The 480,903-nt window shown below is 36.9% G+C and overlaps 3 protein-coding genes across 12 annotated transcripts; all 3 read right to left on the bottom strand.

Moving 5' to 3' along the window:
* Nucleotides 1–5,467: 5,467 nt before the first annotated feature.
* On the bottom strand, nt 5,468–418,370 carry LOC131435793 (four and a half LIM domains protein 2). Of its 10 annotated transcripts, none has more exons than XM_058603996.1 (10): nt 417,653–418,370; nt 360,715–360,800; nt 225,731–225,902; nt 225,472–225,673; nt 225,154–225,398; nt 62,699–62,899; nt 62,445–62,619; nt 7,594–7,763; nt 7,331–7,517; nt 5,468–7,214 (listed from the first exon to the last, which is right to left on the bottom strand). In XM_058603996.1, the coding sequence occupies exons 1-10, from the start codon at nt 417,743–417,745 to the stop codon at nt 7,057–7,059; spliced, it is 1,689 nt and encodes a 562-aa protein (XP_058459979.1). In that variant the 5' UTR covers nt 417,746–418,370; the 3' UTR covers nt 5,468–7,056. The 10 variants fall into 10 exon arrangements, with proteins under 10 accessions (XP_058459979.1, XP_058459980.1, XP_058459978.1 ...); XM_058603997.1 differs by lacking the exons at nt 360,715–360,800; nt 417,653–418,370 and adding exons at nt 235,227–235,571; nt 286,586–286,928; XM_058603995.1 differs by lacking the exons at nt 360,715–360,800; nt 417,653–418,370 and adding an exon at nt 322,438–322,694.
* On the bottom strand, nt 344,125–345,695 carry LOC131435797 (uncharacterized). Its single transcript, XM_058604003.1, has one exon. The coding sequence runs from the start codon at nt 345,596–345,598 to the stop codon at nt 344,831–344,833; it is 768 nt and encodes a 255-aa protein (XP_058459986.1). The 5' UTR covers nt 345,599–345,695; the 3' UTR covers nt 344,125–344,830.
* Nucleotides 368,303–379,397, bottom strand: LOC131435795 (serine/threonine-protein kinase PRP4 homolog). Its single transcript, XM_058604002.1, has 3 exons — nt 378,907–379,397; nt 369,572–370,074; nt 368,303–369,520 (listed from the first exon to the last, which is right to left on the bottom strand). The coding sequence occupies exons 2-3, from the start codon at nt 370,068–370,070 to the stop codon at nt 368,460–368,462; spliced, it is 1,560 nt and encodes a 519-aa protein (XP_058459985.1). The 5' UTR covers nt 370,071–370,074; nt 378,907–379,397; the 3' UTR covers nt 368,303–368,459.
* Nucleotides 418,371–480,903: the final 62,533 nt, after the last annotated feature.

The raw sequence follows: 480,903 nt of genomic DNA, 5'->3' as shown, positions 1-480,903 counted from the left end.
GTAGACGGGTTTTTCACGGAAGAGAAACAAGTAGGATTACTGGGATGAAGAACTGTAAAGTAACCAGCTGAGAGTTGATTATGAAGTATTTTACCATTACTGTTATTTTGCCTACAATTCCACTGGACATGCTTAGCATTTAAGTCCCCTATTACGAAAAATTTCGATCGATATCTTGTAAGTTTTTGCAAATCGCCTTTAAAGAAATTTAATTGTTCGCCGGTGCATTGGAATGGCAAATATGCTCCAGCGATGAAATAAATTCCATGAATGGTTTCAACTTCGATTCCCAAGCTTTCAATAACTTTAGTATTGAAAGAAGGTAAAATTCGATGTTTAATTTGCCGTTGGACAAAAATGGCAACTCCACCACCAATTCCAGTAAACCTGTCAAATCGATGAACCACATAATGTGGATTACTTTTCAATTTTACATTTGGTTTAAGAAAAGTTTCTGTCACAATGGCAATATGAATTTTGTGAACTTTGAGAAAATTATAAAATTCATCTTCACTCGATTTCAAAGATCGAGCATTCCAATTTAAAATATTCAAATAATTATTTAACATCACTGTTAAATTTTAAATTCATTATAATATTATTTGCAAATTTCCATCCGATTTGAAATGCTTCAAAAAGTGATGAAGTCGAATTCATTTGGATGATCATTTGAAAAAGTTGATCTTGTAGGTAGATCATTTTATTTTCAGTTATATCGCCTAAATCGACTTCATTTAAAGAAGCGAATGGCATTGAAGGAATATTTGTAGGTAGACTGCCATTAGAAGAAGATGATTTGGCCGGTCTACCTATTAATAAATTGTTTTCGTTAGAAGAAGAACTGCAAGGCGGTCCTGTGTTTTGATTATTTACATTAGAAGAAATAGGAGATAGATTTCTACCTAATATACCAGCATAAGTGAAATTAGAAGAAGATGATGACGAGGTCGATCTACCTGTCAATAAATTGTTTTCGTTAGAAGACGAATTGGCAGGTGCCTTAGAAGAATTTTCAGGTATGTTCTGTAAATTTAAGGTCGTTGATTTGACTTGTTGTCTAAGCGAACGAGCGTTTAAAATTTTTTCCCTGACAGGACATTTCAAATAATTGGATTTATGATTTCCATTGCAATTTGAACATGAAAATTTATCAGTGGTTTCATTCATTGGACAAGCGTCTTTCGAATGCGATTTACCACAATTCAAACACCGTATATCCATATGACAATTTTTGGTTCCATGACCGAAGCCTTGGCAACGACGACATTGCGTTAAGTTTGCAATACGATTATGCCGTTTATAATGTTCCCAATGAATTTTAATGTGGGAAATGAAACGTACTTTTTCTAAAGTTTTCAAATTGTTTACATCACTTCGATTGAAGTGTATTAGGTAAAGTTCATGGGAAATTCCAGAGCGTGGTTTAGAAGTACCATTCGCTCTTTTTTTTCATAAGTATTACTTGGGAAGGGGCAAAACCAAGCAATTCTTTTAGTTCATTTTTAATTTCATCAATACTTTGATCATTTGATAATCCTTTCAAGACAGCCTTGAAGGGTCTGTCTGATTTTATATCATATGAATAAAATTTATGAAGTTTTTCGGACAAATATCGAATAAGACGTTCGTAATCTTCCAATCCATCCACCAAGACTCGACATTCTCCTCTTCGTCCGATTTGAAATGAGACTTTTACTTCCGGGAGAAAAGTAGAAAGCTCAGTACGGAATGCTTTGAAGTCGGAAATCATCACCGTCACTGGTGGCATAGATTGATGTTTCTTCCCAGAACGACAAGCGTCCATTTTGGGAATTTTTGAAGAATTTTCTTCTATGTCGCTACAATCGGATTCAGGAAGAATCTCGTAAATATTGTTAGACGGCATAGGATCAACGGTAGGGAAATCCGTCCGTTGTCTTTTATTTTTACATTCAGATTCTATAAGATCGTGAATGTTATTAGAAAAATGTTGAATAACGGATTGTGATTTATTCCGTATTGAATTATTTTTAGCCTTAGGCTTGTTGCCTTTCCGGTTGGACGCAGGCATTTTTGAAATTAATGAAATTTTAAATTAAATTAACTAGGCTAAATTAGTCTTCGATTAGACTCCTAGCTAGCCTTAAAAAAGGCTGATTAATTTCTTAGTCACTCTAATATCACTCTTTGTATCACTTAGTCACTCTAATATCACTCTTTGTATCACTTAGTCACTTAGCTAGTGATTCAGGTAGCCTTGAAAAAGACTGAAGCCTTGAATCAATGAAACTCTAGGTAGCCAGAAAAAAAAAATTCCAGGAGCCAAGAGCTATACGCGTGCGGTGCGAACGACTGTTCAACACCGACTGAGCTATGCTTCAATGTTTACTTTCATTTGCTGAGCACTCCGGAGACGTCATGCAACGTGAGTGATGAGTAACTCACTCTCCTACTGATTCTCCATAGAGAACTATTACACTGAGACGAAAAGGTAAAACAAAATGGCGTAAGAATCAAGCTTACTGAACTAGAATAATGAACAATGTGATTTCCTTTTATAAGAAATAAAAACTGAAAACGAAATAAAAAAAAACCTCCCAAGTATAAAATTTTACTCACTTTTAAAACCATCAAATATTACACAATGAGAACTCAAGAAATCAAAGCTATAATATGCAGGAAACGCTTTTATCACGCACACCTTTTATTTTTTTTTATTGAAAAGAACAAATGCTTTGTTTCAGAACGTATAGCGTACTTACAAAATCTGCAATCTCTTCCCAGGATAAACTTACGCTGGTGTAAAACGGTTTTTTTTGTCAAATAATTCCGGAAAATAAGTCCAACGAAACCTGATTAATCCTCGTCGCCAGTTGAAACAACCTTGAAACGTCGATAAAACAAAGTGAACTGTAGAACTGTTTAATAGAGTATCTACTCAATAAAAACGCGTCTAGTTAAACTGGAGTACAAACTAATAATGAGTTTATTATCTCAGACCTCACTTCGTTTCTGACATGAGTTTCACTTTTCTCTCTCGCGAGTCAAACTCTCTCTTGAGAACTAGTCTAACATAACACCCATGGGGCAGATACTTGTAGTTTTATTGGTTTTGCAACTATTGAGCCATTGAGTAAATTTAAAGAACGTACGGCAGACATTCCGAACCCGGTTCGTTTACAGGTATAATCATATAAGTAACCGGCAAAATACATTTGATTCTATCATGTTCAAATATATTATGCGGCACACTTCCGGTTCTGAATTTATAATCGTTTAAAGTTTGCACCGAATGATTTAAAAAAAATCGAAAATTTCTTCCCATAAATTACTTGGAAATACTCCTTGAAATGATATAGAACTAGTACCGAAGTTACGCGCAACCGAGAAGTTTGAGCACCCAGAGTGAACATGAATCAAATGGCATTTCAGTCCTCTTTGGTCCGTGCATAAATATTCAATGTTATTTTAAAAAGTTATAGAAAATGAAAAGTGTAAAAACATTGAAGATTAAAAATGTTCGCCATTTTGTTCTCTCGGTAGAAATGTTTCATTGTGGCTATGGCCAGAGCTAATTCGAAACATACTACTGTGGGCAAAAAATAGTAAGACTTTGTTCCTAATTTCAAAATTCTTTATTTATTCTTCCAAATCTATTTCGTCTCCCTCAAAGTAATCTCCGCCGGCCCCAAAACACTTGTGCAAACGGATTTTCCAATTCTCGAAACAGTTGTCAAAGTGAATTTCCGGAATAACCTTTAAGGAGCGTTATGATTCACGTTTGATGTCTTCAATCGACTTAAACGGCTTTCCCGGAGCGGTCGTTTGCTGAATAGCCAGAAATCATAAGGAGCTGAACCAGGCGAATACGGTGGTTGCGGAACGGTATTGGTTGAATTTTTGGAGAAGAATCAATGAGTGATTTTGGAACCAATCGTGCTTTCACTTTTCTTAGGCCCAAATGATCTTTTAAAATGGTTTTTATTGATCCTTCCGATATTCCAACGATCCCAGTAAGGTCTCTGACTGTTAATCGTCGATTCTTTAGCACCAATTCCTTGATTTTATTGACGTGTTCATCATCAGTTGATGTTGATGGCCGTCCTGGACGTGGTTCATCGTCAACGCGTTTGCGACCCTCTTTGGACAACTTGTACCAATCAAAAACGCTAGCTTGCAACATGCAATTATCACCGAAGGCCTTTTGCAGCATTCTGAACGTTCCGGCATCAGAAACTTGATTCCGCACACCAAATTTATTGAAACTTCTTTGTTGAATAATTTTACTCATTGTAAAAATCGCCGATTGCACTTTTAATACTTCAGAAAGGCATACGTATACCAAACACTAATGAATATTTTGACATGACACTTGGCACAGTTGTCACTGACAGTCATACCAATCTAGAATCCTTTCACAATGTGAAAATGCGTTGCTGAAATACTTAAAGAAGATATTAAATAGAACTTATTCTTACTAAATATTAGGCTGATAGCTATTTCTTGATTTCTGTATAAAGTTATCATAGAAAAGTAAAAGTAACGAATGTCTGAGAAAGTACCAAGCATTCTACAATGCAATTTACGAGAGCTACATTTAACATGTGACTAAACTACTAGGTGTGTAAGTTTCGGACGATATTGTCCATACCATTTGTCGCTCCAAAAGATAACAGAAAAGACATGATTCGGTCATCATATGTTCAAAAATGAAAAAGAGATCACATTTGATCAGAAGATGGCTTCTCTTCCATAGAACAAACCGTAGTGTTTGTTCAAGGATGGACAATGTCTGACAAGTTTGGCATATTCAGAATATTCAGAAACGCATTTATTTTTTTGTTCTCCTTCTTCGTACTGTTACCTCTTTTTGTCAGACATCACCTATGACATCATTGGATGTGCATTGAGTAAGGATACAGACAAGCCCTGGAATTGTGACAGCATAATTCAATCTGTCTCAAGGTTGCACTAATGCCCAGTGAGTATCAAATGGGTATTTTTAGTCGATTCAAATCTCCAAAATCCGTAGTCGGATTTAAAAATAAAATACAATTGCAGTTATGATACTACTCACTTTAGTAGTTAAAACGTGCCATAACGTATTGCCAAGTACCTCCTTCCCCACCATTGTTACAATTTGTCACAATGTTGGAAGCCTCATCCCCTCGTCTAAAGCGTGACGTAATTTGTGCGTGACACCCAAGCATTAAAACACATTTAGGGATGTCGGATTTTTCGAATTACTAGATTATTCAATGATCGATTATAATTTTCAAACTATTCGAATAAGTTACAATCGATTATCTGGGTTATTAATCGATCACTCGAATAATCGATCGATGTTACGATATCCTCAAACACGTTTATTCAAAGACATTTGAAAATTTTAAGCGTAGAAATTCGGTTATTTTAAATTTGATGACTGTAGCTATTAGAGTCTTTACGGGCTTTTCTCCTAAAAGCAAGAAATGAAAATAGAAACATCTTGTGGAGAGATATTTTATTTATTCAAAAAAATCCGAATACTACTAAAATTAATAATTATAACAAAGAAGTGGTGAATAAATGATTAGCGTTTCCTGTTTGTTTGTTTGTTTGATATATTGTATACGTACTTCGCATTCGTCACATTGTAATAATCGTAATAATATTCTTGCTTCTTTTTATAATAATAATAATAAAAAAAATGGTAATCGTGTTGTGTGTTAATGAATAAATAATTTAAACAGTAAAATACTCGTTAGACGATATACTGCCTATAAAATAATAAATGAAACCAACGGAAGAAGAAAAACGGCTCGGCTACAATTTGGACCCTACCGTTTACTAGATTAATGTTTGCTTCATCATCTCTATCTTTCTAGTAGCATATAGGATTATCATCATCAGTAACTGTAATGTTAAATAGCTTTTTCATAGATGTCTAGTTTTTTTGCTTCATTGTTTGATTTTAACCTTTTTTTTTGTTTGTTTCGTTGACCGCCTATTTAGGTTTAATAATTGATTTCTTTTAATGTATATATGTATATTCACGATTAACAACACGTAACATAAAGAGAAGGAGGAGAGACAAGCGTTTTAGTGTTAGATTTATTTCGTGTTTTTTGTTTCATTTTTATTTTATTAAAGCATTGTTTCTCGCCATCCTACATAAATACTCTATTTTGAGTGTGTGTGTGTGTGTGTTTTTAAAAGCGCTGTAAAACTAGAACGTAATTATTTAAAATTTGTCACTTTCACTTTCGATACATATAATAATTTTCCTCTCTTGTGTTTGGTTTTTTAGTATGCTTATGTGTGTTGGTATTTTAGTAGAAGGCAACTTTAGTGAATATAGGCCGTTCCCGCTAATCTCGTTTGTGTTTTAGTGTCACAGTAAGAATAGAAAAGCTTTTTTTTCGATAATCATAAAATATATTCACAGCGTAAGCAGTTGTTCTGTTTCGTTTATATAAATATATGTTTGCGAACAATTTTACTTAACAAAATAGCGCAAGGCAAAATACTTTGATACTTTTAAAACATTCATCATGGCGATAGCTTAAATTTTACACACGCAAAACAGTATACAATTGCGTCCATCTCGCAGAAAAATATGCATGCGATAAATAGAAAACAGTATTTAAATACAATGAAGTTCCTAAATGTACGTAAAGAAACAAATTTCTCGTTGAAATGAAAAGGGACACCACCACTTTTTTTCTTCTTTCTGTTGTTGAAACTATTTTCAGCAACTTGGCCATTTGCTTGTCTCGTTGACAACGGTTGTAAGGCTTTGTTTTTTTTTGTTGTTGTATTGTTTATGTTTTTTTTATACAGATTGCTGCTGCAGTAAACCATTCTCATTCCATCTCGCACTATCTATCAGAAAAAAAAAATCTTTGCATTTCATCGGTTCCAACTGATCAATTCCTGGTATGTTATTCTCGGCTTTTTTTTTAGAATATAATCGCTGTTGTTCGTTGTTGTTTAGTTACTTTCATTGTTTTGCAGTGAAATGTAGAAGAGGTTTACGTTTCCTGGTGCATCTTCTCTGAGATAGGTTTGCGCTATGGTTGCCGTAGCTTCCGCGGCTTACATCAACTTCTGCTTGGCACATTCCGGACAGATGACGTCCTGCTCGTCGGTGATGAAACCACGGCCCACCAGTGACGTTTTACAGATGGCGCAGATGAAGCAATCGTTGTGCCAGTGACGATCCTCGAACGAGATGAAGCGAGTACCACCGATTCCTGTGTTTTGGGGAATAAATAAATCGCGTTAAGTTTGAAGATCATAGCAAATAACAAAAATATCAAAAGTTGAAGCTGACTTCCTTGACTTGTTTCTCACGGCACCTGACACCTACCAGTGATTGGTTTGATACAGGATGTGCATCTCTTGGCGAACAGCTCACCGAAACACTCGGCACAGTACGGTTTCTCGTCGCGGCTGGTGAAGCGCTGTCCGGCCAGTGACACCTGACAGTGGGTACAGGTGAAGCACTCACGGTGCCACGGTTCATTCTTGTACGTTACACCGCCGCTGGTGATGATCTGCCGAAAGAAGATGAATGAGTGTTTCAGTATGACAAGTCTGTTGTCTTTCAATCTTGTTGTTCTCAGATTTTACCTTCTTGCACTTGATACAACGGGTAGCATACTTTTCCTCGTAACACCCGGCGCAGTAGATCTCCTGCTCACGTGGGATGAACGATTTGGTGCCAATGGCCGTCTTACAGACGCAGCAACAGAAGCACTTCTCGTGCCACTGTCTGGTCTTGTATTCCATCTTTTTGGTTCCTGTGAATGAGAAAGAGAAAATGATTTTATTTAGTAATATTCATTGTCCATCGGTTGCCGAATTATAAATGGTTGGAATTTCTCGTGATATTGAGCACAAATATTTCGCTCATGGCGCTCATACTTCGTTTTTGTTTGAAGCAAAACACTACTCAGTTTCGACCCCAACTGCTGTCAAAACGCTTGGATTTTATAGTTCGGATGGAACTGTGTTCATTGAGGCTTCGAGGGAATAAAGTCATCTCGCACAATCTTCAACTGCTCATTCGGTTGAAGAATGTTCGTCGACGACAATATCAACGTTCTCGTGATCCTGCTATGAAAAACATAGTTAAGGATTTACAAAAAGAAATTAAACATAGATTTACTCTTTTGCGAAATGAAAATTTCGCTAAAGAAGTTGAACAAATTAAACCATATTCTAAACCTTTCTGGAAACTTTCTAAGGTTCTTAAGAAACCTCAGAAACCTATTCCTGCTCTCAAGGAAGGAAATCAAATACTTCTTACAAATGGCGTAAAAGCTCAAAAACTTGCTCAGCAGTTCGAGAGTGTCCACAATTTTAATTTGAACGTTGTGAGTCCTATTGAAAATGAAGTCTCACTGAAATATGATCATATTTCAACCCAAGTGTTATCACACGATGACATTATTGAGACGAATTTTGATGAAATTAAATCAATTATTAGAAAACTTAAAAACATGAAGGCTCCTGGTAATGATGGAATTTTTAATATTCTTATTAAAAATCTTCCCGATGTTGCCTTGAGACTCCTGGTTAAAATTTTCAACAAGTGTTTTTCATTAGCTTACTTCCCAAAAAGATGGAAAAACGCTAAAGTAATTCCTATCCTAAAACCTGATAAAAACCCAGCAGAAACATCAAGTTATCGCCCAATTAGCTTACTTTCTTCTATCAGTAAACTTTTTGAAAAAATTATCTTGTTAAGAATGATGACTCATATAAATGAGAATTCAATTTTTTTTACCAGAGCAGATTGGATTTCGTCATGAACATTCAACTACTCATCAACTTGTCAGAGTAACGAACATGATAAAATCAAATAAATCTTCTGGGTTATCCACTGGAGTTGCTCTTCTAGACATAGAAAAAGCATTCGACAGTGTTTGGCACAAAGGTTTAATAGCAAAAATGTCTGATTTCCAGTTTCCTATTTATTTGATCAAAATGATTCAAAATTATTTAACTGATCGTACTCTTCAGGTTAGCTATCAGAATTGTAAATCTGAATTGCTACCCGTACGAGCCGGTGTTCCGCAGGGTTCGAGTGTAGCTCCAATCTTGTATAATATTTTCACTTCTGATCTTCCAAATCTACCCGTTGGTTGTCAGAAATCGCTATTCTGTGACGACACAAGTCTGTTAGCCACAGGTAGAAATCTAAGAGTGATCTGCAGTCGCCTACAAAGAAGTTTAAATATTTCCAGTGATTATCTGTCAAAATGGAAAATTAAACCAAATGCAGCAAAAACGCAATTAATTATCTTTCCTCACAAGCCAAGAGCTTCTTTTCTTAAACCAAACAATAATCACATTCTCAAATTGAATGGCTTGGAATTGACATGGTCTGATCAAGCTAAATACTTAGGTTTAACGTATGACAAAAAACTCACTTTCAAGGATCACATTGAAGGAATCCAGGCAAAGTGTAATAAATATATTAAATGTTTATATCCTCTTATAAACAGAAATTCTAAGCTCTGTCTAAAAAACAAATTGTTAATTTATAAACAAATTTTCAGACCAGCCATGCTTTATGCGGTACCAATTTGGTCAAGCTGTTGTTCCACCAGGAAGAAAACGCTTCAAAGGATTCAGAATAAAATTCTGAAAATGATTCTGAAGCGTCCTCCCTGGTTTAGTACAAATGAGTTACACAGACTCACAAATATAGAACCATTAGATGTAATGTCACATAATATTATAAGCAAATTCCGACAAAAATCGATGCAATCTTCAATTGAATCGATTCGCTCTCTGTATTAGTTAGTAAGTTAGTATATAAGTTCCTTTTCCCCATTACACAATACAAGTAGGTTTAGAATTTTCCCTACACAAAAATCTCAGAATTGCGGAAGCAAATGATGTCTTCATGGTAATAACCAAATCATATATATATATAACAGGGCTGAAAAGTCACCACTTGTGGCTGAACACCCAATTAAAATCTTAATAATTTAATTTTAACTCATATTCCAATAAATAGTTATTTAAAAAAAAAAAAAAAAAAAAAAAAGTCATCTCGCAGTTCAACATAAACCGCTAAGCAGACTATTTGCCACTCACATTTTGTACCGAAGTGCAATACCTTCACTGAAGTGCCGAACGAAAACATACAAATGAGTGATATAAGCATCTCAACGTGAATTCGATAGTCCCACGACAAAAGGGCCTAACTGCAAATGAGAGCCTCTCTTTCTTTACTTTCTCTTTTGATTATTACGGAGCCATTATTGCAAATTCTCTACACTTTCCAATATAAATCGAAAGCTTGTGCTAAAAACATAATCAATAAGTTTGGGGAACATTATTCTTAGGATGAGCTACCAGGAAGAGGCGGAAAACCCGGTTCTTCCACCCCGAAACTGGACCAAAAAGTGGTATCTCTAATCATGAAGAACAAATCAATGTCAATACGTGATTTAGACAAAACAGCAGGAACGAGTGTCGGAACGGTCCAGCGTATCAAGAGGCGAAATCACCTAAAGACCTACAAGAAGCAGAAAATCTCGAAACATAGTGTAAAACAGAAGAAGCAAGCAGCAACAAGGGCCCGAAAATTGTATTCGCGTCTTTTGCAGTATCCAGATGCATGCGTTTTGATGGACGATGAGACTTATGTAATAGAGGACTCAAAAACCCTTTCAGGTCCACAATACTTTACTGTCGTCGTTGGGGAGGATGTGAGCGATGCGGACAGGTCGATTCAAGTGGAGAAACTCGGTCGAAAGGTACTGGTATGGCAAGCAATATGTTCCTGTGGTTTGAAGTCAACCATTTTTTACACTACTGGAACTATAAATGCAGAAATCTATCGATCTGAGTGTTTCCAGAAGAGATTGCTGCGTTTATATAAGAAGCTTAGTACACCTCCACTGTTTTGTCTGGATTTGGCGTCGGCTCACTATGCCAAAACTACTCTCAATTGGCTTGCGGAAAAGGGTATACATTTCGTTGAGAAAAATATCAATCCACCAAATTGGCCTCAGCTTCGACCCATCGAACGTTACTGGGCAATCGTGAAGAGGGTCTTCAAGAAGACTGGCAAGACAGCTGGGAACATGCAGGAGTTCAAAAAAAATTAGGCTCAAGCGTCCAAAAAATGCGATGCAACAGTTGTCCGGAACTTGATGAAGAGCGTTCGATCAAAAGTTCGAAAACTCGTGAATAACTTAAATTTCATCCGGTTTTCTTTATGCTCAAGTTTAACCTCGTACAATAAAGGATCAATTTTTAGTTTGAATGAAATATCGTTTTTTATCATAATTTGAAAGAAAAAATTGTGGATAGCTTATTTTCAATACACTCATTAATGCTGGCATTTCCTGATGAAAACAAATCAACCTCACTTGCACTTGTGGTTGTAAATGATCTGTCAGAAAGACTTCTTGCGATAGCAATCAAAACAAAATATTGCACTACTATATTCTCTGGTTCAAAATATCAAAATTTCTTTTCGAAAGGGCCTAATGCCAACTGTGGACAACACACGATATTTTTTAGATCCAGCTTGGAATCAGTTCGACTTTGAAAAATGATTGGTTCGTTTTCGTTTTACTTTTAAAACTTTACTGTAAGGTAAATCTGGATTGGTCGTCTTGAAAATATGAATATGTCAGATGCTTAGCAGATGAAACACACAGCTCAACTCAGACCATTTCGCGAATTATTTTAACTTTAAGGTAAAATTTTACAGTCGAGCGGTTATTTTTCATCGAGTAGTTAAAGGCATGTAGGATAAGCATGTGAAATCTGTCCCCAAAAGGGAATTCACATTGTTATACCACATTCGAAAGGTCATAGACTGCTTCTCCGAAAAATTTGAAGAAAATCAGGTATGTTTAGGGCATTATGGGGAAGGTTTACAATTTTTTTTCAAAATTTTTGAAGATGTATTTCTTCCATTAAAAAATACTTGGAAATTTCGAAACATATTTTTTCCTTCTTCCAATTTTTGCACCACCCCGGATTTTTTAGCGATAACTAGAAAATTTTTTGGACATGTTACAGTGGTATGTTTTCATATTTTTAAAAAATGTGGACGACCACAATATTTGATTTATTCTAAAAAATAAATAACAGTCGACCATGCGTCCCCATCAAGTTCTGATAGAAGGAAACGCATGGTGCTTTCTTCTAGTAGTTTATGAAACTCAAGCGCCTGACATGACTATTAGAACAAAGCACCATGCGTTTCCTTCTAATAGAACTGGATGGGAACGCATGGTGCTTTGTCCTAGTAGTTTATGCAACTCAAGCGCAGGGCTTAGAAATCAAAGTAGGAGGAAATGAGTTTCAACCTTTGCATAATACATACACGATCATACTTAGGGTACAACCTAGAAAGCAACAAAGTAAGAACTTACTGGTATGTGGTTTATATTTGAATGGTATATGAACGTCGCGAGTATCACACATATGAAATTCGGTTACGGCAGTCAAGAACTAGAGCGGGTGTCAGTTTTTTACGTGTTTCTGATGGATGTAATGAAAGAATAATGAAAGGAAGAATGACAATTTCTCTACAGTGTCAAAAGTTATCATAAAGATATGTTATCGAGGGATGTGTATAGTTTTCTGAAAAAATGTATGATAAAGATAAAGTTGGAATTTTGTGTTTGAAAACGTCAATCGAATATCTTCATGAAGGTTTTCATGGTTTGTAGACTGATAGCGCTATATATTTTTATATTTATTCTTAAATTTGAAACAACAACAGATATAAGAAAATAGTGATGCGTTATTTTTCGTTTTTGAGTTGTAACCTTTGCATAATTTCAAGTCAAGCATTTATCGACTATGTGTATTAAAAAACTTCATTCGCTGAATCGATTCCTTTAATTTTTGGGTATATTGTGTAGAAAGCTCCATACTTTCCAGAAAATATCTGAGAATACAGTATCTGAGAATACAGTAAGTGATTTATCTTTATCTGAGAATATCTGAGAATACAGTAAGTGATTTTCACTCTCAGAGGAACGCTTCCAGGTTTTTACTGGTTTAACATGGCCAAATATCATTGAGCTTCGTGATATGCTGGTGTCAATGAGGAAGATTTGGTCGTATTTTTGTTCAAATTGCGAACGGGAAGTTCTAATAAGGTAATATCATCAATCCTTGGATTGGAACGAGAGCAACAAGTATCGAAACATAGTAGTTCTTATAATATAAGCTTTTGAGAAGGATGTTCTGCCAAGAAATTTTGGATTTATAGATTTATCATGAGATGACCTAATTAAGACACACAGAGCATAAAAAACTATTCGGGTCCGTAATAAGTTGTATCTCGTTTTTCAAAGCATACAAGTGCTATATTGAGTACACTAAAAATTCGACTGGATATTTGGGAATCCAGCGCCGTTGCTGTGAGTGCGCTACTGGCAATAGAACTATTGGTTACTGTTCACACGTGGCCGCCATTATTTACTACCTTTCCTTATACTCAGTTTTTATCCAGAGAGGTGAGACCGGCGGAAATATAGTCAGGAATGCTTAAATCAGAACAGCTAGCAACGACTATCAACAGAAAAAGTGACGACGATAAGTCTATAGAATAAACGAAAATAATCAGAGACAAAATGTGTGCTTTCAAATAGCAATGTATTTTTATTATATATATTTTATCCCATTACCTATTTAAATGAAATATACAGTCAATAATTCTAAGTAATAGATTCCAACCTTCATCAATGGCCACTTCTGTTTGACACCAATATAAAAAAGAAAAATCCAATTTGCTGTTGTTTCAACTCGATATGCATTTAGTGAAATGTACAGAGCTGGCAAAAAGGAAACCGCGTTGTACGAGATCCCACAGTGCAAAACGGTTAGACAATTTCATGAAAAACTATCGAGTTATCGAATTATATACAGTCACTTTTAAAACTGTAACGAAATTTTCATTCTTTCTTTCATTACATCCATCAGAAACACGTAAAAATCTGACACCCGCTCTAGTTCTTGACTGCCGCAACCGAATTTCATATGTGTGATACTCGCGACGTTCATATATTACTACCATTCAAATATAAACCACATACCAGTAAGTTCTTACTTTGTTGCTTTCTAGGTTGTACCCTAAGTATGATCGTGTATGTATTATGCAAAGGTTGAAACTCATTTCCTCCTACTTTGATTTCTGAGCCCTGCGCTTGAGTTGCATAAACTACTAGAACAAAACACCATGCGTTTCCTTCTATCAGAACTTGATGGGGACGCATGGTCGACTGTTATTTATTTTTTAGAAAAAATCAAATATTGTGGTCGTCCACATTTTTTAAAAATATGAAAACATACCACTGTAACATGTCCAAAAATTTTTTATTGATCGCTAAAAAATCCGGGGTGGTGCAAAAATTGGAAGAGGGAAAAAATATGTTTCGAAGTTTTCAAGTATTTTTTAATGGAAGAAATACATCTTCAAAAATTTTGAAAACAATTGTAAACCTTCCCCATAATGTCTAAAACATAATTGATTTTTTTCAAATTTTTCGGATAAAGGGTTTCTTCAAAAATCAAATAAAATAATAATCAATAGAACCACCCTAGCTCCGTCAATATGGCAGTTAAAGGGTTGAAACTTTGAGAAAATTGTTTTCAGTCTATGACCTTTCGAATGTGGTATAACAATACGAATTCCCTTTTGGGGCAGATTTCACATGCTTATCCTGCTATAGCCTTTAACTAAAACTGCGGCCCATTTTAAAGTTTGACGGATGGAAAGTCAATTTGGTTTATTTTGCACTGAAAATAAAAAGATATCAAGTGATAAAATAGTTGCAATACAGAAAACGTAAGAAGAATTTCCAGAAACACTTACTTCATTTGATAATGTGTTGATGCTTTCAATGAAGTACTGAATGTATAAAAATAATTTTCACATAACTAACTTTTCCTAAAGATCTGGAAAAAGGATTTTTTGGCAAGATTTTTTTTCCAATGGTGGAAAACAACCATCAAGCTGCCCAAACCCACTCAGCAAGCGATAATATTTGGTTGGTTATTGAGCGTTTGTTGAACGGCATATTGCGCGAAACAATCGTTCAGTTTGCTGGAATGGTTTGTTGTTGTTTTTTTCTCTTGCAAAAATAGTGTCATAATTAGGTGCTACCTTCATATAGAAAGAAAATTTGTTGTTATTCTACTTGAAGTAAAGGTATGTAGTGTTAGTTTAAGAAAAATAAGTGGAAAAAACTTCGGAAATTCTCCAGTAAAAGTAGTCCAGCGGCAATGTGATATAAACAGGTCACATGGCTTACTTGCGTTGGTAACCAAAAATTTGTAAATCGGCAAACGAAGGTTCCGTGTTGGCCTCCCGTTGAACGATTGATTGGACGTTCATTGGACCAACGAAGGACCACCGTTGAACTTTTTTTTTCTAAGAGGGAAAAATCCGCCTGCTATGGAAGCTGGTTCCTGAAACCGACACATTTTGTTTTAGTGGCGTTGTTGTCAACAGTATGTTAAGCTACGTTCATACCATAATTTAATTTAATTTCTTCAAACCCAATATAAAAATAACTCTAGTCTAGTATTCTCTATAAAACAAGTAATTTGACCTCTTTTTGAATAAGAAAAAGAAATTGTGGTATTTTATAGTTTGATTATATTCCATCGAAATCGTTTCCTGATTTGCACCAACACCGCATGAAGAAAAATGTGATGGTGTGAACACTGCTTAAACACAGCATTTGACAGCGAACTCGAACCAAAGAACCAAAATTTTCGGCTTCAAGTCAATTGTAATCGACTGTCACATTTTGACTAAAAGCTAGGACAGGACCAGACAACTGGTTTCTTTTTCCCAAAAAAATATATGTCTCTTCTTATTCCGGTTTCTCCCTGTTATAATCAAAACATTCCTCGCGATCACTGTTTCCCAGTAGAGATAATTATTCATTCTGAAAAGCTTCTCCCCTTATAACATGCGATTATTTATCATTTGAAAACGCTTAGACTATGTTGCAAAAAGGCTTTCGGTGATAATTGTATGTCGCAAGCTAGTGTTTTTGATTGGTACAAGTTGTCAGAGGAGGGTCGAAAACGCGTTGACGACGGACCACGTCCAGGACGGCCATCAACATCAACTGATGATGAACACGTCAATAAAATCAAGGAATTGATGCTCGAGAATCGACTATTAACAGTCAGAGACTGGCTTACTGGAATCATTAAAATATCGGAAGAATCAATAAAAAACCATTTTGAAAGATCATTTGGGCCTAAGAAAATTGTAAGCACGATTGGTTCCAAAATCGAAATCATTGATTCTTCATGATTTTTTCACCAAACATTCAACCAATATCGTTCCGCAACCACCGTATTCGCCTGATTTAGTTACGTGTGACTTCTGGCTGTTCAGCAAACTCAAAGGACCGCTCCAGGGAAACCGTTTTGAGTTAATTGAAGATATCAAACGTGCATCGCTACGAGGCTATTCCAAAACTGACATCAACAACTGTTTCGAGGATTGGAAAAAACGTTGGAGCAAGTGTATTGGGGCTGGGAGGGGGTATTACTTTGAGAGGGACGAAACAGATTTGAAAAGATAAATAAAGAATTTTGAAATTATGAATATCTTTTTCCCACAGTAGTAAATTTCACTACATAACCTTCTTCCAATTCAATTAACCTAACAGATTATTCTTATATTTCGAATTTTCAACACTTCGAAACACATTGAACTCACTGTAAGCTTTTCAAATGTCAACTGTAAGTCTAATGAAACTCGGAGCATCGCCACGGATTCACAACCGTATAAAGAAGCTCTTAAAAAAAAGGCTTTATACCATCATGATCCATATCACTGAACATTATGAAACCTTGGGAATTGTTCCTTTTGTAGAGACTCTAATTTCACCGAACACATAATTTATTTGCGTAAAATTTAAGAGATAACCGATTTCGATACTCGTTTTTATGGAAATTAATGCTCAAAACATTTATATTAGACAAATATGAAGAAGCGAAATGAAGAAGATATGAACATGGCCTGTTTGCGAACTCAAATCCCCAGGGATTCATCTTCATATTCAGAATCCGAAAAATTCCATACGGCAAGGTGAACCAGAAGGAAAACAATGGTTTTTTTACTGCGTTTCAAAACCGGATTGCTGCCCCAACATCAAAGAAAACCGGATAATATTTTGTGTGAGAGCATCACCGTCCTTTGCATGATTATTCAAATCGCAGCAGCGCAAATAATTAGTACAACAAAGCTGAAGGCCATGAATTTTAATGTTGGCATTTGTTTTGTTCACGCTTTCGACTTAGACTTGTAGTTAATATCTGACAGTCGAGCAGTTATTTTGTCGTTGTCAAAAATAACCCTGTTTGAAAGCATTGTTTTTTTTTCTGGAAAGTTCGATAGTTATTTTTTCAAAATTTTTCTGTTTAGATTTTCAGTCAAAGAAAATACCTCAATAAAAAATGTCATACATTGTTGAACAAAGTAAGTTTATATCGTAGTTCTACTTACGTTCGCTGTATTGCAATTATTATACTACTTGAGATCATTTTATGTTCAGTGCAAAATAAACCCAGATAACTTTCCTTCCGACAAAATTTGAAATGGGCCGTAGTTTTAGTGCAATTTAACTACTCCATAAAAAATAACTTGCTTGACTGTCAAATTTGAACTAAAAGTTAAATAATTTGTGAAATGGTCGAGACCTTAATCAAGTTATTACACTCTTAATAGCCGCTACTCTTAGCCGCTTTTAACGATCAAGTCAAAGTTGAAGTAGATAACGATTCAGTTATTTTCAATTCATCGCCCTGTTTGGTTACTCCAGACTACACTCAGAGCCGCCGAGAGAAAATTCGGGCACAGGGGGACTGCAATAAAAAAGTTAAAAACCATTGTGAGCATTGAAACATGATCGATTCAAGAGATTTTTAATACATTGTTTTAACAAAGTAATTCGCAAGCCTAATTGGTGGTAGATATTTTGTTTTGTTATGAAAAATGAATAAACAATTCTTCGAATCTCCGGGAATTTTCCTCTCTATCCACCCCCCCCCTTCTCGGCGGCCCTGACTACACTACGGATGGTATCTCATTTTTGGCGATTATCCACAGCTGCAAATCGTTGATCAAATAATCAGGGCTGACATTATGCATCTCGAATCGAGTTGCTCGTAACGATTATTTCAGAAGTCGATTCGACTGAATTGTGGCATTACGTTTCGCTTTCGACCTCGTGATCGAGATCCTAACAATGTGGTACTAGATTTCGACTGACGCTGCTGGAACTGTCATAACAAACATAGGAAAACAAACCCATATATATTGCAATCATTTCGATTACATTTATTGGGTTCAAGTACTGAAAAGAAGAAAAATGTTTGTAATACTGCGGTTTTAAGTTGCCACGAAATTAACATGAACACATTTCTGAAATTTAAATCAAAACGCAGATTCCTTTTCACTCCATTTGAAAAAGTAAAGAATTTTTTCAAGCGTGTTCTTGTACACAATTTATCGATGAACTTTTGAAATTATAATAAACAAAATTCTGTATTACAATTTACGTCATCCATATGTGTAGTTTTAATCAAAGGCTTTTAGGTTCTGCAGCTTTCATTGTAGTATTTTCACATATTTATTAGGAGATATTGCTTTAGCCTTAATTTACCAGGAGATATCCATTCTTTGTAGTATTCATAATCTATTTAGGTACTATTGAAGAGCCAAATACACACTAATAGCACGAGATTGTGATGCTTTTGACATATCTTGCTGTTCAAACTTTTTCCAATATTTTGACGTATGCTATAGATCATTATGTGCCGAAACGACTAAGTAATGCTTTCAGACAAGCTCCATGGCAAACTACTGAATTGAAACGATTAAAATCATCTAAAAGATCTGCGTTAAAAAAATATTCCAAGCATGGCGGGTATGCACTGCGTGCAAACTACGTACACATCAACTCTTTATATAAAAGGACAGCAAAACGTTGCTACGCACGTTACCTTCGGAATGTTCAGAACAAATTGAAGTCCGATCCTAAATCTTTTTGGAAATACGTAAACGACCAACGAAAAGAATCGAATTTGCCTTCGTCGATGGTATATGGGATAAGTGTTGGAACTAATCTAGATGAAATTTGTCTACTGTTTTCCGAAAAGTTTTCCAGCGTTTTCTCCAATGAAGTGTTGTCACCGAACCAAATCGCCCAAGCAGCAATGAACGTTCCAGTATCACATCAGTTGTTGGATACTATCAGTGTTGACGAAGATTCAGTAAAAATGGCTATCGCCAAAATGAAATCTTCGAGCTCTTCCGGACCCGATGGTATTCCTGCAATCTTTGTGAAAAAAAGCTCCATCGGTTTAATTTCACCTATCTGCCAAATTTTTCGTTTATCGCTAACATCTGGGATCTTCCCTGATTCCTGGAAGTTTTCATACATGTTTCCAGTTCATAAAAAAGGAGACAAAAAAGACATCGACAACTACCGTGGAATTACGTCGCTCAGTGCTATTCCAAAGCTTTTCGAAATGGTGGTACTTGATTCTATATTCAACCATTGTAAATGGTTTATTGCAGAAACACAACATGGGTTTATGCCGAAACGGTCCACGGCTACCAATCTCTTGACTTTCACGACGTTTGTGACGAATGCTATATCCTGCGGTTTACAAACTGATGTTATCTACACGGACCTTTCCGCTGCCTTTGACAAAATTAACCACGCCATTACTGTTGCTAAGTTAGACAGATTGGGATTTGGTTCTAACATGCTGCGTTGGTTTTCCTCATACCTTAATAATCGCCGATTAGCAATCAAGATAAATGACGCTATATCCAAAGAGTTCATCGCTTCTTCTGGGATTCCACAAGGCAGCCATCTCGGACCTCTGATCTTCCTCCTGTATTTTAACGATGTGAATCTTTCTCTAAATTGTCCACGTTTATCTTTCGCTGATGATCTCAAGCTATTCCAAATAGTTCGAAGTAACGAGGATGCTGTTTTCCTCCAACACCAACTTGAAATTTTTTCAAAGTGGTGTGAGGTAAATCGAATGGCTTTGAACATTGATAAATGCTCAATCATCACGTTCACACGCAAAAAAAATCCTATAAGATACAACTACTGCCTTGATGAAGTAGTGATCAACAGAACCACGTGTGTTAAGGATCTTGGTGTAATTCTAGACGAGCAATTGTCTTTCAAGCAGCATATCAACTTTATTGTAGCAAAGGCATCTCGTAGTTTAGGATTTGTAATGAGAATAGCAAAACATTTCACAGACATTTACTGTTTAAAGTCTCTATATTGCTCACTCATTCGTACAACGCTCGAGTACTGCTCTACGATATGGAACCCATATTACCTTAACGGCTCCTACCGAATAGAATCAATACAGCGCAGATTCGTCCGTTTTGCTCTTCGACAGCTACCTTGGAATAACCCCAACGAGTTGCCTAGCTACGAAAGCCGTGGATTATTGATTGGACTCGACACCCTTGGCATTCGACGTAATTTGTCCCGTGCTATGTTGATCGCCGACATGTTGAACAACAAAATAGACTGCCCTGCACTCCTCAGCGAAATTTCTTTAAATGTACGCAGTAGAGCTCTTCGGAATAACGTCTTTCTTCGATTGCCTCTTAGCCGTACGAATTATGGATATAACGGTGCTATTATTGGTCTACAGCGAACTTTCAATGGAGTATCTGCCGGATTCGATTTTCACATTACGCGTAGCAGAATTCAAACAAATTTTTTAAACATACTTAGAAATAGGAATAGTTTTTAATCATTGGGACTACACATTGTCTGTTGATTACATGTAAATAAATAAATAAATATTCTAAATACTTTCAAGGTGTTTGGACAAATTTTTCAATTTACTTGAGTTAGATATATGGGTAAAACCATTATTTGCTCATTGTTATCAAGCGAACAAGCTTTTTCCCACAATCCGTTTGAGCGACGTTTTCCGTCTACAGGATCCAGCAATTTGATTACAAACTACAGTTACTGGGCATACTTTAGTTTCGACTTACTTTTGTTATTTTAAATAAATACCACGCAGCTTTCATTTAATATGCTTTTTAAACAGTTCGACTTGTACATAATATGCCAAACAAACAAAATATAAAATGATATACAAAACAATGCATTAGAAGAAAGATTATCAATACTAATATGTTTATGAAAACCTAAGATGTTATCGATAACTACCTTTAAATAAAAAAGAAACGTATTCGAAAACTCATACTCGATAGTAAAAAGGCTTTCGACCATTTCTTATCGAGTTCAGTCGTTTACGAGCTCACTTGTATTGCCAAAACTTCTCGATATTCTAATACTTCTTCGAGTGAAGTCGAACGAAGCTCGATGATCGACTTCGAATCGAGAACCATAATACGAAACGTGGTCGATTCGATAAAATTTTAGTCGAATCGAGATACATAATGCCACCCCAGTTTTCGTTGAAATTCATCGTCTAAAACAAACTCGAATTGGTGGAAAGCATCTCAGCCTACTATGGCCTGATGAGACTTCTGTTCAGAAACCTATCTGAAACAGGGATGCCAGGTCATTTTTTCAAAAATCTGTGAACAAACCCAAAACCTGTCTGTGAAAATCTGTGACCGTTTTCTGTACCCCAAGAGCAGTTCAAAATCAATTTGGTGAGCAAAAAAAAAGGTCTCACAACCCATTTTCCGTGCCATCATAGCAGATCGAAATCAATTTAGTGAGCAGGTCTCACCACAAACGAATTTCCAGACATGACAGTCACGATCTTTTTTTGGCGCACATCTACGGTCCTCCGTGAAACTGGCACCAGTGGTGATAAATTGGTTGCACTACTGAGTTCCCATCATACATTCCTAATGCAAATGTCAAACCGTGAGAACCCTTTCGATTCGGTAGCTCATTTGTATATATTGAGATTTTATGGCACACTTTGGTTGAAATGATAACAATGCAATTAATCTCGCGCTCCACCAAGCGGTGAGTGCAGTCATTTCAGAAGGTACCGGGAACGAACCACATTTTTTAAAAATATTTATATGCACGTACATGTCTTTGTTATTTATCTTTGGTCTCACTACCAACTACCAACACACACGCTCTGTACCTTTTTCCTCAACCGCTCTGTACTTTTTGGTGCTAAACTGTGCTCGATTTCCAAAGTCTGTGAAAATCTGTGGTTTATTCAAGAATCTGTGAAAATCTGTGATCATTTACAGAAATCTGTGAAAATCTGTGCCATTTTTGAAATCTGTGCAGAAAATTCAAAATCTGTGAAACACAGATTAATCTGTGAACCTGACATCCCTGGTCTGAAATTCTATGATAGATAGTCAGTCTCCCGGCTGCAAGATCCGAGAGATCTGTGTTTTTCATGTTTGACTTTAGTACCTTTGGTTTTAGTTACAATTTTTCATTACTATACAGTTGCGATTGCTGGTTTCTTTTCGTTTATAATCCAATGGACTTTACTTTCACTGTAAGTGTCATGGTGACGCTACATCGAACCACCACAGCATGACACAAAAACTTGTACTTTCCTGCGACATGGCGGACTGGCACCATTGAAACGCTTGTCATTGAAAAAACATTCTTTTATCATGTAATCCATGCAACCTACACGCTATCTACACTGATTTCTCAGCGGCATTTGATAAAATAAATTATCAAATAACAATTGCTAAACTTGACAGACTTGGCTTTGGTGGCTCTTCACTGGATTGGATGCATTCATATCTTACTGGTCGCAATGCACACTTTTTGCAAGCTCAATTGAATACATTCGTGGAATGGTATCAATTCAACAAGATGGTATTAAACGCCTCCAAATGCTCCGTCATATCATTTTCCCGCAGGCACTTAGTAATAAGATATGACTACAATCTTTCGCAAATGTTTTTAAGCGTGAATCGTTCGTGAAAGACTTAGGAGTTATTCTTGAAGATAAACTTAATTTTAAGAATCACATTGATTACGTGATTTCAAAGGCATCGAAACTCTTAGGCTTCATGTTTCGAATTACCAAAAATTTCCTTAACATACAGGGTCCGCCATCTAACATTTTTTTTAACTAGCGGTTATTTCGACATTGGTAACCAAAATGTCACTTCTGATTTAACAGAAACTTAGTTTTATCCTTCCGCTGAACGAAAATGGTTGTGTATACGCTTGAGGAACGCGTGAAAATAGTGCTAACTGGGCTTGCGATCAGCTTGAAGAAGACGCCGATGCTGGCCAAAAAATCATCTTCTCGGATGAGGCACATTTTCATCTCGGCGGGTATGTTGTCGCATCTGGGGGACGGAAAACCCGCACGTTATCATGGAGAAGTCGATGCATCTTCAGAGAGTGACGGTTTGGTGCGGATTTTGGTCTGGTGGCATCATTGGACCATTTTTCTTCGAAAATGAGGCAGGAGCCGCCGCCACGGTCAATGGCGAGCGCTACCGCGCCATTATTAGCGATTGGTTCTTCCCGTTACTTAAAGAGGAAGACTTGGACACCATTTGGTTTCAACAAGACGGCGCTCCGTGCCACACAGCCAACGCTACGATCGATCTTCTGCGCACAGTCTTCGATGATCGAATTATCAGTCAAAATTCGGATGTCGTTTGGCCACCTCGGAACTGTGATTTGACGCCGTTAGACTATTATTTTTGGAGGGCTGTCAAAGATTAAAGATTAAAGCCTTGAAGGACAACATTCGTGCAGCCATAGCTGAAATAAAGCTGCATACAATCGAAAATGTACTAAAAAACTGGACCGACCGTATGGCGTATTGCAAGGCCAGCCGAGGCAGCCATTTGAATGAAATTATATTCCACAATTAACAGGAAGGATTGTACTTTAATATGGGAAAATAATTTTGAAATCGGATGAACCGTTTGTGTTTTATTGCATGTTTAAAAAAAAAGTTACATGCGGACCCTGTACACTGCTTGAAAACTCTTTATTGTGCACTAGTTCGACCATCGCTTGAATATGCGGCTGTCGTTTGGTCACTTCATTATCAAACTGATATTGATCATATTGAAGCTGTTCAACGCAAATTCATTAGGTTTGCTCCATCAAACCTTCCAAGTTATAATGATCGTTGAAGACTGATCGAACTGGATCCGCTGTGTATTCGTAGAAACGTGTACAAAGCTGTTTTCATCGTTGATTTAATACAATCACATATTGGTTGTCTTGATCTCCTACGATTGGTCAACTTTGACATCCATCGTCGCAATATTCGTTCACATCCATTTTTACGAATCCCTCGTGCTAGAACTAACTACGGATATAATGAACCGTTTCTCAGTATGTGTCGTTTATTTAACAGTTGCTCGCATGTCTTTGATTTTCATCTCTCGCGTAATGCGATAAAACGCTTATTCAATGATTCCTTAACTATCCAGTAAATAAATGTTCACCATCTTCATTGGAAACTAATCAGATTCGCCGAAACTAACCTGTTCGTCCTCCCTCTCATTTTCTCCGTCTTCCACCATCTTTTTGATCACTAATATTAGATCTATATGCCGGTTCTAAACCTGTCGTTCGTCCACGCTCACTCACTGCTCCCTAAACTAACCTTCTTCTTCCATCTTCGTATCCACTTTTCTCTTCTATCTCGCCTTTCAAGGAAGCTGCCTTTCAAGGATGCTGTAATATTGTATCATCCACTAGTTACAGGGTTAGTGGTTTAGCTTTAACTGTTAATTTTGATTGTTAGTTTTAAACGTAAATGTATCTGTTGGATCGTTGTAATCTGTCGATACAAAAGATGAGGAGGTTTTATACCTGCTGGAGAGAGAGATTGCTATATTCAATCTCCATCGGGCTTTTCCCTGCTCCCCAAAATTAGTAAATAAATAAATAGATTACAGATCTTATCTCTGAAGCGAAACTGAACCTTTTCGTTTTAACGGACTTCACTGATCCCGACTCGAATATACGACCTCTGACTTACGAGACCAGCGTCTTATACTTTTAAAAACCGAGTCGGGGATTAAAATAGGATTGTGTATAGATTTTTGAATCTAATTGAACTATTCAATGCTTCAGCCCATTTAGAAGCTTTAAATCGTAGTGCCAAGAACACGGACGGATATTCAGTGCCAACGGCGCTGTGCCATTTTGTCATCTGATCAAGTTTCCTGATTTATTTCGAAATGCTAACAAGATCGAAACCTACCTACAATCAAATAATAGATAACTAGGAAGACGTTTTTGTGTGCAGCCCGAGCGAGTCAAGGAATCACCCACTCGATCGACCATTTATCAACGACCCCGAATCAATTTGCTTCCAACTGTATGAGGCTCCCGGTCTATCAATCTGCGAACGCTCCGTTCCGATTGAACAGAGCGCGAGTGAAATTTGCATTTTAAATTGTGCGATTTGTGCCCCCAGCCTTTTCCTGGCAACAAAAGGTCGGTCGGTCGGTCGGTTGTCGGCTAGATTTGCAGCAAGTGTCGTTTGTCTGGCAAAAAAAAAAACAAAAGCTTCAGCACAACCCACGCTCGCTCGTTGGAGATTTCAAATTTAGGTTAAACTCGGTTGTTTTGGCAAATCTTGGCTCGTTTCGGATCGCTTTTTTATTTCTAAATTTATTTGCTCTATCGACTATAATTAATGAGTGCACTAAAACCAAAGCCCACCCGATGGTGATTCGGGTTTTATTCAACTGACCAACCAATCGTTCCGATCCGGAACGAATTGCCGCGTTTTACCGCGTAAAACATTGTTTTTTTATTTCTCAAAAGCGTCACGTGCCGTGTCGACGTCGATGATGGATCACACACCAACAGGCGGCGCTGGTTTATCGCTGGTTGTTTTGATCGAGTTCGCCGCCCACACCGCGTCGATCGAAAAGGAAGTTTCCCAAGATCGTGAACGTCACCATAATTGTCTATCTGCTCGTTAGATTGACAACCCGCTGCAGGGTGTCAGATAGGAATCGAAACATTGGTTCCGTAGAATTAGTCGGAAATTATTTCCGATCAAATTGAAGTTATCACCGATGATGACCCGGCAAGAAACGATTTTGCCAAGATTGATGTGAATCCTCATCACTCCTACGCGATCTTGGCAGCATATTAACCATGAACCATCAGGTCAGTTTGAAGAGAGATCGTTCGATTGTACTGTGCAAGATTCGTTCATGAATAAATCAGCCGCCAGGGTATGACCGGTTCAAGTTCCCAAGTACTCACCTCCTTCGCGACACACGGCACTATTTCTCTAGTGACGGTAGAAATTATCTTCACCTCAAACCCACGCCGGCTGCGGGGTGCGAAAAGTGAAAACAACACCGTATAAAGTCAATGGCTATAAATTCCCAGAGCTAGCACTGATCTGCGGAAACATTTCGAACGGTTTCAGGAGCTAACCACGGGAATAAATCATACTTACGGCCTACCAAGTTCACGACCACTTTTGGCCAGAGTCCGACTTTTTTCCGCTGAATTTATTCAACTGTAAATAACCACTTCGCGTAACCCTTCGTTGCTAGTGGCAATCGTCGCTAAGGGCGCTTCTCGCCTAGCCTTCTATGGTGATAGTCTTTTCAGCAAGAACTCAACCAAGTTCGATCGGCGCAACTCGTCCGTGAATCATCGAACCGCACACAGCCGTCGCTCGAGACGAGGGGGGATGTACTTTAATAGGATAATAAAATTAATAAACAGGCGCGTGCTGTTGTGGTTGTTGTGCGAGACAGAGATGGCTTCTATTTTCTTTGATTACATATAACTTAATGCAACCTATTGAAGATTGCTCTGCTGTGAAGCAAATTAATTCGTCCGTTGGCCTGACATAACTCAGCCATGCGTCATCCGGATTGCAACAGTGCGAAGGATTCAAAATCATTTATTATTATCTAGCAACGGACAACCAACATGCATTTCCGCCACCGGAGAAGCGGTCATAGTTTTCTGTGCAGCAACTCTATTCTGGTGATAATTAAAAGTGCAATTGACGATAAGTAACTAATGACTACTTATTCGACAAAGGTTGACCTAGGTATAATTCTAGCGACTTATCTGGTAGTCGTTCATCAGCTTTGGAAATATGTTGGTAACTTCTCAGAATTGCTTAATTTGACACATAGACTCTGTGTTCGTTCGAAGGATTGCATTTGACATACTGAAGCTTGTATGTCATTTACGGCTTGTACGCGACAAAATCTGGACAGATTAAAATTAGGATAAAACAAATTTGCTCTTAGTTCAATCCAAGATGCACTTTTAATCATTGAGGTCTGTTCAGATTCTCTGCAACCGATTTAGTCATCAGTCAACTTCCATATCGAATCGACTTTAAAAATTTAAAATCGATTCACAAAAATATTTTTTGTTTTAATAAAAACAATGTTACAGTGTCTTTTTTTTTCGAAAACTAAACTAAACTGAAAGTCATTATGATCTAAGAATTCAATGAATCCTACCTTGGGACAAAGTTTATCTTTGATAAATTGATTTTGAATATTGAAAGCCGATTTTTTTTCCAGTGTACAATTCCAATAGACAAATTTCGCGCAAAATCTTATACAGAGTTGGAAACATAAAGACTTTATCACAAAAATCCACAACGCTCAACGCTATTTATCCCAAAGTGATCTAGACTATCTCTAGCCATTTTTACCATTTTTTTGCAAATAATTAGAGTAGAAAAATGACAAATCTTACAAAAAATTGTTGTACTGTTGATGTTTTCAAAATAAGCCTAACTTTCGAATGAAAATGCTGAAAAAAATTACTAATCGATTTGAGGTCCAGTTACAAAAAAACACCATTCTTATTTTGAAACATCGATAATTATGATCCCTGCCAACCCCCTCTTTTATTGTAAGATGGGCGTTTTAAAGGGAGTCTATCTAACAAATATTTTCTTATCCAGCACAGATAAATATGTGGCAACTAGCAACAGGGTATTCGTTGAAATTTTCTTGCATATAGAGATTCATTGGAATCTTGGGTGACTTTCAGTTTAGTTAAGTTTTGAATAAAAACACACTAGAAAAAGGTTCAGTTTGGACAAGGAATGGGTTTCGTTTAAATTTTTTTCCTTGAATGTGCCCATCTTGCAATGTATGGTCGTATGATTTTTGATTTTTTTAAATAATTTTTTTTTAGTGTAGGACGCGATAACCATTTTTTCAGTAGTTTTATTGAAAATTTTTACTGATTTTGTGAAAATTACTGGTATAACACTTTCTTATAGGACCTATCATTTTCGATAGTAATTCTCGATAATAAAATTGGTTGAAAAGGTTTAGCTGACGACACGACCTGCCACTCGTGTTTGAAAACTGTATCACAAATTTAACTACCCCTCAGTAACTCGAAATGTCAAAATGATATCATTTGAAAAATGGTCGAAACTGGCAACACAAGTCGATAAAATGTTGCTTGTCGAAAAACAGTTACAATAACCTTGGTTACGCATTTGGTTCCATTTATCAATGTAAACAAGAAACATGTGATCTGATTTTTTTTGGGATTTGTTTATATGGGGAAATAAAAACATTTGATTCAAGGGCATGCATTGAAATGCATAAAAACAAGAAGATATCATACTTAGAGAAACAAAAATTTGTTTTACAGTTGTGTTTTTATTCATAAATTGTATGTATCTCCGAAAGATATTAGGTGACTCTGGAGAAGTATGAAACTCAAATAATCGTAGTTCGAGAAACAACTGAAAGCTCTACTTGTTTTATACTTTCTGTACTTTGCCCGCTTTCAAAGGATCCACATTAGTGCATTTGCGGAAGTCCTTTCAGGGTTACTTCGCTAAATTTTCACTACCATCATTCAATAAACTAATACATAAGAAATAAATTACATATATTCCTTCCGAAGCATGTATTAAGCTAGTTTACTATTGAAATCTTTAACCTTTATTTCAAAATTTACTCTGCCGACGGATTTTAAGAAATCGAAGAACAGAGCAGATAGAAAAAAATGCGTTTTTTAGTTGCGTCACTTCTACTGTTCTAATTGCATTTTTGGCCTCGATCATTGATTGCAAATTTTCAGAATACGAGAATGTTTGTTCAAATTCCATTTCTTCGGATAGTAATCGAATTGTAATTTGAGCTGTGGTCATAATAATTCGAGTACCAGCAGTTCTTCAAAATGGATACTCGTATCAAAAATCATTAAAAGGAATAATAGCTACAAGGTGTCTTACCAAAGTTGAAGGAGCTGGAAGCTTCCAAGAACTGTTTGTAATGTTATCTGCAATTGTAATTTATTTTCACTTATGCAGCGATATGCCAGGTTAAAAAAGAATAAGCTCTAATCGGAAAAATTAAAACATATTTTCAACTTACTCCAAGCGGGGCAATATCCGAACGCAGATCTTTTTTTTTCAGTTTGTTTGTTTATTCAAGCTCTTAGTGTTTCTTGGAAACGAGTGCGTAGCAACTTAAACAGTGTTGCTCAAAAAGATTTTTTTTATCTACATCAAGGGGTCACTATATTTGTGGTAACTGATGGTAAATCGGTCACGAACATTTTTTATTCCGATTTTTCTTCGAAGTGTCTGGTCGTGCCGTCGATTTAACCCTTTTCACAAGACAGTTTGTATCAATTTTGGAAAAACAAAGTATGCAAAGTGACATTTTGGGATAAAAAATCGAATTGGCGCGAAATTTATCATATTTAAAAAGAAGAAGAGTTTTCATAACATAATATTTTTTTTAAGTTTCGAGAGGTGTTTGAACCCCTAAAATCTCCCCTTGTATACGCGCCTGGTTGTAGCTTGTTGTTTATATTGAGACAGTTCTCTTTTCACGAGAGCCCAATACCGCTCGATAGGTCGCAACTTCGGGCAGTTAGGTGGATTCATCTCTTCCGGTACAACAAGAACTCCATTCGCTTTATACCATTCGTATAAACATCTGTATTTGGCGTAGTGACAAGATACCAAATCGCGCCAGAATAGCGAAAAAGCGGTAGCCATAATGGTAGGAATGGTAACAATCACTTCTTTAAGCACTGACGGTGACAACGGATGAAGAACTGCGTGCTGTCCATTCAGTGCGTCAGTGAGCGAGTGTATGTACTGAGTATAAAGTATAGAACAGTGAACTCAAGATTGGCTGTGTATAGTCGATTTCAATTGAATTATATTTCACGGAACTGATCATAGGTTTTTCGGATCGTAGATCCATTTTGAAAATTTTATCCATCAGTGTTACTTCCCGGCGACTAACGTTGTTGCTTCTCCACCGCTATGGTTAACTACTACTTGCGTAAAATCTCTGTTGCAACGTCCAATCTCGTTTCATTTTGACGTAGGACTACGTCTTTCTTTACTATGCTCACCTGGGGGCGCATTTTCAAAATTTCATAACACGAAAGGGTAACGAAATTACTTCATAATAACTTTTTCCCTGATTGAGTATTTTCTTCAATTCTTTCACGAAGCGAATGGAAGAAGGTGTAAGTTCCATGTTAATTACGTAAACATTGTTTAAATAGTGAAAAAATAGGTCCAAAAACAAAACATCAAAATCAACTGAATCTATAAATAGACCCTGTTGCACGTTTGCTAGCGTCAGTCTATGATAATAGGATTACACATCAAGTGCGCAGGCTGCCATCTACGCCAAGACAGTGGAACTACACTCGGCATTATTCAACTGGTGCTTCAGTCCATGACGAATATGAGGCTCCGCTCCTGAAGCCTGAACGTAGAATAACATCAACTAGTTCTTTTGTGACGTTCTGTTGGAAGACACAGCGTAAGTTTCGCTTCAAACAAGAACTATTGCGTCATAAAGCTGTTAGTCGTTTGCATTGGAGAAAAATACAACTAAAAGTGGACAACGATGAGGAACATTATGCAAAATCAGCCCTTCTAATGGCTACAAATGTTTTCTAAAGAACTACAGAGCTTGCTTTGGTAAAATCATTTAGAAAAACTTGAACTGCTTTGTGCACTGTTCGCAGTGTGAAATTCGCACCAAACGAGCGTAAATAATGTTAGCATTTAGCTGCTTTGCGTTCGAGAAAATAGTTCCGAACACCTAAACGCTCGGGTAGGAATTTTCATCGAATTTATTTTTTCAAAAACTCATAACTTTTGATAAAGTTGATCAATTTTTATGTGTCCAGTGTAAAAAAAAACAGATTTTCTTCTAGTTCATGCTGACTCATACGAAAACGGAACGGTCCAAAAACACCGGAGTTATTCCAGATCGCGTTGGGGTAAGGTCTTGAAAAAATAAATTCGATGAAAATTCCTACCCGAGCGTTTGGGGGTTAATTAATATTACTCCACAATTTAGCCCTTCTGAATGCCAGAAATAAATCCCATGCAGCATTTTGATAGCATTCTTCTCTTTCACTGAGATATGCAAATCCGAAACGAAATATTCGACATCAAAATTCTATATGTTACTATTTTTGTGGTTGGTAAAGATGGTCGGAAAATGAGCCTGAAGTGAAAATTCATCAACGGAGAGAATACATTAAAATTCGATAGTTCTAAGGGCTATGAATAATAACGTTATAATCCGCAATTACGGTCGAATCATTACTAATCATTTTCAGTGTCTCCAAACAAAATCAAGCAAAGAGTTAATTGGATTTCCTCATATATGTACATTAGTTTGATTTTATAAAATCTATTTTCATTTAGAATAGGTGTCGTCACTAATACATACAACGTCCAACTTCATGGTTGCCACGACTCGGTGCGGAACGTTAGCGCTGTAGGGAAGGGCACACAAGTAAGTGGCAGATTTGCTTTGTGCGCCGTTCGCCAAACGAGAAGCAACCGATTTGTTCGGAATTCTGCTCGTGGAAATAATTGTCAAAGGTGTTGAAAGTTGAAGAAATGGTAACCTTCGGTTCTTTTCAGAACCCAAAGCATTTTACAAAGAAATAATGAGATTTTACTTGGAATGGATGATTTATTAGTAGAACTATGTACCAAACTGAATGTGCATTTTTAAAGTAATCTGGCCCTTGTCGAGAGCAGTTCTACGTTAGTCTCCCGGTTATGTCTTCAACATTACCTACTACAAGTTTTTCATTTGTATCAGTTGTACTACACTTATGTAAGACGGAATAAAGGCGGGTGAATAATGCCAGAGGCATAACTTGACCGAAGTAAATACCAACGAAGTTAAATACCTTCCCTCAACCGTCATAATATCGCTCTAATCAGTTGATTGATTGTGTGAAACCATCCGAAACTTTCTGAACAATGGCCAGAATAACACTTGAATAAATAGCGTTATGAACCATTCTCAACAGAAGTACAACGAAATTCATTTTCGAAAAATTTTATGCTTATTGTAATGAGATGCGTTATGATTATGTGATAATTTGAGAGATACTCATGGATAATTTTATAGCAGAAATTAGCGCCATGAAATCATGAATAATTTTTCTCTTTGGTATAGAATTGGAATAGAACATGTGTGAGTTACGTTAAAAAATCTCTGAAGTCGCCTTATTTAATAAGCCAGATAGAAGTCATATTTGCATATTTGCAATTTTTAACGAAATATGACAATACGCGACACATTACGGAACAACCAGGCTTCATTCCCAGCCATTATGGAAATAACCAATTTCATCAATTTGACACAAAAACTTACTTTTGTATTCAATGAACGTTTCCGATAACAGCTTGTTGAAGCATCGTAAATACCTTCCGGTTTCGATGTCACGTTCGGTTTGATCAATACGTTCGAAAAAAAAAGTAAACACGCGGGAAGGTTAATGTCATTGCTCAGGGAAAGACAACCGAATTGATGACTTTACGGCCCCAAAACAATAACATGCATTTTACTATCGCGTCTCGACTCCGACCCTCGGGTAGCCATGGATCGATCAAGTTCAGTTCTTAATCATCGGTCTGCTATCTGAACAGAAACAATCAGTACTTTGAAGCGAAAAAGTTTGCTTGATGACTGTAACGAGCTCTAGCGCTGAACAAGTTCAATTAGTGAGATGCCTTTAATGGGAAGACGCCGTCGTCGAGTTACATTCGACCTTTCGACCGTAGCCCGTCTGAACGACAACAAAACGACCTGTTGAACGAGATGATCGGTGGTCGTACAAATATTTCCGCTTCTAAATGAACGCCCACGCACAGGCTTCAATTTTGGAGCAATGAGAGGAGACTCTAGCAGTAAGTTTATGACAGACAAGAATATGACAGCATCTGGGGCGTCACCGGAGATTCCGGGACCTTGCAGAGTGAACCTGTTATTACCGAATTGCTTGAAACTCGTTTGATCCCCGAACAAAAAACAAGACCATGGACGTCGCTGAGAAGATCGTCGTTGAAAGGCGCGCTGGGGCGTTGGGAATTTGCATAAGTTTTCCAAACAACGGCCAGGTTCCGTGACGCATGTGTGGCCTTTCGCAAAGTTTCTATGGTTTACTACTTAGCCCAATGATTGGTTTTGAAGTGTGTTTGTTTATATTCTGGTGGTTTTGTTTTCTATTTGATGAACATGACTCAGATTTTGCTTCCTCATTGCCGATGGAAGTCGGGCCAAGGCATGTCACTTGCGAGAGATCATCGTTTCATTTTTGTTATCGTGGAATGCGCTTTGATAAGACACACACTGACATACATATCTAGTCTAATCGGTTTTATCAGTAAATTTAGAAATTACTCAAAATGGGTGTAACCTCACAATCTACATTTTAATTCTCACTGTCGATCCCCGTACCTGGTGTCGTATCACGGCAATCGTCCAGCAGACATTCAATCCCTCGATGGCACCGGAAAGAGGCGTTCTCCTTGGCAGCGGTCGCACCCGGGAGAAACATGCTCAGGACGGCAATATCTTCGTTGTTTTCTTTGGCCCGTTTGATCCGCTCTCCGCCAACGGTTTTTGTCTTCAGCCGAAGTCGACTGTCGAAATCGGACGCGAGAATGTCTGTGGCCATGGTTCGCACGTGGGTTGTTCGCCGTGTTTCAAAAATCACACCTTCAAACACTTGTTTGTTGATCAGCCCTCGGGCCGCAGCAACGAAACTTTCAACCGCGTACTTTCTTGGACACTTTCTTACACTTTTGGCCCACTACGTACAAATAACGTGGTGCGTGGGTGCTTGGACTCAACTCACGACACTTTCTAACCCGTTTGTTAAAAAAAAGTTTGCTTCCTGCTGTCAACTGCTTTCCTACTCCTACTCCCAAATTGTCCGAAGGTTCAAAACCGACTTGGCGCCCACAATGTCGCTCAAACCCAACACCGGATTGGGACACTATCCTATCCACCTATGCCAACTAACGTAGGTTTATTTTTTTTAACTCGATCCCTAGCGGTAACAAATTTACCCGATTGCTAACAGTTCAGAGCGGCGAAACTACGAGACGATGCAATCCGTTCAAAAGTTCATTCATAACTGAAACCGGCGACTTGTGCCCGTGTTATTCTTATTGTGTCTCGTGCGAAGTTGTTTTCGTTGAAAACTCGCTAAAGCTCGATGTCGCGAAGAAGTGCCCGCTGAGCCCGGCTGCCTGTTGAGGGGTGGGCAGCTTAGAGCTCACGATCATCGTCCGACCGAACGACCAACCGACCAGCCGGCCGGCAACGGTTCGGGTGTAGCTCATTTCCTTTGCTGGCTTTCGGAATCGAGTTTTTTTTTTGCTTCAGCTCCAGATTGAAAGTTGTTGCGTGCAGCAGAGAAAAGCGAAACCGAGGAATCATAAGGAATACCCACGGTTTGAATTACGTCAAGTTGGCACGTATCGTGGAATTCGATTCCGGAATAGTTTTCGCCGGTGAAGTTACTGATTTATGAACCTCTTTGTGTCTGTTGTGAATCGAGTTGGTGTTTAGTTAGAATTACTGATTTGTGTCCGTTTCTATTATATTCGTGCATTCTGTGGGAATTTTTTGAGAAACTGTCTTTTTTCTAAAACAAAAGCAAAAACTCAGAAGCACTCACCTATCGCTGTCAAAATTGGTATAATTAGAAAACCTGTTCCCGATCTTTAACTTGTTTTGGCATTACCAATGCCTTACTCTTCGCTATACGGGGCCGGATATCAATTAAAAGTTTCAAACATAGAAATTTTGAACGATAATAACTAAGTAATTAGTTGATGGATTTATATAATTGAACAACTAATCGATTTGGAAACATTTAACTTAAAAACGTTTAACGTTTCAGTATTTCAATGGAACACTATTAAACAATCGATTGAAATTGACGAGCCAATCACAGAATGCCATCATGATGTCATTCTCTTGATTTCGCTCGCACGGCCAACGGTTTCGATCATTGCTTAACAACTCGAATTTTATTTTGTAGCAGCTCTGCTTCGATTGGCATAGGGAGGTTGATGCGTCATGCATTAATAAATACCGCATCGTTCTCCTTACTATGAATGTTCGAACAAAGAGCAATCTATAAAAATGTGCCATTTTATAATTTTATCTGTAGTCGGTTGCTGCCTGCCAACGAAAAAACAGGTAGCTTGTCCAGTGAATGGATGATAAAAATGAATAACATCAATTCGCTCGCTGGATACTCGATTTTGTGCGGTGTGTGTGGATGCCATTTTCCACCTGCTGCACGCCGTGTTCGCTTGAGGATATTGAATCAGTGATGGGCAATACAACTCATTCCAATGAGCGGCTCTGAACCGAACGCTCTTTCGTAAGAGCCGGTTCAATTGAACGGCTCATTGGTTCTTTCTCAATAAATGTCAATGTGAAGAAGCGATTCGAAAGAGTGTGTGTAAGAACCACGAAAATACACGAGTGGTATAAGCGATCTAACGTTGTGTTTCACAAGGTGTACGTGTGCGAAGATGATAATTGCAAGTTTATCTTTCGAAACGCTAGTGAAAACAATATTCCACTTATATAATCATTTCTATAATTATTTGCAACATTATTCGCATATGCGAACCGTTATTTTTCATGTGAGAGAATTCATTTTCTACCTACGTTATGTTTGTAGCACCCAAGGTTCTGTTTGAAACAATGAAAAATTCTGTTCTATTTCAAATAAATTAAAATTCACCGGAGAATAAATTTTCCTATGTATTTTGACAGCTTGATTAGAAAATATCATTTGAACAACAACGCAATCTACATGTCGAACTGTCGTTTGAAAGCTAATATTTTAATGCAGAGTGACATGGCTCTCTTTGAGAGCCGCAGTTCGTTTGAGCGGCTCGTGAGCATACGCCCAACACTAGCTCAGACTACACGAACCACGGTTGTCAAATTTGAGGAGGCAGCACGGCACGGATGAACTACGGTACGTAGCTTGGCTATCTTTTAATTTACTTCTCTTTACGTTTCGTCTTAGACTCGTCAGTGCAGAGCAGTTCAAATTGAACTGCTTAGTGCAAACTTAAATCTTTTAATGTTGAGAACCGCTGTTCAATTTTGATGAGCCGTGGTTCGTTCGCTCATTGCTACGAATCGGTTCAAATAAACGGCTCGTGAGCACTCGCCCATCACTATATTGAATACCGATCAGTTGTTGATTCTACGATAACTAGCAGGCCAATCTGGAACTATCGGCGATTAATTCTTCATATCTAATTTGAAGCGCTTGTATCTCGGCGTAATGTTGAAGGATTTGCCACATTCAACTTGATTCGAAAACATTGTCTGAGTATTGTAAGCTTAAAAATGGATTCATTTGTCAGATGCATATTTGAAACTACATTTACGAGCTAAATGGTAGTATGGTTTTAGAATACCCATGATATAATCAAGATTTGAGTTTCTTTTTATATTGAAAAACGTTCGGATTGGAATTTTCATCGATTTTTTTTTAAATTATAATTTCTGAAAGAATTAACCGATGCATTCAGTGTTAAAACAGGCGTGTTGGTAATGTCAGAGCCATGACCGGGTTGATGTGAATACGAATAATTTCCTTTAATTGAACGCAGATGTAATGAATAATAAAATAACTAACTCCATTTGCATATCCTGAAGTCACCAAAACGCATTCAAACCAATACACACAATGCATTTTTCTCAAACGCAAAGTAGCTGAATGTTGGTTTTGTTTGCACTGCGAACGGTTCACCAAACTGATTATTTGCCGATTTATAAATTTTTAGATGGTTTGACGTAAAGTCTCCATAACTAAGTTCAGTTTTGCAATGGCTGAGAGGAAACATATAATAAAGAAGCAAAATAAATGAGAAACTCACAGAAAAGACGATTTTCTAGAAAAAGATACACTCAGTTCTGTGAGTTCAAGTAAGTAATTTTAATAGTTCTTTTGTACAAATTTATAGCTCTTAAAAGGGCTTATTTGTAAAATTTTCACGGTCGTTAATTACTTTTCTGTGTGTTTTGCTCCAATGGAAATAACCAGTAGCTGAACCTTTGTTTGAAACGAAACTCACACTACGAACGGTTCACAACAAAAAACAAATTCGTCCCGCAGCAGAACCGAATGCTCAAATCTGCATCTGGAACCGAATTCTGAACCTCAAACTATATTCAGCAACTGCGTTCTTGATACTGGAACTGAGCTTTGGACCTGAACCAACCGAAATGGTGTATTTGTTTTACTCAGTGTTTCACTTTACTGCTCAGTCAACTATGCATGCAAGATTGAATGGAATATAAGAAGTGTATCGGAAATAAGCTATCCACATACATTTGTGTTGTACGCTTGTATTTGTGATGGTTTTTTATGCTCAGATCACAGTATGCTGTGCGTTTGACTGTCAGCTTTCGTTTGTTTACTTGTTTGTGCGGTTGAAATTCTGCGTTTTCAAAATTTCGCGTATTGAAAAGGAAGTGAAAATTAAGGTTCTGAATACATGGCTAAGTGTGAAGGGTATTACTATGCGAAAATTGCCGAAGCGGTTTGGAATTCATCATGCCAGCGTTAAAACCATCATAAATAAGTTTGGGGAACACTATTCTTTGGAGCTTTGGAAGAGGCAGAAAAACGCGGTTCTTCCAACCCGAAACTGGACCAGAAAGTGGTATATCAAATCATGAATAACAAATCAGTGTCAATACGTGATTTGGCCAAAAAAGCAGGAACGAGTGTCGGAATGATCCAATGTATCAAGAGGCGAAATCACCTGACCTACAAGAAGCAGAAAATCTCAGATCAAAGTGTAGGGGAAAGTCTTATAAAGCGCCCCTGCTAGCCAAAATGCCCCCTTTCCTTTCTTGAGCATTGAAGACTTTTCTGAACCAAAGTTTTATCATTAACACTATCTTTTCGTAGGATCTTTCTGCTATGCAAGTTTGGTGGTTGTCGTTCGCAGGAAAGTATGAAAAAACTAAAAACTTTCATTTGGCAGCTTTTCGATGTAAAGTTTTGCTTCGACTAAATAGATGTTTTATCCGCCATTTCTTTGACATACTGATTATCTCAAAACAGTAACATTTATGAACATTTCAAGCAGCATAATGCATCATTGTCGTGGGATAAAATGTCTTTTGTTGTGAGACATATTTTACGGCTGCTGGGGCATTATGTCTGAGGCGAGCGAAAAAAACTAAGAATGTGGCCGTTTTGGAAAATGTGTTTATATCAATCAATTCTCATCTTTTCTATTGGAGTCATTGAAAATTATGTTCCTCATCCGTATTGCAATGAAATACTTACATTCTCGAGGAAAATATATCAATACACTTGGAAATATCTCAATGCTTCCTTAAGGGGGGCATATTATAACACTTTACCCTAGAACAGAAGAAGCGAGCAGCAACAAGTGCCCGGAAATTGTATTCGCGTCTTTTGCAGTGTCCCGATGCATGCGTTTTGTTGCACAATGAGACTTATGTAAAGGAGGACTCAAAAACCCTTCCAGGTCCACAATACTTTACTGTCGTCGTTCGGGAGGATGTGAGCAATGCGGACAGGTCGATTCAAGTGAAGAAATTCGGTCGAAAGGTATTGGTATGGCAAGCAATATGTTCCTGTGGTTTGAAGTCAACCATTTTTTACACTACCGGAACTATAAATGCAGAAATCTATCGATCTGAGTGTCTCCAGAAGAGATTACTGCCATTATATTAGAAGCCAGTAGTACACCTCCACTGTTTTAGCCGGATTTAGCGTCGGCTCACTATGCCAAAACCACTCTCAATTGGCTTGCGGAAAGGGGTATGAATTTCGTGGAGAAAATTAACAAACCACCAAGTTGCCCTCAGCTTCGACCCATCGAACGTTACTGGGCAATCGTGAAGAGGGTCTTCAAGAAGACTGGCAAGACAGCTGGGAACATGCAGGAGTTCAAAAAAATTTAGGCTCAAGCGTCCAAAAAAATGCGATGCAACAGTTGTCCGGAACTTGATGAAGAGCGTTCGATCAAAAGTTCGAAAATTTGTGAAGGAATAACATAAATTTCATCCGGTTTTCATTATGCTCAAGTTTAATGAAGGATCAATTTTTAGTTTAAATAAAATATCGTTTTTATCATAATTTGACAGAAAAATTTGTGGATAACTTATTTTCGATACACTCCTTATCAAATGTTAACCTTTTGTGCCTACCTTTTACATAAGGCACAAATGAAATGTAATGTTCAAATACTTTTTAATACTCGAACTTTTTGATACATTTTAGAAAACTTAAATATTGAAATATTCGTAATTATGTCATACAACTGGAAATTTTTAATAATACTGATCATATTTCCGATGCAAATATCAAAAATAATGTTGATACGTTAGATACAACAAGAAATATTCAAGATCAAAACCTTATATTTTCTCTACACCTCAACACCGTGTTTAACGTAAATCACACACCGGCTACAAACATTCGTACTTGCACGGTGTTTCTGTTTTTTTTTCAACACGGTCGAAAACTCGTGCTCATGTGTGCTCGATGCCCGTGGACTTGCTTGTATTTTCACTCCCGAGCTTCGATGTCGTTTCTCGTTTTTTTTATAGCGTGTGCGAAATCGAACACCGCACGCTGTGTGCTTCGTTCGTAGAGGCGTTGTTGTATTTTCTCTTCAGTACCAACGTACCATGTACGTTTATTTTGAGATCAGTAGACCTATTTATTTGCAACTAATTTTTTAAAAAACACATTTTTAATCAACCTAGTGTTGTAATGATGCCTTTTTTATATACCTATATTTTCGAAAACATCACTAGAGCTTTCCTTCACTATTATCGGTGCTTCCGGATGCGAAAACCGGAAATTAGTAGTCCCAAAGTAGGTTTATATATCTACTAACTAACAAGATTTTCCAGCTAGATCAAGCAGTAAGTTTTATAAAACTGTGCACCTCGTATCGACATCGCTTGTGAAAAAATACTAATGAAATTGAAAATTTTCACTAATCGTTCTGCAACACCGGAACGAGAAATCGGGTCTAGTTAGACTTTTCAAAGAATTTTAAGACCTTTTATTTGCATCTTAGTTTGTAGAAATCGGTTGAGATATTTCCGAGATAATTGAGTGCGCATTTTCTCATGGATTTGCACATATAGATCTGTAATTTCGGAACCGGATAAAGATAAAATGCAATGGCGATCTATGGGACCATACAGCCTTGTATTTGAATCTAAGTTTGTGAAAATTGGTCACGCCATCTCGAAGCAAAGTGAGTGACAATTTTTTTTCATTTTTTGTGCATATCACCCTGTAATCCGGAACCGGAAATCAGATCGGGATATTATTCAATAGCGATTTATAGAACCGTAAGTCCTTTCATTTGAATCTGAGTTTGTGAAAATCGGTTCAGTCATCTCTGCCATACATACATTTGAGCCAATTTGTTCTGATTCCTGATTCCATACATACATACACACACAGACATATGCTCAGTTTGTCGAACTGAGTCGAATGGTATATGGCATTCGACCTCCGAGCCTACGTTCAAAAGTCGGTTTTCACAGTGATTGTATAGCCTATCTATATGAGAAAGGCAAAGTGAGAACGATTTTTAAGACTGTTAAAAATATGCCCGGTTTTTCCGGAATCGAAAGCCGGGAGCTGGTAGAGCCGAAAGTGATTCGTTTGACCGTCAACTGACAAGGCCTGTCGATTAGAATTGCTGCTGTGTTTTGCTTCGCCGATCTGTATAAATGTTTGAAATCTTAACCATACTTCACCCTGTAATTTCGGATCCGGAAGCCATATTAAAAAAATATGCAGGAATTTGGTATGACTTTTCTTTCAAATCTAAGTTTGTGGAAATCGGTTAAGCCATCTTCGAGAAATGTGAGTGCGAAAAAATGTTACACACACACACAAGACATTTTGCTTTGTCGACGAACTGATTTGAATGGTATTTCTTGAAACGTGAAACTTTTCGATATGAGGAAGGCAAAAATACGGGTCCACACATATTTCGATGGATGGATGGATTTTTACCAAATACTTCGAAATTCTGAGAGAACGTGTACCGTTTTCTTTTGGAATTGCTGAACAATTAATTCGATAAAATGGCACTCGACGGCTCTCTTCTCTTAAATGATCCATTCTCCATATTAATTCGAACAAATTTCCCATTCGGTGAAATGACTCATTTGACGAAATGATACATTCGGCGAAACTGCTTTCAGTTAACAGTTTTCGGTACAATGGCTTTCGAGGCAACGATGATCTGATTTCTATATAATTCATCTCTATATTTAAACAAAAACATGTTATTTGGTTCGAGTTAGAGTTAGAATATTTAGGCTACTACAAAACCAGTTGTGTATTTAAGAAAAACCGAAGACACTTTGATTAAACATGTTGGAAATCTTCATTCATTTTTATACCGGATAGATGATTACCGAAGTAACAAATTTTATTACAGCTCGGAATCTACAAACGACATCATATTTGTTAAATTGAACTGAAAGTAGCGTGATACTTGAGCAAGCTGGTCAAGTTGAATCAAGTTCTTCTTAAAAATTTTTACAGAGTTAGTTCAACTTTTTGGCCTATAAAGCTATCAGCCACTTAGTGATAAAAAACCTGTTTTAATAATTTTCTTCGATTCTTGTAAGAATAACGAGAATCGGTTTAGTTGACCGTTTATTGATAATGACCACCGATTGGAGTAGTTTTGAGAACGATTTAGATTTTTTTCGCGTTTTTTATTTCGCCCTTTAAGGTGAAATGTAGTCCCACCAAATTCGCACCAAATTTTAATCGCTTGAGTTGAACGAATGGTCGCACAAAGCAGAACAGGCAAAACCGACACATAGAAACCAAGAAAATTTTCAGCGATTGAGCGCAGTGGGCTTACCACTCGTTTTGTTGGTTTGTACAATAGACTTTGATTGATCGGTAATGGATTTGTGTTTCAATGTTTTAAATAAACAGTAATACTTGAATTGCATTCATTTCATTCAGTAGCTTGTCTAGGTGAATTTTTATTTTTGCTACAATTTTAGGTAACATTCATGATATTACACCACAAAGCTAAATCATTGCATTGCAAAACCCAATGCATAAAATCGTGTCATTTGCATTGTCGACACCGAACCCACTGTGCATTTCCTGAACAACCATCATACGAAACAGCAACACGCAAGCTATATAGAAAATGATGAAAAGTTTGAATATTTTTCAAATTTCGGTTATTTTGACTAAAATTTAATAATTTTGAGTTGCCTTTTTAGATTTTTTGTGAAATGAAATAAAATGTTTCAGTTCTAAAATCATCTTAGTAGAACGGAACAGTTACCGTTTATACAATTCAAAAGAAAATTAAAAATTCAGAAAATATTCAGTTGTGATAAATTAAATTGTGAAAACTCAAGTGTTTGTTTCAAAATTGTGTCTAGTTTTTGAATAATTGATAAAAAACGCGACGTGTGCTCTCCGGTACATTTCACCTTAAGTGATAGCATAAATTTTTCAACACACTTTACCCTATAATTCCGGAACCAGAAATCGGATCTGGATAAAATCAACGATTTCTGTACAAGACCTTCCATTTAAATGAAATCGGTCAAACCATCACTGAGAAAAGAGAGTGAGATCTGTTTGAGAAAATATGACCACTTTTTCCTGTGGATAGCCGAAATCAGTTTGTTTGGCCGTCTACTGATAATAGTCATTATGGAGTTGTTTTGAGGTAGGATTAGAAGTTTTTTTCGTGGTTTGTTTCGCCTCTCTAGCTGATGGTATAAAAGTTTTGACACACTTTACCCTATAATTCCGGAACCGTAAGTCGGATCCAAATGAAATTCAGAAGTTTTGTACGTATCATTGGAATTTAAGTTTGTAAAAATCGATCACGCAATCTCTAAGAAAAATTAGTACACATATTTTGATTCTTTTGCACATTTTTCCTCGTAACTCCGAAGCCGGAAGTTAGACCCAAGAAAAATCAGGAATTTTGTATGGTACCATAAGAGCTTTCATTTGAATGTAAGTTTGTGAAAATCTGTTCAATCAAATCCGAGAAGCACACACAGACATTTTGCGTACTTGACGAACTGAGTTGAATGGTATACAACACCGTTCTATATAAGGAAGGCGAAAAAACCTCGAACCGCAGTGAATTGGTATTCGAAAAGTTTCTGATTGCAACAATAAAAACAACTATAGCCACGACGAATCAATGGACAAAAATCACGATTAGTGAACCAATAGATCCTCAACATTCACTGGATAGTGATGAGGTCGTCTCTCTTCCAAAAACAATGGTAACAACGAGACCCAGTAAAATAATTTGAGAATCATAGTTACAAGCTGTTTGGTTTTTTCAAACGTAAACGTTTTACAAACGTTAATATTTATCCGCGACTGCCTAACACACGTTCCGACTAAACGTATTATGAAAAAAGCCTCTAATTATACAGATTGTTACTTCCGAAATAGGTATCTAACATGACACCGTTTACAACAAATCATGGAGACGCATGGTGCGGGGATTTCGCTCTTTGCTTGTTTTTCGGCGCCACTGTTCTGCTAGATTATTACCATACCGAGTCAGGCATAAAACGACAAATTCTAATGCTGCTAGGGTTGTCATAATGTCTGTTGGCGAACAACAGAAGACAAACCGGCGATGGTGGTGATAGAAAGTAACTGCGGTTTCATTCATGACACTTCTGTTTAGGTTGATCGAAGGTCAAGTCATAAATTTCGGCTGCTCTGGTGACGTTGTTTCGAAGGGTAGACATATCGGAACGGGAACGTGAGTTGCTTGCATCACGTCAAATTCTTTGCTTCACTCATCAATAACTCGACCGGGTTTGTGAGTCACGCGAAAGAAACTCGAAATTATTGAAGTAGAATGTTTACGATTATTTTCGTTCTGGAAGCAAACATTAATGGATTTCCGAGTTGTTTATATCGTGTATGTGCGAATGAAAAACCACGCTGAATCGGGAATCGATCGTGCTGTAGATGTCAAATAAACCGGTCCGGTCCCACTGTTTCATTTGGCGTTCTGCTAATTTGTGCGAATCGTCACAAATCGCCGACGTAGATAAAAGTTTATTATATATTCCGCCGCGGAGGAAGGGTTCCGCATTTCCACGGTTATCGATTGATTTATGCAAAACCTATTCCATACTTCGATAAAAGGTATTATTTATCGGTTCACTTCGGTGCGATTGCCGGGGAAAACATTTCCGGGGGTGTTCGCCATCCATTGGTGGTGGTGGTGGTGGTGAGAATGGTAAACAATGCGTACGTAGGGGGATACCTCCTCGATATGGTCGCGGCCATCGCATGGCTTCGGTTGACACTGATGCGGTGCGGTGCGGTGACAAGACGGCGGTCGTGTCGAGTTCGCGAATTAGAAATGGAAATAAATATCGACTGATCTGACACGGGCGGTTGGCACTGGAAGCTCGCCCGAAAATGGGTATCAGGTAATTGATAAAAGACTTATAAGGCGGCCTTCCCTCCCATCCTCCGATTGAAAAAAAAACGTGAATTTATCGTGAAGCGGAAAAATAGTAGATTGGCTTTTCGTATTCCCACTTGAAGTGTTGATTGTCGAACGAACAGTGATTGGCGACAGTTAAGTTTGTTTTGACTAGAAACAGTGTGCATTCGATTAATGAGAACATTTGCGGGCAAGGAATTAGAAAATCACAGTATCAGTAAATCAAACAATGCTTGTAACTGAAAGGTACACTCAACAACCTCTATAAGTCACCGTAGACCACTGACCAGTATTTTCTAACTCGAATCACCCTCGAATTGACAAGCTTGGAAAGCGAATTGCTGTTCCTTTGTTTTGCCACAGCAAACAGCCGTAAATTTACTCAAATATGAACAGCCCCAACCAAACGACAGCATCTTCCATGTAAATATCATTTCGTTGCCGTTGAATTATTCGAACCGATCGGTGTTCGAATCGGATCAGATCAGGGTCGCCAGCGCAGCCCCGTCATCATCGTCAACAATCGTCATGCGAGTCCTTTTGGGGGATCGTGTGAAACTGGCAGTAGGCGTTGTCGACCAATGCAAGTACATTCGATAATGCTTCACTTTGGCCGGTCAGATCAGTCAGGTCTGGGTTCTACCCGCCAAATTAGTAGATCAGTAATTTTACTAACCGAAAAACGGTTGTCGTTTAGTGTTTTTAGACTCCATAACGTCGCGTATTGGCAATAAACAATTATCTTAACGGCGAAGATAATAAAGTTAAAACTTAGAGTCTGTCAGGTTCAGATGTCAAGTGTCGATTCATCGTATTGAAGGTCAAGAACGGAATGGAACAAAGACTGAGCACGGTAGTTAATTTAACCGAATCGCTCAATTATTGCCAATCAGTTTGTGTCGTTGTCATGCCAACATTGTTCATTTGGTTTGTGGTGTTTTACGCTCGGAGATTTTATGGCATGCAGATAACCTCAATATTTTTGACAGTTCATTGGTAATGAAAATTTACGGGAGACAAGTTCTTGTGAACTGAGAAGAATGAACCGATGAGTTTATTTTGACTGTGAATTCATGGATATTATCATTTTACGCAGCGAAGAAATGATAAATTAAACATCAAAGATTGATGTCCCTACCCGTACTTTCAACAGTACCAAATTGGTCGAAGGTCGACGGCAGGGCGTATAAGTCCGAGTAGGTGTCATAAAATAACATCACACGGGCTAATTATTTATTAGCGCACTGAACTTTCCGCGGCGGTAGAGTGACCGTTTTTGGTCCGCGTAAGGTCAATATTGTGTACGTATGTTGTTTTTTTATGGTACTCGAGAGGAAACATCATCATGGGCTACGTTCGAACGCTCCCACAAGAAATTATTCATAACAATTGGTCTGGTCCAACACATGCCGAGTGGTTTGATTGTTTTGGCTTTTTGTGGTTAAATCGACCAAACCGTCCGGAGCGCATCAACAACGTGTAAACGTGACCAACATCGACTATCGTTTGGATGAGCAAAAGTGAATCACGGATGAGTTGTGCGAGAGTGCGGTTGCTGTTTTCTCAACCACGCTTCGACAGTAACTCGTCCACTTCGAATTTTGAACGCAATTTAGAACACGTGGGGACAATTTTAAGCAATCTATTCGTCATGTTTTGAATTACGAATCAATGTTTGTGAATATTTGATGCAATCGTTAAGTTTCTTTTAACAATTGTCTCACGAAATTGAAATCAACTTGTTCGAAACCTTGTTGGGAAGTGAATATTTAGAATCCAGTTAGAATCGTGCTGGCATCAAAACTCACATATGTTGTCTATCTGTTGGTGATCAGTAAATCACTAATATAGAATATTAATAACATAATTCGACTGAAAAAAAGGTAATTTCATTCTCATCTCCTTCGTGTACAAAATAATTTAAAAATCAACCCTAAAAGCTTCTGGAATTACGTGCACAAACAGAGGAAGGAATCAGGATTACTCAACCAGATGTTTCTTGGTGACATGGAATCATCCGTGTTGCCTGAAATTTGTAACCTATTTAAACCACATTTCAGCAATGTATTCTCTGATAAAACCTTATCGAATGATCAGATCTCCAAAGCTATCATTAATGTTCCTCGCCGTTCCCCGATTGGCCCCCATCTAATCATAACGACAGCTATGATTGATAAAGCGTGTTCTAAAATAAAACTATCTTCTAACGCTGGACCTGTTGGTATTCCTTGTTTGGTATTGAAAAAGTGCTCGAACAGCCTTCTGATTCCACTGTCGATGCGGTTTAATATCTCACTCAACTCAGGAACTTTTCCGGATATTTGGAAAACATCATATAGTTTTCCTGTTTTCAAGAAAGGAAATAAAGCTGATGTATCTAATCATCGTGGGATAGCCGCACTATGCGCTGTGTCTAAGTTACTTGAGAATATAGCTCTGGACTTTATCAAGCATAACTGCAATAACTACATCTCGGAAACACAACACGGTTTTATGCCAAAACGATCAACTACAACGAACTTATTGCCTTATGCATGTTTTATAATTCGATCCCTACACGCGCGCCTTCAGGTTCAGGGTTACCAGATATACGGATTTTTCAGTATTCTACTGATTTTCAAGTACATTGGCAAAATTTACTAAATTTTATACGGATTTTGCAAAAAATACTGATTTCATACAGGCTTCCTTAAAGTCTGTTTTTCCATGATATGATGCTAGAGGAACGTCATTAATCGGTTGGACAATCGGACCGATTCCGGCCGACAAATTTCACTGGGTTAAATAATTGAAAACGCTAGTTGAACTCAGTAGAACTAATTAACTCTTGAACTTCCATAAAGAACCCAAAATTTGTAGTACATGTCATAATTTTTAACGATAATAACCATGTCATTTATTGAGGGATTGATATAATTTAACAACCCATCGATATGGAAACGTTTAACTGTAACATGAATGGCAACGTCGTTTCAGTATTTCAATAGCGTACTATTGAAAAATTGGTTTGAATTGACCTATGTTTCACGAGTCAATCACAGCATGCCATAATGATGTCATCCTTTAATCACTTTATGGATTACAAAACAGAGTTACATCCATCCGCTCGCTGGATAGTCACTATTACGCGGTGTATGGATGCCATTTTACGTCTGCTGCATAGCGTGTTCGTTTGAGTATATTGAATACCGATCAGTTGTTTATTCGCCAGTAACTAACAGGCCAATTTAGAACTATAGGCGATAGATTTTTCGTACCTAATTTAAAGCGCTTGTATCTCGGTGATTTATTGATGGATTTGATGGTCTAGGCGTAATTTTAGACTCAAAACTTACTTTCGTGGAATATTTAAATACAGTTGTCAAATGGTATGTTAGGCTTCATTAAACGTTTCAGTCATAATTTTCAGAACACTTACACAATTTTGGAACACTGCAGTATAGTATGGAACATGTACTTCCGTACACGAATAACGCATCGAATCTGTCCAAAAACATGCGCTGTATGCGCTTCGTAGACTAAACTGGACTACATTTCCTCTTCCAATAATAAGGAGTGTTGTATGTTCATAAACAAACACTCGAAAACTGAGCTTTATTTTCTCAACGAAATTGTCTGAATCATTGCTTTCACAACTAGCATTTCAAGGATGATTTGCAATAGCCACCATCTTAGGAGTCAAATATTCTCGAAAAATTAAGCCAAATTATGCCACAAATAATCCTTCTAATAAAATGATGCGCTTTAACAACGAAAACTGCCTGAAAATCGATCAAATTGTATCCAAGAAACAAATAAAAGTACCTGTAGTCTACATTTGTATGACGAATAAATAAATAAATAAATAAATAAATTTGGAAAATTGCCTTAACTGGGCGGAGAAGTATCAAAAAAGAATCTTACATAATTTTCCACAATTATTTGCCTATTTTTTCAAATTTAAATCTGTCAATGGGAGAGTTCGAAAAGTGCATTTTAATGTCATCACGATCGGTCGTGTATCGTACACTAACCTGTATTTTTTTGCATTACATAATAAAAATTTGTTCAAAAACAAAAAAAACACGCCCTTACATAAATTATGCAATAATTGTTTTAAAAAAGATATAATCGATGTAAAATAGGTTATATGGATTTAAACAGATTTTTTCTCCTCCGACAACACCTCGACACTAGATGGAATACGGAAATTCAGGCATCGCTGTTCAGGTTGACGCTATCTATACGGATTTCTCCGCAGCCTTCGACAAGATAAACCACCAAATTGCAGTTGCTAAACTCGAAAAACTTGGATTCAGTGGATCGCAATTCAACTGGCTTCAATCATATCTTATTGGTTGAGAAATGTTAGTGAAAATCGAAGAATGCTCTACAACACCGTTTGCTGTAGGTTCTGGAGTCCCTCAAGGCAGTCACTTGGGACCATTTTTATTCTTGCTCTACCTAAATGATCTTAACTTTCTATTGAAATGCCACAAACTGTTTTTCGCAGATGATTTTAAGCTATATCATCTAGTAAGATCACCCGACGACACTATATTTTTATAGTCACAGCTTGAATTATTCGTGAACTGCTGTAACGACAATAGAATGGTCTTAAATGCCTCGAAATGTTCTGTTACGTCGTTTATTCGCAAACACTCACTATTTAGCTACGACTATGAAATTTCGCAGATTGTGCTACGACTATAAAATTGTACAGATTGATACCAAGTTGTATTTCAAAAGTCATATCGATTATGTGATCTCCAAGGCCTCCAAGCTTTTCGTTTTCGTCTTTCGCATTACTAAGAGCTTTGTCAATGTACATTGTCTTAAAGCATTATTTCTTCTTGCAATTTTTTCGTTGATTCTAATATTTTCGTTGATTCTAATTTTTTCGTTGATTCTAATATTCTTCGTGAATTGAATGTTTCATACGTAATGTCTCCTCGAATTAGGCCATTTGTTTTAACCGAAAATAAAGAAATAATACAAACATAAGAATTAGTAGCTATCCAATATAAGTTGTGTATGGCTGCTCATTATGGCATTTCACTGATATAATCACTTATAGACTTATTGTACCGTTTTATTTATATTTGTGCTAGTATTTTTTTTATTTAATAAGTCACTAGTACTATTAATATAGCATGTTCACATTTCGTTATTTTCGGTGGTTGGTCCTTAACAGTGTTACCATCCGCTCAGGATCTTTTGTGCACTTTGAAGACACTAGAGATGGGCAAAACAGTTTATTTTAATGAACCGTTCATAACTCTTGATAGCTCTACCAAAAGAACTAGTTCTCCTGAACCGTTCATTCGTTCTTGAGAAATTTTGAATGTTTCACCAAAAACCGTACGAGAGCAAATAATTATAATAATTACAAATGTCGGAATGATCCAGCGTATCAAGAGGCAAAATCACCTGAAGACCTACAAGAAGCAGAAAATCTCGAAACAAAGTGTAGAACAGAAGAAACGAGCAGCAACAAGGGGCCGGAAATTGTATTCGCGTTTTTTGCAGTGTCCCGATGCATGCGTTTTGTTGCACAATGAGACTTATGTAAAGGAGGACTCAAAAACCCTTCCAGGTCCACAATACTTTACTGTCGTCGTTGGGGAGGAAGTGAGCGATGCGGACAGGTCGGTCGAAAGGTACTGGTATGGCAAGCAATATGTTCCTGTGGTTTGAAGTCAACAATTTTTTATACCGCCGGAACTATAAATGCAGAGATCTATCGATTTGAGTGTCTCCAGAAGAGATTGCTGCCTTTATATAAGAAGCATAGTACACCTCTACTGTTTTAGACGAATTTAGCGTTGGCTCACTAGGCCAAAAGCACTCTCAATTGGCTTGCGGAAAAGGGTATAACTTTTGCTGAGAAAAATATCAATCCATCAAATTGCCCTCAGCTTCGACCCATCGAACATTATTCGGCAATCGTGAAGAGGGTCTTCAAGAAGACTAGTAAGGCAGCTGGAAATATGCAGGAGTTCAAAAAAATTTGGGCTCAATCGTCCAAAAAATGCGATGCAACACTTGTCCGGATCTTGATGAAGAGCGTTCGATCAAAAGTTCGAAAATTCATGAAGAAATAACTTAAATTTCATCCGGTTTTCATAATGACAAAATTGAATATAATTTCATAATCGTTATACTTTTGAAATAAAATCGAATTCTTGTATTCGGCAAATCCTAAAACGTAGCAGTTTAATCTACATTTCAAACATTTTTAAAAATTACGTATTTCGGATAGGTTATTAGACAGAATCAAAATGTGTCTTGAAATTCCCATTTTTTTCTCGAAATAAATGGCAATATACACTCAAGTCTCATTTTATGCGGTTTTTATACGATTTTGTGCACGAATTTTCAGATTAATGTGACGAATTTCGTTAATTTTCAAAGTTATGGAGTTTTCACCTTTCTTCTTAGAAATGCACGGAAGATTGTGACCTAGTCCAATTTCGAAAAAATTAAGTCGACATTTAAAAAAAAAATTCATTTTATGGATAACACCCGATCTCGATATTTTATGAGTTTTTAAGACATCCGGCAACAATTTTTTTCCTTAGTTTGCGTTTTTTTTATGTGAATTTTATAAGTTCTACGATTTTTTTGTATACCCATGAGCTAGAAAATTGTTTCTAAAACCAGAATTAGCCCACATAGACAGAACCATGCGCATCTCTTAAGCATCATAGATCCGAGTTAGATCCTCAGCTACATACATGCACTCCTAATAAAAGTATCAATAATATGGTATAATCAATACTCAAGTACATCCCAAGCATTTGGAATTACATCACAACGATATTATGTTATTTGCGGTTAACAAGAATGGTTGAAAAATTAACTCTCTTCAATTTCTGGGGATTTTCTTCCAATTTAAACTACTGTCGGGCGAGGGACGTATCCGAGGTGGTAACCCAACGTGTGTAGTGTGTATCGGACGGCTCTATTTTCCTATTTTTACTGAAAAGATCCTATTACTAGAAAAAAATTCTCGAACGGTTCCATGATGCGAGTAAGCTTCGACCTTTCAATAAATGACAGCACATATTTATTGTACTGAGCTGAACGGTTATGTGTAACCACTTGCATAATTCTAAATAGATTTTACCTAAACAAATGAACATTCCGAGTGACAGAGCGCCCTTCAGTTAATATTTTAGAATTTTTAAATTGATGTCCAATATTATGACAACAACAAAACACTTTTATCGTGCATTGTGCTATTGTCACCCAACACTTTTTTTTCGACCACGAGAACTGTTTATTTTTCTCTGAGCTCATTGCTGATTGTATGCAGCAAACTGTGGGCAATCCTTTAAAAAAGGGAAATCCTTCAACCGTCGGCGGACGCGGTATGACAGGTAGACCAGGCGCGTGTGTGTGTTTCCAAGTTTCAATGTCAAAGTCAAGACTGCAACGGAGTCAACCAGTCAGCCAGCCAGTCAGGAAGAGGGCACACTTTCGAGCGCATTCAGGCAAATATTCATTAGCAAGCTTGTTTGTCAGTTTCCCCGGCAGCTGCTGTTGCAAATCGAGTGGGTTGCTACGCGACAAGTGCGCCTTGCCAGACGTTCTGGGTAGCTTGATTTCGTTTTTCATTGAAAATCATCAGGGCGGTGGATTTCTGTACTGTTTTCATAGCTTTGAGGCGAAACCCGCTCGCCGATCGGGTTTCATCGTCACTTCTGTTTGATGTTTGTTAATGCCAGGCAACACAAAGCTGCTCGTGTACACGGGCATGAGGTACTGAATGGGATTGAGTTTAAAATCTTGAAAATTTTCAAAATATCTCTCGACCAAACCAAGTTGGCAGCTCAGCTCAGTGGATGTTTCGTTATGAGTTGCGAAACAGGTTCAACTATTCATAACAACTATTTATATTGCTTCTTTTCGGTAATCAACAGCCGAAACAGATTCATACTCAGATGAAGATGGATTTACACCCACGTTCTAACCAATTCCAAATCATCAGTACTACTACCATTCGTCATCCGTAAGCCATCAGGAACCAATTGTTAACAATCATTTCAACGAACGAATCGAATCGTAAACAGCTCTGAGCGAAAAAAAGCGCGATCACACATTTGTATGTTAATTGCAATATAATGGGTCGGGTTTTTTTTTAAGCCACTCATAAGATAGACCATGGTTTATTGAAAAAACCACGAGGATTAAGTTACTCAATAGTTGCAGAGCTTACAGTCCGGTCCGCACCAAGATCTTTCGTTTACGTCCAAGATGACGACGATGACAACGACGTCGGTGATCGCGGGCCACCCAGAATTACCATCTTGTCGTTGCTTTCCGTTTCATGTGGGATCAAGAATGCATCCAAAGGAAATGAAATGAAAGCGAAGCGATTTATTGAGGAACGAACTGTACTTCAGAAACAACTACTGCCAGGAAGTAAATCGACCGACTAATGATTGCCGGGGGGTTTAGAGTCGAATTTAATTAGGCATCTGTGTTTTTCTTCGCTTCACGGGAGCAGAACATAAGCCGCAGAATAAATTGCTTCCTGAGGACCGATTAGAATAAATATTCTAGAAAGGTTTAAAGGGTGAAATGAACGAGAAAATATACAATTATTTTGTATTTAACGTTATCACGAGATTTGAGGTGAATTTTCCTCGTATAAGATGCACATAAATGGAGCGTCGCAGCTGACGCAAATTTACGTGGAAGAACATTTAATATTATGTCTAAGATTTCATGACATGAAATTCATTTAAAAAAAATGAATGCTGATTGCGACCACCGCGACTTGAACCGAGAATCATTGGATCGCAAAGGATCGCTGTTAATCGACTTTACCACAGAAGCACACATCTACTTGGCTGGTAAAAGGTGCATTTAAATTCATACAGTCGCACCTGCTAGCAGAATGCAAGTTACAGTCGAAAGCAGTAAAATTCAATAGATTCTAACATTAATTCATTACAAAAGAAATTTTCCGTCATTTGACAAATTAGGTCTTTATGAATTACATAGTATGAGGGGTTAAGTCACCTATACAATTCAAATTTTTCTGTGTGTGCACGTTATTACATCGTAACCACAACTCCTTTAGAAAAAATGTCTTAATTTCTAAAGTGATGATAAAGTATTACATGTTTTAACATGTAAAAATAAATATAGTGTCTGTTTCGATGTCAACTTCAGTGGAATTAGATGTGAAGTTAATGATATGATTCATTTTTACTTGCTTTGAGATGTAAATTTAAGTGAATTGCGACGCTCTTTCTTTGTGCTTGTACAGAGACGTAAATTTACATTTATTACATCAGCTATGCATTTTTTTTCGTATAATATTGTAACGCTTACAAACACGAAAAGATTGTTGTGAAACTACATCGAAATCGCTGCATATCAGTAGTGAGTCACAAATGAGTTAGTGTCGAGATTCAATCGAGCGTTGGTAGTACCAAGAAAAAACTATGTAGATTTACGTCTTCTGAGACCAATATAATAGAGCATCAAATATGATACATTTTTACAGTGGAATTAATTCTTTACGTCTCTTTACGCTTATAATTTTACGTTACTGCATAAAATGTTGAGAATGTTTGACACAAATTCAAGTCATTCCTGTAAAGTTCCGTCATTTAACGAATTACCGCAAGCCATGCAATGATTCTGCACACTTAGAAAAAATTACATTTTAATAGATGCACATAAAAGGAGCGTCACGATTCACATACATTCACAATTCAAAGCATGTGAAGATAAGTCATATCTTTAACTTCTCAGTTAATTTAGCTGAAGTTTACATCGATACAGACGCAAAATTTATTTTTACATGTTAGCACATGTAATATTATGGCATAACCGAAGAAATTACGACATGCTTGAATATACGTCAAGCGTAAATTTCATTTTTTCTAAGAGTGTGTACACTAAGAATCGGCAGCGAAGTCTGTTGAAACAGAAAGGCCAAATTCCACAAAAGGAAGGTAATGCCAAGACTTTGCTTTAACGAATTACCGTTTAATAAATTCAATCATATGTTATTTACGTCACATATAAATTTCATTTTTTTTTGCTGTGTAATTATGTTGTCGTTTTCTCAAATTGATGTGTCCTTTGGCGTTTATACTATGCAATTTTCTAAATAGATTTTAGTAAATAGTAAATATATTTCCAGCGAACAAAATCAATTTTAAACGGAGAACGGTGAATTTTGCGAATAGAGGAGACAGGGGCAAAAAATTGACACTTTTGATCATACGCAAAATCGAAAGTCTGAAAGTGGGTGGACATCGACAATCAACCAATCACTTTTTGAAGCAGGAAACAATCTGACATGACTAAATATTGGGTATAGATAAAATTTTTTGGCCTCATTGACAACTGCTTTGTACATGAAAAATATCATTTTTTCTTAAAACTAAATCGTTAAAATGACTGATTTTGTCAAAGTATGAAAAACATAAAAATATGTGAATGAAAATGCAATTGTTTTTTAGTCAAGACTAAAATCTAAATAAACTAAAAAAATGCGGGTGGGTAATGTCACAGACACAACTGGAGGACGTGAATACGAATAAAACTGATATGCTTTTTGCACACTTCTGAATATATGTATAGTTCTAGAGCTGTATTCCGAACTTAAGGTCTGAGGACAGAGGATCACGTGTTGAGTTTTAAATCGACCACGTGGCTCGCTCAATTCCCTTTGCGCATCGTATTTCTCTTGTACTCTCTCGTATATGAGCAAACTGTACCGGGTTGCCAGAATACATTTTATTATTTTGATGAGAAGATTTATCACATTAATCTATCGTATGGGTTGGACATTACATGGATTCCAATGAACAATGAAAAAATATTCAACTTTCACAAAGATTGAATGTCTGTGTGTTTGGCAGTTTTGTCGAGCCAATTTTAGTTCTCTCTCCTTTTTCAGAGTGCTATCAGGAACCCAAAGCGAAAAAAAAAATGGCGGATGCATTGAAACTGACTTTGTTTCACAGGAAAATACAAGACTTTTTTTTATCGCGATAGCATATATGTTTTTATGTACTAATCGCATCTAAACTAAATTATCTAGATTTTATCACGGTAGATTTATGATACAAGCCTTCAAAGCCGATTCGATGAACAAGTAGAGGTATGCATTTCCGAGCGTTCCAATTTTCAGCAGTTCTTCAGTCAGAAAAAAATACAACACGACCGTTAAACTCAATGAATCATTCTGAAAATTTCACAGAATAATCTCAACTAAATTTCGAAGACATTGTCAAATGGGTTTTTCTATATTCTGCAGCGTTTCTAAGAAAATTTAATTTGAAACGGGAAAATAGCAATAAACCTACCACTTTACGGTACTGCCCTCAGCTCTTAATTCTAGAAATGTATTCTAAATTTGTATTTCAAATCTGAATAAATCTGAATTCAACTTCAAAATCTAGTTCCAGAAGTTTGAAATTTAGCATGCAGGTTCTGAATTCTGGAAATGGGTTCTGATTCTGAATTTTGGAATTGAATTCTGATAGTTAATTCAGGATTTGTATTATGAAAATGAATGCATGAATTAAACTATGAATTTATGGAAAAAATTTTGGTTCAGAAGTCAGTTCCAAAATTCTGTATCGTAGTTCAAATCCAACATTTGGCTCCAGAATCCAGATCTAAATTTCATATAGTGAATTTTGTTCCAGAACTCTGAAGTTGAAATCCAAAATCCGAATTCTGGATTCGAATTTCGAACATGAATTAAGGAACTAAACTCAATTTTAAAATCTAATCAAGAATCCAGAAATAAAACAAACCTGAAAAGTTTAGAACTCAGGTTGACCAGAATTTGCATAAGAAAATCAAACTTTGAAAATATTATCTTGGATTTCTATGACATTTTTGAGTAAAGTCGACTACATACGTAAACGCTTTCGTTGGTTACATTTGTAACCCAGAATTGAAATCTCTCTAAAATTACAAAATTTAAATGTATTTACAAATAAATGGTACAAAGTCATTACAAAACCTTTTGCAAAGAAGCTTTCACAATAATATTTGAGTTTGTTAATTTTTTCAGTAGTTTTTGGTACAGTAAGGTCTTTGAATTACGTCAAAATTCACTTTTCATCTTCATTTTGCTGGGGTATTCTAGAGTTAAAAAAGACGCGTGGGTAGTGTCAGAGACAGAACTGACGTGCAAACGAATAAAACTGACATGCTTTTCTAAGGCGAACAAACATAGTAGGAATTCGTTTATGTCGAAACCTTACAAAAAATTTGGAGTAATTGCATTGTTCATGATACTGTAATTAAAATGATACCGACGACCGATGTAGGGGAGAGTGTTCGGTTACCGGCACCCTTTTATTTTAAGCTCATAACTTCTAACTTAGTTCACATTATGCGGACATCTATACATCAATGGAAAGCTCAAGTTCCTAGCTAACAACTGATCAAGAAACTAAGTTGATTCATTTGATTGAATATAGTTAAGTTAAGTTAATATAAATTTAGTAAGCCGATAAATTTTGGCCATTTTGAAAAAGATGTTCGGTTACCGGCATCCCAAGAAATTTCACTAAAAATGGAAAAATATAAGTAAAGACTGTAGTTATTCAAAGAAAAAATAGAATTTTTCCTTTTTCGAAGGGTTTTGGACAAAAGTCTCCATTGTCTGATGGTGACTTCTCCTTGGCTCTCTTGGTCGATGATTTCAATGGTAGCGTTTTTGGTGTTGATGTGGTCGATCTACCACATTTTTTCTTAGTCTGCTGTATGAGCAGCTAGTATGGCCAAAAACTTTGGCTTGCTTTGTTTCGACAGCAGTCTACATATCACTGACAATTTTTCAGGATTTGTGAAAAAATGGGGTGCCGGTAACCGAAATCGGGAGACATTTTGAAAATGACGAAACAAATCTTTGGTTGCGAAAATTTTGATAGCATCCGGTATTAAATCATGAAATAGATAGATTTCACTTCATAAATATTCAATCCACTCACCTTTCCGATTAATGCTCTTTAAATTATGATACTATAAAAAAAGTCAGAAAAAACTATTGTGTTGATTTTCACGCAATTAAAATTTGTTTTGAACGTAGCAAAAAGTACAAGCGTCTGTTTGCTTCGGTATTCGGCACAAAAAGAACGTGCTGCTATTACACACACATGACATTTGTCGGAATGCCGCTATCTGCTTTCTGTCAAAAGTTACGGTGGAGTGCCGGCAACCGAACACCTTCCCCTATAACATACAGCAAAATCAAACGGACCCAATTATTTGAATTTGTTACGAAAAATATGCGTATTTTTGTATTTTCAGGGATACCTTTTAGTAAGAGTCAAAATATATTTGGTAAATTTTTGTACATACATGAAAGTCAAAAATTAAAAATTAGAGGATACAATGAAACAAAATTTCTTCGAATCTGCTCGGTTTTGGCTATTTGAATTTGGAGACTCGGAATTCATAAGACTATTAAAAAAAGCATTTTATGAGATTCATAATATCTGATCGGATTCGTCAACTCATAAAGTAGTAGTGTATTGTAATGATTAACCAATTTTTTACTACTCGTATTGTCTATGGGTACTACCATGTATCTGAGTATTAAAGAGTTTTCGAGGAACTATATAGATGTGTGGGTGATCAGTTGCCAACAACAAGTACTACACTCAGCATTCACATCGCTCGCTAGTAAACAAAATGAGCAGTACACAGTAGGGTGGGACAAGTTTGTATGGGAAAAAGATGAAAAGGTTTATTTTCTCGCTCCACCAAACTTTTCGTATTCCTTCTGGGTCCCATAAGCACTATGCAAAACTTTAGCTCGATCAGAGACACTATATTTTCGTGCCCGAGGTTTAAAGTTTTTATGAGATTTAGTATGGAGAAATTCACGTTTTACAAAAAAACAATCGGCTGGAGATCAACCTATGAACTCTAAAAATCAGTGCATGTGATATTTGCGTAGGAAATTTAACGAGGAGGAAAACTTTAGAAGACCGCAAAACAATCCTAACGGCTCCCTTTTTCATCTGAGCTCCTATTTCCATCTCATCCCTTCACCTCATTACTTTGAACATGAATAATATTTTAAAACCTACCTGAACCAAACTGTGAAATGTTTTAAAATGATTATAAAAGCTATTGTCACACTTCCCTATTGAAAGAAATGGTTTTAAGTTCTTCGGTTATCGTTTTTTTCATTTCAAATGAACTCACTTTTCAATTTAGGACACATTTTCGTCTCAAGATTTACAGTTCGTCATGTTTCTGATTATCTACTAATCGATTCGTCTCAAAACATGATCACTTTTTCGCACAATTACACTACCATTGAATGCTGGATGACTTCATAATTAGTAATGTTCACTTGCTACTTGTTCAATTAACGATTTAATACTTCAAAAACTACCCGACAAACAATAAAAGTCTTTAAAAATATGAGATGAAAGTTTTTCACTTAGTTCACTTGATTGCGCTTTGTTTTCATCTCATTTGGTTTCGCAAAGTTGCCAAGTTATCTCATAATGTTACAAAACAAAAATTGTTTTTCTTCTTCAAAATCTCATCAAAAAGTATGTTTTTTGGTATCCGTGACATTAGTTTAATTATATTATTGATATTAATATTTCAATAAAACTGTTTTGGCTTCGAATATTACCAGGAAGAGCATGTCAAATACTAATGAAATAACCATTGTGGCAAATCTAGTAGCACTGGTTTCATTCCGCTATACGTCAACATAACGCTGTGAAGTGTGTGTGTTTCATCGGCTGTGCACAGAGATGCCAGATATTTTCATAGAAAATATGTATAGCGACCCTTACACGAGACAATATTATTGTCAATACAAGGAGTATTGGCAATACTTTTGATCGTGTAATGGAAACTTCATTGGATTGACGAAAATATTGTCGAAAAATCAAAACTGCTCATCAATCCGACAATACTTTCTCTCCAGTCAGGAAACCGTCAAATATGTGCAATGAACTCATCTCTCAATATTTCAATGTTCATTTGCAATATTTGAAGCTCCAAACGCTTGATTTTCTCGAAAAAATGCGGACTCAAGTTACCAAGTCAATTGGATTGACGGTATTGACAATACTTTGGATTGACAATAATATTGTCACGTGTAAGGGCTGCTTATTACGTTGCATAGAAACTCTATATCTGGTCTATCTGTTTTCACTAATAAAATGATGTTAAATCTGTTTTCACTAATAAAATCTGTTAACATCATTTTATTAGTGAAAACAAATAGACCTGATATAGACTTTCTATGCAACGTAATACATATTCTATGAAAATATCTGGCTTCAAATAGTTCAAATTGGTTCCAAATTTTAATATAAATGTTTGTCACTTTAACATGTGATTTGTCCGTTGATTAATAAACTTTTAAAGAATCACCGCAATCAAATACTAATAGATACTCAGAGAGAAAAGTCTAATTTTTTACTTCTTTCTTTCTATGAACCTGTACAAATCGGTATTAAATTTAGGAAATCTTTACAAAATCGGTACTTTGATTTAAACCAGTATGCGAACGCAAAAATCTATACAATACATATAAATCTGTATAAATGGCATCTCTGGCTCTACACTTTGTTTTAAGAAGGGCTAATGAATAAATAGTAACAATCACAGTTTTGTTTTTATTTAAAGTTCACCAAATTAACTTTCCAGTAAAATTTTAAATTTAAAGCGAGGGTTAACGGAAACGACTGAAAATTTTCAAACGTTGAATTGATATCAAACTGGTTCTAAAAATATTGTATATTGTCTCATAGTTGGCATTAGGCCGTTTTTAAGAAGAATTCTGACATTTTGAACCTGAGAGTGTAATAGTGGAATATTTCGTTTTGATTACTATTGCCATTGCTAATTTATAGGATGAATAAAGGATCAACGATAGGATGAATAAAAATCCATTGAGATGAAATTAGGAGCAGAGTAGTGAACATTTCATAAGTGTTTTTTGCTGTTTTATGAACATTATTTTAATTTCCAAGAAATGTGAATCAAATCTCAATGTGGAGCAAGGCGAATGAAGCAGTAATATGAAATAGTTATAGTGATTTTAGTGGCTAAATCGAGATTTGAAGGTGCCGTCCTTACAAATGAGATGAAATAGGGAGCCGAATATCGACAAAACAATGTCGTCGTCGAAGTTTTTCCTCCTCGAGAAATTTCCTACTAAAAATCATATGCACTGATTTTTAGAGTTCATAAGTTGATCTCCAGCCGATTTTTTGTAAAAAGTGAATTTCGCCATACTAAATTCCATACACACTTTATATCTCGGGCGCGAAAATATGGTTTCTCCGATCGAGCTAAAATTTTGCATAGAGCTTTTGGGACCCAAAAGGAACACGAAAAGTTTGGTGGAGCGGAAATCAATATGTTTCCCACACTAGCGCACAGTACAAGACAATGATTTTGGTCTATAACAAAAAAAGATAAATTTCGTTATAGGCGGTAGCATTTTTGTTACAAATTGGCCGTCTTAAACAACATGCACAAATATGTGCCCCCAGCACTCAATGACTGAAAATATTCCATATTTCTTTGTGTCGGTTCTGAACGAAACACTTCACGCAATGGTTTGTTTGATACGTATGCTTAAAATTTTGTGCGCCTTATTTTGGCACTGAATTTCTCCTTAAAGCTCGTACATACCAAAAATTGTAGAAAACTTAAATTTTAAGTTATTTGGTATTATCTCATATTATAATTTTATTTAAATTGCTGAACATATTCCGACGGTATGGAGAAGAAATTATGTTACTGTCTTAAAAAGTCACGATTGAGTTCTACCCATTCTTGTACAGCCTAAATTTTGAAAAAGCGTAAGTCGTATTCACGACAAAAATGATGGATAAACTGAAAGCTGCTATTGTGTGCTTGAACTACTGAAACAATAGCGTTCTGGGTTTGGAACATCAGACGCTGACTACGAAGTTTGAAGGCACAGAAAGCCAGATTCTGCAATAAAATGAAGTACCACGAGTTTGTATTTTTACAAAACATTCAGCGTTAAAATCAGTAATAAACTATCGTAACGAATGGAGTTGTCACAACCAACATCCATAAACGTCAGAGTCAGTGATTATGTGCGTCATGCAGCATTTACCGACCGAAACGCTAATTTGCGATGATTTACGAAGATCTTCAACTTCAAAAGGTTCCCGTTATCCACAAAAAAATCCCGTCTTCATACGGCGGGGCAACTGTTCATCAAATTTGAAAAAAAAAATGCTAACGAAGATCCTAACAATGTCTAGCGGGTGAGTTTGTTCGCACTAACCCAAAATCCAAAAACCAGATGCTTTCTGGAAACCGGCTGTTCGGTTAGATTAGCGCCATTAGTGCCGTCGGTCGGAATGGATTGATAATGCCTTGGGCTGAGAATATGGAGACCGGCTTTAACACTTGAAGCAATAGAGGATCAAGTGAGTCAGTGAACGCACGCAAACCGTACGCCATTCGTATGGGAACTGTGCTAAAAGCAAAACTCGTAATCTCGTAAATTCTTTTGCGACTAAGCGATTCAATTGAATGAAAACCAAATCATGTTGCGTAAGCTTACTGCTTTCGAATAATGTTTTGCATACCGACCGGCTGAGTGACATCATGCAGCGCGGTAACTGTTGATATGGCTAATGAAGTGGTTGAAGAGTTCTGTTGTTGTTGTCACAGTGGTGCGTACTTACCGGCGCGGAAAATCTCCCCACAGCCGTCACATCTGGACGCGAACTGGGCATCGTAGCAGTTTCCACAGTAGATCTTGTCGGCCTTTGAGCCGAACTGTTTGTCAACTAGCGAAATGCGGCACTTGTTGCACAGGAAGCACGCCTCGTGCCAGTGTTTGTCTTTGTAGGAAAGGTCCTGGTTTGGGTGAAAGAAAGGAAAAGATATGCCTTAATTCAGATGCTCGCATCACTGATCCGTCCTTCGCCTTCCTAACCTTCGAATCGATGCCAATGGTCTTGTTGCACTCCTCGCAGATGTTGGCGAACACATTCTCGTAGCACTTGATGCAGTACGGGTGCTCATCCCGTAGCACGTAGCGCTGTCCAGTTAGACTCTCGTCGCACTGCCAGCAGCAGAAGTGGCCCGAGTGCCAATCCTTCGACATGGCCTTGGTGTATTCACCACTGAAAATTAGCTGAAAATAAATAACACAAAGAAAAAACATCGCAGGATTAGTTTGTTAAATTATGAGTTCGGTTGTTCGTCGCGATTTGAGGGTGACTGAAGTTTCCGACGTTTCTAGTAGTAGGTATGTACCTTGGCATTAGTCAGGGGTAACGGTGGCCTTGGGTCGCTGACGGCGATGAGTCGAACAGGTGCAGTTTGCTGGTTGAACGCAATCGCAGTGTGCAAAATATCTCCATTTCCAACACTTGATTTTTGCGCATCTGTCATAAACCATTATTGCTGGGTCGATATTTGCCCCCGTAAGTGCATTACATCAGCGGTTTCCTTTTAGTGGCCGTAAAATCGCCGGTAAAAAGGAGGCCCCAACGAAACCCCAAGCGGAACCGATCATCATTCATGTGTGCGGGATCGTCGGTTCCAAAAATAGTCACCCGAAAAGCATGCTCAGATCCCGTGCTGGGATGAAGTGTTTTTCCACCGTCGTCGAAAATCAGTGGAAAAACTCGGTCATGAGAACGAGCCGAGTGCAAAGGCGAAAAATAAAAATATATGCGATCGGATCGGTAATGCTTTTTAGTGAAAAACAATGAAAATTAATTAAATGAATTGTTGAGTTCTGATTCCCTTTCTACGGCCGTTTGGTTGAACAAGAAAGTGATCAAAAATTTTCGTTTATTTTCGTATAAATCAATCGATGCCTCACCGTGTGATGATGAAATTTGTTTGTTTAGTTCCAATTTATTTTAGGTCGAACTTTGTTTGGGTAGTTTGCTCAGGTGTTGCACAAAAGTTTCTAGCCGATTGTTCAATATCCCCACCGCGTGGGTGTCGACGGGAAACGGTGTCAGTGAAAGTGAAGCGAACCCACCAATGTTTACGTAAGGTAGCCGGGCAGGAAAATTAATTATATAGACGCTCGGTACACGGCGAGATAATTTTGGGTGGAGCACATATGGATTCAGGATTGGTATTCTTTTTCAATTTGTTTTTTTTTGTTTTCCTGTGAAATGTATAGATGGAAAAATCATCGTCGACTGTAAAAATGTTGAGAAAGTAAATAAAATTTTGCTTCCCCGCAGTCAAGCTAGGTTCGATTTCAAAATTTTGTACAGTTTTTTCTGATCCGATCGGTGAATGACAAGTAATTTAAAACCTATACTCCTCAAAGCAGGAACACTAAGGCAACGATGTCAAAGCTTCTCTAGTTCCAACAGGAAATATTAGCGAAACCAGCAATTGTAGATTCGACCAACAACATGAACAGACACTTTGTAAAATGATATTCGTAGTAGCTGGGTTTTGTGTAATGTGCGAATTTTCCAATGAACGTTGACGAATGCGCGCTTCGCAACACCCGGCTTCGCGTGAAAACACCAAACCCACACCAATTGTTTTAAAAAATTGTATATAATAATCAGGAACAAAATTTTTTTTCTCGTGGTTGTTATACAATAACGATATCAAACTAATTAGAGATCATAAGAAGTGAAAGAATATGAAATTATAGAGCCATAGTACTCAAGGAAGAGCACGGATGTGAAGAATAAAATGCGGAAAAGTGAGACCTGACAACCCGTAAAAAAATATACCATTGATTTTACAGCATGAACAATTGATTCACAATTAGATATATGGGTTACAATACATTTCATTGTATCTTGACAAGATTTTATTCATTTCCAACGATTCAATATATTGTTTCCACGATTCTACAATTAAACTTATTGTACACGTCGTGTTTCAAACAATATGCAAACTGTACATTTGATGGTTTACCAAGAAAACATGTATGAGAAAATTTTATGATTTAAATTGTTTCGATACTTAACAACCTATACATTCTATTGTAAAAAGCATATTCACAATTAATCGAATAGTGTGTAACAATACATTAAAATATTTTTCAATGGTCAAAGCAAAATTGTGGCAGGTTTTGTAACAGCAAATCGTATTGCTTTTCTACAATATTTTTTATTCGGGAAGGGTCATTTTAAGTAAGCAGAAGGCTTCTCATATCTAAGCTTTTACCTTCTACCAAAGGAGTCGAACTTAGGCATCTTAGCGATACGAGTCATCCGAGTCTCTGATATGTCAGAAAGTAAAGGCAAATGTCGTTTGCCATTTACTATCCGAACCGGCAAAAGTAAAGTTACGAGAAGTTGTCACATTCTGCCCACGACGGTTTCTCACACAATGTGTTTCATTGTGTTGATATTTTCTCATCTCTATATAGTTAGTTATAATACCGGAATGGAAGATTTGTCCGAAACTATTGCTTGAGTGCCTAGAGTTGTAGCGTATGGCTATGCGTCCCAGGGTGCAAGTGGCGCACGGACAGCGCTCCATTCATCGCTGTGTGTGTGTGGAATCCTATCAAATTTTGACTTTTTACTTTTTTATTTATTTTATTTATGACTATGGAAAAAGTTAAAAATACTGACTGACCAGAGTTATAAATAAAAAAGTAAAAAGTTATACAATAAGTTTAAGTTTATTGTATTATCTGTGATCTGCGAGTATTTCATTCAAATGTGTTTATTAATTGATGTCAAGTTTAATGAATTTCCTGAAAAAAGTAGTAAAAAACTTAATTTTACAATAACTTTTAAAGACAATAATATTTTTCTAAGCAGCAATTCCAAGAGAAACTGATAGACGATCTCTCAGAAATTCGTACTATTTGAAATAATCGTTCTCCATGAAAAAATATTAGATGCGTATTTTTTTTATTTTGTCATTAGGGTAACCATTTCCATGCTAGGGTGGATGAAAAAGTCATTTTTTTATTTCTTAAAAAAAGACATTTAAAAAAAATCATAATTTTTGCACCACTCAACCGATTCTGGTAATTTTTGGATATATTATCAATAAATGCCTATAGTGTTTAAGAAAAATGTTGAAGTTTTGTGTTTGTTTTTTAAGAGGTAAGGCCACCATGGAACCCCAAAAAAAAACAATTAAGATTAGAGATTTGAGCCTAAAATTTTCCTAAACCCCTCTAGAATGGGAAAAAAAGGCCTTGTGGTCAAAATGAATCTCGTACTGATTGATTACGACAGGCCTCTTGCACCGCGTTTCATGTATCTTGAGACAACTTTAAACGCGTTTTTCTCGAAACACGATTTTCAAAATCGGGCGAACGCACACTCAAAGAAAAGATGAAACTTACACGACATGTAAACCGATAATACTATGAAATAGACATCAGTTGAAACGAAAATCTGATTTAAAACCATGATTGATGTAAAATTACATTGAAATTCATTTAGTTTTTCAAGACTTTATATTTACAAACCGCTTCGTTTTGTAATGTAACTTTCCATTGAATTGCCTGCTCCAAATATGTGCATGAAAATAAATGTAAAATCACTAAATATTTTTATCTGTGCATAGCAGCTACACATCTTTATCGATTGTTTCCAAATTTTGAGGAGACTTTTATAAACACATTATCTAGTATACCCCGTGGGGATTTCTTGATATGTTGTAAACAATACACTATGAAGTTTTCATGTATACTTGAACTTTTCACTGCTTATAATTTTTCAAAAAAATAGTATTTTCGAGATCCTCTACGTGGTATAAGGAGTGTATCGAAAATATGCTATCCACATACATTTGTGTTGTACGCATGTATTTGTGATGGTTTTTTATACTCAGATCACAGCATGCTGTGCGTTTGGCTGTCAGCTTTTATTTGTTTACTTGTTTGTGCGATTGAATTTCCGCGTTTTCAAAATGTCGCATATTGAAAAGGGAAGTGAAAATTAAGGTTCTGGACACATGGCTAAGTGAGAAGCGTATTACTATGCGAAAATTGGCGAAGCGGTTTGGAATTCATCATGGCAGTGTTAAAACCATCATTAAAATGTTTGGGAAACACTATTCTTGGGATGAGCTGCCATGAAGAGGCAGAAAACCTGGTTTTTTCAACCCGAAGCTGGACCAGAAAGTGGTATCTCTAATCATGAAGAACAAATCAATGTCAATACGAGATTTGGCCAAAAAAGCAGGAAAGAGTGTCGGAAAGATCCAGCGTATCAAGAGGCGAAATCACCTGAAGACCTACAAGAAGCAGAAAATCTCGAAACAAAGTGAACAGATGAAACGAGCTGCAACAAGGGCCCGGAAATTGTATTCGCATCTTTTGCAGTGTCCGGATGCATGCGTTTTGATCGACGATGAGACTTATGTAAAGGAGGACTCAAAAACCCTTCCAGGTCCACAATACTTTACTGTCGTCGTTGGGGATGATGTGAGCGATGCGGACAGGTCGATTCAAGTAGAGAAACTCGGTTGAAAGATACTGGTATGGCAAGCAATATGTTCCTGTGGTTTGAAGTCAACCATTTTTTACACTACCGGAACTATAAATGCAGAAATCTATCGATCTTAGTGTCTCCAGGAAAGATTGCTGCCTTTATATAAGAAGCATAGTACACCTCCACTGTTTTGGCCGGATTTAGCGTCGGCTCACTATGCCAAAACCACTCTCAATTGGCTTGCTGAAAAGGGTATAAATTTCGTTGAGAAAAAAAAAATCCACCAAATTGCCCTCAGCTTCGACCCATCTGTTGAAACAGAAAGGCCAAATTCCACAAAAGGAATGTAATGCCAAAACTTTGCTTTTGACCCATCGAACGTTACTGGGCAGTCGTGAAGAGGGTCTTCAAGAAGACTGGTTAGGCAGCTGGGAACATGCAGGAGTTCAAAAAAAATTTGGGCTCAAGCGTCCAAAAAATGCGATGCAACACTTGTCCGGAACTTGATGAAGAGCATTCGATCAAAAGTTCGAACATTCGCGAAGGAATAACTCAAATTTCATCCGGCTTTCATTATGCTGAAGTTCAACCTCGTACAATAAAGGATCAATTTTTAGTTTGAATAAAATATCGTTTTTTATCATCATTTGAAAGAAAAATTTGTGGATAGTTTATTTTCGATACAATCCTTACTAGTTTATGATGTTATGTTTTGGACCTGCCGAAAAACTAGCCGCAGCAACTTGACCATCAAGAGGAGATTTGTTATCGGAATTATGTAGCAATAATTTTGTTTGTAAGTTGAAAAATACTTCTTTAAACACTGAATATTAAATTTCGATAGCTATAACTATATTCCCGGAAATGGTTTCTGAAATTGTCCTATTTTTTTGACGCGCACGTGGTCTTAACGGTTTTACTGGCTTGCGATCAATGGGCACTATGTCATTTTGAATTTTTTTCGTTGAAAAGTTATACAATTGACATTTTCAAACACAAAACTTTAACTTTAGAATGTTCGCATATTTTTCCTAATCATTGAAGACATTTATTGATCACATGTTCGAAAATTAGCGTAATCGGTTGAGTTATTCAAAAATTATTTTTTTAATAAATGTCTTTTTTTGTAGAAATTAAAAAATTTTTTTTTTGATTCACCTCAACATGAAAATGGTCACCCTAATGACAAAATAAAATGAAATACGGGTCCAATATTTTTCGATGGAGAACGATTCTTCTAAATATAACGAAATTCTGAGAGATCGTTTATCAGTTTCTCATAGAATTGCTGTAAGACTGTTTTGGAAAATCATTTATATGATCAAATAGAACCAAATTGTAAACACTTGAACAAAAAATTTTATTTTCCTGGAGGATTTCACCCTTTTATTTTAGTTCAAGTATACGGGAAACATGCTCTCGCTGAGAAAACATGAAGAAAGTGGTTTGCTTGGTTCAAAAATGGCAATTTTGGTTTGGAGGACAAGAGAACACGGCACACGTTTTCAATATAACAAACCGTTTGTTTTGCACGGATGGACCGACCGATTCTATTCAAGACTGATTTTCAAAAAGGGCGCATATATTTTTGCATGCACTTTCTTCAAATCGTGCTAACTCGGAAACCGAGTTTTGTACCAGAATAGTGTCCAAAAAGAAGTTGTAGGAAATCGATTGGACACTCTTAAAAAATTAATACATTAAGAATTGAATACTATTGAAAAAATTGACTTAAACATTGCTATATATATATATATATATATATATATATATATATATATATATATATATATATATATATATATATATATATATATATATATATATATATATATATATATATATATATATATACTTGAGTGCTGTCTTTCAAAAAGTGTGAAATAAATTCTTGAATCGCAATAGGGAAGCTCTCTGATACTCTATAATAAGTGATTTAGTTCATCTAATTCTCTATAAAACATTTCAAACGAATGAATTGTCGCCTGAGCATTACTCCCAAAGTAGTTCTGAACAGCATCCAGGAGTAAACTAAACATTTAGGAGAGATCACGTTTATTGAAATTGACTTATATGATTTTTTCCAGATCATAAGTAATGTGCAAAATGTCTGGTTGAACCTCATAAGAAAAGGGTTTCAAACACCTTGGAAAAACCATATTTTACGCATTTGGGGGTGTTGTGACCGATAGAAAACAGCAAACCGGGTAGTACAAGTAGCAGGCTTCTTTAGTTGGTCTTCACAAGACAATTGCTTAAAACTCAACAGAGGCTTCACGCATAGATTTATTGTTCTTCACGAACTTAACTATGTTGTGGTTAACTTAAAGGTGAGGTTTTATATTTTCGTATAACCCTATTCAACTAGTTTCCTATCTCAGAAATTATGTACTAGAATAGAAAATGCGCAGAGTATAATGCCATCTACTCTGTACTAAAACTCTCAAGCTTTATCCTACCTTAAACATGGGGTTTTGTTACCTAATGGCTACCAATTTGAGCTAAAGTGCACATGACTAGTTTTGTTTAGTTTACAGTGCGCTTGGCAATGACGAAACAGTAAAGGTTTTTTTTTTCAATATTCTGTAAAAAATGGAATTTATTTTCTTTTAAAGTGACGTTTGACTTGTTTAAAAGCCGCAATTTTTTACCTTCATGTCTAAATATCTCAAGAACACCTGAAATATTGTTATGAGCAAATTTATTTCTTCTGATCTGTATATTGAAATATATTCTAGAGTCACAATGACTATTTTTATCAAAAACTGGAAGTTTTGCAAATGTTGGTAAATATTTAAAAAAAAATAATAACAAGATTTTTTTTATTTTAGTTTTTTGGTTGATTTTATAATTTTTGAAAAAATATTCGACTTTTTTTCACAGGGAGTTACAAAACGATTTCCTACAACTTCTTTTTGGATATAATTTTTGTACAACTTGCAGTTTCCGAGCTACCAAGATTTGAAAAAAAAAAATTACAAGGATCAGCCCCATGGGGTTGTTCGAGCCGTTGATGTGGAACAAGGCAACCAAAATTTCTAATGATCTACAATCAAAAAGTTCAATCAATCCGAACCAACACCGAACATCATTTGTCTTGATTTGCATTTGTTTTATGACCGACGAAATTACACCATTATTCCAAATATATGCAATTATATCTTTGTACATACTTGCGATTTCGATAATTAAGCTTCTCTTCACCAAGCTTGTGTTTAAGTTTTTTATGAAAGCAGTTTTTTAGCGTTAAGTTTCTCTACCATTCTGCGATTTTGGTTGAAGCGAACTATTTCTCATTATCAATCGAGTTCATCTAATATAAATAAGAAATTAATCTTAAGCACTCAAAATTTATCCAGAGGTAGTTGTCAATTTCTCATGGGGAAACGACTTAACATGGAATTCCGAGCTTGCATGACACAAGATCAGAGCATACCAATTAAAGCTTCAAATCGTTTTATGACACGTTTTTGTCTTGCCAGTGTGTTTTAGGACGTTTTAAAGGTCTATTTTCACGCTTCAAATCTAATTTTCTCAGAAACGGTGACGAATATCAAAAAAAACCCAACTGACAATCTCTTGGAAAATTAGTTTAGATTATTCTGTGAAAATTTCAGAATGATTGTTTGACTTTAGCGGTCGGGAAAGTCTTTTTTCTGAAGGAAGAATTGCATAGCTGAAAACGGCAACTTTCAACTTGTTCATTGAATATCTCGCCTTCAAAAGCATGGATCAAAAATCTATCCTGACAATGTCTAGATAATTTAGTTTGGATGCGATTAGTACATAAAAACATATATGTTGTCGCGATAAAAATTAAGTGAATGTTATTTTTGTAATGGTAAGTCCATCTCTATGGCGGCACCATTTTTTTCTGCTCTTGTATCCTGATAACGTAACGAAACAGAGAGAGAAATAAAATCGGCTCATCAAGGTTGCCAAACAAGCGGTAGCTTTATTGGATTTTATGTGATGTAGTCAAACTTGTAACCGAAAATATCAAAACTTTCTTGGCCACCCGGCCACATCGAGAGTCATTTTACACATTTACGAGAGAGCATGAAGAGAAATGTAAGACGCACAGCGAGCGACACGGTTTTACGCTAACAACTGGCATCAGCAGCTTCAAATCGTTTTATGGCACGTTTTTGTCTTGCTGTCTAGCAACAACCTACCTCTAGCATGCTAGGAATAGGGCTGAAACGTTAACTTTAATTTCGCTTCTATTTATAGATTCTCGTGCTTCCAACAGCTTCGCTTTTGCATCGATTGACCAATCAGAGCGATGCTCTCTCTTTGATACATCGCTTACTCCTTCTAAAACCGTCGACTATGGTAGGGAAATCCGGTATGCTGGAGATTTTTTGCAGACAAAATAGAACACTGCTAGCTATTAATCAACATTTCAATGATATACAATTCAAAATACATGGCTATGAACATTCAAATCAATACGTAGAAATATTTCCTATCAAATGATGAAATAATATTAATAATTGATACAAAACAGACTGAGCTGTAAGTGTTTAAAACCTTACCACATTTCTAAGTGTAGTTTTTCTTGAGTTTCTGATTTGCACCCCTAATAAAGATGTGTTCCACATCAAAATGCATGCAACAATACATACGCCCTTTTGAAAAATCAGTCTTGAGTTGATTTCAAGTAGCATAAACTGCTGACGTACTGATGAGCCGGAGGCGAAACGAGAAAAGTGCTCAAGATCGTTTATACAAAGTAATTTAGCTTCACGACACTGCATGATCTCGTATTTCGAAAGTCCTAAAATATTTTTTTGCAATCGCTGAAATGGAAAATTTCGCTCCACACGCCATGTTCACCGGTCGTTGCTACTGTACATATCGCAAGTCACATTCACACCGCTACGTAGTGTTGTATCAGTTATCAGAAGAGAGAACTAGAGACGGTCGGGTACATAATTTTTTAATCCCAAACCCAACCTGTTCTCGATAAAATATAAAAATCTTCACCCGTGCCAGACCCGAGCCAACCGAAAAAATTGGGTATTTGAGTTCGAATACCAGAAATCCGAGAAAAATTTTGAACCCGAACCGAAAAAATCGTCACCCGAACCTGACTAATATATTTTTTCTGAGCCCGAGCCCGACCAGTACCTATCGTGTTCGGGTTCGGGTCGGATTTCGGGTATTTGTATCTCTAGTGGGAACTTGTGTGATTATCATTGGTTCTCTTTTTGCTGTTTTAGTAAAACGTGTTGCATAGTTGAGAATATTATTTGCTATGTTCGGCTATGTTGATTGAATATCAAAAATGCAACGAACGTAAATGAACATTGTTCCTTCGCCATTGCTAGATAATATTTCTGATATTCGAACTGGTTCGTACATTCGGGTGCAAACAAAGTCGACGTTGCTTCGCTGCTCGCATGACGACCTATTCCATACAGTTGAAAAAAAAACTTCAAGTGAATGAGGAACGAATATTCATGCAGCGATAATCTTGAAAACTTAATTTACGATGATCGTTGAAGCAAGCAAACTAAGACGTTTTCGTTTGTGTTAGTACCATAGTTTTATGGATGTGTTGAATCATAATGAATGTTGAATCGAATCCAATGATCATCGCTGGAACGATATTCGGACCAATTTATGGAGTAAAGCAAATAAACGAATGACTATCGAATGTATAAAATGAACATGCACGAAGTACACCTACAACGAAGAATGTAATCGTTGATTCGGATTCTCCATGAGTATTGCTTATTCATTTTCACCCTTCGCATTTCTGTGCGGTGAACAGTGTAACGTTATTCGAGATGGGTGTGAATTATATAAGAAAGTTCGCACCGAGAATGGATGAATGAATTGGTTACAAGAAGAATGTATGCAACATTGATGTTCGGTTGGCAAGGTTGAAATAAAACCTCACCGAACATGAACAGTGTACATGTACGAGACGCTGTGATTAATTGGTTTGCGTTTGAGATGAGGGTTTTCACGCCGAGCAGTTCCATGGATTGACATTGTTCTACAGAAGTGAAATTTTATAGAAGATTCCATTGTTAAAGCACAAAAGGGACAAACACTGGAATGCCACACTGTTTACATAACGGATCTCATACGATTATTGTTTGTAGAATTTGATAATTCTACAGTAAAATAATTGACAAATTCTACAGTAAAATAGAAAAATTCAACAAAAAACTTAGAGTTAGAGCTATCATCACTGTTTGGTACCTGTGCTCGTGAAGTTGGAAATGAAAATATAAATTTATCTAGCTACTTTATATTTTGTTTAACAGTTGGTCGTAAAATGCAACATTTTGCTTAATATAGTAGAGATTTCGAGTGATTTTTCTTCGGAAAGTTTATCCCTTTTCAATGTTTTATGCTAGTAATGATATCATTTGTTTGAAATGCAAGACCAAATGAAATCTCACATATCGGTATCCAACTGGGAAACAGGTGGTGAACGAGAGTAGTGATTGTGTGAGTGTCTGAAGTGCCACAGGGTGAGAATTGAATTACGTAGTGGCCGCACAACGTTGAACATGTGCGGATGTTCTGTTAAATTAGAGCTGCGTTTTACATTCAGAGCAGTTTTTTTTCTCGCAAAACTGTCTTCTTTTGATACGAAAACTAGCGAGTTCTAATCACGTACTCTTTTCGCTAATTTTCATGTCTACTATTTCAATCATCAGTCTTAAAAATTTTTTTTACAGCGAGTATGAGAGAAATACATTTTATTAATAAATTTGAATTGACTTCATTATAGGTAGCACTACATCGTGGATATCAAATTAGTGACACTGCAATAGCTAAACAATAGTCCAAGTTTTTTTTAAAAAGTGCGTTTGTGCGCCACCAGCAAGGACATTTTGATAACTCAAAACAGTCACAGATAGGCTTCCTACTTAAATCTACATCGCTTTTTTTATTTAAAAAATGACACTAATTGGATTGTATCGTAAAATATCGAAGCAAAAAACAACCCTTTCGTCACGCTTGATTCGAGCAGTCTGCACTGCGAGACTGAGTCGTACATCAGTTCCACTCGAGATAACACGCACGTTTCTATCAAACAGTTCCTTCGGAAGCTGGAAGATGAGATCAGCATTCTCATAAATAACCTCTGAACATGGCTGCAATACTGCTCAGTTCCAGTCATTATCTGTCACTGAGGAACATGTCCTAGAGCAACACAATGCAATGTAATATTTCGATCTCGAAGATCACTTAATCTACCATCGGTCCCATCTCTATTGATTGAAATATTGTAGTAATCCTCTTATTCGGAACATGGCAGCGGAAACCTTTCTATTCCGAAACGACCCACCCTGAACCCAGCTGATTCGCCTTCGATTCAATCGATCGATAAATCCTGAAGTGTATGTAAATAAGTGACAAACTGCATTCGCACCAGCAAACAGCGGCTATCCTTTTTCGGACCACAATCAGAGCTTGAGAGGGGCTAATCGAAAACGGAAAACCTGCACATTCAATCTTTCATCGTCGTTTGCCAAGAGACATTCGCGGCCACACGTTACCCCTTATCCTCGATGGCATTTTGGTTCTGGTTCTGGTAATCGGTCGACTCCATCTCGGTGATGACGACCTCACCGGTCTGATCCGACGATTCCCGGCGTTTGGTCGTCGTCTTCTTCACTTTGCGCGTTTTCTTGACCTCGATGGTCTGGGTGCGCATCACATCGACGTCGGCCATTTTGCTACCTTCAAATTCGATTCTTATCGCTAATTAATGATTAGTTGAAATCACTCGGATATATAGAGCAGGGGAATATCACTTGTCAAAAAAGCTTGCGTGGCTTAGTTGAACTTGAGCAATCACTTTTCGATGCAGAGGTCAAAGCACAAACACACAATTCACACTGCCTTGAAGTATGTCACTCGCGGTCTAGAACAGGAACAGAGAACCTCCCGGCGTCCGGCGATTCCGCGATGCTGCGAATAATTAGTGGGTTTATTTGAGCTAAGCTAGTGGCGAACTGTAGCGCCTCGAGGGTCGAAATTGATCTCGATCTCGCTGATCGTGGGTCCGCTTGCTCGCATTTAAACTCGAACGAACGCCTGCCGTTAAATTTGTCGTAACTACACACTCCTCCAGAGAGTTTTCACTCTTCGGTTCGGTTCTAGTTGGGGTCGTCTGCGTCGTCGTCGTCGTCAGTTTCGTTTAACGCCGGAAAAAGGTGCACGGGCGCATGAACGTAGTCACGAAAACGAAACGAAACGGAAAATCGAGACGTCATCAAGGGAAACGTTTTGATGACGTACGAATATGATCTCCTGCGGGGGATCGCTGGTCAGCACCCCAGGAAAAGGCGAAGGGTAATTGTTCAAGTAGCAATCGGCGCAGAATATGACTTTTGGAGAGAGCGAACCGATCTTACGGGACTCGGACTGGCAAACTGAAATCACTGACGAGTGCAGTGCTAAGCAATGAACTTTGAATTATTTATATAATTGCTCGCATTAATATTTTCCATCGGACTGGCAGTCAATGCGCACTTTTGATTGGTTTGTTGTGTTTGCTTGTTTTGGTTAAACAGACGGTTTTCCCTCGCAGGATTGCGGGATTTTGTCGGTACATTCCGGTGCAGTTCTTTACGAGCTTCGTTGCAGTCATAGTCATAGCAATAGCACGGTTTAGTGGGAAATTCCTTGCGTGAATCGGTAGTTATATTTAGATCATAACTTGTTGCTGGTGAAAAATTCCGGTAATAATTGGTTCGCTCATTTTGAAAAGTTGAAAGGTGTTATTTTTGTACGTTTCGTTTTTTATGCGCACCGGTGCATGGGTGCCTAGTTCATTGTATGAGCATCAAAGAAAAAAATGGTACTAAACATACAGTAGATTAATCGATTTCATGAAAAATCCAGTAGATTGATTCTAAGAAGAAAAGTATACTTCCTTGCGTGCACTTTCTTCCAATCATTGTAACTCAGAAACAGTTACTTGCTAACAATTTGTGTCTAAAGAGAAAATGTACGGACAAAAATAGGAACCCTAAAAAAATTTGCAAAGAAAAAATAGTTAAATGCTTATTCAGAAACATATGTTTGTAATTCAACAAAAGTTTGAATCTTTTGAATTTTATGTTCAAATATCTCTAAAATGGTTACTGGCATGAGAAAGGTCACTAATTCATTGCTTTTGATCTGTAGAATGAAATTCTAGTGTTTAATTGACTATTTTTCATTAAAATTTCAATTTTTAAACTGATCAGAATAAAATTGTTTCCTTGCAGAGTAATAAAAAATTAAGCTATGTTCAATACCAAAACAATAACAATAAATTTAAAATATTGGGAGTACAAATTAATTCGGTCCGTCCCAGGTAACCAGTAAGCACTAATAATGGCATTAAAATAGCCTTTAATGGGTACAAAAAATGCTTATAGCTCTATATCTGCAATCTGAAAGCTCATCTGTGGTAAATAAATCATAATTCAGCTCATCACTAGTCATAAATATGCCTCATATAAAAATAGCCATATATTTTCCAAAAGTCGGCCTGAATTTAGTATCAAGTGCGATTGAAATGCCAATTAGCGATTATTTGCTGTCATAATGCGGCATTAGTATGTGCTTATTGGTTACCGGTTTTTTGGATCAAAATTGCATTTATTCCAAAATAAAATTAATTTTAAAATTAATCAAAGTTTCGTCCAACGCTAGTTACTAATTTGTCCCACGTCTCAGGCAATTTTCGAATATCGTTTTGAAAAAATGTCTCGTTTTTTGAGGTGACTCAAGCTTAAAGCCAATTTTCGATTTCTACGAAAGAAGTAAACCGATGACCTGTCAGATCGTGCTGCATCCGTCGGAACAACCAGTAATCAGAAGAAGTAATGTCAGGAGAATACGGCGGGTGCGACAAAATGGCCCACTTGAGCGTGTTAAAATATTTTTTTTCATGAGGCCGAGCATTGTCATGCAGGAAAATAACATTATCCTGTCTTTGCTTGTATTCTGGCCGTTCTACTCGTAATGCACAGCTCAAACGCATAGATTGCAACCTAAACCGATCGCCAGTTATAGCATCGCCTGGTTGTATCTGCTCCTAGTACACAAACCTTTTGGCCCATCAAATGCATAACATGACCTTCGAAACATGAATATTCAGCTTTAGTGTTGATTTTGAGATAGATGGCAACAATTGACCGAGCATAGAATAGTACCTTTTCTTCTTGGGGGCTATCAGAGAATATCCACTTTTCATCCCCAGTAACAATTCCTTTCTTTGTTGCCTTTGAATCATCTGCTTGCAAGTGAAACTTGCATTTCAATGTCTATCGGTTTCAGTTCATAAGGTACCCAACTGCTTTGCTTTTGAATCATTCCCATGGACTTTCAATGATTCTGCAAGCTTCTTCCTTGCGTTTAATTGAGATCTTCATCGAGTAATGCCTCCAACTGATTGTCTTCAAATTTTTTTGGTTGTCCAGAACGAGGCCGGTCTTCAACACTGAAATCTACATTATTGAAACATCAAAACTATTCCCTACATGATTTATTAGTTGGAGCAATATCAGTATAAACATCCACAAGTATTTGATGCGCTTCAGCTGCATTTTTCTTCCAGTTAGAACAGAAAACTAAAACTTCCCGCAAATGCGGCTTATACCGTTTTCGTTTTTGAACCTAGACGCGGGCTACTCTGACTCCGAGTAAAACGAACACGTGGTACGTGCCCTAAACAACAACTCAGGGAAAAAAGATAAAATAAACAAACTCGGCTGGATGCGTGGTGCGACCCGAGAAAATTTTCAGAGCGAAACTACGCGATTGGAGTCCAATCTAGAGCGACATCAGGTTGCTAAAACAAACATATCAAACGTTGTTTGGGCGACTCTGGGTCAGTTTTCGGGCTGCTCTGATCAATAAACGAAAACGGTATTAGTTAACACAAAATTGCTCATTATTAACACAGTGAAAAACAGGTTTTTTTTAATCGACGCAACCTAACGTCTTGAAGTTACCGACATCAGCTGTCACTGTTCAATATTCATAACAGCCAGAGCCATCTTTTGAAAACGGACCGAACTAATGTGTACTTCTAATATATTTGAATTATTTTTGAGTAAACGATTCATAACGACGACACCATAAAAGAAACCAAAAAATATCTTTTAACTAATTTTGCACGTTTTTCTGATCAAAAACTTTGATGGATATGATACAAAATTGAAATTTTTCTGGTCTTTTACACAAATGATCCATTGAAATTCGTGAATTTCCTTAAGAGCAATCTTCCAAAATCTGTCAGATTTTCCAAAAAAATCTGAACCCAATTTACCCTATATTTCCGGATCCGGAAGTCGGATCCGGATGAAATTCAGGAATTACGTATGGGACGACAGGACCTTCCATTTGAACCTAAGTTTGTGAAAATCGGTCGCGCCATCTATGAGAAAAGTTAGAACACATATTTTCATTTTTTTGCACATTTTACCCCAAAACTCCGGAACCGAAAGTCGGAACCAAATAATATTCAGGAATTTTGTATGGAACCACAAGACCTTTCATTTGATTTCATAAGTTTGTGAAAATCGGTTCAGTTTACATTATTCTGTGAAATTTTCTGAATGATTCATTGAAAATCTTTTTTCTGAAGGAAGAATGCATAGCTGAAAACGCCGTATTTCAACTTGTTCATTGAATATCTCGCCTTCAAAAGCATGGATCAAAAATCTATCCTGACAATGTAATTTAGATGTGATAAATGCATAAAAACACATATGTTGTCGCGATAAAAATTAATGTTATTTTTGTGAAGGTAAGTCGATTTTTATAGACGCGCCATTTTTTCTGCTCCAGTTCCCTGGTAACGTAACGAAACATGAGAGAGAAATAAAATCGACTCAAAAAGGCTGCCAAAATAGCGGTAGCTTTATTGGATTTTATGTGATGTAGTCAAACTTGTAACCGAAAATATCAAAACTTTCTTGAACACATCGAGAGTCATTTTGCACATTTGCGAGAGAGTACATCGAGCCACGTGGTTTTACGCGACCTACTGGCCTCAGCCCTTAAGGAAAAACATTTTTCCAATAAAAACTTTTACTTGTTATTCCAGTGTCTTTTTATCGAGAGCTAAACTGACCAGAAAGTCATTATCGTCCAAGACTCTAATGGAACTGCAAAAAGTATCCGATTGCACAAAAAGTGTTTTAAGTTAGGAGAACTTATTGCATTATATGGACAATTGTTGGGGAAGATACTTGCCTATCTGATGGGGTTCAAAATTTCATTGAAATCAAGTATAGTGTTTTTTTAAAAAATCGACCTTAAATTTTTAAAAATGATTTTTGTCTTTCTCTTAAGGTACCAATCTCCAAATAACTAGGGGAGCCAATTAGCTCTGATGGACATGCAATAAAACTGCTTAAAACCCTGACTTCCCAACGGAGCCTCGGAGGCCCATTTGTTATATACCATTCGAATCAGCTCGACGATATCGGAAAATATATGTGGGTGTATGTGTGTGCATCTTTCTACGATTTTTTTTTTGGTGCTCAATTATCTCGAAGATGGCTTCATCAGGCTTAGGTTCATTTGAAAGCTAGTCATTGATCAAGCTCGAAAATCTCTGTTTCCAGAGATATAATGGTATAAGTGACGTAAACGACAAAACGCGCTGTTTTTTTTACCGCCAAATAACAATCAGAGATAACTGAACCGATTTTAATGAACTTAGGCTCGTTTGAACTGCTACTGTTGATTCATTGATCAGGTTTGAAGATCGAATGGCTGTTATTTCTGATGAAACTCTGTAATGACGTACGCGTTGTTTGCTACCGTTATTTTTCTCAGAGATGGCTGAACCGATTTTCACAAACTGAAGCTCGTTTGAAAGCTACTATTATGCCATTAGTAAGTTCGAAGTTCAAATGTTCGTCTAGAGATATAATGATTTAAATGGCGCAACCGACAAAACGCGTTGTTTTTTCACCGCCCAATACTTTTAGAGACGGTTGAACCGATTTGACCTTTAAGTTTAAGTTAGGCTCGTTTGGAAGGGCGTTTCTTCTGATTTCGGATATATAATGGTATAAGTGACCAACAAAATGCGTTTTTTTTCTCCGCTCAATTTTACCGGCTGGCTGAACCGATTTCAACAAAGTTCAGTTCGTTTGGAAACTACTATTGGTTTATTAAACAGGTTTGTAGTTCAAATGGCTTTCACTCACGGTTCCGGTGCCATAATGGCATAAGTGTATCAATGCCATAATGGCATAAACGTATCAATAGTTTTAGGCTCATTCGAGACTGTGTGGGTTTTTTTTTGAAGATCATATGACTTAAATTTGAAGTTTCGGTGATACAATCAAATAACAAAATAATTTTGTCCTATCCACATAATTATTTCAGAAAGAGACCTATGATCACGTCCTAATCATTAATTATTGCTGATACGTTTAGTCTGAGGAATGTTGAATATGTGACATAAACACTGAATCATTATTTTGTGAACTAACCTAATCAATCTGATTAAGTCAGTGTCGGAAATCAAACCAAATTAGTATCAAAAATTATCGCAATATAAAAAGCAAAGATGAAAGAAATAGGCGTTATCATACCACTAGGTGGATTAGGAATAGGTTTTTCATAGTTATGTGGATTTTTATGAGTATTTTTGAAGTTAGTTTTTTTTTCCTACGGTGCGTATCTCCCACATATAAAAACAACTAGAGTGTGGGTAGGGGAAAAAATTGGGATAAAATTTCATCAACATTGAAAATGGTCTATTTGTCAATTTCTAAAATTGTTTGGACATCAACTAACAGAAAGTCCTCCCATCCATCCATTATTTGGGAAAATTGGTTCAGGTTCTATTATCGAGAAAAAATCGGTTACGGTATATATTTTTATTTTATATTCATTTTCATTATTTTTCATATCATCCAGTGATTTCAAAACTGGAAGTTGGATGCCGATCAGATTTAGGAATAGCTGAGAAAAGATATTCTAAATTTGTGTTTTAACTACAATAAGTGATGAGAATTATAATATTTAGAAAATTATTAAAATGGTATTGAGCAATGGGGTTCATTCAAAGGTAAAAAATCGGGTGCCATATGACTTGAACCTGGCAGATACCGAACGTCCATGTAGAATCTCCGAAATGTTTCAGAAGTGGTATAAAAATGATACCCAATTTTGAAGGCTATGCAATCACCGTGAAACCCAACTTTTCATGTGAAGTTTATAGGACCTTTAAAGTGTTATACTACATGAAACTAAAAAGTCCTCTCACAGAAAATGCGCGAATAGTTTCGAACCGTGTATATTTTTGGTGAAAACAAGCCTCTAGATGGCTCATTACCAAATTTCATGACAATCTATCCAGTGTTGTTCTGAAGAACAGCTCATCGTGTCAGACGAGTTCTAGTTTTCATCAAGCTATGGAGAAAACGAGTTTCTTCTTCCGATTAAACGTTGCTGAATGATTTGAGGTACAGACTGGTCCACCATCCCCCGTATTCTCTAGACCTGACCCTCAGCGACTATTATCTATTTCCAAACCTGAAAAGGTTTCTCTAAAGAAAGAAATTTTCGTAGAATGCTGAGGTAATTGTAGAAACGGAAGCATAATTTAAATACGGTGTGATGATTGGATTGACAAATCTTTTTTTTCATTAAAATTGCATCAAAATGTTGGATGACCGATGGGTCAAGTGTATTGCTATTGATGGAGATTATACTGAAGAATAGAAAAGTTTTCACGACTTTTTCTTTGTTAGGACCAGGACTTCCCATTCCATGTAGTATATCATCTGACTTGGTTCGTCAATATCAGTAAAATGTAACAAAAATTCGCTACGCTCGGAGATGGCTGGATCGAATTTCACAAACTTGAATTTATTTGAATCGTTTACCTGTCCTAAAGACTGTTCCAGAAAGTATGGAAGCAACCAAAAACCGCTGCCATTTCGCAATGGTTCAGAATCTGTCAATTTTTATGGCTGCGTCCTGTTGTTTACACTCTTCTCTAACCACTCGTGCAGTTGTTTATTCGTTTTCATTAGTTTGTTTCAAAATGCGTGGACTTTTCAGCAGAACAACGTCGAAAAATTGTGTACAAATGGTGCACAGAACGCGGACTGTCACTGAGAAAGATAGCAAAAAGGCAAGGAGTAAGTGAAAAAGCCGTGCGAAATGCAATCAGGAAGTTCGGTGAGGATAACACATTTGAGGATAAACCGAAAACGGGTCGAAAAAAGGTCCTGCTAACTCTCAGTGGCATAAACAAATACTGAAGGCGTTCGAGCAAAAGTAGGAAGTTTCAGTTCGGTATGTGGCCAAATAAGTGGGCACTTCGAAGTCAACTGTTCTTCGTGCTAAAGCACGTTTGAATCTTCGAACCTATAAGAAGCAGAAACAACCAAAACGTAGTCCGAAACAAGAGGCATCGATCAGGCCGAGGGTTCGAAAGCTGTACAATACGATTCTTGTTGGAAATTTGAACTGCATAATCATGGACGACGAAACCTACGTGAAACTCGATTACAAATCCTTGCCGGGACCACAATATTATACGATGCGAGAAGGGGCAAGTGTTAAACCAGTCCGAGACATCGATTGAAGTCGAAAAATTTGGTAAGAAAGCTATGATCTGGCAAGCAGTTTGTAGCTGCGGTAAGATTTCGAAACCCTTCATCACCATTGCTTCAATGAACAGCGAAATATACATTAAAGATTGTTTACAAAAACAACTTCTATCCATGATTCGAAGCCACAAGGATCCTGTTGTCTTCTGGCCAGATCATGCTTCATGTCACTACTCGAAATCAACGGTAGAATGGTATACTACCAAAAATGTCACTTTCGTCCCGAAAGACATGAATCCACCAATTTGCCCACAACTTCGACCAATTGAGGAATTTTGGGCATTAACGAAGGCACATCTTAGGAAACATGTCTTGGCATCCGAAACCATTCAACAGTTCGAAAAAGATTGGAAAAAAGTGTCAAAACTTGTCACCAAGAAGTCTGTACGGAATTTAATGATGAACGTTCGCAAGAAGGTGCGCCAGCTAATCTACAATGGCTAGGTAGCAAATGTTGAGAATAATATTTTATTGTTGTAGTCTAATATTATCAGTATATCGAATAAAATTTGAATATCTAACACTTGTGAATTATTTACAGCGAAATCAAAGTGCGTCCATACTTTCTGGGACAGTCTTTATAATCTGCTAATGAATTGTATTAGGATCAGACTACGATTTCTAGATGTATGAAAAGTTGAGTGAGATCAACTAGAAAATTGTATCACGACTTATCCAAACAGTTAATTCAAATATCGAGTCACGAAAAACGGACACTTCTAAACGTGTAACATGGGCCCCAACCAACCAGACCGATTGAAATAGAACACCTTTGACATCAGTGAGAAACGTGGGAACTTCGGAAACAACTTCGCATCAAGCACTCCGAAAAGTGAAAAAAGAAACATAACAACAGTGGAAAAATCAAAACAACAACAAACGCAACCAACCCGAACCAGATGGACGACCGAAGCGGCACATCAGCGCTCGTATGGCGTCTATTTTTAACAGCCGCCTTCGGCCAACTACGATCGTCATCCGTTAATGGAACGCACGCTCTCCCAGACTGGTTGGCTTTCCTTTCTAACGTGTACGCGCGCCGCCATCAGCAGGCGATGGATGGTTTTCCTGCATTTCGTTACGCCGACATTCTCGGCCGTTGCGCCGTTATGCAGCGGTGACGTCACATTCGCCACGCGCCGTTTAACGAGACGATCGTGCGCCAAAATATTTGTTCGTCCTCCCATCCGTTTCTCTCTTTCTTTCCGTTGTTTTCTTTCTCAACGGACTGAGTCTGAGAGTGTGTGTGGGTGTGCGAGCTAGCTGGTGTCTAGCCTCTCGTGCACGATCTCTCGTGCGTTTTTCCGTTGAAAAAGATGATTATTTTTTTTTCTTTTCGTTAATTTTCCACCTCTAACCAGCCGTTTGAAAATGTAATAATTTGGCCTGTGCACACGACCCCAAGGAAAATTTTGCAAACAGCACTCGAATCGTTCGTATAAGTGTGCGGAACGTTGCATGGAAGCTATGAATGGGACACGGGTACGTTAGGATGAGCATTTTCTTTTGGCTTTCCCGTTGCCCTTTTTCACACTCGAAAAACTGTACTGTTTGCCTCCTAGCACACCTAGCATGACGCTCGACGACGACGACGAAGGCAGCGACGCCAACGACGATCAATGATCGGATGATTTGGTTTCTTCGTCAATCTTCTTGTTTTGATGTTATTTCGAGCGGACTTTGTAAATAAACTTGGATTTTCATCAATTGGCAAATATTTTACTCAACTGAGTTGGGGTGAACAGAAGCAAACGGTTAACTTTCAGTTGTGCAGAATTCAAGAGAATCTAGGGCCAATCGCCTCAAATTGAGATATTGAAGTATTTTGTTGAGTTGTATGTATGCTCTGGAATTCCTATCTTAATTGGTTGCTCTGGTGTTTCAAAGCCGTACTTCAATAACGCGTGCATGACGTTAGTGGGTGAAGAACAGATTTACGATAATACCAGCAACAAATCTATCAATTATTACTGATGGGCATTAAATGGAATCATTTTTCATTTTCCTCCAATCTGCGCACGAATCTTTTACACTTGACAGTGTGCCCGAGAAAAAAAAACCTTCAAACATTCGGAGAACCGTTTTCGAGTTGCCCTTGGCTTGCGAAACGATATCTATGATGATCTTGTTATGTTTGTTTTTCTTTTCTTCAAATTTTGTCACTCACCCGTCCGACAGACCAGTTGACATTGACCGTTTACAATCGCTTGTACGTGGATAGTTGATAGCTTGTCAAAGAAATTTATGACAAAATCTCCACGTATTAATTATAAAAACCGTAAGCGATTCTCAACTTTATATTTCTAATAAACCTAACCGAGTGTGTCACTAAAAATAACAAAACAGAAATTTCGGACTGTGCGACAAGTGGAACTGACAGATTTAATGGTGCTCTAAAGTATTCAATTTGGATGCTCCTGACAGGGAAGATCGATTGCTCCACTGACAGACAGCAATGTTTGAAATGATTGACCTACTTGGCAGTCATTCATAAATAAATAATATGGTCAAACTGATTATCGCTTTATTCATAAACCGTTGTCGGAATCGATATTTCATATATTTTTTATTAGTTTGGAAATTATAATTACTATTAAACGTGGGCTTTCACCAAAACTGCTGTTCGCTATATAAATTCGAATTCGTTTTATTATAATCCATTGAAAAAAATCCATATCGGATTTCCATGTTTTCATTTCTCATTAATTTATTTCCCACGGCTCAGATTTCTTAAGGCTGAGTCACTCTCATTACTATCCATCGAGAGCTGAGGAGCGATTGGTTCACTGATTGCACTTTCCTCAATGAGTTCAACATCACTGCGAATGCTTTTACTTTTGTTAGATGAGATGCTTTGGGTTTTTATGTGGTTGCACAGTTCAAGTCGTAGAATTCTACATATGACACTATTGCTGAATTCTATATATTCGATTTGTTAAAAAAGTATCGCGAATTTTGAATTTTCACGGGCTACGTATGTTCGATTGTTGATTTTGAATGGAAATCTTTTGGTACTCATGACGGAGATCCTGATCAAATGAGTACTCATCTTTTGGTACTCATTTGATCTAGATCTCCGGTACCATTGGGTGATGTACATTGAAAGATTCAAACCGTCATTTCCAAGTGATGATGCAAAAAAATGAAAAAAATATAAATTGAACCTCTATCAATAAAATAAAAGTTTATTGGAGCACAACGAATTTGTTTCACACTGGGGACGGGTATAGCGTGATGGGTAAGTCGATGCCTTTCACGCAGCCCACCTGGGTTCGATTCCCAACCCCGCACATAGGGTCAGAAAATTTTTCTGGCCCGAAGAGGCGAATGACCTTAAGGTTAAAACCTCTATAATCGAAACAAAAAAAATTTGTTTCGGAAGAAAAGTCTCAGTTTCATAGTAGTCAGACAACCGATCCAGGATGGAGACGTAAATTCAAAGTGAACACCCAAAAAGTAGTTTATCGAAAATGGAGTGAAAAAGTAAAAATTCCCCAGACAGTATTTGAACTTGCAATCTTTGTCTTCCTGTTAAATGCACCATACCATCTACACTGCCGGTCTACGCATAATTGTCCCATATTACTTTCAGTCAATTTTGACTTTTTGTTACCAAAACGGTTTATAAACACATATATTTCACGAAAATAAAATAAAATCTGGGAATTTGCTCGAAAACTTTTCGAAAAATATTTTACGCATAACCTGAAGAAAAAAAACAAGATGGTTCGCCTTTCTCTATAGAAAGGCATTAGAATTGCTGGAAAAACCAACTATCGAACGGAGCTTCGTAGACCCACAGTGTTATATACCAATCGACTCAGCTCGACGAGATCGGAAAATGTGTATGTGTGTGTTTATGTGCATCTTCAACGAATTTTTTAACGCAAAATTTTCTCAGAGATGGCTTAATTTCAACAAGCTTAGGCTCGTTTGAAAGCTAGTATTGGGCCATTGATCAAGTTCGAAGAATAAATGGCTACGACTTCTGGTTCCGGAGATATGATGGTATGAGTGAAGTAACCGACAAAACGCGTTGCTTTTTTACTGCGCAAGTTTCTTGGAGATGGCTAAACCGATTTTAACAAACCTAAACCCGTTTGAAAGCTATTGTTAGGCCATTGATCAAGTTCGAAGATCAAATGGCTGTGACTTTGGTTCCGAAGATATGATGATATAAGTGACATAACTGACCAAAAGCGTTGTTTTTCTTACCGCGCTCGGAGATGGCTAAACCGAATTTAACAAAATTAGGCTCGTTTGAAAGCTACTATTGGGCCATTGATTATATGACTGCGACTTCTGGTTCAAATGACTGCGACTTCTGGTTCCGGAGATATGATGGTATAAGTGACGTAATCGACAAAACACGTTGTTTTTTACAGCTCTAATATACGAGGTCTGTTCAAAAAGTTCCCGGAATTATTTAATTGCGCGCGTCTGGAGAGTCCGGTGGTCAAAAATTTTTTTTATTGTGTTGGTACATATGTCCCTAATGTAAGGTGAAATTTTCAGTTGTATTCATTGTTTACATTCTGTCTTGTAGCGGCTGGTGTAGACGTGTTTTTTGAGCTCGGCGATTTTTGTTAGTTTAAACAATGGAAGAATTGAAGAGTCAAAGAATTTGTATTAAATTTTGCGTGAAAAATGAAATAAAGTGTAACCAAGTGTGCGAAATGTTACAGAGAGCCTACGGTGAGTCTGCTATGAAAAAAAACAAGTGTTTGCGAGTGGTATAAGCGTTTCCAAGATGGCCGCGAAGACGTTGAATACGACGAACGCTCCGGTCAACCCAGCACGTCAATAATCGATGAAAATGTGGGAAAAGTGGAAAAAATGATTTTGGATGATCGCCGAATCACTATTAGAGAAGTTGCTGATGAAGTTGGCATATCAGTTGGCTCATGCCATCATATTTTTTCAAATGTTTTGGGCATGAAACGAGTGGCAGCAAAATTCGTTCCAAAACTTCGTTGCTTATTCGTGATTTTTTGGCTAAAAACAAGACTTTAATCATGCCCCAACCTCCTTATTCACCAGATATCGCTCCGTGTGATTTTTTCCTGTTCCCAAAGTTGAAGAGACCCATGAAAGGACAGCGTTTTTCATCGATTGAAGAGATAAAGGCAGAATCGCTGAGAGTGCTACAGAGCATTACAAAAAGTGACTATCAGGGGTGTTTCGAAGACTGGAAAAAACGCTGGCATAAGTGTATTATATCTAGGGGGGGATTACTTTGAAGGGGACCATATAGATGTAGACGAATAAGTAAATATTTTTTTAGAAAAATGAGAATTCCGGGTACTTTTTGAACAGACCTCGTATAACACATGGATCAATAAGTCCCGAGACTAAAGCAGAGATGGCGCTCATAGTAAACCAGTAACCACGTCTATCTAGAGTACTAACCTTTGCTTGAAACGGGTCAAAATTTTAAGTCGATCCGACCAAAAACAGCTGAGTTATCGAGGTTGGAGTAAAGTCGTTTTGTAGTTTGTTTAAAAAATGAAAAAAAACGAGTTTCGTGTTTTGATAAAACATTGTTTTTTAATGGGTAAAAACATCTTCGGAACATTTCAATAAAGAGTATAAAGTTTACATACCCTCCAAAGATGTCGAAATTGACGGTGTTGTTACCGAAGCGAGTCTTTCGGTAGATGATTTACTCAAGCATGGTGTTGGTCGTTTCAAGAACTCTATGCTTGAGGGTGTGAAAATACTGGAGTGCAAACAACTGTACTCAGTAGTTCATGAAGAGGAAAAAAAAGTTTATCGCCCATCAGACTCGTTTCGAGTGACATTTGCCGGGTCTGCGTTGCCGTCCCATGTCTATGTCGATAAAATTCGCCTCCCTGTTCGGCTTTTTGTTCCAAATGTAATGAATTGTACGAACTGCAAAAAATTCGGCCACACAGCTACTTACTGTAGTAATAAACCAAAATGTATTAAGTGTGAAGGGCCTCATAAAGATAATGATTGCAACAAGGATATTGAAAAATGTATTTATTGTGGAGAAAGTCCTCATGAGGATATTTCAGTATGCACTGCATTTAAAGTACACAAAGACAAAATTAAGCTTTCTTTAAAAGCACGGTCTAAGCGCACATATGCAGAAATGCTTAAAACGGTCATTGATGTCCCCCCTTTGGAAACCGAAAACGGGTTTTCAAATCTAGAGGAACCAGAGGACTCTGACTCTGACGAAAATAGTGAAGGTAATTCGTTTATCACTACCCAAGGGTCAGTTAAGAGAAAGAAGTCTTCCTCCAAATTACCAAAAAAGACACCTAAAATTTCATCTTCAAAAAAAGATCCCCGTGTTAAACAAAAAAAGTCAAAACCAAAGACTGTGCCTCCTGGTTTGTCAAATTCACAAACCAATCCAGGATCTAGTACAGAAAAAGATAATAATCCAGTGGGCTCCATTTCACAGCCACCAACAGGATTACTGAAGTTTTCGGAAATTGTTGAATGGATTTTCTCAGCATTCAATATATCTGAACCCTTAAAGACCCTCATAATGGCATTCCTTCCAATAGCTAGAACCTTTTTGAAGCAGTTATCAGCTCAATGGCCAATTGTCTCAGGTTTTGTATCTTTTGATGGATAATTTATCACCCGTCGCAAATGATACAATCACTGTCCTGCAGTGGAATTGTCGAAGCATCATGCCAAAACTTGATTCATTTAAAATATTATTGCATAGTCAAAAATGTGATGTATTTGCTTTATGCGAAACATGGCTTACTTCAAACATAGCTTTAAATTTTAATGATTTTAACATTATACGTCTCGATAGAGACTCTCCGTATGGTGGAGTGCTTTTGGGAATTAAGAAATGCTATTCCTTTTATAGATTAAACATCCCTTCAACTTCTAGTATAAAGGTTATTGCTTGCCAAATAAACATTAAAGGCAAAGATATTTGCATAGCTTCGGTTTATATTCCTCCAAAAGCACAAGTTGGACAGCAACAGCTTAATGAAATGGTTGAAGCCCTTCCTGCACCACGATTGATTCTGGGGGATTTAAATTCGCACGGTATTATGTGGGGTTCCGTTTACAATGATAGCAGATCATCTTTAATACAAAACATTTGTGACAATTTTAGCATGACGGTATTAAATATGGGTAGCATGACACGGATCCCAAGACCTCCGGCACGCCCAAGTGCATTAGATCTATCTCTTTGCTCAACATCAATTCGACTAGATTGCACCTGGAAAATACTGCCTGATTTACACGGTAGCGATCATTTACCAATCATCATCTCAATTAGCAGTAGCAATTGCATTGCTACTTCCGCTAGTATTCCATATGATTTGACAAAAAATATCGACTGGATTAAATACCAAAGTAGTATCTCTAGTATTTTGAATTCAATGGAAGAGCTCCCTCCACTTGAAGAATATGACTTCCTCATTTGTTCGATTCTGGAGGCAGCAGAACAATCCCAAACTAAACGCTTTCCTGGGCCAACGACTAACAGAAGGCCTCCCAACCCCTGGTGGGACAAAGAGTGCTCAGAGGCTAAACTCGCAAAACAAAATGCTTGCAAGACGTTTCTAAAACGGGGAGGAGGAACTCCTCAGAATTTTGAAAAACTTATGGTTTTAGAAACCAAGTACAAGAGCATACTTCGAGCCAAAAAATGTAGCTATTGGAGACATTTTGTCGAAGGTTTGTCAAGAGATACCTCAATGAGCACTCTTTGGAACACGGCCAGACGAATGAGGAATCGTACCGTGGGCAATGAGAGTGATGAATACTCGAACCGATGGATATTTGACTTTGCTAGGAAAGTTTGCCCAGATTCTGTTCCTACGCAGAGCATTATACGGGAATCTCCTCCAAATAATAGTTTTATTAATAACCCATTTTCAATGATGGAATTTTCTATAGCACTCTTGTCTTGTAACAATAACGCTCCTGGGTTGGACAGAATTAAATTCAACTTGGTGAAGAATCTGCCCGACCTCGCAAAAAGACGTTTGTTGGAATTGTTCAACAAGTTTCTTGAGCAAAATATTGTTCCACCTGACTGGAGACAAGTGAAAGTTATCGCCATTCAAAAACCGGGGAAACCAGCTTCCAATCACAACTCATATAGACCCATTGCGATGTTGTCCTGCATCAGAAAATTGTTCGAAAAAATTATTCTACGACGTCTCGACACTTGGGTCGAGACGAACGGTTTGTTGTCAGATACTCAGTTTGGCTTCCGTAGAAATAAAGGGACGAATGATTGCCTTGCATTACTTTCGTCTGACATCCAAATTGCCTTCGCTCAAAAGCAACAAATGGCATCTGTATTTTTAGACATTAAAGGAGCATTTGATTCAGTTTCCATTGATGTTCTTTCAGACAAGCTTCACCAAAATGGACTCCCAGCGGTTATAAATAATTATTTGCACAACCTTTTGTCAGAGAAACACATGCATTTTTCACATGGCGATTTGGCAACACTCAGAAATAGTTACATGGGTCTCCCGCAAGGCTCATGCCTCAGTCCGCTCCTCTATAATTTTTACGTAAATGACATTGACAGCTGTCTAGTAACCCCATGTACACTAAGACAATTGGCAGATGATGGCGTGGTTTCAGTTACTGGACCCAAAGCTATTGATCTGCATAAACCATTGCAAGATACCTTAGATAACTTGTCCGATTGGGCTGTTCATCTTCATCTTCTCTGCGGAGAAAACAGAGTTAGTCGTCTTTTCAAGAAAGCATCATCCCGCGCAGCTTCAGCTCCATATGATGGGAAGAATGATCCAACAGGTTTTAACTTTTAAATACCTCGGGGTGTGGTTCGATTCCAAATGCACGTGGGGAGGACACATTAGGTATCTGATAACGAAATGCCAACAAAGAGTAAATTTTCTTCGAACAATAACAGGATCTTGGTGGGGTGCTCATCCGCAAGATCTAATAAAATTGTATCAAACAACGATACTTTCAGTGATGGAATATGGATGCGTTTGCTTTCGTTCCGCTGCAAACTCTCATATTATCAAACTGGAGCGAATTCAGTATCGTTGTTTGCGAATTGCTTTAGGGTGCATGCATTCGACACATACAATGAGTCTTGAAGTTCTGGCGGGAGTTCTTCCATTAAAAGATCGATTTTGGGAGCTTTCATCACGCCTGCTAATAAGATGTGAGGTGCTGAATCCCATGGTAATTAATAATTTCGAACGACTAGTCGAGCTTCGATCTCAAACAAAATTCATGACAGTATATTTTAACCATATGTCACAGGAAATCAATCCTTCAAGATATATTCCTATCCGTGTCAGCCTCCTAAATGTCCCTGACTCAACTTTATTTTTCGATACATCCATGCAGCGCGAAGTGCGTGGAATCCCGGATCATCTACGTTCGACGGAAATCCCAAAAATATTTTCAAGTAAGTTCAGGCATATTGACTCTGAGAAAATGTTTTACACGGACGGATCGCGAATTGAAGAAGCGACAGGGTTTGGTATGTTCAACAATAATGTTTCGGCCTCATTTAGGCTTCAAGAACCTGCATCTGTTTATATAGCAGAGCTAGCAGCAGTTCAATATAGTTTGAGTGTAATCGTCACATTAATTCCAAACCATTATTTCCTCTTCACAGATAGTCTGAGTGCAATTGAAGCCATTCGCTCAAACATGACTGGCAAGACTGAACCGTTTTTCCTGGGCAAAATAAAACAGTGCCTGAACGACATATTGAACAATAATTATCTAATCACTATAGTCTGGGTCCCGGCTCATTGCTCCATTCCTGGCAATGAAAGAGCCGATATTTTAGCCAAACGTGGTGCTATTGAGGGTGAAATTTATGAGAGACCAATTGCTTTCAACGAATTCTATAGCTCGTCTCGCCAAAGAACACTTGCCAGCTGGCAAGCTTCTTGGGATAAAGATGGTCTGGGTCGGTGGATGCACTCAATTATTCCGAAAATATCGACAAAGGCATGGTTCAGGGGACTGGATGTGAGTAGAGATTTCATTCGTGTGATGTCTAGACTCATGTCCAATCACTACACGTTAGATGCACATCTCCTTCGAATTGGGCTCTCCGAGACTAATCATTGTGCTTGTGGCGAAGGTTATCGAGATATTGATCATGTCGTTTGGACATGCGTGGAGTATCGTGATGTCAGATCTCAACTAATAAATTCTTTGCGTACCCAAGGTAGACTATCCAATATCCCAGTTCGAGACATTCTTGCTTGTCGTGACCTTTCATACATGAAACTTATTTATCATTTCATAAAGAAAACTGGAGTTTCAATTTAATAAAGGCCCCTTTCAAGACTTAGTTCTGATCCCAGCTGCGTCCATGAGTTCAACCAATAGCTAAATTAGAATAAAAATAATGTAATGATACAAACAAACTCGAAACAGTTTATGAAATTATTAACAAAATGTCTGAAAATAACAGCTTATTTTATAATTTATAGAAGTTAATCGTTTGGTTCAAATAATATTTCCGAGTAGATTTCATAATTAATGACGAGTTACCTAAGATGATATTTAAGTAATAAGAGAATATGTTTTAATAAATGCAAAACGTTGTGACTATGTTAGAATTAAATTAGGATAAGAATATTATGTAAAAGTGATGCTACGGCGAAGAAAAACTTATGTAAACTGCCTTAAGAAATAAACGTATTTATGAAAAAAAAAATGGGTAAAAACACCGTGCAAGCGAAACAATGGATTGAAAAATGTTATTCGGACTCTTGTCCATCAAAAGCAACGATTTTTCGGTGGTTCGCCGAGTTTAAACGTGGTCGTACCGACACAAATGACGCGGAACGCTCGGGTAGACCTGTGGAAGCCGTTACACCGGAAAATGTGAGTAAAGTGACAAAAATTATAATGAAAGATCGTAAAGTGAAGCTCCGTGAGATTGCTGAGATGACACAGATATCATATGGAAGTGTTTTTACTATCCTTCATGAAAAATTGAGCATGAAAAAGGTTTTTCCCAAGTGGGTGCCGCGATTGCTTTCGATGGAATACAAACAGCAACGAGTCGATGATTCAGTAAGCAGTTTATCGCTATTTACTCGCAACAAAAAAGATTTCTTGCGTCGTTACGTGACCATGGACGAAACATGGATACATCACTACACTCCAGAGTCGAAGCGGCAGTCATCTGAGTGGCGCACAGCTGGCGAAAGCCGTCCGAAGCGTCCGAAAACGCAGCAGTCAGCTGGCAAAGTCATGGCGTCAGTTTTTTGGGATACGCATGGCATGATTTTCATTGACTACCTCGAAAAAGGTCAATCGATCAACAGTGATTGTTATATTGACTTACTGGTGCGTTTGAAGGAGGAAATCGCAAAAAAAAACGACCGCACATGCAGAGAAAAAAAATCCTTTTTCATCAAGACAATGCACCCTGCCACAAGTCGATGAAAACAATGGCGAAATTGAACGAATTGGGCTTTGATCTGCTTCCCCACCCCCCATACTCGCCAGATTTAGCCCCCAGTGACTACTGGCTCTTTGCTGATCTTAAAAAAATGCTCCAGGGAAAAAGATTTGGCTCAAATGAGGAGGTCATCGCTGAAACTGAAGCTTATTTTGAAGCGAAAGATAATTTTTTTTATAAACATGGTATTGAAAAATTGGAAAAACGTTGGAACCATTGTATCACCCTAAAAGGTGATTATGTTGATGAATAAAAAAAAAATTTGCAAAAAAAAATGTTGTTTCCATTGTTAGTCTCGGGACTTATTGATCCATGTGTTATAAGCGTGCGTATATTTTGGGATCCTCTCTAATTTCGTAAGGCGGTACAGCTCAAAAGTTTGAGCACTTCGAAAAAAGTCCCCATTCAAAATTTGAGCTGAATCGGATGCTGCCTAGGGATGTCCGATACCGAGTCGATACTTTGAGGTATCGATACTTTCTATTAAGAATCGGGTATTTTTGGTATCGATATCACATCAGAGCGATACTGTTAGTATCGATACTTTTGGTCTCGATACTTTTGGTCTCGATACTTACAGTATCGCAACAGATTAAAGTCAATTCCCATTACGATGGAATATTTTTGTTTGTTTCAATCATAGAGGCATTAACCAGAAAAATGTCATAAGCCTGTGTGCGGGGTTGAGAATCGAACCCAGGTGGGCTGCGTGAAAAATATCGACTATACCTGTGTGAAAGGTATAGATTATACCCGTCCCCAATGGAACATTTTGTTTTTTTCGTCTTCGATGAAGCGCCAGGCTCGTGTATGGATTGGTATGACGTGTACTAGCCGTCTTTGAAACTCGTTTTCGACAATCTCGCTTCGTGCCACGAATGCACTGAAAGAGAGGTCAATGAGAGATAACCATCAACAAAACATGCACTGAACGCCATACTCTCAGAGGATTCAATAATATCATTTTTCACACTCATAGCACTTTCTCTCAGTGCGCCAACGACGGCTAGTCCACGTCATACCAATACATGGGCGAGCCTGGTGCTTCCGTTCCGTCCGTCCCCGATCCCGTCGAAATAGCAACAGGAATTGTTTCTACTTCTTCGCATTTCGCCTTCGACTCTTCAGTGCTTAAAGTAGTTCAAATTGAACTGCCATCTTGCATCTAGCAATTCAATTTAAACCGCTAACTTAGCACTGATTATCCGAAGGCGAAACGCAAAGAAATAGAAAAAATATGTGCTTTTGCACAAACCAACAAAATCCCTAAATATTCAATAGAAATTGGCTTTTAGTGTAGTATCCGTGTATCGACATTAAAGTTATGACAAGAAAATTTTCGAGACAATAAGTGAAATGTGAAATCATCATGGTTCCAACACAAAGTGGCTTACGGAAATTCTTTGACGTGGACTAAAAGTCGTGAAAGGCGAAGAAATATACGTATACTGGTGATACAACAAATTTATGGAAAAACCTTTCTGTACATCATAAAATAACGCCACAGACGAAATGATTGCTGCGCAAGTATCAATTGATACTTACACACGGAAAGACCGAAATCAGCATTTTGGCGAAAAAATTAGTTGATTTTCTGAGTTAGTTATTTTTTGAGACAACTAAAAAAATCCTACTTTTGCTAATTTAGATTTTTTAATTCTCATTCCCTTAATAATAGTAAAATATTAATTGAAATAACTATTTTTTTAGTTGAATTAGAGAAATAAAACGTAACGTTTTCAACCAACATAAATGGTTGAATTGGTTTCTGCTATTTGCAGCTATATGGCGCTCTGTCACTGAAGAAACGGTAACACCGTAATGACTACTAGCCACTAGATGGCACACTACTACCGAAAAATTTCACTCGCGGTTGTCTTTTCTATATTTGCAGCTATAGGGACCGTGCACGAGGGCGTGGTTTAGTGGCCGGCGACGACAGCGCACGAGGCGGCGAGTGGAAAAAATAATGCTACCATAGCAAAACTTGTAAACTGAGTTTGAAAATACTTTCTAGCGTATTTTCTATGCGGATTTTTTTCCGAACCCTATGGAATTATTCGCGTGAGATGCGAACGATTGTTCAACATCGACTGACTATTAAATTTTGAATTGAATTATTCATTCTGTATCCAAATACGGCCACGTCATTTTCTGTCATTGCAGTTGGATTTGTGTCTAATATTTGTCATATTCACTCAAATTCAAACACTCAAACGATATTCTCAGCACATTAAATGATTTTTTAATCGACTTGACCGGAAACACTGAAAAATATCTTGCTAAAACATTCTGTTTTAAGACCATTAGTAGAAATTACTTCTGTGTAATATCTTTTTATACTTTCACTCAAAGATAATACCCCAATAAAAAGTTTAAATATTTTTTAAATGAAGTAAGCTTATCTCGAAGTTATTCTTACTTTCGCTGAATTGCAATTATTACACCACTTGCTATTACTTTATTTTCAGAGCAAAATAGACCCAAATAATTTTCCATCCGTCAAACTTTGAAATGGGCCACAGTTTTAGATAAATTTAACTACTCGATAAAAAATAACTGCTCGACTGTCAAATTTTAACTAAAAGTTCAAATAATTCGCAGGATGGTCCATACTATTAGAATGGAGGTAGAAAATAAATTGCAATCGTAAAAAAGCTAGCAATGTCAAGAGTAGCCAGTTTGACGTATATTGAAAATACGAGTCACGAAGCTAACAACAAATAATCATTTTATTGAAACGCTGAACTGTTTTGCCTTTCTCATATAGAAAGGTTATACAATCACTTGAAAATCGAATAGTAAAAATTGGCCAAGTGTCATATGCCATTCCACTCAGTTCGTCGAGCTGAGCAATCTATCTTTGTGTGTGTGTTTCTCGAAAATGACTTAATCGATGTTGACCAACTTAGATTAAAATGAAAGGTTCTACACGGAATTCTTGAATTTCATCTTGATCCGACTTTCGGTTCCGGAATGATACGGCAAAGTGTGTTAAAAATTGTGTACGTCACTTGAAGAGTCGAAACGAAAAAAGTAAAAAGTTTTCTAAATTGGTCTCGAAAGTATTCCCGGTTTTCGAATAACGACGACAGATAATAGTCATACACTCAAAAAAGGATCTCACTTACTTTTACACTTAGTCCGGTATTCCTAATCTTAGGTTCAAATGAATGATCTTATGCTCCTACCGAAAATTAAACATATTTTTCGGTTGCAATTAAAATCATGTTAGTTGATGGCCATACGAAACAACTTCGATTATACGTTATCGAATTCCAGTGCCCGAAATACCTACAATAGTGGAACTAACTTCGTTTTCTCATCGATGTCAGAGAACTGTACCATTCTGTAGGTTATAGTAGTTAATGCACAAACAATCTCTTTGGTTTATCTTAAGAATCGATTTTTCGATTTCGAAAATTTCATGTACTCTCTTGGTGATTTTTCAAGATCTATGAAAATTCCACTAAGTGGACTAAGAAGGGTTTTGCCTTTCTCATATAGAAAGGTTATGCAATCACTTGAAAAACCGACCAGTGAAAATTGGCCCGGAGGGCCAAGTGTCATATACCATTCGACTCAGTTCATCGAGCTGAGCAATGTCTGTGTATGTATGTGTGTGTGTGTGTATGTATGTATGTGTGTGTGTGTGTGTGTGTGTGTGTGTGTGTGTGTGTGTGTGTGTGTGTGTGTGTGTGTGTGTATGTATGTATGTATGTATGTGTGTATGTGTGTGTGTCTGTGTGTGTGTGTGTGTGTATGTGTCAAATAATCTCACTTGGTTTTCTCGGAGATGGCTGAACCGATTTTGACAAACTAGGATTCAAATGAAAGGTCTCGTGGTCCCATACGGAATTCCTGAATTTCATCCGGATCCGACTTCCGGTTCCGGAATTATAGGGTAAAATGTGTTCAATATTGTACACCGTCACTTAAACCGGCGAAACAAAAAACGTAAAAAAATTTGTAAAATGGTCTCAAAACTACACAAATCGATAGTCATTATCAGTAGGCAACTAAACAAACCGATTCCGGCTATCCTGGTTCCCGGTATCCGGTTCCGGAAGTACCGGAAATAGTGGTTATATATACCGAAATGGATCTCACTCACTTTTCTCAGCGATGGTTTGACCGATTTCCACAAACTTAGATTCAAATGAAAGGTCTCGTGGTCCCATACGGAATTCCTGAATTTCATCCGGATCCGACTTCCGGTTCCGGAATTATAGGATAAAGTGTGTTCAATATTGTACACCGTCACTTAAACCGGCGAAACAAAACACGTAAAAAAATTTGTAAACTGGTCTCAAAACTACACAAATCGATAGTCATTATCAGTAGGCAACTAAACAAACCGATTACGGCTATCCTGGTTCCCGGTATCCGGTTCCAGAAGTACCGGAAATAGTGGTCATATATACCGAAATGGATCTCACTCACTTTTCTCAGCGATGGTTTGACCGATTTCCACAAACTTAGATTCAAATGAAAGGTCTCGTGGTCCCATACGAAATTTCTGAATTTCATCCGGATCCGACTTCTGGTTCCGGAATTATAGGGTAAAGTGTGTTCAATATTGTACACCGTCACTTAAACCGGCGAAACAAAAAACGTAAAAAAATTTGTAAACTGGTCTCAAAACTACACAAATCGATAGTCATTATCAGTAGGCAACTAAACAAACCGATTCCGGCTATCCTGGTTCCCGGTATCCGGTTCCGGAAGTACCGGAAATAGTGGTCATATATACCGAAATGGATCTCACTCACTTTTCTCAGCGATGGTTTGACCGATTTCCACAAACTTAGATTCAAATGAAAGGTCTCGTGGTCCCATACGGAATACCTGAATTTCATCCGGATCCGACTTCCGAATCCTGAGTTATGGGGTGCGTACTAGAAGAGTTTGTGTGTCATGTTAGTTGGTGGCAGTACGAACCGACTTCGATTATACCGGTTCTCGGGTTCCGGTGCCGGAAGTGTCGTTCTCTTAAGGATGGCTTACGCAATCAAAGCACTGTTTTATTCTGTATGTTATGCATACACAATCACTTGGTTTCTTCCAAAAATCGAAGAGAAATTTTTTTAATAGAATACCACAATATTATATGTACATGAGAAAGGCATCATTACACTACTAGGTGAATTAAAACAGGTTTTTAGATTAGCATCACTCTTCTCATACAAATAGGCAACGTAAATGTCAAACGCTTGGTTGGCAAAATCATGCCGACAATGTGACAAAAACAATGAAGCATGCTTTTGTGAACTTCTCGAGTCAATCTGAATCAAATGGTGTCAAAAATGAACTCAAATTAGTGTCCGAAAATATTTGATAAAAAGATAAAAAATATTTTCTTGAGGCTGTAATGCAGAAAGAAAAAGGCATTATCACACCACTAGGTGGATTAAGAACGGTTTTAAAAATGTATATTATTGGTAAATACAAATACACTGATTTAGCTACTAAACCGTATTGATATAGATTAATCGCCTTTTCAGTGAAGATTATTTCGTAGTAGTGTTTTCGAAATATTTTAATTTATTCTTTAGCACAATCGTTTGCAAAGTCGACAATCATGTTTTTTTTCGCTCTTGGTCGATCTCTCGAGCTGATTTTTGCCATATAAGATGATGAGACAATTTAATTTTTTTTGTAATTGTTTTCTGTTGTTTTTTTGGGTTGCAGATTGCAATAATTTAAATTGCTTTTCTTTTCTTGAACTGTATATATAGTATTGTATCAAATTGTATTGGCTAACCGTCAGGTTCGTTTAAAAGAAATCGTAGGATTGCCTATTGAACACATCTACTCTTTCCTGTATGTCGGTGGGCTTTTATTTCTCTATAAAGTTTGATACACAAAACTGGCTTGGCGAGCAGAATAAAATTTTATAATATTTATAATGTTTTAAAACTTTACAATACATAGGCCGATCTTAGAATTCTTTTCAATTCTATTCCTAATAACAAAAATAGTACTGTGAATTTGATAATTGTTCATGAAAATCTGTCATATTTCGACTACTGTGTATTATAAACTTTCTAACACTTTGACTTCTGTAATATTTCTTGATATTTTCCAATTAACCATCTTTAGAACGCCTTCGTTACTCGTATTTCACTTGGTGTTTTCGTCTCTCATTTGAATGTAAACATGAAAATGCACAGAAACACAAATTGCGATGATTCTTAAAATAATTAACGAAACATTTTATTCCCCACCGTTGCTAATCAGAATCGTTAGCGCGGGCAGCTTCTTTTTGTGTGAATAAACAACAACCGAACCGTTGCTGTCCACCTCCCCAAATTTACAAATTTACCGCCTATTTTGAAAACGACCCGTCAGCGGTGGCTCAAATGGTCGTAAAACTTTTTTCGGCGGAAATTATTACTCTAACTCTGTTTAGATTCGGACAGTGCATGTAGAGATTGTGCGCCCGCCCCCGCACTACGCGTAGGTCAATCCGCAACGTAGGGACCTCATTCGGACAATTTTTTGTGGGTGTTTAGGTTTCGAGCTGGGCACCGTTCGAGGGGGGAAAATGTAAGAACTTGTGACCACCACCACCACCACTATAGAAGAAAAAAAAAAAACCAATCGGTGTCGAGAAAATACAACACACTTTGGCTATTTTGGCGGGCGTTTTTTTTTTATATTTTCCGCTCATATTTTCTACGAAAAAATCTGTCGAGCAATTCATCAAGTGCCGTGGGTGGTTCTCGGAGTGATGATGAAAGGGGTGAACTTATGAATGAACAAACAATATCTGCTACTAGCCGAATGACGAGTGTTGATGATCGTCGGAAAACGTCTGACGGTTTCCGGTCATAATAGTGAAAAGCTGTTTATTTCTCTCTAATTCGCCACCAATTATGACAATGGCGTGCATACCGAAAATCTTCCGAATGATGAAGCGGTGAATTGACTTTTCTTTCTTTCTTTCGAGCTCACGCGCTCGCGTCGTTTTCCCAGAATAATTGAATAATAAATTGATGTTGAAAATCGTAGCGGTAAAGAACCAATCCTGTCATAACATCTTAAATCCGTCTGTCTGTCTGGCTGCAAGCGATTACCAATTGTTTGTTTTTGAAGAACTACACCGTCAGCTACTTAACTGGGGTTCATTAATTTTAAGGAAAAAAATTCGAACTACTTACGGTAATGTATGAAGGATCAAGAAACTCACCTAGAACAAATAAATAAATAAACTTTCATTAGTAGGTTGAATGGCAATGCAAAAATGTTTTTTTCGAAAACATTTTAAATCTTAAGATAATTGTCGTAATGGATAAATCAAGTTTCGATCAAAAATCGACACATCGAGCAAGCAACATAAGTAAGCGCCTCCTCCTCCAACCCTTTCCTGCCTGATCAATGTCGAGGCCCGGTTTCAGCATTTGTCGATCGCATCAATCCGCCAGTGAATTACGATCTACACCCACGATCATCACCGGGTGCTGTGCAACTAAGCGAGGTAGCACAGCGCATTTAAATATAGAGCGAATAAGTTTGATTTATTGTTTACACATTGCATTACCAGCGGGATACTGTTTAGGATTACACACGGCCAACTCGCGGCTGAAAAACGCATCTTTCACGTAAATAAACTAAGCAACCGCTGGCGTTGCCGTCGTTTCACGCGAAACCACGATGAAACGGTTTAGCATTTTTCGTACCAGATCAGACACAAGTTCAACATTGAAATTAGCTGACAGCGTTTGATGGAATAACACAGGAAATTTGCTCTAAATTGGTAGCTACGGTCACGTCTCGACATAATGGATCGCTCAAGTGACCTTCCGAAGTTGGTGCGCTTGGATTGTGAAAGTACCAGATCGGATCGATTTTTATCTTTCCAATCTGTACAAGTTTGATTTACGGTGTACGCCACTATCGTCTGATGTTTTCGCGTGTTGGCGTGCACGAGATCGCCATTTTTCATGGCTTATGTAAATTCGAAAAATGCTAAATTGCTCCCTTCCTATCATTGGTGCGTGGTTAAAACAATCAACAAATTCCTCGCGTTAATGAATTGGTTAATTGTACTGGCAAACATAGAAGTAAGCAAATCTCAAGTTTCGATGGAGACGCACGGTACGTCTAGCGAAGCACGTCATCAATGGAATAAAACAAAACAAATATATTTTTCCAACACAACATCAAAACAACTTTAGAAAAAGAAAAACAATTTCAAGGAAATTACACTTGTTATTTTCTTCCCAGCAAACATAGTTCCTACGCCTACGACTTGACTTGAGCATCAAAATATGTCATTCGAATGTTGAATGCGAGAGTTATTCATTGACAACTGCGTGTGAAAATCACCCGAAAAAGTCAGCCTTCTCATCTATTTCCTGTTGTTTTTTTTAGAATAATGGTGACTATACTAATCCGTACGGCTATAAAACCATGTCTGTCACCTGTTGTCCGTTATTTCATTAAAACGAATATCTAATTAGTACTTCGTGAGTTTATTGTTCTGTATTCTTTAGGCTTGCTCTGCTCTATAAATCATTGCTTGCAATTTATGTTCAACAGTGTGGCTTTGTCTCCGCTGGGTTCGGGGCGTCATGCACAAATTGCGTCACACCAAATTTCCAGAAACTTGAAAATAACTTTCATTGGTAATGGATATTGAACTCCGGAATTTTATGTTAGATCCAAAAAAAAAGTCATTATCGGTTATGACTAGTTTCGTTTCATTTAACCCCGGTTTTTGGCAATTTTTCAGAAAAAGGCGAATGAGGAGAGCTGGCATCACTGGGAGTAGGATGCATAGCCTAAGTGTTGCTCTCAAAAAAGTCTAGTTTCAATGTGTATCAGACAGCTTCTAGTAAAGTGGTCGAAATAATAATTTAGAGTGATACTGCAGCTCTGGCAAGTGTGTGTAGATTAGTGAATTTTTCGGATTCGCGAAACAGAAAAATGTGCAAGCTACGCATATTGCGAATTTACCGCCCAAAAATAAACTATGTCAACCGATCGAAGAGCCATCTGCATATCCTTAGATGTTTTACATTTTTCTTTCTCTTTATTAGAAATCGGACTGGAATATTGTTCGGGGAACGTTTGATAAATGGATCTATTTTTCTTCGGGTTAAACACTAAGTTTAAGTCGTGTGAAGTTTATAACCGTGCAGATATTTCTTGCAACCGTGCTAACCTAGGACGCATGTAAATATAGTTTCGACTGTGAGGAGAATCCATTTGGAATTTTATTATTTTGGTTAGGGAGTAGATAAGGACACTATTTCGTATCGCGTAAGGCTCTGTTGTTCGATTGATGATGATCGAGTGATATCTTACCAGTATTACGGCTGTCTACGAAAAAAAAAAAAACAGAATACAATGAATTAAAATCGAACCTCCCGACAGCCGGCTGTCAGGAGTTTTACGACTTTCGAAAGAAATTTAATATTTTAGTATGAAGTACATATTAATACAAAACAAGATAAAATTGCAACGTTTTCTTGGTAGACGGCTACCCAGAGCAATAAACACATGATAATATTATTCCAAAACTTATAACAAACCACCCGTCCCTGTGATACATGTGGAAATGCAGAGGATTCCTCTGTTTCTAGTAGTAACGAGCATTGAACTATCAATCCGTCCGTCCCAAATAGATCTACATTCAGACATGGCCGGCGTCGGTATTGATCACCATGGATCAGGATCAATGCAGTTTGCACGAACAAGTTTTCAGAAAAAAACATTTTGCAAGCCTTATTGGTTCCGATCTATAGCAACACACGGGTGGTTTTTGGTAAGGTAAGCCGAAAGTCGTTCCGCCGAATAGGTCATTTCGCCGAAAGTCGTTTCGCCGAATAGGTCATTTCGCCGAAAATCATTTTGCCGAAAGGGCCATTTCGCCGAAAGGGTCATGTCTCCTGTATGTTATATCTCCGGTATAATTGATGTGGCGCAGCCACATAACCGAAGCCAAGATGGCTCGGCGGCACAAAGCCGCCGAGGCGACGCCAGCTGAGTCGGCCTATGACCCGCCATCGGAAGCGGCGGCCTCTTGCATACAGACCTGTAACCACCTCGTTTGCCCGGTCTACTAAAAGCTACACTGAAATAAAAATCTTTTTTATATTCATTAGATTCGTCATATGAATCGTATGCATCGTATAACTCATTGAAGCCATATGGAAATTTATATTTTTTATTACGAATGTACATGAAGTCTAAATTAGTGTAACAATAATGAATTGATAAGAATATCACATTCAATTTATATGAAAACTCGATAGAACTTATTCCATTTCATAATGTATGTGGTGAGTCCTCGATATTCATCAGCTGCTTCAGGCAGTTCACCTGGGATTTCTGCATCATAAAGCAATTTATAATCGCAGACACTTTAGCTCTTTCAACTCCCATTAAGGATATATTTACGAATCATGAAATAATAAGGTTTGTTTCATTTTTTTCAATTACTGACTAGCAAAATGATTTATTTTTTATTTAATAGCACTTCTTTAAAGTTAATATCAGAAAGTGCTTCCAGGGATTCACCAGTAGTAAAGCTCGAATCCTGAAAGAACAGCGCGATAACAGAAAATCACCGATAGACGTAAGTGTAAAAACGAAATTATTATGAAATGATAAAAATAAATAACAAAGCTTTTATAATAATGCAACTATCTTTCATTGCAGCTTTTGATTCCTCTTAATATAATAAGCTCATTGTTTAATTCAATAGTAATCATTTGATCTATATATTACTGGTATATGGAACTATAATGGCCAGCATTAAAGGCTATTTATAAATGTTATACAACAAGCCATATATTTCACATGAATCTATCTATATAAATTCTGATTGAATAGAATATGCACTCTATAAATTGTCCAAATATGTGTTGTGTGATTATCTAATAGTTGTTATAGGGGGTGCTAATAAATTTTATTGAGTCTGGAAATTCCATTCGCTATATGAAATTCTTATGAAAATAACTTTAAGAAAAGTTTTATGTTTTATATGATATGTTTGACATGATATTGATACACCATGTAATTTTCATTGGCATTTCCAATAGTGGAAATATATTAGAATATCATATAATGTGAAAATGAGAATTTAGCTCAGTGTAGGTTTCTTTGCGTTAGTTAGGTCCGAACGAGCGGTAGCGAGGTCGGATAGCACATGAACCAAAACGATGTGGCGTAGCCGCATTAACATAGATATTTTTCATTTTCACTTCATAAACGAAAAATACCACATACATTTGCTGGTAAATAAACCTATGCAATTGCTTTGATGCTTAGTACCTAATAGTCAACAAGTTCTCTTGGGAACTCCGTTCTGAGGTTCATGAATCAATTTTTATTCAAGAGTACAAGAATCAATCTTTATTCAAGAAGTACAGTTGTAGGCCAACAAAACGGGCGTTAACGCTATCATCTTTCTTTTGTCTTTATTTTAAATCAATTTCAATTACGATTTTAAGAAGAATTCAGGATTCGGCGAAATGACTCTTGCGACGAAATGGCTTTCGGCGAAATGTCATTCAGGGAAACAACCCTTTCGGCCAAATGACCCTGATCCCTCCAGCAGCACACATATATTTGATGATCTTAGCCAATGTGCAGTAACGATTGTTAGCTCGAAAACAATATATTGAAGATAAATCAAACCTCCGATGCACAGGCAGCAGAAGAAAACAATTCAAACTCTTAAATAAGCGTTGGATTGCAAAGTAGAAGTGAAGATAGACATGTGTTTTGATTTACTGTTCGATGTGTTTCCATAGGAATAGGACTATAACTCAATGCTGTGGTGGCCAAGTAAAGTGAAGCATGCTTGGTTCTTCTAATCAATCGGGCTATCTCTTCATATGTTTTCATATGTAGGTTAGTTCAATTGGCAAAACAATTTCCCCGGTTGGAAGTTAAGTACGAGTTCGAGTCCCGTCTCTGCAGTAACATTTTCGCGGTTTTAATCACAGTTGCATTCCCATGTAATTTTTTCAACCTATTTTTTTCCGGTTGATACTGATCAAAATCAAAACGAAATTTCAACTGCAACTGATTTTTGTGTAAAGTGTCATGACTACTTTCTGATTTTAACATGTACTCTTCAATCGTTCGAAGCGAAAGAAGCAATGCGTCAAAATTCAGCTCTCGCATCGAGAAAATCCACACTACTCACACACTAAGTTGACGAAATTGTTCAATTTGGTCTAATCAATTGTCACCAACGTAATAAACATGATCGAAGAATGTTTGTCGACTGCCAGGAATATTGGATCTGGGGGAGAAATTCAAATTTGGAGGCCGTAAAAATGTCGAGAAGAGTCTGTAATTTAAAATGAACCCGAAACAAGGAGATAACATTGATTATGCTGCCAATTTGAAAGGAATCAAGCAGATTTCGGTCGTTATTAACTCTATTCCGACAGTTTCTCGATCGTGCAATCTATCTGCTACAAAAATTACAAATGCGCCTATTGAAAGATATATGATTGATTGTTAGTTAATTCAAACTCTACTTCAACCATGTGGTCTTACGTCGAGGGACAAAAGTGACTAATATTTTGTTTATTTTGGAGCAGAAAAAAGCTAGTTTCTGTCAAACCTTCTCTCCAACAGGCATAAAACATCCTCATATTTTGCATCAACAGATTACAATTATCCCAATGACACATTTTGCTTATACTTAGTTCAATATTATTAATACTAATTAGACTAAAACTAACTTATTCTAATTAGACAACAATCTTAGGAACAGCTTCCTAATACCACTACGTGATAGATGGAAATCAAAAGCACTGAAACAATGATTGAACACCAGAGATGTCCATCTCCTCTGTGTGACGAAGAGCAGGAAAAATTTCTCCCCTCGCACTGACAACTTCAACGAGAGCTCTTCTCTTTCACATTTATACACCACTGTTGTATAAAGTGTGCACGCATCATGAGTGCGTTTGTTTATTTCCTTTCACCTCCTCCACTGAATCGCACCAAAGTGCTAGAGCATTAGCTAATAAATTCTCTGAGGTGGATGCAGATACTTTCACAGAGGTGTACACCCCGGTGAGAACTCTGGTGTATGGTTTGCGTAGAAGAAGCGTGGGCACGCAAAATCAGCAAAATAAAACAATTTATCGTTAAATTTTCGGTTTTCATTGCAAATTTTTCATAGTAAGGCCAGATCTACTCTCCATTAATTGAAGCTCACAGAAGTGTTCGCTCACCATCACGCGCCAGTATTTAGGCGAGAGCACGTGAGAGCGATTCGTGCGAAGAGAATGTTATTCTCTTGCACCAGCTTCTTTCAACACAAGCACGCACTTAAAGTCTGTCTGTCTGGACACTGAGAAGAAGTGCGCTTTCCTCTTTGTGTGGAGCGGAACAAATGTATCCGCAGTATATAATTGAAACCTACGCCCTGGTGTATCACTCTAGTGAAATGCCATCTCTGTTGAACACACGGCAGGGTTCATTGAATCCATAATTAGTTCTAGCGCAGGGAATCCGAAAAAAAAGAATAGGTGCGAAGATTACGACGATGAATATCTAATTGTAACAGCCGTAAGAGCTCAAAAGCCGTAAAGAAGATCTGCTACAAAAACTGCCTTGCAAACATCGCGGCGGACAGATAATTAATCGAGGCAAGGATGATTTTTATCGTATCAAAGAACGCTTACTGTCTACTCTTCACACGATTGAATCAGTGCCATCAAAGAGAGACGAATATCATCGCAACAACAAAAACCCGGTATGGCTCATTTAACATAGAATCGACACCAGTGCGAGAGCGAATTTCTCTCGATGACATTTCTGAGAATCAAAGGTTAGCACGCTGCTGTGGAGATCCTCTCTGAAGCAACAAATGGTCGTTTATTCTCGTTTCGCGACCCGATTCTATACAGGCAGTTGATAATTGCGATAGAATCATTTTACTATTGCCGCTTATTCTAACTATGTGTATATAACCTTTGTATAGGTTGTGTCTATGAAAACGTATGGGAATGCTCCACACAAGGGTTTTGAAATATTGCAACCTAGTATGAGAATCATCAAGTTGAATCATCGATTCGATTTTCTGCGATAATTGTCAACTTGCGATTCTCTCTTGGGAAATTCCACACAGCATCGATCATTATCAGACAGTAAATTTTTTTAAGGGCGTGAAATACTCAGAGTATGAAGTGGAGCGAAGAAATGTAGCAAAATTCTCTCACGGTTCATGCATTGAGAGACTCTTGTAGCATCTTGTACCGGATTGAAAAGGTTGTATACAATATAGATAGCAATATACCAGCTTCTGTCAAATTTTCGGCAATCACCAACACTGAATCGAGCGGACAGTCTAAGCTCAATAGAAGCTCTCCGGGCAATGAAGCCAGGAAAGTATCCCCCTTATTTTCTGGGGAAAATACGGGAACACTTGAGAACTTTATCTGAACGGTCTTATTCAATATCGTTAGTCTGGGTCCCTTCGCATTGTTCCATTCCGGGAAATGAAAAGGCAGACTCATTGGCTAAGGTGGGCGCATTACAAGGTGACATTTATGAAAGACCAATCTGCTTCAATGAATTTTTCAGTATTTTTTGTCAGAAAACTCTCGAAAGTTGGCAAACTTCATGGACGAATGACGAACTGGGACGATGGCTACACTCCATTATCCCTAAGGTATCGACGAACCCTTGGTTCAAGGGGATGAACGTGAGTCGTGATTTCATTCGCGTTATGTCACGACTCATGTCAAATCACTATACATTCAACGCACATCTCCGGCGTATCGGGATCGTGGAGAGCGGGCTCTGCACCTGTGGCGACGGTTATCAGGACATCGAGCATGTCGTGTGGTCGTGCGTAGAGTATCGCGACGCCAGATCGGAGCTATTGGAATCCCTCAGGGCCCGAGGTAGACCGACTGAGGTTCCGGTTCGGGATGTGTTGGCGAGTCGGGATAGTTCATATATGCTTCTGATATACCAGTTCCTCAAACACATTAATATACAAGTGTAATCTGTTACATCTTGCTTAGAAAGTTCCTCCTATTTATCCACGTTATTTCAACTGTGGCTAAGAATTATTTTCACCTGCAGGTTCGACACTAACTTCCGCCGATTATCCCGATTCCTCATCTGTCCACCATCTTCATCGGAACTAACAAGATCTTTTTGCTGTCACTAACCTTTTCGCTTCCCCCCTCCCCGTCTCTTCTCCATCTCGATGTCAACTAATTAGATCTCTGTCGTTCTTAGTCATTTCGTTCCCATATCCCCATTTTACTTCGTTTTCCGCAATATTTACTTCTCTATATTTTTTCGTTATATTTACATCACCATCATCGCCCACGGAAGGTCGCTCTAGTCATGCGGGCCACCCGCCGGGTATTCGTAGCCTGGGGGTGTTTCCCGCGGACCCACACGGACCGAGGGATGCGGCCAACGTCATCTGGAAGACTCATGATATATTCCATCCACCGGCCGGTGCCGATCGCCAGCTGAAGGTTAGATCTGCCAAAGTCGACCACTGCGACCCCAATACAACATTATCCAATCATACTATCCTAGTTTTAAGTTAGTCGTTAATAAAATTAGAAAAAGTCCTTGGCACCTTAGAGCTAAAGCAGTGTGCCTTAAAAAATAATTATATTATTGAATAAAAAAAAAAAAAACACTGAATCGAGGTCAATCCGTTTACATCTGGCTTGGTAACTCGGAAGATTCAAAGGATGGAAGACGACGAAGTGCGAAACGGACAAATTTGCGTTGGATTGCTTCAATACGTTGGATATCATTTTGGTAGTAAGGTGACCAGACATCCGAAGTATACTGAATTGTATAGCGCGCCAAAGCGCAATAAAGTGCTTTCAAGCAGAGTACATCTTCAAAGTCTTTAGTAACGCGTAAAATGAATCCTAATTGCTTGGAGGCTTTGGAGATAGCAAATTCATTATGCTCCTTGAAATTAAACTTAGAATCTAGAAGGACACCCAGATCTTTTACCGATGATCTGCGTTTGAGAAGTATTGCAATCAAACTTGACTGAAGACTGTTTACGACTAAAAGAACTGACTGAACATTTAGAGACATTCAAAACCATTCTGTTGATATAACACCAATTAGTCAACTTATCCAATTGCTACTGTAAGAACTCTAAATCAGCTGTTGATTGGATAATATTAAATAGTTTGAAGTTATCAACAAAAGATAATTTCATGTACTTGATCGAAAAATTTAAGCCGTGGAGATAAAGTAAAAATATGAACGGTCCAAGATGACTTCCTAGAGGTACTCCAGAGGTTACGGCGAATGGTGAGATAGTACAGTCTCCTATTTTCACTATCGTTTCGCGGCCAGATAGATATGATAGACACCAATTCAAACTTACTCAACTTAGAAACTGCTATGTGGTGATTGATCGTGTCGAACGTAGCTAAGAAATCGGTGTATATCGAATCAACTTGCAGTCGTGTTTGCTAAGATCGTATGATGAAGGAAGTGTAGAATATTAAATTTGTGGTTTCTAAAAAATAAAGTTCATTACTTTTCAATGTACATTTCATACCCAGTTTATCAGCCTGATTAAGGTTTTTTTTTCTTTTTAAAGGTGTAGAGTTTTTATTCGATTCATGCGGTGTCTCACAAGTCACAAATTTCTAGTGGTTTACACAGTTGGTTTGTTTCACTACTTTTTGATCGTAACACCCTTTATTTAAAGCGTTAGATGTGATTTATTAACGTATATCGAAACGCGGCTCGAGCCAATTGATATCAGCAATTCGACTCACGGATCCTTGAATAATATTTGAATAAAACAGAGGAAACAATTATATTACTTATCGTAGCTGAGCGAATAGCAAAAAACGATGATCCCCTTCACTTCAGTTACATTTTTGTTATTGTACGTGGTGTATCCGAGGAAGCAACTTCCACTCGTGTACGTACTCTAATTGAATGTCCAAATGCGTTGGCCCAACTTGGAAGCGCAAACGAGTGAACGAGCGACGACGGCGATGAGTGATAATTTTGGCTGAGCTAATTTCTCAAATGGGTCATCCTTCAACGCGATTCTCCGCAAGCAAGTGCTCGCGGAGCTCCCACGCGTGTGTTCCATCCCAAAAACGTCAACTATATAGCATAAACAGACACAATTTCTAGCTTCGGTAATATTGTTTTTATTTCTTTTTTTCCTGTCGGTGCCTGAAAAATTACATGCTGCAATACAGTATTTATTTTTATCAACATGTCGTGTTCCGTATTAGGTTGCCACCAAGGAGACCTGTGGGATCGCGCTGAGTGGCAGGGTTGAACTGAAATGAATTCTTAGAACTTGATGATATCAATAATGTATGTGAGTATTGATACATGTACACTTAATTGCTCTCGATAATTTCAATATGTTTTATCGAGTTTTTAATAAGCGAATTGTTAAAAACAACATTATAGGAAAATATAGGTCTATTCTAATAAATATTTCAATAGTATTCTATTGAAGTACCTAAACGATGTTATCATACATGTTTAAGTTAAAAGTTTCCGAATCGACTGGTTGTTAAAAGTTTCCGAATCGACTGGTTGTTAAATTGTATCAATTCATCAACAAAAGACTAAGATTTTAACGTTTAAAATTATGCCAGAAAAATGTTACGCAGCTAACGACGGCCCCATATAGTGAAGAGTAAGGCATTTTTAATGCCAAAAACAATCGGGTGGCGTCAAATCACACGAACGCGAAGGCCAATTCACCGGTCCATTCCTCCAAATTATTTTTGTCGTTGAAATATTCTTTCAATAAGTCGATTGTTTGGCCGCTGTAGGACAAGTGGCACCGTCCTGTTAAAACCACATTTCGTCCACATCCATCTCTTGAAGATTTGGCAACAAAATTTCATTGATCATGGTTCTGTATCGCTTTCCATTCATGGTAATGCGGCGTCCTTCCTCAATTTTAAAGAAATAAGGACCGATGATTTCACTAACCCATAGACCGCAACAAACAGTACATGCATCGGTAATTCTTGAACGGATCTCTTTGATTCAGATATGGAAATATTGCTATTCATTCAATTAAAACTGCGCCTCGTCACTAAAGAGAATTTTGCGCTATAAACAGTTTTAATTGAACACTGATTTTGGTAATAAATTTCTACGATTTGGAAGTGTTGTTCTGGAGTTAACCTATTCATGATGATTTGCCAAACAATACTAAGTAAATACGTCACTTTACACTGTCTAAACAACATTCAGAGTAATCCCTACTGAAAAAACAGGGAGGCTATATCCCAAAAACGAAACCCTAAAAACGAAAAATTTGATTGCGCTAATTTTTTAATATGTTGTGTAAAAAAGTCCGAATTAAAAAAAAATTAAAACATGTTGCGCCCTCTATCTACAAACCATTAAAGCGGCTAAATGAAACAATAAGCGTTTTTGAACAGAAAAATTCATTTTCTTAATACTCATATTTGTTCCAGAAAGCATTGGCTTTATACACAACATATCTAAATATTACAAAAAATCGATTTTTCGGTTACTAAGATATGGAATTAAAAAAAAACAGATTCCCGATTTTTTTGGTTTTTGAGCCACCCTTGCATTGGATTAAGCGGCCTACCGACAAATTGGAAAAATACAATTGTATAAAATATTACGATTTTCTGAGAGATCGTATATCGTTTGCTCATGGAATTGCTGTATTAATACATACAAACAGCAAACGGCATGTTGGTAGTCAAAAGGTGAAATAGCTAAGTGCTTACATGTTCCTATCTCATGACTCCCCGTGCACTTGCTCAATAGAACGGCGTCGACTAAGTACTATTGCATGCTGCCTTAGTAACAATATGTTGAAAGGGGTGCGAGCTGGTTTGTATGTAGTGACTCATTTGAAATGCGAAAATCATTAAAAATCCTTCAAATAAGGAGTGTATCGAAAATAAGCTGTTCACATACATTTGTGTTGTACGCATGTATTTGTGATGATTTTTTATGCTCAGATCACAGCATGCTGCGCGTTTGGTTGCCAGCTTTCGTTTGTTTACTTGTTTGTGCGATTGAAATTCTCGCAAAATGTCTTGAAATGTCGCGTATTGAAAAGGAAGTGAAAGCTAAGGTTCTGGACACATGGCTAAGTGTGAAGGGTATAACTATGTGAAAATTGGCGAAGCGGTTTGGAATTCATCATGCCAGTGCTAAAACCACCGATAATGAGTTTGGGGAACACTATTCTTTGGATGAGCTACCAGGAAGAGGCAGAAAACCGGGTTATTCCAACCCGAAACTGGACCAGAAAATGGTATCTCTAATCATAAAGAACAATTCAATGTCAATACGTGATTTGTCCAGAACGAGTGTCGGAATGATCCAGCGTATCAAGAGGCGAAAACACCTGAAGACCTACAAGGAGCAGAAAATCTCAAAACAAAGTGTAGAACAGAATTAGCGAGCAGTAACAAGGGCCCGGAAATTGTATTCGCGTCTTTTGCAGTGTCCGCATGCATGCGTTTTGATGGACAATGAGACTAATGTAAAGGAGGACTCAAAAACCTTCTAGGTTCAGAATACTTTACTGTCGTCGTTGGGGAGGATGTGAGCGATGTGGACAGGTTTAAGTGGAGAAATTCGGTCGAAAGGTACTGGTATGGTAAGCAATATGTTCCTGAGGTTTGAACCGGAACTATAAATGCAGAAATCTATCGATTTGAGTGTCTCCAGAAGAGATTGCTGTCTTTATATAAGAAGCATAGTACACCTCCACTGTTTTGACCGGATTTAGCGTCGACTCACTATGCCAAAACCACTCTCAATTGGCTTGTGGAAAAGGGTATAAATTTCGTTGAGAAAAATATCAATCCACCAAATTGCCCTCAGCTTCAACCCATTGAACGTTACTGGGCAATCGTGAGGAGGGTTTTCAAGAAGACTAATAAGGCAGCTGGAAACATGCAGGAGTACAAAAAATTTGGGCTCAAGCGTCCAAAAAAAGCGATGCAACACTCGTCCGGAACTTGATGAACAGTGTTCGATCAAAAGTTCGAAAATTCGAGAAGAAATAACTTAAATTTAATCCGGTTTTCATTATGCTCAAGTTTAACCTCGTACAATAAAGGATCAATTTTTAGTTTGAATAAAATATCGTTTTTTATCATAATTTGAAAGACAAATTTGTGTATAACTTATTTTCGATACACTCCTTAGGTTAAGTATTTCGGCTTAACGTCCGATTGATGAAGTATGTTTGAATCTTTTTATATGTATTCAAATTAGTTTTAATTTGTCCAGACTTCTTGCCAACTTGTTTTAAAAAAAACCGTCTGTAGCATTTTGAAATATTCATAGACTAACATTTCTTATGAGTAAGAGTAACTGTGTGGGTATAAATAATCTTTTTTTATTATTATAGGTGTTTTATGTAGAAGCGCCTCTAGGAAAAATATGTGCATGTGTGCAATATGTGCAATATCATACTAAATATGTCTCAAAGACGTAATTGGCTGTAAGATTTCGATACGATTGGTGAGAAACAGTATATTGGATGAAAAACTGGAGTATTATCAAGATCGGAAATTATTAATTGTTTATACAAAACAGAAGAACATAAACTAAATACTCGTCGATTGCTTGCCAGGTGCTTGCAAGTGTTTCCTTAAGGTTTCGAAAAACCGAAAGCACTTAAGTTATCACAATTAAATTTATCACAACTAAGTTTTCTTAGAGTTTTAAAATTTTACTTTACCGAGCCATAACTGGTTTTTGAAATGAATAAACGGTCACTGTTCCGTTCCACGGGGATACTTTTAGAACTGAAAAATAGTGTTGGCAGAAAAATTTCACGAAAAATGGAAAAGCAACTCAAAATTATTTAACTTAAGCCAAAATGAATGAAATTTGAAGAAGTTTCAAGTGAATTTCATAAACTTTTCATCATTTTCTAAATTTCTGGTGGTGTGAGAAATGCACAGTAGGTTCGGTGGTGTTATATTGTAAGTAAACAATACTTATAAAAAAATGACACAAATTTATGCATTGGGGTTTGTGTTGAAATAACAACGAGTTGAATACTATAAAATGGGTATTATAAGTATTATTTATTTCCTAAAGCAACTGACTAATGCTTGTAATATCAAACTCTATTTAGCTGAATGCATTGATGTTGCTTTGTTGTATTATATCATATAATAGTATTATTGTTCATTTAGAACATATAACAATCATATAATCTGGTGTAAGATTCACAATTCAAAAATACATACGTTTATGGAAAATATATTTTTTGGTATATTTTTGTTGTCTAGCGAATGTCAAGTAATTTCTTATTTCAACAGTGTTTAATAGATAGTGAAATTCGACCGCGCTCTCTCAAGCAATGAATTTCTATTTAGTACTGGTAAAGATACTGAAAATACATGAATGTTCCATCGTGCGCTTAAAATCCTGGTTTCTCTGTGTCGGTTTTGTCTGTTATGCTTTGTGCGACGATTCGTTCAACTGAAGCAGTTAAAATTTTGCGCGCATTTTTTGGAACTAAATTTCACCTTTAGGGGGGGTCTAAATGATGAAAAATATCATCATATTTGAGAATTTTTTTAAGAGTTATCGTGCAACAAGATAAATTCAAATTTTTTGCATGACAAAAAGCATCATTCGAACAACATTTTGTAATTTTTTCGTGGAAAAATATTGAGAAACTTCACCGACTGGTGAAGAGGTATTTTTGAGAACGCTTCTTAAAAATCATGATTTGCGGTGTCAACTGTATCTCAGCGCAGACTGATAAGTAGTCAACAAATCAAAGCATCATTGATAGAGTAGAAGTTTTCCTAGACCCCAACGTTTCTGTTTGATTTTTTTTTAATTTTTTGAATTTTTGGTGGTTGTTCAAAGTGAAAACTATGATTTTTCACGAAAAAATTCGCCATTTTGTAGCTGTGAAACCTCCCCAAAGTAACAAAAGGAAAACGTTGGGGTCTGGTTTTTATATGTAGAAAGTGTGTGCAAAATTTGAAAAGAATTGGTTCAATAGTTTTTGAATGACGATGGACACGGACTTTCAAAACCTGCTTTCGAGAAAAACGCGTTCAAAGTTTTTTGTCTGTAAAATAAATGGAAACAATTTATTACTCAAGGGAGCCCGTAGGGTCCAACATTTTCACAAAATCATATTTTTTCTTTTGTATTCTTTTATAATGGAACATTTCAAGAATGTTTTGTCATGTTTTTAAGTCGATCCAAGCAAAAATCTTGGGCCTGTGTGCCGAGCTCTTATCTCTTCGCAGTATGAGATAAGCGAAGATAAAGGCCCATAACTAGCCGAGTTTTTCTCCGAAAGGCTTGAAAATTTCACAGAAGATTCTTGAAATGTTTTATTATGAGAAAATTCAAAGAAAATAATAAATGATTTTTTAAAAGTGTTAGACCCTACCCCCCCCCCCCCCCCCCTTAATGTTTGAATTCAATTGATGCAAACATTGCATTGAGGCGGGGCTGGTCGATGGAATAGTGACCTCGGAACACGGCTTGTTCCTTGTATATGAAATAAGTCATCGGAATTCGATTGAGTTAACACCATCCTGAGTCCTGAACTAAAGTTATTTGTATGTGTAAACAAAACATATGGAAATCGTTTTTCTGTAAACCGTTACCAGATAGTGGGGCTTGGGATAGGTTAAACACACATACGCCTGCATACATCATGTTATTTATGATATTAGGATGAATGGAAATGTCAAATAGATTTGTCTATTTCTCTTCTTTTCATCATGGTTTTTTCATCGTTCATTTTCGTTCAGAGCCTGTTACAACAATTTTGCTTACATTTGTTGATTCAAAACAAAATAAAAAGATAGAACACTCTAAATCAAAATCTTCGTACAAAATATTCGTTTCTCGAAAAAAAAGTGAAGTGTTGTTTTGTGTAAAAAATGTGGTGGAATTTTGTTCATTACAAGTGATGGTTATATCGAATAATAAATATAACAATTTTCACTGAAAGATAACAATAAACTATTGAACGGATGAAAATTATTTACTGCTTTTATGCATCACTCTTTTCAAAGTCGATGTAATGTACCGGGTGTTTTATGGAAGGTTTGTTTTTCAAATTGATATTACTATATTGTCTGAAAATTGTTTTGACAGTGTAAAGTGACGTCTCTACTCAGTATTGTTTCGCAAATCATCATGAATAGGTTAACTCCAGAACAACGCCTCAAAATCGTGGAAATTTATTACCAAAATCAGTGTTCAATTAAAACTGTTTGTTGCGCAAAATTCTCTTCAGTGATGAAGCGCAGTTTTGGTTGAATGGATACGTCAACAGGCAGTATTTCCATATTTGGAGCAAAGATATTTCACAAGCCGTTCAAGAATTATCGATGCATCCCGATAAGTGTACTATTCTATGGGCTGGTGGAATCATCGGCCCTTATTTCTTTAAAAATGAAGAAGGGCGACGCGTTACCATGAATGGAAATCGTTACAGAACCATGAGCAATGAAATTCTGTTGCCAAATCTTCAAGAGATGGATGTGGACGAAATGTGGTTTCAACAGGACGGTGCCACTTGTCATACAGCGGCCGAAATAATCGACTTATTGAAAGAACATTTCAACGACAAAAATAATTTAGAGGAATGGACCGGTGAATTGGCCTCCGCGTTCGTGTGATTTGACGCCACCCTATTTTTTAGGGAGTAAAAATGCCTTACTCTTCACTATATGGGGTTGACGTTAGCTGCGTACCATTTTTCTGGCATAATTTTAAACGTTTAAAACTTAGTCTATTGTTGATGAATTGATACAATTTAACAACCAGTCGATTCGGAAACTTTTAATTTAAACATGTATGATGACATCGTTTAAGTACATTAATAGAATACTATTGAAAAATTGATTAGAATCGACTTATATTTTCATCCACCAATCCCAGCTAACCAAAACGATGTCATCTTGTTGATTTCTCGTGCACGGCCGTTGGTCTACACGTATAATTTCAAAAATCTGCTTCGTTCGGCATAGGAGGCTTTGCGTCATGCATAAAAAACCGCATCGTTCTGCGTAGTATGAAGCATAGCACAAAGAGGAATCTATAATTTTATGCAGCAAAACATTTCTTTGCCTAGTTGATGCTTGCCTGTGAATAAAACAAGTAGCTCGTCCAGTGAGGTGATGATTGGATTGTATATGCGTTCGCGCTGGATTGTCGCTTTTACATTGTGTGTTGGTGCAATTTCCTATTGTCTGCAGCACACCGTGTTTGCTTGAGCATCTTATGGATCATCCAGCTATTGATGAACCGAATCAGGGAGGCTATCGGTTCTTTTGAAATATCCCATGTATTTAGCCAATGTTTGGTCGATTTTTTTCAATTCACTTGAGTTTGAACGAAAGCAGGTAGTGAAACCTTACAAATATGGATAACAAAATGATTATTTATGTGTTGTAATCAAGTGATACGGTGATTTTCGAATGGGTCCAGTTCGAGCTGTGTTATGAAGATAATCATTGATACTTGTTTTTCAAACAAAAGCACAATTATTCATCTTTTAGCAGTAGCCCATAATTACTGTTATTAAACTGAACAATGATCATGTAATCAAGTTGAATGGTTAGAAATGGTTGATCGCTAAATGCGTTGTGACTATTACAATATTCGTTCATATATTATGAACATCAAGTTACAATATGATCTAAATTGTGGAATTTTGCTGCGTATCCAGTGGTGAATACAAAATCCAATACAAAAAATGTGGGAAGGATTCAAAAATTAATTATTATGAAAAAAAAAATCATTTGTCAGTTTTATCGTTCGCAAATAATTTAAGCGGCTAAACTAGATTAAGGTTCTAATCGGTACTTGAATAAGTTTTTAGTTCAATGCTTCCACCATCATCTTAATTTCTGTTTATATTATGGGAACCTTTAATAAATTGTTTCATTTTTAATGTAATTGTGCTCGGTCGTGTCTGTTAAATGCCAAGAAATTATCTACCAAATAAAACAGTATTTGGCTATTTTATAATTTGGCATGTATTTGATTCAAATTTCAAACCAGCAAGCTCTTAAAAATACACCCTTTATTTTATTGATTTTTCTGCAAAATGTAAGAATGTATGTTTTTTTGTCAAAAACAATGTAAGAGCATTATGTATAAACGATACAACCCTGTGAATCCACAGTGAACTTGGCTTTTCACTGTTAGGTTAGTGTGCTCTTGAAGTGTCTACTTTTACCAGAAAACGTCATCCTTCCGACCACAATATGTTCCGACAAGCGTCGGCAGTTCACAAGTTGGGATAAATCTGCACGATTGCTGCGTTGTTGACATCTGGAGTCATTATCATCGAATGATTAAAATTATCGTCGAATCGACAGCAAAAACCTATAATTCAAACCAGCTGTCATTCCACATAAGTACACTGGGCTGACCAATGAAAAGTGTCCGCTGAAATAATTTACTACTTTGTAACGATCGTCGCTGTGTTCTGTGGTTAACCGTGAAACCCGTTTTTTTACGATCGTAACCACTCCGACCGATAGATAGACACAGACAGCAACGCTTTGCGGCAGTTTGTAATGTAAGCAATATTTATTCCATTAACGATCGGAGAGTTTTCCGTGGCATTACGATTACGCAATCCCAAAGGATTGATTAATTTCCGTGAAATTGTAAAGCGGAGGAGGTGAAACGGAATGTGACGATCAAACGAAAGGCGGATCCCCAGCGGATTCCGTAGCACCGGAGAAAAATGATGGAGAGGAAAATCATCGTCGACGTTGTCGTCATTTTGCCGACAAGCAGTTGGCCGCCGAGAATGAAGAAAAATGCACACTGCCCCAATCCCCGTGTAAGACGACGACGACGACGCGAGGCTGTGCAGCCAAAAATAGCGAAAACTCGGAAAATCTGTTCACCAAAAAAAAAACAAGTTAGCGACCGATGATGGAATGGCCCGTAGCGAGGAAGACACTCGAATGTTGCAACGGTATGGTTTTTTCCCGAACAAATATTATTCTTCTTACGACAAGCTCTAATCCAATACATGATTTGTTACTGGTCACTCTTTTTCTGCGTATTGTTTTTCCTAATTGGCTGGTTCGTGTTGCAAATGGGTTGACTGATAATTTTGGGATTGCATGCAGGTGTTAGCCGACCATAGGTCTGTGCGAAGATTCTCCGAATTTTTTTTCGGTTTCAAAAATAACTAATTCCAAAGCCATGGCAAGGGCAGACGAGACCAGCGACAGCGTCATTTCAAGGTTCTATTTCGCTGAAGCAAATCTAATTGACAGCGCGGGGCCAGCGGCAGTGTCAAGTTCCGAAAATAAATCTGGAACATTCAAACCCACGAATAAATGCTTTCAACGATATTCCTTCTTTTTTTTCTTCGTAAATACCAGAGTTGACAAATATAATGGGTGCACATTATAAATAAAATCATCTCAGAGTATGAGCTAGAAAAAAAATAACACCAATCTAGTAGCCATGAACGGCGATGCGGTTGGAAAAGCAGCATACCTTTTCGACGACATCACCATCAGATGGTCTGTAGGAGGCGCTCGAGCTAGTCAAGTGACCAACGGAAGTGAAATCTCATTCTCGCACGTAAATCTACAATCACGTCCCTATCTCCCCCATTGGTCGATTTACTGGATGTATTCGAATTCTAGTTTCTTGAATACAAATTTCCGAAACGCTACAAGTAAGTGGCCTACATATTGTAGATTATGTTGTTGTCTGAGAATTAAAATATCAGGTGCAATCCTTGTTAGCCTTCGGATTACACGGCGAGAGCCGACAGCGGAGATTGTTCGATCTGACCCGTCGACGGAAAATCTCACACCAACATACGACCACGAGCATCGTTTGTTGTCGCAAGGATTTATCTCTCCGCTTGCTTCCTCACCTGCGCCAGTGGGGCATCATTCCATGTTAAATTTGGCGGTTGTTCATCCAATAACGTCTGCCGGTGGCGAGCGGCCGGCGCCGGGTGTCGTGGACTGTTTTCGCGGTTATTTAATAGCCACATCATAGAAAAGTATCCGGAAAATCCGTGTGTGCCGGGTGCATGCGAAGATGACGACAATGGTGTGTTGATTAAAAGAGGCGATTTTCTTTTTTGAACTAGTAACACAAATTGAAATTCTTTACTCCCACGTTCTGAACGTGGAATGGTATTAATGTTGGTAAGGATTGTGATGGAAAGCATTGTTCTGTTTTTGTCACACTGGTTGGTTGTAATTGGCTTCATACTTCACATTGATAGGACGAATGAAATGGCCACGTCAAGATATGTGAAATTAAAGTTAGATCACACTAGTTTTTTTTACTGGTTTCTCATGTTATACGAAATGCCCACCGGTGACTCTCAAGGAAGTCACTTGGGACCGCTAATATTTGTTTCATTCATCAACGATCTTTAAACGCACATAAAAACTGAAAAATTTCAACACGCCGATGATCTTGAGAAGTGATTCCCAAACTGGTCCCTACAGCTTACTAGTGGGCATTAGTAAACTCAAAATTGTTAACGGATGGGCAAGGAGTCGCGAATAGTGGGCTTCGATACTTATAAAATATTGCTGAGATTTCTGAGGCCCAGAGTAAAATGTATTCATGACAAGTTTATATTGACATGTGGGTACTACATCATTGCGGAAAACAATTCCATTTCAATCAGAAACATTTGAAAGAAACCGAAAATAAGAAGATGAAAATTTACGTACTGTTACGACCGAGAATTGGTCAAATAAAAATGAGTGTAAATAGTTTCAATATTTCATTAGAAATTCATACCATATCTATATTCCAAATTCAACTCATACAAAATACAGAAAACAAATTCAGGTCCAGGTTCAGAATCCAGATGGTCAGAATGAATCCTAGAATTCGAGTCCAAAATCTTGTTCAGAATCCCGAGGTCAGATCCAGAATTCAGATTCATGTTCGGAATTCAGGTCCAGAATTCTGCTTCCCGGTTCAAAATTTAGGTTCAGATCCAAAATTTCTGACAGGAGTTCAGACCCAAAATCTAGGCCTGGGGTCAAAACTCATGCTCAAAGCGCACGAAAATCTATGTAGTCCTGTCAGTAGTTCAGGTCTATAACCCAGGTCCAAAATGGGTGCCTAGAATTCGGATCTCGATTTTCGCTCAAGAATCCAGCTAGTTCCAGAATTCATATCCAGAATTCAGGTGAAGAGTCAAAAAGGTTCAGCACCTAGTTTCAGGTTCAAAAATTCTGTTAGGAGCTGATCCGGGGTCAGAATTCTAGCCCAGAACCAAAGTCCAAGCCCACACACCGAAAAAATTTGAATAATACAGATGACTTAATTCCTCATACGATGTAATTCAAAACGACCTAATCTGTCAAATGACGGAAAATTCCATATGTAATGACTTAATGTTAGACTAAGAATTCCGGTCCAGAATCGAAGTCCCGATTTTATGTTCACTCTGCACTCAGATCACAAATTCATGTTCAAAGGTTAGGTCAAGTTACTCAATTCAGATTCAGAGTCCCAATTATAGTACGGAATCCTGGTCTGGAATTCAGATCTTGGCTTGTACTATGTGGCTCTATGTACAGAATCCAGATCCAGATTCAGAATCCAAATAAAGAATTCTGTATCAGTTTCACAATACAGAATCACGGTCCAAGGTCAGAATGCAGGTCCAGATCTTAGATCCAGAAACCAGGTCTTTATTCCCACAATCCAAGTACAGAGTACAGATGAATCCAGCTGCAGCTTCAGAATCCCAAGTCAGGATCATGTTCCGGGTTCACGAATCTGGTGAATTTTCAGTTTCTCTGTCATTTTTTTTGAGTCAACATCTTGTTTAGAATCCTGAGTCCAGCTCCAGAATCCTGCTCCAGATTTAGACCCCAAACCTTCATCGAGAGCTCAAGCCAAGAAATCAGGTTCAGGTCTAGAATCCAAATCCGTACTCAGTATCCAAGTATAGATTTCTGCCTCAGGCTCAGAATCTCTGTCTGAATTCTGGTTCAAAAACCATGTCCAGATTCAGTATTCAGATCCAGAAACCTTTTCGGATATCCAACTCCCGGGTTCTGATTAAGAATCCTGATCCAGGTTTAGAATCTCTGTCAATAATTTAGTTTCATGTTTAGAATTGAGGAATCCTAGAGAATTAGGTCCAGAATCCAATCCAGGCTCCAAGTGCAAAATAGATTTAGTTTCGGAAACTCTGTCAGAAGTTCAGAAAACAGAATTCAGGTGCAGAATGTAGGTTAAAATCTCTATCAGGAGCTCAGATTCACAATCTAACTCCAGGTCCAAAATCCAGATCCATGTTCCGAATATAAGTATTGAATACTGTTTCAAGTTCAGAATCCATATTCGGATAAAGAATCTCTTTCAAGAATCCTGATTCAGTATTCTGATTCAGAAACCTTGTTCGATAGTTCAGTATTCTAATTTAGTGTTTAGGGCCCCGATATATCCCAGATCTAGATATCGTTTAATTAGAAACTTGAAAACTACCAAAAGAGCCGCTCTGACACAATACTCCAAACATGGAGGGTATGCTCTGCGAAATCGGTATTTAAATAAATCAGATATACAAAAAAAAACGAGAAGAGTTGCCTTGCAAGTTATTTTAATAATTTACAACGTAGGATGAAGTCTAACCCAAGAGCTTTCTGGAAGCATGTTAATGAGCGAAGAAAAGAATTTGCTTTGCCATCGCAAATGCAATTTGGAGATCGTATTGATTCGTCTACTCAGGAAAATAGACAGTTGTTCTCGGAAAGGTTCGCAAGTATCATCTTAAAGAAATGTTCAACTGGGTTAATTGATCCCTTTTAGTATGTCACTAGCTACGGGAGTATTCCTCAACTTATGGAAAGCTTCATTTATGTGACAAAAGAAATATAAACAACTACCGTGTCATTACTTGTATAAGCGCAGTTCCCAAACTATCACCGATCTTTCCTCCGCACGCGATATAATTAAACATTCCATCACAATAGCAAAATTTGATCGACTTGGTTTCGGTACAAACGTCCTTCGATGATTACAATAATATCCTAGGAATCGTCATCTTGTGGTTAAATTTGACGATTCAGTTTCGGAAAAATTTTTGCAACGTCTGGAATTCCGCAGGGAAGCCATCTCGACTCTTTGATCTTCTTGCCCTACTTTAACTACGTTAATTTTTCTCTGGAAGGACCGCGAATATCTTTTGCAGATGATTTTAATCTCTACCATGTCATTCATGTCAGCTCAGAGAACGCGACGTTTCTTCGGCGCCAAATGGTTATCTTTGCGGATTGGTGCAAATTGAATCACATGACCGTTAATTCAGACAAATGCTCGATCATTACGTTTACGCGAAAAAAAGTGCCTTTAAAATTCGAATACTATATCTCATGATTGGCGGATCGACGTGTATCGAGGATCATGGCGTTTTTCTTGACGAATAGTTAACATTCAAGCAACACACCAACTACAATGTTGCTAAAGCTTCTCGCTGCCTTGGATTCGTGGCTAAGCATTTTACGGATGTTTACTGCTTGAAATCCCTATACTGTTCACTCGTTCGCTCTACTCTGGAATATTGTTCAGTTGTTTGGAATCCTCACTATCTTAATGGCGGTAATAGAATCGAGTACTATTCGTAGATTCGTTCGATTCGCCGTTTACCTTGGACTTATGCTCATCCACTATCGAGCTATGAAAGTCGCGAGTTTTTAGTTGGCACCACATTTGGCTAAAATATCGTCTCTTTCATTGCCTGGAATGGAGCAATGAGCCGAGACCCAGACTGCAAGTAAGACGGGAGCTGTCGTGTGCTTCAATGATACACTCGTGCAAGAATATGGTCGTTCATTTCAATAAAACCCGTCAATACTCCCTTGATTTATGTTAAATACAAGGTATAATATGACTATTTTGAACCAATTTCTGCCTTTAACATCAAAAATGGTATCTATTTGAACGAAAAAATTATTGATTCCGGTTGATTTTATTTTATAACTATTTATTACATGGTAATTTTGAGAGAAAAAAAGTTATTTTTAACCCTTAAAATTTAATAACAAATAGAGTTTTGCAAAAAGCATTAGTTTTACGTCTGCCTGCCGGTTTATGTTAAACCATCAGTAGTAAGGTATATAACCAAATTAATTCTTCCCTGTCAAAAATCAATGGTATAACTGTTGACTAAAAACTGTCATCATCAAAAACTTTCTAACCCTATTTTCGAAACTCGGAATCAAACTCCGGTAGACTACGTGAAAAACGATCATCTGATCTGATATGCTATGTCTGCCGGTTCTGAAGAAAGTCAAAAATCTTTTCGTATCCCATTTTGACCACCGTTTTCCACTCGTTACTACTACTCAGTGCAACAGCACGAACGATGCAAATTCTCTATTTTGAATGTCATAAATTCATAGGAAAACCATAGTCCGACGGTCCGACAAAGGTCAGTCGTTATTTTTACTGCAAAAAAAAACCCGAAACACCGGCGGTGCGGCGAAAATATTTCTCTCAAATTTAATATCTCCCTGAAAGGTTCACCATTTTATGTCGGCCGAGTGACAATCTGAGGTGTAACGTGCGAACGATCAATTTTATAAATTGGAGCATGAATAAAAGCCCGCCTCACCGTTCAGGTCCTGACACGGTGATGCGTTAGTGTGATGTTAGAACGAACCATGTTTAACAAACCAAAGAGATTGAATAGTTTATGTGTGTGTCGGTGTGCGTTTAAATTGAGCAGATTCAAAGTGCAATCGTAGATCGCAGATGATCGCTGCGAAGAAATGTTTATTTTGTTGTCAGTTTAAACGAGACGTCTTTTGAGGTACTGCTGCCGCCGTTGCCGCCGACGGGGATGTTTGAAGGGTTCTGCTTTTGTTACGTTACGGAAAGTGAAAAGTTTATATATTTTTTGGAATCGTGTATTCACAACACATTAAAAGAAACCACACAGTATTTTGGCATTAAAAATGCATAACTCTTCACTATACGGGGCCGGGTGTCAATTAACGAATTAATTTTGAACGATATTAACTCAGTCATTTGTTGCTGGATTGATAATATTTAACAACCAATCGATTCGGAAACATTTAACTTAAACATGTACGTCGTTTCAGTAGTTCAATAGTATACAATTGAAAAATTGGTTTAAACTGACCTATATTTTCACGAGCCAATAACACCTTTCCATAATGATGTCATCCTTTCGTCCGATTTGCGCAGTATGAACTACCGCACAAAAGGGAATCTATGAATATATGCTTGAACACATTTCTGCTTTAGTTAACCTCTGGCCGCGAGCGAGGAAGATGTTTGTGTAGTGAGTTGAAGACGAAACTGAAAATTCAACCATTCGCTCGCTGGATAGTCGCTTTTGTATGTGTGCGGTGGGTTCAGTATAGTATAGTAGTATTTTATTTTGATTCTCCGGTAACTAGCAGGCCAATTTAGAACTATCGGCGATAGATTTTTCGGACCTAATTTGAAGCGGACTGTTTTACATGTTTTCTTGCTTATATTACTGTTATAGTATTATCAAACACTTTTCGAAGATTATCGTCGTTTTTAATGACGGATCAATAAAATTACACTGAGTTTATTGAGTTTGTTTTTCGATCAAAATAAAATCTTTTTTTTACATCGCTTTTTATAAAATGAATAAGTTTGTACGTTCTTTTTCTTGAAAATTATCATTATGATATAAAATCGTTTGTCCAGCTTTATATCTTGATGCAAATTGATCTTTCAAGTAACTTTGAAATCATCATAATTGACTTCCATCTAAAGGATGTTTTTCAAAAAATTTAAAATTTAACAATTAGTAGAAGACATCAAAATAGAATAGAATCATTTGTTCTTAAATAATCTAATTGTCAATTTCATCATTCGCAAAAAATCTAAGTGCTTAAAGTAGAGTAAGTCTGTGATTAGTCACAATTCAGTGCATCCATCATTATTTTCAGTGTCCCCGGGGAACGACCAAAATGGGTAAAGCCGGGGTTAAAGTAAATGATATACAAAAATAAAAATTTTATTTTTGTGTTTATTAAGAGAACCTTAGAATTATTTCATTTTTAATGTAATCGTGCTCGGTCGTGTCTTGCACAGAACCCTCTAATTTTTTTTTGTTGGTGGGAAAAGGAATGAGGAGAGGGGGAGGGGTTTTGTTTGCTTTTCACACTCTGTCAATGAGTTCGTCGACGACGTTGTTGTTGGTGGAAGCATTGTTGTATCCTATTTTCTTTCAATTTTTCCAAGCGTTAAAGTCGTTGTTAACTGGGATAATGGTTGCAGTTGCTAAAGCTGTTTTATTCTTGTTAAACTCTGTCTCAGAAGTACCGGGGCCACTTGTTCTTGAGTGTAAATGTTTTCATGTGCAGTTTCTCGCTGGTTTTTACGTAGTGAACTACTTTCTAACTATATTGACATGGAGCCAGTTGATTTTCGTAGATGACCAGTGATTTCTATGGGATCTTTGTGTTTGGACCAAAGGTAACATAAGTGGGTATAGCTATCTTTAAACACATGCGTGACAAATGTACGCCATTCTGAATACAGAGTAAAAAATTATCCTTTTTTTTAAGAGAACGATATTCTCATGTTGCAATATAATTATTCAAATGAAATTATCTCTATTAGAAGAAGGCAGATCTCGTACACGTACTTCTGACGATGCGTCATCCATTTATATACTCAAATCACTTTCGAGGCGAATTTTTAAAGTTATTCGGTGTTCTTGTTTCGTTTTAGAAATGCACGAATCGTCGATTAGGAGTTATTTCGTAAATAAATTGTTTATGTCGAATCTCTGGAACTAAGAAATTTGGTTTCATACAAATATTTTTTCTAGATAACACAAAATCTCTAAAACTTTTGGCATGGAAAAATGAGTTCGATTTAAAAAATCTCAAAGGTCCCAAAGTCGATATTTAATTTTTTTTTAAATGATTCACACATTTTAGGACATCTGGCAATCAACAATTTTTTGCCCTCAATTTTGCGGTATGATTATGCGAATTTTAGAAGTAATGCGTTTTTTTATGCGAATTTTTGAGGTTATGCGAAGTTTCAAAATTATCCGATTTTTTATGCGATTCATCCTTCGCATAAAAGACTTGATATTTTGTTTCACTTAATTCTTTCGTGCTCAACATAGTCCTTTTTGCGACTTTTCTTGTTCAAATTTTCAATATTATTCAGCTTTTTATGCAATTGCGCGGTGTTGTTATGTACATTTTCGAAATTATCCGTTTTTGAATGCAAGTTTTCGAAATTGTGCGTCTTACCATGTCTCAGAAAGGGAAATAATGTCGAGATTGGATGTTATCTCGGAAACAGTTTTATATTTCTCTATGGGACAAGAACTGTCGAAAAAATCTGAAACAATCGTTTCTGGGATTTACACCAGATTCTCGACATTTCATGCATATTTCGTAAATCTTAAGTCCTAGGGTCAATTTTTTTTATTGAGATTGTAGCAGATCTCGGCGTTTCGTGACTGTTTTAGACATTTGTAGTACAACTCTTTTCTTTAAATTATATTATTAAAAAAAAGTTTCTTAGTTTGGTGTTTTTTTCTACTCGAATTTTAAGCGTTATTTATTTTTCTATTCGCAAGTTTTCCATGTTTTGCGGTTTTCTTTATCGATTCCAGTGTACACTAAAGTTATTTTCAACGAATTCAATTCAATATCAATTCAATATCTTTGCAGTTCCCATAAAATTGAATGTTTTTTTTTTCAATAATAACATATTTAAAGGCCCACTGCTTCAGCTCTAAGATGCCAAGGGTATTTTCTAATCTTGATTAACGACTAACTTAAAACTAGGGTATTATCATTAGGGTAGTGACGTATTCCGGTCGCAATGGTCGATTCTGGCAGATTCAGTCTGCAGCTGGCGATCGGCAATGGTCGGTGAATTGAATATAACACGAGTGTCTTCCTGATGACGTTTCTACGTAGCAATGGGTCCGCGAGAAACATCCCCAAGGAAATTGAATGTTAACAAAATTATTAGTTTTGTTCAACTGAAGTAAATGCACTTAGTTTAGATCGACGTTCATGAACTCTTGCAGCAAAGTTCCAAGTTTTTGAATCGAATTTTATACTGCCTAAAGTGCATAGTGGTTGTATTTGTTCGCCCCAGTGTCATTTGTTTGCTCTTTTCTATACCGTCTAATTGTTCGCAATTCTATATTGTTGTTTTTTTTTTTGTTTCTATCGTCCGTCTCGGATGAGATGTGAATGCTCCTCTGAATCTCTGACCTGGGTAGCCCCAATAGGTGTTTTAATCACTCTGTGATTTGGGACAAGTTTAAAAAGTAGGCTTATTTTGAATAATTTTACGAAACCCTAATAAGAAGGTGGTGGTGATCGCAATTCGTACGCGTCTTTTATCACCTTTTCTCGTGTGGTGATTCATCATCAATGCTATAATTGAAAGTTTTTCGCTAATTAATGTTTAAAGTTTTCTTGGTTTCAAATGCTGTTTAAAGATGTTGATTTGTTTTTAAAATGTATATTCTGAATCATGTGAGAACCCGAATGAGGTCAATCGAACCAACACAAGTTCGCACTAAACAAACTGAACTTTTGCTTCATCAAGTGTCCCGATAATGAGTTTATACAACGAAAAATTTAGGTGAAGCTACGTTTGTACTTCTCAAAACAATGAATTCAAAACAATTTCAAGTGTTAATTTACTATTGCTCTTTGATGAAACAAAATACTGTACAAGCTCAACATAGGCTTCAAAAGCGTTATCTGGAATCGCGTTTGATAGCTGAGGCCGTAAAGATGTTAAAAGATAGTGTTAAATATGATCAGTATCTAACGGGGAATCAGATTGGAAAATTGACATGCGAATGCAATTATGTAATGAAAACCGCGAAAATGTTACCGCAGAGACGGGATACTGATCATATTTTCAACTAGCTCAAGGCGGTTCTACGTCTCAACAAAGACTAAAACACAAATCGTTGAAAGATAGAATGTTTACAATTATGCATGAACATTTGACCACGAGAAATTTCTTTCCAAACAGGGTGCCGCTTTTACTCACAGTCGATAAAAAACAACAGCGTGGTGATGATTCAAAGTAGTGTTTGGTAATATTCACAAGTAATGAATCAGATTTTTTTGCATCAATATGGAACAATGGTTGAAACATGGATCCATTACTTCACTCCGGAAGAATTCAAATGATCATCATCTGAGTGAATTGCATCCGGTGAAAAACGTCCGGAGCATCCAAAGACACAACAGTCAGCTGGGAAGATTATGGCTTCAGTATTTTGGGAGGCACATGGTATTAGCTTCAGCGACTATCTTGAGAAAGGTAAAACACTCAATAGCGAACACTACATAGCCTTGTTAGACTGTTTGAATGCAAAAGTCAAGGACAAACGAAAAAAAAATCAAATCATTCTACAAGCACGACATCGAGATGTTAGAAAGGCATTGGAATGATTGTATGGCTCTTGAAGGAGATGATTACATTGATTAATAAAAATCTATTTTTTACAAAATAAATCTTCTTTTAAATCCGCCTAGTGGTGTAATGATGCCTTTCTCATATTACTTATTTTTTCTTTCAAACTTGAATGAAATCAAAAATTTTATTCTAATAGAAACTTCTAAAACCTTTTCAATTTTCAAACAGTTATGTCAAGTTAATATAGATTTACATGTGGCAATACTGCACGATATACAGAATTAAACGAAGCACGATGTGTGCTAGGCGGTGGTGTTTTCTTCTTCCGTACCAGTACGTACCGATGCGTACCGGTTTTGCATCATTTTGTATGACACTTTGAAGGTTTTGTTACTCAACGCCCTAAAATTTTGGAACCGGAAGTCGGATCTGGATGAAATTGTACAGCATTTTTTATGACGCTTCCAATTTGAATCATGATTTGTGAAAATCGGTGTAACCATTGCTGAGAAATCGAAGTCAATTCTATTTTTGGAACTTTTCTTAATTATTACTGGTGGCACTAGTAATCCCAAAAGTAGATTTATATATCCACTGACTAACCAGGTCTGCCAACTAGATGAATTTACCTGTAAATTTTGTAAACTTTCGCCATCACTTTCGAAAAATCTTCATTCATTCGAAATTTTTTCGCTTATCGCGCTGTAATACTGGAATCGGTAGTTAACTTTTCGATGATTTTATTGAGAATTTCAAGATCTTTTATTTACACAGACATTTTGTAATCTCGACGAACTGAATCGAATGGTATATGTCGTTCAAAAGTCGGTCCTCACAGTGATTGCATAGCCTTTCTATATGATAAAGACAAAAAGGGCTTTTCCTTGTGAGTCACACGACTTATTGAATGCTGTGTTATTCTGCTTAAAATAAATTTTAATGATGCTCGTATTTATTATTATTTCTGTGAAAATGTTTTTCTGAGGTAAATTTTAGAATGGCCACTTGAAAACAATAAACTTTAATGGTTAATTTGGGTAATGTTGAATACCTCAATATCTACTGATCAATAACGCAACCCCAATTGATTCTGATGAAACTAAAGGTTATGGGAATCATTTCACGTAAAGAGTTAAAAACTTAACGATTAAAAGGATTTTGTAATTAAAGACTGTACTGGAGACAAGGAGCCCTTTCATTTGTGTAAAACTTTTTTATTGCATGAATAAAAATTCATGGAATTTTTGTTAAAACTAGTTTAGAGTGTAATGTTTATATGTGTTAAATTCTGACGCAATCTGCCACGTGATTATCGAAATGATTTCCAAGTAAGAAATAGTTTGACAAAAATTATGGTCGCGGTCGTGGGAAATCCAGACCAGTGCTACAGGTGGATCACGAAACAACTGGGACTCAACCATTCGACCGTGTCCCAGGTTGTAAAATCCTTCAACGAGACCCCGCGGTAAATTGGTAGCGGAAAAATTGGAATTTCGTGAACGCAAGGCAGGTGGAGAATTATTTCAAATGCAAGCCGAACCTTTCGATTCGGGGCGTAGCCAAGAACTTCAGTTCTTCTGTCCGAATTGTCCAGCAGGCGGTGAATCCGGATGGGCTTTGTGCCTTCAGGGCAAAGGAGGCGCCAAATCATATCAAGAAGCTTTATCGCAAGCGGTTGATGTGACCGAAATACATCACAATAGACGATAAGACGATCATTAAATCAGTCACTAAGCAGGTCTCTGGCCTGAATTTTTTCGTCGACAAGTACCACCTGGATGTTCCGAAAAAAGAAAGTCGACCAATTCTTCGAGAAATACTTGATGTGGCAGGCGATCTGTGCGTGCGGAAAACTCAGTAAGCCGTACATACCGACCGGCACTTTCAATATAAAGAAGAATGCCTCCGAAAGCGCCTGCTACCTATCCTCTGGTCCCACGAAGGTGACACTCTGACTTGACGGGATTCGGCATCGTGCCAATACACAAACTCGGTGAATTGGAACAAGATAGAAGATGTTGTTTTTGTATCGGAGAAGGTAAAACCACAAAACTCGTCAGAGCTTTGCCTAATAGTAAAATTCTGGGTGATTATGAAGAGTCAGCTCCGGAGAACAGGCAAGGTCTGTCGAAATGCGACTCGATCAAAAGTAGGTAGGTCGATAGATCAAAGAAAAAAAAAGCAACTGTATTTAGTGATATAAAAAAACGATTTATTAACAAACGAATACAACGGATTGCGTGTTTAGTGTGTTTTGTATTGCTGTGTTTCGCTTCCTCTAATCTCACACGAAAGAAGTTATGTTAGGAGGAGGGAGTGAGAAGCTAAAGCCACTGCGAGGAAAAGATTAACTGTTTGCGTTTGAGTTTGTACTGTCCGGCCCGGATCCGGTATAGGATAGTGAGGTCCATGGAGACGACAGCGACGATCCTGGAGTTGGCGATGGCGACGCCGGCCGGGGAGATGCCGATCGACTTGGTGGTCCCAGAATCAGCCCACCGAGATTCCCAATATCGTAAGCCAGTTCCTCCGGCGTAAGTACAGTTTGAGGTACCGGCGATGGTGATGGGCTTTTGGTTGCGAAGATAAGTCCATCGAGGTGACCGATTTCGTAGATCATTTCGTCGGGTGTCAGACCTCTCGGGATAGGAGATGGGGTTGGAGAGTGAGACGGTATGATAAGTTTCGGGAGTGATCGCGGTGACAGAGACAGTGAGTCCGGTGTTGATGCGTTCAGGGAGAGGTTCGGTGAGTGTATCGGTGTGAAGTGGGTGGTAGGAGAAGGGATGGAGTTGGGTAGCGGTGAAACTAATGCATCGACGGAGGTCACGTCCGGTAATGAACCGGAAGACAGAGATGCGTCGGAGTGTTGAGATATTGGAGCAGCATCTACGCTGAGTTCGTCTTCCTTAGATTGTTCTATCGGTAATTCTTCAACAGGTGAAGGTTCTGGAGTTGACTTCAGTCTGTCCTCAATGATTTCGATATTATCTGAACGGTTACGGTCGTTACGTTCCGAATCTAAGCTGGATCCATTTATAATGTTTTCAACTTCTTCGTCATCACTGTCGTAGTCTTCCAGTTCCAGATGACTGGTCATGTTTTCCGGGAATTTTTTAATCCATTCAACGTAGTTAACTCGATGGTTCAAGATTCGAATCGGCGATGCGTTTCTCTCTCCATAGAACGCATTTTTCGACAGAGTGTCATGAAAGCGAGCATCATCTCCTCTTTCGTCGGTTATTAGCAAGCTTGGAATGCCAGACGAAATGGGAGTCGATGGTAGGAAATAATTCGGTGTCACCGGTTTCGGTGGATCTATTTTAATCTCGTCCAAACTATTGATGTAATCTTCCAGTTCGGTTGGAGACACAGATATTCGCTGTTCGCTGAATTGTTCCATGAATGTTTGATTGAATTCGATGGGAGTTACACTGCGAGCCTCTCGTTTCCGTGTGCGAAAACGTCTGCGTGGGCTCGGTTTTCCTCCAGCTACGGAAGGACTCTGGGAGCCCTTCCGGTCGGCACCACCAGCGCCAAGATCGGTTGCTGTAGTCTTGAACGACGGCTGTTTTTCTGTTGGCGAAAGCACAGGTCGCACGGGTGTGTGGTCAACATGCAATTCTAGACTACCGGAAGAACTATCGAGTGATGCAAGAGAAACACTTTCGTCCTTACTTACATTTCGATCAGCCGGGACGGCAGGGGAGGATATGGACCGATCTTCATCGGATCGAGCAGGGACGCCTTCGACAGAACCATCCTAAAATTCGAAATAAGATAATTCATGATTAATTCTAACCTATCGAGCGAAGGGAAGGGATGGGAATTTGGGACGTGAGTACTCACTGCATTTGACGAGGCGTTTAAAGCAGCAGATCCTAACGAAACGATCGGTACGGGAGATATGGTAGGCTCTCTCGAATCGCTCGGTGGAATTGAGGCTATCGACGATTGTTGACTTTCGTGTTCGGAAGTAGACGAATTAGATTTATCCGAAATCGGAGATTGTAGCTGACCTGCTGAGCTTGCTCGTTCGTTATTCAAAAAATTGTTAATACTAGGTGTCAATGATTTGGATTGTTGAAGCTCCGAACGCTCGGATGCTTCCGAGTCATATTCTTCGGTTTGGATGATCACCTCCCGGAACGCTTGGGTTCTACGTTCTTCTTCAAGGAGAAGTGCAGTCAGATCACTTTTTTTCCTGGTCCTTTTCAGTGCAGGATGATCAGGGTCCGGACTGCCGGAACGGGAACTTAGATTCGATGGAACAGATTCGCTGGTTGTTAGTAAGAGTTCTTTTGTTAAATTGGGTATTTCAGGAAGGGTGTTCCTAGAATTGGACCAATTAATTATTTCCTTTTCCTCCGCGTCATCGCTGTCAGGTTCCGTCAGAGACTTCGATGGTGATTCTGTCATTCTTCGTGGCTCTTCGTTTTTGTGGATGACAGAAACTTCTTCCTGTTGGGCTAGCGCACCAAGATCTTCGAAATGATCATTGGGAACATTGGATGGTGACAGAATTTGGCTATGCTCATCATCACTGCTTGTCAGAGACGCTTCCTCCGGAGTCGATTCCGGAGAAGCGCTCTTCGAGTGTAACCTCTGATTTAGTTGCTCCAATCTATCATCTTCTTCAACATCCAACCCGGTAGCTACCACTACAGATTCGGATGGTGATTCCGTTTTTCGTTGCTGATATTCGTTTTCGTGCATTGCACAAAGTTCTTGGATAGGGCTGATTTTGTTTTTTGAAGAACTTGGATCTTGATAGTCATTCCGGCTGTACACCAACGGTTCATAATCTTCCATCTGCGTCGCCTCGTCATCTTCGAGTCGGGTTAGTGCTTCCAATTCTTCCGAACGATCGTCGGAAACATTGGACGAAACCGAACGCTTCTTGATGGTTCGCCTGAGTTCATCGTCACGGTAGATGGGTCGGAATTTTTTCGAGCTAGCCCGTGAATCTTCATCGTCTAGCAGGATTTTCGGAATGTCCCGCAAGACAGTGGAACCTCGCGAAGAAGTCGGATCCGGACTAATCGCTCGGCTTAACGATCTAGATCGAATTTCTTCGATGACAATCTCTCGTTCGGCAGATTTTCGTTCCAGCTCCTGCAGTTGTACGTTCAACTGGTCTAATCTTTCGTCTTTTTCGTGACTTTTTCGCTCCAACTCTCGGATCTTCACATTTAACTGGTCCAGTCTTGCTTCATCGAACCTCTCCACACGGTAACCATCTTTGTAAACAACACCGTCTTGTGCGTAGGTTAGTCCGTCTCTGGCACCTTTCGGTGCATCATCGAGCTTCTCCTTCAGCAGTCTACGATATCGTTCAAGGTCTTCATCGATCGCGGTCGTTCTGGTAGAAAATTGATCCGAAATGTAAGCTAAACAGTTGACTAAATCCATCACACCAACGCTGGCCACTAGAACTGACAAAAAGACACCCATTTTAGTGCGATTGGAGGAAGCTACACCGTGAAAATCTCAATTTTCCAGTTATGTAACACCAATCAGTGGTTGCACAATCGTCACTCGCGCCTTTTCAACACAATGATTTCCGCTCCCGCGTAAACGCCCACGGTCACAGTTGTAGATTGGGGCTGGTTTTCATGCTGTCTGAGCGGTTATCCTCCGCGCGTTTCCAAACAGAACTTTCCAATTGAGTTTTGTATCAACTTGGTCAGGAAGGTAAATGTCAGCCGGGGATCAATGAGCAAGCGAAGCTAATTACCCGGACCGATGACAAAAATGAACTAATCGGTTCGGACTACGATCGATTGAACTCAGATGAAGTGTTACTGATACGGCGAAAAAACGAATCGATTTCGATCAAACACAACGAGCACAAAAAAAAACAAGACTACAACTATAAGACGAACAGCTGCCGACTGACATTTATTTGAGTCGAGTACCGTCTGCCGGTAGCTGAAAGGATTTACCTTTTAGTCGGGAAGGGCTTTAGGCGGCGACGGACCGGGGGAACAAAGAACAACAGCATTTTGGCACGCGTTTTGTTGATCATGTAATTGCTTTCCGATCGATGATTCACAGCTCGATTCTGTAGGTAATGTTTTCCGACGAGAAGATCGTGTTTAGTCGCGAATGTCAAGTACGAGGTTGAACTACTTTTTTGTGGGAAAACAAACCGAAAATAAAAGGAGTAGAAGCATAAACAGAACGCTACAGACGGAGCATGAATCGCACCGGTGCATGACAGAAAAGGATGCCGTGTATTGCATCCAACAAAAAAAAGCCGTGAGCAGTTTCAGAGCACTAAGGTGACAAAAGTGACGATTGATTGCTTACGTTATACTCATAGCAGGCTATGAGCAAACAAATTTTTCTCAAAGAGATCAGTAAAGGCTATGAAGCCAATTTCCTTCTAGACCGCCTACTGTGATCCCTGTGTCCGTGCGGAATAGTGACAGCTGTTTTTCGAGAGCATTTATTATTGTGTATTATTGTCTCTATTATGCAAACAAATATATTATATACCAATATTGAGCACTCGGACTAATGCCATAAGACATAACAGTAACCCACTATCGTGCCAAACAAAATGTTACTAATTCGAAAATCTTCGATAAAATGGATTCAACGTGCACCCGAGCTGCCAACTATTTTGTTTTAAATATCAGTATTTATCGTAAAAATACATTTGTACCACATCTATCTCGAAAAATGTATTGAGGGCGGACTGGTTTTGAGAAAAACAAAAGTTTAAAGGTCGCACCACCCGGTTGAACTCTATGCAACAAAACACAAATTTTTTTAAATCGGTATTTATCTCTACGAAAAATCAAAAATCGGTATTTTAAGAGAGCATATCTGTACTTCTGTATCGACTCCAAAAATCGGTATAGTTGACAGCGCTGACGTGTACACGCTTAGAAAAAGTTACTCAGAGTTTGAGTACTAGTTACTCATTTTCAAATGATACATGGAAACGTCAAAAATTGAGTAGTTACCATCAATAATAATGAGTAACTCTTACTCTAAATTGGAGTTTAACGCAAAAACTCGTTTTATGTTACTATTCGCAAGATCAGTCTAAAAGTTGTAATAACCATTTGTAGCAACAGGTTCTATTTTTTGTTAGTGAGATCGCGTATTTCAAGAGTCGCTATTTCATGAGTCGCTTAACACAAACGGTGTTGTGTCTGCAAAAACCACTGTCCTCTTGGTTGTGCCATCGACGCAGTTATTGTGTCCAGAAGGGATTCGTACTGTGCTTCAGAATGGAAACAAATATGCTCAAGTTATTTATGAGGAACAAGTGTCTGATTGGTGTCTGAGCAGTACTGACATGTGTGTTAAGCTACGATTGACACACTACTCCAAGCGATCGCCACTTGATATGATATCTCGGGGTTAGAATCAATTGTAAACGGAATAATAAATAAACACAGTATGATTATTTTATGTATTGCGTGTCAATTACTTAAAATTTTAATACAATACAATTTAAAAAAAAAAAAAAAAAAAAAAAAAAAAAATCATTCAGTAATAGCCGTTCAACCGAGAAGGTTGTGTATAGAGGCGTACAGTTTAATAACGCTGGTTGGTTTACACGCGTTAAATACGACAACGGTTGAAGTACAGGTAGAAACCTGTTGGCAGCAGCCGTTAAAACGTATAGTCGTGCTGCATAAGAGAGCCCTAGTGCTGGGCCAAGCTGGTGAAGGAAACAACAAAGGGCGTTTCCCAAACTCTACCCAGGCCGCAATATACAGCCACAAGTGCTGAGCAGGAGAGTGCAAAGGCACATCGAAGAGGAAGAGTGCAAAGGCACATAGAAGCAGGAGAGTGCAAAGGCACACCGGTGCGAAGGCACTTCGGTGCAGAAGCATATCGGTGCGGAGCACTAGGAAGAAGCAGACAAGACAACTCGGTCTTTCCACTGCCATACAACACGCAGGTATACACCGGTGACCTGCGCTGGTTACAGCTGGCGAAGACGAAAGCAAATCGGAATTCGAGTGGTGCTGGATGTCAGGTAGCAGTAGCATCACATCATATTCTATCGCTACAGTGAGCTTCAGCATTGTATCAACGTCCAGATACATCCAACAAGAACATCTAGAGCAACGAGGATCTACACGGCAGTGCAACGGAGATAGACAACAATTTCAAGGTAGAAGTTTTTTCTTTTCCTTTTGATTGAGTACTGTGTAGTGTTGGTTTCAAATTTTATTTTAAAGTTTAGTTAAAAATTTTAATGTAATGGATGAATCCATGGACGTAAATCCTAGCATGAATCCGATACCCCCACGAACGAAAAAATATCAGGAGAGCTCTTCTGGGCCTTGGATAGTCTTTTTTAGACGTATATCAAAGCCATTAAACATTTTTCAAATTAATAAAGGTTTGACATCACGATACTCTTCAATCAAAGAGATCATAAAAGTAAATAACGATAAAATTCGTGTTGTGGTAAATAATTTGAAACACGCGAATGATATTGTCTCTTCGGAACATTTCAATAAAGAGTATAAAGTTTACATACCCTCCAAAGATGTCGAAATTGACGGTGTTGTTACCGAAGTGAGTCTTTCGGTAGATGATTTACTCAAGCATGGTGTTGGTCGTTTCAAGAACTCTATGCTTGAGGGTGTGAAAATACTGGAGTGCAAACAACTGTACTCAGTAGTTCATGAAGAGGAAAAAAAAGTTTATCGCCCATCAGACTCGTTTCGAGTGACATTTGCCGGGTCTGCGTTGCCGTCCCATGTCTATGTCGATAAAATTCGCCTCCCTGTTCGGCTTTTTGTTCCAAATGTAATGAATTGTACGAACTGCAAAAAATTCGGCCACACAGCTACTTACTGTAGTAATAAACCAAAATGTATTAAGTGTGAAGGGCCTCATAAAGATAATGATTGCAACAAGGAAATTGAAAAATGTATTTATTGTGGGGAAAGTCCTCATGAGGATATTTCAGTATGCACTGCATTTAAAGTGCACAAAGACAAAATTAAGCTTTCTTTAAAAGCACGGTCTAAGCGCACATATGCAGAAATGCTTAAAACGGTCATTGATGTCCCCCCTTTGGAAACCGAAAACGGGTTTTCAAATCTAGAGGAACCAGAGAACTCTGACTCTGACGAAAATAGTGAAGGTAATTCGTTTATCACTACCCAAGGGTCAGTTAAGAGAAAGAAGTCTTCCTCCAAATTACCAAAAAAGACACCTAAAATTTCATCTTCAAAAAAAGATCCCCGTGTTAAACAAAAAAAGTCAAAACCAAAGACTGTGCCTCCTGGTTTGTCAAATTCACAAACCAATCCAGGATCTAGTACAGAAAAAGATAATAATCCAGTGGGCTCCATTTCACAGCCACCAACAGGATTAATGAAGTTTTCGGAAATTGTTGAATGGATTTTCTCAGCATTCAATATATCTGAACCCTTAAAGACCCTCATAATGGCATTCCTTCCAATAGCTAGAACCTTTTTGAAGCAGTTATCAGCTCAATGGCCAATTGTCTCAGGTTTTGTATCTTTTGATGGATAATTTATCACCCGTCGCAAATGATTCAATCACTGTCCTGCAGTGGAATTGTCGAAGCATCATGCCAAAACTTGATTCATTTAAAATATTATTGCATAGTCAAAAATGTGATGTATTTGCTTTATGCGAAACATGGCTTACTTCAAACATAGCTTTAAATTTTAATGATTTTAACATTATACGTCTCGATAGAGACTCTCCGTATGGTGGAGTGCTTTTGGGAATTAAGAAATGCTATTCCTTTTATAGATTAAACATCCCTTCAACTTCTAGTATAGAAGTTGTTGCTTGCCAAATAAACATTAAAGGCAAAGATATTTGCATAGCTTCGGTTTATATTCCTCCAAAAGCACAAGTTGGACAGCGACAGCTTAATGAAATGGTTGAAGCCCTTCCTGCTCCACGATTGATTCTGGGGGATTTAAATTCGCACGGAATGATGTGGGGTTCCGTTTACAATGATAGCAGATCATCTTTAATACAAAACATTTGTGACAATTTTAGCATGACGGTATTAAATATGGGTAGCATGACACGGATCCCAAGACCTCCTGCACGCCCAAGTGCATTAGATCTATCTCTTTGCTCAACATCAATTCGACTAGATTGCACCTGGAAAATACTGCCTGATTTACACGGTAGCGATCATTTACCAATCATCATCTCAATTAGCAGTAGCAATTGCATTGCTACTTCCGCTAGTATTCCATATGATTTGACAAAAAATATCGACTGGATTAAATACCAAAGTAGTATCTCTAGTATTTTGAATTCAATGGAAGAGCTCCCTCCACTTGAAGAATATGACTTCCTCATTTGTTCGATTCTGGAGGCAGCAGAACAATCCCAAACTAAACGCTTTCCTGGGCCAACGACTAACAGAAGGCCTCCCAACCCCTGGTGGGACAAAGAGTGCTCAGAGGCTAAACTCGCAAAACAAAATGCTTGCAAGACGTTTCTAAAACGGGGAGGAGGAACTCCTCAGAATTTTGAAAAACTTATGGTTTTAGAAACCAAGTACAAGAGCATACTTCGAGCCAAAAAATGTAGCTTTTGGAGACATTTTGTCGAAGGTTTGTCAAGAGATACCTCAATGAGCACTCTTTGGAACACGGCCAGACGAATGAGGAATCGTACCGTGGGCAATGAGAGTGATGAATACTCGAACCGATGGATATTTGACTTTGCTAGGAAAGTTTGCCCAGATTCTGTTCCTACGCAGAGCATTATACGGGAATCTCCTCCAAATAATGGTTTTATTAATAACCCATTTTCAATGATGGAATTTTCTATAGCACTCTTGTCTTGTAACAATAACGCTCCAGGGTTGGACAGAATTAAATTCAACTTGGTGAAGAATCTGCCCAACCTCGCAAAAAGACGTTTGTTGGAATTGTTCAACAAGTTTCTTGAGCAAAATATTGTTCCACCTGACTGGAGACAAGTGAAAGTTATCGCCATTCAAAAACCGGGGAAACCAGCTTCCAATCACAACTCATATAGACCCATTGCGATGTTGTCCTGCATCAGAAAATTGTTCGAAAAAATTATTCTACGACGTCTCGACACTTGGGTCGAGACGAACGGTTTGTTGTCAGATACTCAGTTTGGCTTCCGTAGAAATAAAGGGACGAATGATTGCCTTGCATTACTTTCGTCTGACATCCAAATTGCCTTCGCTCAAAAGCAACAAATGGCAGCTGTATTTTTAGACATTAAAGGAGCATTTGATTCAGTTTCCATTGATGTTCTTTCAGACAAGCTTCACCAAAATGGACTCCCAGCGGTTATAAATAATTATTTGCACAACCTTTTGTCAGAGAAACGCATGCATTTTTCATACGGCGATTTGACAACATTCAGAATTAGCTACATGGGTCTACCGCAAGGCTCATGCCTCAGTCCGCTCCTTTATAATTTTTACGTGAATGACATTGACAGCTGTCTTGTAACCCCATGTACACTAAGACAATTGGCAGATGATGGCGTGGTTTCAGTTACTGGACCCAAAGCTATTGATCTGCATAAACCATTGCAAGATACCTTAGATAACTTGTCCGTTTGGGCTGTTCATGTTGGTATCGAATTCTCTGCGGAGAAAACAGAGTTAGTCGTCTTTTCAAGAAAGCATGATCCCGCGCAGCTTCAGCTCCATATGATGGGAAGAATGATCCAACAGGTTTTAACTTTTAAATACCTCGGGGTGTGGTTCGATTCCAAATGCACGTGGGGAGGACACATTAGGTTTCTGATAACAAAATGCCAACAAAGAGTAAATTTTCTTCGAACAATAACAGGATCTTGGTGGGGTGCTCATCCGGAAGATCTAATAAAATTGTATCAGACAACGATACTTTCAGTGATGGAATATGGATGCGTTTGCTTTCGTTCCGCTGCAAACTCTCATATTATCAAACTGGAGCGAATTCAGTATCGTTGTTTGCGAATTGCTTTAGGGTGCATGCATTCGACACATACAATGAGTCTTGAAGTTCTGGCGGGAGTTCTTCCATTAAAAGATCGATTTTGGGAGCTTTCATCACGCCTGCTAATAAGATGTGAGGTGCTGAATCCCATGGTAATTAATAATTTCGAACGACTAGTCGAGCTTCGATCTCAAACAAAATTCATGACAGTATATTTTAACCATATGTCACAGGAAATCAACCCTTCAAGATATATTCCTATCCGTGTCAGCCTCCTAAATGTCCCTGACTCAACTTTATTTTTCGATACATCCATGCAGCGCGAAGTGCGTGGAATCCCGGATCATCTACGTTCGACGGAAATCCCAAAAATATTTTCAAGTAAGTTCAGGCATATTGACTCTGAGAAAATGTTTTACACGGACGGATCGCGAATTGAAGAAGCGACAGGGTTTGGTATGTTCAACAATAATGTTTCGGCCTCATTTAGGCTTCAAGAACCTGCATCTGTTTATATAGCAGAGCTAGCAGCAGTTCATTATAGTTTGAGTGTAATCGTCACATTATCTCCAAACCATTATTTCCTCTTCACAGATAGTCTGAGTGCAATTGAAGCCATTCGCTCAAACATGACTGGCAAGACTGAACCGTTTTTCCTGGGCAAAATAAAACAGTGCCTGAACGACATATTGAACAATAATTATCTAATCACTATAGTCTGGGTCCCGGCTCATTGCTCCATTCCTGGCAATGAAAGAGCCGATATTTTAGCCAAACGTGGTGCTATTGAGGGTGAAATTTATGAGAGACCAATTGCTTTCAACGAATTCTATAGCTCGTCTCGCCAAAGAACACTTGCCAGCTGGCAAGCTTCTTGGGATAAAGATGATCTGGGTCGGTGGATGCACTCAATTATTCCGAAAATATCGACAAAGGCATGGTTCAGGGGCCTGGATGTGAGTAGAGATTTCATTCGTGTGATGTCTAGACTCATGTCCAATCACTACACGTTAGATGCACATCTCCTTCGAATTGGGCTCTCCGAGACTAATCATTGTGCTTGTGGCGAAGGTTATCGAGATATTGATCATGTCGTTTGGACATGCGTGGAGTATCGTGATGTCAGATCTCAACTAATAAATTCTTTGCGTACCCAAGGTAGACTATCCAATATCCCAGTTCGAGACATTCTTGCTTGTCGTGACCTTTCATATATGAAACTTATTTATCATTTCATAAAGAAAACTGGAGTTTCAATTTAATAAAGGCCCCTTTCAAGACTTAGTTCTGATCCCAGCTGCGTCCATGAGTTCAACCAATAGCTAAATTAGAATAAAAATAATGTAATGATACAAACAAACTCGAAACAGTTTATGAAATTATTAACAAAATGTCTGAAAATAACAGCTTATTTTATAATTTATAGAAGTTAATCGTTTGGTTCAAATAATATTTCCGAGTAGATTTCATAATTAATGACGAGTTACCTAAGATATTTAAGTAATAAGAGAATATGTTTTAATAAATGCAAAACGTTGTGACTATGTTAGAATTAAATTAGGATAAGAATATTATGTAAAAGTGATGCTACGGCGAAGAAAAACTTATGTAAACTGCCTTAAGAAATAAACGTATTTATGAAAAAAAACAATTAAAAAAAAATGGTATATGTGGAAGAAAATTTCATTCAGAATTTAACTAATTACTCTATTTTTGGCACATGGGCAAATAAAGCATTACTCAGTAAATGAGTAGATTTTACCCAAAAATCGTTTCCAGTGGAATAACTCAAATTTGAGTAACTAAGGAGTTACTCTAAATTAGAGTTGTTCCACTTTTTCTATAGATGAGTGGGATCTTACTCATTTTTGAGTAACTATTTTTAAGCGTGTACCTTAAATTGAAATGTCAAAAATTATTCAGCAAGATGCTCAAATAGAGGTGCGAACGTTTTTATAATGAAGTGTGTTGTTTATTTTCCCCAGAACAAGACCTGGCAACTGTTAATGCAGTTTCGGACCAGCTCATGAGTGGTTGAGAATGACATAAGCAAGTACAATTAGCTGAAATTGATATTTGTATTGTAGGGTCTAGATGATGAAACAAAAATCATCATTTATGTGGATTTTTTCAGAACTATAGTTCAACAAAATAAATTCAAATGTTTTGCATGATAAAAAGCATCATTCGAACAACATTTTGTAATTTTTTCTTGGAAAAATATTGAGAAATAAGTCGGTGAATAGGTATTTTTGAGAACGCTTCTTAAAAATCATGATTTGCGGTGTCCACTGTATCTCAGCGCAGACTAATCAAAGTGAACAAATCAAAGCAGCATAGTTAGAGTAGAAATTTTTCTGGACCCCAACGTTTCTTGTTCATTTTTTTTTATTTTTATTTTTTTTTTATTTTTGTTGGTTGTTTAAAGTGAAAACTACGATTTTTCACGAAAAAATCCGCCATTTTATAACTGTAAAACCTCCCCAAAGTAACAAACAACGAAAAGGAAAACGTAGGGGTCTGGTTTTTATATGTAGAAAGTGCGCAAAATTTGAAAAAATGGTTCAGTAGTTTTTTAATGATACACGGACTTTTAAATACACGGACTTTCAAAACTTACTTTAGAGAAAAACGCGTTTCTTTTTTTTTATAAAATCAATGGAAACAATTTATTACTCAAGGGAGCCCTCCCCTAGGGTCTAACATTTTCAAAAAATCATATTTTTTCTTTTATAATTTGTTAGAATGAAACATTTCAAGAATGTTTTGCCAAATTTTTAAGTCAATCGAAGCAGAAATTCTGGGTCTGTGTGCCAAGCTCTCACTTCTTCGCAGTATGAGATAAGCAAAGATAAAGGCCCATAACTTAATGGGCTTTGTTCCGATAGGCTTGAAAATTTCACAGCATATTATTGAAATGTTTTACTATCAGGGGGAGGGGTGGGGGGTCTAAACGATGAAAAAAATCACCATTTTTGCGATTTTTTTTCCAGAACTATCGTTCAACAAAATAAATTCAAATGATAAACAGCATCATTCGAACGACATTTTTTAATTTTTTCATGGAACAATCGTCGGTGAAGAGATATTTTTGTGCTTCATACAAATCATGATTTGCGGTGTCCACTGTATCTCAGCGCAGACTAATTAGAAGTGAGCAAATGAACGCAGCATAGTTAGAGAAGAAGTTTTTCTAGACCCCAACGTTTCTGTTTGATTTTTAATTTTTTTTTTAATTTTTGGTGGTTGTTCAAAGTGAAAACTACGATTTTTCAAAGAAAAATCCGCCATTTTGTAGCTGTTAAACCTCCCCAAGGCAACGAATAACGAAAAAGAAAACGTTGGAGTCTGGTTTTTTATATGTAGAAAGTGTGTGCAAAATTTGAAAAAAAATTGGTGCAGTAGTTTTTGAATGACGATGGACACGGACTTTCGAAACCTGCTTTCGAGAAAAACGCGTTTAAAGGTTTTTGTCTATAAAATCGAAGGAAACAATTAATCACTCCAGAAAGCCCGTAGGGTCTAAAATTTTCAAAAAATCATATTTTTTCTTTTATAATTTATTATAACGAAACATTTCAAGAATGTTTTGTCAAGTTTTAAAGTCAATCGAAGTAGAAATCTTGGGCCTGTGCACCGAACTCTTGCTTCTAAATAGATAAAGGTCCATAACTTCCAGAGTTTCGTTCCAATGGGCTTGAAAATATCACAGAAAATTCATCAAATGTTTTACTATAAGAAAATATAAAGAAAATAATAAATGATATTTCAAAATTGTTTGACCCCCCTCCCACCTTTAAATCTTGATCTAGATTGTCGTTTAAAAAGGGTTTTTTTAACCGTTTTAATTCAAACTAAATTAGTTTAATTTTCCAATAAAAAACGCTGCCAAACTTCAATATCGAGTCCTACACTGAAAACAAATTGACAAAAACAAACCATTTTTTTTTTAAACTTTGCTAAACTGAAATTCATTATCAACCAAAAATTTGAATAAATCTCAGTTTGAGAGCAGATTTCACAGAATACTGTTTGCCTGATATTTGCAAAAAGTATCAATAATGAACGAGGAAAAGTTTTAGTTAGAAACACTTTTCACCCTGACGGTTGGAAGGGAACATAATAACCTTTCTTAGGACGAATTTTCATTGAAGTTGAAAGTGCTGTTTTTTTTGGTGAATTAACTTTAAATTTTGAAAGTCGATTTTTTTTCAGTTGTAGGATTCGAATCGACGAATTTCGCGCGAAATCGTATTAGAAGTTGGCAGCATATATCAAAGCAAGCCATTTTGCCCACTTTATTTTTTCAAAATTGATCCCGACTATCTTTTAAAAAGAACTAGAAATTTTTTTCCAATGTTTTGCAATTAATTAAATTAAAATCCAGCAACAAATTTTTTTGCTGGTGATGTTCTCAAATAAGTCTAATTTTCGAATGAAAGTATTGAAAAAAACACTGAATTTCATTTGGATCCGACTTCTGATTCCGGAACTACAGGATGATATGAACAACGAAAACAAAATAATGACACTCATTTCTCTCGTACATGACTGAAATTTCCTCCTTCTAAGATTCAACTAATGCCATAAAAACTTCTTGTATTTCAGTTGGATCCGTTGGACTTTCGGTTCAGGAGATACAGGGTGGTTGTAAAAATGTCGTTTTCACGTAAATTTATCCGATTTTCAGATCTTAATAGGCGATGATCAGATACAATTATTTCAGTTTTACCGGTGTTCGGAATGTACCTAAAAATTTTATTTGGAACACACTACGATTTCTCAAGCGAGGCTACACACTGATTTTCAAAATCAAAATTCAATCCTTTAGGTAAATTTAAATGATTGTTGCTACATTGGCTTCCGATTCCGAAAATATCTGGTAAAGAGGAGCTCAATCGTTTTCTTGAAGAAGGCCAAAACGAATTTCATAAACAAAAGTTCAAATTAAAAGACTTATACAGGGTCCGGCACTCGAAGTGTAACCAATTAAAAAGGCCATAAATTCAGTTTGGAAAATTACTTTTACTTAATTCAAAGTACAAAATGTGTAAAAATAATACAAAATTCAGAATCAATTCACTTTTGCTCGATATGACCACCTTTTGCCTTGACTATGGCCTTGAGACGGTCAAAAAACGAATCGCAAGTTGCCGAATGTGACTTGCAGGTATTTAGGCCCACTCGCGGACAATAACTTTTTTCAGCGCCTCGAGACTGGTGTATCTTTTAGTTCGGACTTTGCTCTCCAAAATGGACCAAAGAGAATAATCCATTGGATTCGCATCTGGTGAATTCGAGAGCCATTGTGTGGACGTGATGAAGTTCGGAACGTTGTTTTTCAGCCATTCTTGGTTCACTCGAGCTTTGTGAGACGGTGCCGAGTCCTGCTGAAACGTCCATGGTCTGCCACCGAAATGTTTGTCTGCCCACGGCTTCAAAGCAACCTCCAGAATACTTTCCCGATAATATGTCGCATTTACCTTGACGCCAGGCTCGATGAAAACGATTGGAGAGCGCCCATCTGCGGTTACAGCGGCCCAAACCATTATCTGTTGCGGGTGCTGCCTCCTGGTGGCCAATCGATGACTCAAATTCTCGTATGAACGGTCGGTCAAGTAAACCCTATCGTTTTGAGAGTTTACGAATTGCTCAATTAGAAAAATTTTCTCGTCAGAAAATACAACGTTCGGAAATTGACCGCTTTCGGCCAAACGAAGCAACTTCTTCGCTCTCTCAAGTCAAGATTTTTTTTTCGCGTTCACTTTTGGCAAAGTGCTTTCTTGCGCTTGTAAACAATACAACTCCGAACTGTCATTTAGCAAATTTCTAGAGAGCTGATACCCGTGCGTCAGCTGCGCGAGCGGTCTGAAGTTGGTTACACTTCGAGTGCCGGACCCTGTAGTCTCACTAAATTAGTGAATTTTATTCGATTCGGGAATTTCAGAGTGATGAGCCGTCATAGAAGATGACGATACCAAAAAATATTCAAAGTTGGGCTACACAACTATTCCAATTTGTTCGTCATAATTATTCATCGCCATACAAACCGGTCCCTGATTACCCGGAATAATTTGATGGTTTCATACAACTTCACTTTTCGATCCGATTTGTAGTTTCGAATTTGCAAGGTAATAATGAGTGGTTGAAATTTAAAACGGCAGTCGATGATATATTTTCATGGGAACTAAAAACACCGTAGAATAAACACATGTGGATTGACAAAAAATGTATCGTCTCACTGCTAAGTGGATTAGGCACGTTTTTTACAACAAATGTGAAAATCATTCATATTACTGCTTGTGGATCCAATCCAAATCCTGAATGGGTTATGTTCCTGATTGTACAATATGCTTACCTTAGCAATTTCACATCCGATTTTCACTTACCAAAAATAACTGCAGTCATATATATCAAACTTTACATAATGTTCGGTAAGTTGTACAGTTGATGCTGGTATTATTATCAAAATAATACAAGTTCCTTATTTTGATAATAATATATCGTTCCAAATATTACTCTCTGATATTATTGTGCGGATAGAATAAATTGATTTGACGGTTACGTCACTTCTACGATTATATCTCCGAAACTTGAAGTATCAGCCATATGATCTTCACGCTCGATCCAGAATCCATCTGTCTTTCATTCAACTCATGTAGCCCCCACTTTCCACATTTTTGCGTTCGCTGCCATTCGCTCTTGACTAGAATTATCATCTTCATCCAATATTGCTTGCAATTCAACGTCTTCAAACTTTGTTGATGGTCTTCCCCATTTTTCATTTCTCACATCAAAATCATTATCTCTGAACCATCTTTTGCTTGTTGCTTCTGATAGAGCATGAGCACCGTATACCTCAACCAGCATCTGAAGTTAATGCTTTCCACAAATCATTACTTTCGGGTACAAAACTCTACACGTACACCAAATGTACATTATCGACATATTTTTATCTTAACCTACACCTACTTAACAAAAGGTCAACGACTCATAATAATCTTCCTTGAGTGCCACGGAGTATGTGATTTAATTATTCAAAAGTACCAATATGAAACAAACGAAATAATTGAAACATGTACATCAGATTAAACGCAAAAAATCGCCTCTCGAAGCAAAACAACTTTTCCTGGGCTATCTCTAGTTACTTTCTTTAACACTAAATACAAAGATATATTGACAGCCGCTGTAAGCATAAAACCAATTTTAAGGAGAATATTAAAAAGTCATTTGATTTTCAAAATCAATTCTTATTAAACAGAACACTTGTCAGAAAATTCATAATTTGAATATAATTTTGCAATGAACATGAAAAATTTGATACTAGTAGCAAGCCCTATCTTCGATAAGAGAATGACAAATAACAATAAAACTCAAAAATAGGATTTCAAATGAATGGCTTCGTAACGTTCGCGAACCCAAAGAGGATATTAGCCGCAAAAAGCACCGACAATAATTCACACCGCCCCCTAAAATAACCGAATCAAAGATCGAGAGAAAACGATAATCCAAGTGCCCACTCGTCCACTTGCCCACTCACCATCGGTTGCAAATCATATGGTGAAAGCGATCGGTATTTCACTTTTTTTTTTTCTCACGACAGGATCTCAGCCGCACTAAATAAGATCTGCGATCTGAGAGCATCGGACTATTTTAGATTTTGATAAACATTTTATTTTTGTCTCTGTTTACCAATTAAACACGAAACAGAAAACCCGACAACATGTTTACCACCCGCATCGATTGCAATCGACCACTGTCTGGGAATATTTTTAGGCCGGCTAGCTTCGGTTGGCGGTTGTGTGACACCTTTTGGACATTAGGTGGAAACTTTCAACCATGGTTCGTGTCCTAATGGAATAGTTTCCTCCAACCTTTTTTTTAACTTGGAACATAACATAAATTATTACCCAACTCGGTGGAAAATTTCCAAAGTTGCGATTTAGATTTAGTTTGTAGGTTTCATTTCAAATGATCTTGCTGTCACTAACAATTTACCAAACCCTTAAGTTGAACGCGTTGGCGCTTGATCTTACAAGCCAATTGTCGTATGTTCGAGCCCTGACCTGGAAGAATTCTTAGTGTCAGTAGGGTCATAGCACCTGCCATGCAATGATTATATACGCTATCAATCGGCTGAAAAGTCTCTTGAAACAGAAGGTCAAATTCCACAAAAGGAATGTAATAACAAGGCTTCGCTTTTAAGTTTGTCATTATTATACAAATACTAAAAAAGAGCCTGACTCTATTTCAGAGTGTCAAGATCAACATATGCATTGAATAGCAGAAAACAAGCTGACATAACATTTTCAGTTGATCTGAAAAGTGAGATTTGTTCGACACAAGACACCTCAGCTGTTACCTGGCTTTCTTCGTCCGCCAGTCAGCTAGAATAATGCTAACGAAAGCCAATGACGCGTTCAAAATGAAAAGGTAGATAGCGTTTCACGCACACGCCGATTGACTTGAAGTTGACACTATGCATTTTTTGAAGAGTCGAGATAGAAATAAATATCCTATTTTGAGCGAATGGGATAAAGAAAAATAAAGCTTGCTTCATTTAGAATTGGAACAAACTTTTGCTCATATTTTCGCTCCTGGTGGACGGATTCGGAAGTTCTTGGCGCCCACGTGTCGGGAATTTTGTCAGCTTCACGTATGATTTTTGACATTCCGCAAATCGACTGTACTTTGTAAACAATCAACATGGAAGTCAAAAGAAGGCAAAAAATGGAAAATCCATTGTGGTCTGCATCTAGGCTAGCTAAACAGCTGAAATTACCCAGAAATACCTTATACCGTTATCAAACGGTATAAGGAAACATTGACGACTATTCGGAAGCCTCAAGCCAATCGTCGGAGTGGAACTGTCGACCAGAAACTGCGTGGTAAGATTTTGAAGACGATTAAGAGGAATCCTAATCTGTCGGACCGTGATTTGGTCAGAAAATTCGGTGCTGCCCATAGTACCGTGAGAAGAACTCGACTCCGGGAAGGAATCAAGTCGTATCGAGCTAGCAAACAGCCAAATCGGACCATAAAACGGAAAAGTGTGGTCAAAATTCGTGCTCGGAAACTATATGACCAGGTGCTGACCATGTTCGACGGGTGTCTTCTGATGGACGATGAAACCTATGTCAAGGCTGACTTCGGACAAATCCCAGGTCAAAAATTTTACTTGGCAACGACTCGGGGGGATGTTCCAGCCAAATTTAAATTTGTTTTTGCTGACAAATTTGCAAGAAAAATTTATGATTTGGCAGGACATTTGCAGCTGTGGCAAAAAAAAACGAAAGTTTTCGTTACAAATAAAACAATGACATCGGAACTATACCAAAAAGAGTGTCTTCAAAAACGAATTTTGCCGTTCATTCGATCCCACGACCATCCCGTAATGTTTTGCCCAGATTTAGCAATCTGTCATTACAACAAAGTCGTTCAAGAATGGTATGCAGAGAAAGGGGTCCTGGGCAATCATGAAGAGGAGACGAAACGATCTTGAATTCAATATTAAATAAATGAAATACATGCAATTGTATTTGTTCCAATTCTATCTGAAGCAAGCTTAAAAAAACTTAACTCTTTGAAACTATGGCCCTTATTACCGGTATCACTACACGGTGAAAACCAAGTGAAGTGACTTTAGGTCTTTAGTACGGAAGTCGCTTCAAAGACAAAAGTAATTATTTGGATGAACTTGAGGTCATTATGAACATCACGCCACAAACATTTCGTTGAAAAAATGAGTTTTTACCTTTTTGTCGTGAATACGACTTACTTTACTATGGGGTGCCTTTTCAAAATTAGCCATATGGAAGAATGGGCAGAACTTAATCGTGAATATCTCGACTTGTATTAACGGTAGCAACCTAATTCTTTCACCATTTCATCAAAAATATGATCAGGAATTTAGGATAATATTTTGAACAGCGTGAGATAACCACACACAACTCAAAAATTAAGTCCTCAAACTTTGAAAACAACGCGGAAAACTCTTTACTTTTGCTTGGCTTTTTCGCGCAAGGACGACGATTTTGAGGTAGTCAGGCACATTTCTCCAACTGACTGCGTATTAAAGGTGGAACCGTGGTCAAAAAACGATCATTTCTTCTTGTGCGTTGGGCGGAAGCAGACGTCGTGGGACCAGCAGCTTCGGAGAGTGCACCTTCTGCGTGGTACCAAACCTCAAACGCTCAGGTTGTGCTTTCATTTGGACTTCAATCGTCAGGTGGAGCAGTCGACAATGCTTTTATATGGACTTCAGCCGTCAGGTGGAGCAGTTGGCAATGAAAGCAGACCTTTTGCGTGGTATAAAGCCTCAAACGCTCAGGTCGCAGTACCAGTTTCCCTTCGAAGAAGATCGATTACATCATCCTTGTCGTTTGCATTGGAGCAAAATACAACGGGAAATGGACAACATTTCGGAACATTATGCAAAATCAGCCCTTCTAATGGCTCAAAATGTTACCTAAAGAACTATAAAGATTGCTTCTTTGTAAATCGAAAATTAAAATTATTTTATCATAAAGAACCATACTGGTTATTTTGTAATATTTGTGTGTCAGAATGTTTGATGTAACTAATCTGTACTGTAGTTTGGGTGTACCGTTTCAAATTCTAGTAGTGAAAAATGGGAAAGCTTGCACAATTAACACAATCGATCAACTAATTGATATTCGGAAGTATAAAGAAAGAGTGTCAGTTTAATTCGTATTCGCGACATCCAGTTATGTCTCTGGCATTACACACCTGTACTTTTTTATATATATAAAAAATAGGTATAGAATTTGCTTAAACTTTAGACAAATTTTCCGAAGCCCGGAGGGCCGAATGTCATATACCAATCGATTCAGCTCGACGAACTGAACAAATGTCCGTGTGTGTGTGTGTGTGTGTGTGTGTGTGTGTGTGTGTGTGTGTGTGTGTGTGTGTGTGTGTGTGTGTGTGTGTGTGTGTGTGTGTGTGTGTGTGCGTGTGTGTGCGTGTGTGTGCGTGTGTGTGCGTGTGTGTGCGTGTGTGTATGTGTGTTGTCAACTAAGAGGTCGAGATCTCAGAGATGGCTGGACCGATTTTGATCAAACTAGTCGCAAATGAAAGGTCTCCCCGTCACCCAGAACGCTATTGAATGGTTTTTAGATGGGATGTTTAGTTTTTGAGTTGTACGAAGTTTTATGTCAAAATTTTTAGTTTTTTGACAGTATCTGTCACACTGTCACCTTGAAAACAGAATATGATTCTATACTAAGATTCCACACGGTAATAGCTATCCAACAAGCCATAGATAGTTAAAATCCGTCCATTATCAACGGAGATATCGATATTTTTGTATAAGCGACTTTTCCCCCTATTCCAGCAGTAGAAGTTTTGCGCATTGTATGACAAATTAATGCTTGGGATCAACGTGAAACACGGTTTTTTATACTATTACATACAATTGTTTCAAAGACTGTGTACAGCATCCTTTTTCATGACAATTTGCCTCGGACCGATTTTAGCACGGTTCGTTTTTGGCAACATAATCGTTCGATTATGGCATATGTAAACCAGATGATATCAGCATTTTCGAGTTGGAAGTAATTCCTTAATTATATTGATTTAAGTTACTTACAGCAATAAATGCTGGAAGAACATGACTTCCATATACCATACGACTCAGTTCGTCGAGATCAGCAAATGCGTGTGTGACAAATAATTTCACTCAATTTTCTCGGAGATGGCTAAACCGTTTTCTGCAAACTCAGATTCATATGAAAAGTAGTATACTCCCAAACAAGGTTCCTGAATTACGTTTGGATCGGACTTCTGATTGCGGAACCACAGGATGATATGTGAAACGAAATTAAAATAATGCAATTAATTTTTCTCGTAGATGGCTGAACCGATCTAAGATTTAAATGGAATCTAAGAATCATCTATGATTCAAATGAGAGGTCTTAAAATCCTATAAAACATTTTGCTCTTCAGCCAGATCCGACTTCTGGTTTAGGAGATACAGGGTGATTGGTATAAAAATGTCCATTTCACATAAATTAATCAGGTTTATCGGGTTTGCAGATCTGGATAGTCGATTGCTAAATAAATTTATTTCAGTTTAAGTGGTATTCGTTTTTGGATTCGGAATGTAATTTAATTCGCACTACAATTTCTCAAAGATGTCTACACACTCCTCAGGTGAATTTAACTGATTTCGGCTACTCCGATTTTAAAATTCCGGTTCATGTCTCGAATAGTTTCTTAAAGCTCAATCATTTTCTCAAAAAGGCAAATCGAACTTCAAAAACAAAATCTTAATTTAAGGTCTTAAAGTCCCATACAAAATGGGTGAATTTTATCCGATTCTGAAATTACAGGATGATGAGTTTTTAAAATTCATACCGATATAGAAGATGTAAATTGTTTGGTGTATTAATTTATGGCCATTCGAATCATTTTGGGCTATGCTAGTTCCTGAATACCGGCTCTGGAAGTACCATAAATAATGACGAAAAACTCTAAAGTGGAACTTACTTCGACATCTCATGGAATGTTCAATCGATTGTCACACGTTAAGATTAAAATTCGATACTATTTGCAGTATCGGCATTACAGGGCAATGAGTGATTAATCTCAATTTGCCGTTTAAAACGACGATAATTAAAATAATGTCATGAGAACTAAAACACCTAAGAATATCCATGCAAAAAACACATGCGGATTGATAAAAAAGGTATCATCTCACTGTTCGGTGGATTGATCACGTTTTTCCACTACAATGATCACTTCTCTATGCGTGATACTGGTAATAGGGGAAATCAAGTGAAGTGACATGTAAATGAAGTGAATGTGAAAGTGGAAATGAGAACGTTAATAAGAGCCTATAGGTTCTTTCAAGTGACATCTGAGACTTTTGTTTACTCTAAAGAATGAGTTTCAGGCTGTATTGATTATAACGACACATCATATCGCCATGGTTAAGTTTTCAACCAGCAAAACCTCAACCAAAGACCATATCGATCCATATTCAACCGTTACTATGTGTAGCAAAGAGAAGGAAAGTGTGCACGATCGTATGCAACGTAGAAAAGCGAGTAATCCTAATCGAAGCGAAGTGCAGTTTTTTAGTGTCTTCCCCTTTAGATACCCTATTAACAATTCATTTATATCATCTCCTGACTGTTTATTTCATTACTAATTCCAGGGACAGGTTGTAGACGTATTATGCAAATGACAGATTAATGTATTCTACTGATGGTTCCCGGTCAACATATCATGTCTAAACTGTTTCTTTTTTAATTATTTGTTAGAATATTTTGTTGTTTTAACTACTAACGAGGCCAGACTCATATCAACACTTGTAACAAAAACAGCCCTTTGTTTTTAACTTGTTACTGTTTGATGATCGGTTTCTGTGACTAATTTCCGATGTTACAAATATTCCTTTCCGATCTTCATAGCTAAAGCATGTCATGATAAATCTGATTCTTCTATTGCACATCTTATGACACTTTTCATAGCCTACTATCGTCTTCACTGAGCGCCACCGTTCACGGTAACGATGTAACGAACAAAATTCCACACTCAAGCCAAGCCAAGCGTTATTTCCGCCCACCAAACCTCAACAGAGCGGATGAGAAAACTTTCGCTTGCAAGCTTTCGTTTCTGAAATATTTCAAAACGTTATGCTTCGAACACAATTCGAAATCGGTTTTGTTTCGCGACGGAAGCGAACGCGTGGTAATTTACTGATTGTCAATGATTTACCCGTTTCATTGGCCGTGATTAGAAATTGGCACAGCCTACTGAGCTATAATTTTCCTCGAGCATAAGTTCGATCTCATTTCGGTATGGCGCGACCTTCGCCATTGGCTGATTGACTGTCGATTAGGACATTGGGCATGAAATAAAATTATCATGAGTGGTCGTCGGTCGAGATCGCCGGCATTTGGCTTGGAAACGGAGCGTTACCAAACTAAAGTGACAAGTAGAAATGAGGGAAAATTGGATTTTATGGGGCTTCCGGTACATTGGCTAAAGCTAATTGGATGCTGTTTTCGGCTTCATGCGTCACAGAGAGAAAAAAAAAAGCAAAACAGCATCTAATCTAGTTATTAGCCACCACTGTATGGGTGCATTGTACAGTGAGCTATTTTAAAGCACGGTATTCTTTTACTTTTACCCAAGCGACTCAATAGCTTGGTCCTTATTTGTTTGTGCGGTAGGAAACATCACTATCACTATGCATAACAACATCAGTTTTATGGACGGGTTTCCACTTGGCACATGATGTTGAGATTTGCTCCTACGTTAGCATGAACACATTCATTTTGATTTAGACTTGGCACTGGGACGAGGACACAGCCAAGATTAGATTTTATTGATTTTTTATGTTCTTATTTACAGCTAATTCTTCTGGTTGGGAAACCAATTTTCCGATGCGATATTCTCAAAGGAAGAAGGTTAAGACCGGCAAACGCATCAGATTACATCTGCATTCGATTGAAAGCGATGGTAATTTTGAATCATGCCTTTATGCAGATGTTGTACGATCTTAATATCAGTGATTTCGATCTTGAACAAAAACCACCTAATCAAAACACACAAGAGTCGAGAGAGAAAGCTGAGTATAATAATAAATTACTCGTAATCCTTTTCCACTGACTGCGCTCCGTCCAATCGGGACTCAGCCTCCCTGCAGCGAGGGTCAAATTCCAACGTATAAACACGGAAAATAATATTCCGAACCATTTCACTTCACTTTCATTAAGATAATAAACGGAGCACCGCCCTCGGTTCCTCGCGCCATAATCGCGGCAATGAGACTATCTTCTTTGGTCGGTCAGCTGCCAAAACGAGAGATAACAGAGGGAACTTAACAGTAAAACTAGCAGGAAAGGGGGCGCTGACTGGACGACGGTTTGGGGCGTTATGAGACCGAAGGAAATGTCAGTTCTAATATTGTGTCTCCTGCGGGTCGAGTAAAACACGAAAGAAAAGAAAAAAAAAACCCGGCAACAAAAGTTCTCACTGGTTGTTGAAATGTGTGAAGCGATGTGGATAAGCAGAAAATAAAAAAAGGCCTATGAATTCAAATAAGCAGGAAATGTTGAGCGTTAGTCCACGAAAAGTTTTCCACCAAATCGAATTCTTCTGCATTGGAGTGTTGTATAATTCGAGGAGATTTCCTCTTAATTTTCTTTGTCACCCCGGTGTTGAACCGTTGTGAGTTCAAATCTAATCATCAAGCGTCCCCCATCAACACACAAACCTTTCTTCTAGTATTGATAGTAATAAACCGCCATGTTCTCGCAGTCGGCAGAATGCCTAAATGCCGGATGTAATGAAGATTCCAATCGCCTAAATGTATGTGCGGACATTGCGTCGCTGCTGTCTTGAGCAACTGCCTGTCTGTCTGTCTGCCAACCGGCGAAGCTGCTCCGATGGAGATGTATGTAGGAGGCATATGCCATATAGCTCTAACACGACGACGTTCGGTTTTTGCTCGAGCTCCGGACTGAACGAGTTCCACCCACCAGTAGCATAAGAATTTATAGTTGGAAGATTTTTCATTTTCGGCGTAAGCTTTTTGCTTTTGTTGGTCAGAATCCAAAACATCCCGACAGGATTCGCTATGCGTCATTTAAATGTCACTCAATATGTTGGGTCATTGATCCGAAAATCACTGCCTGGGTCGTGCAGGAGTTGGTTATCATTGGACGCTTGGGAGCATGCAAGTGCGATAAAAGTTCTCGGCATCTAATTTTAGCACTTCCCTCGCAATTACAAGAAACGACAAGTTCCACTTTTCATTGCAGTTTCTTGTGCACCACCGAACTGCCATATATTGGACCGACAAATGCGGCTAATCGACAGGTAACGAATATCGTCGCTCGGTGCTGCTTTTAATTAATTTAATTGGTCGACACCAACACGAGCACGTGCCTAATCTCCGGTTATACGAAATCGGGCGGTCTAGTTTCTTTTTCTGCTGATTTGTAATATTGGCCAATGAAGATAATCTGGCATTTCCATAAGCGAAATAAGGAAAAACTTACACTAGAGTGGTTCGACAAACCAGAACTTAGTACGGTCATTTGCACCGAAAAGCTGTGCAAAGTTAAGGGAAATAAACTGGTTTAAGATAAACGCATTAAAGTGGATTTTGCTCAACTTGAAATAATAATTAATAATAATTAACTGTTCAGCATCAAGGACTGCAATCGTCATTTTTGAATTCATCTTTTCAACAAATTGCTCATTTTCTGAAGCTTCCTACCTACGGACGGAAAAACCAATGGATACTTGATTGGAAAAAGAAACATCGTTCATGCATCGCATGGTCTTGAAATGAGTAGGCAGAGCCGTAGTAAGCGTTTCTGCTGCCCGATGCGAACTTAATTTTCTTGTGAGGTTAACACAAGTTACATGATAAATCGCACATCCTAGCTCTTCGGTGTTGACTTTTTTCTGCTTCGGCTATGGCTGAGCTGCACATGCATTCTTTCATTGCTCAAAAACAAACTTCATATTTTCAAAATGTGAAAAAAATTGAATAGTGACGAAAGTTTAATAATTTGCGATTTTGCGGAAAATTACGCCTTCGTTATTCAAAACGCCACAATTGGCTATCATTCCCATTGATTCTATTATAAAATAAACAGCAAAATCGATCATAAAACATTAGTAATTTTTCCTGATTGCAAGAAACATGACGCAATAGCTGTGTATGTTTTTCTCGAAGCTCTTTATCAATATTTTTCACAATACTACGCAAGTGCATTTATTTTTCTGACGCTGCTCCTCAGCAATTCAAAAATGTTAAACATTTTGCGAATATTTTTCATCACGAGCATGATTTTCATAGTTTTGCACAGTTGATTTGAAAGCTAAGGAAAAGACGCATATTTCATGTCTTGAAAAAAGGCTATTTCTGAAAACGCGAAACTTAAAAAAATCATATCTCGAAAATTCCACGTACCATATTGAAATAAAAAAAATGTGTCGAATATTTTCGAGTTCTTTACCAAAAAAGAGTTAGATGCGAAAAAAAAATTTTGGGTGGCTGATTTTGCGTGGAATGCCCCATATATTATTCGTTCTACCGCCCAAAGTAAAGTCTTGGCTTTACTTTCCTTTTGTGGAATTTGCCTTTCTGTTTCAACAGACTTTGCAGCCGAATCTTAGTGTACAAAAACAAGTACTACGATCCTACTGACACTATAAATCCTTTTCTAGCCGGAAGTCTTCTGAGTTGTGCATCATAACATCCACAGTATTTCAGTTGGCAGAATGTATTCCCCGGATTGGAGAAGGTAGCGGACGGATTTGTAACTGTGTCTGAGACGCCGGTTTTTGGATTTCGTTATTTTCATTTTATCAGTCATAATTTCAGTCTGTTGGGTAATAGAGCAAAGTTCTACATTAGGTGTGTTTTCTTGTGAGATATGTGGACAACACTGAGTAGCGTTTCGTGTCATTTCCGGTTTTGGTTTTACTTGTGTGAAAGACAAAAATAAAAACATTTGAAATCAAACAGTTTATTTGCGACTCTCAATTAATGACTTTCCACAAACACAAGTTTTGGTGATAAAGATGTGCATGACTGTGTTTATTACATTAGTTAGTATTTGGTTCTAAGATTGTTAGAAAAACTCGCCAGTCCTCTCACTAAGTAATAACTAAGCGATATCTAAATCTAGATTCTGGTCCTGAACACTGGATTAGAATACTGAACTATCGAACAAGGTATCTGAATCAGAATATTCAATCTGAACCTGGATTCTTGAAAGAGATTCTTTATCCGAATATAGATCCTGAACTTTAAGCCAAATTTAGTACTTATATTCGGAACATGGATCTGGAGACCAGGAGTTAGATTGTGAATCTGAATTCCTGACAGAGACCTTAACCTACATTTTGGACCTGGATTCTGCGCCAGGATTCTGTTTTCTGAACTTCTGATAAAGTTTCTGAAACTAAACTTTGAACCTATTTTGCACTTGGACTGTGAGCCTGGATCGGATTCTGAACCTGAGTTCTCTAGAATCGCTTCATTCTAAACATAAACCTAAATTATTGACAGAGATTTTAAACCTAGACCAGGATTCTGAAACTTGATTTGGATAGCCGACAAGGTTTCTGCATCTGAGTACTTATCCTGGACATGGTTTTTGAGCCAGAATTCCGACAGAGATTCTGAATCTGAGGCAGAAATCTACACTTGGATACTGAGCATGGACTTGGATTCCAGACCTGAATTTTATTTCTTGGCTTGAGCTCTCGATGAAGGTTTTGAGTCTAAATCTGGAACTGGATTCAGGATTCCAAACAAAATCTTTACTTAAAAAATTTGATAGATATTGATACATACTGGGAATGCACAAGAATCGTGAAACTTAAAAACTTAATCATGATGTTGGATTCTGAACCTGAAGCTGGATTCAGAAACATAACTCTGGGCCAAAATATTGAAGCAAGACTAAGTACCTGCTTTCTGGATATGAGCTCTGACTTTGGATCGAGATTCTGTATTGTGAAAGTGATACAGAATTATATCTTTGGATTCTGAATCTGGATTTTGTACATGGAATCTAAGCCAAGATCTGAATTCCAGATTAGGATTCCGCACTAGAATAGGAACTCAGAACTTGGACCTGAATTGATTAACTTGACCTAACCTCTGAACTTGAATTCGGGACTCGGTCTGGATCTGAATTCTGAATTCTGAAATTGGACTCAGATTCTGGACCAAAATTATTAACAGAGATTTTTGACCTGTACATGAATTCTGCATCGGGATCCTGGAATTTAATTTCAACCTGGGCTTGGACTTTGGTTCTGGGCCAGAATTCGGACCCCGGATCAGCTCCTGGTAGAGTTTTCGAACCTGAAACTAGATCCTGAACCTCTTGACTCTTCACCTGAATTCTGGATTTGAATTCTGAACCTATTATTGAGCGACAATCGGGATCCGAATTCTAGGCGTCCATTTTGGATTTGAACGTAAATTCCGAACCGGGAAGCAGGATTCTGAGCTGAGCTGAAGTAGATCGCCCGTAATTGCACTTCGTGATTGACCGAATGGGTGGAAATGTACAATGAACCAAGAAAATGAAGCTTGGGAGAAGCAAATCATTTTCACTGTACTTACCGAGGGAAAGAGATCCGGATATGTTTTGGTAAACAATATGATCTCAACAAAACTTGATTTTCGATACTCAGGACAAATATAATAAGTAAGAAAAATATAAAGTATCTCCAAGGAACGATCTCACCAGTATCCCTTTTCTCCTGCTCGCTCTGCTGTAAACTTTCATAAATTCCATACAAATCCGACAACACCGACAATGACATGCAGACGGCGCTTTGATCGGTTAACAGGTTAACATCGTTGAATTTTGGGGCGGTAAATTCTCAGTTTTTGCCGCTTTAATATCTATAGTTTCTCGGATCAATATTATTCAATAAATAGCACTCTCACTACTAAGCACACACTTGTCACACCTGCACTGTCACTCAAAATAACTATTTCAACAAACCTATGCTTTGCTTTAAGGTGAAATGTAGTGTCATAAAATGCGTGCAAAATTTTATCCGCTTCAGTTGAACCGTCGCACAAAGCGTACCAAGAAAAACGGACACAGAAACAAGAACTTTTTTCAATGATTGAGCGCAGTGGGCTGACCTCTCGTTATATTGGCTTGTAAAAAAGACTGGACGTAATGAATTTTTGAATTCTTCACACTTTGAATATATGCTAATTCAATCATTATTGTTAGTGATTACTCTTACACTAGAGCTATAAATCATGAGTAATTATGAATGACTAACATGAGGTTATATGTATATGTATTGACTAACTTGCTAACCATGTATATGCCTGAGTTTAGTAGCAAGCATAGATTCTCCTTCAAAAGAATGATTGAAGGCAAGAGAACATTCAAGTATTTTTTTTAATTTTCGGTTGTTTTAGCTAAAATTTCATAATTTTGAGTTGCATTCTCAGATTCTTTGTGAAATTCTGCTACAAACACTACTTTTCAGTTCTAAAATCATCCCCGTGGGACGGAACAGTGAGCAAAATTTCAAAATTCTAAGAATACTTAGTTATGATAAATTTGATTTCGAAAACTTAAGTGTTTTTGGTTTTTCGAAATTTTTGAATAATTGATCAAAAACGCGATTTTCGCATTCCGCAACATTTCACCTTAAGTTTCGTCTTCGACTCGTCAGTACATAACAGTTTATGTTGAACTGTTATGTAACCTAGCAGCTCAACATAAACCGCTAGGCATACATAAAGTTTCTGCTACTTACAGAACACTTTTTTTATTTGCACCGAAGTGCAACGTCTTTACTGTCGTGCCGAACGTAAACGAGTTTCGACTCAAACTGGCCGATTCAGGTGATGAAATGTTTCAACAAAATTTTTAACAATACGTATCAAACAACACATTGAAATTATACTTTTTTGAGAGCAGCACCAGGACACCGCATCGCACTCCCAGTGATGCCAACTTTCCCGGGAAGCAGGGTTCTGGACATGAATTTGAATGAGTGGCATCAAGCAATTTAACGTAACCATGAAATCTATCATTGGGTAAACCGAGAAAACGAATAAATCAACACAAATGTGATTCCAGCGATATACGCGACTCGCTTCCGTTTAACTCGAAATCATTACGAAGAGTCCTTGTCCATTGAAGCAAGAAAATGATTGAATCGTTTATTTATTGAATGCATCATTTCTAAAAACAATGTTTTTTCATTGAAAAAATATACGCGATATACAACGACTTTCATAAAATGATAAATACAGTGACTAACTCATTCGGTAAAACAATTTTCGGGGAAATGAAAATTGCTCGGTAGACAAATCAGAACAAATTTGAGGTATTATGTATGATTCTGTGGAATGGCGGGAGGCGCCACTTACTCTACAGAGCACTACAGCTTTACGAATACTCTGTATACTCATTTGCTAGAAAGTTTTTTCACAAGTGATCTTATTTAGTATACTTGCGATCATTCTTTTCACATCCGGAAAAGGCCGAAGATTTTTGCTGGTGGCTTCGAGAAAAAATTGATCAACTTTAAATTGACGTTTTCTTTTGTTCGTGTATTAAAGAACCTTCAGTAGGTGCCATTTGCTATTCATTTGTGTAAAAGACGACGAAGCAGGATAAGTGACGAGTTCAAAATTCGCTCGCACATCGCGAAAAATCAAACTATTCGCACATCAAGGCGAAATCGTTGAACGAAGTTAAATCAACCAGTCTGAAGATTTTTATATTAAAAAACACAATTTTGAACTAAGTTGTGATCGCCTCGAACAATGATTTACTTTATGTATGTGATATTTCATTTCAGTTTAATGTTACCAATATCGGATTTAGCTTAAATTTAGCATGGTGATTTTTTCCGAGGTGCTAATTTATGCCTTTCTCATATAGAAAGGTTATGCAATCACTGCGAGAATCGACTTTTGAACCGAGGCCCGGAGGTCCGAGTGTCATATACCATTCGACTTTAGTTCGTCGAGTACGCAAAATGTCTGTGTGTGTATGTAACGTTTTTTTGCAGTAACTTTTCTCGGAGATGGCTGAACCGATTTCCACAAACTTAGATTCAAATGAAAGCTGTTTAGGCCTCATACTAAATTAATGAATTTTATTTGGATCTGACTTCCGGTCTCGGTTATGGAGTAAAATGTGCAAAAAAATGAAAATATGTGTTCTTACTTTTCTCATAGATGGCACGAGCGATTTTCACAAACTTGGGTTCAAATAAAAGGTCCTGTGGTTTCATACAGAATTATTGAAGTTTATCCGGATCCGGAAATACAGGGTAAAATGTGTTAAAAATTTTATACCATCACCGAAAAAGGGCAAAAAACCGTAAAAAATTTCTAAATCGACCTCAAATCTTCTCCAATTGATAGTTTTTGTCAGTAGACTGTCAAACAAACCGATTTCGGTTATTCTGTCAAGAATTGAAGAAAAGAATACCACAGTATTATATATGATAGTATGATTGATATGAGAAAGGCATCATTACACCACTAGGTGGATTAAAACAGGTTTTTTTTAGCAGCCATTGCTTTGTGCAAATAGATTGTTACCAGTCTCTTATATATCCCGGTGGCACTCTAATAAGGATGTTGACGAAGTTTGATTGCGAGGTGCCTTATGATGGAACTTATGTCAAGGCATATTATAATCAGCTTTCTGGACGGGAATGTTATATGGTAACTAGAATAGCTAAATAGAGATTTTTCAACACATTAACCCATTATGTCGTAGCGTATGATATACCATACGCAGAAATATCTATTTTTCAAAAAATGTTTACTGTGGAACTGCACTACCCAACAGCTTCATGATAACAAAAACAGGTAAACTGCACCACGCAACTTCTTTGTGTGTTAAATCTGCTGTTTGTTTTTCAAAATTTAATTGTATTTTGATCCTTGACCTTTGACCTACTAACGACTAGAAATGGCAGTGCAAAAGTAAGATATAACATATATTGCTTTGTATTTTTTGGTCAAATTATGCGCTAATCCTTATATTTTGTGAGAAAACATTAGCAGAGGCTCTAAGATGGTTATATCTATGGAAAAATCCCAAATAATGTGTAAAATAATGTAAAATTTGATGCTAACACATGTGTGTATGATATATCATACGGTGGAATAACTTCGTTTAGAAAAGTTTTCTAACAGTGGTTTTGCGTTTCCCATATTTTTCAACACATAATATGATGGAACTGATGATATTAGTTCATTTGATTCAAATTTTAGAACCCCCGGGTTATAATGGGTTAAGCTGTCGAAGTTCGCGAAAAAAATTGTTTGAGGGGATTTGGCATCTTGCTATTACTGTATTACTGGCATTTCGCCCCAATGCCACTCCACGGTGATACTCAAGAATACGAATTTACTTAACATGTCAGTGCTACGCCTAACAAAAAAATATTGAGCCATCGTTAAGTGGGACCTCATGAAAATGCGAAAGACAGTTGTCAGTGATATGTCAGTGAGAGTTCAAGGTAAACTGGCAATCTGTGGCGAGGAAGGTGACTAAGAGTCAAACTTAAGGACCCGACGAATTGCATTCATTAAAAAGGAAGGTTGAATTACTGTTTTTAGTCGGTCAATCGTCCGCCCTGCATAATTTTCAATTAGACACATTCATCAACCTTTGGAATTAGTCGTCTAAACCAAACTACTAATTCTGAAATTAGCTTTTTATCAGTACTTAACAGAACAAATCGATAAAAAACGAAGGAAAAGTATCTCTCTAATCTGCGAACCATTTCTAATCTGTAATGAAATCTATATTAAAACAGACATATTTATACCGATGGTGAAAATTTAGATCGATAAACAGAGCGTAATACCGTAACGTTCTAATACTTACTTCTCATTCGTACATGGAGATCTGAGACCGTACTGAGCAAATGAATCGAATAGACTCTTTCGTATAAACATTTGAGTAATAAACATTTGCTCTACGGGGTTCTGAGGTTCTGTACGACTTCTCAAAGCAGAAGTCTAAATAAATTCCAGTTCCTGGTTCTAATAATGTTGAAGTATATGGGCCTATCTCAGCTGTCTCAACAAACGAAGATTGAGCAAAAGATTGTAATAATGTAATTCTGAATTCATTTTTGATTCCTTTTCTGTACATTTTGAAGTCGGAAACATATGTTTTATTGGTCCGAAAACAAATGCATAGGAATATAGGAAACAGTATTCATTCTTCAAAATAAAAAATCTACAACGTCTTGCATATCAATACCCAATTCTTTTTTTTCGATCGTTACGATGGTTTGGACTACGATTGAGTATCTAACGAATGCCATGCCAACTCTATGTCTTAATTTATCCTCGACCACAAACCAAGCAATTCGTCGTGCCACAGGAGAAAAAAGCAACCGATCATCACAGGAAGTGAGTAGGATTCATGCATGGGAAAATAAATGATTCTGCTGATTCAGCTGGGCACGTTGCATAAAAATAGTCCCTTTGACTCTCGACTGGAAAGGCGTTAGTCAAACGCAAACTGATATTCGGAAAATCTTCACAGAGCATCTTTTTCCAGAGCACTGGCAAATCGACATTCGATTGCTGAGTGATGTGAAAATTCGTTTACTACTATGTGTCATTCATTACTTTCGACATTTATTTTGGCAAGTGGTAAGAGAATTGGCAGTAGAAAGTGTCCGAAAATAAACTTAGCGCCAATTCAAGTTCCGGCAAATATAATTTTTAGATAAAATTAATTAAGTATCAGCTCTGTTAAGTAACAAGTTAACAGATTTCCAAAAGATTTGGTGGTGGTGTTTCACTCGACTTTTGATGTTTTTTCTGCTTAATAAAACAACTAAACTGGTTTCAAAATGGTAGAAATACATTCGAACACATTAGCAGATTTTTCGATAGCAAAATGCAGATGGGAGGTAAAATTCTTACAAACGATGCGAGAATTTTTTAATTTTTCAAAATATTTAACGTCTGTCTCCTCTAAAATTGTGAAAAATGCATCGGGTGCTTAAAGTGAAATTCAGTGGAATGCGCGCGTTGCGAATTTCACTAATCATTCAAAAACTAGATTGATTTTCGGAAAACAAAATACACTTAACTTTTCGTAATGAAATTTACAACAACTAAGTATGCATGGAATTTATAATTATTGCTTTGTGAAGCCTTAATTGGTTTTCAAAAACTATGATTGGTTACTGTTCACTTGTACAGGGATGTTTCAAAAATTGAAAAACAGTATTTGAAGCGACTTTTTCCAAAAAATCTGATTTTGAGACTAAAAACTACAAAATTTTAGAAATAATCATAAAAATTTCAGAATGATGCAAAATTTTCGCCATTTTCTTTATGCCCCGTGTGCGCTGTTTTGTACGGTACTGGTGTGGGAAATACACGGCGGGTTTGATGGCATATATCGTGAGCAAAGTCACATGAGAAAAACCTGTTTTAATCCACCTAGTGGTGTAATGATGCCTTTCTCATATCAATCAAAATATCATATATAATACTGTGGTATTCTTCAAAATTATTTTGCTTCGATTCTTAAAAGAATAATCGAAATAGATTTGTTTGACCGTCTACTGATAAAAACTATCAATTGGAAAAGATTTGAGGTCCATTTAGAAAACTTTTTACGGTTTTTCGCTCTTTTCAGTGATGGTATAAAATTTTTAACACACTTTACCCTATATTTCCGGATCCGGAAGTCGGATCCGCATGAAATTCAGGAATAACGCAGGTCCCAGGACCTTTCATTTGAACCTAAGTTTGTGAAAATCGGTCGCGCCATCTATGAGAAAAGTTAAAACACATATTTTCTTTTTTTTTGCACATTTTACCCCATAACTCTCGAACCGGAAGTCGGATCGAAATAATATTCAGGAATTTTGTATGGGACCCCAAGACCTTTCATTTGAATCTAGGTTTGTGAAAATCGGTTCAGCCATCTCTGAGAAAAGTTAGTGCACTTATTTTCACAATTTTTTGCACATTTTACCCCATAATTCCGGAACCGGAAGTCGGATCCAAATAATATTCAGGAATTTTGTATGGGACCACAAGACCTTTCATTTGAATCTAAGTTTGTGAAAATCGCTTCAGCCATCTCCGAGAAAAGTTAGTGCAAAAAAACGTTACATACACACATACGCACATACACACACACACACACATACACACACACACACAGACATTTTGCGTACTCGACGAACTGAGTCGAATGGTATATGACACTCGGCCTTCCGGGCCTCGGTTCAAAAGTCGGTTTTCACAGTGATTGCATAACCTTTCTATATGAGAAAGGCAAAAATGAATCAAAATAATAGAAAACTTGGTTTATTGGCAGCATAATGCGAAAAATTTGAAAAATGTGAAGAAAAAGTACGGGTGTGTAATGTCAGAGATATAACTGGATGTCGTGAATACGAATAAAACTGACATGATTTCTTTATACTTTCGAATTCAAATTGATAGTTGATCGATTGTGTGAAGATATGTGCCTGACTACCTCAAAATCGTCGTCCTTGCGCGAAAAACCCAAGCAAAAGTAAAGAGTTTTCCGCGTTGTTTTAAAATTTTCAGAAAACTTATTTTTGATTTGTTTGTGGTTATCTAACACTGTTCAAAATATTATCCTAAATTCCTGATCATATTTTTTATAAAATAGTGAAAGAATTATGTTACTGCCAATAATACAAGTCGAGATATTCACGATTAAGTTCTGCACATTCTTCCATATGGCTAATTTTGAAAAGGCGCCCCATAGTAAAGTAAGTCGTATTCACGACAAAAAGAACCTATTTGAAGGATCCTGGAATTAGGAACTGGACCTGAGTTCAAGAACTAAATTCAGAACTTAGAACAGACTTAGAATTCAGTTGGATTTTAGTTCTAGAACTACAATTTCGAAGCTGAAATCAGTTCCGGAATCTTTTCCCAGAATCCAGTTCAGAACACAGGCTCTGAATTCTAAACTCATATTCCGGAACTAAGCTCTAAAAATTGAAGACGATTTTTCGCCACGACCATCAAATGGGTTGTATAGAGTAAAGCAAAATTTCGCATGATTCTTTGAGTATTATTATGGTTCTAAAAAGAACCCAATTAGAAGAATTCTAGAATAAGGAACTGGACCTGAGTTCAAGAACTAAGAACAGACTCAGAGATCAGTTGCAATTCTAAAACTATAATTTCGAAGCTGGAATCAGTTCCGGAATATAGTTCCAGAATCCAGTTTCAGCATACCAGTGAGGCTTTATACCACGCAAAAGGTCTGCCTTCATTGACGACTGCTCCACCTGACGATTGAAGACCAAATGAAAGCACGACCTAAGCGTTTGAGGCTTTATACCACGCAAAAGGTCTGCTTTCATTGAACTCCGAACCTGATGGTTGATTAAATCATTCCCATGACGTCTGCTTGCATCCAACGCAAAAGAAGAAATGATCGAATTTCGCATTTTTTTTTTGCATAAATATCTGTTTATTAATCTTATTTTTGTGTATTACATCAACATTTTACAGTACAAGTGTTTTGACCCTTTGGCCTTTCATCTTTGTTGTTCATACGATTCGTTATTAATATTAGGTGTTTTAGTTACTCTTGTTTTACATACTAATGTTTAATCATAATATTTATTTTAATTATTTATAAAATGTCTACCTACTTATAACTATCCCTAACCTAATACGTACAAATTTTGAATTATTTGTATTTCAGAGATTGAGCACCTCTCTTCAAATTTCGTGCAGTATTGTTCGAATTTTTGTTCTAGTATATCCAGTGAGGCCATCTCATGTACTTCACTAGTCCTTGTCCAAGGGGGTAGATTTAGAATCATCTTTAAGATCTTACTTTGAATGCGTTGAAGCCTAAGTTTGTGTGTTCGTGCACAACCCCGCCAAACAGGGACTGCGTATTCAATTGCGGGGTAGATGATTTGTTTATAGACAGCCATCTGATTCTTCAGGCATAGTTTAGATGTTCTACAAATCAGCGGATACAGAGACCTAATGAGTATGCTGCATTTTTGAACGATTTTGTCAACATGTGACCTGAATATCAGATGTCTGTCAAAGGTGAGTCCTAGATAGATAACTTCATCGGACCATTGAATGACCTCATCACCGAATCGTATTCTGCATTCGTCTGATGGAACAAGTTTTGGAGATCTTGAATGTGGAAACAAGATGACCTGAGTTTTTGCTGCATTGATCACAATTTTCCAGCTTGTAAAATATTCCGTTAAAGCGTCCAGACCTGTCTATAGTTTATTCTTCAGAGCATTAATGACACGACCTTTGTAAAGAATGGCAGTATCATCAGCAAATTGTGACAGAACACCACCACCTGGAAGAGGTGGGATGTCTGATGTGAAAATGTTGTATAGAATGGGACCTAGGATACTTCCCTGGGGTACACCAGCAGGAATAGTAAATCTTTCTGAAAGTGCATTATTCAGAGAAACCTGGAATGCTCTATCTGCAAGATAATTTTTGATAATTTTAATAAGATACATGGGAAAATTATACCGATGCAGTTTGAACATCAGTCCATCGTGCCACACATTATCGAATGCCTTTTCAATATCCAATATTGCCATGGCAGTCGTTTTGGACACTGATTTGTTTTGCTGGATGACGTTGTTAACCCTTGTGAGCTGGTGGATGGTGGATCTTCCTTTCCGGAACCCAAACTGTTCTTCCAGAAATATATCCTGTTCATCTGCAAAAGCAAGAATTCGCCTTTGTATTGACTTTTCAAACAGCTTGGATAGGGCAGAGAGTAAGCTGATGGGCCGATAGCTCTTGGAAAAGGAAGGATCTTTCCCCGGTTTCAAAACTGGGATAACTTTAGCTAACTTCCACATTGAAGGGAAGTAACCAAGCTCCCAGCACCTGTTAAAAATTTTAGCTAAGAAGACAAATGAGCGAATACTCAAATGTTTCAGCTTAATGTTGAATGTGTTGTCGAAACCGGGGGCCTTCATATTTTTGGATTTTTTCACAAAAGCCATCAGCTCATTCGCAGTGACTCTACTTTCCTCAGGAACTAAGCTGTCTGATTGGTCAACCTCAGCTACGCTATCAGCAACGGCTCTTTCATATGGACTAACAATGTTGAGTCCTAAATTGTGAGAACACACAAACTGCTGGCCTAGCGCATTTGCCTTCTCTACTGGTGTGATTAAAGGTATTCCTTCAGCTGCGTCCTGGGGTGACATCAGAGGAGGAATAGGCTTCGGTTTTTTCTTAAGCACCTTCGTTAAGGACCAGAAGGGCTTTGAATGTGGGAGAATTTCTCGAAGCTTTTGCTGGAAGTTCCTGTTGCGAAGCTCAGATATCCTTTCCTGGATTATCCTAGTTAAGTTGTTATAAGTAGTCTTCCTATCTAGGATGCCAGTTCGTTGATACTGCCTCCGGTAGATATTCCGAAGTCGGATGAGTTTCTTGGTGACACTGTCGATTTGAAGAGAGGAACTCGGCATATGTTGTACTGGAACCGTCCTATCACGAGCGACTGTGATTGAATGCTGGAAGGAAGATAGGGCCGCATCGATTTCCATCGGGGAATCTAGTGGAACATTGATATTAATAAGTTGGTCGGCGATTTGTTGAAATTGGACCCAATCGGTGCGATAATAGTTCCTCCGTGGTTGAATAGGCACTGTTTCTGGTGAAGATCCCAACGTCAATATTACTGGAAAGTGGTCAGAAGAGAGCTCGTAGAAGACAACCGGAGAGCTGTCTATGGCGATGTTGCTGATGAATATATCCAAAATGGAATGAACTCCCGATCTGGAAAGTCGCGTTGGTTGATCCGGAGCGAAGATGTTGTATTGTCCAGCTTCGTAATCTTCGGCAAGTACGAATCCGTTCCGATTTTGTCTTCTGTTTCCCCACAGCTCATGCCGTGCGTTCAGGTCCCCAGCAATGATGAATTTGTTCTGTCGTCGAGTGAGCATAGCCAGATCTCGCTTCAATGATGCACACGTACCATCTCGAAGATTGGTTTGTTTGGGGCAGTACGCTGCAATGATGATGATGGGTCCCATCGTCGTTGTAATCTCAATTCCGATGGCTTCTATGAGTTGCAATTTAAAGGCTGACAGAAGCCTGTGCTGAATGGATCGTTTAATGGCAATGGCAACTCCCCCTCCTCTGTTAGTTGTCCTGTCGAGCCTGTGAATCCTGTAATTGGAAATAAAAATAGAAATTTCAGGTTTAAGATGAGTTTCAGTTAAAATAGCAATATCGGCATTCTTCTCTTGAAGAAAGTCAAACAATTCAGCAGTTTTGCTCCTGAGTGAGCAAGCATTCCAATTTACTATAACCAACTCATTATATTGCATATTCGATGATGAATTTGCCTAAGGCGTTGATTTGATCTAACCGCGTTCTGCAGTTTCGTAGTTTTGTTGTCATTGTTTCAAAAATGACGATCAGTTGTTCAGCAGAAAATAAATCACCAGAGTCATCCTTTGCTTGTGGTTGATTATTGCCCCATCCAGGAGGGATTTTTGAGGAAGATTCTTTTTGTGATCCAGCGGCTGAATCTTTTGGATTGCTGCGAGGAAGTGGCGGCAAATTCGGAATATCCCTCTTCGGTGGGAGCCGTGGGAAATTAATTTCATCCTTCTGTGGAACATTCTTGCGCGTTGATTGTTTACGGGATGCCTGTTGTCGAATTTTTGTGAACTCAGCACGTTTGGGACACGATTTGCTAGTAGATGGATGGTCGCCATCACAGTTCACACATTTTACAGCGATGTCATCTAGTAGGCAATCGTTGGTATTGTGTGGTTCGGCACATTTCCCGCACCGACTTTTCATGTGGCAATTCCTCGCTCCATGGCCGTAGTTCAAACAGTTCGTGCACTGTGTGACATCCCGATGTACCGGTTTATACTTTTGCCATTCGATGATTATGTGAAATAACGATTTAATCGTTTTCAGTTGACTCATGGTGATGGAGCCCTTCTCCAGATGAATCAGGTACAGTTGATCTCTAAACTTTTTGTCCGTATTATGTCGCTTCATTTTAAATACCATCAAAGGCTTTAGTCCAGCCTCTGACAGTGCCTGCTTTAGTTCGGCTTCCATCATGTCGGGTAGTCCTCGAAGTACAACCTTCATAGGTTTGTTGGCGGCAATATCGTGTGTGAAGTATTCCGCTTTTGTCTGCTTCAGATAACATTCCACTCCTTTGTAGTGGTTCAAAGCCGGAACAGTTATTTTGTAGCCTTCAGTACATAAACGGATTGTTGCCTGTAGTCCTTTGCTGATCAGTGTGTTGAAATCCGAGCGTAGAGTTGGTGGGAAGCCCTTCAGGTAGAAAGGCGGCATTTTTTCCTTCTTCTGCAGTTCCTCTTCGACATCTACTGGCAGATCAGCATATTGGTTTTTACTCAGCAAACGGTCGTTTACCTGTACATAACTTGGCTTCAGACGCTTAGCATCCTTTGGATCCTTCTCGGATCTATGGCGGTTTTTACCCATAGCTTGGGTAGGTAGACAACTGCGAATAAAAAATAAAACAAAATCGAAATTAGTCGTAGTAGGTTATTCGTCTATCCACATCGAGTGTTAGATGACGAATGATGATCGAATTTCGACCACGGTTCCTCTTTTATACGCAGTCAGTAGAAGATATGTGCCTGACTACCTCAAAATCGTCGTCCTTGCGCGAAAAAGCCAAGCAAAAGTAAAGAGTTTTCCGCGTTGTTTTCAAAGTTCGAGAAAACGTAATATTTGAGTTGTTTGTGGTTATCTCACACTGTTCAAAATATTATCCAAAATTCCTGATCATATTTTTGATGAAATGGCGAAAGAATTATGTTGCTGCCTTTAATATAAGTCGAGATATTCACGATTAAGTTCTGCCCATTCTTTCATATGACTAATTTTGAAAAGGCACCCCATAGTAAAGTAAGTCGTATTCACGACAAAAAGTCATTTTCCGCACTATTGCTGATTGTATTGTATTTGCGTAAGTGTCAAAATCTTTTATCTCGCGGGTATGAGTTTCATTATAATTTGGCGTGTCACCGTGAAATTTCAAGACATATCCGAGAAAATTGAGCGAATAGAAAATTCTCTGAACAGTACACACACAGACATTTTTCGATCTCATCGAGCTATGTCGAATGGTTTTTCGGGGCTCCGATCAGAAGTCGGTGTAACAGAACCAACAATATACGTATACGTATGTAGAATGTATCGAAAAGTTTATCTCAAGTTTTTGGAGTAGAAATAAATAAATGATTGATATATTATATAATATAAATTATTAGTCGAAAAACGTATCGAAAGCCCACTGCGCTCAATCATCAAAAAATATTCCTAATTTCTATGTGTCGGTTTTACATCATCTGCTTTGTGCGAAGATCCGTTCAACTCGAGCGGCCACACTTTGGCGCAATTTCATTTCGGGTTCGGGTTCGGATCGGGTTTCGGATACAAATACCAAATACCCGAAACCCGGCCATCTCTAATTGACAGCACTTCTTCATCCGTTGTACCCAGGCGCGTACCGAGGGTTGTATGCAAGACCGAGCACGATTACATTAAAAATGAAATAATTGCAAGGTTTCCGTAATAAATACAAAAACAAAGATGATGAGATTCCCTTTTATGCGATAGTACATACTGCGCAAATCGGACAAAAGGTTGACATCATTATGGAAAGCTATGATTGGCTCGATTTTTCAATGGTATACTATTGAAACACTGGAACGACATTTTTCAATGCCAATTGACATGTGTGGTTCGCAACAACCGTTTTGTATGAAAACACCACATCGAGAGTCATACTTTCCGTCATGAGATTTGAATTAATTGCTGGCCCACAAATTTTTCAACAGATTTTTATTCTATAGTATTAAAGCTTGCTTCATTTAGAATTAGAACAAACTTTTGTTCATATTGTGGCGCTCCTGGTGGACGGGTTTGGAAATTCTTGGCACCCACGTGTCGAGGATTTTGTCAGCTTCACGTATGATTTTTGACATTTCGCAAATCGACTGTACTTTGTAAACAATCAACATGGAAGCCGAAAGAAGGGAAAAAATCGTGCACAGTTATTTGGAAAATTCATTGTGGTCTGCATATAGGCTAGCTAAACAGCTGAAATTGCCCAGAAATACCGTATGACGCGTTATCAAACGGTATAAGGAAACATTGACGACGATTCGGAAGCCTCAAGCCAATCGTCGGAGTGGAACTGTCGACCGGAAACTGCGTGGTAAGATTTTGAATATGATTCAGAGGAATCCTAATCTGTCGGACCGTGATTTGGCCAGAAAATTCGGTGCTGCCCATAGTACCGTGAGGAGAACTCGACTCCGGGAAGGAATCAAGTCGTATCGAGCTAGCAAACAGCCAAATCTGATTATAAAACAAAATAGTGTGGTCAAAATTCGTGCTCGGAAACTATATGACCAGGTGCTGACCAAGTTCGACGGATGTCTTCTGATGGACGATGAAACCTGACTTCGGGCAAATCCCAGGTCAAAAATTTTACTTGGAAACGGCTCGGGGGGATGTTCCAGCCAAATTGAATTTTGTTTTTGCCGACAAATTTGCAAGAAAATTTATGATTTGGCAGGGCATTTGCAGCTGCGGCAAAAAAAAACGAAAGTTTTCGTTACAAATAAGAAAATGACATAGGAACTATACCAAAAAGAGTGTCTCCAAAAACGAATTTCATTCGTTCGTTCATTCGATCCCACGACCATCCCGTAATGTTTTGGCCAGATTTAACAAGCTGTCATTACAGCAAAGTCATTCGAAAATGGTATGCAGAGAAAGGGGTCCAGTTTGTTCCGAAAAACCTTAACCCACCCAACTGACCCCAGTTCCGCCCTATCGAGAAATACTGGGCAATCATGAAGAGGAGACTCAAGGCAAAGGGAAACGTTGTCAAAGACATCAATCAGATGACGACCTGGTGGAATAAGATAGCTAAAACGATGGACGAAGAAGGTGTGCGCCGCCTAATGAGCCGTGTTACAGGAAAAATTCGAGAATTCCTTCGAAACCGTGACGAATAATTTTATCCGTATTTTTCCATAAAAGTTTGAAGAAAACGCTACATTTGTATAAAAAAGATTTTGAATTCAATAATAAATAACTAAAATACAGGCAATTGTCTTTTTTCAAATTCTATCTTAAGCAAGCTTTATAATATATGTTTTTAGATTTTGAAAATGTCCAGAACATTCAAAAAAATCAATTGTTATAAAAAATTCTACAGAAAAAACATGGATTTTTATTTTGTGATTTTCATACAATAAGTCTAAGTTTATTAAAATATGTACGATCTGTGAATGTTTCAATAAAATATGTTTATTTGTTAAAGAATGGCATGGTATATGTTACAACTATTTTTTGGCAATGATATCGTGTTTTCCAACGTTTTAGTCAAAGTATCGGTCGATATGGTGACGATTTCACGTTGTATGTTGTCTTTGAGTTGAACTATGGTTCTTGGCTTATCAGCGGATTTCAAACCGCCACTCAAAAAAAACAGGTAGTGTTAAATCGGGTGATCTCGGAGGCCAGTCAAAGTCACCGTTTTTCGATATGACTCGTCCGGGGGAAAATGGTCGTAACAAATCGATTGTTAGTCGAGCTGTATGGCATGTTGCACCGTCCTGTTGAAACCAGTAGCCATTCATACCAGCAAAAAATCATTTTTCATGACTGGATAACGATCACCATTAACTGTTTCCGTTGCTTCATCATCGGCTTGGAAAAAATGGAGACCAATCACCATCATCGCACAAACGTCGGTCCTTTTGGTCGTATAACGTGAAATGTGCCTCGTCTGACATGATGCTTTTCGCCAAAAGTTGGCCTAGTTTTAATCGTAAAATTGTCTTGGAATTAAGTTTCCAACGCGGTATGTCATTAGTCGATCTGACCAGTCTGTCAAAAGTTATTGGGTTGCCTGATGCTTCCTCCTCAAATGGCCCATCCTGGATACTTTTCAGAATAATTTTTTTTCCAGCTCATCAACAGTTGAACCAAAAATAACAATAGAAAATTCTTTTTTGGGCGATTTTACGAATTTTGATCCAGATCGAAAACTTACTCAAAGTTGAATTTTTTTAAAAATGTTTGGTATGAACGAGCATTAGGATGAAATTCAGTGCCAAAACAAGGTGCGCAAAATTCAAAACACATGAATTGAACGAATCATCGCACAAAGCGTATCCAGACACTAACTATGGATGGTTATGAGCCAGTGTTGGTGATTGCCGAAAATTTGACAGAAGGTGCTAGATTTTTATAAATATTGTATACAACATTCTCAATCCGGTAGAAGATGCTACAAGAACTCGAGTCTCTCAATGCATAAACCGTGAGAGAATTTTTCTATATTTCTTCGCTCCACTTCATACTCTGAGTATTTCACGACCCTTAAAAAAATTACAGTCTGATAATGATTGGTGATGTGTGAAATTTACCAAGAGAGAATCGCAAGTTAACAATTATCGCAGAAAATCGAATCGATGATTCGACTTGATAATTCTCATACTAGGTTGCAATATTTCAAAACCCTTGTGTGGAGCATTCACATACATTTTCATAGACACAACCTATACAAAGGTTAGAATAAGCGGCAATAGTAAAATGATTATATCGCAATTATCCACTGCCCATACATAATTGGATCCCGAAACGAGAATAAGCGACCGTTTGCTGCTTCAGAGAGAATCTCCACAGCAGCGAACTAACCTTTGATTCTCAGACAGGGCATCGAAAGAAATTCGCCCTCGCACTGGTGTCTATTCTATGTTAAATGAACCATGCCGGTTTTTTGTTGCTGCGATGATATCCGTCTCTCTTTGATGGCACATATTGAATCGTGTGAAGAGTTGCGAGTGAGCGTTCTTTGATACGATAAAAGCCATCCTTGTTATGAACCATGAATGTTTTCAATTAACTAATATGAGGGAGACATATTTGAGCATGTTGTTTAAGACGGTAGTTTTAATCATTCAATTTATAGCCAAAATGCTCTCATGTATGATTTGCTCGCCTATAATGAAATTGTTCATTCTTTGTTAGAGATCAAAATTTTTGGCATGAGTTGTGCACTGCTCATTCGGTTCATAAACGAGAGATGTGAATGCTGTGCGTTGTACCTGTTTTGACATTTCCCAAAAGCTATCCCCGAAAATACAAAATTACGAACATTTTGCATTATAAATTCAAAATATTCGGTTTCATTTTGTCGTTTACATGTTATACGTCGGTCGTCGACATCATTTTACTTACAGTATCATGAAAAAAAGCAATTTTCCATTTTTTTCGGTGAGATTCAACATAATATTATGTTTGTTTACCTTTTCTATAATAAATGGGTATAAAAATCGCTCAAAATAAACAAAAATTTTCCGAAGTGTGAAAAAGCATATCAGTTTTATTCGTATTCATGTCATCCAGTTATGGCTCTGACATTACCCACCCGTCTTTGTTTTTCAAGAATACCACAGTAATATTACTAAGAATTTAAGTAACATGAGAAAGGTATTATCTCATCGCTAGGTGAATTAAAATTAGTTTTAATAAATTCACGCACTTTGCTGTTCTACATCTTACAAAATTTTCACTAGTTTTATTTTTATCGTGTCAATGGGCGGCTTCGAGAAAACGAGCTCCAAAGTTTAGGCCCACCAAAGAAATGGCATGACGCAAATTTAAATTTAAAAAAAACTATATCTCCGAAAGTGATTTTGCTCTGAAAATATTTCTACATAAAGTAACGTGTTTTATGGGTCCTCTTTCAAATGCACGGAAAATTTGTGAATTGAAAATTAGATAATAATTGGGATCACAAGACAAAGTATATAAAACATCATATAGAGGAGAAACGAGAATTTGTGAAAAACTCCCAAGAGACAGAACCCGGATTCGAAATTTCTATCCAGATGAATTATTTTACTAAAATGAATTACACAACACAATTATACAGTGTAATTTTTTCGCTAATTTTCATTTCGTCTGGCTATTTCAGTGATCAGTGTTTTTGAAGACCGGTTTATGTTAGATACTGATAAAAAGTGAAACTATGTTTTTAGCGGCTGGTACGTCATATCGCTAGGCATAGGTATGATGCTGTAGCTAACAAGGTATCAAAGTAGGTACGTCATAGCAAATGAAACCACGTTCACCAAACCATGAGTCATTTTGCTCATTTGTAAGATTAATAACTTTAAGTAATTTTCAAATAAGCTACCTTTTGAAGCTCTCGTCGCCGAAGCGGTAAGGCGAGCATTTGATCTTCTGAGCTTAAACTTGGTCGGTCGTTGTAACGAACCTGTCAGGCGCTATCTTGACGCCAAACTGAGCCTTGTCAAGACGTGTACGCGTAGAAAAAAAACCTACAAACCACCTGTAATTAATAACAACACAGCCCATTTATCTTCCAATAGAGGCTGAGTCGTCAGCTCAGTGACAGATCTTATAAACAGTGTGATAAATAGTTGATTTACCTTTTTCTCACACATTGCGTCGTGGAATAAACGGGCCGGGGTGGAGAGGTTGTGGTTGTGTTGTCAAGCCATTCGGCATGCGGTAGATGGTCCTGTTCAATTCCACCCGGTTAAGCGACTTGTTTTAGCTAATTATTAGATTTCCGATGCATACACATGTTCGTCTGGTCGCGTTTGACGATCCGAAAACGGGTGCGGAATGGTGAAGTGCTCAGGCAATAGAAACTTCACGCGGTTTTGGATCCGAACCAAGTAGGCCCTGGTAATCGGGTCGGTTTGTGAGTTACATAATCGCCGACGATCAGCAACATTCATGACACATTCGGTCTGGTGTTCAAATTTTGAAGTGTACCGAGCCGTTTTCGTTTGGTTGGCCTTTGATTGCCTGCTCAGATTCAAGGCAGGGCGGGTTCTGCCCGCATGTGATCTTTGAGGTTAATCTTGCTTCAATCGTTTTTATTTTTCTGGGTTGTAGGATGGGAAGATTTTGATTTTCTGTGCTGTCTAAAAAGCCAATGTTGACCTCAAAAGTGTATAGCTGGACAGGAAAATTAAGAGCCGTGGCGATTACAAGCACTGAACTCATACAGTGAAACTGTTGATTGAAGGTGAAGAACTGTCAGTGGTTTATCTACATATCAATTTCAATATAATTAATTTCTACTTGATCTAAAATCGAAGTAAATCTACGAATGTCCCTAGACAAGTTTTAAAAAGTGTGCACACTTGAAATCAAACTTTGATGATTGGCGATTTGAAATTGGAAAAATCAGACGTAGAGCCGTATTCAGCTAGTTTTAAATTTCATCAGTATCTAACGGAGAAAATAGACTGGAAAAATGACACCTCAATGCAACTATGTAATGAAAACCGCGAAAATGTTACCGCAAAGACGGGACTCGAACCCGTAGCTAGCTCCCAACCGGGGGAATTGTTTTGCCAATTAAACTACCCAGCATGCTTGGTTCTTCTAGATAATTAGGCTTTCTCTTCATGTTCACGAGTTCATTCTCTTGTCCTGGAATGATCTGTTGAATGATATGAACTGGTAGGTTCTCATTTGAATGAATATGTTGCAATACAAAAGTTGAATATTTACCAATCACAATGATCGTTAGGGATCTATGGGACGAAATTGTTAGCGGGAACATTCGACTTACCTGGAAGAGATAGAAAGAATGTTAGTATATGATTGATAATCTTTGATTTTGTTTCTTATTGCAAGGGTAGGAATCGATCTTGTTATTGTGCGGTTACAATTCTGTGGACATGAATGAACAACACTCGTTAAGTCGATCATAGTAAAACGATTTTATTTCTCTCAGTGGCAATCATAATTGTTAATGTTTTATTGGTAGAAGAATGCTGCATTGTATTAATTGTTTGGGAGTAATAACACATGCAGGAAAAGTGCATCCGCTTTGATCAAACAAATGTATTTATTCTTATAGAAGTATCCTAATCCCGGGTTGGCGGTTCAATGCAAAGGGCGCTGGTCTTACAAATCATTTGTCATAAGTTCGAGCCTCGATCTGGAAGGATTTTTAGTGTCAGTAAGATCTAGCAGGCAGCCTAGCCAAGCAATGATTCTGAACGCAAAGAATCGGCTACGAAGTCTGTTGAATCAGAAAGGAATGCAATGCCAAGAATATGCTTAGGAATATCCTAAAAAAAATTATTTTTAGTACAAGCAGAGTACAGGGTGGCAAGTGAATTGTCGATTTCGATTTCCCGGTTTTTTCCCGGTGCGCGAGACGAAAAATTCCCGGTTTTTTCCCGGTGCGCGAGACAAAAAATTCCCGGTTTTGAGAACAGGCTCAAATCGCCTATGTTCAGTATTTTTTTTAATATTCCTGAAAATCCCATATCCAAAAGAACATCGAGAGTTGAGAAATATAATATTTTTTGGGTATCTCGATTTAGAAATAGGAAATATTCATTACGCCAAGTGAACATAACAATGGGAAGAAGTCGTTCTTGGCTTTCTCATATAGATGAGTTATGCAATCACTGCGGAAACCAATTTTGGAACCAAGGTTCGGAGTGTCATATACCATTCGAATCAGTTCGTGAAGATCAGAAATTTCGTATGTATGTAACGTTTTTGAGCAATCAATTTACTCACAGATAGCTGAACCGATTTTTTTTTGTTGTCCCATACGTATTTAATCCGAATCCGACTTCCGGTTGTGAAAAGGGTGAAAAGAATGCAGAGTGAAAATATAAGCTCTAATCTTGATTAGAAACTGTTTCTTCGGTTCGACATCCTCCTTGCATCGATTATATGATTTTGTGTGCTGTTTTGTTAATTACGCTCCCAGCATTATCAACGAAACGCTGAGCTACAAGACTTTCAAACCGTTTTTATTCAGGTATGAGGATTTGCTTAATAGAAGATTTAAGATTGAAATAATCCTTGGAACAGCGTTTAAAAACCTCATCCACAATTTTTCCAAATATTCATCTTTAGAACCAACAGTACCACCCAGCTCAATGTATTCCATCTTTATTTCGTCTGTTACTTTGCTACTAATGTTAGTCGTATGTATTAGCTCTTCAAGATAAAAACTTAATCTTTTTGACTATTTCAAATTAATTCGAGGTAACAGTAGGATTAAAACAAGAAACATAATTCTCTTAAATGCAGCTTTTACTCCAAAATCGATTATTGTTAGTGTTTTCTAGGTTGCCAGAAATACCATCAGTCATTTGAAAGCCAAATAATAAAGAATTAAATTTAAAGCCTTATAATTAAAATTGAAACTGTTATCATCCGAACTATTCAGTCTTCCACTAAATTAGTCTTGTTAAGGCTTTCTGCAAAATCAGTAGTTCTTAAGACACTTAGGATTCAAACTAGGAGTGTATTCTAGAGATGGGCAAACCTGTTCATTACAAAGAATCGCTCAAAACATAATAGTTCTACCGAAATAATTAGTTCTATTGAACCGGTTCTTCTTTTTTATAAATCATTTATTTTATCCCGGTTTTAACCATTTTGGTTTCGTTCTTCTGAAACTTTGTAGGTTTCTTCGGAAATAATATGAGAGTTACAGATTACAGATTACAGATTCAATAATAGTGAGTACTTTTTGCATGTATTTCTACCAATAATCATTCTCTTTTTATACGTTATCAAAGGACACGAATGTGTGTAACTTCTACCAGATTCCTCAATCCAGCAAACATTCCGAAAAACGCAACTGACTTGTATACATCCTCAAAGAATTCGTTTTTTTCATTTCTGTATAGAGAACTATCATTCTTAAATAAAGAATTCAAATTCACTCACTCTTCGAGGAGAAATAATTCGTTGAACTGTTCGTGAACGGATTGCCCATCTCTAGTGTATTCCAATACTATATTAGCCTAGTATAACGGGTGGCAACTAAAATTTTGGAATTTCTTTCTCAAGCTGTCAAAAAAGACAAACATACTTGAAGATGATCTGATTGATTGAAATTAAAACTACATTGTCCATTGTTGAAAAAAAATTAGTGAACATTTGAAAACGGTCCGTAATCGGATGTTCGGCGAAGCTTCCGTTTGATGTCGGAACAGGAGCGTTGTACGGCCTTCATGTCAACTTTGCGAATGCATCTCATTATTCTACCAATCAACTGTTAGCAAATTATTTTTGTACACCAAGGAGCTCAAAACCCCGAAGAAAACTACGATTAGGCGACACTGAGGTGGATTTATCGGGTTGTGGTTTTTGAGTACAAATGGGATCGAATGGATATTCAGGAACGATTGTGTTTTTTGGCGCCATGCGATGACGCTTTTCCCGGCAAAAACACGTGTTGTCCATCAGCATGATGTTTCTGAAAAAACGGTATCAAAGCATTCTACAAACATTCGTTCTGGTACACATCTTGATTGATTGCCAACCCAGATGGCTTGAACCATCGCTTAGAAATGCCTTTCTCGGAAATGACAATGTACAGCATCACTTTCTGTTCAAACTTATGTTTAAACTAATATTTTATGTTTGGATGTACAGTAGAACTATCCGTTGAATAGTATCGATCGTTTGCGGAAATCTACGTCTTCGAAAGAGGGAAGTAACTTTCGTCGTCTAAAACAAAACTTTTTCCGGAAAATTTTTTAATCAACCAGCGGCATTGGGAATTCAGCGTTGAAATCTGTACGTCAGTATATCCCGGGGCTCGTGTCTTCTTTCGGTACTTTATTCCGAGTCTTTTCAATGTTTTGCAGATGGACTGGTGAGAACAGTTGAACTTTTTTGCGGCATCCCTTTGACTCAGTGAATCCTTGTGTTTGAAGGCACGAGAAAGAGAACGAAGTCCTTTGGCGTCTATAATTTTGGCTGGTCTTCCACTACCTTCCTTACGGGCAGTTGTTGGCCATCTTAGGATATTGTAAACTGTCGAAGCCGCAACATTTTTGCTTTTAAAATGTTGTACCGTGTATTATTTGCCGAGATTTCTGTGCAGTTCGTTGAACTGTACAATGCACTCGTGAAATACTTCTTAATTCGGCGGCATTTTGAGCAAAACTGAGCAAGCATGAACAAAACAGAAAATACTAGCAGAAAGAGGAGAAAGAGAGCTAACTCATACACACTCTTAGTTTTTTCTGAGCTCGTTTGTTGTTGAGCATACAGGCCTCGAAAAAATTCCGAAATTTTAGTTGCTACCCGTTAGTCAAAAAAAAGTATATACAGGGGGATTTTTTAAGAGCTTGAGAACTTTTTTAAACAATAAAACGCATAAAATTTGCAAAATCTCATCGGTTCTTTATTTTAAACGTTAGATTGGTACATGACATTTACTTTTTGAAGATAATTTCATTTAAATGTTGACCGCGGCTGCGCCTTAGGTGGTCCATTCGGAAAATCCGCTTTTTTATCGACAAATTTTGTTCAGCGATGAGGCTCATTTCTGGTTGAATGGCTACGTAAATAAGCAAAATTGCCGCATTTGGAGTGAAGAGCAACCAGAAGCCGTTCAAGAACTGCCCATGCATCCCGAAAAATGCACTGTTTGGTGTGGTTTGTACGCTGGTGGAATCATTGGACCGTATTTTTTCAAAGATGCTGTTGGACGCAACGTTACAGTGAATGGCGATCGCTATCGTTCGATGCTAACAAACTTTTTGTTGCCAAAAATGGAAGAACTGAACTTGGTAGACATGTGGTTTCAACAAGATGGCGCTACATGCCACACAGCTCGCGATTCTATGGCCATTTTGAGGGAAAACTTCGGAGAACAATTCATCTCAAGAAATGGACCGGTAAGTTGGCCACCAAGATCATGCGATTTGACGCCTTTAGACTATTTTTTGTGGGGCTACGTCAAGTCTAAAGTCTACAGAAATAAGCCAGTAACTATTCCAGCTTTGGAAGACAACATTTCCGAAGAAATTCGGGCTATTCCGGCCGAAATGCTCGAAAAAGTTGCCCAAAATTGGACTTTCCGAATGGACCACCTAAGACGCAGCCGCGGTCAACATTTAAATGAAATTATCTTCAAAAAGTAAATGTCATGTACCAATCTAACGTTTAAAATAAAGAACCGATGAGATTTTGCAAATTTTATGCGTTTTATTGTTTAAAAAAGTTCTCAAGCTCTTAAAAAATCACCCTTTATAAGGTTAAAAATGAACAAGAAACAATTCTCCTCCCGATTCCATCTAACAACATATACGATAATCTTTCAAAATTGAATTTTGGCGAAATAGAACAAAATCCTTCTCAAATTCTTAAAATGGACTCTAGTCGCTCTGGAAAAACAACAACAATCTATGCCTCTAGAGACTGAGATGATCTAAGTTTGATTCTTCGTCGACATCAACACCCGCATTCTTGTGAATCCTACTATGAAATCCATAGGTAAGGATGTTTAAAGGTCAAAGTTGACATTTTTTTTTAATTTTGTGAATCCTTTTGAAATCAATACCAAGATTACAACACAAGTATTGTCGTAAGATGACATTACTGAGACAAATTATGATGAAATTAGGACAATCATTAGCCCACTCAAAAACATGAAGGCTCCTAAGATTTTTTCATAATTTTATTAAACATGTTACCTGATATTTCTTTTGCAATCATATTATGCAAACTTATTCTGATATTTAACAGAAATCCAGAAAAAGCATCCGTTAGATGTGCTGTTGTTGATAACAACTAAGAAATGCTTTCTGATCCATTCAAAATTTGCTGCCAAACCCTTACAATTGTTGAACGAAACATGGGATGTTGGCTCCATATCCAATGGATTATGTACCATAAAACCTGTGTGGGACAATACGATGTTTCAAAACTTTTACTGAGCTCCTCACTTAAACACAAAATGGAGTTTTGCTTCCAACTTTTTATTTGTTCAATCAGGAAAATCATGATTTATCACGATTAGGGCAAGTAAATTTTTTCCCAGATTTCCACTAAAATTCCCGACTTTTTCCCTGTGAAACGAAATTCCTGACTTTTTCCCGGTTTTCCCGATTTTCCCGGTCGTTTGCCACTCTGAGAGTAGTATCTCAGAGACAGCTGAACAAGTTTTATTCTGATCCGACTTTTTCTTGTCCTAACCGAATGGATGGTTCTTCAAGTAGCTGAATTTACTCGTGGGCCCGTGCCCGTCTGTGAAAGCGGCCCTGGTTGATATAGGTACAAATTCGTCAAACATCTCGACATCGCTACCGTCTATCCACATTCATGATGGGAGACATAGTATTCCATCTTTGTAGCATTTTTCTCTTACACATTTTGCATTTGACACATTTATAGCCAGTCCGAAATGTCTAGTTGTGACTTTCAGTCCAATGTATGTTTACATTATCATGTCAAAGTTACGCGTTATAATATCATCGGCGTCAACGAAACGAAAAAGGTTCACAGACAGATGTACAGATTGTACAAATAATTGTTTTTTTCTTTACCCGGTGAACGACCAAAAGGTTCAAGCCGGATACCAATAAACGATATAAATAATACTTGTTTTTTATGCAACTTCAAGCAACAAATGTTTAGCACGAAAAACAAAAAATGACATAACCCCACGTTCCAAAAGCTAAAAATCAATCCATATACACTAAATTATCATTATTGTGAATTTACTACATGAAATGAGAAAAACCAGGCCTAACAAAGAAAAAGTCGATTTTTTATCATGAAAACTTTTTTTATTCTTCAGCATAATCTCTATCTGGAGCGATAACCAGTTGGTCCTCCAACATTTTGGAAAAGAATATTTGTCAAGGCCTTCAAAATAGGCTTCCGTTTCTGCAATGACCTCAGTATTCGACGAGAATTTCATTCACTGGGGAAACCTTTCAGGTTTGGAAAAAGGTAATAGTCTCTGGGGGTCAGATCTGGAGAATACGGGGGATGGTGGGTCAGTCCGTACCGCAAATGATTCAATTTCATCGTTGCTTTTATGCATGAATGTGCTGGTGCATCTTTTTCTATAGCTTGATGAAAACTAGAACTCGTCTGACACGATCAGGTGTTATTTAAACACTAGTGGATAGATTGTCATGAGATTTGGTATTGGGCCATCTAGAGGCTTGTTCTCAACAAAAATATACACGCGTTCGAAACTATTCACGTTTTTTCTGTGAGAGGTTCGGGATTTATCATTCCAGGTAGTATATTGTATATAATGAAAATTATAATATTATCGCAATCAATGTTCAAGCCCAATATTCTTCCATTTATTATTTTTGTCAAAAAGTAGTTTTTAAAAAAGTAACATTCTCGTTTTATTTATGTTTCATACACTCATTGCGACTCCATAGTGTGCTCGCCATATTCAAGCCAACAAAAGTTTTCAAGGTTGCATTTTCGTTAGCATTGCGTTGCGAAAACCAACCGATAGCTATCTGAATCAGTGCCGAAATTTTATGTTATAATCTTTTTGTCCCCCCGAAAATATTTGAAAGAATAGGCCATGCCATCCCAATATTTGGACAACTAGGATGAGTATTGGAAATTTGGTAGCGATATTCTATGATATTACCTTTTTCCTTAATCCCCAAAATTCATCTCCTCAATCCTTATTTTTAAACTAATTTACAAATATTTTGGATTTCTAACAATTCGAATCGACCCGTCTGTCTCACATACTCTAGAACAGGTAAGCATGTAGGAATGTGAAAACTGTCGATTTTATAGCATTAATTCCTCTTTATACACCATTAATATATGGTTTCTCTTGAACAATTTTTTTTGTACGTACTGCATCTGTTGAATGAAGGTTGATCAGTACCGGCGCCGGCCAGGTCCGAACGTAGATCATCTAAGGAGTGGGAAGGGATGTTAGTCCAACACTTGTTATTACTAGAGGCCGTATATACTACTTCGCACTCCACAAGTGTCACGGGAGAAGGATATTAGTTAAGAAAAATTTCAGTTGTGGTATTATTCGCGCGCGACTCAGTATGTTCCGGTTTCAAGATGCTCGGATGCACCACTGAACTCACTAACTTCCCGAGTGAACGATTCAACAATATTCTATATTGAAGTCCAGGGAAGTCTTGATTCACAGCTCTTATTCAAGGAAACTGAAGAAATATTTGCAATACTATCGCGTAGAGAATAAAAATTTCCCTAGTTTTTCATAAATGAAATTACGTGATACAAAATAAACGAGTGAATAGGATTTAGATAAAATAGTTGATTCATTGCATTGACATATTCTAAATAGTTGTTATAAAATCATTTTGAATCACCAAATAAAGGTCAACAGATTTCACGCGCGTCTTAATTCTCTATTATTTCCGCTTTATTATTTTAATTATTTATTAGAATTATTAATTGGTTATATTGGTTGATCTGGGCAGCCGGCTAGCGAGAAAAATATTAATTTACTGTTTGAAATTCAAGTTCGGAGTTCAGACCTAACGTTTAGGGACCAGATCTAAAATTTATATCCTAAATGTAGTTCCAGAATTCTGAAGTTGAAATGTTGAATAAAAATTTGAATTAGAATTCCGAACATTAACTAAGAAACTAAATTCAGTTTCAGAATCTAGTCACGATACCAGTTCCAAAAATTTAGTTCCAGAATCCAGAATTAGGATTCAATTCCGGAGTCTTCGCTTTAAATTTTGAACCAGTAATCTAGAACTAAATTCTTACACTAAATTCTAAAGCTGAAACTAAGTTCAGAATTTAGGCGAGAACATCAATTATAAGAGCATTTTGGTTGTTAGTTGAATGACTAAATTGACCGTTAAATAACATGCACAAATGCTCTATAATTTAATCAGTAATCGATTTCTGAGATGGCGGCTAGGAGCAAAAAATTGTACGTGTGAAAGCAATGATTCAGATTGTACTCGTTGAGAAATAATGTCGTTGCTAAAAGAAAGCATTGTAGCTTTGCGGCGTTCTTCGAGTGTTTGCAAGTTTATGAGGATGCAACGCGCCTTATATGATGGAAGAGGAAATGTAGTCCAGTTTAGTCTACAAAGCGCATACAGTAGAAATTGTTTTTGGACAGATTCGTTGCATTCTTCTTGTACGGAGGTACATGGGTTCAATGCTATGCTGCAGTATTCCAAAATTGTGCTGACATAAGTTGTATGTAATAATTTTATTGTGTAAGGATCCTGAAAATTATGACTGAAACGTTTAATGAAGCCTAACATACTATTTGCTTTATTGACAATTGTATTATAATGCTCCACGAAAGTAAGTTTTGAGTCTAAAATTACGCCTAGATCTCTAATAATTTTACATTTTTCTACAGGTCAATTTCATAAATATATGTTAATCGAAGGAGACATGATTTTTCTACTAAACGTTACTGAACTACATTTCTTAAAGTTTAGTTGGAGTAAGCTTTTATTGCACCAAACGTTAATTTCATATTGGAATACTTCAGCATCTTCAGCATTTTTTATTTCCATAAAGAGCGTCATGTCGTCTGCATATACAAGTACTTTTAAATGTTTGAGTAAAAAGGATGTAATGTCGTTTACGTACAAGATTAAAAGAAGAGGGCCTAAACGAGAACCTTGGGGAACACCTGAAATGACATTTATTGATTCGGAGTATGTGTTTTGATAGCGTACAATTTGTGTAACAGTTTTGTGAGATATGATTCAAGCCATTCCAAAAGTTTTTTGTTCAGTGCCATATTTTTTGCCTTTCTCATATAGAAAGGCTATGCAATCACTGTGAAAATCGACTTTTTAACCGAGGCCCGGAGGGCCGAATGTCATATACCATTCGACTCAGCTCGACGAACTGAACAAATGTCTGTGTGTGTGTGTGTGTGTGTGTGTGTGTGTGTGTGTGTGTGTGTGTGTGTGTGTGTGTGTGTGTGTGTGTGTATGTGTGTGTGTATGTAACAAAAATATGCACTAACTTTTCTCAGAGATGGCCAAACCGATTTTCACAAACAAAGATCCAAATGAAAGGTCTCATAGTCCCATAGCCTGCTATTGAATTTCATTCCGATCCGACTTCCGGTTCCGGAGATATAGGATGATATGTACCAAAAAAGTGAAAAAAATATGCACTCACTTTTTTCAGAGATGGCTGAACCGATTTTCACAAACTAAGATTCAAATAAAAGGTATTATGGTCCCATAGCTTGCTATTGAATTTCGTTTGAATGTGACTTCCGATTCCGGAGTTATATGGTAATATGTGAAAATTTGAGAAAAAGTTTACACCCAATTATCTCTGGAACAACTCAACCGATTTTCGCAAACTTAGATTCAAATGAAAGGTCTTATAATATCCTAAAAATGTGTGGAACATTTTATCTAGAACCGACTTCCGGTTCCGGAACTAATGCGTAATAAGTGGAAAATTAACAATTTTATTAGTATTTTTCCACGAACGATGGTAAAAAACAGGTACAAATCCCATAAAACTGTCTGATAAATTCTTCTAGTTTGCAGAGCTTGTTAGTTTGTGGGCATAAAAACTTAATTGGGCACTACCCTCTTTTCCTATTCCGAGAGCACCGAAAGTGGAGAAGAAAAACTCCTAAAACTAAATTCACTTCGATTTCTCTGCGATGCTTGAACCGATTTTCACGAATCTTGATTTGAATTGAAGTTCATACTGTATTTAAACCTACTGTGAAATTTCATCCGGATCCGACTTCCGGTTCCGCAGTTACAGGGCGATGAGTGTCAAAGTTTTCAAATCGCCATATAGAGTGACAATATGCACAACACCGAAAGAAGAAGAAAACACAAAACGAACAAGGCGTGCTTTGTTCTATTTCGTGCACGTCGTGTAGTGATGTCAATAATAATAATAACAATCCAACTACATGTTTCATGCTGTTGATTCATGCTGTTTAGCACGCAGTAGTAACAGAAACGCAGGTTCGTTTCGTTAGATTTAGTTTAATTGGTTTAAACGAAATAGAGCATGAGATAGTAAGTATAAGTTTAACTACGTTCAAAACAATTTGTAGGTCATAGTTGTTGGTAACAAACGAACCAACTTCAGCTATTCCGTTCATCTGAATCCGGTTTCGGGAGAATTGGAAATAGTGATTAGAAACTGCAAAAAGGATCTCACTCACTTTTCTTGGAGATGGCCGAATAGATTTTCACAAACTTATAGGTTCAAAAGAAAAGTCTTACAGTTTCATACGGAATTCCATAATTTGTTGTGGATACAACTTTCGGTTCCGGAACTACAGGTTAAACAGGATTTATAGAGTTTGTGAGATTAGACCCGAACAAATTATCCTATTCCTATTCAATAAACAGTAGTTTTTGCGAATTTCACGGTTATATTCGTGATGTAATGAGTAATATGAGAAAGGCATCATTACACCACTAGGTGGATTAAAATAGGTTTTTAATTTTGAATAGTAATAATCGTATGTCAATTCTGTCGAAAGCTTTGCTGACGTCAGTATATTGAATAGTTGCACTATTTATGTACCATTTAATTCCACTATTTCACTGTCACGTTCTTACACTTTCACAAAGCCATTACACTTTAATGAAGCATAGCAAACGTTACAATACAGGTAATCGTTTGGTTCAAATAATATTTCCGAGTAGATTTCATAATTAATGACGAGTTACTTAAGATGATATTTAAGCTATAAGAGAATATGTTTTAATAAATTCAAAACGTTGTGACTATGTTAGAATTAAATTAGGATAAGAATATTATGTAAAAGTGATGCTACGGCGAAGAAAAACTTATGTAAACTGCCTTAAGAAATAAACGTATTTATGAAAAAAAAAAACGTTACAATACAGATACGCGTATTTCGGAATGTTAAAGCTTGCTTCAGATAGAATTGGAACAAAGACAATTGCCTGTATTTCAGTTATTTATTATTGAATTCAGGATCTTTTTTATACAAATGTACCGTTTTCTTCATACTTTTATGAAAAAATACGGATAAAATTATTCGTCACGGTTCGAAGGAATTCTCGAACTTTTACTGAAACACGGCTCATTAGGCGGCGCACACCTTCTTCGTCCATCGTTTTAGCTATCTTATTCCACCAGGTCGTCATCTGATTGATGTCTTTGACAGCCTTTCCCTTTGCCTTGAGTCTCCTCTTCATGATTACCCAGTATTTCTCAATAGGGCGGAACTGGGGGCAGTTGGGTGGGTTAAGGTTTTCCGGAACAAACTGGACCCCTCTCTGCATACCATTCTTGAACGACTTTGCTGTGATGACAGCTTGCCAAATCTGGCCAAAACATTACGGGATCGAATGAACGACAAAATTCGTTTTTGGAGACACTCTTTTTGGTATAGTTCCGATGTCATTGTGTTATTTGTAACGAAAACTTTCGTTTTTTTTGCCACAGCTGCAAATGCCCTGCCAAATCATGAATTTTCTTGCAAATTTGTTGGCAAAAAAAAATTTGGCTGGAACATCCCCCCGAGTCGTTGCCAAGTATAATTTTTGACCTGAGATTTGCCCGAAGTCAGCCTTGACATAAGTTTCATCGTCCATCAGAAGACACCCGTCGAACTTGGTCAGCACCTGGTCATATAGTTTCCGAGCACGAATTTTGACCACACTATTCCGTTTTATGGTCCGATTTGGCTGTTTGCTAGCTCGATACGACTTGATTCCTTCCCGGAGTCGAGTTCTCCTCACGCTACTATGGGCAGCACTGAGTTTTCTGGCCAAATCACGGTCCGACAGATTAGGATTTCTCTTAATCGTCTTCAAAATCTTACCACGCAGTTTCCGGTCGACAGTTCCACTCCGACGATTGGCTTGAGGTTTCCGAATCGTCGTCAATGTTTTCTTATGCCGTTTGATAACGCGCCATGCGGTATTTCTAGGCAATTTCAGTTGTTTAGCTAGCCTAGATGCAGGCCACAATGGATTTTCCAAATAGCTGTGCACAATTTTTTCCCTTCTTCCGGCTTCCATGTTGATTGTTTACAAAGTACGGTCGATTTGCGGAATGTCAAAAATCATACGTGAAGCTGATAAAATTCCCGACACGTGGGCGCCAAGAACATCCAAATCCGTCCACCAGGAGCGCCACAATATGAGCAAAAGTTTGTTCCAATTCTAAATGAAGCAAGCTTTATTTATATCCTTCTTCAGTGTATCGGTTTTAGAAGTTTGTTTGAAAGAATGCTGCTCCTTTTATACGAAATGTCTTGTTGTCAACGGGTAAAAACGGGAAGAAACAGGTAGTAACAAACGGGTAGGACGGTAGTTTGATTGTCAACGGAGGGTAACAAGCTGAAGATTTTTTCAAATTATCCGTAGGATTTTTTGTAGAACCTAGTAAATTTTTCAATTGACAGTTCATGCTGCTAAATACTAAATCTTGGCTTCCTGTATATCTCGAAATCTAAGGTTTTTGCCTCTCTGACAGTGAGGATATCTAAGAAAGGTAAACTGTTGTCTTTCTCCTCCTCATAGGTGAATTTAATGTTTTTATGTAAGTTATTATTCATTTGTGAGAAAGTTGATAAATCATTGCTTTTGATGATACAGAATATATCATCAACGTATCTCCACCAGCGATTAGGTAATAATCCCTGGTTTTTCAAAAGATCTTCAAGATTTGCCATAAACAATTCGCATAAAAACGGGGAGAGCGGATTACCCATTGGTGCCCCTTGTAACTGTTTATAAAATCCGCCTCTGAATTTGAAGTAATTTACATCCATATAAAGCCGAGTTAGGTTCAGATATGACCTTACTTTGCTTTTCCATAAACTGTTACTGTGCTGTTGAAGTAACCAGTCTTGGGAATAAGGCGGTTACATCGAATGATACCATTATTTCGTCTTCTTCGATTTCAACAGAGTTTTGAAGTTGAGTCGTAAATTCTTGTGTGTTGGGGACTGATCCACTGAAAAAATTTTTTGGCATAGAATGGAATTCTTTTACTATCCATTTGGCGATTTTTGGGTAGGAACTCCCACTGAAGAAATAATTTCCCTTATTTCGTTACCAGGTTTATGAACCTTTGGTAGTCCTTTGATTTTGGGTAAAGAAGGGTTAGGAACTTTGAGGTAATTGAGGTTGATATCGAAGTTTGGATTACATTCAAGAAAAGTTTTATCCACTTTTTTGATAATTTCAGGAAGGGGGTCGGTTCTTTGTTTCCTATAAGGACCCTCATTAATTTTCTGGGTTATCAAGTTGTCATAATCTTGTTTGTCCATAATAACTACTTTATTTTCCCTTTATTTACATAAAAAACAGGCTTTTCTCGCAATTGTTTCACTAGTTCTTTTTCATCTATGGTTTGCTGATTATTCAAATGACGTCAGCTACAATAGTTCTGGCGTCATTAATTTGAGGAAAGGAAAGATCACAGTTATTTAAACCTGTTTCTATGTCTATAACTAGTTCGAGATTTACTTTTGAAGAAATTGCATAATTTAAACCAAGATTTAGAAGATTAGTTTGTTCATTGGTAAAATTTTGAGATGGACGATTTACAATAAAATCCTCCAAAAATTGTACTGGAGGTTTTGGGGGGCGGTCTGAAAAATTGTTGGAACGTAAATTTTCGAGTTTCTTATGAAGAAGAATTCGTTTGCGTTCGGATTCGCAATGTTCTGCAATTTTTACTTTGTTTAGAAAAGTTTCAAAGCCTTGGGGATATTGTTTCACTAGTTTCAAGTGAAGGTTATAGCATTCCAAAGTTTTCACGCTCTGAATGCTATACAATATTTTAACCTTCTTTTTCAAAATTTCGTGTTGAATTTTAATTAGAATTTTTTTAGAAAAAGATCTCCCACCCTTTACCTTGCAGCATGTGGGAACTAATCCATATCTACTGCATTTTTTCAAAAACGCAATATCTTTGGATATTCCCACAATTTTCTTTCTTAACTTAATAAACCTGCAGTATATTGAGTTTGTACGTAGTTTCAATTGTCCATAGCTTCCAAAGTGAATGTAATGAATTCCAATGAATGATTTGTTTTAAATAGAACGACATTTGGAAAAGTCATGTTGTTTTGGGGTTATGTAATTTTGCACTTGTGGAAATATTTTTCCATTAATGATTTTTTCAAACAATTTTGGAATGCACGAGATAATGGCGATCCCACGATAATAACGTATGTCGGGTATTGATTTCCATATTTCTGGAAATATTCATGTTCTTAGAGACAAGTTGAAGAGATGGTGTAATGGTATTGTGAGTTCAGTTGCTATTTGTTTCAAAAATATAGGTGCTATTCCGTCAAGTCCAGGTCCTTTGGCTGAAAAAAAAAGAACCGGTATGGAAGAAAAGTAGTCACGTTCACGGTCTGTCTCGGCATATATTACAGTGCTATTATTTCCAGTGGTTTCGTCTAGGTTCATTTGGGAAGGAAGGTTGTTATTTTTCATCATGAATAGGCGTTGGCAAAGTTGGAGGAAGATTAACTTTTTTATCGAAAAATTGTTGGGCTAAGAATTTATTTGGTTCTTTTCATCAAACTATACTTAAAATCCATGTCCAGTACTGGTGATCAAAAGTTAAATTCGGCAAAAACAGGAAGAGTATTTATCAGGTTTAAATAAATTGCACCTAAATAAATTTTACCTGAAGAAGATACAATCATGAGAAGATATTGTCTGGATGCTTTTTTTTGGGTAGAGTGGGGAAAGGCAATATGGAGATAAGTTCGAATAATTATTATGAATACTAATGGTAATAATAATTACATTGGCGAGATCTAATAAATCTTGCAGTGCGATCATCGATGCTGACCGTTTCTTAAAACCAGCGGTGTAACAAAATTGTCGACGACGCACAGGTCTAGTTCCGATTAGAGTGATGATATAATTTTATTATGCATCATTTGGATATATTCAATCGGTTAAAAAATTGTATGAAGCAGTTTTTTTTTCAATTTTGTTTCATCTGTACAGTGCCAACTTTCCACTTGGATTTCATCAGAACTCATAATGCTAATATAGTGCTGAGATATCAAAGAGGTGAAGAAAAAAGCAACACATTAGAATGAGACCGATCGTTTTTTGTCATTTGTAGTTACGACCTTTAAAAAGTATTCAGACTAAGATGCGGTCCGACGGTTCCCGAAACAAAATTCTAATTATTTCCATTTTCGTTCAACCGAATCCTAATTTGCTTACCCTATAACTATTATTAACTTTCGAGGCTGCGGCGTTTCTACTATATCACTTTGCCATATTTAGTGACACCGGAGGCAGCCAAGAGGTAGCGCATTAGTACATTAGCTTATGCACAAACACACAAACGCACAGCACACAAAAACACATCCGTCTAGGCAGGGGGCATTTGGCAGCAATAGGCGATGATGGTTACAGCAAATTTAGTAGCATTTGGTTTTTTTCTCTGGCGTCAAGCAGCTTCACCAAATTGCAGCATCCCAAAATTATTTCTCTCACTAGGAGGTAAAATGCGCTGAAAAACTAAAAAACTCAGCACAAACACACTCAAACGACCACCCTAACGGGCAGTTACTTCACTAGTTTTGACATCCAGGAATCACCTTTATCACTTAATCCTTTTTGCGACACAGTCCAGAACGGTTTCTACTAATGAGTCCTCTACACGCACCGTTGTTTTATTTTGGTTTGCTTTGACACCGTCACCGGAAGTAGGTGTGTGTATGTTTCAGGCCTTAAAAGAGGGCGACTACTGCCGAACAGCAACTTGAGATTCCACGTGTTTTAACCACCCCCACACCGGTTACTGCGTTTGCGGTGCACGTGCGCCAGCTGGGTTTGCGTGTTTTACGCGCGACACCTAATCGGACACAGTCCTAATGAATGCTGGTGATGATGATCTCTGCGATTATCAGTCGGCTGGAATCGTGGACGGACTGCACCCACACCCACACTCACACACACACCTGCACCCTGCGGTAAGATCCGTGGTATGTGATTCCCTTGCCGTTACCGTGCGGACAGGTGTGTTCTTAATGCCGATCGCTTCACTTCCCGTTACGACGAGGATTCGCGTTCACTGGTCCGTGACAAATCCCTTTATGCTGTGGGACCGCCAGCTCTAGTTTAGGTCTCGGATGTGTCTGTTTGGTTGCGATTTTTCTACTTGAAGCTCGGAGATGGCTGACGATGGGCAGCGCGTGTTGGGTGCCTATCTATCTAGCGTTCCCTCTCTCGTTCTTTCTCTCTCTCTTTCTCTATCGTTCCCGGCTCTCTCTCTGGTTACGATTATCCGGCAGATTTTGCCTTCTGCTCTCGGCGGCCGGTACTCGCTCCGACATGCACTTATTCCGGTTGCAAGTGGACGCAAACATTGCGGCTCGAATTATGATCTGCTCTCGCGTCACGAGTTGTTTGGGGTCTATTTGGATGCGGGATGCGGTGGTGCAAATTTGTTTGTTTTTTTTTTCCTTCGCCTACTTTTCGGATAGCTGCCAACGGCAGGCGGTTGACGCGAGCTGCCGCATAGATCATTTCGTTTCAGCTTGGAATCGAAGGAACATTGCATACAAACAAACATATCTACATGCATGTGTGTTCAGTAGGCCGTCATCAACAATTTTCAGCTTTTGCGCCAGCTGTTCTATGGTCGGTGATGCTACTGAATCTTTGATGATGTTGAAATTTTCTGTGATTTACCTATTTTTGACGTCTATTCATGATGCAGAGCAATGGAAACTGTGGCGATATGCTCGATTATGGTTTTTAAAATTGAGGGAACAGTTTTTTTTCCGGATGAAGAATTGTTCGAATCGTTGAAATTATTTCATAGAACAATTTTAGCTAGACTGAATTCAACGGGTTGGTTTGAAATGTGCAATCAAGTGATAAATCCAATTCGAGATCATCATGTTCTCTACCACGAGTGATTTTATATATTACCAGCAGCAAAAAATAAGGCTAAACTAGAAACCTGTTTTTACCAGATTTGGGTGAAAATCTGTGCACGTATTCAGTATGGAAAACCATTATTTTTCATGAAAGGTTTTAACTCAAAACTAATTAACAAAAAAAATCCTTCTTAATTCACGTAGTGGTGTGATAATGCCTTGACACCAATTGATTCAGATTGATTCGTGTAGTTCACAAAAGCATACTTCAGTGTTTATGTCACACAGTCGGCATCATTTTTCCAACCTTGTGCTTGACATATGCGTTGCCTATTTGTATTAGAAGAGTGATGGTGGAAGAGAAAAAACTTTCAAAGATAAATAACAGTTTACTACGAGCTCTTAAAACCGGGTGAAACCATCACAGGAGATCGCTACCGAACGCAACTGATGCGCCTTAGTCGCACGCTAAAAGAAAGGCGGCCACAGTATCAAGAGCGACATGCCAAAGTCATCCTCCAACACGACAATGCTCGGCCTCACGTCGCAAAAGTGGTCAAAAAGTACCTGGAAACGCTGAAATGGGAAGTCTTGCCCCACCCGCCGTATTCCCCAGATGTCGCCCCTTCTGACTTCCATCTATTCCGTTCGATGGCACACGGCCTGGCAGATCAACATTTTCAATCCTTCGAAGAGTTGGAAAAATGGATTGCTTCATAGATAGCGTCAAAAAAGAACTCCTTTTTTCGAGCCGGGATCCGAAAATTTCCGGAAAGATGGGAGAAAGTTGTCGCTAGCGACGGACAATACTTTGAATAATACATCTGTAAGCACTTTTTCGCAATAAAGCTTTAAATTTTGGAAAAAAACGGCGGAAGCAAAGTTGTACACCTAATAGATGACACTAAATCTCGTCGACGTTTCATGCAATTCTAAGAAGTTTGACATCAGAAAAGAACCCCCCCCCCCCCATAATACGATACGATAATGCCTTTCTCTTTCATCGATACAGTCTCATTAAAATACGTTTTGCCTTTTTATTGAGATAGAAAAAGATTATTTCTGATACCAAATTGGTGTCAGAATTCAGATTGATTCGGGTAATTCGCAAAAGTATGCTTCAGCGTTACTATCACATATTCAGTAGAATTTCCTAGACCATGCGTAGCAGCAAAAAAACATTTAAACGTCACGGTTACATCTCCGAAACTTGAAATGTTTGCCATATGAACATCGAAATCGACCCACAGCTCAATTTTCGTCTCGGACGAGCCTTAAATTATTGATATTGATTAATCCATATACAAGAAAATTAAGCGGAAATGAGTTTTGACGTTTACGTCGCTTTTGCCATTTTATCACCGAAATTGTAAGTGACAGCCATTTGAACTACAAACCCGTTGAATGAACCAATAGTAGTTTCCGAATGAGCCTAACTTTGTTGAAATCGGTTCAGCCATCATCATGAGAACATTGAGAGCAGAGAAAATGAGTGTTCAGTTGGCTACGTCACTTATACCCAGTGTTGGTGATTGCCGATAATTTGACAGAAGCTGCTCGATATTTTTCTATATTGTATACAACATTTTCAATCCGGTAGAAGATTCTACAAGAACTTGTGTCTCTTAATGCACGAACCGTGAGAGAATTTTTCTATATTTCTTCGCTCCACTTCATACTCTGAGTATTTCAAGGCCCTTAAAAAAATTACAGTCGGATAATGATAGGTGCTGTGTGGAATTTACCAAGAGAGAATCGCAAGTTGACAATTATCGCAGAAAATCGAATCGATGATTCGACTTGATGATTCTCATACTAGGTTGCAATATTTCAAAACCCTTGTGTGAAACGTTAACATACATTTCCATAGACACAACTTATACAAAGGTTATATGCACATAGTTAGAATAAGCGGCAATAGTAAAATGATTCTATCGCAATTATCCACTGCCCGTATAGAATCGGATCGCAAAACGAGAATAAGTGACCGTTTGTTGCATCAGAGAGAATCCCCACAGCAGCGAGCTAACCTTTGATTCTCAGATAGGTCATCGAGAGAAATTCGCTCTCGCACTGGTGTCTATTCTATGTTAAATGAACCATGCCGGTTTTTTGTTGCTGCGATGATATCCGTCTATCTTTGATGGCACTGATTGAATCGTGTCAAGAGTTTCTAGAGAGCGTTCTTTGATACGATAAAAGCCATCCTTGCTTACATATTTATATCTCCGGAACCATAAATCCATAGCCATCTAATCTTCGAACTCCACCACTTCGAAATACCTAACAGGAGCCATTCAGGGGTTGCGGTATCGCGTTATAATCCAGTTTGTGCAAAGTGCACATGGCTCTGACAGTTCGTCATAATCTGCTGATGCACTGATGAGTCGAAGACGAAACGTAAAACTATGATACCGAATAGTAGCTTTCAAACAAGCCTAAAGGGTGTAGCCGGATTTTGCATATGAAAACTGCCCCCAAACATACATTAAATTGATATAAGCTGTTTGAAAGAGTTTGTATTGGAGATGATTTCCCCAAAAATTTTACCCTTTAATTACCCTATTTGTGGAGTTAGGGTGGTTCTTCTGATTTTTATTTTATTTCAAAATTTTCAAAAACCTCTTAAGAAAAAAATTGAAAAAAATCAGGAATATTTAAGGTGTTATGGGAAGCCTTTCTGATTTTTTTTCAGATTTTTTCAAAATGTGTTTCATGTAAAAAAATGGTCAAAATTATCGAATTTTTCTATCCGCACTCACAATTTTGGCACCACTCTAGGTTTTACATAAAATAATAAATCGTTTATGAGTACATTACGCTGTATTGTTTTCAGATTTTTAGTAAATGTAGACGGGTATTATATCAGACTTTTAAAAAATTATTTAATCGTAAAACCATGCGTCTCCATCAAATTATCATCAGATGGCGACGCATGGTATTTAGTTCTTAAATCATACGCCACTCACCTTCAGAACTAAATACGATGCGTTTTCATCTACAGCTTGAGTTCAGGTCTTGGGTTGAAAAAAATCCTTTCTAAAGTTATTTACACACGTCCGCGCGCCCAACACGATTTATCTAGCAATAATGTAGGGAAAGCACTAGTTTCCCTCGAATTTATCGACAAAAATATATTTTGCATTTACGTCGGGACTTCATCAGCAAAAACACTGCGCTTTGGTACAAGTTTGAGTGTCTCAAGTAGATATACCTTTGAACTGCGTGGCGTGGCACTAAGCAATTCTTAAAAATAGCATTTTTAATTTATGTCGTTTATTTATACCCTGTTTTAACCTAGTTGCGGTCGTTCGACTGGAGATTCAAAATTGGAGAAATATTTTTATCTTATATTTAGTATTAGAGTAGAACTGCTGGAAAAACCGACTTTCGAACGGAGCCTCGGATACCCGTATTGTTATATACCATTCGACTCAGTTCGACGAAATCGGAAAATGTCTGTGTGTGTGCACTTTTCGAAGTTATTTTTACGCGCTCACCTCTAATTCCGTTACGCGCTATTGTTCAAAAGTTCAAGCACCTCGAAAAAAGTCCCCATGGCGGTTAAGGTTTGTAAATTTTCGATCTTGAAAAATCACCATAGGGGAGAGTACATCAGATTTACGAAATTAAAAAAAAAATGTTTAATGTCAAACGTCTAGAATTGCATGAAACGTCATCTCAAAAAATTTTGATATTTTTTCCCAGAAATTTTTTTCAAGATGACACTAAATCATGTACACCTCCCCCCCTCCTACCCCTATGGTGATTTTTTAATCATTGGTCACTTTCTGAAAAAAAAAAACGGCGCTTAGGAAAGAAGCGATTTGTTGGTTACGTCACTTGTACGATTATACCTTCGGAACCGAAAGTATCTGCAATTTGATCTTAGAATTTAATGTTTGATCCAATAGTAGCTTTCAAACGAGACTAGAGAGCACAAAATACGTCTGAGTGGCTCGACTGCCAATGGAAAAAATGAATGACAGAAGTTTCGAAAATGCATAACAATACGATGTTAGAAGTTTTGTATAGATCGAGGTCAGACAATGACAGATAAGACTAATGGTTCGAAGTTTCCTATTTACCCCTATCTATCCTGGGTTACTAATGTTCGGGTAGTCCGGGCTTTTGCTGGAATTTTATTTCATGGGAATGTCATCATCAAAGAGTTCTGTGTTGGCTCTAAATCTTTTCAATACCTTTCAATGCAGTAAAAATTGTACTGAATTGACGTTTCCAAAAACAAATCTGATGCAATCGCTCGGTTGATAAATGTGAAATGTTATTCAGCGTTTACATACCGACATAAAAGATGGAGCACCCTGTATTGCTACAATTCTAGTGCGATTAAGAACCATCGCAGGAATAGTATAAAAGTAAATAAAAGTTTTATGATAATAGGGCCTAAATGCTCATAGCTCATCAGACCCTCCCACATTCGATGATACGTCAACGTAATCCGTATTCCGTGACGGTGTTCCTATTCATCTAAGCTCCAACATTCATCTCATATACTGAACCGTTAGTAAGAGTTTGATTCATTTGCGCAAAGGCTGCTAAAAACAGGTGCTAACTCTACTAAAGAGATGACTATAGGTACAATAACCCATTAGGAGTTGCATCTACAAAATCAAAAAAAATATATAATTCGAAGTCCCATACAATTTAGTGTGTCTAGCGTTGATGGCAATTTTAAAGGGTATAAACCGAAACGGTAAACTGTGCCAATTTTATTCGACCCTGATACATTGTTTTTTCCGTCCATACCAGTGCACGACACGTTATGTGAGGTAAATCGCTGTATATAAACAAAGTATCCTTTCCCCACCATAAGCATTTCACTCTACGTTGAACGGTAATGGCAACATAAAGGTTAAAAGTCGGGACAGTGTCCATTTATTCTGACATGACGCTGAATATTCGACTGTCGGTCGGAAATCACGTTTCAATTGGACATTTAATTCGAAGAGGAATGAGACAAACGGACTACTGACAAAAACAGAGGGGTGATGCATTCTCATAACAGGTCCGTTAGTTGCCTTCTCATTTTATCTATCAAAGATACCACTTTCTGTAATAATATTCAATGCATATCAAATGTGTTTTTATATATGAACAATTATTTTTTTTTTTATCGTTTATTTACCCCCGGTTTTAACCTAATAATGGTCGTTCACCGGGTATGTATCAGATTGGGGTAGGGGTTTGGGGGTGGCTGGGAGATATAAGGTGGGGCATTTCGGGGAAAAGGGGGGAGTTTTTACATAGAGTCAGTAATAATGGTTACAATTCATGGTATCGGTTCATATGTCTTAGATTGTGAGGGGATAGAGATAGAGAAAGAGAGAAGATAGGGATAAGCTTAAGACTACGTTAAAGACTATTTTTCTGTGCTGGTCTGGGTTTGATGTTACAGCTTCGGGCCGCGGGTAACATCCCCGAGGGCAGCGCCCCCGGCGGATGGCCGCTTAGGTGCTGGGTCTGTGGCGGATTGCTTTCTGGAGGTCGGGACCAGGCTCCTGGTCTCGGTCCTGTATTCGGGTGATGGTTTGCAGGTGGAGGTCCGTTGGGAGTGGGGTCCAGTGATCGGTGTTCCGGGAGGCCAGCCTCTCGCGGTGGCGGAGTCGTGCCTCGGATAGTAGTGAAACAGTGAAACAATTATTGGGCTAATATTTGGGATCACTACGGACTGCTAATTTATTTACTTAGCTTTAATTCTGGCTAAAAGTTCAGTTATTTATGTTTTCAGATAAAATAAAAGTTTACATATGAAGAAGACGAGAAGGATTTAATCTTAAGAACAAAACTATTAATTATATTAAGAATGAATCACAGTAACCGAAAATAATTTTGAAATAAATCGCTCATAGTAAAGCTCGATTCACTTAATATCTGGACATAGAAATCAATGCGATTTAGAGATTGGTTTTAATGATTGATCGTCGATTAATGTCAATAAGTCTGAATGAATAACGAAATAATAACACACGCGCGGTCATTAATGCTAATGTTTCGCCAAATTTTTACGTTACCTCTGAAGTGTTTCTCGACTGTAGTGGCAGTTAGCCAAATCTCACCAAAAGTTTATAGGGCTTTTGTGTGGCTTGCTGAATAGTAGAATGGGAATCTTTAAGTACTATTTCTTATAGTGCTTCATTTCTAACAAAAACTTGAGGATTTTTTTTAACTTACTAACAAAGTTGAACCTGCATCATTCGCAGACATCTTCTCTAGCACTAGTTTTTTTCCTGGGATGATACCGACAGTCTATCTATACATTCATTTTTTCTTTCATAAGTTTTCTGAAAATCTCTCTGTTTAACTTCCGCTGTCATCTTTTTGCCTTTGGGTAGATGAATTCTCCGAACGTTATTTTTGCTAGAATTGTATTTTATGGTAAAAACACTATTCAAAAGACTCAAATCGTCGGATAGACACGAATCAACTATTGGACATGTTATATATACATATTTTTTGGTGCGGTTTACCAAGTTTCGAGAATCTGAACAAACTTAGAGCAATTTACTAATCAAACCAATGCTACATTCACAAAAAATGAAAAATTAGGTGTTATAATTCGCATTTTAAACCTACGATAACGTTCCGATTGAAGTTTATGCTCACACAAAGCACTATTTTTTTTTTGAAATAATAAAAAAATACTTTCCAATTCTTAATTTTCCAACCTGCTAGAGACAAAGCATTCACTCATGATCAAGGATGCCAAGTCATTTTTTTTAAATCTGTGTTTGATTCAAAAATCAGTCTGTGCTAAATCTGTGTTCTCTTCCCAAAAGGGCATAGCAAAACGAAATCATTTTCGTGACCAAAAGCAAAAAAAAATCTCGGCACTTTGAAGTGCCCTGTCGGAAACGCATTGTCATTATGTTTTCTCCAGAAAATTAAAGACTTTTAGAGGCTTATTGCCAGTCTGGGATCGCTCTCGGAAATATGTGTCTTTTTAAACCAGTGCTGCATATTGATAATCTGTAAAACACAGATTAATCTGAAAATCTGGCATCTCTGCTCATGACAACAATAAACATCGCTCGCACTTGTACACACAACTGACTAAACTTGGGCCTATCACTACGATTCATTTTATATAAATAGGCCTTATTTGTCGGTGTGTAGCAGATGAAAATGTAGTAATATGACTGCACGAACCGCATTATTATCTAACGCAGCCGCAACATTATGATTTATAATTACGATTATAATTTGAAATTTGACGCGACAATTTAAACAAAATTAGTAACGTAGATTCGTAAAAACGTAAACGTTCACGTCATTTGGGATTTGGTTCGTAAGAGAGCTATGTAAACAGAGGTAACGTGAAAAAAGTGTACGTAAACGGAGGCTTGGGTGTATTTCTGACAATTCAAGTCATTTCAAACAATAGAAACGCTAAGTTTTACAATCGAGGTATTTGGTTCCAATGATAAAGTTTGATATTCGAATATCGTTTTAAATAGTAGAAGTGGACTTAGTCTGTCTAAATGTTATTGATCAAAATGAAAATATGACTTTTAAACAGTATGCAATTTTCAATACTTAACGAAAAAGTAGTTGTTGAGTAGTTACATAAAAGCAGACCCTGTCAGCTTGGAGCGAAATTAATCTTCAGTTCAGCAACGCCATCGCACGGTGTCACATTCAACATATCATGTCAATTGTATGGGTGCGCAGTGCTGCTATTTTGGCGCGCACGAATTTGACATTTCTCTCCCCTACATCTGTATACGAGATACGATGCGAACTCGCCTGAGGGCGCCATGTTCGCAAAAAATGTTGTTGCCAATGATTTGTTTGGGAAATGTGAGAGCTGGATATCTTGTTAATATGATGTCTTTGATAAAAGAGAGTTTTTTTATGAATTAAACATGGGTAAAATAATTTATCCGTTATTTGAAGTAGGATATATTTAAGATGTACGATTTCGGGTTAACGAAAAGGGGGGAGATCACCATGATCTTTCATTTTTCTTTATTTGGAATCAATTTCAATACAATATTAAGACATTTGTATGACTCCGACGAAATGACACTTTCGGCGAAATAACCCTGATCTCCCTGAACACCATAATGTTAGACAATATGTAATTTTCAAAATGTTTAATACCTTAATTATCATAGAGAGATTTCAATTTAAAAATTTCATCAAGGGTAAAAAGTGGTCAAACGGTAACTACATTTTAAGAAGAATATATATTTCAGTATATAAGTGTAAAATTGACGATGATTCAGATATTCATGAATAAATTTAGCAAATATATCATGACGATTTTTACTAAAAGAATAATTCCTGGTATTTGATTCTCGATAACAAGTTGAAATAAAAATTATTTGTCTTGGAGTTGTTTTTCAGAAATAAAGTTCAACATGCTTTGAGTACATTTTGGCGTTTTCCTCTGTTCCTTAATGGATTAAAATATTTAGTAAAAGTTAAAAATCTATAAGTAGGTCACACGCGTAGCAAATTATCTAAAGTTTCCGTTGCATTCCAAGCTACAAGCTTTCACTAACCAACAGATTACCCATCGACTGAAATATTGTTATTTAAAACAGAATCATCCCACTCAGACAAAACAGTTCGCATCTCCCACGCATCATTTACCATGCCGATTATTCGCTTCCTAGCTAGTGTATTATGGTACAAACAAACACCGAAATGGATCATTCAGTAAAAACCATTCAAGCGAAGAGGTTGTGTTTCGATTGTACTGGCTCGTGAGTTAACGGCTGCTACCGAGACAATTCTAAGCTTCAGGTAGTTAAACTGCCCATAGCAAACGCAATATTCGGGGCGTTTCCCGACTGGAAAGCTAGCAACGAAGGCCATCCCGTTCATACGCACAGAGGTGTAGAGACACAGAGGTGCGAGAGCATAGAAGTGACGAGTCACAGAGGTGCCATCGCATAAAGGTGCGAAGACGAAGGGGTGCAAAGGCACAGAGGTGCTAAAGCAACCCAGTGCTGATCTACCAGGTACCAGAATTTGTACGCTGCGTAGGATCAAAAGAGACGGCATATATCGCGAGGTGCTACACTGCAAGCATCGCATTTGATCGCCACCAAGAGCAAAAGCACTGTACCTGGGGTCAGGTACAGCAAGTGCAGTGGTGTTCACAACGACGGCAGAGCAACTGAGATAGCAGTAAACGACAGAAGACTGCCAATTGGAAACAGCAAAAGACTGCCAATTGGAAATCGTTGGAAGAGCTTCACGTCGTTCTTCACGATAAAGGAACAGAGACATCAGCTACAAGGTAGATTTAATTTAATTTATTTTTTATTTCTTATATCTGAAATTTTACTAAACATAAGTTTTTATTTTGGTATTATTAATTTACAAAAAAAATTTAATGTAATGGATGATCTCATGGAAGATCACCCGAATCCGATTCCGGATACTAGTAAAAGTTTAAATACTCCGAGGGCTAAACATTATCCACAGGGTACCACTGGGCCATGGATAGTCTATCTTCGAAAAAAAGAAAAGATTTTAAACTTGATGCAAATTACAAAGGATTTGACATCACATTTCTCTGAAGTTAAAGAAATCTGTAAGGTTAATAGAGATAAAATTCGAGTTGTAGTTAACGACTTGAAACAGGCAAACGATATTGTAACCTGTAAATTATTTGCTATTGAATATCGAGTTTACATTCCATCGAAGGAGGTAGAAATTGACGGTGTTGTGACTGAAGCAAGTCTGACAGCAGATGATTTACTTAAAAATGGAGTTGGCCGTTTTAAAAACTCCATGCTTGAGGGAGTTAAGATACTCGAGTGCAAACAATTGTACTCAGCATCTATTGTCGATGGAAAAAAGTCTTATCGTCCCTCAGATTCGTTTCGCGTAACATTTGCCGGATCTGCATTGCCTAGCCATGTCTATATCGATAAAATTCGTCTTCCTGTTCGGCTTTTCGTACCGCATGTTATGAATTGCACGAACTGTAAAAAATTCGGACATACAGCTACTTACTGTAGTAATAAGTCCAAATGTATCAAATGTCAAGGGCCTCATAAGGATAATCTTTGCGATAAAGATGTTGAAAAATGTGTTTATTGTGGGGAAAGCCCTCATGATGATCTTTCAGTGTGCGCTGCATTTAAGCTGCGTAAAGACAAAATGAAGCTTTCTTTAAAAGCACGGTCTAAGCGCACATATGCAGAAATGCTCAAAACGGTCATACATGTCTCCCCTTTGGAAACCGAAAACGGTTTTTCAAATCTTGCGGAGCCAGAGGAATCTGACTCTGACGGAAATAGTGAAGATACCTCGTTTGTCACTCCTCAAGGGTCTGTTAAGAGGAGATTAACAAACCACAAAATACCAAAAAAGACACCTAAAATTATACCTTCAAAAAAAGATCCCCGTGTTAAAGCTAAAAAGCCAAATTTAAAACCAAAAACTGTGCCTCCTGGTTTGTCAAATTCACAAACCAATCCAGGAACTAGCTCAAGAAAAGACAATAATCCAGTGGGCTCCATTTCACATTCACCAACAGGATTACTGAAATTTTCGGAAATTGTAGAATGGATTTTCGCTGCATTCAATATTTCTGAACCTCTAAAGACCATCATAACAGCATTCCTTCCAATAGCTAGAACTTTTTTGAAACAGTTATCAGCTCAATGGCCAGCTCTTTCAGGTTTTGTATCATTTGATGGATAATTTATCATCCGCCGCAAATGATTCAATCACTGTCCTGCAGTGGAATTGTCGAAGCATCATGCCAAAACTTGATTCATTTAAAGTTTTGTTGCATAGTCAAAAATGTGATGTATTTGCTTTGTGCGAAACATGGCTTACATCAAACATAGCCTTAAATTTTAATGACTTTAACATTATACGTCTCGACAGAGACTCCCCGTATGGTGGAGTGCTTTTAGGAATTAAGAAATGTTATTCCTTTTATAGATTAAACATTCCTTCGACTTCTAGTATAGAAGTTGTTGCTTGTCAAATAAACATTAAAGGAAAGGACATTTGCATTGCTTCGGTATATATTCCTCCAAGAGCTCAAGTTGGACAACGACAGCTTAATGAAATTGTCGAAGCCCTTCCTGCTCCACGTTTGATTTTAGGAGATTTCAATTCGCACGGAATGATGTGGGGTTCCGTTTACAATGATAGCAGATCATCTCTAATATATAATATTTGCGACAATTTTAGCATGACGGTACTAAATATGGGTAGCATGACACGGATCCCAAGACCTCCTGCACGTCCAAGTGCATTAGATTTATCTCTTTGTTCGACTTCAATTCGACTAGATTGCACCTGGAAAGTATTTCCTGATTTACATGGTAGCGATCATTTACCAATCATCATCTCAATTAGCAGTAACAAAGGCATTGCTAATTCAGTTAATATTCCATATGATTTGACAAAAAATATTGACTGGATTAAATACCAAAGTAATATTTCAAGTGTCTTAACTTCAATGGAAGAGCTTCCCCCACTTGAAGAATATGACTTCCTCGTTTGTTCGATTCTGGAGGCCGCAGAACAAGCCCAAACCAAACGATTTCTTGGTCCATCGTCTAACAGAAGACCTCCAAATCCTTGGTGGGACAAAGAGTGCTCAGATGCTAAACACGCGAAACAAAATGCTTTCAAGACGTTTTTAAAACGAGGAGGAGGAACTCCTCAGAATTTTGAAAAATTCTTGGTTTTAGAAACCAAGTACAAGAACATACTTCGGGTTAAGAAATGCAGCTATTGGAGACATTTTGTGGAAGGTTTGTCAAGAGAAACCTCAATGAGCACTCTTTGGAATACGGCCAGACGAATGAGGAATCGTAACGTAGGAAATGAGAGTGAGGAGTACTCGAATCGATGGATATTTGATTTTGCGAGGAAAGTTTGTCCAGATTCCGTTCCTACGCATAGCATTGTTAGGGAGTCTTCTTCAAATGATGATTCCATTGATAGCCCCTTTTCAATGATGGAATTTTCCATAGCACTCATGTCTTGTAACAATAACGCTCCTGGATTGGACAGAATTAAATTCAACTTGGTGAAGAATCTGCCCGACCTCGCAAAAAGACGTTTGTTGGAATTGTTCAACAAGTTTCTTGAGCAAAATATTGTTCCACCTGACTGGAGACAAGTGAAAGTTATCGCCATTCAAAAGCCGGGGAAACCAGCTTCCAATCACAACTCATATAGACCCATTGCGATGTTGTCCTGCATCAGAAAATTGTTCGAAAAAATTATTCTACGACGTCTCGACACTTGGGTCGAGACGAACGGTTTGTTGTCAGATACTCAGTTTGGCTTCCGTAGAAATAAAGGGACGAATGATTGCCTTGCATTACTTTCGTCTGACATCCAAATTGCCTTCGCTCAAAAGCAACAAATGGCATCTGTATTTTTAGACATTAAAGGAGCATTTGATTCAGTTTCCATTGATGTTCTTTCAGACAAGCTCCACCAACATGGACTCCCAGCGGTTATAAATAATTATTTGCACAACCTTTTGTCAGAGAAACGCATGCATTTTTCACATGGCGATTTGGCAACAATCAGAATTAGCTACATGGGTCTCCCGCAAGGCTCATGCCTCAGTCCGCTCCTCTATAATTTTTACGTGAATGACATTGACAGCTGTCTAGTAACCCCATGTACACTAAGACAATTGGCAGATGATGGCGTGGTTTCAGTTACTGGATCCAAAGCTATTGATCTGCAAAAACCATTGCAAGATACCTTAGATAAATTGTCCGTTTGGGCTGTTCATCTTGGTATCGAATTCTCTGCGGAGAAAACAGAGCTGGTCGTCTTTTCAAAAAAGCATGATCCCGCGCAACTTCAGCTTCATATGATGGGAAGAATAATCGAACAGGTTTTGACTTTCAAATACCTCGGGGTGTGGTTTGATTCCAAATGCACGTGGGGAGGTCACATTAGGTATCTGATAACGAAATGCCAACAAAGAGTAAATTTTCTTCGAACAATAACAGGGTCTTGGTGGGGTGCTCATCCGCAAGATCTAATAAAATTGTATCAGACAACGATACTTTCAGTGATGGAATATGGATGCGTTTGTTTTCGTTCCGCTGCAAATTCTCATATTATCAAACTTGAGCGAATTCAGTACCGTTGTTTGCGAATTGCTTTAGGCTGCATGCATTCGACACATACAATGAGTCTTGAAGTTCTGGCGGGAGTTCTTCCATTAAAAGATCGATTTTGGGAGCTTTCATCACGCCTGCTAATAAGATGTGATGTGCTGAATCCCATGGTAATTAATAATTTCGAACGACTAGTCGAGCTTCGATCTCAAACAAAATTCATGACAGTATATTTTAACCATATGTCACAGGAAATCAACCCTTCAAGATATATTCCTATCCGTGTCAGCCTCCTAAATGTACCTGACTCAACTTTATTTTTCGACACATCCATGCAGCGCGAAGTGCGTGGAATCCCGGACCACCTACGCTCTATGGAAATCCCAAAAATATTTTCAAGTAAGTTCAGGCATATTAACTCTGAGAAAATGTTTTACACGGACGGATCGCGAATGGAAGAAGCGACAGGGTTTGGTATGTTCAACAATAATGTTTCGGCCTCATTCAAGCTTCAAGAACCTGCATCTGTTTATATAGCAGAGTTAGCAGCAGTTCATTATAGCTTGAATGTAATCGTCACATTATCTCCAAACCATTATTTCCTCTTCACAGATAGTCTGAGTGCAATTGAAGCCATTCGCTCAAACGCTGCTGGCAAAAATGAACCGTTTTTCTTGGGTAAAATAAAACAGTGTCTGAACGACATATTGAATAATAATTATCTAATCACAATAGTTTGGGTTCCGGCTCATTGCTCCATTCCAGGCAATGAAAGAGCCGATATTTTAGCCAAACGTGGTGCTATTGAGGGTGAAATTTATGAGAGACCGATTGCTTTCAACGAATTCTATAGCGCGTCTCGCCAAAGAACACTTGCCAGCTGGCAAGCTTCTTGGGATAAAGATGATCTGGGTCGGTGGATGCACTCAATTATTCCTAAAATATCGACAAAGGCATGGTTCAGGGGACTGGATGTGAGTAGAGATTTCATTCGTGTGATGTCCAGACTCATGTCCAATCACTACACGTTAGATGCACATCTCCTTCGAATTGGACTTTCCGAGACTAATCATTGTGCTTGCGGCGAAGGTTACCGCGATATTGACCATGTTGTTTGGACATGCGTGGAGTTTCGTGATGTCAGATCTCAACTAATAAATTCCTTGCGTACCCAAGGTAGACTATCCAATGTCCCAGTTCGCGACATTCTTGCTTGTCGTGACCTTCCATACATGAAACTTCTTTATCATTTCATTAAATCCATTGGAGTTCCAATTTAAATTTTATTTTATGTTAAACTGTTTTCTCTTCCATGAGTTCAACCAATAGCCAACTATAGGATATTGAATATAAGTGGTGAACTGATACAAACAATCCTGAAATAGTTATAAGATCATGTACAAAATAAATGTATTTTATTTAATGTAATTAAAATAGCAACTCGCTTGATAAAAACAGTGTTTAGATTAACTAATGAGTACCAACATACTAATATGATATTCGAAATGTATTAGGTTTAAACTACTATGTATTGTGGATGCCACGGCGAAGAAAAACTTATGTATATTGCCTATGAAATAAACGTATTTATGGAAAAAAAAAAAAAAAAAAACACCGAAAAATATAGTAAAATTAGCATTCCAGTTTCCAGCAACAGATATTAGTATTACCATTTGTGTACGAATTGATATGTCTGAATGTTACATAACTCACTTTAGATTTGATTTTTTTCTGAAAATAAAATTGCTACCGAGCGATAGATGCATCTGATGAAAGCGCCCTATCATTTGAAGGAATCGTCAATCGAAGCAAGTCTCATTAAAATATTATTTACATTTGACACAAATTTGGGCTCATTTTTCACACAAATTTATTCAGATTGATTCTGTTAGTTTACAAAAGCACGCTTCAGCGTTTATGTCACGTATTCGGAAACATTTTTCAAATTATATCTCTTAAACATGAAATGTCCGCCATATTATTTTGGAAATCGATTATCAGCCCAATTTTAGTCTCGAAGGAACCCAAAATTATTGCTATCGGAGTTTTGACGTTTACTTCACTTATGCCATTATATCACCGCAACCATAAGTGACATCCATTTGAACCTGTTTAATGAACCAATAGTAGTTTCCGAACTAGCTACTAACTTTGCTGAAATCGGTTCAGCATTCCTCGAGAAAATTGAGTGGTAAGACATAAAGCGCGTTTTGTCGGTTACGTCACTTATACCATTATATCACCGGAATCAAAAGTCACAACCATTTGATCTTCAAACTCAATAGTAAGGAATGTATCGAAAAGTAGTTAGCAACATTGGTTATTGAATAAAACAGAGAAACAAAAACATATTTTGACATCAGTTTTCGATATATTGTAGAAAAAATACATTTTTATGCATTTCACTGATTATATTGAAGGAAATCCTAGTTGTTGTGAAACGCTCGCACTTTGGACTTGACATTCTTCATTAAATTCTGCACAGTTATTTTTGTGATTTTCCTGGTGGCAGCTGTTCAGTTTTTTTTTTTTTTTGAACTCCTGCATGTTTTGGGACACTGTACCTTCCTTCCGAAAGTGCCGCTTGACAATTGCCCAATACCTTTCAATTGGCCGAAGATCCGGCCAGTTCAGTGGGTTGATGTCCTTTTCCACGAATTGTACATTATTTTTTGACAACCACTGTAGAACGGAGTTGGCTTAGTGGGCTGAAGCCAAAACCGGCCAGAAGAGAGGAGGAGCCTTATGCTTTCTGTACAGTGGCAGCATTCTTTTCTTCAAACATTCTTCCTCGTACACCTTGGCGTTAATTGTGCTCTTCGTGAAGAAAATCGACGACCGCAAACCACAGGTACAAATTACTTGCCAGACCAACACCTTCTGCCCAAACTTTTCCATCGCCACCGTGGTGTCAGCGTCGTCCAGGTCCTGGTACACCGATTTCGTATAATATTGCGGTCCGGGCAGCGCTCAAGAGTCTTCCTTGGCGTAGGGATTCTGTAGAATTCGGTTATACAGTTTTCACGCTCTTGTTTTGGCCTGAACTTGCTGTATCAGGGACTTTTTCGGCACCTTCTGTTTCTTGTACGTTTTCGGGGAGTTCCGAACTTTGATCCGTTGAATCATCCAGATGCTGGTGTTGAATTGCTTGGCCAAATCCCGCGTCGACGCCGATGGGTTTTCCTGATGTACTCAACCACTTTTAAGTCCCGGCCGGGCTGGCTTTTCCTACCGGATCGGGGCAAATCCTTCATGGAAAGGGTCTTACCGAACTTCTCGATAATATTTTTGACACTGGTGTGGTGCACTTTCACCCGTTTTGCAATTTCGTTGTACGTGACACCACTTTCTGAGCACCAAGTGTGCAGAATTTTCTTTCGCGTTTCCGGATCAATTCGACTCATCATTAAAACGATAAACCGTACCGAAATCAATCGATTCCTCAGCTGTTATTGACAAGAAGAGTTTGAAAATGAATCACACAGAGAAATAATTTAAAAATTTCCAAGCAGTTTTTATTCTATTTTGTAGTGCCATTCAAATTTCGAGTTTGATTGGACATTTTTGTTATAAATTGAACAACTAAATCTAATGTAATGCGTGCACAAATATAAAGTATATTAGAGTGACCAAAATACCTTCGTTATCCTAGTTAGTGCTTGTTTTACTAGACGTGTCGTTAGCCCACTGCACTCAATTGCTCAAATAATATTGTGTTTTTCAATGTGTTTGTTTTGCTTTGTGCGATGGTTCGTTCAATTCATGCACTTGAGATTGTTCTCGCCTTTTTTGGCACTGAATTTCACCCACCGAACATATTTTTCCTCGAAAAGGAAATAAATAATCAAAGTATTCAATATAGGGGCTTCTCAAGTAAAGGTAAAATAATACATATTAGGTGTACAATTTTGCTTCCGCCGTTTTTTTTCCAAAATATAAAGCTCTATTGCGAAAAAATGCTTACAGATGTATTATTCAAAGTATTGTCCGTCGCTAGCGACAACTTTCTCCCATCTTTCCGGAAATTTTCGGATCCCGGCTCGAAAAAAGGAGTCCTTTTTTTGACGCTATCCATGAAGCAATCCATTTTTCCGTTTGCCATCGAACGGAATAGGTGGAAGTCAGAAGGGGCGACATCTGGGGAATACGGCGGGTGGGGCAAGACTTCCCATTTCAGCGTTTCCAGGTACTTTTTGACCACTTTTGCGACGTGAGGCCGAGCATTGTCGTGTTGGAGGATGACTTTGCAATGTCGCTCTTGATACTGTGGCCGCTTTTTTTTTTAGCGCGCGACTAAGGCGCATCAGTTGAGTTCGGTAGCGATCTCCTGTGATGGTTTCACCCGGTTTTAAGAGCTCGTAGTAAATTGTTATTCATCTTTGAAGGTTTTTTCTCTTCCACCACCACGTTTGTCTTCGACATCGAAATCACCATTTTTAAAACGTTGAAACCACTCCCGACACGTTCTTTTACTCAGAGCAGCATCACCGTAAGTTTATGAAATCATTCGATGCGCTTCAGTTGCATTTTTTTTCGAATTGTAACAGAAAAGTAAAACTTCCCGCAAATGGCGAGAATTGGGCACATAGACAGACATTTTCGAACGTGAATAATACGAAAACAAGAACAACTGTTACTGAAACGGCGATGACAATTCGTTAGGCACTGTACACACTCACTTTAAAGGCATTATCATCTATGTATTTTGACCAACCTCAGCCGGTACAGCCACCTATCGGGAAACGGCGGAAGCAAAGTTGTACACCTGATATTTTATAATGTTAGTGTTAAAAACTGTACACCTTTTAAAGATCTCATTCGAATTATTATTCAAATTGGAATTTACGTATACGTTCTACTAAAAGCTTTCTGCGACCATTTATTACACATTCATTTGCGTCACATTAAACTTTCTATCCTTTTTTTTCGGTACAGAAAACGCCAACGAAGTTCATCTCTAATTGAATCCCTTTCCAGCCAATAAAACAAACGCATAAGAAAACATCCGACCGAATCGTTTGAGCAGCTTAATTTAACAGCCTTTTAATGATGCCCTTTAAAAACTTTATTGCCCTTCCACCCCAACCTCTTCAGGGGACGCAGTTGACCGTGGCAACAAAAAAGCTCCCCTTTTCTTCCTAAACGAACTCCATTAGCCGCCCCTTTGGTCGCATTTATTTGCCTTTCTTCCGTCGTTTTTTTTTTCGCCATTCTCTCCTCCCGACAACGGCCGTGGCCACGTGGTATCAATTATCGTCGTTATCATCTTAGTTTCCACTCCCATCACCATAATTGTATGTACACACCCAGGTTTTCGATTCGCTTCCGTTGGTGTGCCGTGCGATGGAGGCGTCATCCCTTTTGCTTCCCACTCCCACCAACGATCCATTTGCCCAGTGTGACTTACGGTACTGACTGCTCTGTCCATCCGAAGTCCAGCACCTGCTGATCAACATTATTTTATCATTAGGATCGCAAATAATCAGTTGTACGCTTCCCTGACTTTTTGCATTTTTTCACGCCTCGCTAACTCCGGAAAGCACAGTGATCTGCAGGAAGAATTTTCACTGGGTGTGAAAGTTCACAAACCGGGCCCCCTCCCCGGTGGTAGAAGCCAATTCGACTGCCCAACTGACTGACTGACTGGAGTCACACCCTGCATGGCGGGTTAGCAACCTGCTTCGTGGTGATTTTTTCTGCCTTGTTTCAGTGATTTACTTTTCTTCCGGTCTTTCCTCCATCAGCACAGATGTGGTTTATTTCTTGCTCGGAAAAAGAGTGGGGAACATGTGTTGGGAGACGGGGTGGAATTCGGAGATATCGGCTTTTCGCAAAATCTTAGCCTTAGCTCTTAGTATTGTTTGTCACGAAAACTTGGTTTTCTATCGGCAGTTGCAAATATCTTGTCAGATCATAAGCTTTCTTGCAAATTTATCGACAAGAAAGAATTTGAACTAACTTCCTAGGGACATTCTCTCGACCAATTACTGTATAGGGCTTTTGTCCGGGAAGCTTTTCATAATCCATTATAACGTACGTTTCGTTGTCCTTTTCGTAAGAACCTCATTCTACAACTTTGGGACACGTCTTTTAACCACTAGAATCTTTTTCAGTGTCCTGTTTGGTTGCTTACTGGTATCAAAAGAGCGAAATACTTCTTGTAGACGAATTCTACTGACGGTGTTTTGGCTGGCGTTGAATTTCTGGGCAAAAGTCTTGGATTTGCTCTAATTGTTCTAAACACCTTCAAATTTCTTAGTTCTGCTACGACACTCGCTATGATCCTACAGATCGGTGGTATGTCATTGCCATGAATTTTAGTCACAGTCGAATAAACAATTGTTTTAAATTAATTCAGTCCATTTTTTTTTAATCAAAAATGCATTTTTCTCAAAGTAGAAAAAATTTAAAGATTAAACAAAGTATCATCCATCGCTAGGTACTACTTTTTCCATGCCAGCCATTCTTCTCGTAATGTACGGCTCAAACGCATCAATTGCAGCCTATACCAATCGCCCGTTATTTGGCCTGGTTGTAGTAGCTGATAGTACATTACACCCTTTTGGTCCCATCAGATGCACAATACGGCCTTCGAACCATAAATATGAATACTTTTTCTTCTTGGGGTTATCACGGAATATTCAATTCTCATCCCCAGTAATAATTCGATGTAAAAAACTCTTTCTTTGTTGCCTTTGAATCAGCTGCTCGCAAGTGAAAAATCGTCTTTCAAAGTCTCTCGGTTTCAGTTCATAAGGCACCCAACTGCCTTGCTTTTGAACCATTCCCATGGATTTTAATCGTACAGAAACTGCTTATTGAGTCACTTTCAATAATTCTGCAAGCTCCTCTTATCCTATATTATCCTAAAAAAAACGACGCAATATAATCTGAGTATTAAGGTGAAATGTAGCGGAATGCGAAAATTGCGTTTTTGATCAATTATTCAAAAACTAGACCGATTTTCGAAAAACCAGAAACACTTAAGTTTCCGAAATCAAATTTATCATAACTAAGTATTCTTAAAATTTTGAAATTTTGCTTTGCCGATCCGTAATTGGTTTTTGAAATGTATAAACGGTTACTGTTCCGTCCCACGGGGATGATTTTAGAACTGGAAAGTAGTGTTTGTAGTAGAATTTCACAAAGAATCTGAAAATGCAACTCAAAATTACAAAATATTAACTAAAACAACCGAAATTTGAAAAAGTTTACATAGACTTTTCCGCATTTTTTTTATTGCTTGCGCGCTGCTGTTTCGTATTGAGGTGGTGTGAGAAATGCACGGTGGACTCGGTGGCATTATATCGTGAGCAAAAATTACATATAAAATAATGACGCGAATTTATGCACCATTGGGGTTTGTGTTGAAATAAAAACTAGTTGATTACAATAAAATGGGTATTGTAAGAAATCGTAACTGTAACTGTAACTAATTTATAATGCTAATAATGTCCAAGTCTGTTGAGTTCAATGCATTGATGTTACTGAAGCAATAAAACTTGGCTGTGTAATATCGTATAATAGGTATTATTTTAGATTGTAGCAATTTTTATAGCAAAACTAGAACATCATAATTGACAAGCTACTGAATGAAATGAATACAAGCCAAGTATTATCGTTCATTAACCTGTGATACAAACAATGTGATAAAAATTGAGAGTCAGCTTCGAGCCAGTCAGCATGGAAAACTTATTGGAATTCACTGGTTTTTCAGTTATGAATACAATGAATCAACGGTTGTTTTTCCTTTCAAAATCGATTGAATAATAATGAACTACGAAATAACTTTATATTTAATTTCGTGCCCCAAATATGTGCTTGAGAAAAGATTCAGTAAATAATTTTAACTGCATGGTAAGATGAACTCATGCGAGTCAAGTAAATACTTTTACGTAAATTCTATCTCATCGGCGGGAAGGGCCTGGTGAACTACTGGCAAAGATATCGAACATACTTGAATGTTCTCTTGTCTTAAATCGTTCTTTTGAAGAAGAATCCATGCTTGCTACTAAACTCAAGCATATACATGGTTAGCAAGTTATTCAATACATATAAATATTACCTCATGTTAGTCATTCATAATTACTCATGATTTATAGCTCTAGTGTAAGAGTAATCAATAACAATAACGATTGAATTAGCATATATTCAAAGTGTGAAGAATTCAAAAATCCATTACGTCCAGTCTTTTTTACAAGCCAATATAACGAGAGGTAAGTCCACTGCGCTCAATCACTGAAAAAAGTTCTTGTTTCTATGTGTCCGCTTTTCTTGGTATGCTTTGTGCGACGATTCGTTCAACTGAAGCGGATAAAATTTTGCGCGCATTTTATGATTTCACCTTAATGACTGATGTCTAACCTTTTGAAATTATCGACATCATTACTATTCAATATTATAATATTCAACAGTCAGAGCCATCTTTTGAAAATGAGCCGAACTAATTTGTACTCTCAATATCTCTTAGTTGATAAATGGGTTTTATTCTGTACTCCAGCAGTGCCGATGAAAGCTTAAAAGTAAAAAGAACGAAGAATAAGATTTAACTCTACGACGAAGCACGATCACACAAGTTGGAAAGCGTTTGCGACACACTGAGAAGTCTCCAGTGGGAAGTGCAGGACCATGCGGCTCATGCACGAGACATGGCCCCATCCGACTACCATCTCTTTGCTTCTTGGGCCACGCACTTTCTGAGCAGCGCCTGTATTCTTGCGAAAATGGTTCACCCAGTGGTTCGGTTATCGCAGTCTTCAGTACTCAAATGGGCATTTTCAGGACTACTATGAATCAAACAATTACTTTCAAAATTCCAGAAGTAGAATACAGAATGAGTTCAGAAATCGAAACCCTACATTTTTACGCATAACTCGAATACACTGAAGTCCTTTCTTACGCGGAAGATACGAACCGCAAAAAAAAAACGCGTGACTTTGGGAATCCGTGTAAAAAACTGCAAAACTATAGAAATTGTTTTTTGTCGTGAATACGACCTACTTTACTACGGGGCGCCTTTTCAAAATTTACCCTCTGAGAGAGTGATAAGTTTTTGATCGTGAATATCTCTTGTTGTATCTAACGAATCAACATAATTTTTGCTACATGCCATCGGAAATTTTATGATAAAAATTTCAGTTGTGTGACATAATCTCAAATAATTCAAAATTAAACTTTTCTGAAATGTTTGGTATAAGCCAATATCAAAGAGGATAATTCATAAAGCGCGTTTGCTTTCTCGTATTTTTAAAGCTCATAGCTCAGTGATCTGTGAAAGGATTTATATAATCTAACTACCAATAGAATCGAAATTTTTCAACTTAAATGTGTATAGCAACAGCATTCAAATATTTCAATAGTACACAATTTCAAAAACCAGTCTCATTTGACCCATGTAAACACCAGCCAATCAGAACGCGTTCTGAGGAAGCGAACAAAATAGCTGCTGCTGTACAACAAATCGTTCGAGAAAAATGTTTCGAACAGTGCTTAATATCGTAGTGAGTTCCACAATTTGGTCCTTCTGAAAGACAGGAATGAATCCCGTATAGCATCCGGATAGTTTCTTTCAATGAAATGCAAATCCGAAATGAAATAATCGACTTTAAAATTCTATATGTTATGCTACTATTTTTATAGCCGTTAGGACCGTTCATTAGTGAAAAAGCTACAAACGAAATCACGTAAAAAGAAACCTCCTAACAACAATTGGATCAGTTTGGATTCTGTCGCCACTGCGAGCAGATGTATTGTGTGTCGTTTGCAAAGCTAGTTTCGCTTCCGACAAGAGCGATTACGTCACAGCTGCTGGTCATTTGTATTGGTGAAAAAGCAACGAAAAGGCGACAACGGTGGAGAGCATCATACAAAATCAGCCGTTCCAATGCCTCTAAAAGTTTTCTAAAGAACTATTAGGATTTCTTCTTCGCAAATCGAAGGTAAAAATCCTTAGTTTAGTGCAAATCTAGAACTGTTTGATTAGATTTGTGCATTTTTCGCTGTGTGAAATTCACAGTAAGCGAGATCAAGTGAAGCCTTTTTTGTTTTTGCGAAAAATGTGAAAAAGGAGAATGCTTGCATAATTCATACAATTAATTAACTAATTGATATTCGGAAGTGTTAAGGTACATGTCAGTTGTTTTCGTATTCACGACATCCAGTTATGTCTCTGAGCAGTCCCGTACCCAGGATTTCTTTTCGGGAGGGGCCCAAAGAATAAAAAATAATGTTACTGAAGATTGCTTATGTACCTAATTCTCGGTGTTCCTTTTACGGCTGTTTTTAACATACACTTTAAACTTCTGCACTGGAACTGATATTGTATTACATTTCATTACGATTATTGTCTTGTTATTTCTGTAACGCATGTCTGAGACATTCTAAATAATTATATGTTTTTGATTTCGGGAGGGGCCAGGGCCCCTTGGGCCCCCCTTTGGGTGCGTGACTGTCTCTGAGATTATACACACACCTTTTTTGTTGCTAAATTTCTTAAAAATTTCATGAAACATCGAGATCTTCGGACAACTTTGAAAATCCACATAAAAAAGCCGCAGGAAAAAACGCATTTTAAAAAAGACCTCAGTGCACAATCCAATTTAAGTCCCTCGATTATGTCTCTGAAATTACATGAAGCAAAGCCTTGGCATTACATTTCTTTTGTGGAATTTGACCTTCTGTTTCAACAGACTTTGCAGTAGAATTATAGGGTACAGAAACCTTTACATAGCTGGCACTACGATTCTTCCATAAGACTATGTGTGCAATTTCATAACAGTTCGATTCGTCAGAAAAAAAAGTGACAATCAGTTACTTTTGAATCTTCAAAACAATCGATAAAAACCATATTAATGAGTTAATTTATCATTGTTTTTCGATAAAAAAAATACTGTGCAAGAACAGCAATGACTTCAAAAGTGTTATCCGGACTCTGCTCCATCGAAAAGGCTCATTTGTTCTTGGATCGATGAATTTAACCGTTGTCCTACAGACACCGACGAAGGTGAACGTTTTGATCGTCCAATTGAGGTGATTACTTCAGAAAACAGAAAAAAAATTCACTAATTAGCTATATAAAATCGTAAATTGAAATTGCGTGAGATAGCTGAGGCCGTGAAGACATCAGAAGGCAATTATAATGTATGCAATTATGCATGAATTTTCAACCATGGGAAAGTTCCTTTCAAAGTAAGTGCCGCGTTTACTCGCAGTCGATCAAAAACAATAACGTATTGATGATTCAGAGCAGTGTTTGGCCATATTTACAAGTAATAAATCAGATTTTTGGCATTGATATGTGACAATGGTTGAAATAAGGATCCATCACTTCACTCCGGAATCAAAACGATCATTATTTGAATGAACTGCAGCCGGTGAATCACGTCAGAAGCGTCCAAAGGCACAACGGTCAGCTGGGAAGGTTATGACTTCAGTATTTTGGGATGCACATCAACTATCTTGAGAAATTCTCTGATTAGTATTCGCTATTTTTTTGCCAGGATAGTTGATAAAGATTCACCGGCTTTTTTAGATCATTTGAATGCAAAAATCAAGGAAAGACGACCTAAAATGTCGTAGAACAAATTACTGATTCACCAAGACAATGCACGGATTCACAAATCGATGGCAACACTTCGAATTGCTTTCTCATCCACCGTACAGTCCAGATCTGGCTCACAGTGACTACTAGCTAATCACTGTTCTAAAAAAAACTGCTCGTCCGTTAGAAATTCAACTCAAATGAAGAAGCGATTGCTGAATGTGAAACCTATTTCGAGGCAAAGGACAATTCCTTCTAACAAGCACGGTATCGAGAAGTTAAAGAAGCGTTGGAATGATTGTATTGCTCTTAAAGGAGATTAAATTGATGAGTAACATTGATTTATGGCAAGAAGGGTTTTTTGTTAGTTAGTCAGTGATGTGTTAGTTCTTTGAGATCTATTTTTAATTTAATAGAAGAACCGAAAGGTTTGAAAGATCTGTATCAGGTCTCCATGCTTTCTGTTCATTCAAACCGAGAAAATTTCAAGCACAGGAACAACAGACTGGCCTACTTCATGACCAAATTGTTTATTGTGACATAACCCCTGGAACAATTGTATCCCCAGCAAGCCGTTCTAGTTTTATTTATTCGAACAGTTCTTCTGTCAGATTTGAAAAATGGGTAAAACACTGCTGCAGCTGCCAGTTTTTCTTGTTTTACAACTGACATAAGTTATGCATCTAGAACTAGAACACTACTGAATATGTCTTTAATGGTCTGATATTAGCCAACTTATATTTTAAGAGAAAATTCAACAACTGAAAATTTCATTCGAGAGATGGATAATAAAGACTGTACCAGAAAGTATGGACGCAACCAAAAACCGCTGCCATTTCGCAATGGTTCAGAATCTGTCAATTTTTATGGCTGCGTCCTGTTGTTTACACTCATCTCTAACCACTTGTGCAGTTGTTTATTCGTTTTCATTAGTTTGTTTCGAAATGCGTGAACTTTCAGCAGGACAACGTCGGAAAATTGTGTACAAATGGTGCACAGAACGCGGACTGTCACTGAGAAAGATAGCAAAAAATAGAAGGAGTAAGTGAAAAAGCCGTGCGAAATGCAATCAGGAAGTTCGGTGAAGATAACACCTTTGAGGATAAACCGAAAACGGGTCGAAAAAAAGGTCCTGCTAACCCTCAGTTGGATAAACGTATACTGAAAGCGTTCGAGCAAAAGAAGGAAGTTTCAGTTCGGGATGTGGCCAAAAAAGTGGGCACTTCGAAGTCAAATGTTCTTCGTGCTAAAGAACGTTTGAATCTTCGAACCTATAAGAAGCAGAAACAACCAAAACGTAGTCCGAAACAAGAAGCATCGATCAGGCCGAGGGTTCGAAAGCTGTACAATACGATTCTTGCTGGAAATTTGAACTGCATAATCATGGACGACGAAACCTACGTGAAACTCGATTACAAATCCTTGCCGGGACCACAATATTATACGGTGCGAGAAGGGCAAGAGTTAAACCAGTCCAAGACATCGATTGAAGTCGAAAAATTTGGTAAGAAATCTATGGTCTGGCAAGCAATTTGTAGCTGCGGTAAGATTTCGAAACCCTTCATCACCACTGCTTCAATGAACAGCGAAATATACATCAAGGATTGTTTACAAAAGCGACTTCGAATCCACAAGGATCCTGTTGTCTTCTGGCTAGATCTTGCTTCTTGCCACTACTCGAAATCAACGGTAGAATGCTATACTACCAAAAATGTCACTTTCGTCCCAAAAAACATGAATCCACCAAATTGCCCACAACTTCGACCAATTGAGGAATTTTGGCAGCCGAAAGCATTCAACAGTTCGAAAAAGATTGGAAAAAAGTGTCAAAAATTGTCGCCAAGAAGTCTGTACGGAATTTAATGAGGAACGTTCGCAAGAAGGTGCTCCAGCTAGTCTACAATGGCTAAGTAGCAAATGTTGAGAATAATATTCTGTTGTTGTAGTCAGTATATCGAATAAAATTTGAATATCTGACACTTGTGAATTATTTACAGCGAAATAAAAGTGCGTCCATACTTTCTGGGACAGTCTTTAGAACTGAAACTGCAACAAACATATCCCCAGAAAACTGTTTTAGTTATATTTTTTCGAACAATTGTACTGTTAAATTAAAAACGAAAATGATTTGAGAACCAGTGACGATAGATTTCGACCAAAAACTTGCGCCATCTTACCATATTTGCGTATAAATAATTTTTCAAATGCTCGATGAACGACACAAACTGTTATACAGAAAGGTTGTTGTCTTAACTAATCAACCAGCATTCGCAAAACCACAGTCAATCTCTAGAGGACTAGCTTTTATTACACAAAGGCAGCCAATAATTGGAAAGCAGCACATCGCTTGCCTGATTTACTTGCCCTGGCTTTCAGCATTGGATGTTTCCGATGATGGTACACATAAATAAAGTGACATGTTTGCTTGTATGTCTAGCGCAAACAGAAACGGTGTCTACAATAGCGTGTTCCCTTATAATCATGATTTTATTGAACGATACACAATGCGTCCGGACAAGCAATAAATCAGTATATCGCATACTGTTTAATGGTTTCATGCCTGGCAGGATCTGAGCTCAAATCAATTAAACCCCATTCCGGTATTCGGCAATTTAATTGGTCGCATCCTAAGGCCGGGTCCGGGTCTTTGAACATGCTACTTTTATGGCTTTGTCCGGCATGAAATTGACTTGGGAGGACCGTTCGGTCTAGCCCAGGGAGATTGATTACATGAAATTGACTTACCTCATCGCAGGCGTTACAGCGTGGCTTCAGCAGTTCCGCGTAGTGCCGCTCGCAGTAGATTTGGTCGTCGTGCACACAGTAGGTTAGATCGACTAGCAACTCATCACAGGTTGTGCACTTGAAGCACCGTGGGTGCCACAGGATTTGATCCCGAAATTTCGGTGCCGTCACAGCCATTTCGCCTTGATTTAATGTTTCACCACATGCGGCACATTTGCACGGGGATGGGGTGTCTTTCACGTATCCTAGAAACAGTGAAAACGCAGAATAGATTTCTTAGAATGGAACACGTGGGATGGTAAGACTAAAAGCATTTACCGATATCCAATGCGATTTCGTTCCGTGCCGCCACAAAGTCCTCGTACGAGCTCCGATTCGCTTCTTCGACGTGCTTACAATAGGCTAGTGCTAAGTCTTGCTTTGGCAGTTGGTAGACCAGTTGCTTGTCCCGGAACCGTTCGCCCTGAGTGCCGATTTTAGGAACTTTTTCCGACGGAATCACATCGAAATATCGTTGGATCTGTGAAGAGTGAGAACATATTATTTCGTGGTCGGTTTCACGCAAGAATCTTCTTACCTTCGCTGATGTCAGTATTCCCGGTGGAACCCAGGTGTAACCCATTTGACGTGGATCCACACGGCTAGTATTACTGTCATGCTTGAATCCTAAGCGCTCACGCACTGAAGTTAACTGTTCGTGATAAACGGCGTGTGTTTCGCGGGGGCATTTGCATTCTTGGCAGGTTTTCCTGGAGCGGGAGAGTAAAAAATAAGAGAGAAATAGCGAATAAGTATTCAGTAGAACAGTTTGTCACTAGTGGCCGTTGGGTGGCGACGCAGTCGCTAAGTGGAGAAATGTAGCAGCCTGGTCGTTTTTAAAATGAAAATCGAAACTGAGCAAACAGCTGATTTGAGTCTCTCAATTTACTTATTCTACGAAGGTTTGCGGTTGGTTCGGTATTTCTCACACCGGCTAATTTATGTAGTTCCTTACAATTTCTTACTCGCGACTCTCTTGTTTTGCTTTACTGTACATCGTGGAATCGTATGCCGGTGATCGTAAAATTTAATTGAATTAGCTCATAATGAAGATAATTTGAGAGGATTCTTCCTCGAGCGAAAACAAAATCCCGACAGGCAGTGCTGCTGAGAACACAGCAGCCAGCAGTCTTTGCCAATGGACGAGCACTTAAATGCTGCCGATAGGATCGGTATTAAATTTTTCCCGTGTTCACTAGCAGGTTAAGATTTTACCCGCCCGCTGAGTGATTGTTTGCTGTCGGAAATACTTACACTCTTTGGTTGCGGTCACAATCGCTAATTGGTACTGACTTTTAAAGTACATCGTAAATTTTACCAGGATTGATGGCCGATAATAATGGAACGTGATTTGATGGCAAATCATTCCGGTCTGCTCTAATTAGTTTGAGGTGTTTTCTAAATAGAAATACTAACTTAGAAGATTTCGGTTACTTAAACATGTTTTCGTCAGTAAAAGTCGGAAAATTAAGACAGATCGATGTAATAGTTTGTAATAAATGCCGAAAATATATTTAAAAAAATCAAAAAATTCCTTAAATACCAATGTTATCAAAAATCACTATTATCATCAAAAATTAAAAAAAAAAAACACACAAAATACAACAAATACCAAAAGTGTTAAAAAATATTAAAAATATGAATAATATCAAAAATACTGGTTTTGGCATTTTTGGTAGGATTTTGTATTTTTGGTGATTTTGGTATTTTTGTTTTTTTTTTGTGTATTTATGGTATAGTTGGTATTTTAGGTGTTTGTGGTATTTTTAAAATTTCAGGTATTTGTGATTATTTTCAACACTTTTGGTCCCCCCCAAAATAATGTGCCTGGTTAGTCGATGCCTTTCACACAGCCCACCTGGGTTCGATTCCCAACCCCGCACATAGGGTCAGAAAGCTTTTCTGGACCGAAGAGGCGAATGATCTTAAGGTTAAAATCGCTATAATTGTGAAACAAAAACAAACATTTTTGGCGATTTTGGTAGCATCAGCATGTATGGTATTTTTGTTGTTTTAGGTATGTTTTGTAATTTTGTTTTTGGTTTTTGTTTTTTTTTACATTTTTGGTAATATAGCTATTAATGGTATTTTTTGTAATATAGGTATTTTGATGTTTATGGTATTTTCGGATTATTCAGGATTTATGTTTTTCTGTATTTGTGGTATTTAAGGCATTACTGTTATTTACGAAACTTTCGGTATTTTAGATATTTGTGATATGTTTCAGTATTTTTGATAATATCGATATTTTCGTTTTTGTTTGTATTTTGGCTATTTGTGGTGTTTTCAATATTTCTCAAAATTTTTGGTAATATTGGTACTTTAGTTAAATTTAGTTTTTTTTCAATTTTAGGTATTTTTGACGTTTTTCAACATTTATGGTATTTATGGTAATACTGGTATTTTTTTTAATTTAGTATTTTTGGTATTTTTTTGAATTTGTGGTATTTTTTGTACTTTTGGTATCATTGGTATTTTTGTTATTTTGGGTATTTGTAGTATGTTTCAGCATTTATGATAAAGTCGGAATTTTCTGTATTTTAGTTTCTTTAGTATTTTAATACACTGAGGTCTTTTTTAATGCGTTTTTTATGCAACTTTTTTTATGCGAAGTTTCAAATTTATGCGGTTTTTTTATTTGAATTTTCAGAGTTATGCGGTTTCCTTTCCGCGGTTTTTTTTTATGCGAAGTTTCAGAGTTATGCGCATAAAAAAAGACTTCAGTGTATACCATATATTTGGTATTTTTAGTATTTTTTGGTACTTAAGGAATTTTTGGGAATTTAGTTTTTTTTAGTATTTATGGTAAATTTGGCATGTTTGGTATTTTTGGAATTAGTGGTATCTTTTGTATTCAAGGATTTTTTTATTTTCCGGAAATATTGGTAAAAAGCAAAGTCCTGGCATTACATTCCTTTTGTGGAATTTGGCCTTTCTGTTTCAACAGACTTCGCAGCCGATTCTTAGTGTACAGAATCATTGCATGGCTAGTACTATGGATCCTACTGACACTAAGAATCCTTCCAGGTCGGGACTCGAACATACGACAACTGGCTTGTAAGACCAGCGCCCTATGCATTGAACCGCCAACCCAGGAGGAAATATTGGTACTTTTGGTATTTTCAGTATTTTAGGAATGCGTGGTATGATTGGTATTTTCGATAAGTATTTTGATGGTTTCGTTTTTTTTTGTATTTTGGGTAACTTTTTGTTTCTAAAGAATTTTAGATATTTCCGGAAATTTTGGTATTTTCGGCATTCTCAGTAATTTTGGCATTTGTGGTATTTATGATATTTTTTACATTTTTGTTGTTTTTGGTAATATTGATATTTTTGTTAAATTTGTATTATTGGTGTTTTGGATATTTTTTGCGTTTAATTTTTTTTTGTATTTTTGAATTGGTATTTTCAATATTGTTATTATTGATATATTTGATGTTTTTGATATTTTTGGTATTTTTGGTATTTTAGGTATTTTAGGTATTTTAGGTATTTTAGGTATTTTAGGTATTTTAGGTATTTTAGGTATTTTAGGTATTTTAGGTATTTTAGGTATTTTAGGTATTTTAGGTATTTTAGGTATTTTAGGTATTTTAGGTAATTTGAGTATTTTAGGTATTTTATGTATTTTAGTTGTTTTAGGTATTTTAGGTATTTTAGGTATTTTAGGTATTTTAGGTATTTTAGGTATTTTAGGTATTTTAGGTATTTTGAGTATTTTAGGTATTTTAGGTATTTTAGTTGTTTTAGGTATTTTAGGTATTTTGAGTATTTTAGATATTTTAGGTATATTAGGTATTTTAAGTATTTTAACTATTTTATGTATTTTAGGTATTTTATGGTATTTTTAATAATTTTGGTATTTTGATATTTCTGGTATTTTTGGATTATTTTCTATTTATGTTTTTTTTTGTATTTTTGGTATTTAAGTCATATCAGAAATTTTTGTTATTTCCTTTCGGTATTTCGGGTATTTGTTGTATGTTTTAGTATTTTTGATAATTTCAATATTTTCGTTTATCTTTTTTTGGCATTTTTGGAAGGGTAAAAGTGGTATTTTGACCCACTTTAGTATTGATATTATGTTGGTCCACTTTGTAAAAATATCCACCAAATGAACCATCTATGAAAAACCCTTTCGCAATTGATTAGCTTCAAATTGATGCAACATGGGTTGCTTAACATCGATTAAATCCATAAAGTTTGTTAGAGTGGACAAAATATATGAAGTGGCTAAAATACCTCTGTTACCATATTTGTGGTGTTTTTGACATTTCTCAACATTTTTGGCATTTTTGGTAATATTGGTGGTTTTGTTGAATTTAGTTTTTTTGTGTTTTAGGTGTTTTTATTGTAATAGTGGTATTTTTGCTAGTTTAGCATTTTTGGTATATTTGGTATTTAAGGCATTTCTGGAAATTTTTAATTTCCGGAAATTTTGGTATTTTCAGCATTTTTAGAATTTGTGGTGTTTTTGACATTTAAGTAATGTTTAATAATTTTTGATAATTTCGTTTTTCTGTATTTATAGTATAGGGGAAAATGGGGTAAAACGCACCCCCGAGGCACAATTCACCTTTTGCTTTTCTCAAAAGTTACCAATTTTTTTTGCTGAAATTTTAATGAAACTGAAAGTCCGCCATAACAACAGATTACTATAAAATTTTGGTAGCGATGGTTCAATCATATCTGGAAAAATTATAAAAAAACAATTATGTCTCTGTTATAAGTAATATTTGATGTTCATTCCATAGTAATTTTCTAGGTTGAGGAAGACGATTTTAATTATGTAACCAGTGAACTTCTCTGCCAATCATTCTGGTATTTAAAATTAGTTCTTTGGCCGGTTTAAGGCAGAAATGAGTTATCTTCAGGTTTGGTTTAAGACTAAAATTTATTCTTAACAACTGGGGGTATTTATACAACTTCAGAAGGTGCCTTATCATGTGGCGCTTAGAAACTATAAGAATAATGTTATAAAGGGTTATTGTTTAAATTCAATATAATTCGTTTTGCGTGAGCTAAACTTTTCTGCAGAGATCAGCAGAAACAATCGTAGAGACACAAAAGCAAAAGAAGTACGTTTTGTGAAGCGATTGCGGATTGTCTCTCTGACAATAAAAACTACCGCGTGCTTGTTGCTTGTAGCGTTGGCGCGCGGTGATAGACAGCGTTCAGATGATGCTACATTACTCCCCTCTTAGACGAGGCGTCGATCTAGCTGAAGCGTTGTGGGATGACGACTCGTCGACCAAATCGGGTCACCTTCACTGGTCGACGTTCAACATTTGTGGTAGCTGGGGGATCAACACTACTGTGTAGCTGCTGCTGCTCATCAGTTGAATATGCTGGTTTCAACCGATCGATGGAAACGTTTACCATTCTATTCTTTACTCTAATTTTGAAGAATTTTTTATTTCGACGTAACACCTCAAATGGACCATCATATGGGGGCGATAGCGACGGTCTCACGGAGTCATTGCGAATGAAGACGTGCTTGCAACTACGAAGATCATGATGCACAAAAACGCTTTGTTTACCATGCCATGCCGTTGCCATAGGTTTCAAATTTTGCATGGTCGCTCGAAGCTTGATAACGAAATCAGTTTCGTTTTTCTGGCTGGTGTTCTCGATGAAAAATTCAGATGGTATACGGAGGGTCGAACCGTACACCATCTCAGCAGGAGATGCTCCAATGTCTTCTTTGTGAGTTGTCCGTAAGCCAAGCAAGATCATTGGCAAGTAATCCGACCAGTGGTCCGGGTTGTGACAAAGGATAGCTGCTTTAAGTGTCCGATGCCATCGTTCGATGATTCCATTCGCTTGGGGGTGGTACGGTGTCGTTCGCAGGTGGCTGATGCCCATTAATCGAACCAACTCAGCAAATAGAGATGATTCAAATTGACGTCCTTGGTCGGTGGTGATGTACGCAGGTACACCGAATCGAGCTATCCATCCAGTGACAAGTGCTTGAGCGATTGTTGTGGAAGTCATGTCAGGAACAGGGATGGCTTCCGGCCATCGAGAGAACCGGTCGATGATTGTCAAGCAGTAACGGTTGCCATTGCTTGGTGGAAACGGTCCCACAATGTCAATATTGATGTGCGAAAAACGATCGTCTGGTGCGGAGTAACGGGTAACGGGTGATTGAGTGTAGCGTGTTACCTTAGACCGTTGACACTGTAGACAATTTTTGGCGAAAGCGATGCTGTCTCTCCTGATGTTCGGCCAAACGAATCGTTGAGTCATCAATTTGGCTGTAGCACGTGTACCGGGGTGAGAGAGATTGTGCGTCGCTTGTAGTATATCCTTGCGAAATGGTTTTGTGATAAACGGTCGAATCTGTTGACCGGAGCAATCACAATACACTTGCTTTGAACTGCCTGGAATAGTATAAAGTAACATCTTCAACGAAGTTTTTGATTTACCATTAATAATGTTTTGTAGCTCCTCATCGGTTTGCTGATTGTTAGCAAGTGCGTCGTAATCAATGGTTGGGATGGCACGGACTGCAGTGATTCGGGATAATGAATCTGCTACGATGTTCTCCTTGCCATTAATGTGACGAATATCTGTTGTTATTTGACCGATGTAGTCCAGTTGGCGTGCTTGACGATTAGATGCTTTGTCGAGCTTCTGATGAAAGGCGTATATGATCGGCTTGTGATCTGTATAGATATGGCAACAGCGTCCTTCTATCATATACTTAAAATGTCGCACCGCAAGGTAAATCGCGGTTAGCTCACGATCGTAGGTACTGTACCGTAGTTGTGCTGCGTCAAATTTCTTTGAGAAGAATCCTAGTGGCTGAATATTTCCGTAAACAATTTGATGTAGTACTGCTCCGGCTGCTTTGTCAGATGCATCCACCCAAAGAGAAAGCTCAGCCGATTTTGCTGGATGTGCTAGCAAAACTGCGCTCGCAAAACTGCGCCAGGTCAGAGCGGTTCGATCGTTGCGTTTGTTACCCGGAGTCATCGCTAATAAGGGTATTTGGGATTCAATAGCATTTGGCACGAATCTTCGATAAAAGTTTATCATTGCCAAAAAACTTTTTAGCTCCTTAACTGTTGATGGTTTCGAAAATTTTTCGATCGCTTTAACTCGTTCGGGTAGAGGACGGATTCCATCAGCGTTGACGGAATGACTCAGAAAGACAATTTCTGCTCGGCCAAATTCACACTATGCAACATTGATTGCTAAATTGTGCTGCTGTAACCGCTCAAACAGCTGACGCAAATGGTCGCGATGTTCTTCAGGTGATGACGAGGCGATGAATAAATCGTCAATGTAAGGAAAGACGAAATCCAATCCGCGGACGACCTCATGAATCAGCCTTTGAAACGTCTGAGCCGCGTTTCGTAAACCAAACGTCATGTATGAAAATTCAAAAAGTCCGAATGGCGTCGTAATAGCCGTCTTGGGGATGTCTTCAGGATGGATCGGCACTTGGTGAAACGCCTTTTGCAAATCGACCTTCGAAAAAATAGTTTTACCTTGCAAATTCATTGTGAAATCCTGAAGGTACGGTAGTGGATATCGATCCGGAATGGTCTGAGCATTTAGAGCACGATAGTCTCCACACGGACGCCAAGAACCGTCGGCTTTCTTGACCATGTGAAGCGGGCTGGCCCAGTTGCTACTAGACGGTCTGCAGATGCCAAGCTTCATCAGGTGCTCAAATTCACTGCGAGCTGCGTCGAGCTTGTCTGGTGGTAATCGTCTCGGTCTAGCGTAAACGGGTTGGCCAGTTGTTTCGATTCGGTGGACGACTGATGATTTGCTTGCAGTACCTGGCAGAGTTAACCGCGTTATGTTGGGAAATTCGGCTAGCAACTCAGCATACGGTGAAACTGCACTGAATGTTTTTACGGAATATTCACTGACACGTGTAAGCTGTCCTGTCGATTCGAGTAATGTGACATTGTCTATGAGGCGATTTCGTTTAAGATCAATTAATAAATCGAAATGGCTTATAAAATCGGCACCAATAATTCCAGTTGTGACCTCAGCGATTAGAAAAGACCACAAAAATTCACGGCGAAGACCAAGGTTAACTTTTAGAAGAGCCTCTCCGTACACATTGATGGGTGTTCCATTGGCTAATAATACAGACAGACGATGTAATACAGACGATGTATTTGCAATTTTATAGAAAAATAGTCAAATTTATCATCTCATATTTCTGAGGGCAAAATGACCCGAATTGTGTGAGGCAAAATGCTCAAGAATTCGCTTACAAAAATTATCCATAAGTTATCAATATAATGAATAATAGTGAATCTTCCACCTGCAAATATTTCGTCAACGAAAAGTCTAAGGCCTTCTTCTAATAAGAAGAAGAAGCTTTATGAGGGTGAAAATTTCTCCGTGGTTTTCATGAGCTTTAATCCGTGGTTTTGATGGATGCTTATCCGTTGTTTAAGATCACCCTGCTTCTATGTTCAGATAATCGTCACACAATAGACAATTTTTAAGGGTTTTGGAAAATAAGATATTTCATGTATTTTTCAATGCATTCAGCGCGTATTTGTACGTAATTTTGAGAAATAATGATTACGGAAGATAGTCATGCATGAAACTCTTCCGTGTTATTCTGTATAGTTAATATATAGCTACATTTCGTTAGGGGGTGCCTTTTACCCCGTCTACCCCTATTTGGTATATTTAGTATTTTTGGTATCTTTTTGATATTATTGATATTCGGTATTTTTGACATTGTTTTTTTTTTGTATTGTTGTTATTTTTGATATTTTTTGTACTTTTGGTGTATTTGTTTATTTTTTGTATTTTAGGTTCACTATCTTTTTGTTTTTTGAATATTTCTGGTATTTTGTGCATTTTTTGAATTTTAGATATTTTGGTTAGGTTTGTGGTATTTTTCATAACGATCAATATTTGCTTGAAATCAATTGAATTCAATCTTCTTTAATAGAATAACTAGCCGCAAATGCTTTTAGTTTCCTGATTTTGAGAATGACACCCAACCGCAAAGAATCTTGACAATGAAACTATTGACTTTATTTTGCTGAAAAAATCGCCTATATTTCAGCAAAATAGTAGCGAATATGGTTTCTTTGGTCAGTACCGTGCCTACCGCTCTGCGGTCAAACAGCATCATTTCCCATCAGCACCCGAGGGGGGGGGGGCGAATCCCCCAAGCAGAGACAGTCAGTCAATCCTCAAGCGTCAATCGTTCGCACCAGTCGCCACCGCTTCGTAGCGTGTGATATTGATGTTGTTGCTCGCACCACACATTGTTATTTTTATTAGCCACTCAATCTCGGCACCGAACAGAGCCGAGGTTTGCCATTCGCGTGTAATGGTTCGTTTTCCCGCCGATTGCCCGTCCGGCTGTTCCGTCCCGATTCGACTATCCCGGGAGGGTGAACCGAAGCGCGTTTGTGCCTGAGTGATATGGCTTATTATTTATGTTATACTTTGAGGCACAAATTGTTTTTCATCTTGTTAGCCGTCAGTGCCGCGTAAAGAAGAAGAAGAAGAAGAAGCTGGCGTAAATCAATCGAGATTTTGCCAAAGTTGAAAAGGAATAGTACCTTTGCGCACTTTAGGACGCGTGGAGTTCAATGTGTTTAGCATTTTTTTTATTTTTCTTTGTTGATGACCTTGTTTTTAAACTATCCTGTGTTTTTGGATGGGAAAGGGGAGACGTGGTCACTTCCAAACATTACCTAGAATTGCATTTGTTTTTCTTCGTTTCTTTCTGCTAGCGTTTGTTGGTAAACGATTTCCGTTCATGGCTGAACTTGACTTTGTGCGAAAAGATGAATGGTTTATGTTTTGGGGAATTACGGGCGGGGAATCTAAAAATAATAAAATATTTTACGTTGCAGGGAGCATGGAATTTCGCTATTCTTGTGTACTGTTGACGTAGGCCGTTTGAAATCGAATTCCGAACCGTTCGTCGTAAATGATGTCAATTATTTTGGGGAGATTTTATTTTGTTCGTCGGTATCAATGCAAACTTAACTGTATGATAATTGTTAGAAAAAATTACTTCTATTTAGATTTACCTTACAACCAAATCGTACAGCTCCTGCTGGTCAAACACCTTACAGTACGCGTGCAGAACCTTCACACAGGCGTATCGCATTCCGCTCCATGGTATTAACGGGCTACTGAGTACTTCCCACAGCGGACAATCAATGTGCCGCTGCAGGTCCAGCATATCTTCTCGACACCCTTGTCGTACAGGAAATCTGCTCTCTCTCTAGCTCGTCTCAAGCCAATAACAGTGTCACACGGGCCGGCTAAACGGAGGAAAATAATCCTCAAATCACAAATTTTTCACTTTTCTTCTTGTTCGGCGGCCGAAGCACCAACGAAACATGAGATCGGTTCCTTAGTATTTTCTGTTCCTGTTTAAATTTTTATTTAGATAAATTGATTCCTTCCTCAGGCAGATGTGCTGCTCGGTGCTATTTTATTGGGTATCATCATCATCATCAACGTCAACGTCACCGGCTACCGATCACACACTAATGGATGCTGATTCCCTAATTCATCACTGAAATTATTGGCCCCACCGGTATTGAATTAAAAAAAAACACACAAACATTCGAAATAAATTTCATTTGTGGGACTTGTGTGGTGTTGTTCTTTTCCAATTGCATGATCTTTTCGTTTGTTTTTTTCCTTCGTCTTCTGATTGGCGTGGGAGAAAATTGGGATTCGAAACTGACGATCAAAGATTTTGCTTGCACCGTTTTGGCACACTAGCAGATGGAATAAAATAGAACGGTAAATCATCTCCGAATGAATGGTAAACAAATTATGGAGACGTTCGGTTGTTAGATTTGGTTTACTTCGTGGCACGACATAAGAAATAAACATTGCACAGCTTGAAATCGAAATTACGGCTAGGCAATTTATTTTTTGGTGTTTATTCATTCCCGCTAAGATCAGGTTTAATGTTTGCCTTCATAATCAATACTCGTGGTCGTACACAAGTGCGATGCCTATTATTATTTACATGTCGTCTGTTGTAAGATAATATTCTAAACCATTGACCCAATCCAGTTCTTAGATTTTCCCGTGCTTGAAGCAGATCAGGAAATATTTTGGCATTGACTTTTTTTGCCTTTTCAAATTCCAGACTGAATCAGCGAAACCCGAATTTTTCCATCCAAGATATGGCTAAAAAGCTCAGAACGTCATATTCTTTCGTTCGAAAAGTGAAGAAAACGGCGGAATACAAATCTCTGCAGGTAGAAGAAACCCAAAACAAAGTTCTGGAAAAAATTGACAGCGTAGTGTCAAAGTCAAAGCAGATTTCAAGCAGCTTCCCGACATGACAAGATCGATCATTATTTCAAGATCAAAACCAAAAAAATGCTGGTGAGTAATGTCAGAGACATGAATACGAATAGCATTCTCTTGCTGAAACTCAAACCTTAGGCCTTATAAAGCACGATATCAGCTCCAGCGAACGACAAACGCGTCTGTTGCAGTATCCGAATGCATGCATTTTGATGGACGATGAGACTTATGTAAAGGACCCTTCCAGGTCCACAATAGGTAACTGTCGTCGTTGGGGAGGATGTGAGCGATGTGGAAATGTGGAGAATTTCCGTCGAAAGGTACTGGTATGGCAAGCAATATGTTCCTGTGGCTTGAAGTCAACCATTTTTTACACTACCGGAACTATAAATGCAGAAATCTATCGATCTGAGTGTCTCCAGACGAGATTGCTGCCTTTATATAAGAAGCATACACGGATTTAGCATCGGCTCACTATGCCAAAACCACTCTCAATTGGCTTGCGGAAAAAGGTATAAATTTCGTTGAGAAAAATCTCAATCCACCAAATTGTCCTCGGTTTCGACCCATCGAACGTTACTCGACAATCGTGAAGTGGGTCTTCAAGAAGACTGGTAAGGCAGCTGGGAGTCCAAAAAAATTTGGGCTCAAGCGTCCAAAAAATGCGATGCAACACTTGTCCGGAGCTTGATGAAGAGTGTTCGATCAAATGTTCCAACATTCGTGAAGGAATAACTTAAATTTCATCCGGTTTTCATTATGCTCAAGTTTAGCCTCGTACAATGAAGGATCAATTTTTAATTTGAATAAAATATCGTTTTTAATCATAATTTGAAAGAAAAATTTGTGGATAGCTTATTTTCGATACACTCCTTATACGAAATAATAGAAATAGTTCTTTATAATAACGCATGCGATATCCAACATAATAAACATTTAAATTAGAGTTGTTTTACAAATCAGTAGAAATATTCTGCGTTATTTCTTGTTTCCTAGAATCGTGACTTCTATCATTAATATAGTCTCATCAATGTTTGAATTCTTGCATTTTAAATGTCATCGCAATCGGTCGTGTCTTGTATACCAACCTGTAATTGTTTCACTAGTCTAATACGCGCAAGACGATTGCTTAGTGGATGTAAGCATTCATCAGAACCTCATAAAATAAAATTGGACAATACTGTAAAGTATTGATATAGTGAAGTTTTTTTTTATTTCGATTATAGAGGTTTTAACCTTAAGGTCATTCGCCTCTTCGGGCCAGAAAATTTTTCTGACCCTATGTGTGGGGTTGGGAATCGAACCAAGGCAGGCTGCGTGAAAGGCATCGACTTACCCATCACGCTGTACCCGTCCCCTTTTTAGTGAAGTTAAATCTCACTCGAAATATACAATTTTTAATACTTGGCATTCCTGTTCTGTTCATTTTCAAAGATTTTATCGTTGTTACGTATTTTTCAGGAGTATCAGTTGCTTGTGAATTTCTTGAACGCCACAATATTTTATTATAAACTTCTAGAGAAGATCTTGAGTGCATAAGGAGTGTATCGAAAAGTAGTTAGCAACATTGATTATTGAATAAAAAAGCAAAAAAAAACATATTTTGACATCAACTTTCGATATATTGTAAAAAAATTAAATTTTTATGCATTTCACTGATTATATTGAAGAAAATCCTAGTTTCTGTGAAACGCTCGCACTTTGGACTTTACATTCTTCATTAAATTCTGCACAGTTACTTTTGTGACTTTCCTGGTGGCAGTTGTCCAGTTTTTTTTAACTCTTGCATGTTTTGGAACACTGTACCTTCATTCCGAAAGTGTCGCTTGACAATTGCCCAATACCTTTCAATTGGCCGAAGATCCGGGCAGTTAGGTGGGTTGATGTCCTTTTCCACGAATTGTACATTATTTTTTTACAACCATTGTAGAATGAAGTTGGCTGAAGCCAAATCCGGCCAGAAGTGGGCTGAAGCCAAATCCGGCCAGAAGAGAGGAGCCTTATGCTTTCCGTACAGTGGCAGCGTTCTCTTCTTCAAACATTCTTCCTCGTACACCTTGGCGTTAATTGTGCTCTTCGTGAAGAAAATCGACGACCGCAAACCACAGGTACAAATTACTTGCCAGACCAACACCTTCTGCCCAAACTTTTCCATCGCCACCGTGGTGTCAGCGTCGTCCAGGTCCTGGTACACCGATTTCGTATAATATTGCGGTCCGGGCAGCGCTCAAGAGTCTTCCTTGGCGTAGGGATTCTGTAGAATTCGGTTATACAGTTTTCACGCTCTTGTTTTGGCCTGAACTTGCTGTATCAGGGACTTTTTCGGCACCTTCTGTTTCTTGTACGTTTTCGGGGAGTTCCGAACTTTGATCCGTTGAATCATCCAGATGCTGGTGTTGAATTGCTTGGCCAAATCCCGCGTCGACGCCGATGGGTTTTCCTGATGTACTCAACCACTTTTAAGTCCCGGCCGGGCTGGCTTTTCCTACCGGATCGGGGCAAATCCTTCATGGAAAGGGTCTTACCGAACTTCTCGATAATATTTTTGACACTGGTGTGGTGCACTTTCACCCGTTTTGCAATTTCGTTGTACGTGACACCACTTTCTGAGCACCAAGTGTGCAGAATTTTCTTTCGCGTTTCCGGATCAATTCGACTCATCATTGAAACGATAAACTGTACCGAAACCAATCGATTGCGCAGCTGTTATTGACATGTAAACAAACATGTCACCGCAAAACACGCATCAAAAAATTAAGCCATTTCAGAGTAATAACTGTTTGAATGTTGCTAACTACTTATCGATACCCTCATTAAACTGAGAAAGATAGTCTTTCCTTATGAACGCGACATATCTCGAAACGACACACACTTTACTGTTTTTTGTAAGTTATAGGTGTTACGAGCCTTCACAAGCGTTACTTTTTCTTAAGTTATAGGTATTAAGAAGTGTTACTTTGTTGTAGGTTTTAGGCATTACTATGTAATGAAAACCAACTATGTACTGAAAAAGGCAAAAATGTTACTGAATACCCGGGACTCGAACCCGTAGCTAACTCCTAAGCGGGGAAATTGTTCGGGCTCGTCTCTGCGGTAACATTTTCGCGGTTTTCATTACATAATTGCATTCACATGTCAATTTTCCAATCAGTTTTCCCCGATAGATACTGATCATATTTAAAACTAGCTCAAGACAGCTCTACGTGTTAACAAAAACTAAAACACAAATCGTTAACATGTGTTACTGTTTTCATAAGTTGAAGGTGTTACAAAGCGTTATGTGCGCTACTTTTCTATAATTAATAGGCCTTGCACTAGACGTTACAAAGCGTAACTTTGTTGTAATTTAAAGTAATAGTAATTTTTTTAAAGAATAAAGCGTTACGAAGCGTAACATGCATTACTTTTCCATAATTAATAAGCGTTACATTCTTTACTTTTTTGTAAGTTATAGATGTTAGTTACAGGCAGTACGAACCGTTACATGGATCATTTTTCGTAAGTTATAGGCGTTACGAAGCATTACTTTAAGAACGAGGCATTACGAAGCGTAACATACATTTTTTTCCATAATTCATAGCCCTTACATGCGTTATATGTGTTTGTGAGTTATATGTGTTACGAAGCGTTACATTTTTTGTAGGTGTATTACTATATTTTATTACGCATTACTTTTTTAAGGCTCAGGTGTTATGAGTAGTTACATGAGTTACCATTTTGTAAGTTATAGGCGTTACAAAACGTTACTTTGTTGTAATATATAGGCGTAACATGCGTTACTTTTTTTAAGAAGAAAGCTTAACGAAGCGTTACCTGCATTATTTTTCTATAGTTAATAAGCGTTACGTACGTTATTTTTTGTAAATAACATGTCTTACCAAGCGTTACATGTGTTGCTTTCTGAAGGTTAAAGAGTTATGAGGCGTTACATGCGCTTGTCTTGGTAAATTATAAGCGTTTAATACGTTGCTTAATTGTAAGCTATAGGTATTACGAACCGTTACATGAGTTATTTTTCCATAAGCTGAGGGCGTTAGGATACGTAATATGCATGACATTACCCACCCGCCTTTTTCAGCAAAGAGTTCAATTTTTACCGAGATGGAAAAACAAAAAAAAAGTCGTTGCTGTTGTTTTTTCATGTAATCTAATATTATTGCACTACGAACTGTGCAAGAGTCCACTGGTACCATATAACGGTAATGAAAAACTACGTGAAAAGCAGGTCACCTAACTTTTCACGTAACTATAACGTGATCATTATTTTAGTGTGGACTCGAAACTGGTATTAAGTAAACGGTTTGACAGTTGAGTAAAAATTTCTGAAGTGCCCCCCCCATTTTTCACGAAGTAACCGATTGTACAATAAGTGTTATTGTTTTGTAGTATTAGTATCTACGAACATGTTTGTGAAATATTTCGTCGATATTCGAATTTTTCATACTATTTTTAGTTACATTAACATTTATATACCTTTTCATTGTAATGCTTCCTGAAACTCAAGTTCTCTTTCGAATTATACGAAACTTTGCAAATGCATAAACAACTATTTTTGTCATAGAATGAAGAAAAAGTTGTTTAAAAATGTTCAATTTTACTAAAACTTCTACTTAAATTTTCCAAAGAAATCGATATTAAAGTACCTTCTTCACGCGATTTTTGTTTCTGTTAAATGCTAAAATGTTGCATATTTTATTGGTTTTCACAATCAACAAAAAAATTTTTGTGCTCAAATAGGGTTTTTGAAATATTTGATTTTTTGTATACGCGCGCTGCATGCAAAGTGCACCGCGTGAGCGAATCGGTATGGTGCGGCGGGGTTCGGTAGGGTGCGATGTCGTCGGTGTGATCGAAGCGAGTTGCGACAGGTTTGGACAAGTAGGCATAGAAAATGAGTTTTTGTCTTTCTCATCTCAACTTTTTTAAACTGTAGTATTTCGATGAATTTTTGCTGTAATATATAAGAGAAAATGAATAATATGAAAAGGGCATCATTACACCACTAGGTAGATTTATACAGGTTTCTCTATTAAATGTAAGTCAGGAAATGTATTAATCACATATTATTTCACAAGTTTGACAATAGATTATTCTATATTTTCTGGTGGTTTGAACAGAACATTTACAACAAATACTTCGTTGTCGAAAAAAATCTTAAATTCGCCTGTAGTTTGAATCGTCATTACGTTTTGAATTCGATGTTGATGTTGTCTATCCTGAATGTCTGGTTCGTTTATCATGCAAAAATCAAAGTTTATATTTTTGAATGAATCCTTTACTCAATTGAATAGATTATGCGCAGTTGGAATTCAACTGGTTTTGATTTGATGCAAACTAAATTTATACGCGTGTATTTTCACGGTTCCTTCAAAGATAACTTTTTTCCCATGTGAGGCTGCGAAAGAATTCCATTCGGCCCTAATTTTATAATCTTTCTCATGAAGTGCAGTAAATGCACTGAACTTGTATCGTTAATCTTTTTTTTCGGAATGATCACAAACTTTTGTTTCTTCCTTGACTATTTTCGCGTCCAAACCACACGAAAAACTAAAAAAAATTGTAAAATAATATGTGATCAATAAATTTCCTGACGTACATTTAATAGAAAAACATGTTTTAATCTACCTAGTGCTGTAATGATGCCCTTTTCATATTATTCATTTTCTCTTATATATTACAGCAAAAATTCATCGAAATACTACAGTTTAAAAAAGTTGAGATAAGAAAGACAAAAACTCATTTTCTATGCCTACTTGTCCAAACCTGTCGCAACTCGCTTCGATCACACCGACGACATCGCACCCTACCGAACCCCGCCGCACCATACCGATTCGCTCACGCGGTGCACTTTGCATGCAGCGCGCGTATACAAAAAATCAAATATTTCAAAAACCCTATTTGAGCACAAAAATTTTTTTGTTGATTGTGAAAACCAATAAAATATGCAACATTTTAGCATTTAACAGAAACAAAAATCGCGTGAAGAAGGTACTTTAATATCGATTTCTTTGGAAAATTTAAGTAGAAATTTTAGTAAAATTGAACATTTTTAAACAACTTTTACTTCATTCTATGACAAAAATAGTTGTTTATGCATTTGCAAAGTTTCGTATAATTCGAAAGAGAACTTGAGTTTCAGGAAGCATTACAATGAAAAGGTATATAAATGTTAATGTAACTAAAAATAGTATGAAAAATTCGAATATCGACGAAATATTTCACAAACATGTTCGTAGATACTAATACTACAAAACAATAACACTTATTGTACAATCGGTTACTTCGTGAAAAATGGGGGGGCCACTTCAGAAATTTTTACTCAGTTGTTAAAGTGGAAACTGGATTTATGGTGGGCATCCACTAAAAAACTTCATAATATACCAGAATACCGTTGCACACGAGAAACTGAACTGTTTATATTTTAAGCCGTGAAATAAAATACTAGAACCACCGTTTATCTCCGTTAGTCTATAAATATGACGATTTTCCTGCGCAACTTGTCCGGACCGATCCGGCTGTACCAATCTCGCTGAAATGTGCCAGAACCGTTCCCCCCTCAGTCGTTAGTGGGGCGAACTTCCCACCCGTGCGGCTTACCGACAAATCAAAACGCTAATTACCGTAGATCCCGCTCGTGTGTAATTGAACTTGAATTACACCTTCGCTTCCTCGTCGGTAGAACCAAACGAAGCGAAAACCAAACGACCCGGTGAGCTCAGACGAGCTGGACCCAAGCGTAACTAAACGAAACACGGGGGCTTTTTTTTGTTGGTACTACCCATCTCATCTGGATTCGATTGATTCGGTTCCGGTCAAGCTCTTCGTGGGGGTGCATACTGGCTCTCTCACAAAGGTAATCTAGCGGAAAAGATTCGATTCGGATATGCTTACAAATGCAGTCCATTTCGCCTTTCGTAAGCAATAGGGGTTAAACTGCATGAACTAATACCGCGGGAACTATTTGAACTAACGTCAGCAGTAGGGATCATCAATCATTTTCCTCATTGTGGCCCGAAACGGTTGTAAATATGCCACGGCTCTGACGAAGTAGGTTTACTTTGGCTTGATGGATGCTAATCCATGAATGGGTCAATAAATAACCTGGCGACCCCATTAAGTTCCAGTATCTTACGTCAAGTATGCTGCTTACTTGTGTTGGATTGTACTCGCAGTGCAGCGAATAAAATGCACCCCATCATCGTCGTCCGGTGTCATAATTCATGGTGAAACGGGGTAAGACAAGGCTTGAAGGTATTTGTTTCGGGTAGCGTTACGTGTGCCAAGAAGGTTCTAGCTCTCTGTGGAGGTCTACCGATCTGTTTGTTTATTTGTGCACATGAGGCAGTTCGAGATGCATGAAAAACGTATGTGTACGAACAGTTTAAAACAAAAACATCGCAGCAGCAGCAGCAGTCAACGTTTATCCTATTCCGTCCATCCAAAACACATTTCTCTCCTACCTCATGTTCCTGTGCCGGCGGTGGAGGCGCTTAGTGGCTGTTCGTCGATGAGGGAGCAGGAGTAGGAGCAGAAACAGAAGGGGGGCAATAAAACGTAGTTTTACGAGTATCGTTATACGCAATAAAATAAATTAAAAACGGTCGATTTGTGTTCGTAGTTTCCCTCCACCTGAGTAGGTGGTCAGTCAGTCTGAGCGTTTTTGTTGGCTAGGTTGGATCTGCATCTGCATCCGAACTTCGGGGGATTATTTCTTCAGTGATTAAAAACTACATGCACCAATGAATTTCGTAGCTGTCTAATTGATGATCCACCAAATTTCCGCGTAAAGCGGAAAATCGTGTTTACAAATCTTCCATTTCCGCCAACTTTCCATCGGTTCGCGACAAGTTGAGTGAAACGCAATCGTGGCGGCATTTCGGTTTTGATCTCAGGATTAAATTCCGAGAGGCTGTTTATGTTTTCATTAACCGTTGACTTTTTTTTCCATTTTTTTTTTCGGTGGCGAAAAATATGTTTTTTTTTCCTTCGAGTACAAAACAACTTCCGACCGGGCCACGGCAAGATGATGCTAAAAGTGTCAGAAAAAAATTGCAAAACACGCGATCTATTTTAATGGCCGGCGGCGAAATTTAGAACAGCTGTCCCTCGCGGCCAGTTGTCACATTAATATTTACGTGGCCAGTCGCGGAGAATCCATCGCAATGCGCGGGAGATGGATAATGCGACAGTCAAGTTTTTCCTGCTTGGTGGGGTTTGGAGAGGTGCAATTAGAGTACCTATCTGGCGGAGGTAAAGGAATTGCGGCCCAGAGATCGGTGACTGTGCTGCTTAGTACAACGATTTAATTTTGGCACTGACACGAGAGTATTTACTTGCAGGCAGTCGGATGATGGATGTGCACTTTTCGGCTGATGGGTGCTAATGATTCGTGCCAGTTGCAAAGAAATCCTTTTCGGTATTTACAAAATTGTTGAGAGCCACTGACAGCCGACAGGCCATGATACAATCTAACCTTATCAATACATAAACCGTATGATCCAAGATTGTTGAGACGTGCATAGTTAATTTATGAAGCTTGCTTCAGATAGAATTGGAACAAGGATAATTGCCTGTATTTCAGTTATTTATTATTGAATTCAAGATCTTTTTTTACACAAATGTAGCGTTATCTTTATACTTTTAAGAAAAAATACAGATAAAAATATTCGTCACGGTTTCGAAGAAATGCTCGATTTTTTCCTGTAACACGGCTCATTAGGCGGCGCACACCTTCTTCGTCTACGTTTTAGCTATCTTATTCCACCAGGTCGTCATCTGATTGATATCTTTGAAAACCTTTCCCTTCGCCTTGAGTCTCCTCTTCATGATTGCCCAGTATTTCTCAATAGGGCGGAACTGGGGGCAGTTGGGTGAGTTAAGGTTTTTCGGAACAAATTGGATCCCTTTCTCTGCATACCATTCTTGAACGACTTTGTTGTAATGACAGATTGCCAAATCTGGCCAAAACATTACGGGAAACTTTCGTTTTTTTTTGCTACAGCTGCAAATGCCCTGATAAATCATAAATTTTCTTGCAAATTTGTCGCCAAAAACCAATTTAAATTTGGCTGGAATATCCCCCCGAGCCGTTGCCAAGTGAAATTTTTGACCCAGGATTTGCCCGAAGTCAGCCTTGACATACGTTTTATCGTCCATCAGAAGACACCCGTCAACACCTGGTCATATAGTTTCCTCACTATTCTGTTTTTTGGTTCGATTTGGCTGTTTGCTAGCTCGATACGACTTGATTCCTTCCCGGAGTCGAGTTATCCTCACAGTACTATGGGCAGCACCAAATTTTCTGACCAAATCACGGTTCGACAGATTAGGATTCCTCTTAATCATCTTCAAAATCTTACCACGCAGTTTCCGGTCGACAGTTCCACTCCGACGATTGGCTTGAGGCTTCCGAATCATCGTCAATATTTCCTTATACAGTATGATAACGCGCCATACGGTTTTTCTGGGTAATTTCAGCTGTTAGCTAGCCTAGATGCAGACCACAATAACTGTGCACAATTCTCTCCCTTCATTCGGCTTCCATGTTAATTGTTTACAAAGTACAGTCGATTTGCGAAATGTCAAAAATCATACGTGAAGCTGACAAAATTCCCGACACGTGGGCGCCAAGTACTTCCAAATCCGTTCACCAGGAGCGCCACAATATGAGCAAGAGTTTGTTCCAATTCTAAACGAAGCAAGCTGTAGTTTTGCAGGAAGGAATTGTTATCCTTGGCGAAAAACAAGTTTTATTGAAAATCCAAGAATACCAGGTGGGCAAATTCTTTATGGCAATTGATGGATACCATCTCAGAAGAAATCTTCACCTTACATTGACATCCGATTCATCGAGCCATTCTCGTTGTTCCTCGAAAGGGAGTGCCGAGTGCAATATACCATTTGACTACTGATACGACTACTGTACTACTATGGGCAAAAAATAGTAAGACTTTGTTCATAATTCCAAAATTCTATTTCGTTCCCCTCAAAGTTATCCCCCCCGGCCCGAATACAAACAGTTGTTAAAGTCAATTTCCGGAATAGCCTTCAGTGCGGCGTGTTGCGATTCACGTTGCGATGTCTTCAATTGGCTCAAAACGGTTTTCCCGGAGCGGTCGTTTGAGTTTTCTGAATAGCCAAAAATCACACGGAGTTAAAACAGGCGAGTACGGTGGTTCCGGAACGATATTGGTTGAATTTTTGGCGAAAAACTCACAAAGAATCAATGCAGTATGCGACGATGCATTATAGTGGAGCAAAAACCGGTCGGAAGGAATTCGGCGTACACCACACCTCGATAATCAAAGTAAACTGTCAACATTACCATGATTAGGACGTGGTTCGTCATCGACGCGTTCTCGACCCTCTTTGAACAACGTATACCAATCAAATACACCTGTTCGCGACACATAATTTTGCAACATCCTGAACATTCTGTCTTGTAGCGGCTGGTGTAGACGTGTTTTTTTGAGCTCGGCGATTTTTGTTAGTTTAAACAATGGAAGAATTGAAGAGTCAAAGAATTTGTATTAAATTTTCCGGGAAAAATGAAATAAAGTGTAACCAAGTGTGCGAAATGTTACAGAGAGCCTACGGTGAGTCTGCTATGAAAAAAAACAAGTGTTTGCGAGTGGTATAAGCGTTTCCAAGATGGCCGCGAAGACGTTGAAGACGACGAACGCTCCGGTCGACAGCACGTCAATAATCGATGAAAATGTGGGAAAAGTGGACAAAATGATTATGGATGATCGCCGAATCACTATTAGAGAAGTTGCTGATGAAGTTGGCATATCAGTTGGCTCATGCCATCATATTTTTTCAAATGATTTGGGCATGAAACGAGTGGCAGCAAAATTCGTCGTTGCTTATTCGTGATTTTTTGGCTAAAAACAAGACTTTAATCATGCCCCAACCTCCTTATTCACCAGATATCGCTCCGTGTGATTTTTTCCTGTTCCCAAAGTTGAAGAGACCCATGAAAGGACAGCGTTTTTCATCGATTGAAGAGATAAAGGCAGAATCGCTGAGAGTGCTACAGAGCATTACAAAAAGTGACTATCAGGGGTGTTTCGAAGACTGGAAAAAACGCTGGCATTAGTGTATTATATCTAGGGGGGAATACTTTGAAGAGGACCATATAGATGTAGACGAATAAATAAATATTTTTTAGAAAAATGAGAATTCTGGGTACTTTTTGAACAGACCTCGTATACGAAACACTAATGAATATTTTGACATGACACTTGGCACAGATGTTACTGACAGTCATACCAACCTAGAAATAAAATATTTCTAACTATAAGGTTTCCGCGTGGCATATAATTCTCAAGTCTTACTACTTCTTGCCCACAGTAGTATGCATGCAATATTTTGTCGAACTCACTGATTTTGTCTTGGTGATGACTGAACCGATTTTCATGAAATGAAAAGTCTTGTCTTGTAGGTCTAGGATTTTTGCAATAGACGAATTTTGCGCTATCTCGAAAAAATGTTGGAAGCACCATCTCAGATTTTATTGAAACTTTGTCACAACAACACATTTTGCTTACTTTGTTTTTCCAAAAATAATTCAGACTGTCTTTTAAAAAGGGCCAAAATTTTTCACAAATTTTTTTCAAAAAGGTGTAGTCGAAAACTGACAAATCCTACAAAAAAGTGTTGTATGAGTGATTTTTACAAACTTAGTCAAGTTTACGAATGAAAACATGGAAAAAATCCTACAGTGAACAAAATCGGTTTTAAAAATTTAAAATTGATATGCAGAAAAAAAACATTTTTGATCGATATTGTTTTTACTGTATTCACACAGTTGCTACCAAAACATTGCATTCTGTTCGATCGTACAGAAATACACATGTTTATGTTTACAATCTGACATTTTTATGGACATCTAATGACTAACAGTTTACGAGCTGTGTCACAGGAAAGAATGATAGAAAAAATGCTTTATGATAAAACTATAAAAAGTCCCGTTCCTCTCACTGAAAAGGCGTGAATAGGTTTGAGCCGTGTATATTTTTGTTGAGAACAAGCCTCTAGATGACCCAATACCAAATTTCATGACAATCTATCCACTAGTGTTTGAATAACAGTTTTAGTTTTCATTATGCTATGGAAAAAGACGCACCAGCAAATTCATGCATAAAAGCAACGGTGAAACTGAATGATTTGCGCTACGGATTGGTCCACCATCCCTCGTATTCTCCAGACCTGGCCCCCAGCGATCATTATTTATTTCCAAACCTGAAAAAGTTTATCCAGGGTAAGAAATTTTCGTCAAATGCTGAAACCAGTGAAAGGATTCATTCACTCCAGGAAGAACGATGAACCTCTCTGACTATAGCTCCTTACCACACTGGGTGTAAAAAAACGATAGAGTATCATTTAATTTTAGCTCCGCATACACAGACTCGACCATGTATGGAGAACCAAACATCCGGATACGTAGTTGCGTCAATGCGGGACAGTTTCATATCAGATGATATAAAGTACCGTAGTCGAATTCACACAAATCACACGAATAATACTCAGCACGTTGAATAGTGGCCATGTGATAATTGAGTTTGCAATGTCCAGTCAGAGCTCTGACCAGAATAACTTCAATGATGCTTGGAAAAATGCAGTAAACATTTTGACATCGGTAAAAATGCTTTTGTTTGAGCACAAGTTTTGCAAGCTGCGCCAATAGTAAGAACGAAGTGAAGAATGACATTTTTTTACAACGTCCAACGAAAAAGGTCCCTGTGATGTTCCTCTCAAACGAATGGCAGAAAGTGCCAGTCTTGCACGCGACTATGGAAATACCATAACCAAGCATGGTTTTTATCGTATCATATAACGCTCTCTACCAACTCCTCACACGATTCAAATAGTGCCATCAATATGGATACCAGTGCGAGAGCGAGTTTCTCTCGATGACCCGTCTGAGCACCACGGGTTAGCACGCTGCTGTGGGGATTCTATACATAACCTATAACCTTTGTATAAGTTGTGTCTATGAAAATATCTGTGAATGCTCCACACAAGGGTTTTGAAATATTGTAACCTAATCAATCAATCGATTCGATTTTCTGCGATAATTGTCAACTTGCGATTCTCTCTTGATAAATTCCACACAGCGCCGATCATTGCAAAACTGTATCTATTTGGTAAGGGCCGTGAAATTCTCAGAGTATGAGGTGGAACGAAGAAATGTGGAAAAATTCTCTCACGGTTCATGCATTGAGAGGCAGTGAGTTCTTGTAGCATCACCTACCAGATTGAAAATGTTGTATACAATGTAGAGCAATATCAGCCGCTTTCTGAAAATTATCGGCAATCACCTACACTGTATGTATACATATGTGAAATCACCATCAGTTCAAGGCATTACCAGTGTATGCGGGTAGACTTACAGGAGATCCGAATTTGATTATCAGATAGCTTTCATATAACTGCTGTTAAGAAGGTCAAAATGGGTTTTGAGGACCCGGCGCCTTCCAGCAGTAACATCCGGCATTTCGCTGTAAACCTGCCTGGTGGTTTGTTTGTGAAAATTTCAGACCTTCAGGGGCAAAGTATTCGAATACTCGAGTTTTTCCGTAAAACTCGGAATATTCGATGATAACTTCATTTGGGACGAAAAGCCGTTACGAAACCCAAAAAAAATGTGATTCTATTAGAAATCAATATAAAGTTTATTTTCTAATGGCCGATTTTATATTTACGTCTGTCGTATTGGTATAAAATTAATAGGGAATTATAAATGTAGTCGAATAAAGTTGAGTGGGTCAAATCTCAATATTTATTGTAAGTAAATAGTGGTAAACATTATCAGGAGCTCACAATGAGATGCGCACTAATATGCACCGCGCACTATTACCCAGCTTTCCTCTACATCTGCGATTGTAGGTGTTCTTGATTTTGCACAATGTTCAAAATGGAATTGAATTTACAACGAGTTTGCATTACATTTTGCGTTAAAAAGTACGGGTGTGTAATGTCAGAGACATAACTGGATGTCGTGAATACGAATATGACACGCTTTATTTATGCTTCCGAATTCGAATTGGTAGTTCATCGATTGTTTGAATTGTGCAACTTTCCCCCCTTTCATTAATAGAAATTTAAACGATGCGCCTAGACTAAATTACAGATTAGTTACATTAAACATTCTGAAACGCAATTAAATATTATGAAATAAGCAGTATAGTTCTTTATAATAAAAAAAATGGTGGCTCTGAAAAGAAATTTTTATGAAAGCGTTCGTGATGAAGAGTGACGATTTGAGTTAGTTCAGCACGCAGACTCTGAATTCTAAACCCGTATTCCAGAACTAAGCTCTAAAACTTGACGATTTTTCGCCATGACTACCAGAATGGGTTTTATAGAGTACAGTAAAGTAAATTTCCGCATAATTCTTTAGGAGTATTATTATGGTTCTAAAAAGAACCGAATAGAAGGATTCTGGAATAAAGAACTGGATCCTGAGTTCAAGAACTAAATTTAGAACCTCTCTCCGTCGCTGCTGGTTTAACTCCCGCGATGGCAGTTTTCTCGCCTTGATGGCCAGCAAGCGAATGAGAGTTGCGACCTGAGCGTTTGAGGTTTTAACCACGCAGAAGGCGCTCTCTCCGTCGCTGCTGGTTGATGGTTTAACTCCCGCGATGGCAGTCTTCTCGCCTTGATGGCCAGCAAACGAATGAAAGTTGTTACCTGAGCGTTTGAGGTTTTAACCACGCAGAAGGTGCTCTCTCCGTCGCTGCTGGTTGATGGTTTAACTCCCGCGATGGCAGTCTTCTCGCCTTGATGGCCAGCAAACGAATGAAAGTTGCTACCTGAGCGTTTGAGGTTTTAACCACGCAGAAGGTGCACTTTCCGTCGCTGCTGGTTGAAGGTTTAACTCCCACGACGTCTGCTTCCATCGAACGCACGAAAAGAAATGATCGATTTTCACCACGGTTCCCCTTTTATACGCATTCAGTTGAAAATATGTGCCTGACTACCTCCAAATCGTCGTCCTTGCGCGAAAAACCCAAGCGAAAGTAAAGAGTTTTCCGCATTATTTTGAAATTTTGAGAAAACCTAATTTTTGAGTTGTTTGTGGTTATCTCACACTGTTCAAAATATTATCCTAAATTCCTGATCATATTTTTGATGAAATGGTGAAAGAATTATGTTGCTACCATTAATACAAGTCGAGATATTCACGATTAAGTTCTGCCCATTCTTCCATATGGCTAATTTTGAAAAGGCACCCCATAGTAAAGTAAGTCGTATTCACGACAAAACGGTTTCAATGGTGCGACGAAATTGCAAATGTTAGAAGAGTGTTTCGACAGCGATACTCTGAAGAAAACAGTTGTTTATCAGTGGCACGAAAATTTCAGAAGTGGCCATGAGTCTGTGAATGATGATGAGAAAAGCGGTAGGCCATTGACATTGAAAACCGACTAAAACATCAACAAAATCAAAGAATGGATGACCGTAGACCGCAAATAGACTATAAGAAGTATTGTTTGGACGTTATGAGACGTTAGCGTGAAGCCATTCACCGAAAAAAAACCAAACGAATACCATTCAGCAACCACCGAATTCACCTAACTTGGCTCCATGCGACTTTTTCCTATTCTGTCGACTCAAGAAACCGCTCCGTAGAACACGTTTCAGTGCCCGAGATGAGATTATGGACAAATCGCAGATGGCTCTGATGGCCATACCGAAAACTGAATGTTTCGAGGATTGGATCAAGCGCTTGCATAAATATGTTGCTGTCGATGGGGAGTACTTTGGAGGTGACAATATCGATTTTGATGAATAATATTGTATTTTTAATTTTCTGAATTGATTCCGGCAAGTTTTTGATAAAGGTAGTAATATAATGTAATAGAGTACATAATATACTGATAATGCTAATGCTAATGCTAATGATAATGATAACGATAATAATAATGAAGATGATATTCCATTCCCCGATCCTGAGAACTAAACACGAAAATAAAGAAATAATAATGCAGTATTTGTTCAGTGACATAAACTCTTTTCAATGGAATTCTTGATTAACAGAAACATTATTAGTTGCTATATTAGACAATATCTTCTAACAAATTGAGTTTCAGTAAGTTTTGAGATAATTCTGACTTTCGTTGGTTTAGTTTTCGATAAAAGCACGCTGAAAAAAAATTAATTTAGATAAGGAAATTAATTTTTCAAATACCTTTTTTCCTTGAAAGTGTCCAACTTGAAGTTTTGATTGTAGGTAGGAAACATAATCACCTATCTTGTTAAAAAATTTCATCCAAATCAAAAATGTTTTTTTTTAACTGACTTTAAGTTTTCAAAATCCATTTTTTCAGTGTAGGAGTCGATTAGGATATTATTCATCATTTTCATTCAAAAACTTGACTAATTTTGTGAAAACCACTCATACAAAATTTTTTTGTACACATTTAATAAAAATGGTGTAAAGTTACGTCTTTATAGATGCACACAAAAGGTGCGTCGTAATTCACTTGAATTTATAGTTCAAAGCATACTTAGGTAAATCATATCAATTACTTCACAGACAATGTAGATGAAGTTTACATCGATACAGACAAAAAAAAATTTTTTACATGCTAATAGATGTAATATTGTGTCATCACCGAAGAAATTACCGCATGCTTGAAATTACTTCAAGCGAAAATTTAATTTTGTAGAATTTGTCAGTTTTCACCTACAGCCATTTGAAAATAATCAATAAAATATATGGCTCTTTTCAAAGGTAAACTGTCATTTTTGGAAAAATAAACTATGCAAAGTGGTTTTTAAAGTCTACGATACGATTTAGCGCGAAATTCGTCTATTCATAGTGTAGGGGAGACCGGGGCCGGACAGCTCGAATATCTTCTGAATCAGCAATTCTTTCGAGCCATGGATTGGTTTTGTAAACGCGCTTTCATATAACAGGCAAACATCAATTAGCTGGATGAATCATAATTTTCGATTGGAAATTCTTACGAGCTCTGGGAACGTACCTAAATAACGACATCTATAATTCCATTCTAGTTTTTTCACTTATTAAAACTAAATTTACTATAAATTTGTGTAAAACGTTCATTATATATAGCGAAACAAGCAAATAGTCGACAATAAAGGCTCTAAAGGTCAGTTTCAATATCAATTATTCGGTACTGCGGGGCGTAAAGTATCAAGACAATACCTAAATTCCTAGTGAGTAGGATTATGTTTCACGCAAGGTTGAAACCAACTGACAATCCTTTCGAACACGATTTCATTTCTTTTGAGCTCATTAATTTTTCTTAAGATTTAGCGCACTGCTTGGATCTTCATTTTTGTGTGAAATTTCATAGTCCGATTGAGCCCCATAGGGAGTCCGGTTTAGTTCCGCGGTTTCTTAATATTGGATTATGGGTTGGTCACTTTATCGTGATTTGGTACAAAAACTAATGCATGTTTTTCCTAGTCACATATCAGGAATGGTAGCTGAAGGTTGAAGTTACATAACGATATGGATAAATTGGCTAAAAAAAACTACACACTTAAAAAAATCCCTGTGATTTTACATCTTATTAGATGCACATAAATGGAGCGTCGCAGTTCACGCAAATTCACGTGGAAGAACATTTATTATTGTGTCTAAAACTCCACGACATGAAGTTCAGTGAAATAAAAAAAGAATGCTGATAGCAACCGCCGTGACTTGAACCGAGAATCATTGGATCGCAAGTACGTCTGTTAATCGACTGAGCCACAGAAGCATACATCTGCTCGGTTGGTAAAAGGAGCATTTAAATTCATATAGTCGCACCTGCTAGCAGAATGCAAGTTACAGTCGAAACCAGTAAAATTCAAGCTTATCTAACATTAAGTCATTACAAATGAAATTTTCCGTCATTTCACAGATTAGGTCTTTATGAATTACATCGTATGAGGAATTAAGTCACCTGCATTATTCAAATTTTTATGGTGTGTAGGTATAATCGGTGTTTTATTTTTCAATTTCTAAGAAGTGCCCGGTTTGTTCAAGGGTTGATGGTTCAATGTACAGGGCGCTAGTCTAACAAGCAAGTTGTCGTATGTTCGAGCGCCGATCTCGCAGTGTATGAAGTTGTGCACTTTTTGGTGTTTCACTTAATCGCGAAATTAATGCATAGTTTTTCCAAACCCCAAATTGGAAATTGTAATTGTACTTTCAAGCTACACAATGGTATAGATGATTTGGGTTAAAATCTAATTGTAATGAATGCTTTTTTCAATTTTCCTAAAAGTGTCAGACTTAGCCCCGGTCTCTCCTATTGTTTACATCTTTCTAGTTTCGGAGTTTTTCATACAGTAGTCAAAAATACAAAAAATCGTGAAAAAAATTGTGCACTTTCACTCAAAATCCAGAGGCGTCCCACCGATGAATCGGAAAAAAAGCTTGGAATAAAAAATACAACTGTGTTTTGTGTGATAAGAACCTTCACGGAGCATTTGAACGCCGGAATGGAAGGAAGGAAGTGGTCGTAAAGGTGACCCAAAGAACAGTTGAACGACCAGAACAAACGTTTGAAGAATCAGGAAACACATCCTTCACCACTTCTGTAGCAATCAACGGTGCAATTTACACGGAAGAGTGCCTTAAAAAGCGTTTCTTGTTATTTTGTGAAGAAGCACAATAGGGGGACGGGTATAGCGTGACGTTAGTCGATGCCTTTCACGTAGCTTACCTGGGTTCGATCCCCAACCCCGCACATAGGGTCAGAAAGCTTTTCTGGTCCAAAGAGGTGAATGACCTTAAGGTAAAAAACTTTATAACAGTTCGGCTAAAAAGTTCGTATCGTTTAATAGAAACACACATTTTTTTGCCAAAATTCGTTTTTATTATTCAACATAATTGCCATCAGAGGCGATACAGCGATTATAGCGATCTTCCAACTTTTCGATACCATTTTTGTAGTATGATTTGTCCTTTGCCTCAAAATAGGCCTCAGTTTCAGCGATTACCTCTTCATTGCTTCTAAATTTTTTACCAGCGAGCATTCTCTTGAGGTCTGAGAACAGGAAAAAGTCACTGGGGGCCAAATCTGGAGAATACGGTGGATGAGGGAACAATTCGAAGCCCAATTCGCTCAATTTCAGCATGGTTTTCATCGACTTGTGACACGGTGCATTGTCTTGATGAAACAAAACTTTTTTCTTCTTCAAATGAGGCCGTTTTTTTTTTTAATTTCGTCCTTCAAACGCTCTAATAACGTTATATAATAGTCACTATTGATGGTTTTTCCCTTTTCGAGGTAGTCGATGAAAATTATACCATGCGAATTCCAAAATACAGACGCCATAACCTTACCGGCCGATTGTTGAGTCTTTCCACGCTTTGGGTTCGGTTCATCGCGTGCAGTCCACTCAGCTGACTGTCGATTGGACTCCGGAGTGAAGTGATGGAGCCATGTTTCGTCCATTGTTATATATCGACGAAAAAAATCGGTTTTATTTCGATATAACAGCTCCAAACACTGCTCAGAATCATCAATTCGTTGTTGTTTTTGATCGATTGTGAGCTCACGCGGCACCCATTTTGCACAAAGCTTTCTCATATCCAAATATTCGTGAATAATATGTCCAACACGTTCCTTTGATATCTTTAGGGTGTCAGCTATCTCGATCAACTTCACTTTACGGTCAATAAAAATCATTTTGTGGATTTTTTCACATTTTCATCGGTAACAGCCTCTTTTGGACGTCCACTGCATTCATCGTATTCGGTGCTCATATGACCAGTACGAAATTTTGCAAACCACTTACGAATTGTTGCTTCGCCCGGTGCAGAGTCTGGATAACACTCATCAAGCCATTTTTTGGTATCGGCGGCACTTTTGTCGTGAATACGACTTACTTTACTATGGGGCGCCTTTTCAAAATTTACCCTCTGAGAGAGTGATAAGTTTTTGATCGTGAATATCTCATGATGTATCTAATGAATCAACATAATTCTTGCTACATGCCATCGGAAATATGATCACAATTTTATGATAAAATTTTCTGTTGTGTGACATAATATCAAATAGTTCTAAATTAAACTTTTCTGAAATGTTTGGTATAAACGAGTATCAAAGAGGATAATTCATAAGGCGCGTTTGCTTTTCTCGTATTTTGAAAGCTCATAGCTCAGTGATCTGTGGAATCGAAAATTTTCAACTTAAATGTGTATTGCAACAACATTGAAGTTTTTCAATACTACACTATTGAAAAACCTGTTTGATTTAACCCATGACAGCACCAGCCAATCAGAACGCAAGATGTCTGCATTTATACAAGAGCATCCATATAAAAGTTGAGTGGTTCATTTTGCCTACCATTTACTGAGACACTGTTCCCGAAACAAGACACACGAGAGCAATATCGAGGACCTGTCGGCTCACTGTTTCCCGTTCTGCGAACAAGAAAAGGAATTTGGCAAAGGGGCTGTCCGTACACCGCTGCCAGTAGCTGGTATAAAATGAAATGTGATGTGAGAAATAGCGTCATTTAAGTTAAAGCAGCTACTCTGAACGTACGAGACACCGTCAGCACGATGGCACCGAAAACCGGTAGAAAGGCAGCCAAAAAGTCCAGCAAGGCCCATTCAAAGCACTTTTCAGACAATTCAAAGCACTTTTCAGTGCTAAAGATCATCATAAATAACTAGTTGAATTTTGTCGCTTTCCTACCATTTTCTGAGCAACTGTTACCGAAACAAGACACACACGAGAACCATCTCAGATCTTAATGCAGACTTTTTTGTGCCACAGATAATCATTAAGAGTTAATTAAAGTTAATATTTCCTACCAAACGATTCATCAAGACGGAAGTTAAAATAATTTTCACCGTCACTAACACATTCAATTACGAACGGCAATGCGAAAGTGGAAATGATGATGTTGAACACATCTTTATACTAGTATGGGGACGTGTGAAAATATGCCATGCGAAACAGGGTTGCCATATATGCAGATTGATTATTATTATTATTATTATTATTATTATTATTATTATTATTTTTATTATTATTATTATTATTATTATTATTATTATTATTATTATTATTATTATTATTATTATTATTATTATTATTATTATTATTATTATTATTATTATTATTATTATTATTATTATTATTATTATTATTATTATTATTATTATTATTATTATTATTATTATTATTATTATTATATTATTATTATTAAAATTACTATTGCATACCGAAGCTCGTCGATACATTTCAGACCAGGCAATTGCAATTGTCTCGTACTGAAATTTCGAGAAGAATCAGATATCTTCGAACTTCATAGCTTCAATAAAAATAAACTACAAATTTGTCGTACCTAGCCTCCTATATTGGCAAATTAAAAGAAATTGTTTCAAATTTGGAATATATAGTTGTAGAATAGTAGCTGTTTAATGTAGCTAATCTGTACTTTAATGTAGGTGCATTGTTTCAAACTCTAGTAGTGAAAAAGGGGAAAGCTTGCACAATTCACACAATCAATCAACTAACTGATATTCGGAAAAGTGATGGGAGCGTGCCAGTTTTTTCGTATTCACGACATTCAGTTATGTCTCTGACATTACCCACCCGCCGTTTTTTTACACAGATCACCCTGTAATTCGGGAACCGGAATTCGGCTTCGAATAAAATTCAGGAACTTTATGTGGGGTTCCAAGAACTTTCATCGGTTCAGCCATCTCCGAGAACAGTGAGTACAAAAAATGTTACATACATATATACACACACATACACAGACATTTTGCTTGCTCGAGGTGGCCTAAAAGACAGTAAATCGGTCAGAAAAGTGATGAAACAGTTCCGGAGAATGTTTGAAGAAAGAAGTTATTGAAACTTACAAAGAAGTTCATGATCTAGCAGTCAATTCGGATGGATAAGAAAAAGCATCATTCAAACAACATTTTGTAGTTTTTTCGTGGAAAAATGTTAAGAAATATGTCGGTGAAGAGGAATTTTTAAGGACGCTTCATAAAAATCATGATTTGGGTGTCCACTGTAACTCAGAGCAGACTAATCAGAAGTTAACAAATCAAAGCAGCATAGTTAGAGTAGAAGTTTTTCTAGACCCCAACGTTTCTGTTTGATTTTTTTTTATTTTTTTTGTGGTTGTTTAAATTCAAAAGTACGATTTTTCACGAAAAAATCGGCCATTTTGTAGCTGTAAAACCTTCCCATAGTAACAAACAACGAAAAGGAAAACGTTGGGATGTGGTTTTTTTTATATGTAGGAAGTGTGTGCAAAATTTGAAAAAGATGGTGCAGTAGTTTTTGAATGACGATGGACACGAACTTTCAAAACTTGCTTTCGAAGTTTATTGACAATAAAATCGAAGGAAACAATTTATTACTCAAGGGAATACGTAAACTCTAACATTCTCAAAAAGCCATATATTTTCTTTTGTATTTTGTTATAATGAAACATTTCGAGAATGTTTTGTCAAGTTTTTGAATCAATCGAAGCAGAAATCTTGGGCCTGCGCGCGCAACTCTTACTTGTTCGTAGTATGTGATCGGCAAAGATAAAGGCCCATAACTTGCTGAGTTTTGTTCCGATAGGGTTCAAAATTTTACAGAATATTCTTGAAATGTTTTACTATCAGAAAAAAGAAATAAAATAATGAATGATTTTTCAAAAGTGTTAGACCCTACCCACCCCTTAAAAAGCGTTTCTTGTTATTTTGTAAAGTGGCACAAATGTCCAACTATGTTTTGGCTTGAACTAGCATCTTACCACTACGCTCGAATCGCGTTGGAGCGGTACCGATTGAACGGCGCCCATATTGAGTCAAAAGATGTTATGTCAAAATTTCGGAGCAATTATAAAACTGACATTCTAAAACTGTTAAAACAGAGCTGGAGTTGCAAAAAATTTTATGGGTGGAGTGAAAAGGAAGATGCCAGAATTAAGGATGGAAGACGAAACAAAATAATGAAAAAAAAATGTAAATCATAACTCATTAATGGATCAGATAGAATAAATATTTGTGTATTTTTTAATCCTATACGCGCTTTAGTATCAACCACGGCACCCTTCTTGAGCTATTAATAACAATATAGCCAACCTTTCCTACTCAGACAGCACTTTTCCAAGAATTAACTGTTCTGAAAGTTCACCTTTCCAAATCGGCTCCGTTTCCAGATAATCATCAAACGTCACAATAAAATGTCAAAACACTAACAGGCGGAAATGGTTTCACACCTTGCTTTTAGCGTACGCGGTCACAGTCGGATAGGCGCCATATCCAGCCAGCAGAGGTAATAACAATAAGAACGTACATACAGAAGACAACACGGGAAGGAAATGGGAACACCTCCTAGCTGGTAATTTGTAGCGCTCCGTAGTCACCATCTTCCGGTCGGATAAAAATGTCACTCGTCGGTCTCGCTCGCCCGCTAACCGAAAACGAAAGTGAAACGCGAGGTGACGAAATGCTTTTTCCTTCGTGTGTCGACCAACAACACACGAAGCTGCTCGAATCGAAAGAAGCGGAAAGATTTAATGAAATTTATGAACCATCAGCACTAACTAGGAAAGAACCAACCTGGACTTTCGGTCGACTTTCATGGTCAACATAGCACATCAAGACTAATTTTATTGACTTCCACTGTGCGGTGCGGTGTCTATTTGTTATTTTTGTTCGTTGTTTTTTTTTCTTCGTTGGGTGCTCTAGAAAATCAACCACGGAAAATGCAACGCGTCGTCCTTACAAGATATTCATGGGGTGTCCAGAAAACGAAAAGGGCACTGAAAGAAGCAGAAGATGTTACGATTGACGGCGCAAACGGAACGCCGTCCAAAGTCCTCTTATCTTTCGTCGAGTTGTCAAGCTAAGACAGAAGAACGAACGGTAGTAAAAATATGGGATGCCATAACGATGCCAAGACGATTTAGTCACGCGAGCTGCGGCGCTATTCCGAGCGAGAGTGGAGTTTATTTTTACTTCACATATCGGAGTTGCCGAGGAACGTAATCAACGCTTGACTGCACTGATGGGGCCATTGGGTTCACTTTTTGGCAGCAGTTCGATGGGGAAGAATCGGACGAGGCGAAATCTTTAACCATCGGGAAAAATTTGCTAACCACTTCAATTGATTTGCTTTGCAAATTTCGTACATACAGATACATGCTTTACTAAAATGTAGATTCAGCATGGGTCTTGATTTTCACCAAATGAACTAGCTTCTGTAAAAAACTGTAAGGTTTGGTGTGATTATCAGTCTAATGCGGTCTAAAACCGTGGGCTATCTTTTCGCATGCTCACACGGAACAATGCTTTGGAAAGCATTGGAATGCAACGAATATGTATATTTTTGGAGATGGGTTACAGCCAATAATTGCTTTAAATGAACTGAGAAGAAGATTCCACGTGCTTAGAACGACTACCAAAGACGCTATCTAGCTAATGCTACTTTAATTTTCCTTTGTGACAAACTTGCTCTATATTTGGAGTATAAAAAAGATAGTTTCATTTTTTTGATCGAAATTTGACATTTTGTTGGCAGAAAATGATTACAAATTCAATATGCAAAGTGTTGTTCATCGCCAACTACTACTTTTTCCTATCTTTCTGGCGTATCACGCGGCACCTCCACGAATCGAACCTTTTTTTTTGACTTCATCATGATTGGAGAAGCTCTGTTCAATCAGGCTATGCTGCTTCGACCGGGATAAATAAGGAGTGTATCGAAAATAAGCTATCCACATACATTTGTGTTGTACGCATGTATTTGTGATAGTTTTTTATGCTCAGATCACAGCATGCTGTGCGTTTGGCAGTCAGCTTTCGTTTGTTTACTTGTTTGTGCGGTTGGAATTCTGGAAGTGAAAATCAAAGTTCTGGACACATGGCTAAGTGAGAAGGGTATTACTATGCGAAAATTGACTAAGCGGTTTGGAATTCATCATGCCAGTGTTAAAACCATCAACCATAAAACCAGGAAGAGGCAGAAAACCCGGTTCTTTCAAATCCGAAACTGGACCCGAAAGTGGTATCTCTAATCATGAAGAACAAATCAATGTCAATACGTGATTTGGTCAAAAAAGCAGGAACGAGTGTCGGAATGATCCAGCGTAGCAAGAGACGAAATCACCTGAAGACCTACAAGAAGCAAAAAATCTCGAAACAAAGTGTAGAACAGAAGAAGCGATCAGCAACAAGGGCCCGGAAATTGTATTCGCGTCTGTTGCAGTGTCCGGATGCATGCGTTTTGATTTATGATGAGACTTATGTAAATGAGGACTTAAAAACCCTTTCAGGTCCACAATACTTTACTGTCGTCGTTGGGAAGGGTGTGAGCGATGCGGACAGGTCGATTCAAGTGGAGAAATTCGGTCGAAAGGTACTGGTATGGCAAGCAATATGTTCCTGTGGTTTGAAGTCAACCATTTTTACACTACCGGAACTATGAATGCAGAAATCTATCGATCTGAATGTTTCCAGAAGAGATTGCTGCCTTTATATAAGAAGCATTGTACATCTCCACTGTTTTGGCCGGATTTAGCGTCGGCTCACTATGTCAAAACAACTCTCAATTGGCTTGCGGAAAAGGGTATAAATTTCGTTGAGAAAAGTATCAATCCCCCAAATTACATTCAGCTTCGGACCATCGAACGTTACTGGGCAGTCGTGAAGAGGGTCTTCGAAGAGACTGGTAAGGCAGCTGGGAACATGCAGGAGATCAGAAAAAATTGGGCTCAAGCGTCCAAAAAAAGCAATGCTACTCTTGTCCGGAACTTGATGAAGAGCGTTCGATCAAAAGTTCGAACATTCGTGAAGGAATAACTTAAACTTCATCAAATTTTTTATATGCTCAAGTTTAACCTCGTACAATGAAGGATCAATTTTTAGTTTGAATAAAATGTCGTTTTTTATCATAATTTGAAAGAAAAATTTGTAAATAGCTCATTTTCGATACACTCCTTAATAATACGAAGAAGCAATGTGAGCAATTCCAGAAATGAGAAAACGAAAATGTGACAAAATCGGAATCAACCTTCTCCGATTTGGATGAAACTTTGCACATGGCTTCAGTATGGCAAACCATAAGTTTTGAACCGATGGAGAGGTCAATCCGACTCACGACTGATGTTTAAAAAGGGCGTATGGATTTTTGCATTTCATAAAAATTGCCTTCTTCAAATCGTTGTAACTCGGAAACCGTTAATTTGACTTGATTTGATTTGAACTTTTGATTTTTTTCTCAATAATTACAAAATAACCCGAAAAAGTTAAATAAAAAAAACCTGGTTTTAATTTTTTTTTGATAATTTTTATTTTAAAGCTGTTATTAAAACCTACAGATTGATGGCTATCCCATCCGTGCCTTGCGAAAAATTAAGAAGTTACAGCTAAAACAGTTAATTTTTCTCGTTGTAATTCGGAAACCGTTCATCGTACAAAAATGGCGTCCAAGAATTTAAGTTTTTGAAAATTGTCATCGTCATTCGAATACAGTCTTGTGACGATTTTGGTTTCTGAAATCGGAACGAAAGAATTGTATTTCTGTGTGCCTGGAATCATTTTGGTATCCTTATAAAAACTTAAAACTGAAACTCAAAAACTTAAAACCTTAAACATAATTAAGAATTATTCGTGTACATGTAACAATTGTAGATATAGCAAGCAAATAAACAACTCATGGAAATATAAAAATGATGTTATACTCAACTATCCAATTATCTCAAGAACAGCTACTTTTAGAAGAAAGGATATCATGAACAAATTTATTGCCTTTAACCTGTAGAATAATATTCTACTGTTTAAATGATTATCTTTCAACGAGAACTTGAAATTTCGAATATATCTGTAAATTGTTTTAGCTGTAACTTCTTCATTTTTCGCAAGGCACGGATGAAATAGCCATCAATCTGTAGGTTTCAATAACAGCTTTAAAATAAAAATTATCAAAAAAAAAAATCGAAACCCTGATTTTTTTGTAATTTTTTTTTTTGGTTCATTTTGAAATTATTGAGATTAAATCAAATCAAATCAAATTTTTTTTCGGTGTATATTGAACGGTTTCCGAGTCACAACGAGAAGAACTAACTCTTTCCCAGATAATTTTTTATTTAACTTTTTCGGATTATTTTGTAATTATTGAGGAAAAAAATCAAACATTGTTTTCAGTGTATATTTTTTTAGAGTGCTCAATCGATTCCGTACAACTTTTTTCTGAACGCCATTTTTGTACAATTACCGGTTTCCGAGTTACAACGATTTGAAAAAGGCAATTTTTGTGAAATCCAAAAATACATACGCCCTTTTTAAATATCAGTCGTGAGTCGGATTGACCTCTCCATCGGTTCAAAACTTATGGCTTGCCATACTGAAGCCATGTGCAAAGTTTCATCCAAATCGGAGAAGGTCGAGTCTGATGATCTGCTAAGCATTTCTCGAATTGCTCATGTCTGGGTTACACGTCGGGTGAGATAGAACTTCCCATTTGAGCATTCCTAACATATGGGCGAGCATTGTCATGATGCAAAATAACTTCGGCATGCTATATCCACTTTTCGAATCCATGATCATACGAGGAAAAACCTGTTTTAGTCTACAGTTTTTTCAGTTTGCATCGGTCTAAATGACCTTTTTACCTTTCTCTATAGAAAGGTATTAGAATTGCTGAAAAACCCGACTTTCTAACGGAGCTTCGAAAACCCGTAGTGTTCATTCGACACAGTTCGACGAGCTCAGAAAATGTCTGTATGTGTACGTATGTGCTTATGCTTAGAAACCCCCCCCCCCCCCCCCTTCCCTTCGTCCCTTCCAATGGAAGATTGTTCAAGACTAAGTTCCATGAGTTTTTCAGTGTCGCACACCCCCCCCCCCCCCTTGAAAGACTTCTGCGCACGGGCCTGGTGCTAAATTTTCAATGATTGTTCGGCGCGTAGCGATTTGTTCAATGCTTCCCCACTGAAGAGTAAAATTTGGATACTAGATAATTAGGAATATCGTTTGGCGCGCAACGAGCTGTTTTACGTGAAAATGTCACAAGCCTACTTGATCCATGTGCTCCACAAGCATTCGAACCACATGCTTAATTGAGTACGGGCCTCAAATGACGAGCATATATGTTTCCTAAGGTTGATGTCAAAGTGAGCGCGAAATGCGGACTGAAGCGAAGCGATTCAATGCGATGTACTGTTTTCGCTTCGCATTCACTCTGACCGGTTTGCTTTGATCAAATGCAACTAGCTCGAACGCGCGCCTCGACGCATCCTTTTACTCTGACGGCAACCTAAGTTATTTTTCGGTATAGGTACCGTGTACGATTACAAGTAGCGCCATTAGTGGCGAATAGGCGAAAAAACTCTACCATAGCTTTACACCACTGTTACCATATGTTCACGCTGAATAAAATAGTCAAAAACCTGTTTTAATACAACATAGTGGTGTAATGATCCTTTTCTCACATCAATCATATTCTCATATATAATACTGTGGTATACTATTAAAAATATTTCTCTCCGATTCTTAAAAAAAAAACAAAGAGATTGTTTGTGCATTAACTAGCATAACCTACAGAATGAAACAGTTCTCTGACATCGAAGAGAAAACGAAGTGAGTTCCACTATTGTAGGTATTTCGGGCACTAGAACCCGAAAACGTATAATCGAAGTTGGTTCGTATGGCCATCAACTAACATGATTTTAATTGCAACCGAAAAATATGCTGATTTTCGGTAAGAGCATAAGAACATTCATTTGAACCTAAGATTAGGAATACCGGACTAAGTGTAAAAGTAAGTGAGATCCTTTTTTGAGTGTATGACTATTATCTGCCGTCGTTATTCGAAAACCAGGAATACTTTCGAGATCAATTTAGAAAACTTTTTACTTTTTCGTTTCGACTCTTCAAGTGACGGTACACAATTTTTAACACACTTTGCCCTATCATTCCGGAACCGAAAGTCGGATCCGGATTAAATTCAAGAATTCCGTGTAGAACCATGGTACCTTTCATTTGAATCAAAGTTGGTCAACATCGATTAAGTCATTTTCGAGAAACACACACACACACACACACACACACAGATAGATTGCTCAGCTCGACGAACTGAGTGGAATGGCATATGACACTTGGCCAATTTTTACTAGTCGATTTCTAGTGATTGTATAACCTTTCTATATGAGAAAGGCAAAACAGTTCAGCGTTTCATCCACATTATGTGGTTCATCGATTTGACAGGTTTACTGGAATGGGTGGTGGAGTTGCCATTTTTGTCCAACGGCAAATTAAACATCGAATTTTACCTTCTTTCAATACTAAAGTTATTGAAAGCTTGGGAATCGAAGTTGAAACCATTCATGGAATTTATTTCATCGCTGGAGCATATTTGCCATTCCAATGCACCGGCGAACAATTAAATTTCTTTAAAGGCGATTTGCAAAAACTTACAAGATATCGATCGAAATTTTTCGTAATAGGGGACTTAAATGCTAAGCATGTCCAGTGGAATTGTAGGCAAAATAACAGTAATGGTAAAATACTTCATAATCAACTCTCAGCTGGTTACTTCACAGTTCTTCATCCCAGTAATCCGACTTGTTTCTCTTCCGTGAAAAACCCGTCTACAATTGATCTGGTTCTAACAGATCAAAGTCACATTTGTAGTGAACCAATTACACATGCTGACTTTGACTCAGATCATCTTCCAGTAACATTCAGACTTTCCAACGAAGCTATAATTAATCCAATTAGTTCTATATTCAACTATCATAGAGCTAATTGGTTGGATTACAGATCTCACATTGAAAATCATGTGGATCATGAAACTATTTTAGAAAATTCTGCGGACATCGACACAGCAATTGATAATTTGAATCATTACATTATCGAAGCTAGAAATTGTTCAGTTCCCAAAGCTCAAACTAAATTAAATTCTCCTATCATCGATGACAATCTTCAACTGCTCATTCGGTTGAAGAATGTTCGTCGACGACAATATCAACGTTCTCGTGATCCTGCTATGAAAAACATAGTTAAAGATTTACAGAAAGAAATTAAACATAGATTTACTCTTTTGGGAAATGAAAATTTCGCTAAAGAAGTTGAATAAATTAAACCATATTCTAAACCTTACTGGAAACATTCTAAGGTTCTAAAGAAACCTCAGAAACCAATTCCTGCTCTCAAGGAAGGAAATCAAATACTTCTTACAAATGGCGAAAAAGCTCAAAAACTTGCTCAGCAGTTCGAGAGTGTCCACAATATTAATTTGAACGTTGTGAGTCCTATTGAAAATGAAGTCTCACTGAAATATGATCATATTTCAACCCAAGTGTTATCACACGATGACATTATTGAGACGAATTTTGATGAAATTAAATCAATTATTAGGAAACTCAAAAACATGAAGGCTCCTGGTAATGAAGGAATTTTTATTATTCTTATTAAAAATCTTCCCGATGTTGCCTTGAGACTCCTGGTTAAAATTTTCAACAAGTGTTTTTCATTAGCTTACTTCCCAAAAAGATGGAAAAACGCTAAAGTAATTCCTATCCTCAAACCTGATAAAAATCCAGCAGAAACATCAAGTTATCGACCAATTACTTTCTTCTATCAGTAAACTTTTTGAAAAAATTATCTTGTTGAGAATGATGTCTCATATAAATGAGAATTCAATTTTTTTACCAGAGCAGTTTGGATTTCGTCATGAACATTCAACTACTCATCAACTCGTCAGAGTAACGAACATGATAAAATCAAATAAATCTTCTGGGTTATCCACTGGAGTTGCTCTTCTAGACATAGAAAAAGCATTCGACAGTGTTTGGCACAAAGGTTTAATAGCAAAAATGTCTGATTTCCAGTTCCCTATTTATTTGATCAAAATGATTCAAAATTATTTAACTGATCGTACTCTTCAGGTTAGCTATCAGAATTGTAAATCTGAATTGCTACCCGTACGAGCCGGTGTTCCGCAGGGTTCGAGTGTAGCTCCAATCTTGTATAATATTTTCACTTCTGATCTTCCAAATCTACCCGTTGGTTGTCAGAAATCGCTATTCTGTGACGACACAAGTCTGTTAGCCACAGGTAGAAATCTAAGAGTGATCTGCATTCGCCTACAAAGAAGTTTAAATATTTTCAGTGATTATCTGTCAAAATGGAAAATTCCACCAAATGCAGCAAAAACGCAATTAATTATCTTTCCTCATAAGCCAAGAGCTTCTTTTCTTAAACCAAACAATAATCACATTCTAAAATTGAATGGCTTGGAATTGACATGGTCTGATCAAGCTAAATACTTAGGTTTAACGTATGACAAAAAACTCACTTTCAAGGATCACATTGAAGGAATCCAGGCAAAGTGTAATAAATATATTAAATGTTTATATCCTCTTATAAACAGAAATTCTAAGCTCTGTCAAAAAAACAAATTGTTAATTTATAAACAAATTTTCAGACCAGCCAAGCTTTATGCAGTACCAATTTGGTCAAGTTGTTGTTCCACCAGGAAGAAAACGCTTCAAAGGATTCAGAATAAAATTCTGGAAATGATTTTGAAGCGTCCTCCCTGGTTTCGTACAAATGAGTTACACAGACTCACAAATATAGAACCATTAGATGTAATGTCACATAATATTATAAGCAAATTCCGACAAAAATCGATGCAATCTTCAATTGAATCGATTCGCTCTCTGTATTAGTTAGTAAGTTAGTATATAAGTTCCTTTTCCCCAATACACAATACAAGTAGGTTTAGAATTTTCCCTACACAAAAATCTCAGAATTGCGGAAGCAAATAATGTCCTCATGGTAATAATAAAATCATTATATATAATAGGGCTGAAAAGTCACCACTTGTGGCTGAACACCCAATTTAAATCTTAATAATTTAATTTTAACTCATATTCCAATAAATAGTTATTTAAAAAAAAATTAAGTTCAGCGTTTCAATAAAATGATTATTTGTTGTTAGCTGCGTGACTCGTATTTTCAATATACGTCAAACTGGTACCTCGTGAGATTACTAGCATTTTTACGATTACAATTTATTTTCTTCCTCCATTCTAAGAGTATGGACCATCCTGCGAATTATTTGAACATTTAGTTAAAATTTGACAGTCGAGCAGTTATTTTTTATCGAGTAGTTATATTTATCTAAAACTGTGGCCCATTTCAAAGCGAAAGTAAGGATAACTTCCAGATAAACTTACTTCATTTAAAAAATATTTTAACTTTTTATTCAGGTATTTTCTTTGAGTGAAAGTATAAAAAGAAATTACACAGAAGCAATTTTTACTAAAGGTCTGAAATTAAAATGTCTTAGCAAGATATTTTTCAGTGTTTCCGGTCAAGTCGATTAAAAAATCAGTTAATGTGCTGAGAATATCGTTTGAGTGTTTGAATTTGAGTGAATATGACAAATATAAGACACAAATCCCACTGCAATGACAGAAAATGACGTGTCCATATTTAGATACAGAATGAATAATTCGATTCAAAATTTAATAGTCAGTCGATGTTGAACAATCGTTCGCACCACACGCGAATAGTTCCATAGGGTTCGGAAAAAAATCCGCAGAGAAAATACACTAGAAAGTGTTTTCAAACTCAGTTTACAAGTTTTGCTGGGGTAGCATTATTTTTTCCACTCGCCGCCTCGTGCGCTGTCGTCGCCGGGCCACTAAACCTCGCCCTCGTGCACGGTCCCTATACAAATTATGTTCAATACCGTCAAATCAAATTATAGACACATGAAAACAAGTATAAACACACGATAGGTTTCTCAATACTTCATAGTTTTCTAAAAACTCCAACATCTAGGCTTGATCCATGGATGCGATTTGCACTGTTGCAATGCATTAAAATTTTATTCAAAGACAACATGATTCAGGTGTATAAGTGGCAAAGTTAAAAAATCAACGTAATTTGAAACGAAAAATCTGTCTAATTTTCAACGTAGTAGAAACTCACGTTTAATCGATAAATCTATATATATAAAAATGCAGAGATCATTCTTTGTAATCGCATCACGTAAGAACGGATGGACGGATTGAGATGCTTTTTTTTTGTTTGATCAGTTTTTACCCCCACCGGGTTCGTACATCAAAAAAATTAGGAAAACTTACCGGAAAAGTGGGAAAAACCAATAAAGTTATTTTGTATGGACAATGGAATTTTCCACTGAAAAAGTCGCCAATGATTGCTAGATTTACGATTGATGTTTGGCGCGCAAGGAGATGCTCAGTATTTCGCCGTTGAAGAAAAGAATACTAGATCTTTGGAAAATCGTTTGGCGCGCAACGAGTAGATTTGGGTGGAGATTTTACATGCATGATTGATTCGTCATTTGGAAACACGTGCTTATCGTGGGTATCAAAATCATTACTTGCCAAATTACTGTTTTAGCTATACCGTAAACAGAAGCACAAGTTCTAATGTCATTTACCAGTAGATGTAGTTAGATGACGATTATGTTGGCCATCGTGGGCGTGAGTTGAACAAATAAAAGTATGTAACGATTTTTTTACGTATCAATGATAGGATTCTGCTGTTGAAATAATGAGTTCAGATGAAAATATATGTTCCTTGCATTTAGCATGCTGAAGTTTGTTCAGCCGATTCGGGTGAGTTTTCAAGAGTGGTTTACTTCAAAACGGATGGTATTCATGACATTTGTAAGCTGCTTAAGTCAAATCATTTCATTTTCCGAACTTCCGGATTATTTGACGAATTACCATATGGGAATCGTGAATATCATATCTGAAGGAGAAATCGTGGCATGTAAGAACCATTAGTTGTGAGATCTGCTGTTTTATACATTGGCTTTAACGATAAGAAGAATACTGGTATAATCACTCCTCATGTTCACTCCGCTAGAACAGAATATTGATTCTCAGGACTGAATACTAAGAAAAACGATGTGGTGGCTCGACGAATGAGAGACCTTTTGATACAATTCTTGAACGAATCCAGCGTTCATGTCAAAGTTAATGGACACAATATTTAATAAAAGGGTAATTTGAACTTTCGAATGTCCAAGTATTTTTCATTTTATCGCTAATTCGTTAATCGAAAATTGATCCTGTCATTATCCTGCTACGAACATTCATCAAACACGACTAAATCACTATCACTAGCGGTGAAGCAAGTTATGGACAACCGTTCAAAATTAGTTTATTACTTTCGATAATCCCTAAGGATTTGCTATTAAATTTTTAAACGTCTTCAGTACAAATAAGTCTTAACATTCAATGACAAACAACCATCCCCGAGGGCTGCTTTTGGAAAGTATTGTGGGGTCAATTTAAAGTATTTATCTTGGTCATCTCTTTTTCATCCATCTGTTAATTTGTTTATTTGTTTATTTAGGAGCAAGGGAAAAGCCTGCTGGAGCTGAGATTTTGGTTCTCCTTCTCCAGCCGGCATAAAACCTTCTCATCTTTTGTATCAACAGATAACATTTGACCAAATGATACATAACGAAATCTTTAGTTACCCTTATTTAAACTACAAAGCTAACTAACAACTATTTATACCGTCTAACTTATGTAAATAAAACTAGCGGGAAAAGATTCGGAGATAACGGGTTTTAATGGTGTTACAAGATAAATTGAAATCAAATTCATCAGAGCAAGTATTGCGTATACGCGGCACATACTCGAAAACGGTTCATTGAAGCCATAGTTAGTTCTAGCACGAGGAATTCTGAGAAAGGGATTAAACCGCAAATTACGCCGAAGAATGTCAAAACTTAGCTGTTGTAGGAGATCTGCACTATCAATTCGACATTGGATGTGGTCCGCGACGAAAACAGCTTTTTGTGTATCACGGCGGACAGATAGCAAATCGAAGTGTATGAGCCTACAACGAGCTTTCGTAGCTTGGAAGATTAAATGGATCTCTCCAGGGCAGGCGACGCAAAGCAAAACGAATGAACTTGCGCTGAACAGTTTCAATGCGCAGCTTATCAGTTTGGAAATATGGTGCCCAAACAACAACAGCACATACTCCAGTGTAGAACGAACTAGAGCGCAATATAACGATTTCAGGCAGTATATGTTATTGAAATTTTTTGAGATGCGAAAGATGAATCCTAGCATCTTTAATGCTTTAGAGATTCTATGTGATCTTTGAAACTAAGTTTTGAATCCAATAACACTCCTAGATCTTTAATTGATGTCTTCCGTTTTAGTACAGCTTGCGAAATAGTGTAATCATACATGATCGTGGTTCGTTTACGAGAGAAGGAGATAACGAAACATTTGAAGGCGTTTATAACCATTCTGTTGACGTTGCACCAGTTAAAAAATACATCCAACTGTGACTGCAAGAAGTTTGAGTCTTTCAGATATTTGATGAGATGAAACAGTTTGAAATCGTAGGCGAATGATAGCTTCATGCATTGCATGCGAAATTTAGATCATTTAGATATAGCAGAAATATGAATAGTCCTAGATGGCTTCCAGATGAGGAATGCCAGAGCTCACGATGAATGATGGAGTAACGCAGTCGCCAATTTTCACGGTCATACTACGACCAGTCAGATATGATTCAATCAAATCCATCATCCCACATGTCAAATCTTTAGTTTGAGAGAGATATACAATCTCTGTTCAATACACTGACTCGAAGGATGAGATGGCAATTGGTGCATTTGTTTAGTTTTTGCGTAACAAAAGCATTGAACATATCCACAATAATTCATGATGTTGGATATGAATTTGTCGTAATTAGTTTATTGTAAGCCAAGTAATCAGTAAAATAATGGAAAGAAACATTAATGTTTGACAACTCTGCTGTCCGAAAACACAAATTTAAAAAAATAATTTCAGGCGAGACGAAGTTCAACGGGCCAGCTAGTTACTTAATAAATCATCCTCTTACGCTGGCCTGTTAGTAGAATTTTTAATCAATTTCTCTTTGTTTATCACAATTAAACAATAACTTTTATTCGATATAGAATAGAGGAACATATAGTTACCGAACTGCAAATCACATTGTTACAATTTCGTAAATTTTTATTACTGCAATGTCCGCACAAAAAAAGATTGGCTTCAAATCAACATTATCGATATAAATATTTTAGAAGAACGTAGAATAAATTATTAACATATAACAGAAACCAGAAATAACATTTCACTGAACTTCTCCGCATCCCGTTTGATAATTTGGACATCATTCTTTTGCTGCGAATCCATCGGTTATTCCAACAATTTTTTATGGCTACATAAGCTACATAAGCTGTTTTTCAAAGAACGGCTAATCTAACATTGACAGCAAATGGAGAAAAACATCGATGAATGTTTCGATTTTGGTTTCAAACCGTATTTAGCAATTATCGTATATTCTTAGATCAATAAATTAATATTCGATCTTCTTCAAAAGGTATCTTCAAAAGGGATGCAAATTTTACCACTTTCTATCTATATTCATCTATTAATCAACACAAAAATAGTTTCGCCCTTTTTCGATTTGTTTACTTTTATGCTTCCTGTGTGAATTATAAAGATACGCCCTTGCGCATTTTCCATGAAATTGGCTGGTTTTCGCGACTAAGACAAATCTGCGAGTAATTTTATCGTCTGATTGACTATTTCTAGTGGTAAAAGGCTCGGAAACCATCTGAAATAAAGAAAAAAAGTTTCGCCCTTCCTTACTAGCAATTGAAGTATCGCCTCGTTTGTTGTCATGGAATGACAGTTTCGCCCTTTATAGTTCATTGTATGTATTACAAAGATTAAGATTTTTATAGAATCCAAATTTTTAGGCAAAATTGTAGGATTTTGAAGCTTTTATTGGTAGGTGAGAGAAACTCGATTTGATTACTTTTGTAAGATTCGCCCATCTTTGAAAAACAGCTGACATGTGAGTATGTGAGAGTGCTTGAGAATTAGTAGATTAACTCAATCAAAGCACGGAATTCAATTATTAAATGGAACAAATTTGGATTGATATACGAATAACATAGGTCCATTGATAATCTGCAGTCTGAATATCGTTTTAATTTGGCAGAATTCATAATTGCAAGAAATTTGATCCGCAGATATGAATTTTGGGAGGGACGAAGTTATTTAAACAAAAACTCTTTTATCGCTAACTTTTACTAAGCACAAACTACAGCAGCACTTGAGAGCAGAGTGTAATCTTCGATTGACAATGCGTCGGTGTGTACAAACAGTTCCATAGTCACAGACAAACAGACTTACACACTATATTTTGACCATTAGTAACGAATAAATAAAAAAATCCAGAGTGGCGATTAATCTGAATCTTTTATAGACATACAAGTGGTGGAACAAGTTCTTAGTGTAACATGCTTCGGTCTGTGCCTTAGCGCATACTTCGATAAAATTGCTGTTGTTGTTTCTGCGACGCCAGGAATTTCCTTTAAGTGCTATGGGAGAAGAACCGAGCGTCTGTAATCATACCGACTCTCAGTGTTTCAATTACCAGGCAGCTGTTATTTACGAATTCACAGGTGATTATATCATCGCACGTGCGATGACTAAAGAGGGAAATAGAATATGTACTTCGTTACTAAAGCCGTATCAGCTAGCTATGATATTCAGATATTCAGAACGACATTCCTCATAGCTCATCAGTGTGGTTACAACATCAATCATTCCGATTAGGCTTAATTCTTAAAATTAATCCTGATGTGGTTTTGAATAGTTAAAAACGAACGGGTTTTTTCAAACCAGATCAGATTTCCAACTGACCGCGATTGGATACTTTTAAGGTATAGATGAATTCCAATCACATTTCGATTTGGACTATGATTAATGACACAAACAATAGCGAATAACACATGTTATGAAATTCAGGTCTGTCTGCGGGGTAAGATAGCAAAGATTTAGATCCGAGAACAAAAAAAAAACATTGGAATGTATTGTCAGCATTCCTACGGTTACGAAGAGCTGCGTGAGTTGCTGTGGAATACGTGAATGCTAGGAGGGATGAGCACCTGTTCAGATGGCAAACAAATTATACGATTCAGTGCAAAAACGTGATGAGATATTTCGAACAAGCATAAATCGACGGTGAAACATTAGTTCTAAAGCATTCGGCTACCATTAGCAGCATTTTCGACGTGTTTCCACGAAAGCAACACTCTATCTTGTTGGCTCATTGGCAGAGGAAAAAATGTTTGCGTTACGACAAGTGAGCTGTCACGCTTCCATTTTTTTGCTTCCTTTTCTTCGATGCCAACGAATAACCCAGTATCGTTTGTGATTCGTATTTTTTTTTTTTCAAAAAAAACATCTCCATTGACACTTCATCTTCGTATGACAGCCAACATCGAAGCTAATCGCTGTGAGAATCCGGAAACAGCAGCAACACGTGCGTGGTCTGCCGCTGTTTACCTAACTTATGACAGGTTGAGATCTATTTCGGCTGCAAATTTAAATCCCATTCCAACATGCTCGTGTTGTGTTCCGGTCGTCTGTCGCGCCATACTGCCTAGAACTGACGAAACAAATTGGTACGGACAGGCAGAATTTCACGGCCAGGCAGATTTCCCAAATTCCACAGTTCAGTTTTTTTGTTGCTCTCATCATTTATAATGATTTGTTATAAGCAGAAAAATGATACCGGCCGAGGTGATGAGAGGCATCTGTTCGAGCTGCCCGGACAGGCCACCTAAGGATTGGATATCTCGTATTTTGTCAGTGTCCACTTGTCCATTTAAGCCACCACCCTTCGACTGTCACCGTATTGTACGCTGTGCTGATAATAATTACATAAATAGAAGCTAGCTGAGAGAACGCAAATCCCTACCAACAACACAATCCGTTATCAGCAAGGTAGTGAAGCGAAGTCACGGTCAACCAACCTGGATACACACGCCATTACACAGTCAGTCGGTTCTTATCATTAGCCAACAGAGGCCAGGATCTGCGGGAGGATCGACCCGAGGAGGGACATTTGTTCATTTTTTTTCTTCTGTTGTTACCATTTATCCAATGAGTTTAGCACCATTGCCCGATATCAGCCGGGGTGGCAGTAAAATGCAAAAATAGAGACTTGATAAAAGTGTTATCTCTCTCTCTCTGTCTCTCGCAGAACTCGCTCGGTCGTTTGTTGTTTCGTACTGTTAGTGTTTCTTATCGGCCAGTGCGTTGCAATCAGAAACAGAACGAGGAAGTTTTTCGGTTGAGAGGGTAATAAATGAATGGGAATTTGCTAAGCACAGTGGTTCATGAATCGGGAATTCGGCGTCATTCGGGTTTCGTCTTTCCAGAGCTGCACATTTTAGTGCTTAGGAAACAAGAGTGTGTCACGATTATGTGCTGGGATGTCCATCTCTAAAATAAGTTTGTGCAAATCTTTGTTAAGTTAAGGCCCAGGTCGTCAAATGGTGAGATAACTATGTCCTCACAAGTTCCTATCTCATGCCTCCCCGTGTGTCTATGATGACATTTGGTCAATAGAACGGCGTCGACTGGGTGCTATCGCCTTCTGCGTTAGTAGCAGAATGAGAGGGTGCGAATTGACTCATAAGTTAAAGCCCATCCTAAAGTGCAATGTTTATCATAGTATATTACAACATATGATTCTGTTGTTTATTACATCATGAATTATTATTATTATTATTATTATTATTATTATTATTATTATTATTATTATTATTATTATTATTATTATTATTAGAAGAGCGTAACTTACACTGCCACATTAACTGTTATATTGTATCATAGCATATTATTTCATATATTATCGTCTTACATGTTTTTTGTCTTTTATGTTATTATATATGTTATGAGAATAAATGAGATATGAGAAAGGCATCATTACACCACTAGATAGATAAAAACAGGTTTTACTTAATTGCGTGTGATTTTTTGTGCTAAATTCGGAATTTTACTTTTTCTGAATAGTTTACTAATAGAAAATTCAATAAATTTTCAAATTCTATACATTCCGAAATAATTCTAAGTTTGTGATATTTAAATTCTAATATTCTATCGATTATATTTGATGTCGTTTAGGATAGCGGAAAATTTAAGATATATGTTTTTGAGTTTAGGTATATTTACCAAAATTTTCAAGATTTTCAGTGAAATCCAAGTTTTAGTTTTTTTGTAAATTTTGTTCATAATAAATTTCCAACTAAAATAATAAAAACAATATATGTCATAAAATTTCAAAGTTTTGATTTGTTTTTTTTTGGCAAAATTTTCCCAATAAGAGAAATTCTCTGTATTTGTAATAAATTTCTTGAGAATCTTTGAACGGATATATAATTTTTATCATCAATACATTGTTTCTGGTAATGATTCCAATATTTTGGAGTAGAAAAATGTACATGTCATCGCTTCAATTTTTGAGTTATATAAAACATGTAAAAAATATGAAAAATTCATATATATTTATAAATTTATCGATTTTTTAATGTTTTCTTTTGATTATGCAGGAATGGTAGTTGAGCGAAAATTGTAGCTGGTATCACTGTCAATCGAATGATGTGTAAAAATATATAGGTCATCGCTTTGAATTTCGAGATATTTACGATCATTGTAAAAAGTCTCACCTTTTCTTAGGTCATCTATTTACAGTTTTCATTATAACTTTGGGTAGACAACCCTATTTTTCGTTTTTTCAGTGCACTTTATTTCTGGAAGCACTACCTTTCCAATGGTGAACAAATTTTGAAGATCGGTTGACTAACAACAAAGTTATGACTCGGTAAAGTTGAAGTATTCAATATTTTCTATGCGACGTTTATGCCAAAGGAAACAAAATTGGAAAGCAGATAGGGCATATTGGGCGCGTGAAAAAAACTTGGAACGGGAAAAATTAAATTTTCATTGGGTTTCCTTTACCAATCGCTTGCTACAAAGTTTTTGAATCAATCTACGAACTTCACACAATTCGAGGGTGTAAATTTTTTTGAGATTCGTTGAAAAACAGCTGAGCTATGACAGCTCAAAGTTACCGTTCCAATTTTTTTTGAGGCTTGGTATTTGGAGTGTTAAGAAATACTCTTGGCATCTTAGAGCTAAGACAGTGTGCTTCAATAAAAATATACTGTTAAATAAAAAAAACTGGACAGTTCTTCATAAGGTTTACCATATACAGCGAAAGTAAGAACCAGTATACCCCTGCGTTAAATTTATTTCGAAATGGTTCAAAATTCAAGAAAGTTTTAAACCCTGTTTTACGATCAATATTAAAATTCCATAGTAATAATATATAAGATTTCTTACGACTGAACCTGAATTCATGAACTGGATTTTGGACATGAATTCTGAATTTGGATTCAGGGCCTGGATTCTGGAAATTAATTCTAGATCTGAATTCAGGAGCTGAGCCTGGATCCTGGAAATGAATTCTGGAATTGAATTGTCGGTCTGAATTTTGAAAGCGGAATTCTGGAAATAAATTATGAACCTGATCCCTAATTTTGAACTATCGACTTACTTCTGGACCCTGAACTTTGATTTTGGGCTTGGACTCTGGACCTGAGTTCTAAACTGAACTTCGAAACAAGAATTATGAAGTTGGACTATACTCTTGAATTCTGGAAATGAATTCTGGATCTCAATTCTGAACATTAACGCTGGATCTGAATTTTGGGTCTGACTTCTAGGCATATATTCTTAACTAAAGATCGAAATATAACTCTGATCCTGGATCCTGAATCTTGATTCTGGCCCTGGATTCTGAAAATGGATTATGGACCAGAATTCTGGATTCTGGACTTGAATTCTAGATCTTAACAAATAAATCTGGATCTGGTATCGGTAGCTGGATTCTTGAACAGAACTCTACAACTGGATTCTGTATCTGAACTCTGGACATGAATTCTAAATCTGTTCTGGAATTGGATTTTGTAAAAAAATTTTGGACCTGGATTCTGAATTAGGAACTGGATTTTGAGCTTGGATTCTGGTTCTAGAATCCAAAAGAATCTAGATTCTGGATATGAATTTTGGACGTGGAATATGAACCTGAATTCTGCATCTAGAATCTAAATCTGGGTTCTGGGAATGAAATCTGGAACGTGGATTCTAAACCCAAATTTTTCAACTGGATTCTGAACCTGAGTTCCAGAGCTAAAATCTGAACCAGGACCAAGAGTTTTAGAAAATATTTTTTTTCGATATTTACGATTCTCATACCACTGAAAATTTGATCGTAAATTGCTAAACATATTTCCGATGGTATAGATAGGTAAGGTAAGGTAAATGTAATAGAATTGCATGAAACGTCGAGATCTAGTGTCATATAAAATAAAATTATTTTTAAAATCGATTCTCTGGAACTTGAAAAATTTTTTAGATTTCCGAAATCGAAAATTCTTTTCTTTTTATGCCAATGTCTTAAAAATATCTTAAACTTCTAGTGTTATCTCAAAAAAAAATTTTCTGAAAAAAAATCGACTCTGGACTCCCTAAATCGAAAAATTTTGTTTTCCGAATTTCTTAGAATTGCATAAAATGTCAAGATCTGGTGTTACCTCGACGTTTAAAGCAATTTTAAGATATTTATCATCAAAAATAAATTTACTACAGCGTTCAGCATCTCGAATGAAAAAAAACAGCAGAACTCCTACAAAAATCATTGCCTCTCATGAAAGACGGACAGCGCATTAAAACCTAATGAGCATAAATTCCTTTTCTACGGCACAAATGAACCTCGCTGGATGCAAGTCGATTCAATACTAATTTCGATTGTGTGAAGACGCTCAGTTTAAATGATCGTGTCCATTCTACGCGAACTGTACAGAGATTTAATGCATACGAAATTGTCGTCTAAATTTAGGGGAAGCTATGACTACATCCCGGGTTGGCGGTCCAATGCATAGGGCACTGGTCCAACAAACCAGTTGTCGTATGTTCGAGCCTCGACCTGGAAGGATTTGTAGTGTCAGTAGAATCGTAGCACCAGCCATACAATGGTTCTGTACACTCTGAATCGGCTGCGAAGTCTGTTGAAACAGAAGGTCAAATTCCACTACAGGAATGTAATACCAAGGTTTTGTTATGACTACGGCTTGGTAAAGATGGAAAATGATACATTGTTCGTAATTTATTAAAGTTTCGACAACCAATTATCTCAAATATATAGTTTCATCTCTTCGAATCCATGCGACCTGACCACTGTTTCGCATTCCTATATAGAATTTAAAGAGTAGTCCTACGTCAAAACGTGCGATATCAGTTCAGTGAACAGTAGTACAGATATCTACGCACTTGCACATTTGATTAATAGTCGATTTTCCGGAATGGTAATCCCTTTCAGGGAACCTTATAGAAAATCTATTTTTTGCTTTTTAAGAGGTTCGCTGGTTTGCTCTCTGAGAATCAGATCTTTGGTAGGTCCAAGTTCACAACCACAATCGAGAAGAGAGCGTCTCTTTCCCATGGAAAAAAAAATTACGGTCGTCGCTTAATGGCGGTTCTGTATTCTAAATGACTGTGAAATTGCATTTTCATGTTTATCAATGATAATGATTATGGCAGCATCTCGTCGGATTTTTGTAGCAGTATAGTACTAATCTGAAACTTAATCTTGTTTAAATAGTTTTCCCGAAAAGAACTTCATGCAATTAATTTTTCATAAAATAATTGTAAATTTTTTTTCAATTCCATCAAGTTTTGGTGCCCCCCGGCTGATGGCGCCCGAGACGGTCGTCTTACTCGCCTCACCCTACGGTACTGCATTCAATATTTGAGCTTTCAGGAATCTGTGTTTGTCTTAGCAATCTGTGTAATTTTGAAATTCTTTGCAACACATCGAAAACACAATTAAAACTCGTTTTTTTACCGTGAAAACTTTTTTTATTTTTCAGTATAAGCTCCATCGAGAGCAATACACTTGACCCATCGGTCCTCCAACATTTTGATGCACTTTAATAAAAAAAAAAGATTTGTCAAGGCTTTGAAAATAGGCTTCCGTTTCTGCAATGATCTCAGCATTCGACAAAAAAATTCTTCCCCTGGATAAACCTTTTCAGGTTTGGAAATAGACAATAGTTGCTGGGGGACAGATCTGGACAATACGGGGGAACAGTGGGCCAATTCGTACCGCAAATCATTCAATTTTACCGTTGCTTTTATGCATGAATGCGCTGGTGCGTCTTTTTCCATAGCTTGTTGAAAACTAAAACTCGTCTGACACGATCAGCTGTTATTCAAACACTACTCGATAAATTGTCATGAAATTTGGTGTTGGGCCATCTAAAGGCTTGTTCTCAACAAAAATATACACGGTTCGAAACTATTCACGTCTTTTCTGTGAGAGGCCCGGAACTTATTTGCAATAGGAGGTACATTTTAAACACGTACACTAATACGTAATATTGGGTCAACAAGTTAGTCTTTGGCGTTTACCCCGAACCTTGTCTCTCTTTTCTGTTTCTATTATAGAGGCTTTAACATTAATGTCATTCACCTTTTCGGAACAGAAAAACTTTCTGACCCTATGTGCGGGGTTGGGAATCGAACCCAGGCGGGCTGCGTGAAAGGCATCGACTTACCCATCACGCTATACCCGTCCCCCTTACCCCGAACCTTGTGCTCCTTTTGTGAAAAACTGTTTATCGACATTCATATTATTATCTATTAAAAGCTACAACCTTTTCCCTTCAGACACATTGAGAAATCGCATCCAAAACATATCGAGCTAATTTTCGGTTTCCTAGACTGAAGTAAAGCGTATTTATGATCAAAGTTGGGAAAATCATGATCAGAAAAAGTTCATTTCATCATCACTCGTGATAAAATCAGTTCATCAGAGATATTCTAGAAAATTCACTGACTGAGAAAATGACTTCAGAGATTTTTATTCATGAAACAAGCTTCCCCAAAACTCTGAGCCTCGATGTTCATAAGTGATCTTTTTTTGCAGCGAAACTTGATGACGAATTTTCACCCACAGATATATCGCTAATTCGTCATCAAGTTTCGCTGCAAAAAAAGATCACTTATGAACATCGAGGCTCAGAGTTTTGGGGAAGCTTGTTTCATGAATAAAAATCTCTGAAGTCTAAAGGGAAATAAAAATCTCTGAAGTCTAAAGGGACAAGAATCTTCGATGATGTTCCGATGTTGAATTTCCTTCACGCTTCAGTTCGACACCGAAGTGATTCGTGCAAGATTTGATTATTATATTTTCAACAATAAAAATTATCTACTGAATAAATTCGTTACTAATAAATAATGACTGCGATATTTTCGATGCATGTAGGGTGGTCAATATGAACAACAATATTTTCACCACATACCAAATATTGGTTGTAACTAAGAAAGGTAGTTTTAATTCCAGCTGCCAGATTACACTACACTATTTAGATTAAACCCAATGAAACGCTATTTAGCATAAATTTGATTTCTTGAAGTAACAGAGGCGCACTGTTACTGTTATTATTAAATAAAATTCATGCTTCTTTTATCAATGACATTACTCCATCATCACCGGTATTGTCGCATAAATATCAAATGCATCACCCCTATTGATCCACTTATCAGCCACCCTACAAGCACAATGTACATTTTCAGAAAGGCTCCGTTTTTGTTCATCGGCAAATTTATTCATCATGCATTCTGACAAGGGTTGAGATATAACGACTGCGAAAATTTATCTCCCAAAAATCTTCTGTTCGAGAATCATATCAGATATATTCAATTTGCGAACTTTTTTCTTAAATACCATCGAGGAGAATGTTCGCTAGTGAACTTTTCACAACTGATTTTTCGCCATGTGAAATAAGTTTCTGTAAGAATCGCGTTTGCAAAAAAAAATATTACTGAACTTTTTTGCAGTGAGTTTTCTGATCGATGATTTTTTTGTCTGAAAACCACTCGTGAAAAATTTCAGTCGCGATTTTCGAAATTTTGATTTTTTTCCCAACACTGTTCATGATCTTTCGTAACTTTTTGCTCTTATCAATAGAAAAGTAATAGAATTGCTAGAGAGCCTAATTTCGGACGGAACCTCGGAAACTCATGGTGCTACATACCATTCGACTCTGCTCAATAAAATTAGAAAATGTCTGTGTGTGTGAACCTTTCAAACTTTTTTCATTGGTCAATTCTCTAGGAAATTGCTAAACAAATTTCCACAAGTTTGATAGCTACTATTGAACCGTTGATCAAGTTCGAAAATCAAAAGATCTCTGTTTCCGGAGATACAATGGTATAAGTGACGTAACCGACAAAACACATTTTCTGCCTTTCTCTACAGAAAGGATATATACTGAGGTCTCTTATTACGCTGGGGATACGTACAACGTAAAAAAAGCCGCACAACCGCGTAACTTCGGAAATCCGCGTAAAAAAACTTCCAAACTAAAGAAAAAAAGCACCAGTGTAAAATTTTCATAAGTATTATCCACAATCGACAATTTTCGGTAATCGGTATATATTTAACAGTGACCTAAGGGATTGTAAGCCATTTCATTCGTTTAAGAAATCGTTGGACGTTCCAAATAGAATATTTGTTTACCATCCGGGATCGAAAGCCGTAATGACAGATGCAGCTATTGTCACAAAAATGCAATGGGCTACGAAAACACCATGACTTTCTTCGAAATAATACGCGTCAACGATAAAAAATGTACAAATATATGATTCTCAATATGTCGCTAGCAGGAAATTTAATGGTAGCGCCATCTTTTCGTGAACGCTGGAAACTGTCCGCTAAACTTGAAACGTTAAGAGCTTCGAGACATATTCGAAATGTATGAGCCGTACGCTTAAATTGTGCAATCGACATGTCGTAGCACGTTTAAACTTGTGCAGCTCTTTTTTTTTGTTTTGATTCAGCAGCCATTTGCCTATCTGCGCTTACAGAAAACAATGTACTTTAAACTACCATCTCATCATGGTTGATGAACATGCTTACTCACTGTCGAACTTATTTTTTACTACATATTCACATATTTCAATTGAAGAAATGATAGTAAATATTTCTTCGAGATCAATACACCTGCCCTTAAAAGGGCTAAACTATTGAGTTCCTTTCATACTAGACAATGTTGAGTGCAATCCCTTAAAATACGAAAAAGGAAAATCGATGAAAAAGGGGGGAAAACATCACCACACTAGTGTCAATATCCTTAAATCTGTAACAACGCACACAGGGCTGTCGATGTTGAAGCAATACTTTCGGATTTTCAAAGAAAAACGACATTCAGATAAAATCGCGTTTCACGCGCCACATGTCTATAAATGATGAACACAAACTTAGCGAACCTCTCGTCGATGATAACGCAAATAGATGAATAATTTGTTGCTACCTAGTTACGGTAATTTTGAATTTGTTGCTCAATTTTTTAAAAGTTTTTTTTAATTCTTCGTTAAATTCCTATGAAGTTAACGCAGCATTTCCCTTAAATAAGCTTGATAACAAATCGAAACTCCGTGGATAACTTGTTACTTATTAGTTGCTAACTAGTAACGGTAATTTTGAATATGTTGCCCAATTTTTTCGAATTTTTTATATATCATTAAGTTCATATAAAGTTAACGAAACACCGCTCTTGAATAAGCTTGATAACAAATCGATACCCAGCGGATAATTCGTTACTTATTAGCTGCTAACTAGTAACGGTAATTTTGAATTTGTTGCTCAAATATTTTATCGAAACCCAGTGGATAATTTTTTACTTATTAGTTGCTAATTAGTTACGGTAATTATGAATTTGATGCTCATTTTTTAAGGGTTTTTTGAGTACTTCGTTAAGTTCTTATGAAGTTAACGCAGCACCTCTCTTGAATAAGCTTTATAACAAATCAAAAACCAGTGGATAATTTGTTACTTATTAGTTGCCAACTAGTAACGGTAATTTTTAATTTGTTGCTCAATATTTTTAATTTTTTTTGAGTTATTAATAAAGTTCATATAAAGTTAACGAAACACCGCTCTTACATGAGATTGACAACAAATCGAAACCCAGTGGATAATTTGTTACTTATTAGTTGCTAATTAGTTACGGTAATTATGAATTTGTTGCTCAATTTTTTAAAGGTTTTTTGAGTACTTCGTTAAGTTCCTATGAAGTTAACGAAACACCGCTCTTAAATAAGCTTGATAACAAATCGAAAACCAGTGGATAATTTGTTACTTATTAGTAGCTAACTAGTAACGGTAATTTTGAATTTGTTGCTATTTTTTTTTATCGAAACCCAGTGGATAATTTTTTACTTATTAGTTACGGTAATTATGAATTTGTTGCTCAATTTTTTAAAAGTTTTTTTGAGTACTTCGTTAAGTTAACACAGCACCTCTCTTGAATTTTTGAGTACTTTGTTAAGTTCCTATGAAGTTAACGAAACACCATTCTTAAATAAGCTTGATAACAAATCGAAAATCAGTGGATAATTTTTCACTTATTAGTTTCTAACTAGTAACGGTAATTTTTAATTTGTTGCTCAATTTTTTATTTTTTTTGTGTACTCCATTAAATTATTGTGCTAAGAGTGACACTACATTTGTTAATTTCAAAACAATGCATCAAAAACAATTTCGTGTTTTAATAGTAAAAAGTATTGTGTATGCTACGCTCCATCAGAAACAACAATAAAACGTTGGTTTGCATTTGACTATGAGAAAGCTTAGTTCAAAGTGAGTGCCGCTGTTGACCAAAAACGAGAACGTGTTGATGATTCTGAGCAGTGTTTGGCCATGTTTAAACGTAACAACCCGGAATTTTTGCGTCGATATGTGACAATGGATGAAAAATGGATTCATCACTTCACTCCGGAATCAAAACGATCGCCATCTGAGTGGACAACCTCGTCCAAAGCGTTCCGAAAGCACAACAATCGGCTGGAAAGGTTATGGCCTCGATATTTTGGGATGTGCGTGGTGTAATATTTATTGACTATCTTGAGAAAGGAAATACGATTAAGAGTAAATATTATGTAGCGTTGTTGGAGCGTTTTAAGGCTGAAATTGCAAAGAAACGACCGCATATGACAGAGAAAAAAATTTGTTTCATCAATACAATGCACCGTGTCACAAGTCAATCAAAACAATGGCAAAACTACATGAACTGAACTTCGAATTGCTCCCACATCCACCGTATTCGCCAGATTTGGCTCCCAGCGACTGCTGGCGGTTCGCAGACCTGAAAAAATGCTCGGCGGTAAGAAATTTAGCACGAATGCAGAGGTTATCACTGAATCTGAGTCCTATTTTGAGCGACACTGGAATGATTGCGTTGCTCTTGATGGAGATTACGTTGATGAATGAAGTTAATTTTGAACCAAAAAAATTGTGTTCTCTTTGTTAGGCCCGGAACTTTTTAGCACCCTATAAAAAGATGGTTTCAAAAGATTGATTTCCAAATTGGTATTAAAAACTGATCTCATTCAGCAAAAAAGATTATTTTTTTCATTAATACTATATAAGTTAACATGTTTCTTAGTGGCCAATGCTGATTATATTTATTGCTGAATCGAATTACTGAACTGAATAAAAAATCCACTGTTCAGGAATCGAAAGAAGTGTTATTTCATTTTAGTTTAAGAATGGAACAACGAACTCACTCTCCACGGTTTGTCATCAGCACTGTGACACATGCCCGCAAAGGTGCTTAGTAATAAATAACATAACACTCATCAATTGCGAATCATTTGCGAATTTCCGCGAAAAAAATCCGGCTACATACTGCCGACAATGATAGTAATGCGATCGTCATATCACTCGTATACACGTGAATTCAGTGTTTTGAATTTGTTTGCGTGTTTTTTAACCGTCGGATGGAGACTGCCCATTCAAGCTAGACTGGGTGTACTGTTTCATTTACCGTTACTACTGTATCACAATGCACAAAAAATAACGCTTCGATTCACTACACTTCTGAATATGAAAAACAAATCACCTATGGAATCAATAGTGCACTAATTTTGAAATATTCCATTACAATATTTGAAAATTTATGCCACAACGTCGATACTCGTTGGTGTCAAAAAATTATAAAAATATACACGGTAACTTTTGATAACACAAATGCGAGCATCTGCTGTCATAAAATTTTCTGCTACACAAATCACGGGGGAAACAAACTTGCAGTCAACATCGTCGCCAACTCGTCATCGGATGAATTAAGGGAAAAGAGCATCCATTCTCACTAGTAGTAATCTAACAAACAGTTCTATCATCAGCATCATTTCATCATTAGCACCATGCACTTTCACGCACCAGCCGGATCACGGAATCACAGAAACCACTTGCGCATCTCGTCGTCGTCGTCGTCGTCACAAAATTGTCGGCCGTACTTTAGCAAACGAACACACGGTCAAAATTGATAAATTACACGCACAACTGATATTGTGACACCGCGGGAACCGAGAGTTGACCTCAGACCTAAAAACCACGCGGTGGCTTAGCCAGTCGGTTTAGTCGGCACGGTATCGAATCCGATCCGGAGCACCACGCGGTTGTCGTTGACTGCCGTCGATTCGAACGCGCGAACAGCTGTTCTGCGGCTCGGTCGGTTATCTTCTCGGCGCGATATCAACCAGACCCCGGCCGAAGAGCATGCGGTTTGTCTTAGAATCACATCGAGACTAAGTATAAGTACTACCGCGGGTGCGAGTTCGGAAAAAAAGCAAATTTAACAATAAATATCGACTAACTTCTGCGTGCTCTCGCTGACTGTAGAGACAGAGCAGAGAGCAAGAGAACAAAAAAAAAGAGCATGCGAGCAATTTGAGAAGTGAGAACGAAGAACGCGCGCGAACGTGTTTGGGTGGAAAAGTTTTCCTCCGACGGTCGGTGGGTGGTTGGTTGGTTGATGGAGACGAACGGTGGACGCCGGTTGCCGGTACTAATTGTGCTGTATTAGTGTATTATTGTCACATCAGAGAGGCTTACTGTCAGTTTCAGTATGGCCTTCGGGTAAACTGGTCCGTTCGGAGGGATAGGTTCGTTGGTTCGTCAGCAACCAGAAATGTCGGAAGTAACGATGATTCCAATTAGCATGGACTGGATTATTTACATTATAGAGTGCTCTATGAAAAAATATCCATAGAGCTGTATTAAGTTAGCGATTCTTTCGTGCTTCCAAAAATGGTGTTTTTTACGACATATTTTCGATTTATTTTTTAAACATTGTCATGCGAAAGTGATGATGCCAAGTTTTATGAAATTTACAGGTTAAGTTCATATATTTTCAGATATGTTTCATTTTCCACGAAAGGTAGTATTAACTGTGTTTTGCTACCTTCCGATATAAATTGAAAAAAAAAGACGGTGGGTGAAATGTCGTGAATACGAAAAAAACTGGTACGCTTCCTCCACACTTCCTAATATCAGTCAGTTGATCGATTGTGTGAATTGTGTAAGCTTTTCCCGTTTTCACTACTAGAGATCGAAACGATGCACCTACATTAAAGTACAGATTAGTACCAGTTGAAACAATTCCTTTTTTATTTGCTAATATAGGCTAGGTGAAAAAAATGTTATTGAAAACTATTAAGTGCGAAGATACCTGATTCTTCTCAAAAATTCAGCAAGAGACGGGAGCGGGTCATTTCGCCGAAAGTCGTTTCGCCGAATGACATTTCGCCGAATAGGTCATTTCGCCGAAAGTCGTTTCGCCGCAAGGGTCAATACCACATACATTCGCCTGGTAGATACACCTATGCAATTGCTTTGATGCTTAGTAGCTAATAGTCAACAAGTTTTCTTGGGAACTCCTTTCTGAGGTTCATGAATCAATCTTTATTCAAGAGTACAAGATTCAATTTTTATTCATGAAGTACAATTGTAGGTCAACAAAACGGGCGTTTACACTATCATCTTTCATTTGTCTTTATTTTAAATCAATTCTAATTACGATTTTAAGACGATTTCAAGATTCGGCGAAATGAACCTTTCGGCGAAGTGGTCCATTCGGCGAAATAATCCTCTCGGCGAAATAATCCTTTCGGCGAAATGGCTTTCGGTGAAACGGCTTTCGGCGAAATGGCTTTCGGCGAAATGACCCTGATCCGTAAGAGACAATTGCAATGGCCTGGTCTGAAATGTCTCGACGATCTTGGTTATGCAAGAGTAATTTTAATTATAATAATAAGAATAATAATAATAATAATAATAATAATAATAATAACAATAATAATAATAATAATAATAATAATAATAATAATAATAATACTATTAATAATGGCCAAATGGCCAAATTTTATAAAGAATTTTGAAATAATAAAAACAGTTGTCCGAAATTTTTAGCGGTGTTAAGAAATTCTTACCTTTCGCCACATTTAAATCTGTATTTTTCAGGAGAACTAAAATACAGATTAATCTTTATATATGGCAACCATGTTTCGCACGGCATATTTTGTAACGACATCCATACTAGTATAAAGATGTGTTCTACATCAATACTTTCATATTCGCATTTCGAGAGAACCTTCCCGTCGTAATTGATTGTGTTAGTGACGGCGCAAATCTTTTCAACTTCCATTTTGACGAATCTGATGCTTTTGATATGAAATGAAGGAAATTCAACTAATTTTGAATGATGATCTGCGACACTGGACGCGAACAACAGAATCTGAATTTAGACAGAACTGAGATGACTCTTGGCGTGTACAATCAGTAAACTCGTCTGAAATTTGACAGGGAATTCATTGTGATTTCAAATTGGATTTCAAAGATGAAACAATCCATCTAGGGCAGAATCAGCAGGTGCATTTGGAACTCATTATAAATTGCAACTCAGCATTTCTATGACAACTGGTGACTTCCACTGGCAGGCTTTCGGTGACTGTTCTTCGGCTCGCTTCAGCGTAAGGTCTTCGAACAGCGCTCCCATGACGACTGACGAGTTCCATTCGTAGAGTGGCAGGCTTTTGGCGTTCAAGTTGAAAAAATTCGAATCTATTGGTAATTAGATTATATAAATCCTTCCACAAATCATTGAGCTATGGGCTTTCAAAACACGAGAAAGGCAATCACGCGTCATGTGTTTTCCTCTTTGATACTCGTTGATACCGAACATTTCAGAAAAGTGTAATTTTGAATTATTTGAGATTATGTCACGCAACTCAAAATTTTATCAAATAATTGTGATCATATTTCCGATGGCATGTAGCAAAAATTGTGTTGATTCGTTAGACACAACGAGAGATATTCACGATCAAAAACTCATCACTCTCTCAGGGGGGAAATTTTGAAAAGGCGCCCAATACTAAAGTAAGTTGTATTCACGACAAAAACAGTTTTATTCAACCTAGCGGTATGATGGTATTTCTCTAATCAGACTGTAAACCGACATTAAACTGATTATATTCACTTTCGATTTGCATATTTTAACAGATAAGTAATTCTGATAGTTCTTTAGAAAACATTTGGAGCCATTATACGGGCTATGGATTTTGCTAATGTTTCCCAAGGTTGTTCACTTTTCGTTGTATTTTGCTCCAATGCAAACGACCAGCAGCTCTTGTTTGAAGTGAAACTGGCTTTGTGAACGAACCGCGACACACCCGCTCGCAGTGCCGGTTGATGCCAAACTGAATTAATTTTACCTAAGAGATTTCTTTTTACGTGATGTCGTTTGTAGCCTTTTCACAAATGGGTGGTTCCGACCGCCACACAAACAGTCACTTATAGAATTTTGATATCGATTATTTCATTTCGGATTTGTGCATTTTATTGAATAAAACTATCATGATGCTGTATGGGACTCATTCCTACCTTTCAGAAGAACCAAATTATGGAATTCACTACGATATTAAGCACTGTTCGGAACAGTTTGCTCGAGCGATTTGTTACACAGCAGCAGATATTTTGTTCTTTTCCTCAGAATGCGTTCTGATTGGCTGGTGCTGACATGGGTAAAAACAAACAGGTTTTTCAATAGTGTACTATTGAAATACTTCAGTGTTGTTGCTATATACGTTCTAAATTTTAGAATCGATTAGGAGTTAGATTATATAAATTCTTCCACAGATCACTGAGCAATGAGCTTTCAAAATACGAGAAAGGCAAACGCGCTTTATAAATTATCCTCTTTGTTACTCGTTTATACCAAACATTTCAGAAAAATTAAATTTTGAATTCTTTGAAAATTTTACCATAAAATTGTGGTCATATTTCCGATGACATGTAGCAAAAATTATGTTGATTCGTTAGATACAACGAAAGATATTCACGATCAAAAACCTATCACTCTCTCAGAGGGTAAATTTTGAAAAGGCGCCCCATAGTAAAGTAAGTCGTATTCACGACAAAAACAGTTTCATCCAACCTAGTGGTATGATGATGCCTTTCTGATGTGATTTGTATTTTCAGCAATATAACTGCGGTATTAAAAAAAACCTGTTCTTATCCACCTAGTGGTGTAATGATGCCTTTCTCATAACTAATATAGCCTACAAATTGAGTCAGTTTTGAGCCAAATCTAGAAGAATTTTAAATCTTTTTTTGCATCGTCGTTCTAAATGACGGTATGCAATTTTAAACACACTTAGCTCTATGAAAGCATGATGAAATTCAATAGCAACCTTTGGGACAATGAGATTTTTTATTTTTTGAGAGATATTATTTGACACATACTCACACTCATACACACACAAACAAATACATTGCTCAGCTTGATGAACTGTGTCGAATGATATAGAACACTTAGCCCTCTGAGCCAAAGCATCGTTATAACACTAACAAGTAGGTACAAATTGAATAAAAGAATTGAAAAATTAACATTTTTTTCATCTGAAAAATATGAATTTTAATGTGACAACGAAATCGAACAAAGCACGCTGCGAACGGAGCAAAACCGCACGTACCGTCTCGTACTAGTTTTGCATCGTAAATGACGTCATGATGTCATGCATCGTCATGACGATTTGAATGTTTTGACACTCATCGCCCTATAATTTTGAAACCGGAAGTCGGATCAGGATGAAATTGCACAGCATGAGATGATGAGAGCTTTAATTTGAATCATGATTCGTAAAAATCGGCATAACCGTTGCTGAGAAATCGAATTGAGTTCCGTTTTTTGGAGATTTTCTTCACTATTATTGGTGCTTTCGGAAGCGGAAACCGGGGACTAATATTTTCAAAGTAGTTTTATATATTCATTAATTAACAAGATCTGCCAATTAGATAAATTTAGCAGTAAGTTTTACATAAATGTGCACCTCGTTTCGCCATCGCTTGTGAAAAATTACTCATGAAATTGAAAAATTTTCCTAATCGCACTGTAATACCGGAACCGGAAGTCGGATCTGGATCATTTCGTCGAGGACTTTTAAAAGAATTTCAATACCTTTTACTTGCTTTTTAGTTTTTAAAAATTGATTAAGAAAGTTCCTAGAAAATTGAGTGCGCTTTTTTTTATAAATTTGCACATATTTCCTTGTTATTCCGGAACCGGAAGTCGGATCCAAATGGAACTAAGGAACTTTGTATGAAACTTAAAAGCCTATCATTTGAATCCAAATTTGTGAAAATCGGTTTTGCCTTCTCTGAGAAAATTGAGTGGCATTATTTGTCACATACACACCGACATTTTCCGATCTCGACGAACTGAGTCGAATGGTATATGACACTCGGCACTCCGGGCCTCGGTTGTAAAGTCGGTTTTCACAGCGATTGCATAACCTTTTTATATGAGAAAGCCAAAAAGTGAAAAAAACCTGTTTCTGAAGGATCCAACTTTACCTTTGCGCGAACGTGCTTCAAAGTTGAACAAACAAGGTTTAAATGTATCGTACGATCGAAAACAATTTGAAACATCGAAGTACTTTGAGAAAACCGATGTTGGGTGGAAAACATGTGCAAGAACGTGGAAGGAGCAAAATGGTGTCGTGATCTTGGATTGGCTCTCGCAGTCACCCGATACCATTTCAATTGAGAAATGAAGGCGAAATTTGGGAAGAACCGACCACACAATTTGAAATGGCTTGTTAGCCGAATTCACAAATTTGGAGGTCGTTTTCAGAAGAATGCGAACAAAATCTCGCTCAAAGTATGCCTCGAAGGTGTCAAGCCATTATCAACGCTGAAGGGGATTGGAATTGCTATTAATGTATTTGCATGCAAGTTTTTGATCTAATAAAACAATATCCCAAAGTAAAACAATGACCATGCTCTTATGTAACAGAATGTAACGGAGTGTCTGCTACACAAGAAAAAATGCACAAGTATTTCAAAAATTCTGGATAACACCAGATCTCGACGTTATATGCATTTCTAAGACAAAACAAGAAAACCGGATAACTTTGAAAATTCGCGTGAAAAACCGCTAAACTTCAGAAATCCGCGTAAAAAACACATAGCTTACTTTTTATCATCAATAATTTTCTATCTGTATCACTAAAATTTTAAGGTTTAGTGAAATGGCTTTTCGAAGCGTATTTTAGCGAAACGATTTTCAAGCAGCGGCAAACTAGCATTTATCTTATAAAATAATTATAAATTCGGTTTTTGTTGAAATGGTATTGTTCGATTCGAGTTTTTGTTACATAAATTTTGTGAATACTATAATGCATAATTCAACGAATGAACGACGTTCTGCATAACCAATCGGCATTAGCATTCGGTGGAACGACTTTCGGCAAAAAGATTTTTTTCAAAAGACCTTATCATAGTTGAAAACTAATGGTTTTTTATAATTTTAAAGGCCCAGAGAAACTAAGAAAAATGCGGTTCAAGTTGAACTGTTTAAGTTTGCAATAAGCAGTTCAATTTGAACTGCTCTGCACTGACGAGTCTAAGACGAAACGTAAAGAAAAGTAAGGAAAATGGTTTTATTAGCATTGGACTTCATATTAAAGAATATGACTGTGAAGAGTTCTCCTTTTTTTATGGTCATTTCAACAAACGCGTTAGCCAATGAATGTTATATTATCAGCCTTCACAAAAAAAGATATTTTCAAGTTTTTCCAGATTCAGAAATTATTATTATTATTACTATTATTATTATTATTATTAATTATAATAATAACAATAATAATAATAATAGTAATAATAATATTAATAATAATAATAATATTAATAACAAGAATAGTAATACATATTATTATTATTATTAATAATAATAATAATAATATTTTTATTATAACTATTAATTAATTCGTTTCATTTTACTTTTTTCTATCGACAGAAAAGTAAATAGGATGTTTTTCCGCAACGCCATTCGTGTATGACGAACACGTTTGGAGAGATCTATTCCATCCTACATGGTTCTCGGAAGTGGGAGAATCCATTCGAATCGCTGATCGCACACGAGAATCCACGGGCTACATGTCAATACTGTCTAAAACTTATCGATTTTGGTAAATCCTGCGGAAAGTCGAGCAAACGAACGCCTGTATTTGGGGATATTCCGGTTCCAAGCATTCCTTGCAGTTCGAAAATGAAAATTAACAACATTAATATGCTTTTACAAGATACATCTACCACGAAAAATAACTGCTCCAAAAAAAGAATAAAGACGAAAATAATATAGACCACCTTATGAAGATGTAACCAACAATAACAATAAAATCAACGAAAGTACCAACCGTGACGAAGGCGCGACAGGTGAACAAATTGCCCCAAGTTTCGCTGAATGGTAAAGAATGGCGGCCTCTCCCCCAATGAAAACGGTTTCGATGAGATCCAGAACAAAAACACATTAAATCGTTTTGCTTCAAAGATCTTAAACCGTGTCAAATAAATAATTGAAAACATCAAATAAACGACTCATTTCAAGATCCACCATAAATTTTATAGAATGTATCAATGAAACCTTTCAAATTTTATTCGAATGTGGAAAGCAAAAAATTTGAAGAATTATAATAATAAATAAAAAGTGGAATTGGCATGAAGCATATTCTTCAAAGGTTTCACTTTAAGAATATTTCGCTTCAGAAAATAGTTGTTAGCCTCAGGAATAATTTTAATTATATGAAAGGCCACACCAAAGGAAAACTATTTTAGAAACTATTCAATGAATTTCAACAAAATTGAATGTTCTTAACGATTAAAAATCTTATATATTCCCATACATTGATTTCCTTGTCCATATAGGTAAAACTATTTCCAACAGGTAAAATCTAGCTGGAAATTGTAAAACCAATATATTGTTTTGTTTAAGAACAACGGTTAATCTTTGAAAGGAAATAAATTTCATTAAACCTCATTGCTATGACTGTAGTTCAATTGTTTCTGCTGTAAAATCAATGGTTCATTTTTATACAGCATCAGAACGAATTGCAAGTCTTTTTAATGACTTATTAATACGAGTGACTACCAATAAATGAACACCTCCTATCACCAATTATTCATTTATTCATCATTTGCTTTCAGTTGTTCCTTGCGCGTTTATCAACACCAACCTCAAACACCCGATCGTATATTTTTTACACTGAAATGCCGAGCCAGCACATGTTTGTTCCGTCGATTACCTGCCTGCTTCGAAGAGCGAATTTTTCTCACTTCGTTTCGGTATACTCTCCAATTTAAACTCGAGCACGCCGAGCTCTTGTCTCATTCGTAAATTGCATTCTCTTCAAAAGAACCAAGGAAAGTACTAAGGCGGAGAGTAAATGTTTATGTTGTGCAGTGTACAAGATTCTGTCCTTGATTACGGATGAGATCATATGGTGATTTTTTATTCTTGTTTTGTTTTGGGAAATATTTTGGTGCGAGACTGCAGCTGCAGTCGGTGGCTTGCATTTGTCGTATAAAATATGCAAGTGAGTCCAACAAACGAGCAACGCAAAGAAAGAAAAAAAGTTATCGCTGTCATTCGTTTGCGATATCAACTGCCGTGGTGGTGATTTTTTTACACCGGAGCACAGACATCGGATACATGTGGACGGGCTTGTGAGGTCCTGCCATCCAATCGTCCAGTTTATTTTTTAGGTTTTTATTATGCCAGCGAAGCAATTTATAATGTAAACAAACTGCAAACATTCAACCAAAAATCCAACTTTGGAGCTTCATCTGATAAACCGTTTATGAGATCAATCACAAATTGATTCTAGTTTATTAGTAGGTAAAGTAAGGCAATCAACTGAATCAGCTAGCATCTTTTTGGATATCAAAATTAGGTTGTCATTTGTATCCATGATCTGAGTTTATCGTATGAAATGTCATTTCCAGACATCGAATGTTTTTGCAACCGGCTTTTTACAGTCTTATTTACTGCGCCGTTTGATTGAAAAAACAGACCTGTGAAATCATTAATCGAAATGTCTTGCTGAAGCGAAGAAATTCATCAGTTACGGTGGGTGGGTGTTGTCAGGGACATAACCCAATTGACGTGAAAAAAATTATCATGATTTTGTAATAATTTTCCTACAGTAAACAAATATTACGGTACAGTACAGAGAGTCAGCAGATCATATCGCCAACTAGGGGTATAAAAGTTAAAGGTTTGTTTTACAATGCGGTCAGTAGTGCTACTACATCGAGTAACAAGAAATTCGAAGAAGTCTTCGTTATATGACGATGGGACAACACCGGAACAGTTCAACGAATTGCAACATTCCTTCTTTTGTGGAGCTTTGCTTCAAGTCAAAATTTGCCATTTATTTGTTGGGGAGAGAAATTTATATTGAATATGTACAACAAAAAAGCTAAATCAAATTCAAGCTTTGCTGCTGATTGTTTATGCAATTGAGTAACATTGGGAAAATGGACAGCGTAATAAAACCTTTCTCTTCCTGAAAACAAACGGTGTGACGAATAACAGCTGAACTGAACGTTTGCAGATATTGTAATATACCTAATCGGCTCTGTTTATCGTTACCCGTGAGGTTAAAACTTCTATAATCGAAAAAAAAACACTGGCTCTGTTTAGCTTTAATACTTTTTGTCGTGTCGAATAAATAATTACAAAAGTTGTGCCATTTTAGAAATTGTGAATTGTGTGGAAGTTTTGGTATAATTTGTTCCTATGAGCAAATACATAAGTTTGTCGGCTACGTCACTTATACAATTATATCTCTGCCACCAAAACTAACAGCTTTCTTCAAGCTTGATCAATGACTTAACAATAGCTATAAGTCCACCCATCTCCGAATTAATTGAAGAGGACAATGAACGGTATCTCCGGAACCGGAAGTGCCAACCATTTATTTTGTCATTCAGGGGTCAGCCTAATTTTGTGCATATGGCACATAACCATTTTGAATTTTATTTACGTTTCGTGTTTTTTTACGACCCCTGAATGAAAAACCTGAATCGGCCATTTAAAGTTGAAAATCCGTTTTCGTTCGGCACATCAGCTTAGACATGGTACTTCGGTGAAAAACAAAAGTGTTCTGCAAGTAGCAAAAACTTGACGTCTGCTTAGTGGTTCAAATTGAACTGCCGAGAGTTGCATTAAGCAGTTTAATTTGAACTACTATGCACTGACGAAACGTAAACAAAATTCATAGTTTTAAAACTAACCTAATTCTACGGAACTCTTCTCTACCAAAATAATGGATTTTGGTTATAAGATGCGATTTTCGCTGAAATGATCTACCCCGTTTGAAAAGTCTTTAACACTGTAAAAGTGGTAAAAGCAGTAAAAATTTTAATTCTACGTTTCGTCTTTGACTCATTAGTGCATTAGCAGTTTATGTTAATCTACTATCGCAACCTATTTGCTCCGAAGTGCATTGTTTTTACTGAAGTGTAAAGTAGTTGAAGTAGAAAAAGTAGAAAAGTAGTATAAATAGTAAAAGTAGTAAAAGTATTAAACGTATTAAAAGTAATAAAAGTAGTAAAAGTGGTAACAGTAGTAAAGGTAGTAAAAGTAGTAAAAGTAGTAGAAGTAGTAAAAGTAGTAAAAGTAGTAAAAGTAGTAAAAGTAGTAAAAGTAGTAAAAGTAGTAAAAGTAGTAAAAGTAGTAAAAGTAGTAAAAGTAGTAAAAGTAGTAAAAGTAGTAAAAGTAGTAAAAGTAGTAAAAGTAGTAAAAGTAGTAAAAGTAGTAAAAGTAGTAGAAGTAGTAAAAGTAGTAAAAGTAGTAAAAGTAGTAAAAGTAGTAAAAGTAGTAAAAGTAGTAAAAGTAGTAAAAGTAGTAAAAGTAGTAAAAGTAGTAAAAGTAGTAAAAGTAGTAAAAGTAGTAAAAGTAGTAAAAGTAGTAAAAGTAGTAAAAGTAGTAAAAGTAGTAAAAGTAGTAAAAGTAGTAAAAGTAGTGAAAGTAGTAAAAGTAATAAAAAAGTAGTAAAAGTAGTAAAAGTAATAAAAAAGTAGTAAAAGTAGTAAAAGTAGTAAAAGTAGTAAAAGTAGTAATAGTAGTAAAAGTAGTAAAAGTAGTAATAGTAGTCAAAGTAGTAAAAGGAGTAAAAGTAGTAAAAGTAGTAAAAGTAGTAAAAGTAGTAAAAGTAGTAAAAGTAGTAAAAGTAGTAAAAGTAGTAAAAGTAGTAATAGTAGTAAGAGTAGTAAAAGTAGTAAAAGTAGTAAAAGTAGTAAAAGTAGTAAAAGTAGTAAAAGTAGTAAAAGTAGTAAAAGTAGTAAAAGTAGTAAAAGTAGTAAAAGTAGTAAAAGTAGTAAAAGTAGTAAAAGTAGTAAAAGTAGTAAAAGTAGTAAAAGTAGTAAAAGTAGTAAAAGTAGTAAAAGTAGTAAAAGTAGTAAAAGTAGTAAAAGTAGTAAAAGTAGTAAAAGTAGTAAAAGTAGTAAAAGTAGTAAAAGTAGTAAAAGTAGTAAAAGTAGTAAAAGTAGTAAAAGTAGTAAAAGTAGTAAAAGTAGTAAAAGTAGTAAAAGTAGTGAAAGTAGTAAAAGTAATAAAAAAGTAGTAAAAGTAGTAAAAGTAATAAAAAAGTAGTAAAAGTAGTAAAAGTAGTAAAAGTAGTAAAAGTAGTAATAGTAGTAAAAGTAGTAAAAGTAGTAATAGTAGTCAAAGTAGTAAAAGGAGTAAAAGTAGTAAAAGTAGTAAAAGTAGTAAAAGTAGTAATAGTAGTCAAAGTAGTAAAAGGAGTAAAAGTAGTAAAAGTAGTAAAAGTAGTAAAAGTAGTAAAAGTAGTAATAGTAGTAAGAGTAGTAAAAGTAGTAAAAGTAGTAAAAGTAGTAAAAGTAGTAAAAGTAGTAAAAGTAGTAAAAGTAGTAAAAGTAGTAAAAGTAGTAAAAGTAGTAAAAGTAGTAAAAGTAGTAAAAGTAGTAAAAGTAGTAAAAGTAGTAAAAGTAGTAAAAGTAGTAAAAGTAGTAAAAGTAGTAAAAGTAGTAAAAGTAGTAAAAGTAGTAAAAGTAGTAAAAGTAGTAAAAGTAGTAAAAGTAGTAAAAGTAGTAAAAGTAGTAAAAGTAGTAAAAGTAGTAAAAGTAGTAAAAGTAGTAAAAGTAGTAAAAGTAGTAAAAGTAGTAAAAGTAGTAAAAGTAGTAAAAGTAGTAAAAGTAGTAAAAGTAGTGAAAGTAGTAAAAGTAATAAAAAAGTAGTAAAAGTAGTAAAAGTAGTGAAAGTAGTAAAAGTAATAAAAAAGTAGTAAAAGTAATAAAAAAGTAGTAAAAGTAGTAAAAGTAGTAAAAGTAGTAAAAGTAGTAAAAGTAGTAAAAGTAGTAAAAGTAGTAAAAGTAGTAAAAGTAGTAAAAGTAGTAAAAGTAGTAAAAGTAGTAAAAGTAGTAAAAGTAGTAAAAGTAGTAAAAGTAGTAAAAGTAGTAAAAGTAGTAAAAGTAGTAATAGTAGTCAAAGTAGTAAAAGGAGTAAAAGTAGTAAAAGTAGTAAAAGTAGTAAAAGTAGTAATAGTAGTCAAAGTAGTAAAAGGAGTAAAAGTAGTAAAAGTAGTAAAAGTAGTAAAAGTAGTAAAAGTAGTAAAAGTAGTAAAAGTAGTAAAAGTAGTAAAAGTAGTAAAAGTAGTAAAAGTAGTAAAAGTAGTAAAAGTAGTAAAAGTAGTAAAAGTAGTAAAAGTAGTAAAAGTAGTAAAAGTAGTAAAAGTAGTAAAAGTAGTAAAAGTAGTAAAAGTAGTAAAAGTAGTAAAAGTAGTAAAAGTAGTAAAAGTAGTAAAAGTAGTAAAAGTAGTAAAAGTAGTAAAAGTAGTAAAAGTAGTAAAAGTAGTAAAAGTAGTAAAAGTAGTAAAAGTAGTAAAAGTAGTGAAAGTAGTAAAAGTAATAAAAAAGTAGTAAAAGTAGTAAAAGTAATAAAAAAGTAGTAAAAGTAGTAAAAGTAGTAAAAGTAGTAAAAGTAGTAATAGTAGTAAAAGTAGTAAAAGTAGTAATAGTAGTCAAAGTAGTAAAAGGAGTAAAAGTAGTAAAAGTAGTAAAAGTAGTAAAAGTAGTAATAGTAGTCAAAGTAGTAAAAGGAGTAAAAGTAGTAAAAGTAGTAAAAGTAGTAAAAGTAGTAAAAGTAGTAATAGTAGTAAGAGTAGTAAAAGTAGTAAAAGTAGTAAAAGTAGTAAAAGTAGTAAAAGTAGTAAAAGTAGTAAAAGTAGTAAAAGTAGTAAAAGTAGTAAAAGTAGTAAAAGTAGTAAAAGTAGTAAAAGTAGTAAAAGTAGTAAAAGTAGTAAAAGTAGTAAAAGTAGTAAAAGTAGTAAAAGTAGTAAAAGTAGTAAAAGTAGTAAAAGTAGTAAAAGTAGTAAAAGTAGTAAAAGTAGTAAAAGTAGTAAAAGTAGTAAAAGTAGTAAAAGTAGTAAAAGTAGTAAAAGTAGTAAAAGTAGTAAAAGTAGTAAAAGTAGTGAAAGTAGTAAAAGTAATAAAAAAGTAGTAAAAGTAATAAAAAAGTAGTAAAAGTAGTAAAAGTAGTGAAAGTAGTAAAAGTAATAAAAAAGTAGTAAAAGTAGTAAAAGTAATAAAAAAGTAGTAAAAGTAGTAAAAGTAGTAAAAGTAGTAAAAGTAGTAATAGTAGTAAAAGTAGTAAAAGTAGTAATAGTAGTCAAAGTAGTAAAAGGAGTAAAAGTAGTAAAAGTAGTAAAAGTAGTAAAAGTAGTAAAAGTAGTAAAAGTAGTAAAAGTAGTAATAGTAGTAAGAGTAGTAAAAGTAGTAAAAGTAGTAAAAGTAGTAAAAGTAGTAAAAGTAGTAAAAGTAGTAAAAGTAGTAAAAGTAGTAAAAGTAGTATAAGTAGTAAAAGTAGTAAAAGTAGTAAAAGTAGTAAAAGTAGTAAAAGTAGTAAAAGTAGTAAAAGTAGTAAAAGTAGTAAAAGTAGTAAAAGTAGTAAAAGTAGTAAAAGTAGTAAAAGTAGTAAAAGTAGTAAAAGTAGTAAAAGTAGTAAAAGTAGTGAAAGTAGTAAAAGTAATAAAAAAGTAGTAAAAGTAGTAAAAGTAATAAAAAAGTAGTAAAAGTAGTAAAAGTAGTAAAAGTAGTAAAAGTAGTAATAGTAGTAAAAGTAGTAAAAGTAGTAATAGTAGTCAAAGTAGTAAAAGGAGTAAAAGTAGTAAAAGTAGTAAAAGTAGTAAAAGTAGTAAAAGTAGTAAAAGTAGTAAAAGTAGTAATAGTAGTAAGAGTAGTAAAAGTAGTAAAAGTAGTAAAAGTAGTAAAAGTAGTAAAAGTAGTAAAAGTAGTAAAAGTAGTAAAAGTAGTAAAAGTAGTAAAAGTAGTAAAAGTAGTAAAAGTAGTAAAAGTAGTAAAAGTAGTAAAAGTAGTAAAAGTAGTAAAAGTAGTAAAAGTAGTAAAAGTAGTAAAAGTAGTAAAAGTAGTAAAAGTAGTAAAAGTAGTAAAAGTAGTAAAAGTAGTAAAAGTAGTAAAAGTAGTAAAAGTAGTGAAAGTAGTAAAAGTAATAAAAAAGTAGTAAAAGTAATAAAAAAGTAGTAAAAGTAGTAAAAGTAGTAAAAGTAGTAAAAGTAGTAATAGTAGTAAAAGTAGTAAAAGTAGTAAAAGTAGTAAAAGTAGTCAAAGTAGTAAAAGGAGTAAAAGTAGTAAAAGTAGTAAAAGTAGTAAAAGTAGTAAAAGTAGTAAAAGTAGTAAAAGTAGTAAAAGTAGTAAAAGTAGTAATAGTAGTAAGAGTAGTAAAAGTAGTAAAAGTAGTAAAAGTAGTAAAAGTAGTAAAAGTAGTAAAAGTAGTAAAAGTAGTAAAAGTAGTAAAAGTAGTAAAAGTAGTAAAAGTAGTAAAAGTAGTAAAAGTAGCAAAAGTAGTAAAAGTAGTAAAAGTAGTAAGAGTAGTAAAAGTAGTAAAAGTAGTAAAAGTAGTAAAAGTAGTAAAAGTAGTAAAAGTAGTAAAAGTAGTAAAAGTAGTAAAAGTAGTAAAAGTAGTAAAAGTAGTAAAAGTAATAAAAGTAGTAAAAGTAGTAAAAGTAGTAAAAGTAGTAAAAGTAGTAAAAGTAGTAAAAGTGGTAAAAGTAGTAAAAGTACTAAAAGTAGTAAAAGTAGTAAAAGTAGTAAAAGTAGTAAAAGTAGTAAAAGTAATAAAAGTAGTAAAAGTAGTAAAAGTAGTAAAAGTAGTAAAAGTAGTAAAAGTAGTAAAAGTAGTAAAAGTAGTAAAAGTAGTAAAAGTAGTAAAAGTAGTAAAAGTAGTAAAAGTAGTAAAAGTAGTAAAAGTAGTAAAAGTAGTAAAAGTAGTAAAAGTAGTAAAAGTAGTAAAAGTAGTAAAAGTAGTAAAAGTAGTAAAAGTAGTAAAAGTAGTAAAAGTAGTAAAAGTAATAAAAGTAGTAAAAGTAGTAAAAGTAGTAAAAGTAGTAAAAGTAGTAAAAGTAGTAAAAGTAGTAAAAGTAGTAAAAGTAGTAAAAGTACTAAAAGTAGTAAAAGTAGTAAAAGTAGTAAAAGTAGTAAAAGTAGTAAAAGTAATAAAAGTAGTAAAAGTAGTAAAAGTAGTAAAAGTAGTAAAAGTAGTAAAAGTAGTAAAAGTAGTAAAAGTAGTAAAAGTAGTAAAAGTAGTAAAAGTAGTAAAAGTAGTAAAAGTAGTAAAAGTAGTAAAAGTAGTAAAAGTAGTAAAAGTAGTAAAAGTAGTAAAAGTAGTAAAAGTAGTAAAAGTAGTAAAAGTAGTAAAAGTAGTGAAAGTAGTAAAAGTAATAAAAAAGTAGTAAAAGTAGTAAAAGTAATAAAAAAGTAGTAAAAGTAGTAAAAGTAGTAAAAGTAGTAAAAGTAGTAATAGTAGTAAAAGTAGTAAAAGTAGTCAAAGTAGTAAAAGGAGTAAAAGTAGTAAAAGTAGTAAAAGTAGTAAAAGTAGTAAAAGTAGTAAAAGTAGTAAAAGTAGTAAAAGTAGTAAAAGTAGTAAAAGTAGTAAAAGTAGTAAAAGTAGTAAAAGTAGTAATAGTAGTAAGAGTAGTAAAAGTAGTAAAAGTAGTAAAAGTAGTAAAAGTAGTAAAAGTAGTAAAAGTAGTAAAAGTAGTAAAAGTAGTAAAAGTAGTAAAAGTAGTAAAAGTAGTAAAAGTAGTAAAAGTAGTAAAAGTAGTAAAAGTAGTAAAAGTAGTAAAAGTAGTAAAAGTAGTAAAAGTAGTAAAAGTAGTAAAAGTAGTAAAAGTAGTAAAAGTAGTAAAAGTAGTAAAAGTAGTAAAAGTAGTAAAAGTAGTAAAAGTAGTAAAAGTAGTAAAAGTAGTAAAAGTAGTAAAAGTAGTAAAAGTAATAAAAGTAGTAAAAGCAGTAAAAGTAGTAAAAGTAGTAAAAGTAGTAAAAGTAGTAAAAGTAGTAAAAGTAGTAAAAGTAGTAAAAGTAGTAAAAGTACTAAAAGTAGTAAAAGTAGTAAAAGTAGTAAAAGTAGTAGAAGTAGTAAAAGTAATAAAAGTAGTAAAAGTAGTAAAAGTAGTAAAAGTAGTAAAAGTAGTAAAAGTAGTAAAAGTAGTAAAAGTAGTAAAAGTAGTAAAAGTAGTAAAAGTAGTAAAAGTAGTAAAAGTAGTAAAAGTAGTAAAAGTAGTAAAAGTAGTAAAAGTAGTAAAAGTAGTAAAAGTAGTAAAAGTAGTAAAAGTAGTAAAAGTAGTAAAAGTAGTAAAAGTAGTAAAAGTAGTAAAAGTAGTAAAAGTAGTAAAAGTAGTAAAAGTAGTAAAAGTAGTAAAAGTAGTATAAGTAGTAAAAGTAGTAAAAGTAGTAAAAGTAGTAAAAGTAGTAAAAGTAGTAAAAGTAGTAAAAGTAGTAAAAGTAGTAAAAGTAGTAAAAGTAGTAAAAGTAGTAAAAGTAGTAAAAGTAGTAAAAGTAGTAAAAGTAGTAAAAGTAGTAAAAGTAGTAAAAGTAATAAAAGTAGTAAAAGTAGTAAAAGTAGTAAAAGTAGTAAAAGTAGTAAAAGTAGTAAAAGTAGTAAAAGTAGTAAAAGTACTAAAAGTAGTAAAAGTACTAAAAGTAGTAAAAGTAGTAAAAGTAGTAAAAGAAGTAAAAGTAGTAAAAGTAGTAAAAGTAATAAAAGTAGTAAAAGTAGTAAAAGTAGTAAAAGTAGTAAAAGTAGTAAAAGTAGTAAAAGTAGTAAAAGTAGTAAAAGTAGTAAAAGTAGTAAAAGTAGTAAAAGTAGTAAAAGTAGTAAAAGTAGTAAAAGTAGTAAAAGTAGTAAAAGTAGTAAAAGTAGTAAAAGTAGTAAAAGTAGTAAAAGTAGTAAAAGTAGTAAAAGTAGTAAAAGTAGTAAAAGTAGTAAAAGTAGTAAAAGTAGTAAAAGTAGTAAAAGTAGTAAAAGTAGTAAAAGTACTAAAAGTAGTAAAAGTAGTAAAAGTAGTAAAAGTAGTAAAAGTAGTAAAAGTAATAAAAGTAGTAAAAGTAGTAAAAGTAGTAAAAGTAGTAAAAGTAGTAAAAGTAGTAAAAGTAGTAAAAGTAGTAAAAGTAGTAAAAGTAGTAAAAGTAGTAAAAGTAGTAAAAGTAGTAAAAGTAGTAAAAGTAGTAAAAGTAGTAAAAGTAGTAAAAGTAGTAAAAGTAGTAAAAGTAGTCAAAGTAGTAAAAGGAGTAAAAGTAGTAAAAGTAGTAAAAGTAGTAAAAGTAGTAAAAGTAGTAAAAGTAGTAAAAGTAGTAAAAGTAGTAAAAGTAGTAAAAGTAGTAAAAGTAGTAAAAGTAGTAATAGTAGTAAGAGTAGTAAAAGTAGTAAAAGTAGTAAAAGTAGTAAAAGTAGTAAAAGTAGTAAAAGTAGTAAAAGTAGTAAAAGTAGTAAAAGTAGTAAAAGTAGTAAAAGTAGTAAAAGTAGTAAAAGTAGTAAAAGTAGTAAAAGTAGTAAAAGTAGTAAAAGTAGTAAAAGTAGTAAAAGTAGTAAAAGTAGTAAAAGTAGTAAAAGTAGTAAAAGTAGTAAAAGTAGTAAAAGTAGTAAAAGTAGTAAAAGTAGTAAAAGTAGTAAAAGTAAAAAAAGTAGTAAAAGTAGTAAAAGTAGTAAAAGTAGTAAAAGTAGTAAAAGTAGTAAAAGTAGTAAAAGTAGTAAAAGTAGTAAAAGTAATAAAAGTAGTAAAAGTAATAAAAGTAGTAAAAGTAGTAAAAGTAGTAAAAGTAGTAAAAGTAGTAAAAGTAGTAAAAGTAGTAAAAGTACTAAAAGTAGTAAAAGTAGTAAAAGTAGTAAAAGTAGTAAAAGTAGAAAAAGTAATAAAAGTAGTAAAAGTAGTAAAAGTAGTAATAGTAGTAAAAGTAGTAAAAGTAGTAAAAGTAGTAAAAGTAGTAAAAGTAGTAAAAGTAGTAAAAGTAGTAAAAGTAGTAAAAGTAGTAAAAGTAGTAAAAGTAGTAAAAGTAGTAAAAGTAGTAAAAGTAGTAAAAGTAGTAAAAGTAGTAAAAGTAGTAAAAGTAGTAAAAGTAGTAAAAGTAGTAAAAGTAGTAAAAGTAGTAAAAGTAGTAAAAGTAGTAAAAGCAGTAAAAGCAATAAAAGTAATAAAAGTAGTAAAGTAGTAATAGTAGTAAAAGTAGTAAAAGTAGTAAAAGCAGTAAAAGTAGTAGAAGTAGTAGAAGTAGTAAAACTAGTAAAACTAGTAAAACTAGTAAAACTAGTAAAACTAGTAAAACTAGTAAAACTAGCAAAACTATTAAAATAGTAAAACTAGTAAAACTAGTAAAACTAGTAAAACTAGTAAAACTAGTAAAACTAGTAAACTAGTAAAACTAGTAAAACTAGTAAAACTAGTAAACCTACTAAAACTAGTAAAACTAGTAAAACTAGTAAAACTAGTAAAACTAGTAAAACTAGTAAAACTAGTAAATTTAGTAAAACTAGTAAAACTAGTAAAACTAGTAAAACTAGTAAAACTAGTAAAACTAGTAAAACTAGTAAAACTAGTAAAACTAGTAAAACTAGTAAAACTAGTAAAACTAGCAAAACTAGTAAGACTAGTAAAACTAGTAAAACTAGTAAGACTAGTAAGACTAGTAAGACTAGTAAAACTAGTAAAACTAGTAAAACTAGTAAAACTAGTAAGACTAGTAAGACTAGTAAAACTAGTAAAACTAGTAAAACTAGTAAAACTAGTAAAACTAGTAAAACTAGTAAAACTAGCAAAACTATTAAAGTAGTAAAACTAGTAAAACTAGTAAAACTAGTAAAACTAGTAAACTAGTAAAACTAGTAAAACTAGTAAAACTAGTAAACCTACTAAAACTAGTAAAACAAGTAAAACTAGTAAAACTAGTAAAACTAGTAAAACTAGTAAAACTAGTAAAACTAGTAAAACTAGTAAAACTAGTAAAACTAGTAAAACTAGTAAAACTAGTAAAACTAGTAAAACTAGCAAAACTAGTAAGACTAGTAAAACTAGTAAGACTAGTAAAACTAGTAAAACTAGTAAAACTAGTAAAACTAGTAAGACTAGTAAAACTAGTAAAACTAGTAAAACTAGTAAAACTAGTAAAAGTAGCAAAAATAGCAAAAGTAGTGAAAGTAGTAAAAATAGTTAAAGCTTTAAAAGTAGTAAAAATAGTAATAGTAGTAAAAGTACTCTACTTAAAAGTTGTGAAAATTTAAGGTTTTCGAAGAAGAAGTTGTTAGGTAGACAAAATGAAAAAAAAGGATGTAAAAAAAAATTTATCATAGATTTTTTACTTTACCTGTAGTTAGCTCAGTTCTATCGTTTTAAATATTTTTCAGATTGAGACCATATTCACCTGTCATATGATTGAAATCCCGAAAGCACAACTTACCTGAAAGAGAAAAAGAGCAAAACAAAAATTTATTAATATTAACACTCCCAACAATGGCACGGCACAGACGAAAGCAGCCTGTGATGTCCTTCGTATCTCTGCAATCGCGAACGTAGGCTGGTTAATTGTCCACCTTCCCCCGCACCGCACCCCTTTTGTTGTCCCAGGTCACCTTCCCCTTGTGGTGATCTGATTGAGCGCTTTAGCGTGTAATTAGATGGATCAACACCTTTATTGTCCTCAGGCAGACCGTGTCTCACACAACAGGGGCGAAAAATGAACAACCTCGTGGTTGGGACAGCAGTCGGAAAGCTGTGGGTTGAGGTGTGCCTGCGAAGTCAATGAGAGGAGATAACTAATTGCGCCCGATGCTGTCTGGGCCCAAAAGTGGATCTACCTTAAGATAAAGTGGTAGTGTTGGGTAAAAATTCTGTTATAGCTGATTTATGGTCTACCGATCGTCAGTAATAAAAACTACTAAAAGTTACTCTAGGTAAAATCTCCAGTGATGTATTCCACACCCTTTCGCCTCGACTTTTGAGCCTAGCGCACCAAACAAATTATCGAGTCCGACCGCAAAGGTCCGTAATTGCTGATGACGGACACGGCTTTCTGGTTGGTTGCCTAGGCGGTGCCATTTACAGCATCACTTATCAGCATGTGTTATTTTGAACCATACTCAGCTTAGAGCGTAGCGATCTACTTCACCCTACCTAACTTTTCCAATGTTAGAGAAAAAAAAGTCAATGCAAGGAAATGACATTTTAAGTCAATGTTTTCCCGCACACTAAATGCCATCGCTTAGCTCTGCAAACAGCTTTCTTCAAATGAGGTTAAACTCGTGCTAATGACTTCTCAATACTCTTCACCCCACCCATCGAAACCGGGCGAGGGATGATGGCTGGCAGAGTGTACACACTGACGAGCGATGGGGACTGAACTGATCCATGACAAACAACCACAGAAGCCATCATCATCATCATCACTTCATAATGGCCATACGAAGTGGATGCCGCCGACCGGTTTGCTTACGTTTTCGTTCTTCCTCCTTCTCCCTGGAGCAAACATCAACATAAATGTTCATATTTCCCCGTTATCATCCCTTTGTGTTCCGCTCATAAATTTTATGACTTTTCCATCCCTTTTTCACTGAACTACAGCTGACTGCTCCTTTTTTTACGAGCATCGAACATGTATCATTTTCGCTAGTGCAATTTTCTTCCCAGGGGCACATCCCACTGTCTGTAGCTACCCCAGCTTAGCCATCGTAGTTGGCTTGGTTTTTTCTTCGAGAGTGATTGACAAGGCGCATTTCAGGTTGGTTGTCTGCTCAAGTTGTTAATTAGAAGTATTAGCATTGGATGATGCTTCAAAGGCGATCTGTTTATCGCTATAATTAGCTGTTTCAAATTGATAGAGAATCAGAGCGATACATCGTATGTATTAATGGAATATCTGTTTGATTAAAAGATTGATGATTTTTGCTACCGAAGTAAGTATGTGAATGAATTCATCACGTTGTGGACAAAGGAGAAACGAATGCGACTGAGACTTGAACCCAAAAACATTTGATCTCAAACTACACTCGGTTACCGACTGAGCCAAAGAAACACAGAAGTTGATAGACAAAAAAAAGCGTTTAATTCACTTTGAAGTTACAGTTTCATTGAAATTGGTTGGAAACAAATTTCAATATTGATATGTGATTTAAGTGTTTGGAAATTTAAATATGGGGGGAGACCGGGGCTAGCCGGAACTTTTTGGAAATTGAAAAATACACTAATATCAGGTGTACAACTTTGCTTCCGCCGTTTTCCGATAGGTGGCTGTACCGGCTGAAGCTGGTTAAAATACATAGATGATAATGCCTTTAAAGTGAATGTGTACAGAACCTAACGAATTGTCATCGCCGTTTCAGTGACAGTTGTTTTTGTTTTCGAATTATTCACGCTCGAAAATGTCTGTTTATGTGCCCAATTCTCGCCATTTGCGGGAAGTTTTACTTTTCTGTTACAATTCGTAAAAAAATGCAACTGAAGCGCATCGAATGCTTTCAGAAACTTACGGTGATGCTGCTATGAGTAAAAGAACGTGTCGGGAGTGGTTTCAACGTTTCAAAAATGGTGATTTCGATGTCGAAGACAAACATGATGGTGGAAGGGAAAAAATCTTCAAAGATGAATAACAATTTACTACGAGCTCTTAAAACCGGGTGAAACCATCACAGGAGATCGCTACCGAACGTAACTGATGCGCCTTAGTCGCGCGCTAAAAGAAAAGCGGCCACAATATCAAGAGCGACATGGCAAACTCCAACACGACAATGCTCAGCCTCACGTCGCAAAAGTGGTCAAAAGAATCGCTGAAATGGGAAATCATGCCCCACGCGCCGTATTCCCCAGATGTCGCCCCTTCTGACTTCCACCTATTCCGTTCGATGGCACACGGCCTGGTAGATCAACATTTTCAATTCTTCGAAGAGTTGGAAAAATGGATTGCTTCATGGATAGCGTCAAAAAAGGACTCCTTTTTTCGAGCCGGGATCCGAAAATTTTCGGAAAGATAGGAGGAAGTTGTCGCTAGCGACGGACAATACTTTGAATAATACATCTGTAAGCACTTTTTCGCAATAAAGCTTTAAAATTTGAAAAAAAAAAAACGGTGGAAGCAAAGTTGTACACCTAATAACTAACTAGGTTTCTACTAGAGATTATCGGGTAAGCATTTTTCCGTTTACTACCTAGGGGTTACATACAAAATCTCAAATCAGCGTCTGACGACAAAGCAGAAAGTGAAGATAGACTTGCGGTGCGGTGTGTGTTATTTTTTGTTTTCCATGGAGATAGGACTTTAAATGAATGCTGTGGCAGTCAAATAAAGCGAAGCGTGCTTGGTTCTCATAATCAATTAGGCTGACTCTTCATATACAGGGTAGTTTAATTGGCAAAGCAATTTCCCCGACTGGAAGTTAGCTACGGGCGGCTCTGCGGTAACATTTTCGCAGTTATCATTACATAGTTGAATTTGCATGCATTTTTTTCAATATATTTTCTCGTTAGATACTGATCAAATTCACCAACTTGCTATGCGGGTGGCTCGGATTTTTGCGAAACACGAGCAAAATTTTGACACGTTGCTCTTCTTGCTTCGACACTATTTCACAACTAAAGAGCAAAAGTCAAACAGTAGATGTAAAGCTACACACACAAACATTTCAAAGAACGTAATTTTGATCTGCGTAGTTTTTGAACGGTCCCGAGCACCAATATGTTTTAAATTATTAGTTGCACCTCTTTGAAGAAAAAAATCCACCATTGGAAAGAGGCTGTCAATAGGATCGTGTAAATTTATGTTTTGTCGTGAATACGACTTACTTTACTATGGGGCGCCTTCTCAAAATTTACCCCATACAAGAATGGGTAGAACTTAGTCGTAAATATTTCGAGTTGAACTAAACGCAACAACATAAACCTTTCTCAATGCTATCAGAAATAATATCAGTAGTTTATGACTAAATTTTCAACAGCGTGTGTTTAAAACTGAATTCTAAAACTGAATTTTGGAACCAAATTCAACCTTATTTTGGTTTTAAAACGCAGTTTTGGAATTCAGTTTCAAAACTTCGTTCCAGAATATGAGTTCAAACGTTAAAATTTAGACTCCGAAATTGAATCCTAATTATATATTCTGCAGCTTGATCTTTGGAACTGGTTCCTTGACTAGAATTGGAACTTAATTTAGTACCTTCATTTCTCATTATTGTGAATTCTAGATCTGGATTTTGGAACAAAATTTTAGATCTGATCCAGAATTTTGAAACTGGAAGCATGCAGGAATCGAACTCAGGAGCTTGGGTTCTGGAACAAGATTTTAGAACTGGATTCAGTGCTTCTCAGGTTCGGAATTCAGTTCAGTTCCAGAATTTTAAAACTAAATTTATGTCTATGTTATGTCTCTGATATTACCCACCCGCCTGTTTTACTTTAGATAAATTTTCCGAGGCCCGAATGCCATATACCAATCGATTCAGCTCGACGAACTGAGCAAATGTCCGTGTGTGTGTGTGTGTCTGTATGTGTGTTGTCTACAAAGAGGTCGAGATCTCAGAGATGGCTGGACCGATTTTGATCAAACTAGTCGCAAATGAAAGGTCTTCCCGCCACCCAGAACGCTATTGAATGGTTTTGAGATTGGATGTTTACTTTTTGAGTTATACAAAGTTTTATGTCAAAATTTTCAGTTTTTTGACAGTATCTGTCACAATTGACCTTGAAAACAGAATATGTTTTCAGACTTAGATTCCGCACGATAATACCTATTCAACAAGCCATAGATTGTTAAAATCCGTCCATTTTTTACGGAGATATCGAAATTTTTGTGTAAACGACTTTTCCCCCTATTCCAGCAGTAGGAGTTTTGAGCGCTGTCTGGCAAAGAAATGATTGGGAGCAACATAAAACACGATTTTTTATACTGTTACATACATTTGTTTCTAAGTACCCAAAAGACTGTGTACAGCATGATATTTTGCCTCGGACCGATTTTAGCACGGTTCGTTTTTGGCAACATAATCTTTCGAATATGCCATATGTAAACCAGATGAAGGCAAAATTTTCGAGTTGTAAAAATTCCATAATTATATTGATTTAAACTACTTACAGCCATGAATGCTGGAAGAACATAACAGCCATATACCATTCGAATCTGTTCGTCGAGATTAGCAAATGCGTGTGCGACAAATAATTTCACTCAATTTTTTTCGGAGATGACTCACCCGTTTTCTACAAACTCAGATTCATATGAAAAGTCGTATACTCCCAAACAAGGCTCCTGAATTATGTTTGGCTCCGACCTCTGGTTCCGGAACTACAGGATAATATGTGAAACGAAATTGAAACTGTGTATAAAACATCTTGTTTTTCAATCAGATCCAACTTCCGGTTTCGGAGATACAGGGTACTATTTCACATACATTAATCAGGTTTATCGGGTTAGCAGATTTGGATAGTCGATAACCAAATAAACTTATTTCATTTTTGGTTGTATTCAGTTTTCGTTTCGGAAGGCATCCGAAAATTTAATTTGCACTGCGATTCCTCAAAGATACATTGATTTTCAAACATTTTGAAACAAATGTAAACTATACAGCTACTCAGGTGAATTTGTCTGACTTCGGCTTCATCGAATTTCGAATTCCGGTTCCAGTATCGAATCGTTTCTCAAAGCTCAATCGTTTTCTCAAAAAAAGCCAAATCGAATTTCAGAAACAAAAGTTCAATTAAAATAATTCTAATTTTATCCAATTCTGACTTCCGATTCTGGAATTGTAGGATGATGAATTTTTAATATTCAAAGTGATATAGAAGATGACAATCCCGAAAAGCTTTAAAGTTGGACTCAAAAATATTGCAATTTATTCGTCATATGGCCATACGAATCGGTTTGGGTTATGCTGGTTCCTGAATACCGGCTCTGGAAGTACCTTAAATTACCCTAAACTCTAAAGTGGAAATTACTTCCACATATCATACAATGTTTAATCGATTGTTACACTTTTAGATTCAAATTTGCAGTTTCGACATTACAGAGTAATGAGTGATTAAAATCTCAAATTGCCACCTAAAACGACTGACATTAGAATAATGTCATGAAAACTGAAACACCGAAAAATATTTATGCAAAAAACACATGCGAATTGATAAAAAAAAGGTATCATCTCACTGCTAGGAGGATTAAGCACGTTTTTTAGATTAGCATCACTTTTCTCATACAAATAGGCAACGCAAATGTCAAGCGCTTGGTTGGAAGAATGATGCCTACTATGTGATATAAACACTGAAGAATGCTTTTGTGAACTACTCGATTCAATCTGAATCAATTGGTGTCAAAAATGAGCCCAAATTAGTGTCACAAATTATTTAATAAACAGATAAAAAATGTTTCTATGAGACTGTTTTTAAGAAAAAGAAAGGAATTATCACACCACTAGGTGGATTAAGAAGGGAACTGTATCTCAGTGAATATATCCTTCGGCCCTTCGTTATGACAAGATGTCAAATCCAGCCAGAACAGAATAGTATAATTTGATTCCATGAGACATCCCAGACGAAGAGAGTGGTACTCCGCTTGAAAAAGCTGGAAGTAAGCGGTACCGAAACTCCTACATGTTTAATGATTGTGTTGTATGAACGAGTCGGCCATTATTTCCGAAATTTGGTTACTGTCGATAAATGTACTCCAAATACTTCAAATATATTATCGACAGCTGATTTAGCCAAATTCAACAATTTCACCAACTCAATGATTTGTTTTTAGTCTTGTAAAAACGTAACGTCTTTTTTGAGCTATTTTCAAAATTGATCAGTATCTAACGGGGAAAACTGGTTGAAAAAATGCCATACGAATGCAACTATGTAATGAAAGCCGCTAAAATGGTACCGTAGAGACGAGACTCGAACCAGTAGCTAGTTCCTAATCGGGGAAATTGTTTTGTCAATTAAACTACGCTGCATATGAAGACACACGAAGAGACAGTCTAATTTTGAGAGTTTGAGTTCAAGCAGCTGTTAACAGTGCCGCCATATCGAAAAAAAATGTTTTCAATTTGCTTCATACACATACTTTTATCCGTACACATACTATTTATGAAATATTTTTCAACAGTATAAGGTGTTTTTAGGAACCTGCCCTTAACTGCTTCAATGTCCTGCTATTATTTTACCTACAATAAGTGTACAAACAAATTGAAACTATTTAAACTGATACGATTCCTTAGACTCAAATAAATCCTTCGTTTCACTAGTTACAGTTCCTACACACTAAAATTCGCACAGTATTTTTTTTATCTATTGGCGAGTTTCGAATGCCAAATTTTTCTCGTTTCGACAGACACTGTAACAAACAAGATCTTTTGCCAGATTTTACAAATTTTACCAGATTTTGTCAGATCTCACTAGATATTTACGCTTTTGGCCATTAGACGACATGAGGTAAAACCTGTTTTTTGCTCACTGAAAATGAAACCCGGTCAAAATATCCTTGTACACAAATAGACACAGACAAATCCAGACAAATTTTGAAATCAGAGACAGATTTTTGGAAAAAATACATGGCAACTCTGGCCGCAATGCCTCCAAGTATCGCTGCGATGAAACGGTTGTACTGAAAAAAAAAAAACACTGAGATCGGTAATAAAATTTAAGTGTGTAATTATGGATAAAGACTGTCCCAGAAAGTATGGACGCAACCAAAAACCGCTTCCATTTCGCAATGGTTCAGAATCTGTCAATTTTTATGGCTGCGTCCTGTTGTTTACACTCTTCTCTAACCACTTGTGCAGTTGTTTATTCGTTTTCATTAGTTTGTTTCGAAATGCGTGGACTTTCAGCAGAACAACGTCGAAAAATTGTGTACAAATGGTGCACAGAACACGGAGTGTCACAGTGGAAAGCCGTGCGAAATGCAATCAGTAAGTTCGGCGAGGATAACACCTTTGAAGATAAACCGAAAACGGGTCGAAAACAAGGTCCTGCTAACCCTCAGTTGAATAAACGTATACTGAAGGCGTTCGAGCAAATGAAGGAGGTTTCAGTTCGGGATGTGGCCAACAAAGTGGGCACTTCGAAGTCAAATGTTCTTCGTGCTAAAGAACGTTTGAATCTTCGAACCTATAAGAAGCAGAAACAATCAAAACGTAATCCGAAACAAGAAGCATCAATCAGGCCGAGGGTTCGAAAGCTGTACAATACGATTCTTGCTGGAAATTTGAACTGCATAATCATGGACAACGAAACCAACGTGAACATCGATTACAAATACTTGCCGGGACCACAATATTATACGGTGTGAGAAGGGCAAGTGTTAAACCAGTCCGAGACATCGATTGAAGTCGAAAAATTTGGTAAGAAAGCAATTTGTAGCTGCGGTAAGATTTCGAAACCCTTCATCACCACTGCTTCAATGAACAGCGAAATATACATCAAGGAATGTTTACAAAAACGACTACCCATGATTCGAAGCCACAAGGATCCTGTTGTCTTTTGGCCAGGTCTTGCCACTATTCGAAATCAACGGTAGAATGGTATACTACCAAAAATGTCACTTTCGTCCCAAAAGACATGAATCCACCAAATTGCCCACAACTTCGACTAATTGAGAAATTTTGGGCATTAACGAAGGCACATCTTAGGAAACATGTCTCGGCAGCCGAAATCATTCAACAGTTTGAAAAAGATTGGAAAAAAGTGTCAAAACTTGTCGCCAAGAAGTCTGTACTGAATTTAATGAGAAACGTTCGCAAGAAGGTGCGCCAGCTTGTCTACAATGGCTAAGTAGCAAATGTTGAGAATAATATTCTGTTGTTGTAGTCTAATATTATCAGTAAATCGAATAAAATTTGAATATCTAACACTTGTGAATTATTTACAGCGAAATCAAAGTGCGTTCATACTTTCTGGGACAGTCTTTATAACGAGTAAGTCCAAATCTTCAACAGTTCGATTTGTAATATAATACTGTCTGATTGAATAAATGCTGTCAACAACGAAACAAGATCACCTCGAGCATCAATTTTTTTCAAACGATAAAAAAATTGAAAGCTGAATCTGAAGTTAATCGACATGAAAAGAATCAAACAAAAACACGCTCGCACCCATTGGTATCAGAATGATACCCACGTTTTCGAGTATCACTTTCGAAAGGAGAATTATCAATTAGTTTATTTCCTTTCCCGCAACCAGAAACATGAGCACGTGCACGAAAAGGGGCTGCCCTTTTTGGGTTTTCAGCATGTGGGTTCTTGAAGAATCTCATATTGAGCGGTGCTTCTTAGGTATAATTGTTAGCTTTTTACCACTTTGGTTTACAGTATCATTAAAAGAAGACCATTTCATTGCATTCCACATAAAAGAGTTTCTGTTAGGTAAGAGGCTACAAATAAAATAGTACGTACCATACATTGTTTGTTAAATTGCAATCGTTTTCAGAAAGGTTTCTGATTCCATTAGCCAGTTCAGCAAGTGAACGGCAGCAAACTTCTTTTCTAGTATGCAAAACCTAATAATGAAGATAATGCACGTAATTGGAACATTTTGAGATTTGAATGAATGCCGCCCTACATAATTCTGTATCATTTAATATCGTTTCTTTCTCTCCGATATTACATAACGGATTATATTCCCTTGCAATAGCATATGCTGTGTAATGGGCAGCTTTATTGAGTAAACGTACCCATCTTCTAATGATGCTTTCGAACCAATCAAGTATAAGTAATATTCTCGGAGGATTGGAAGTGGGAACTCGAAGATAAAAATGATATCATAGTAGTGAGATGAGGTCGCAGAATTTGTCAGCAATTTAAATTGTGCACTGACACAGTGAAAGGTATTCCTGGCCAAACTGTTTACTGGGCGGTCAAATTCGAAAACAATGCACTTCAAATGGCCAAATCACAAAGAATTTTCAAAAAGGACTATTGATGTTTCCTAGAACGAATTGTTTCCGTATTTTTCCCATTGAAATTAACATTGTTTCATTCGATCGCTTTTAATGAAAATGAAATTCATTTAATTCCACTTTATTGACCAAATATAGTTGAATAACATGAAACTCATTCTCTTCAAAAGCGATTTAATTCATTCCAATCGTAAAGTATCTAAAAATTGAAACCAGGTTGATATTATAATATCTCTGCAATTTCGAATCAGTCAGTCCTTCTGTGTCTCTCACATTTCTAACGTTGAAACTTGTTACTTTGGAGGATCTTCAGTTAGTACTGGAAATGCTATTCAAACTTGGGTACTAAAATCTTCAAAATGGAACCTTCATTTTCATACAAATTTCGTCTTAGATTCGTCAGAGCACAATAGTTTATGTTGAACTGTTATGCCACCAAGTAGTTCAACATAATCTATCTTACTATAACTAATGGTTTTCGTACATAAGATGATTACTGGAGCCAAATGAACAAAATAAGGTTGGTTTTGAAATTTAAGGTTGAAAATTGCAAGATATGCATTATTTTTGCATCGATATGTGACAATAGATAGAACATGGGTTCATACACTTAGCTCCGGAATAAAAAATAATGCTCGCGAAATGAAGAGGTTATCACTGAAACTGAGGTCTATTTTGAAACAAAAATAAATCGTTCTATAAAAATTGTATTGAAATGTTAGAGAGGCGCTGGAAAGATTGCGTTGCTCTTGATGGAGATTACGTTGTTAAATGAAGGTAATTTTGACCCATAAAATTGTGTTCTCTTTGTTAGACCCGGGACTTTTCAGTCCATGTGTTACAGCACGGCCAGCCACTATTCAAGAATCCAGCCAATTTTTCTGCATCTTAGAAACAAAGATTATTTCAAAGATTTTGTTTTTTATTCGAGATAACACCTGATCTCGACGTTTCATGCATTTTTAAATCATTTGGCGTCAAAACAAAATTTAATGTCGGAAATCACAAAAGCCAAAAATCTATAAGTTTTCATGTCAATTTTTAATGTTATGCGATTTATTTTATGCAAATTATCTGGAAAAAAAATCTCAAAAAAATACTTATTCAACTCTCTGGGACTTTTTTTCTTTAAATTTTCGAAACATTTTTTTTTTTCGAAAAATAAAATTAGTGTGTACGCATATTTAGAAACGTTCTGCTACCTAATCAATCGTTTCGATTTTAGAAGAACGAATGAAAAAATGGTTTTCCCAAAATAGGAACATACAGTTAATTTGTGCCGTTTCGGGTAGTAAATACATATTTTAAAAATGAGAGTGTCGAAGCTGTTTAGAAAAAGTCGGACTCATCTTGGAAGCATTTCGATACCAACCGGTGGGCCTGGTCTTAGGGATGGTTGTTCGATAGCAATTTAATTGGCTACGTTGTTTAAATTGTGGTAAAATGAGTTTTCATACTTTGATTGTGATGGAAACCAAAAATCCAATTATTGACAATGTCCTGCCAGACGGTAAAAAATCAATGGTCATCCAACAAAATTCAATTTAAATTCATTATTACATATACTTAATATTTAGAAAAACCTTTTCGCTGCCATACCTGGATCTTCTAAAACACCAATTTGCTTTCTAATGTGGTACATTCGTCACGTCATCCCATTTTCAAAATGCATACAATTTCAATGCGTTGTTGAGCAAATAAATCAAATGAGATTTTAAAAAAATGCACAAGATATCGATCTATTTTTTTCTTAATAGGGTTTTAAATGCTAATCATCAATAGTATAGTGACCGTAAGTATAACCATTAAGTACGAATTTTGCATAATGAACATTTCGCTCGTTTCTCATCAGTTTTATTTCCGAATAACCCAACTAGTTTGTCTTCTAATGGAAACCCTTCTACAATTGATCTGGTTCTAGCGGATCAATGTAACATTTGTAGTGAACCGATTACTCAAAGAGACTTTGATTCAGATTAATTCAATTATTTGTATGTTCTACCACCTTAGAGCTTATCGGCTAGGACACAAATATCATACCGAAAACATTGTGAACCATAACACTGCTTTGGGAAATTTGGCTGATATCGATACAGAAATAGATTATTTAAATCATTTCATCAATTGAAGGTAAGACTCTATTAGTTCCAAAAGCTCAAAGTAAATTTAATTGTCCTATCATCGACAATCTTCAACTGCTCCGTCGTCGAAACCAATAGTCACCTTTTTGTGATTCTATTATGGAACCTTTGCCAACATTTTTGCAAGTCCTCAAAAATCGCTGGACGGGACATGGAGTATCGGCCCAATATCCAATGGATAAGGAGTGTTTCGAAAATAAGCTATCCACAAATTTTTCTTTCAAATTATGATTGAAAACCGTATTTTATTCAAAATAAAAAATGATTGCCCAAGAACGTTCGATGAATCGAATTTGAGGGCAATTTGGTGGATTGATATTTTTCTCAACGAAATTTATATTCTTTTCCGCAAGCCAATTGAGAGTGGTTTTGGCATAGTGAGCCGATGCTACAGGGTTCGGCACTCGAAGTGTAACCAATTAAAAAGGCCATAAATTCAGTTTGGAAAATTACTTTTACTTAATTCAAAGTACAAAATGTGTAAAAATAATACAAAATTCAGAATCAATTCACTTTTGCTCGATATGACCACCTTTTGCCTTGACTTGATGACTTGAGAGAGCGAAGGAGTTGCTTCGTTTGGCCGAAAGCGGTCAATTTCCGAACATTGTATTTTCTGACGAGAAAGTTTTTCCAATTGAGCAATTCGTAAACTCTCAAAACGATAGGGTTTACTTGACCAACCGTTCATACGAGAATTTGAGTCATCGATTGGCCACCAGGAGGCAGCACCCGCAACAGATAATGGTTTGGGCCGCTGTAACCGCAGATGGGCGCTCTCCAATCGTTTTCATCGAACCGGGCGTCAAGGTAAATGCGACATATTATCGGGAAAGTATTCTGGAGGTTGCTTTGAAGCCGTGGGCAGACAAACATTTCGGTGGCAGACCATGGATGTTTCAGCAGGACTCGGCACCGTCTCACAAAGCTCGAGTGAACCAAGAATGGCTGAAAAACAACGTTCCGAACTTCATCACGTCCACACAATGGCTCTCGAATTCACCAGATGCGAATCCAATGGATTATTCTCTTTGGGCCATTTTGGAGAGCAAATCCGAACTAAAAGATACACCAGTCTCGAGGCGCTGAAAAAAGTTATTGTCCGCGAGTGGGCCAAAATACCTGCAAGTCACATTCGGCCAAACGAAGCAACTCCTTCGCTCTCTCAAGTCATCAAGTCAAGGCAAAAGGTGGTCATATCGAGCAAAAGTGAATTGATTCTGAATTTTGTATTATTTTTACACATTTTGTACTTTGAATTAAGTAAAAGTAATTTTCCAAACTGAATTTATGGCCTTTTTAATTGGTTACACTTCGAGTGCCGGACCCTGTAAATCCGACCAAAACAGTGGAGGTGTAGTATGCTTCTTATATAAAGGCAGCAATCTCTTCGGGAGACACTCAGATCGACAGATTTCTGCGTTTATTGTTCTGGTAGAGTAAAAAATGGTTGACTTCAAACCAGGGGTGGAAATAAGCAAATTTTTTGATTCACAGTAAATAAAAATAGATAGTATTATTTTTTCATATCACATATTCGTTGTAGATATTAAAATGAATTTTGAAATGAATGATTTTTGATAAGATAATTTTGGTTTTGCTTAGAATTTAAAAAGGTCTTCAATTTCATTTCCCACAATTTAAAAACATAATCCAAGGTGAGAGTCGCTTAACACAAACTATGTTGTGCCTCTAATAAAACACGTGATATACAGTGAGTAAGTGTGCCACTCTATGTCCCATGAAACAGCTACTTGTCAAAACTGAGCCCTTTGTGTGCCTCAACTGTGCAACTGTATGAAAACAAAAGTGCCAATATTGATAAATGCACCAACGCATTGTGTTACTGTGTGATTGGCACATTGTTCTAAGCGTCCTCCCCTTGAATTTTAGTTTTGTTACCCAATTTTTTAATTCACGGTGTTCGGTTTTTTGATTCACAATCGGAAATCTTGATTCACATTTTTATGCTCATGGGCTTATTTCCACCTCTGCTTCAAACCACAGGAACATATTGCTTGCCATACCAGTACCTTTCGACCGAATTTCTCCTCTTGAATCGATCTGTCCGCATCGCTCACATCCTCTCCAACAACGACAGTAAAGTATTGTGGACCTGGAAGATTTTTTGAGTCCTCCTTTACATAAGTCTCATCGTCCATCAAAACGCATGCATCCGGACACCGCAAAAGACGCGAATACAATTTCCGGGCCCTTGTTGCTGCTCGCTTTTTCTGGTCTACACTTTGGTTCGAGATTTTCTGCTTCTCGTAGGTCTCTTGATACGCTGGATCATTCCGACACTCGTGCCTGCTTTTTTGGCCAAATTACGTATTGACATTGATTTGTTCTTCATGATTAGAGATACCATTTTCTGGTCCAGTTTCTGGTTGGAAGAACCGAGTTTTCTGTCTCTTCCTGGTAGCTCATCCAAAGAATAGTGTTTCCCAAACTTATGAATGATGGTTTTAACACTGGCATGATGAATTCCAAACCGCTTCGCCACTTTGTCATGTGTCCAGAACTCTCATTTTCACTTTCTTTTCAATACGCGACTTTTTGAAAACGCAGAATTTCAACCGCACAAACAAGAAATCAAACGAAAGCTGACAGCCAAACGAACAGCATGCTGTGATCTGAGCAAAAAAAAACATCCACAAATACATGCATACAACACAAATGTATGTGGATAGCTTATTTTCGATACACTCCTTAGTTCAACTTTCTGACCTTATGGGCGGGGTTGGGAATCGAACCCAGGCAGGCTGCGTGATCGGCATCAACTTATTGTTATTGTTAGAACAAAAACAAAAAATGTCTTGCGAATTTTGCAATAATTATGGTTTCGGCTTTAGCGGTCTGCTAAATAAGAACGGCTGTTATATACTGCCCGACGTTTCGACCACTGGTTATGGTCTTTTTCAAGGGAAATATCTTATCGTTCCTCGTCTAAATATCGTATACCTTATGATCAAAACAGAACCGGAATTTTATTAAAAAACGCAAAATTTAATTTTTAATAAATTTATTTATTATCGCCTTCAAAATATTCTTCTCCTGCGGCAATACATGCGTGCCAACGCTTGATCCAATTTTCCATACAAGTTTTATAGGCCGCTGAAGGTATGGCCTTTAGTTCACGCAGCGAATTCTCTTTTATGGTCTCTATGGTCTCAAAACGCGTAATGGCAATTTGAGTCTGAAGAGGAAAAAGTCACACGGGGCCATATCTGGAGAGTTCTGGTTGATGATATTGGTTGAGTTTTTGGCCAAAAACTGCGACACAACCAACGCTGTGTGAGCCGGCGCATTATCGTGGTGTAAAATCCATGAGTTTTCCTTCCATAAGTCTGGCCTTTTTTGCGAATGGTCTCACGCAAAGGACGCATAACGGCCAAATAATATTCCTTATTAACCGTTTGACCGTCCGGAAGGAATTCATAGTGCACCACACCACGAATATCGAAAAAAACAGTCAGCATAACTTTGATTTTGGATCGACTTTGGCGTTCTTTTTTCGGTTTCAGCTCGCCTTCGAAGCGCCATTCGGTCGATTGTTGTTTTTCCTAGACACGATTCACCAAAGGCCTTTTCTAACATTTTCAACGTTTCGGAACACTTAAATCCATTTGCAACACAAAATTTGATGCACACACGTTGTTCTAAATTTTCATCCATTATAAAAATCGCCACACGAAAATTTTTCAACTTCTTTGTAGAGATACCAAACAAAAACTAATCGTACGATATGCGTCAAAATTTGACAGAATGTGTATAAAAGTGTTGCCAACGTTGAGAGAATAAAAGTTTACCGATTGGACAAGCGCGGGAATTTTAAAATGAAAATTCCGGTTCTTTTTTTATCATAAGATATGTCTTGCGAATGTTACGATTGGTCATGAAACATCAAACGCATTGAATGTTTGAATAGGTGGCACTCCGGACAACCGGCTGCCCAGAGATCTAAGGGTTTCGGGAATTAGTCATTTCGTGTCACGTATTTTCTGCACAAAGTACATATATGATACTAACTATGATACTTAATAACAAACTACCTCTTCCTGCGATGTACTTGGTAACCCAGATGATTTCTCGATAGCAAGTAGCGACCTACATCAAACTAACAGTCATTATCTTCCCAAGACGATCTTCAATTGGTCGTGGACAGTGTCGTTAACGTTAATATTTAGGGTATAATGCAATTATCGAAATTTGATATTCTCCACTATTATGCTCTATACAAACCTTTTGCAATCACAATTGATCCTAATCAATAAGAAGATTCGTGTTGACCGAGGACCCTCACTTGAAACCGTATTGATGGTTAAAGCCGGGTATAAATAAACGATATAAAAAAAACCGTATTGATCAGAAGGGACATATTCAACATGTACATAGAAGGGGTGCCGCAACTTACTTATAATCATAAAAAGTAAAAATGAACCATATCATTACTTTTACAACAAATTGAGCTGTATTGACATCAACACCAAATCTAGTTAGATTTTCCATGTGTGTATGAATTGTATGTATTACGATATGCACAAAACAAAGTTCGAAATTAAAAATAGAAAAACAAAAAGCCTATCTTACCCATCGTTGTCAGTAGCCTCATCGCAAAGACAGTTCCATTCCGTTGGCGGTTCATTTTCTTCTTCCAAGCTCTGAGGATTCACTTTCTTCCTGCGGATGGCCAGGTGTCGTTCCCGGGAGGGAAACTTGGGTGTTTTACGAATAATAACCGGATGCACCTCGACGGTGGAAGACTTTACGATGGCACCCGGGCTGGTCGGTGGACTCCCCGGTGGACTGCTACCCTGGTGACCCGTCATTCGGGCTGTACTGGTGGCCAAATCGGACACCTGTGGTAGGCTGAAAGCGGTCGGATTATCGCCAGACTCTAGATGCATCGTTTGCGGAAGTACCGTTTGCTAAGACTAATACGTTTTTCTACTCACTATTCTTCGGTTAAGCAAACCAAACGAACTTACACAAGATATCACTCGGCATCGGCACCCGACGGAAATGTGACACTGATAATCTGCTTAGACGTGTGGAATCGATATGACTTATGCGGCATTTTGGCTAGGTTTGACGGCATACTTATCTATTTTTAATTTGTTCCTAACAACAAACGGTGACTTTGGTGCTGTAAATTTGATTGGTTCGGTACGACTGAACAAGAATTTTAATAGAACTAGGGTAATCGCACTCAAATTCTTCTACTCATTTCATTTTCTCCAAGTTATTACAGTACGATTTGACATTTGACTAATGTTAAAATGTGTTTCGAAACTACTGATAAGATGAACATAGGTGACATTCCCTTCCAACCCTTATCTGTTGAGGTATTTTAAGTGCATTGCTAAGAGAGTATGTATCAATACGCTACAGGGGTAGTCCTTGACTTTTAACAGGTTAGTAAATAAACCGATAGCAACCTGTTCGCATAAAAAAAACATATAAATTTTACTTTACAAGCTTTTACCTCTCCCATGAACCTTTTGGAGCAAGGATGGCTTTTATCGTATTAAAGAACGCTCACTAGCAACTCTTCACACGATTCAATCAGTGAATCCATCAAAGAGAGGCGGATATCATCGCAGCAACAAAAAATCGGCATGGTTCATTTAACATAGAATAGACAGGGATTCTCTCTGAAGCAACAAACGGTCGCTTATTCTCGTTTCGTGATCCGATTCTGTATGGGCAGTGGATAATTGCGATAGAATCATTTTACTATTGCTGCTTATTCTAACTATGTGCATATAACCTTTGTATAAGTTATGACGGTGAAAATGTATGTGAATGTTTCACACAAATGTTTTGAAATATTGCAACCTAGTATGAGAATCATCAAGTCGAATCATCGACTCGATTTTCTGCGATAATTGTCAACTTCTGGCGATTCTCTCTTGGTAAATTCCACACAGCACCAATCATTATCAGACTCAATACTAAATAAATGAAATACTCAGAGTATGAAGTGGAGCGAAGAAATGTAGAAAAATTCTCTCACGGTTCATGCAGTGAGAGACTCGAGTTCTTGTAGCATCTTCTACCGGATTGAAAATGTTGTATACAATATTGATAAATATCGAGCAGCTTCTGTCAAATTTTCGGCAAACACCAACGCTGTTTTGGAGTAGTAATGCCTTTTTTGTTATAAACGCGTTTGAATTTCGACGAAGAATAAATATTTGTGAGATAAATATTAAATTTGTGAGATAAATATTAAAGTCTAAAACCACGGAAAAAATTGAATGACGTCCGGTCTCAGTATGTAAAACAGTAGCTTGCGAGTTGGTAAAAATTGATTCAGTCGTCTACTAGAAATCGTACTTTTTGTTCACAAGAATCGGTGATCGGATTCCAATGAGACTTCAGTCGATCTTTAATCGGTCGTCTACAAATTGCTTAAAATAGTGTTTTGATAATTTTCAGTCAACCCGTAACATTGACGCCGAAACATGAATATTATTGATTACCAATCAAAATAACTGGAACTATTATGCATTTGGTTTGTTGGAACGCTATGGACAACCGACAAGTAACATCGATGTACATTTAAAGAGCTTTTATTTATTTTTGTATTCCACAAAGCAGCCATCTTCGACCTATGATAATTCTTCTGTATGTCAGCAATATGAACTTTCCAGATCAAAGATTTTCATTCGCTGGCGATTTTAAGTTATTTCAAATTATCAAAAACACGAAAGATAACTTTTTCGTTCAGATCCTAAATATTCGGTAATTATATCAATCGCAGCGATTGGTAGAGTGCACTTGAATTTAAGTAACTTCCGGTTCAAAAGTAATGGGGTAAAATGTGCAAAAAATAAATAAAAAGTGCACTCGGTTTTCTCGAAGACCGCTTAGCCGATTTTCATCAATTCAGATTCATATGCAAGGGTCTATTGTCCCATAGCCTGCTGTTGAATTTCTTCCGGATCCGGCTGCCGATTCCAGAGGAACGAGAAAAGAATGAAAAAGTACACATAATTTTCACAAAGATCCCTCAACCATTTTTTACAAGGTTAGATTTAAATAAAAGGTCTAACAAATCTGGATACGAACTCTGGTTCCGGAATTACAGACCTAACTATAAAAATTTCAGTTTTAGAGCATGACACTAAAAAATCAAGCTAAATACTTTCAGTTAGCCATACAATTCTTAAATTGAACAGATTTGGCTATCTAATGACCAAATACATTGATTTTGGGTCTACCGGATCTTTGTTCCCAAATCCAGAAGTGCCAAAATAAGTGATCGTGAACTCCAAATCGAAAGTCACACAAATTTCTCAGAAACGGCTGGACAGATTTTCACAAACTTAGGTTTGATTGAAAGGTATTATGTTCCTATCAGTGAGTGTAAAATTTTATCCGGATCCAACTTCCGGTTCCGGAAATACAGGGTTAAATGTATATGAAATAGCAATCCGTCATTTAGAGCGATAATGCGAAAAAAGGAAAATTTCCTCTTAATTTGATTCAAAATTGTTTCAATTTGTAGGTTGTGTTAGTTACTGATCAAACAAAACGATTTCAGCTATGCCTGATCCCAGTTTCCGGTTCCGAAAGTTCCGGAAATAATGGGCTAAACATCAAACCCGTACTCTTTTTATTTTCTCAGAGACACCAAAGTTTTCACAAATTTCGATTCAAATGAAAGATTTCATTGTCTCTCTAGACTGCTATTAAAATTTATTCGGATCCGACTTACGGGTTTCGGAACAACCGGGTGAAGTGTGTTTAAAATTTATATTTAAATGCAAAAGAAAATGAAATATTTTTTAAAACTTGACTCAAAGCTTTTTCAAAAGTTATTGTAGTATATGCTCAAAGAAACTTTTTTGTTCTGTTTCAAGATTCAAGTAAAAATATTTTTGAAGAATTCCATAGTAATTTATATGAAAGCATAAGTTATAAAGGGTGATTTTTTGCTGGTATCTTTTTGCCAACACTGTTTTTGACAGATCACGCATGAATCGTGTCTTGTATTATAGTCAAATTTGTTCAGTTTGGTCTATAATTTAATCATGAATCGACTTACGAACGAACAACGCTAGCAAATTATTGAATTTTACTATCAAAATTCATTGTCTGTTATCCAATTTTTTAAGGAAAAATTGTGTTCAGCGACGAAGCTTATTTCTGGTTGAATGGTTACGTCAACAAGAATAATTGCCGCATCTGGAGTGAAGATCAGCCAGAAGCATTCAATGCTATCAATGCATCCCAGAAAAGTCACTGTTTGGTGTAGATTATGGGCTGGTGGGATCATTGGGCCGTACTTCTTCAAAGGCTACGATGGGTGGAACGTTACTGTGAATGACGAGCGCTACCGTTTGATGATTGACGATTTTTTTGCCCAAAATGGATGAATTGGACATGCCTGTCATGTGGTTTCAACAAAACGGTGCCACATCCAACACGGCACGCGAAACAATTCCTGAATTGAGAGCCGCCTTCAGTGAACAGTTTATCTCACGTTCTTGGGCCCGTCAATTGGCCGCCAAGATCGTGTGATTTAACGTCTTTGGAGTATTTCTTGTGGGACCTTGATAAGGTTCATATCAACAAGGATAAACCAGCATCGATTGACGCACTGAAAGCCAATATTGAATCATTTATTCGTAAAATACCGTCCGATATGTTGGAGAGAATGTGCCAAAATTGGACCTTGCGCATGGACCATCTAAAGCGGAGCCGCGGCCAACATTTGCATGAAATCATCTTCAAACATTAAATTATATTGATTGTTTTTTCGATTCCAGTAAAGGTTTCATCACTTTCTAAATTTTTTATGTGTTATTTTTGAAAATCAAATCCTATACTTCTATAAAAATCACCCTTTATGAGAAAGTCATCATTACATCATTAGGTAGATTAAAATAGGTTTTTTCACATTCCAGTAACGGAATTCTGTCCGTATGGGGTTTTGTTCTTGATAAACAACTAAAATCAAAGCAACATATTTTCACATTGTCGCAAAGTCCTTTCACAGATAAGCTCAACATTGTCACACGTTCTCAATGGAAAAATTGAATCCAACAGCCTCATATTCATTTGATGACTGTTTCATTCATAAATGATCCAGATCCAGAACAAATGAAGACAGATTAAGAATTTTCGTCTCTCACTGACCCAAAAAGGAGTATCAATGCCAGCGTCACTCGTTCCTCTACGACAAAACGAAACCGAATTTCGAATTTCAATTCGCATTCTTTCATCGATATATGGAAAATCTGTGACGTTTGGCTGTAAAGAGTGTCTAAAATATGACAAATCGAGATAATTACACCTCAGAAGCTCTTTGGAAACCAAAACTACTATAGATTCGAGCACCAACAGGTTAACAATCATTGTGAATCGTTTTCTGCCATTATCGATTCTCAAAGCTTTAGTTGAATATCGACATTGTACAGTATTCGGTTTTCACTGACAACCGAAAATGACTGAAAGGGTAAATAAAAGAGAGAACACAATTTGTAAACTACAGTTCCACTTACGTCGTTGACTGGACATGGGTCTCGTTTTCATAATTTGCAAGCGGAGCTGAGAGTGCCAGTTATTTTTCGTCATATTCGTCTATTTTGATTCAATGAAAATGACTTCTACTAGCTCTGGTCCTCACTACCTTAAGCTCTCAGAATTGGATCAATGCTGCGTAGATTTATTCGTTTCGCTCTTGGTCATTTGTCAAAATGATTCTCTTTAGTCAAATATTTATGAAAACCAGGAGCTGCGTATTGGACTTGACACTCTGCAAGTGGGACAAATCCTGTTCGGAACAATACTGGGCGCAGATGATTCGACGAACAACATCGATTACTCAATTCTTGTCAGTCAAATCAGTGGAAATGTTCGTTCTAGAACTCTTCGCAACAATAATCTAGTTCGAGTTGATGAATCAACATCGCCGTTATTCAATTGCACCGTATCTTCAAACTGGACTCGATTTCCACATTCACAAAGCGATTCACCGGAATATTGTTATTTTCAGTGTTAGGATTCAGAAGGTCAAATAATGTTCTTTTCAATTGTTTCCCCGAGTCGGTTTTTACTGAATTTCATTCGGATCCAGATTCAACAATTGCGGGCTACAGTATGCTCTATTGTCTAAATCTAAGAGATTAAATCCAAACTAAATTAGAATTGGAACCGCAAGTGCATTAAAAAAAGTCTATTAGAATCACCATTCATATTCCAACGAAACCTTTTTTTATGCTAGTTCACCATCGTTCTGTTATTATGCCGTCAAACTCAACACGCCAAGGTGCTCAAAATCACAACCTTCAGTAGCACAAACACTCGAATGCTTGAGGTAACACCAACACACGCGCAAACACCAAGCACCGTGATCATGCACTTCGAATCTATGGGCTACGTAACGAATGGCACACTGCGATTATTATTGTCGGCAAATTCGAACGCCGCCACTACGATCCTATTCCAAAACGAGCTGCGGTTATGTCACAACTGTGCTTTCTGCGAGTTTTTTCTATTTTTTGGAACCGGTTTGCGCAGCCGATATAAGCCCAAACTATGGTTTTGAGCTACGATCATTTGTACGATCCATGAAACTCGATCTTAGTCAATCACTATCAAACTGATAAAACAAAACAATGCTTGATCTTCGCTGTAGCTCGTGATCACTTTTCGGGATCCCGAGTTCCGCCAATCCAAAAAACAATTTCTAATTTGGTAAACTACGCACCATTTGGATACGGACTTCGCGACTGTCGCCAATTTCGAACTAAACTGAGCATCAATCACCGAGGAAATAGCTCTGGAATCGAACAAAAACAGTCACGGTAAAAGTGCAGCATTGCTCGCCACGAAAGCAGTGGTATGAGGCATTGGCAAGCAAAACATGCGATAAGACTGTCCAGAGCAATCGATGTATGAGTCGCGGCGCGATCCAAAACAAATACTCACCGCACTTTGCAATGCGCCGCCGACGACGACGACGACGGTGAGTCCGGCCGAGGCTGCTGGAACTGGAATTGGACAATGCCCGTCAGCTCACTCTCTGTGGTAACGCCGGTAAGGGTCTGTCTGTCTGTCTGTCTGTGTCTGTGTGCGGGGATTGCACACGAGAAACGTGCTGCGGTAATCGGACGGAACGCGGAATTGTTATGACTGCGTGTCTATTCCGACGAAGTGTAACCGCATTTCTGTCGCTATGTGCTCACGGCTATTCGATGGCGCCGATGTCACCCCGTGACTTCGATGACTGGATGAACTGATTTGTATGATTCAGAAGTTGTTCAATTTGCGTACGATCAGAGTAATGCTAATATGTGCTAATTTTTGCTGAGATTGAAAATAACTCGTTATTTCTTCCTTATTTACACATGGGTTTGTGATAAGATTAATGAAACAAATTTGTTTTGATCAAAAATATTATACCCATAAAACCAGCTCTGAAGGTTGGAATAGTCAATACCGAAACAGAACTGGAATGTAAAATTTTACTGATTGTTCAATTTGTGATATGCTTTTTTGCGAGATCTCTTAGTGATTCACTGATATTGCTCGTTTGCTGATCGCGTCAGAAAATGGCAAACATACCAAAATCAGCAGAGCAAAAAAATTTTTTTTTTAATTTAATTTTTGTGTTTTTTTATTTGACTCAAATTTGACATAAGCGTTATTCATGACCAAACGAAACAATTTGCATAACTTTTGCCCTTTTCGCTCTACCCTTTCTTTTGAGAAGGGGCTAAGCAAAAATCCCTAGAAAATTTTCAATAATATATGCTTCAGAAACGGTGGGATCGACAAGAACTATGTTGAAAAAATTAGAACAGTTTTTTTTATTTTGTCGTGAATACGACTTGCTTTACTATGGAGCCTTTTCAAAATTTACTCTCTGAGAGAATGATAAGTTTTTGATTATGAATATCTCTTGTTGTATCTAACGTATCAACATCATTTTCGCTAAATCCCATCTGAAATATGGTCATCAATTAATGATAACATTTTCAATTGTATGTATTGTATTGTAATCACAAACTATTCAAAACTAAAGTTTTCTGAAATATTTGGTATCAACGAGTGTGAAAGAAGAAAACTTATGGTGCGTGTTTGCCCTTCTCTTACCCGAGCCGACGATTCTGATGTAGTAAGCAACATTTCATTTCTGCGTTACCGCAGTTGACTGAACAGGAAATGAATCGAGTGCATCATTTCGGTTGGTTGAGGTCCACAGTTCAGTTTCAGTTCCAGTATCGAAAATTCAGCTTCTAAATAAAATTTAAGAATTTAGCTCTAGATGCAGAATCAAGCATTCAGTTCTGCTGCGTGACGGTTTTTTTGTACATCGTTTGCAGTGTGAGTTTCACTTCGAACAAGAGCGGTTGCGTCATCTAGCTGCTAGTCGTTTGCATTGGAGAAAAATACAACGAAAAGTGAACAAAGATGGGGGACAGTCTACAAAATTAGCCCTTGTTATCTAAAGAACTTTTAGAATTACTTATTTATTGAAATATGCAAATCGGAAGTAAAAATAATTAGTTTAGTGAAGGTTTACAATCTTATAGATTCTGATTAGAAAATTTTTCGCATACTTTTTTCGGTTTTTTGACGTAAATACGTCTCACTTTACTATGGAGCACCTTTCAAGAGCTTATTATATGGGTGAATGGTAAGTTTTCGATCGTGAATTTTTTTTGTTCCATTTAACATAATTTTCTCTCCACGTTATTGGAGATGTGATCAGCAATGTGTGATAGAATTTTCAGTAGCATGTGGTAACCACAGTTCTAAAGCTCAGTTCTGAATTCCAGCTCTAGAGCTCACTTCTGGAAATCAGATTAAGAATCCAAGACCAGATTTTCTTTTTCATTTCCACAACCCAGATCATAATTTTAATTCCTCGTCCAGAATCTAAGGCCAGAATCGAGTTCCAGAATTCTGAATCTGTAGCTGAAACCGAATTTTAGAACTTGATTCTGCGCCTGGATTCTGTAACTGAGCTCATGGTCTCGATTCTAGACCTGGGCTTTAGAACTAAATTTCAGAAATGAATTCTGGGCTTAGATCTGAATCTTGAAACTGAAGATGCGTATGAGACCAGAATTCAGTTTCAAAGTTTCTGTCCGGAATTCAGAATTCAGTATCCTGAAACTGAGTTCTGAACCTGAAGTTCTGGAACTTCAGTCCGAAATCTAGGATCATAATTCAGATTCAAAATTCAATTGTATTTACAGAATTCAGTTCAAAAATACACTACAGAATCCATGTTCAAAATTCAGTTCAGTGCAGGATTAGAATTTGGTTCATGAATTCAGTTCTACAATCTAGAAGAATAACAAAAATTAAGGAAATAGAATCTGAAAATTTTTGAACTGAATTAATTTGAATTTCGGAGCTGAGTTCGGGATCCGAATTTTAGAACTGAATCCTGAACCGGAATTCCGTAGCTAACACTCAGCTGTAGAATCTAGGTCCAGAGTACATTACTAGGATTCAGGTTGAGAATTCATTGCCGAGCCAGAATCCTGGTCTCGAATATAGTTCCAAAACACAGATTCAGTAATCAGTTCAGCAATCCAGAATTGAGTTCTAGAATTCAGCTTCAGAATTCAGTTCCAAAATCTAGTATCGAAATTGAGAATTCAGATTACAAAATTCAGTTCTAGCAGTCAAATTTCAAAATTTGGTTCCAGAAACCAAGGTCCAGAATTCAGATTCCTTAATATCAAAGAAACTGAACCATTTATTTTATTCGTATTCACGTCATCCGGTAATGTCTCTAACATTACCCACTCGTCTTTTTGTATATGTTGTAGCAGAAGTCCAAAGTAAAATACTGTAAAATTTCTAGAATGGAGAAATAATATTTGAAAAAGTAACATATTTTTTAAATAATGAAAATTTTTGAAAATTTATTTTATTTGATATAGGGAACAGGCAGGCAGGTCTGATTGTTTAGTTAGTGATATGTTTTTTAGCGAGATCTCCAATTGATTCGTTGCTATTGCTCATTTGCTGATCGCGTCAGTAAATAACAAATATACCAAAATCGGCAACTCCGGTATTAAAATATAATATAGCTTTTGCATAAATTTTTCAGCAGGGCGTTTGTCTCCTATATGACTTGTGAATTGAACTGTATTTTTTCAAAATATCTCGTGAGAAGAAATGCGGAGAATAGTCTACGTTCGATACAGTAGGGGAATATGGGGTAAAATCTATCACCTTTTCTCAGAAGTGACCAATTTTTCGCGCCGAAATTTGAATGGAACTGAAAGTTCACACTGAAATAAAAATCTTATTTAAATTCATTAGATTCGTCATATGAATCGTATGCATCGTATAATTCATAGAAGTCATATATTAACTTATAATCTTTATTAAACATGTACATAAAGCCTAAAACAGTGTGACCATAATGAGTTGATAGGATTATCATATATAATTTATACGAAAATAAAACTTATTCCAATATAATTATAGTATTCATTAGATTTGTCATGTGAATCGTGGATTCATAGAAACATAACATTATTGGAAGCGTAATCTTAATGACAGAAGAAAAAGATATGCTGTTTTCCGATGTTCCGTTACTGAAAAAATTAGCAAATTTACTGAGAAAAATATTAGCTGAGCTACGTTATGGTGTTTTTTTTTCACATAAGAATGGTCGTGAATCACACTGTTCATCAGCTGCTTCTAGTAGGATATATCTTGCCAGCTAGGATACATTTTGCAGGATCATAAAATAATAATAAGGTATGTTTATTTTTTTCATTACTGTCTGATTAGTAAGATTTTTATTTGGTATTTGCGGGGTCACACTTCTTCACCGCAAGTATCAGAAGGTGCTCCCTCACGGGATTCATCAGTAGTACAGCCCGGATCCTGAAAGAACAGTGCAATGATCTTCTATTCGTAGTTGATCTGTTTCACCTGGTAGCAGCAAATCTCCGATAGAAGTAAGTGTTGTTGAAGTATTAAAACGCGATATGAAATAAACAATGACAAAAAGTTTCTGATAAAAACACAGCTATTTTTATATTGTAGCTTTCGATTCCACTCCATATAACAAACCCATTACACTGAGATCTCTTTTTGCGTGGGGGATACGTACCGCGTGAAAAAAAAACGCGCAAAAAACCGCGTAACTTCGGAAATCCGCGTAAAATAAACCGCGTGAAAAAAGACCACTGTGTATTTTCAACAATGCAGTATATTCGCATCATTTGTTTAAAACAATAGTAATCATTTGAGTTTTATTTTACTGGTAAATGGAACTAGAAAGGCCTCCATTAAACGTTATATATGGGGCATTCCAAGCCACTTCCAATTTTTTTTCATCTAACTTTTTTTTTCGGTAAAGAATTCCAAAATATTCGACACGTATTTTTTTATTTCAATATGGTACGTGGAATTTGCGAGATATGATTTTTTAAAATTTGTTTTTTCAACAGTCTATACTGTAAAATCTAATAAAGATACAAAAATTCGTTCAAGACATGATATGTACGTCTTTTCCTTATCTTTCAAATAAGAAATTCTATAAAACAGCCTTTAAAGTTAATTTAATGAAAAATATTAAAAATTAATTTAAAAAAAATTCAAACTTGCGGTTATTTTTTTTCTTTTTTTAGTTGAATAAAGTTTAACTCAATCTTGGCAAAGTTTCAGAGAGGAAAGATCAATACTTTCGGAGCAGTGAATTTTTCAACAACGACACGCACGCGCGGAGCGTATCGCAGCGCAACTCACTCGAATACGGGCCTAACTTGTCGACACAAGTCGCGTCACTGATCGAATCCTAACTTTGACAGTTTATTGTTAGCAACGTTTCAGTTAAGATTGCGGCGCAAAATTGAATTCAAAGATCATAATGACTTATGTTAGCACAAATCAAAAACATTCGTTGCGTCGGGTTTCTTCTTCCCGTCTTGAGATATTCGATTTTTTTGCAAGCAAACACATGTATTGTGTGTACCGTGTAGGCAAAAAGCGAGTAAAAATGGGCAAAGGATTTACGTGAGCGTAGAAATAGTGATGACATACAGTTTTGGAAAAGTAGCGAAATGATGCAATTTTCACTATTCAGCTGTGAAGGAAAATTCTGCTGATGCGATAGTGATCACAGATGTTGAATCCTCTGAGACTGATAACAATGATGACCATGTGTCTATATTCAGCGACTAAACAGAAGTAATTTTTACATTTACTTGCTTTGTAACATTGCATTTCTCAAATTTTAAATATCAATTGCCTTTTCAGAATGAACCATATTTGCCATATATATTTCTTTATCTTACCGAATTGAAACAAAAATTTCATTCAAAAGATGCAACTAAATCAATATACGATGCACACATCAAGATATTTTGTTACAAAAGAAAGGAACCTCGTGGGAAAAATGCACTTCATAAATTGTTTCTATATTTGTTGTGTGATTATCTAAAAGTTATAAGGGACGCTAATAAATTTGATTAGGCCAGAAATTCATTCGTTACATGAAAATAGTGCAAATATATTAGAATATCATACAATATGAAAATGATAATTTTGCTCAGTGCATCTCGACAAGATAATACTGGGTTGCGTAAAGGAAGCTGACACATTTTGTCCTCTGGTTACACTGAACCCAAACAAGGGAGGAAAAAACCGAGCTCAGCATCGGAAAGTAGAAAAAAGAAGGTTCGTCTAGTAGTTTTCCATCATAAAGCATTTATTTTCGTCTAGTAGTTTTCCATCATAAAGCATTGGAGTGTCGCTCACCGTGTTTTTATTTATAACTCATTTTTGAAGAATTAGTCGTACATTACAATTATTCGTGAGTTTAAAAAACATTTCAAATATACACTCTTACCAGCCGATACCTAATTTTGGGTCAAAACCTACCCAAAATCAACTGAAGTGCACCTCCCCAATTTTGAATAACGAGTGATGACCTCAAAATTTAGGTAAATGTAACTTTAGTACAAGTGTTATGCCATAACAAAGTTCGCTACCCATTTTTAACGACCAACTCAAAGTTTGAGTAGATAACATGACATGACACTATGAGTAAATTCATCTAAAAATAAATTTTCTTGTGCACTAATTACCCCGGGTTGGCGGTGTAATGTATAGGGCGTTGGTCTTACAAGCCAGTTGGCGTATGTTCGAATTCCGACCTGGAAGGATTCTTAGTATCAATAGGATCGTAGTACTAACCATGCAATGATTCTGTACGCTAAGAATAGACTGCGAAGTCTGTTGAAACAGAAAGGCCAAATTTCACAAAAGAAATGTAATACCAGGACTTTGATTGTTGGGGCACTAGTTCCACCTACATTGAACTGAGCAAACTATTTACTATCAGTACCTTGTGTTATGTAAAAGTTGTTTCACTAGTTGGTTTCCCCCAACTAGTATTAGTTGGTACTTGAATTGAGCTAAGAATTCAATTTAAACTAACTAAAACTAAGACTTTGGATCTGATTTCTTATGCTCGATTTTGGAACTGAATTTAGCTTCTTAATAAATGTCCTAAATTCAAATTAAGAGTTCGGCTTCAGGAATTCAATTCCAGAACTCTGGAACAAAGTTCATAATATGACTTTTAGATCTGGATTCTGAAACTAAATTTTAGGTCTGTACTTCAAACCTGAATCTCGGAATTGATTTCTGAGCCATAATTTAATTCCAGATTACTGTTTTAGAATTTACTCCCTGAATTCAGATTTAGTTCCTTGCAAACCAAATACTGTGAACGTGTGTAGTTTATATATGAATATTGAAAAACGTGGAATAGTTTTCAGCGAAATGACCCGACTTCATCTAAGTAATTGCAAAAGTCCAATCACATACAGTTTGCAAAATTGCTTTGCGAAATTGGAGGTAAGTTATCGAAAGCAATTACTAGAAATTGGTCGATTGTGGCACGCTGATAGTGACTACATTGAACTAAGAACCAATTTTTTTACTCCACTCCAATATTCTAGTCAGACATCTGTTATCTGTGATAATAATAAACTGCAATCTACGTTGTTGTTCACTTCTTCTAAATGGCATTCTAATACAAACAAATTTAATATCAGACCGTTTTGTTAGGTAACTTAGCACAACATAATCAAACAAATTGTTCAAGTATGTGTCAAAGATGAGCTGTATTGCTGAATATTTTGATCGGACTACAAAAAATATACTATTCACTTTCGTTCGGATTATACCTATTATAAACATAAATGGGAGCTATTTTCCATTTATACAAAGTATTCCGACTAGCAGTTTCATGACTGATTCAACAAAAAATCAAAGTTCACTCATAAAATTCAAGGATGTTGGAAGAAATCTGTTCAATAACATACACTAGACGTACGGTGAATAAATATTAAATTTTATTCGAGGAAACACTCATTTCCATGACTTCATTTAATGCGAGATGACTCATTTGTATGTACTACTGCGCAAATAGTTTAACTTTTCTTCGCCGCATTCTGATGCACGTGAACATGCACTTGTATTTGCTGCACCGGTTGCTTATTCTTTTCGCGGCACACGGACGCAATATGACCCTTCTTGCGACACATGAAGCATAATGCGTCCCTGTGAGAGCAGGTGGACTCTTTGTGCAGATGCCCGCATATTCTACATTTATGATTTCCTGAATCCGCTCTCGGTCCCTTAGATCCGGTGGACGTGGATTGGGTCGGTTTTCCGGAACAGCCAACTCCCTTCGACTTGTTGGTTACTGGAGTTTTGTTGGTTTGTTTCGGTTGAAACTCTACCACCTGAGTCACAGTTTTCAGTTTTATCTGCTGCACTGTAGTCACTCGCGTAGGAACAGCTTTCGCCACTGGTGGATTTTTATCAGCTTTATGGTTTGTTGTTTTCCGTTGCTGTTGAGCTCCTGCCATCGTCAAAACATATTCACACTCTTCAAGCGTCACCAACGAAATGTGATTGCTAGGAATGTAGCACATTCAATGTGTACCACAGACGTTGAGACACAAATTATTTTTCAACAGGTGGGCATACCTCTCAAAAATGAGAATTTTCACTAGATGTATGACATAGTTTTATTCATTTATCAAAATAAAATAACCAAACTAGAATCCATTCTTTCTGAGATTCACCCGGTAATCATCTCGGCCCTTTGATATTCATGCTATTCGTTACTGGCATTATGTCGTGATCAATGTATGTTCTATCCAACAAGACATTAAAACTAAAGTCTTCGTGAACCATTCGCCATGTCTTTTCGAATATTGCAAAACATCATTTTAAACTCGCAAATAAGAACTAAAAATAAACTATCGTAATAGCTTTCTTCTTGTCATGTTGAATTGTGGATGTTGAAACTTTCAATTGAATAAATAAGTAGGTAAATAAATGACATCGGACTAATTTAAATCTATCTACACCTATCAGATCCGGTTCAGTGCCAGGACAATTCTGAGTTCGGACGCTAATATTCTTCCACAAGTATATTCCACGCTCATATTCTCCCATATATTTTTAATGCATGTATTCGCACTTGTCCGGTTCACTACCCTAACACTACCGAATAAAAGTGAATACACGCATTGAAAACTTATGGAAGAATATAAGCGTTTCATAATTCATTATGCTTTAGTTGATAATTTGCCTTTAGCTTAAAACACTAGAAAAGTTTGTTTATGCAGGAGTGCAAGAAGAGACAAGCTCAGTAATTTTTCTATCTAGAATAAGACAACAAGCCTGGAAATCAATGCCTAAAATAATGCATAAAACAAAACACGAAAATTCATGAAAAAACACTTTTCCAAATTGTCAATCCAAATAAGAATCTGTGCACAATTTTCAAAAAAATGTTGGCATCAATAAATATCTATGATCTGTGATACTGCATTATGGACTAACAAGTCTAACAATTTGATTGAAACCCGCAAGTGCATGCGTCACTCACGCGCCCAGCACCGGCGTTCGTCATTCGTTCGATATTCCATATTCCACTAGGTAGAGATGCAGTCATTTGAAAGCTGTTCGATAGCATTTTGCCAATCGAGACACCATCTGCTAGCGAAGAGCGTAAGTTTCATAGATGACTTGATTGCTGTACACTCAGACAAAATGATCCTCGAAAGTCGTAAGTACGAATTATGACTTTCAGAAAATTCTTCCTCCGATATTCATAAGATAGTTGCATGAAATTCACAAAAATGTTTGAAGCAGTTTCATAGCTTACGTTGTATGATCATCATTTTTGTAACATAGTAAGCTCTGTTCTGTAATTTTATTCTGAACTTGTTTATTTTTAACATTTTTGTATCAACTGTTGAAAAACAATTTAAAGATATTTTCAGTGTGTTTATACTGAAAATATCTTTAAAATCTTCCCATAGTATAGACTGATCACATATAAATACAAGTTGAATTTTCGCATCAATGGAAATAAAATTGATTTACTATTCCCTTTTATAAAAATAATTCATTCATTAATATTTTTGAATCCGAAATTATTTTTTCCTCGTTCGAATTTTTGTCATGACTAAATCGTAAGACAAAATTGTGACATTTTCACATATCGGACTATTGATGAGATACATCCAGAAACTCATGAGACTGCATATGAAAATCTCTACCTGTTAATGGAATTGATTTCTGCATGATTCATAAACTTTAGTCTTATTAAGCACTTAGTTACTTTTTCCTCAGTGTAGAATTTCAGTTGCTAGGAATTAAAGATGTCACTTTTACCGATTTTGATGATGGACACCCAATTTTATTTACATTTTTTCCAATAATCCAATCTTCCATCTTTGGCAATTGATGGATACCATTTCCAAAGAAACCTTTCATCTTTCATTAACGAAATCGAGTAATTTTCGTACATCCTCGAAAGTTTAGAAGTGTTGCTCGGTCGGTGCGTGTTCCATCGAAGAAAAGAGGTGATTATTAGAAGGTACCACATATGGAGAATGTAGCGGGTGCGGTAGAAGCTCCTAATCAAGCGTATAAATTGTTTTTTATACCACTTTGGAGTTTGAATAATATTATGGAGCTGTTGAACCTGTAGATTACACCGTGAGAAAACAGATTTTGAGAGTTACGTGATGGTCAAAACTCCACTGCCGGCAGGCCCTACGAAGCAGAACAGAGTCAAAAAACCACATAAAATGAAGGATGGAACCGGGGTAAAATAAATGACAAGAGAAAAAAATACATAAAATAGTACTAATTAACAGGGTTTGAGTGTTTAGTAGAATATTTATGATCAAATAAAATTTTTTTTCACCATTGAATTCAACTATAGGTATATCACGTCACTATACACATTCAGTATGTATCTCACAACACTTTTAAAACAAGTAGTTTTTTTTTATACCTATAGTTGAATTCAATGATGAAAAAAAAATTTTTTTTATCATAAAATAGTAGTTTATTTTAAAAACTATAAACGTTACGAAGTTTTATGAAACTGAGTGGGCGTCTGAGTAAAGGTACTATGAAAAAAAATTGTTTTTTGTTCCGCTTCCCCTCTTCGGGCTCTAGAAAAACTTCCTGACAATATGTGCTGGGTTGGGAATCGAACCCAGGCGGGTTGCGTGAAAGGCATCGACTTTATACCAGTCTCTAATATGGAAAAATATTCCTTTTGACGAAGCGTCTCACTCGATATTATCGGTAGATAGGAAACGTTACGTTATGTCAAAGAAGCTAGAAAGCGTTGCACACGATAATTATCTTAAATTGAGGGTTTCAAATCATATGAGTTATTTTGTGGAAATTATGAATGTTAGAAACCGTTATAAGGGTTAGATTCTGTGGTTACGATGCGTTACTTTTGAGGAAGTTATAAGGGTTACGAAGTGTTATATACGTCGCACTTTTGTAAGTTATTGGCGTAACGAAGCGTTACATGCGTTACGTTTTCGTATGTTATAGGCGTTACGAAGCGTTATATACGTTACTTTTTTGTGAGTCATAGGCGTTACGAAGCGCTACATACGTTGCTTTTTCTTGAGTTATAGGCGTTACGAAACATTATATGCGTTACTTTTTTGTGAGTCATAGGCGTTACGAAGCGCTATATGCGTTACTTTTTTGTGAGTCATAGGCGTTACGAGGCGTTCCATATATTACTTTTTCTTGAATTATAAGCGTTACGAAACGTTACATGCGTTACTATTCTGTAAGTAAGGCGTTACGAAGCGTTACATACGTTACTTTTTTCTGAATCATAGGCGTTATAAAGCGTTACATGCGTTATTTATTTTTGTAATTTATAAGCGTTACATGAGTTACTTTTTTGTGATTCAAAGGTGGTACGAAGCGTTACATGTGTTACTTTTGTGTAAGTCATAGGTGTTACGAAGCGTTACATGTGTGAAATTTTAATTAGTTAAAGGCGTTACGCAGCGTTAAAAGCGTTACGCATTTGTAAGTAACAAGAGTTACGATTCGTTACATTCGTTACTTTTAAGTTCTAAGCGTTACGAAGCGTTACAATTTGTAAGTTTCAGGCGTTACAAGGCGTTACTTTTTGTAGGTTACAGGTGCTACGAAACGTGACATGTGTTACTCTGTATATGTTTTTGGCATTACGAAGCGTTACATGCATTAGTTTTTTGTGAGTTGTAGATGTTACGTGCGTTACTCTTTTTTATGGGTTACAAAGTGTTTTTTGTAAGTTAGAGGCATTAGAAAGCGTTACACTCGTTACTGTAATTAAGTTCTAGGCGTTACGAAGCATTACATGCGTTACTCTTTTGTAGGTCATGGGTCGTGACATGCGTAACTTTTTCTGTATGTTTTAGATGTTACAAAATGTCACATGTGTTACATTTTTAAAAGGTACAAGCGTTACGAGGCGTTACATCCGTTACTCTTTTGTATGTTTTGTCTGTTACGAAACGTTATATGTATTACTTTTTGTAAGTTATAGGCGTTAAAAAGTTTTACAAGAGTGTTGGCATCCCAATTTTAACATATTTCAGAGGAATCGAAAAATAGCGGATGAAAAATAACACTAATTTAGCATCATTCGAATAACATTTAGTAATTTTTTCGTGACAGGCGATGAAGGAGCAGTGTTGAGGACGCTTCTTAGAAATCAGGATTTGCGGTGTCCTTTGTATCTCAGTGGAGACTAATCAAAATTGCACAAATCAAACCAGAATAGTTGTAGCAGATGTTTTTCTAGATCCCAACGTATTTGTTCGATTTTTTTTTTCATTTTTTAAATTTTTGATGGTTGTTTAAAGTCAATTTACCGCCATTTTGTAGCTGTAAAACTTCCCCAAAATAACAAAAAACGAAAAGGAAAACGTTGGGGTCTAATATTTTACAAGTAGAAAGTGTGTTCAAAATTTGAAAATAGTTGGTGAAGCAGTTTTCGAATGCCAAACTCGTTTGAAGTTCATTGTCTATAAATTCGAAGTAAACAATTTATTGTTCTAGGGGCCCATAGAGTCCTAACACTTTAAAAAAACATACTTTTTCTTTTGTGCAAAATATTTCAAGTCTTTAAGTCAATCGAAGTAGAAATCTTGGGCCTGTGCGCCGAGCTCTTGCATCTTCGCAGAATGGGATAAGCATAGATAAAGGCCCATAGCTTTCAGAGTTTCATTCCAATTGGCTTGAAAATTTCATATAATATTCGTGAAATGTTTTACTATAAGGAAATATAAAGATAAAAATGATTTTTCAAAAGTGTGAAAACCTACCCGTCCTTCAAGCATTATATAGGATTCGATAGGTCATTTGCTAATTTAGAATAACACTGACAAAAAATGTTTCAGCTGTCGTCACTCTCTTCTATATATTCAGGTCAAAATCTAGTATTTTTTCAGTTTGGTTCGATTGCCGTCTAGTTGTCAGTTGCGAATTTAGGAAATATCGAAGCTTAACACTAAACATACCGTCAATTAGGTCACTCAAAATTCACATTCACTAAAAATTCACAACAAAACATACTGTTTTTTGTACGAATTAACCTTAATTCATTCGTTTATACTTTTTTGCCAGCCGGCTTCGATGCTGCATACTTACCTAGTTCCAACCCTAACTGCTGTCAAATCCATTTTTAAAATTAATTTACAAGATACAATTCAAAAGTACAGTTCGGTTTCACATCTCATCCAAGACAGTCGATAAACCAAAACCGCTTATGTTCGGGACAGAAGAAACCAAGTACAGTATTGTGTAGTGAACAATAGAACGACCTCGAAATGAGTGAACCAAACGAACAAAAGCTACCACCGGTACGAAAAAATACAATTATTGTTGACTTCAGACAGTGCAAAATTCGACCTTCGATACGAGAACTTGAAGGTTTGCTTAAAGAGCAAATGCATCTTGACATTAAACGTGTGCAATGCAATAAGACCAATAATGTTGTTTGTATAGAGTTCTATAAAGAGTTGGATGCAATTCAATTCGCTAAAGACAATAATAATGTGCACTATGTGGAGCATGAAAATATCAAGTAAAACATTCCAGTATATATGAACGATAGTGCTATAGAAGTGAGTGCGTTGATCTTCCCTCAAGCGTCATGGATCCTTATATTTGCAAAACCATGTCCCAATACGGAGAGATTCTCTCTATCGAAAAAGAAAAGTGGAAGAATTTTTTCCCCGGTATTCTAAATGGCGTACGTTTGTTACGCATGCGCTTGAGGAGGCCTATACCTTCTTATGTGACATTGGGTCAGGACACGAGAATCCCGTGCAAATCACTTGTTACCTATGACAATCAGATGGCCACATGTCAATATTGCCCAAAAGCTGTTCACTACGGTAAGCCATGTGATAAACTGGACAACGAGACAACTACACCAAAGGACAACGGTGCTTCCTTCACACAAACCCCAAGCAACCCCAGTACACCTGTGACAGTCACCAGCAACAGGGAAGTATCCCCTTCAACGAAACCATCTAACGTAACCCCTATAGAACAAAGTACACCAGCTGCAGTTAACAACTTACCATCCAACCAACAAGCAACTGCAAACAATGTACAACAAGACGCATCTACAGCAACTAGCAACGAAATCAACAAACATACCACCGATGCTGCAACGAATGACGAGACGAACCGCGAACAAACTGACCCTCAATCCTCGCAGGAGGAAAATGGAAGCTCCTCTCCCCCTGACAACGAGATCCAATACAAAAAAAAATTTATCTAAAAACTCAGCTAAATCGGCCACGTAAAGCTTGTACGCAAATAGGCCTGAATAAAATATCTTTTGAATAAAAAAAAATTCAAAAGTTCCAGGACCTGTCTGAAACTTTTATCCGTCAATTGTGTAGCAGTGTTGTCGTATAAAATTTTCATGACATTTGGACGTATAAAGGCTGGGATATCGCGCTAAATGTACATTCGTAGTGTCGGTCGGAAAGTGAGCGTCGAATAGAGTCCAAATTTGGCGACACTAGGAGCCGCGCTGTTTAAAAAGTCTTGGTACATTTGAATTGTACCTTGTATGTTCATTTCAAACTAGCATATGCTTGTTTGGAACCAATTTCTCTCTTCAGCATCAAAAATGATCTCTATTTGATCTGAATCAAATTTTTGGTCTAACCAAACGAAAAATATGTCTGTTTGCTGAAATAAACTAACTACTTAAGGGGCGGGTAGGGTCTAACACAAAATCATCAAAATTATTAATTTATTATTTTCTTTGTATTTTCTTATAGTAAAACATTTCAAGAATATTCTGTGAAATTTTCAAGGCTATCGGAACAAAACTAAGAGCTCGGCACACAAGCCCAAGATTTTTGCTTCGATCGACTTAAAAACTTGACAAAACATCTTTGAAATGTTTCATTATAACAAATTATAAAAGAAAAAAATAAAAAAAAATTGATTTTATAGGCAAAAAACTTTTAACGCGTTTTTCTCGAAAGCAGATTTTGAAAGTCCGTGTCCATCGTCATTAAAAAACATTTTTTTTTCAATTTTACACACACTTTCTACATATAAATAACCAGACCCCAACGTTTACCGTTTCGTTGTTTGTTACTTTGGGGAGGTTTTACAGCTACAAAATGGCGGAATTTTTCGTGAAAAATCGTAATTTTCACATTGAACAACCACCAAAAATTCACAAAATTAAAAAAAAATCAAACAGAAACGTTGGTTGGGGTCTAGAAAAACTTCTTCTCTAACTATTCAGCATTCATTTGTTCACTTCTGATTGGTCTGCGCTGAGATACAGTGGACACCGCAAATCATGATTTTTAAGAAACGTCCTCAAAAATACCTCTTCAGCGACTTATTTCTCAATATTTTTCCACGAAGAAATTACAAAATGTTGTTCGAATGATGCTTTTTATCATGCAGAACATTTGAATATATTTTGTTTACCGATAATTCTGAAAAATGATAATTTTTTTTATTATTATTTTTAGTGAGCAAGCAGCCCTTTTTGCTATATCAAACCAGATTTCATTTTGTAACTATTTCAATAAAAAAACCCAAATTTGGTTAATTTTACATTTTTTTCGCTGCGTGTAACATTAAAATAAAACCAGGAAAACGTTCATCCAGTTATCTTTATTGGGTTTAAATTGATAATAATGATTGCAATACTGGGTTTGTCTTTAATATATTTCTAGTGGAACTGGTTCCAGCTATGCAACTGTCCGTCATATTTTTTTTCACTTCAAATTAACTTTAATCTTTTATGTTTTAACCATATGATATTTGTGTTTTTATGTTTACCAGAATACTCAACAATTATAACAGATTGTCAGATGTTAAGTTTGCTGGGAATCAAATTTTAACGCAGCAGATCAACTTCTGAATTGATGTGTTTATTATCCTTATCTCCGTAACTAGTGCCTGATAACCACTCCAACACATTCACACGTACCAAAAACACATCGCAAAGGTATTACCATGGAGTCACGAATTCCTATCAAATCACTTGAATGTCTAAACGATAAAAAGCTTATCTGGAATCCATTCAAAACTAAATGCCCTTGAAACTACCGCTTGTTTTTACCACCGTCGGACCGGAAGCAGTAAGGCTTAATGCCTAGTTTTTCATCGCCGTATTCTGCTGCACGTGAACATGCACCTGTACCGGTTGTTGTCCGGCTTGCTTATTCTTCTCGCGACACACGGACGCAATGTGTCCCTTTTTGCGACACAGATAGCAAGAGGCATCCTTATGCGCACAGTCAGCTTCTTTGTGACCATCATGACCACAGATTTTACACCTATGTTCTTTTGGTTCAGCGGTTTTTTGTCCCCTCTGTTTGGTGCTGGTTGGTATTGAAACTTGCTTCGATTTGCTGACTTCATCAGTTTTTTTAGGTGGTTTTGGTTTCACCTCTGCGGTCTTCGCCGGTGGAACCGGTTTGGCTTGCGCAGTACTACCGGACGGTTTCTTATCACTGGTGTCATCCGGTATCTTTCCACAGGCTATTCTATCGCGTAGAGCTTCCTTCGCAAACGGACCAAAGTCGCACTTGAGCGAAAGTCTCTTCACATCGTTGATAAATGCTCCAAGTTGCTCACCTGGTCTCTGGTGTCTACTGTAAAACTGCCTACGTGCAAAATACTGCAACAGTATTGTTTTCAGTTCCTCGAACGTTTTGTCCTTCGGATCAGCCGGTAAACAGCTTTCTTTCAGTATCTTGTAAGCGTCCTGACCGATAAGGGTGATGAACAGCGGTATCTTTTTGCTTTCGTCGTCGATCCCGTTCAGCACCAAAAAGTGTTCGAACTGCTCCAGATAGTAATCGAAGTCACCGTTGCGACAGTCGAATGGATCGGGTCGGGCTAACACACTAGCTGCCATTTTGCTCAATTCGAAAACAGAAACTAGCCAACTACGTTAACTGCGCAGCAAATGCAACCATAGAGGCAGTCAGTCAAAGCAATCACTGACACTGCTTTGTAAGCCTCCGTGGTCTGCTGGAGCATTTACCTACACACCGTTAAAAACAACAATCGATAAGCAAACTCGAGTGTAGGGGAGCTAGGGGAAATGGGAATGCACCAAAAATTATTTGTACTACATTTGGATGCAGAATTCATTCGGTTTCGTTTCCGATTATTAGAGCATAGGAAAATCTCTTAGCTAGTGCATCTTTTTAGGTGTCAAATGCAGGGCTTGACCACGACAAAATCTGAATACCCACGTATATCTCTGGAAATACTTCATCAACGCGTGAAATGCTGATGAATGTTTATTGTGCAAAATCAATTTTTGGTGACACTACAAGCTTTCAGATCTAATATGGCGTCGAAAGAAGAGCAAGTGCGAAATGCAATTGTGTACGGTTGCAGTGAAAAACCGGATCTGTTAAAGACGGTCCCAGAAAGTATGGACGCACTTTGATTTCGCTGTAAATAATTCAAAAGTGTTAGATATTCAAATTTTATTCGATATACTGATAATATTAGACTACAACAATAGAATATTATTCTCAACATTTGCTGCTTAACCATTGTAGACTAGCTGGCGCACCTTCCTGCGAACGTTCTTCATTATATTCCTTGGCGACAAGTTTTGACACTTTTTTTCAATCTTTTTCGAACTGTTGAATGGTTTCGGCTGCCGAGACATGTTTCCTAAGATGTGCCTTCGTTAATGCCCAAAATTCCTCAATTGGTCGAAGTTGTGGGCAATTTGGTGGATTCATGTCTTTTGGGACGAAAGTGACATTTTTGGTAGAATACCATTCTACCGTTGATTTCTAGTAGTGACAAGAAGCAAGATCTGGCCAGAATACAACAGGATCCTTGTGGCTTTGAATCATGGGTAGAAGTCGTTTTTGTAAACATTCCTTGATGTATATTTCGCTGTTCATTGAAGCAGTGATGATGAAGGGTTCCGAAATTTTACCGCAGTTACAAATTGCTTGCCAGACCATAGCTTCCTTACCAAATTTTTCGACTTCAATCGATGTCTCGGACTGGTTTAACACTTGCCCCTTCTCGCACCGTATAATATTGTGGTCCCGGAAATGATTTGTAATCGAGTTTCACGTAGGTTTCATAGTTCATGATTATGCAGTTCAAATTTCCAGCAAGAATCGTATTGTACAGCTTTCGAACCCTCGGCTTGATCGATGCATCTTGTTTCGGACTACGTTTCGGTTGTTTCTGCTTCTTATAAGTTCGAAGATTCAAACGTTCTCTAGCACGAAGAACATTTGACTTCGAAGTGCCCACTTTGTTGGCCACATCCCGAACTGAAACCTCCTTCTTTTGCTCGAACGCCTTCAGAATACGTTTATCCAACTGATGGTTAGCAGGACCTTTTTTTCGACCCGTTTTCGGTTTATCCTCAAAGGTGTTATCCTCACCGAACTTCCTGATTGCATTTCGCACGGCTTTTTCATTTACTCCTCTCACTTTTGCTATCTTTCGCAGTGACAGTCCGCGTTCTGCGCACCATTTGTACACAATTTTTCGACGTTGTTTTGCTGATAGTCCACGCATTTCGAAACAAACTAATGAAAACGAATAAATAACTGCACAAGTGGTTAGAGAAGAGTGTAAACAACAGGACGCAGCCATTAAAATTGACAGATTCTGACCCATTGCGAAATGGCAGCGATTTTTGGTTGCGTCCATACTTTCTGGGACAGTCTTTAAGTTTTACCACAGATAACAGATATACAGGCTCTAACAAAAATTTTCAAAATCCTGTGTAAATGTTTTATCTGCTATACGTTAGAAACACAACTGCCACCTACTCGACTGTTCGCCGCGAGCTTTCAAAACGTCCCACTACGTTCCAGAACAATAACAAAATTCTTCTACCTGTTATAGAAATATTCCAACTGCAACCATTTGAACGCTTCTCACGCTATTTTCCTAAGAGTAAAAGACAACTTTATTTCGATGTCGTTTGAATAACACGTGAATCAATCGGAATAAAACTAAATAAACTAAACATTTTAAACAACAGCAAAATAAAAAATTTGACTGAAGTTAATGTAGCACCCAAAAAAATTGTGCCGTGATGCGAATATTGCACCCAAATAGTCGTGTCGATCGGGGTGACATCTGTCACGTGCTTGAGCAAATTTTACACACAGTTCATATGCGAGCCTGTATACCTGTTTTCTGTGGTTTTACGCACTTGATAAAGCGATGCTTCGGAGCAGGGTGATGAGTTTCTAAAATTCAAACCGTGTTAAAAGACGCAAAAAGACAATACCGAAAAATCTACAAAGTTGGGCTCAAAACTATTTCAATTTATTCGTCATACTAATTCATAAACACACGAACTATTTTCAGTCACGCTAGTCTCTGATTACCGTTTCTAAATAACAAAAACTTTAAAGAGGAACTCACTCCTACATCTCAATGCTTAATCGATTGTCACACGTTTGGATTGAAAGAAATGAGATTTTAATTACTATTAATTTAGAACGACGATGAATAAAATAATTTCATGAAAACTAAACAACTATAATTGGACATAGGACATATTTTCGATCGGATTCATACTCGATGAACATTAGAAAAGGTCCCAAGTCCAACTGACAGATCCGCTTTGTTTATTAACTCATTCAGTTATTATGTTACGGCATACCCCTGTACTTTCCAATAATTTCTTAACTACAGATCGAAAGTCGATGGGTTCAGTCGTTATTTTATGTAAAGAGTTAGAGAGAGGGATTACCGATAGGACCGCAATAATCGAAAGAGAAAGTAAACAAAGAGAAACTATCATTTGCACTTAGGACCTTTTCTCGTATTTTTATTCCATATTGCCTTTATTCGAAATTTATTCTGCTCAAGAGGCCCCGATACTTGAAAAATAGTCGTTGAATGCCTCACATACCGATCATTAAGCTTTAACAAGTTTAAAACAAAATGCTATTTTCGTAGTAAGTTCTGATACAATTTTGGTCTCGTTAGTAGTTATTTTCTAACAAGTATCAAAAAGAGAAATAGTTTAGATACAATATGTTGATCGGGATACTTCCATATCGCTAGAGGTTTTATATCCATTTATGGCGAGGGCTGATTTTGAGCTTGAGCGATCATCCCTGGTTGCTACTCCGTTACTGATCGGGATTAGCTGAAATTGTACAGGAAAATTATAGATGATCCAACCTGGGACTGGTAAATCATCCTTCAATGTACAGCTTCTGGTAACCCCAGAAATCATTGACCAGTACCGGCGCCGGCCAGGCCCAAACGTAGATCGTCTAAGGAATGGGAAGGGATGTTAGTCCAACACTTGTTGTTACTAGAGGCCGTATATACTACTGCGCACTCCACAAGTGTCACGGGAGAGGGATATTTGTTAGTAAAAATTTCAGTATTGGTATTATTCGCGTGCGACTCAGTATGTTCCGGTTTCAAGATGCTCGGATGTAGCACTAAAGTCACTGACTTCCCGAGTGAACGTTTCAACAATATCCTATATTAAAGTCCCTGGAAGTCTTGATTCACATCTCTTTTCCGAGGAAACTGAAGAAAAATTTGCAATACTATCGCGTAGAGAATGAAAACTTCATTGCATTGACATATTCTAAAAAGTTATTGAAAAATCATTTTAAATCACCAAAAACAGGTTAACAGATTTTGCGCGCGTCTTGATTCTTTATTATTTCCGCTTCATTATTTTAATTATTTACTAAAAATATCAATTGGTTATATTGGTTGATCTGGGCAGCCGGCTACCGAGAAAAATATTAATTTATTGTTTGAAATATTAATATCAAGTGTTTTTTTACTATGTATTCAATATAACGTTATCTCTGTTATTAACTTTGTAATATCAACGGATTTGCGCAATCGTTAATTTTTATCATTCAATTTATAATCCTAAAAGACAATCAATAACATGGAAGAAGAAAACATTCCAAATAAAACTTTTCTCCGAAACTAGACGGAAATTGATATGTTGAATGAAGAGATAATTTAGTAAAATAGAGTAATCAGAAGTGAAACATTGAAAATATCTGATAACTGAAAGGAAAAAGAAACTCCTGCAATTGTCACCTTTTACGACATGGAAGCAGGAACCCAGTGGATCTATTCTTGGTTCATTTTTTCCACCGGATTCCACACGATATCTAGGCTGGTACTGTCCGGAGAGAGCTAATAGGTACTATCAATCTCCTAGTGGACCCCAGCTCCTTGTGGGTTTTGAGCACATTTGAGAATGATACACTAAGTTCAACTCAATTCAGAATTTAATATCCGATTGACATAATAACAATAAATAAATAAATGAAATAAGGAACAAACCGTACACAGAAGCTGCTTTCAACACCAATGCTTTATAAATACTTTTTCTTCGAGAACCTCTGGTAAGCAAACTGTTTTACTTTGGATTTTGAACAATAATTTATTCGTCGCCCTTAGCATGCCTCGGTTTATAACAAAAACAGCTAGCTGTTTATTATAGCATAGATGTAGTCGATTTATTACCCAATCATTATTAAATTTTTATTGATCGGCACTATTTGAGCTTTGGAACAGATACAGATCAAATCTCAATCCCAGATACATTAGCTCTTATTGTTAGGATCCTACCGCATTGTTCTTTTGCTTTACTCATTGTCGAAGAAAGGCGTTATTTTTTCCAAACTTAGTGCATTTCAAAGGGAAAATTGAGAAAGATCGTGTTTTAAAGACAGACCAGACATTTTATGAATACTATGACATAAAGACAAATTGAAAATATATTTGAATTACACGTGAGAGATAAATTCACATAACTATGTATCGCTTCTTTCTAATTATTCCAAACGGATATTCGTGAAGAGTATTTAGTTGACCATAGGGTTTCCGTATAACATAAATGATTTTAATGTACAGTAAAAATTCCATGATTTAGGTTATTCTACGAAAAATTATGATTTATTGAACTATCGGCACAAGAGAACATGGGCAAAATCCAAATCGAGCCAATTTTTTTAACAGTTTAGAAACTTACTATATTCAGATAATTTGTGTAATTTTGTTTGTTTGTTTTATTAGCGCCTTTAACCGTTTATCTTCAATAACCGTTTAAATAATTCAATTTAAAAAAAACTGCTCAACTTGTTTAACTGTACAGTATAGCAAGCTTACAATATCGAAAATATTGAATAGCACTCACTAATTGCTGCCAGTTTGTTAATAGGGTAAGGGCTCCCTATTTCATCTCATTTGTAAGAACGTTACATTAAAAACCTGATTTAGCCACTAAAATCACTATGATTTTTTCATATTGCTGCTTAATTCGTCTTGCTCCACATCACAGTGGTTCAAAAGTCCAATTTCACGCTCTTAATTGATAACTCATTAAATCGTGGTTTTCGAGGTACAATATCTTCAGCAAAGTTGCTCCGAATGATAGACGCCATCTTTTGACAAATTTTATTTATGTGATTAATCCCCCTAAAAGTAAGATAACAATGTTATTTTAGCTCAGAGTCAACATAGGGGCTAAGTAACTTCGGCAAAGTTGTTCAGAAAGTCATTTTAAACAAGTTTATAGAAGGTACTATTCCCGTAACTTGAGTGTAATTCATGATATTATGTATTTCCTGAAAAGGGTGTCCAAAAACCAGTTTTTGTACGAAAACACATATATTTTCAATTTATATGAGTTTTTAAAGTTCTACAAAGTTTTTTATCATTAAAAACTACACAACTTTCACAAACATACTGTGCTGCTATCATTTCAATTTAATGTAATAGAGCGATTTTTCATGTGCAAAAAAATATATTTTGTGACAAGTACCATGGCAATGAATATATACTGAAATCTGATCTGATCTACAATGAACCTTATCATTGCAAATGTCAAGGACAACGATATTTGAAAAGAACATATCTCGCCTGCAGACGATCGCAGACGAGTAATTCAACCACGGTAAGAAAGCTCTTTTGAAGTAGTCTCATCTGCACCTTTCTGCGACTTTTGATGATAGAAAAGTTGGAATTTTGCTAAAAAAATCACGAAAAATGGCTCTATTTCTTTAAACTGAAATGATAGCAGCACAGTATGTTTGAGAAAGTTGTGTAGTTTTTAATGATAAAAAACTTTGTAGAACATGTAAAACTCATATAAATTGAAAATATTTGTGTTTTCGTACAAAAACTGGTTTTAGGACACCCTTTTTAGAAAATACATTATATTGTGAAATACATTCAAGTTACGGGAATAATACCTTTAGCAAATTTGTTCGAAATAACTTTCTGCACAACTTCGTCGAAGTAATTTAGCCCCTATGTTGGCCCTGAGCAAAAATAATATTTTTATTTCACTTTCAGGGGGATTAATCACATAAACAAAATTTGTCAAAAGATGGCGTCTATCATTCTGAGCAACTTTGCTGAAAATACTGTACCTCGAAAACCACGTTTCTATGAGTTATCAATTAAGAGCGTAAAATTGCGCTTTTAAACCACTGTGCACATGGAAAATTGATTCACGTTCCTTGGAAATGAAAATAATGTTAAAAAAATCAGCTAAAAGCACTTCTGATATGTTCACTACTCTGCTCCTAATTCCATCTCAAAGGTTTTTTTCCCATTTATGGCGAGGGCTGGTTTTTAACACAAACTCATTCAGATTGTTTCGGTTAGTCCAGAAAAGCGTTATTCAAAGTTGACGTTTGCAAAGTCGACAACATTCTCGAAACCAAAAGTAACAACAGTAATACATTTGAACAGTGGCTTATCTAGAAAAAAATTGCCGCCCCTATCGTTGATTTAGTGAGCAAAAAATTAAAAGTTTCCTCAACTCCATCTCTGAAGGTGAGCATTTGGTGAGCAAAACATAGAAGGTCCCAAGTATAGATTCGTCGCCCCCCAAAAAAACGTTGCGCCCGAGGCGAATGCTAATTATGCTAAGACAAAATTAAACAAATTTTAATTGCAATATTTTTTTACATTTATTCAGTGAATATAGCAAATATAATGCAAACTTATTCTGTAAGTTTAATATTATGGAATAATGATATCATCAGCTTATATGATATCGATTTTACAACACAACGAGCCAATTAAGGAATGATAAAGAAAGTGCAATGCTTTGGTTACAAGTATGGATAGGAATCGAGTGCACAAATTTTTGTTCGAACTATTCTTTTGTGTATTATGCATGTTACTTATTGAAGTATAACTGCAAGAGTAAAAACAAATTTATGCCAAACTACGATAAAAATAAAAATCGGTCGAACGTTATATACTCAGTAGTTTTTAATACAGACATTTACGGCGATTTTTCCGTTGAATAGATAGATTTTAGATCATTGTTCTTCTCAGTAATCAAACTAGATATATAACATGCTAGCCACTAACAGTACTACGATAGTGTACATTTTTATTCGCTTATACCAGCGTTTACCCGGGCAGTTGGCAGCAATATGTCCTTTGTGACGGCAGAGAAAGCAGGTTCGTTCCGAGTAAGGGTGTATGATCCTCCGCAGACTGCTCACGAAACGATGCACCAGTGTTATTAGCCACAGCACCCACATTTCCCATCCTTTATTGAATCGACTTTGTTCCTCTGGTATGATCTGTGTGCAGATGGACTGCAGATGCCCATATCGGAAACAGATTCCACAAATTACGTTCGGATCATGTGGACAGTTTCGGGTTTGAAGATTGGTTTCGGGATTGGGATTGGTGAGTGGGTTTTATTTCCCGAATCGAATATAAATTGCTAAAATAGAAAGCGAAGCCACTACTAATACAACATCCATAGTCACTAATCACTGTCGGTCTCATTAAGTTCTAGGAACGCACTAACATAATACTATTGAAAACTAAACAGTTTCATGATCTTAACTTTGCACTTGCAACAGTCACTAATACATTTTAAAACGTACGATCCACTAACACTAATAACTAACTACCAATTGATATTATTATTAGTATTATTTCGTGGTTTGTACCGGCTTCCTGTGATGTGCTGTTTCTGTTTGCAAACCGAAGCCAAATGTCCTGGCTCACCGCATATGTAGCAGCTATTTTTGCGATGATGGCATCGTTCCGTACTGTGGCCGGTGTGGCCACAAACGCCGCACTCGACATCACTATAGTCCTGACGAGGCTTGCCACTTCTCGTATGTTGAACGCCTCTTTGAACTTGGTTGACTGTCACTGCGGTGGATACTTTGTCTTGTTGAGCTCTCGGAACAGAAGCCTTTGCAGTTATGGATACTTCTGTGGCGGGATCAAATTGAATTGTCCTTTGATGTCGGTTGTTGTTGTTGGTTCGCTTGCTGTTAAGTCCGTCATTCAACGCTCGGCTTACGTTGAGGTTCGTTCGTGCTGATGGCCGCGAACTTACCATGTGTGCTTGAGACCAACTTAGGCCGGAAGATCCACCTCCGAAATTTCGCTGGGCTTGAGTTCCGTTTCGATTTCGGTTACGGTCATATGAATGTCTAGACGAGTGTTTTGCAGGTACAGACGAACTTACACCCATTTTATACACAACAGATGAATTACAACTAGTTTCTGAAAGTTGAAATGCTTCTCGATAGACTGCTGATTCTACAATACGAAGATAAGCATGGATCGAACCCGACTCAAGTGGTAATGTTTATAAAAATTATCGGTCGTCTGTATAAACAAGTGAACGTCTCCGCTTGCGTGAACCTATTAAGGAATCGTACAAAAATCACGTTGCATTTAAGTAGCATTGATTGGGTACTTGCAGTAGACTCTGTTTTAAACTTAGGGTTTTCACTCGTAGACGTGGACTTCCGGGCAAAATGGGCCATCACTGGCCTTAGCCTGTGACGTTGGTGACAAAGCAAAGTAAAAAAGTTTCTGTACTCTCCACAGCGATGGAACGTTGTTTTTGTACTATCCCTAAAAACTACACTCACACATTGAAGCATCTGAAGTGCATCTCGTCAGGGTTGCCACATTTTAATCTGCATTTTTGCAGAAGAAAAATCTGTAAATCTGTATCGGGGGATCAAAGATCTGTATTGATAACAAGATTGAAAAGCTGAATATGAAAATGATAAAAAATTGAAACCCAGCAAAAAAATACTAGATCTCAAATTCAAAGAAACCAAAACTATTTTCGGCTGAATTAAATATCGTTGAAGTTGAAAAAACTTTTGATTTTTGCGTTTGTGCGTATCGAAAAGATGATATCGACAGTCCCACAAAAGGACAAAAGGACGTAACTGCAAATGACAGTTTCCCTTCGTTTACTTTTTCTTTCACGATTTATCGCACTGATTTTATATTTGACGACTTAATCTAAAACTTTCAAGTTAAAACCACAAACCATCTATTTATATTGGAAACTTTTGGGAAATTGCTCCGTAACAGCTCTGTAATAATTAAAACAGGAAGTAAACAAAGAGATGCTCTCATTTTCAGTTAGACCCTTTTGTCACGGGACTATCAATTTGATACAAATCGTTAAAAATTCAATCAATGACAAATTAGTTCTGTTTATTTTCACTTCCATTTTTTATATTGAAATTGGCAATTTTTTTCTTACTATCTTACATTATGACCAAGGCCATCAGCTTTACATCTTATTAGAAAAAAAAATTAAAACATAAAGAATTATGTAATGATAATTACAAGAAAACAAAACCGTCATTAGCAGATGGAACCATTTGTAGTGTTTACTATCTGTGATATTATTCTTTATGTAATTTAAATTTTCATTTATGTTATATCAAAATATCAGAAGAACCATTTTGCTACGCAAATAAATCGTATCGTTATTTGATATATTTCAATTCAATTTGAATTTTTAGTACACGATATCAAAAATCTGCTAAGCGTGTACAAAAAGTAAATATTATAGCTCCAAAAATTCAAGAGAAATGGAAAATATTATTCCTTTATATGATTATATGATTTGAAAAAACTAGATATTCTATTGTGAATATCCTACTAGCCGTTTGTAATTGCATATTAGACTTCCAGCGGTTATGAATAATTATTTGCACAACCTATTGTCAGAAAAGCACATGCACTTTTCATTTGGCGACTTAGCATCATTCAGAATTAGCTACATGGGTCTCCCGCAAGGCTCATGTCTCAGTCCGCTCTTCTATAATTTTTACGTGAATGACATTGACAGCTGTCTAGTAACCCCCTGCACACTAAGACAATTGGCAGATGATGGCGTGGTTTCAGTCGTCTTTGTCCCGGGTTGGTGGTTCAATGCATAGGACGTTGGCCATACAAGCCAGTTGTCGTATGTTCGAGCCCCGATCTGGAAGGATTCTTAGTGTCAGTAGGATCCATAGTACTAGCCATGCAATGATTCTGTACACTAAGAATCGGCTGCGAAGTCTGTTCAAACAGAAAGGTCAAATTCCACAAAAGGAATGTAATGCCAAGACTTTGCTTTGCTTCGTCTTTTCAAGAAAGCATGATCCCGCGCAAGTTCCGCTTCATATGATGGGAAGAATGATCCAACAGGTTTTGACTTTCAAATACCTTGGGGTGTGGTTTGATTCCAAATGCACGTGAGGACACATTAGGTATCTGATAACAAAATGCCAACAAAGAGTAAATTTTCTTCGAACAATAACAGGATCTTGGTGGGGTGCTCATCCGCAAGATCTAATAAAATTGTATCAGACAACGATACATTCAGTGATGGAATATGGGTGCGTTTGCTTTCGTTCCGCTGCAAACTCTCATATTATCAAACTTGAGCGAATTCAGTATCGTTGTTTGCGAATTGCCTTAGGCTGCATGCATTCGACACATACAATGAGTCTGGAAGTTCTGGCGGGAGTTCTTTCATTGAAAGATCGCATTTGGGAGCTTTCATCACGACTGCTAATAAGATGTGAGGTACTGAATCCCCCGGTTATTAATAACTTCGAAAGGCTGGTCGAGCTTCAATCAATTCAATAAATTCAAACAAGATTTATGACAGTATATTTTAACCATATGTCCCAGGAAATAAACCCTTCAAGATATATTCCTATCCGTGTCAGCCTCCTAAATGTCCCTGAGTCAACTTTATTTTTCGACATATCCATGCAACGCGAAGTGCGTGGAATCCCGGATCACCTACGCTCCATGGAAATCCCAAAAATATTTCAAGTAAATTCAGCCATATTGACTCTGAGAAAATATTTTACACGGACGGATCGCGAATTGAAAAAGCGACAGGGTTTGGTATGTTCAACAATAATGTTTCGGCCTCATTCAAGCCTCAAGAAAATGCATCTGTTTATATAGCAGACTTAGCAGCAGTTCATTATAGTTTGAGTGTAATCGTCACATTATCTCCAAACCATAATTTTCTCTTCACAGATTGTCTGAGTGCAATTGAAGCCATTCACTCAAACGCTGCTGGCAAGACTGAACCGTTTATCCTGGGCAAAATAAAACAGTGCCTGAACGACATATTGAACAATAATTATCTAATCACTATAGTCTGGGTCCCGGCTCATTGCTCCATTCCTGGCAATGAAAGAGCCGATATTTTAGCCAAACGTGGTGCTATTGAGGGTGAAATTTATGAGCGACCGATTGCTTTCAACGAATTCTATAGCTCGTCTCGCCAAAGAACACTTGCCAGCTGGCAAGCTTCTTGGGATAGAGATGATAGAGATAGAGACGGTGGATGCACTCAATTATTCCGAAAATATCGACAAAGGCATGGTTCAGGGGACTGGATGTGAGTAGGGATTTCATTCGTATGATGTGCAGACTCATGTCGAATCACTACACGTTAGACGCACATCTCCTTCGAATTGGGCTCTCCGAGACTAATCATTGTGCTTGTGGCGAAGGTTATCGGGATATTGATCACGTCGTTTGGACATGCGTGGAGTATCGTGATGTCAGATCTCAACTAATAAATTCTTTGTGTATTCAAGGTAGACTATCCAATGTCCTAGTTCGAGACATTCTTGCTTGTCGTGACCATACATGAAAATACTTTATCATTTAATAAAGAATATTGGAGTTTCAATTTAATAAAGGATCCTTTTAAGACTTACATAGTTCTGATTCCAGCTGCGTCCAATTAGAATAGAAATTATGTAATGACACAAACAAACTCAAATTACTTATTTTAAAATTGATAGAAGTTACTCTTTTGGTTCAAATAATATTTCCGAGTAGATTTCATAATTAATGGCAAATTACCTAAGATGATATTTAAGTAATAAGAGGAAAACGTTTTAATAAATTTAAATCGTTGTGACTATTTTAGAATTATACTAGGATAAGAATTTTATGTAAAAGTGATGCTACGGCGAAGAAAAACTTATGTAAACTGCCTTAAGAAATAAACGTATTTATGGAAAAAAATTATATTTTTATTTAGGTTGTGTTGTTATAACATAGTATCTTTTGTTTACAAATATACGCAATAAATTTTAAATTAGCTCTCAAATTTAAATCAAATTTGGTCTTGAATCGCAATTATTCTCTTGCTGTAACTCCTATGGTATGGACAGTATTAATGAGGAGAGTTAAATTCAACAGAAAGGTCTTATTGCTGAATCGGACTTCCGATCACTGAATCACAAGGTGATTTTCAAACAGTCAAATAAGTGACGACTTAGAAAAGCAACAAAATTTTTCAATCTGATCTTGAATCTCTTTCGAAATTCTAGTTTTGTGCGTTAAAGAATAATGTGTTGAAAATCCCAACCTCCATATGGTTGATGAAGCAAAAACAGGGACGTTAACTCACGGATTAATAAATATAATTAGCCCAAAAATGCCCAGATGAGTCACGATGATAGATTTGAAATTTTCTTTGAGTAACCCTGCGTGCCCTTGCAAACAAGCCTTGTTTTTAACCATACACATTAAGTGTCTGTTTTACCAGTGAATAAACATCTAAATAATCAACATTATCAACATTTCGTTTTATTTTCGTATGAACACTCAAAATATGTACATCAAATTACTTGTTTCGAGTAGGTACAATTGTAAAATTTGTAATTTGGTCCAAACGTTGAATGTCGTAAATGTTGGCTTGCTTGTCGTTGAGGTTCATCGGCATATCCTAGAATGACTTCCCGACAGAGAATGCAAAATTTGGAAGGTGCATTCAATAAATAACCAATAATTATTTGTAGTGATTCCTTTTTGTCTAATGACTGCCGAAAAATTTCATCAGAAATCATCTGCGTAGTGCCAAGCAAAAATGTAAATGACAGTTGTCTTGCCGAAAATCGGCAAAAACTAATACATGCTCCGAAATTTCGGCATACGCATTTGCTGATTTAGGAATAATTGTTAATCACTGATTAGTTTAGCACAAGATTTTGCCAAATCTCGGAAAAAAGATGAAAAATCAGTACATTAACTAAAAAAAACTCATAAAACATAATATTAAATACTAAACAATCCGCCAAATTTTGTATTGCCGATCTGGATGGGCATTTTACTATACCGAACTCGAGAATTGGTTTTTTGTGTGCATGTGTCGGTTTTGCACGATACACTTTGTTCGATGATTTATTATTGTCGCTGCAGCACGAATCTGCAATTCGCTGGACAGTCCAGCGCAGCGACGTTGCCGAGCGACGTCAGTTGAACTGCCATTTCCTATACATCAACTGATAGAATCATGTTACTTTATACATATTTTGTTGTCTTGTTTATGAACCACGTGCTTCAACATAAATGAATACATTGTCTTGCCTCCACTATCGAAGCACATAACGATGGAATATTACTTTCTGTATGCGCTTAAAGTTGATAATGTATGTTTGGGAATCAATGGGTTTGACACTGAACGTTACAAGGGAGTGAATTTTCGTACAATTATGAATGATTAATATATCGCATGGCAGTCTACATACCATTGGGGCACAGTGAACTTCGCTGGAACAACATAATCAGTCGAGAGAGACGTCGCTTCCGATTTTTATCTGCATGCACAATACCTTATTTTGGCTCTGAATTTCGTCTTAATGCTCGTTCAATTTTGAGTTATCTTAGTTAGGTTATCTCATATTAAAGAAAATTTATCATAAATTACTGATCATATATCCGATGATATGGAGAAAATATTCACCATAGTAAAGTAATTTGAAAGAAGATTAAAAATCATATCGCTATTCGACAAGTAGGTTTGGCATCCCTGTTCCTATTATCGTAAATGGACTGTTTCAGCCGATCCAACGGTTTAGTATGTAATAAACTAGCGCAAGTGTTCGAAGAGTAGTGCACATTTGTAGCGACTTATAGTCGCGATGATATCTCGTTTTGTTGACAAACAATAGTGATATGACCAAAGTAACTGTTAACAATTTAACAGTATAGTGTAAGTGTTCTGATTTTCACCATGGGCCAATGCTGCTGCTCCTACTCATCAGATGATGAAGATGAGAATATATTCGATCAACGGAATAGACCACAGCAGGTTCAAATTCAGCAACAACAAAGGATTGTTCCTCCTTCGCCAACAAGGCCAATTGCATTCATTTCGATCGAGGATTATACGGATGTACCACCCCCACCGATTCTTATGTTCCAAACTACGACTACAACTACAGCAAGAAATGTTTTCCCGCATAGTGCCAATAATCATCAAAGGGTCTTACGACCGAGTATAAAGGGAAACGTTGGACACGGAAAGCCCACCGGTCACGGTTTAATAACCGGAGCAGGACGAATCGCCAAAGGGAACTGTGATGCATGCGGTCAATCGGACCACATAAAAGCAGACTGTCGTTATCGAAATCGATTATGTTTCTACTGCCGTGAGGAAGGCCACATCATCTCGGTGTGTCCCGCTAAAAAACGACAACGTGTGCGAAATCACGTGCAAAAGAAACGACACCAAACATCGACAGCCCGTCACATGAGGCATAGATTTTAAGTTTTATTGCCGTTCGTTTGCATGTGTATTTGTTACTTGAACCACAAGTCAGCAAGTATATTGTGTTTAGAGTTAAGCACATTTATGAGTTCGAGAAATAGGATAAACATAAAAGCGCTCAAAAGTAAACAATCATTTGATTTGTTCTGACTTACCGCCAAGAGTGAGGAGAAAATCCTGGGCATTGATCTGGACAGTTGTCACACTCGGCTCCGTCGAAGATTTCGTTGATGATCACTCCCTGGCAGGAAAAAAAATAATGTTAGCGTTAGATAATGGATCGTTATATTTTCATTTTTTACTCTCTAGTTCAGTTGACGATTGAAAAGGGTTCAGTTGTAAGTACGTGACCGTAAAAAGTGAAATGAGACATTCATGGAATATAATGCCACAGAGCTAACAGTTGAAGCTACACTCTTGAGAAAATGAATTATCTTTTGGAATGTTTGTTTCTGAACAAGATTTATGCCCAGTTGCAATTCAACCTGACACGGTTCATGTATATTTTCATGCTTCCGTTTTAAATAATTCAACATTCGCAGTTTTAATAAAGATTTTTCCTAAGAAAATAAGTTGTTTTTTTCCGATGCAGTATTTATTTTCACTTTCGGTTCAGATGATATCCAATAAATTCAGAAAACAATACGATAGTTCCATGCCAAAGGGTTTAAGGGGCTGTCCATAAAAGACGTCACGTCGCAAGGGGGAGGGGAGTGTTTCATAAAACGTGACCTTTTGTGACAGGGGGAAGGGGGGGAGGTTTTTGGAATGTGACGTCCAATATTTTCAATGAGCGCATTTTTGAAATAACTAATTATATTACTGCTTTGCCCTATTTCTTGAAAAAATCTCCACAATAAACGTTTACATTCTATAGGAAAACGTGTATTTGTTAAAAGCCGTAAATGAATGATGTAGGAAATCATTTCTGTTGTGATCAGCTAAAGTGCACGGAGGAGCGAGTAAATTAGTGAAATTAATTAATTTTGCCTAATATGAGTAAAAAAAAAGATGCCTTCAAACGGTTTAACTTAAGTTATGCACTGACAATTTTTTCAGTAATTTGATTTTCTAGCATTAATAATAGTATATCATAAGAATTTCTCTTATCTGATTCTGATGCAGTTTATTCAATTGTAATCCATTTGAAAAAGGGTGTCATGTCTTATCTTGATCATATGTGATTTTCCTCCACCAACATTAAAGCTTATCGAATCATCCAATGATTGGACTTACATAAATCAAGAATCATTTTAGCTCAAAATCACTACCCATTGTGTGACGGAAGATCAGTATCAATATTGATCGATGTGATCTAAAATTCACTGATCAACTGATCATGGAAAGATTCTTCGGCAGTGATCTCGTTTAGATGAGGTGTTGGTCTTTATTTTCTCAGCCCTGTATGCTACACTAAGGAAATACTATTCTTTACCTAAAATAATAATATATCTGTGTACCCCTAGGAGGAATAAAACAGATGATTTAAATGTTTCATCAATTCCAACCAAATACTTTTAATAATTTATATAATTGATATTAATAAAATAATTCCGATGATATTGTAGTTTTAGGGATATTTTTTAATCTAATGACAGCATGTAATAAATCGATTTTCCCTCATATTTGTATGGTTTGTCATACATATTGAGAATGTATTGAGATGAATTTTATTTATTTTGAATTCGTGACATGTGACATAGGGGGGGGGGGGGTGTTGGTTCTCTGCTTCTGTGACAATTTGTGACAAAGGGGGGATGGGGAGTCAAAAATCGTCAAAAAAAGCGTGACGTTTTTTATGGACAGCCCCTAACTGCAAATGACAAATGTCTCTCTTTGTTTACTTTTTCTTTCACGATTTACCGAATTTATGTTATTTTTGGCACCCTAATCTTCGATAAACTTTCAATTTGAAACTACAAGTTTTCGATTTATATTAGAAACTTTCAAGAAATTGCATATGGCTCCGTAATAAACAAAAGAAAAAGTAAGCAAAGAGAGGCTCTCAAAAAATCGCGAGAAATACACCAAGTTTCATCGCACTGGTGTGAAGCAACATGCTTACACGTTGAGAGTTCCACTGGAAGTGTAATTGTTGGATTTAATTGATTGTATAGTACTTTGTTCCCGACTAGCGGACCTTACACGATCATTGAAAGTGTCATTACTAAAAAATAATATCAAAAAATAATTCTCGTGTAAAGGACTTCACACATTTCAGTTCCGTGACGGTTCAGTGAAAGTGGCTTCAGTGCACCGTCAGTGTTCTTTTTTTTGTCGGAATACTTCCGTTCCGTTTCCGTTGCGGCATAGCAAATGCAGTGACATACCGGCTTCAGTGAAAATGAAAAATATCGGTGACGACGAATTTGAGTTTGCCGGACGGACGCTACACTGACGGCGAGCTGCACTGAAACGGCACTGTGTCGGATAGGTGAAACTTCGCAAAAAAAACCGCATAACTCGGAAAGTTCGCATAACTCGAAAAATTCGCATAAAAAAGACCTTAGTGTAAAATCAGTATCCGTGCACGGTGTCATGCCGGCACTGAACCGGACCGGATAGGTGTGAATAGTCCTTAAGGGCCGCGACTCTTAAAAAACTGCGAGTTAGTATGTTCACATTAGCGGTGATATCAAGTGATATACAGATATACTTGATATCCGATGATATCATGTGCGATATCACTTGATATCCCATACAATTTGATGTCAACGCGTATCACCATTTTGGCATGATATACGGGATATCATGTACGATATCATCTCGAGTTTTCAAAAATCGCAACTAGCAACACGGATAATGGCATTGAACGCACTTATTTATGAAGGTCACTTTGAGAGTGACAATAAACAATCATTATGATTTCGAATTTTTCAACGAATACTTGCGTTCGGAGACCATTAAATGCAAGACTTAAATTATTGATGGAATTGTAGGAGAGAAAAGCAATATTATTGATCTTACTCCTAATGGGAACATTCAATATGACAACTTGATTGTCAAACGATATCATTTCGATCATATGTGAACACTTCCACGTGATATGCGTATCATCTTGGTATATCAAGTGATATAAGCGCTAATGTGAACATGGTATCAAACAAGCCTGCACTGGTAAAAATCGACACACTAGACAGAAATATTTTACACTTAAATTCACCGCTTTTGACTCGTCACTTTTACTGCAAGTGTAAATCACCTCAAATCTATTTAAATGCAATCAAATAGATATCACAGATCCTTCAATAAAACATCAGATTCACTTCAAATTTATTGCACTTAAAATTTAATTGGCTTTTCATGAAAAATACATATAAACTGATGGAAATACTTTGATTGCAACAGTTTTTACATTTAATCCCCATGTGAAATGCATTTGAGTAATAAACAAATCTTAGCGAATTGTCGGAATCTCCCATTTTTAACTGTAGAACTTTACCTAAGTTGGAAAAGGTAGTCGTGTTTTACAGTTTGGAAAAAATGGAAGATTCCGACACGAATTTTACCCAAAGCCGCATCAGCAAGAGTTTCTTCTGATTGTTTGGGCCATGTTCGATATTTGTTTTCATTTCACGTACTCCGAATAGAGAGGTGAACGTTAATACTGTTTAGGAATTAATAGAAAAGAAAGTAAGCAAAAAGAAAGTGACAGCTACTTACTAATACAGAGTTTATTAAATTCACCGAGTTTATTGAATTGGGGTAAAACGGTATAACAAAATTCGTGCGGTCATTGAATTCATTTGTAATCCTATTTTCAGGTCTTTCTTCGTAATATCAATCGATTTTCATCAACCGCAATCAGCCTGCTTTCGGTATGTCAAAAAAAGTTTAACCAGAAATACGACTTATGAATTAAATTGGGGTAAAACGGGTTACACAGGCTAGTACTGTCATTCCCATTGTGTTTAATTGGATCACAGATGTTTTGCACGTAATATGAACCAATATTGGTAGGTCATATTGGATCTGCTTCGGGATTGTAAATCTGAATTCAACATAAAATTATATTTGTGGGAAAATTGGGGTAAAACGATGTATCACGAAGTATGCGATCATGAACACCATCTGTAGATTATTATTTGAGGTTATATGCGAAACACAGAACTGTCTTGTTTAACCAAAATTGGTTCAAACACCGATCAGTAGAACATTTTTTGTTCTGTAAATTCATGGAAGAAGATGACTAGGGGGTAAAACAGAACATACTTTTGACAATAACAAGTAACAACAACACCGACGACAAAGCAATGAATGATTAGTCGGGCGGCGAACAAAGTGTACCTCAATCCTCGCTCAATTACAAAAGAGGTCTTTTAACTAACAATAAAATGACTCAATTGGCACAATGAAGCTGCAATCAAATATAGAGGCGCTGCTTGTTTAGCGATGATACTTTCAGCAAGAGCTGTCAAATCGCTAGGCAAATTTTTAATTACATCATCTTTTTAACGATTTCTTATAAAAACGGGGAAATTCATTTAAAAAATCTTAGTAGAAGTGGAAGAAAAAGTTTTCACTATGAAGTGGTAATGTTGATCAAAATTTATTGTGCGAAAACTATCGTTTATTAAGAATTGAGCATTATACTTGGTTCAATACCATTTTTCAAATGCCCTGAAATAACAGATAAAACATCCAAAATAAATAGTACACGATCGCTAAACATTCTTGTACTCGAGAAATTAACATCACACTGGTTTTTGTTTAAAAAACAGGTTGGTCCGAATAAACCTAACCTTACCCAATTTCATACATGTTTAATCGTAGTTTACAGTAAAAAAAGTAGTAGTAATCACTATGAAATCAATTTTCTTCTACTCCGAGTTTACTTTTATTACTGATTTTTATTGCTTGTACTATGAAATAAACGAGAAAATCGTTGCAAATCACTGCTACCGATATGAAAATTTTCGGAAGAACAATCCATTTCTTGGTTCCATTTTTCATGTGCAGATGTCGCTACCGGTAATTCAGTTTCGCGGCAATGTGCCAATCGGCCACGTAAAACTTGTACGCAATTCACCCGGCGATAAGACCATAATTAGGTTAAAACCGGGTATAAATAAAAACTTTATAAATTAATTAATTAAATTGTACGCAATTAGGCCTGAATAAAAAATTTTATCAAATAAAGAACATGTTATTATTAGCCTTTCTCTTTCCTCTCGAGCAGTCTCAATGAAACACTAATTTCTTCAGTGAATTACCAAACTCGTCCACTTCGGTTCAGGAAACGCCGATAATATTTAGTGTACTGAAAATACCTTTAGGATAACATCTCCCAAACAGGAAATATTCGCCAAAGCCCTTTTGAATTTAACCAAGGATTAAAAGTAGCTTTTCGACAAGCCTAAATTGACCGAAATACTTTGCGCAATCTTCGAGTAAAAAGAGCGGGCAAATGAAACGTAAAAAAGACAAAAAAAGAAATGCACAGTGGTTCAAAAGCCCAATTTTACGCACGTAATTGATAACTCATTCAAAACGTAGTTTTCGAGGTACAGTATATTCAACAAAGTTGCTCAGAAAGAAAGGCTCCATTTTTTGAAAATTTTGTTTATGTTATTAATCCCCATAAAAGTGAGATAAAAATATTATTTTAGCTTAGGATCAAATTTTATTTATGTGATAAAGACTGTCTCAGAAAGTATGGACGCACTTTGATTTCGCTGTAAATAATTCACAAGTGTTAGATATTCAAATTTTATTCGATATACTGATAATATTAGACTACAACAACAGAATATTTTTCTCAACATTTGGTACTTAACCATTGTAGATTAGCTGGCGCACCTTCTTGCGAATGTTCCAATCACTTTTTCCCAATCTTTTTTGGACTGTTGAATGGTTTCGGCTGCCGAGACGTGTTACCATTCTACCTTTGATTTCGAGTAGTGGCAAGAAGCAAGATCAGGCCAGAAGACAACAGGATCCTTGTGGCTTCGAATCATGGGTAGAAGTCGTTTTTGTAAACATTCCTTGATGTATATTTCGCTGTTCATTGAAGCAGTGGTGATGAACTGTTTCGAAATCTTACCGCAGCTACAAATTGCTTGCCAGACTATAGCTTTCTTACCAAATTTTTCGACTTCAATCGACGTCTCGGACTGGTTAAACACTTGCCCTTCTCGCACCGTATAATATTGTGGTCCCGGCAAGGATTTGTTATCGAGTTTTAGGTAGGTTTCGTCGTCCATGATTATGCAGTTCAAAGCCCTGATCGATGCTTCTTGTTTCGGACTACGATTAGGTTGTTTCTGCTTCTTATAGGTTTGAAGATTCAAACGTTCTTTAGCACGAGGAACATTTGACTTCGAAGTGCCAGCCTTTAGTCTAGCTCAGGGTCAACAAAGGGGCTAAGTAACTTCTAAAAAGTTGTACAGAAGGTCATTTCAAACAAATTGGCAGAAGATACAATTCCCGTAGCTTGAGTATAATTCATGATACAATGTATTTTCAAGTTGTACAAAATTTTTCATCATTAAAAACTACACAACTTTCTCAAATATACTATGCCACTATCATTTCAGTTTAATGAAATAGAGTCATTTTTAAGTTTTTTTTTTCACATAACTCTAACGTGTTTATCATCAAAAAGCGCAGAAGGGTTCAGATAAGACCACTTACATAAAAAACTACTTCAAAAGACTTTAATACCGTGGTAGAATTACCCGTCTGAGATCGTCTGCAGGTGAGATATGTCTATTTCAATTATTTAAACCTATAAATAGGAAAGGTTAGTATCTTTTTTGTCACGACTTTAAAAAAAGCAATCATCAAATCGAATTGAATTAGAGCCAACTCTGAATATGAATATCGCGAAATGCGTATGCAAGTATGGGCTGAATAGGTCTGTTGTAAAAGGGGTACAGATAAAGACAATAGATAAGCACTAACTGAATTGTAAAGTTTAACGTTGTTTGATCAGTGATCAATGCAATGGGAAATATAATTCAGGAAAGAAAAATATAGCACGAAAAGCTCGTTGATAAATGAAAAACTGAATCATGAAAGGCAACGTAGTCGAACTAACGAATGTTTTGATTCTAATTAGTTAACATTCTGGTCGAATTGAATACCCAAATAAAAAATATTGTACAAAAACAATACGATTTGTTGTTATAAAACCTTACACAATTTTGCTTTGACCATTGAAAAATATTTCCATGTATTGTTATGCACTATTCAATTAATTGTATGTATGTATAGGTTGTTAAGTATCGTAACGATTCCAATCATAAAATTTTCTAATGCTTGTTTTCTTGGAAAACAATCAAATGTACAGTTTGCATATTGTGTACAATAAATACAATTGTGAATCGTAGAAACAATACATTGAATCGTCGGAAATGAAAAAAAAATCTTGTCATGATACAATAGAATGTATTGTAACCCATAGATCTAATTGTGAATCAATTGTTTATTTTTTTTCGGGTAGCCAACCCAACAAAAACAACAAAATCAACGTGAGCTGATCATTCCTCAATGAACTGCTAGTAGCAGTGATGTCATGAAACCAACCCACACGCACAATGTCTAATGAATCTACCGGTTCGGCTCCGTCATCGTTGCACGTCATGCATGCCTAATAAGGTAATTTCCGAATTCTCGGTACAGAACCGGTCCGGAGATTCCGCTCCTTCTGGGGAAACTGGATCACCACAGAGACGTGGAACAACGATGGTGTGGTGATTGTTAGACACCATGACATCATATTCGGATCGAAATGAGGTCCACTTTCTAAATTTTCGGGGTGTAGAATCGTTAAGTTTTATTTCTCGTTTAGAAAATAAGTGACCGCGGTTAGCAGTATTAATCTACGAAGCGTAATGATTAGCAAGTCTTGATCGTTTCGACCGGGAGTCGATAGCAAATTGAGGGATTAATTATTCCATTAAATCGGTATGAAGAAGCTTTGCTGGTAGGATGTTTCGGTGCTGTTATCGCCCATCTTTTGGAATGATTTCTGAAATTGCTGGAAGCGACTACGACGTTCCTGCAGGTTCGTTCCGAAAGTGTACTTCGGTAATTCACCGGAATCTTTTCGGTTTTCCTTAGTTGGAGAGCTGGGCTTTGAATCGTGCTTGGAGCGATCCGAACTTAACCGTGGGCTAGCAATACCGACAGGCTTGTGGTTGGCCTGTTCGTATTCTTCTTTCAGGGTGTTGTAGGTATCGGAACGGAACGGCGATGGTCGGTCATATTCCACCCTATGAGTGCTGGTTGTTACGGTATATGATCGACTGCTTTCCGGATCGTAACGTTCCTTCCGGGTGGTGTTGATTAGAATAGACTTGTTTCGATCAGGAGAACGCGTGCGGGTCAACGTTGACGACGGATTTTTGTTGACAGTACTGTAGCCCATTTCGATCTCCTTCTGGCGCATCTTCAGATAGCTGTTGTCAGTGGGATTCTTTTTCAATTCTAACGTTTCGAACGGAGAATGACTGCGTTCACGAATGTGGACCACGCTCGTAGGTTCTTTTTTCTCTTTCTGGTGCCGTTCAACGGTGGAATATTTCTTCGTTGGTGAGCTACTTCTTTCTCGTTGTCTATTTCGCGGTGTTGCACTTCTTTCATGATAACTTCTTTGCGAGGAAGAACTATGCTCTATGTTTGTCTTTTCCAGCAAGGAATCTCTTGAGCCCTGTCTTTTCTTTCGGGTTTTCAACTTTTCCTCGTCGTCTAGTTTGCAGTTTATTCCAATATCGCGGAACTTCGGTACGTACGTTTCGATGGAGGAGTTGGAATCTTTGCGTCCAGTCTTTTTGGAATCATGCTTGAATAGACTTTTCTCGAAACGTCTGATAAAACTTTCCACTTTCTGAACGGGTTTCGAAGATTTCAGTGACTTTTTCCGATAGGTGTTTGAATCTATTACCGTGGGTAGCTTTTCCGAGGGTTCATGCTTTTTAGCGCCAGGCGAATCGGTTGTGTATTCATGGGAAACATGTTCTAAAACAAAATGTTTATTATCATTTCGCAAAAAACTATGAAATCACTTACCTTTCTGTTTCTTTTTAGAATATGTATTCGTTTTAGTTTTTTGCTCATCATCCGACTCGTTAATTGTAAACGTATCACTTCTGCTGATAGCATTTCCGGTTCGTCTTTGCTCGTGTTCCCGATCGTGTTTGGTGAAGGTGTTCTTTCTTAATATCCCTGCCGGTTTCGGAGCCGTATCGTAATTATCGACAAACACAATTATCGGTGCCGGATTTTCCTTGCCGTATTTATCCTCACGACGCAGAGTTGCCGAATTGCTTCCCCGTCTACCAGATCCAATACCGCTGTTTCTTCGGCTGGCATACGTTCCATACCCGGGACGATCCTGTTCGGACTCGCTGGTTATCAGTGTCCGGTCACTGGAATTCGGTCGACCACTCGAGGATCGCTCATTCACAATACTTCGGCTACTTGGTTTGGACGATTTCGATTTACCATTACGTTGAGCGTTGTAATTGTTATTTGTTAGATTGTTGCGGATACTCCGTAGAAAAGACATTCTGCTGAAAATGATTAATATCAAATTATTCGCTCAAACCGGAGCCCGGAATTGGAATAATTTGTTGTAGTGCAATATACAGTCGGTGATCGGTTGGATCTTGCATTGTGTTGCGTTGTGACGATGGACTTGGTGAATTGTACACTAATATCATGTTTTTTTTGCTTAGGAAATGGTATCATTCCAACTAAAATCGAACTTGTCAACAGCATGATAATCACTATTGCCAGCCGCTTCCGTCTTCATCGTTCACAGGAAAGGTTAAATGATAAAAAAGAGAGAAAGTGTTGAAGCTTCACCTGTTTTACGGAAGGACGACGGCTCATCACTCTTTTCGATAGGTGTCGCGGAGTTGGTTATTTAGACAGGTATATATCTTGGATATATTATATATAACTTCAAAAAGTATTTTCTAGCAGCGTTTTTATAAACGAAAATTCAAAATTTCGATAGTTCAAATTATTGTGGGTTGTACCGAGAGATACTCTTTGTTTCCCTTGTGACAATGATTAAATAAATACAATTTATTTTTTGTTGTGGAATTTTGAAATGTATCCTCGTTATTTTCTTCCACTTTCCGGGGCTTTTACCAATGATTTCTGTTTCGCTATCTGAACACTCTTCGAGTACCCAGCATTGTATAATTTGACTCCTAGGAAACTGCACGAAGCAACCGAACTCCAGACAAAAGTACCATTCGTAATCAAAACAATATGATACTTAATTTATACGTTGAAAATAGTGAGAAAATGATTAAATTTTCAACAGGAGAAAAAGGATACATACATCGTTTCACGTGTAGGGTAACAGACGTATTTTGGCTCACTTTAGGATTTATTTAATTTTGGCCTACTTTGTAAAAATATCCACCAAATGTTTCAGTATCTTTGAAAAACCCTTCCGCAATAGGTAATTTAATATGATTAGCTTCAAATTGATGCACCATGGGTTACTTAACATCGGTTAAATCCATAAAGTTTGTTAGGTGTGCCAAACTATATTAGGTGGCCAAAATACCTCTGTTACCCTATTCATATTGAGTTTTAATTTTCTTTATTTACTGATTTTTCCGGATTAGGATCATCTTTTTTTAAGCCAAATTTTCATGAAATTGAAGAATTCTCCACCTAAATATTGCTTGGAACTTTTACATGAAAACTCACTTTGGGCGCGTTGCAAAACAATTCTACAATCCCTTGAACAGTTCGTAATTTTTTTTTCAAATCAAAACGAATGAAATTTAATTCGCGGAAAATGTTGACGTGAGCAGAAGCAGAAAAAAAATATGTGATGAAATCTCTTCTCTATAAATATGACGAACTTCGTGCCAACTCGAATGAAAGTTTCATTAACATTTCACTGCTTTTTCAATAAAAACTACTGGGAAAATTCTTATCGAGTCCTACACAGAAATAAAATTGATTTGAAAAATTCAAACCCATTTTTGATTTTGATAACATTTTTCCCAAGATTGATGATTTTCCTTCCCTGCAAACCGTTCATACATTGCAAGATGAAAATATACAAGGAAATTTTTTTTCAAAATATAATCCATTTCTTGTCCAAACTGAGTTTTTTTTTATCCAATATCTTTTTAGTAAAAACTAAACTTAATCGAAAGTCATAATCATACATCATTCCAATGAATCTCAATGTGCGAATAAAATTCACCGAATACCCTGTTACTAGTTGCCCGATAATGGAGGAAAGTGCTTGATAAGAAGAAGTTTTGTTAGGAAAACTTTTTTTCGGAATGCCCATCAATACAATATACGGAAGGTTGGCGGGAACATAATTTACAGATCGGCTGAAAAGTTCGTATCATTTCTATGAGAGGGCGCCACTAGAATTAAATCCATACCTATTTCAGTTAGTACCAACCTTCAAAAGATACGTGTATAAATTTGACAGCTGTCTGATTATTAGTTTGTGAGATATTGCATTTTGAGTGAAGCAATTTTTTATATTGTGAAAAAAAAAATGGAAAAAAAGGAATTTCGTGTGTTGATGAAACACTACTTTTTGATGAAAAAGTGCCGCCGATACCAAAAAATGGCTTGATGAGTGTTATCCAGACTCTGCACCGGGCGAAGCAACAATTCGTAAGTGGTTTGCAAAATTTCGTACTGGTCATATGAGCACCGAAGACGATGAACGCAGTGGACGTCCAAAAGAGGCTGTTACCGATGAAAACGTGAAAAAAATCCACAAAATGATTTTCAATGACCGTAAAGTGAAGTTGATCGAGATAGCTGACACCCTAAAGATATCAAAGGAACGTGTTGGACATATTATTCACGAATATTTGGATATGAGAAAGGTTTGTGCAAAATGGGTGCCGCGTGAGCTCACAATCGATCGAAAAAACAACGAATTGATGATTCTGAGCAGTGTTTGGAGCTGTTATATCAAAATAAAACCGATTGTTTTCGTCGATATATAACAATGGACGAAACATGGCTCCATCACTTCACTCCAGAGTCCAATCGACAGTCAGCTGAGTGGACTGCACGCGATGAACCGAACCCAAAGCGGGGAAAGACTCAACATTCGGCCGGTAAGGTTATGGCGTCTGTATTTTGGGATTCGCATGGTATAATTTTCATCGATTACCTTGAAAAGGGAAAAACCATCAACAGTGACTATTATATAGCGTTATTAGAGCGTTTGAAGGACGAATTTGAAAAAAACGGCCTCATTTGAAGAAGAAAAAAGTTTTGTTTCATCAAGACAATGCACCGTGTCACAGGTCGATGAAAACCATGCTGAAATTGAACGAATTGGGCTTCGAATTGCTCCCTCATCCACCGTATTCTCCTGATTTGGCCCCGAGTGACTTTTTCCTGTTCTCAGACCTCAAGAGAATGCTCGCTGGTAAAAAATTTAGAAGCAATGAAGAGGTAATCGCTGAAACTGAGGCCTATTTTGAGGCAAAGGACAAATCGTACTACAAAAATGGTATCGAAAAGTTGGAAGATCGCTATAATCGCTGTATAGCCTCTGATGGCAATTATGTTGAATAATAAAAACGAATTTTGGCACAAAAATTTTTCAGCCGAACTGTTATCTATGTTGGGACAAAATTTCATTCAAATAAAGAATGGCGTTTTTTTTTTGTAATTCGACTTCAAATGTTTTAAGATCCATTTTTTCAGTGTAAAATTCGATGCATAATTTTTGCAGTGTATTCATCCCAAAACTTTTTGTCTTATTTTGAGAACATCGCCAGCAAAATAATTTTTTATTGGATTTGTCATTTTTCACTCTATTTATTAGCAAAAAATGGTAAAAATGTCTAATCCTTTTCGAAAGATAGTCTAGATAGATTTTGAAAATTTTTTTTAGGGAAGTGGCTTTCTGTGATTAAGTCTATATGCAGCCAACTCCGAATACGATTTTGCGTGAAATTCGTGAAATGTTTAGTTTTGTGAATTAATTTTAAAGTCAGTTTTTTTCAGTGTAGGACTCAAGATGGAAGTTTTTCAGTATTTTTATTGGAAAATGTTACTGATCCTGTGAAAATCAATAGTATGATACTTTTTTTGTAGGCTTTTTCATTTTTCGTCAAGCTATTTGAATAAAACTGGTTAAAAAAGCTTAGCCCTTTTCAAAAGACAGTCTAGATCAATTTTGGAAAAACAAGTATGCAATGTGACATTTTAGGACAAAGTCAACGTGTCCGGCGAGTTTGATTGAAATCAGAGAAATTTTACCAACTATGAATAGGATTTAGTGCAAAATTCGTCATATTTAAGTCAATTATAAAATGAAAAATTTTCAAAAACTACTTTATCCAACAAAATTTCATGTGATTATGTACATATTTCCATGCGTATGGATATTAGTCATCATGTTCTGACACCCCCTTCAAAATAAATTTCTGAGTACGCGACTGACGTGACAAAAAAAAAACTGGGCTAAACCGGACACATAATTTTCGACATGAAATTCCTAAAAGATTCTTAAATCATACCTTAAACTTAGTAAAACTAGATTTACTATAAATGTAAGCAAAATGTTAAGCAGGGGACTACTTTCGTGAATTTTTTAAGAGTTACAGCTCAAAAAATAAATTCAAATGTTTTGCATAAAATAAAGCAAACAACATTTTGTAATTTTTCGTGAAAAAAATTGAGAAATAAGCCGGTGAAGAAGTATTTTTGAGAACGTTTTTGCTTAGTCAGCGCTAATTACTATGATTTTCGGTGTCTACTGTATTTCAGCTCAGACTAATCAGAAGTCAACAAATTCAAGCAGCATAGTTATAGTAGATGTATTTCTAGACCCCAACGTTTTTGTTTGATTTTTTTTTAAATTTTTTTGAATTTTCGGCAGTTGTTTTAAGTCAAAACGAGAAAAAACGTCATTTTGTAGCTGTGAAACCTCCCCAATGTCACAAAAAACTTGAAGAAAAACGTAGGGGTCTGATGCAGAGCAGCTATATGTCACTATCAACTAGCAACTTTGCATGATGAAGATTGGAAAGCTTATGTCACTGGACTGCTGCCAACCAGGCTTTACCAACCTAAATTCTCTTGATATTACAAACTCATTTGACCGACAGTTTGACCGTAACGAATACAGTTGACGTTGACTTTATTCAGTTTGTCAAGGTCATTTGACATGACTGACAATTTGCAACACTGGTCTGGTGTTGTGTTATACACGTAGTACAAAAAGTGTACAGAAAAAATTTTAAATTTTAAAGGTGACGTAATTCTGCAATCATAACTTACTTAACTTTTTAAATGACGCAATATTCCACTCGGCTACTAAGTACTGCTTTATGGATTTATATGTATCATTTATTCATCAAACAGATATGGGCTTCTGTGGTTCAGTCGATTAACGGACGTGCTTTGTGATCTAATGTTACTCGGTTCAAGTCGCGTTGTTGCTTATTGATCTTTGGGTTTTTTTTTATTTCATTAGATTTTAAGCCATGTAATTTTCAAAACACACAATTTTAAATGTTTCTGAATATAAATTTGTGTGAAATGCGACGCTCTATTTATGTGCATCTAATGGGATGTAAAATCACAAGACTTTTTCGAACTGGGTGTACGCAAAATTTGAAAAAATGGTGAAGAAGTTTTCGAATGACGACGGACACGGATTTTCAAAGCTGTGGCAATTTTTTTTTCTAGGGGCGCATAGGATCTAACACTTTCAAAAAAATCATAGTTTTTTATTTGTATTTTGTCATAATAGAACATATCAAGAATGTTTTTTTTTAATTTTCAAGACAATCGATGCAGATTTCTTGGGCCTTTGCGGTGAGCTCTCGCCTCTCTACAGGATGAGATAAGAAAGTATAAAGTCCCATAAATTCTAGAGTTTTGTTCCGATAGTTTTGAAAATTTCACAGAATATCCTTGAAATGTTTTACTATTACAAAACACAAAGAAATGATTTTTCAAAAGTGTTAGACCCTACCCGCCCTTCAATTCTATGTAAGAATCCAATGAAATAGTCTTCATCAACGACTATAAAACTAGTTTCTGCATAAACTATTTGGTGCAGCAAAGCGTCAAGATACGAGCCGGTACGTATATTTTCCGAAGGATTATGTCCCATGATAAGTTGGAACCAATAGACAATCCATTTGAACATGGTTTCATTTTCTAGGCGAATTTTGAGATTTGGCGAATTTTAAGGAATTTTGAGATTTGGCACCCTGAAGTATTCATTCTTTTTTTTGTGTGAAACTTTTCAGTCCCATAGGATGCGACTTGGTAAATTGGAGACACAAATTAGAAAGATCTTGTTTTGCCCCGGTCTTCCCGACACTGCAATCTTCATCCAAGGGTCGGTTAATGTTTGGATGTTGACTACTAACAGTTTAGCAGTAGAGATGGTCGGGTAATCAATTTCTGAAACCCGAAACCAACCGAAAATAAAATACTGTTATCCGTACTCGATCCGAACCTGAGAATAATTTCTCTTCCAAACCCAAACTCTACTCGTACCCGTACCCAACCTGAACCCGGAAAAGTTCGGGTATTTGGGTTCGAAAACTTAAGAGCAATTTTCTCGTTGCTAAAAAACACCCGTTAAATGCGTACTGTTGCTTTTTGGCAACAAATCAGTATTCGAGAAATAAAACTTCAACAAATGAACTATTCTAACAATATTTTATTTAGATAAGGTGACAAGCGATTATAAATACATTCTCCTACTCAGTGCTTGAGCGGAAAATAGGTATAGAGCAGGAAGACTAGTGTTTAATTAACAGAGATGATGTTTGAATGTATGGTACCGGTCGTGAGACGGCCAGGATGTAGACCATGTTGGATGTAGTTCTATCATGCCTAGTTGTGCTTTACAGCTGTGTCTATCACAAGGCTTAGGGTGACGAAATGGTAGCGCGTATGCACGGAAAGCATAAGAACTCAGGTTCGAGTCTTGTCTCTGAGCGTATCTTTTTCCAAAAACGTTATCTTTTCTGTAAGTTTTTCATTCATTTAGCTTCTCCAATACATCTACTGTGTAGAGTAGAAAAAAACGTATGTAAAGAATATATTTTTTGATACTTTACATATTTGAGTGTTTCATGTTTTATCAATTCCATTAGGGTTTATGATCGTTAGAAAAACTCACAAAACTTCTCACTTAGTAATAATTTAGTGATTTTTTAAATTACATTGAACCTTTGTTCGACAGGGGATATGAAGAAGAATTTGCAACAATGTTTCATAGGCCAGCATAAAGTTTGGGAATGAAAGTCTAATTTAAAACATCAAATAACGACTTTTGGAGGAAATTCTAAATGAGCGCAGTATTCCTGCAGATCATCATCATTAGCCTGTCCTTGAGATAGATACGTATAACGTGTAAACCTCCGGTGTTTTCTGTTGCGTTTAAACTTCAGCAGCTCAAGTGGTTTTTGTCATAATAAATTAATCGCGTTTCGATTGCAGGCTGTCTTTATTGAAATTAGAGCACAAATTTGTTCAGTATGCTATTTCCCAATGCTTTCGACATCAAAAAGCCTACTGATTGACTTAGATATTTGCTTCTCGATGGTGGAAGTGACATTTTAGAAAGAGTAAAAATTTTGCTTGTGCATTGCGAAAATCCATACTACTCTCTCACAAAGTTGTCGGAATTGATGAATGTAATCAAAATTAATGTAATAAAAGTATTTGTCGACAGCCTGTAAGTTCAGATCGGAATGAAATTCAATCCCGGATGTCGCAAAATCGTTATAAAGAGTGGCCCCTGTTACAAGCGGAACTCCAGCTTCTCTAACCTAAATAATGTCGCCTAATGCATCGAACAAAAAAATCTAGCAGATCGGGTCGACTTGTGAGAATGTGTTGACTCAGAATCGTACAATAAGCAAATTAAATCGGTCGTTCGCACAAGAAACTGGGTAAAGTTTGAGTACTGGGTACAGGGTGGTAAAATCTACATCAAGACTTTCAGATTTTAAACAGGTTCCTGAACAGGAATATTCTAATAGTTCGCAAAGAAATATCTCGAATGGCGAGCCATACAAGCATTCTAAGACATGAACTCTTCCAAGACGCCATAGCTCCGCAAAATCGAAATATATTTTACGAATGAAAATTCAAGAAGAAGCAACAGACTGTTGTCAGTGAGATGAAGTTCAAGACAAATTGGTGGATATTCGCATTTGCTAAGAAAGCATGCGCTAATATTTGTTTCATTTGTTTATTTCATTAAGTGTTGATCGTAACAAACTTTATGTTTTTATCTGCTCTTTTTTATGTACTTTCTTATTAATATCACAACAATTGAATGATTCACAATTCACGTCATATTTGCAACTATTAGATTGGCTTGTGCCTGGATTAGATTTAGCAATGGTTTATTGAAAAATTTCTAACGTGCCCACATAAACTTATCATGAATATATTTGCTCTGAGCCTTTATCAGATAGATTCTTTTTTTTTGTGGCGAAGCCCTCTATTTGTGACTCATTACCCACCTATCGACAATTTTGAGCTTACTGCCCACTGAAACTGAGCTGTAGGGACCACTTTGGGAATCACTGCTCTAACTGATGGTTTCATCATATGAGATGTATAAAGGGGCTGAGATAAATCTTCGTTTACGGTTCAATTCCTCGAAATCCAAAACGCGATGTACAGTTCTTATACTTGTTTCATATACTTTTCATGTATAACTTCAATATTAATAATAAGATTAATCTCACCACCAAAGCTATTCAGGAAGCCCGGCTACCCAAAGAAAAATAATGATTTGAATTATTTAATTAGTAAATTTACTAACAAATTTCGCCTTTTTGTGGGATGCGTGTAAAAACGCAGAAGATTCTTTGGTTTCCAGCAGAAATATGCATCGGATTAATATTTCGTCTTTTCATAAGTAGATCTGCATATGGATGAGACCGACATCGGAATTGATTAGCATTTGCACGATTTGAAACAACATGTTATTCCCAAACGAACATTCTGAATTCTAAATTGGTCTTGATCAATAATGAAGTAGCCAAAACCCGGGCGGTCCTAAATGCCAATGCTAATTCCAACTTTCCATCTCAAAATTTGTTTGTAAAACATCTGCCGGTGACATTTAACAAAACATTCCCGGCCTTCCAATATTGTTTTTAAGATTTCCTGTACACCACGGCATGTGCGTCATCGAATCGTCATCGTCATCATCATCTGGACAATTTCCATCACTACTTAGTAAACACCATTTAAAACCAAATCACACAGTCCATGTCAATGGTTTCCATCTTGTCAACCGGACTTCAAATACAAACAAATAAAAAGCCGTCCAACACACATTGCAAAAACCGATTGCCGACTAGTTGCACTTCAGATAGAAGGAAAAAGCTACCTACCTGACGCAGTGCTTCCGCAAATGACTCTCGGATGAAAACCAGACGGACAGACGGACGGACAGACCTTCTTCGCACTACTTCCCTGCACTAATAATCGACAGTTTGCAGCATCTTGAGTCCATTCGCTTCGTTCGTTTATGTGGCCTTGAAAATTGAACGACTGTCGCCCCTTGCCTAAAGCTTGATTGTTGATTCTATCTTGTCCGTACAGTTGAAGATCTGCTGAACGCCAGATGTTTTTTCAAGGGTGCATTCCCTGTTCAGGCCGTCCTTCCGGGTGGTGAAATTATCTTCGACTGTTACCGGACGGAGTGGGAAAGCACCACCCGTTGTTTTTTCAGACGAAAGGATCGCTACCACAGCAGATAACACTCCGATATCGATCCGATCAGGTTGGTGGTTGTGGTTAGTTAGTAGGAGTTAGAGTTTTGTTTTCTTTCGAATGATCGAAGCACAGGTCGCGTGAAGCGCAAAACACTTACTAGCGAGACACGATCGGCGGTTGCGTGACGGCACCTCGGTCGATCGCTGATCGTTTCCAGCGCTGCTGCTGCCTGATCAATTTTGCATATTGCTCGGGGCGGGGGGTTCACCGATGGTACGATGTGCACGGAAGGCTAGTAGATTGTTTAATAGGTCAATAAATAATTGGCAGTAGCTTCCAGTGCGAAAGACGGAGAGTATGGAAATATAGTGAAAACAAGTAATAAATAGTAACTATTTTTATGGATCTTGAGTCTAAATTTGACCACAATAGAGAGTAGTTGCACCAAACGGCGTCTTATTAGGTGAGTCGGTGGATTTTTTCTAGAGATTACTCGGTCCCAAATCAATGAATTGGAGTCAGAAACAATATGATAATAAAATTTATAACGACATTTTTCCATATTCCTGTAAGTGTGGCGAAAAAACTCACTAAGAAAGCATCTATTTCCATCTTATCCTTCGAGTCAATGAATTAAATAGCAGATCTGACTTTAACTAATGGTTTCGATAGGGGATACCGGGGCGAAAATGGCCACAGGGTGGAAATAGCCACTCGTAATAATTCGAACACTAAATGTCACATCCTATGGCTTGTTACCGAAGCATGAGTGGATAATTATGGCGGCATATTAAAACTAGTATAGCATTTTACATGCTTAACCGAAATCAACCAATATCTGCCGAGTTTCTCGTTACAGTGTATTGTTTACGTTTGCTCTGTTGTGAAGTTGTCAATTAAGTTTCAACGAGATAGAAGAAAATCAACCAACTCTTCGTGCATGGATTTTGTTTTCTCACACAGGTTGTTTGAAACTGATGAATATACATAATTAGACCGTCTCAAGGGCTCACGAAAGGGTCCAAGGACGAATGAAAGTACACACCTAGTAAAAATCGTGTAAATTTACGTTTTCTGAGACCGACATATATGAGCGTAAAAAATAACTCAATTTTACAGTAAATATAACATATTTTTAATTCATTCTGAGATACTTTAAAGTGCTAAAACATGAAAATTTACAAGTTTACTTGAACTACGAATTACGTTCTATTAATTGTGTCATATGTAGATTTGCGTCACCGGTAAATTTCATATTTTTTCCTGTGTAGACCACAAGTAAGTAATTGCGATGTAATGTGAATTGAAGCGCAGTGAATGCGGATAGACTTAAGTTGATGTCAGAGTGAAAGCGTCACGCGATGCGTCGAGGCGCGCGCGCGAGCTAGTTGCATTTGATCAAAGCAAACCTGTCAGAGTGAATGCGATGCGGATTAGCAGTACATCGCATTGAATCGTTTCGCTTCGGTCCGCGCTCACTCTGACATCAACCTTATAGTAGCTCCAATACGATTAATTCATTCGCCTTCTTCCTATGACTTTTATCGATGAGTGAATCAAAGAGCTTGGGCGGATATGCACCCAGAGACACTTACACGCACAATTCAGGTGATAAACAAAAACCGAGAACACCGCGAAAAATGACTAAGAGTGAGGCCAGAGAGAAAGCGACACGCGACGCGAAGCGAAACTTGACAGATCGCACGGAGTCGCGCGGTAGAGCTCCGTCCATTCAAGTTCAGCAGAAAAATGACATGTATAGCGTCTCTTACACGAAAATCTATAATGTCATTTTCAATGATCACTAAGTAATGATATTTCAAAATTGTATGGAGAATTCATCATTACTGCCCTTACACGTTCATTACAAATGACATTACTTTTTTGAAATGACACTTTTAATGATCATGTAAGGACTACCAAAAAATTTTCTATTTGAAAGTGGCTTCTACAGAGGAAACGAGTGCCTTATGCCATTATGATTTATGCAAACTGGAATCTTGAAAGACGAGAAATAACATAAAATGAGAAAATTATTTTTGCAAGATTAAAAATTGCTGGTTGAATAAAGTGATAATTTTGTAAAAAAGGTCTCCAGAAATTGAAAAACATTGAACGATTCTGTTATTCGAAAGTAGAAAAAAAGAAATTCATGCAATTGTCGCCTTTTACGACATGGAAATAGGAACCCAACAGATCCATTGTTGGCTATTTTTCCACCGCATTCCACATGGCCTGTAGGCTTGAGAAAAAAAATAGATACTGTGAATCTCCTAGTGAACCCCAGTTTCTTCTGAGCATTTCGACGCTAAACTTTGCAAAAAACAATAATGTTTCAGAAACGAACCAGATTGAAAACCGGCAAAGTTTTGATCTTCCCAAATAGGAACTAATGCCGGTATATTAATGGCAAAATGTTCATCTAGAAATACTACAAGAGAATGTTAACTAATGCGTACATTGTCATTGACTTTTTTATTTCGATTATGGAAATTTTAATATTGTGATCGTTATCCTCTCGTGTAAAATTAATTTTCCTTTCCATAGGCACGTGATTGAGATATCAACTTAGATAGACTGTGTGGAAGGCAATTGCCTTACCTATCACGCTATACCCATCACTTGCTTCGTTGATGATGACATCATAGCGGACTTCATGCCGCAAGCAAAACTGGGGCATTTCAAAGTATTTCCTGTGAAAGATCGTATCAAATAGAAACATGATTCGGTAGACCATATATGGCGAACGAAGTGAATCGTTCGCGATCAAATGCACCATAAACGGGGATAAGATGAGCCAAATTCGATATTTTGGGTTGATTTGGCTACACGCCACTATTCTAAAACGATACAGAAGTGGTATACTGCAATTCAGTGGATTTTGTATTAAAGTAAATGAACTGGTGAGTGAACTGTCCTGAGCTCAATTAATTCGGTTTCTATTGGGACCCCTGGTCGTTAATCGCAAAATGCGGAATATTTAATTCAAACTCATCCTATAATTTAATTTGCGAAAGTCAGTTGAAACAAATACAAATATTTAGCTAACTAAAAACAGAAACGTACGTATTCCAAGTAAATCGATCCCGGTTTTCTTCATTCGAGCAATTCCAACGATATATCTGAAACTGTTATAAACAAACGAAAGGTTTTATCGTTTATTTCAACTCGTTTAAAACTGTTTATCTAACTCTGAAAATGTAGAAGAGGTCCAATCCTATTAGTGTAAGATTGAAAATAATATGTTTGATGAATGTCAGCAATAAAACAAAAAAAATGGTTGTCATTTTTCAGGAAAAGTAGCTCTCAGTCTTGTAATACAAATAAATAATAGAATAATAGAAGACTGTGACAGCCGAAAATTAATCACAACGTTAAATTATGAGTCTTAGAACAAGATACAAGAACAAATGATGAAAAATAGAGTTACTAAAGAAAATGCAGCAGCAGAACACAAGTAAAAACATTTTGTGAATGTATATTTACAGTTCTTCATTTTTCAACATACTTTTAGAGTAAAACTAAGTATTAATGCAATACAATTTAGTTTTACATCGATGATCAAATAAATCAAATTTTCGAGTAGAGTAGAGTAGAGTAGAGTAGAGTAGAGTAGAGTAGAGTAGAGTAGAGTAGAGTAGAGTAGAGTAGAGTAGAGTAGAGTAGAGTAGAGTAGAGTAGAGTAGAGTAGAGTAGAGTAGAGTAGAGTAGAGTAGAGTAGAGTAGAGTAGAGTAGAGTAGAGTAGAGTAGAGTAGAGTAGAGTAGAGTAGAGTAGAGTAGAGTAGAGTAGAGTAGAGTAGAGTAGAGTAGAGTAGAGTAGAGTAGAGTAGAGTAGAGTAGAGTAGAGTAGAGTAGAGTAGAGTAGAGTAGAGTAGAGTAGAGTAGAGTAGAGTAGAGTAGAGTAGAGTAGAGTAGAGTAGAGTAGAGTAGAGTAGAGTAGAGTAGAGTAGAGTAGAGTAGAGTAGAGTAGAGTAGAGTAGAGTAGAGTAGAGTAGAGTAGAGTAGAGTAGAGTAGAGTAGAGTAGAGTAGAGTAGAGTAGAGTAGAGTAGAGTAGAGTAGAGTAGAGTAGAGTAGAGTAGAGTAGAGTAGAGTAGAGTAGAGTAGAGTAGAGTAGAGTAGAGTAGAGTAGAGTAGAGTAGAGTAGAGTAGAGTAGAGTAGAGTAGAGTAGAGTAGAGTAGAGTAGAGTAGAGTAGAGTAGAGTAGAGTAGAGTAGAGTAGAGTAGAGTAGAGTAGAGTAGAGTAGAGTAGAGTAGAGTAGAGTAGAGTAGAGTAGAGTAGAGTAGAGTAGAGTAGAGTAGAGTAGAGTAGAGTAGAGTAGAGTAGAGTAGAGTAGAGTAGAGTAGAGTAGAGTAGAGTAGAGTAGAGTAGAGTAGAGTAGAGTAGAGTAGAGTAGAGTAGAGTAGAGTAGAGTAGAGTAGAGTAGAGTACAGTAGAGTAGAGTAGAGTAGAGTAGAGTAGTTAGAGTAGAATAGCAAAATGTTTAAAGTAATGAAGAAAATATGCCGTCACTTTCCTTTGTGATAGCTGAATCAATTTTCACAAACTTAGAGTCAAACTAAAGGCCTGTTGATCTTATAGTAAATGTTTGAATTCCATCCGTATTCGCCTTCCTTCCTGTTCGAGAATTTCAGGGCGAAAAGTGAATAAAACTTCAAACCCTAATATGTACTACTACTATAAACGATGATGTAGAAATAAGCTTATTTCTTGAAACTAGTCAGGCAATCCTTTAAGTTCACAACTTTTGTTAGTTGATGATCACAGAAACTTCCGGAATTCTCATTCTCATTAACAGGAACTTCCGGAAGAACCGAAAGTACAATTCGTAAATGCCCGTATTACTCATGTAGAGTCAAAGTTTTATGTCTATTTAGTGGTGTAAGTTAAACTGTCGAGAGGCACTAGCAACTTCGCATGAACTGCTATGCACTGGTAAATAAAAGACGAACTGTACAAAAAAGACAGATTTTCTGAACAGAAAGAGTTTAAATAATTCAGATATCGTTTGGCAGTTTAGACATTCTTGGGTGATCGTATAGAGTAAAACTAAATAATTTTAAGCTATTTAATTTTCGCTGTTGTAAGGAATTCAAAAATTGATTGGAGACTATTGTTGGACACATTATCGTTTAATATTTTATTTATTTTAAAATTTTCAAAAATTGAGAAAACTTTACTTTTATATAATTACTTTTGAGGCTTAAAAAACGTGAACTCTTAAAATTATTCAAACTGTACAGATATTTTACGATACTTTCCAAGCTAGAAAACAGGGCATACCAAGCCAGCTACCATTCGTAAATCCCCCCGGGGCGGTAGCCATCCCTGACCGCTTGGCGTTGGCGGTTCAACCGACTTTCAAGTCTGGCTCCGGGGCGCGATCATCAAGCAAATAAACGACCGATTTTGAAGAGATCACCTTTTCGGTACAGCCCGTCTCCTCGCGCCTTCGTGTGCTAGTTCGCCGCTAACCGGCTTGTCACAAAGAAAAGAGCCGGTCGCAACTTCGTCGGAACCTTACGACAGCACAGTGTGGTACGCAGCGGCAAAAATACGAAATTGATGTGAGATTGAAGTTTTGAGGTTAGTTAAATAGTTTCAATAGAGTAGCTGCAGTCGAATACTACATTTGAAAAGTACTATTCCAATGGTACATTCTACTAAAATTCCTGAATTTGACTGACAGTCAAAGGTATTGAAAAATGCGTATCTACTCATTGTAAACTATTATTTTCATATTTTTCGTATAGTAGGCCATGATTAAAAAAACAAACGAATTAAGAGGAATTATTATGTCCATACATACTCATTCATTTAACAACATGATTTTGTAAATTAAATCGAAACCTTATGAAATCACGTTGACGTTGTATGAAACCACAGTGTGCCCAACCGTGAAAGTACAGGGTGATTTTTTAAGAGCTTGAGAACTTTTTTAAACAATAAAACGCATAAAATTTGCAAAATCTCATCGGTTCTTTATTTTAAACGTTAGATTGGTACATGACATTTACTTTTTGAAGATAATTTCATTTAAATGTTGACCGCGGCTGCGTCTTAGGTGGTCCATTCGGAAAATCCGCTTTTTTATCGACAAATTTTGTTCAGCGATGAGGCTCATTTCTGGTTGAATGGCTACGTAAATAAGCAAAATTGCCGCATTTGGAGTGAAGAACAACCAGAAGCCGTTCAAGAACTGCCCATGCATCCCGAAAAATGCACTGTTTGGTGTGGTTTGTACGCTGGTGGAATCATTGGACCGTATTTTTTCAAAGATGCTGTTGGACGCAACGTTACAGTGAATGGCGATCGCTATCGTTCGATGCTAACAAACTTTTTGTTGCCAAAAATGGAAGAACTGAACTTGGTTGACATGTGGTTTCAACAAGATGGCGCTACATGCCACACAGCTCGCGATTCTATGGCCATTTTGAGGGAAAACTTCGGAGAACAATTCATCTCAAGAAATGGACCGGTAAGTTGGCCACCAAGATCATGCGATTTGACGCCTTTAGACTATTTTTTGTGGGGCTACGTCAAGTCTAAAGTCTACAGAAATAAGCCAGTAACTATTCCAGCTTTGGAAGACAACATTTCCGAAGAAATTCGGGCTATTCCGGCCGAAATGCTCGAAAAAGTTGCCCAAAATTGGACTTTCCGAATGGACCACCTAAGACGCAGCCGCGGTCAACATTTAAATGAAATTATCTTCAAAAAGTAAATGTCATGTACCAATCTAACGTTTAAAATAAAGAACCGATGAGATTTTGCAAATTTTATGCGTTTTATTGTTTAAAAAAGTTCTCAAGCTCTTAAAAAATCACCCTATAGTAGGAAGTGACTTGAATTGCCCGGTCACTGTTTTTTTTTCTGTCGATGACTGTAGTTGTGAAGTTCGATCTGTATCGCTAGTTTGCGCGAACACCTCCGTAATTTATTTAAAATTTTGTTTTTTTTCTTTCTTGTAGGGATACCCCTTCCTGTTATTTCCAGCGAAGCTTAGTAATATTCCATCCCATATTTGATGATAATCCAGTAAGAACGTTTTGTTTGGTACAGAAATAAAACATTGACTACCGCCGTATGCTCGGCTGTCGGTTGAAACTGTAATGCTCGGACAGCAGGTTCAATGAGCACGCCTCGTAGTTGGCGGGGACTTTCGGATTCAACCTTCAACATCGTGGGCGCCGTCATTTTGTACTTGTATGGCAAGCCAACCGAGATTAAGCGGGACTTGATTTGAGTGGAGTGAACCGTTTCATCGCAGTGTCTATGTCTCCGTCCCGGACGTAAATAAGACATATTTACGATTTACGACCAGCGAATGATGGTATTATTTTGAAGTTTTTATTGCCATTGTCAAACTACTACCAGTGGCTTGCAATCGGAGTTGAATTACGTGTGAAAAACTTGGGACGTTTTTGGGAACGAAATACTTTTAGAAATATTGAAATTTGTCAGTGTGTGATGTTGAGTTCATGAAATGTTATTGACTATTGGATGATTGATAATATAATGCTCGATTCGTAAGATATCAACTCGACGTAAAATATCAACTCTATCTCGGGATTGTTTTGATGAAATATAACAATACAACAATCAAAATTGACTGAATTTTACCAGGATCCGACTTTCGATTCCAGAATTTTTTATAAATCCAGAATTTATTACCCTGCGATCAAAGTTTCAAATTTCAAACCTGCTTTTTCAGATCGGCCGATACCGAATGAAAGTTGTAACATGAAATAAGATTGGGCATTCCGGAATACAAATCAAAATCAACACAGTTCGAAAAAACTTGTGATGTTACATCTTATAAGATGCACATAAATTGAGAATCGTATTTCACACAAATGTATATTCAAGAACATGTGAAATTATGTGGTTTAAAAATACATGGCTTGAAATCGAATGAAATAAAAAAAAAACAAAAGGTCGATAGCAACAGCCCGACTTGAACCGAGAAACATTAGATCACAAAGCACGTCAGTTAAATCGACTGAACCACAGAAGCCGATATCTGCTCAATGAATAATTGATACATATAAAACATGCAAACAGTGGCACTTGTTAGCCAAATGTAAATTACGGAGCCTGTAAAATTCTGTACGAGTGGAATATTGCGTTCAAATTCAGTATATCAGTGAATAATAGTTGATTTGCTTGAAGCTGAAACCGGATAATACTTGGCAAGCTATTTTTTTTTTGAAAAAAAGTGTTCATATGGTGTTATTATATTTTTTTTCCATTGTTTCTAATCTCCCAAAAGTAGCGTCACATTGTAATGAACTGAATTTCAGGAAGTTTCGATATCTGAAGGATGTTTTTCAATTAATGACGCCATCTATCGGTCAGATCGGGTACTTATTGATCAAGGTATTACGGTGTAATCTATAAATAATACTTTGATTCGAAACCCAGCCTAACCTACACGGAGAACCTTCCGATCATACAATTGTGATATCGCAGTTTTTTATTTCTGCGATAGTTGATTCAACTAATTACTTTTTGATTCAACCAATATGGTTTTTGATTTGAATCTCAATCAAATGTACCTTATGATAAAAAAACGAACCGGAATTTTCATTTTAAAATTCCCGCGCTTGTCCAATCGGTAAACTTTTATTCTCTCAACGTTGGCAACACTTTTATACACATTCTGTCAAATTTTGACGCATATCGTACGATTAGTTTTTGTTTGGTGTCTATACAAAGAAGTTGAAAAATTTTCGTGTGGCGATTTTTATAATGGATGAAAATTTAGAACAACGGCTCGCCTTCGAAGCGCTATTCGGTCGATTGTTGTGCGGTTTCGACGTCATATTCATAGATCCACACCTCATCACCAGTTATGATGCATTCGATCATCAGTTAAAATGTGTTCGGCTGATCCATAAGAGATGCCCAACAACACAGCAATCTCTCTAATCGGTACAGAACGATTTTGCAACACGATCTGCTTCGCCGATTCAATGTTTTCTTCAGTAACAGATGTTGTTGGGCGGCCAGGGATCTCATCATGATCTAAGCTTGTACGACCACCTTTGAAGCGTTTATACCACTCGTATGCCTGTGTTTTTCCTAGACACGATTCACCAAAGGCCTTTTCTAACATTTTCAACGTTTCGGAACACTTAAATCTATTTGCAACACAAAATGATGCACGCACGTTGTTCTAAATTTTCATCAATTATAAAAATCGCCGCACGAAAATTTTTCAACTTCTTTGTATAGACACCAAACAAAAACTAATCGTACGATATGCGTCAAAATTTGACAAAATGTGTATAAAAGTGTTGCCAACGTTGAGAGAATAAAAGTTTACCGATTGGACAATCGCGGGAATTTTAAAATGAAAATTTCGGTTCTTTTTTTATCATAAGGTATATGCGTTCGTCTATACTTAATCGTTTTCGTTAAATCCATTTTAATGAATCTAATGAATAATGAATGTAGTCTTTTAGGTATGCGCAAAAATTTTATGCTTCAAGCGATTGGTTCAATACTAAAAGAAAAATATCCATCTTCTTTCATGTTTTATAAAAAAAACAGTTGCTTTGGCCCAAAAAATGTAAACAAAGATTATAATGAGTAAAAGCTCTACGCGCAGAATTAGACATGAGCACACATTAACATATAGTTGATAACAGTTAAGAATACATTTATTAATAACCTGGGCTGGAAAAGCAAGATTAAAAAATCATCCAATCGAGATCACTGCCAAAGAAGATCACTTGTGATATTTCCCAATGAAGATCACTACTGATCTGATCTTTTTAAGATCTGTTGATCAGTGATCTTCAAATCACATCGATTAAAATCGGTACTGATCTTCCGTCACACAAAATCGGTAGTGATTTTGAGCTAAAATAATTATTGATTCATGAAAGATCAATCATTGGATAATTCGATCAGCTTTGATCTTTGTGGAAGAGAAAAACATAGTTCAGACATGAGTTCCGATTGATCTACGTCTGAAATCGTTGATCTCCCGCTGAGGGGTGTGGAAATTAGTGATAACAGTAATCCGACAGGAATTAATAACTAAAGGGTAACGCGTGTCAATGAGGCTTTCAAAATCAATTTTTGTAAAATTCTCAATTTTACATCTTTGCGGAATGCTCCTCTAACACTCTTTATCACCAGAGTTGGGAAAAATACCGGTTTCGTTACGGCACGGCTTATGTAGTTTCGACATATGTTCTCGTTTGATGCAGTCCGTGTACGAATTCGCAACCGATTGTTTGATTCGCAATAAAAAGAATACTTTCTCTTGATCTAGCATTCTTTTTATTGCGCCAAATGAAAATAATAAGTTTGGATCGTAACCACATTGATATTGTTTTACTTCCAGCTGTTTGATGCTGATGACGATGCTCATGCACTAGCAATAGAACGCTTTTTGACATGAATTTAATTCATAGAAATAACAGGAGCGAAGGGTTTCAAACACACAGCACGTGTTTGAATGGTGTGCTTGAATTGCCATAGCAAAACCTGCACTCCAGTTTCTTCTGTGTATGATATTCTATTAAAAAATTAAAATAATCAGCTGCATTACATGCTTTGTGATCGTTATTATTAATTATTGATGCGGAACACATTTTTGTTTTCTATATAGGGGTGCACGTAGAAATGTGGTCAGGTTTTATACACTTACAGCTCAGTCTGTTTTGTATCAATTATTGTTATTATTTCATTATTTGATTGGAAATAATTCTATGATTCGATTTGAATGTATAAAGCCACGTATTTTCAATTATAAATGATTGAAATTTTGATTAGTAGCGAGCAGTGTCCTATTTTATCTGCTAAAAATCTCCGGCATATCGGATTTCCCTGCCATAGACGACGGTTTTGAAGATGTAAGCGATATATCAAAGGGAAAGCATCGCTCTGATTGGTCAATCGATGCAAAAGCGAAGCTGTTGGAAGCACGCGAATATGTAAATAGAAGCAAAATTATAGCTAACGTTTCATTCCTACGCGTAGCATGCTAGAGGTAGGTTGTTGCTAGACAGTAAGACAAAAAGTGCCATAAAACGATTTGAAGCTTTAATCTTGTGTCATGCAAGCTCGGATGAAATTCCATGTTGTATCGTTTTGCTGAGAAATTTACAACTACCCTAGGGTAAATTTTGAGTGCTTAAGATTAATTAATATAAGATAAACTCGATTGATAATCTGAAAAAGTGTATCGCTTCAACCGAAATCGCAGAATGGTAGTAATGGTGTAGAAACGCTATAAAAATAATTGCTTGCATACAAAACTTGAACACAAGCTTGGCGAAGACAAGCTTAAATATCGATATCCGTATCGCAAGCGTGTACAAACATATAATTGCATATATTTGAGCTATCGATGTAATTTCGTCGGGGCTACAAAACAAATACAAATCACGACAAATAGAGTTTATATTCTGGGTTCGCGTGTTCGGTGTTGGTTCCTATTAAAAATCAATCTAAGCAGATTCTTGTGCATTTGAGGATTCAAAAGTGTAACGATTAATTGAAAATGTCGATCATTAGAAATTTTGGTTGCCTTGTTCCACATCAATGGCTCGAACAACCCCATGGGGCTGATCCTTGTAGTTTTATTATTCACAGCATATATGTTATTAGCTATATTGAAATTCTTTCAGCCATTCTGTTTTTTTCGATATGTGTTTTCAAAACCAAGCTTCGGTATCGGTTATCGTTTTCATTACCGCGTGTACGAAATCGCTTTCCTTATCTTTATCAACACATGTTCGTACGTACGTAGATTCCTAAAATTTAGAAAACTCCTATTCTCAGCTGTTGATGCACCCAAGCTCATATAATATCAAAATTTATTCCTTGGTCGAGATCAGTAGTGATTTTTTATATTCGAGATCAGTGATCTTAAGATCAGCAGTGATCGGTGGTTTTATCAGCCCTGTTTATAACTAATGATATTACATGTCAATATAAAGTACTGTTTATATTGGAACATCGATATTTATTTCATGTATCTCAACATACCGAACTTTTTTCAAATAAATCATGACATTTATCAGTAAGTATATTAAGTAAGTATTGATTATTTTCGCAAATCAATAATATTGTTCTAGTTGATTCAACTATTTGCAATATCTAAAACAACTAAAACCGATTTATTTTTCAACTAACAGAATTTTGTTTCAATAACAACGTCAGTTATTTCAACTAAAATATTTGTTGAAATTGAAAGGTATGTGTCCTCACTAATTGACAGCATTTTTTTTTTCAACCAATTAAATTAGTTGTTTCAAGCATCGTTTCGGCTAATCAAAAAACAAAAATGACAGTTTAGTTAAAACAACAATTGATTAGTTGTACCAAATTTTAACCAATCGAATTCGACTAATATTCTGGTTGAAATGGGATTGCGGGTGGTTCCGTGTAGTGATTGTTGGTTAAACTTTTCGTAAAGTCGGCCATCAGAATTTCAAATCTGATCTGTTCATCCATACGAGCCAACATTTCTCAAAGCTTAAGTTACCTCGAAGTCATATTATGAACTTGAGTGGATTGCAATGAACCATTATGAAATTCATGTCTTCTATTAGAAAGACATCGGTACAGGTATTCTTCTTTCTTTCCATCTAATACTCTGAATTTAGTTAAACGATCCTTGCATATGTGGGAGTTGGTCAGTCGGTTCAACACCGAAGATATGAAGGTGGGCGGTACAAAGTCAATCGTCAATCAAAGTCACGTTTGACACGTGTCGAATGTCAAACCTTCGCGGTATTTGGCAGCCCCGACAGGCTAGAATTTGAACGAGAAGAAAACCAGGTCAGACAGGGACGCATTTCTCAGCACTTTATTTACCAACCTTGGCCCGCTAAGTCTTGATCAGGGTGTGAATTTCTTCACCTTCACCTTGTTTCTAACCGCGAAAAAGAAGGTGATGTCATTCCGTTCAATAGCTGTAGTGAAGCTAATGCAACCACAAAACTGTTGAAGAGCTACACTACTATACTATCAGGACCGGTTTCTCTTGAGCATCCGAAGCGTACCACAAGCGCTCAGCTCAGTGCTGATTAAATTGTGTGGGATTATTTGCTTCGCTTGGTACTCAGACTACGGAACTAAAGCGAGAACGACCTTCAATTGAATGCAATGCTCCACGCTAACCGCCCAGACTGCAGGTAATTATAGTGAACTAATAACAAGCTGACATGTGCTTATTCTCAATTTGCATTCCATTAACTTAACTTCTGGGTTACGGGATGCACCTCAGAATCTTGGGCAGCACACGCTTCCATGCCACCTCGCGTGAACAAATGTCGGATAATAACGGGGTTTACAACATAACGTACATAGTTTAGTTCATTTTCTCAGGTCAACGAACAGAGAGAGAGAGAGAGAGAGAGAGAGAGAACACATGACCGCGACTTTGAAAACGATTCAACGTTGTTCCTTCGTCCAGAGTAGAATCTCGCACAATAAACAGTAGGAACAAGTCTTTGCAAAAACTGGATTTAGATCCTTGGAAAAAAAGTTGTATTCCCAGTATGATTCACAGCTGAAGTTGATTGACCAAAACAGGTGTAAACTACGTCCGGTGGTTGGTTTTTATTGATGATGTGTTAACTGCTTTTCCAGTGTGTAATTGGTATCTGTCTTCTTGTTGTAGCTTCTGTCATTGACGTTTTGTTGTCACGAAATTGACTTTTGTTTTGCACAAGACCCCTGAATCAAAACATTCTCGCATGTTCGGCAAGTCTTTGAACAACAATCCCATTAACCACGAAGTGCTGTGGATCCCAAGTACCGGAAGAGTATAATTTAAAACTTCAATCAATGCTTAGTTTCACAGCAGGAACGTATCCTGGACTAAGCAGAAACTGTTCCTCTTCCAAGCAAAACCCGAGACCGAACACTGTTCCTTTGTACCGCAGGATACATCCTTGCTCGGAAATAAAGTGATTCTGCTCTTTCTCCTTCGCCCCATCAGAACCGTTGCGTAGAGCCGTAATTGAAGATAATTTTCGAATTAATTTGCATTCTCCGGCATTCATCCGGAATGCCTCAACGTGGACTCCTATTTTGTGAGAGACAAATTGTAAACAAAACAAAACAAAATACCGTGCCAATGGTAATTACCCAGGAAGAGGGAATGAGAAAAAGCTGAAAAAAGACTAAAAGTGAATCGGTTTTCGATGAGGTAGTTTGCCTTGAACTTAACAGGGATTATTTTATGCTGGGTTTCGAAGTACCCTTGGTTTTCATTGATGTAATATTGGACGAGAACGTATTGAGACCTGTTTCGGAATTGTTCTGACGACCGACGAAAATTTCCCGTGTTTCAAAATCTACGAGCACTTCACCGTTTATGTTATTATCGCAAGTCAACAGTCCATCACCAGATGACAGAAGAAGCTATTTTTAAACTCTTTTTAACGATTCATGGAACGGAACGAATATTCGACATGCATGGGAACATATGTCGTTCTACGGAATGATACACCGAAAACCGGTTAAGAAGTGCTGCGACTTCTTGGAAAGTGACAATTTTCTGTTCATGGTTTGATCAGAGATGCCGTTCATACAGGTTTATCTGTATTGTGCCGAGTTTTACAAGCGCATGCAGATTTCATATAGAATACAGATTCAATACAGATTTGAACAGATATTCATGAAAGTCATCGCATTAGGAAACTTAATAGTCAGAGTGAGAGTTGAATGATATAATTTGAGGTTGTACAATAAGCACTGAAATCTAATGACAACTTATGAAGTCAACATTTTGTAACTAGATAACTGCTTATCTAGTTTAAAAATGTTGACTTCATAAGTTGGCTTTGGACCATTTTGCACTCGAAATTTTTCATAACTGTAATTGAAAGGTATTTAAAGTTTCCGCATTCTGGCATCATAGTATCTTTTTACCATTTATACATCAAAATTGAACTTAAAAATATGTTGACATTTAGCCAAAGCCCTTGAATTTATAATTGTTCAAATTGATAGATCTGTGAATAATACTGTGCATAAAGAAAATAGACAGCTGAGAGAAACATAACGGGAATAAATGACTAAATTTACCATCTTAACAACACGGGAATTGGGACTTGGGACTTGGGACTTGGGACTTGGGACTTGGGACTTGGGACTTGGGACTTGGGACTTGGGACTTGGGACTTGGGACTTGGGACTTGGGACTTGGGACTTGGGACTTGGGACTTGGGACTTGGGACTTGGGACTTGGGACTTGGGACTTGGGACTTGGGACTTGGGACTTGGGACTTGGGACTTGGGACTTGGGACTTGGGACTTGGGACTTGGGACTTGGGACTTGGGACTTGGGACTTGGGACTTGGGACTTGGGACTTGGGACTTGGGACTTGGGACTTGGGACTTGGGACTTGGGACTTGGGACTTCATAATTATTACTAAGGACATTTAGATATAGAACTAATGGCTTACGCCAGAAAATGGGACTTCAAATAATGTCTCAAATCTGGAGCTTGAGAATTGGGACTTGTAACCAGCTAATTGAGAATTAGGATTTTGGGCGTAGAACTTCAGACTTGCAACTTAGAGCTTGGATCCACATATTTGCACAGTTCATCAGTTGTGAAAATGATAATTCGCAAAAGGTGGCTGATTCATCATTTTACATTATTAATATTGGAAGTTCAATGGATGGTATTTATCATGCAGATCATACTCACAAACATTAGAAATAATATGAAAAACCTGTTTTAATCCACCTCGTGGTGTAATGATGCCTTTCTCATATTACTTATGTTCTGACAAGATTTTTTTTCAAACTTTTTAGGATGGTGCGTTTTTTCTTCTTCCGTACCAGCACGTATCGATGCGTACCGATTTTGCATAATTTTGTATGACAGTTTGAATGTTCTGATACTTTTTGCCCTATGATTTCGGAACCGGAAATCGGACCTGGATGGAATTGCACAGTGTCTCTTAAGACACTGGGAGCTTTATTTGGAATCATGATTTGTGAAAATCGGTTTAACTGTTGCTGAGAAATCGAAGTAAGTTCCGTTTTTGGAGCTTTTCTTCAGTAGTAGTCCCAAAGTAGATTTATATATCCACCAACTAACAAGGTCTGCCAACTAGATGAATTTACCAGTAAATTTTTTAAAAATGTGCACCTCGTTTCGCCGTGAAAAAATACACATGAAATTAAAAATTTTTACTAACCGCACTGTAATTCTGAAACCGGAAATCGAATCTGGATCATCTTCTTGGGGATTTTGGAAACAATTTCAAAACCTTTAATTTGCATCTTAGTTTGTAAAAATCGGGTAAGAAATTTCCGAGAAAATTGAATGTGCATTTTCCCAAAGATTTGCACATATTGCCTTGTAATTTCGGAACCGGAAGTCGGATCGGGATAAAATTCAATAGCATCTCTGAGAAAATCGAGTGACATTATTTGTCACATACACACATACATACATACACACATACATACACACATACATACAAACAGACACACACATACATTTGCTCAGTTCGTTTAGCTGAGTCGAATTCGGTCAGAATTCTTAAGTTGAATGGATTGCAGCAACGATTTTGATGTTTGAATTCGTTTTTATACTGCGATCTAAACTGAAACGTTGCAAACAATAAACTGTCAAAGTTAGGAATCGATCAGTGGTGCGACATGTGTCGACAAGTTAAGCCCGTATTCGAGCCAGTTGCGCTGCTGTACGGTCCGAGCGTGCGGGTCGTGTTTGAAAAAAAAATTCACTGCTTCGAAAGTATTAATCTTTCCACTCTGAAACTTTGCCAAGGTTGAGTTAAACCCCTAGGGCTTCTTTTTTCAACTAAAAAACGAAAAAAATAGGCCCAAGTTATTAATTTTTAACTTTTTTCTTGAAACTAACTTCAAAGGACGTTTTATGGAATCCCCTTTTTTGAAAGCTAAGGAAAAGATGCACATTTCATGTCTTGGACGAATTTTTGTATCTTTATTAGATTTCACAGTATAGGCTGTTGAAAAGGCTCTTTTCTGAAAACGCGAAACTTTAAAAAATCATATCTCAAAAATTCTACGTACTATATTGAAAAAAACGTGTCGAATATTTTCGAGTTTTTATCGAAAAAAAAATAGCTAGATGAAAAAAAAAATTTTTGGGTGGCTGATTTTGCCTGGCTCCCCCTATACAAAATAGATAAATCTGTATAGATGGCATCTCTGGCTCTGCATTTTGTTTTTAGAAGGGCTAATGACTGAATAGTAACAATTCATTTTTCTATTTAATAAGTTTACCAAATAAACTGCACAATAAAATTTTAAATTTATAACGAAAGGTAACGAAAAAGATCCAACAAATTTTAAACGTCGAAATGATTCCAAATTGGTTTTAATCGTTTGTTGTCTTATAATTGATATTAAGCCCTTTTTAAGAAGAATTCTGTCATTTTAAACCTGAGAGTGTAATAGTGCAATGTTTTTTTTTATTGCTGTCGCCATTGCTAATTAATAGAATAAAAAAAGGGCCAACGATAGCATGAATAAAAATCCTTTGAGATGAAATTAGGAACAGAGTAATGAACATATCAAAAGTGTTTTTAGCTGATTTTTTTAATATTATTTCAACTTGCAAGGAATGTGAATCAACTCTCATTATGGAGCAAAGTGAATGAAGCAGAAATATGAAAAAATCATAGTGATTTTAGTGGCTAAATCAGTTGTTTGAGGTAACGTCCTTACAAATGAGATGAAATAGGGCGCCGTTACCCCACGTTTCAAGTTTAGTCACTGTATTCTACATTTCAACGTTGCTGTGCTATTGTTTGGCATTAGGAATACCTCAATTACTCTGCTCATCCGGATGACAATTTTCTGTTAAACTATTTTAGCTCTTAATTCGAACTGGCCGAAGTATTCGTGGCCACTTTAAGCTTTTTTCCTAGTCGAAGCCAAGGACATAATAAGGTATGCAATAACTACACAGAAAGAAATAATGAAATTTACACGACATGTAAATCAATAGTAACATGTAATAGACATGGGTTGAATCGAGATTTTGATTGAAAACCTTCATCGATGCAAAACTAAATTGGATTGCATTGAATTTTCAATGAATATAACTGTATATTTCAATCAACGCTTAGTTTGCAATTAAATTCTATTGAAACCTACAGAATTGTAAAGTAACTTTATGTTTAATTACCTGCTCTAAATATGTGCATGAAAATATATGTAAATTTACAAAATATTTTTATCTGTGTATTTCCTTCTGATCGAAAATGGTATCAAGAATTCATCGCAGTGCAAACATGTTTTGGTCTATATTGCAGATCATCATTCTCTAAGCCTACTTTGCTGTTCATTCCCAAAGAATTCTGGCAGCGACTCAGCGATTGCCGTACAAAGCAAAGGAAAACCTCGATCGTTGTTTTTGAATCTTGTAGATCGGGAGTGTACTTCAGCTTTCCCGGTTTGTAGCGTGACCGGTGGAGGAGTTTTGGCAACGTGCATCTCAATTCAATATCCGCACTCACCTCAGGAAAATAAGATGAAACAATAGTACGCTTCGGTTAGGCAATCCTAAACCACAACAGAATTATGAAAATCGGGATAAATTAGCAACCACTTTCCGGCACGTGGACTATGAAACCCATCACCTCATACTGATCGCATTTTTGATCTCGCAGAAGCTATTCCAGCTCAGGTAATCGACAGAATAGATGGGATAAAAACGGGTAATGATGCGGTTAAGAAACTAGTTTTGGAATCCGGATTTTTCTATTCCCGTGTTCATATTTGTAGTGTTTGTATTTTGTTTGTGTGGTTCGTTTGTTACTGAATTCGTTCCGTCAGAAAAAGAATGGTACAGAACCAACTCAGATTGAAAGAAAAGGTCTGCCCTCCTGGTTTTCTTTCGTTTTGTTTTTTTTTTTTGGTAGAGTGTTGAGCGCTTATATGATGGTTAGATGCACAGGTGATCGAATGAATTATCTTTTTTTCCATGCGTGAATGATCAGAAAAGAAGATATTTCATATGTGTTGAATAATGATAAGTAGCTAGGCAAAAATAGATACTGTAGACTATCTATGGTCGAGTATGAATTGCGATAGCAAAACCGCAATCAATTCGTGGAACCCAGTATAACAAGCTGACATCATTCCTCTTCAGGTATAGTTACTGTAGACTACAGTGTCGTTTGGGGAATCAATTCACTGTAGAGCCATCGCAAATAAAAGAGGATTCAGGTGATAAGTCTCTCCCATACAAGCCAAAGCAGTTATCGAACGTTTGTTTGCCGAAGTCAACACCACACCTTTCTGAGTGCCGATGCATTTTGAAGGGTTGCATCAGTGTCACATTTGGTATCAAGTGTTTTTTCCCCTTAATAAGCATGAATGGCTCCCATTTTTGTTTCAACCTCAAATCTTCCCACCATTACACCCACACCATTCATCAATTGAATCGATAAGTTACCCCATGCTGTATCAACTTGCCGCCGAGAATATTAGCCCTCTTCAACGAGTCACCGCAAAACCAAACTCGCTCGAAAGAGCAGAATACACACTGCTGCCTTCCACTTCGCACTGGCAACTTTGTCAGGCCTTGCCCCTTTCTGTCCCATCGGTACCCTTCACGGTTCCGATTACCGAGTATTTCAAAACCGGGAAAAAGGAACACGTCATTTCGTTCTAAGCGTATGCAGTAATAATAATAACAATAATGATAATGGCAATACAGTACACATATTACGAACAGGGCGGTCTGACTTAGTATGATTTTTGCGCTTTGGAAATTGTGTTTAAGCGTTTTCTGGGGAAAACATTACAAGTTCAAAAATCGGAATTAGAAATGTGCAAATAAAAAAAACAACCATAAAACTCTGGAAAAAAGCATTGTAACCCACTATAACATTTTATATTTTTTAACGACTTAGATGAAAAATCCTGATCCGAATTTTATACTTGACTATTTTTATCTTAGTTTTACACCCGATTTTAGAAGTAAGACTCTCGCCTTCTACTATTGATTCGAGAATTCAACTACTATTTCTATTGAGGCTGTACTAAAGTGTAGTGCACTGTCATACCCGAGCTACCGTCATGGAGTGACGGACACCGAGCAGAGCAGACTAGTCCATGCAGGATCGGCGTCCCGCACGTCGTCCATCGAAAATGGTGTTCGGTTCTTCCACAAATTGCCAACAATCGTATCGATGTATAAGGCCGGTCTGGAACGTGAGCTAGACCGCTATTGACAGTGGCATACTTCGCTCAGACAAACACGCACAGGAGCTGTACGTACGTCTTCACAGCTCTCGCACGATCGCACTTAAAGAGGGAAACGGGGTGATACGCACCTTCTGCTTAAAGATTGTTTCAATTGATGAGAAACAAAGTTTTGTGATCTATGATGAAATGTGTTATCATTTGATTGGACGGATGCCTTCAAAATGTATCTTTTAAATTTGACTGATGAGTGAGTGTAGAGTGTTATTCTGCGGAATTTTGACACAGAGGTGAGACTAAAAGCTGAACTACGTAACGTCTTCATCGTTCATTCAGAGTAGTTCAATTGGTAAAAGAATTGTTCCCAATAGGAAAAAGTTGTGGGTCCAAGTTCCGTCTGTGTGGTATTTTTTCGCAAAATTACATTTCTGCTATGTCTTTCGTCAGTCGTTCCGTGAACTAAGTTGAAAGTGAACCTTATGAACCGCAAAAATTCGCATTATCGTTTGTATCTGTTATGTCCGAGTTTAAAACGAGCTTAATCTAAGTTACATCTAGCTTAACCTAAACTATATCACACTTATTACAAACAACTAGTTTTTGTTTTAATAAACAATATATCATGTTGTTATTGTAAACAATCCCTTGCTGCTATTAGGTTCGTTTGTGGATCAAGCTCGAAAATCGAACGGCAGTCACTTCTAGTTCCAGAGATTTAATGGTAAAAGTGATGTAATTGACGCAACGCTTTGTTTTCTTAACGCCAATTTACTCAGAGATGACTGAACCAATTTCAATAGCTTAGAATTGTTTGAAAGGTACTATTAGACCTTCGATCAAGTTCGAGCATCGAATGGCTATACTTCTGGTTCCGGAGATATAATGGTACACAGTTCGAAAAAATCTTGTGATTTTACATTTCATAAGATGCACATAAATGGAGCGTTGTATTTCACATGAATTTATATTCAAGTACATGGAGAATTGCGTGATTTGAAAATTACATGGAAATCAAATTGGGATAAAAAACAAAAGATCGATAGAAAAAGCGCGACTTGAACCGATAAACATTAGATCACAAAGCACGCCATTTAATGGATTGAGCCACAGATTCTCGTATCTGCATGATAAATAAATAATATATATGAATCCATACATCGACACTTGTGGGCCGAGTGCACATTACACTCGGAGCTTGTAAAATTCAGTACGAATTTAATATTGCGTCACTAGTTAAGTAATTATGAATTGCATCGTTTGAAAAATTATGTGACGTAAACGACAAAACATGTTGTTTTTTTACCGATCAATTTTCTCAGAGATGGGTTAACTGATTTGATTTAGTCTACCCAAGGAACCACAACGTATTTTATACCAACATTAATTCCACCTTATATAAATTCAGTGCAACTCTCTTTAAATGCCATAAAATATTAAGAACTTTTATGATGCAAATATAAAGTGGAAATGGGCACATATACGACTAATAAAAGGTTATATGTGTATAACATGTTAATTGCATTCTTAATGCTGAAATACAATATATAATTCTTCTTTATCGATTTAATCATTGCATCCCAAATAACAATCAAACCTTTTATGTACACTGCGAATGCACGCAAGACAGATATAAAACCACTAATTCGTATGTCTTTATGTAATGTATGTAGGACTTGTAACTTAAGATATTATGATACATCAGCAATTCATTGAAAAACTTGAGAAATGATATGGAATTCGTGAAATAAAATATGTTATGCGAATTTAAAAAAAATAAACGGCACATATTTTTCTTTCTATTACACATGCGAAGTATTTTTTGGGATCGAACGTTTAACTTTTTATATTTTTTTTAGTATAAACTTTTTGTCTGGAGTTGATTCTTGGGTCACGGTAACATGCATTTGTAATTCTCTTCTCTGTAAATAAATTTGTACATATTCTGCTATCTGCGCGATGTAATAAGTGAAGGTCGGTAATACATTTAACTTCTGTTTCACCGACAACTATTATATTTGTAAACAAAGCTAAATTAAGAATATGTAGCAATTCAATTTCTGTGCACTGATATCGATAATGTTTGATTGCAATGAAATATAGCATAAAATGCCAATATATAGCATGATAAAAAGCTGTTGTAAGATAATGCTTCATTATATTTTGAATGCAAATTTAATGCACGCTGTTTTTAAGCATGTTAGATTAATGTGCTACTACATTAACGATGTTACACTAAAGTTGTAAATACTTTGTACTTGGGTAGGTTCGTTCAAATTTTGGAAGTTCGAAAATATAGGTTCGCTACTAGTGAATTTTGGAAATATAATAGCATAAGTGACGTAACCGATTAATCGCACATTTTTCTTCAGCCGAACTTATCTCAAATAATACTCAAGCAATTTCGATAAATGTAGGTTTATTTGAAAGATAACAATGTTTAGAATGATTAAAGCTAACCAAAATTTCTCGGAGGTTGATGGTTCAATGTATAGGGCGCTGGTCTTACAAGCCAGTTGTCGTATGTTCGAGCCCCGACCTGGAAGGATTCTTAGTGTCAGTAGAATCGTAGTACCAGCCATGAAATGATCCTGTAAGCTATGAATCGGCTGCGAAGTCTGTTGAAACAGAAATTCCACAAAAGGAATGCAATGCCAAGACTTTGCTTTTTTTAAAACTTCTCGGAGATGAAAGAATGGATTTCGAGAGATTTAGACTCGTTCGAAAACTACTATTAGGTTAATTGACTTCGATTTAATCGATCGATCTTCGAATTTTTTAGGTAAAAAATAATAACTAATCGGTGCATTTAACCGGACGTTTCGACCTACTTAGGTACTCGGTCATTCTCAGAAGTTTATTAAAACATATCTATCAAGTAAGTTGATTGCTATCCTCGGCATCTTAGAACTAAAGAAGTGTGCATTATTAAATATATTCTTAAATAAGAAAAGTAAGTGCATCTTATAGTTACCCTGAAAATGAAGGAATATTCCTTCGAAACGTCTAACATTCTTTCTTTTTCTGCTTATACATCTCCTTGTTCTCGCTGTATATTGTCATCTATCTTTTTCTGATATTTGATCTACTATCAGCCATGACTGAAAAATATCTATTTTCAATCTGAATTGATGTGCGGAGGAAATGACTGTGTAAGTTAGAATAAGCATTCAACCTCATATCAAAGTTTTGTTTAAGAAGAATGTTTTTTTTTTATTTTTGGTGCAAAGTAGCCGTTCCCGTTTTCGACAATTTTCAATGATTCAATCTACTTGACGAAAAATATTCGTTGTTAGTAAACTATTTGTGTGCAATTGTATAGTGTGAAAATTACGACTAATTTATGTATACAAATCTTGCCGTGAAGATGAAGAAATATTCCTTTGAAATGTCGGCTTTTACCGCAAAATAAATACTTAGCAAAGTAAATCTTGAACAAATAGCCATTTTTCAATAATTAAAACAACAGGGGTCTTATCTTTGGCTGAGAAAATTTCGTTTGTATGAAAAGAGGAACCTTCAATCCACAACAAAATTCGATATAGTTTTGATCAGTATACAATGTACTAGTTGACACAATTGAAACCTCTATACAATTAGAACAGAAAAAGAGAGAGAGAACCCAAATGACAAGACAGTTGAAAATGTGATGTGTTATAGTGTAGACGTCATTAGCATGTAAATAAAGTGTTAGAACTTAGCATTTAGAATTAGTCAAATATATGTTTAAGATTGCCGCTGAAGATGACCACACGCCTTAGTAGGTCGAAAAGTTCGGTTCAATACATCGATTTGTTATTAATTTCCGGAGAAAAAAAAACGATGACCGTCAATATCAATTTGGCGATGAACAAAACACAATAAGGCAAAAATCATTTTTTTATAAATGAAAATAGATTACAACCAAGAAACAATACTACTTTCCGTTTACTCTACATATTGTGAAAATGAAATCGAAATCCGGACGAATAAACATAGGCAGCCTCTAAATTATTTAATTCTTACGATTCCACTTACTATTATTTCGTTTTGATGAAAGAATGAATTTTGTTATGTTTAGACACTCAATCAAAAATGACTACTGTTTGCTGGTGAACTCACTTTCCGTGGTTCTTGTAAATATTTTTGCTTATCTCATAAAGTGAGGCTATGCAATTACTATGAAAAAATGATCTGAGTGTTGTTTACCATTCGAATCAGTTCGTCGAGATAGTAACTGACTTTACTTTTCTTCGAGAGGATTGAACTGATTTTCACAAGTTTAGGTTCCAATGAAAGGCCCAAATATTCCACAGATTTTCAGATTTCCCGTTCCGGAATTATGGGATAATGAACGGAAAACCGGAAAATTTAAAGGTTTGCTTTTTTTAATGAAGATATAAAAATGTGCTCATGTCTCAATAATAGTTAGTAAACTTCTCTAGTTCACAGATTTTGCTAGTTAATAATCACATAAACTCATTTCGTTCCTATTTTTACCTGAAAAAAATTTCGTTTTTACCGGTCCCCGCATGCAATTGGAATCGGAATAGAGTTCCAGTTCCTGAGTCCTGGTCCAGGATTTTGGTTGAAGCGATTGCAAAAGATTATGCGAATTTTTTCTCTACTAATTTTGCAACTCCCAAAAAAAAACTATATCATTGGTTGTTACATTTTTTACACTCATTTGTTGTGTCATGATTCTATGGTAGAATGGGTTCGTCTTCAATAAGTCGTAATTTAGTATAGATGCCTCGTAACAATTCTGGTAGCGAAGCGGTAAAAGATTCGAAATTCAAACAATCAACTAATACGAACGATTATATATATTCGGAAATGTGAAAGATGTATGTCAGTTTTATTCGAATTGACGTTCTCCAGTAATCTCTGTAACATTACCCGCCCGCCTTTTTAATGTGGCGATTGATCAGCTTCTATCCATGCGACAAAAGCAACACAAAAAAAATCTCACATAGCAGTATCCAATGGAGGCAGAAGATAGATTTAATTGATGATTGCGTGTACGCTTTTCTCCTGTGAAATGATGACATAGGAGCGCAACTGGAAATTCAATCACACAAAATGAAATATATGTTTACTTTTGCTTACTTGACAACGGAAGTTAACGAAACAGAGTTGCGAGTTTCTTGGAGTGAATACTTTCTTGTAGATGTAAATTGTCTTAAACAAGTGCAATAAAAATTTACTAGTTTGAGTATTGCTGAAGCGATATGATTTACAAATGACTTCTAGGTAAAACTGAATTTTGTATCTTTTTCGAATCAGATTTTGGTAATACTGTTTGCCTGTCTGGGCTGTATGACCAATACTGAAACATAGTTGAGATTCATTAATTTTAGTAAAATTGAAAGATTACAAAACTACAAATATGTGTAGATAGAAAAGTGTTATCATTGTGAGCAGTTGATTGAAGTTTCGTGGTGAAGGTTTTTACCAAAGAGTAATATGAAGTGAGTGGTAATAGTCTAAAACTCAATTGAAGCAGAACGCTTAAAAGCTTAAAAAGACAAAACAGCAGAACCCAACACCTAAATATAATTTGATTACCTGGAAAGGCACAGTTTCAAGTAGCTAATCCTGTTAAAACCTATTCGATCATGCTGAAATGGGAGCTCTAGTCCACTCCCCATAATACCCAGGCATTGCTCCGACCGATTATTACATGCTATTAGATTCAATAGCTCAGCAATGGGTTTGCACAGAGACTTTCGCTTCAGCTACGTCCGTTAATTCTAAGTAACAGTTTCAGTTACTGTATAAATCTAACGCATCTCGATCCAATGTTACACCAACGATGATTTGCAGGTTAATTTTGAGATCAAACATACAAAAAAAGCCGACTTCGCTTATTCTTGAGATACATTTTACCCCATCGACCTGTAAATAGATTCTTCGACGGCCCGATTGTTTCGTAAAGGCTTGGATGACATTTTTGCTTACAAACGAACGTTTACGCTATCGGCGTTGCGATGCCGCAGTCCGAGTCCGAGGATCACAATAAATGCGATTAATTGCGAGATTAATTGTTCGTGAATGGGAATGATGCTGTCATCGGTTCGCATCATTCGCATCGTCGGCGATTGTGTCTGCACCGATGGTTTTGATTAACGGGAGGGCATCGCAACTAATTTTAACCAATGGAAACAAATTGGATTGCTTGTCATGTTGGGTTTCGGTAATCAAATTTCAAATGATGAATGGAATTTTTTTTTACCAAATTCGCATTTGACACATTTAAGTCACTAGGTCGCTTATTCGGATAGTTTGGGAGTAAATAGTTTCTTTTTGTCGACAGTACATGTGACATTCATGAAAAAATCCAAAATTTATTGCTTGCTAAATTTGGTTTATTTTAGAGACGACTACCTAAATAAATATTACATAAATACGAGAAGATCACAAGATACAGGCCTACCTGGGTTCGATTCGAAGCTCATCGTTTGCAAAAAGAGTCTGGTAGTTAGAAGGTCCCGAGTGACCACAAGGCTAAGATCGCCATACTAAAAAAATCCTTCTTCTGATTGAGGAATAAGTAATCTTAATGATGATTGAAGAACCAAGCCTGGTGAGATTTGCTGTCGTATTCTGACTAGGCTTAAAGGGGCGTCCATTACTCATGTGAAGTGTGGTTTAGAACAACTTCTGATCCTGGGCGAGCCATAAGTCATCAGTAATTTCCAAGATAAAATCTTCATCGCGAGGCTAGACATCAAAACTTTTGTAAACAGACGTACTAAAACTCCAGACCAATGTTTATGGAAAACTCTAGATGACTATTAACTAAATACGACCAGTATATCGAAAATTTTGTTACGTTCGGTACTTCATCAGTAAAGACACCGTTTTTTGTGTTTCGATCACAGAGGTTTTAACCTTAAGGTCATTGGCCGCTTCGTTCATGAAAAACTTTCTGACTCTATGTTCGGGGTTGGGAATCGAACCCAGGTGGGCTGCATGAAAGGCATCGACTAAAGCTTGCTTCATTTAGAATTGGAACAAAGACAATTGCCTGTATTTCAGTTATTTATTATTGTATTCAAGATCTTTTTTTATACAAATGTAGCGTTTTCTTCATACTTTTGAGAAAAAATACGGATAAAATTTTTCGTCACGGTTTTGAAGGAATTCTCGAATTTTTCCTGTAACACGGCACAGTAGGCGGCGCACACCTTCTTCGTCCATCGTTTTAGCTATCTTATTCCACCAGGTCGTCATCTGATTGATGTCTTTGACAACGTTTCCCTTTGCCTTGAGTCTCCTCTTCATGATTGCCCAGTATTTCTCAATAGGGCGGAACTGGGGGCAGTTGAGTGGGTTAAGGTTTTTCGGAACAAACTGGACCACTTTCTCTGCATACCATTCTTGAACGACTTTGCTGTAATGACAGCTTGCCAAATCTGGCCAAAACATTACAGGATGGTCGTGGGATCGAATGAACGGCAAAATTCGTTTTTGGAGACACTCTTTTTGGTATAGTTCCGATGTCATTGTCTTATTTGTAACGAAAACTTTCGTTTTTTTTGCCGCAGCTGCAAATGCCCGGCCAAATCATAAATTTTCTTGCAAATTTGTCGGCAAAACCAAATTTAAATTTGGCTGAAACATCCCCCCGAGCCGTTGCCAAGTAAAATTTTTGACCTGGGATTTGACCGAAGTCAGCCTTGACACAGGTTTCATCGTCCATCAGAAGACACCCGTTGAACTTGGTCAGCACCTGGTCATATAGTTTCCGAGCACGAATTTTGACCACACTATTCTGTTTCATGGTACGATTTGGCTGTTTGCTAGCTCGATACGACTTGATTCCTTCCCGGAGTCGAGTTCTCCTCACGCTACTATGAGCAGCACCGAATTTTCTGGCCAAATCACGGTCCGACAGATTAGGATTCCTCTTAATCGTCTTCAAAATCTTACCACGCAGTTTCCGGTCGACAGTTCCACTCCGACGATTGGCTTGAGGCTTCCGAATCGTCGTCAATGTTTCCTTATACCGTTTGATAATGCGTCATACGGTATTTCTGGGCAATTTCAGCTGTTTAGCTAGCCTAGATGCAGACCACAATGGATTTTCCAAATAACTGTGCACAATTTTTTTTCCTTCTTTCGGCTTCCATGTTGATTGTTTACAAAGTACAGTCGATTTTCGGAATGTCAAAAATCATACGTGAAGCTGACAAAATTCCCGACACGTGGGCGCCAAGAGCTTCCAAATCCGTCCTCCAGGAGCGCCACAATATGAGCAAAAGTTTGTTCCAATTCTAAATGAAGCAAGCTTTAACCCATCGCGCTATACTCGTCCTCAAAGACACAGTACTTCGATACAAGTTAAATGTTTCTCAAGAATAAAATTCGCGTCTGCTTAGCGGTCTATACTGAACTGTTGAGTGAGGTGGCAGTTAAACATGATCTGCTATGCACATGAGTCGAAGACGGAACTTAAAAAAAAAAAACAAATGAAAATAACACAAAATATGCATTCGGGAATATTCTCTGCAAATCGTGATAAAATTTCGAGCAGCATGAGATAATAATCAATTACTCAAAAAATTATTTTTTTTCAAAAACCGGACCATCGAAAGCAAATTCTGTGAATCTGCTTTGTGCACCGTTTGCATCAGAGTAAAAATTTGTGGCGTTCCCGATTTTGCTATAACTGTTTCTTTTCTGCAGTGCACAAATATGTTCGCAAAAAATTTCGACGATATTCGTAATTTTTATAATATTCTTAGTTACGTAAACACAAACAACTTATTTTTTATAATTTCATCTGTACAAAACATTGACAATTGATTAAAAAACTTTTGAAATGTTAAATTTTGTTAAAGAGAAATTCTATCGCAAATGACAGATTTTTTTTTGAAATTTTATTTTTGTATTTCTTGATTCAGCTCAAATTTTGCATAAGCGTTGTTCATGATCAAACGAAACAATTTGCATCAATTAGCCTTTTTTACTCTATTTGGTGTCTTCTGCAATGTTGCAAAAAAAAATTAGTGCTGTTGAAATATTTTTTTCGTTTGATTTTTATTTTAAAAAGAACACATAAAAATCAAAAAAGGTATTTTTGATTTTTTTTTTCGATATGTTGCAGCTGAAGTCCAAAGTAAAATACTGTCCAATTTCTAGGATGGAGAAATAATGGGTCGTATGAATAAAATGTAGTAAACTCTGTTGTTTGTGGTATCTTCGTAAAAAAAAGTCCACAGAGTAAAACGCGTTTGATATGAATAAAAAAACAAGTTCGAACATGTAGTTAATGCTACCTTCGAATTTGAGCATTTATTGCATGCCGTATCGACTCGGAGCCGGAAAAGCTGGAATAAGTATGCACAAAGCAAGAAACGTACTTACTGCTGAAAAAATGCCACTCCATTTAATTTTTATACTTTACTTTATCAGCAAAGACACGAGTTACCTACCGAACCTTTGGAGCTACCTACCGAAAAGATGTAGTAAATACTACATGTTCGAATCATTCAGTAAAAACCATTCAAGCGAAGAGGTTGTGTTTCGATTGTACTGGCTCGTGAGTTAACGGCTGCTACCGAGACAATTCTAAGCTTCAGGTAGTTAAACTGCCCATAGCAAACGCAATATTCGGGGCGTTTCCCGACTGGAAAGCTAGCAACGAAGGCCATCCCGTTCATACGCACAGAGGTGTAGAAACACAGAGGTGCGAGAGCATAGAAGTGACGAGTCACAGAGGTGCCATCGCATAAAGGTGCGAAGACGAAGGGGTGCAAAGGCACAAAGGTGCTAAAGCAACCCAGTGCTGATCTACCAGGTACCAGAATTTGTACGCTGCGTAGGATCAAAAGAGACGGCATATATCGCGAGGTGCTACACTGCAAGCATCGCATTTGATCGCCACCAAGAGCAAAAGCACTGTACCTGGGGTCAGGTACAGGCAGCACAGCAAGTGCAGTGGTGTTCACAACGACGGCAGAGCAACTGAGATAGCAGTAAACGACAGAAGACTGCCAATTGGAAACAGCAGAAGACTGCCAATTGGAAACCGTTGGAAGAGCTTCACGTCGTTCTTCACGATAAAGGAACAGAGACAGCTACAAGGTAGATTTAATTTAATTTATTTTTTATTTCTTATATCTGAAATTTTACTAAAAATAAGTTTTTATTTTGGTATTATTAATTTACAAAAAAATTTAATGTAATGGATGATCTCATGGAAGATCATCCGAATCCGATTCCGGATACTAGTAAGAGTTTAAATACTCCGAGGGCTAAACATTATCCACAGGGTACCACTGGGCCATGGATAGTCTATCTTCGAAAAAAAGAAAAGATTTTAAATTTGAAGCAAATTACCAAGGATTTGACATCACATTTCTCTGAAGTTAAAGAAATATGTAAAGTTAATAGAGATAAAATTCGAGTTGTTATCAACGACTTGAAACAGGCGAACGAAATTGTAACCTGTAAATTATTTTCTGTTGAATATCGAGTTTACATTCCATCGAAGGAGGTGGAAATTGACGGTGTTGTGACTGAAGCAAGTCTGACGGCCGATGATTTACTTAAAAATGGAGTTGGTCGTTTTAAAAACTCCATGCTTGAGGGAGTTAAGATACTCGAGTGCAAACAATTGTACTCAGCATCTATTGTCGATGGAAAAAAGTCGTATCGTCCCTCAGATTCGTTTCGTGTAACATTTGCCGGATCTGCGTTGCCTAGCCATGTCTATATCGATAAAATTCGTCTTCCTGTTCGGCTTTTCGTACCGCATGTTATGAATTGCACGAACTGTAAAAAATTCGGGCATACAGCTACTTACTGTAGTAATAAGTCCAAATGTATCAAATGTCAAGGGCCTCATAAGGATAATCTTTGCGATAAAGATGTTGAAAAATGTGTTTATTGTGGGGAGAGACCTCATGATGATCTTTCAGTATGCGCTGCATTTAAGTTGCGTAAAGACAAAATGAAGCTTTCTTTAAAAGCACGGTCTAAGCGCACATATGCAGAAATGCTTAAAACGGTCATACATGTCTCCCCCTTGGAAACCGAAAACGGTTTTTCAAATCTTATGGAGCCAGAGGAATCTGACTCCGACGGAAATAGTGAAGATACCTCGTTTGTCACTCCTCAAGGGTCTGTTAAGAGGAGATTAACAAACCACAAAATACCTAAAAAGACACCTAAAATTACATCTTTAAAAAAAGATCCCCGTGTTAAAGCTAAAAAGCCAAATTTAAAACCAAAAACTGTGCCTCCTGGTTTGTCAAATTCACAAACCAATCCAGGAACTAGCTCAAGAAAAGACAATAATCCAGTGGGCTCCGTTTCATATTCACCAACAGGATTACTTAAGTTTTCGGAAATTGTAGAATGGATTTTCGCAGCATTCAATATTTCTGAACCTCTAAAGACTATCATAACGGCATTCCTTCCAATAGCTAGAACTTTTTTGAAACAGTTATCAGCTCAATGGCCAGTTCTTTCAGGTTTTGTATCATTTGATGGATAATTTATCATCCGCCGCAAATGATTCAATCACTGTTCTGCAGTGGAATTGTCGAAGCATCATGCCAAAACTTGATTCATTTAAAGTTTTGTTGCATAGTCAAAAATGTGATGTATTTGCTTTATGCGAAACATGGCTTACATCAAACACAGCCTTAAATTTTAATGACTTTAACATTATACGTCTCGATAGAGACTCTCCGTATGGTGGAGTGCTTTTAGGAATTAAGAAATGTTATTCCTTTTATAGATTAAATATTCCTTCGACTTCTAGTATAGAAGTTGTTGCTTGTCAAATAAACATTAAAGGAAAGGACATTTGCATTGCTTCAGTATATATTCCTCCAAGAGCTCAAGTTGGACAACGACAGCTTAATGAAATTGTCGAAGCCCTTCCTGCTCCACGTTTGATTTTAGGAGATTTCAATTCGCACGGAATGATGTGGGGTTCCGTTTACAATGATAGCAGATCATCCTTAATATATAATATTTGCGACAATTTTAGCATGACGGTACTAAATATGGGTAGCATGACACGGATCCCAAGACCTCCTGCACGTCCAAGTGCATTAGACTTATCTCTTTGCTCGACTTCAATTCGACTAGATTGCACCTGGAAAGTATTTCCTGATTTACACGGTAGCGATCATTTACCAATCATCATCTCAATTAGCAGTAACAAAGGCATTGCTAATTCAGTTAATATTCCATATGATTTGACAAAAAATATTGATTGGATTAAATACCAAAGTAATATTTCAAGTGCCTTAACTTCAATGGAAGAGCTCCCCCCACTTGAAGAATATGACTTCCTCGTTTGTTCGATTCTGGAGGCCGCAGAACAAGCCCAAACCAAACGATTTCTTGGTCCATCGTCTAAAAGAAGGCCTCCAAACCCTTGGTGGGACAAAGAGTGCTCAGATGCTAAGCACGCGAAACAAAATGCCTTCAAGACGTTTTTAAAACGAGGAGGAGGAACTCCTCAGAATTTTGAAAAATTCTTGACTTTAGAAACCAAGTACAAGAGCATACTTCGGGCCAAGAAATGTAGCTATTGGAGACATTTTGTCGAAGGTTTGTCAAGAGAAACCTCAATGAGCACTCTTTGGAATACGGCCAGACGAATGAGGAATCGTAACGTAGGAAATGAGAGTGAGGAATACTCGAACCGATGGATATTTGATTTTGCGAGGAAAGTTTGTCCAGATTCTGTTCCTACGCGTAGCATTATTAGGGAATCTTTTTCAAATAATGATTCCATTGATAGCCCCTTTTCAATGATGGAATTTTCCATAGCACTCATGTCTTGTAACAATAACGCTCCTGGGTTGGACAGAATTAAATTCAACTTGGTGAAGAATCTGCCCGACCTCGCAAAAAGACGTTTGTTGGAATTGTTCAACAAGCTTCTTGAGCAAAATATTGTTCCACCTGACTGGAGGCAAGTGAAAGTTATCGCCATTCAAAAGCCGGGGAAACCAGCTTCCAACCACAACTCATATAGACCCATCGCGATGTTGTCCTGCATCAGAAAATTGTTCGAAAAAATTATTCTACGACGTCTCGACACTTGGGTCGAGACGAACGGTTTGTTGTCCGATACTCAGTTTGGCTTCCGTAGAAATAAAGGGACGAATGATTGCCTTGCATTACTTTCGTCTGACATCCAAATTGCCTTCGCTCAAAAGCAACAAATGGCATCTGTATTTTTAGACATTAAAGGAGCATTTGATTCAGTTTCCATTGATGTTCTTTCAGACAAGCTTCACCAACATGGACTCCCAGCGGTTATAAATAATTATTTGCACAACCTTTTGTCAGAGAAACGCATGCATTTTTCACATGGCGATTTGGTAACATTCAGAATTAGCTACATGGGTCTACCGCAAGGCTCTTGCCTCAGTCCGCTCCTCTATAATTTTTACGTGAATGACATTGACAGCTGTCTAGTATCCCCATGTACACTAAGACAATTGGCAGATGATGGCGTAGTTTCAGTTACTGGACCCAAAGCTATTGATCTGCAAAAACCATTGCAAGATACCTTAGATAACTTGTCCGTTTGGGCTGTCCATCTGGGTATCGAATTCTCTGCGGAGAAAACAGAGCTGGTCGTCTTTTCAAGAAAGCATGATCCCGCGCAGCTTCAGCTTCATATGATGGGAAGAATGATCCAACAGGTTTTGACTTTCAAATACCTCGGGGTGTGGTTTGATTCCAAATGCACGTGGGGAGGACACATTAGGTTTCTGATAACAAAATGCCAACAAAGAGTAAATTTTCTTCGAACAATAACCGGATCTTGGTGGGGTGCTCATCCGGAAGATCTAATAAAATTGTATCAGACAACGATACTTTCAGTGATGGAATATGGATGCGTTTGCTTTCGTTCCGCTGCAAACTCTCATATTATCAAATTAGAGCGAATTCAATATCGTTGTTTGCGAATTGCTTTAGGGTGCATGCATTCGACACATACAATGAGTCTTGAAGTTCTGGCGGGAGTTCTTCCATTGAAGGATCGTTTTTGGGAGCTCTCGTCGCGACTGCTAATAAGATGCGAGGTACTGAATCCCCTAGTTATTAATAACTTCGAAAGGCTAGTTGAGCTTCAATCTCAAACAAGATTCATGACTGTATATTTTAACCATATGTCACAGGAAATCAACCCTTCAAGATATATTCCTATCCGTGTCAGCCTCCTAAATGTCCCTGACTCAACTTTATTTTTCGACACATCCATGCAGCGCGAAGTGCGTGGAACTCCGGAACACCTACGCTCGTTGGAAATCCCAAAAATATTTATAAGTAAGTTCAGGCATATTGACTCTGAGAAAATGTTTTACACGGACGGATCGCGAATTGAAGAAGCGACAGGGTTTGGTATGTTCAACAATAATGTTTCGGTCTCCTTTAGTCTTCAAGAACCTGCATCTGTTTATATAGCAGAGTTAGCAGCAGTTCATTATAGTTTGAGTGTAATCGTCACATTATCTCCAAACCATTATTTTCTTTTCACAGATAGTCTGAGTGCAATTGAAGCCATTCGCTCAAAGGCTGCTGGCAAAAATGAACCTTTTTTCTTGGGCAAAATAAAACAGTGCCTGAACGTCATATTGAACAATAATTATCAAATCACAATAGTTTGGGTCCCGGCTCATTGCTCCATTCCAGGCAATGAAAGAGCCGATATTTTAGCCAAACGTGGTGCTATTGAGGGTGAAATTTATGAGAGACCAATTGCTTTCAATGAATTCTATAGCGCGTCTCGCCAAAGAACACTTGCCAGCTGGCAAGCTTCTTGGGATAAAGATGATCTGGGTCGGTGGATGCACTCAATTATTCCTAAAATATCGACAAAGGCATGGTTCAGGGGATTGGATGTGAGTAGAGATTTCATTCGTGTGATGTCCAGACTCATGTCCAATCACTACACGTTAGATGCACATCTCCTTCGAATTGGACTTTCCGAGACTAATCATTGTGCTTGTGGCGAAGGTTACCGCGATATTGACCATGTTGTTTGGACATGCGTGGAGTATCGTGATGTCAGATCTCAACTAATAAATTCCTTGCGTACCCAAGGGAGACTATCCAATGTCCCAGTTCGCGACATTCTTGCTTGTCGTGACGTTCCTTACATGAAACTTCTTTATTATTTCATTAAGTCCATTGGAGTTCCAATTTAAATTTTATTTTATGTTAGATTGTTTTCTCTTCCATGAGTTCAACCAATAGCCAGCTATCTTATATTAAATAAAAGTGATGAACTGATACAAACAAACTTGAAATAGTTATAAGATCATGTACAAAATAAATGTATTTCATTTAATGTAATTTATAATAGCAACTCGCTTGATAAAAACAGTGTTTAGATTAACTAATGAATACCAACATACTAATAGGATATTCGAAATGTATTAGGTTTAAAGTACTATGTATTGTAGATGCCACGGCGAAGAAAAACTTATGTATATTGCCTATGAAATAAACGTATTTATGAAAAAAAAAAAAAAAAAAACTACATGTTCGAAAGTTGTTGTGTAGTAAAGTATCTGCCTTTGACAGGAACTACCGGAATTCAAGCATGCTACGTTGAATTTATACGGCCCAATATTTGAAAAAGTTACATATTTTCAAAATAATATAATTTTTTTTTATAGTTTTCAACAAAATTTTATAACAGAACGCTAAATTTCCAATGAAAAAGATGATTCTATATACTACGGTTGTCGAGATACAGCGGACAAAAAAAACGCAATTTGTCGGTTACGTCACTTATACGATTATATATTCATAACCGAAAGAATCTGCAATTTGATCTCTGAACTCAATAGTAGCTTTCAAACAAGTCCAGGATTGTTGAATTCGGGCAAGGAGAGACAAATTGCGTTTTGTCAGTTACGCCACTTATATCATTATATCTCTGAAACCGGAAGGGACAGCGTTGAAATGGCTTGATTCACATCTCAAGACATGCTTTTAAATAGGCTTGTGAAAATTGGGGTAACCATCTCAAGAAAATTGAGCACAAAAAATGCAATTTGTAGCTTATGTTACTTATACCATTATATCTCCGGAATAAGAAGAGACAGCTGACCTGAGCTTAAATTTGATACAGTTGGCTCAGCCATCTCCGAGAAAATTGAGCGGTGAGAAGAAAGTGCATTGGTTACGTCACTAATACTGTTATACATCCGGAACAGGATATGACAGACATTTGATCTTCGAACTTGACTCACAACCCAAAAGTAGATTTTAAATGAGCCTAAGCTTGTGAAAATCGAATTCACACAATCGATCAATTAATTAGAGCAGCTATCGATATTTGGAATGCGAAGGAAACGTGTCAGTTTAATACGTATTAACGTCATCCAACTATGTCTCTGACACTACCCATTCGCCTTTTTTTTCTTCATACCATTTCAACTGTTTGCAATATGTTCGAAACATATTTTGTAGAAAAAGTGTCTTCTTTCAGCAGAAACGTGAACCATATGGAAGCGTTCACTACCGTAACTCAAGTTTGCTACGTTTTAGTTCATAGGGTCAAAGATACGGTCTAAGGTCATCTCGTGTAGCTAGTCATTCGTTTCTGTAGCATGAAGAGCGATATTTTCATCGCGACCGGAACTATCAACCTGTAAATTTATGTTCAGGAGTGTTTAGAAAGTCTTGTTATTTTGTTGTGTCGTTTAGCTTTAATCGGATTCGGCATCTTACTATTACGAAAAATAAGGCCAAGAAATGGTATGCTGCGAATAACACCTAGATGGTATCCGTGGATATGAAAATCCTAATACGTCAAAGCTACGTTCAATGGGAAGATACACAAGTAACAATTCGAATGCCTTATGGTTCTGATTAGAATTTATAACAGTTTTGTAATTGATTCTGCAATTACTATCAGTTATATGGCAACTATAATAAGTGCCTCTTGTGACAAGTAATATGACAGATTTTAAAGCTTCGTACTTACAACTAAACTAAAAATAAAACAACTTGTACTGTAATAAAACCATGCATACTCCTTTAATATTGCTTTTAAACATTATCTTAAAAGCATTATTGTCAGTTCAATTATTTCATAATTATAGTTTTGGGTGTATGCGTGATCATTGGATGACAGTTCCACTCAGAGCAAATTTGATGGTACTTAAGTAAATTTATGACACATATATTATGGCTTTTTGGCATTAAGAAATATTTCATGGCCGCCATTTTTAAGCTCTATATAGCATTTGGTGACATCAAATAAACTAGTGGACTTTAATGCTAAATTTTGAAAAGTTTTTTCGCAACTCAAAATATTTATACAAAAATGACGTTGAATCACAAAAATTATTTTTAAGGAATCATGGAGACTTTCGCAAAAACCGCATTTGTTTCAAGGCGGTTAGTTGTAATTCTTATTTTTTATCTATACATTCACGATAAAATTAAAAGCGCATGAAGTTTTGACGTTCGGAAAAAACATTGAAAAAACTTGTAACTAAAATCTAATATATTCTTGCGGACTGCAAACCTTCTTGTTTAAGCAATATGAACGGTTTTCGATTGTCAGAAGTATGAACGACATGTGTCAGTTTGATTTGAATTCAAGTCACCCAGTCATGTTTCTGACATTACCCAACCACCTTTCTTCAAACAAAATCCAAGCATTTAAAACTATTGATGATAAAAGGGTGAATTGTTTTTCGGGCCCTCTTTAAAAATTAATTTTCGCATGAAAAATAATTAATCAATCGTTATAATTAACAAGACATGCGACTCCCATTTATCATCGTTCGCTTATGCATCGGAAAACAGGTTCAGCTCATCCCAATTCAACTGAAAGGCACACATCGGCAATGGTCACATGTCACAGCTGCCTCATAGTTTTCGGCATTGTTGGCATATTTCCTAATACTGTAGTTTGACGTGATGCCTGGTTGACAGAAACAGAACATGCTTGTAATAATGATAGTATCTAATTATGTTCCAACTGCAGCCCTGCCCAACAAACGGAATTCCACTGAATGGAAACAAAAAAAATCGCACCCATGTTCCTGTCTGCTGCCAATCAATCAGCAAAGTCTATTATGTCGTGCAAGATTCCCCAATCAAGTATTATCGTTTTTGCGCGTAGCACACCGTACACTAATTAACTCTTACCATCAGTGGCAGATTGTGGTTTCTGAACCGGCAAACTAACGATGTTACAATGACAACGAACCGGCGAAACTACATTCAGCCTTCAGAAGTATTTCTCTTACCTTATCAGAGAAGTGTTCCTTAGGGGTGCGTGTGATGGTAAGTGCTCCCAAGGACTTGGCCAGGTCATCACCACTGTGGGATAACGTCAGCATGATTGACAGCTGTTTTCTGTTCGCGCTCACTTCTTTGGCGAGGGACGCAAAGATCTTGGCCCCAATAGCGGAACTCGCAACACAATAAAGCCACTGTTTACACACTGGGAGCCGCTCTCTATTTTGCTTATTTTCTTTGCTTGTTTGCACTTTGATTACCGGGCCAGGCACTTCACTAGAGGTAGACTAAGGCAACAAACTGATAATTCCAGCTGGGAAGGTAGCAAAGCTTATATTCCCGCGTATTGAACACAAAATATTCACTTGTCACAAAACCGAAAGGATCTTCTCCGATGGAAACCGCACTTACCGGTTCTAACAACTTACGCGAGCTACACCGGATCGCAACCGAAATTCAAATAAAAACATCTGCGGCACGTTTGGGAGAAATGTCAAAAAAACGGAACCTGATTCACAAATACTCGCGCGAACGCCAACTTCACAACAAGCGAATATCACAGGAGGCCGGCTAAAAAGCGACGGCGGTAACGACGACGACGACGATGACTACGACGACGACGATGACGATGACGATACACATACGCCTCGGTTCGTACTCAAACGGAGTGCCCCCGTGTGCTCATGTGCTACTGCGATGGAGTGGAGTCTCGTATGGAAGACTGTGCCATGTGCCATGTGGAAGCGTCACACTCGTCGTTTGAATAATGCGCTCTGGGACCTGATGAAGTATCGGCACTAGAGTAGACAAACACAAAATAAAATAACTACTACCGCAGGAAACCTGATGACTACTGGAGCGGTTCTGCTACCGCGAATTGACCGCGAAACGGTATAACCACCAAACCGACGACCTGCTGCTGCTGCTGCTGCAACAATCCTAACCGGATCAGAATACAACCTAGACTAAGTCGGTGCCCAATCTGAGCCTCGGTGCGATCCCGACCTGTTCAGCATACACGTAACTTCAGCAGATCAGCCACAGCCGGCAGCAACCAACCAACAGCAGCAAGTTGATCTTCTTATTCCGCCGAGGTTGTCGTTTCTTTTTTTTATTTTGATTAACCTCTCCGCCTCTTTTGCTCTTCTTTGGGCTGATGCGAACTGCAGCCTCACTTTCGGGTTACTTCTTATATTCTTGGCAGCGAGCGAGCGAACCAGCTTCGTTGCGTGGATTGCGGCAACCACCCGGCGAAAGGTTTTTTTTCTGGAAGAGCCCACGAAAGAGAAGCACGCGAAAGGTATTTACATTATAGCCGACGCCGGGCCGTCCGCTGATCCGTCCATTCTTGTGCCTTCCTTCCTCACCTGTGCGGTTCAGTTCGCTCCATTCAACACAAACATTGTCCATCGGAGAGGCTCACGTCATCACTATTAGTGGCGCAGAGGTACGTGAAAGAGTTCAAATCTCACATGAACCCATCGCATTGGGAAGGTGTGGGGAGGCGTCGTGAGGGGCGGCAAGAGTGACGCATGCCTGGACTAGAACGGCACTTGTGAGCCCGATTGTGAGCTAGTTTATGCGAAAGAATTACGGTTTGAGCGGCTAATAGACGCTGGGCATTGCATTTCGCTATTTTTCGATGGAAATCCAGTGAGCAAGTTCGACTTTGCCAGGTTCGGTGAGGTTCTTCGTACGATCGAACTGCCGCTGCCCCGAAGCATGTGGGAATTTGCGGACATTGGTGTTCGTCTTGTGAGTGGTATTCTTTTCTATGCGGTTTCAAAACTAACGGTCAAAAACTATTTAGGTCCTCCTATTGATGTGCCTTTCTCATGGACGTATTTGAGGAAATTCGCACCAACTCGAACAAATGTTGGCAGGTACCTTCTCAGATTTTAATGAAACGTTCTGGACATGTGGACTTTGTTACAAAGAAAAAAAACTGCATAATTAGTTTTTTCAGTTTTTCAGTGATCGTTTTTTCCATTAAAAATTAAAAATTTAATTAAAAAATAATTATAGTGATTTTAGAGGGTGAATAAGGGTTTTGAGGTAAAGTCCTTACAAATGAGCTGAAATAGGGTGCCTTTCCCCTACATGCAAATAACTTTAGTCCAGGACTCAGGGAGGTGTTTATTTAATCGAATTCCGCTGATCCACTTCGTGTGCAGAGCAAATCATGCTCCGATGTCACCGTTCCATCGACCAGCCCCGCCTAAATGAAATGTTTGCATCAAATGGATTCAAACATCACAGAAATACTTTTGATCCCTTACAATTGGCAAGCAATCGACGCATATTTAGTATGTTCTTCAGTTTTGTATGAATAATAAACATTTTGCAATCTTACCAATTCTCGAGTTAGCATTCAATGTTTCATATCTTACCGTATCAAAATCTTCCAAACCTTCAGTAAACAGCCACTTCTGAATATGGACGCTGCTGCATAAAACACTAATAATAAGAGAATAATTTTTATGCGTCAAATAGATGACAAATATATGCAAAATGCTAGTTTATGAATTGCTGCAGACGGTGTTTATGAAAACAAGCTAACAATTTAAAGTCACATTAAGGATTGAAATACACGTCAGTAATAGGAAGTGAAGGTGAAATACTTGAGTTATTTGAAGGATTTTCAATAATTTTCGCGTTTCAAATGAATTATTACATACAAACCAATTCGCACTCTCTCATTCTGCTACTAATGCTGGAAGCAATAGCACCCAGTCGACGCCGTTTGGCATCAGATAGGAACTTGTAAGCACTTAGTTTCCTCACCATTTGACGACCTTGTGTTGTACTAGTGATATTTCCAAAATCAGTCAAACTTTCTAATAAAAATATTGAAAAAAAAAATGCAAATTGTTCTGAACTGAACTAAATCGATTTTAAAAATTTAATTTTAATCAAAATAAAAAAAACTCCATTTTTGATTTTGATGTAATTTTGTCCCAATCTTTTGAAAATTTGTGTCCCAGTCTGATAAAAAAATTAAAAAAAAACACTCCCAACAAATTACACTGAAAAAAATCGATTTTCAAAATTTAAAGTCGATTTCAAAAGCAACACCATTTTGATGTGGAACACATCTCTATTTTCTATATAGGGGTGCAAATCAGAAACTCAAGAAAAACTACACGTAGAAATGCGGTCAGGTTTTAAACACTTACAGCTCAGTCTATTTTGTATCAATTATGATTATTATTTCATCATTTGATAGGAAATATTTCTACGTTTCGATTTGAATGTATCAAGCCACGTATTTTCAATTATACATGATTGAAATTTTGATTAGTGGCGAGCAGTGTCTTATTTGGTTGCTAAAAATCTTTGGCATACCGGATTTCCCATAGACGACGGTTTTGAAGGAGTAAGCGATGTATCAAAGAGAGAGCATCGCTCTGATTGGTCAATCTATGCAAAAGCAAAGCTGCTGGAAGCACGCGAATCCATGAATAGAAGCGAAATTAAAGCTAACGTTTCAGTCCTTCTCGTAGCAAGCTAGAGGTAGGTTGCTGCTAGACAGCAAGAGAGAAACGCCATAAAACGATTTGAAGCTTTAAAAGCTCGCTGTGCGTATTACATTTCTCTCCATGCTCTCTCGTAAATGTGTAAAAAGACTCACGATGTGGTCGGGTGGCCAAGAAAGTTTTGATATTTTCGGTTACAAGTTTGATTACATCACATAAAATTCAATAAAGCTACCGCTTGTTTGGCAGCCTTGCTAAGCCGATTTTAATCCTCTCTTATGTTTCGTTACGTTACCAGGGAACTAAAATAGCGTCACCATAGAAATCGACTTACCTTTACAAAAATAACTTTCCCTTCACTTTTATCGCGACAACATATATGTTTTTATGCACTAATCGCATCTAAATGAAATTATCTAGACATTGTCAGGATAGATTTTTGATCCATACTTTTGAAGGCGAGATATTCAGTGAACAATTTGAAAGACGGCGTTTTCAGCTATGCAATTCTTCCTTCAGAAAAAAGACTTTCCGACCGCTAAAGTCAAACAATCATTCTGAAATTTTCACAGAATAATCTAAACTAATCTTCTACGAGATTGTCAGTTGGGTTTTTTGATATTCGTCACCGTTTCTGAAAAAATCAGATTTGAAGCGTGAAAATAGCCCTTTAAAACGCCCTAAAACACACTGGCCTCAGCCCTTAATTGGTATGCTCTGATCTTGTATCATGAAAGCTCGGGATTCCATGTTACGTCGTTTCCCCATGAGAAATTGACAACTACCCCTGGATAAATTTTGAATGCTTAAGATTGATTTCTAATTTATATTAGATCATCTCGATTGATAATGAGAAATAGTTTATCGCTTCAACCGAAATCGCAGAATGGCAGAAAAACTTAACGCTAAAAAAACTGCTTGCATAAAAAACTTGAACACAAGCTTGGCGAAGAGAGGCCTAATTATCGAAATCGCAAGTATGTACAAAGTTATAATTGCATACATTTGGGATAATGGTGTAATTTCGTCGGTTATAAAACAAATGCAAATCAAGACAAATGATGTTCGGTGTTGGTTCGGATTAATTGAACTTTTTGATCGTAGATCAAATTTTGGTTGCCTTGTTCCACATCAATGGCTCGAACAACCCCATGGAGCTGATCCTTGTAGTTTTTTTATTTTGATAAAATTTGTTGCCACGCAGAGATATGGAACTTGTTCAAAATAAAAAAAAAACAGTCAGTAGTTTTCTAATATGATTTCTGTTAATTTCAAGATAGAATACGATTGTTTTGAACCAATTTCTCTTTTCTATATCAACAATTATATCTGTTTGATTTAAAGATGATTTGCGTCCGCTGATTTGATTGTAGAAATAAATGTTTGTGCTACTTTTCTTTTTGGGGCTTATTAACAATTCAAGTGTATGTATGAATGATTCAAAATATCACTAAACCTGCATAACATTACATAACATGTTTTTTACATAGAATATATTTGATGCAGGATCTCTATCTTGACCGAACTGATGGAGCACCGATTCTTTGGATAGAGTTAAATTAATATATCAGGAACTTGGTTGTGGCATGTGAAAAATTCGGTCGTCTCACGATAAAGGATCCAAGTGCTGTTGAAAGCATTTATCAATTCAAAAATGGATAAAAATCATAATCAAATTAGTTTAAAAGATTGTATTGGTAACTCCGGATACGAATTAGTTTGAAAGAAATCATTTTTTTTCTCAATATCAAACAAAAATGTATGATTTTAACAAACAAAAGCTTGTGTTGAAATACTGATCATTTTAGGTTTATATCTTATCATTTATTTCAACTGCCAAGTTTATAAATTCAAAGCACTATAAATTTTACCTACATCTAAAGTTAGTTCACTTCAAACTTATTTTGCAAGTTAAATTTACTATGAAATTGTTGTTCAAGAAATTGACAGGAACGCACAAGTAAAATATTTGTTATTTTTATCAAAATGTCCATTTTAAGGAAAATAATTTTTTCTAACAAAAACTTTTTCGTGTTTCAACTGATTATTTTCCCAGTGTATTTTATCGAAAACTAAATTAAACTGAAAGCCATAATCATCCAAGAATCCAATGAAAATCAAATTTGTTAGTAGAATAAATTTGTATTGAATTTTATTGCCTATTTTGGGACAAATTTTATCAAAATCAAAAATATTTGAATTGATATTTAATTTTGTAAAACGATTTTTTAAGAGTAGGAACAAACTATTAAACGAATTTCGTGCTAAATCGTATCCGGATTTAGCCCCCTCTCATATTTTAATGAAATTTTCTGGATATGTAGACTTTGTCACTAGAAGCCATTTTGCATACATAGTTTTTCCATAACTGACCTGTCTTGAAATAAACTTTCAATAAAAATGCTTCGGAATTAAATTCTTAACATCGTATTTTTTTCAATGCAGGACTCAATTTGGAATGTTTTAGTATTTTATTCGAAAATATGACTGACTTTATGAAAATCACGAGTACAACACATTTGTAGTAGGGTTTTATTATTTTTGCAACAGTTATATTGTTTGACACAAATTGGTTAAAAAAAGTTTGTCTCTTTTTAAAAGACAGCCAAGATCAGTTTTGGAAGAGCAACCCGCATAGAGTTTTGGCTACCTGGGCAGCTATGGCCACCAGACGGCTACCAAAATTGATTCAGTGACGGTTGTCAAATCCAATTTGACAAAACAATCTAAGTTAGCCGAGCGTTTTCATCTTCTCACCTTCGCTGAAAATGTCAAAGATTTCAATGTGGAAAAATCCTGGTGGATACGGTTGTATCGTTTGTGTTGTATATCTGGCAGCGGTGAGGCAGTCGGTCACCAGAATGTCTGCCAGCCATATTTTTTCAGCTGGCAGCGTTTAGTCAGCCATCTGGCAGCCATGCGTATGCGGGGCAAAGGGACTTTCTGTGACAAAGCCTACTTGTCGAAAAGAGTTACATTACAATCTGAGAGACTGTTGGCAACTTCAAATACGATTTGACGCGAAATTTAGCAACTTCGAATTCTTCATAGAAATAATGTGCAATCAAAAATAAAATCTGTTTTAATCCACCTAGTGGTGTGATGGTACTTTTGTTATTTTTCAAGGAACTTTCCTTTTAATCTTAAAAAAAAACAAGAAAATTTGTTCGGGCATAAACTATAACCCACGAATTGAAACAGTTTTGAATAATCTTTAGAAGAATATTTTTCCGTTTTGTTCATGTTGTGTTTTAAAATACTACTTTGAAATTTTGAACACACTTCACCCTATAGTTTCTGAACCGGAAGCAGGATCTGGATGAGATTCCATGGTAGTATATAGAGCCATAAGACCTTTTATTTGAGCCTAAGATTTTGAACTTCGGTTCGGTCATCACTAAGAAAATAATATGAGTTCCGTTGTGAAGTTGTTGATCCGGTATTTCCGGAAGCGGGAACTGGGAATTGGTATAGCCGCAGTCGCCTTTCATTCGCGCTATCAATTATTGTCCGGAAACAAAAAGCAAAACCAGTAAACAGCGGGAGTTCATATTCAACCCCAAGCTGAATAGAAAGAACTCAGCCGTTGGGTAGAACCATCCTGCTGTTGTGTACTTTTTTACCTGGGACCGTATGACTACAACATCGACCTTTTTTGCTCAACTGATTTTTGGGTCAAAAGGTTTCTCATCAAAACATTTATTATTCGTTAATGGCCGACGTTTCGGTGTAACTTAACGAAAAATATTTGCAGTCGTTTTGCCCTGAAGATGAAGGTATTACCAACCTACGAAACGTCGGCCGTTAACGAAAAATGAATATTTTGACGAGAAACCGATTGGCCAAAAAGCCATCTTTTGATTTGAAACAACATTTATTGGTCGTAGTGTAGCAATTGAGCAAATTGTACTCTGTTTTGCTTATTTAGTTCATATGTGAATGAGTAATATTGGCTTAGAAAACTGAGTAACTTCTTCTGTGTTTCGTTGTACGTTGTGCGAGAAAATTGTACTTTATAAAGCTTGATCGCAGAAGCAATTTCAGGTTGTCGACAAATATTCGAAGAACTTCTTGTAAGTGTCGGACCAGGTCCCGGCTTGCTCGCCGTAGTTGTTAGGGTAGATTCTGTTCCGTCAAAGGGACGTTAGAAATTGTTCGACGAAATTAGGACCATATCGTGTCTGTTGATAAAAAAAAATAACTTAAAATCTATATTTATTATTAAGGTTGATTCACGACAATTCAAGCAATTTTTTCCTTTTCTAGCACTGAGTAAACGTTATTCAGAATTTGACAAATACCGTCTATACTCTAGTGAGTAAATCTAATTTTACTCACTATATAACAGTTCCACTTTTAGCGAAAGTGAGTGCAATTGTATTCACTTTAAAATAACATATAACGAGTGTATAGAAACTCCGAGAAATCATCCCATTCCGAATTTAATATTTCATACACAGATGCAATTGAATTTTGCGGAAATGTGCCAATCGTATAAACAAATTGTAAATAGAAGCATTTAAGTTATTGTTCAATCCATTGTTGCAAACATGTGCTATCTCTATTTACGGTGCTAATTAAAATTTTACTTACAATTTCAGGAAAACAGCCATTGATGATAAACGCAACAGCGACTTTCTCCACTACAGTTTGATGAATCTTCAAGAAAAAAACATCAGTTTAAATAAACTAAAAAATGTATCAATAAACTGATATTTCTCTTTTGAATTTCCGCTCACCGACAGAAAACTGCTTTTGCGTTTTGCAGTAATGACTGTTTTCCTAAGATTGTAAATTGCCCCTCAAAGTTGAATCGGTGAGCGTGGAATGAATATATTTCTTTTAAATGTAACTTTAAATAGAAAGCTCTTCGGATTTCACTACATAAATTTCTTCGTCATACCCCATTCCATCAAAATCATATTACAAATCAAATGATTAGTAGTCTTCGGTAAATAAAACAAAATGGCTCTAGTGGAATGCTTCTCAAATTCTTCGGAGATTGGATCTTTTTCACAACTACTGGTTAAAGTATATAACTGTTAGAAGATGTTTATAATAATATTCTCGTTGCAGTGATTTCTTATTATGAATTTTTAGTACGTATTTATTAACCTACTGAAAGATGACTGTGGAACAGAATAAAATAACAAAGAGACTAGACTCAAGTCTGACACTTTTCCTGTCCGAACTTACGCCCATGTTCAACTTTGTTCGACTGTTTCTGTTCAAATAAGTTGCTTTTTAAGTTGTGTTTCACATCCAGGTTAATTTATATCACTTGCATTTTGACATTTAGAATAATTAAGTTTCAAGAAAAAAAACTGTACGAGAAATGCATTTTATTTGCCAATACATGAAATAATACGTTTTTCACCTAATTATTTGCTTTACCATGAAAAAACATGGAATGCAACAAAATAGTTTCATTTTTTCTTTTTTGTTTACGTATCACTTGATCCAAACAACAAGGACCAACATTGAAGCCTAACATCGATCCGACTAAAACTTATTTGTATCGGTTTGAATTGAGTTCGAAAGCAAGCCTTCGTTTGTATTTGATTCGAACACACCTTTGCTACTGTTCCCCAATCCATTTCAGATTGCTAAGTAACCCCTTCAGTTAACGTTACCAAATCCAACTAGCGGCAACGGAATAATTGTCCGAAGGGTAGTGGTGATACTTCACGTCTACTTTGTGTTCTAAATTCTTAAAATTCGGGTAAGGTTTCGTTACTGTGTACCCGATATTAGAATCAATTATTTTATATTGCAAATAATACCAGTGAGTCAAATTATTACACTTGAAATAGCACCGCATTTCACCAAACTTTCCCGTTTACACCCAATATGCAAATAAATTTCATCGGCATGGTAAACTGCTCTGCACTTGCTAACTCGAGTCAATTGATCGATCCATTCGGTAGAAAACGTAAACATAAACAAACAATTTCGCTCGCACTACCAATCATAAGTGGAGATCATAAAACCTCTTGGAGAAATATGCTCTCGGTTTCAGTTTTTATGTTGGTTTGATGTTTTTCCCCTTCCAACTCAGTGTTACATTAGTAAGAGCTAGATGGCGGGTCTGTATTTCAAAGCTTTCAGTTAGAACCGCTAGGTGGTTTCTGTTATACCTTGCCGACTTCACGGCGATTTTACTCGTATGACAGTTTTGTGCTTAGCTTGAGCAGCTACTCGGATTCCTACTCATTGATTGCAGCGCTGCTCAAGCGGTCAGTGGGAATAACAGGATCAGACGCATTTTCAATGGTTTATTGCTTGGTCGTTGCGAATCAAGAAATCGCTTAACATACACATTGGAAATATAGTACAGATTTCGGCACCTTCTTCCCGAAATTTGAACAGTTGAACGTACGGTTAAATTTTCTGTTAAAATATGTTTACCAAATGAATCAGATTGTTTAAAAAAAATTCAAAAACGAACGTGCTGTTTCGATAAAACTTGCAGAAACAAGTTGTGTAGACTTAGGGAACAATTTCGCACGATCGATGAAGACAACTTTGTTTTCGAATGTAAATGAATCAGCAATTATGATTATGATGCACCTAAACTAAAGTACAGATTGGTTACATCAAACATTCTGCCACACAATTCAATATTACGAAATAAAGCTTGCTTCAGATAGAATTGGAACAAAGACAACTACCTGTATTTCAGTTCTTTCTTTCTCTTTTTTTATGTATAAATAAATGTAGCGTTTTCTTCATACTTTTAAGAAAAAATAAGGATAAAATTATTCGTCACGGTTTCGAAGGAATTCTCGAATTTTTCCTGTAACACGGCTCATTAGGCGGCACACACCTTCTTCGTCCATCGTTTTAGCTATCTTATTCCACCAGGTCATCATTTGACTGATGTATTTGACAACCTTTATCTTTGCCTTGAGTCTCCTCTTCATGATTGCCAGTATTTCTCAATAGGGCGTAACTGGGGGCAGTTTGGTGGGTTAAGGTTTTTCGGAACAAACTGGACCCCTTTCTCTGCATACCAATCTTGAACGACTTTGCTGTAATGACAGCTTGCCAAATCTGGCCAAAACATTACGGGATGGTCGTGGGATCGAATGAACGACAAAATTGTTTTTGGAGACACTCTTTTTGGTATAGTTCCGATGTCATTGTCTTATTTGTAACGAAAACTTTCGTTTTTTTGCCACAGTTGCAAATGCCTTGCCAAATCATAAATTTTCTTGCAAATTTGTGGGCAAAAAAAATTTAAATTTGGCTGGAACATCCCCCCGAGCCGTTGCCAAGTAAAGTTTTTGACCTGGGATTTACCCGAAGTCAGCCTTGACATAGGTTTCATCGTCCATCAGAAGACACCCGTCGAACTTGGTCAGCACCTGGTCATATAGTTTCCGAGCACGAATTTTGACCACACTATTCTGTTTTATGGTCCGATTTGGCTGTTTGCTAGCTCGATACGACTTGGTTCCTTCCCGGAGTCGAGTTCTCCTCACGGTACTATGGGTAGCACCGAATTTTCTGGTCAAATCACGATCCGACAGATTAGGATTCCTCTTAATCGTCTTTAAAATCTTACCACCACTCCGACGATTGGCTTGAGGCTTCCGAATGGTCGTCAATGTTTCCTTATACCGTTTGATAACGCGCCATACGGTATTTCTGGGCAATTTCAGCTGTTTAGCTACACTCAAAAAAAAAATTGAATTTTACGGGTGACTTAATCCCTCATACGATATAATTCATAAAGACCTAATTTGTCAAATGACGGAAAATTTTATTTGTATTGACTTAATGCTAGATGGGCTTGAATTTTACTGGTTTTGAAGGTAACTTGCGTTCTGCTAGCAGGTGCGGACTTTATGAATTTAAATGCACCTTTTACCAGCCAAGCAAATGCATGCTTCTGTGGCTCAGTCGATTAATAGACGTACTTGCGATCCAATCATTGTCGGTTCAAGTCACGGCGATTACTATCATGGAGTTTTAGACACAATATTAAATGTTCTTCCTCGTAAATTTGCGTGACCTGCGACGCTCCATAACGTAAACCGAAAAATAATTTCGATGTTTTGAAAACCAAAATAGGAAAAATCGATCTGCGGTATTTGCAAGAATTCAACCTAGAGTATCTTTTTAAGAGGTTTGATTCACACGTGTATTTTCATGCAGTTCGTTTATGGTTTGCAAATTCTAAAACAAAAAATCAAATCTAGAGCAATGAACGCAAGTAAACACGTTATTTTAGGTGTCGTGGTTGTTCAAAAACATATTTAAATTGTAGATGCTTCAGATTAAAAGAAATTCGTTGTGCTTTCCACTGTTTTGCTATTCGAATGTACATTATTTGAGACATTAGTTGAAATCGTATAAACAATACGCCACACACTTTCACACCATTCCATTTAATTCATACTTAAAATCTTCATATTTTAAAACATAACGCCTGAATTTATGTTGCAAAGATTACCATCGTAGCAGAAACACGCCTGAAGTTATACAAAACAACGTCAAATGCGTTACGCTAAATTTCAACGAAATCAGTCCAAATGGATCATGGTCCGAGAACTTTTAATCATGGTGTATGATCATAACATGAAAATATACTATTTACCCAAATCATGCGTTTTGCTCATTTTTTGAGTCCGAATTTTGCCCGTGTAATAATTGTAGAATATCTGCACAGTTTATACGAGCTTGTAGTAAATCAACAACATAAATGACCGTACAAACGTCACGTCGAACAGAAAGCAAATCTAGATCAATCAGCTTGCAACGATCTTCGTAGCTCGGAAGGTTTAATGGCTCTCTCCACGGAAGACGACGAAGTGCAAAATGGACGAATTTGCGTTGGATTGCTTCTAGGCGTTGAACGACTGATGCATACTCTAGAGTCGAGCGTATCAAGCTACAGTAGAGTGCTTTCGAACAGGAAATATCGTCAAAGTTCTTGAAAATACGAAAAATGAAACCAAGAAGCCTAGAAGCTTTAGAAATAATGAATTGCTCTTGGAGAGTTAATTCAGAATCTAATAAAACTCCTAGATCTATGAATGACTAACTTCGATCTAAAACTATATTTGAGATATTATAATTGAAGTTCACGATCGAACGTTTGTTGACTTCACACCAGTTTCAAAGATTGTCCAATTGCATTCGAAAAAAATTACAGTCGTCAGTGTTTTCAATTATGTTGAACAGCTTTAAAATATTCCCCAAAAGATAGCTTCGTGCATTTTATCGAGAAATTTAAATCGTTTAGATAAATTACGAAGAGGAACTGTCCGAGATGACTACCCTGAGGAACACCGGAGCTGACGGTGAAAGGTGAAGTCGTGCAGTTTCAAATCTACACTATCATTTCACAGCCGGTCAAGTACGAGTATAACCAAACAAGGATAGAGCCAGTAAATCCGAGTCTTTCTAGTTTGGAAATCAAAATTTTATGGTTGATCTTGTCGAAGGCGGCGGAAAAGTCGGTGTAGATAGAATCAATATGCCGACGAGCTTGTAACATACGTATGATGAAGGACGTTTAAGATACTAGGTTTATGGTTGTTGATGACAGCTGTGAGTAAAAAAATCGAGAACAAGAATGTCAAACAATTTAGACTCAGCACATAAAGCTGCTATCCCACGGGAATTTTTTTCTTCTTTTTATGCGATATTCACCTAACCAGAGACCATTTTTGTAGAAACAGAAAATGAAAATTATAGAATGATAGTACTCAAGGGAGATCAAGGATGTGAATATATAGAACGGAAAAGGAGATGGTTTACAGAGGGTCATTTAAGCAAGCAGAAATCTTTTAGTAACTTAACTTTTACCTTCTACCAGAGGAGTCGGGCTTAAGCATCTGAACAATGCGAATCGTCCAAGTCTCTGGTATGTAAAAGTTAAGTTACTAAAAGATTTCTGCTTGCTCAAATGACCCTCTGTCACCCCTCCCCTTTTCCGTTCTACACGGAACGACCGAAATTAGCTCTGCGCCTAATTCGTATTACTGTTTTTGAATTAGTTGATTTTAACAACAAAATTTCCAAAATAACTATAAAATTAGTTAAAATTGAGAATTTATTTGCTGAAAAAAACTCTTATTTTTAGAGAATGTGTTTAGTTGGCGAATATTCTGGACACAAACCAGCAATATCTCAATCCAACACGAAATTCTCATTGACAACTAATTTTGTTTTTAAAATCAGAAAATTTGTTTCTATTTATCTATCACCAGTTTATTAGCCACAAAATTCATGAGAAGTGTCAAAACAAAACAATCCAATAAAAAGCTAAAAGGGACAGTCCTGTTGAAACTGCTTGCAAATTGTTTTACGCATGTGTTACGATATATCCATATATAAATTTCTAAACCGGTATGTAAAAATGTCGTAAACTGTTAGTGGAAAGTGTATTTATTCAGAATTTGTGCGCATTTAAAGCGATTGTGCGTAATAATGTTTTTACGCGGAACAGTGAATTGAGTTTCGAATGTTGCACTCTAATTGTACATGTCAAATGATGTTTTTTGTATCTTCCAACCTTCCGGGCCACGCCGTTCGATGTACTACTTGTATTCGGTTTTTATTTTCAGAGTGCTCAAAGTTTTCAGTGAGAGAGTCGATTTCGCGAAGTCGAATGAAGAAAACAGCGATTTAGACGAAAAATGTTCAAAAAGAAGTTTATGTTTCGCTTATGTCTTTTTCTCCAATACAACATCGTATTTATACCTGCCAATATAGAAAAGACAACCGCGACTGAAATTTTTTTCGGTAGTAGTGTGCCATCTAGTGGCTAGTAGTCATTACGTTGCGTTATTTCGGCGACAGAGCGCCATATAGCTGCAAATTGCAGAAACCAATTCAACCATTTATATTGGTTGAAAACAACGTTTTATCTCTCTAATTCAACTAAAAAATTAGTTGAATGGATATGAAGTGTGCCTTAGCTAAGAAATGACAATTGGTGAATTCAACTAGAAAAATAGCCATTTCAATAAATATTTTATTATTATCAAGGATATTAGAATTAAAAAATCTAAATTAGCAAAAGTAAGATTTTTTTAGTTGTCTCAAAAAATAACTAACTAAAATCAGAAAATCAACTAATTTTTTCGCCAAAATGCTGATATCGGTCTTTCCGTGTATATATTCACATCCTTGATCTCCCTTGAGTACTATCATTCTATAATTTGCTGTTTCTACAAAAATGGTCTCTGGTTAGGTGAATATCGCATAAAACGAAAAAAGAAATATTGACTACTATATTTAGTCGTTAAAAAAGAAAAACCACGGGAATTAGATAAAACGTTTTTGCTATCTTTTCTTACAGAAAAGACATACGACTTTTTCCGTAAATCAGGAAAAGAACCAGAGTGTAAAGAAAAATTGGTTCCGGAATTACAAGGTGTTGAGTTTTGAAAAAATTTAATTAGTCTTAAAACTATTCCAACTTGTGTATCTTGCTGGTTGACGGCTGTACAAAAACACTTTCGAATTCTTCTCACGGTACTATGGCTGGCAATGAATTTCTTTGCGATGTCATAATCCAACAACCCTAGGTTTGCCCTAATAGTTCTCAGCAACTTTAAATTCGATTTTTAATTCCACTAAAACGGTTGCTGTGATCCTGCCGGTCAAGCAGAATAGCAGAATCTATTTCTTCACCAACCCAAAGTGTGCTACTATGAACCAAGAAACATACCAGGCGTGCCAGTTAATAATGCGATTAATAAATGTCAAATTTCAGGGATTGTTTTACAAAATTTATACGAAAAACCAAAAGGCAAAGAAATTAAACGTTAGTTGCCAAACCATTTCTGATCATCTACATATCATGAGAAAAATTCAGAAGGTGAGGAAATGGGTTCTTCATGAACTGAATGACATACAGCAGAAAAAGCGAAAAACGGTGCTTTCTCGACACGAACCAAAGAATTTTCGGCATCGGAACGTGACGGCTAATGAGAAATAGATTTATTTCCAGATTTCTAAACACAGAAAATTATGGGCTGATCCTGTACTACTACATGGAATGAAAAACGTGATTTATCCACCTAGCAGTAAGATGATACCTTTTTTTATTAATCCGCATGTGTTTTCTTCGGTGTTCTCATGACATTATTTTAATTATCGTCGTTTTAAACGGCAAATTGAGATTTTAATCACTCATTACCCTGTTATTTCAAAACTGCAAATCGTATCGAATTTCAATCTTAATGTGTGACAATTGATTGAACATTCCATAAGATCATTTAGGGGTTAACCTATGTTTGTGCTTAGGGCACATAACCGTTTTTACTGTTCTTTATGTTTCGTCTTAGACTCGTCAGTGCAGAGCAGTTCAAATTGAATTGCTTATTGAAAACTTAAACAGTTCAACTTGAATCGCTAAGCAGACGTAAAGTTAATGTCAGAAAAGACGTGTTTTGCAAATAGCATTAACTTTACGCCTGCTTAGCGGTTCAAGTTGAACTGTTTAAGTTTGAAATAAGCAGTTCAATTTGAACCATCTTCTATATCGGTATGAATTTTAGAAACTCATCATCCTGTAATTCCAGAATCGGATAAAATTCATCAATATAGTATGGGACCATATGTCCTTTAGCTTGAATTTTTGTTTTTGAAGTTCGATTTGGCCTTTTTGAGAAAATGATTGAGCGAAAAAAATGAGTTGCATTATTTTAATTTCGTTTCACATATCATCCTGTAGTTCCGCAATCAGAAGTCGGATCCAAACTTTATTCAGGAACCTTGTTTGGGAGCATACGACTTTTCATATCAATCTGAGTTTGTATAAAATCCCGGGTTGGCGGTTTAATGCATAGGGCGCTGGTCTTACAAACCAGTTGTCGTATGTTCGAGCCCCGACCTGGAAGGATTCGTAGTGTCAGTAGAATCGTAGCACTAGCCATGCACTGGTTCTGTACATTCTGAATCGGCTGCGAAGTTTGTTGAAACAGAAGGTCAAATTCCACTACAGGAATGTAATACCAAGGCTTTGCTTGTAGAAAACGGTTTAGCCATCTCCGAGAAAATTATTTGTCACACACACACATTTGCTCATCTCGACGAACTGAGTGGAATGGTATATGGGAGTCTTGTTCAACTATTTATTACTGTAAGTAGTTTCAATCAAAATTATTATGGAATTACTTTCAACTTGAAAATGCTGCCATCATCTAGTTTACATGTCATACTCGAACGATTATGTTGCCAAAAACGAACCGTGCTAAAATTGATCTGAGGCAAAATGTCATGAAAAAAGATGCTGTACACAGTCTTTTGTCACACTTAGAAACAATTGTATGTAACAGTATAAAAAATCGTGTTTAATTTGGCTCCAAAACGGCGCTTTGTCATCAAACGCGTAAAACTCCTACTGCTGGAATAAGGCGAAAAGTCGTTTACACAAAAATATCGATATCTCCGTTAAAAATGGACGGATTTTAACAATCTATGGCTTGTTGCATATCTATTACCGTGCGGAATCTAAGTCTTAAAACATATTCTGTTTTCAAAGTCAATTGTGATAGATACTGTCAAAAAACTGAAAATTTTGACATAAAACTTCGTATAACTCAAAAAGTAAACATCCGATTACAAAGCCATTCAATAGCGTTCAGGGTGACGGGGAGACCTTTCATTTGCGACTAGTTTGATCAAAATCGGTCCAGCCATCTCTGAGATCTCGACCTCTTAGTTGACAACACACATACAGACACACACACACACACACACACGGACATTTGTTCAGTTCGTCGAGCTGAATCGATTGGTATATGACATTCGGATCTCTGGGCTTCGGAAAATTTTTCTAAAGTTTGAGCGAATTCTATACCTGTTTTTTATATTTATAAAAAAGGTAAAAACCCAGGCCTCTCACAGAAGAGACGTGAATAGTTTCGAACCGTGTATATTTTTGTTGAGAACAAGCCTCTAGATGGCCCAATACCAAATTTTATGGCAATCTCTCCACTAGTGTTTGAATAACAGCTGATCGTATAAGACGAGTTCTAGCTTTCATCAAGCTATGGAAAAAGACGCACCAGCGCATTCATGCATAAAACCAAGGGTGAAATTGAATGATATACGATACGGATTGGTCCAGCATTCCCCGTATTCCCCAGACCGGGCCCCCAGCGACTATTATCTATTTTAAAACTTGAAAAGGTTTCGAATGCTGAGGACATTGTAGAAACGGAAGCCTACTTTGAAGGCCTTGACTAATCTTTTTTTTTTCAAAAGGGCATCAAAATGTTGGAGGACCGATGGATCAATTTTTCTAGATGGACATTATACTGAAGATTGAAACAGTTTTCACGGTAAAAAAATCTACTTTTTCTTTGTTAGGTCCGGGACTTCTCATTTCATGTAGTACGAGGTTCTTAAATCAAAGGAAACTGTAAATACTAACTGCTACCGACAGTAAATGATGAATTTTTGTTCCGACAGTCAGGCAGCTTTCAAAGCACTCAGTTCGGATGATTCACGGTCGAATCTAGTTCGCATGTTGAACTTAAATTGGAAACCTCAGCATTTCAAATGCTGTTTACTTCTTATGGGTACTTATAGGGTCATTCCGGTATTACTGGAAATGAATGGGCTGATGAGTTGGCTAGAGTTGGTGCAACGAATGATTTCGTTGGTGCTGAACCAGCTTCACCACTTTCAACTAGCTGGATAAAGCACAAGATTCGTTCTTGGGCTGCATCCAAACATGCAGGCTACTGGCGCAGATTGCAAACTTGCGCTCAATCAAAAGCATTTTTACCAGATTTAAATCTGAAAATGTCAAAGTGTCTACTGCATTTTTCTAAGCATCATTGCAGTATTCTGGTCAGAGCTGGACATTGTAATCTCAATTATCACATGGCTACTATTCAACGTGTTGAGTATTATTCGTGCGATTTGTGTGAATGCGATTACGGTACTTCATATCATCCAATATGCAACTGTCCCGCATTGACGCAACTACGTATCCGGGTTTTCGGTTCTCCATGCATGGTTGAGTCTGTTCATGCGGAGCTAAAATTGAAGGATATTCTCTCGTTTCTCACCCAATGTTGCAAGGAGCTATAGTCAAAAGGGTTCATCGTTCTTCCTGGAGTGAAGGAAACCTTTCTGTATTGACCTTAAATAAATTTTAGCAGATTGTTTTGCATCCTTTATGGGGTGTCGAACTTACTTCTGCTCGTACATACTGCGAATCTTTCTGCATTCTTCCGGGAATGCAGATTGGTGTTGCTTTTGTAAAATCTCCAAATCCTCTCTGGGATTGGAGGTTTTATTGACTGTGCATTTTGGCACCTGCACACTTCACAATTCCCTTCCATGTTCCTTTTATCCTTTCCTTCCTATCAGGAAATTGATGAGAAGGCAAGGCACAAATTTCCAAATAACTAGGGGAACGTGCCACTTGAGCCAATTAGTTCTGATTTCTGAGCTGCTACCGACAGCAAATGATGAAATTGAATCATTGCTCGAAAAACGACTGGAATGCTCGTCCACATGCCCTCACACACAGCAAAAACAGTCCAATGCGTCATTTTTTAACTCAGATGAGATCTTTGGCTCCGGATATCATAATCCACAGACTTGGCCCCTCCCGACTATCATTTGCTTTCATGGATGTCTCACGCGCTTACATAGCTGCACTTACAACTAATTATGAATATGTGAAATAAATAGCTTCACGACTGGAACGCTCCAAAAAATCAGCAGTTTTTGCGTCGTAGAACTTTTGAGTTGGAGAAACATGCAATTACTTACAGTCACCGGGCCTTGTCAATCAAAAAATCCGCAGTTTTAACTGACACACCTGTTATAGTCTTTATTTACGTAGATTTCAGAAGACTTTGATTTCTGTGAAATACTGAATAATCTATCAATTCGTACCGAATCGAAATATTTACGCTATTCACGTACGCGAAAAACTAACTTGTTATTGTACAACTCGCAACGGCAGCCAGCAGGTCGACACAAACGATTTGTTCGAACCTAGGATAATAATCTCGATTGAAGTTGAAAAATTTGGTAAGAAAGCTATGGTCTGGCAAGCAATTTGTAACTGCGGTAAGATTTCGAAACCCTTCATCACCACTGCTTCAATGAACAGCCAAAGATACATCAAGGAATGTTTACAAAACCGACTTCTACCCATGATTCGAAGCCACAAGGATCCTGTTGTCTTCTGGCCAGATCTTGCTTCTTGCCACTACTCGAAATCAACGGTAGAATGGTATACTACCAAAAATGTCACTTTCGTCCCAAAAGACCAATTTGCCCACAACGTCGACCAATTGAGGAATTTTGGGCATTAACGAAGGCACATCTTAGGAAACATGTCTCGGCAGCCGAAACCATTCAACAGTTCGAAAAAGATAGGAAAAAAAAGTGTCAAAACTTGTCGCCAAGAAGTCTGTACGGAATTTAATGAGGAACGCTCGCAAGAAGGTGCGCCAGCTAGTCTACAATGGCTAAGTAGCAAATGTTGAGAATAATATTCTGGTCTAATATTATCAGTATATCGAAGAAAATTTGAATATCTAGCACTTGTGAATTATTGTCAGCGAAATCAAAGTGCATCCATACTTTCTAGGACAGTCTTTAAGGGAGAGTGTTCGGTTACTGGCACCCTTTTCTTTTAAGCTCATAACTTCTGACTTAGTGCACATTATGCGAACTTCTATACATCAATCGAAAGCTAAAGTCCCTAGCTAACAACTGATTAAGAAACTAAGTTGATTCCATTGATTGAAAAAACTTTATTATAGTAAAGTGATAAATTTTGGCCATTTCAAAACAGGTGTTCGGTTACCGACACCCCTAGAAATTTCGGAAACTATAAGTAAAGAATGCAATTATTCAATGGAAACCCGGAATCATACTTTTCGGAGACGTTTTGGACAAAAGTCTTCATTGTCTGATGGTGACTTCGCCTTGTCTCTCTTTGCCAATGATTTGGATGGTGGCGCCTTTGGTGTTGATTTGGCCGGTATTCCACGTTTTTTTCCTAGCCGGAGCATCTGCTGTATGAGCAGCTAGATGTTTGGCCAAAACCTTGGCTTGCTTTGTTTCGACAGCAGCCTGCATATCACTGACAATTTTTCACGATTTGTCGAAAAAAAATGGAGTTGCGGTAACCGAAATCGGTAGACATTTTGAATATGACAAAAATAATCTTTGGTTGCGAAAACTTTGATAACATCGGGTATTAAATCACCAAATAGATCGATTTCACTTCATAAATATTCAATCCATTCACCTTTCCGATTGATGCTCTTCAATTTATGAAACTACAAAAAAAGTCAGAAAAAACTTGTGTGTTGATTTTCACCTAATTAACATTTGTTTTGAACGCAGCAAAAGTACAAGTTTGCTTTGGTATTCGGCTTTGCTGCTATTACACACATATGACATTTGTCGTAATGACGCTATCTGCTTTCTGTCAAAAGTTACGGTGGGGTGCCGGCAACCGAACATCTACCCCTACTTACTGTCACCAGGCATTGCTTTATTTAAGTAGATTTCAGAAGACTGGTTAAATTTGAGAAAAACTGAATAAATATGTCTTTTTAGATCATTGAGAATATTTCAAAGGTGATATAACAATTCGTACCGAATCGAAATATTTACGCTATTCACGAACGCGAAAATCTAACTTGTTATTGTACAATTCGTAACGGCAGCCTGCAGGTCGACACAAACGGTTTGTTCGAACCTAGGATAATAATCTCAGTCATTGCGCAGGTACTACTTTGCTGTAATACGTTGGCGGCATCGCAACAACCCCCACAACAACAAACAACTACTGCAACACGTTTCGGAGCCTAATCGGAGTATAGAATTTATTCGAACGTCTCTAATGAAATCGAACCGCCGCCGCTTTGCGAACCCGGTGTTGACACAATTGATTGCAACTGGTGATGCATAAAATAACATTCTTTCGGGTTCTGTGTATTTTGTACTTTTTGCATTCCGCCGCACCTCCGCACGCCCGTATGCCGTATGCTCCGAAACCGAAGGGGTGAGTCAAACGCATTTAAAAATCAAATGCACTTCAGAGCCCAAGTCACGTCATCTTCATCAAACGGTACGCTCGCTCGCTGCAGGAGGAACACGTTTTGCTCACGGATTGTCAGTCGCAAAATTTGAATATCAACTTGCTTTACAATGCACACACGATCGACTCATCGAACTAATCTGTCTTGCGCGAAGGATCGCGATGACGATCGTGTAGTTTTTCAATTGTTTCTGGGGGATAATTAGTTGTTGTTTTTGTTTTTATTTCTTCATGTACCCCGAGAAGGCTCACTGGGTTGTGTCATCGAGGTTGATTGCCATTTGGAATTTGCATTTCGGTTGGTCCGACCGACTGCCGCGTGATGAACACTTATGTTACATTCCTTTACGCAATCGTTCTAGCGGCTGTGCGCCCTTTTGGAAGTGGCAAAAAGTTGAGAGCAATATTTCCTCGTCGTCCTTTGTCGGTTGTATTGTTCCGAAGCTTATACCTACTGCATTGATGTTCGCAGCATAGATCAGCGATGTTCTATCGGGCTATTAAATTAAAGCTGGAAAATAATCGTCACAATGACAACTTGTCTAATTTTATAGACAATATCAAATTCCAGAGATAACAATCGTAGCATCACAATTGATGGAGTTGCTGGTTGTTGTTGTTGTTGTTGCACATGACATCGTACGAGCACAGAAAATACGAGACAATAGCGCTACATACTTGTTTTTATTACTGTACACTTGAATCCAATCACTGAGAAGTGCAAAAGGCGAATGGAATCGTTCCGCTGACGCAATTTATCACATAAAAACTAATTGAATTTGTTTGGTTTTACATTTATGATCTCAGACTTCACGAAGGTTTAATTAATTGTATGCAGTTCATTTAGGAATGCTTCGGATGATATTGGTGGTAGTTTATGTTAAAATCAAATTTTTGGCTGTAGACCACTATAAGTTTGTGATAGAAAGTGAACAATTAAAGGGTGTACGGGGTAAAATTGCTTCACAAGAAAATGTTCGGCCGAATTCACCCATTGTACCGATAATCTTTAAACTTTCAGGGAATCCAATTAAAGATATTATTTTACTTTTACCATGTTTGTTTAAGTCAATTTCAATACCATACCTCAGTTCGTGCTCGCATCTCAGCCAACACAGTCCAAAATCGTTTGCGGTCGAAGCAAAAGAAACAAAGACAATACAGTGCAGTGAACAATAGAGTGTACGAAATGGGCAAATACGATTTAACAAAGCCTGAAACTTGGCCAACAAGGCCAAATTCAATTTGTATAGATTTCAAGCGTTGCAAAGTTAGACCAGCAGCAAATGAAATTGAAATCTTACTTAAAGAACGAATGCATCTAGATGCTAATAATGTAACTGAGATTCAATTCAACAAGGCGTCGAACTGTGTGTACATTATGTTTAAACGTGAAAGCGATGCAATTGCATTCGCTTCGGTTAACAACGAGGTGCACAGCGTTGAGTGTGACAATATTAAATACAAAATTCCTGTGCACATGGTGGACAATGCCATACAAGTACGCGTGCATGACCTTCCCCCGCAGTCCAGCGATCAGTGCGTTCGGGAAATTATGTCGCAATACGGTGAAGTTCTTTCCATCGAAAGAGAAGTATGGCGGAATTTTTTCCCCGGCATCCGGAATGGCGTGCGAGTGGTACGTATGCAACTACGTAAGGCAATTCCATCATACATCATTTGTGGTCAAGGTGGGACACATCCGTGTAAAACGCTGATTACCTATGAAAATCAGCTGGTTACATGTCAGTTTTGTGAACAACCTGCACACTACGGTAAACCTTGCACTGAAACTGCGAAAAGAACATCTTCAACAAAAGACAAGGTCAACCGTTCAACAACGAAAACTAGTGAGCGTAGTACTCCTGTTTCACCATCAAACCAACTAACAACTGCAACCAATGTACAACAAGGCGCTCCTACAGCAACTAGCAACGAGCTCAAGACTGCGAACAACAAGGAAAACGAAAAGAAGACGGAAATCAACAACAAAACCACCGATGCGGCAATGGAGGACGAGACGAGCCACGAACAAAGTGCCCCTCAACCCTCGCAGGAGGGAAATGGAAGCTCTCCTCCTAGAAAAAGAGTGACAACGAGATCCACTTCGAAAAATTGTTTATTTAAAAAATCGGCTAATTCGGCCACGTAAAGCTTGTACGCAAATAGGCCTGAATAAAAACATCTTTTAAATAAAAAAAAAAAATACCATACCTAAATGAAGGAACCTTCTTATTAACACTACTTCTATGGTCTTTTGTCTTACCTTTTTCCGATTTTACTTCCTTATGATGTTTCCGAAGAACCTGCTTTATGATGGCCAAGTACTTTTCAATTGGCCGCAGTTTCGGTGCGTTCGAGAAATTGAAGTTCTTCGGTACAAAGTTGACCTCGTTAGCCTTGTCTTGCACCACCCCAAAACATCTTTGGTACGAGACTAAATCCCACCAGAAAAGCAAAGAACCATTTTGTGATCTCAGACGCATTTGGAGGCATTCCATTATGTATACGTACCAGTGCACTATGGTCCGAAATGGGAAATTAGCGTGGCAAAAATATTTTCACTATTTAATATTAGTTTTTTGTAGTTGGTGTCTTCACAAAAGTTGTTTGTAATCAAATGGCGCTCCTTTTGATGAAAAATGTTACTAGGGTGGTACTCATTTAGATTGAAACCTGAAATCTAACTTTCTTAATTGAACTCAAAAATGATTTTGTCGCACAATAAAGTTGTAGGAAATTTTATTTTGAGCAACTTTGCTGAAAAAAGCACCTCTCTAGCTTTTCATTTTATCGAGTTACATCAATTTTCCCGAATAAAAGTAGGGTGGCTCCTGAAAATTGACTTTTTTTGTTCTAGCTATTTTGTGAAACGTTCTACGGAAAAGTTGTCTTCAAAAGAGTTGTTGTACTAATCATTGCGCATAATTTTGCTCAACTAAGCTTTTTCATATGAGCTACCAGTAAAAAGTTATGATTATTTTTTCATCAAAAACTAGTCAAGCTTCAAATATCAACGTTCATTAGATGCCAAATCGATAAAAATGTATCCTATGCGGTTCCTGAAAGGTCATAATATAAGTAAAAATTTAAGAGAAAATTGGAAGGGTATTTTTTTTAACTTATTTAAATTAGTTTCAAAAATACCTTCAAAAAACTCAAAAACATTGCATAACTCTTAAACGCCTTAACGTATCAACATACTGCCTTCGACAAAATGATAGTATCAAATTAGTTCTACAAGTGTTCCATACATTGTCCATTCGAGAAATAAGGCACACAAAAACTACAGCCGAAAATAGATGGCAAAAACAATTTTAATTATTTATTACAAAAATAACCACTTCAATTGAGTTTGAGCAACTGAGGATTAAATATACTGTGTAATATGGTTATTTCGAACTAGTTGGCCATGATAAATCTATGAACAGAAATTTACATGATCTCGACAACCATTCCAACAAGTTAGTTTTGGTTCGAATAAATACATTCTACTCATTTTAACAAACTAATGATTTTCTTGGGTTCCACGAATTGCTTTGACTTACAAAAAATATATTTTCGGCTGTAGTTTTTGTGTGTCTCATTTCTCGAAAGGACAATGTGTGGAACACTTGTAGAACTAATTTGATACTATCATTTTGTCGAAGGCAGTATGTTGATACGTTAAGGCGTTTAAGAGTTATGCAATGTTTTTGAGTTTTTTAAAGGTATTTTTGAAACTAATTTAAATAATTTTAAAAAATAACACCCTTCCAATTTTCTCTTAAATATTTACTTATATTATGACCTTTCAGGAACCACATAGGATACATTTTTATCAATCTGGCATCTAATGAATATTGATATTTGAAGCTTGACTAGTTTTCGATGAAAAAACAATCATAACTTTTTACTGCTAGCTCATATGAAAAAGTTTTGTTCAGCAAAATTATGCGCAATGATTAGTTCAATAACTTTTCTAAAGACTACTTTTCGGTGGAACGTTTCACAAAAAAGTTAGAATAAAAAAAGTGATTTTTCTGGAGCCACCCTACTTTTACTGGGGAAAATTTATGTAACTCGATCAAATGAAGAGCTAGAGAGGTGCTTTTCTCGGCAAAGTTGCTCAAAATAAAATTTCCTACAACTTTATTGTGCAACAAAATCATTTTTGAGTTCAATTAAGAAAGTGAGATTTCAGATTTCAATCTAATTGAGGACCACCCTAGTAACTTTTTTCATCAAAACGAGCGCCATTTGATTACAATAAACTAATATTTAATAATGAAAACATTTTTGTCACGCTAATTTCCTATTTCGGACCATAGTGCATTGTCATGTTGCAAAATTATTATTTTATCGTATCTATTTATTGTAATCATTTTTACTAGCCATGTTCGGCTTAAACGCGTCAATTTTCGTTGGTAGATCTCTCCCGTGAATATTTCTCTCGGTTTCAGGTACCACCATAAACAGAGCATAACCGTCAGGCCATGAATATTCCGAACGGCTGTCGACGATGATGCATGGCCGGGATATCCATACATTGCCCGACTTTTTGGATTATCGTAATGAATGCCACTTCTAATCGCTAGCATCGATTCGATTTTTAAACATATTTCTTTTGTGCCGTTGGAACAGTTGCTCGCAATTCGACTTCAACCTGATTCAATTCATACAGTATCCAATTGCCTACCTTTCGTATCATTCCCATTGTTTTAAAATGTTGATAAATTTCTGGTCGAGTAACTTCAAGTGATTTTGCAAGTCCTTCTTGCATTTTCTGGATCGAGCAAATCCTCTAATTCTTAAAAAACCACGCTCAGCTAGAGACGACTTTCGGTGGTACTGTTAGTTATACTGAAATAAATCCCAGCGAAAACACTTTCTTCGCCAAAAAACTCGAAATTTAAATAGTGAAAAAAGTATAGTTGCTTACGCTTTAGCTAAATGGCACATTGTACTGATTCTGAAACTGTACACGGGCAAAATTCCGATTCTAGAAATGAGCAAAACGAGTCATGATTTGGGGAATATAATATACTTTCATGTTATGATAATACACCATGATTAAAACTTCTCGGATCATGATCCATTTGGACTGATTTCGTTGAAATTTAAACGTAACGCACTTGACGGTTTTGGGTATAACTTCAGGCGTATTTTTGCTATGATGGTAATGTTTGCAACATAAATTCAGGCGTTATTTATTTAAATATGACGATTATGAATATGAATTGAATGGAATGTTGTGTGATGAATGTATTTTTTACGCGATTTTAACTAATGTCTCAAATGATGTACATTTGAATAGTAAAAGATTGAAAAGCACGATTAATTTCTTTTAATCAGAAGCATTAACAATTAAAATATTATGTTTTTGAAAAACGACGTCACCTAAAATAACCAGTTTACTTGGGTTCATTGCTCCAGTTTTGATTTTGTGTTTCAGAATTCAAACACTTAAACAAACTGCATGAAAAAACACGTGTGAATCAAACCTCTTTAAAAGAAACTCTATGTCAAATTCTTGCAAATACCGCGAATTGATTTTTTCTTTTATGTTTTCAAAACATCGTTTGCCAAATCGTATTATTTAAAATATTTAGGTGAATCAATAGCAGCTTATCTATAAAACAAACTAATCAAAGTGGTTGAACAAAATTTTTTTTCTGATTTTCATTAGATGGTGTTCCAAATTCACAATCGAATTTACTTTTTGTTTTACGCTAGTTCTCAGAATATTAATCTAGCAACAACGGTCACATTAAATATGTAGGAACACAATCAAACAAAACTTAACATTGATGTTTGTCAAATGAAAAGCGTAGCCGTAGCCGGTTCATTATCTTTATGTTGTGAATTCTCTATCAGCCGGTGGGAAAAAAATCAACCCGGTCATTAAATGAATACACACTTAGAAAATTTCGCAGTATTCGGTAATTTTTTACCGAATTTTCAACAGCTGAACGTTCGGTAATCAGTTCGGTAATTGAATTGATTACCGATCGTTCGGTAATTGCTGAACTGTCAAACAACTACCGTAAACTGTAAACCAAATTGATCTAACAGATTGTTCGGTAATTTTTGTTTGTTTGTTTTCCTTTGGTTAAAATTCTGGATTTTCGGATTTAAAAAAACAACACGTATTAACAAAAACGAATGAAGAAAATGCTTTTATTCCACGAGAAATTTAAAAAGTGTTAGATGTTCCGACTGACCGGAATTATGAGCGCCTTCCAAAACACTTCACAATCCGTCGAGTCCAACAAAAATTACCCTTGAACGATTTGTGTTGGCAGCAAGTGAACAAGTGATACAAAATTATTTTCCGCCTATAAGTAAATAAAAAGCTGTTAGTGGCTCTAATGTCTTAAAAACTTTTATTACCTGTACCTCAATCCAATCGATGAACCCTTCAACATTTTTTTCGTTTGGTTAATAAAAAGACACTCACTGAATATTTTAATAACTGTTTGACAGTTAGTTTCATGATAATCGGTTTTCACAGAAGTTCGGTTATTGGAAGATAACTTTACCAAACGGACAGTATGATTTTTACCGTATTCGGCGACTATTCAGGTTTACCGTATCAATTGTATATCTAATACAGAATTCTGTAATGAAAATTAAAGTTAAACTGATCGTTCGGTGAAAATTTGCATATTTGTTGTAAAATAGAACCCATGTACCGAAATATCGGTTATTACTATAGATTACCGAAAGTTTTCGTCAAAAATATTACCGAATAAAGGAATTAAATCTTAGTGTGTATGTTATATTATATTAAACATTTTCAGTACATCTTGCTTTTCAATGTCTGCTTTTTACCTTACCATCAATCTATTAAGCATTCTATCACATCACTTAAGGCAGAGGGTTCAAAGTGATATCCGGGTAGAAAATTGAAGTTACGAGCTTTGAAAGAAACACATTCCTCAAGTAACACATTTTCGAACCATAATTAATTTGCATGGGAGAAGAGTTATTGCTCATAGTTTCATGAGAAGTTACAATGATTGGTTTCATGATTTTCTAATCATAACAGCAGTAACGGGTTTCTTTCCGTGTATGACCGTAGCTCTCCAACGCATATTTGGAAAGGTCACTGAAACAAAAAATCATGTTACGCCATCGTATAGAAAATGGGACAAACTTATTTAACGGGTAGCAACTAAAATTTTGGAATTTCTTTCTCAAGCTGTCAGAAAAAGACAAACATACTTGGAGAAGATCTGATTTATTGAATTTAAAGATACATTGTTCATTATTGAAAAAAAATTAGTGAACATTTGAAAACGTTCCGTAATCGGATGTTCGGCGAAGCTTCCGTTTGATGTCGAAACAGGAGCGTTGTACGGCTTTGATGTCAAATTTGCGAATGCATCTCTAGATTCTACCAATCAACTGTTAGCATTTCGGGGCTCTCCAGTTATTTTTGTACACCAAGGAGCTCAAAACCCCGAAGAAATCTTCGATTAGGCGACACTGAGGTAGATTTATCGGGTTGTGGTTTTTGGGTACAAATGGGATCGAATGGGTATTCAGGAACGATTGTGTTTTTTGGCGCAATGCGATGACGCTTTATCCGGTCAGAACACGTATTGTCCATCAGCATGATGTTTTTGAAAAAAACGGGATTAAAACTTTCTACAAACATGCGTTCTGGTACACATCTTGATTGATTGCCAACCCAGATGGCTTGAACCATGGCTTAGAAATGCTTTTCTCGGAAATGGCAATGTACAGCATCATTTTTGTTCAAACTTATGTTTAAACTAATATTTTATGTTCGGATGTACAGTAGAACTATCCGTGGAATAGTATCGATCGTTTGCGGGAATCTGCGTCTTCGAAAGAGGGAAGTAACTTTCGTCGTCCAAGACAAAACTTTTTCCGGAAAAATTTTTAATCAACCAGCGGAATTGGGAATTCAGCGTTGAAATCTGTGCATCAGTATATCCCGGGGCTCGTGTCTTCTTTCGGTACTTTATTCCGAGTCTTTTCAATGTTTTGCAGATGTACTGGTGAGAACAGTTGAACTCTTTTGCGACATCTCTTTGACTTAGTGAATCCTTGTTGTTGAAGGCACGAGAAAGAGAAAGAAGTCCTTTTGCGTTCATAATTTTGGCTGGTCTTCCACTACCTTTCTTACGAGCAGTTGTTGGGCATCTTAGGATATTGTAAACTGTCGAAGCCGCAACATTTTTGCTTTTAAAATGTTTTTCCGTATACTAATTGCCGAGATTTCTGTGCAGTTCGTAGAACAATACAATGCGCTCGTGAAATACTTTTTGTTTCGACGGCATTTTGAGCAAAACTGAGCAAGTATGAACAGAACAGAAAATACTAGCAGAAAGAGGAGAAAGAGAGCTAACACATACACACTCTTAGTACTTTCTGAGCTCGTTTGTTGTTGAGCATACAGGCTCGAAATAATTCCAAAATTTTAGATGCCACCCGTTATACACCGATTATAATTTTATCACCGAATAACCGAAATGTTTTTGACTCACCAAATTCGGCAATCTTAGGCTTGTTTGAAAGCTAACATAAGGCAACTCATGAAGAATACTTTTGTTTTAAGAAATATGATCGTATAAAAGACGTAACAGACAAACTGCACTATTTTCTTAGAGATAATTCAACCGATATTTCGGCTTACTTGAAAACTATCGAAATAATCACGGATCGCGTCCATGTGATGCGTTTCAAAGAAATAATCGTACAGGGTGATTTTTCAAGAGCTTGAGAACTTTTTTAAACAATAAAACGCATAAAATTTGCAAAATCTCATCGGTTCTTTATTTTAAACGTTAGATTGGTACATGACATTTACTTTTTGAAGATAATTTCATTTAAATGTTGACCGCGGCTGCGTCTTAGGTGGTCCATTCGGAAAATCCGCTTTTTTATCGACAAATTTTGTTCAGCGATGAGGCTCATTTCTGGTTGAATGGCTACGTAAATAAGCAAAATTGCCGCATTTGGAGTGAAGAGCAACCAGAAGCCGTTCAAGAACTGCCCATGCATCCCGAAAAATGCACTGTTTGGTGTGGTTTGTACGCTGGTGGAATCATTGGACCGTATTTTTTCAAAGATGCTGTTGGACGCAACGTTACAGTGAATGGCGATCGCTATCGTTCGATGCTAACAAACTTTTTGTTGCCAAAAATGGAAGAACTGAACTTGGTTGACATGTGGTTTCAACAAGATGGCGCTACATGCCACACAGCTCGCGATTCTATGGCCATTTTGAGGGAAAACTTCGGAGAACAATTCATCTCAAGAAATGGACCGGTAAGTTGGCCACCAAGATCATGCGATTTGACGCCTTTAGACTATTTTTTGTGGGGCTACGTCAAGTCTAAAGTCTACAGAAATAAGCCAGTAACTATTCCAGCTTTGGAAGACAACATTTCCGAAGAAATTCGGGCTATTCCGGCCGAAATGCTCGAAAAAGTTGCCCAAAATTGGACTTTCCGAATGGACCACCTAAGACGCAGCCGCGGTCAACATTTAAATGAAATTATCTTCAAAAAGTAAATGTCATGTACCAATCTAACGTTTAAAATAAAGAACCGATGAGATTTTGCAAATTTTATGCGTTTTATTGTTTTAAAAAGTTCTCAAGCTCTTAAAAAATCACCCTTTATAAGTGACGTAACCGACGAAGCGCAAAGCATAACGATGGGCTAACCGATTTAGATATTCTTAGGGTTGCTTAGAAGCTTGGAAGTGTGGTTACGAAGTTTACTTTTATGTAATGGTGATCATTTTTGGTTCCGTAGATAAAACCGAATAAGGGAAACAACCGGTAAACCATACTCTTATTTGTCCGCACAATTTTCACAAAAATGACTCAAAAGAATTCGAAGTACTTAGACTGGTCTAAAAACTGCAAAAAAGAACAATACTCAAGTTACTGTACGTATTGTATAAGCGGCATCAGTATTTAAATACACTTTTGTTCATTACTCAAATCAATCTGAAAATTATTGAATCTACCTAGCTTTGAGTCAATAATAAAATTCAATGAAAGAAATTCTATGAAGAGACTTTTCAAATGACAAGATAATGGCTTCTGTTATTATTTCCATAAAAAAAGGTACTAATTGGTAATCCAAAACTGTAAATAGTACATGGATAAAAACTATCCACAATAAACCTTTAATATATCTAACATTTGCACAACTACCGGAATAATTTTACTATCTATCTCTTTATCATTAATACTCCAACTTACCATACGAAATAACAAACGTAAACATTCGCGCGTAAATCGACATTAACCCGATGTGGTTTGAGACACGTTCCACCATACGAGCTGATTATGCATCCCACCACGGCAGTTTTGCGCCTTGGTCTGGCGCTCCGAGATTTCATCGAGCATTCCTCTAACAATCAAAGATTAGATCTAATTGAATTTGTATGTACAGAGAAATAGCAATCCCTCCGAGTATGAGGTTAATCCGCTATTTGCTGGGGGAGGGTCGAGAGTGTGGGTAAGTTACAATTTACTAATTGGGCTTTATTGTTCTTTGCCCGACCAAGAAAAACTAAACGTCTCCTGCCAGACCGCATGGAGCATTCTTGATGCCGCGCAGTGATTTATGCAAATTTTAATTATGGCTCCTTTTAAGGATTATTAAGGTACGACCAGCGCGACGACGCGACGGTGTTTCGTCACTACACAGAACTGTTTTAGTTTGTCAGATTTTGCTACCGCCTTATCTGGCACTCGACACGACACGATATCGAACAAGATAGGAAGCAAGATTCGAGGTTAGCCGTCCCGTAAGTGTTCGGAGTGAGATGGCAAAGATTGTCACTTGATTGAGCACAGTTGAACATGTCAATTATCTAACCTGCGCAAAGAGTACACATGAGGCACATTATCACGATCATGACAGTGGAAAATTGCAAATCCTAGAAATGGTTTTGATATGCAAGGATAGTATCATTAGCTTACTAATTATACATAAATTTAAATAAATCTGCATTAAGGTTTCAATGTCGATTTAATCAATTTGAATCTTCGTAGTTTTCATAGATCAAATTACTTTGTTTAAATATTTGGTATATTATTCAACCATTTCATTTGAATTAAAATTTGGTAATGGAATTTTGACGAGTTTCGGTCACTACAGTAATTTATGCCAAACTATTTTGTTAAAACATAGAGTACAGATGTACAAGATTGAATAAGTGTGATAAAAATCCCTTCCGATTTGATATAATGAAAAGAAGAAAGAAAACAAAGAATCAATTTAACGAATAGTTTTGTGACAATCTCATGTCGTTTTCGCTTGATGCTAAACCTAGCCTAATCTCCACCCTAACTGCTGTCAAACCGTTTGTTTGAAATCATTTTTGAACCTAGTTTCAACGTCGTTGAACTGAAAATCGAATCAGTTGCGAACCTGATTCTTGAATCGAGATTGCTCACACCCCCGTTGCTAACTACCCTGGGTCAATTTCAATTTTCTCAAGCGAAAACGACATGAGTCGATACGGAATTGTGCTTCTTCCCTTGCATATGACAAAATTTTCACGCATACTCTTACAACTAAAAAAAATAATTAGTGCGTCATTTGTATTTCGTATTCACTGAGTAACAGAAATTAATCGGATCCTTCGAAACAAAAAAAAAATAAATAAAAAAGAGCAGGATAATGAGGAAAAATGATAAAACATTCGAATTTTTCTAAGAAACCAAGAAGGATGGAGAAAAAATGAAAATTTTAAGAAGAATTAAGATCGAATACATGCGAGCGAACGTTAAAGAGCAAAACAGAGAAGATTGATAGGTAAATAATAGAGAATGAAAACTGGAGAGCATAGAGTGATTTTCGACGAGTAATGAGTAAATATTGAGAAGTAGATAGTATAAGTCGAAAAGTAAAAAGAAAATATCCAAAAATAGAGTGAATATCGTATAGTAGAGATCAATTCTCCAAGATTTGAGAGCTTACACCGAAGAGTAATAAGTAAATATCAGAGCAAAGAGTAAATATTAAAGAGAAGAGTAAAGAGTAAATTTCAAAGAGAAGAGTAAAGAATGAATATCAGAGAGAAAAGTGAAGAGTAACATCAGTAAGAAGAGTAAAGAATCATTATCATAGAGAAGAGTAAAGAGTAAATATCAGACAGAAGTGTGAAGAATAAATGTCGACATTAGATATAAAGAGTAAATATCGGAATAAAGAATAAATATCGGAGAAAACAGTGGATATCAGAGTAAAGAGTAAATATCGTAGTACAAAGAAAGTAATCAGAATTAAGAGTAAAGAGTATAGAGTAAAGAGTAAAGATTAAAGAGTAAAGAGTGAAGAGTAAAGAGTAAAGAGTAAAGAGTAAAGAGTAAAGAGTAAAGAGTAAAGAGTAAAGAGTAAAGAGTAAAGAGTAAAGAGTAAAGAGTAAAGAGTAAAGAGTAAAGAGTAAAGAGTAAAGAGTAAAGAGTAAAGAGTAAAGAGTAAAGAGTAAAGAGTAAAGAGTAAAGAGTAAAGAGTAAAGAGTAAAGAGTAAAGAGTAAAGAGTAAAGAGTAAAGAGTAAAGAGTAAAGAGTAAAGAGTAAAGAGTAAAGAGTAAAGAGTAAAGAGTAAAGAGTAAAGAGTAAAGAGTAAAGAGTAAAGAGTAAAGAGTAAAGAGTAAAGAGTAAAGAGTAAAGAGTAAAGAGTAAAGAGTAAAGAGTAAAGAGTAAAGAGTAAAGAGTAAAGAGTAAAGAGTAAAGAGTAAAGAGTAAAGAGTAAAGAGTAAAGAGTAAAGAGTAAAGAGTAAAGAGTAAAGAGTAAAGAGTAAAGAGTAAAGAGTAAAGAGTAAAGAGTAAAGAGTAAAGAGTAAAGAGTAAAGAGTAAAGAGTAAAGAGTAAAGAGTAAAGAGTAAAGAGTAAAGAGTAAAGAGTAAAGAGTAAAGAGTAAAGAGTAAAGAGTAAAGAGTAAAGAGTAAAGAGTAAAGAGTAAAGAGTAAAGAGTAAAGAGTAAAGAGTAAAGAGTAAAGAGTAAAGAGTAAAGAGTAAAGAGTAAAGAGTAAAGAGTAAAGAGTAAAGAGTAAAGAGTAAAGAGTAAAGAGTAAAGAGTAAAGAGTAAAGAGTAAAGAGTAAAGAGTAAAGAGTAAAGAGTAAAGAGTAAAGAGTAAAGAGTAAAGAGTAAAGAGTAAAGAGTAAAGAGTAAAGAGTAAAGAGTAAAGAGTAAAGAGTAAAGAGTAAAGAGTAAAGAGTAAAGAGTAAAGAGTAAAGAGTAAAGAGTAAAGAGTAAAGAGTAAAGAGTAAAGAGTAAAGAGTAAAGAGTAAAGAGTAAAGAGTAAAGAGTAAAGAGTAAAGAGTAAAGAGTAAAGAGTAAAGAGTAAAGAGTAAAGAGTAAAGAGTAAAGAGTAAAGAGTAAAGAGTAAAGAGTAAAGAGTAAAGAGTAAAGAGTAAAGAGTAAAGAGTAAAGAGTAAAGAGTAAAGAGTAAAGAGTAAAGAGTAAAGAGTAAAGAGTAAAGAGTAAAGAGTAAAGAGTAAAGAGTAAAGAGTAAAGAGTAAAGAGTAAAGAGTAAAGAGTAAAGAGTAAAGAGTAAAGAGTAAAGAGTATAGAGTAAAGAGTAAAGAGTAAAGAGTAAAGAGTAAAGAGTAAAGAGTAAAGAGTAAAGAGTAAAGAGTAAAGAGTAAAGAGTAAAGAGTAAAGAGTAAAGAGTAAAGAGTAAAGAGTAAAGAGTAAAGAGTAAAGAGTAAAGAGTAAAGAGTAAAGAGTAAAGAGTAAAGAGTAAAGAGTAAAGAGTAAAGAGTAAAGAGTAAAGAGTAAAGAGTAAAGAGTAAAGAGTAAAGAGTAAAGAGTAAAGAGTAAAGAGTAAAGAGTAAAGAGTAAAGAGTAAAGAGTAAAGAGTAAAGAGTAAAGAGTAAAGAGTAAAGAGTAAAGAGTAAAGAGTAAAGAGTAAAGAGTAAAGAGTAAAGAGTAAAGAGTAAAGAGTAAAGAGTAAAGAGTAAAGAGTAAAGAGTAAAGAGTAAAGAGTAAAGAGTAAAGAGTAAAGAGTAAAGAGTAAAGAGTAAAGAGTAAAGAGTAAAGAGTAAAGAGTAAAGAGTAAAGAGTAAAGAGTAAAGAGTAAAGAGTAAAGAGTAAAGAGTAAAGAGTAAAGAGTAAAGAGTAAAGAGTAAAGAGTAAAAAGTAAAGAGTAAAGAGTAACGGACACATGTTCATTTAAATTCTATTCAGTGACGACAGAAAAAACGATGGTATCTATAAAACAAAAGCAAAACCTTAATATAACATACACTGTCCTGCAAATGTTTGCACTCACTCGGAAAATTCTGTTTTTTTATTCAGCATCATCATCCTCAGACAGTTGTTACGGATTTGAGAATACCACTTAAGAAATTAGTTCAATCATATCCACTGTTTGTGATATTTCTAGTTGCGGTACTTATTGGTTTTATTCATATCTCGTCTTTCTTTCGATATTTGCTTTGCTCTTGTAATTTTGAAAATTTTGAAAATTTTGAAGCAAAAACTCTAATGAAAATCCTGTGCAATGCTCCAATTATCGAATTAGAGCACATTTTCAAGTGTCGATGCATCGAATCTAAGTTAAAGAAAATAGCTGTGACAACAGTATTACTTATCACAAAGTTCATATTGCATTATTTCGATTTTCTCAAATGAGTCAAAACTTTTTCAGGGCAGTGTATCTCCTGTACAATTTGACCTTCTGTTTCTATGCTAGTTTCATTTGCTCTGGAAATTTGCCTCAGTCATCGATCTAGATTGCCATAGATCGGTGTAAATAATGCATAACTTTACCTAGTGTTATCTTGTTGGAAGAAGAAAATCCTTCGCCATAGTAATTTAATTCTAATGGCAAAATTTTTGGGTAGGCTCGTCTGATTGCTCACCAAATACTTCTATTAATGGATCATACTGAACTGATCGAGCCGATTTTTTTTTCTTCAGATTTTCAGATAATTGGCGCAGTTTTTTGGTGTTTAGAACGGACGTGGCATTTTTTTTAAAGATTGCAGTACTTGAGTAGATTGTTTACTTCTGGTTTCTTCGACAACGGTACGTAATTAAAATTCCGAGTAGTTCAGGCAAATACAAATAATGATACCCCTAGGTCCCATGCAAATGAATCGTTAAGCGCTATTCACACTAGGCCGTGACGTATCCGGAACGGGACCGCAACGTGCCGGGATTTATTTGTAGAATATTCTCATCATATCGTACACTTTCCGTGTCGCTGCCGTTGCTATTAGTAACATACTCAATCGTTGCATTTGATGTTTTTCTGTTCCTTACGAAAATGGCACTTATTTGCCAAGAAGAATTGTCCGTAATTGAAATTTCTTTGAATGACGAAGATAATCAGCAGTTTAAAAACAAAAAATAAAAGAAAGAAGATTTGGGTGTACGAACTTTGGCGAAAAAGAGCAGTTGAGGGTGAATTCACCACCTTATATAAGCAGCTTGTGAATGACGAGATCAAGGAATATTTCCGAATGTCAGAAGCCTGTTTCAACTCGCTGTTGAGTAAAATTCAACCGTATCTTAAAAAGCATGACACTACATTCTGATTAGCAGTGACTCCCCGAGAAAGGCTGGCCGTTTATTTAAGATATTCTAATTGATTTTTTAACAAGATTTCTTTATAAATGTCAAGAAAAGTCCAACCAAAAATTGTATAACGATCATTGAGATGGCTTATAGTTTGTGCTCATCTCATGATTTCAGATATTTAGCAACAGGAGACACGCAAAAAACCATAGCATTTAGTTACAGACTTAGGTGTCTGTCTATCAGATTGGTCACGAGATATGTCGTGTAATTACCGAAAAATTGATCGACGATGCAATACCGAAACCAACAGAAGATATCTGTAAGAAGATTGTTAACGATTTTTGTGGAATTTCCCGCTGTTTCTTGAAGCCTTGGATGGAAGCATGTGACAATTCAAGTACCTTCCAATAGTGTCTTTGAGTCAACGCTTACTTTGACCGTGCTTTGGACGTGTGTCGATACAGACACGTCACACGGGTACAACACGGTCTAGTGAGAATATTCACATGGAGCTGCATTAGACAAATCGGAAGCGTAACCCGGACGAGATCCGGTCCAGTCCCGTTCCGGATACGTCACGGCCTAGTGTGAATAGCGCTTTAATGTTTGGTTCATCGATTGAACAAGTTGGCCTAGCTCATACCTCTGATTCGAAGTGACAGTTTAAAAATGTGAAAGGAGATCGTTTCTGGCAACGCTTTATGCTAGTTGCTACGGTGCAAAACAAGTTTGTTTATGTTTACCGTTGCTGTATTAAATTGCAACAATCAGTCTAAATATCGAAGAAACGGAAGGTGACGAAACTGAAATAACATTCGACGACGAAGAGGATAATGATGAGTCAGGTGATGAAAGTTACGACGAAAAAATAATATCCGATATGGAAAAATTGAAATTATACTGCAAATAAAAATAGTTTTTTTTAATATAAATTCTCGTATTTCTCAAAATTAACCGACTCTTAAAAATTTCAAACGTCAAGAAATGATTTAGAATATTAGAGTCTAGTATCAAATCTAAATTTATTTATTTTAAAAAATTTCAGAATGACCAACCCTTTCATCAAATCGAAACTGTTTTTAAGGGGATGAATGCAAATAGGCTTCACGCGGTAGTCCACTTCCACAAACAAATATCCGTACTCATCAGTGCTCTTGATTCGATCGGTGCCATCAGATCCTTCCTCATTCTTGACCGTGACTAGTTTATCTTGATGAAGTCAGTATCAGCATTGAACTTTATTTATTTTTTTTTTTTATTTGTTTAAGGACCTTTTAAACTTGGTCATTCAGGTCCGTTGAACTTTATTAAATAGTTAATAGTAACTTTCAAAGAAATTGTTCTTTGAAAGTTAGCACCCGAATTCGTTCATATCTCAAATGGGGAAGATTTGTATTCATTCTTGAATTGATCTACTAATCTACCATTTAGGAAAAATCTATGAATACATCCGTTAGCCCAATTCCTGAGAAAGAAGGAGAAGAAGAGTTATTTTATTTTATTATGGATCGTTTGTATGATGTCCTTAACAAGTTCATAAGGTCCTACCTCTTTTTTAAAGAGCTACGCGGACATTGTAGTGTCGTCCAGCCGCCTCTTTGTGTGGGACTGCCATTCATCAAACCGCTGCTAAATTACGATAATATTCAAACAAGGTGCGAACAAAACCCGTAATCTGTGATGATTCACACTTCACTGCGGGCCGATTTCCAGTCAGCGTGAATCAAAGCAAGCAATGCGATTTAAAAAATAACTGTGACATAAGCGAGTTTAATTTCGTGACACAGAGCAGAACCGATTTAAACTCCGAATGCGTCACGGTAGATTTATTCATGCTAACTTTTGGCTCAGAAGCCACTAATAAAAGTCTGTTTTATTTCCAGAAGGCCAAATCATGTCTCGAAGAGAGTTGTTAAATCATTAGTTTACACTGACAAAACCGGACTTTGGCACGTCTGTTGCGATTTTTCGTTTCGTTTGACGTTTACATTGCTTCCATGAACCGCCTACCATGCGTTTCCATGTGATCGGCCCCGATGCGAATCGTTCGTGGAGTGAATTGTTTTGGGAAGTGTTGTTCGAAACAAATGTCTTTGGACCCATTTAGGTCAAGGCATAGAGACATCTATTAAAGCGCGAATGATGAACTGATCGTTCGATCGTTCGGCACTAATCTGCTACCAGTGCCAACTACAACAATGTCATTCATTTCGGCAGCAAAGATCAAGTGCTATTCTGAAAGCAAACAGTAAGCCGGGGAAAAACGGACAGTGAGAGAGCGAGAGAGACAGAATGCAAATGTGAAGCAAACATCATAAAGCATGTTTGCACGACCCACGACCGAGAGCAGAGGATCAAATAAACAGAAACACATGTTGTCCTCCCAGTTCCATTTAGTAGCAGTTTTCAGTTCAGTTGTACGTACTTTCATCCTCCACCAACGGGCATGCAATCCCCACTGAACTACTGGCCACGGTCACGACGATGAGGTAATTTTTTTAACGATCGCGTGCCATTTTTTTTCGTTTTCTTCCAATGAAAAATGTGTTTATTTTATTTCTTCTTTTCGTCTGAATGTTGCCATTATTTTCGCCATCCACGCGTTCCCGGTTATTTGGACGGAATACTCTTGCTCTGGATGATGCAGATTTCGTCGGAGCAGAAGAGAACTTCCGTGTGCATCAGGTGGCAGCGATCAGATCGAGGTCAGCAGAAGCGAGATGCGGGTGCATAAAATTGGCTTCCATACTCTGATATTTTTACAGAGCAATATTATCAGCACTAAGTGCAAAAGTTCAAGACTGATTTACGAAATGATCCGTTCTCTGAAGCTAGAACATATGTCACTAAAATTGTACCTTTTAAACAAATTTATGACGTCCTAAGTTTAGTATCCAACTCAAGCCATTGATTTTCTGTAAACAAGTTGTGTTATATGCAATTAGAATTAGCAACGTTTACTTCATTGCTCGAACACATTTGTTTCGGTAAACTTTAGGACACCGAGCTTGCAACAGAAGCAGCAAATCGATTATCCAACGTCATGAAAAAGGTGGCGTATTCTCAGACCCCCCGAGGTACCACGGAACCAAACCTCCCCGGTGAAACGGTTCGGTACCGAATCGATGCGATGACTTCACTGACCGACACTTGCGCTAGCGCTTGGCACCGCAGTCAGTGTCAGTGTCATAAACAAACCACGGGCACGGATAATGAATTCACCAGAATATGATGCGTTGCTAAAGCAGGCGGTTGTTGTGCTACCGGCCGCCACCCACCCACACACGTCTGTTTTGCGGACTCAAACTCAAATCATTCAATAAACATGCGCCGTCTGATGCTGCTGCTGCTGCTGCCATGCCACTGCTTGGTACTGCTGATGCTGACATAATAAGTAAAATGTTGTTGCCTTCAGTCGGATCGTTTCTAGGTGGTCCCTGCCGGGCAGAGAGTCGGTCGGAACGTCGCATCGCACCGAGATAGGCGCAATAACACATACTGCATGGAATCATGAAGGTACTGGACCATTTTGAAACAATTTTATTTTTTGGATGCCACACTAACCACGAAGCCAGACGGGGTTGTAATAACAATTGTAATTTGAAATTTAAACAAATGGTACTCCATCGGAATCGGCATGAATGTGCATGCAAATTCACAATGCGGATGACTCAGCCAGGGACCGTGAATTCCACTCGAATGATGAGTGTTGCGTTCGGTTGATTATTCACTGAATTTCAGGTTAATTGAAGCATAAATATAAAGTACCTACTACTACCATCAACGCAAAATGGTAAAAAACAGTGTGAACGGCACGGGTGGCTTGACCTCAATGGATTGGATTATTATGAATTAAAGTGAAAAGGTCTTTAATATCGCTTGAAGGGAGATAAGTGCATCGATCAATTTGTGAAGGATGCCGTTTAAGGGAATTACTCTTGCTGCAGACGAGTCCGCTTCAATAATCATTTACGATATGCGGAGAGGGTGATTAATTTTTTAAGTAAGAAACGTATAGTTTTCCTGATGTATTTATGTTTTCAAGAAAAATTTTAAAGGTCTGAACCAAAATAGACGTTTAAGCAGAGTAATATGCAGATTTAAAAAAAAATGTTTCAATTTTCCTAGTGGTGCCTTTCTTATACACTAAGGTCGCTTTTTACACGTTTTTTTTTCGCACGGTTTTTTATACACGACTTTTTTTACACGGATTCCGGAATTAACACGGTTTTTATTTACACGATTTTCGCAATTAATACGGTTTCTGATGAGAGTTTAAAAAGCACTGTCATTTGTTTTTTTGAGAAAATATTTAAAAAAGGGAACAGGTTGTCTGTAAGAAAACAATTATTAGAGTTTAGCAGATTCAACAATTCACGGGAGTATTGACTGTCGTTCCATAAAATGATTAATCGGTCGTAGAATTTCAGAGCGTTGAAGAACTAGTCGAATTTACTAGTCTCTTCAACTCTTCATCATATCGAGCAGTACAGTATTTTATATCCATTTGAATGTTATAGCTCTAGTAGTATTATGATTTACGCCAATGAAATGAGTTTCATCAGCATGACACATAGTAATACCTTTTCTAATTTGATTCATATTCATCTCTATGAATTCTTCCCCTTTGATACTGTCGCTGCGTGCATAGATCTTCATCCAATACCCATGTCTTCCCACTCAGTTTAGTTGAGAATGACTGTTAAGATCGATAGTGTTTACTACACATCGTACCTTCGGAATCGAAAAAACTTATTCTCAAGCTTTTTTGGGTACTATTTGTACTTGTTACCGTTCTTTTGATAACTGAATGCATTGGTATTGTTGTTGATTTCGTTGCTAGTTGCTGTAGATGCGCCTTGTTGTACATTGTTTGCAGTTGCTTGTTTGGTTGAATGGTAAGTTGTTAACTGCAGCTGGTGTACTTTGTTCTATAGGGGTTACGTTGGATGGTTTCGTTGAAGGGGATACTTCCCTGTTGTTGGTGACTGTCACAAGTGTACTGGGGTTGCTTGGGGTTGGTGTAAAGGAAGCACCGTTGTCCTTTGGTATAGTTGCCGTCAAATTTTCAACGAGGTTTTTTTTTGCACAGTTTCCGCAATTACCACGGTTTTCTTTTACACGGATTTTTTTTAACACGGTACGTAACCCCCGTGTAAAAAGAGACCTTAGTCTATTACTCATACCATAAAATATCATTGTGGAATTCTAAAATGGCGGAAGGGTAATGTTACAGACTTAACTGGAAGACGTGAATATGGATAAAACCGCACAATTAAATAATAGGGAACAAATAAGAGTAAACAAGTTAGTTTTTTTGTGGATTTTTCCTCTACTCAGTAAAGGAAAACTTCGCATAATCCTTTGAGAATGTTTAAATGTTTCTAAAACCGATTTGCCGAAACGTGCAGAGATACCGGTGGTAACCTTCTCACGAACGAACGTGAGGTGATCGACAGGTGGAAGCAGTACTATGACGAGCATCTGAATGGCGAATCACAGGATACAGAGAACGACACAGGAATCAATCTGGGTGCACGCTCAGCCGACGACAGATTCCCAGCACCTGATCTGACGGAGATAAGTGAGGAGATCGGCAAGTTGAGGAACAACAAAGCCGCGGGCAATGACCAGTTGCCAGGTGAGCTGCTCAAATATGGAGGAGAGGCACTGGCTAGAGCGCTGCACTGGATGATTTCTAGGATTTGGGAGGAGGAGATTCTACCGCAGGAATGGATGGATGGAGCGGTATGTCCCGTCTACAAAAAGGGCGATATGCTAGACTGTTGCAATTACCGCGCAACCACATTGCTCAACGCCACCTACAAGGTACTCTCCCTAATACTTTGCCGTCGTCTATCACCAATAGCTAAGGAATTCGTAGGGCCGTACCAAGCGGGATTTACTGGAGCCCGCGCCACTACGGATCACATATTCGCGATAAGACAAGTACAAGTAGACAAGTAAGAAGTGTCGTTAATACAACGTACCCACGCGTCACCTATTCATTGACTTCAAAGCGGCATACGACACAATCGATCGAGATCTGCTATGGCAGATCATGCACGAATACGGTTTCCCGAATAAACTGACGCGATTGGTCAAAGCAACGATGGATAGAGTGATGTGCTACGTCAGAGTATCTGGGACGCTCTCGAGTCCCTTTGAATCTCGGAGATCTTGTATCTTGTTCAATATTGCCTTGGAAGGTGTCATTCGAAGAGCGAGGATCGACACGAGTGGCCCGATCTTCCAAAAGTCCGTACAACTTTTTGGCTTCGCTGACGATATTGATGTTGTAACACGTAACCTTGAGAAGATGATGGAAACCTACATCGGACTGAAAGCTGAAGCTAGGCGTATCGGACTGGCCATAAATGCGTCAAAAACAAAATACATGAGAGAAAGATGCTCTAGAGAAGAAACACTACGCCTCTCACCACGAAAATTGATAGACGGTGACGATATCGAGGTGGTTGACGAGTTCGTGTATTTGGGCTCACTGGTGACCGCCGATAATGACACCAGCAGAGAAATTCAGAGACGTATTTTGGCAGGGAATCGTGCGTACTACGGACTCAGAAAAACCCTTCGATCGAGAAAAGTTCGCCATATCTTGAATCGTTCATATCTTGAATTTAGTTGCAGAGTTATAAAGTTGAAATCGTAAATCAGCATTTTGGATTCGAATTCTGAACATAAATGAAGGAACCAAATTCAATTCCAAACACTAGTCAGGAAACCAGCAAATAAAAGCGCGGCCTGAGTGTTTGAAGCTTTATACCATGCAAAGTCTGTTGCTACTGACGTTAATGGGAGATTCTCATCACGACGTTTAATTCCTAGTAAAGCACAAGAAGAAAAGATCGATTTTAGACCATGGTTTACCTTTTTCACTCGTCCAATAGAACATCGGGACATAAACCATCGTCGCGGGTACGTGAAAGGCAAGCAAGCATGAAGAGATTTCCAAAAATTTGAGTTTTTATGATTATTATAAACTATTGAAAATTTCATCATAAATTGCTGATCAGATTTCTGGTGACACGAAGTAAGAATTATGTTATTGCGTTTAGTACAACTCGAGATTTTCACGATTAAATTCTACCCATTCTTTCACAGGTCGTTAAGTAAGACGTATTCACGTCAAAAAAACTGCTCATTGAATAAAAACAGGGAAGTTTATTCGGACGTAATCTAGCAAAATCTACAAATCCTGTTTACTCTGTAGTTACAGAAACAGAAGAAGTATCCACAACAAATTCGGGAATTCCGTATGAAACTGTAAGACCTACTCTTTGAATCAATAAGTTTGTGAAAATAGATGGCAATCTTAGATGACATACACACTGGAATAGTTTCGAACCTAATTAAAAAGAATGTTTCCCTCTTTCACTTCGTAGCTTTAGGTGACGGTATAAAATTCTTAAAGCTTAACCCAGTAGGTAAGATTTTTTATTTGATTCTAAAGTTGAGAGAATCGGTTTGGTCGCCTCAGAGAAAATTACTGATGAACTCGGTTGTGTTTTCAAACCCAAGCTTCGGTGTTGGTTTTCAATACCAATGTGAGCTCAATGAAAATGTGAACTCTAATTTAAATCAAGATTTGTGAAAATCGGTTCAAACATTGCTGAGATATCGAAGTGAGTTCTACTTTTGGAGTTTTTCTTCACTACTTTCAGTACTTCCGGAACAGGAAACGGTAGACCAGTAGTGCGAAACTAAGTTTATATACCTTCAAGCTAACAAGTTAGACAATGTCAATGTCAAATACAGTGTTGCCAAAAAGATACCAGCAAAAAAATCACCTTTTATTACTGAACAATATTGCAAAACAGTGATCCGCGAAAAACCAATGCAATTTGAACTATTTTAGCTGTATTTAATTTTTTGTTGAACTTTGACATTTCAATTGTTATTTTATATCGAGTAGTTAAATTTTACCAAAACTGCGAACCAGTTAATAATTTCCATTTCGCAACTTTTCGGAGTCACTTGCACTGAAAATAAAATGATAACAAGTAATCTTAGTTTTGCAATACAGAGAGTGTAATAAAAATCTCGAGACAAACGTATTTCGATTGACAGAATATTCATACTTCAAGTTGAAATGTTTTCTCTAGCGAAGAGTATGAAAAAAGATTTACACAGAAGTAATATAACAAAAGATTGAATTAAAAGATGGCTTTTTGGTCATTTTTTGCTTTTAAAATATTTATTTCACATTAACGGCAAACGTTTCGAAGGTTTATTCCTTCATTTTCAGGGAAACTTTAATTTTAAGTTTTTTCCTAGTTCAACACAAAAGAATCAATGTATAGCAAATTCAGGAAATGTGTCACATTTTCACCGACAGGTTGACCTCGAAACATCTGTTATTTTTCATGTTGGAACCTACTTGACGAAAATTATTCGTAGCCGTTGTGAGTAAAATTCTGTATACTGGAACTTGTGAAAAAAAATGTGTGACTAATTTATGTATGGAAATTTATAGTTGCCCTGAAGATGAAGGAACCCTCGAAACGTTGGCCGTGAACGTGAAAGAAATATTTCAAAAGCAACAAATGACCCGAAAAGCCATTCAATCAACAGAAGTGGTCGTACCCGTTTCTCAGCAAAAAATTTAAAAGATTTGAAGCTTTTTTGAGTCTAAATTTGTGAAAATCGGTCAAACCATCGCTGAGAAAATTGAGTGAGATCCACTTTGGAAAACATGACCACTATTTCCGGTGCCTCCAGAATTGGAAACCGGAACCACGATAGCCGGAATCAGTTTTTTTGGCTATTTACTGATAGTGACTATCGGATAGAGTAGTTCTGAGACCAGTTCAGAAAACTTTTCAAATGTTTGTTTCTCTCAATTAAGTGATGGTATAAAATACACACTTCACTCTATAATTCCGAAACCGTATATCGGATCCAGACGAAATTCAGAAGTTTTGTATATAATCCTTTAGGACCTTTAATTTAAATCTAAGTTTGTAACAATCGGTCACGCTATCTTGGAGAAAAATGAGCACAGATATTTTCTTTTTTTTTACACGTTCTACCTCATAACTCCGGAACCGGAAGTCCTATCCAAACAAAATTCAAAAACTTTATATGGGATCATAAGACTTCCATTTGGGTCTAAGGTTATGAGAACCGGTTTAGCCGTTTCTAAGAAATGGGAGGGATTTCCGGTTTTGGAGTACACGATCACTTTTTGTCGATACTGCCGGAATCTGGAACGAAGATCCGCTATCTATACCCAAAATCAATGTATTTGGTCATCAGTTAACCAAATATGCCCAATTCAAGAATTATACGGCTATTTGAATGTATTTGATTGAATTTTTCGTGTCGTGTATAAAAACACGTCCTTGTAAATGAAATTTTTATACCTATCAGTCTGTCATTCCGGAACCGGAAGTCGTATCCGGAAGAAATTTGGTAGGATTATATGGGCTTGTAAGACCTTTCATTTGACCCTACGCCTAGTGAAAATTGGATTGAACGGTAACTTTCGAACCAGAAGTCGGATCCCGATGAAACTCAATAGCAACCTATGGGACTACAAGATCTTTAATTCAAATTCGAGAAATTCGAGTGCACTGGAACCAAAAAAAAAAAATCTTCGAACTTGATCAATGTCGAGCTGAGTCGATTGGCATTTAACACTATGGGTCTCCGAGGCTCTGTTCGATAGACGATTTTTCTAGCAATCCTAATACCTTTCTATATAGAAAGCAAAAAGGTTTTGGTAGGAACTTTTGAAATGTTCATTTTGAATTGGCAATGATTTAATTAACTACCATTATTTATGATAAAGTTATGCAATTACTTTTAAGTTGAAACAGCCAAGGCAGGAAACAACATATTAAAATTTTGTGATTGATGGGTTCTTCGTGAAGACCACTGTTTGTACGGTTTTTTTATGTTTTGAATTCGCATTCGGATTAGTCCTACGTCAATCTTGGACCACTTCTTCAAGTATTTGAGGGCATATTTCAGCAATGATCATTAGTTTCCATAGCATCAATCGTTAACATAAACTAATGATTTCACGTATCCCCGCAAAACATAATCGTGTGGCGTCAAATCACAAGAACGTGGAGGCCAATTCACCGGTCCATTTTTCGGAATTATATTGTCGGGAATTGCTGTTCCAATAAGTCGATTGTTTCGGCCGCAGTATGACAAGTGGCATCATCCTATTGAAGCCACATTTTGTCCACATTCATATCTTGAAAATTTGGCAATAAAAACTCATTGATCATGATGTATCGATTTCCATTCACAGTAATGCGAGGTCCTTCCTCATGTTCAAAGAAATAAGGACATTTATCGGGATGCATCGGTAATTCTTGAACAGCGTGTGGATTATCTTTGCTTCAAATACGGGAATTTTACTTGTTGACGTATTCATTGAACCAAAAATGCGCCTCATCACTGAAGACAATTTTGCACTACCAGCAGTTTTAACTGAACACTGATTTTGAAAATCAATTTTCCACGATTTGGAAATGTTGTTCTGGAGTTATTCTATTCATGATTTGTTACCAAACAATACTGAGTATTCCTTACTGAAACAACAAACTTCCTAAAAACACCTATCAATAGAAAAAAACGAAAACGAATGTTGACTGAACAATTGACAATGACAAAAAAAACTCTATCCGCTGATTTTCACTGTTCCTAAGCAACGTAACTAACCAAAACTCCTAAATGACCTCTATCAGCTGATGCCCCGAATCGTTTAAAGCCATATTGTTCGTATTGATTTGATTGAGTAATCAAATGTCGAATAACGACCTAGATTGAACTTTCAGCTGATTGTCGCAATAAAAAATGCCGTGATTAAGACGAAACCAGATCCCCCACAGCGAATGCAATAGTCATAGCACATTGGCAACAGAACTCGCCATAGTTTCATATTTGGCCCCCCATATTGTGCCTCAAACACTGTTGAGCAACCCTACCCGCAGACCACACCCGCGACAAGGTTATCTTCAATTGATCAAAATTTCTTTCCTGATCGATCGATCGGTCATACCCGCGCACTGTGATGGACTTTAACCGACTTTGACCGACCACCGAATTGTTTTGGCGCCTTCTCTAACGGACCAAAATTGATAGCAATGCGGAATGATTGATTTATAGGCAATCAAGTCGGACGGTCGTCGGAAATTACGATTTTCGTCTTCGAAAGTGTGACCGGTTCTGCGCCGGTGGCACCGATTTGCATGATTTTCTTCTGTTAGTGTATAAAGCATTTAATCAAACAAGATGACGTTTGAATCTATGTTTGTTATTAGGAAAGCAAGTCTGTTTGGTTTGTTTCTTAGTAACAAGAATACTCTACTGTCTTGACTCACATGTTTAGAGTTTTGACTTTAACAGGTCCTATTCTGAGTTCATCTGCCCTTAAAATATGTTACTGCCATAAATCTAACATTTAGAACCGGGACGTTATGTTGACCGCGATTCTTTCTGGTTTATGAAAACAGTTATTTTTATTTTACTCTAATGACCATGTTCAATCTGATCCATTTTCGTTGACGTGATACATTAAACACCCCTGTATCTCTGGTAAAGTAATAATTCATGCAGTATGGTAGTGGCAAAAAGCCAAAACCGTCTGAAAAAAAAGGAGTTGTAGTTTTACTTTTTTTTTTCAGAAATCATAAAATCAATTGGTTATACGAAAAGTTTTTTAATTTAGAAAACAAAAATTTCGTGACCGTACTAATCAAGCGCTGGCTGCCTTTTTAACGGCCCCACCGGTTTATAGACATTAATTTGCGCTTTCATATTTGTCTCGTTTCGATTCGTAAGAGTTTTGTATATTCTTGCTCCCACCCGTCTGATGTAATCCAGACACTTGTTGCGACCGTAAAAAGTGACACTGCGAAGATCGCTTCTGCTAAATGTCGGTCAAATTATACCGAAAAAAAAATGTGAACACAACCACCGACTTGCGATAACGCTTTGTTGTTGTTGTTGTTGTTCATATTGACTTCGACATCGCACCAAAAACGGAAAATTTGTGCATTACGAGAGATTAATCCCCGCAAAGTACATACCGCTTGAACCGATCAGATTTTGACTGGACTGCATCGGAATATTATTGATCGTAAATCTTTTATTTTTTCCTCGGTCAATTCAAAAAAGGAATCTGCCAGCGATCGATCGGACACGATAAGCGGTCACCATTCCCACCGAATGCGGCGCGGCACCGTGTGGTACGAGGTGCGGAACGAATTACGAATTGCTCCCTGAGGACCGATTGAACGGTGGCAGTGATCTCGCTTGGGTGTTTGACAGAGAGAAGACAGAAGGCGGGGGAAGGGGGGCGGGGAGTGACTCCGTTTCACGGTCATAACTTTACAAATCGGCTGCCGGTTCGCCCGGGGCAGCAGTAGCGGATCACTGGCCAGCTGTTCCGCCGAGTATTGTTTAGGAACAATACCGTACTTAAGATCGGATCGCGATCGGCAGATTTTTTTTTTTTCGTTGTTGTTGCCGTTCGCTGCTGCTTGCAGTATCCGATGCAGTTTTATTACGTTATCTGCAGTCCGTAACTAAGAAGCGATAAATAAAAACGATAATTGGTTCGGGATGGAGTAATTCACGATGAATGAATGGGTTGGGTGTGGATTTGACTGGGAAGGCATTGAGTGCCAGTGCGGTTTGTTATTTTTGCACTCGCGCTAGTTCAAGACAGTAGAGTATTCTGTTAGAAACTACGTAACGGGGGTGGCGTTGTTGGTGGAAATCGTTGCTTCGCGCTTAGAAATTCCGATTATAGCTTTAGTGATCGAAGGTAAATGTGGAAACTATGTACAAAAAAAATTGGAAGCGACGTCACTCTCTCGTTCTGTTATATTTCACAACCCACTGATTCCTAAGAATTTACGACGACTGAAAAGTTTAAAAAGGACAGCATTAAAGAAATATTCTAAGAACGGAGGTTTGTTACTCCGGCAAAACTGCGTAGAAATCAACAAAGTTTACAAAAAGACAGCTGAACGTTGCTATGCCAACTATTTACGCAGTGTACAAAGGAGATTAAAGTCTAATCCAAAATCATTCTGGAAGCACGTTAACGAGCAAAGGAAGGAGTCAGATCTTCCTTCTTCTATGTTTTACAATGAACAGACAAGTTCTAGCATGCAGGAAATTTGCGAAATGTTCATGAAAAAATTCTCTGAGATATTTTCTAGAGAAATCTTCGCACCTTCCCAAATCACCCAGGCGGCACTTAACGTTCCCGTTTTGGGACAGTCAATGAGTTTAATCAACATAAGCGCAAGTTCCCTAAAAACAGCAGTCGCAAAAATGAAGTCTTCGCACTCTGCTGGACCCGACGGTATCCCGGCAGTTATTTTAAAGCGATGCTCTAGTGGTATTTTAGTACCTCTATGTCTTCTGTTCCGACTGTCACTCATGACTGGAGTATTTCCTGATATCAGGAAATCTGCTTATATGTTTCCTGTGTACAAAAAATAAGAGACAAGAAGAACATCGACAATTACCGTGGTATCACCGCTCTTAGCGCCATTCCTAAATTGTTTGAACTTGTCGTTATGGAGCCTATTTTTAATCACTGCAAGCAGCACATCGTTGAAACTCAACACGGGTTCATGCCGAAACGCTCAACGGCCACTAACCTACTAACTTTCACGTTTATAACGGATGCTATGTCTAAAGGTCATCAAACGGACGTTGTCAACGAGGATCTCTCTGCTGCTTTTGATAAAATTAATCACGCTATCACAATTGCCAAATTGGACAGACTGGGCTTCGGTTCCAACATTCTTCGGTGGATTCAATCGTTTCTTTGCAATCGGCGGCTGGCGGTTAAGATCAATGAAAATGTTTCCAAAGAGTTTTTTGCTTTTTTTGGTATTCCACAAGGCAGTCATCTCGGACCACTGATATTTCTACTGTATTTCAACGACGTGAACTATGCATTGAAAGGTTCACGATTATCTTTCGCGGACGACCTAAAGTTATTCCAAATTATCAAGACTCTTGAAGATGCCTATTTCCTTCAGAGTGAGCTTGAAATTTTCTCCGAGTGGTGTGAAATCAATAAAATGACACTAAATATCAGCAAATGCTCGATTATCACCTTCACACGAAAAAAAACACCTATTCGTTTCAATTATTGTCTTCGAGGATCAGTGATTGATAGAGTGAATTTTGTCAAAGATCTTGGCGTTCTTCTCGACGAACAATTGAATTACAAGCAGCATATTTCGTACATCGTGGCAAAGGCTTCTCGTTGTCTAGGATTTGTCATGAGAACCGCTAAGCACTTCACAGATATATACCGATTGAAATCTCTCTACTCCTCGCTTGTACGGTCAACACCCGAATATTGTTCGTCAGTATGGAACCCTCACTTTCATGATAGAGATTTAAGACTTGAATCAATACAGCGCAGATTCGATCGTTTCGCTCTTCGTCGTTTGTTCTGGAATAACCCTCACCAGCTGCCTAGTTATAAAAGCCGTGGAATGCTTATCGGACTCGATACTTTACAAGTACGCCGAGTTCTGTTCCGTGCAATGCTAATTGCCGATATTTTGACGAACAATATCGATTGCCCTGCACTACTTAGTCAAATCAACATCAATGTTCGTTCTAGAGCTCTTCGCAACAACAACCTCCTCAGAATGCCTCTACGTCGTACTAACTACGGAATCAACGGTGCCGTTATTAGATTGCAGCGAACCTACAATGGTGTATCTATGGGATTCGATTTCCATCTTCCTCGTAGCAGAATAAAAGCAAATTTTTTGAATATTCTTAGAAATAATCATTAGGACTTTAGTTTGTCTGTTGATTAAAATATATATAAATAAATAAATAAATAAATAAATGCACTATCAACTTAAAACGTATCCAGAAAGACATATTATATTGTTTTAAGCTTCGATATCGAAAACAAGAAAATTTATTCTTTTCTGTAAAAGCACGTGGGTCATAATTAGGAAAAAAAATTTAGGTTTGATGTAACATGGTTTTATCAATTGATGAATAATAAATGACAGTTGTCGCTTAGAATCTTCGCTTCGCTGCACAGTGGTTCAGGCCCTATGGAAGGGCGGTCATAAATAGAGTCTGTAAAAAAATAATCATTTCCGCTGAAGATAATGGTTTGTATTACGACAAACATCCTCAATTTTTTCAATTGTTGAAAAAATTGTTTTATAATGTACATTTTCATTACATGAATACCTACTACGTTTTGAGCTTTAACTGCCTTCCACAAAATCTACCGTAGATCGACCACGATGACCATCTTGGATTTGAATTTCAGTTTTCTTAATAATAAATTTCCCTTAAGTGTTCAACCAATTCGAATGCTTATCCATTATTACTGATTTTGTTCTGTGCGATCCCTTCCAAAACGCAGTGATTATTATACATAGGTCGTATATACGAAAACGGATACAAATCTATTTCCGGCACCATGATTAAGAAATTATGAAAATCATGAAACTTGTCTTCTCAATCAGTTGGTTAAATCTCTATCGAAAAATAATGTTTTTCATAAAACTATGCACAAAAACTGTGTATCCCAAGTAACTTTGCATATTGCTTTCTTTATGAGAATGGTTTCTCACAAAGATAGGCTATGCAATCACTGAAAACGATTTTTCAACCGAGGCCAAAGGGCCGAATTTCATTAATCATTCGATTCAGCTCGACGAACTAAGCAAATGTCTGTGTGTATCTATGTAAGTATGTGTATATGTATGTAACAAAAGTATGCACTCACTTTTCTCGGAGATGGCTGAGCCGATATTCACAACCTTAGATGAAATTCAAATGAAATGAAAATTCAAACCGATTTTAACAAACTTGGATTAAAAAACCTTGTTTTAATCCACCTAGTGGTGTAATGATGCCTTTCTCATTTTCATTTTCTCCTATATATTACAGCAGAAATTCTCCGAAATACTACAATTTAAAAAAGTTCAGAAAACTCTGGTCTCTCTTCAAATGTCGAACAATAAAAGTTCAGAAAATAGTTTTGAAGATTTCTGTTGCAAAATACTACAACATTGATACACTACATTTGAATTTAAGTTAGTGAAAATCTATTGCATCATATGTGAGAAAGTGAAGTGAGCTCCATTTTTTCATATTTTATTATTATTGTCGGTTCTTCCGGAACCGAGAGCTGGATATCGGCATAGTGACATTCGGTTCATTCAACCATACACTAATATGAACTACACATTTATTTACGATTCTCTATGACAATTTGAATTTTGGAAAAAAAAATCGGCCTTGGATAAAATTCAGCAAATCATTTACGGGATTATCAATGGTTTATTTGCAGTTCGTGCTCGCATCTCATCCGACACAGTCGAAAATTGCTTACGGTCGAGACGATAGAAACGAAGACAATACAGTGCAGTGAACAATAGAGTGTACGAAATGGGCAAATACGATTTAACAAAGCCTGAAACTTGGCCTACAAGACAAAATTCAATTTGTATTGATTTCAAACGTTGCAAAGTTAGATCAGCAGCAATCGAAATTGAAATCTTGCTTAAGGAACGAATGCATCTAAACGTTAATGATGTGAATGAGATTCAATTCAACAAGGCGTCTAACTGTGTGTACATTATGTTCAAACGTGAAAGAGATGCAATTGAATTTGCTTCGGTTTATAACGGGGTAAATATAAAATCCCTGTGCACATGGTGGACAATGCCATAGAAGTACGCGTGCATGACCTTCCCCCACAGACCAGCGATCCGTTTGTTTGGGAAAGTAAAGTTCTTTCCATCGAAAGGGAAGTATGGCGGAATTTTTCCCCGGTATCCGGAATGGCGTGTTAGTGGTACGTATGCAGCTACGTAAAGCAATTCTATCTTACATCATTTGTGATCAAGACGGGATACATCCGTGTAAAATGCTGAATATGTATGAAAATCAACTGGTTACATGTCAGTTTTGTGAACAACCTGCACACTACGGCAAACCTTGCACTACGAAAAGGACACCTTCAAACAAAAACAAGGACAACCGCCCAACAACGGAAACTAGTGAGCGCAGTACTCCTGTTGCACCATCAAACCAATCATCAACTGCAATTAATGCACAACAAGGCGCGTCTACAGCAACTAACAACCAACCCAAGAATGCGAATTACAAGCAAAACGAAGAAAAAACAGAAACCAACAACGATACCACCCATGCGGCAATAGGGGACGAGACGAGCCACGGACAAAGTGCCCCTCAATCATCGCAAGATAAAAATGGAAACTCTTCCCTCTAGAAAAAGGGGGACAACGAGATCCAATGATAAAAAAATTATTTTATCTAATAAAAACATGCCTCATTCGGCCACGTAAAGCTTGTACGCGAATTGGCCTGAATAAAAAAAATTTTAATAAAAAAATGGTTTATTTGCTTACAGACTCTCATGGTCTGCAAACTAGAGAAAATCACTAACGGTAGCTTATGAACAAAGTATTCCTGAAATTGGATTTGATCTGAATGAAAATTGGGATATTCTTGTAGCATCTCAAGACTTTCCATCTCCGAGTGAGTGACATTATTTTCACATTTTTTATGCATATCACCCTGTAATTCCAGGACCGAAAGTTGGATCTGAATGAAATTCCGGAACTTTGTATGGGACCATGAGACCTTTCATTTGATTCTTAGTTCATGAAAATCAGTTCAGCCATCTCTGTGAAAAGTGTTACGTTCTGTTTTGTATCATACACTACTGGTGGCTGCTTTTCAGCACCGGACCACCAGTTCAGGGTCGTTTACCTTGTTGGTCTCCTGGAGAATCTTCACTTCACTATTTTTAGGGCGGACTTTTCTTCCCACCTTCGGTCACTGAGCGAATCGTTTTTCGGCGGAAACAAGTTACACAAAAAAAACTAAACAAAATGGACGACACAGCTTGTATATAAAAGAAAGACCTCACAAATGTAATTTTTAAACACTATATTCTAAGGAAAGAGACTCAATGAAACAGAAAGATTGTCACTTTTGTTACTTGCGCAAGTTTATTGACGAACGTCTTAGCTCAATTCTCCGTTGCGGCCGTGATGATCGTTGGTCGACTTGGTGGTTCCTGGCGACGATGAGTGGGGGGGGGGGGGGGGGCACTAGCTTCGGAGGCGATGAATCAGCAACGGGGATCCAGATCCTGCAGCAACTTGGCCTATATGGAACGTGCATTTTGTACACAACCCGGAAAGTGGTACCGTACACTATATTCACTAGCAGCAAACTTATCGATACTAATTATTGATCCCTTTGGATCCACTTTGAACTTATTGATGAAGGAATTCTGAAGCGGATTGATCCATTTGGATCGACTTCCACTAACTTTTTTTTTGAAACGCACTGTCACATTGGGTTGTGACCGGCTGCTACGATCTTCACTCTTCCGGGCTGGTAATATACTCGCGACCCAGCGATGGTTTCCCGCGGGTTTTATAGGCTGGTTGTCCGGTTTCCATCGCATACCCACCGCCACCTTCCAAGCATGCCACCCCGCATTTTATGCTGCGATGATGACGATTATGACGACGATGACAGTGTGTAGACAGATGACGGTTACAATATTTTGTCGTTTTATTATGGTTGGTGTCATGAATTGTGTATTTGAATTTTAGTACTTGCAATTTTATATGTGTATTTGCTATTTTGTTTCCTTTTACCGAAATAAACATAAGTTATTCAATAAATATGTATAAAGAAATATATGAATTGACGAATGTGAACAAATGAACAATATAAATAAATAAATAGTGTAAATAAATAATTGTAAATATATAAATAAACAATAAATAAATGTAAATAAATAAATAATAAATAGAATAAATAACTAATAAATAAACAAATGGAAATAAATAAATAAATCAACAAAACCCTACTTTTGACACCAACCTTTGCTATTAAGCAGAACTTAAACGTGACTCAAACGTGTAAACACGGAGTAGAAACGCGATTGACATTTAAATTCTACTTAGACATTTACTGACAATTGATGTAAACGGAAATATACAATATTTGAAGAATATATACAAGCTGGACTCAGTGACCAAAGGAACAACATTGTGACTAACGAATAACTGGTCACAAAAGTGAGTGATAATATTTTTCACAAACACATACATACACAGACATTTGCTCATTTCGTCGAGCTTGATTCAAAAGTCGTTTTTTTTTTTTGCAGGGATTGTATAGCCTTTCTATATGAGAAAGACAAAAAGGTCTCATAGTTCCATAGCCTGCTATTGAATTTCATTTGGATCCGACTTACGGTTCCGGAGTTAAAGGGTAATACGTATTATGATTTTCTCGGAAATGGCTTGACCGATTTTCACAAACTGAGATCCAAACGAAAGGTCTAAAAATTTTTAAAAAATTTCTAGAATTTTCATCCGGATCCGACTTTTGGTTTCGGAACTAGAGTGCGATAAGTGAACATTTTTTTATTCCATGTGTCTTTTTTTTTTATAAACGATGGCAAACACAGGTACAAATCGCATAAAACTGTTGATAAATGTTTCTAGTTTGCAGAACTTACTCATTTTTGGGCATATAAACTTGATTTGGCACTAATAGTTTCCCATTTCCTATTGCGGAATTCCCCAAAGTTAGTGAAGAAAAACTCCAAAAGTACAGTGCGATGAGCGACAAAGCTTTCAAACCGCCATATAAAATGACGATACAAAACCAGTACGCACCGGTACGAGCTGGCATGGAAGAAGAAAACACAATTCGCCTTTGCAAACAATGCACACAGCGGACTGTGTTTAATTGCTGACACGCTATAAAGAAAACGAAAATCATCGCCTAAGCTGATTATTTACTCACTTTCCTCAGATATGGCGTGATCCATTTTCCAAAAATTAGATTCATATTTAAGGTTTAATAATCCATAAAAAGCTTTGAAATTTCATCCAAATACGGTACTTTCAGTTCCGGAATTACGGAGTGAAGAGTATCAAAAAAATGCATAGTGTCACTTTCAGCGGCGAATCCAAAAATGTGGAAATATTCTAAATTGGACTCGAAATTATTGCAACCGTTAGTCATTGTTAGTAGACGGCCTATCAGACTAATTCCGGCTATCCTGGTTCCCGATTTCTGATTCCGGAAGCATCGAAAATATTGTTTAAAAACTCCAAAATGAAACTCAGACTACTTTCTCAGAGATGGTTTGGCCGATTTTCATGAACTTAGGTTTATGTAGAAGGTGTTATAATGCCAAATAAAATTATGGAGTTTCATCTGAATACGACTTCCGGTTCCGGAACTATTGGGTTAAGCGTTAAAATTTTTATACCGCTACCTAAACCGACGAAGCAATAAAGACTGTCCCAGAAAGTATGGACGCACTATGATTTCGCTGTAAATAATTCACAAGTGTTAGATATTCAAATTTTATTCGACATACTGAAAATATTAGACTACAACAACAAAATATTATCCTCAACATTTGCTACTTATCCATTGATGACTAGCTGGCGCACCTTCTTGCGAACGTTCCTCACTAAATTCCATACAGACTTCTTGGCGACAAGTTTTGACAATTTTTTCCAATCTTTTTCGAACTGTTGAATGGTTTCGGATGCCGAGACATGTGCCTTCGTTGGTGCCCAAAATTCCTCAATTGGTCGAAGTTGTGGGCAATTTAGTGGATTCATGTCTTTTGGGACGAAAGTGACATTTTTGGTAGTATACTATTCTACCATTGATTTCGAGTAGTGGCAAGAAGCAAGATCTCGTCAGAAGACAACAGGATCCTTGTGGCTTCGAATCATCGGTAGAAGTCGTTTTTGTAAACATGCCTTGATGTATATTTCGCTGTTCATTGAAGCAGTGTTGATGAAGGGTTTCGAAATCTTACCGCAGCTACAAATTGCTTGCCAGACCATAGCTTTCTTACCAAATTTTTCGACTTCAATCGATGTCTCGGACTGGTTTAACACTTGCCCTTCTCGCACCGTATAATAGTGTGGTCCCGGCAAGGATTTGTAATCGAGTTTCACGTAGGTTTCGTCGTCCATGATTATGCAGTTCAAACTTCCAGCAAGAATCGTTTTGTACAGCTTTCGAACCCTCGGCCTGATCGATGCTTCTTGTTTCGGACTACGTTTTGGTTGTTTCTGCTTCTTATAGGTTCGAAGATTCAAACGTTCTTTAGCACGAAGAACATTTGACTTCGAAGTGTCCACTTTTTTGGCCACATCCCGAACTGAAACCTCCTTCATTTGCTCGAACGCCTTCAGTATACGTTTTCCAACTGAGGGTTAGCAGGACCTTTTTTTCGACCCGTTTTCGGTTTATCCTCAAAGGTGTTATCCTCACCGAACTTCCTGATTGCATTTCGCACGGCTTTTTCACTTACTCTTTCCATTTTTGCTATCTTTCTCAGTGACAGTCCGCGTTCCGTGCACCATTTGTACACAAGTTTTCGACGTTGTTCTGCTGAAAATCCACGCATTTCGAAACAAACTAATGAAAACGAACAAACAACTGCACAAGTGGTTGCTGGTGATACGAACCAACTTCGGCTATTCCGGTCCTCGAAATTAGGTTTCGGAAGTATTGGAAATAGTGGTCAAAAACTACTAAAAGGATTTACCTGACTTTTGTTCTAGATGGCCAAATCGATTTTCACAAACTTATATATCTAAAGGAAAAGGCTTACGGTTTCATTCATATACTCTGGATTCGTTGTGGGTAATACTTCCAGTTTCGGAACGATAGGGTTTTTTTTATTTGGAGAGTTTTCTAGATTAGATTACGTTCGAACAAACTTTCCTGTTTCTATTCAATGGACAGTTGTTTTTAGAACTCCATAGTAATATTCATGATGGTATGAGTAATATGAGAGAAGCATCATTGCACCACTAGGTGGATTACAACTAGTTTCTTTTTTGTAATAAATTACATACGGGTGAAGCATTACTTGCTCATTAGATCAATTAAACGATTGAATAGCTAATAACAAAACTGAAATTTTCTGAAAATCCAAGTATCTAGTAGCGGCTTGTGTTTTTGCAATGAGATCGTGTTTCAAAAGTGGAGGAATACTTTATCAAGATATTCTAAAAGTTTAATTTTCTTATGGCTGAGAATTAGTATTCCACAATTAAAAGTATTGAAAACCTTAAATTATAAATTTTCGCGGTGAGAGCATAAATTTGTTTAGCCATCTTCTAGAATATAGAGGGGAGAGACACAATGCATTTTGTCGGTTATGTCATTTATACCATTGTTTTCACGGAACTGATAGCCAATCGATCTTCGAATTTCACTCACATCTCAAAAGTAGCTTTCAAATCAGCCGAACTTGCATGAAATCGATTCTGCCATTTATGAGAAAATTCAGCTATATCCGAGAAAATTGAGAAAAATCTTTGAAAGAAAAGGGTAAATACCGTACTCGAAGCTGCTGTACATGGTTGGTGAGCTACTCTGTCAGTAACAAAGACTCACTAATGACAAATCTCTAAATAACCAGAGGAACGCGCCGCTTGAGTCAACTTGTTCCGATTCCACTCATGAGGCTCATTTTCCTATTCATCACTTTAGATGCAATCCAAGAACGACTTTAAAGATGGATCTAATTGCTGATCTGTACACTATACAAACACACTTACCAGGCGCGTATACAGGGGGAGGGGGAGGGGGTATTTTTCCAAATAACCAAATTGGGGCTGAAGTTTCAAGCTACACAACGGCAGAGACAACTTGGGTAAAAGCCTAGTTGCGATATATTTTTTCCTAATTTTCAAAAAGTGTCCGGTTTAGCCCCGTCTCCCCTATACCATGACAGCTCTTTTCTTTAGATATTAAGGTCAATTATAAAATGGATAATTTCCAACAAACGACATAATAACACATTTCCTAGCGCATGCAATTGATAGTTAATTTTAGAGAGTGTAAATATTGATGAACAAATTGATGTATAGTTTTCTAAAAATCAAATAAAAATTACAGAAATTATGTTATTTTCGAAAAAATGGAAAATATGACCTAGCACGTGTATCATTTTCTGGAACTATGGATATACCCAAATATGAATATTCGGATGCAGAATCTTACGTTAGATCATCCATTGTGCTTTCAGTGACGCTACTTTTGGAAGATTAGACACACTTGAGAACCCAAGTAGCAATCCGCAACTAGTTCTGATACGACAAAGTCCAAACTATGTTGCAACAAGAGCACGAATATGTGTTTTATGTTATACTGGTTAAAACAAGGTGACAGCAGTGTTTCTTTATAACGTAAACATTAAACTAACTATCATTTGTAAGATATCGTTACTTGATTCTAACATATCTCTAATCATAGCTATGTTTTTAGCTACTGGTTGAAAAAAGGTTTATTTTCCGTTGCGAAACCATTATAAATACGTTAGCGTATATGTGAATCGTTACTGTGAATTGATATAGCAATAACTTAGATATTATAAGATTATAACTTATTAATTTCTTAATTGATTCAGATAGTTATCGGTAAGTGTTCCCAACGTTATGATAACGAAAATGCAAACAAAACAACCTTTGTTGGCTTGAATATGGCGAACACAATATGGAGTCTAAAGAAGTGTATGAAACGTAAATAAAACCAAGATATTACTTTTTTCAAAACTACCTTTTGCCGAAAATAGTGAAAGGCAGAATAGTCATTTTTGTTCTATGCACTGTCATAAACACGAAGAAAATAATACAGCGATCGAACATCGATTGTGAAAATATTATAATCCTCATAATATATGAATTTAAAATGATGATTCTACCTGGAATAATTTTGAGCATTCTTAACATAGGGTTATTTTGTTGTTTATTTTTTATATCTGTATAAACAGATTTTTATTGAAGGCGCATAAAAAACAGTTAAGTAAAATTGAATTCCGCTTGACAGTTTTTGGATCGTTGTGAAATTTGTACCTTGTATCAAGTTTGTGATTTAAAGTACTCTTCTGCTTTTTTATTGATGATAGAAAAGTATTCTGGATTCATTCAATGTTTATAATATCGATGGTGACTAAGTTTCAACTAGTTTACTTGGAAACAAGTTATTTTCAAGTTATGAAAAGATAAGTTATTTCAGTATGGCATTACAACGTAACGACAACTTATGTTTAGCCGACTTAACAACTTGTAGAATCTGCGCTTTTTGAGTCATGCAAGTGGTTAGATGTTAGTAACAATCACTCAAATATCTGGTTGCAAACTAGTCACAAACAAGCTAGCGTAACTAAAATTGTTACTTGGGAAAAACGAATTTCTTGCGTTGAAAAACAATTTTTTTCTTAACAAAAATAAAATTATGCAAACAAAGGAAGGCTCGATTTGCGTTATCCAGGCTCTGTCCTAAGCAGATCAATCGTTATTGACTAATATACAGAGTTTAAACTTGGTCGTGCAAACACCGATGCAGCACCATGCTCTGGTCGTCCAAGTGAGGTTGTTCTCATTACTCGCCATACTCGCCAGATTCAGCCCACTACGACGATTTTCTGTTCTCAGTTTAAAAAAAAAGCATCGAATGATGAGATCACGCTGAAACTGGAGCGTGCTTTAAGGTTAAGGAGAAATCGTGGTATAAAAGTGCTGCAGAAATGACGTCAATGATGGAACGCAGTTGGAAAAATTGTATTGCTCATCAAGGAAAATACATTGATGAACAAAATTGAAATTTTGGAAAACAGTGTTGTTTTTTTTATCAGGCCGGGAACTTTTTAACCGGTGCGTTGAATGACATTGGATTTGCAGCTTCTCGTCGAAATTATAATTAGGTGTAGATTTTCATTTTTGTGTTAAAGGCAAATATCTGCATGTGTTTAATATCCATCAATACTTTAGATGTGCTATGCTGACCTGCTTCGGATGCAGAAATCACGGAGCATAAACGTAAATGAATAGGAGCACTTTCAATGTAGGACACATTCACCCAACCTTAGCTCTTACTTCTTCCTTCGATTGCATCATGTGCCAGTAAGAATGAGTCTTAGAAGTCTATCACAAAGTAGAACAAGTAGAACAACCCACCATTAAGTCAATTGCATAACTAGTATGCTCTAATAGGCGAGTGCAACCGCAATTAGCAGATTATCACTCGACAGCAATCTCTTCCTGGGCCAGCGGAATAATCGATCCAGAACAAATGGCTCGATTTAATTTATAACGACTTAATTATACCAGAAGCAGCAAAAAAATGAAAAGAAAAGTTTGCCGGATCGTTTGTGGTCGAAAGGAAACATCAGCCAACACAACAAGAAGAATGTCGTTGGTAGTAAGAACGCAACATAAGTAGCATCTGTTCAACATTATCTATCAACAGGCAGGCGGTCCCCGCGAATGGCAATCCCCGGCTGTCACAGATTAACAGATTCTAACAAATCGAAACGATTGAATGATCGGATTCTATGGTGCATCGGAATTATAAATTTAAAGAGAGCATTTTTTCTGATCTCAAAACGAAAAAAAATATAGAAAACATAACATCCCCACAGACCAAGTTAAATCCTAAGTCCGCAGGTTTGTGCCCCCGGAGACCATCCGTCTCGATCTCAAGATCAAGATTTGCCATTCGCATATTTGTACTCGTCAGCTTTCTTCTCCCTGTCTGTGGTGATGGTGGTGGTTTCTTGCTTCTCATTATGCATTTTTGAGCGGCTTCAGCCATTGCAATCGATGCAGCCAACGACGATGATGATGACTACGACGACTACGACCTGGTTATGTAAGAACACTCCATGTTCCGACCGTGCAGTAACCTTCCCGTGGCAGCAAAAATGTGACAAGGGAGGTCCGTGTGCAGAGGAAAAAAAATTGAGCGCAAGAGTCTGGCAGACTTGCTGTCTCATTTCATTCATGATGTCATCATGTACCATTTATCCAACTGAATTGAAAACTGATGCGAAAGAATCTGTCAACGAAATAGATCAACAGCATTAATCTTTTTGTTTGGAAGCTCTGAACAAAAAAAATTAGTGATAATCAATTTTTGGCAAGTAAAAAAGGCCGTATGTTCTATCGTAGAAATCTGTAAACAATAAAAGTTCAATTCAGTTCATTCATATTTTCAACGGTTTTCCATATTGGCGAAATTAGTTCAGTTTATCCAATCAGGAGAATGTTCGTATTTTCAAAGCTAAATCTGCAAATTTCCCAAAGTTTGATGAGATTAACGATGATCAGCGATAATACAATATCACTGTTTTTGCTTGG

Source organism: Malaya genurostris, chromosome 3 (assembly GCF_030247185.1).
Source record: "Malaya genurostris strain Urasoe2022 chromosome 3, Malgen_1.1, whole genome shotgun sequence".
NCBI classification, from domain to species: domain Eukaryota; kingdom Metazoa; phylum Arthropoda; class Insecta; order Diptera; family Culicidae; genus Malaya; species Malaya genurostris.
This window is presented reverse-complemented; position numbering and strand designations above follow the sequence as displayed.

Coding starts and splice junctions, on each gene's coding strand:
- LOC131435793 (XM_058603991.1), bottom strand. CDS start 136,061: ATGGGTGTCTTTTTGTCAGTTCTAGTGGCCAGCGTTGGTGTGATGGAT. Junction 134,371..134,456: donor TAAACGCCTCGTCAAATGCA/GTGAGTACTCAC, acceptor TTCGAATTTTAG/GATGGTTCTGTCGAAGGCGT.
- LOC131435797 (XM_058604003.1), bottom strand. CDS start 345,598: ATGGCAGCTAGTGTGTTAGCCCGACCCGATCCATTCGACTGTCGCAAC.
- LOC131435795 (XM_058604002.1), bottom strand. CDS start 370,070: ATGTCTTTTCTACGGAGTATCCGCAACAATCTAACAAATAACAATTAC. Junction 369,521..369,571: donor TTCTAAAAAGAAACAGAAAG/GTAAGTGATTTC, acceptor ATTTTGTTTTAG/AACATGTTTCCCATGAATAC.